Source organism: Mastigoproctus giganteus, chromosome 7 (assembly GCF_048544385.1).
Source record: "Mastigoproctus giganteus isolate SK-2022 chromosome 7, ASM4854438v1, whole genome shotgun sequence".
Classification (NCBI taxonomy): domain Eukaryota; kingdom Metazoa; phylum Arthropoda; class Arachnida; order Uropygi; family Thelyphonidae; genus Mastigoproctus; species Mastigoproctus giganteus.
Window position 1 is genome coordinate 234,040,277 of NC_143581.1, and position 424,000 is coordinate 234,464,276.

Consider the following 424,000-nt stretch of genomic DNA (forward strand, 5'->3'; position numbering starts at 1 on the left):
TCTTGTTTTTACCACCAGATGGCGATAAAACTCCCCTTAATAAAAATAACACACAAATATGACACCAGGATCAAGTCTCTTGGGCCGATAGACAAAAAGTTATCATTATTGAAAGTTTTCAACATCTTAAGATCTCCAATAATCTTAAGAAAGTATAAAGTCAATTCGGTAGTGTCCAATAAACACTACTGAGTATGGAGATTGTTTGTTTAATTATATCAGCCAATAAAAACACCAAGACACACAATTAGAATAAAATAAATGGCCACCACCAGTCGGAGCAACCATATATCCCTATCAACTTTATCTGGTAGCTATGACATAGGTCACATGGGTGCAGCCATTTTATAATGATATTTCCCCATATGTTCACTTAAATTAAGCAGTATGGCTTCCTACGTTAAACTCCCATTGGAAATATACATGTGCAACCATGTAACCCAATCTGTAAAAACAAATATCAATAGATAACTCAGAAGAACGACGGCCACAAAATCCTCTTGAATCAAGCTTCACAATGGTACTCTTCAATATCTGCAGGCTGACCTAGAAATAAAGTTATCAGCAATAAAATCTAATCTTAAGATATGAAAGAGCCCACAATCAAGAATCTCCATACATTTAGCATTGAAAATGCTGTTCAAATTAATTGAAAGGAAAAATAGTTCTTTTTCCCTCAATCTTGGATTGTGCGCTCCCAAATTTTAACCACAGACTCACCACGACTTGTACTATTCAGGAATCAACTTTATTCCTTGCACAAACACCTATAAACACTTCAATAAACACAAAAACACGGACTGCAATATTTCATGACTTCACATAGGCAAAGGTTTGGTTTTGGTTTTGGTTCGGTTTTATTGGCGCATTAACATAGGCAAAGCATATCCACAAAACGTACAGAAGAAATTTGGTGATACATCCTCCACAAGTTTCCGTTCTTTTCCAGAACTGTGGGAAGGCCCAAGAAAATTTATGAGATAAATGGTCAAGCAGTAGGAGATGATCCAGTTGTAGGAAGTGTCATTAGCGGTTTTGATCTCTTTCTCTATATTTAGTTGCCAATTTTTATAACACCTGCTTCTAGGAAGGCATATTTCCCTTCATATTGAAGAATGTAAATTTATGATTAATTCCTAAGAATCCATCCTGCCCTGCACACGTTCAGTATTAAACCATTATAATGTGTAAGGTTTATGAGCGTCCTATCATTACTAGTTTTTTTATTCTACACCTTTGCTTGTTTGGCAATTCTCAACCAGTTTATATGAGAAAGGATTGGTCTGTAGTTGATGCTCTGTATCATCTTTTGAAATAAGAATTCTATACCTCCTTACAGACTTATTTCACTTCCAGAAATTTGTCTATATGTAATAGGTTCCATCAAATGTTTCGGCTAGTAATTCGTGGATGTCCCAATGGCTCGTTTATTGGGTCGACGGATTGAACTGTTGTGTTCAGTAGAATGGTTAGATTCGGAGTTTTGCAACACTTTCATGCAGTTATACACGGGTGATTGATTGTTGTCTTAACCAAGCAAATGGCTCCATCGTCATTGCATAAATTAATCCTCCTTCCCCGGTAATGCGGTCCATTGATTCTAGAATGTAAACCCAAATATACATAGGCTGTCAACTTTCTGGATTCGTGGTAGATAATTCTCCAATTGCCGTTCGAACAAATACTTCGGTACAGTATTGGACGATATGCTCATTTCTCCCATAAGTTCAATATTTGAGGGAAAAATTGTTAAACGTACAACGTACATCATAGTGATACGCCATAGTCAGCAGGATGGGTTTCCTTCAGTTTGTTACTGGGAACTTCTATTTCATATACACATAGCCTACTATGGTTCGGTACATTTCTAAAAGCAAAATGAGAGGCCATCTTCTAACATTTGGAAAATGACACGTATAAACGATGAGAAACGAGGATTTGGTGTTTTTATCGCACGATGGCAGGAGGTTTGGGGCGCCTCCCCAAAAGTTGAAGTCACTCGCTGATTTTTTCAAACTGCAAATTTTCACTAAACTGCCATTGATCTACTTCCACACAACTTTTCTCTTAACTGGTCATGTTGCCTTTAATGGTAAAAACCACGACATTGGAATCCAAGAGATTGCATTTGAGGTGTGCAGCGTAGCGGAAACTTAAGGCAGAAACACAGTGTTATCACGTCACGGGACTCACATCATGTCGCCGTTTAGTGTAAACTGCGAAGTCGGTCGGAGAAGAAGCGTCACTGTAACATAGGGTGACCTGATTAAAAATTTGATCTGTGAGTACTCGTGATGTTTTGGGTATTCATTCCTCGTTTAGGGGTATTCGCATTATATCCAGTGGTGAGCTGTAGTGGGCTCGAGAGAGCCCATTGTTGAGACGATCATTTATTTTACAAATGAAATCCTGAATGCAATTATTGAGCATCCAGAGCCGAAACTACGTGGGACGAGCTGGACAACATCCCCATCATTCGATCAGTTATGTATTATAAAATTGCTTCATTTTTGATTTTATCACAGTCGGATCTCTGTTTAACGAACTTCTTTATAGAGAATTGTTTTAAATTCCCCTTTGTAATTACAACATTTAAAATAGTTTCTGTTGAACGAAGAAAATTTCCATGTAACGAACGGATTAGGAGACACAACTCTGTACGCATTGTTCTCAACTTTGGCCTTTAAAAGCGCGAATTATGGGTGAAAGGGATTACTGTATCACAATGTTAGTGGTGTCCCTAAAACCTGCAGTCATATACCAAGAAGTCGCACTCTTCGATCTGCTTTCCATAGCCAGTCAGGGAATTAAGATTCCCGACGTGGAAAATATCCTCTGGTCAACCTGTGTTGTGGTTCCCCTTTACTCCTACAAGAAGTCATGTTTTTCGGAGAAGTGAGTGATCCACGCTTTCCAGTAAATTTCTCCTATCTATGTTTACACAGTAGCTGAATATCCGAGCGATTCCGAAGTTTTGCACAATATTCAAAGAACTATGACAGTAGCAAAGTAAGGGTTTGAGGAAACTAAGGTATTATATAAACTTTACGATGATGAAATGTTGGCAGATTTTGAAACTTCGTCGAGGCTTTCATTGTGTAGAAAATGGTCTGGTCTAAAATATAATGGCAATAATTAACAGGCCATAAACTGTATGCATTATATCACCAAACTCCAAAAAACCAGCGCGAATTAAGGATTGTTCCTAAAGAACTCGATGTGGAAACTATAAAAATCGGTCGTGTGTTCGGTCCACGATGAGCAGCTTGTAGATTGCGGACAGAAATTGCGGTTTGAAGGAATTATCCCGCTTTGTGCAAACATTTTGAATCAAAAGTTAAATTTTCGGGATTATTAAACTGACTTTTCAATGTAGAATTTCTTAACGATTTAGCAATAATGATCGACATCCTGCAGGAGCTCTCTTACCTTTCAGAAGCTTTACAGAATCACTAGGGTAAAAGCTGATAAATTAATTATTCGAACTATAAATGCTATTGCTAATTTGAAAAATTCCGAAAGAAATTATGACGCTAAAATTGACAGTACGTTAAAGTGGAAAGAATTTGAAGGAACCAAATTCGAAAGTAAGGACACATTTAAAAATTATCCCTTGACAAGTTATTAAATACATTGTTTTATGCAACCGAGCGATTTTAAATTACATAATGATTCCATTGACGACGAGGAATTGAAATTTTAAACATATGCTACCCGAAATCGTGGTCAGTCGATGAAAACTGAATAAGAAATTTAAGTTTTTTGATAAAATATGAAATAAAAATTAATGATTTTAGAGATTTTGTCAAAAACAATTTATCTTTCGAGAGGCAACCAGAGAAGGTAATACTCTTGATCTGGTTATCAGCAGTGATCATTCGTGTATTAAGAATTTGCAGATAAAGGAACCACTAGGTGGCAGTGATCACAGTGTACTGATGTGGGATTTAGTTAAAGATATAATTACCATCAGGGGTAAAGGAAAGGGTTATTGCTTCCGTTAAGGTGAGTACAGTGGTCTCCGACAGTTTTTAAATTCTGTACAGTGTGATCAACTGACGATGTTACCAACAGTAAATTCTAAGTGGAAAGCATTCAAGGAATTAATCGTGGATGCTACTAAACGTTTCATACCTATTAAGAAATATTGTTCAAGGTTTAGGTCTAAATGGTTATCAAATGAACTAATGTAGGATAGACGTGCGGAAATTTGCCTTTAGCCAGCGGGTGGTTGGTTGGTGGAACAGACTTCCATCCCTTGTAGTGGAGGTTGATAGCCTAAATAAGTTTAAGGCTCAGCTGGACAGGTATTTTGAACGAACAGAGGGGTGAAGTGGAAGTAGGTTTTTTTTTTTTTTTTTTTGGTTGATGCTGCATAAGCTTGCTTTCTTGCATCAATTGCCTCTACTAATGCTAATGCTAATGCTAATGGGACTCGTGACAGAAGCAAAATGCATGGGATGCATATAAATTATGAAGCGACTTAGAAGCCTATGGCAGTTATAAGCTTGTCTGTAATCAGGTCACAAAGGAGGTCAGGCGAAGGCAGATTACGAGAAATCTTTAGCCAGCGGGTGGCCTTTAGCCAGAATTTCTTTACTTATATAAATTCTAAAAGGAAGGGGATGAATCTGATTGGTCCACTTGATATCGATGGTTCGACTTGATTATCCTGCTCAAATAGCAAACAAACTGAATGAGTATTTTGCATCTACATTCACACATGAGGAGTTATTAATGTTTGAAAATGGCAGAAGGTTATCAAATTCTAGCAGGGTGCTTAATGATTTTATAATAATTGAGAGCCAAGTGGAGGAGAAATTGCTGAAGTTAAGCATAAGAAAGACATCTGGGTGGATGGCATCTATCCAGTTATATTAAAGGAGACGGCAAAGCAACTAAGCGAACCCTTAGCCATAATTATGAGAGCATCCTTGGACTCAGAGGAGATCCCCACGGACTGGAGATATCCAAATGTATCCCCAATTCACAAAGGGGGATCGAAGGGTGACACGAGTAATTACAGACCAGATAGTTTAACTTCTGTTCCGGGTAAAATAATGGAGTCACTGGTTAAAGATGCATTGCAGGATCATCTAGACAAGACTGCAGCAATAATTCAGACACAGCATGGGTTTGTTAAGGGAAAGCCTTGTCTGACAAATTTGATAGGATATTATGATGTGGTTACAAAGGAACTGGATGCAAAAAATAATTTTGATATCATATATTTGGATTTCAGGAAAGCTTTTGACACTGTTGCACATGAAAGACTACTGTACAAATTGGAGCAGAATGGTATTAAGGGTAAGTTGCTGCAATGGATAAAAGGATGATTCAGTGGGAGAAGACAGAGAGTGGCAATCAATGGGTGCTGCTCTTCGTGGACTAATGTTATTAGTGGAATCCCACAGGGTTCGGTGTTGGGTCCACTGTTGTTTTGTATATTTATCAATGATATTGATGAAGGTATATCAGGCTTAGTGTCGAAGATTGCAGATGATACAAAGGTTGGCAGGGTTGTTAATGACCGTAATGGCAGTGTGCTAATGCAACAGGATCTAGATAATTTGGGCAGATGGGCTAAGAAGTGGCAACTGAAGTTTAACCTTGACAAATGCAAAGTACTGCATATGGGTAGAAGTAACTCCAGAGAAACGTACCAACTGTGTGGTACTACACTTAAGGTGGTAGAAAATGAAACAGACCTGGGAGTAATTGTGCAGTGAGATATTAAGTTTTCTGAGCAATGTAGACAGGCTGCCAGGGCAGGTCATGGGATTTTGTCAATGATATATAGGAATTTTGCTAGCAGAGAAACGGAGGTGATTGTCCCTCTGTATAAGGAAATGGTCAGACCATTCCTTGAGTACTGCGTACAGGTCTGGAGGCCTAATTTTAGGAAGGATGTAGATTTGCTTGAACGTGTACAGAGAAGGGCAACAAGATTGGTGAGGGGAATGAAGGGATCCTTTTACTAAGAGAGGCTTAAGTTCTGCAAATTGCAGTGGCTGGAGACTATGCACCTGCGCGGTGATCTGATTGAGGTATATATAAGGCCTTGAATGGGTTGAGCACGGTGAATTCTGATCGGATTATTCCATTTCTTCAGATTATGAACCTAAGGGGGCATAAATTCAAATTAAGAAAAGACAGATGTAGAATAGATGTGCGGAAATTTGCCTTTAGCCAGCGGGTGGTTAATTGCTGGAACAAACTTCCATCTGTCGTTGTGGCAGTTGATAGGTTAAATATATTTAAGGAGGAACTGGACAGGCATTTGGAGGGAATGGTGTGATTTTTTTTTTTTTGGCTGATGCTGCATCAGCTCATACACTTGCTTTCTTGCATCACATGCCACTACTCCTACTACTATCTTTAAAATCGAGTGAATCCCTTTTTAATTAAGAAAGCTAGAAATATCTTTGAAACCATTGCGATTAGCTGAGCGAGCTTTCAGCGTAATGATTAATAATGAGTGAAAGAATGAATACTATTGAATTACACAAGCTGAAGATTATTATGATCTAAATGGAAAAGCATTGCTTCAATTTGATCGGGATCGTTACGTCAAAACATTCCTCTGTAATCATCGCTCAGCTATTGAGCAAAGCAGATCCACAACAAATATTTCTAAAGAAGTAATTTGCATATGGCAATTTTTAGAATAAATTTTTCTTGAATATTTGTGTAATAATTTTTAAAATAATATTTGTTTATATATTGTGAAATGTTTTGTAATAGTTTTTATATTATTTGTGATATGGGAAATATTTCTTGTTATTTTTTATTCGCTATATTAAAATTTTATCATAAAAAAATGTATCCATTATATTTCCCGAGTTAAAAAAAAAAGACGAATAAAAAAGTTGCGCATGTGCCCAGCAGGGGTTGTAGATGGTTTATGTGAAACTTCCTTCGCATTTCTTTTAGGTATTTTGATTTGTATATTGATTACGAAATAAAAGAGCTTTTGTATTGTAAATATTTTACTGAACATTCGCAAATTTTCATAATTTCTGGAAGACAAAATGCAATGGATTTATGATAACTAAAGTAAGAGATGTATACTTGCGATTGCAACATATCTAAATGTCTATGGAAAACAGCGTCGATTGAAGTACAGATCTTGTAGTTGAAGCGACATGCACAGCTGTTAGGGCAACTAACAATGGAATGTAACGAAAATGCGATATGAAAAAAAGAAATTGTTGACAAATATTTGTATTGTTGCAGTCATAATAAACACTTGTATTCTCGCAGTCATATGACAAATATTTTTATTGTTGCAATCATACTTACTGCAGTAGTAACTTCAGGAAGTATGATTGTGATGTCATACTGTTCAAAATTAGTCAAATTACCTAGCAAAGAAAACCTAGCAATACTTTTCGTTTGAGCGAATTTTCTTTAACAATTTTTCATTTTTTAGTGCATTTGCGTAAAATTCTTTGCATGTCATATTGTGATTGGTTTTCGGCAACAGTTCCCTTTCAACTTTCTTATTTCTATCCTTTTTCCACGCGTTAAACCTTGAGCTAAATACTGACTCACTCATTGCATTTATGTGAGGCAAAGCAAAAACAAAATTAATATATTTTTTTCTGTATTACGTACTTCGTACGCATTTAAAATTTTTAACCAAACATCTGTGGTATTTTTGAGTTATTTTGTCTCAATATTTTTATGGAATGATTTCAACAGAACATACTCTTCATACAGAAAATCGATATTGATATTGGGAATTTTAAATTAAAAAAAAAGTTTGTTGCCTAGGCCTTAAACCATTACAACGAAATAAAAAAGAAGTCAAGTAGAATGTAAAAAGTTACAAATAAGCATAATATAAATATTCTGTAACCCTCTTTGTAAATAGGACAGAATGTCGTTTTTTGTCTTTAATTAAGGGTGCATTTCAACAACTTTATCGTCAGTTAATTCTTTCTTCCTAAATAATCATCTCAATAGGTTTTATGATTTCTCCTTTTTTCAAATTCCCCATTTCAAATGTTAAAAAACAGGATATCTTGGAAATTTTATTATAATTCCAAAAGGGGTACGTCTGGCAACCTGTAACGTTCTATATGTGTCATTCTCTTTGAGGAAAGCTTAAGCGAAATGAATTGCCACAGTTCATCCTCCTCTTCAGATTTTGAAAATGAATGCGCCTTCCTTATAGCCGAGAAAACAAAAGAGAATACGCAATGGATACACGACATAAACTGGAAGAGAACAGAAAAAGGCGAATTCCATCGTTTACTGCAGGACTTAGAAGATGAAAATCCTTTCAAGATGTACTAAGAGATGAATAAAGAAGAATTTAATTTCCTATATAATTCAAGGGCAAAATACGAAATTTCGAAATTCAGTTAGCGCTAAGGAAAAATTAGTTGTATGTTTAAGGAAAGTTGAAATATTGCAAGCTTAATTTTGAATAAGGATTTATTCTGTCAAAATACGAAACAAAAATTTTTAATGAAATTTAATTACAACAAAAAACTACTTCTCAATCCTAAAAATTGAACTTGTAAGAAATTGTTATGAGTTATGCAAATTGAAATGATCGACTCGTTCGTCCTCTCAATTTGTTAATTGTAATTCTGTTGGTCTGTTTTCCTCCTAAGGCCATTTTTGAGTGTCCCTGTCACCAGTGGCGGATTTAGCACTTGAGGGGCCCCAGGCGCAATTCAATTTTGAGGCCCCTCCTCTAAATATTTTCGGTACCACTACAGTGTGCTTCTACGCAAACGTTTTTACTATAGCATGCGCTCTAGATTTGGTGTTGCGGCTTTAATCATTTTGGTTGCGCAGTTGTCTCATATATATTTTAACTAAAGTCAAATGAAAAAAATGGCACAACTAAGCATTAATGATAATACGTATTCTACTTCAGATTCACTTAGTTCGCATAGATATTTCATATAATATGACTATTATATGAAATATCTATGTATATTCGCATAAGAGTTTACTAACTTCTCATATTAAATTATAGTTTTATTCAGTAACGGTAATAATGATGAGTGTAAAAATTAAAAATGAAACAATTTTATTATTTTTTAGACCTCAGATTTGAGGCCCCCTATATTTAAGAGGCCCCCAGGCGCGCGCCTCGTGCGCCTGTGCGGAAATCCGCCACTGCCTGTCACTGTACATTTGCGGTGAGTATGCCGAGTAGCTGGTCGAAGTGGAGGGTGCTTTGGAATAGGCACAGGTGCAACGTCCTCGATTTTGTTGTTATTTGTTTTCGGATATTCTTACTTGCGCGCTCAAAACAGATTATTTACTTCTAATTTAATTTTCTATTATCATTTCCTTTTCTATTAGGTTTCTATCAACAAAGCGTTTTTTCTCTTTCTATTAATATCTATATCTTTCTGTCTTTATAATATGGTAAGTTTCACTTAAATCTAGTACATGATGGAACTATTATTTTTCATCCATTTTCTTTGTTACTGTGTAACAGTAGCTAATCAGATTTTCAGACAAGAGATCTTAAGATGAGAACTAAAGCCCCATGGAAAAGAACTCAAGCTAACTGGTCTGTAGGTATTTACTTTCCCATCTGATATCCTTTTGTGAATAAGGGAGATATTTGCTCATCTGCAATTTACAGGCGCCTACAGCGAACCGCAATGCCTCCTCATAATTATGGCCAAAGGTTTCTTTATCCCTTTTGCTGTTTTCTTTTAAATTGTTAGATTGTTATTGTTATCATTCCGTCATCCCCAGTTATAGTATTAGTAGTAGTAGTGGAATGTGATGCAAGAAAGCAAGTGTATGAGCTTATGAATCAGCCAAAAAAAAAAAAAAAAAAATTTACAAAACAATTCTCTCTAAATGTTTGTTCAGTTCCTCAAATTTATTTAGCCCATCAACTTCCACAACGACAGATGGAAGTTTGTTCCGCCAATTAACCATTCCGCTGGCTAAAGGCAAATTTTTGCACATCTACTCTACATCCGTCTTTCCTTAATTTGAATTTACGCCCCCTTAGGTTCGTAATCTGAACAAGTGGAAGAATCCCATTAGAATTCAGCGTGCTCAACCCATTCAAGGCCTTATACACCTCAATCAGATCACCGCGCAGGTGCCTAGTCTACAGTCACTGCAATTTGCAGAACTTAAGCCTCTCCTAGTAAGAGGATCCCTTCATTCCCCTCGCCAATCTTGTTGCCGTTCTCTGTACACGCTCAAGCAAATCTACATCCTTCCTCAAATGAGGCCACCAGACCTGTACGCATTATTCAAGGTGTGGCCTGACCATTGCCTTATACAGAGGGACAATCACTTCCTTTTCCCTGCTAGCAAAATTCCTATATATCATTGACAAAACCCCATGACCTGCCCTGGCAGCTTGTCTGCATTGCTCAGAAATTTCATGTCTGACTGCACAATTACTCCCAGGCCTTTTTCATTTTCTACCACCTTAAGTGTAGTACCACACAGTTGGTACGTTTCTCTGGGGTTACTTCTACGCATACGCAGTAATTTGCATTTGTCAAGGTGAAACTTCATTTGCCACCTCTCAGCCCATCTGCTCAACTTTTCTAGATCCTGTTGCAGCAGTGTACTGTCATTAGTGTCATTAATAACCCTGCCAACCATCGTATCGTCTGCAAATTTGGCCTGATATACCACAATCAATATCATTTACAAATACAGAAAACAACAATGGACCCAAAACTGAACCTGAGGGACTCCACTAATAACACTGTTCCACGAAGAGCAGCACCCATTGATTACCACCCTCTGTCTTCTCCCACTGAACCATCCTTTTATCCACTGTAGAAACTTACCCTTAATACCATTCTGCTCCAATTTGTACAGTAGTCTTTCATGCGCAACAGTGTAAAAAGCTTTCATGAAATCCAAGTATATGATATGAAAATTATTTTTTGCATCCAGTTCATTTGTAACCACATCATAATAACCAATCAGATTTGTAAGACAAGACTTTCCCTTAACAAAACCATGCTGTGTCTTAATTATTGCTGCAGTTTTGCCTAGATGATCCTGCACTGCATCTTCAACCAGTGACTCCATTATTTTACCCGGAACAGAAGTTAAACTAACTGGTCTGTAATTACTCGTGTCAACCTTTGTGAATTGGGGATACATTTGCACATCTCCAGTCCGTGGGGACCTCCCCTGTGTCGAACATTCTCTCATAATTATGGCTAAGGTTTACTTCCTTTGCCGCCTCGTTTAATTTAACTTGATAGATCCCATCCACCCCAGGTGCCTTTCTTATGTTTACCTTCAACAATTTCTCCTCCACTTTTCTCTCAGTTATTACAAAATCGTTAAGCACCCTGCTACAATCTGATCTCCTTCTGACATTTTCAAACCTGAACTCCTCATGTGTGAATGTAGATGCAAAGTACTCATGCAGTTTGTTCGCTGGCTGAGCAGGATCATCAACAGTCGAACCATCGATATCGAGTGGACCAATCAGATTCATCCCCTTCCTTTTAGAGTTTGTATTAGTAAAGAAATCCTTACTCTTCTTCTTAGCATCCTTTGCCAAAGATTTCTCGTAATCTGCCTTCGCCCATCTAACCTCCTTTGTGACTTGATCACAGACTAGCTTATATCAGCCATAGGCGTCTGTGTCGCCTGATAATTTTTATGCGTCCCATGCATTTTTCTTGTCTGTCACGAGTCTCATTAGTTAATTTGATAAACATTTAGGCCTAAACCTTGAACAATATTTTTTAATAGGTATGAAACTTTTAGTAACTTCCACGATTAATTCCTCGAATGCTTCCCACTTAGAATTTGCTGTTGGTAACATCGTCAGTTGATCCCACTGTAGAGAATTTAAAAACTGTGTGAGACCACTGTACTCACCTTTACGGAAGGAAAAAACCCTTCCCTTAACCCCTGATAGTAGTTACCTCTTTGAGTAAATCCCACATCAGTACACTGTGATCACTGCCACCTAGTGGTTTCTTTATCTGCAAGTTCTTAATACACGAATGATCACTGCTGATAACCAGATGAAGTGTATTATCCTCTCTGGTTGCCTCTTGAACATGCTGCTACAGGAAACAATTATCAAATAAATTGACAAAAGTATTACTAGTGTGCGATTGACCAATCCTCAAGTTCCAGTCAATATCTGGGAAGTTAAAATCCCCCATTATAAGACATTCTGGTTTACCAACACACTTTATTTGCTCTACAATTGTTCATTGTAATCATTCGAGTCATTAGGCCTATAACACACTCCTACTCTTATTTTTGCTTTCGCAGTGCTTATGTCACACCAAAGTGACTCAACAGTGCACTGTTCATCTATGTCAACTGGATGCAATTCTTTTAATTTTATGTTTTTCTTAATTATCAGCATAACACCTCGTCCCTTACTATCCAGTCTATACTTTCTGTACACATTGTACAGAAAGTATAGACAAAGCTTATCTTATTTAGTTTAGTTTTAGCAGTTTTCCTTCGACGTTTTTTTCTTTTTATCCCAATTATTTAGTTTCCCGTTATAACTTGGTATTCTCCTTATGCTCGAAACACCAAAAATTTCTTCAGCCGTGTATAGATATAACATATTTAGTGAGTTTCCAATTTCACCTTTGATATCCAGTTGGCTTATGTGGTCTATCCATTTACACTTTACTTTGTGCTTAACTCTTAAAGTAAGGAACACCTTTTTAAATTTATTTTTTTGCTTTCTTAAATAAACTTATAATTAATCAATCCATTTAAAGCCTAAAACACTTCAATCAATCTCCTCGCGGGTGTCTATTTTCCGTGGAGTGGAATTTCCAGAGCTCATATCTTCCATTGGATGCTACCGTTTTGTCCTTGAGTACACTTTTCTCTCTTTCATTCTCCTTTTCCGTTGGAAAAGGTACACATTCTGTAAAACTTTCAGCTATTTAAGTCTTAATGTTTTAACAAGATTTCTTAATTGGTATAAGCATATTAGAAACTACCCCGATTATCCGAATGCTTCGGATTTCGAAATTGTAGTTCGCAACAGCATCAGTGAATCCACTGAAAATAATCACATGGATTCCAAAACTTCGCCAGTGTCAGTATGAAGTATTTCTTATTGTATGGGAATTTAATAATTTAATACAATGTTTGGGTTAATGAATGTTATTAACTTATAAAATTACTCTAATTTCAGAAAAAATAAAATAAATAAATAAAAGCATGTGTGTGAATGTCCATGCGCGCAGCGCCCCCTCTTAATTAATATCATAGTTCCGAAGTGATGTTGTAATGAGTATATGTTGATATGTTTGCGTTTTCTGTTGCTTTTTTTGTATTGTTTTAGTGGGTACCTATGAGATTTATACGTGTTGTTATTCATCACTCTCCTAAATCATATTCATCAATTACGTAATGGCAAGAGACAGGTAATCGTCATACATATCTATTTTTTGTGACATTAATTATGGAATATAGCCTTTAATTTTCCCAGATGGAATTATCCCGAGTAGATTATTTGTCTTCAGTACTGTTTATCACCTTTTCATGTAACCTCTCAATGAGCAGTGTAGAAAACTGTTCCCGAATTCGATTAATTAATTTCGGTATTGTTAAAATCGCTATGCAGAACACTTAACCGAAACTGTTAAGCAGGAATTTAATGATTGGTTTATGCTTTCTTTTTCAGTGCATTGAAGTTGGCTTTAAAATAAATGAATACCAGTACATAATGGTACTGGTATTATGTAAACCAGTACATAATGACATTCACCCTCCTTCTCAGACAGCTCGCATGAGGGGACTTAATTTCAAATTGAGGATGGTTGCAGGAAGATGTTCGGAGGTTTGTCATCAGCCAGTGCGTGATTGATTGTTAGAACAAACTCTTGTTGTTGTGGAAGTGGGTAGTTTGAATTAATTCAAAGTTTGAATTAATTCAAGGAGGAACTAGACAAATTATTGGAGGGAATGGACAGGTGATGGGGAAGTGTTTTTTTTTTTTTTTTTGAGTGATGCTTTATAAGCTTACTTTCTTGCATCCTATGGCACTGCTATTACTAATACTATAATAATAGTAGTAATTGGACACAACCAACCACCCCATGCGATTGGTGCCAGTACCCATCACAAGGCAGAATAAATCCCATAAAAGGAGGAAAAAAGTTATTAATAATTATTAATAATAATATAGAAACATTGAAGAGAAGGGGGTGGGTAAACTAAATTGGGAGTAAACTAAACTTATATATATATATCTTGTATATATTTTTTAACAGTCTCTAATCTAATTTACGTATGCATACTCCATAGATATCTATAGATTTAACGAGTTATTCATTACTCTTTACTAGTGCTAATGTATATAGTCTTACATAATATACTATACATTAAATTATAGTTTTAGTGTATATATTGCTCTAGCAGTGGCACTTTACCACATTGTATGGGATTGCTGCATTATCTATATCTATAAATTTCTCACACACACACACACACACACACGCACGCATATATAATGTAAATTAAGTTACATATGCAAATTAAAATAGGTTAGCAGAATGAATAAGCCCTGCAACAAATGATTGCAACAACCAGTACCTAAATATAGAACATTGTAGTGAACAGAGTTTGGGGGGAGACTTAGTTAAGAGTAAGAGTGCTGTGGAAGTGCTGTACCTAAAAATTTTTGGATATTTTAAATAGAAAGCCAGTAGTACAAAATATGAACCACGTGTAAACAAATTTAGACCGATGCCCCCTGAAAACACAAGAAAAATAATGTGAAGTATCATAAATTTGATACAGTAAACCAAAGACAGAAAACTGACCAATAAATGAAAAATAAAAACAGTGTAGCCATTGAATTTCATCTCCTGGGAATGCCACAGAATAAACAGTCTTGGAATCGCTGCATCAAGCAGAAAATAATAACATGCTATCAGTTCACTGATGCAATAGATTTGCACAGTAATGACCCTTATGTTAATAGTGGAAAATGATGCAAGGTAGTAGTATTGGCAAATCATACAAGAAATCAAGTTTATACAGCATAGGCAAAAAAAAACCCCTAATATTTCCTGTTTCACCTCTCCATTCCATCCAACAATTTTTCTAGTTCTTCCTTGAATTTATTCAAACTACCCACTTCTACAACACCATATGGGAATTTGTACAAACCATTAACCATCCTCTGGCTGAAGGTCAATATATGCACATCCCACTACCCTTCCTTAGTTTGAGTTTAGGCCCCTTCATGTGTTGTCTGAGCAAAAGGAAGGATTCCATCAGGAGGTCAGTATTAACAACCCTGCCACCCTTTGTATTGTCTGCAAACTTTGACATTAAGCTTGATATACCTTCATCAATATCATCGATAAATATACAAAACAACAATGGGTCCAACACCGAACCCTGAGGGATCCACTAATAACATTAGTCCATGTAGAGCAGTACTCATTGACTACCACTGTCTGTCTTCTCCCACTCAACCATCCTTTTATCCATTGTAGCTAGGGCTTACAATACCGGTCAAAATCTTAATACCGGTATTTCGGTATTTTTAATTTATGAAACCGGGATACCGGTATTCCAAAAACAAACGTTTTTCTCAATTCATGTTTTAAATAAGCTTTTATTGCAATAATAAATATTCTGAAAAATATCATTAAAATACAGTTATTCTAAAAACAAAAAAATACATATTGTTACTGCAAAGTTTAGTTATGTTTAAGCATCCACACTACCTGTCCGAATAAAGTGAGCTCTTAAGAAACATAGTCAATCAATAGTACGATCATTTAAAATGGATCTAATTTTGGTACATACAGTATTTGATTAGCGGCATTATTTGATTTGATTAGCGGCAAAAACGCTCTTTCGGATTCTATTCTGGTACTATTGTACTGAGATAATTGTAGACAATCTCAGTCCATATTTTCTAGGCTTTGAACATTTTTAGCAAAAATTAATTAAATAGAAAGTATTTAATTAATTTCTGACTCAAGTTCATCTTTTAAAATCTCATTAGAGTCAGGCAACTTCTTATTTTTGGAAAGAATTTGCAGAACACTGATGTTCTTTTCCATGTTGGTTTTCCATGGTTGAATTATGTTCATCATTTTCTGAAGGAGAAAGATCTTTACTGAGTCTGGGAGAGAGCAAAGAGTGGGGATAAGAAATAAAGAAGAGAGCAAAGAGTGCAGTTAAGGAATTCTTCACATATATAAATGCAAAGAACAGAAGGACAAATCAGATTGGACCCTTATGTAATGGATGTCGGATAGTATTAGATAACATAGCTGAAGTTGCAGATGAACTCAAAAGTTACTATGCATCGATATTTACGTTAAAAAAACCCTTTGTGTCAATGAGATATTATGGAAGTGAAGTTGAAAAAAATGTAATTAATGATGTTCAAATTTCAAATGATTATTTAATGAGAACTTTTGCACCTACAGGCAAGTAAGGCTCCTGTGGTTGATGGCATATACCATATAATCTTAAAGGAGGCGGCAAGTGAGTGCATTGAACCATTAAAGCTAGTTATGAGAGCATCACTGGATAGGAGAGATTTTGTTGAATTGGTGTAAATAGGAACATAAAGGCGGTTCTAGGAGTGTAACAGAAAATTACCGACCGGCCAGTCTAACTTCAGTAGTAGTAGTAGTGGCATGTGATGCAAGAAAGCAAGTGTATGAGCTTATGCAGCATCAGCCAAAAAAAAAAAAAAAAAAAAAATCACACCATTCCCTCCAAATGCCTGTCCAGTTCCTCAAATTTATTCAACCTATCAACTTCCACAACGACAGATGGAAGTTTGTTCCAGCAGTTAACCACCCGCTGGCTAAAGGCAAATTTCCGCACATCTATTCTACATCTGTCTTTTCTTAATTTGAATTTATGCCCCCTTAGGTTCGTAATCTGAACAAGTGGAAGGATCCCATCAGAATTCAGCATGCTCAACCCATTCAAGGCCTTATACACCTCAATTAGATCACCGTGCAGGTGCCTAGTCTCCAGCCACTGCAATTTGCAGAACTTAAGCCTCCCTTGGTAAGAGGATCCCTTCATTCCCCTCACCAATCTTGTTGCCCTTCTCTGTACACGCTCAAGTAAATCTACATCCTTCCTAAAATGAGGCCTCCAGACCTGTACGCAGTATTCAAGGCGTGGCCTGACCATTGCCTTATACAGAGGGACAATCACCTCCTTCTCCCTTCTAGCAAAATTCCTATATATCATTGACAAAACCCCATGACCTGCTCTGGCAGCCTGTCTGCATTGCCTAGAAAACTTCATATCTGACTGCACAATTACTCCCAGGTCTTTTTCATTTTCTACCACCTTAAGTGTAGTACCACACAGTTGGTATCTTTCTCTGGGGTTACTTCTACCCATATGCAGTAGTTTGCATTTGTCAAAGTTAAACTTCAGTTGCCACTTCTTAGCCCATCTGCCCAAATTATCTAGATCCTGTTGCAGTAGCACACTGCCATTACTGTCATTAACAACCCTGCCAACCTTTGTATCATCTGCAAACTTCGACATTAAGCCTGATATACCTTCATCAATATCATTGATAAATATACAAAACAACAGTGGACCTAACACCAAACCCTGTGGGACTCCACTAATAACATTAGTCCAAGAAGAGCAGCACCCATTGATTATCACCCTCTGTCTTCTCCCACTTAACCATCCTTTTATCCATTGTAGCAACTTACCCTTAATACTATTCTGCTCCAATTTGTACAATATCTTCCATGCGCAACAGTAGTAGGGAAAATCATGGAGGCAATGATCATTTAGATGGAAATGGAATTCTGTAGGATACACAGCATGGTTTTGTAAAGGGAAAATCGTGCTTAACAAATCTGGTTAGCCATTTTGACAGGTCACTTGTGAGCTGGATTTAGGGAATAATTTTGACATTGTTTATTTGGATTTCAGCAAAGCATTTGACTCAGTCCCACATGAGTGGTTACTTTATAAGTTGGAGCAGTCTGGAATCATAGGGAAAATCCCTAGATGGATAGCACGATGGCTTGAAGGCACCAGGCAGAGGGTTGCGATAAATGGTTATTCCTCAGATTGGGTTAATGTAAGTAGTGGGGTTCCCCAAGGATTAGTATTGGGACCACTGTTGTTTTTGATTATCTTAAATTACATCGATGGAGGGTGTGAGGTCTAAACCTTTAGATGATGTAAAGATCAGTAGAGTAGTTAATGATCACCACCAAGCAGAGCTTTTTCGGAGTGACCTAGATAGACTTCCGAGATGGTCAGAAAAGTGGCAGCTATGCTTTAATTCAGCAAAATGCAAGGTCTTACACCTGGGGAACAGCAACCCCAAAATAACTTATACACTTGGTGGAGTTGAACTAAAGTCAGTAGTGGAGGAGTTACGATACGGTCAGACACGAAGTTGTCCGAGAATTGTGGACATGTTGCATGGTATCCTATCGATGATTTATCAAACACTTGCTGGTAGAGATAACGACGTCATAACGACATAAAGGTGATTTTATAACCTTTATGTGATTAAATTATAAACAATTATTTTTTTAAAAATTAGTACTGAAAAACCGTTTTTTTTTTTGTATCAATACCGGTATTTCAATACTGGAAAAAAATGACCGGGATACCAGTATTTGAGATCCTGGGATCCCGGTATTGTAAGCCCTAATTGTAGTAACTTGCCCTTAATGCCATACTGCTCCAGTTTGCACAGTAGTCTTCCATGAGCAACAGTATCAAAAGATTTCTTGAAATCCAAGTATATGATATCAAAATTATTTTTTGCATCCAGTTCCTTTGTGACCACATCATAGTATCCAATCAAATTGGTCAGAGAAGACTTCCCTTTGACAAACCCATGCTGTCTGAATTATTGCTGCAGTCTAGTCTAAATGATCCTGAAATGCTTCTTTAACCAGTGACTCCATTATTTTTCCTGGAATAGAAGTCAAACTAACAAGTCTGTAATTACTTGTGTCATCCTTTGATCCCCTCCCCTTGTGAATTGGAGATAAATTTGCAAATCTCCAGTCCATGGGAACTTCCCCCGATTTCAAGGATGCTCTAATAATTATGGCCAAGGGTTTGGTTACTTCCTTTGCTTCCTCCTTTAATATAACTGGATGGATCCCATCCACCCCATGTGCCTTTTTTATGTTTAACTTCAACACTTTCTCTTCCACTTTTATCTCAGTTATTACAAAATCATTTAACTCCCTGTTACAGTTTGATAAACATCTGGCCCTCTCTGCCTTGAATAACTCCTCGTGTGAATGAGATGCAAAATACTCATTTAGTTTGGCAGCTATTTGAGAATGATCATCTAGAGTCAAACCGTTGATATCAAGTGGACCAATCTGATTCATTCCCTTACTTTTAGAGTTTATATAAGTAAAGAAGTCTTTGCTGTTTTTATTTGCATTCTTTGCCAAAATTTTTCATAATCTGCCTTTGCTTGTCTAACCTTCTTTGTGACTTGATTACAGACTAGTTTGTATCTACCATAGGCTTTTGTTTTGCCTGACGATTTATGTGCATCCCATGCATTTTTTTTCTCTGCCACATGTCTCATTAGTTCATCTGATATCCATTTGGGCCTGAACCTAAAGCAGTATTTCTTAGTGGAAACAAAAAGCCTAGTAGTTTCCAAGATTGCATTCCTTGAATGCTTCCCATGTAGAACTTGCTGTTGATAACATCATCAGTTGGTCCCACTGTATAGAACCTAAAAAAATCTCTGAAAACACTGCAGTTGTCTTTACGAAGGCAAAAGCCCTTCCCTTTACCCTTGATGGTAGTTACATCTTTAAGTGAATCCCACATCAGTACACTGTGATGATTGCTACCTAGTGGTTCCTTTATCTGTAAATTCTTAATGCATGAATAATCACTGCTGATAATCAGATCAAGAGTGTTACTCTCTCTCTTTCTCTCTTGTTGCCTCTCTAACGTGCTGCTGTAGAATCTGTACAATCATCCAATAAATCTACAAAAACCTTGCTAGTGTGTGAGTGACCAATCCACAAGTTCCAGTCTATATCTGGGAAGTTAAAATCCCCTATTATAAGACATTCTGATTTACTGGCCCACTCTATTTCTCTGTATAATTGTTCATTGTACTTATCAGAGTCATTAGGCCTATAACAAACTCCTATCCTCATTTTTGCTTTCCCAGTGCTTATGTCACACCAAAATGACTCAACATTGCACTGTCCATCTTTGTCAACTGGATGCCTTCCTTAGATTTTGTGTTTTTTAACTGAGTTATGCTGTTTTCTAACAGCATAACTCCTCCTCCCTTCCTATCCTGGCTATCCTTTCTGTACCCATGGTACTCTCCAAATTCCAATTCTGCATCCCTTATATCTGAGTGGCACCAAGTCTCTGATATCCCAACACTATTTATCTTGGATGTGTGGGTGCCTCTGTAGCCAGGTGAGCAGGAGCAGCAGTGCGTAGCACACGCTTCTTGATTAGACTGGGGTTCGAGCCTGTGCCCACCAAATACAGAGGCTGCGGAAAGGTCAGGGAATGACCACTGCATATCTCCCTGGAGTAATATGGCCTTAGCTGCTAATGCTCCTAAAAACTAAATAACAAACAACAAACAAACAAACAAACCTTGGATGTCTTAACCAGCACTTCAAATTCATCAAATTTGTTTACTACAGTTGGTCGTCGACTTACGACCGACTTCTGTTCTGACTGACAGGTCGTAAGTCGATCTGGTCGTATGTCGGCCATATATTTACAGTATTTTTAGTTAACAGGATTTTTTAACCTTTCTAATCTTTTTATTATCTTTATAATTTATTTTTATAATCTTTTAAATTTTTATCATTTTTATTTTTCATTTTAAATACAGTAATGTTTTCATCTTTTATTTAGCGATACTGTACATACCTTCATTTCTACGCCTAGGCTATCTCTCTCTCTCTGAGGTTAAATTCAAATGTTCTCTACATTTTAATTGGTTTTTTGTTCATACTGTTTATAAAAAAACAAAACTACAATCTATAATTATATTGTGCATAATGTGAAAAATAATACTGTACATAATGTACTGTAAACACAAAAATACAATCTAAAATTAATGTAAAAATTAATACAAATGAAATTTACAAAATCAATTTTTAATCTTTGCTTGTGCTGGGTTGTGCATCGTCAGGGTCGTGTTCTTTGGTTGAGGTAGGAGTTGTTTATTTATAAGAGACATTATGCAAAGCAAATCTTTTTTTAAAACGCTTAAACCACCCAGTACTAGCCTGAAAATCTTCTGCTAATCGTCTCCGGCGCATGATTTTAAACTCTGAAACAAACTTCTAGCCTTTGCTTGCACTGTGTGAAAGACTCATGGGTGTATTTTTTTATATTAAATCTTCCATCCACACAAACAACAATTTCTCCATTTCATGGATGGGTTCCTGTCGTTTGGTTAAAATTGTAGACTTAATAGGTGTAGAACCTTTCACAGCGTCCCGAATTTTTTCTTTGTCCTTAAGTATCATCAATACCGTGGAATGTGATAACTTCAAGTCGTGCTATCATATTCACTTTCTTTTCGCCTTCATACTGCTGGATAATTTTCATTTTCCACTCTAAATCAATAGTTTTTCTTGATTTCTTAGCTGGCGTATATGTAGATGAAGGCATTTTCCTTTTACTAAACATTTTATGCGTATTTCAGTAGAATTTTAATTAATACACCACACGCAACAGATGCTTGAAAGCGACTGGGTGTATGTGAGAGAGAGAGAGAGAGAGAGAGAGAGAGAGAGAGAGAGAGAGAGAGAGAGAGAGACTGAGTGTATGTGCCTGGTGCTGTCCTCAGGCCTCCCGTCATCGATGTGCCTCCTCACCTGGGTTATGGGTGTCCTCAGTAGTGACTTCTTTTATTATTATTTTTTTTGTGGTCGTAAATCGCATAGGTTGTAAGTCGATGACCAAGTGTATACTCCTAGTATTTATTTACATGCAAGGATACATGCACCTGTTCTTTCTCTTAATAAGAACAGGTGCATGTATCCAGCCCATGTATTTACTTGTTTTATAACCCACAGCAGTTCCTGAAATCCTCAGCAATTGGCTTTCTGGGCTGCTGCTTGTTCCAGTAGAGGCAGTGCAAGAAACATTTACAACTCTGCCTTCGGCTACTGTTAACCTATTAGTCTGTGAATCCCCCCAAGCTAATTAGGTGTTTTCTGATCCACCTAACATTGCTTCGATAGTATCAGGAAATATTTTTGTGCCCTTTCTATTTAAGTCTATCCCATCCCTGTAGAAGCAATCTCTGCTGTTAAGAAGCACACCACGCTGAGAAAAATTCTACCCCATGAGCCCTGCACAATCTATCCAGGCCGAATTGATTGACGAGGCTCTCATCATATACTCACTCCTGTTGTGTCTGGGCAGAATCGCAAACACTTTTAAATTTAACCCTAACTCGCGACCTTTTTTCAGCATTGAAAAAAGGTCATAGAGAAAAAATGGTCATAGAGAATACGATGCGTGCTTCTTACTGATCTGCCAGTTGCCTTACTGTTATATGAAAATCTTCTCATGATTACAGAAGTAGTGTGGTTTCTGTGTTGAGAGCAGTGGTTAGAGCTCCAGAAGTGCTGATTTTTGTGATTGAGCTAAGTCCATCTGTAAACACTCTAAACACCACCTGCAAACTGTGCTATAATGAAGCATAGATTCACCATTAGCCTCAACATTTCATGTGCTTCAGCTGATATTTTCTTGAAATTTAAACAAAATTTGAGAGCAGCATACTGTTCCTCACATGTCACGTTTATCGTTATATAGGCCAAACTGAACAGGCATAAACTTGACTTACCACCAAGGTCATGCTGTGTACATGAGTCAGCTGTCTAGTTTCTATGTGATGCAGCTTGGTTTGGTCTTAACTTCCACAGTTCAGCTGGAAATAGCAATTGTTCACAAAAAATTATGATCATTCTTTATTGAAAAGCTCTTGTATTTAGGAAAGTAGAAAACATTTGAAATTTTCAACCATTGATTAATGGCCATTCCCTTCCTTTGTTATTCATTGTGATTCCTTTAACTGCCACTGTTGCTGGATTAAGGAATCACAACTGGAGAAATTGGAAGGTTCTCAGTAACAGCTGCCGCTTACATTTATTTAACTAAAGAGGATATTGTATAAATATTTAAATTTAACTACATAAATGGGACAATTATATTAATTAAAGGAATTGCACTAATTCTGTTAAACAACTTTCCTAAATTATAGGCTTATTGTACCTATTAAAAAATACTGTTCAAGGTTTAGACCTAAATGGATGTCAGATGAACTAATGAGACTTGTGGCAGAGAAGAAAAATGTGTGGGATGCATATAAATTATCAGGCACAGAAGCCTATGCTAGATATAAGCTAGTCTGTAATCAAGTCATAAAGGAGGTTAGGCAAGCGAAGGCAGATTGTGAGAAATCATTGGCAAAGGATGCAAAGAAAAACAGCAAAAAATTCTTTACTTATATCAACTCTAGAAGTAAGGTGATGAATCAGATTGGTTTACTTGATATTAATGGTTTGACTGTTGATGAAACTGCTCAGATAGCTGACAAACTGAGTATTTTGCATCTATATTCACACATGAAAAATTCTGTAGGGAAGTGGAGGCAGAAGCTAATTAAACTCTAACAGGGAGCTAAATTATTTTGTAATAACTGAGAGCAAAGTTGAGGAGAAATTGTTGAAGTTAAACATAAGAAAGGCACTTGAGGCTGATGGGATCTATCCAGTTATATTAAAGGAGGCAACAAAGGAAGTAAGCAAACTCTTAGCCATAATTATGAGTGCATCCTTGGGCTCAGGGGAGGTCCCTATAGACTGGGGATGTGCAAATGTATCCCCAATTCACAAAGCTGGATAAAGGGGTGACACGAGTAATTACAGACCTCCTAGTTTAACTTCTGCTCCGGGTGAATATAATTGTCACTGGTTAATGATGCATTGCAGGATCATCTAGACAAGACTGCAGTAATAATTGAGATAGCATGAGTTCGATAAAGTGAAGTCTTGTCTGACCAATTTAATTGGATATGATGTGAACAGAAATTAACTGGATGCAAAAAATAAATTTTGATATTATATACAGGCAACCCATGTATATTGCGGTACTTCTACATGTGTGTCAGAGGCAAAGGGCACAAAAAGTGATATTGTACATATTGTCACTAATGAAATTAAGAATAGGAGACTGGCAGAATTTACTTAACAAGTACAGGTCAACGTTGAAAAAAAGCCGTGAGTTAGGGTTGAATTTGAAAGTGTCTGCAATTCTGCCCAGACACGATAGGAGGGAGTATATGATGAGAGCCTTGTCGATCAGTTTGACCCTGGAGAGATTATGCACGGCTCAAGAGGTAGTATTTTTCTCAGCCTGGTCTGTGCTTGTTAACAGGAGAGACTGCTTCTACAGGGATGGGATACACTTAAATAGAAAGGGTGCAAGAATATTTGCTGATGATATCAAGGCAGTGTTAGGTGGGTGGGAAAACTGCTAGCTTGGGGGGGAGATACATGGACTAATAGATTAACAGTAGCCGCTGGCAGAGATGAAAGTGATTCTTGCACTGCTTCTATTGGAATGAAGAGCAGCCTGGAAAACAAGGCTGCTGTTCATTCCAGGCTGCTGCAGCCTGGAAAACAAAGTGTAGGGGATTCCAGACACTGCTGGAAGTAATTGAGGAACAGGTAAATACATTGGCTGTGATAGGGTAACTAAGAATAGCAACAGGTGCATGTATACTTCCATGTATAGCAATGCTAGGAGTTTGGTAAATAAATTTGATCAATTTGAAGTGTTTGTGAAAACATCAAAGGCAGATATTTTTGGAATATCAGAGATGTGGTGTCACACAGTTATAAGGAATGCAGAATTGGAATTTTGGGAGTACAGTGTGTACAGGAAGGATAGAAACGAAGGAGGGGTTATTCTATTAGTTAAGAAACATAAGTCGAGTCAATTTGGTGTGACATAAGCACTGGGAAAGCAAAATTGAGAGTAGGAGTGTGTTATAGGCCTAATATGACTCTGATGAGTATAATAAACAACTTTTTGTAAGATAATAAGAGAAGTTTACCTCAATATGATACGTAGAACACTTCTGTATGATACTTTCCAGAAATTAAAACGAAAACAATTAAAAAATTGAAAATGTTACATTACTGTAAGAAATAATTAACAATAATTAAAAATCATATGAACACAATCCTTGTCCCCACATGTAAATAGCATTATAAAACTCTTTAGACAGGTGATATAATTTGGGATTAAGAACTATGATACACTATTTAATAACCTTAAGGACTATAGACTTTGCGGTAATGATAATTTATTCTCACTAGTCATTACCTTGTTATATATGAATGTAAACGTTGAATACACAGATGTTCTATATTCGTGTCAGGTATATTCGTGTGAGATGGCACCTGGGATTTCTCCCATCTCTGCTCACAGATTGGGATATGCTAAATAATAACTCAATACTAATTAATTATACGAAGCTTCGTATTAAGGAAATTTTTCACTTAAACTCTTAGCTGGATCCAACTATATCACTTTTTGAGATAAAACAAACAAATTTTTGGTTTGCCACTGGGATTAAGCCTGAGCGGCCTAATATCGGAGATCTATCTCTCAACAATTGAACGTATACATTTGATGCCTTTTCTACCCTGTATGACACACTATCCAAGACATTTTACATTTGTTTAATAATATTCATTCTAGACTCAAATTTACATTGGAGAGGGAGAATATGAATACTAAGTCATTCAATTTTCTAAATCTCAGTGCTGATGGGATTCTTCCTCTTGCTCAGAATAATCGCCTGAGAGGGCATAAATTCAAATTGAGACGGTTGTAGGATTGATGTGTGGAAGTTTGCCTTTAGCCAGCGGGTGGTTGATTGCTGGAACAAACTTCCATCTGTCGTAGAAGTTGATAGCTTAAATAGATTCAAGGCAGAACTTGACAAACATTTGGAGCGAGTGGATGGGTGAAATAAGCGTTTTTTTTTTTTTTTTGGCTGTTGCTATATTAGCTTGCTTTCTTGCATCATGTGCCTTTGCTAATGCTATTGCTAAATTTCACGCTTACTCGGGACACAAATAAAATCCAATTTAACATCTACCGTAAACCTACAAACACCGGTATGCTTCTGCATTATAACATCTATCACCTGTTTTGCAAAAGATCGATTATCTTTAATCAATTTCTCAATGCTTTGGACTCTGCTTTGGGCTCAGAAATACAAATATTAGCCAGGAGATTCTTAAATAGGGGTTACCCTCTTGCTACAGCAGACAGAATTAGGGTACAAGCTAAGAGTAGAATACAAAAAAATACACCAACCAAGAATAGTAATATCAAAAATTTCTTTTTCTGTCCCATATGTTGAACAGTGGCACAAGTAACTTAACAGATTTTTTAAAGATACTGAATTTAAAATTGTAGCCAGGCTAATACGGAAATTGCACACTATACTGAACAATTGCTCAGTCCTTTCCTCGTTCACAACACAAATAAATGACCTAGTATACGTTTCTTGTGGTGATTGCGACTTGTCTTATCAGGGTTCTATGCGGTTTCCTCTGAATTTTCGTGTTAATCAACACGCGGCCTCAGTTCATGCTTCTTGTTCAGCAGCGTCAGAATTAGCTTTTCATGCTGTTAATGAAAAACATACTTTTTTATTTAATGAGGCCAAAATACTCAGTGTCCATCGTAATTATATGAGACTGTTAATTGCAGAAACCGTCAAAATTAAACTACATGAGAATTCTGTTAATGTTCACTGGCCATATCTAACTTCTGACTCGTGGTCCTATACATGCATGCGCGAAGACAAGTAATCCCTATTTAAGTTCCATGCTCACCCCTATTCCGTAATTTTCATTCCTGTGATCACAACATACAGTTGAAAAGCATTGTCAGCTTTAGGGAGGAAAATCATTTTGTAATTTTTTCATTAAATTAATTTTTGACTTAATTTTTAATCCCGTTAAATTGATTTTTAATTGTGTTCATTTGATTTTTAATTATTGTTAATTATTTCTTACTGTAATGTAATATTTTCAATTTTTTAATTGTTTTCGTTTTCATTTCTGGAGAGTATCATACGGAAGTATTCTACGTATCATATTGAGGTAAACTTCTCTTATTCTTTTAAAAATATCGTTATCAATGTAGAATGTATTGAGCATTATAGCTGTGGTTCATACTTTATAATAAACAACTGTAAAGAGAAATAAGAGTGGACCAGTAAATCTGAGTATCTTATAATGGGTAATTTTAATTTCCCAGATACTGACTGGAATTTGCGGATTGGACACTCGCACACTAGCAAGGCTTTTAGTTTCTATAGTTTATTTTTAGCTTCTGTTCCAGGGAAATTAATTGAGTCACTGGTTAAAGAAGCACTGCACGATCATCTAGACAAGACTTCAGTTATAGCTCGGACACAGCATGGGTTTGTTAAGGGGAAGTCTTGTCTAACTAATTTCATTGGATACTATGATGTTTTCACAAAGGAACTGGATGCAAAGAATAATTTTGATATTATATATTTGGATCTTAGAAAGGCTTTTGATACTGTTGCACATGGAAGACTGCAGCACAAATTGGAGAAGTGTGGCACTGGAGGCAAATTGCTGCTATGGATAAAGGGATGGTTGAGTAGGAGAAGGCAGAGAGTGGTAATCAACGGACACTGCTCTTCGTGAACTAATGTTTTTAGTGGAGTTCCCCAGGGTTCAGTGTTGGGTCCATTGGTGTTTTCTGTATTTATTAATGATATTGATGATGGTATATCAGGCTTAATGTTCAAGTTTGCAGATGATGCAAAGGTCGGGAGGGTTGTTAATGACAGTAATGACACTACGCTGCTGCAACAGGATCTAGAAAAGTTGAGCAGATGGGCTGAGAGATATCGCAACTGAAGTTTAATATTGACAAATGTAAAGTACTGTATATGGGAAGCAGTAACCCCAGAGTAACGTACCAACTGTGTGGTACTACACCGACAGTGATAGAGAATGAAAAGGACCTGGGGGTAATTGTGCAGGCAGACAGACAGGGCGCCTCCGTAGCCAGGTGAGAAGGAGCAGCAGTGCGTAGCACGTTTCTTGATTAGACCGGGGTTTGAGCCTGTCACCACCAAATACGGAGGATGCAGAAGGGTCAGGGAATGACCACTGCATATCCTGGAGCAATATGGCCTTAGTTGCTAATGCTCCTAAAAACCAAAACAACAACAACAACAACAGCAGGCAGACAGGCTGCCAGAGGTCATGGGGTCTTTTCAGTGATATACAGGAATTTTGCAAGCAGGGATAAAAAAGATGTGTTATCCCCTTGTATAAGGTCAGGACACATCTCGAGTCCTGCATACCGGTCTGAAAGCCTCATTTTAAGAAGGATGTAGAGATGCTGAAACGAGTACAGAGAACTGCAACAAGATTAGTGAATGGAGCAAAGGGTTTCTCTTACGAAGAAAGGCTTAAGTTTTGCAAGTTAGTGTCTGGTGACTAGGCACCTCCGAGGTGATCTGATTCATGTTATAAAGCCTTAAATGGTTTGAACATGCTGAATGCTGATGGAATTCTTCCTCTTTTCAGAATAATTGCCTGAGGGGGCATAAATTCAAATTGAGGAAAGACAGTTGTAGGATAAATGTTTGTCTAATTCTGCCTTCAATCTGTTTAAGCTATCAACAACCACAATGGCAGATGGAAGTTTGTTCCAGCAATCAACCATCCGCTGGCTAAAACAAACTTTTCCACACATCTATCCTTCAACTGTCTTTCCTCAATTTGAATTTATGCCCTCTCAGGTGATTATTCTAGTAAGAGGAAAAATGCCATCAGCATTTAGCATGCTCAAGCCATTCAAGGCTTTATACACCTCAATCAGATCACCCCTCAGGTGCCTACTCTCCAGGTGCCTCTGTAGTCAGGTGGGTAGAAGCAGCAGTGTGTAGCACACGCTTCTTGATTAGACCAGGGTTCAAGCCCGTGACCACCAAATACAGAGGATGCAGAAAGGTCAGGGAATGACCACTGCATATCCCCGGAGTAATATGGCCTTAGTTGCTAATGCTCCTAAAAACCAAATAACAATAACAATACCTACTCTTCAGACAGTGTAATTTGCAAAATTACAGTCTGGAAATAATAATAAGTAAAGTCCTATCTGAGTGGCTATCACTCCAAGGACAGAAAGTTACCTAATATTTCTTCAAGATAATGCAAATCAACTCATTGTTGCTTTCTTAACTATAATGTTTGAACATGTCAATCCCAAGCTGTAATTTTTAGAAAGGACAGCAATTTTCCAAATTAGTGTCAGTTTTGAAAAAAACTACTGTCTTTGTATAAGAAGCTTTGTTTGTTTTTCAGATCTTAGTGATGAGATATCACTTTTCATGTAGAGAATGCTTCAGTGAAAAATACCTCATTAGAGTTTATTCCAAATGATGGATTGCATCACTGTCACTGCTAATACTAATAAAGACAGGTACAGTACAGTTTCATAAACCACAATGAAAAGAAAGGCAGGAAATCTTAACCTGGCCACTGGTTTAAATAGATGTCAGAGTTTCTGATTGATTGTATTCGTGTATCTTCTGGAACTTCTTGGTTGAAGTTGTTAATGTTACTCTTCACTTTACAGCTGGTCGTAGTACTAGCAGTAGTGAGAGTTAAACACTTTAGCAGATCTATCTTTTAAAGGTTTGCAGCCATTTTTATTCTATGCAGAACCAGTTATTCTAAGATGTTGATTGTATTTGTTAATCCTAAAATAGGTACAGAGTCAAAAGCCTTGGCTAAATTAATATACAAGTTGTGGTTATTAAATAACAAGGCTGCATGCATAGCCACTACACACTAAGCATCACCTGTGAAACAAAGACATAATAGTTGTCCTTGAACTTTTCCATAATCGTCTGCCAAGTCATGTTCCAACATGCTCATTCTCCTTGCAGTGAGACAGATTTTCATTACCTTGTGTTTTGCAGTTTGTCAGAAAAACGACAGACAAAAGAATCAAATAACAAATCAACCCCAATTTTTACTAAAATTAAAGAAAACATCAACTGAAAGTTGAGTTGTTACATCAAGTTTATGGAGATGATACTCTGTCAAGAGCTTGCATGTTTCAATGGCATAAAAGATTTTTAGAAGGAAGAGAGAATGTGGAAGATAGTGAAAGACTAGGCCATTCGATATCCATGAAAACTATGAAAATTGGATCGGGTAGAGGTATTGATTAAAAGTATTGATTATTTTGGTAAATAAATTTGATGAATTTGAGGTATTGCTCAAAACATCAAAGGCAGATATTGTTGGGATATCAGAGACGTGGTGTCACACATATAAGGAATGCGGAACTGGAATTTGGGGAATACAATGTGTATAGAAAGGATAGACAGGACAGGAGGGGAGGAGGGGTTATGCTATTAGTTAAGAAACACATAAAATCCAAGGAAGTGAAGCCAGTCAACATCGATGGACAGGGCAGTGTCGAGTCAGTTTGGTGTGACATAAGCATAGGGAAATCAAAATTGAGAGTAGGAGTGTGCTATAGGCCTAATGACTCTGATGAGTATAATAAGATATTGTACAGGGAAATGGAGTGGGCCAGTAAATCAGAGAGTCTTATAATGGGGGATTTTAATTTCCCAGATATTGACTGGAATTTGGGGGCTGGTTACTCACACACTAGCCAGGCTTTTGTGGATTTCTTGGATGATTGTTTTCTACATCAGCATGTTCGTGAGGCAACAAGAGGGAGCAATACTCTTGATCTGATTATCAGTAGTGATTCTTCATGCATTAAGAATCTGCAGATAAATGAACCACTAGGTGGCAGTGATCACAGTGTGTTGAAGTGGGATTTACTCAAGGAGGTAACTACCATCAGAGGTAAAGGGAAGGGTTTTTGTTTTCGTAAAGGCGACTATGATGGTCTGAGACAGTATTTAAATTCTATACAGTGGGACCAACTGATGATGTTACCAACAGCAAACTCAAAATGGGAAGCATTCAAGGAACTAATCTTGGAAACTACCAGGCTTTACATACCAACTAAGAAATATTGTTCAAGGTTTAGGCCTAAATGGATGTCAGATGAACTAATGAGAAATGTGGCAGAGAAGAAAAATGCATGGAATACATACAAATTAATGGGCGACATGGAAGCCTATGATAGATATAAGTTGGTCTGTAACCAAGTCACAAAGGAGATTAGGCAGGCAAAGGCAAACTACGAAAAATCTTTGGCAAAGGATGCAAAGAAAAACAGAAAAGAGTTCTTTACCTATTTAAACTCAAGAAGGAAAGGGATGAATCAGATTGGTCCACTGGATATTGATGGTTCAACAGTTGAGGATCCTGCTCAGGTGGCTAACAATCTAAACGAGTATTTTGCATCTACATTCACGCATGAGGAGTTATTCAGGAAGGAGAATGACGTAGGTAAAGTAGACATTGGCAGTGAGCTGGATGATTTTGTAATAACTGAGAGGAAAGTGGAGGAGAGATTGTTGAGGATAAACATAAAAAAGGCACCTGGGGTGGATGGGATCTATCCAGTTATATTAAAGGAGGCAGCAAAGGAAGTAAGCAAACCCCTGGCCATAATTATGAGAGCTTCTTTGGACTCAGGGGAGGGACCCATAGACTGGAGATGTGCAAATGTGACCCCAATTCACAAAGGAGGACCAGTGCCTCCATTAATTTTCCTGTTCCAGGAAAATTAATGGAGGCACTGGTTAAAGAAGCACTGCAGGATCATATAGACAAGAATTCAATGCCTGACCAATTTGATTGGATACTATGATGTAGTCACAAAAGAACTGGATGCAGGGAATAACTTTGATATTATATATTTGGATCTTAGAAAGGCTTTTGATACTGCTCCACATGGAAGACTGCTGCACAGATTGGAGCAGTGTGGCATTGGAGGCAAATTGCTGCTGTGGATAAGGGGATGGTTGAGTGGCAGAAGACAGAGAGTGGTAATCAGTGGACACTGCTCAACGTGGACTAATGTTATTAGTGGAGTTTCTCAGGGTTCAGTGTTGGGTCCGTTGTTGTTTTCGGTGTTTATGAATGATATTGATGATGGGATATCAAGTTTAATGTCCAAGTTTTCAGATGATACAAAGGTAGGCAGGGTTGTTAAGGACACTATGACGCTATGCTGCTGCAACAGGATCTGGAAAGGTTGAACAGATGGGCTGAGAGGTGGCAAATGAAGTTTAACATTGACAAATGTAAAGTACTACATATGGGAAACAGTAACTCCAGAGCAACGTATCAACTCTGCTGTACTACACTGACAGTGGTGGAGAATGAAAAGGACCTTGCGGTAATTGTGCAGGCAGATATGAAGTTCTCTGAGCAGTGCAGATGAGCTGCAAGAGTAGCTCATGGTGTCTTGTCAATGATATACAGGAATTTTTCTAGCAGGGATAAGGAGGTGATTATTTCCTTGTTTAAGGCAATGGTTAGGCCACATCTTGAGTACTGTATACAGGTCTGGAAGCCTCATTTCAAGAAGGATGCAGAGCTGCTGGAACGGGTACAGAGAAGGGCAACAAGATTAGTGAATGGAACAAAGGGTTGCTCTTACGAAGAAAGGCTTAAGTTTTGCAAATTACAGAGTCTGGAGACTAGGCACCGGCGAGGTGATCTGATAGAGGTGTATAAGGCTTTGAATGGTTTGAGCATGCTCAATGCTGATGGGATTCTTCCTCTTGCTCAGAATAATCACCTCAGAGGGCATAAATTCAAATTGAGGAAGGGCGGATGTCGGATAGACGTGCGTAAATTTGCCTTTGGCCAGCGGGTGGTTGGCTGGTGGAACCGACTTCCATCACTTGTTGTTGAAGTTGATAGCCTAAACAAATTTAAGGCTCAACTGGACAGGTATTTCGAACGAACGGAGGGGTGAAATGGGAGTGGTGTGTTTTTTGTTTTTTTTGGCTGATGCTGAATAAGCTTGCTTTCTTGCATCATATGCCTCTACTATTGCTAATGCTAAAGTGATCATCGTTTAAGCATTAGAATGGTTGAATCAGAACTTAAATATGGACAGAAAAATGGATAAAATTTAATTGAAAATTTAGGCATGCGAGAAGTATGTGCCAAGATGGTGGCAGAAATTTTGAATGAAGATCAAAGAATGAGAAGACTCCAAATTTGTGAGGATGTTCTGAAAAAAATTGAGGATCCAGACTTTTTGAGTACTGTAATTACTTGTGATGAAACTTGATGGTTCTAGCACGACAGAGAAACTAAAAGACAGTCAATGCAATGGAAAATAAAACAATCTCCCAGACCAAAAAAAGTAATGTCAAAATCCAAAATGAAAACCATCTGCTTGTTTTCTTTGATATTAAAGGAATTATTATGGCCGAATACATCCCACCAAATCAGACTGTTAATCAGACATACTATATTGAAGTTCTGACAAAGCTGTTTGAAAAAATTCAGAGATCTGAATTTTGGGAGGATTGGTTGGATGCTCCTAGTTATGCCATTGTGGGATTACTGCTACCCATTATGTAGTACTGTACCTTGCTTTTGTCAGTGTTTAACCTCTAGCTGGTGCATACCAAAATGTCTCACTGACGACTGGTTCATCTGAGTTGTCCTTGTTACCTTGGAAATGTTTGAAATAAAGACAATCAGTAATTGAAAATTGGGCACTTATGTATTCATTATCCTGACATTATAGTGACTGTATAAGAAGAAATAATATATTTTTTAATTATTAATTTAATTAATTTTTTCTTTTAAATTAAATCAAACAGGATTTAAAAAATCACAACAGCTAGTAGATATTTTCATATGAATATAACTGCACACTGATATACATACTGTGGAATATAGTTTATGCAAAAATGGCTGGAATATATATTCAAAAGTTTTAAAATAATTTTTAAAGTTAATGTTTAAGAATGAAACATTAATAATAAAAACTTCAAAATAAGTTCTATAAGTTTTTCACTTATACACATTTATTTTAAAATGTAAACGTTTAAAGAATTTAAAAAATATATTAAATAATTTTACAACGAGATTTGCTCCCGCCACTTTCCTGCACTTCATTGAATTTTTGCAGTCAATTGCATAATATATGTGCAAATCATATTCCAAATTAATTTGCAAATGAAATGGACAATTTCGGATGTTGGATGTAATAAAGATTTACTATTTTATTTTTTAGTGTTGTGGCAATAACAGTGGCATATGTGGAATTGAGGTGCTGATGTTTGGAAATTTTTTGTCATATCAGCATCCCACTTGTGAGTGTTGTATTTTGTGTGCCAAGCTGTGCTAGGTGAATGTAGAATGCTTAATACCCAGAGCTGATTTTTTTTACAGACATATATTTCTCAAATTCCAATAAAATCGTAGATGCTGATCAAAATTCAAAACTATAGTAAAGGAATGTTAAAATTTGAGTTTAACTTTGATTTTCAAGGTTTTTTTTTTTTTTTTTTGGCATTTTGTGTACATTGATGCAGCTGATGTTAAAGTTATAGACCAATTAGCTTGTTATCCCACATCTACAAGTTACGAGAGTCATTACGAACAGATTATAAAGAATACTTGATGAGAATCAACTGAAAGAGCAAGCTGGCTTTAGGACAGGATTCTCAACTATGTATCATCTTCACATAATATCACACAGCTAATGGAGAAAGCAAATGAATATAAAATGCCATTATGCCTGGCATTTGTGGATTATGAAAAGGCATTTGACTCCATACAGCATAAGATACTGTTTTGGGCACTGGAAAGACAAGGCATGGACATTACTTACCTTATGATTTTGAAGAAAATATATGAGAACGCTACCTCCTTTATTAGACTAGACAAAGAGAGAAGCAGATTTGAGAAAGGAGTTTGACAAGGAGACACAATATCCAAAGTTGTTTACTACTGCCCTTGAAGAAGCTTTCAGAAGATTAGACTGATTGCAGAAAGTAGTCAATGTGAATGGAGAGAATCTAAACCATTTACGATTTGCAGATGACATTGTGATCATAAGCCATGATCCCTAAAAATTAGAGGACAATCTTAATCGGTTATGCACAGTTGGTAAGGATTTCGGACTAAAGATGAATATGGAAAACAAAAGTAATGATGAACAAGTATGCCACAGGAAGGGATATAATCATTGAAGGAGCAAAAATTGAAAAGGTGGATTCATATACTTAACCTTGACAAGTCAGCTGTAATAATGATAAATGGCTGGAAATCAAGAGAAGAATAAATTTTGGATGGATACCATTCAGGAAATATAGTTACATTCTGAGGAGTAATATCCAAATTTGTCTGAAACATAAATAATGAACCAATGCATACTTCCCACTATGATTTATGGGAGTCAAACTTGGGCACTCACCAAAGGAATGGAAGAGAAGTTGAAACTACACAGTGAAGGATGGAAGTGGAAGCTGAAACTACACAGCGAAGGATGGAAGTGGAAGCTGAAACTACACAGTGAAGGTGGAAGTGGAAGCAGAAATTACACAGCGAAGGATGGAAGTGGAAGCAGAAATTACACAGCGAAGGATGGAAGTGGAAACTACGCAGCGAAGGATGGAAGTGGAAACTACGCAGCGAAGGATGGAAGTGGAAACTACGCAGCGAAGGATGGAAGTGGAAGCTGAAACTACATAGCGAAGAATGGAAGAGAAGCTGAAACTACACAGCGAAGAATGGAAGAGAAGCTGAAACTACACAGCAAAGAATGAAATGAATTATATTAGGAATCAGACTGTGGGATAAGAATGGGACACATGGATTAGGCGACAAACTCAAGTAAAGGACATCGTTATCAAAAGAAATGAAATGGACTTGGGCAGGACACAAAGCTTGAAGACATGATGACAGATGGACTCAGAAAATAAAAGAATGGTACTCAAGAGGAGCTAAAAGAAAACCTGGAAGACGATGGTGATGGACAGATGAAATTCAATAGTTCATGGGCAGTAAATGGATGGCCATTGCACAAAACAGAAGGAACTGGAAAGTTTCTGGAGAGGCCTTTATCCTGCAGTGGATTGAAAATTGCTGCTGATGATGTGGCTGGCTATCAGATTTAGTTGCCATTTCTCAGCCCATCTGCCTAATTTTTCTAGCTGTTGTTGCAGCAGTGTACCCTGATTACTATCATTAAAAACACCCTGCCAACCTTCATATCATATACAAACTTAGATATGAAGCTTGATACATGTTCATTAATATTATTAATAAATGGAAGATAGTAATGGGCCCAGCATTGAACCCTGGAGTAATAAAATTAATCCAGAAAAAAGTGTAATTTTCTAATAAATTCACCCCTCTGCCAGTGTAATGTAAGAATTTCTTAATATGCTATATTTGTTGTATTGCTATTTTGTTGTGTTGTATTTATGTATATTTATAACAAACCTTGAGATCAGTCAGCAGAGAAAGGAAATTGCTGTCTCTAATCACGAAACAAAAATCTTTTTTTGATCACATTATGAGACATCAAGAGGAATATGCAGTGCCACAAATCATTCTGATTGGAAGAATCAATGGTAAGAAGAAGAATATCATGGCTGGATAATTTGAAGAAATGGATTGGCAAAACTGTGGAACAATTGTTTCATGATGATCAATTGTGGAACAATTGTTTCATGATCACCAACCTCAGATAGGACTGCAACCTATGATGATAACAATCCTATTTAATTTCTTGTTACCTTTGCATGTTCAGTACTGAATGTTTCAGCCATATCTAAGAGATGCAACTGACAAAAATAAATTTGTTTGTATTACTGTTACTTTTTTTTTTTTTGGTGGAATGTGTTAACAGTACAGAAGAACAAAAAAAAGTTATTGAATCTGTTTTCTTTATAGAGATATCATTTTTGCTAGATGAAGAATAAGATTAATAAATCTAACACTGCTTTCTCTAATTAAATTTATGTAAGTAACATGGCGCTTATTTTTGTACCCATATTTTTTCCTCCTCTTCTCTCCCAACGGCTAGAGTATAGAGTATAAATAAAGTTCTGTACTAGAGTATAAATTTCCCCACCATTAGCTCACTCTATGTGATGGTTGTATTTGTGGTGGCTCTTTCTATTAAGAATGATTAGAAAAAGTTTTAGCATCAATTGAATGGTTGAGAGTGCAGATATTATGGTTTTGAAAATACCACTCACATACTGTTTTATTGCTTTTACAAGCTTAAATCAGTTGAATAAGAAATTTTTCAGTAGCATAAAAAAAGTTGCAATAAAAAGAATGATAATGTATTCTCTAGGTAATTTATTTTTCACATTTATCTAATGAAAGCTAGATATGATTAGTTGGTTATGTTCTGCCAACCAGCAAGATTCATTTTATTCCATAACAGAATGATGTCAATAGTTTAGTATCTGTACTAAGATTCGATTTGTAATGTAATTTTGTCAAAAGTCATATCTATCCTTTACAAGCTGTGCATCACACTATAAAGAAGAGCTCACAGTTCAACCTCAAAATCACTAGATTGACCTGTAAAATATATTGGTCACCAAGGTGGATTTCTTAATAATGACGGAGACCACATTTATTGAGTCCCAGTTTAGATTTGCATAAATGTGCATACCCTTGCATACCCTTGTTAGTACCCCCCCACTAAAATTGGATAGGTAGTGCAGTGTGTATTTTAAATCTTTAATTCAATTTTGATTTCCTAATTTTCTAGCATTAATTGTAATTCAGTTTAGTATTTAAAATGTTATTTATTTTTGTCAAATTTAACCACATAATGTGTAATTGGTGTGAAGGAGGAACATATTCTTCCATCATACCTCTCAGTCATAATCTTCATCTTGCTTTTCTGTTAAAGGAAGGACACATGCAACACCAGCCAAGTAGTTAAACCTCACTGGTAAGTTCATCTTGTTCCTTAAGTTTATATTTAGAATGCACTGCAAGACAATTCCATAAATTAATAGTAAATTGGATTAAAATAAATATTATCATTGAAATCTTGTCAGAATCACAGTCCAAAGTATTTTACTGCTAATCTAACTGTTTGATTATATCTGTCAGCTTGAGTTTATATTTTCAACATTATTTCATCTATTAATATTAGGGTAAATAATTCATAGTTTTGTCAGTGAAAGAAGGTTAAACAGTTCTTCCTAGAATAGATTTACTAATTTCTAATACTCATCCACGAATCTCTTAATATCTGTATGTTATATTTATAGGATATCATTAACTGTTTCCCAGCTCTTCATTGTTTTTGTCCATTTCAGGTATAGAAAAAGGTCAAGATCTCGTTCTCACAGCTCTTCTAGTAGTCCAGAACGCAGGAGACATAAACGCAGTCTTTCTAGAGGTCGGGATCGCTTTCGGAGATCACTTAGTCGAGAAAGGCGGTCACGAACACCTGAACGCTTCAGGTGCTCTCGGTCACGAGAGAGAGAAAGGGAAAGAGAAAGAAGACTGTAAGTTAACTACATTTTTACTAGATATAATTTATAAAACATAAGGTTAGTGAAATGGAGTTGACTCCATGCTAAAAAGTAGAATGGCAGTCAAATACAAATGTTTAGAGGCAATCCAGATATTTTTTATAGCTCATATTCAGCATAAAAAAATGGGGAAAAAGGGAAAATATTCTTAAATATAACATGCACACACACACACACACCCGAGTAATCCTAAGTTTTTTAATGTATATTAGTAATGGAAAATAATACAAAAAGAGACTATACAAAAGTGATATGCTGTATATGCGGACATCCATCTATAAAATGCAATTGGATGTTGGTATAGATGTGTGAAAATTTGCTTGCATCAAGTTTTCACATCTGTACTGAGACCATCCATTTTTTTTTTTTTTCACAATTTAAATTTGTTCCTTTACATGTCATTCAAGAAAGATTATTATTTAGTTTACTCAGTCCGTTTTAAACCTTAAATGCTTCAAATAGATCTTTTTTTCAGGTGCTCAGTTTTCAGAAACTGCAAGTTTCGCAACTGAAAGAGTATCCTTTTAGTGTTAATATTTGCAATGCAGTGCATGAAAACAAAGCTTATATAACGTTAGCCAAAAAAAAAAAAAAAAAAAAACCCTTTCTGCATTGTTTCCAACAATTTTTCCAAACATTCTTTATATTTACTCATACTACCCATCACTACAACATTATTTGGAAGTTTATTCCAACATTTCATTTTTCTTTGGCTTAATGCAAATATTCACTTATTTGTTCTCAAACGTTCCTTTTTCAATTTAAATTTATGCCCCCTCCTGGATTTCATCTGAGAAAAGATAAAGTTGCCATCGCATTTAGTTTACTTAACTCTTTTAAATCTTTATACACTTCATTTCATCACTACACAGATACAATTTTCAGAATCTGTCTTCTAATCTTGTTGCTCTTCTGTGTGCCCATTTCAGAAGATTCACATTTTTCCTAAAATAATATGATCAGAATGGGATAATCACATCCTTATGCCTGCTGCCAAAATTCCTGTATATTTTTGACAGAAGCCTATGTGCTGTCCTAGCACCAGTTTGCACTGCTCAGAGAACTTCATGTCTGATTGCATAATTAATCCTCTCTTTTTCATTCTCCACTACCATGAGTGTATCAACATAAAAAAAAATAAAACAACAAACCAACCAAATTAATTAAATACTTTCATATTATTGTGAAATTCTTCCTGTGGTAAAAGTAGTTTTCCTTGTGTAATTAATTTGGTTGGTTCATTAATTGATTTTTTATTTTAACAGTAGTTACCTAAATATGTGATGTGCTAGAGTTTCAGTGCCACATAGTTTGAATTATTAGTTCATTTAAACTGTTTGTTTATTTGAATAAGTAAATATAATCTCAACATAAGTCTAAGCATACTGCATCTTATAAAATGTACACTGTTTTAATTATATCTATGAGGGCTGTTCAATAAAGAATGATCATAATATTTCATGAACAACTGTACTGTTTACTATGTCTAGCTGTGCTGCAGAATTTAAGACCAAACCAAGCTGCATCACATAACTGTGCAGTTGACTTGTGCACATGGTGTGACCTTGGTGGTCAGTCAAGTTTATGCCTGTTGAGTTTTGTCTACATACAGTGGATGTGACACATGATTAACAGTATGTTGTGCTCATGTTTTGTTTCCATCTCAAGAAAACATCAGCTGAAGTGTATGAAATGTTAAAAGCTGCTTATGGTGAATCAGCACAGCTATATAGCACATATATATATATATATATTTTTTTTTTATGAAAACCCCAAACACGAAAGGTATCAAAACCTATAGTACTTAGTACCGTGCATGGGTTGAAGGAGAAGTATGGGGGGAGGGGGGATGCCGGAAACTTTGCTCTAGAGACTAAACATGGCTTTCACCACTTCAAGCCTCCAATAAGCAAAGTGGTGGTATTTCACCAGTTGATGAAAGTCATCTACCACCTTCTGAAAGTCATCTACCACATATAGCACAGCTCGCAGGTGATGTTTAGAATGTTTAAAGACAAACTTGGTTCAATCACAAAAATTGGTAATCCTGGAGCTTTAACCACTGCTGTCACCACAGAAACCATAGCCACTGTTTCTTTAATCATGAGAGAAGATTGTTACATAACAGTAAGGTAACTGGCAGAGATGTTGAGAATATCAGTAGGAAGCATGTACAGTATTCTCCATGACCATTTGCATATGAAATGTGTTGGTACACTCTGGGTTCTAAGACTGCTCACACATGAGAAACATCAAGTTTGCATGGTGGTTTGCCAGGTGTTGCAACAGATGGTTACTGAACTTGGAGAGTTTCTGCACAAGGTGATAATGGCAAATGAGACATGGCTTCATCATTTTGACCCAGACAGTAAACAGCAAAGCTCTGTTTGGAAGTCTACTTCATCGCCAACACTGAAAAGAGCAAAGGTTGTGGCTTCTGTAGGAAAGTTATGGTCATCTTTTTTTTACATTCAGGGAATGGTTTATCAGCAGGTTGTGCCATATTATGCGGCTGTTATCAGACCTTACTGCAGAACTCTACTGCACACTTTGTGGGTCACATTTATCGCAAATGACTACAACTGTGCAAAGGGATGTTGACATCACGACAATGCGAGTCCTCATTGTTCACTTATGAAAAAGCCTACTTGTGCAAGCTGTGAGATCACCCTCATGATTGCTAAGATTGTCATATAATTTTTAAAAGGCGAGTTGAAGACTTGCATTGTAAAGGCCATGTTCTGAAAGGAGTTAGATGAAAACTAAGTACATTGTGTCCAGCTATCACAAGACATCATTGAAGACTTGTCTGCTTTATGATAAAATATGCTTAAAAGCCCATAACTTCATGTTTGTTTGTGTTAAAAATTAAGATATTGCAGAGACACTGACACAACTGTGGATTTTTGAGGGCTGGAGGTAAAAAGCATACTAAAAAAAATGCCACGTAGAAGAGCCATTATGCAATTAACTCAAGTCGCATTGAGCTGAAAACACTGATGGCGCCTTGCTTATTAGTGCTAAATTCATATAATGCCAATGTCCCAAAACAGTGACTATCAGTATCACACTATGATATTGTGTAATCTGTTTATAATTAAGCTTTGTAAATTTTTTATGTGGCTAACTATTACCTGTATGTTAAATTAATTATACATAATGTTGTAAATATTGTGCTCCAGAGAACTTTCCTATCCTCCATCTGTTTTTTCCCCCCTCCCTTTTTTTCCTGTTATTTCATTTAGTCTACTGAACTTTGAAAAGATTTAAAGGCAATGAAAGACATTTTTGGAAATGTCATAGTTATGCCTTTAATTTTATTATTGTCAGATATTTCTTTCATATTATTATGCCATTATTAATTATTAAATATGATATATTCTTATCTTACCTTTTTTGTGTTAGATGTTTTATATATATATATATATATATATGAATAAATATCAGTTGTTTTTGTTTATTAATAAGTTTTTCACTTATCTCACAACCACGTGTAGCAATGTTCGTTGTACTTCTGAGCGCACACAAATGTGAGTATTGCACACGATTTTGGATTTTGCTGTTATGTTTTTGAAGAGTGCTGTGATTTTGGAACGAGTATGAGTGAGTTAAAAGAGAGAAGAGAAAAAAAGAATGAAATTTAACCAGATGTAATATTTGTTTTATACATCCTGTTAATATTTCTTGAAGAAATTTAAATGTTACTGAAGCGTAAAGAAAACAGAGTCAGAGTTTTTGTTGATTAAAACGTTTTCTTGGTCTAACAAGATTAATTATGAAGTTTTTAGTTTAAATGATAAGTAACCTTTTTTTTTGCAAAATTACATATCTTATACTGACAGGTAATATAATGTTTACTTTATATGATTTAAAACTGATGAAACTAGTACTCTAGTTTCATCAGATTTTTTTTTCACAGGTAACCTTAGAATTATAATGCAAATTTCATGGATATAGGTAGAAACCATTTCATTATTTAAAGCATACTCAGAAATCTAATGTATTTTGCTGGTTTGCTAATTTAAAGAATAGAGCTGACATTTGGTACTGAATTTAATTTATCCTTTTCAAATGCCTACACAAGTGGGATACTAGAATTTTTTGAAATGAAAGTCTTAAAATAAACAGGAGGGATTTTATTTCACAAAAGTTTACTCCTGAAGAACTTACAAAAATGTCCCCCCCCCCCAGAAATTCTGTTGGATGCTTTAAAAGTGGCTTAATGAATTAGTTCTAGGAGTTAATACAGTGATTACAGTGTTAGATTAGTGATGCCTGCTTAGATAAAATTGTTAATGCTGTATAAATTGTGAATGAGAGCTTTATAATTTGTTACTATAAAATATCAGTGTAAATACACCATAGTGAACTCATAATGAAAAACTATGTAAGTAGTGTAAAGGCATCGATTTAATTGTATCTCATATTGTGACTACCTTCACAATGAGTTACCATGTGCTGCACTACCTCGAATAAGTAATGCTTCACTAATAGAGAAGACTTGTTACTTACTTTCAGTGGGCACCACCACTCAGATGGCATCATTTCAAGGCTTATTGGCCTATTCTCGGTGGGTGGACAGGTACCCTCGTGTTGCAATTATGCCAATCCAGTTGTGAAGTTATTTCCACTATATGAGAGATGCCAAATGGTGTGCAAGATAATACTTAATAAAATTTAAATTCTCAAGGCATAATATATAATGAGTTTTTATTATATAATAAAAACCATAGTAAACTCATAATGAAAAACTACATAGGTAGTGTAAAGGCATTGAGTATTATCTTGCTCACCTTTTGGCATCTCTCATATTGTGGAAATAACTTCACAACTGGGTTGTTGGCATGATTGTGACATCAGGTTATCTGCCCACCCACCGAGGATAGGCCAATAAGCCTTGAAATGGTGCCATCTGGGTGGTTGGTGCCCACTGAGAATAAGTAACAATAGTCTTCTCTATTAGTGTAGTGTTACTTATTCGAGGTGGTGCAAATACATGGTAACCCATGAAGGTAGTCACAATATGAGATATAATTAAATTGATGCCTTTACACTACTTACGTAGTTTTTCATTATGAGTTCACTGTAATGTATTAATACCAATATTTTATAGTGTATTTTAAATTCATAATGTACACCGATGAGCCAAAACGTTATGACCAATTACCTAATATGATGTTGGTGCTCCATGCGCAGTCAAAACAGCTCGTATCCGGTGAGGCATGGACTTTACAAGATTTCTAAATGATCCTTTAACTCCTGTAAGGTTCGTGGTTGAAACGCTGCAGATTAGAGTGGCTGTTCCAACACAAACCACAGATGCATAATGGGATTGATTTCTGGGGAATTTGGAAGCCAGGGCAATATCCGGAAGTTTTCCTCATGTTCCACGAACCAGTCTCAAACAATCTGGGTGGTGTGGCATGGTGCATTATCCTGCTGAAGGATGGCACCACCAAAGGGGGGGGGGAACCGTTTCCATGAAAGGAAACGGTTCCTTTTTTTTTTGTACCTGGTCAGCAATGATTAGGTAGGTGGTAAATGTCAGAGTGTCCGGCACATGGATGACGACCCAGGGTATCCCAGCAGAACCCAAAGCATGACACTGCTACCTGCTTGTTTTCGTTCTACCTTGCATCCAGGCACCAACACTTCCCCAGGTAAACGATGCACGTGTACCTGGCTGTCTGCGGGGTGCAACAGGAAATGTGATTCATCGGACCAGACGACCTTTTTCCAATCAATCAATCAAGGTCCAGTTTTGATGCTCACGTGCCCATTGTAGGCACTGTTGCTGGTTAACTGTGGTTAGCATGGGTACTCAGAGTGGCCTTCGGCTACGCAGCTCCATTTTCAGCAAGTTTCGATGTACTGTGTATTGTGACACATTACTCCCATCACCAGCAGTCCAGTTACCGGCGAGTTGTGCCACAGTCACCCTTCTGTTGCCACATACCATCCGGGAGAGCCTTCATTCACCTTGAGCATCGATGACCTGTGGTCGTCCAACACCTCACTGCCAGTTCGTGAGTTTTCCATCCTCGGACCACTTTCAGTAGGTACTAACCACGGCTGACCACGAGCATCCCACCAGCCATGCTGTTTCTGATATGCTCTGACCCAGTCATCTGGCCATTACAATTTGTCCTTTGTCAAACTTGCTTAAGTCCGCTGCCTTTCCCATCTGAAGAACAAGAGTAACACCGATTAAAGGAGCTCGGTATCAGGTGTTTTTTATGCCAAGTCCTGACCCTCGCACATGCCGTAGTTCACCTGCAGTTGCTTTGATTTGCATAACGACTCACTGGTCGTAATGTTTTGGCTCATCAATGTATTATGCCTTGAGCATTTAAATTTTATTTATAATTTGTGTATAACTGATAAGGATCTGTGTATTTGAGAAGGGAAATGATGACAATACTAAGTACAGACATTTTTTTTCTCTTAGAAGTACTCTCTTCTAAACAGTTCAGATGAGGGAAGAACCTGTGGTTTATAAGTTATTGCAATTTTTTTTTTTTTTTTAATCATGTAGCTTAGTAGCCAGTCTGTTCCTGTTGATATTTTTCTCTCTTCTTTGACATATTGCTTAGGTAACAGGTTGTTGGATGTTATTTTTCTTTTTTCTAATCTGACTGAAAACAAAGGAATTGAAAGAAACAGAAAAACAAATGAACTATTACCAGTTCTGAAGCAATACAAATTTTCTGGGAAACAGGAAATATTCCATTGTCAGGGAAACGGGAAATATTTTTTGCAATAAGGATAGATGGACTAGAACCAGGGTACATCTGCCGGGAGCAACTATTAGATGTCACCAACAGATTGTCAGACTTTAAGGAGGATAAAGAGAATATTATTATCCATGTGGGGACTAATGACATTAAGCATACACGAACAGGTTGTTGGATGTTATTTTTCTTTTTTCTAATCTGACTGAAAACAAAGGAATTGAAAGAAACAGAAAAACAAATGAACTATTACCAGTTCTGAAGCAATACAAATTTTCTGGGAAACAGGAAATATTCCATTGTCAGGGAAACGGGAAATATTTTTTGCAATAAGGATAGATGGACTAGAACCAGGGTACATCTGCCGGGAGCAACTATTAGATGTCACCAACAGATTGTCAGACTTTAAGGAGGATAAAGAGAATATTATTATCCATGTGGGGACTAATGACATTAAGCATACACGATCTGATGATTTGTTAGACAAATATAGGACCATGCTGAAGAAATGCCGCAAGTTAGATCACAATGTTTATGAGTCAGCAATTCTGCCCAGCCATGATAGGAGGGATTATATGCTGAAAGCCTTGTGGTTTAACTCAAGACTTGAAGGACCCTACAAGGCTTTTGGGGGGAAATTTCTATCAGCTTGGCCTGCACTTGTAGGTAGAAGGAATCTGTTTTGTAAAGACGGGATACATTTAAATAAAGGTGGTGCAAGGGTTTTTGCCAGTATTACGGATACCTTAAAGGTTCAGGGAAACTGCTAGTTTTGGGGGGGGGAGAAAGGGTAATATAGATACGTATTTATCTGATAATATTGGTCAAAATAACACTCACATACCTTAAGAGAGCAACAGAACATATTAGCAAGATGTTCTGAGGGCAGAAACAGTTCATGTCACCTGGGGAAGCCAGCTCAAATAACTTTAAAGGGTGTATCAGGGTAGTTAACTATATGAGAACACTAAGTCTTAATTGTTTATACAGTAATGTCAGAAGTGTCATCAATAAAATGAGTGAATTCGAACTGCTGATTAGGACAAGTAACATTGACATAATAGGACTTACGGAGATGTGGTGCCACTCGGAGATAGGGATGATGAGTTTCAGTATTTAGGAAGGATAGGGAAGATAGAAAGGGTGGTGGGAGGTCATGCTTCTTACCAAAAGGAGCCTGAGCATGATGAAAGCTTTCCGGATTCAGACATTTCTCGTGCTAATATAGAATCTGTATGTGTGAGATAGTTGGAGGCAAAGGTATAGAGCGTGTGTGTGTGTGTGGGAGTAATCTATAGGCCAAGTGATTGTGAAGATTATGATGACAGCCTCTGCATGCAAATGGAATGGGCAAGAAAGCGTGAATGTCTTATTATGGGTGATTTTAATTTGCTTCTGATTGGAGCAAATGGGAAGGAAACTCCATATGGGAGACAATTTTTAAATCAACTAGATAATTGCTATTTGTATCAACATGTCAGGGAAGGTACTAGGGAAAAGAATACTCTACACCTCATCATCACTCATGAACCAGATGACATAATAGTGCTGGCAGTACAGGAACCAGTAATAGGAATTGATCACGGAGTTCACTGAAGAGAAAGGTAGCAGTAGTTTAAGGCAAAAGAAAGGGCTATAATTTCAGGAAAGCAAATTACGATGGCTTAAGATGCTACATGGCCTCTATTAACTGGGTAGATATCTCACAGAGAGCAAATACAATTGAATTATGGTATACCTTTAAAACATTAATTACAGAAGCCTTGAATGCTTATATATCATTAAAAAAAAAAATACGCCATGAGGAGGATTCCAAGTTGGACGAATAATGAAGTAGCCAGATTACTTGAGCAGAAAAGAATGGCATGGAAAAGTTACAGAGCAATAAAAAGTACCGAAGCCTATAATAGCTACAAATTTATCTGTAATAGTGCCACAGAAAAGGATAGGCCGGCAAAGGCACATTATGAGAAATTGCTAGCAAAGAGGGAGTGATAAGGAATTCTTTACATATATAAATGCAAAGAAGAGAAGGAGAAACCAGATCGGACCCTTATGTAATGGACGTGGGATAGCACTAGATACCCTAGCTGAAGTTGCAGATGAACCTAACAGTTATTTTGCATCGATGTTTACAGAAGAAAAACCCTTTATGTCAATGAGAAATTATGGGAGTGAAGTTGAACAAAATGTAATTAATGATAGTGAAATTTCACATGTTTATTTAATGAAAAAACTTTTAAGCCTACAGGCCAGTAAGTCTCCTGGGGTTGATGGCATATAACCTATAATCTTAAGGGAGGTGGCAAGTGAGTGCATTGAACCATTGAGGCTAATTATGAGAGCATCACTGGACTCAGGAGTGATTCCGTTGGATTGGAAAAGTGCCATTGTGCTTCCAATACATGAGGGTGGATTGCTGACCGGGCTAGCCGGGTGGGTAAAGTGGCTGCCTGGCAACCCAAATGTCGCGGGTTCAAATCTCACCTCGGGCTTGGATCAAAGTACTCAACTTCAAAAAAAAAAAAAAAAAAAAAATGGGGATTGAAGAGTGAAGTGGGAAATTACTAGCTGCAATGGCATATCCAGGTATCATTGTAAGTGGAGGGGCATGGTGACCAGGCTTTTGTGTTTTTTTTTTTTGAATGCCTCCTGCATTCTTTTTCTTCATTATTTTTCAAATTTTTGGTTAAGGTGAGACATATTCCCTCTTTGCCCACCCCTGAATATGCTCCTGACTGGCCGGTTAGTCTAACTTCAGTAGTAGGCAAAATCATGGAGAGTGATCAAGGGTGGAATTCAGGATCATTTAGATAGAAATGAATTCTGAAGGGTACTCAGCATGATTTTGTAAAGGGAAAATCATGTTTAAATAATCTGATTAGCTATTCTGACAGGGTCACTTAAGGACTTAGGGAATAATTTTGATATTGTTTCATTAGCATTAGTAGAGGCATACGATGCAAGAAAGCAAGCTTATGCAGCATCAGCCAAAAAAAAAAAAAAAAAACCCACTCCCATTTCACCCCTCTGTACCACAGAGTTGATACGTTGCTCTGGGGGTTACTACTTCCCATATGCAGTACTTTACGTTTGTCATTGTTAAACTTCATTTGCCACCTCTCAGCCCATCTGCTCATCTCTCAGCCCATTTGCCATAATCAATATCATTTATAAATACAGAAAACAGAAATGGACCCAACATTGAACCCTGAGGGACTCCACTAATAACATTAGTCCACGATGAGCAGTATCCATTGATTACCACTCTGTCTTCTCCCACTCAACTATCCCTTTATCCACAGCAGCAATTTGCCTCCAGTGCCACACTGCTCCAATTTGTTCAGCAGTCTTCCATTTGCAACAGTATCAAAAGCCTTTCTAAGATCCAAATATATGATATTAAAGTTATTCCTTGCATCCACTTCCTTTGTGACCACATCATAGTATCCAATCAAATTGGTCAGGCAAGACTTTCCCTTAACAAAACCATGCTGTGTCCGAGCTATAACTGAAGTCTTGTCTAGATGATTCTGCAGTGCTTCTTTAACCAGTGCCTCCATTAATTTTCCTGGAACAGAAATTAATCTAACAGGTCTATAATTACATGTGTTGCCCTTTGATCCTCCTTTGTGAATTGGGGTCACATTTGCACATCTGCAGTCCATGGGTACCTCCCCTGAGTCCAAAGAAGCTCTCATAATTATGGCTAAGGGTTTCCTTACTTCTTTTGCTGCCCCCTTTAATATAACTGGCTAGATGCCATCCAACCCGGGTGCCTTTTTTATATTAATCTTCAATTTCAACTCCACTTTCCTCTCAGTTATTACAAAATCATCTAGTTCACTGCCAGAGTTTAATTCACCTTTGGCATTCCCCTCCCTGAATAACTCCTCATGTGTGAATGTTGATGCAAAGTACTCATTTAGTTTGTTAGCCACCGCAGGATCATCAACAGTTGAACCATCAATATCCAGTGGGCCAATACATAGGTAAAGAACTCTTTGCTGTTTTTCTTTGCATTCTTTGCCAAAGATTTCTCATAATCTGCCTTTGCCCGCCTAACCTCCTTTGTGACTTAGTGACAGAACAGCTTATATCTATTATAGGCCTCCATGTCACCCATTAATTTATATGTATCCCATGCATTTTTTTTCTCGGCCACATGTCTGATTAGTTCATCTGACATCCATTTAGGCCTAAACCTTGAACTATATTTCTTAGTTGGTATGTAAAGCCTAGGAAAATTTTATTTTGTTTCTCAGAGCAAAACTGGAGTTACAATTAATAAGCTTTCGGCTGAGACGCAAAGAGATCACCAGAGTCAAAGTAGACCTTACGAAGTGTGGCTATCCCATCGACATCCTTGACAAGTGTGATCTACAGGCACGCGACAACGCTACGACCAACAGCAACGCCAACAGTGACGAGTCATCCACGAGGGCATTTATCCCATACTACCCCAACCTGTCACAACAGATCGGTAGAATCTTAACATCATATGGGATAAAATGCATCCAACTCCCAGGCAAGAAACTGCGTTCTCTTATCTCCAACGTAAAAACACCCGTCCCCACTCTTCTACAGAGCGGTTTGGTCTATCGCATCTCTTGCCGTGACTGCACCAGCTGCTACTTTGGAGAGGCTGGACGTCGACTCGAGAAACGTCTCTCAGAACATAAAAGGGCGATCCGTTTGGCAGATGTAGAACATTCAGCTATCGCCGAGCATGTCTGGACAACCCGCCACGACATCGACCCACACCGCGATGTCGTGGTTGTGGACAGGTCCCACCATTACCTAAAGCGCACCTGGTTGGAATCGTTAAATATAAAATGCTCGGATGCCTCTTTGAACAGGAACAGTGGTTACCAAGTTAACCCCATCACAGAGGCAGTAATTCTATCCATAGACAAACGCTGGCCACGTCACCACCATATGTCACAGCCACAAACATCAACAAACAATTAACCACGCGCCTCATGCACCATCCTGGCAGTGCACATCTCTATTCCAACTGCCATTCATGTATTCAATCTGAAGAAGGCTGCCTCCCAGCCGAAAGCTTATTAATTGTAACTCCAGTTTTGCTCTGAGAAACAAAATAAAATTTTTCGTAATGAATCCAGAGCACGTAGGCCTTTTTTACTATGTAAAGCCTAGCTTCCAAGATAAATTCTTTGAATGCTTCCCATTTTGAATTTGCTATTGGTAACATCAGTTGGTCCCACCGTATAGAATTTAAATACTGTCTCAGACCACCATAGTCGCCTTTACGAAAGAAAAACCCCTTCCCTTTACCCGAATGGTAGTTACCTCTTTGAGTAAATCCCACTTCAGCACACTGTGATCACTGCCACCTAGTGGTTCCTTTATCTGCAGATTCTTAATGCATGAAGAATCGCTACTGATAATCAGATCAAGAGTATTACTCCTTCTAGTTGCCTCCCGAGCATGCTGTGATGTAGAAAACAATCATCCAATAAATCCACAAAAGCCTTGCTAGTGTTTGAGTGACCAACCCATCAATTCCAGTCAATATCTGGGAAATTAAAATCCCCCATTATAAGACTCTGATTTACTTGCCCACTCTATTTCCCTGTACAATTTCTTATTATGCTCATCGGAGTCATTGGGTCTATAACTCTCAATTTTGATCTCCCAATGCTTATGTCACACCAAACTGACTCGACACTGCACTGTCCAGCGATGTTGACTGGCTTCACTTCCTTGGATTTTGTGTTTCTTAACTGATATCATAACCCTTTCTCCCTTCCTATCCTGGGCAGAATTGCAGACACTTTCAAATTTATTTGGATTCATTATTCATTATTTCATTATTTATTTAGATTTCAGCAAAGCATTTGACTCAGTCCCACATGAGGGGTTACTTTATAAGCTGGAACAAGTTGAAATCATAGGGAAAATATCCTTAGATAGATAGCTGGTTGGCTTCAGGGCAGGAGGCAGAGAGTTGTGATAAACCGTTATTCCTCAGATTGGGTTGAAGTAAGAAGTGCAGTTCCCAAAACATCAATATTAGACCACTGTTGTTTTTGATTTTCATAAATGACATCGATGAAGGGATAGAAAGCGTGATGTCTAATTTGCAGATGATGTAAAGATTAGTAGATTTAATGATCATGCCAAGCAGAGCTTCTTCAGAATGACCTAGATAGACTTCAGGGATGGTCAGAAAAAATGCAGATATGCTTTAATCCTGCAAAATGTAAGTATTGCATGTGGGGAACAGTAACCCGAAAATAACTTATTCACTTGGTAGAGTTGAACTAAAGTCCGGTAGTGGAGGAAAGGGACTTGGGTGTTACGATACAGTCAGACACGAAGTTCTCCGAGCATTGTAGACTGGTTGCAAGGATGGGCCATGATATCCTATTGATGATTTATTGAACAATTGGTAGTAGAGATAAGGGCGTCATAATCCCATTATACCACACTTGGAATACCATGTTCAGGTATGGAGACTGCACCTAAAGAAAGACATTGTGCTTGTTGAAAGGGTCAAAAGACGGGTAACTCACCTGGTGAGATCGGCAAATGGGCATCCATAGTAAGGAAAGACTTCGAATATGTGGGTTGCAGAGCTTGGAAACTAGGCACCTTAGAGGAGACTTGATTGAGGTGTTTAAGGCTCTGAGAGGCATAAGCAAAATGAACGAGGACGAAATTTTCACAGTTATAAATGAACCTAGAACAAGGGGCCATAATTTCAACTTATGGTGGGAAATGTTTAGACTGGATTGCAGGAAGTTTTATTTTAGCCAGCGAGGTATAAATTAATGGAATAAGTTACCTATGTGGGTGGTATAGGCTGACAGTTTGGGGAGATTCAAAGGTCAGCTGGATAATTACCTACGGTAGGAGGGAAACGCATAGGTTGTCTATTTCCTTTTCTCTTATTAATTATTATTATTTTTAAAATTTTTCTTATTATTATTGTTTTATTTTATTATTATTATTTTTTTGGCTGATGCAGCATAAGCCATAGGCTTCCTTGCACCATGTGGCCATTACTAATACAAATCAAAAAAGCACAAAAGATCTTAAATTAGTAATTTAAGATCTTTTGTGCTTTTTGATTTGTCAAAAAATTGTTCTTCGACTTATCACCATGCAAATTTCCATCAGATATACAGTATAATGTTTTTGTGGGTGAGCAGTCTTCGAATAGATTTAACTCTCCTGATTTTTTTCTGCTGATTAATTAGAAAAGGATTGAGTGTGCTGTGTTGATAACTATTAAGAAAGTAATTAAAGAAATGCTGTTCAGGTAACTTTGATTTTCTTGCTGTCCCAACAAAAGCTTACAGTTAGGTTGGTTATTATTGTGTCATATTTCTTTAACCAGTAAGCTTTATTCCACAAAATAATGCTGCCGATAGTTTAGCCTCCATACTAAGGGTCCATCATTCTGTACCTTTGCATTGCCTTCCAGATAACAAAGCCAGTCGGTGCTTCAATTTTTTCACTTCTGTCTTTTGCTGTATATTTATCATAAATTTTAATGATAATTCCACTGAAAATATTGTGGAAAACAAAACACTGAATGTTATTCATGGGATTCATTGGTTGAGTGGTCAAAGAAGGCAGTTATTATGACTGCTGTTGAATTACTGCAGTGAGGCAGTCACACTGTATTTCAGTTATTTCATATGCATTTTATAGTATTTTTTCCTAGTTATTACCATCATAATTATCTAATCGCAAGTTAGAACTGATTGGAAAGGTTTTGAAAACCATTGTTGTCCTTTAATATTCATCAAAGAGCAGATCTTGTATAGGACTTTTCCATACACCTCTTGGCTCTTCACTTAGACTTCAAGTAAATTATTCAATCAGTTCAACATACATTTGCTAATAGAGGCCACCTGCTGGCTGATGAGTAGATAGTAAGCTTCAAAACAGCTGTCCTAGTGGTGTCTCAGAGTTTTAAATGCATAGTGGATTTGTCTGTTTAGGAGATGTGCAATAAAAAGATTTTGACAACTTAGGGGGAACTGTGAGTAATTATATTTGTCCTTAGTTTGGAACTAATACCAACTAAATTCAAAAATAGCAAAAGCTTAAATTTCCAGTACTCACCTTTGATCGATCTCCAGTTGTTATGGTGTGAATAATAAGAGATTGGCTAATTTTAAGGTGATTGGTTTTTAAAAAATTAAGGGGATGAATAAGTGGTAATTACAATGAAAACGGGATTAAAATATGCGCAAGGAAGTAGAAGTGCACTAACTCCGTCCTTGGTTGTTGTAAAGTTGATTAAAGTTGAAATTCTAAATAGTGAATAAGCAAATAGTCATAACGGTGGACTTTCGTTAAAACGTCTTCGGTTGGCAAGTTAAGTGAAAGGGAACGCGTACTGTATTTAAGAAGAATTTTGTAATCCCGTGATGCACTTTGCCGCTTGCGGGAATCTCAAATTGGTGAGATTCCAAACCGGAGAAAGATTGAAGGGGAGTTTCGCATTTAAAATGTTTAGATCGGAGTGGTGACGGAACCATTCTATAATGAGGGCTTCGTATTGCAAGATTTTTGTAATTGCTTTTTAATTTTAATATGGTGATAGCTGAATCAACTAGGGGGGGGTATGGTTGTTGGAGCGTACGTGTAAAGTAAGTTCAGTGCTGGATTGTCCCGTTCTGAAGCTATTGTAGTGATAATAAGCTCTTGTATTAGACAACTGGGTTGAACCGAATTTGGTTGTAGTACTGCCACTGTAACAGGTGTTACAATTTTGTTGACATTTAATTAAGTAAATAATATTATTCATTTCGCTTGTTCGATATTTATGTGTTTCTTTATATTTATTGAAAAGTGATCCAAGTGTATTGTAGACAGAAAAAATAAGTGTAATGTCCGTGCCTGCAAATATTTGCCGAAATTGTCCTGCAAGATTACTATGGTAAGGGAGAACGAGTCGTGTTTTGGTATTTGTAATGCGTTTTATAGGGTTATTAATATTATTTTTTACGATGGAAATAGTGTGTGTTGAATTAAGTGTTGTGGGTAGTTTCTGGCTATGAATTTTTTTGTGAGGTATTGTAACTCTTCGTATAGGTCGTCTTGTGAGGTGCTGTATTTAATGGCATTGTGGATTTGGTTATAGAGAACAGACTTTTTTACGTTAAGAGTATGGTGTGATGTAAAGTGTAGGAATTTCCTGTATGCGTATGTTTTCTAAAAATCTTAGTTCCTAGTTTAGAACCTGTTTTATATATGGTGAGATTGAGGAAGTTAATTTGTTTATTAGTTTCTATTTTGAGTGTGTATTTTAGTCTGTCGTGAATTGAATTAAATTTTGTGAAAAGGTTATCAATTATAGTTTTATTTCCTATTATGAGTATATCATGGCATATTGCATGTATAGCTTTATCTCGGATGAATAAGGTTGTAGGATCTGATTTTCAACTGTAGCTAAGTAAATTTCAGATAGGGAGACGGAAATGCCTAAGCCCATTGGTAACCCGAATGTTTGTTGAAAAATTTGATTATGAAATCTAAAATGTCTGGCATCTAATAGTAAAGGGGTGAGTTCTAAAATATTGTTTATGGTTGGGAGGTAGGAAAACTATAATTGATAACCTTTTCACAAAATTTAATTCAATTCATGACAGACAAAAATACGCACTCAAAATAGAAACTAATAAACAAATTAACTTCCTCAATCTCACCATATATAAAACAGGTACTAAACTAGGAACTAAGATTTTTAGAAAACATACACATATAGGGAAATTCCTACACTTTACATCACACCACCCTCTTAACGTAAAAAAGTCTGTTCTCTATAACCAAATCCACAATGCCACTAAATACAGCACCTCACAAGACGACCTATCCGAAGAGTTACAATACCTCACAAAAAAATTCATAGCCAGAAACTACCCACAACACTTAATTCAACACACTATTTCCATCGTAAAAAATAATATTAATAACCCTATAAAACACATTACAAATACCAAAACACGACTCGTTCTCCCTTACCATAGTAATCTTGCAGGACAATTTCGGCGAATATTTGCAGGCACGGACATTACACTTATTTTTTCTACCTACAATAAACTTGGATCACTTTTCAATAAATATAAAGAAACACATAAATATCGAACAAGCGAAATGAATAATATTATTTACTTAATTAAATGTCAACAAAATTGTAACGCCTGTTACATTGGCAGTACTACAACCAAATTCGGTTCAACCCAGTCATCTAATACAAGAGCTTATTATCAATACAATAGCTTCAGAACTGGACAATCCAGCACTGAACTTACTTTACACGTACGCTCCAACAACCATACCCCCCTAGTTGATTCAGCTATTACCATATTAAAATTAAAAAACAATTACAAAAATCTTGCAATACGAAGCCCTCATTATAGAATGGTTCCGTCACCACTCCGATCTAAACATTTTAAATGCGAAACTCCCCTTCAATCTTTCTCCGGTTTGGAATCTCACCAATTTGAGATTCCCGCAAGCGGCAAAGTGCATCACGGGATTACAAAATTCTTCTGAAATACAGTACGCGTTCCCTTTCACTTAACTTGCCAACTGAAGACGTTTTAACGAAAGTCCATCGTTACGACTATTGGCTTATTCACTATTTAGAATTTCAATTTTAATCAATTTCACGACAACCAAGGACGGAGTTAGTGCACTTCTACTTCCTTGCGCATATTTTAATCCCGTTTTCATCGTAATTACCACTTATTCATCCCCTTAATTTTTTAAAAAAAACCAATAACTTTAAAATTAGCCAATCTCTTATTATTCAAACCATAACAATTGCAGATCGATCAAAGGTGAGTACTGGAAATTTAAGCTTTTGCTATTTTTGAATTTAGTCCAATAAAACAGTACTTTAAGACATACTATAACTTCTAAATGTCTAAGACCAACTTAAAGACAAATACTTTAGCACTGGGCCCTTTTCTGGTTTTGTATTTGTTACAGTTCCTATATTAGAAAGAGAGAGAATCTTTATTGCACAACATTTGATTGGTTGATAGGGTGCCTCTGTAGCCAGGTGGGCAGGAGCAGCAGTTTGTAGCACATGCTTCTTGATTAGACCGGGGTTCGAGCCCGTGCCCACCAAATATGGAGGATGGGAAAAAGTCAGGGAATGATTACTGCATATCCCCGGAGCAATATGGCTTTAGTTGCTAATGCTCCTAAAAACCAAATAACAAACAACACAACATTTGATTGCAACTGGTTACAAGATTAAATAGTGTTTCAATATTTTTCAAGGATTTACAGATAGGTGTTTAAAAACATTAAACGACATAAGACATTAAAGAACAAAAAACAAGATGACATTAAATGATATAGGGTGACATTGAGTGATGTACATCTTTACAGTGAAGTTAAATAACTTAAAACATTAAGGTAATGTGAATTGACATTAAACAAATTATATTATAAAGATGGTGTACCACGAGAGTTAAAACATTAAACTTAAATAAACAAAATTACAACTGATACCTATACGATTTACAGTACCAACTCCTGTCCTTACAGTTCATGGAAGAGAGCAGCAAGAACAGTACCAGGCTCATTAATTAATTCACAGGGGTCTCCAAGAGGTGATTGAAGGTTATGCTGTCTTGGATGTGATGAAGAGACGGCTTTTCCTTGTGCACACTGTCCATACCAATGTAGAGTATTCCTTACTGGGAGTGACTAGGAACGATTTCGCTACAATAATGGAATAATGGAGTATGATAGTATGGTTGAGGAGTGATGAGAGGAAGTGCAGTGCATCCCTGCCTCGAGTGGAGGTCTTCGAGCAGTCATAGGTGGGCAGGTACTTGAACGGTATCAAATGCTGCTTCGATGTCAAGGTAGGTTATGAGGAGTTCTTCTTTTCTCTGAAATGCTGCAAGGATGCTGTGGGTGGTGGCAAGGAGATTGGTAATGGTGGACCTATTTGGTAATGAAGAATGAATTTGTGGTGGAGCATGTGGAAGTATGTGAGTTGTTAGGGTTGGAAGGAGGGTCCTTTCTAGTAGTGTCAGGAGACATGAGGAATTGGGGATGGGCTGAAGTGGTTTAAGCTTTTGCTATTTTTGAATTTAGTCCAATAAAACAGTACTTTAAGACATACTATAATTTCTCCAATGATGCCTTTCTTATTTTTGGTGCATCCTTACCAGATAGACATTCCATTAATGGGGTAAGATGCACCTGCTCAGAACTGCATTGCAGATGCTAACAAGGGGCTGGATGATATATGGTCCCAGGCATCTCAGCATGAGCTGGGGTATTCAATCATCACCCACAGCTGTAGAAGATGGGATTGAATTCAAATATGGTGATAGATGTCATTGAGTCGTTTACTATGATTGAATATGTGGTTGAGGTTACTGCTGGATCCTACAACTTCTTCAGACCTGGTTATGAAGTCACTCCATCTCTTGGGGTCACATTGCTCTGGGAAACTGGTGGTTTGTTCTGTGTATGCTATCTTTCCAATTGCTAGCAAACAATCAAAAATAGCTCTTGATGGCCTGGGATTTTTGGTGGTTGAAAATGGCTTATACTCTTGAAATGGCTATCCTATCATTAATTTTGCCAGATTGCTTCCATTGCTTATGGAGTTGTTGCTTTAATTGAAAGCTGGAGCTTAGTTATGGGGTCCACCATGCTCTAGATTGGGGAGTGATAGTGACTGTCTTTGAGGCATATTGAGCTACCATAATAATCCATTTAGTTAACAGATTGTAAGGTTTCAGGCTAGTAGGGTGCCACAGGATTCAAGGACATACCATGGGATGAGAGATGCTGCTGTAATGCAACTGGAAACATCCAGATATTTTGGACTGTAGATTGTTCTTCGTATCACCTGTCCTTTTAGTTGAAACTTGGGATTGGTGGTTCCAGTTGTGTTAGGATTGGGTCATGGTCAGAGTTAAAGTAACCATCTTGAAGAGGCTCGAGTGTACAGGCTATAGATGTGAAAATCAAGTTGAGTTGATTTGTACCCTTTGTGGGGCCTTGATTGTCTATAGTAAGGTCTGCAATGCTAAGCTGTAATAGGGTAATCTTTTCTTGTGTTCCAGACGTGGCAGGAGATTGAAATCTCCACCGACAGTTTTCATTAGTGAGGTGTGGAGGTGGTGAAGGATCCAGTTGGTCACCCCTTGCATTGTTTCCAGTGTAAGATTCAGAGGTATGTAGATGACAATTTTAATGGAAATGGACTTCATTTTAAGCAGTGCGTAAAGCACCTTGTAATCATTTGAGTTACTGGAGATGTTGTTCTCAAGGGTGAGGATGGATTGAATGTAGAACAGTGATATTCCTCCTCCCTCCTTTTATTCCTGGATGTGAGTACAGAGCCATAGCCACTTGGAGTCATAGCTGCACTGCAATGCTCACTGGTTTTAGCCAGGTCTCGGTGAGGCAAAGCATATCGAACTCTGGATAACAAAATTTTGTCAGTGGTTCCAAACCACCAAATACGGAGGATGCGGAAAGGTCAGGGAATGACCACTGCACATCCCCGGAGCAACATGGCCTTAGTTGCTAATGCTCCTAAAAAAAAATCAAAACAAAACAGTGGTTTCAGTTTTGTTCCTTAAACTGCAGATATTCTGGTAAAATAGTGCTTTTTTGAAAGACTACGAAACATGGTGTTTCGTGGTCTTTTTATGGTATTTCATATTATTAGTATACCATTGGAGGAGGTGTGTAAAGTGTTTAACATGCAATTACAGTTTTCCTTTCATTGATAATTTTTGAATAGCTTCATAAATTCCCCAAAAGACGTCAGGTGGCATGTGGTTTGGCAAATTTGTCTTGTCAATACCTTATTTCTTTTTTTATCAGTAGCCAGCATGCTGTTCTGTCCAGTAATGAGTCTTGTTAGTTTTCATTGGTTAACAGAATTACAAATTAGGGACATTTTAGTGAAACATTACTTACAAAATGAAAATGCTTTATCTTACTTTATTCCATATTTTTGTTATGTGATTTCTTATGAAAATTTTATATCTTTTGAAAGTGTACGGTCAAGGAGCAGATCAAGAGAGAGAAGATTCAGGAGATCTAGGTCTCGTGGACGACGATCTAGAACAAGGTCAAGATCTCGAGAAAGGATTCGTGATCACAGATCCAGAAGCAGAGACCGACGATCACGGAGTGTTGATCGAAGAAGAACAGATTCAAGAGATAGATCACATAGAAAAGATGAAGATAGAAGGAATGATGATAAAGATAATAATAAAGCTAAAGAGGAACCTGGAGAACTAAAATTTGACATTTTAGACAAAGTAAATATTATTTTAAAGATATATTTTGTATTTCTGGATATGCCTATAACTTATTTTTTCATATACACATGCACACATATATGAGCATGGTGCAAAACTGGTGATCTGGAATTTTTTTTTACAAGCAACACATACATACATACATGTAACAATCATCAATCATATTGCTGTTTTTTCAAGGTAGTTGCACTGATTAGGTAGTCCAAGGTAGTCCCTCTGCACTGACAGATTTTTGCTATTACAATGGGCAAGGCATCAATGTCGGCAGCTTAGAAGGAAGTTTGTTGACTGCATATTCAGTTCAGAACATGCAGTTAGCCACTCTTGCTTGAGTTCACGACCTTACCATGCTTGTTCATGATCTATCTTTAGTTTCTGGTTTTTGCCCTCTATTGGTCAAGGCAAGATGACAGGCCAAGGTTATTTGAGGGAATTGCTGATTGGGCTGCAATATTAGCCAAATCATTTCCCATAATCTTCCTTATGTGGTTGGGGGCACAGTAGAAGGAGATATCAAATTCATTAGCATTAGTAGAGGCATACGGTGCAAGAAAGCAAGCATATGCAGCATCAACAAAAAATAACAAAAAAACCCCCAACCCTCCCATTTGAACCCCTCCGTTTGTTCCAAATGGCTGTCCAGCTCAGCCTTAAATTTATTTAGGCTATCAACTTTCACAACAAAAGATGGAAGTATGTTCCACCAATCAGCTACTTGCTGGCTAAAGGCAAATTTCCGCACATCTATTCTGCAATTGTCTTTCCTCAATTTGAATCTGTGCCCCCTCAGGTTCTTAATCTGAGCAAGAGGAAGAATCCCATCAGCATTCAGCTTGCTCAACCCATTCAGGTGGGGGGGGCTCACATCTGGTGAGCATGGGCTTGGCACACCCAGGGTCCTGAGCTGGATATCATCATTCTTCTCTTTCTTGGTGATTCCCTTTTACTTTTGACTCTCTCTCTCTCTCTCTCTCTCTCTCTCTCTCTCTCTCTCTCTCTCTCTCTCTCTCTCTCTCTCTCTCAGGGTAACTCAGGAAATTTTTTTTTTTTTTTTTCCTGGTGCAGCATAAGCCTCAGGCTTCCTTGTACCCTATGGCTATTAATAATAATAAGGCCTTATACACCTCATGTCAGATCACCTTGCAGGTGCCTACTCTCCAGGTGTTGCAATTTACAGAACTTAAGCCTTTTTTTGTAAGAGCACCCCTTTGTTCCCCTCACCAATCTTGTTGCCCTTCTTTGTACTCATTCTAGCAACTCTACATCCTTCCTAAAATGAGGCCTCCAGACCCGTGCACAGTACTCTGGGTGTGTCCTGACCATTACCTTGTATAACAGAATAATCACATCCCTGTGGCTCCAGGTGCCAAGCGATTTATTAGTGACTAAGCGATTTATAGAGAATTTGGAAAAATATACCAGTTTCTTTAAATTTCATTGTTAACTTCCTTTTATTTTTGTGAAAGGAAACACAGAAAGGAAACCCATCTTTCTTATTTTTTCTCTTATTCTCATTTTGACTAATTTAACACACAGCTACTTGGTCACTAAGTGGCACTTCTCTTGCCTCCACGTGGCGGGACTGGTAACCTGGGAGAGGTAAGTAACACTCCCAAGGCCAAAAGAGCAAACATGAATAGTAAAATAACTACAGCGCTTCAAGAGAAAGCCCTACCAAGTAGGGATACAGAAAACACAAAGACAAAGAGATAGAATACAGATATGGACCCACCAAAATACCGACATACATTGTTATGCATGCAACAGGAGATCGGACATTAGGACATATGTCTCCCTTTGTAATTCAGAAAACAATAGGTCTAGTAGGATCTCCCAAGTCTGTTCGACACCTGAGATCTGGGGACGTACAAGTGGAAACAGAAAGTCCTAAACACTCCCAGAAGTTGCTAGCAACGAAAATCTTTGAAGGATTACCAGTAGTTGTAACACCACACAACACGCTGAATTCTTCCAGAGGAGTGATCTCTGAGTGGGACCTCTTAAAAGTCTCAGAAGAAGAGCTCACAGAAGAATTGAGAAGCCAAGGGATAACAGGAGTGAAGAGAATTAATATCCAAAGGGATGGAAATATAATTCCAACAAGAACTCTAATCATAACCTTTAATACTCCAAAACCTCCAACAGCAGTCAGAGCAGGATATCTGAACTGCCAAGTAAGACAGTATATACCAAATCCATTGCAATGTTACAAATGTCAGAAATTTGGATATTTGCAAATTGCATGCAGAAACTCGGCAACCGGTGCAAAATGTGGTTCTAAAGAACATGAGACTACAGATTTCTCTGCCAACACCTTGAAATGTACAAACTGTAAAGGGGAACACCCAGCCTATTCAAAAACATGGAAAAAATGGAAACAAGAGAAACTAATTCAGAAATACAAAACAGAACACAACACAATGTACCAAGAAGCATGGAGAATAATACAGCCATGGCCTACAAACAAGCCATTATATGCACAAGCAGTGATCCAATATAAATCAGTAGAAGTACAAATTGAAATTTCCATGCTGCCAAAAGAATCACTTAGTGGAATTAAGGCACAAAAACAGGAGAAAATAGTGAATACTACAATTTTTATTCACACAGAATAAATATCAACAAATCAGCACCACATCAAAGACCAAGCTAAACCTACAAACACCAAAGCAACCGAACAGATGGACAGAAAAAATAAACACATCTGAAGAACCAGTACTAGAAATTTTCACAGAAGAAGATATGGACATGGACTGGCCTCAATACCCTAAAAAAGATAAGAAAAAATATAAGAATTCTCCATTTCGTTGTTATTGTTGTTATTTGGTTTTTAGGAGCATTAGCAGCTTAGGCCATATTGCTCTGGGGATATGCAGTGGTCATTCCCTGACCTTTCTGCATTCTCAGTATTTGGTGGTCATGGGCTCGAACCCCAGTCTAATCAAGAAGCATGTGCTATGCACTGCTGCTCCTGCGGACCTGGCTACGGAGGTGCTGCATTTAGTAAGCAACCCGAAAGCCCTAGAAAAACCCAATAATGGATCAGTTCATTCAGTGGAACTGTAGAGGACTACAAACCAATTACGACGATGTCCAGTATCTAATTACGCACCATACGCCAATATGCTTCTGTCTTCAAGAGACATACCTTAGACAACAAGAAACCCTTTCAGTAAAAAATTATACAATGTATAGGAAAGACAGAATAAGAGATGGGCCAACACATGCAGGAGTAGCCATCTTGGTTCATAACCACATCCCAACTGAACACATTACTTTAATCAACAACCTCGAAGTGATAACTGTAACACTAAGATTTTGGGTAACCATCTGTTTAGTGTACCTTCCACCAGGACCAGATATAACATTTGAAGAAATAGACCAACTAATCTCCGAACTCCAATCACCATTCTGTATAATGGGAAATGTGAATGGGCATAGTCATCTGTGGGGAAATACTGACATCAACAGACGAGGACGAATAATAGAAAGTAATACATCACCATAATCTTTCTCTGCTTAACAACGGTAAACATACTTATTTTCACTTTCCTAGTTGTACAACCTCAGCAGTAGAACTAACCATATGCACCCCTTCACTCCTACCAGAATTAAAGTGGCAAGTAATAGAAAACCCATACAGCAGTGACCACTATCCAGTAATCACCACACTGACCAGAAACCCTCCCTGCCATCCCAGCAGACCCCCCCCCCCACTGGAAAATAGAAAAGGACAACTGGGAAAAATTTAGAGAACTCGCAATATTTAATCCACAAAGCATTCAAGAAAAATTAGTTGATGAAGCTGTGAAACCCATCACAGATACCTTAATACAGGCAGCTGAGCAAACAATACCCAGAACTTCAACTCGTTTTCTGCTACAGCCAAAATCTTGGTGGAATGAAGTGGACTGCATGAGAACAAAAAGACAACAAAACAAAGCATGGAATAAGTTCTGGAGATGTCCTACAACAGATAAGCTTCTAAAATATAAACAAGCACTAGCCAGGTATACCCGGAAACAAGCCAAAAAAAATTTCTGTATCCAGTTTACTTCCTCAATAAATAGAACAACAAATACACAGACAATATGGAATAAAATACGGAAAATGAACAGGAAATACAAAAACCAACCATCCTTAGTATTACACTGGAATGGAGAAAGCCTTACTGAACCTTCAGAGATAGCTAATATATTAGAAGAAACATTTGCCAAAGTATCATCAAAAGAATCATATCGTGAAGAATTTTTGACCTATAAAGAGAAAACTGAAAAAACAGAATTAAATTTAACACCAAACATATTGAATCCTATAACCAACCATTTACATTGCATGAATTATGTGAAGTATTATCAAAAACAAAACCAAGTACAGTTGGACCAGACAACATACACTATGATATGCTTAAACATCTGAAGCAAAAAGAAATAGAAAACCTTAAACTGTACAATCACATTTTTAAAGAAGACCAATATCCTGAAGCATGGCATCGTGCAATAGTATTAGCTTTTCAAAAACCCAATAAAGATCAGAACAACCCAAACAATTATTGACCAATAGTGCTCACTAGCTGCTTGAGCAAAGTTTTGGAGAAAATAATCAACAAACGATTAATCTGGTTTTTAGAAACAACCAACTGGTTCAACGGTATGCAATGCGGGTTTAGACATAAAAGATCCACCTTAGATCACATTGTAAGAATAGAAACAGACTTAAGAGATACATTTATAAGTTCAAAACAATGGTTACCATATTTTTTGATATAGAAAAGGCATATGACACAGCATGGAGATATGGTATACCACAAGACATCCACGATACAGGCCTCAGAGAACATTTACCGCTCTTCATCCAAAACTTAATGAAAAATAGAACATTTCAGGTCAGAGTACAGAACACCATGTCAAAAACATATAAACAAGGTGTTCCCCAGGAGTCTGTCCTCAGTGCTATACTATTTGTCATAAAAATAAATGGTATCACAAAACAATTGCCATCCACGGTGTCGCATGCACTATATGTAGATGACTTCAGTATTTCGTATCACGCACAGAATATGGGAACAATAGAAAGGCAATTACAATGCGCAATTAACAAAATCAGTAGTTGGGCCCAGAAAAACAGATTTAGAATTTCACAACAAAAAACAGTCTGTGTACATTTCTGTAGGAAAAGAACTTACATCCCGACCCTGAACTAACAATAGAAGGTCAAAAAATACCCGTCAAACAAAGGGTAAAATTTCTTGGACTCACTTTAGACAACAAGTTAACCTTTGTTAGGTTAACTTGTTGTCTAAAGTAATATAAAGCAATTACGAATAAAATGTATGAGACAACTTAATATTCTTAAAGTCTTAACATCAGTATCTTGGGGAGCAGACCGTTATACCCTGCTGAACCTGTACAAAACACTAGTAATGTCAAAAATAGATTACGGAGCACCCGTTTATGCATCCGCCTTTTGAACCGCCTTTGTGAATTGGTGATACATTTGCACACCTCCAGTCCATGGGGACCTCTTCTGAGTCCAAGGAAGCTCTTATAATTATGGCTAAGGGTGTGCTTACTTCCTTTGCTGCCTCTATTATACTGGATAGATCCCATCCACCACAGGTGCCTTTTTTATGTTTAACTTCAACAATTTCTCCTCCACTTTCCTCTCAGTTATTACAAAATCACTTAGTTCCATGTTGGAGTTTGATAAACTTCTGGCACTCCCCTCATTGAAAATAACTCCTCATATGTGAATGTAGATGCAAAATACTCATTCAGTTTATCAGCTACCTGAGCACGATCATAAATAGTCAACCCATCTATGTTAAGTGGTCCAATCTGATTTATTCCTTTCCTTCTAGAGTTTACATAAGTAAAGAACTCTTTGCATCCTTTGCCAAGGATTTCTCGTAATCTATCTTCGCCTGCCTAACTTCCTTTGTGCCTGGATTAAAAACTAGCTTAGGTCTGTCATAGGCTTCTGTGTCACCTGATACTTTATATGCATCCCATACATTTTTCTTTGCTACGAACCTCATTAGCTCATCTAACATCCATTTAGGCCTAAACCTTGAACAGTATTTCTTAGATGGAATGAAAAGCCTAGTAACCTCCAAAATCAAGTCCCTGAAGGCTTTCCATTTAGAATTCAACGTTGGTAACATCATCAGTTGTTCCCACTGTACAGCATTTAAAAACTGTCTGAGTCCCCTGTAGTCACCTTTATGAAAGGAATAGCCCTTCCCTTTAGCCTTGATGGTAGTTACATCTTTAAGTAATTCCCACATCAGTACATTGTGATCAATGTCATCCAGTGGTTCCTTTATCTGCAAATTCTTAATGCATGAATAATCACTGCTGATAATCAGATCAAGAGTATTACTCTCTCTCTGGTTGCCTCTCGAACATGTTGCTGTAGAAAAAAATCATCCAATAAATCCAAAAAAGTCTTGCTAGTGTGTGTGTGTGTGTGTGTTCATTCAACCCATAATTTCCAGTAGATATCTGGAAAGTTAAAATCCCCCATTATAAGACATGCTGATTTACTGGCCCACTCTATTTCTCTGCACAATTGCTCATTATACTCATCAGATTCATTAGGCCTATAACACACACCTACTCTCATTTTTCCTTTACCAGTGCTTATGTCACACCAAACAGACTCAACATCGAATTGTGCACCACCATCAGTTGGATGCACTTCCTTAGATTTTATGTGTTTCTTAACAGTATAACCCCATCCTCCCTTCCTGTCTTGTCTATCCTTTCTGTATACATTGTACTCCCCAAATTCCAATTCTGCACTGCTTATGTCTGTGTGACACCACGTCTCTGATATCCCAACAATATCTGCCTTTGATATCTTGACTAGCACTTCAAGCTCATCAAATTTATTAATTATACTCCCAGCATTGGTGTACATGCAACTGTTGCTACTCTTAGTTACCCTAACACAGCCCATGTATTTATTTGTTCTACTATATCTCCGTTGCCTTGCTTTCCAGGCTGCTGCTCATTCTAATAGAAGCAGTGCAAGAATCAATTTTGCCTCTGCCTGCGGCCACTGTTAACCTTTTAGTCTGTGTATCCCCCAAGCTAGCAGTTTTCCCACCCACCTAACACTGCCTCGATAGCATCAGCAAATAATCTTTCACCCTTTCTATTTAAGTGTACCCCATCCCTGTAGAAGCAGTCTTTCCTGTCAACAAGCACAGACCAGGCTGAAAAAAATTCTACATTTTGAGCCTTGCACAATCTCTTCAGGGCTGAATTGATCAAGGCTCTCATCATATACTCTCTTGTATTGTGTCTGGGCAGAATTGCAGACACTTTCACGTTCAACCCTAATTTGGGAGTCGTAACTTCCAAAAATCGCTAGTTAAATACAAAATAAGAAGCTAACAAACGCTATTAAACCTATTTAATATCTCTGTAAAACACAATGTAGTATGTTAACGAAGAATACGGTAAAAATTAAAAATACTTATGCCTTTACAGCAGCCAATAATCCTCCGACTTTCTCTTTCACGACTAGAGTGCCCTCCCCAAAAAAATTTAATTCATGTTCATAAAGAGAGCATATCTTCTTCTGAATCCAAGACAACACTGGATGAGTAGTATATCTCATTGCTGATACAGCCTGTAATACACTTAAGTAGTCTATATATAATACATTATTTGATATTGCTGAGTGCTGTGTAATCTTGGACTTTTGATTTTGATAAGCACACAGTATGTGTGCTTATCAAGTATATGTTGCATTCATGAGGCATATGTTGCATTCATGAGGAATCTCGATATTGTCATGTCTGGAAAGACAACAGTAGCAAATAACACAGATAATTCCTCTTTCTATGGATTTGTTGGATGACTGTTTTCTACAGCTGCATGTTAGAGAGGCAACAAGAGAGAGTAATACTTTTCATCTGATTATCATCAGTGATTATTCATGCATTAATAATCTGCAGATAAAAGAACCGATAGGTGGCAATGATCACAGTGTATTGATGTGGGATTTTCTTAGTGATGTAACCCCCAGCAATGGTAAAGGGAAGAGGCTTAGCTTTCATAAAGGTGACTGCAGTGGTCTGAGACAGTTTTTGAATTCTACACAGTGGGCCCAACTGATGTTACCATCAACAAATTCTAAATGGGACGTATTTAATGAAATCATCATAGAAGCTACTAGGTTATTCACATCAACTAAGAAATACTGTTCAAGACCTAAATGGTAATAAGACAAACTGATGAGACTTGTGGAAGGGAAGTAAAATGCATGGGATGCATATAAATTATAAGGCAACACAGAAGCTTGTGGTAGATATAAACTAGTCTGTAATAAAGACAGAAAAAAGGTTAGGCAAGCTAAGGCAATCAGAAATCTTTGGCAAAGGATGCAAAAAAAAAAAAAACAGCAAAGAATTTTTAACTTGTGTAAACACTAGAAGGAAGGGAATGAATTACATTGGTTCACTTGATATCGATTGTTCAGCTGATGACAATCCTGTTCAGGTTAATGACAAACTGAATAAGCATTTTGCATCTGCATTCACACATGAGGAATTTAAGGAAGTAGATGACAGAAGTTTATCAAACTTTAAGAGGCAGCTAAATGATTTTGTAATGACTGAGTGGAAAGTGGAAGAGTTATTGTTGAAGTCAAACATAAAAAAGGCATCTGGGTGTAAATGGGATCTATCCAGTATTATAAATGTAGGCATCTAAGGAGGTAATGCAAACTGTAATTATGAGAGCTTCTTTGAATTCAGGGGAAAAGTCCCCAAAGACCGGCAATGTGTGAATGTATCTCCAATTCACAAAGTGTGATCAAAGGATGACACAAGCAATTACAGAACTGTTAGCTTAACTTCTGTTCCAAGGGAAAATAATGGAGTCTCTGATTAAAGGAGTAATGCAGCACCATCTAGACAGGAGTGCAGTTATACATCAGACACAATGTGAGTTTGTGAAAGGGGAACTTGTCTGACTGTTTTGGTTGGATACTATGGTGCAGTCACAAAGGAACTGGAATGAAAAAAATAATTTTGATATCATATACGGCCTCTGTAGCCAAGTGGACAGGTGCTGGAATAGACCGGTGGACAGTAATATGTCCTCTTTGAGTAGACCGGTGTTCAAGCCCCTGACTGCTAAACCCACACTGGACCAGCATGGCAGATCATGGTCCATTTCCCTCAACATGAATTGTTAATGACTTCTTACCATCATCATCATCATCAGCCATTTTCAATCCACTGCAGGATGAAGGCCTCTCCAGCAACTTTCCAGTTGCTTCTGTTTTGAGCACTGGACATCCATTTACTACCCACAAACTCATGAATTTCATCTATCCATCTCCGCCTTTGTCTTCCAGGTTTTCTTCTAGCTCCTCTTGGATACCATTCTGTTATTTTCTTAGTCCATCTGTCATCATGTCTTCGAGCTATGTGTCCTGCCCAAGACCATTTTAGTTCTTTAGTTTTGATAAGAATGTCCTTTACTTGAGTTTGTTGCCTAATCCATGTGTTTCTCTTCTTATCTAACAGTCTTATTCCCAATATGATTCGTTCCATTCTTCGCTGTGTGGTTCTCAGCTTCTCTTCCATTCTTTTGGTGAGTGCCCAAGTTTCACTTCCATAAGTCATGGTGGGGAGTATACATTGGTCCATTATTTTACGTTTCAGACAAACTGGGATATTGCTCTTCAGTATGTGACTATATTTCCTGAATGCTATCCATCCAAAATTTATTCTTCTCTTGACTTCCAGCCATTTATCATTATTACAGCTAATAACTTGTCCCAGATAAGTATATGACTCCACCTTTTCAATTACTGCTCCTTCAATCATTATTTCCCTTTCTGTGGCATACTTGTTCATCATTACTTTTGTTTTAGCCATATTCATCTTTAGTCCAAAATCCTTACTAGCTGTGCATAACTGATTAAGATTTTCCTCTAATTCTTTGGGATCATGGCTTATGACCACAATGTCATCTGCAAATCGCAAATGGTTTAGGTACTCTCCGTTCACATTGACTCCTTTCTGCGACCAGTCTAATCTTCTGAAAGCTTCCTCAAGGGCAGCAGTAAACAGCTTCGGAGATATTGTGTCTCCTTGTCGAACTCCTTTCTCAATTTTAAATTTCCTACTGTCTTTGTCTAGTCTAATAAAGGAGGTAGCACTCTCGTATATTTTCTTCAAAATCATAATATATGGGGTATCAATGCCTTGTCTTTCCAGTGACCGAAACATTGCCTTATGCTGTATGGAGTCAAATGCCTTTTCATAATCCACAAATGCCAGGCATAATGGTGTTTTATATTCATTTGCTTTCTCCATTAGCTGTGATATTACATGAAGGTGATCCATAGTTGAGAATCCTGTCCTAAAGCCAGCTTGCTCTTTCGGTTGATTCTCATCCAGTATTCTTTCTAATCTGTTAGTAATGACCCTTGTGAACAACTTGTAGATGTGGGATAACAAGCTAATTGGTCTATAATTTCCAATTTCTGATTTATCTCCTTTCTTATGCAGCAAAACTATGATTGCATTATTCCACTGCTTAGGCGTCACACCTTTTCTAATGCACTTTGTGAAGAGCCTTGCCAGTTTTTGTGTTATGTCTCTTCCTCCCAATTTTAACAACTCTACAGTAACTTCATCTTCCCCCGGGGCTTTCTGATTCTTCATTTTCTTCAATGCATGTTCTACCTCATCAGGAAGAATATTGGGTATGTCGTATGTGTTGCTACTTTGCAATCCATCTTCCCCACTGCTGGCATCATTCCCCTGCTCCTTGTATAATTCTCTATAGTAGTCTTCTGCTATTTGAATTATGCCTTCTCTGCTGTTTATAAGTGCACCATCGCTATTCTTCAGTTTCAGTATCATTTGTCTTTCTGTATTACTGCTCATGGCTGCTGATTTAAATACTTTGTTTTCCCTTAATGCTTGTTCTACTTTTCTTGTGTTAAATCTTCTTATGTCCTCTCTGAGTCTTTTTCTAATGGCTTTGCATAACTCAGTATACTCAATTTTCTCCCTGTCAGTGTTTTTCTTGCTTTTCATTTGTCGTCTTCGGTTCATCATGACAAGTGTTTCTTGACTAATTTTTTCTTCTTTGGATTTTTTTTTCCCTATAGGTTTCTTGGGCTTTATCACTTTCAAAAAGTTGTAATATTCCTCATCGATATCTTGGTCCTCAGTAGTCTGCAGAAGCTCAAACTTGTTGTGACCTTTAGAATTCTATGCGACAAGAAATGTGCCCTAGAAAAATATCACAGACTAATTTAGCCGAAGATTAAGTTCCAGTACATACTGCTTTTTCTCCTCTTCTGTTATCTCAAAGACCTTTGTATTATTTACTCGAGTCAGTTTTTTCCTTTCCTTTCCTACATCTATATCAAGTGTACATCTTACCATTCTGTGATCACTTCCAACATTTACCTTATTCAGGACGGTGACATCATTCACAATATATCTTCTATTAGTGAGGATGAAGTCGATTTCATTAGTAGTTAATCCATTTGGACTCTTCCATGTCCACTTTCTGTTCACCCTTTTCTTGAAAAAAGTGTTCATTACTGACAGTCCTTGAGATTCTGCAAATTCCACAAGTCTTTCACCTCTTTCATTTCTTTCACCAATTCCAAAATTTCCTATAGTTCCCCTTTCTGTGCTGTTTTGTCTTTTTCCAACCTTAGCATTGAAGTCTCCCATAATAATAATATGGTAACTTCTTACCATACCTTGCCTTTTATGTGGATTTTAGGAAGACCTTTGATACTGTTGCTCAAATAAGATTACTGTACAAATTGGAGCAGTGTGGCCTTAAGGGCAAGTTACTGCTATGGGTAAAGGATGGTTGAGTGGTAGAAGACAGAGAATGATTATCAACGGACACTGTTCTTCGTGGACTAATGTTATTAGCGAATTACCGCAGGGTCCGGTGCTGGAACCATCATTGTTTACTGTATTTATTAATGTTATTGATGACGTCATACCAGATTTAATGTCCATGTTTGCTGATGATACAAAGGTTGACATTGTAGTTGTTGATGGTATGCTACTGCAATAGGATCTAGAAAAATTAGCAGATGGGCTGAAAAGGGCTAATATGAGCAGAAGTAACCCCAGAGTAATGTACCAACTGCATGGTACTCGCTCAGGGTTGTGGAAAATGAGAAAGGGGAGGGGGTAATTGTGCAGTCAGATTTGAAGTTCTCCTAGCAGTGCAGACAAGCTTCCTAGACAGATCACATGCTTTTATCAGTGGTTGTAGGAATTTTGCTAGCAGGGATAAAGAAGTGATTATATAAGGCAATTGCCAGGCTACATCTCGGGTACTGTGTATGGGTCTGGAGGCCTTATTTAAAGCCTCCTGACCTGTATGTGGTACTCAGGATGTGGCCTGACAATTGCCAAGAATTAATTTAGAAAGGATGTAGATTTTCTGGAGTTGGTACAGTGAAAGGCAACGAGATTTGTGAGGGGGAAACAAAAGGGTCTCTTACCAAGAAAGGCTTCAGTTCTGTAAATTGCGGTGTCTGTAGACTAGGCATCTGCAAGGTGATCTGCAATGCAATTTAAGTTTAAGGCTTTGAATGGATTGAACAAGTTTAATGTTTGATGAGTTTCTTCTTCTTGCTTAGATTATGTATAAATTCAAATTTAGAAAAAGGATGGTTGCAGAACAGAGGTGCAGAAGTTTGCCTTTATCCAGCGGCTGGTTCATTGCTCTCTGTTGTGGAAGTGGATAAAAAAATTCAAGGAAGAACTAGAAAAACTATTGGAGGGAAGAACTGATAGGTTAAATGTAAAGGTTTTTTTTTTTTGTGTGTATGTATGTGTGTGTGCATGTGATGCTGTATAAGCTTGCTTTCTTGTTTCGTTTGCCACTGTTAATACTAATACATGATAAAATTTAAATTGGCAGTTTTTAGACAGTTGTTATTGGGTATCAATCCTTCCAAAAATGGAGTAAAGTTTACAAAGACCACATTTGATTTTAAAATGTAACCTAAAGTTAGCATTAGCAAGGGCACATGATGCAAGAAAGCAAGCTTAAAATGCATCATCAGCCAAAAAAAAAAAAAAAACCACACAGACCCTTCTCATTTTGGTGCATTATGCCATTAATGCACCAAAAGAATGTATTCATTACTCCTGTATTTTCTCAACCAATGGAACTTTATTTTTCAAAATTATAAATACCTTGTTTAAATCCCTACTTGGACTTCTAGTCTCAAGACTGTATAGGAATGCCTCTTTAAATTAAAAACTGTGTTACTTTTAATTGTACCCTTTTCAGGTGATCCACATCCTTCTATAAACTTCCAATTTGTTTCTTCCCAACTAATAAGGTAATTTGAGATTATTATAACTAAAATGTAAAACCTTATAATTTCACAGTGTTGTGTTTTAACCCTCATTTTTTTAGACCAGCTGAACAATTTATATATATTTTTTGAAGTTGCGTACCTTGCTTACTATTGCTTACTCTGATAATATTTGTATCATCAATAAACTTTGCAGTCAGTTCCAAAACTTATGGAATCAAAACCATTTGAGGTCCTGGTCCACTCAGAGCAACAGCTGTTTATAGTCACCCTTAATTTCCTTCATTTAACCAATCTTTTATTCTCTGTAGTACCTTTCCAATGGCACTTTGTTCTAATTTCTACTAAATGTTTTCACGTGGGATGGTATCAGAAGCTTTATATAATCTAAATTTATTGTTTTGGAATTATTCTTTGTGTTCCCTTCTTCTCATAATAGCTGGTCATATTAGACATAATTTACCTTTAATAAACCTAAGGTATTTCTCTAAATCTGTTTCTGTGCTTTGTGATTTTTAAATCATTATGAATTCCATAATTTTTTTAGCTTGAACTTCCAGTCTGTAATTACCCATTTTACCCTCGGACAACATGATTCTGTTTGTTTGTTATTTGGTTTTTAGGAGCATTAGCAACTAAGGCCATATTGCTCCAGGGATATGCGGTGGTCATTCCTGACCTTTCCGCATCCTCCGTATTTCATGGTCACGGGCTCAAACTCCGGTCTAATCAAGAAGTGTGTGCTACGCACTTCTGCTCCTGCCCACCTGGCTACAGAGGCACAACAACCTGATTCTAGAGACTTGTGCATTGTAATAGATATGAATTTAGACAGTCTGTTCTGCTACTGCATTTATTATTAGTATTACTGGAAAAATTTCATCAGCTCATGTCTTTTTTCATATTCAGGCATTTCTAACTTTGTATTCGAGATATGCTGTATAGATAAATATTGTGCAATGCTAGCATATTACTAAAGTTAGCATTGCACAGTATTTATGTGTACAACATGACTTTCTTTCCCTCACAAGTTGTAACTTTTTTGACATTTTTAATATAGGAAGCACAACAGAAACAGCTGGAATTAGAGATGCAGAAAAGACGTGAGCGTATTGAAAAGTGGCGAGCAGAGAGAAAAAAGAAAGAAATAGAAGAAGGTTCTTCAAATCAAGCAATTATTATTCTTCCTCCAGCTAAAAAATGGACTTTAGAAGATGATGAAGATGAAGAAATCCCATTGTTAGATCTAACAGAGAAAAAAGAAGAAATTAAAAAGGAAGAAGAGGAGGAGAGTAAAGAAGATAAAGAAGAAGAAGCTGTAGAGGGAAATGGAAATGGAGAAGAAGAGGATGAAGAAATTGATCCTCTTGATGCTTTTATGCAGGTAAATGATATGAACTGGTGGTATTTTTTTTAATGTATTAACTTTTTTTTTTTTTTTTTGTTTACAAATATTAACAGATTCTTGAATATCGTCTTTATGGATTTGATCTTCATGCACCAGATATTGCATCCATTAAGAAGCAACACTATATCTTGTTTTGTGTATTAAAAAATAGCATTTAGCAAAGTATGGATTAATGTCAGCAGTGATTTTTTATGATGAGAAGATGTAGTCTCTTTGCAAATGCAGAGTGTGCTTATATATAATGAATATTATATATAAGCACACTCTGCCCAGTCGAAGTTTTATATAAAGCCCTCCAGGGCAATGAGAAAAACTCGTTATATTGAAAGGACTTTATATCGATTCTTCATAAAATCAGCAACAAAACAAGTAAAAGCTTTTTAATTCTGCTAAAACAATATAGTATAATCTTATTTATAATATGTACTATAGTATTACACAAGAAAATTATGATTGTAAATTTTGCACTGATTGTAGAGTGCAGTAAGATTACAATTAAATCAGAAATTTCACTACATAGGCTACATACCTATCAAGACCTAACAAGAGAATTGTTTCTTACTTTAAAATAATCTGTCAAAACATACTGTTTCAATGGTAGAGCATGTTTTTAAAAGAGAATTATGAAGTTGTGAGAACAGTTATTTCACTTTTGCAGCTAGGCTGTACTTGAAAAAATCGACACACAAGTTCTGATCCTTGATGAGCATCTCTCATTGAACCTCTTGTTGGGTTGCTGGTGGGTTCCCCACTGCTGTAACATATCCCACCCCCTGGAGCAGGATGGGCAGTTTGACCTTCCTACCGGATTCGACACTTACATCATTGATGGAGACATACTGCAGCTTTGCTGCCGACACGGCATTTGGCGATCTGAACCGGGTACTCAAACCTGGTTTCCTTTAAGGCAGGGAGAGGGAGACTGGTCTCTAGCTCCCTCCCCCCCTGCCTTCCACATACTTCACCTGGTGGGGCTCATCCCCACTGACCTCTTTGGGGGATGCCTACTCTACATCCCAATCCTCCTACCTGTTTTCCCCCAGTCTTCAATCTCCCCCCACTCTAACTAAACTGACTGAGTACACCCCTTAACAATGCCGCCAAATTCTAATCAATGTCTAAATTCAACTGCTTCCTCATAAACTTCTTTCAGCCTTTCCAAATTCTAGTGTTTACCTCCCCCCCCCACTATATATACGGTTGTGCTGGGCCCCCATATCTACTGATTCGGTATCTGCTGATTCAGTTACCCATGGTTAACCATGGGAAAAAAAACGAAAAAACTTAACACATACTACTCATGTGGCCAATACGATGCTTCCCTTTATTTTTTATGATGTTGATTTTAAACCGAATAGCTTCCATTTATTTTTTTACAATGTCGTGTATGGTTTGGTCACCATCATTATAATGGTTCTTTAGAGATTTAATGGATGCACCATTTTAAAACTTTTGAATAATTTCAAGTTTTTGTTTTGTTTAACTTTGTTTGAAATGATGGGCAAACACAACTCTTGCGTTTGCCCATCATTTTCACGATTTCTAAACAGAAAAAAAAATAGTTATTATAAAAAAAAAAATTCCAAAATTCCTGACATAAATAATGAAACAAAATTTGTCCTTTTGTGGTGCGACAGAACACAACATTGATGCAATGCACAAAATCAAACTAAACATTTGGTCTTTTTTTGTGTTTTGAGCGGTAGGTGTGAAGGCACGCTAATCTCCCAATGGTGACTTACAACGTCTGTTCTTGTCGCTTATTTACAACTTGCAAAATATCTGTTTATATCTATTCTAGTTATTACTTGAATTTTATGATTTCTGCTTATTTTTTTTTTTTTTTTAGTTTGGACTCTTGAAGTGTCTCGTTAAATCGAGAGTCTGTTGTACTTTATTATTACCGTATTTAATGTTGGTAATGTCTTACTGTGTCTTTAATTTATCAGTTAAACTTTATTATACGTATATATGTACAAGAAAATCATGTTATATGTGGGGTCAGCAGGTGTTCGCTTATATTCGCGGTTTCGGCCATCCATGGTAGGTCTTGGAACGTATCCCCCCCCGTATCTGCGGGTTTTACTGTATATATATAGGCCTTGCCACTGAAATCCTCAAAAATTAGGTGTTATGTGGCAGGTCCTGCCAGAGTACTTAAATAACCTATTGGGTGCTTGACCTGCCTCCTTTTGGCGAAGTGTGGGCAACGATGGGGCTGAACAGCTAAATGGTCAGAGAAACAACAGAACATAACACTACACAACAAACCACTCCTACACAATTTTTTAAATCTCTGTCTTTCACAGAGTTTTGTGTCACACAAACAGAGTATACAACGCAGGCATGGGGGGGCCCTTGTGCTGTCAGACAGCTAACACACTTTACACTGAACCTCTTGTTCAACCACAGTAGGTTCTTCATCTTCATCACTACAAATTTTAGATTCCATTGCGTCTACAATGAGTTCTTCATTTGTGCATACCCTGAAACACTCAATGTCCACATCCACTTCTGCATAATCTTTGAAGCTTAAGTTTTCCTGTAAGTTTAGGTGGTAGCACACATGCTCAAATATTTCTTCCCTATTATCGGACTGTTTTATACAATTAATAGAGGAAGAAGCATGCAAAATTTCACATTGCATCATTCAAGGTGGTAAATCCAGCATGTTTGAAGCAGTTGGTGATCACTTTTTCATCAATTTCATCCCATGCGGATGTCTATTTCTCATTGAATTTTGCTTTCAAGACAGCACAATTTTGTTTAATAGCATTATTCGATAGTTTTTCTTAAAACACTGGATTTCACTTTGATCAGGTGGCTGAAGAACTGACATCGTATTTGGTGGTTGGTAGGTATGTGACAGTGAGTGCATGTAGATCATTTACTTGACACCAAGGGATTCAGGTATCCACACAAAATTTTTCAGTTCTTCTCACTCATCCTGCCACCTAAGTCTGATCCATGCCTTTTGGTTTGCTTGATGTCTTTCAAACCTTTTAAGCATTGAGGCTTCTGGGATTTTCCAGTGATTAAAAGAAGGGGCCTGTCTGTGCCACACACGTTTACTGCTGGGAGAATGGTAATCCATTGTTTGGCCTTTTTTTCTGCCACTACATTTCTCCCCTTTAAATGCAAGTGTTTTATCTGGCAGCATTTTAAAAAAAAAAAGAGTCCAGTTTCATCAGCATTGAAGATGTCGTTGTGGTCGTACGTCAGCAAAACATTTTTTAAATGATTTTCCGTCCATTCGTTTGTAACTTCAATGTCCATGGCTGCACTTTTGCCACACACTTTTTTGAAAGACAGGCCATGGCGAATCTTAAATTTCTGGAACCACCATCATCTGAACTTTTAAATTCTTCAATATCCGTTCGATGTGCAGACGATTCAGCTTTTTAAAGATTGCCATCTACAGGAATGTTTTTTGCACCTTTTCGAGATCCGGATACTTCACCTTTTGGGATTGAATCCTACCCGTGTTGCAGATTTCACTAAACTTTCAATCTTTTTCTGATCTTTCAGAATAGTGAACAGAGTACTCTTTGGAATGCTGAACTGTTTGGTGATGTTAGTTGTAGAATACAGCTTGCAAAATCCTAATTTTATCTGTGATTTGCAGAGCAATCTGCTTTCTTGCATATGATTGGCAGAGCTATCCTCAAATGATTTCTCATTGTCAGGCTGCAAGCTCGTCATTTACTTCAATGTATTTGAAGCATTCTGCCATTTTCAAATGTAAATATTTTAATAAAAAAGTAAAAATTCAGATTAAGAGGTAGAAATTTATGGTCTTTATTATGGAAATCCTTTTGTTTTCATTGTCATTATAATGGATGTAAAATAGCATTAAGTTAATGAGACCAACCACATAGAACATTATAACAGGTTGGGACATTGAAAAGAGGGTCACTATAAAGAGCTTCAACTATAAATATAATAAAAAAATAATTTGGAATAACTTTAAATTTAAACTGGGGTTTTAAAAGTAAAACCCCAGTTTAAATACAATTTTACAAGTAAAACCTCAGTTTAAATTTAAACTGGAGTTTTACTTGTTATATCTAATTATAATTTTTGTTTATCACTGCCTTTAATTTTAATAAATTGAAGGAATTATCTTTAATTTAACGTCATACTAACAGTGTGGGGTAAGGGTTACAACCTCAACTTTACAGTCTGCAATTAGCCCACCTAATTGTAGTATGAAGTTAAATTAGATTAGTGATAATTTAGATTTATTAAAATTCTCTCTCCTTCCACCCTGTGAGGTATAATGGGTTTACCATTTGTTACTCATTTGGAGAGGTGTGGGTTGAAATTGTGTTGGAGGTCCTAAAGGTTTTGTCTACAGCAAGCAATAGAGATAAGAGGTTTTCGCATGAGTTGTTAGGGTTTGTCATCCCACACAATGGACAGAAACACACACACGCTTGTACAGACATAATAGTCAATTAATGACCATAGGTACTAGAATACCATGTGAGCTGGTTCAGTATAGGCAAAGTAATTGTGTCAAAAATCACACAATGTCTCTTTCTTTTAAATAGTTTTACTGAATACACTTGTTCAGAACTGCTAAAAAAACCATAACTAATGTATAGGAAGTTTCACAAAAATACTAAACTGTGTTTGTCTGTATTTTTGAACATAATTAATAATGAGGGGAAAAAATTCAAGTTACTGGTTACTTGTAGCGGTAGTTCCTACACCACTGACATATTTTGTCCATATTGTCTGTTCTCTGATCAGTTTGCCTGTTTTACTGGATGAAGAAAATCCAAGTTTCTGGGAGTAAAAACCTTACTGCTCTTGTTTGAGACTAGCTAATAACTGCAGTAGTGTGAAAACTATAAAAGTTCCTCATATAGTTGACAGTGGTCATAATTAACCCTTGCACATATCTGCCAGGGCTGTTAATTATAAGTAATAAGAAAAATGCCTCATCTTTGTGAAGTTGAAGAAATTCTCTCATATGATCTTATGTATATTGTATTGTATCCTGAAAAACTTTCTTCTTTTGATGCTGTCTCCTATTGGAGGTTGGCAATCACCACACTGTGCTTATCTCTGTCTTGGGTAAGATTAAAAATATCCTCAGCTAATCTGCCAGTCCAGTTGCAGATGTTTTTCAGCCATGACAGTTTTCCTCCTCCTCCCCACTCCTCTCTTTCCCTCTATTATTACTTGAAGCAATTTATATTTCTCATTTCTAAGGATGTGTCCCAGATAGGCAGTTTTCCTTCTCTTTACTAAGCTCAGCAATTCACTTTTTCTTCCTGCTCTTTTCAAGACTGTTGGTGATTCTATCTAACCAAGATATTTTTAGCATGTGTCTGTAGATCCACATTTCAAAGGCCTCTATTTTGTTTGTGCTTAATGTTTCAGCATCCAGGTTTAAACTCCGTATAATAGTATAGACCACACATAGCATCTAACGAATTTCAGTCTGATTGATAGATCTAGAGCTTCTAGTTCTGTATTTTGTAAAGGCATTTCTCGCAACCTCTATTCTTGCTTTTATTTCTGCTTCCAGTTCTAGATCAACATTTAGTCAACTACCAATGTATTTAAAATGAGTCACTGTATCTATTGGAGTTCCATTCAATAATAGATGCTCTTGGTTTACTGGAGGTTTACTCACAGTCATGTATTTGGTTTTGTTGACATTGATTCTTAAATCCATATCATTACATTTGTTGTTAATACAGTCGAAAAGCAATTAAAAGTCTTCTATATTTTCTGGGAATATAGCAGTATTGTAAGCATATCATATGTTATTTATCAGCTGACCATTTATTTTAATTCCTTCTTTCCTTTCCCACAATGCATTTTGGAAAATAACTTCAGAATAGATATCATCAAAGTTTCTTGCGACGACTGACTAACTTGTTAAAATAAATTTATTAAAATAAAAATGATATATACATAAGATAAAAAAGAAATAAAATAAGATAAAAGCATTAAAATACAATAACATAAAAGAATTAAAATATAATATAATAAAAGTGTTAAAATACATAGTAGCTTTCGAAGCGAAGTGCCTCTTCATCAGCTAGGCTGTGAATGGTGTACTTCAGTATATATTGATGGTTACAGTAGCACAAGTCAGCTGGGCATGTCATGTATCACGAGTGTGGTGTCGGTAAAGCAGAATTACGTACATGTGATGATCGCCAGCACTCATCGCACTGCAATACAGTACATTCTATAATAGCGTGTAAGTGTACTCCCCTCATGCGATTCATAGTACTATTATTGGTGGCTATGTGTAGTGCTTTAAGCCATGAGCGCTGGCCTTAATCATGTGAATACTTGACGGTTTCAATATCCTGTTGGGGATCAAGATTGTGCTGCTCAACTCAGTAATGTTCGGTGACTGCGGAGCGTTCAAAATTAGCGGTTCGCAGAGCCACCTCATGCTCAGAAACCCGATCTTTCAATCTTCTACCAGATTCACCTACATAACACCCCCCCCCCCCACAATCCGCACACATAATATGATATATGGAATCACTCCATTGGAAAGGAGGAAAAGGTGTTTTCACCTTAGAAATAATAGATTGTAATTTCCTACCTGGAAGTTGCACACATTGTATATGATGGAGATGCAAAATCCTAACAAGATGTTCCGATACACCCGGATAATAGGAGATGTAGGCAGTAGAGATAAATTGATTGACGTGAAGCGGGTTAGATTTTGTAACAAATTCGTGAGCCTGAAGCTCACATCTATCTAGAACATGAGGTGGATAGCCACAATTTGAAAGCTCTGCCCTAATTTTAGAAATCTTTAATTGCCTGTCATCAGTCGAACTAGAATGTGTCCAAGCGCGGGAGAATAAAGTACGAGCAGTGCTACATAAATGACCAGGGACGTGCGTAGAGTCATAATTGGTAAATTGGCCTGTGCACATTGGCTTCCTAAAAATGGAAGTTACTAAATGCGAATCCACGCATTGGACTAACACATCCAAAAAAGAAAGGGTATTATCAATCTCTAGTTCAATCTTCAACTGAATGACGGGCGACATGGAATTGGGATATTGCAGCAGCCCAGATTCTGATCCCCGGGGTACAATTGCAAAAAGATCGTCAACATAACGACACCAGAGAGTGATAAGAATAAGTAAGTTGAAGAAAATCTGACTCTCAAGTTCCTCCATGGCGATATTGGCCACGATAGGACTAACAGGGGCCAAATACAGGGTACCTATAGCTGTGCCCTGTATTTGGCGAAACAGAGTCATTGAACGTGATCATGCCTTCCCGTTAAACACAGATTGAGAGCAGTACAAATATCATCTGTAGAGAGCGAGGTTCTATCTCCCAGTGTGGTATCCCTGCTCAAAAGATATCTCGTGCAGGCAAAAGCCTGTTGTAGAGGAACAAAAGTGAACAGAGAAATCACATCAAAGGAGACCATAAACTCGCTCTCAGAAATAATAAAATCTTTAATAATATGCAGAAAATGCATACTACTGGAAACAGTGTAAACAGTTTTCCTAACAAGGGGTGCTAATAACTTGGCAACATGTTTAGAAAGTTCATACGTAGGTGTATGACAACAAGAAACAATGGGCCATAAAGGAATATCAGGTTTATGGATCTTTGGAAGTCCATAAAACTGCGGGAGTCGACAACCTGTCGCATGAAGCTTCCAGTGGGCGTTCTTGGTTATCTTATTAGCTAAAAACCAAGAATGCACAAATTTATTAACTTTGGATTCCAACTTCTTCAACACTTTCACAGGGAGTTGTGTACAGTTTCATAAACCTCCCCATCCTGTAATAGAGCGAGGTCTTTATGAATATACTCTGACTTGTCCAGGACAACAGCGCGTCGCCCCTTATCTGCAGGCAAAACTACAATAGTGCTGTCTTTGCACAAAGAAGAAAGAGCTTCTCGTTGACATTGTCTGAGGGTATTAGTAATAGACCGGATGTGCTGCAAAATCGAAGCTGTTTTAAAGCGAATTACGTTAGCAGTCTCTTCAGATAGCTTGTCGAGAGATGCCTCCACACCCATAACCAAATGTGTAATAGGAGGTTTACAAGGAAAGACTGCAAACTTCATGCTGAGGGTCAAGAGATCGTGTTGCTCTTTAGATAATTGTTTGCTACTCAAGTGCAAATCAAACTGTGAGTTATCTCTCATATGTGTGTTCCTAGCAGTATATGCTTCTCGTAATAAAGCGTTAAATTTATTCTGCTGATGTACATGATACTCTTCAGTCACACGCTTGGCTTGGGAACACAAAACATGAACCACTGCAGAAAATATAGGGGGAGGGACCAAACCTCTTAATTCTTACATGAGCTTGAATTTGTTCATGATGATGATCCTTTTCAATTCTTGATGCACACTACCAGTCCAGATTCCCAACATTTTCAAAGCAAAGCAGGCACGTCTCATGCACAGGAGAACGGTTCCTTGAATCTAAAATCCCTGGGAATAATACGATGGACTTTATACCGATGTGCAAAGCGTAAAGGTTGTCTATTATGGGCTTCAGACATAAACAATTTCTGCAAACTGACAGTAACACCATACACATATGGGCCATACATTAAATGAACATTAGAAAACAGGCCTTGTATGTCGGGTTGCATTATAGCATCAAAGTTTCTTGCGACGACCGACTAACTGGTTAAAATAAATTTATCATCATCATCATGAACTTGGTCCGGCTTAGGTCTTTTAAGACCTGTTCCGTTGTAGCTGTATCATGTCATGTATCACGAGTGTGGTGTCGGTAAAGCAGAATTACGTACATGTGATGATCGCCAGCGCTCATTGCACTGCAATACAGTACATTCTATAATAGGGTGTAAGTGTACTCCTCTCGTGCGATTCATAGTACTATTATTGGTAGCTACGTGTAATGCTTCAAGCCATGAGTGCTGGTGGTAATCACATGAATAGTTGGCGATTTCAATATCCCGCTGGGGATCAAGATTGTGCTGCTCAACCCAATAATGTTCGGTGACTGCAGAGTGTTCAAAATTAGCCGTTCGCAGAGCCACCTCATACTCAGAAACCTGATCTTTCAATGTTATGTAGGTGTCTGGAATAAGATTGAAAGATCGGGTTTCTGAGCATGAGGTGGCTCTGTGAACCGCTAATTTTGAATGCTCCGCAGTTGCCGAACATTATTTGGTTGAGCAGCACAATCTTGATCCCCAACAGGATATTGAAATCGTCGACTATTCACATGATTACCGCCAGTGCTCGTGGCTTGAAGCACTACACATAGCCACCAATAATAGTACTATGAATCGCACTTGGCAGTACACTTACGCCCTATTATAGAATGTACTGTATTGCAATGCAATGAGTGCTGGCGATCATCACATGTACGTAATTCTGCTTTACCGACACCAGACTCGTGATACATGATCATGCCCAGCTGACTTGTGCTATTGTAACCATCAATATATAGGGCGCCTCTGTAGTCAGGTGGGTAGGAGCAGCAGTGCATAGCACACGCTTGTTGATTAGACCGGGGTTCGAGCCCGTGACCACCAAATACGGAGGATGTGGAAAGGTCAGGGAATGACAACTGCATAGCCCCGGAGTAATATGGCCTTAGTTGCTAATGCTCCTAAAAACCAAATAACAACAATGTAACAACCATCAATATGTACTGAAGTACATCATTCACAGACTAGCTGATGAAGAGGTACTTTGCTTCGAAAGCTACTATGTATTTTAATGATTTTATTATATTATATTTTAACTCTTTTTATCTTATTGTATTTTAACACTTTTATCTTATTTTATTTCTTTTTTATCTTATGTATATATCATTTTTATTTTAATAAATTTATTTTAACCAGTTAGTTGGTCGTCACAAGAAACTTTGATGATATAATGCAACCTGACACACAAGTAGATTTCTTTGATGAGCCTGATGTCCCATCCATCAAGATCAAGCTTTCTAAGTGTTTCTATAAGGTTTACATGTTGCACCTGATTGAAAGCCTTTTCAAAGTCCTATGAAGCAGATGAATGCTGTCTTCTGGTGTTCTGTACATTTTTGTAACAACACCTTCTCTTGTGCCTAGTCCACTTCGGACTCCAAATTGAGTGTCAGAGATTCGCATTTTTTGTAAATCCTGTTTTGGATTATCCATAGCAGCAGCTTGTTTGTTAGTTATTTGGTTTTTAGGAGCATTAGCAACTAAGGCCGTATTGCCCCGGGATATGCGGTGGTCATTCCCTGACCTTTCTGCATCCTCCATATTTGGTGGTGAGGGGCTCGAACCCCGGCCTAATCAAGAAGCGTGTGGAAGCAGCAGCTTCAACATGTGGCTCATCAGACTAATAAGATGAAAATCGTTGCATTGTTCTTCTTTGGATGAGGAATGAATGAGGACCTCAACCAATCATTAGGTATTGTTCCATTTTATTGAACATTTTGGTTAGACCTTTCAGATTTTCTTCATCTAGAAGTTTCGCTATTTCAATTGGGATTTGATCTGAGCTGACTGCCTTGCCAGTCTTTGTCACTAGCAGAGCATATTTTACTTCAGACTAGAATTTCAAGGCCTTTTTCCATAGGTATTTACATGCAATATAATTTACATCTTGTCTGGCATCATCAAAAAGCATCTTGATGTAAGTTTCCCACATCTTCTTTCTGTCATCACCTGTTAAAACTGATTTTGAGCATTCTTTATTTTGTATGGCATCCTTTCCTGTTAATTCTTTTAACTTCTTATGTAAATAGAAATTATCATGCCTTTGTTCTAATTTTTCTATCTCTGTTGATTTTTCTAGCATCCACTCTTCTTTTTCTTAATTAATTTCCTTCTTTATCATTTTTTTTGATCTTCTGGTATTTAGTTGGAGCATCATTTTTGAACTTCCTTCTTTCATCCATTAGGTTTAGGATCTCTTCTGTCGTCCACTGCTTTTTTGCAGGTTGTGTTTTCATCATTTAGAATTTCTTTTCTGGTACTGATAACGATCTTACCAAACTCCTTCCATTTGTCACTTATGCCTTCAGCTCTCACTCTGTTGTTTAATTTTATGTTCAGCTCTTTACACAGTTTTTCTTTCACAGTTGAGACCTTGAGTTTTTCACAATTTAATCTGTTTGTCTTATTTCCTTTCCTAATGGTTCTCAACATTGGTTTGATGGTTGCTGTTAATAAGTTATGATCGGAATTAGCACCAGTGTAGGTTTTCGCTCCCTTGAGACTATTCAGAAAGCACTTACTTATCAGTATGAAGTCAATCTGATTTCTAACTATAGCCCCTGGTTTGTCTTGGGGGATTTCCACGTATAGAACTGTCTGGTGGGAAGTTTAAACCATGAGTTTGCTATTATCATGTTCTCCTCTTGACAGAACTGTATGAGCCAATCTTCTAACTCATTTTGTAAACCCAATCCAAAAACACCCACAATGTCAATTACCTTTCCTTTGCTGAATTTGACATTAAAGTCTCCCACAATGATATTTACTTCATATTTTTTGGTGTTACTTGTGATATCTTTCAGTTGTCTGAAGAATTCTTCAATAACATCATCACTTTTATCTGCTGTAGGTGCATATATTTGTATCACATTAACATTAACTGGTTTACCCTGCAGTTTTAGCATAATGATGCAATCTGAGTATGGAATAAAATTTGCTACTGATTTCTTCAGTGAATTGTGTATCATAATTCCCACACCATTTTGATGTGTATGTCTCCTGTCCCAGAGTAGTATAAGACCATACCATCGGAATGGCAGATTCTTGAGTTAGTCCAACTGATCTCACTTAAACTGAGAATTTCTACTCCAAAACGTTTCATTTTTCCTAGCCACACTTCCCCAGCTTTTTATATAAGGTTCGAACGTTCCATTTTCCTGTTTTTCCTAATGAAAGTTTTTGTACCCCGGAATTCTTAGCAACCCTGTCCCATTTAAGGTATGCTGGGGATTCGGGGCCATCTCTCTCTCATTGTACTAGCCATGGTGATTATTCTTGGGAAGCATAATGCAGTAGTTTCCCCCTTGCTTTCTGCACCACAGTACTTCAGCTGCATCCGTTGGTTTGACTACGCCCGATGTAATCTGAAAACGAGCAAGAATGAAGTCCACTTCTTCGCCTATGTCATGGAACTGGTAGTTACTTTCAGCCACCAAAATAAAACTTATTTTAGCATTAGCATTAGTAGAGGCATATGATGCAAGAAAGCAAGCTTATTCAGCATCAGCCAAAAAAAAAAAAAAAAAACACACACACCACTCCCATTTCACTCCTCCGTTCGTTCGAAATACCTGTCCAGTTGAGCTTTAAATTTGTTTAGGCTATCAACTTCAACAACAAGTGATGGAAGTCGGTTCCACCAACCAACCACCCGCTGGCCAAAGGCAAATTTCCGCACATCTATCTGACATCTGTCCTTCCTCAATTTGAATTTATGCCCTCTCAGGTGATTATTCTGAGCAAGATGAAGAATCCCATTGGCATTGAGCATGCTCAAACCATTCAAAGCCTTATACACCTCTATCAGATCACCTCGCCGGTGCCTAGTCTCCAGACTCTGTAATTTGCAAAACTTAAGCCTTTCTTCATAAGAGCAACCCTTTGTTCCATTCACTAATCTTGTTGCCCTTCTCTGTACCCGTTCCAGCAGCTCTACATCCTTCTTGAAATGAGGCCTCCAGACCTGTATACAGTACTCAAGATGTGGCCTAACCATTGCCTTATACAAGGGAATAATCACCTCCTTATCCCTGCTAGAAAAATTCCTGTATATCATTGACAAGACACCATGAGCTACTCTTGCAGCTCGTCTGCACTGCTCAGAGAACTTCATATCTGCCTGCACAATTACTCCCAGGTCCTTTTCATTATCCACCACTGTCAGTGTAGTACCGCAGAGTTGATACGTTGCTCTGGGGTTACTGTTTCCCATATGTAGTACTTTACATTTGTCAATGTTAAACTTCATTTGCCACCTCTCAGCCCATCTGTTCAACCTTTCCAGATCCTGTTGCAGCAGCATAGCGTAAGTAGTGTCCTTAACAACCCTGCCAACCTTTGTATCATCTGCAAACTTGGACATTAAACTTGATATCCCATCATCAATATCATTCATAAACACCGAAAACAACAACGGACCCAACACTGAACCCTGAGGAACTCCACTAATAACATTAGTCCACGTTGAGCAGTGTCCATTGATTACCACTCTCTGTCTTTTGCCACTCAACCATCCCCTTATCCATAACAGCAATTTGCCTCCAATGCCACACTGCTCCAATTTGTGCAGCAGTCTTCCATGTGCAACAGTACCAAAAGCCTTTCTAAGATCCAAATATATAATATCAAAGTTATTCCCTGCATCCAGTTCTTTTGTGACTACATCATAGTATCCAATCATATTGGTCAGGCAAGACCTGCCCTTAACAAAACCATGCTGCGTCTGAGCTATAACTGAATTCTTGTCTAGATGATCCTGCAGTGCTTCTTTAACCAGTGCCTCCATTAATTTACCTGGAACAGAAGTTAAACTAACAGGTCTATAATTACTTGTGTCAGCCTTTGATCCTCCTTTGTGAATTGGGGTTACATTTGCACATCTCCAGTCTATGGGTACCTCCCCTGAGTCCAAAGAAGCTCTCATAATTATGGCTAGGGGTTTGCTTACTTCCTTTGCTGCCTCCTTTAATATAACTGGATAGATCCCATCCACCCCAGGTGCCTTTTTTATGTTTATCCTCAACAATCTCTCCTCCACTTTCCTCTCAGTTATTACAAAATCATCCAGCTCACTGCCAATGTTTACTTTACCTACATCATTCTCCTTCCTGAATAACTCCTCATGCGTGAATGTAGATGCAAAATACTCGTTTATATTGTTAGCCACCTGAGCAAGATCCGCAACTGTTGAACCATCAATATCTAGTGGACCAATTTGATTCATCCCTTTCCTTCTTGAGTTTAAATATGTAAAGAACTCTTTTCTGTTTTTCTTTGCATCCTTTGCCAAGGATTTTTCGTAGTCTGCCTTTGCCTGCCTAATCTCCTTTGTGACTTGGTTACAGACCAACTTATATCTATCATAGGCTTCCATGTCACCCATTAATTTGTATGTATCCCATGCATTTTTCTTCTCTGCCACATGTCTCATTAGTTCATCCGACAACCATTTAGGCCTAAACCTTGAACGATATTTCTTAGTTGGTATGTAAAGCCTGGTAGCCTCCAAGATTAGTTCCTTGAATGCTTCCCATTTTGAGTTTGCTGTTGGTAACATCATCAGTTGGTCCCACTGTATAGAATTTAAATACTGCCTCAGACCATCATAGTCGCCTTTACGAAAACAAAAACCCTTCCCTTTACCTCTGATGGTAGTTACCTCCTTGAGTAAATCCCACTTCAACACACTGTGATCACTGCCACCTAGTGGTTCATTTATCTGCAGATTCTTAATGCATGAAGAATCACTACTGATAATCAGAGGCGCCTCCGTAGCCAGGTGGGAAGGAGCAGCAGTGCGTAGCACACGCTTCTTGATTAGACCGGGGTTCGAGCCTGTCACCACCATATGCGGAGAATGTGGAAAGGTCAGGGAATGACCACCGCATATCCCGGAGCAATATGGCCTTAGTTGCTAATGCTCCTAAAAACCAAAAAAAAAAAAAAAAAAAAACAAACTGATAATCAGATCAAGAGTATTGCTCCCTCTTGTTGCCTCACGAACATGCTGATGTAGAAAACAATCATCCAATAAATCCACAAAAGCCTTGCTAGTGTGCGAGTGACCAACCCACAAATTCCAGTCAATATCTGGGAAATTAAAATCCCCCATTATAAGACTCTCTGATTTACTGGCCCACTCTATTTCCCTGTACAATATCTTATTATACTCATCAGAGTCATTAGGCCTATAGCAGACTCCTACTCTCAATTTTGATTTCCCTATGCTTATGTCACACCAAACTGACTCGACACTGCCCTGTCCATCGATGTCGACTGGCTTCACTTCCTTGGACTTTGTGTTTCTTAACTAATAGCATAACCCCTCCTCCCCTCCTGTCCTGTCTATCCTTTCTATACACATTGTATTCCCCAAATTCCAGTTCCGCATTACTTATATCTGTGTGACACCACATCTCTGATATCCCAACAATATCTGCCTTTGATGTTTTGAGCAGTACCTCAAATTCATCAAATTTATTTACCAAACTCCTAGCATTGGTGTACACGCAGGTATACATGCACCTGTTTCTATTCTTAGCTACCCTAACACAACCCATGTGTTTACTTGTACCGCAATGACTCCCAGCAGTCTCTGAAATATCCTGCATCTTGTTTTTCAGGCTTCTGCTCATTTCAATAGAAGCAGTGCAAGAATCACTTCCACCTCTGCCAGTGCCTACTGTTAGTCTATTAGTCCTTGTATCCTCCCCAACTAGCAGTTTTCCGACCCACCTAACACTGCCTCGACAGCATCAGCAAAAATTCTTGCACCCTTTCTATTTAAGTGTATCCCATCCCTGTAGAAGCAATCTCTCCTGTCAATCCTTTGTCTCATTAGTTCAATATCTAGTGGACCAATTTGATTCATCCCTTTCCTTCTTGAGTTTAAATATGATACAGTCCAGGCTGAAAAAAATTCTACCCCTTGAGCCTTGCACAATCCCTCCAGGGCCGAATTGATCGACAAGGCTCTCATCAGATGAGAGCCTTGTCGATCACACTTTCAAATTCAACTTTCAAATTCAACCCTAATTCACGGCTTTTTTTCATCAGTGACCTGTACTTAGGACTATATCTGTGAACTTTTAAGTAAACTTTTCTGTCGTTATAGCAGCAGATAATATAAAAAGTTTCACAATATCAGTCTGGTCCTTCCTAATGGTATTTCTCAACAATGCTAATTTTAATTTCATTTCCCATAGTCTTATTTGAATTGAAATTATTGATATCGTTAGTTTTCTATATATTCTATGGGAAGAATGTTATTAAGTAAAATCCTGTGTTATATACAGATGATGCAGTGATGACAAACTGTTATTGGTTAGTTTAATGGTTATCATTGACTTCAAAACTGCATTTTTAATGAAAATGCGTAGATTCAGAATGTAAAGCGTTCCCCATCCAGTGATTTATTTTGTTAAGACCTGGAATGAGAATTGCACCAGAGTTCTAATTGGATTTTGGACTTTGGTGGCCAATGCAGTGGGCATGGGAAAAGGAAGGTGCATATTATGCCTGTCAAAATTTCAGTTTAGTATTAATAAGTGCAATTGCTGCAGGGGAGCAGGCTTATTCTGCATCAGCAAAATAGATAAAAAAATATTGCAATACTAAATTAACTGCAATTGCCTCCTCTCTAAAAAGAAACTATCCAGTTTCACTTTGAACTTTGTTATATTCTCTGCCTCAACTTGGGGAACCTTATTTTGATGATCAATAATGCTGCATTAATATGACTTTTTGAAATTTAATCTTTTGTTGGTTCACAGAATTTTATGTTCATGTCCCTTTGTTCTAAGTGTCCTGCCATTTTTTTCCTGGGGTGAGAGCTCATTGAAGAAAACATGAAATTAATTCATGGTTTCATATTTTCGTGATTTAGTCTTTTACTTAAAAAAAAAAAAAAACCAGTCCTGATTGCAGGTAGAGCCATTTGCTGCTGTTATTTGGTTTTTAGGAGCATTAGCAACTAAGGCCATATTGCTCCGGGTATATGCGGTGGTCATTCCCTGACCTTTCCGCATTCTCTGTATTTGGTGGTCATGGGCTCGAACCCCGGTCTAATCAAGAAGCGTGTGCTATGCACTGCTGCTCCTGCTCACCTGGCTACGGAGGCACCTTAGAGCCATTTACATTTGTATTAATCTGCTACAAACAAGATAAATGTTAAAAACAAAAATTTTTGTTTAATTAAATTGTATCTGCTGTACAAATTTTCTGAACGTTTGATATATTACAATTTCATATGGTAACATATGCTTTTATAATTATAATCTTTCTAGAAATAGTTTTACTTTAGTAATATATGTATTTTGCATTTTATTTATTTATCATTGATTTTAAAGTGGATATTCAAATAAATAAATGGAAATTTTTTTTTACGCTAGAAAAGTGCAGCAGAAGTTATTTGAACAAATAATGGGTTTAACATAATTTTGAGTAGTATTTATTAGAAAGAAATTTCTATATTACAACAAAATGATTCAGGATCACTGAGAAGTTCTCGTTTGTGGAAAATCACCATATTTCAGATTTAATGTAATTAAGCACATTTGCATACACCTTATGTTTCAGAGCTCTGTGGTTCCTTCTGAAGAACCACAAAGCTCTAAAACAAAGTAAAATGGACATGGGACATAAAAACTTAAAGTTGTTACTAGGTTCCTTCTCCCTCCCCCTTCTCCCAAAAAAAAAAACAAAATAAAAAATAAAGAAAGAGGAAGGTTGTCAGTCAACTTGACTATGAGTGTGGTAAGTTCTGTGTTGGGCTCAACTTACCACACTCATAGTCAAGGAACTTACTTGGGCAGAACTTACCACACACAGGGAGCAGCAGCAGCCATACTATATATCAGAAAAACCACTGGCTTAACACCATGATTCCAGACTTTCTCATTGTTAATATTTATTATTGACAATTTCACTCCCCACAGTACAGATGACTGTTTGAAGGAGAGCAAGACCATCCCCAGAATCAGATTACTACCATCTTTGCAGAACTGACCTGACATCTCTAATAGTAGAAAAAACCAAGAAAACCATCACAAGATAGAATATATAACATCTGAAACCTGGAAATATGTAATAGAATAAAGTTGCCACCAAGTCCAGCAGGGGATACTCACTTTTGTTGTGTAGATCCAAGAACAAGTGTTCTTGGATCTACTCAAAAAGGTGTTACCCCCCAAAAATAAAATAAAAATAAAAAATTGGTGTAACTAACAGCAAGGTAAACTATCAGGGGCTAATTTGGATAAGTAACCCAGCCTGATCGTCATCCCTTCATATTTACAATGATCCCTGAACTTCTTCTTCTAGTCATTTTATTTTGTGTGGTGCTTCTTAATGTAATAATGCCATTAAGAGTTTGTCCATTTTCTTGTTAAGGTCTTAAGATGCTTTCCTGAGAAAGAGCCACAGAGCTCTAAAATATAAGGTGTATTAATGAATTATTAATTAAATAAGTGATAAATTATTTTAAACCAATGCAGCACAAAGTGGTCATTTGATTTCATTGATTTCTGAAATCAAATGACCACTTTGTGCTGCATTGGTTTTTAAAATGATTAACATGCATTACCATGATGTTCTTCAGCCTTTTCATTTTAAATAAATTTGTTGTAACATAATTTTACTGTAGTAACTTTTTCTAGATATAAAGCGTATTTAAATCCTTGTATTTTAAAGTTCTGATTTATTTTGAAGAATATGAATTCTTCCGAATTCAAATCAAAGTGAAAGAGAAACTGATGAACCTAAAAGTAAATAAGACAACTGGCTCTGATGGAATCTATACAATTATATTAAAAGAAATGGCAAAAGCGGTGTACAAACCTTTGACTATAATTATGTGTGATCTTTGTAGAGAGCATCTTTGGTTTAGGGTAGATCCCTATAGATTGGAGATGTGCAAATGTCTCATCTGTTCACAAAGGGATAAAGCCAAAGCCAAAGTAGGTAATTTAAGTTTGACTTCTGTTCCAGGAAAAATAATGGGTGTCATTTGTTGAAGAAAAACTGCAGGATCATCTTGACAAGAATAAAGTTATACAGAAATCGCAGCATGGATTTGTTAATGGAAGCATCCTGTTATGTAGGATCATCTTGGCAAGAATGAATTTATATGGAAATCACAGCATGGATTTGTTTGGGTGGGGGTGCATCCTCTCTTTGATTAGTCTGATTGACTGCTGACAGTAACAAAGGAAATGGATGGAAAAAGTGATTTTTATGTCTATACTTTGACTGCAGTAAAGATTTTGGCACTGTTCCATATGAAAGACTGGAGAAGTATGGTATTAGGAAGAAGTTACTGCTATACATAAACAGATGGCTGAGTGCCAGAAGACAAAGGGTAGTTTTTTTAAATGGGCACAGCTCTTCTTATATGGATGTTATTGATATAGTCATAAGCTGGCTCCTTACTGTTTTAAGCATTTATTAATGATATTGATGAAGCCATATCAAGATTATCTAAATTTACAGATGATATAAAGATTGGCAGGGTGGTTAATTAATGGGATATAATTAATAGGAATCAAGACTGCCACAATACCTAGAACTGTTAGGCAGATGGGCTGAGAAGTGGCAGTTGAGGTTTAGCATTAATAAATACATGGTTCTGCTTATGGACAGCAGGAATCCCAGAATAACAATAATTGGATGGTACCACACTAAGGTTGTGGAGAATGAAAAAAACCTAATTACGCAGTGTAACATGGAGGTCTTTGAGAAGTACAGACACGTAGTTACTGTATATTACTGACAGAACTAATGGAGTTCTGTCAGTAATATACAGTAATTTTACCAGGTGGAAAATGAAGGTGATTATCCCATTGTATAAGGAAATTGGTTAGGCTGCGTCTTGAGTACTACATGCCGATCTGGAGGTCTCATTTAAAGCAGGATGTGGACCTGTTGGAATGGATACAGAGAAGAGTAACGAGGTTAGTCAAGGACACAAAAGAATATTCTTACTATGAAGGACCAAATTGGAGCACTTGGACACAAGGCACCTGTGAAGAAGTGATTGAAGTGTTTAAGTCTTTAAATGAATTGAGTAAATTAAGTGCTGATTTCACCTTGTACAGTACTGTGGGATTAACAAAACATGTAGGTTAGTTTTGCTGTGATAATTGAGTCCCAACCTTTAGAAAACCTCTAACTAAATTATAAAGTACAGTCAGTCCTTGTATAGCACGATAGTTGTGTTCCTAGAAACCCTCGTGCAATGCAAAATCGTGCAATATAAACAACAGACCCTATGGGAAAAATAGGGTTAGGTGCCGACCACCCAAGATTGAACACACACATTTGTAATTAAAACATTACAAAACACAATAAATTAGACTATTACGTAATAAAATATTGCTAATGCTTTTGCTTCTGTTGTAAGCAAACTTGTTTTTTGTTTGATTTTCTATCCAAACAGATGACAGCAGTTCCATCTCTTCCAATTCTTTGTGTCTTATTCTAATAGATTTTAATTACACTTTGAGTTGTTCCTGCTATAAAAGTTTTTATTTTCTCTGCATTTGTAATTCTTGGCATTGCCTCATTTAGGCCTGTAGCACGTGCAATATCGCATGGTCTTTCATTTCGCTCAAAGTGTTTCACAATTTCATATTTTTTCTCTATTGACAGAGGTGGACTGGCTATAAGCTTTACCAGGGAAACCACAGTGGGTGGGAGGCCGGTGTGATTTTGGCCATAAACGCTAGTATGAGGCCACTACAAATTTTCCCGGGTAAGAGTTTTTGATCCAGTCCGCCTATGTTTAACAATATTGCTTTTCTTTTTTCTCTCTCTGAATCTGTAGTGTATTCACCAGGACGTTTCCTTTTCACACCTTTTAAGTATTTTACTCATTTTTAGGGAATAAAACACAATTACAAAATGAGGATACACGCTTGATACACATAAACAAAGCTGTGCACGTGTAGCAACTGAATAAACAACACCGTAAAGGCAGAGACAACTCTACCTCACTAGCTCACATTTTACTAAAGCACATTTCTGGGGGTTACTACCATAAAACAATAAAAACAATTTCCAGTTGTGTTCCTGCTAGTGGAATCTGTTATAAACTGGTAGTAAACTCGATCTAATTGCATTTGCGATAATACGATAGCTGGAATTTTACGTTATTATGGTGAAATGCATTTCCCCTTCACTGATATAAAAAACATAAATACATTTTCAGAATCTTCTCTTCATTCCTATCGTATTGCATTCGGTTGGGGTGATTTTGTGTTGGGCTGCCATTTCTTGTAAAGCAAAGGCGAATTCGGTTCATGTTATATACAATATTGTTCCCCTATTTATAAATCGTGTATGATCGGATTCATGTAGTGTATTCACGTGTTATATGAGGACTGACTGTATAATTTGATTTTTTTTTTTCTTCCTTAAAATTATCCAAACTATCAATTTCCACAATATCAAACAAGTTTGTTCCATCAATCAGCAATGTGGACGAAGGCAAATTTCCATACATCTGTTCCACAACCATTTTTCTTTAGTTTAAAATTTATGTTAAAAGCTTTAAATGTTAAAATGTTAAATGTTAAAATATGTTAAAAGCTTTAAACACCTCAGTCAGATCTCCTTGCAGGTGCTATAATAATTTACAGAACTGAAGTCTTTCTGGCAAGAGTACCTGTTTATTCCCCTCACTAATCGCATTGGGCTCTTCCTTGCACCTCTTCCAGACATCCATATACTGACAGATGTGCAGTACTCAATATGCGGACTAACCACAGCCTTGTAAAATGAATAATCTCCTTATCCCTTCACAATGAGAATGTATGATCGGATTCATATAGTGTATTCACGTGTTATATGAGGACTGACTGTATAATTTGATTTTTTTTTTCCTTCCTTAAAATTATCCAAACTATCAATTTCCATAATATCAAACAAGTTTGTTCCATCAATCAGCAATGTGGACGAAGGCAAATTTCCATACATCTGTTCCACAACCATTTTTCTTTAGTTTAAAATTTATGTCCCCCCCATGTGTGTTATCTGAGAAGGAGGGTTACTTTCAGCATTTAGCTTACCCAATATGTTAAAAGCTTTAAACACCTCAGTCAGATCTCCTTGCAGGTACTATAATAATTTACAGAACTGAAGTCTTTCTGGCAAGAGTACCTATTTATTCCCCTCACTAATCGCATTGGGCTCTTCCTTGCACCTCTTCCAGACATCCATATACTGACAGATGTGCAGTACTCAATATGCGGACTAACCACAGCCTTGTAAAATGAATAATCTCCTTATCCCTTCACTAATGGGAATGAATATAGAGAAAAAGGCAATGAGATTGGTGAGGGAAGAAAAGGATTGCTCTTACCAAGAAGTTCTGCAAATTGCAGCATCTGGAGAATAGGCACCTGCATGGTGATCTGATTGAGGTGTATAAGGCCTTGAATGGTATGAGCAAGCATCAATGCTGATGGGATTCTTGCTCGGATTATGTATCCGAGGAGGCATAAATTCAAATTAAGAAAAGACAGTGGTAGAATAGATGTGCAGAAATTTGCCTTTAGCCAGTGGATGGTTGATTACTGGAACAAACTTCCATCGGTCATTGTGGAAGTTGATAAATAAATTTCAAGGAAGAACTGGACAAACTTTTGGAGTGAATGGATGGGTAAAATGGGAAGTTTTTTTGGATGATGCTGTATAAACTTGCTGTCTTGCATCATATGCTTCTACTGATGCTAATACTAATCTCAATCCTCTTCTCTGCACCTGTCCAACATATCCACATCCTTCCTAAAATGAGGTTTCCAGACATGTATGAAATACTCAAGATGTGTTCTAACCACTGTTGTATACAATAGTAGAATCACCTCCTTACATTCTCTGACAAAATTTCTGTATACATTTGACAAAACACCATGCACTGTCCTAGCTGCATGTCTGCACTGCTCAGAGAACTTCAGATCTGACTGCACAATTTACCCTAATTTCTTTTCTCTTCTCTGCTACCCTGAGTTATCACATAATTGGTTCATTATCCTGGGATTACTGCATTTTAGTTTAATATTGACAAATTAGAATTGTTACTTCTCTACTCTATTTTTTTAGATTTTATTGCAGTAGCATTCCCTGATTACTGTATTCAACCACTCTCTCAACCTTTTTTAACATCTACAAACTGATACATTAAGCCTGATATGCTTTTATCATTATCATCAATAAATATTGAAAACAGTGGGCTTAGCACTGAATCCTGGGCACTACTCTTCTTCAAGTAATAACAGGTTGAAGAAGAGCGTGCCCATTGATAACCAGTCTTTGCCTTCTCCCACTGAACCATTCCTTTATCCACAACAGTAACTTGCCCCTAATGCATTCTGTTCCAATTTGTACAGCAACATTTTATGTGGAACAATATAAAAGGCTTTTCTGCCATCCAAGTATATGATGTCAGAATTAATTTTTGCATCCAGTTCCTAGTTACTGCATCAAAGTATCCAGATTGGTCAGACAAGATTTTCGCTTAATAAATGTGTATTGTTGTTGCCATAGAACTGAATTCCTGTCAAGATGATCCTGTGTTACTCCTTCAACCAGTGAATCCATTATATTCCCCAGAACAAATGTCGAGCTAATGGGTCGGTAATTAATCACTTAACCCTTTGATCTCCCACTGCAAATAGGAGTGATTAGCACATCTCCAATCTCTAGGGACTTTCTGTGAATCCAATGATACTCTTATAATCAATGGCTTTAGATCTTTCTCTTTTTTGATGCTTCAATTGGATGCGCCCTATTAGCTACAGATGCTGCTTACTTTTTTGTTTCAACAGTTTCTTTTCTTATTTCTTTTCAGTTATTACAGAATTGTTTGGCACTCTGTTAGAATTTGAACCATTTCTGGCATTACCATGCCTAAAAATTCCTCACTTGTGAATGCAGATGGCTAATGTATCTATCCAGTTTTCAGCAATCAGAGCAGCATCATCAACAGTTAAATCTTTCACATCTGGTGGACCAATATGATTCATCCTCCTTCCTCATATTGTTTATACAAAGGGTACTAGGAAAGTTTTGCAATATGACGCAACAATGAATCACAGGAAGCTGCTTGTTGCTGCATGTTGAGACATGTTCATACGTGCATAGTAGCCGCTGCGCCAAGTCGATTGGCTCAGTTATTCATTAGTAGTGAGAGTGTAAAGTGCTTGCGATGGCATCGTGGTCACGAAATGAGATAAGGACAGTTTTGCGGTATAATTTCGTGCGTGGTTTAACCATAGACCAGTGCTTAGAAGAAATGACTCTTGCACTAGATGATGATTGTCCACATCGTACAACAATATTCAGGTGGTATAGAGAATTCCAAAGGGGAAATTTCACTCTGGAGGATTCTGAGAAGCCGGGAAGGCCACGAACGTCAGTTACGGAGGAAAACGTTACTGCTGTGAGGAAAATGCTTGACGAAAACAGGCGAGTGACCTACCAACAGATAGAGGATACTTTGGGCCTAAATGCACCAGCAATTCGTTCGATTCTGCAAGATCATTTGCACGTGAAGAAACTTTGTTCTCTCTGGGTGCCGCATCAACTGACTGAAGAGCAGATGACACGACGTGTGACTTGGTGCCGGGAGATGTTAAAAAAGTTTGATAAGGGACAATCTCGGTATGCGAACAACATCGTGACAGGTGACGGGACTTGGCTGTACTATTACGATCTGCCGACCAAGGCTCAAAACAAAGTTTGGGTCTTTGATGATGACGACACACCCGTAATTGTCAGAAAATCCCGATCTGTAAAGAAGAAAATGATAGCTGTATTTTTCAAATCGAGTGGAATTGTGGAACGTGTCGTTTTGGACACGCAGAAGACAGTCACAGCTAAGTGGTATACTGAACAATGCCTGCCTAAAGTCATTGGATCTATGAAGAACCTGCGGCCAAAGTCAAGAATGGACACCTGGTACCTCCATCATGATAATGCTCCAGCTCACCGTGCCAAAGCCTGCACCGAATATTTGACCACGACAGGACTGAAACTTCTTGAGCACCCTCCCTACAGTCCAGACCTTGCTCCCTGTGACTTTGCACTGTTCCCGCATGTGAAAATGGAGCTAAAAGGGAGGCGGTTTTCCAGTGATGAGGACCTTCTACGGGCTTGGGACAACGAGTGTGCTCTACTCCCTAGTGAAACTTGGCAGAACTGGTTTAAAGATTGGTTTCGGAGGATGGAGAGGTGTATTGAATGTAGAGGAAATTACTTTGAAAAAATTAAATAAACAAAGCTGTATTGCAAAACTTTCCTAGTACCCTTTGTATAAGTAAAGAAGTCTCTGCTACTTTCCTTTGTGTTCTTTGCCAGGAATCCCTCGTAATGTAGATTACAAGGGTTGAAGGTACATTGAACTCTGATCTGATTTTGTTGAAAGTCAAGTCACTTATAATAACTATAACAGAACACCAATCAATCACCTCTAATATAATGTTTAATATAATGTTTATTAAAGTACTATAAAATAACAATAACACTTCATTGGTTTATTCCTTCTAGTAGATTGTGAAAATCTTGAAAATATTTAAACTACTCATTTTATGAATCCATTTCTCTACCATGTTATCGACATCTTATCTAATTTTTCTAAAATGTTTCTTGTAATTATGTTTAATTGTATAACTGCCATCAAGGGTAAAGGGAAGGGTTTTTCTTTCTTTAAGGGGAGACTGCAGTGGTCTCAGACATTTTTTAAATTCTTTACAGTGAGATCAACTAATTGTGTTACCAAGAGCAAATTCTAAAAAGCATTCAGGGGAAATAATCATAGACGCTACTAGGGTTTTCATGCCAACTAAGAAATACTGGTAAAGGTTTAGACCTAAATGGATGTCAGATAAATTATTGAGACAAGTGGCAGAGGAGAAAAATGCACGAGATGCTTATAAATTGTTAGGTGATAATTTATGTAGTTATTGTGTCTATTGTAGTTATAAACTAGTTTGCAATTCAAAAAAGGTTAGTCCAAGCAGATTATCATGGCTAGTATGTAGAGATTTTATAGTTATTGGTGTGTTACTGGCCAGCAACTTGATTACACAAAAATGGTATGCTTTCTCTGAAACAAGGGATAGTTAAGCAAGATATGAACATTGGGAAAGGAAAATGTGGCCACCAAGACAGTCTCTGACACCTGGTTCAGAGAACATTAAAGATGAGAACTAGTAGATAGAAAAAAATTACTATGATTAAATTACTATATACAGCCAGTATAATGAAACAGCTCACCCAAACCCTGAATGAAGAAGGAAATTGTTTCAGTTATGTTTGAATTAAATTCCATCCCTTAAATACTAAAAACTTAAAGCAGAAATTTTTGTTGTACCTCAGATCTGCAAGCTGCTGCTATATTCTATATTTGAACTATCTGTGAACAAACTAAAAGAGACTTTTAAGAATGTAGTATGCAAATTTTGGGAAATAGTTAACACTCAGATTATGAGATGATCAACATGCTGAAGATCACTCAGCAATATGGATGTTGAGGTACACTTCTGCACTCTCATTTCAATTATGTCCCAGAAAATTTAGGTAGTTCAAGTGAAGAGCTGGGTAAAGATTCCATTAGAATATAAAAGAAATGGGAAATAAAGATACCTAGTGGGAAGGAATGTCAATATGACAGGCAATTACTGCTGGATGCTAAAAGGAGTAACAGCCATCAAAACTAGCTGTCTGTGGAGATACAAAAAAGTTGCAAGTTTAACCCAGTTTAGTGTATGAGAAATTAAGGTTTATGGCTATTTGCGCTTAATGTAGAGAGAATGTAGCCTTTCATATTTCTGAATTTACTTATTTTTAGCATTAGCCATTAATAGAGGCATATGATGCAAGAAAGCAAGCTTATAGAGCATCAGCCAAAAAAATTTTCCATTTTGCCCATCCATTCGCTCCAAAAGTTTGTTCACTCCTTCCTTGAATTTATTTAAGCTATCAACTTCCACAACGACAGATGGAAGTTTTTTTCCAACAATCAACTACCCGGTTGTAGAATAGATGTGCAAACTTCTGCACATCTATTCTACAACTGTCTTTCCTCAGTTTGAATCTATGCCCCCTCAGGTTTGTAATCTGAACAAGAGGAAGAATCCCATCAGCATTGAGCCTACTCAATCCATTCAAGGCCTTATACACCTCTATCAGATCACCTCGCTGGTGCCTAGTCTCCAGACACTGTAATTTGCAAAACTTAAGCCTTTCTTTGTAAGAGCACCCCTTTGTTCCATTCACTAATCTTGTTGCCCTTCTCTGTACTCGTTCCAGCAGCTCTACATCTTTCTTGAAATGAGGCCTCCAAATGCATCATGAAATGCATCCATGAAGTACCCAAATAGACCATCTGCAATTCCTCCCATGTCTCATGGTGAAGTACTACCTATTTCTGAACCACTTGACCATTTTTCTGTACATTCTGATGAAGACACTGATGAACATCAACTTTGATATACACGAAGTACAGCAGCCATCTACATCAAGGGTTCCACAATTTTTGTCCAAACTTTTATCCTTCTGAACCACATAAGATCACAGAAAGTGAGCTTAATGACCTCATGGGATCTCGAACTGTTAAAGATTATTGGCATTTTTGTATAAAGATATAAACTAGAAAGTTTATATTTTTATACAAAAGTGTTTTTATACAAAAATATAGAAATATATAAACCAGAAGCACCTCTACTAGTATTTTTCCATTTATTTTTTTATTGTAAAAAATTCTGATGTGACAGAGCAGATTTCAAGTAACTTTTGAGATTTCTGTTAAAAATGTAATTCAGATTTCTTATTGGCTGTAAAACATTCAGAGAACTTTCTTAAAATGCAAACCATTGTAATTATTGGGTTAATGTATATTTGTAGTTTTTATGAATGATATTTTCCAAACACCAAGACTTATTTTAAGATCAGAAGTCAAATTGTAAACCCTGATAATGTGGCTTAATTGCTTTTTATTCCCATATACCTAATTTTTCATATCATTTCACATAATATTTATTTTGGTAATTGAATACCCAATGTAATGCAGTGTGTTTAGAATAGTTCACTTCTCATTTCCATGTAACTCGATTCTTTTTTAGGGTATTCAAGAAGAAGTGCGTCAGTTACGACAAAAGAATGTTGGAAAAGAAGTTCTTCCAGGGGTAATTTTATGAAAACAATTATTTATTAAGAAATTGATATACAGAATGGATTGTGAGAATATCCACCAACTCTTCCAAATTAGTTGAAGTGTTTTGATAATTAGGTGCATCATCCAGTTTTTCCAATAAGTTTAGTTTTCTTCCAGTTTTCATTAGATTTGTGTATATATTTTGAAATATGCAGATGTGTATGTGTCCCCCCCCCCCTCCAATTATGGATCTAAAAAAAATTTAATGACATTAGCTTAAAAGCCAATGTTAGTTGGCTCTGTTTATGTATTTAGCCTGAATATAGTAATAATATGCCAGTATGTTTTCAACATTAGATTTAAAAATAAAAAAAAAAGTTTGGCTGTGGAGCATAAATATCCTGCAGTATTCAATACTAAATTATTATTACATGAAATTTTTACAGAGGAGAGAGACGGTTACTCAAGAACACACATTATGTGGAGTTGGGCGGAGAGAGGGGACAAGACGTATGCAGAGTACATTTTGTCCCCTTACACAGAGTGAGGAGGGGATTGAGCTATCAGTTGTTTTTCTTAGTAATTTTTTATACTTTATTAAAAGTGTGAAAAATGTTATCTTAAGAACATCTGTGGTGTTTATGCACATAATAATAATATATATATATGTGTATGTATATTGTTTTTTTATTTTGCCTTTGAAACATTTTTCGTGGAATACATGAAAGATATGTTCTGATTACCGTTTTAAGACAACAACATGTGGTGGTGGTTGTTCCTGTGGCACAACAAGGACTTTCTCTGTTTGTTTGTGTGTATGTGTGTGTATTATATATACAGGGTGTCTCAAAAATATTGGTACAAATGTTTAGGGGAGGTAGGTAACATCTAAAGGAATGTGAATCGCATAGGAACCCATAACTGGAAATGCCACCGTAAGTAGGTAGATGGCACGGTAGTTGCCACACGAAGAGCATGCATTGATATATGAACTGTGAGCTGGCAGACATGCACCTAGTGTATGGATTAGCAGAGGACAATGGACGAGCCGTTCAATGAATTGAACATCCGGTACATGTCTGTCTTCTCAGACAGACATGTACCGGACCACCGTTTGTTTGTGCGTGTTCATCAAAATTTGTGCGTTCATGGGTCATTCAGAGGTAACAGGAGTAGTGCGGGCAGACCATTTTTGACGCGAACTCCCGCCATGGAAGAAAGTGTGTTGAATGCTGTCCAGAATAATCCTACTAGTAGCACACGTGCCGTTGCCTCTGCCTTAGGAATGTCTCATTGCAGTGTACGGCGTGTCTGGCACGATGATTCCTTACACCCCTTTCATCTCCAAAGGGTTCAGTTACTGCTCCCCCAAGATCATCCTGCACGTGTGGCTTTTGCGCAGTGGTTTCTCCAAGAAAGTGTTCAAGACTTGAATTTTCCAGCCTATGTTTTGTTCATGGATGAGGCTTATTCAATCAGCACAATGCTCATGTGTGGGCTCACGACAACCCACAAGGTGTGCGCCCCCATGCGGCACAACATTGCTACGCAATAAATATGTGGACAGGTATGGTCAGTGACTGCTTAGTCGGCCCGTACCTGTTACCATCCCGCATGAACTCCGCTAAAAATCGGATCTTTCTTGAACAAATTCTACCAGGGTTACTTGATGATGTTCCAGCAAATGTGAGTCGCAACATTTGGTTTCAACATGACGGGGTGCCTGCCCATTACGGAAGGTGTGTTCGTGACCATTTGAACAGGCGTTTTGGGCGTTGATGGATTGGCCATGGTGGACCTGTTGCCTGGCCCCCCACGCTCAACTGATTTATCGATCCTTGATTTCTTTCTGTGGGGGGCCCTCAAATCTATCGTGTATGAATCGCTTGTGGAGATGGAAATGGATCTCATGGCGAGACTCGTCATGAGATCTGCTGCTGCTACTGTCAAAGAAACTCCAGATGTGTTCGACCATGTCTGCCAATCCATGCTGCGTCGGTGTCACGCATGCATCGCATTTCATGGTGGAACCTTCGAGTATCTGTTGTAACATCATGAAATGCATCCATCTCGTACTCCATTGTTAATATTATGTCAAATAAATGTTTGTGACTAATTACTGTCTTGTGTCATTTCTGCTTCTTGTGCCTCTGCTACTACTTTCCCGTGACGATTCCGGTTATGGGTTCCTATGCGATTCACATTCCTTTTAAATGTTACCTACCTCCCCTAAACGTTTGTACCAATATTTTTGACCCCTCGACGTGGGCACCTGTACGTGGTGAGGGGACCTCCCAGTGACGCTGCTGGACTTCCAGACTAGCATCACTGGGATCCAACGCCCACAGCCCAGGTTCCAGGCTTACATCAGTGGAATCCGGCGTGTTTGCCATGCGCTGCGACCCGTGGAAATTCGGAAAGGGGGATCCTGGTGGTTGAGGGGCCCAGCTTCAATACACCACTTTGGCCCCTGCTTCGACAATTCGGGTGGTCCTGGAAGGCCCGGCTAGGATCAATCGGCTAGTAGGCTCGCCTGCGAGGGTCAACCGTGTCAATGCCACGCCCCTACCCTCATGGTCCGAGGGACAGGATTCAGGCTGGCGACGGTGCGGTTATAGTGTCTGGGTAGCCCTGGCGTCCCACTCCCGAGCGCATTTATTGCATGCCGGGTAGTGGGCGTCCCTTTGGGCTCTGTGGTGGGTGGGGAGCCCGGGCACTGAACAATTAAAAAAACTCCATGAATCCTGATAAACTAAATTCTTCAGGGGCCCCAACCCGGTCCCTATCTGAAAACATTGATATAGATTCAGATAGCATTATTGCTACAAAGAGGCAGCGAACAGAAATATCATCAGGGCCTGTTCCAAGGTTCCTAATTATGCACTCAACCAGTGAAAAACCAATTGGAAAAATGTCACCCTTTTTTATACAAAAAGGGTTGGATGGGTTAGCAGGTTCACCCAAGTCAGTTAAGAGGCTCCGTTCTGGGGACCTCTTGATTGAAACAAAAAATGACAGGCAGTCTGAACATCTACTCCGAGTAACATCAATCGGAGGAATCCCTATAACAGTGACACCACGCAGAACACTCAATTCATCAAGAGGTGTCATTTCGGAGTGGGACCTTCTCGACGTAACCGAGGAGGTAATCTGCTCCGAATTAAAACCACAGGGAGTGACTGCCGTCAAGAGAATTACTGCACGAAGGGATGGAAAAATTGTTAAAACCAGGAGCGTTATCCTGACTTTTAACTCTCCTAAACCTCCTGACGAGATTAAAGCTGGATACATTAACTGTTCAGTGCGTCCATACGTTCCGAACCCGTTACGGTGTTTTAAATGCCAGAAGTATGGACATTCTCAAATGGCCTGCCGTGGAGTCCTTGCATGCGCTCGATGCGGTGCAAAGGACCACGAAACAACAGCATGTTCAGCCGCAAAACCCACCTGTATTAACTGTGAAGGCGAACACCCGGCCTACTCACGAGCATGCCAGAGGTGGAAAGAAGAAAAAGAAATTCAACGGCTGAAGGCAGAGCTAAATATATCATACCATGAGGCAAGGAAATCGGTCAAACCCCTGAATATCAACAAACCTACCTACGCCCAGAAGGTAGCAGGGAGATGTTCCGTCGGAACTCAGACGGACATGACCATTCCTCCAAAGGAGTCTTTCACTCCCATCGCGCGGTATCTCTTAAGTTCTCAAAAACCTGCACAAAAGGACCAATCAGCTGCCACTCCTATATCGGTACCTCCTAATGCTCCACAAGTAACTAAGGTAATTATGAAAGAAAAGAATAAGAAAGGGGAAGTCCCCCCTAGTACCCAAGAAAAGATGGATGTCGAGCAGAAGGAGGTACCCGAAGATTCAGTCTTGGAACTCTTTGCGGAGGAAGAAATGGACACGGGACAGCGTCCATTCTTCCCCAAAAAAGATAAATCCAAGACTGATAAAATTAAGCCCTCAGCACCTCGGAAGCCGCCTGATGGACCCACCAAGCCAAAATAATGGCTAAATTCCTACAATGGAATTGTCGTGGATTCCGGCGAAATATTGATGACATCAAGGCCCTCCTGCAAAAGCACGAGCCAGTTTGCTTTTGCTTGCAGGAGACATATCTAAAGGCAAATGATGATCCCACCATGCACAACATCACATTTTTTCGAAAGGATAGAATTGTGGATGGCCCTGTACATGGGGGAGTGGCTATCCTTGTGGGTAACCAGACCCCAGTGCAGCCTTTGCTAATTACAACCAGCATAGAGGCTGTTGCAATTCGCCTTTCAGTGGGATTTCTATTAACTGTGTGCTCCATTTATTTGCCACCTGGGACTGACATCTCCCAGGAAGACCTTGATGATCTTCTTACGCAACTGCCTCCCCCTTTCTTACTTCTCGGGGATTTTAACGGACATAACACCCTGTGGGGTAGTGCTAACATCAACGGAAGGGGACAAGTCATAGAGCGTATGCTCAATGATAATGACCTTTCCCTTCTAAATACTGGAACAAACACCTTCTTCCACATGCCTACCCGTACTTTTTCTGCCATTGATCTCTCTATCTGCTCCCCTTCTCTACTCCCTTCACTCACTTGGGAAGTGGAGGAGAATCCATATGGAAGTGATCACTTCCCCGTGATAACCTTGTTACACAGTGGGAGACCATTTCTTCCTTTTAGGTTACCACGGTGGAAGATTTGTCAGGCTGACTGGACTGCCTTCCAACATCAGGCAAATTTTGATCTTAGCACAGTCAGTCAAGAGTCTATCAATGATGCAGTTAAGTACATCACAGAAAATATTGTCCAAGCAGCTGCGAATGCTGTTCCAAAAATGGTTTCCACCTGCCCGGTTTCCACCATTTCCTAAACCTTGGTGGAATTCACAATGCACAGCAGCAAAAAAGGCTCAAAACAAAGCGTGGGGGATATCCCACCACGACCAACCTTATAACCTTTAAACGTGCACGAGCCAAAGCACGATATATCCGCCGTCAGAGTCAAAAGGAATCGTGGATCCGTTTTACATCATCTATTAACCAGTCTACCAACTCTAAGGTGGTCTGGGATAAAATCCGGAAAATGAAGGGAAAATATACATCCCACCCTTCTTCAATCCTAGATTATAATGGATGCGCTATTGCAGATCCAACTGCAATAGCTAATTCTCTTGGGGAAACATTCTCTAACATCTCTGCAAGATCTTCGTATTCCCCAGAGTTCCTGGTCCTGAAACATAAACTAGAAAAACAAGCACTTAATTTTAACACCAAGGGCCTCTATCCCTACAACGGGGCATTCACTATAGAGGAACTGAAAAGAGCCCTCACTCTTTCCAAAGCAAGTGCTGTTGGACCAGATGGCATCCATTATGAAATGATTAAACATCTTTCACCAAAATCTATGGATTGTCTGCTCCTTCTGTATAACAGAATCTTTACTGAAGGGCAGTTTCCGGACTCCTGGCGAAAGGCAATCGTTCTTGCCTTTCCTAAGCCAGGAAAGGATCCAAAAGTCACCACCAATTATCGTCCTATTGCTCTGACTAGCTGTCTGTGCAAAATCCTGGAGAGAATGGTCAATTCTCGTTTAATATGGTATTTAGAATCAAATGACCTTCTCTCCAGCATCCAGTGCGGCTTCCGAAGGAACCGGTCCACTTTGGACCATCTTATTAAATTGGAAGCATCCATCCGGGATACTTTCCTAAAACGCGAACACTTGGTGTCGGTGTTCTTTGACATGGAGAAAGCGTATGACACAACTTGGAGATTTGGCATTTTAAAAGATTTACATAGCCTAGGCCTAAGAGGGCATCTGCCCTTTTTTATTCAAAAACTTTTTAGCCAATCGATCGTTCCAAGTTCGTGTGGGATCCTCACTCTCTCGCTCCTTTAGCCAAGAGGAGGGAGTACCACAAGGATCAGTATTAAGTGTCACGCTTTTTGCCATCAAAATAAATTCCATCACAGAACAACTTCCTCCAACTGTAAACAGTGCCCTCTATGTTGATGACTTTAGCATTTTTTGCCAGTCGTGCAACATGAGGGTTATTGAAAGACAACTGCAGAAAGCCATTGATAGTCTGAATTCCTGGGCACTTGCTAATGGCTTCAGGTTCTCGCCGGAGAAGACTGTTTGCATACACTTTTGTCGCAAGCGTAATCTTCATCCTGAACCTGAATTAAGGCTCGGACAAAATGCTATTCCAGTAGCAGCGAACACAAAATTCTTGGAACTCATATTCGATAAAAAATTAACCTTTTTGGATCATATTCGTCAACTCCGCACAAAGTGCACAAGAGCCCTTAATATGCTCTGCTCGCTCTCCTCCTTATCTTGGGGTGCAGACCGATGCACCCTTCTACGGCTTTACCGTGCACTTGTGCAATCCAAATTAGATTATGGGTCCCAAGTATATTCTTCAGCCAGAGACAGTGCACTTCGATGGCTGGATCCTGTCCATCATCAGGCTATACGTATCGCTACTGGAGCATTTCTAACATCTCCCGTCCAGAGTTTATACGTCGAAGCAAACGAACCACCGTTATCGTTTCGACGTAAGCAGTTGTCTTTAAAGTACGCTTTAAAACTGAAATCCCTGCCAGACCACCCTACATGGCCCTTCGTTTTTGAGCCACGATGGGAAAACTTGTACAATACCCGTAAGACTGCCAATCGTCCTTTTGGTATTCGTCTCCAAGAGCTACTCAATGAACTTAATATCAAGGTAGACAAGGTTGCCCAAACATCCAAGCAACCCTTTCCACCCTGGCATGCACGTGTCCCGGCATGCGACTTGTCGCTTAGAAACTGGGGAAAGTCGGACACTCCATCATGTGTCTACCTGCAGCTTCATTCAGCACACCGAACTGAATATTCCGACTTCGTGTCAGTCTACACAGACGGTTCGAAGTCAGAATCATATGTGGGATCTGCTGCTCTCTTTACAGACAGCACTATATCAGAGCAGATTCCCTCTGAATGCAGCATATTTACTGCAGAGTTGCACGCTGTAGAGTTAGCCTTGGATCATATTAGTAAATGCCAATACCAACGGTTCATTTTATATTCCGACTCTCTTAGCGTGTTACAGGCTTTAATATCTGTGAAGTATAATCCTCATCCAGTTCTGTCTAGCCTTCAGCAGAAGATTCACGTTCTCCATGAACGCGAATATGACATCCGCTTCTGCTGGATTCCCAGCCACATTGGGATTAGGGGAAATGATTTGGCTGACGCCGCAGCCAAATCAGCAATTCACAATAATAACCGCTGCCTGTTAGTCCCCTATACAGACTACAGGCAAATAGTACATCAAAAGATACATTCCCAATGGCAGGATTCATGGAATAGACAGACTGCGAATAAATTATATCGTTTGAAGCCTGTAATTGAACCGTGGCAGTCTGCGCAGGAATCGGAGCGAGGAAGTTGTTCTTGCCCGACTCCGCATAGGACACAGTCATCTGACACATTCGTTTCTGCTGAGGGCGGATGATCCTCCTATGTGCGAGCAATGCGACACCATTTTATCCGTTAAACATATTTTATGTGACTGTTCCAGTTTTAGTAATGCTCGTTTTATCGCTTTTAACCATCTGACTGAGCCTTATACACTCAGTCAGATTTTATCCGACAATGACCATGTGTCTGGTATTTTTAGTTTCCTGAAATCAGTAAACCTTTTTAATCATATTTAAAAAAATCTTATTATTTTAAGATTTATTATTTTTACCTTGTTTACTGATATTCGTCTTTTACAGTTTATACCCTGACTTAGTGACCTAATTCGTTAGGTCACTGAAAGATTTTAACCATTTTTATGACAAGGTTTTGGCGCATTATAGCCTTAGTTGCTGATGCGCCAATAAAACTAAATCAAATCAAATCAAATCAAACCAATATTTTTGAGACACCCTGTATATATGGGGACACTGTGATCCTCGATTTTTTTATAAAATTGTTAAATATTAAGAGTATTCTCTGCGAAAGTTGCACTGAAGTAAAAGCTATACATTTTCAAACAGAATACAGTTGTGTCCCCCTATCTGCTGATTCAGTAGCTGTTGATTCAATTACCCATGGTTAAACACAAAAAAAAAATGAAAAAACTTAACACATACTACTCGCGTGTCCAATGCGATGCTTCCCTTTATTTTTTACATTGTCGATTTTAAATTGAATAGCTTCCCTTTATTTTTTACAATGTCGCGTATGGTTTGGTTACCGACATTATAATGGTTCTTTAGAGATTTAATGGATGCACCGTTTTCAAACTTTTGAATAATTTCAAGTTTTTGTTTAATTTGAAAGCACAACTCTTGCATTTGCCTATTATTTTGCAATTTCTAAACAAAAACAATAAAAAAAAAGTTACTATAAAAAGAAAAATAGTTACTATAAAAAAAAAATTCCGACATCCCTTACATAAATAAGGAAACAAAATTTGGCCTTTTGTGGTGCGATGGAACATAACAATCGACATGACACAGTAAATCAAACTAACATTTGGTCTCTCTCTTTTTTTTTTTGTCTTGTGTGGTAGGTGGTAGATGACTTTCATCAACCGGTGAAATACCACCACTTTGCTTATTGGAGGCTTGAAGTGGTGAAACCTATGTTTAGTCTTTAGAGCAAAGTTTCCAGCATCCCCCTCCCCCCATACTTCTCCTTCAACCCATGCGTGGTACTAAGTACTATAGGTTTCGATACCTTTCGCGTTTGGGGTTTTCATAAAAAAAAAAAAAAAAAAAAAAGGTGTGAAGACGGCGGGGGTTACAAGGTAAAGGTACGCTAATCTCACAATGATGACATAATGCCGGTTGTTGTCGCTTATTCATGTCTTGCAAAATATCTGTTTATACCTATTCTAGTTATTACTTGAATTTTATGATTTCTGGTTGATTTTTTTTTTTTTTTTTTTTTAATTTGGAGTCTTGAAATGTCCCGGTTAATCTGTTTCCCAGTTAATAAACCAATCCCGGTAAATTGAGAGTTTGCTGTACTTTATTATTGCCGTATTATATGTAGGTATGTACAAGAAAATCACGTTATATATGGGGTCAGCAGGCGTTCGCTTATATTCGTGGTTTTGGCCATCCACGGTATGTCTTGGAATGTATCCCCCATATTTTGAGTTGATTCATGGCGTTGCCAGTATTAGGCATAAAGCACAATGCCTAGCAAATGAGTTAATGGACTTCAAAAATCTATTTCTGCTACTGTATGGTATGACATTTTATTTCAAGTAAAAATTGCATAAGATGATACAGAATCTGACAGTGAATATAACTGTAATACCTCTTAAGATTTGCTTGAAGTATTTGTCTTGATACAGAAATGGTGTGTTTGAAGATCCTGTTAATATTGCAGCTGAGATTGCAGAATCTCTCAGTGCTGAGTTCCTTTTAGGAAACTGCACCAAAGCATATTATGTTGATGTTTGGAAATCGACATGAATGGTACATTGAAAATCATAATAAACTATGGGGATTTTTATATAACCATGGAAAGTTACTAGAAGGGAGCTGCCAATTGCATGAATTTGAGTCTCCTCTGTTTGTAGCAGAATGATCACCATCCTTAAATGATAGTTATCATTCTAATATTTTCATTATTATTATTATTAGTAATAGTAATGGGTTATGATGCAGAAAAGCAAAAAAAAAAAAAAAACTTCCACATCATCTTCCATGCTCTCCAACAATTAGTCTGTTTCTTCCTTGAATTTATGCAAACTGCCCACTTCCAGAACAACAAATGGAAGTTCCAACAAACAACCATCTACCGAAGGCAAATTTATCTGCACATTTATCTTGCAACTATCCCTTTATTTGATTTTATTTATGCTCCCTCATGTGTAGTCTCAGCAAAAAGGAAGTATGCTACTCCTTAGTATTAGTTGTATGGTGCAAGGAAGCCCTAGACTTTTGCTGCACCAACGAAAAAAAAAAAAAAAAAAATGGTAATAATAAAGTGAGGACTCTCTCCTCATAAATGTCTATCCAGCTCATCTTTTAATTTCTTCAAGTTGTCAGCCTCAACCACCCATTGAAGTAACTTATTCCAGTAATTAACAAATTGCTGGCTAAAAAAAGTTCTTGCAATTTAGCATAAACCTCTTCCCCTTCCCAATTTGATTTATTGTCCCTAGTTCTAGAATCATTTATAACAGTGACAGTTCCATCTAATTTTGTAGCCTATTTCTATAGACAATTCCATCTAAGCTCTGTAGCCTATATAACTGAAGGCTTTCCTCATTTGGCATCCTTTTGCTGATGCCACCAGGTTTGCTGTCTGTCTTTGGACCCTTTCAAGAAGCATGATCTCATTTTTTTTTTTTAAGGTGTGGTCTCCATTTTTGAACACACTATTTCAAGTGTGGTCTTACAGTTGTTTTATAATGCTGGAAATGTGACCACCTATCTCTATATCCAAATGTATAACAAATCATTGATAGGACACGGTGGTCTTTCCTCTCTATGCTTGTCTACACTGCTTGGAGAACCCCATGTCTACAATGTTGTAACTCCAAATCTCTTTCTTCCTCTACTTATTTCTAGTTCAATTTTAGTTCAAATGGAGACCACACCTTAAAATTATTTTGCTGCATTAAAACATAGCTGCCACTTTTCTTACCAATCCTGAAGTCTCTTTAAGCCATCCTGAAGAAGCTCTGCTTGGCTTTAATAACTACTCTATTGATCTTTATGTCATCTGCAAATTTTGACAGAGGATATGTTGATGTTCATTTAGGAAAATCCAGCAGTTATTCCTTTACCAATTCATGGGGAGCTTCACTTCTTATCTAGACCAATGGTGAGGAATCACCATTAATCACATCTCTCTCTGCCTCTTTCCTTGCAACATCCTGCAATAAGTCTAAGGATTTTCTCTCTGATTTCAGCATGTTCCAGCTTGTGTAGTAACCTGCCATGCAGTATTGAGGCAAGTGCTTTGCTTTGAAATCCAAGTAAACAATGTTGAAATTATTCCTTTCATCCAGCTAACAAATGATTTTGTCAAAATAGCTTACTAGGTTAGTCAAACATGATTTTCCCTTAAAAAACTGTGCCTGTTTTTTTTTTTTTTTTTTAAGTAGTTGTTGGCGCATCAGCTTCTTTGGCCATAGTGCACCTCCCAAGGTTTTTGCAGTACTGTGATCCAAGCCCGAGGCGGGATTCGAACCTGCGACCTTTGGGTTGCCAGGCAGACACTTTACCCACCCGGCTAGCCCGGTCGGCTACTGTGCCTGTGTTTCATTCAGAATTCCATTTTTGCTTGAATGAACTCTTGAATTGAATTGAATCTCTGTGGGATCCACTGAAACCTTCATAACTAGCCTTATTAGTCCACTGCACTCTCTTGCTGCCTCCCTCTAAATTACTAGTGAGATGCTGTTAACTCCAGAAGTATTACTTGCTTTTAGGCTTGAAAACTTTTCTAATAAATAATCTGAAAGTATTGCTGATTTCGTACTTTACTCATATTCACACAGTTTCTCCTCACCACGAAGGGTCTTTCTTCTGTAAATATTGATTCAGAGTACCTGTTTGATTCATCTCCAATATCAGCTAGATTATCTAAAACTTTCTCCATACCCTTTACATAATTGCATGATCTGATTTTTGTTCTTATCTTCTTTGTATTTACATATGTGAAAAACTTCTTGTCCCTGCTCTTTGATCTCATAGCTAGGGATTTTTCATAAACTGCTATTGACAGCCCAATGTTTTCTGTAGAGATATTACGAATTAGTTTTTAGCTGTTGTGAGCTTTGTATACTTTTTTTATTGCTCTGTTACTTTTTCATTTTGTCTTTTTCTGCTCTATGAAACTAGCTATTATTTATCCATTGTGGAATTCTCTTCATGCCATAATTTCTTAATGATACATACACAACGAAGACCTCTGTGGCTATAGTACTAATATATTGGTACTCTATGAGATTCTTCCACTATTTTTGTCTTCTTAGCTCTGAATTTGAATAAAGTTTTTCCAGGTCCACTGTATGTCATAGTAAATTATCTTCTACTAATTTGTATGCCATGTATCAGCCACTAAAGTGAAACTAAATATAACCCTTATTTTTTAACTTTATTTTATTTCAGTGTTTTGTTTGCGGTAACTTTACATTTTCATTTGTGTGGGATGCAGATGACCTTGGAGGAAAAAAAATTTCAGTTTAATGAACATTCAGCAATAATGGGTGTCTTCTCCCAAAACTGTAAAATTGAGCATTTACTGTTTTTATATTAGTGTGCTCCTATGTGATGATGTTTAGAACTAATATTAGAAAATCTTGTATAGCATTATCTAGTTCCTCAAATATCCAAAAAGCCATCTTAAAATTCCTATTTTTTAGAAATTACCTTGCCCTTTTCAGGACAAATCTCAAGCCAAAGTCACTGTTCTAATGGGTGTCGCTAAGAAGAATGAAGGCAGGAAGAAAGGTGAACTAATGGAACAAGATCAGGATGCTCTTGAGGTAAGCTATTGAGTATACAGTAATACCCTGAAGTTATGCGATAGGTGGGTCCGACGAAAATCGCTTAAGTTGGGGTACAACTTTGCATATAAATACATATAAATTTTGTTTAATTGGGACCAAGGACTAACAAAAACACTAGTTTAAAAGAAAAATATTTAATAAAATTGCAGTTATTTATACATATTAATACAAATTATGTATTAAAAAAATAAATGAGTTATGTAAAAAAGTTATTTCGATGTCGATGGCTTCATAAAATCTAACAAATTCGTCTGACGACACAGTGCCTTCTTTTTTTCACGCAGAATTTCTTCATAGCAAGCTAATAATTTTTTTATTCCTTGCTTTGTAGCTATAATGCGTTCTTTGTTGGGGTCTGTTTTCTAAAATTTTTAAGCCCTTTTCAATTGAGCTGAGACCTTCTGTCAAGCTTACAATTGTCATGTGCTTTTCTGGTGGAACTGGGTCTAAAGTGTCGGATAATTCAGTGACGTTTCGCATCTCTATGAGCTCATTCATTATCAGCTCCTCACTATGTGAATCCAACAGCTCATTGACATCATCATCATTGACTTCCAAATCTAATTGCCTGTCAAGATTAACAACTTCTTCTATCATATGAGCGACATGATCAGTTTCTGGTGTTGTTTTTGTCTCGTTTTTGAAAAAAAATGGACAAAGTTTCTTCCAGACACCATTCAATGTTTTTTTGTGAATTTCATTCCAAGATTCTTCAATGATTCTTACGGCATCTAAAACATTGAATTGTTTCCAAAAGTCTTTAACAGATATCTCACTATTTTGTCTCATAGCTTCATTCAGACGTGCAAACGAACGCTCGTGTAGTAGGCCTTGAATGTTTTGATGACTCCCTGGTCCATCAGTTGAAGCAAGCTGGTTGTGCTTGGAGGCAAAAACACAACTTTCACACATCGGTTGAAATTAATTAGGGTGGCAGAAGGGTGACCGGGCGCATTTGTTAATAAGAAGGATCAATTTAAATAGAATCTGTTTAGACTTGCAATAACGTTCGACTTCGGGTATGAAGTGGTGACCAAACCAGTCCTCAAAAACGGAAGCTGTCACCCAAGCTTTATGATTTGACTTCCAAATCACTGGTAAGCTAATTTTAGATATATTTTTTAAAACTCTTGAGTTTTCGGAGTGATATATTAAAAGAGGTTTTAACTTGCAGTCACCAGCTGCATTCCCGCCGACCATCATTGTCAATCGGTCTTTGGAAACCTTAAAGCCTGGAAAGTTTTTTTTATTCGTGAAAACAATGTAATTTCTGACAAAAGTTTAGCATGAATTCGAATGCACACATATAAATATGACAGTTGGAATGCTAATTCTTGTATATGTGTGCAGCTCATGCGGCAGCAAAGTTGAATTTTGTTCATCTTTCGCTCTCACTCTCCACCGTCGCACCGTATATCGATAGCATATGAAAAACGACCTTGAAGATAGTGGGCGGCAGTATTGCCAAACGAAAAAATCAAGAACCGCATAACTCCGAGTTCGCGTAAGTCGGGGTATTACTGTAGTTTGTTATGTATGCTAATTTAATCATTCCATGGTTGTTTAAGGTAGCTATTTCCATAAATGCTTGCCCTTATATACCTAAAGTTGCACTTTCAAAAGTATTTAAATACCAAAAAAAAAAATTAACTATTTAGTATTAATAGTAGTGTATGTACCTATCCAATTTAAGTGCAATGAAGCTCAGTTCTTCCTACTTTTAATAATATTGTTTAAATATAAGCTAACTTTTCCTACCTTTTTTATAGGAAATTTCTTCACCTCACATCACATCAAATTTATCTGGTTAATACATAGTATAAAAATTTAAGTTTATAATGCAATATTTTCCATACTAAAAGATATAGCTAATTTATGCGGGTTTTATAAAACTAATCTTGCATTCGGTTCCCAATGTCTACTTGCTGCCATCAAGGAAGACCACCCAAAACTAAACCCACCAGCAATAACAGACTAGAAATCGAATGTAATTGTCAAACTATGTTAAAATATTCTAGACTAAACTTCTTTATGTGTGACTAGGTTATTTTGGTTCCGAACCATGTTCACAAGAAGTAAAGTGACGCATTTAACAATACCCACTCTCTTATAAATCAAATTGAATTTAAAATTAGTGTACCCCGACAAGATTATTTTTGTTAACCAATGTGAATATTGCTATTCACACATGCGCGTAAAGGTCCACGAGTCCAAAATGGTGTATGGTCTCCGTACATTTATACAATTGGAATTTAACTTCATTTCCAGTGTTTTGGATATTAAGAGTTTTGTGTATTCATTCTGTATTAATTACTTTAGCCTCGTTAAAAAAAAAACATGGTTTTCCTGGATGGCATGAAAGGAAAGTTCAGAAGCACCTGTCCTTTTTGCCCTGTTGTGATGCGATTACAACAACAACACTAGGCATCTGTGAGATGTGATTACAACAACACCAGGCATCTGTGAAAGCAAAAAGGAGAGGTGCTTCTTTATGTCCCCCCCCCCCCAATTCAAGAATCATTTATAACTGCAAAATTTTCACCCTTGTTCATTTTAATTTCTCTATTGAGGGCTTTTACACCTCATTTAGGTTTCCTCTAAGGCCCATAGTTACAAATTATAAATAACATATATCTGAAGTCTTTCCACATATGAATGTCCCTTTGCCAATATTACAGGCACGATGCCTTTTTTTGGGCACTTTCACATCCTTCTTAAGGTATGATATCTGAAAATCTATCATCTTATAGTTGCCTTATACACTGAGATCATGACCTTCTTCTTTAGCATTACCATTAGTTGAGGCATTAATGATGCAAGAAAGCAAGCTTATACAGCATCAGCCACAAAAAAAAAAAAACAAAAAAACTTCCCATTTCACCCATCTGGTCACTTCAAGTGTTTGTCTAGTACAGCCTTAAATTTATTTAAACTATCAACATCCACAACAACAGATGGAAGTCTGTACCGGCAACCAACTACCCGCTGGCTAAAGCCAAACTTCCGCACATCTATTCTACAACTGTCTTTCGTCAGTATGAATCTATGCCTTCCCTCAGGTTCTTAATCTGAGCAAGTGAAAGTATCCTGTCACCATTGAGCCTGCTCAAACCATTCAAGCCTTCTCAATCAGATTACCTCTCAGATGTTGCAACTTGCAGAACTTAAGCCTTTCATTGTGAGAGAACCCTTTGTTCCTCTCACCAATCTTGTTGCCCTTCTCTGTACTTGTTCTAGCAACTCTACATCCTTCCTAAAATGGGGCTTCCAAACCTGTATGCAGTACTCAACGTGTGGCCCAACCATTCCCTTATGCAAAGGGATAATTACCTCCTTAACTCTGCTAGCAAAATTTCTATATATCATTGACAAAACTACATGATTTGCTCTGACAGCCCGTCTGCACTGTCCAAAGAACTTCATATCTGAGTGCACAATTACCTCCAGATATTTTTCATTCTCCACCTCCCTGAGTGTAGTACCACACAGTTTGTATGTTTCTCTTCGATTACTGTTACCGATATGCAGTACTTTGCATTTGTCAATGTTACACTTCAGTTGCCACTTCTCACCACATTTGCCTAAATTTTCTAGATCATGTTGCAATAGACTGTCTTTACTGTCATTAACAACCCTGCCAACCTTTGTATCATCTACAAACTTGGACCTTAAGTCTGATATACCTTTATCGATATCATTGACAAATACACAAAACAACAATGGGCTCAGCACCGAACCCTGGGGAACTCCACTAATAATATTAGTCCATGTAGAGAAGTCTCCATTTATTACCACTCTGTCGTCTCCTACTCAACCATCCCTTTATCCATTGCGGCAACTTGCCATTAATGCCATACCACTCCAATTTGTAAAGCAGTCTTCCCTGTGCACAGTATTAAAAGCTTTCCTGAAATCCAAGTATATGATATCAAAATTATTATTATTTTTTTTCATCCAGTTCCTTTGTGACCACATCGTAGTATCCAATCGAATTGGTCAGACCAGACGACTTCCCTTTAACAAACCTATGTCAGAAGGCACCTCCGTATGCCAGGTGGGCAGGAGCAGCAGTTTGTAGCACACGCTTTTTGATTAGACCGGGGTTCGTGCCCATGACCACCAAATACGGAGGTTTCGGAAAGGTCAGGGAATGACCACCGCATATTCCCCGGAGCAATATGGCCTTAGTTGCTAATGCTCCTGAAAAAACAAAACCAAATAACAAATAACAAATAGCTATGTCGGAATTATTATTCCAGTCTTGTGTACATGGTCCTGTATCACCTCTTTAACCAGTGGCTCCATTATTTTCACTGGCAGAAGTTAAACTAACATCTATAATTATTTTTGTCACCATTTGGACCCTCTTTGTAAATTGGGGATACATTTGCACATCTGTTTTCTACAGCAACATGTTCGAGAGGCAACCAGAGGGAGTAATACACCTCATGTGATTATCACCAATGATTATTCATGCATTAAGAATTTGCGGATAAAGGAACCACTGGGTGACAGTGATCAAAATGTACTGATATGGGAATTACTTAAAGATGTAACTACCATCAAGGCTAAAGGTTTGATGGTAGATATAAACTAGTCTGTAATCAAGTCACAAAGGAGGTTAGGCAGACAAAGGCAGATTATGAGAAATCCTTGTCAAAGGATGCAAAGAAAAACAGCAATGAGTTCTTTAGTTATGTAAACTCTAGAAGGAAAGAGAAAAATCAGATTGGGCCACTTAACATAGATGTATTGACTATTGATGATCATGCTCAGCTACCTGAGCATGATTGTTTTCGTAAAGGTGACTACATTCAAAACAGTTTTGTTTTTGTAAAGGTGACTACAGTGGTCTCAAACAGTTTTTAAATTCTATACAGTGGGATCAACTGATGATGTTACCAACGGTGAATTCTAAATGGGAAGCCTTCGGGGACTTAATCTTGGAGGCTAGTAGGCGTTTCATACCAACTAAGAAATACTGTTCAAGGTTCAGGCCTAAATGGATGGTAGATGAATTAATGAGGCTCGTGGCAGAAAAGAAAAATGCATGGGATGCATATAAATTATCAGGTGACACAGAAACTAGTCTGTAATCAAGTCACAAATGAGGTTAGGCAGGGGAAGGCAGATTACAAGAAATGTTTGGAAAAGGATGCAAAGAAAAACAGCAAAGCATTCTTTACTTATGTAAACTCTCGAAGGACAGTGATGAATCAGATTGGTCCACTTAACATAGATGGTTTGACTAGTGATGATCCTGCTCAAGTAGCTGATAAACTGAATGAGTATTTTGCATCTACATTCACACATGAGTTCTTTTCAATGAGGGGAGTGCCAGAAGTTTATCAAACTGTAACAGGGAGCTAAGTGGAGGAGAAATTGTTGAAGTTAAACATGAAAAAAGCACCTGGGGTAGACTGGATCTATCCAGTTATATTAAAGGAGGCAACAAAGGAAATAAGCAAACCCTTAGCCATAATTATGAGAGCTTCCTTGGACTCAGGGGAGGTACCCATGGACTGGAGGTGTGCAAATGTATTGTTACAAAGGGGGGGGGGGTTCAAAAGGTGACACAAGTAACTATAGACCTGTTAGTTTAATTTTTGTTCTGGGGAAAACAATGGAATCACTGGTTAAAGAAACGTTGCTAGACAAGACTGCACTAATAGTTAAGACACAGCATGGGTTTGTTAAAGGGAGATATTGTCTGACCAATTTGATTGGATACTATAATGTGGTTACAAAGGAACTGAATGCCAAAAATAATTTTGATATCATATACTTGGATTTCAGGAAAGCTTTTGATAGTGTTGCAGACGGAAGACTGCTGTACAAATTGGAGAGGTATGGCATTAAGGGTAAGTTGCTACCAAGGATAAAGGGATGGTTGGGTGGGAGATGACAGAGTGATAATCAGTGGACACCGCTCTTCATGGACAAATGTTATTAGTGGAGTTCCCAAGCGTTCGGTGTTGGGCCCATTGTTGTTTTGTATATTTATCAATGATATCGATGAAGGTTTATCAGGTTTAATGTCCAAGTTTGCAGATGATACAAAGGTTGGCAGGTTTGTTAATGACAGTAAAGACAGTATGCTACTCCAACTTAATCTAGATAAGTTTGGAAAATGGGCTGAGATGTGGCAACTGAAGTTTTACATTGACAATTGCAGAGTACTGCATATGGGTGGCAATAACCGAAGAGAAATGCACCAACTGTGTGGTACTACACTCAGGGAAGTGGAAAGTGAAAAGGACCTGGGGGTAATTGTGCAGGCAGATATGAAGTTTTCTGAGCAGTGCAGACGGTTTGCAAGAGTAGCTCATGGTGTCTTGTCAATGATATACAGGAATTTTTCTAGCAGGGATAAGGAGGTGATTGTCCCCTTGTATAAGGCAATTGTCAGGCCACACCTTGACTGTATACAGGTCTGGAGGCCTCATTTTAAGAAGAATGTAGAGCTGTTTGAATGAGTACAGAGAAGGGCAACAAGATTAGTGAATGGAACAAAGGATTGCTCTTACGAAGAAATGCTTAAATTTAGCTAATTACAGTGTCTGGATACTAGGCACATGAGAGATGATCTGATTGAGGTGTATAAGGCCTTCAATGGGTTGAACAAGCTGAATGCTGATGGGGTTCTTCCTCTTACTCAGAATAAGAACCTGAGGGGGCACAGATTCAAATTAAGGAAAGACAGTTGTAGAATGGATGTGTAGAAATTTGCATTTAGCCAGTGTGGTTGTTGATTGGTGAAACAGACTTCCATCTTTTGTTGTGGAAGTTGATAGCCTAAATAAATTATTTAAGGCTGAGCTGAACAGGCATTTAGAATGAATGGAGAGGTGAAATGGGTTTTTTGGCTGATGCTGCATAAGCATGCTTTCTTGCATCGTATACCTCTACTAATGCTAGTCTCCAGTCCATGGGGCCTCCCTTGAATCTAAGGATGCTTATAATTATGGCTAAGAGTTTGCTATCTCCCCTTGCTGCCTCCTGCAATATAATTGGATAGATTCCATCTGCCCCAGGTGCCTTTTTTATGTTTAATTTCAACAATTTCTCCTCCACTTCGTTCTCCGTTATTACAAAATCACTAAAGTTCCCTGTTAGAGTTTGATACATTTTTGGCATTCCCCACCTTGAATAACTCTTTGTGTGAATGTCTATGCAAAATACTCATTCAGTTTATTAGCTACTTGAGTAGATCATCAATGGTCGAATCATCTGTGTTAAGTGGACCAAACTGATTCATCCCCTTCTTTCTAGAGTCTACATAAGTAAAGAACTCTTTGCTGTTTTTCTTTGCATCATTTGCGAAAGATTTCTCGTAATCTGCCATTGCCTCCCTAAGCTCCTTTGTGACTTGATTACAGACTGTCTTATATCTTCCATAGGCTTCTGTGTCTCCTGATAAATTATATGCATCCCACGCATTTTTCTTCTTTGCTACGAGCCTCATTTCATCTGACATCCAGTTAGGCCTAACCCTGAACAGTATTTCTTAGTTGGTATGAAAAGCCTAGTAGCCTCCAAGATTTAGTCCCTGAAGGTTTCCCATTTAGAATTCACCATTGGTAACATCGTGTTTGCTGACGAGGCTACTAGAGACGGTCGTGTTCAAAGCCGCTAAGTGGATTTTTCTTATTTATTGATTTGAAATTATTGTTTTTCTAAAACTTTTGATTTAAATTTAGTAGTATAACATTATTTTGTGATTTTCTGATTAATTTGGTGTATTTATTCTTTACTCGGCCTTGTAATTGCATAAAAGTATCGGTAAAGGTTTCCACGTGTTTTAACTCCGCTACCGTTCGTAATTTTCCCACCTTTGTGATACGATAGTTATATACCGTACTAGATAGTGTTAGTTGAACTTCGTTAGCAGTTAAATTGTACGTTTAAATAAATACATATAACGACTTAGATTACAAACGTAATATAATTAATTATATTTAACATAATTAATAACATAACATAATTAATTATAATTAATTAATAAATTAATAGAATCATGACTCAGACCAGAGCAGCAAAGAAAAAGGCTCAAGCTAATGGAAGTGCTGTGGCTCAGAGCAGAACTGAGGGGGGCAGTTGTCCTCTGACTCAAAGCCTTATAAAATGCACTGTCTGCTTGATGTTTGCAGAGCAATCGGGTACGGGACATGATACTGCCAAGGGGGATGTCTTTCTGTGTGCGCGATGCAAGGAGTGTATCGATATCAGGCAACAACTCGGCGTTCTTGTGGGCCTATATGAGAGCTTGAAGGACAGGGTGGATGCCCTCGAAGAAACTAAATTGAGTGGCCCATCAAGCTCTCAGCTGCCCACATCAACGCCAGAGCTTGCACTTGGGCATCGCGTGACACAGAGACAACCCCCAAGGCAGAATGCGCTGGTCCCGAAGGAACTAGTAGTTGTTGGTGACTCTATTGTCAGGGAAACGGGGAACATGCTTTGTAAAAAAGATAGGTGGAACAGGACCAGGGTATGTCTGCCAGGGGCAAAGGTTGATGACTTTGTAGAGCGAATATCATCTTTTAAGGGCACAAAAGGTGATATAGTTGTACACGTTGGCACTAATAATATTAAGAGTTGGAGACCGGCAGAATTACTTAACAAGTACAGGTCATTGTTGAACAAAAGCCGAGAATTAGGGTTGAATTTGAAAGTGTCTGTAATTCTGCCCAGACATGATAGGAGGGAGTATATGATGAGAGCCTTGTCGATCAATTCGGCCCTGGAAAGATTGTGCAAGGCTCAAGGGGTAGAATTTTTTTCAGCCTGGACTGTACTTGTTAACAGGAGAGATGGCTTCTACAGGGATGGGATACACTTAAATAGAAAGGGTGCAAGAATATTTGCTGATGCTATCGAGGCAGTGTTAGGTGGGTCGGAAAACTGCTAGCTTGGGGGGAGACAAAGACGAATAGATTGACAGTAGCCACTGGCAGAGGTGAAAGAGATTCTTGCACTGCTTCTATTAGAATGAGCAGAAGCCTGAAAAACAAGATGCATGGTATTTCAGAGACTGCTGGGAGCCATTGCGGTACAAGTAAACACATGGGTTGTGTTAGGGTAGCTAAGAATAGAAACAGGTGCAGGTATACTTGCGTGTACACCAATGCTAGGAGTTTAGTAAATAAATTTGATGAATTTGAGGTATTGCTCAAAACATCAAAGGCAGATATTGTTGGGATATCAGAGACGTGGTGTCACACAGATATAAGGGATGCAGAACTGGAATTTGGGGAGTACAACGTCTACAGAAAGGATAGACAGGATAGGAAGGGGGGAGGGGCTATGCTATTAGTTAAGAAACACATAAAAACCAAGGAAGTGAAGCCAGTCGACATCGCTGGACAGTGCAGTGTTGAGTCAGTTTGGTGTGACATAAGCATTGGGAGATCAAAATTGAGAGTAGGAGTGTGCTATAGGCCTAATGACTCTGATGAGTATAATAAGGAGCTGTACAGGGAAATAGTGGGCCAGTAAATCAGAGAGTCTTATAATGGGAGATTTTAATTTCCCAGATATTGACTGGAATTTGGGGGCTGGTTACTCACACACTAGCAGGGCTTTTGTGGATTTATTGGATGATTGTTTTCTACATCAGCATGTTCGGGAGGCAACTAGAGGGAGTAATACTTTTGATTTGATTATCAGCAGTGATTCTTCATGCATTAAGAATCTGCAGATAAATGAACCACTAGGTGGCAGTGATCACAGTGTGCTGAAGTGGGATTTACTCAAAGAGGTAACTACCATTAGGGGTAAAGGGAAGGGTTATTGCTTCCATAAAGGCGACTACGATGGACTGAGACAGCATTTAAATTCTATACAGTGGGACCAACTGATGATGTTACCAACAGCAAATTCAAAATGGGAAGCATTCAAAGAACTTATCTTGGAAGCTACTAGGCTTTACATACCAACTAAGAAATATTGTTCAAGGTTTAGGCCAAAATGGATGTCAGATGAACTAATGAGGCATATGGCAGAGAAGAAAAATGCATGGGATACTTACAAATTAACACATGACACAGAAGCCTATGATAGATACAAGTTGATATGCAACCAAGTTACAAAGGAGGTTAGGCAGGCGAAGGCAGATTACGAGAAATCCTTGGCAAGGGATGCAAAGAAAAACAGCAAAGAGTTCTTTACTTATGTAAACTCTAGAAGGAAGGGGATGAATCAGATTGGTCCACTTGATATTGATGGGTCAACTGTTGATGATCCTGCTCAGGTAGCTAACAAACTAAATGAATATTTTGCATCGACATTCACACATGAGTTATTCAGCAAGGGGAATGCCAGAGGTGTATTCAACTCGAGCAGTAAGCTACAGAATCTTGAAATAACTGGGAGTAAAGTGGAGGAGAAACTGTTGAAGATAAACACAAGAAAGGCACCCGGGGGTGGATGGGATCTATCCAGTTATATTAAAGGAGGCAGCAAAGGAAGTAAGCAAACCCTTACCCATAATTATGAGAGCTTCCTTGGACTCAGGGGAGGTACCCATAGACTGGAAATGTGCAAATGTGACCCCAATTCACAAAGGAGGATCAAAGGCTGACACAAGTAATTATAGACCTGTAAGCTTGACTTCTGTTCCAGGAAAATTAATGGAGGCACTGGTTAAAGAAGCACTGCTGGGTCATTTAGACAAGACTTCAGTTATAGCTCAGACACAGCATGGTTTTGTTAAGGGGAAGTCTTGCCTGAACAACTTGATTGGATACTATGATGCAGTCACAAAAGAACTGGATGCAGGGAATAACTTTGATATTATATACTTGGATCTTAGAAAGGCTTTTGATACTGTTGCACATGGAAGACTGCTACACAAATTGGAGCAGTGTGACACTGGAGGCGAATTGCTGCTATGGATAAAGGGGTGGTTGAGGGGGAGAAGACAGAGAGTGGTAATCAATGGACACTGCTCATCGTGGAATAATGTTATTAGTGGAGTTCCTCAGGGCTCAGCGTTGGGTCCATTATTGTTTTCTGTATTTATAAATGATATTGATGATGGTATATCAAGCTTAATGTCCAAGTTTGCAGACGATACGAAGGTTGGCAGGGTTGTCAAGGACACTACTGACACTATGCTGCTGCAACAGGATCTGGAAAGGTTGAGCAGATGGGCTGAGAGGTGGCAAATGAAGTTTAACATTGACAAATGTAAAGTACTACACATGGGAAACAGCAACCCCAGAGCAACGTATCAACTCTGTGGTACTACACTGACAGTGGTAGAGAATGAAAGGGACTTGGGGGTGGTTGTGCAGGCAGATATGAAGTTCTCTGAGCAGTGCAGACGGGCTGCAGGAGTAGCTCATGGAGTATTGTCAATGATATACAGGAATTTTTCCAGCAGGGTTAAGGAGGTGATTATTCCATTGTATAAGGCAATGGTCAGGCCACACCTAGAGTACTGTATACAGGTCTGGAGGCCTCATTTCAAGAAGGATGTAGAGCTGCTGGAATGAGTACAGAGAAGGGCAACAAGATTAGTGAATGGAACAAAGGGGTGCTCTTACGAAGAAAGGCTTAAGTTCTGCAAATTACAGTGTCTGGAGACTAGGCACCAGCGAGGTGATCTGATAGAGGTGTATAAAGCCTTGAATGGTTTAAGCATGCTCAATGCTGATGGGATTCTTCCTCTAGCTCAGAAAAATCACCTGAGAGGGCATAAATTCAAATTGAGGAAAGACAGATGTAGGATAGACGTGCGGAAATTTGCCTTTAGCCAGCCGGTGGTTGGTTGGTGGAACAGACTTCCATCCCTTGTGTATGAGGTTGATAGCCTAAATAAGTTTAAAGCTCAGCTGGACAGGTATTTTGAACCAACAGAGGGGTGAAGTGGAAGTGGTTTTTTTTTTTTTTTTTTTTTTGGCCGATGCTGCATAAGCTTGCTTTCTTGCATCAAATGCCTCTGCTAATGCTAATCATCAGTTCCATCCCACTGTATAGAATTTAAAAACTGTCTGAGACCCCTGTTTTCACCTTTACGAAAACAAAAACTCTTCCTTTTACCCTCGGTGGTAGTTACATCTTGAAGTAAATCTCACATTAATACACTGTGATCACTGTCACTTAGTGGTTCCTTTATCTGCAAATTCTGAATGCTTGAATAATCACTTCTGATGATCAGATCAAGAATATTACTCCCTCTGGTTGCCCTTCGAACGTGTTGCTGTAGAAAACAGTCCTCCAATAAATCCACAAAAGTCTTGCTAGTGTGTGAATGACCAACCCACAAGTTCCAGTCAATATCTGGAAAGTTAACATTCCCCATTACAAGAAATTCTGATTTACTGGCTCATTCTATTTCTCTGCACATCTGTTCATTGTACTCATCGGAGTCATTAGGCCTATAACATACTCCTACTCTCATTTTCCATTTCCCAGTGTTTGTCACACCAAAGAGACTCAACATTGCGCTGCCCACCCATGTCAAATGGATGCACTTCCTTAGATTTTATGTGTATCTTAACTAACAGCATAACCCCTTCTCCCTTCCTACCCTGTCAGTCCTTTCTGTACACATTGTTCTCCTTAAATTCCAATTGTGCACTGCTTATATGTGTGTGACACTGATATCACATGTCTCTGATATCACAATGATATCTGCCTTTGATGTCTTGAACTGCACTTTAAATTCATCAAATTTATTTACTATACTTCTAGCATTGGTGTACACACAAGTATACATGCACCTGTTCTTATTCTTAGCTACCTAACACAGCCCATGTATTTACTTGTTCCATGATGACTCCCAGCAGGCGCCTCCGTAGCCAGGTGGGAAGGAGCACCAGTGCGTAGCACACGCTTCTTGATTAGACCGGGGTTCGAGCCCGTCACCACCAAATACGGAGGATGCGGAAAGGTCTGGGAATGACCACCGCATATTCCCGGAGCAATATGGCCTTAGTTGCTAATGCTCCTAAAAACAAAATAACAAACAAACATGACTCCCAGCAGCTCTTGAAATCCCCAGAAACTTGCTCTGTTGGCTGCTGCTCATTACAATAGAAGCAGTGAGAGAAACATTTTCCCCTCTACCTGCGGCTCCTGTTAATCTTTTAGTCTGTGAATCCCCCCCCCCAAAAGCTTATATTTTCTGAGCCAACTAACACTGCCCTGTTAGCATCAGCAGATATTCTTGCATCTTTTCTATTTAAGTGTATCGCATCCCTGTAGAAGCAGTCTCTTCTGTTGAAAATCATTGATAAATTCATTACTACCTGTCCACCCTGCTTGGAAAATTTTACATCTAATTATATTGTAACTCCCAAATTCCTTTCTTCCTCTACGATGAGGAAGTGATTTTAACCCACAAAGTTATAAATTAATTTGGGATTGATGTTCCTTACGCGTATGGTTACATGTTCCTAAAGTACATGGACCTTGCATTTTGTAACATTAAAACATATTTGCCACTTTTCTGGCTATTCCTGTAGTCTGTCTAAGTCATCTTGAAGAAGCTCTGCTTGCAGTGTTGATCAATAACATCTCTACCAGCCTTGATATCTGCAAATTTTGACATCACACTTTGTATCCTTTTGTCAATGCCATTTGTGAAAATCAAAAACAGCAGTGGTTCCAGTACCAATCTGTGGAGAACTCCATTTATTGCATTTTAATAAGGACTCGGTGCGAAGCATTTCCGTGACCAAGCAATTCTTGTGTCTTTATAGAGTGTTTTTCTTCCCAGCAACAGAGTTTTCCTTTTTCTTTTTTCTCGTATTATTAAAGTTTTCTGTTAAGTAGCTCTACTTTTTTAAAAGCACTAAGAAGAGAGTGCAGAAGAAGGAAAGTACCTTTTTCTTTAATTTAATACTCTTAACTCTTGGTGGCCAAGTGTACTAATCACTACATGGGGTAACCTGGATGGTAAAAATAAACCCCCAGGGCCAAAAGGAGCCAAGGATACAAGTGGTTATCGTTATCCATCTTTAGAGCCATCGAGCTCAAAATCAGAAATTCATGACTCCAACCAACCAAAAAGGTTTCGAAGAGAAGTACAATGTCATGATGAATTACCAAATTTTTTGTGATTAATTCTATATCCTCCCAACCTGTGGGCAAATTATCACCATTCTTGATTCAAAAATGTTTAGAATCAATTGAAAGATCCAGAGATCTCATTGAAACAGCCACCGCAAAACATTCTCAGTGGCTCTTAACCACAACATCATTTTGTGGCCTCATAGTATCAGTTACTCCCCACAGAACCAAGGCGCATTATAGCCACAGCAGCTTATGCGCCGATAAACCTCCATAACACACACACACTCCCCACAGAACCTTAAATTCATCAAAGGGTGTGATTAGTGAGTGGGACTTAATCACAGTCTCCGAAGAAGGGCTACTCCAAGAACTCAGTAGTCAAAAGGTTATAAATGTGAAATGGATTATGACTAAAAAAAAAAAAAAAGATGGAAATCTCGCTCCAACGAGATCCATCATTTTAACATTCAGTACACCAGACTTACCATCCTCAATTAAAGTTGGCTATTTAAATTGTAGGATTCGACCATACATTGCGAATCCCGTTTGCTGCTTCAAATGCCAAAAATACGGGCATTCACAGCAGGCATGTAGAGGTGAAGTCATGTGTCCCAACTGCAGATCTAAAGAGCATTCTCAAGCAGATTGCTGAATCACAACCCCTGTTTGTCCGAACTGCAAAGCAAGCCTCCCTGCCTTCTCCAAAATCTGTGAACTTTGGATAACAGGAAAGAAAATACAAAATGGAAAATAAAGTCACATTTTCTGAGACATGTAGGCAAGTTATGTTGAGCTTACCTAGTGGATGTTCCTATATATGCTGCTCGCACTCAGAACTTTGTTTCTACTGCAGCACAAACAGACATTTCAGTTCTGCCTAACATCTCTCTAGTGAACTGGTTGAAGTTTACACTTACCAAAGCAAAAAATTACCAAAGCAACAAATACTCCAATAAGCATCCCTAGTCATATACAACAAATACTCCAATAAGCATCCCTATAACAGCTACAAGGTGATGTGTAATAGAGCCACAGAAAAGGTTCGACAGACAAAGGCAGTTTATGAGAAATCACTAGCAAACAGAGCAAAGAGGGGGGATAAAGAATTCTTCACATATATAAATGCCAAGAAGAGCAGGACAAACCAGATCGGACCTTTACGTAAGGGAAAGGGGATAGTAATAAATACACCAGCTGCCGTTGCAGATGAACTCAACAGTTATTTTGCATCGATATTTACAAATGAAAAATGTTTTGTGGCAATGGGAAATTGTGGGAGCGAAGTTAAAAAATATGTAATTAATGATATTGAAATTTCGCAAGATTATTTAATGAACAAACTTTCGAGCCTACAGACCAGTAAGGCTCCTGGAGTTGATGGAATATACCCTATAATCTTAAGAGAGGAGGCAAGCGAGTGCATTGAACCATTGAGGCTAATTATGCGAGCATCACTAGACTCTGGGGAGATTCCTTTGGATTGGAAAAGTGCAAATGTATCTCCCATACATAAGGGTGCCTCTAAAAGTGAAGTTGGAAATTATCGACCTGTCAGTCTGACTTCAGTAGTAGGGAAAATCATGGAGGCAATGATCAAGGGTGGAATTCAGGATCATTTGGATCGAATTGAAATTCTCAAGGATACTCAGCATGGTTTTGTAAAGGGAAAATCATGTTTAACAAATCTGGTTTGCTATTTCGAAAGGGTCACTCACGAGCTGGATTTAGGGAATAATTTCGATATTGTTTATTTAGATTTCAGCAAAGCTTTTGACTCAGTCCCACATGAGCGGTTGCTTTATAAGCTGGAACAGGTTGGAATCACTGGGAAAATCCTTAGATGGATAGAAGGATGGCTTCAGGGCACGAGGCAGAGGGTTGTGATAAATGGCTATTCCTCAGATTGGGTTGATGTAAGATGTGGGGTTCCCCAAGGATCAGTATTAGGACCACTGTTGTTTTTAATTTACATTGATGACATTGATGAAGGGATAGAGGGCGTGATGTCTAAATTTGCAGATGATGTTAAAATTGGTAGAGTAGTTAATGATCACTGTCAAGCTGAGCTTCTTCAGAGAGACCTAGATAGACTTCAGGAATGGTCAGAAAAATGGCAGCTGTGCTTTAATCCAACAAAGTGTAAGGTATTACACCTGGGAAACAGTAATCCCAAAATAACTTATTCACTTGGTGGAGTTCAACTAAACCCAGTACTGGAGGAAAGGGACTTGGGTGTTAAGATACGGTCAGACATGAAATTCTCTGATCATTGTAAACTGGTTGCAAGGAAGGCCCATGGTGTCCTATCGATGATCTATCGAACTTTTGCAAATAGAGATAGGGACGTGATAATCCCATTATATAAGGCTTATGTTAGACCACACTTGGAATACTGTGTTCAAGTATGGAGACCGCACCTAAAGAAAGACGTCGAGCTTCTTGAAAGGGTGCAAAGAAGGGTAACTCGCCTGGTGAGATCGGCAAAAGGGCGTCCTTATGATGAAAGACTTCGAATATGTGGGTTGCAGAGTTTGGAAACTAGACACCTTAGAGGAGATTTGATTGAGGTGTTTAAGGCTCTGAGAGGCATCAGTAAAATGAATGAGGACAAAATTTTCAAGATTATAAATGATGCTAGAACTAGGTGACATAAATTCAAGTTACGGGGGGAAATGTTTAGATTGGACTGCAGGAAGTTTTATTTTAGCCAGCGAGTTATAAATTACTGGAATAAGTTGCCTACATGGCTGGTAGAGGCCGACAGTTTGGGGAAATTCAAAGGTCATCTGGATAGTACTTACGGGTAAGGGAAGTGCATAGGATGATAGGTTTAATTTCCTTTTTATTTATTTTTTATTTTATTATTTTTTTATTTATTAATTATTATTATTTAGTTATTTATTTATTTATTTTTTTTTGTTTTTATTATTGTTTTGTTCGGATTTTTTTTTTTGATTGGTGCAGCATAAGCCATAGGCTTTCTTGCACCATGCAGCCGTTACTAATACTAATATTCCATCAGTCCCAGTTGAGAAACAAAAATCTGACACAGGTTCAAAACAAATGGAAACTCCCACCAACAGTATGGAAGTAGATGAATGTTTAGATAATGGGGAGCCCATTTTGGAACTCCATGCAAATGACACCATGGATTCTGTACCCTCCTATTTCCTGAAAAAAGATAAAATAAAGCAAGACAGACCGAAATGCTCCACTTCTAAGAAACACTCAGACCAATTCCCCACAACTAAACGTAAGTAATGTCTAATATCATACAATGGAACTGCAGAGGACTAAGAAACAATTCTGATGACCTAAGAGATTTACTAATTCAGTACAATCCGATAGGAATATATCTACAGGAAACTTTCTTATCATCTCAAGCTTCACCAGAATTTACAAACTATACAATGTATAGAAAAGATAGGATCTTGGAGTCTCATGCTCATGGAGGAGTAGCTGTGCTTGTAAAATCAAACATGCTATCCAGGCAACTTCAGTTACAAACTAGTCTAGAAGCTGTGGCAGCACAGATTTCAGTCGGTATATCAATAACCCTAACTTCTATATATATTTCCCCTTCTCAACCATTTTCAAATACAGAACTTGATATCTGGTTATGCAACTACCATCTCCAAGCTGCCTTTTTGGTGACTTCAATGGCCACCATCCATTATGGGGGTCGCCTGCGATTGACACAAGAGGGAAATTAATCGAAACATTCATGAATAATAACAACCTAACTATACTCTAATTTCTACTAAACTCTGGATTTCCTACTTATATTCACCTACCTACAGGATCTACTTCGGCAATAGACTTGTCAGTTTGCTCACCATCAATTCTTCCAAGCATGACATGGTCAGTGATAACCGATCTTCTAAACAGTGATCACTTTCCAATCCTTTGCTCATTACAAACACTGGTAACTGCAACTCTTGAGCACCGATCCATCTGGAAGTTCAAGAAGGTAAACTGGGAGAGCTACTCCACCCAGGTCCAGTTAGACAGGAGTTATGTTCAGCAACATCCAATTGAAGGCGTAACTACCTACATTACCAATCAAATATTAACTGCAGCAAAAAATTTAATTCTGAAGTCACGACCTCACAAGTGCTCCCACCATAACAACTGGTGGAATACAGATTGCTCTGATACCAAGCGTGAGGAAAAAACGTGCTTGGAACAAATTCCGTAAGTTTTTACGACCAGTATTCTAATCTAATGCAAAAGACTTAAAGCAAAAGCAAGGCAGATTAGGCGAAAAAGGCAAACTTGACTCCTGGATCTCATTTGCTTCAACTATCACCTAAGACACTGACCCACGACTCATTTGGAGAAGAATAAAAGTGCTAAATGGAAAATTTTCTCTGTTGTAATGGGAAAGGTCTTTCTGGACCTAAGGAAATCGCCTTCTCCACACAGCTCTTACTTCCATACAATCAACTGTTTAATTTAACAGAACTGAAGGAATCCTTAAATAAATCTTCAAATAGTGCTGCTGGCCCAGATGACTTACATCACATCATGTTGAAACAATTACTTGAAGAGGACTTACGTACCCTACTGATCTTCTATAACTGGATCTTCTCAGAAAATGCTTATCCGCTTTCCTGGCGTCATTCTTTCATATTTGCCATACCAAAACCAGGCAAAAACCCTTCTTTGGTTAAAAATTATAGGCCAATATCTCTAACAAGCTGCATAGGGAAAATTTTTGAAAGAATGGTACATACAAGGCTTACCTGGATCTTAGAAACAGAGAATCTTTTAACATCATCAGAGTGACTTTCTTAAGATCAGATCCACTCTTGATGTCCTTATCAAAGCAGAATCGAATATTCGCAATGCCTTTGTCATGAAGCAACATCTAGCCATGGTCAATTTAGATATTGAAAAGACATTTGATACTGCTACCTGGCGACATGATATTATTATGGACCTTTATCACCTAGGAATAAGGGGTCATCTCACTCAGATAATTCAGAATTTCCTACGCCACTGCTCTTTTCAGGTCCACTATCAGAACGTACTGTCTACACCCCATATTCAAGAAGGAAGAGTACCACAGGGATCTATACTCAGTACAATGTTATTTGCAATTCGAGTCAACAGCATATCCAGAGACACCCCCAAAACTGTGAAGGCTTATATGTATGCGGATGACCTCGCCATCTCCTGCCAGTCGCAAAGCATGAACACTATTGGTCAACTCCAACTTGCCATCAACAGAATTGAATCCTGGATGTCATGCAACGGATATCAACTAGCTGAACAGAAGTCTACCACCACTCACTTTTGTAAGCAATGTGCCCCCCCCCCCCAATTGAGACTACAGCTAAACAATAGTCTGATACCAGTAGTAAAAAAAGCATTAGATTTCTGGGCCTGATATTAGATAGTAAGCTTAACTTCCAAGCATATATCACATATCTATGAACTACTTGTATAAAATAGTTGAACATGCTTCGGTCAGTCTCATCCATTTCATGGGGAGCTAATCAGTACTCCTTACTTCACCTCTAGAAGTCTCTGATCCGTTAACGCTTAGATTATGGTTCTCCCGCTATGACTCAGCTAGGAAAAGCACATTAGAATGGCTAAATATCATCCAGCGCAGTGCCCTGAGGATTGAACTGAGAGCATTCAGGACTTTTCCAATGCAAAGTCTTTATATTGAAGTCCACGATCCTCCATTACATCTTCGTAGGAAAACATTATTGCTTTTCTACGCTTCTAAGATTCAGAGTCTTCCATGTGTGTACACCAATGCTAGTAGTTTGGTAAATAAATTTGATGAAGTTGAGGTATTGCTCAAAACATCAAAGGCTGATTGTTGCGATATCAGAGACGTGGTGTCACACAGATATAAGGAATGCAGAACTGGAATTTGGGGAGTACAATGTGTACAGAAAAGATAGGAAGGGAGGAGGGATTATGCTATTAGTTAAGAAAGACATAAAATCCAAGGAAGTGAAGCCAGTCGACATCGCTGGACAGTGCAGTGTCGAGTCAGTTTGGTGTGACATAAGCATTGGGAGATCAAAATTGAAAGTAGGAATGTGCTATAGGCCTAATGCCTCTAATGAGTATAGTAAGAAACTGTACAGTGAAATAGAGTGGGCCAGTAAATCAGAGAGTCTTATAATGGGGGATTTTAATTTCCCAGATATTGACAGGCGCCTCCGTAGCCTGGTGGGAAGGCGCAGCAGTGCGTAGCACACGCTTCTTGATTAGACCGGGGTTCGAGCCCATCACCACCAAATACGGAAGATGCGGAAAGGTCAGGGAATGACCACCGCATATCCCCGGAGTAATATGGCCTTAGTTGCTAATGCCCCTAAAATACCAAATATCAACAACAACAACCAGATATTGACTGGAATTTGTGGGAATTGACTGGAATTGGTCACTCACACACTAGCAAGGCTTTTGTGGATTTATTGGATGATTGTTTTCTACATCAGCATGTTCGGGAGGCAACTAGAGGGAGTAATACTCTTGATTTGATTATCAGTAATGATTCTTCATGCATTAAGAATCTGCAGATAAAGGAACCACTAGGTGGCAGTGATCACAGTGTGCTGAAGTGGGATTTACTCAAAGAGGTAACTACCATCAGGGGTAAAGGGAAGGGTTTTTGCTTTCGTAAAGGTGACTACGATGGTCTGAGACTGTATTTAAATTCTATACAGTGCGACCAACTGATGATGTTACCAACAGCAAATTCAAAATGGGAAGCATTCAAAGAACTTATCTTGGAAGCTACTAGGCTTTATATACCAACTAAGAAATATTGTTCAAGATTTAGGCCTAAATTGATGTCAGATGAACTAATGAGACATATGGCAGTGAAGAAAAATGCATGGGATACATACAAATTAATATGTGACACAGAAGCCTATGATAGATATAAGTTGATCTGTAACCAAGTTACAATGGAGGTTAGGCAGGCGAAGGCAAATTATGAGAAATCTTTGGTAAAGGATGCAAAGAAAAACAGCAAAGAGTTCTTTACTTATTGTAAACTGTAGAAGGAAGGGATGAATCAGATTGGTCCACTTGATATCGATAGTTCAACTGTTGATGATCCTACTCAGGTAGCTAACAAACTAAATGAATATTTTGCATCGACATTCACACACGAGGAGTTATTCAGCGAGGGAAATGCCAGAGGTGTTTTCAACTCTGGCAGTAAGCTTGATAATCTTGTAATAATTGAGAGTAAAGTGGAGGAGAAATTGTTGAAGATAAACACAAGAAAAGCACCTGGGGTGGATGGGATCTATCCAGTTATATTAAAGGAGGCAGAAAAAGGAAGTAAGCAAAACCTTAGCCATAATTATGAGAGCTTCCTTGGATTCGGGGGAGGGTACTCATAGACTGGAGATGTGCAAATGTGACCCCAATTCACAAAGGAGGGTCAAAGGCTGACACAAGAAATTATAGACCTGTGAGTTTAACTTCTGTTCCAGGAAAATTAATGGAGGCACTGGTTAAAGAAGCACTGCAGGATCATCTAGACAAGACTTCAGTTATAGCTTGGACACAGCACGGTTTTGTTAAGGGGAAGTCTTGCCTGACCAATTTGATTGGATACTATGATGCAGTCACAAAAGAACTGGATGCAGGGAATAACTTTGATATTATATACTTGGAACTTAGAAAGGCTTTGGATACTGTGGCAACAAGATTAGTGAATGGAACAAAGGGGTGCTCTTACGAAGAAAGGCTTAAGTTTTGCAAATTACAGTGTCTGGAGACTAGGCACCAGCGAGGTGATCTGATAGAGGTGTATAAAGCCTTGAATGGTTTAAGCATGCTCAATGCTGATGGGATTCTTCCTCTTGCTCAGAAAAATCACCTGAGAGGGCATAAATTCAAATTGAGGAAAGACAGATGTAGGATAGACGTGCGGAAATTTGCCTTTAGCCAGCAGGTGGTTGGTTGGTGGAACAGACTGCCATCCCTTGTGGTGGAGGTTGATAGCCTAAATAAGTTTAAGGCTCAGCTGGACAGGTATTTTGAACGAACAGAGGGGTGAAGTGGAAGTGGGTTTTTTTTTTTTTTTTTTTGGCTGATGCTGCATAAGCTTGCTTTCTTGCATCAAGTGTCTCTACTAATGCTAATGCTAACATGGAAGACTGCTGCACAAATTGGAGCAGTGTGGTATTGGAGGCAAATTGCTGCAATGGATAAAGGGGTGGTTGAGGGGGAGAAGACAGAGAGTGGTAATCAATGGACACTGCTCATCGTGGACTAATGTTATTAGTGGAGTCCTTCGGGGTTCAGCGTTGGGTCCTTTATTGTTTTCTGTATTTATAAATGATATTGATGATGATATATCAAGCTTACTGTCCAAGTTTGCAGACGATACAAAGGTTGGCAGGGTTGTTAAGGACACTACTGATGCTATGCTGCTGCAACAAGATCTGGAAAGGTTGAGCAGATGGGCTGAGAGGTGGCAAATGAAGTTTAAACATTGACAAATGTAAATGTAAAATACTACATATGAGAAACAGCAACCCCAGAGCAATGCATCAAATCTGTGGTATTACACTGACAGTGGTAGAGAATGAAAAGGACCTGGGGATAATTGTGCAGGCAGATATGAAGTTCTCTGATCAGTGCAGATGGGCTGCAAGAGTAGCTCATGGTGTCTTGTCAGTGATATAGAGGAATTTTTCTAGCAGGGATAAGGAGGTGATTATTCCCTTGTATAAGGCAGTGGTCAGGCCACACCTTGTGTACTGTATACTGGTTTGGAGGCCTCATTTGAAGAAACATGTAGAGCTGCTGGAACGAGTACAGAGAAGGGCAACAAGATTAGTGAATGGAAGAAAGCGTTGCTCTTACGAAGAAACGCTTAAGTTTTGCAAATTACAATGTGTGGAGACTAGGCACTGGTGAGGTGATCTGATAGAGGTGTATAAAGCCTTGAATGGTTTGAGCATGCCCAGTGCTGACGGGATTCTTCCTCTTGTTCAGAATAATCACCTGAGTGGGCATAAATTCAAATCGAGGAAAGACAGATATAGGATTGATGTGTGGAAGTTTGCTTTTAGGCTGCGGGTAGTTGGTTGGTGGAACAGACTTCCATCCCTTGTTGTGGAAGTTGATAGCCTAAATAAATGTAAGGCTCGGCTGGACAGGTATTTCGAATGAACGGCAGGGGTGAAATGGAAGTGGTTTTTTTTTTTTTTTTTTTTTTTTGGCTGATGCTGCATAAGCTTGCTTTCTTGCATCATATGCCTCTACTAATGCTAACATTGATTCCATGTCTTTCCTTACCACTGAAGTAAGAATAGAATGCCCATTCAGTAATTACCCACTTCACTCTTAGAACTGGCTTTATATATTGACAAAGCTATAGCACTTATTCAATTCAAAGGAATTTCTCCTGAGTTTGGAAATGCCAACATAATTAACCTTAATTGTTCAATGCAGTCTTTTGCTGCTTCCCTCAAAGAAATTATGTGTAAGTCATCATTTATTCATCTTTAGGCTTAAAAGTTTTTTTAATAAGTTATCTATTGAAATTTCAGTATCATTTATTTCATGACACCCAGTGTGACTTGCACAGGTTTTCCTGACTGTGAACGGCTTTCTTCTCTAAATGTTGATGAAAAGTAGCTGTTTAATTCATCTGTAATATCAGCTGTGTTAGTTAAGACTTAGCCATACCCACTCTGATTGGTTCTTCTCTTGGTGTTCATATATAGAAAAAACTCTTTTTCCTTGTTACTTTGCTCCCATATCCAGTGATTTCTCATAATCTTGTTTTGCTGACTCAACCCACAGATCAGCTTGTAGCTGCAATTGCCTTCATTACATTTCATCTCTCTGTGATTGTCTGAATTACATATTTTTTGTACTATTAGACTGACCAGTTCACTATTCATCCATCTCAACATCTTCACCGATACTTTTCTTAATGGTATATTTGCATTCGTGGCTTCTGTGAATATTTACTTAAAGGTATTCCATAATTCAAAGTGTTCATCCTCCCTCTGCAATTTGCTATCCAAGTTGATAGATGTCATATTGCTTCTTAAACTTTAATAGATCCCTTTCCTGAAATTAAAACCTGGGCCTTTACCTTTAACAACTACAACATCTTTCTTCGTCATCCAACTAATGATTGTGTGATGTGATCACTTGTATGTGAATCATATGGTATCATCTGATTCGTGAGTGATCAGACAGTAAATTCTTACCATTAGTATTTTCTTTAACATGCTGGTTCAAATAATAATCATCTGATTTCTTTAAAAATTGTTTCCCATGATGTTTCCCTCCCACTTACTCCAATCAATTAAATTGCACTCCTGGCTAAAAGTATTGCAAGATGGCAAAAATTGGGTATTCTAGCAATTTTTACAGTACTCACTCAACATTATTTGTGCAAAACTTCATAGATACATACATTTTGATTTGTAGAAGCAACACACAATGAATTTTATATAATTTTGAATTATTCTTACAGCAGTTTTATAACCCTTTACAGTAATGGCATGTATTGTACCAAATAAGAATACAGTAAACCCCCACTATTCGTGGTATCTATATTCGCGGTCGCTCATTTAATATAAAATGAAAAAATGTGAATATAAAATGAAAAAATGTGAATTTTAAAGCGCCGTGAACATTTTCCGCCATAAAAAAACATGGGTGTGGCTAAAATTATCTTTCTCGGTCAAAACAGCACTCAGTGGGTCGGGGGAGAGGAGTAACAAAATTGCGAGCGTGGATGTTTCTCGCTAATCCTTATTCAGTATGTGTTATGTGCTTGTCATGGAAGGTTTTGTCGTTTGCTATTAATTTATATGCTTATAAATTGAATAAATTTATCAATTTATAAATTGATATGCTTACAAAAGTGATAAATCTACTGTTTTGCACTACTGTTTGCACTACTATTGATAAATCTACTGTTTCGAGTGTGTTAACGGAAGAAAGTGACTTTATTGTGGACAAGTTCTTTCTAACCCGTACAAAAATATGGCTACGAATAACAAGGGAAATGTGAAAAGATCAAAGAAGATGATGACATTAGCGAATAAAATTGAGTTATTTGATAAAATTTCTAATGGTGAAAGTGTCTCCTCAGTGGCAAAACATTATAAAATCAATGAGTCAACGGTACGATCAATCAAGAAATCGGAAGAAAAAATCCGCCGTAGTGTCTGTGAAAACGCTCTAATTGCTTCAAAAATTTGCTCTAACTTGTGATGTTAAATTAGAAAAAATGGAAAAAGTTTTAAATCTGTGGATAGAAGACTGAACTCAAAATAAAATTCCATTAAGTCACTCATCATTCGTGAAAAGGCAAAACTCCTTTATCAACACTTTAGCGAAACTGTCGATAGCACTGGCTGGATAAGTTTTTTAGCTAGCAAAGGCACTAGTTTGAAAAATTTGTTTGAACCTTTAGCTTTAATAATAGTGTTTACCCTTCCAGGCATTGAATCCACCAGATAAAGCACAACTCTGTAGTGATTTCATGATACCCTTCTTTAATAATGGTTTCTATAAGCCGAACCTTATTTTTTGGGTGGTGATGAGAAGTTGTTCTGCTGAATTCCTTCCAGAGGGTCGCTGTTGGATTAGCATCAGGTGAATTTCCAAGCCATGGAAAGACTGTAATGCTAGACTCTATATGGGACTGTATGTCATTCAAAGGCATAGGACAACTTCATTCTGTTTAGGACTCCAGTGTACTGTTGTGCATTCATTGTATTTTGAACAAAATGAAGCTGTCTTATGACATAAAGTTCCATATCATTATTGAAACAGATGTTTTTGTTCAAAGCAGTGAAGCAATGCTTCACTGCTTTTGTGATATACTAATAATGGTGCATCCAACTGCATTGACACATTGAAAATTGACATCTGCATTGACACATTGAAAATTGTCTGAAATAGTGAGATTTATCGTGATTTGTAAGAAACATTTTTATGCATATCCACTGATTCATGAATTCCAGTATTCTTCATATATAGATGCATTATTTTATTTCTGCAGTATTCATCTGAAGAAGAGGTGGAAGATCTTCAGTCAGCAATGTCTAACCTGCAAGCGAACAAAACAAAGAAACTAATGACAATTAGCAAAGATGATATCATGTATATTCCAGTCCGCAAAAACTTTTATGTCGAAGTGCCTGAATTAGCCAAAATGACACCTGAAGGTAATTAATCAATCAGTGAAATTTTTGTATTCTTATATGTAATTCCAAAAATTAGTTTATTTTTTAATTTACATTAAAAATTAGTTTACCTGTCACCTGAAGGTAATTAATCAATCAGTGAAATTTTTGTATTCGTATATGTAATTCCAAAAATTAGTTTATTTTTTAATTGACATTAAAAATTAGTTTACCTGTCAGAATGTTGTAGTTAAATGTTAACTACAACAGTCAGGTTATGAGATTAGCATTAGTAGAGGCATGTGATGCAAGAAAACAAGCTTACACATCATCAGCCAAAAAAAAAAAAAAAAACCCTTCCCATTTTACCTGTCCATTTGCTCCAAATGTTTGTCTAGTTCTGCCTTGAATTTATTTAAGCTGTCCACTTCTACAATGACAGATGGAACGACAAGTGGTTGATTTCTAGAAATTTGTTCCAGAATCAACCACCCGCTGGCTGAAGGCAAATTACCACACATCTATTCTACAACTGTCTTTCCTCAATTTGATTTTATGTCCTCTAAGGCGGTTAATCTGGGCTAGAGAAAGAATCCGAACAGCATTGAGCTTGGTCAAACCATTCAACTCAAACCTTATACACCTCAACCAGATCACTTTGCAGGTGCCTAGTCTCCAGACTCTGTCATTTGCATAACTTGAGCCTTTCTTCATAAGAGCAGCTCTTTGTTCTATTAATCTTGTTGCCCTTCACTGTACCCGTTCCAGCAGCTCTACATCCTTCTTGAAATGAGGCCTCCAGACCTGTATACAGTACTCTAGGTGTGGCCTGACCATTGCCTTATACAAGGGAATAATCACCTCCTTATCCCTGCTAGAAAAATTCCTATATATCATTGACAATACACCATGAGCTACTCTTGCAGACCATCTGCACTGCTCAGAAAACTTCACATCTGATTGCACAATTACCCCAGGTCGTTTTCATTCTCTACCAGTCTGAGTGTAGAACCACACAGTGGATACATTACTTTGGGGTTACTGCTAATGATATGCAGTACTTTACATTTGTCAATGTTAAACTTCAGTTGCCACCGCTCAGTCCATGTGGGCAACTTTTCTAGATCCTGTTGCAGTAGCATACTGTCATTAGTGTCATTAACAACCCTACCAACCTTTGTATCGTCGAAACTTAGACATTAACCCTGATATACCTTCTTCAATATCATTAATAAATACAGATAACAATAATGGACCCAAGATTGATCCCTGGGGGACTCCACTAATAACATTAGTCCACGAAGAGCAGTGTCCACTGATTATCACTCTCTGTCTTCGACCACTCAACCATCTCTTTATCCATAGCAGCAATTTCCCCACATGTGTAACACTATCAAAAGCCTTCCTAAGATCCAAGTTTATGATATCAAAATTATTCTTTGCATCCAGTTCCGTTGTGACTATATCATAGTAATTAATCAAATTGATCAGACAATACTTCCCCTTAACAAACTCATGCTGTGTCTGAACTACAACTGAAGTCTTGTCTAGATGATCCTGTAGTGCTTCTTTGACTAGTCCATTAATTTCTCTGGAACATAAGTTAAAGTAACAGGTTTGTAATTACTTGATGGAATTGATATTTGGGTGACATTCAATTCAAGTCGATCCAATTTCGGCGAACCCCGGACAGTCTATGACAGCGAAATCCGCTGCTTGCACCTTCACGATGGTGGGACTGATAGTAATCTTGGGTATAACCTCCATTCACAAGCACACTGTGGATAACTCCCCAAAAAAGCCTTCCTAGTGTGGGGGTGCCCAAACCACAAGTTCCAGTCATTATCTGGGAAATTAAAATCCCCCATTATAAGACAATCTGATTTACTGCCCCACTCTATTTCTCTGTACAGTTGCTAATTATACTCATCCGAGTCATTAGGCCTATTACACACTCCTCTCAAATTTGCTTTGACAGTGTTTATGTCACACCAAACTGACTGAACACTGCACTGTCCACCCATATCAACTGCCTGCACTTCCTTAGATTTTATGTGTTTTTTAACTAATAGCATAACCCCTCCTCCCTTTGTATCCTGTCTATCCTTTCTGTACATATTGTACTCTCAAAATTCCAATTCTGCATTCCTTAAATTTGTGTGACACCTGCATTTCTTATATTTGTGTTACATTTGTTGGGACATCAGTTCTCTGATATCCCAACAATATCTGCCCTTGATGTTTTGACCAACACGTCAAATCCATCAAATGTATTTACCAAACTCATAGCATTGGTGTATGCAGAAGTATACATGCACTAAACTTCCCAATTCAGTTATAACACTATAAATTTCAGTATCGAGTTTTATCTCCTACCGAGTTAAGTTATATGAATTTTGTATCTCCTATCAAGTTAAGTTATAGGTATTAAGTTATAATGTTACATTTGTTAAATCTAAGTCGTTATGCACCAATGAGCCAAAACATTATGACCACCGAGTCATTATGCAAATCGAAGCAGCTGCAGGTGAACTTCGCTGCGTGTGTAGGTCAGGACACAATATAAAAAAAAACCTGATATTAAACTCCGTTATTGAGTGTTACTCTTGTTCTTCAGATTGGAAAGGCAGCGGACTTAGGTGAGTTTGGCAAAGGCAAAATTGTACTGGCCAGACGACTGGGTCAGATAATATGTGAAACGGCACGGCATAGCTGGTGGGCTGCTCATGGTCAGCCGTGGTTAGTACCTACCGAAAGTGGTCCAAGAAGGGAGAACCCATTAACTGCTGGCAAGACAACATGGCTCATCGATGCTTGAGGTGAGCTGAGGCTCTCCCAGTTGGTATGTGGCAACAGAAGGCCAACTGTGGCATAACTTGCCGTAATTGGAATGCTTTGACTAAATAATGTGTTACAAGTACATCGAACCCTGCTGAAAATGGGGCTGTGTAGCCACAGGCCACTCCGAGTGCCCATGCTAATCATGGTACACCGGCGAGAGCACCTACAGTGGGCAAATGAGCATCAAAACTGGACCTTGAGTGAATGGAAGAAGGTCGTCTGGTCCGATGAATCATGTTTCCTGTTGCACCATATGGACGGCCGGGTACGTGTGTGTCATTTACCTGGGGACGTGATGGCGCCTAGATACACCATGGGACAAAATCCAGCTGATGGCAGTGTCATGCTTTGAGCGATGTTTTGCTGGGATACCCTGGGTCTAGTCATCCATGTGCCAGGCACTCTTGACATCTACCACCTACCTAAACATCATTACTGACCAGATACACCCTTTCATGGCAACAGTTTTCCCCTCTTTTAGTGCTGTCTTTCAGCAGGATAATGCGCCATGCAACACCGTCCGGATTGTTTGATTCTGGTTCGTGGAACATGAGGAAGACTTCCAGGTATTGCCCTGGCCTCCAAATTCCTCAGACATCAATCCCATCGAGCATCTGTAGTTTGTGTTGGAACTGCAATTCTGATCTGCAGCATCTCAACCAAGGACCTTACAGGAGTTAAAGGATCTGCTGGTTATGTGTTGGTACTAGATACCACAAGACATTTAGAAATCTTGTAGCGTACATGCCTTGCTGGGTATGAACTGTTTTGGCTGCACGTGGAGGACCATCATCATATTAGGTAGGTGGTCATAATGTTTTGTCTCATCGGTGTATGTATTAAGCTATAACATTACATTTGTAAAATATAAGTCATTATATATATTAAGTTAAAAAATTATGTTTGTAAAATCTAAATAGTTATAATAGATAATAAATTTAACTATCTATTGCCGCCCATGTGGTTCAAACTCTCATGCATAGCTATCTATGCTAAATCATCGATTCTGAAAGCTCTTTGAATATTACTCTCATACGTTGCGATCTATGTGACAAGTTTTTAAACCACTTAAGTAGTGCTATAATTTATAATCCTCTGCTGATACTGATTACTCTGCTACAATTTTTTTTTTTTTTTTTTTTTTTATGTAAACCCCAAACATGAGAGGTATTAGAACCTATAGTACTTAGTACCGTGCTTGAGAAGACGAAAGAAGATATTTGTTGATATTGGATTTGAACTTCTATAGACTGTAATTTTCAGGAAATACGTATGAAGAAAGGTTGTTCCAGAAAATGGCAGTTGAATGAATAAACGAGGAAGATGAAAAGTTGATTCTGTGAGTTTCTTTTTTTTTTTTTTTTTTTTTGTAGTTGTTGGCGCATCGGCTTCTGTGGCCATAATGCACCTCCCAAGGTTTTTCCAGTACTTTGATCCAAGCTCGAGGCGGGATTCGAACCCGCGACCTTTGGGTTGCCAGGCAGGCACTTTACCCACCTGGCTAGCCCGGTCGGCCTGTGAGTTTCAAGTTGGACAGTAAATGGATGTTGGCGGCACGTGTTCAGACTGTTTTGAAAGAGAGAGAGAGAGAGAGAGAGAGAGAGAGAGAGAGAGAGTGGGAATTATAGAAGCCAGTTCAGAAGAACAGTGCCAGTGGAAGTATCTGTAGAAAAGGCATGTAGCAGAAACAGTACGTCTATGAGACAGTGAGTGGAGAGACTCTGTTAGAGATGAATCATTAATTAACCTAACTGCCCTCTCCTGAATGGAATTAAGAAGCCTGAGAGAGATTTTGGGCCTCCCCCCCCCCAGATGTGGGAACAATATTACATGGCAGGGTTGATTTGCGATTTATACGGAGTGAGCAGCTGTTTGGAAGAAAAGTAATGCCAAGAGCGAAAGAGAAAACCAAGATTTTTAGATGCAGAGGAAGCAATTTTTGTAATGTGCTTGTGCCAAGAAAGATTAGAAGTCAGGGTAATCCCCAAAAGAGATATCATCTTGCCTAGAAATCGGAGTGTCACTAAAGATAAGCATAGGAGCAGAAGAATCCTTTTTGCAAGATAAAGACAAGACTGAGTTTTAGAAGGGTTGAAATTAACTAAGTTGTTTTTGCCCCACTGGAGAATTACCTGAAGATCGGCATTTAAGGAATTGGTAGTAGATTTTCGAGAAGTTGAAGCTGATTGAGCAGGGCAAGGTTTCTCAAAATGGAAAGTGGAATGCAATGTGCTATCATCGGCAAAACTATAGATAGGATTTCCAGTCAATGGAAGAAGGTCATTAATATACAAGAGGAAAAGAGCGGGGGAAAAAAACTGAACCTTGGGGGACACCGGCATTAGAGGGAAGTTAGAAGACAGAGCCATCTACCATCACCCTCATTGAGCGATCAGATAGAAAACTGGATAACCAATTACTAAAAACAGTTGGCAAACCGTAAGATGGAAGCTTGTTTAGAAGACCTTTATGCCAAACACGATCGAAAGCCTTTGAGATGTCAAGAGCAACTACTTGTGTTTCACCGAACCTGTCCATTGAGTTAGTCCATAAATGGGTAATATAAGCCAGAATATCACCAGTGGATCGGCACTGACGGAATCCATACTGGCGATTGTTGATCAGACGGACGATTTCTAGGTAGTTTAAGAGTTGGCGGTTAATTGATTACTCCATTACTTTTGAAAGAATAGAAGTAATTGCAATGGGACGATAATTGGATGGGAGGGATTTGTCATCCTTTTTAGGAACTGGCTGGATATGGGCAAATTTTCAAGCAGAAGGAAAAACATCTTTGGAATAGGAAAGTGAAAAAAGGTAGCAAAGAATAGGAGTAAGTTCGGGAGCACAGTTTTTGAGAACAAGTGAAGAAATACCATCGCGACCTGGAGCTTTCTTTGCATCAAGATTCGTCAAAATCCTTCTGACATCGTTTTGACGGAAGACCACAGGAGGCATTGAATGGAACGTGTTGGGAATGGTGGGAGGTGTTTTTCCAAGATCATTAATACATGAGTTGGAAGAAAAATGGAATGCTAGCAGGTCAGCTTATATATCCTTGGCTGAAGTGACAATAGAACCATCTCGTTTGGACAGAGCTGGGAGCAGAGATGGGCAAAATTTGTGGCCAATAGCTCTGGCAAGAGACCAGAATGCTGTGCTGCCATTAGGGCAAGAAGCAAGTTTTCTACTCTTAGCCTGTTCAAACTCTAGTTTGGACTGATTAATAACTGCTTTACAATTGTTGTGAGCTTTGGTGTAGGCAGATAATGAAACTGAAGGATTTGAAACAAGCCAATTACGATATGCAACATTCTTCTCTTCAACAGCCTTAGCACATTTATTGGAAAACCAAGGTTTAGATAAAGGACGAGATTTTAAAGTGGAATGTGGGATAAAGGATTTCATTCCTGCAAGAATAATTTCACTGACACGATCTGAGCAAATGTTGACATCAGAAGTTTTGAAACAGTAATCCGACCAAGGAAAAGAAGAAAAGAAATCTCGCAGACCATCCCATTTTGCCTTCTTGTAATGCCAAACAACACTAGGTTGGGAATAGCCATGAGATAAAGGCTCCATTGGAGAAGAGACAATTGTAGATGGTAGATGACTTTCATCAACCGGTGAAATACCACCACTTTGCTTATTGGAGGCATGAAGTGGTGAAACCCATGTTTAGTCTCTAGAGCAAAGTTTTCGGCATCCCCCTCCCCCCATACTTCTCCTTCAACCCATGCATGGTACTAAGTACTATAGGTTTTGATGCCTTTCGTGTTTGGGGTTTTCATAAAAAAAAAAAAAAAAAAAACAAATCACCAAGTTGTGACCTGAATTGCCTAAAGGACCTCTCACTTCGGCCATATACTTAGAAGGGTTGTTTGTGAGAAAAAGATCAAGAGTGTTGGCTGTATGATTAGGATTGTCCGGTATTCTTTTAGGTAAATGAACAATCTGTACAAGTTCATTAGTAATTGCAAAAGCCTCAGCATCTCGACCATCTGGGTCAGTGTGACTAGAAAATGGAAGCCAGCTGGAGTTGTGAACATTAAAATCACCAAGGAAAATTACCTCACTGTTAGGAAAGTTGGACTGGAGAAAGTCAAGTTGCAAAGAGAGGAAGTCAAAGAGCTCCAAGTGATTAGTGGAGTTGTAAAAATGGTAGAGATAACAGTTGAATTTGACACAGTGAGGTAGAGAGAGATTTTAAGCCAGAGAAGATCAAAGAGAGGAGATTCCTAATTGCCAAGTCTCTGACAGGGAATATAAGAATGGACATATGCACAAGTATCACCTTTGAGGTGAAAGGAATCATACAGTGAATAATTTGGGCATCTGAGATGAGCAGTAGTTGAATCAACCGATAACTGAGATTCTGTGAGAAAAAGTACATGGGGTTTGGCAGACTGCAAGTGGAAATGGACATGGTTGAGATTTAAATTGAAACCACGTATATTTGTGAAATGAATTAGGAAGTGCTTGGGAGGTTTAGATCTTTTTGCAGATAAGCTTGCTCAATTAGTTTGACAATTCATGGTGTATTCAATAGTAAGAAAAAGTGGATGGGACTTGCTGCTGTATGAAGTAATGAAATTTTTGGATATGGCGTACACATGGTAAGAATTTACCCAGGTCCTTGACATAACGTGACCTTGACAATGCTCCCCGCATACACACTACTTGGACTCCCTCCAGTCACTATCTGGCAGAGTAGAGGTAGCAAGATTATACACTAGCTGATCCAGAAGCCTCCTAGAGAGTTACCAATAGGTTTGATCTGGTGTACTAACTAGCGGCCGACCTGCGAACATTGTTTTAGAGCTGTGCCCTTGAAATATAAGGAATATTGGATCTCGCCACGATGTTCATCATGACCTCAAAAGTCATCAATCATACTGCATGATGGAAGAGATAGGGAAGGGTTGACCAGAACTTAGCTCTAGAGACTAAACACGAGTTCCACCACTTCAGGCCTCCAAAAAACAAAGTGGTGGTATTGCACCGGTTGATGAGAATCATCTACCACCTAGTACTGTCTGGTAACATAGAGGGGCAGCATTCCTTCATGTTGTGTGGGTGCCACACCTCGACCCCTGCTTACATTGGTTCACACCTGGGTGGTCACCCACCATGTACTTGTGCATGGAAGTTATACCCAGGATTACTAACAGTCCCACCATCGTGAAGGTTCAAGCAGAGGATTTGGCTGTCACAGACCGTCCGGACTTCGCCGAAATTGTGTCCACTTGACTTGAGTGTCACCCGAATATCAGTTCCATCAAGCTGTCTGGCATATCTGAGAGAATGTCTGTGACAACCTCAAGGAAAAACGGCCTGAAACAGTTCCCATGAAATTATTATTTTTGTTTTCTTGTTGCGTGGTGTACAGGTGAGTAGTAATGTTATAACTGTTTACATGTGTTATTCACTGAAAATGTAACCGGCTACTATTAAAACGACGACACTTCCGCTGCTGTGCTAACAATTTACAACTGTTCGGACCTTAAAAATGGTAAAACCATGTTTTTTTTGTTCAGGTTACCAGTAGTTCTGAATTCAACAGTAAAAATGAACACCAATAAACTCTGTGAACCCCAGAGTTACCAATAAATTCGGTCTACGCTAAATGAATAACTATACAGTACTGCAGTACAGTATAGTGTTTAGAAGAGTTCACATTATGAAATGTGGGAATGTTCCAGCCGAGAGATCATATCACTGTCTACTTCCAGTATCTGCTATATCGATAGGAAGACAGTGGTGTCAGATTCAAATGCTACTATCAATTCAATGTCGGAAAAAATGACTGTGGTTTCTATTCAATTATATGGCCGAGTAAAGAATAAATGCGCCAAATTAATCAGAAAATCTCAAAAATACTATGCTTCTAAATTTAAATCAAAAGTTTTACAAAAAAAATTTCAAATCAATAAATAAAAAAAGTCGAGTTAACGTCTTTGAACACTTCTGGCTCCCACTAGCCTCATCAGCAGACTCCTCTATGCTGCGACGAGCTGCTTCAGAGCTTCACTACAAATGAACAGCACATTACTGATAAAGGAAAGTATAATACAATATAATTTGATATCGGATTGTTCAAAATGTGATGCATTTTGAAGTTGCCACTGTTCCCTAATCAGTAATACAGGGCTTTATGCATTGTAATACTGATTATTGGAAATATAACTCAATGAAATTTGATGTCCGATTTGAGTTATGCGACTTGTGAATAGCTTGTCTAATTGAAAAAGACCAAAACTACAAAAAAAACTAGATTACTGGAAAACTTTGTTATAATGAAATTGAATGGAGCTATAATGAAAATTTGATAATGTATTGCATACAGTATCATTATACTGGATCCGGCATCTTTAAATTTCACATTTCTGTCTTTCACCAGATTACACACACAGAGAGAATTTGTGTAACTGTAATTTACATTACACATGTAATCCATTTTGTTTAGCCAGTGGGGGGCTGATTGGTAATGATACAAAGCACATGATTTCTCAATGAATGTGCTGTTCATCTTCACTCAATTTGAGAGAGAGAGAGAGAGAGAGAGAGAGAGAGAGAGAGAGAGAGAGAGAGAGAGAGAGTGAATGAATGAATGAATGACAAGAGTGAATGTGCTTCAGAGAAAAAAAAAGCTTTCACTGTGGAAGAAATAAAAAAAAAAAAAAGTTAACTATTCAAGCAATTCACAGTGAGAAATGTGAAATCTTTCAATTTATTGCTTAATAATAAAGATCACAGTGCTTTCATTTTTTCCACCATAATTATGTGTAATTGTATATGTTTTCTAAAGAAGAGAATATCCATATTTTGGGATATTATTTGCTGTTTAATACTTGTAATCCGATGCAATGTGGGATGCGATGACTGTTATTGTAGGTATTACCACTACAAAATAGAACATCTAAGACAGCCAACTCAAGGGCATACTATCATTACAATAGTTTAAACTTGAACCAGTCTGGCACTGAACTCGCACAACATGCACAATCCTTTAATCAAAAGTTATAGACTCTGCAATCACTTTAATTAAGTTTCCAGCATGGTCTGTGCTTGTCGACAGGAGAGAATGCTTCTACAGCGATGGGGTATATTTAAATAGAAATGGTGAAAGAATATTTGCTGATGCTATCGAGGCAGTATTAGGTGGGTCGGAAAACTGCGTTTGTGGGGATAATACAGACTAAAAGGTTAATGGTGGCCACAGGCACAGGCAAAAGTGATTCTTCACTCCTTCTATTAGAATGAGCAGCAGCCTGGAAAGCAAGGCAATGCAGATTTCCAGTACTGTTGGGAGTCATAGTACAAAAAAATACATGGGCTGTGTTAAGGTAACTAAGAGCAGAAACAGGTGCATATACTTGCATGTACAGCAATGCTAGAAGTATAGTTAATAAATTTGATGAGCTCGAAGTGCTAGTCAAGACATCAAAGGCAGATATCATTGGGATATCAGAGATGTGGTTTCACACAGATATAAGCAGCGCAGAATTGAAATTTGGGGAGTATATTCTTTACAGAAAGGATAGACAGGATAGGAAAGGAGGAGGTGTTACGCTATTCATTAAGAAAAACATAAAATCAAAAGAAGTGCATCCAGTTGATACAGATGAACAGTGCACTGTTGAGTCAGTTTGGTGTGACATAAGCACTGCGAAAGCATAAATAAGAGTAGGAGTGTGTTATAGGCCTAATGACTCGAATGAGTACAATGAACAGTTGTACAGAGAAATAGTGGGCTAGTAAATCAGAATGTCTTATAATGGGGGATTTTAACTTCCCAGGTATTGACTGGAACTTGTGGGTTGTTTACTCACACACTACACTAGTAAGACTTTTGTGGATTTATTAGATGATTGTTTTCTGCAGCAACATGTTCGAGAGACAACTAGAGAGGGTAATACTCTTGATCTGGTTATCAGCAGTGATCATTCGTGTATTAAGAATTTGCAGATAAAGGAACCACTAAGTGGCAGTGATCTGTTGTGGGATTTACTTAAAGATATAATTACCATCAGGGGTAAAGGAAAGGGTTTTTGCTTTCGTAAAGGTGAGTACAGTGGTCCCAGACAGTTTTTAAATTCTGTACAGTGGGATCAACTGACAATATTACCAACAGTAAATTCTAAGTGGGAAGCATTCAAGGAATTAATCGTGGATGCTATTAAAAGTTTCATACCTATTAAGAAATATTGTTCAAGGTTTAGGCCTAAATGGTTATCAAATGAACTAATGAGACTCGTGACAGAGAAGAAAAATGCATGGGATGCATATAAATTATTAAGCGACTCAGAAGCCTATGGCAGATATAAGCTAGACTGTAATCAGGTCACAAAGGGGGTTAGGCAGGCAAAGGCAGATTACGAGAAATCTTTGGCAAAAGATGCTAAGAAAAACAGCAAGGATTTCTTCACTTATATAAACTCTAGAAGGAAAGGGATCAACCAGATTGGACCACTTAACATAGATGTGTTGACTGTTGATGATCCTGCTCAGATAGCAAACAAACCGAATGAGGTATTTTGCATCTACATTCACACATGGGGAGTTAAGGTTTGAAAATGGCTGAAGGTTATCAAATTGTAGCAGGGTGCTTAATGATTTTGTAATAACTGAGAGCAAAGTGGAGGAGAAATTGTTGAAGTTAAACATAAGAAAGGCACCTGGGGTGGATGGGATCTATCCAGTTATATTAAAGGAGGCGGCAAAGCAACTAAGCAAACCCTTAGCTATAATTATGAGAGCATCCTTGGACTCAGGGGTGGAACCCATGTACTGGAGATGTGCAAATGTATCCCCAATTCAGAAAGGGGGATCGAAGGGTGACAAGAGTAATTACAGACTAGTTAGTTTAACTTCTGTTCTGAGTAAAATAATGGAGTCACTGGTTAAAGATGCATTTCAGGATCATCTAGACAAGACTGCAGCAATAATTCAGACACAGCATGGATTTGTTCAGGGAAAGTCTTATCTGACAAATTTGATATGATATTATGATGTGGTTACAAAGGAACTGGATGCAAAAAATAATTTTGATATCATATATTTGGATTTCAGGAAAGCTTTTGACACTGTTGCACATGGAAGACTATTGTACAAATTGGAGCAGAATGGTATTGAGGGTAAGTTGCTACAATGGATAAAAGGATGGTTGAGTGGGAGAAGACAGAGGGTGGTAATTAATGGGTGCTGCTCTTCATGGACTAATGTTATTAGTGGAGTCCCACAGGGTTCGGTGTTGGGTCCTCTGCTGTTTTGTATATTTATCAATGATATTGATGAAGGTATATTAGGCTTAGTGTCGAAGTTTGCAGATGATACAAAGGTTGGCAGGGTTGTTAATGACAGTAATGGCAGTGTGCTACTGCAACAGGATCTAGATAATTTGGGCAGATGGGCTAAGAAGTGGCAACTGAAGTTTTAACCTTGACAAATGCAGAGTACTGCATATGGGTAGAAGTAACCCCAGAGAAACGTACCAACTGTGTGGTACTACACTTAAGGTGGTAGAAAATGAAAAAGACCTGGGAGTAATTGTGCAATCAGATATGAGGTTTTCTGAGCAATGCAGACAGGCTGCCAGGGCAGGTCATGGGGTTTTGTCAATGATATATAGGAATTTTGCTAGCAGGGAAAAGGAGGTGATTGTTCCTCTGTATAAGGCAATGGTCAGGCCACACCTTGAGTACTGCGTACAGGTCTGGAGGCCTCATTTTAGGAAGGATGTAGATTTGCTTGAGTGTGTACAGAGAAGGGCAACAAGATTGGTGAGGGGAATGAAAGGATCCTCTTACCAAGAGAGGCTTAAGTTCTGCAAATTGCAGTTGCTGGAGACTAGGCACCTGTGCGGTGATCTGATTGAGTTGTATAAGGCCTTGAATTGGTTGAGCAAACTGAATTCTGATTGGATCCTTTCACTTGTTCAGATTACGAACCTAATCGGGCATAAATTCTGTAAATTAAGAAAAGACAGATGTAGAAGAGATGTGTGGAAATTTGCCTTTAGCCACCGGGTGGTTAATTGCTGGAACAAACTTCCATCTGTCGTGGAAGTTGATAGGTTAAATAAATTTAAGGAGGAACTGGGCAGACATTTGGAGGGAATGGTGTGATTTTTTTTTTTTTTTTTGTCTGATGCTGCATATGCTCATACACTTGCTTACATCACGTGCCACTACTACTACATAAGGAGGAAAGGAACGGGATCTATCCAGTTATATTAAAGGAGGCAGCAAAGGAAATAAGCACACCCTTAGCCATAATTATGAGAGCCAACCGGGCTAGCCGGATGGGTAAAGTATCTGCCTGGCAACCCAAAGGTTGCGGGTTCAAATTCCGCCACAGGATTGGATCAGAGTAGTGCAAAAGCTTTAGGAGGTGCATTATGGCCACAGAAGTGAATGCGCCAAAAACTAACAAAAAAAAAAAAATAAATAAATAATTATGAGAGCTTCCTTGGACTCAGGGTAGGTTGCTGTGGACTGGAGGTGTGCAAATGTATCACCAATTCACAAATAGGGTTCAAAAGGTGACACAAGTAAATATAGACCTGTTAGTTTATCTTGTGTTCTGGGGAAAATAATGGAGTCACTGGTTAAAGAAGTAATGCAGGATAATCTAGAGAAGACTGCAGTAATAGTTAAGACACAGCAAAGGTTTGTTAAAGGGAGGTTTTGTCTGACCAATTTGATTGGATACTATGATGTGGTAACAAAGGAACTGAATGTCAAAAATAATTTTGATATCATATACAGATAGCCCTTTTTTTTTGTGCTGGTCCAATTTGCACCAATTTGCAATAGCACTGATCACTGACCACAACAGCATTTTTATTTATTTATTTTTGCAATTTTTTTATAAATTGAAAGTTTAAAATCGTCAGAAAAAATTTATTGGCTTCATACTGTGCTATGTATTGTGCACTGTTCACATGATTTAGGACAATCTGAGCCCATCAGCAATTAGCGCATTCGTATCAGAGACGAGAAAGATTCCCACCCTCAAAGTAACCACTCGTGGATGTGGGTAGTAAAGGTCCATTGCAGTGAAGCATTGTTGGTTGTTGTTTACACTATTTACACATGTTGGAAATTTATTACCCTAACATTTTTTTATTGATTGTGCTATTAATAAATTAAATAATACTAATAGTGATAGCCGTGTGCAGTTTTTTCCACTTGTGTTATAAAGTTTTAAATTTAATAGAATAAAGACACGCCATGTCTGGTAAAAGTAGTTAATTGAATCCTAGTGCAATATTCGGAGGATATAATCTGATGAAAGCCGCCAGGGTGTGCCTTTCATCAGAAAATAAAACAGTCGATGCAAAGTGATAGGTAAAATTTTTGGTGCCTGGAACCTAACCCTGTGATTTTCAATTGAATCGATTATATAAAGGCTTCCATTTGCACCTGTTTCCCCAGGAACCTAACCCCAACATAAATTGAAGGCTACCTGTACTTGGATTTCAGGAAAGTTTTTGATACTGTTGCAGATGGAAGACTGCTCTACAAATTGCAGAGGTATGGTATTAAGGGCAAGTTGTTGCAATGGATAAAGGGGGTGGTTAAGAGGGAGACAGCAGAGCCTGGTAATAAATTGACTCTGCTCTACGTGGGCTAATATTATTAGTGGAGTTCCCCAGGGTTTGGTGCTGGGCCCATTGTTGTTTTGTGTATTCATCAGTGATATTAATATATCAGGCTTAATGTCCAAGTTTGCAGATGATACAAAGGTTGGTAGGGTAGTTAATGACACTAAAGACAGTATGCTACTCCAACTGGATCTATATGAGTTGGGTAAATGGGCTGAGAAGTGGCAACTGAAGTTTAACATTGACAAATGCGAAATACTGCATATATGTAGCAATAACCCAAGAGAAACGTACCAACTGGGTGTTACTACACTCAAGGAAGTGGAAAGTGAAAAAGACCTGGGGGTAATTGTGTAGTCAAATATGAAGTTTGCTGAGCAGTGCAGATGGGCTGCTAGAGCAGATCATGGAGTCTTGTCAATGATATATAGGAATTTTGCTAGCAGGCACAGGGAGGTGATTATCCCATTGTACATGGCAATTTAGAGGGCGCTGCAGTCGCGGAGGTGAACAGACTCATCAGCAAGAAGCTCTGCTTGATGTAAACGGACAGTGTCCGGCAGCAGCAGCAGGGAGGATTTCTTGGATTTTCCGGCTTCCAAAACCATGGAACTTGGATTCTTCATGTTGAGTACAGATGAAAACAACTAGTATTATTTTAGGAAAGCTTGTTAGTTATAGTTGTCTTTATCTATTGTTGGTTTTTTGAACGCTTTTATGTGCAGTACGATTGTTACAGCGTTAGTGGTAGCAATCCTACTATTTCAGATTTCGATATTGCAATGCCTAAAAATTACAAGAATTGGGATCAATTTGTTGATCAAAAAAAGCTGGAGGGGAAATGTGAATTTCAGCTTAGATTAAACATATACTTGCATATAAGAGTACCTTTCTTTGTTTGTGGCACTTCCATAGCCAGGTGGGCAGGAGCGGCAGTGCGTAGCACACACTTCTTGATTATAACGGGGTTCGAGCCCGTGACCATCAAATACGGAGGATGCGGAAAGGTCAGGGAATGACTATCGTATATCCCCGGAGCAATATGGCCTTAGTTGCTAATGCTCCTAAAAAAAAAACCAAACAACAAACAGACAACCTTTCTTTGTGTGTGAATTTTTTTTCTAGCCAAAACGGGAAAACATTGTGTCTCGGGTTTTAATAGGCCTGCGACTATAAAATATACCTTAAATTACTCCCTGGATATAAGGAACATTATAATAACAGCATCAAGACTGGCAAAGACCAAAACTCAAAGTAAAAAAACTGAATAATCAAAAAATATCGATCGTGATCCTGACTCGAAGAAACTGCCTGATTGTGGGATAGAGGTGCTAAACAAAGAAGAAATGACAAACAAAGACTTAGAATCTTGCTAGCTTAATGTAAAAAGGGCTTCTTCTTCCAGTCACATGGTTCCCTGAGGAGCTGTTGTGGCCACCAACAAATTCCCCCAACTACATCGATCATGTGCTATACGAGCAGCATCGCAAAATGTCATGCCCAAAAGTTCACCGATCCCATCCTGCCCCCTAGTTGCAGGTCTTCCTTTAACAGCAGTTTTTGGAGTTGGTTTTGTTATGGTCTTTGTGGCATCAGATAATGTGGTGGTATGCCATTGCCTACCACATGGCTGATTTTGAAACGGGCCGGCTTTAATTAGCATTAGCATTAGTAGAGGCATTTGATGCAAGAAAGCAAGCTTATGCAGCATCAGCCAAAAAAAAAAAAAAAAAACCCACTTCCACTTCACCCCTCTGTTCGTTCAAAATACCTGCCCAGCTGAGCCTTAAACTTATTTAGGCTATTAACCTCCACCACAAGGGATGGAAGTCTGTTCCACCAGCCAACCACCCGCTGGCTAAAGGCAAATTTCCGCACGTCTATCCTACATCTGTCTTTCCTCAATTTGAATTTATGCCCTCTCAGGTGATTTTTCTGAGCTAGAGGAAGAATCCCATCAGCATTGAGCATGCTTAAACCATTCAAGGCTTTATACACCTCTATCAGATCACCTCGCTGGTGCCTAGTCTCCAGACACTGTAATTTGCAAAACTTAAGCCTTTCTTCGTAAGAGCACCCTTTTGTTCCATTCACTAATCTTGTTGCCCTTCTCTGTACTCGTTCCAGCAGCTCTACATCCTTCTTGAAATGAGGCCTCCAGACCTGTATACAGTACTCTAGGTGTGGCCTGACCATTGCCTTATACAATGGAATAATCACCTCCTTATCCCTGCTGGAAAAATTCCTGTATATCATTCCTATGTTAATCATAGGAAGAGACATCATGTATCCGACAAGATGCTTTTCAAGAGGAAAGGTGGCTATAGCAGAGTCCAACTTACTGCAGAAGGCTGATTACAACTGGTTTTCGCCTGGTTTCGAGGAGCTCGCCTATGTATATAAACGGATATGTATTATTCGTTAGATTTGCACAAGTAATTATTATATCTTCAGTCAATGAATTTTATTCATAAGGTGACTTTATTATCCCTCTTCTTACTTCTTCGATGTTTAATTAATGTCCGGTATTTCCAATTAATTATGTTGAATATATTTTAAAATAATTTTCTCTGAAACCAATAAAGCATGCAACTTTTCCTTACCATAAACATATTTTTGTGCTGATTCGCACTGTCTTAACCCCCAATGAATACATTTCTTACATTTTAAAATATTTGTTCCTGTATTTAAAATTTACACCCTTTCATATAGCATTACCCCCTGCATAATCTTCTGCATTCTTCAAACGTGCTAACTGTTAAACTGTTATTTTAACCTTAGAGCCTAAATATTTACCACACAGATATAAAATATGTATGTTGAATCCTCTGTACCTCTTCTTCTATACGGTAAGGTGTAGTTTCAGTTTTTTTATGCTTAAATCACCAAATTTTAATATAACCGAGAGCACATTTTAACACAGCCACTACACACAACGCCACTATTAATTATCAAAAAGTGCTATAAAAGGCAAAAACCAGGTAGAAAATACAGATCAAACATAGAATGATAATTTAGAGCCACAGGTAACAAAAACAAAGGAGGATAGGAAATTTCAGCTTATAAATCAAATAGAGGATCCTATTAGACAAATTAAAGAAATGCAACTGTTCCTAGAAGAGTTTCTTTATAAACAGACAAATATGATTACATCCGCAACAAGATTGCAGATAGTGACCTGCTGGTCTGGTTTGGAACATAGAGTGGTTGAACTTAATACAGAAAACAAAGTATTGAAAGCAAAAGTAGAAACAGTGACTGAAGAGAAGAATAATTATAAAGAAATAAATACCTTGACTTATGCCCAAGTAGCAAGGGCCACCAAAGCAGATTCATCACAAACTAAACAAACCAAGGATGAGACTAAGGAAATACCAAAGGCAAAAGAAACAAACATAATAATTATAAAGGCTAAGCCTGACTCTACATACAAATCCAGCGAGGCAGTCAAGGATACTGTCATGACAAAATTAAAACCTCATTTGAAAGAAATAAAAGTGAACAGCATCACAAAAATGAAAGATAATGAAGTTTTAATTGAAGTAACAAATAAAGAGGTTGTTAAGAAGATTGAAACCAACCCAGAGGTAGTAAAATTGGGACTGCAAACAGAAAAGCCAAGGGGCAGGAATCCCGACATTAAATTTGACAACTCTGGAAAGAGATGTTATGTGGATTTCTACAACAAAAACTTTATCAATATAATGGAACTGGAAGAGTTTGCCAAAGAATTTCTCCTAAAAGAAGGGGCAAAAAACAAAAGAAATGGGCAATTCAATATCATTGTGGAAGTTTCACCCAGAATTTGGAAAAACCTACAAGGACAGCAAAGAATTTACACTGGCTGGACCAGCCATAAATTCAGGGAATTCTTTCCTGTACAGAAGTGCTTTAACTGTCATAAATATGGTCATACTGCCAGAGACTGCAGTCAGAATTCCTCTGTCTGTGGCCACTGTGCAGTCACTGGCCACAATTACAAGAACTGCCAAAATAAAAATCAGCAGCCAAAATGTGCTACCTGTAAAGTAGCATGGCTGACAGATTATGCACATAGTATCAGGGATGATAAATACCCCAGTTATAAAAAAAAAATGGTAAAATTTATGCAATCTAGGACCAACTATGGGCTAGATTGAAAACATAAATGTGACTAGGGCTCTAAATCTCATTAAATTGAATGCTCAAAGAGCAAGAGCTGTTGTAGATCAGATCAAACTCAAATTGAAAGAAAATCATATAGATATCTTGGTACTCCAGGAGCCTACACACACACACACACACACACACACGGGTAGGGTTCAAGGATACCCAAGGGGCTAAAATAATAGAATACACCTCGGGTATCCCTTCTACACCAATAGTAGTCACAAAGGTGGGTCACCTTTGCTCTACAGTGGCACTGTGTGCCCATATCACCAGTGCTGTAGGACAGTTTTACATTTATTTCACTATATTCTAGACCAGATGAAGATATAAATCCGATTATTGAATACCTACAAGCAGTCATAGACTTGCTACCTACTGCAAATATCATAGTGTGCGCTGATGTCACCTGCCGGTCAGCCTTATGGCATAGCCGTATGGAAAACAGAGCAGGCACACATAACGACAAGTGCTTTCAGACTATATCGCCACCTCACCCTTTCAAGTGCTAAATCAACCAAATAACCTCCCAACTTTTGACTGGTTTGTCCAGCTGGTCTAGACCACATTGGATCATAGAGCCATTACCTTCAAACTAAACAGGCAATTACAAACATCCCAACACTCCTTACTGGATATCAAAAGGTATAACCTCATAAAGGAAAACTGGCAGTTTTTTTGGAGAACAAACAGCAGCTTGGATGCAAAAACAAGAAAATGAGTGGTCTAGATCAGGCAACAAGCCCGGACAAGCAATGCTGTTTAATAACAAAAACAGCAGACCTGTCTATCCCACAGAAAAAACCGAGAAAGCAGGCAGTTCCCTGGTGGTGGTGCTCTGAACTGACTATACTCAGGAGAGGGTGCATCAGGTGAGGAGAAATTTTCAAAGAGCCAGAAAATCATGGCCACAAAATGAGGTGGATGCACTGAGAGATTCTTATAGAACTCTCAGGAATCGGTATACTGTCCTCATAAGGGACAAAAAAAAAGGAATGCTGGACACTTGGTGGGAGCCACTGGAAACAATAACCCTTGGGGAGTTAGCATTTAGCATTAGTAGATGCATATGATGCAGGAAAGCAAGCTTATGCAGCACAGCCAAAAAAAAAAAAAAAAAAAAAACCACTCCCATTTCACCCCTCCATTCGCACGAAATACCTGTCCAGCCGAGCCTTAAATTTATTTAGGCTATCAACTTCCACAACAAGGGATGGAAGTTTGTTCCACCAACCAACTACCTGCTGGCTAAAGACAAATTTCTGCACATCTGTCCTACATCTGTCTTTCCTCAATTTGAATTTATGCCCTCTCAGGTGATTATTCTGAGCAAGAGGAAGAATCCCATTGGCATTGAGCATACTCAAACCATTCAAGGCTTTATACACCTCTATCAGATCACCTCGCCGGTGTCTAGTCTCCAGACATTGTAATTTGCAAAACTTAAGCCTTTCTTCGTAAGAGCAACCCTTTGTTCCATACACTAATCTTGTTGCCCTTCTTCGTTCCAGCAGCTCTACATCCTTCTTGACATGAGGCCTCCAGTCCTGTATACAGTACTCAAGGTGTGGCCTGACCATTGCCTTATACAAGGGGATAATCACCTCCTTATCCCTGCTAGAAAAATTCCTGTATATCATTGACAAGACACCATGAGCTACTCTTGCAGACTGTCTGCACTGCTCAGAAAACTTCATATCTGCCTGCACAATTACCCCCAGGTCCTGTTCATTCTGTACCACTGTCAGTGTAGTACCACAGAGTTGATACGTTGCTCTGGGGTTACTGTTTTCTATATGTAGTACTTTACATTTGTCAATGTTAAACTTCATTTGCAACCTCTCAGCCCATCTGCTCAACCTTTCCAGATACTGTTGCAGCAGCATAGCGTCAGTAGTGTCCGTAACAACCCTGTCAACCTTTGTATCATCTGCAAACTTTGGACAGTAAGCTTGATATACCATCATCAATATCGTTGATAAATACAGAAAACAACAGTGGACTCAACACTGAACCCTGAGGGACTCCACTAATAACATTAGTCAATGATGAGCAGTGTCCATTGATTATCATTCTGTCTTATTCTCTAGTTGTCTACAGAATAGTGACCAAAAAGCTGCCAAGAGGAGATGTCGTAGAAACTACTGTCAAACCAGATGGAACGCCAACCCTGTGTTGGCCGGACTATGTAAATAACATCCTAGACAGTATCATTCAGACCAGAACTAGGAATGATTAGCAATAGCATTAGTAGAGGCATTTGATGATGCAAGAAAGCAAGCTTATGCAGCATCAGCAAAAAAAAAAAAAAAAAAAACACTTCCACTTCACCCCTCTGTTCGTTCAAAATACCTGTCCAGCTGAGCCTTAAACTTATTTAGGCTATCAACTTCCACGACAAGGGATGGAAGTCTGTTCCAACAACCAACCACCCGCTGGCTAAAGGCAAATTTCCGCACGTCTATCCTACATCTGTCTTTCCTCAATTTGAATTTATGCCCTCTCAGGTGATTATTCTGAGCGAGAGGAAGAATCCCATCAGCATTGAGCATGCTCAAACCATTCAAGGCTTTATACACCTCTATCAGATCACCTCGCTGGTGCCTAGTCTCCAGACACTGTAATTTGCAAAACTTAAGCCTTTCTTTGTAAGACCAACCCTTTGTTCCATTCACTAATCTTGTTGCCCTTCTCTGTACTCGTTCCAGTATCTCTACATCCTTCTTGAAACGAGGCCTCCAGACCTGTATACAGTACTCTAGGTGTGGTCTGACCATTGCCTTATACAAGGGAATAACACACGAGTGGTTGTGGAGCAAAGATCAGATGCCGCACTTTTGCAACTGCAGGAGTGGGCACAAATCACATGCTCAAAATATCGCCTGAAAAAAACAAAACAAATACTTCTGAAAGGCAATTTGGACATAAGAAGATGTCCACAAATTAAAATTAACACTACTACTATAAAAATAGTTAGAGAACTAAAATATCTTGGAGTAGTTTTTGATTCGAAATTAACTTTTTATCCCCATTTGGCCTACTTGGCGAAGAAAGTGAGAAATTATGCAAGTATGATTGCCAGGATCAGTAGATCAGACTGGGAGCTGGAAAGAAAGACCCTGGCAATCATATACCACGCAATGTTCCTACCTGTTATCACCTATGGAGCCGGTGCGTGGTTCATCTAGTAGTAAGAAACAGGAATAAATTAGAATTGATACAAAGGACAATATTCCTCACTATTACCAGAGCATGTTGCACAGTGAGCACACCTGTGCTGCATTTTCTGGCCTGAGCTCTCCCACTTTACCTGGAAGTAGCCAAAAGTGGTTTCTATTATAGACTTAAAAAGGGCATACCCATAGATTTTCTAGGGATTGCTCTTGACACAGTCAACACCATCAAGGCTAAAAGAAAAAGAATAGCCACAAAGCTCCATGAGCTATGGCAAACAAAATGGGAGCAGGAAATCAGAGGTCTAGTTACCAAAAGGTTTCTGCCACTGGTGGCAGAAACCTTTTGGTCACTAGACCTCTGCCCAAAGCTGTCTAAGTGGTATGCCCCTGGAATTTTTACAACATTCATATTGACAGGTCACTGCTCTCTAAAGGCAAAACTGACCTCCTTAGGGCTGACTGATGACCCCAATTGCACCTGTGGTTGAGAGTGAAGACTGGGCAAACGTTCTATATGAATGTATTATTTATGACACCCCCAGAACACAGCTAATAGCACAGATTGGGTCCCTTCCTATGGAGAAGAACATCTATTCATTACAGAAGAGGAAAATTATAAAGCCTTTACAACCTTCACGCAGAAAGAAGGTCACCATAGCCAAGTGGGTCAGGCGTGCGGGTGCATAAGTACACGTGCCTTGAGTGACCGGGGTTCAAGCCCATGACTGCTGAATATGGTGCTGTTTCTTTTATTCTGTCTATCTTGTGAACTCCTCTGATCATTTGGTCGTCCCGGAGTATAAACAGAAAATTTATTTATTTATTTTATTCGAAATGCACAGAACTATCCAAAGAATGGCAATTCAGCCCCCCCCCCCCCTCAGCAATTGAATAATAATTCAATAGCTAAAATTGCCCAAGTCTCCCACCATGCCCAGCCAATGACCTAATAACTGTCCGGACAGCAGTATTCTGTGTCCTGACATGACAAAACCGGATTGACCTGGATATCCCCCCGAGGACTACCTTGCCATGAGTAGGAACCTGGGCTCCACACCAAATAAGTAACCATGTGGGGGATGGAGATGTACAGGCAGCCAGGGAAGCAGATTAGTTTAAAAATATCAGTAAGCTGGTAGTAAGTGGATGCAATGTAGAATGAAAAACAGAATGGATAGGCTGATCATTGAGTGAAAGAGTAAATTAGGAATTATGGTAAAAGGGAATAAATGTCAGTTTTGGTGAAAGAAAGATGGACCCAGCACGAGGGAATGAGTGTTATGGTGAATGGGAATGAGTGGAAGAGCAAATGTAATTGGCTGAAAGAATACAAAGTTAATAATCACTTACACTATTTTATATATACTAACAACACAAACACTATCACTGCGTTCTCCCCAGACCAAGTTGCAAAAAACTTGCAGTTAGGCCTGCACCACAACTGAAGAATAATAGTAAGTTGAGGTGCCGTGCAGAAAGCAAAAGCCGAACAAATGAAATGAAAGCCAGAACAATGAATGAGAGTGTGTGTGAGAAAAAGAACACAAACCATAAATGTTACAGTTAAGTTCACACTAACCCTAGTTTTAATCTTTTATATTCTTTCTTATTTAAATTACATTACACACCATTTCATCCCCCCCCTGGTGTGGGAGAAAGAGATGAATGAGTGGGAAAAAAAAAAAAAAAATATATATATATATATATATATATATATATATATATTTCTATGAGTAATATGGAAAGAAAGAAAGAAAGTTAATAAATTGTAACAAACTGTAACTAATACTTATGGGCCACTGCACTTGCTAGAGCAATTATGCATCACGACCATAATGTGTATAAAATATTGAAGACAGTTCAAGCAGACAACACCAAAATAGATTTAAAGAAACGCAAGGGATAAAGTAAGGTTAGTAAAGTAAGGTATGATGTATAAATTTATATATACAAAAAATTAAAATATATATAATAAAACTTATTGTTGTCTACCCACAATCTAGGTGACTTCATCTGGAGCCAACCACCCAGACTGAAGGCAAAAAACAACAAGGAGTTCTCTGTTTCTGTAATGATCAATATCTGCTAAGATATATAAATTCAGAGATTAAGTAATTTGAGTCTAAGCCAATTAAAGGTAGTTAAACATTTTTTAGAATCAAAAGAAACATAGTATAAATGTAAGCACATATTGAACATCGTTGACCCGACAGAGAACGTAATTTAATTAAAATAAGAATAAATATAAAGTATAAGGCGTATCTACCGTATCCAGGACATAATGTAGTAACAACAATTGTCGTCATGAATAATAATCCCTCTAGTGAGTTAATATACAAGTGGTGACCCCTATGTGATGGATATGGTAAAAATAAATACTTTTAATTAATTAAAATTAAGTTAACACAAAGAGAAACATGCAGATAGTAAGGCAAATAAAAACTAAACTCCAATGCAAGATATAAGCTGTAGCTCGGGTAAGCCTGGAATCGCAAACCCGTTCCTATAGTAGGACCCTGAGCTGAATTTGCTTGTCACCTTAGCGTGAACTTAAATATATACTGTGTTATTATAAAATAAGATAAAATAGCATAAAAAAAAAATGATACACTATAATTTCCAGGCTGGTGGGTACAAATTTTCTAAGCTGTAAGCCACCAAGAAAGCAAAGCGTATCCTATATACATAATATACATGGCTCTAAATCCATAATTTTGGTAATTATAGTGAAGCAAGCAATGGGTTCAGGAAATAAATTTTTGAAATTAATTATATTAATTGTCTCCCTGAAGTGGTATTTCAAGTAAGCGATAGGGAAATTATTATTTATCAACTTATCGTACAATGCTATTATGTTTTCTGCACAGGTTGTATTTTTATTGTAAATACAGGGTGTCTCAAAAATATTGGTACAAACGTTTAGGGGAAGTAGGTAACATCTAAAGGAATGTGAATTGCATAGGAACCCATAACCGGAAACGTCACGGGAAAGTAGTAGCAGAGGCACAAGCAACAGAAATGACACAAGACAGTAATTAGTCGCAAACATTTATTTGACATAATATTAACAATGGAGTACGAGATGGATGCATTTCATGATGTTACAACAGATGCTCGAAGGTTCCACCATGAGACGCGATGCATGCGTGACACTGATGCAGCATGGATTGGCGGACATGGTTGAACACACCTGGAGTTTCTTTGACAGTAGCAGCAGCAGACGAGTCTCGCCATGGGCTCCATTTCCGTCTCCACAGGCGATTCATGCATGATAGATTTGAGGGCCCCCACAGAAAGAAATCAAGGCTCGATAAATCAGGTGAGCGTGGGGGCCAGGCAACGGGTCCACCATGGCCAATCCATCGACACCCAAAACGCCTGTTCAAATGGTCACGAACACATCTTCCATAATCGCCAGGCGCCCCGTTGTGTCGAAACCAAATGTTGCGTCTCACATTTGCTGGAACATCGTCAAGTAACCCTGGTAGAACTTGTTCAAGAAAGATCTGATATTTAGCGGAGTTCATGCGGGATGGTAACAGGTATGGGCCGACTAAGCAGTCACCGACCATATCTGCCCACACATTTATTGCGAAGCGATGTTGTGCCGCATAGGGGTGCACACCGTGTTGTCTCTCTGCCAATCCATACACTAGATGCATGTCTGCCAGCTCACAGTTCGTATATCGATGCATGCTTTTCGTGTGGCGACTACTGCTTGAATGAGTAAACCAGAAATTTTCCCTCTTGCGAACTGATGAACAGCGCTGTGTACCGACTTACGGTGACGTTTCTGGTTATGGGTTCCTATGCAATTCACATTCCTTTAGATGTTACCTACCTCCCCTAAACGTTTGTACCAATATTTTTGAGACACCCTGTAGAAGCAATCCTCAGGCAGTGCGATAAAATGATATTAGCATGCATTGATTTCGATATATTAGGTCTCCAGTTTGTAAGGGTGACTACATTGGAATTAAATGCATATCTTTTATTATATATGTTCATATCTATATTATTATGGAATATTTCTGTATGAAGATCCAGGTAATTTGCTATAGTATCAGAACTATTAGTGTTTTCCAATGCAAGTTCTTTTGGATATAATCTGCTGTAATCCTGAACGAAATGTGGACAATTAAACACACATAGATCATCTACGTATCTGAACACAAGTAGGTTATTTTGGAATGTTCTTTCTGTAGAATATAGATAGAGGTTTGCATTTATGCAGGATGCTGGACTTCCCATAGAGGTGCTGTTCACTTGTAAGTATAACGAAGTTCCGTCATATACATAATTATTAAAAATACATAAATTTATTAGAGTATCCCAGTGGGTTAAATCAAACTTGATGGCATTTTTATCTTCCAAATATAGCTTTTGGAGATCATCTTTTAAATTGTTGAGATTGATACTAGTGAATAAACAGTTCAAATGTTTGTATTTGCTGAATATTGTTATTTTTTATTGCATTTATAATAGGTAAGTTATTTATTATAATAAATTTATTTACATTATTTAATATAGTTTTAAGTAACTTTTCTAACATTTTACCTGGAATTTTAGCATAACTATCACTACATGATGTTATGAATCTAAATTCAATAGGTGATTTATGAAATTTAGGTATACCCTATATAAATGGTTTATTTAGGCACACCCTATATAGATATTTTAGGTTATTGTAGTTTAACTTTAATTTTTTATGCAATGCTATTGGGTTTTTTGATTATTACATTAGAGGAAGATGCTATGTATTTGTACATAGCATCTGAAGCAATATCCCTTCAGCATACTGAAGAGCAATATCCCAGTTTGTCTGAAACGTAAAATAACGAACCAATGTATACTCTCCACCATGACTTATGGAAGTGAAACTTGGGCACTCACCAAAAGAATGGAAGAGAAGCTGAGAACTACACAGCGAAGAATGGATTGAATTATATTGGGAATCAGACTGTTAGATAAGAAGAGAAACACATGGATTAGGTAGCAAACTCAAGTAAAGGACATTTTTATCAAAACTAAAGAACTAAAATGGTCTTGGGCAGGACACATAGCTCGAAGACATGATGACAAATGGACTAAGAAAATAACGGAATGGTATCCAAGAGGAGCTAGAAGAAAACCTGGAAGACAAAGGCGGAGATGGATAGATGAAATTCATGAATGTGTGGGTATTAAATGGATGGCCAGTGCTCAAAACAGAAGGAACTGGAAAGTTGCTGGAGAGGCCTTCATCCTGCAGTGGATTGAAAATGGCTGATGATGATGATGATGCTACGTATTTGTATGTGCTACTGGACTGCAGTTCATTTTTAATAATTTCTATGTAATATGACTTACATATAATTGCATAATTGCAAGCAGCTTTGTCAACCGGAGTAATTACAAAATGTGTGTGTATTTTTTTGAGCTGCTTATTTATTAATTTTGTATTATTTAGATTATCCGGTCTGAATTTCAATTGATTATATTTGTTAAATATGATATTTAGAATTGTGAACAGCCACATGTGGTGTGCCTCAACAGGTATGTTATATTTGTATGCAAATCTTATGCAGCATTTTAATAAATCTAGATATAACAGTTTTTTAAAAGTTGATGTATTAACTGGTAGATTGGGTCAAAACTTATAAAATCCAAACTAATAGTTCTGTTACTATAGCAAATTACCTGGATCTTCGTATAGAAATATATGAAGATCCAGATAATTTGCTATAGTACAGGAACTATTAGTTTTTTCCAATACAAGTTCTTCTAGGTGGTAGATGACTCTCATCAACCGGTGAAATACCACCACTTTGCTTATTGGAGGCTTGAAGTGGTGGAACCCATGTTTAGTCTCCAGAGCTAAGTTCCGGGCAACACTTCCCCATCTCTTCCATCATGCAGTATGACTGATGACTTTTGAGATTATGATGAACGTTGTAGCGAGATCCAATCTTTCTTACATTTCGAGGGTACAGCTCTAAAACGGTATTCGCAGGCTGGCCACTAGTTAGTACACTGGACCGAACCTATTGATAACTCTTTAGGAGGCTTCCGGATCAGCAAGTGTATAATCTACCTCTACTCTGCCAGATAGTGACTGGAGGGAGTCAGAGTAGTGTATACGCGGGGAGGCATCGTCGAGGCCACGTTATGTCAAGGATCTCGGTATATTCTTACCATGTGTATGCCATATCCAAAAATTTCATTACTTCATACAGCATGCCCCCTTGCTGACCGGGCTAGCCAGGTAGGTAAAGTGCCTGCCTGGCAACCCAAAGGTCGCGGGTTCGATTCCTGCTTCGGGCTTGGATCACAGTAAAATGCAAAAACTTTGGGAGGTGCATTATGGCCATAGAAGCTGATGCGCCAACAACTAACAAGGAAAAAAAAAAAAAAAACAGCATGTCCCTCCTCCACACTTTTTCTTAATATCGAACTATCGAACAATTTGAATGGTCAAACTAATAGAGTAAGATTATCTGCGAAAAGATCTAAACCCCCCAAACATTTCCTAGTTCATTTCACAAATACAGTCAGTCCTCGTATAGCACGATAGTTGTGTTCCTAGAAACCCTCGTGCAATGCAAAATCGTGCAATATAAACAACAGCACCTAACCCTATTTTTCCCTATGGGAAAAATAGAGTTAGGTGCCGACCACCCAAGATTGAACACACAATTGTAACCAAAACATTACCAAACACAATAAATAATCGTAATAAAATACTTACGTATTTTATTACAACTATTATGTAATAAAATATTGCTAATGCTTTTGCTTCTCTCATAAGCAAACTTGTTTTTTGTTTGATTTTCTATCCAAACAGATTCCATCTCTTCCAATTCTTTGTGTCTTAATCTAATGGATTTTAATTACACTTTGAGTTGTTCCTGCTATGAAAGTTGTTTTTATTTTCTCTGCATTCTTTATAATTCTGTGTGTTGCCTCATTTAGGTCTGTAGCACGTGCAGTATCACATCATGGTCTTTCATTTCGCTCAAAGTTTTCACAATTTGGTATTTTTTCTCTATCGACAGAGGCGAACTGGCCATAAGCCTTACCAGGGAAACCCCAGTGGGCCAGAGGCCGGTATGATTTTGGCCCTAAACCATAGTATGAGGCCACTACAAATTTTCCCGGGTAAGAATTTTTGACCCAGTCCGCCTCTGTTTATCGATATTGCTTTTCTTTTTCTCTCTCTCTCTCTCTCTCTCTCTCTCTCTCTCTCTCTCTCTCTCTCTCTCTCTCTCTCTCTCAATTTGTAGTGTCTTCACCAGGATGCTTCCTTTTCACACCTTTTAAGTATTTTACTCATTTTTAGGAAATAAAGCACAATTACAAAATGAGGCGGTGCGCTTGATACACATAAACAAAGCTGCGTGCGTGTAGCAACTGAATAAACAACACCGTAAAGGCAGAGATACACTATTAACACCTCACATTTTACTAAAGCACATTTCTAGGAGTTATTACCGTAAAACAAAAACAATTTCCAGTTGCGTTTCTGCTAGTAGAATCTTTTATAAACTGGTAGTAAACTCGATCTAATTGCATTTGCGATTATACTGATAGCTGGAATTGTTGGTTTTTACGGTATTATGGTGAAATGTGTTTCCCCTTCACTGATATAAAAACATAAATAAATTTTCAGAATCTTTTCTTCATTCCTATCGTGTTGCATTCAGTTGGCGTGATTCTGCGTTCGGTTGTCATTTCTTGTAAACGCAAAGGCAAATCGTGCATAAGCAAATTCGGTTCGTGTTATATAAGATATCGTTCCCCTATTTATAAATCATGTATGATCGAATTCGTGTAGTGTAAACACGTGTTATACGAGGACTGACTGTATATGTGGTTTCAGATCTAATCTCAACGATGTCCATTTCCACTTGCAGTCTGCCAAACCCCATGTACTTTTTCTGACCGAATCTCAGTTATCGGTTGATTCGACCACTTCTCATCTCAGTTGCCCAAATTATTCACTGTATGATTCCTTTCGCCTCAAAGGTGATACTTGTGTATATATTCGTTCTGATATTCCCTGTCAGAGACTTGATAATTTGGAATCTAATCGTTTCGATCTTCTCTGGCATAATATCTCTCTACCTCATTGTGTCAAATTCATCTGTTATCTCTACCATTTTTACAACTCCACTAATCACTTGGAGCTCTTTGACTTCCTCTCTTTGCAACTTGACTTTCTCCAGTCCAACTTTCCTAACAGTGAGGTAATTTTCCTTGGTGATTTTAATGTTCACAACTCCAGCTGGCTTCCGTTTTCTAATCACACAGACCTAGCTGGTCGAGATGCTGAGGCTTTTGCAATTATTAATGACCTTGCCCAGATTGTTCATTTACCTACAAGAATACCAGACAATCCTAACCATGCAGCCAACATGCTTCATCTTTTTCTCACAAACAACCCTTATAAGTACACAGTCAAAGTGAGTGGTCCTTTAGGCACCTCAGATCACAACTTGGTGATTCTCTTCTGCAATGGAGCCTTTATCTCATGGCTGTTCCCAACCTCGTATTGTTTGGCATTACAAGAATGCAAAATGGGATGACCTGCCAGATTTCTTTTCTTCTTTTCCTTGGTCGGATTACTTTTTCAAAACTTCTGATGTCAACGTTTGCTCAGATCGTGTCAGTGAAATTATTCTTGTAGGAATGGAATCTTTTTTATTCCACAGTCCACTTTAAAATCTCGTCCTTTATCTAAACCTTGGTTTTCCAATAAATGTGCTAAGGCTGTTCAAGAGAAGAACTTTGCATATCGTAATTGGCTTGTTTCCAAATCTTCAGATTCATTTTCTGCCTACACCAAAGCTCGCAACAATTGTAAAGCAGTTATTAATCAGTCCAAACTAGATTTTGAACAGGCTAAGAGTATAAAACTTGCTTCTTGCCCTAATGGTAGCCGAGCATTCTGGTCTCTTGCCAAAGCTATTGGCCTCAAATTTTGCCCTTCTCTGCTCCCACCTCTGTCAAAACCAGATGGTTCTGTTGTCACTTCAGCCAAGGATAAAGCTGACCTACTAGCATCCCATTTTTCTTCCAACTCCTGTATCAGTGATCTTGGTTAAACACCTTCCACCATTCCCAACATGCTCCATTCAATGCCTCCTGTGATCTTCCATCAAAAGGATGTCAGAAGGATTTTGACAAATCTTGATGCTAAGAAAGCTCCAGGTCCTGATGGTACTACTCCACTTGTTCTGAAAACGTATGCTCCTGAACTTACTCCTGTTCTTTGCCACCTTTTTTCACTTTCTTATTCCAAAGGTGTTTTTCCTTCTGCTTGGAAATTTGGAAAAGGTTAATTAATGACTTCTCTCTAACAGAATCTCTCCACTCGCTGTCTCATAGACGTATGTTTCTGCTGCATGAATTTTCAACAAATACTTCCACGGGCACTGCTATTCTGAATTGGCTTCTATAATTCCTGCTATCCCTTTCAAAACAGTCCGAACACGTGCCACCACCAGCCAACATCCATTTACTGTCCAACTTCAAACTCACAGAACCAACTTTTCATCTTCTTCATTTATTCATTCAATTGCCATTTTCTGGAACAACCTTCCTTCGTCCGTATTTCCTGAAAATTCCAGATTACAGAAGTTCAAGTCTAATGTCAGCAATATCTTCTTTTGTCTTCTCAACCTCCAACCCAAGCACGATACTAAGTACTATAGGTTCTAATACCTCTCGTGTTTGGGGTTTTCATAAAAAAAAAATATAATTAAAGAGATGCATTTAATTTTAATGTAGTCGTCCTTATAAACTGGAGTTCTAATATATCAAAATCAGTGCATGCTAATATAATTTTATCGCAGTGCCTGAGGATTGCTTCTATTTGCAATAAAAATACAACTTTTGCAGCAAACATAATAGCATTGTACAATAAGTTGATAAATAATAATTTCTCTATCGCTTACATGAAATACCACTTCAGGAATGCGATTAATATAATTAATTTCAAAAATTTATTTCCTGAACCCATTGCTTCAATATAATTACCATAATTACGGATTTAGAGCCATGTACATAGGATACGCTTTGCTTTCTTGGTGTCTTAAGAGAATGTTTCGGACACTGGAAAGACAAGGCATAGATACCCCACATTACGATTTTGAAGAAAATATATGAGGATGCTATCTCCTTTATTAGACTAGACAAAGACAGTAGGAAATTTAAAATCGAGAAAGGAGTTCGACAAGGAGACACAATATCTCCAAAACTGTTTACTGCTGCCCTTGAGGCAGCTCTCAGATTAGACTGCTCGCAGAAAGGAGTCAATGTGAACTGATAGTACCTAAACCATTTAAGATTTGCAGATGACATTGTGGTCATCTGTTAGCTAATCAGTTATGCACAGTTAGTAAGGATTTTGGACTAAAGATGAATATGGCTAAAACAAAAGTAATGATGAACAAGTATGCCACAGAAAGGGAAATAATGATTAAAGAGCAGTAATTGAAAAATATACTTATCTGGGACAAGTTTTTAGCTGTAATAATGATAAATGGCTGGAAGTCAAGAGAAGAATAAATTTTGGATGGATAGCATTCAGGAAATATAGTAACATACTGAAGAGCAATACCCAGTTTGTCTGAAACGTAAAATAATGAACCCATGTATACTGCCCACCATGACTTATGGAAGTGAAACTTGGGCACTCACAAAAAGAATGGAAGAGATGCTGAGAACTACAGAGGGAAGAATAGAACGAATTATATTGGGAATCAGACTGTTAGATAAGAAGAGAAACACATGGATTAGGCAGCAAACTCAAGTAAAGGACATTCTTATCAAAACTAAAGAACTAAAATGGTCTTGCGCAGGAGACAGCTTGAAGATATGATGAGAGATGGACTAAGAAAATAACAGAATGGTGCCCAAGAGGAGCTAGAAGAAAACCTGGAAGACAAAGGCGGAAATGGATAGATGAAATTCATGAGTTTGTGGGTAGTAAATGGATGGCCAGTGCTCAAAACAGAAGGAACTGGAAAGTTGCTGGAGAGGCCTTCATCCTGCAGTGGATTGAAAGTGGATTGAATACTTAAGTTCACGCTAAGATGACATGCAAATTCAGCTCGGGGTCCTACTATAGCAACGGGTTTGCGATCCCGGGCTTACCCGTGCTACAACTTATATCTTGCATTGTCTTTAAGCTGTCCTACATTCTTCGTTCTTATTTCTCCGAAATTATTAGGGTAATCCGAGGATGTAGGAGAAACTACTTCTTATTTGTACTACTATATTTTCGCTTTCATGGAGTTTTGTTTTTATTCATCTTACTATCTGCATGTTTCTCTTTGTGTTAACTTAATTTTAATTAATTAATTATTTATTTTTACCATATACATCATGTAGGGGTCACCACATGTATATTAACTCGCTAGAGTGATTGTTATTTCATGACGACTATTGTTGTTACTACATTATGTCCTGGATACGGTAGATATGCCTTATACTTTATATTTATTCTTATTTTAATTATTAAATTACGTTCTCTGTCGGGTGAACTATGTTCAATACGTGTTTGCATTTATACTGTTTCTTTTGATTCTAAAAAAAAAAATTTAACTACCTTTAATAGGTTTAGATTCAAATTACTTAATCTCTGAATTTATATATCTTAGCAGATATTGATCATTAGAGAAACAGAGAACTCCTTGTCGTTTTTTGCCTTCAGTCTGGGTGGTTGGCCCCAGTTGAAGTCACCAAGATTGTGGGTAGACAACGATTAGTTTTATGTATATACTTTAATTTTTTGTGTATATATATATTTATATATCATACCTTACTTTATCCCTTGCGTTTCTTTAAATCCATTTTGGTATTGTTTGTTTGAATCATCTCCAATATTATACAACATATTTTTTATATATATATATATATATATATATGTATATATTGTGTTTTTAAATAATTATTATAAGTGTCTAAATGATTATTTTCAATTTATCACTTGCAATTTTAATGCTATTGCCGTGTGGCAATTAGACATTATACGTGCTTGAATATTATAGTTTGATTGTTTAAACTTCTTCAATTTTCTGGTATTTATTTTCTATAAAGGTATTAAGGTTTATACGGAACAGGAGATTCAGTTAGAATGTGTAGTCTAACCTATTCCTGGGGGTCTGTAATGGTATTAAAGATATGATTAATATCTAATGAAGTTAAAGATAAAATTATGATTATTTTAACCAACAAATCAATATCAACTAAACATTCCTTTACCTGGTCATCTACCCGCTACTTCATTGGGGTCTTTGACCGGATCGATAGCCAGATTAAAGGAATGTCTCATAATTACCAGTTTCTGTTAACTCCTTATCAGTTTTGCCATTGTATTGAGATTATTTCTACTCTTATAAATTATTTAGTTAATTGAATATGGATATATATAATTTAATTTGTAATATCAGATAATTTTAATTTTTGGAAAAAACTTTAATCTTAGCATCGTAATCAGCAAACTGGTGGAGGAGAAACAAAGCTCAACGGGTAATTATCGGCATAAAAGAGAAGAGTTATACTTACGGTGTCTGTCCGTTGGTGGTCTGTTGGAAAAAGAGGGGTTAGTCCCGTTCTCTGTTTGTTATATAACAGGGTTGTTTTGAGTGCGCAGCCACGCCTATTGTTAATTGATATTGTTGCAGTATGATGCAATTTGTAAGTCATGAGATGAGAGGTCTGATTTCTATGTAGGCCGGGGGTGGGGGGGGGGCTGAGTCCGGGGGAAATACTTAGGATTTAATAGAAATTACATGGTGAAAATAATATATACACGAATTGTTTGTTTGTTTTTTACATGCGTTGTCTATTGTTATTTACATAAATTAGTTGTTGCTATTTACATGAATTAGTATTTGCTATCCCTTTGGACTGGGCTGGTATAGCTGCGGTCAGAGGACGAGCCTCCTCTGAGTGCAATAAATCCGGACCTCAATTTAGGTAGTTTTTCTTTTGCATTATGAATTAGACATTTATTCTGATTCTGGTTTATAGTTGTTTTATTATATTGTCAATAATATTATATAATAGAACATCAAAAATCAACCCATATATAATCACATATAATAGAACATCAAAAATCAACCGAATTCTGCACATATAATAATATTCCTCTTGCTCAGATTGAGGAACGAGAGTTGTAGAATAGATGTGCGGAAATTTGCCTCTAGCCAGCAGGTGGTTGATTGGTGGTACAGACTTCTATCTTTTGTTGTGGAAGTTGATAGCCTAAATAAATTTAAGGCTGAGCTGGACAGGCATTTGAAACAAATGGAGGGGTGAAATAGGAAGGGGTTTTTTTTTGGCTGATGCTGCATAAGCTTGCTTTCTTGCATCATATGCCTATGCTAATCATTTATAACTGCAAATTTCATCCTCATTCATTTTGCTTATGCCTCTCAGAGCCTTAAACACCTCAGTCAAGTCACCTCTAAGGTGCCTAGTTTCCAAGCTCTACAACCCACATATTCGAAGTCTTTCCTCATTTGGAGACCCTTTTCCGATCTCACCAGACGATTTACCTGTCTCCTGACCCTTTCAAGAAGTAGAATATCTTTCTTTAGGTGCGGTCTCCATACCTGAACACAGTATTCCAAGTGTGTTCTAACAATGGCTTTATACAATGGGAGTATAATGTCCTTATCTCTACTGGCAGTTGTTCAATACATCATCAATAGGAAACCATGGGCCTTCCTTACAACCTGTCTATAATGCTCAGAGAACTTAAAGTCGGACTGTATCATAACACCCAAGTCCCTTTCCTCCACTACCAGCTTTAGTTCAATGCCATGAAGTGAATAAGTTATTTTGGGGTTACTGTTCCCCACGTGCAATACCTTACACTTTGTTGGATTAAAGCATAGCTGCCATTTTTCTGAAGTCTTATCTAGATCATTCTGAAGAAGCTCTGCTTGGCGGCGATCATTAACTATGCTACCAATCTTTACCTCATCTGCAAATTTAGACATCATGCCCTCTTTCCTTTCATCGATGTCATTTATGAAAATCAAAAACAACAGTGGCCCTAATACTGATCCTTACGGAACCCCACTTCTTACATCAACCCAATCTGAGGAATAACCATTTATCACAACCCTCTGCCTCCTGCTCTGAAGCCATCCAGGTATCCATCTAAGTATTTTCCCTGTGATTCCAACGTGTTCCAACTTATAAAGTAACCGCTCAAATGGGACTGAATCAAATGCTTTGTTGAAATCCAAATAAACAATGTTGAAATTATTCCCAAAGTCCAGCTGTTGAGTGACCCTGTCAAAATAGCTAACCATATTAGTTAAACATGATTTTCCCTTTATGAAACCATGCTGAGTATCCTTCAGAATTCCATTTCTATCTGAATGATCCTGAATCCCAACTTTGATCATTGTCTCCATGATTCTCCTTACTACTGAAGTTAGACTAACTGGCTGATAATTTCCCACTTCATTTTTAGAACTGCCCTTATCTATTGTAGACACGTTGGCACTTTTCCAATCCAATGGAATCATTCCCGAGTTCAGTGATGCTCGCATAATTAGCCTCAGTGGTTCAATGCACTCACTTGCCACCTCCCTTAAGATTATAGAGTATGCCATCAACCCCAGGAGCCTTACTGGCCTGCAGGCATGAAAGTTTTTTTTATTCAATAAACATGTGAAATTTCAACATCATTAATTACATTTTTTTCAACTTCACTCCCATAATTTCTCATTGACGTAAAGGTTTTTTCTTCTGTAAATATCAATGCAAAGTAACTGTTCAGTTCATCTGCAACTTCAGCTGGGGTATATAATACTGTCCAACATCCATTACATAAGGGTACAATATAGTTTGTTCTCTCCTTTGCATTATATATGTGAAGAATTCCTTATTGCTGGCAAAGAGAGCAAAGAAAAATTCCTCTTTGCTCTCTTTGCCAGCAATTTTTCATAATCTGCCTTTGCCAGCCTAACTTTTCTGTGGCACTATTACAGATCAATTTGTAGCTGTTATACGCTTCTGTACATTTTATTGCTCTGTAACTTTTCCATGCTGTCTTTTTCTGCTCAAGTAATCTGGGAACTTCATTATTTATCCAACTTGGAATCCTCCTCATGGATTATTGTTTTAATGGTATTTATGCATTCAAGGCTTCTGTAATTAATGTTTTAAAGATATACTATAGTTCAGTTGTATTTGCTCTCTGTGAGATATCTACTCAGTAATAGAGGCCATGTAGCACCTTAAGCCGTCATAATTTCCTTTCCTTCAGGAAAGGAAATTATGACGGCTTAAGGTGCTACATGACCTCTATTAACTGGGTAGATAAAGAAAACTATAGAAAATTATTAACTGAGTAGATAAAGAAAATTCTTCCCCAGTGATCTTATTCTTACTCACTGAGTTACTTTTTTCACTTTTATTTCCTATGGATTTTAAAAGGTGAGTACTAGGAAATAAGATTTTGCTAAAAAATTTTAATTATACTTGTAATCCATGCAAAAAAAGTGACATTTCTCTTTTCTAACAGTCCTGCTGATTCAGTGAACTTTGTAAAATAGTGCTAACTGCTGTTGCTAATTGCAGATATGTAACTAGAAAAAAGGCTCTGAGTGCCAGGTATATTCATAATGAAATAATATTGTACCAATCAGCAAACTGTTTAAAAACAAATAACTTTAATCTGAGCATTTTCATTACATATGCATATAAAATAAAAATTAAAGACAGAGAATTGTATAAACAAAATCACTGAAAACTGTATACAACGAACTAAAATCAAATACTCAAAACCAATTGAAACCGTATGAGCATTGTACCTCTTTGTCAATTCAAAATAAGAAACATGACAGTAGGTCAATATATGCCCACATAGCATAACCTTGCACATGTGTAGACATCTCCCAGTGCAGATCATGGTTGGCAGGGGGGGGGGAGGAAAAGTGAGAAAGAAAAGGGGATGGTGGGATGTGAAAGAGAAGGAGGGCATTACTTTCCAGACCCAGCAAACTTAGTGTGGCAGGAATTGGCAATGTGATTATCCTGCCATTTCTCATCACACTGTAAAATAGCGGACTCCATAATTGGAGGCTGTTTTGGAATGAACAACATCTTAATTATAATTCATGTTCCAATGTTGGGGTGTTAAGCTGCATTCACAACTCCTGCCATCTTGTGTGAATGGAAGCCCTCCACATAAATGCAGTGGGTTCCACCATTAATCACAGTGGTGGAACTCACATTCTATTAAGGAGACCATTATTTTACAGTGGGATGAGAAATGGCAGGCTAATCACATTTCCAATTCCCACCACACTGGGTTTGCAGGTCTTGCGAGTAATGACCTCCTCTTTCCCATCCCACCACCCTCTTTTTCATTTCTCACCCCCCACCCTGCCAACCACGATCCACTCCAGAAGATGTCTGCGCATATGCAAGGCTATGCACATGCATCATTTCTTTTCTGTCAATATATTGGCATACTGTCATGTTTCTTATTTTGAGTTGACAAAGTGGTGCAGTGATTTGAAAGCTTCTCATAAGGTTTTATATTGGTTTTGTCTATTTTATTTTAGTATACACTGTTTAATGCTTTTATTTAAATTATCCTGTCTTTAATTTTTTATTGTATATATATATTCTCAGATAGAAGTTATTTTATTTTAAACAGTTTGCTACGATATTACTTCATTACAGCTGGTTATAGATTTGTGTGCAGCAGTGATCTGTTTGATGTTTCTTTAGAGTGGGTAAGAGTGAAAATGCTCAGTGTGCAGGTACAACTGTAAAAATGTATGTTAACTAACAATTGTAAAATTTTACCCTGGTTGTGTGAAAATAAATATTTCTGTATGCATAAATTAAGTTACTTTTAGGAAGAGATTAACCGTGAAGCTGCTTCAGGAGTTTTTCTCTTATGTTAAATAATACTTTGCTAAGCTAAATTAAAAGATATGAAAATTTTGTAAAATCTATGCATGTGATTCTAGCAGACATGATGGCAAGTTACAAGCTAAGTTGCTTATTTTATAGTGGTACCATAAAAGAGAAATTACTTTTCTGCTTTTATACTTCTACGATTTTTGCTTTTATTGAAATAGGATTTTAAAGCAAACATATATAAAACATATTTAAAGTAAACATATATAATGTTTTTATATAATTTAGAGGTAGAAATATATCGTGAAGAACTAGAAGGAGTTAAGATTAAAGGCAAGGGTTGTCCCAAACCAATAAAAAACTGGGCTCAGTGTGGAGTTAGCAAGAAAGTGTTAGAAGTTTTAAAAAAGTGAGTGTGCACATTTTATATTCATATTGCTTTCTGTTATATTTATCACCTGTTTTTCAAGCAGGAAGTAAGACAAAATGCTGTGTGATATTACTTTATATATTTATTGATGGTTTTAATTGGAAATGTTTTAAAAAATATATTGTTAAAGAAATACTGATTTACACTGAATGGTGTTATACTGAATTACAGTTTTTGCCCCTTAATCTATATATATATATATATATATATATATATATATATATATATTGATTATTAGATAGTGAGTATATAATGATCATTAAGTCTGCTTTTATTATGCTTTCACATAACTGTCATTGAAATTTTCTCTCCTGATGTGGCAAGCAGCTTGACAGATAGCTTGCTTGATATTATTTCACTATTTTGTATCAACATTAACATTTAAGTACTGACATACAGTTATTGGGACATAGGTACTGACATGTCATCTGTGTACCTTGAAACAAAATTATTTTTTCATACTTGTTTTTATTTGAAATTCAATTATATTTTGGACACTTATACTATCCTTATTTATGATAATGTAAATCCACAAAAAGTATAAAAATAATGCACTATTTTTGAGAAAAAAAATATTTATTACTTAGAGATACAAAAATACAAAAGAAATGCATGTCTACTGTATTTTGCAGGAGGAAAAAAAACTAAGCAAACAAATATAAGGATTGTTATTTTAATATGTTGAAAAAAGGCTAAGTAAGCATTATATACATAAAACACTAAATAAAGAACAAACTAACAATATAATTACAAACACTTTCTTAGACATTTTCTCTACATCGGAGGCACAGTCTCTTTGCACATTGAAGACATATAGGCGTCTTACATGAATTACAAAGTTATTTTGTCATTCTTCTTCTTTTTTTTTTTTTGTGGAAACCCCAAACACGAAAGGTATCAAAACCTATAGTACATAGTACCGTGCATGGATTGAAGGAGAAGTATGGGGGGAGGGGGATGCCGGAAACTTTGCTCTAGAGACTAAACATGGGTTTCACCACTTCAAGCCTCCAATAAGCAAAGTGGTGGTATTTCACCGGTTGATGAAAGTCATCTACCACCTGATTTAATTAAGATTATATAGGAAAGATTTCTGAGCAATATATATAGTACTGATATGTTCACCAAGGTGTTTGGGACTTTCACCTGGCCAAAAGAAGGCTAGAAAATGGATCTTGTGAGAATTAAATATACAATTATTCTCAATGAATGGTTTGAAGTTTCAAGGTTACTGGATGAAATTAAATTAGCTTTTGATAAGGTATTAGTATAAAAGTAGTAGCAAATGATGATAGGAAGCCAGCTTTTAAACGGCATCAACAAAACAAAAAAAAACTATTCATCTCATCTGTCCATCCATTCTAATAATTTCTATCTAAACTTTAGTTTTGACAAAAATTTCTTTAGCATTATTAGAGGTATATGGTGCAAGAAAGCAAGCTTATTTTTTTTATTATTTTTTTTTATGTAAACCCCAAACGACAGGTATTAAAACCTATAGTACTTAGTACCGTGCTTGGGTTGGAGGTTGAGAAGACGACTTTTTACTTGGACAGTAAAAACTTGGCATTTTTCCAGAACATCTTGGCATTTTACTTGGTGTTTTTCCAGAACATCTTCATCAACTAAATCTAAATTCAGCTATCTTCAATACACAGAATGTGGCGTAATCAAAATTTTATTTCTCTAGGCACACGTGGATTTGCTTCCCTTCTTCTCATATGTGGTTCAACCATTTGCCTTGCAGGTTGTTTCTAAAAATTTGATTTTGCTGGTATTCAGGGATTGTCCCTATAAAATTGGTGGACTATGTATGCATTAGTGCAAGCAACATCTGAAATTCTGGATCAGGATTTTCACTGTTGCTCTCATTATCTTCTGATATTTCGTATGCTGTACCGTGCTCACTTTTAATTGAAAAATCATTATCAACATCCCTTTCTATTTCACTCGCATCACTATCACACTCTTCATACCATTTTTGCACTCTTCAAAATAATCATCAATAGGACAAACAGTCTTTGAATAACCTGCTTTACTACTCATTTTGCTGAAGCCAATAAATGTATCTATGCACGATTACAGTTATACTTGTACTGCTGTGTTGTCTATCAGACGACAACTTTTCAATTTTGGACAACTTCGGTAATATTCGGATTATTTCATTAATGCATAGGAAATATGCTTGTTGTCTTGCCATTTGAGTGTACACTTGGAGGGATTTTCATATTTTATCAATTAAAAGAGATATCGCAATTTTAAAAATTGTGGTAGTCAGTCAGACGACGTACCAGTTGACTTTATTGTGGTGTAACTCCTGAAATATTTTTCCTGCCTGTTGGTGGTTATTTGTCTCTAGAAAGTTCCAATTTCTTCGCATCATTTCTTTTCAGAGATTTTGCCCCTTCAACATTGGCAACTGTACTTGGTGATGGGTCTAGTCTGCACAGGAATCGTAAGGAGGAAGTTGTTCTCGCCCGGACCCGCATAGGACACAGTCATTTAACTCATTCGTTTTTGCTGAGGGCTGATGACCCTCCTATGTGTGTGTCCTGTGGCACAATTTTAACGATCAGACACCTTTTAATTGACTGTCCAGATTTTAGCAGCACTCGTTTTACCGCTTTTAATCATCTGACTGAGCCTTATACACTCAGTCAGATTTTATCCGACAATGACAACGTGTCTGCTGTTTTTAGCTATTTTAAATCAATAAAAGTTTTTAATTGTATTTAAAATTTATGTTATTGTTACGTCTTTATTGGTTTATTTTTTATATCTTTGTTATTATTCATCTGGACATGGCCTAACTACTTAGGTCACTGAATGTTTTAACTTTTTACATATGACCGGTATTTGGCGCATTATAGCCCCAGTTGCTGATGCGCCAATAAAAACCAAACCAAACCAAAACTTGGTGATGGGACCTCCCACTGATTCTGCTGGTCCTTCAGATTAGTATCGCTGGGATTCAATGCCCACAGCATAGATATTAGGGCAACATCTTAGGAATCTGGTGTGTTTGCCATGCACTGTGACCTGTGGAAACTCAAAAGGGGAATCCTTGTGTTTGAAGGGCCCAGCTTCAACACACCATTTTGGCCCATGCTTTGACAAAACTGGTAGTCCTGGGATATCTCACCCAGAATCAATCAACTAGTGGGCTCACCAGAAAGATCATCTCCGTCACTGCGATTCCCTACCCTCATGGTCTGAGGGTGGGGGAATGGCAGTAGTAGTCTGTCAACTGTATACTAATATAATTTGACAGACTATCAGATACTAATATAGTTGACAGTAACCACCAATACAGCAAAATGGCCAAGAATAGAAGAAACCTAGTAATTCACTCCACTACTGAAGAACCCATTTGGGAAGATGTTACCCTTTTTCATTCAGAAAGGTCTAGAATGGTTGGCAATGTTTTCAAAATCAGTGAAACAGCTTCATTCTGGTGATATTTGAATTTGAAAGTGTCTGCAATTCTGCCCAGACACGACAGGAGGGAGTATATGATGAGAGCCCTGTCGATCAATTCGGCCCTGGAAAGATTGTGCAAGGCTCAAGAGGTAGAATTTTTTTCAGCCTGGTCTGTACTTATTAACAGGAGAGATTACTTCTACAGGGATGGGATACACTTAAATAGAAAGGGTGCTAGAATGTTTGCTGATGCTATCGAGGCAGTGTTAGGCGAGTCGGAAAACTGCTAGATTGGGGGGATACAAGGACTAATAGATTAACAGTAGCCACCGGCAGAGGTGAAAGTGATTCTTGCACTGCTTCTATTGGAATGAGCAGCAGCCTGGAAAATAAGATGCAGGATATTTCAGAGACTGCTGGAAGTCATTGGGGTACAAGTAAACACATGGGTTGTGTTAGGGTAGCTAAGAATAGGAACAGGTGTATGTATACTTGCATATACACCAATGCTAGGAGTTTGGTAAATAAATTTGATGAATTTGAGGTATTGCTCAGAACATCAAAGGCAGATATTGTTGGGATATCAGAGACGTGGTGTCATACAGATATAAGGAATGCAGAACTGGAATTAGGGGAGTACAATGTGTACAGGAAAGACAGACAGGATATCTTTCTCATCTAAAAGACTTAATTTCGGTGTACATTTCTTCAACCTCTTCATCATCATGTCTCAATGTTGGTGAATAAATCATTATAACCTTTAGCTTGTACCTCTTATAAATCCCGAGTATTAGTCTTGAAACCCTTGGTGATGTACTTTTGAATTCCAAAACGTTTTTTATATCTTTATGGACCAGAAAGCCAACTCCACCTTTGCTCCTTTCACTGTTTCCATTGTTGTACAGCAGATTTCCACTTGATAAACTTATAAGTGATTCATTTCTTCTTCTTGTTTCAGCCAAATCAATGATATTCCAATTCACATTTTCTAATTCCTTTTCCAGCTCTAATGTCTTCACTGATGAGCGATCTTACATTGTAACAGGCCAAGTTCAGTTTCTGTGCATGGCAGCCTGGTCGTACCCAGAGATTCTTAGCACCCTCTGCTTCCACTCCAATCCTCTTGCTGTAAGAGGGGGAGTGAGAGCCACTGGGGACTGAGGGCTGTTTGTTTAGTCGTGCTGTCATGTGCTGGAGGGTTTGGTCTTTTACTCTTCATGCTGACCACACGTCTTGAAGAGAACCACTCTATACGTTGATTGCCACCTGAGTGAAGTAACAGGGCTTACCATCGGGAAGTTGTGCATGAGTGGATTTTAGGGAGGCAGGCCAACCGGACTTCTCCTAAATCTTCTGAAATAGAAAGATATTGGACCTTCTAAACATTGATTCATGTTTAGAAGGTTTAATACCTTCGTTGTCCTCGTTTTCCTTCTCTTATCATTATTGACATTAATTAGTATTGTCACTATTGTCACTATTGTCACTAGTTCTTAAATTTGAATTTTTTCTTTTTTTTGAAACTGTCCAAAATGTCAATGTCATTTGAATATTCAGGTACATACTATGACCATGTAAACAGAGATAGCGAAAATTTGCAGAAAAATGTGAATAATACACTTCCGCTAAACAACAGATGATTATTTGTCGGGGTAAAATAAAATCACTCTCTCCTAATTCTCGAACAGGGCGCTTACAGTTGATTCACAGCAGTGTCCAACCTACAGCCTGCCAGGAAAGTCAACTAAAACAGCATTTTAAATTTTGTAATTAAAACAGTTTTCTCATTAAATGTTTTGTTCAGTAAATGTAATTGTGTATTGTACTTAATAAAATTTTACCCTTATGAATATTTTCAATTTTACTTTTACATCCAACAAGGTATGGAAAATGTAACACACTAAATAAATCTAACTTTGAATTCTTTTTTAATATCGCCCCTGTACGGGAAAAGTTTGGACACCACTGCAGTAGAAGGTGGACCAGAGCCCATTGAGAATACCCCTTGATCTGTTCACTGTTGACTAGCACAACTTCTCTGTATGTGAGACAGGTGGTTGAATAGGTTTTATCAGGTACCACTAAGTTGTAGAATGGTAATCCCCTTTAGCTCTCTTAATTCGTGCAGCAGCACTAATTGCCTAAATTGCCTGAAGGCTAGAAATACGAACAGTGCGTATTGAATTAATTCTCTCCTAATCCATTCACTATATAAAAATTTTCTTCATTCTACGGAAAGTATTTTAAATGTTACTTCCAAGGGGAATTCAAAATACAGTAAACCCCCTCTATTCGCGGTATCTGTATTCGCGGTCGCTGGTTTAATTTAAAATGAAACCTAAAAAAATGTGAATTTTAAAGTGCCGTGAACATTTTCTGCCATAAAAAACATGGGCATGGCTGGCGCCTCCGTAGCCAGGTGGAAAGGAGCAGCAGTGCATAGCACACGCTTCTTGATTAGACCGGGGTTCGAGCCCGTCACCACCAAATATGGAGGATGCGGAAAGGTCAGGGAATGACCACCGCATATCCCGGAGCAATATGGCCTTAGTTGCTAATGCTCCTAAAAACCAAACAACAAACAAACAAACAATGGGCGTGGCTAAAATTATCTTTCCCGGTAAAAACAGCACTCAGTGGGTGGGGGAGAGGGATGACAAAATCGCAAGCGTGAATGTTTCTCGCTAATCCTTGTTCAGTATGTGTTATGCGCTTGTCGTGGAAGGTTTCGTCGTTTACTTTTAATTTATATGCTTATAAATTGAATAAATTTATAAATTTATATGCTTACAAAAGTGATAAATCTACTGTTTTGCGTTGTGTTAGCATAAACAGACTTTTTTGAGTGTGTTAATGGAAGAAAGTGACTTTATTGTGGACAAGTTCTTTCTAACCCGTACAAAAATATGGCTACGAATAACAAGGAAAATGTGAAAATATCAAAGAAGGTGGTGACATTAGCGAAATTGAGTTATTAGACAAAATTTCTAAAGGTGAAAGTGTCTCCTCAGTGGCAAAACATTATAAAATCAATGAGTCAATGGTACGATCAATCAAGAAATCGGAAGAAAAAATCCGTTGTAGTGTCCGTGAAAATGCTCTAATTGCTTCAAAAATTTGCTCTGTAACTCGTGATGTTAAATTAGAAAAAATGGAAAAAGCTTTAAATCTGTGGATAGAAGACCGAACTCAAAATAAAATTCCGTTAAGTTCACTCATCATTCGTAAAAAGGCAAAACTGCTTTATCACCACTTTAGCGAAACTGGTGATAGCACTGGCAGCATAAGTTTTTTAGCTAGCAATGGTGCTCGTTTGAAAGATTTGTTTGAAATTTCTACTAAATATTAGAAATTTCTAATAAACATTTCACTATGTACTGTCTATGTACATAGTCATATTATGAAAGTACATATAATACACACACACACATGAACAAAATTTTAGACTAGTTTTTCTTATATATTTCATACTTTGGAACAGAACCCCTTTATTTAACCCCAGGGGCTCACATCTGGTGAGTATGGGCTTGGCATACCTAGGGTCCTGAGCTGGATATCATCATTCTTCTCTTCCTTGGTGATTCCCTTTTATCTCTCTCTCTCTCTCTCTCTCTCTCTCTCTCTCTCTGGGTAGTTCAGAAATTTTTGTTTTTTTTTTTTTTTTTGGCTGGTGCAGCATAAGCCTTAGGCTTCCTTGCATCATATGGTATAATAATAATTACTATGGGAGCCATAACTCAGTATTCGCGGCATTTCTCAGGAACGTAACCCCCGCGAATAGCGAGGGTTTACTGTAATTTGCTATAAAAGGACTTCGTTAAACAGAGGTCCGACTGAGTAATTTAGAATTATAAAAATATTTATACAGTTTTATATAGAAAATATCTTAACAGTAAACACTGAAAAATACAAATTTAGTTAAATAATTTTATGCTTATTTGAATAGTAGGTAAACGTGTTAAAAAAATTTACGGAATATTACAAATTTTGAGGTGCACTGCAACCAAATGCCACACGTCACTGTTAATAAAGGTGCTGGTACACCATACCATTGTGTACCATCCCAAAAAAAAGCACTGAATATATATTTTTTAACTCCCCCCCCCCCCCTCTCCAAGTTCATTTCATTGAACCAAAATATGCTGGCCAACTGTTGTGTGACTGATCAAGGAGCTTCCACATGTCTCTTATAAAGGAGAAAAGAAATTAACAATAATAACTTGTATTTAATAAATTTTATTGATAAATAAAGATTTCATTTATTTCCTTAAGTGGTGGGTGATATAAAATTTTAAGCTTTGATTCAAGTTCAGCACATTTAGGTTTACTAGAGCTATCTCGTTAAAGTAGAAAATCTTCCACTTTCGTTGTTTTTTATACACAAATGTGTTCAAGTGATTTTATACCTGCATAAATTCAAGCCCTTTTTTTTTTAATTGTTAAAATGAGTTTTATATTTATTTTTTCTGCTTAAATATTTATTTTAGGCATAATTATGAAAAACCAACACCCATTCAAGCACAAGCCATACCTGCCATTATGTCTGGTAGAGATATGATTGGAATAGCTAAGACAGGTTCTGGTAAAACCTTGGCTTTTCTAATTCCTATGTTTAGACATATCCTTGACCAGCCACCTTTAGAAGCTGATGATGGACCAATTGGTATGTACATAAAAAGTTATTTTAGTTTTAATGCAATTTAAGCTGAATTTAATTAATTAAAAGGTGATTTATGTGCATCATCCATTTCATATTTGTTTTGATGATATCCACTCATATTGCAGTAGATACAATGAAGTTACAATTAAGTTTTTTTTCTTATCGACTTTCATTATGGGAATGTATATCATATTAACCAATAACAAATCAGTCAAAATTATAGGAGGGTGACTGAAGAATACAAAGATGGGCAAGGTGGTTAATGGTAATCAGCTTCAACAAGATCTTGATAAATTATTTTGATGAATGGATGGCAGCTGAAATTTAACATTGGAAAATCTAAGGCCTTGAATATAGGGTAGCAGTAATTCTGGAGAAATGCATTAGTTTGATAGCAGTAAATCCAACATAGTTGACAATGAAGAGGACTTTGAAGTAATTATACAGTCCGATAGGAAATGCTCTAACAGTGTTGATGGGCTGCTAGGGATTCTGTCAAAGTCATATAGTAGATTACATGCAGGTAATTGAAAAAAAGAGAAGTCTGGTTGGCCTGCATCCATAAAATACATTTGTACACACCTTCTCATTGGTAAGCCCTGTTATGTCACGTTGGTGGCAATGAATGTGTAGAGTGGTTCTCTTCAAGATGTCTGGTCAGCGTGAAGAGGAAAAGGCCAAACTCTCCAGCACTTATATGAAAACACAGTGAAAAAATGGCCCTCAGTCCCCAGAGGGTGCTTAGAATCTTTGGATATGACCAGGCTGCCATGCACAGAAACTGAATTTGGCCTGTTACAATGTAAGATCGCTCATCAGCGAAGAGCGGATAGTAGAGCTGGAAAAGGAATTAGAAAATGTGGATTGGAATATCATCGACTTGGCTGAAACCTTCAATGGCATCAATCCTTCTAAAACTCAGTCTTGTCTTATATCTCACAAAAAGGATTCTTCTGCAACTATGCTTATCTTTGGTGACACTCCGATTTCTAGGAAAGTTGATATATATATCTTTTGGGGATTACCCTTACTTCTAACCTCTCTTGGCACAATCACATTACAAATATTGCTTCCTATGCATTTAAAAAACTTGTTTTTCTCTTTTTTTCTATTGCTTCCTATGCATCGAAAAAACTTGTTTTTATCTTTTGCTCTCATCATTACTTTTCTTCCAAACAGCTGTTTCTTCATGGAACAATATTCCATGCTGTTTCTTCCAAACAGCATGGAATATTGTTCCCACACCCGGGGCGGTGCCCCCCAAACCTCTCTCAGGCTTCTAGATTCCATTCAGAACAGGGCAGTTAGGTTTATTTATGACTCATCGCTAACAGAGTCTCTGCACTTGCTGTTTCTGCTGCATGCCTTTTCTACAGATACTTCCATGGGCACTGTTCTTCTGAATTGGCTTCTATAATTCCCACTCTCTCTTTCAAAACAGTCCGAACACGTGCTGCCAACATCCATTAACTGTCCAACTTCAAACTCACAGAACAAACTTTTCATCTTCCTTGTTTATTTATTCAACTGCCATTTTCTGGAACAATCTTCCTTCATATGTCTTTCCTGAAAATTACAGTCTACAGAAGTTCAAGTCTAATGTCAACAAATATCTTCTTTTGTCTTCTCAACCTCCAACCCAAGCACGGTACTAAGTACTATAGGTTTTAATGCCTCTCGTGTTTGGGGTTTTCATAAAAAAAAAAAAAAAAAACAGAATCTGCTGTACACCAATGGATAGTGAAAAGAGTGAAGATGGAGTTGGTTTTTTGGTCCATAAAGATATAAAAATCATTTTGGAATTCAAAAGTACATCACCAAGGTTGTCAAGATTACTACTCAGGATTTCTAAGAGGTACAAACTAAAGGTTATAATGATATATTCACCTGCATCCAGCCATGATGATGAAGAAGTTCAAGTTGTGTTAGGTTATGTTGTACACTTAACCTAACCACCAAAATGTACACTTAACCTAACCACCATTGAGAGATTTCTATATGAACAAAAAACTCACTACATCATTATTGGGGGACTTCAGTGCTAAGGTTGGAAAGGACAAAACAGCACAGAAAGGGAAACTATAGGAAATTTTGGAATTGGTAAAAGAATTGAAAGAGGTGAAAGACTTGTAATCTCAAGGAAATTCAGTCATGAACACTTTTTTTTCAAGAAAAGGGTGAACAGAAAGTGTACATGGAAAAGTTCAAATGGATTAACAACTAATGTACAATTTAGTGCAATAGCATCATTTCTGTGCATAGCCAACTACTTAAATAGTTATGAATTGGTATCATTTAAGTATATCTCATACACTGATGAGCCCAAATATTATGACCAGTGAGTCGTTATGCAAATAGGAGCATCTACAAGTGAACTGCAGTTGGGTCGGGACACGGTATAAAAAACACCAGATACTGAGCTCTGTTAATCAGTGTTACTCTTGTTCTTCAGATGGGAAAGACAGCAGACTTAAGCGAGTTTGACAAAGGCCAAATTGTAATGGCCAGATGACTGGGTCAGAGCATATCCGAAACAGCACTGTTGGTGGGATTCTCACAGTCAGCCGTGGTTTATACCTACCGAAAGTGGTTCCATGAGGGGGGAACCCATGAACTGTTGGCGAGATGTTGGACGACCACGGCTCATCGATGCTCAGAGGTGAGAGAAGGCTCTCCCGGATGATACGTGGCAAAGGAAGGGCGACTGGTGCAACTCACCAGTAATTGGAATGCTGGTGACAGGAGTAATGTGTCACAATACACACAGTACATTGAACCCTGCTGAAAATGGGGCTATGTAGCCGCAGGCCACTCTGAGGCCCATGCCAACCATGGTTAACCGGTGACAGCACCTACAGTAGGCACTCAAGCATGGAAATTGGACCTTGAGTGATTGGAAAAAGATCATCTGGTCCGATGAATCATGTTTCCTGTTGCACCATGTGGACGGCTGGGTATATGTGCGTTGTTTACCTGGGGAAGTGATGCCACCTGGATGCACTGTGGGATGAAAATAAGCTGTTGGCTACGGTGTCATGCTTTGGGCGATGTTCTGCTGGGATACCCTGGCTGCAGTCATCCATGTGCCGGGCACTCTGATGTCTACTACCTACCTAAACATCATTGTTGACCAGGTCTTTCATGGCAATGATCTTCCCTTCTGGCGGTGCCATCTTTCAGCAGGATAATGCCCATTCCACACCACCCAGATTGTTTGAGATTGGTTCGCAGAACATGAAGAAGACTTCCAGATATTGCCCTGGCCTCCAAATTCCCTGACATCAATCCCATTGTGCATCTGTGGTTTGTGTTGGAATGCAACTCCGATCTGTGGCATCTCAACCACGGACCTTACAGGAGTTAAAGGATCTACTGATTACATGTTGGTACCAGATACCACAAGACACATTTTGAAATCTTGTAGTGTCTGTGCCTTGTCGAGTATGAGCTGTTTTGGCTGCACGTGGAGGACCACCATCATCATATTAGGTAGGTGGTCATAATGTTTTGGCTTATCGGTGTATTGTGAATACCCTCACAACAAGTTACCATGATATTGCACTATCGAATAAGTAATGCTTCACCATAGGAAGTGTTACTTATTCGATATGCATATGAAAGGAGAAGACTATTGTTATTTATTCTCGATGGATACCACCTCCCATACGGCGCCGTTTCAGAGCTTATTGGCTCCTCATCGGTGGGTGGGCAGGTACCCTGGTGTTGCAATGAAGACAACCTAGTTGTGATGTATAACTCCATAATATGAGAGATGCCTAAATCACCCAAAGGTAATAAGCTCTGCAAAGGTGCTGCATGGGTGGTGGTATCCGCCGAGAATAAGTAACAATAGTCTTCTCCTATGGTGAAGTGTTACTTATTCGAGGTAGTGCGTTATCATGGTAACTCGTTTTGAAGGATCACAATATGAGATATACTTCAACAATTCCAATTCTTAACTGCTTAAGTAGTTGGCTATGTACAGAAATGATGCTATTGCACTAACTTGAACATAAGTTAACTTATTTCGTAACGCGAGGCTCTATCGTTAAATTAATGTTGTAATTAACAACTAATGAAATTTACTTCATCCTCACTAACAGAAGATATATTGTGAATGATGTTACCATCCTGAATAAGGTAAATGTTGGAAGTGATTACAGAGTGGTAAGATTGCGCTTATAGATGTAAGAAAAGGGGAAAAAAAAAAAAAAAGACTCAAGTAAATAATAGTCTTTGAGAGATAGCAGAAGAGGAGAAAAAGCAGTATGTACTGGAACTTAAGAACAAGTTAGAGCTTCTGCAGACCTTTCAGAATCTAAGATATCAATAAGGAATACAACTTTCTTCTGATAAACCCCAATAAACCTATAGGTAAAAAGAAATACAAAGAAGAAAATATTAGACAAGAAACACTTGTCATGATGAACTGAAGATGACAAATGAAGAGAAAGATAAACACCGACAAGGACAAAATTAAGTATACTGAGTTATGCAAAGCCATTAGAAAGAGGCTCAGAGAGAGAGACATAAGAAGATTTAACACAAGAAAAGTAGAACAAGCAATAAGGGAAAACAAAGGATTTAATCAGCAGTTATGAGCAGTAATACAGAAAGACAAATGATACTGAAACTGAAGAATAGTGATGGTGTACAGTAAACCCCCGCTATTCGCGGTTTCGCGTATTCGCGATCGCCGATTTAATATAAAATGAAACCTAAAAAAATGTGAATTTTAAAGCGCCGTGAATATTTTCCGCCATAAAAAACATGGGCGTGGCTAAAATTATCTTTTCCGGTCAAAACAGTGCTCAGTGGGTGGGAGGAGAGGGGTGAAAAAATTGCGAGCGTGGATGTTTCTCGCTAATCCTTGTTCAGTATGTGTTAGTCATGGAAGGTTTCGTTGTTTGATTTTAATTTATATATTTATAAATTGAATAAATTTATCAATTTATAAATTGATATGCTTACAAAAATGATAACTCTACCGTTTTTCAGTGTAAAATAGACTTTTTCGAGTGCGTTAACGGAAGAAAGTGACTTTATTGTGGTCAAGTTCTTTCTAACCCCTACAAAATTATGGCTACGAATAAAAAGAGAAATGTGAAAATATCAAAGAAGGTGATGACACTAGCGAATAAAATTGAGTTATTAGACGAAATTTCTAAAGGTGAAAGTGTCTCCTCAGTGGCAAAACATAAAATCAATGAGTCAACGGTACGATCAATCAAGAAATCGGAAGAAAAAATCTGCCGTAGTGTCCGTGAAAACGCGCTAATTGCTTCAAAAATTTGCTCTATAACTCGTGATGTTAAATTAGAAAAAAATGGAAAAGCTTTAAATCTGTGGATAGAAGACCGAATTCAAAATAAAATTCCGTTAAGTTCACTCATCATTCGTGAAAAGGCAAAACTTCTTTATCAACATTTTAGCGAAACTGGTGATAGCACTGGCGGGATGTTTTTTTTTTGCTAGCAAAGGGGCTGATTTGAAAGATTTGTTTGAAATTTCTAATAAATATTACATTTAATATTAAATTGTTTCTTATTTTCATTTCGATGCCATATGCTTGCATTTCATAGTGAAATGCAAGCATATGTCATGTACAGTCATATTATGAAGGTACATATAATACATACATAGACAAAATTTTAGACTAGTTTTTCTTATATATTTCATACTTTGGAACAGAACCCCTTTATTACTATGGGAGCCATAACTCAGTATTCGCGTTTTCGGTATTCGCGACATTTCTCAGGAACGTAACCCTCGCGAATAGCGAGGGTTTACTGTACTTATAAATAGCAGAGAAGGCATAATTGAAATAGTAGAAGACTACCATAAAGTATTATATGAGGAGCAAAGGAATGATGCCAGCAGTGGGGAAGGTGGAACACAAATTAGCAACACATACGACATACCAAATATCATTCCTGAGGAGAAAGAACATGCATTAAAAAAAACAAAGAATCAAAAATCTCCAGGTGAAGATGAAGTTACTGTGTACAGTTGTTAAAATTGACACAGAAACTGGCAGGACTCTTCACAAAATACATTAGGAGAGGTGTGACACCTAAGGAGTAGAATAACAAGGCTACTAGAGATGGTTGTGTTCAAAGCCACTAAGTGGATTTTTCTTATTTATTGATTTGAAATTATTGTTTTTCTAAAACTTTTGATTTAAATTTAGTAGTGTAACATTATTTTGTGATTTTCTGATTAATTTGGTGTATTTATTCTTTACTCGGCCTTGTAATTGCATAAAAGTATCGGTAAGGGTTTCCACGTGTTTCAACTCCGCTACCGTTCGTAATTTTCCCGCCTTTGTAATACGATAGTTATATACCGTACTAGATAGCGTTAGTTGAACTTCGTTAGCAGTTAAATTGTACGTTTAAATAAATACATATAACGACTTAGATTACAAACGTAATATAATTAATTATATTTAACATAATTAATAACATAACATAATTAATTATAATTAATTAATAAATTAATAGAATCATGACTCAGACCAGAACAGCAAAGCAAAAGGCTCAAGCTAATGGAAGTGCTGTGGCTCAGAGCAGAACTGAGGGGGGCAGTTGTCCTCTGACTCACAGCCTTATAAAATGCACTGTTTGCTTGATGTTTGCAGAGCAATCGGGTACGGTACATGATACTGCCAAGGGGGATATCTTTGTGTGTGCGCGATACAAGGAGTGTATCGATATCAGGCAACAACTCGGCGTTCTTGTGGGCCCATATGAGAGCTTGAAGGACAGGGTGGATGCCCTCGAAGAAACTAAATAGAGGGACCCATCAAGCTCTCAGCTGCCCACACCAACGCCAGAGCTTGCACTTGGGCATCGCGTGACACAGAGGCAACCCCAAGGCAGAATGCGCTGGTCCCGAAGGAACTAGTAGTTGTTGGTGACTCTATTGTCAGGGAAACGGGGAACATGCTTTGTAAAAAAGATAGGTGGAACAGGACCAGGGTATGTCTGCCAGGGGCAAAGGTCGATGACGTTGTAGAGCGAATATCATCTTTTAAGGGCACAAAAGGTGATATAGTTGTACACGTTGGCACTAATAATATTAAGAGTAGGAGACCGGCAGAATTACTTAACAAGTACAGGTCACTGTTGAACAAAAGCAGAGAATTAGGGTTGAATTTGAAAGTGTCTGCAATTCTGCCCAGACACGATAGGAGGGAGTATATGATGAGAGCCTTGTCGATCAATTCGGCCCTGGAAAGATTGTGCAAGGCTCAAGGGGTAGAATTTTTTTCAGCCTGGACTGTACTTGTTAACAGGAGAGATTGCTTCTACAGGGATGGGATACACTTAAATAGAAAGGGTGCAAGAATATTTGCTGATGCTATCGAGGCAATGTTAGGTGGGTCGGAAAACTGCTAGCTTGGGGGGAGACAAAGACGAATAGATTGACAGTAGCCACTGGCAGAGGTGAAAGAGATTCTTGCACTGCTTCTATTAGAATGAGCAGAAGCCTGAAAAACAAGATGCTTGGTATTTCAGAGACTGCTGGGAGCCATTGCGGTACAAGTAAACACATGGGTTGTGTTAGGTTAGCTAAGAATAGAAACAGGTGCAGGTATACTTGCGTGTACACCAATGCTAGGAGTTTAGTAAATAAATTTGATGAATTTGAGGTATTGCTCAAAACATCAAAGGCAGATATTGTTGGGATATCAGAGACGTGGTGTCACACAGATATAAGGGATGCAGAACTGCATTTTGGGGAGTACAATGTCTACAGAAAGGATAGACAGGATAGGAAGGGGGGGAGGGGCTATGCTATTAGTTAAGAAACACATAAAATCCAAGGAAGTGAAGCCAGTCGACATCGCTGGACAGTGCAGTGTTGAGTCAGTTTGGTGTGACATAAGCATTGGGAGATCAAAATTGAGAGTAGGAGTGTGCTATAGGCCTAATGACTCTGATGAGTCATTAGGCCTATAGCACACCCTTTTTAGGAACTGGCTGGATATGAGCAAATTTCCAAGCAGAAGGAAAAACACCTTTGGAATAAGAAAGTGAAAAAAGGCGGCAAAGAATAGGAGTAAGTTCAGGAGCACAGGTTTTGAGAACAAGTGGAGAAATACCATCAGGACCTGGAGCCTTCTTAGCATCAAGATTCATCAAAATCCTTCTGATATCCTTTTGACGGAAGACCACAGGAGGCATTGAATGGAGCGTGTTAGGAATGGTGGGAGGTGTTTTACCAAGATCATTAATACATGAGCTCGAAGAAAAATGGGATGCTAGCAGGTCAGCTTTATCCTTGGCTGAAGTGACAACAGAACCATCTGGTTTGTACAGAGGTGGGAGCAGAGATGGGCAAAAGTTGCGGCCAATAGCTTTGGCAAGAGACCAGAATGCTCGGCTACCATTAGGGCAAGAAGCAAGTTTTGTACTCTTAGCCTGTTCAAACTCTAGTTTGGACTGATTAACATATACCTGCTTTACAATTGTTGCGAGCTTTGGTGTAGGCAGAAAATGAAACTGAAGAATTAGAAACAAGCCAATTACGATATGCAACATTCTTCTCTTGGACAGCCTTAGCACATTTATTGGAAAACCAAGGTTTAGATAAAGGACGAGATTTTAAAGTGGAGTGTGGGATAAAGGATTCCATTCCTGCAAGAATAATTTCACTGACACGATCTGAGCAAACGTTGACATCAGAAGTTTTGAAACAGTAATCAGACCAAGGAAAAGAAGAAAAGAAGTCGCGCAGGTCATCCCATTTTGCATTCTTGTAATGCCAAACAATACGAGGTTGGGAATAGTCATGAGATAAAGGTTCCATTGGAGAAGAGACAATCACCAAGTTGTGATCTGAAGTGCCTAAAGGACCTCTCACTTCGACCTTGTACTTAGAAGGGTTGTTTGTGAGAAAAAGATGAAGCGTATTGGCTGTATGATTTGGCTTGTCCGGTATTCTTGTAGGTAAATGAACAATCTGTGCTAGATCATTAGTAATTGCAAAAGCCTCAGCATCTCGACCTGCTGGGTCGGTGTGACTAGAAAATGGAAGCCAGCTGGAGTTGTGAACGTTAAAATCACCAAGGAAAATTACCTCACTGTTAGGAAAGCTGGACTGGAGAAAGTCAAGTTGCAAAGAGAGGAAGTCAAAGAGCTCCAAGTGATTAGTGAGTTGGGAGAACGGTAGAGACAACAGATGAATTTTACACAATGAGGTAGAGAGATTTTAAGCCAGAGAAGATCAAAGAGAGGAGATTCCAAATTGCCAAGACTCTGACAGGGAATATCAGAACGGACATATGCACAAGTACCACCTTTGAGGCGAAAGGAATCATACAGCGAATAATTTGGACATCTGAGATGAGCAGTAGTTGAATCAACTGATAACTGAGATTCAGTCAGAAAAAGTACATGGGGTTTGGAAGACTGCAAGTGGAAATGGACATCGTTGAGATTTAAATTGAAACCACGTATATTTGTGAAATGAATTAGGAAGTGCTTGGGAGGTTTAGATCTTTTCGCAGATAAGCTTGCTCTATTATTTTGACAATTCATGGTGTATTCAATAGTAAGAAAAAGTGGGTGGGACATGCTGTATGAAGTAATGAAATTTTTGGATATGGCGTACATGTGGTAAGAATATACCGAGATCCTTGACATAACGTGGCCTCGACAATGCTCCCCGCATACACACTACTCGGACTCCCTCCAGTCACTATCTGGCAGAGTAGAGGTAGCAAGATTATACACTAGCTGATCCGGAAGCCTCCTAGAGAGTTACCAATAGGTTTGGTCCAGTGTACTATCTAGCGGCCGGCCTGCGAACACCGTTTTAGAGCTGTACCCTCGAAATGTTAGGAATATTGGATCTCGCCACGACATTCATCATAACCTCAATAATCATCAATCATTCTGCATGATGTAAGAGATAGGGAAGGGTTGGCCAGAACTTAGCTCTAGAGAGTAAACATGGGTTCCACCACTTCAAGCCTCCAATAAGCAAAGTGGTGGTATTTCACCGGTTGATGAGAGTCATCTACCACCTAGTACTGCCTGGTAACATAGAGGGGCGGCGTTCCTCCATGTGGTGTGGGCGCCACACCTCGACCCCTGCTTACGTTGGTTCACACCTGGGTGGTCACCCACCATGTACTTGTGCATGAAGGTTATACCCGGGATTGCTAACAGTCCCACCATCGTGAAGGTGCAAGCAGAGGATTTGGCTGTCATAGACCATCCGGACTTCGCCGAAATTGGGTCCACTTGAATTGAGTGTCACCCGAATATCAGTTCCATCAAGCTGTCTGGCATATCTGAGAGATATGCCAAGCTGTCTGGCATATCTGAGAGAATGTCTGTGACAACCTCAAGGACCAAGTGTCACCAATATAAGCATAGAAATAGAAGAATCCTTTTTTGAAGATGTAAGATGACTGAGTTTTAGAAAGATTGAAATCAACTAAGTTGTCTTTGCCTCACTGGAGAATTACCTGGAGATCGGCATTTAAGGAATTGGTAGCGGATATTCGAGAAGTTGAAGCTGTATTAGCAGAGCAAGGTTTCTCAAAATGGAAAGTGGAATGCAATGTGCTATCATTGGCAAAACTATGGATAAGATTTCCAATCAATAGAAGAAGGTCATTAATGGGCAAGAGGAAAAAAGTGGGGGAAAGTACTGAATCTTGGGGGACACCAGCATTAGTGAAAAAGTTAGAAGACAGAGCACCATCAACCATCACCCTCAGTGACTGAACAGAGGGAAAACTGGATAACCAATTATAAAAAACAGTTGGCAAACCATAAGATGGAAGCTTGTTTAGAAGACCTTTATCAAATCAGGATCGAAAGCCTTTGAGATATCAAGAGCAACTGCTTGTGTTTCACCGAACTTTTCAATTGAATTTGTCCATAAATGAGTAACATAAGCTAGAATATCACCAGTAGATCGACACTAATGGAATCCATACTGGCAATTGTTGATCAGACGGAAGGTTTCTAGGTAGTTTAAGAGTTGGCAGTTAATTGATTTCTCCATTACTTTAGAAAGAGTAGAAATAATTGGATGGGTGGGATGTCACCCTTTTTAGAACTGGCTGGATATGAGGAAATTTCCAAGCAGAAGGAAAAACACCTTTGGAATAAGAAAGTGAAAAAAGTGGCAAAGAGCAGGAGTAAGTTCAGGAACACAGTTTTAGAGAAGAAGTGGAGAAATGTCCTGGTGCTGGTGGTACCAGGACCTGGAGCTTTCTTAGCATCAAGGTTCATCAAAATCCGTCTGACATCCTTTTGACGGAAGACTACAGGAGGCATTGAATGGAGCGTGTTGGGAATGGTGGAAGGTGTTTTACCAAGATCACTAATACAGGAGTTGGAAGCAAAATGGGATGCTAACAGGTCAGATTTATCCTTGACTGAAGTGACAACAGAACCATCTGGTTTTGACGCGGGTGGGAGCAGAGATGGGCAAAAGTTGCAGCCAATAGCTTTGACAAGAGACCAGAATGCTCAACTGCCATTTGGACAAGAAGCAAGTTTTCTACTCTTAGCCTGTTCAAAATCTAGTTTGGACTAATTAATAACTGCTTTACAATTGTTGCGAGCTTTGGTGTAGGCAGAAAATGAAACTAAAGAATTGGAAACAAGCCAATTACAATATGCGACGTTCTTCTCTTGAACAGCCTTAGCACATTTATTGGAAAACCAAGGTTTAGATAAAGGACAAGATTTTAAATTAGAGTGTGGAATAAAGGATTTCATTTCTACAAGAATAATTTCACTGACACGATCTGAGCAAACGTTGACACCAGAAGTTTTGAAACAGTTATCCGACCAAGGAAAAGAAGAAAAGAAATCTCGCCGGTCATTCTATTTTGCATTCTTGTAATGGCAAACAATACGCGGCTGGGAATAGCCATGAGATAAAGGCTCCATTGGAGAAGAAACAATCATCAAATTGTGATCTGAGGTGCATACAGGACCACTCACTTTGACCGTGTACTTAGAAGGGTTGTTTGTGAGAAAAAGATGAAGCATATTGGCTGTATGGTTAGGATTGTCTGGTATTCTTGTAGTTAAATGAACAATCTGTGCAAGGTCAGTAATTGCAAAAGCCTCAGCACCAGCTGAGGCTTTTGCAATTACTAATTTCTAGTCACACTGACCAGCTGTGTCGGTGTGACTAGAAAACGGAAGCCAGCCTGAGTTGTGAACATTAAAATGACCAAGGAAAATTATCTGTGTTAGGAAAGTTGGACTGGGGGAAGTCAAGTTGCAAACAGAGGAAGTCAAAGAGCTCCAAGTGATTAGTGTAGTTGGGAGAACGGTAGAGACAACAGATGAATTTGACCCAATGGGGTAGATAGATTTTCAGCCAGAGAAGATTGAAAAGAGGAGTTTCAAATTACCAAGTCTCTTACAGGGAATATCAGAATGGACATATGCACCAGTACCACCTTTGAGGCGAAAGGAATCATACAGCAAATAATTTGGACGACTGAGATGAGCAGTAGTTGAATCAACCGATAACTGAGATTCTGTCAAGAAAAAGTACATGGGGTTTGGCAGACTCTAAGTGGAAATAGACATTGTTGAGAATTTCTATTCTCAACAATGTCTATTTTGAGAACACATATTTGTGAAATGAACTAGGAAGTGTTTGGGAGGTTTAGATCTTTTTGCAGATAAGTTTACTCTATTAGTTTGACAATTCATGGTGTTTTCAATAGTAAGAAAAGTTGGGAGGGGGAACATGCCGTATGAAGTAATGCAATTTTTGGATATGGGGTACACGTGGTAAGAATATACCCAGATCCTTAATTAGTGCTGCTGCATGAATTAACAGAGCTAAAGGGATTACCACTCTGCAACTTAGTGGATCTTGTAAAACCTATCCGACCATCTGTCCCACATACGGAGAAGTCTTGCTGGTCAACAGTGAGGAGATCACGGGGTATTCCCAATGCTGATAATGAGCTTTGGTCAACCTTCTACTGCAGTGGTGTCCAACCTTTTCCCATAGAGGGGCCATATTAAAAAAAATTGAAAGTTAGATTTGTTTCATGGGCTGCACTGAGTGATTTGAGAAAAATTAAGTGTGTTCCTTTTTCTATATCTTGTTACATGTAAAAGTAAAATTGAAAATATTCGAAAATTTTATAAAGTACAATACACAATTATGTTTACTTAACAAAGCATTTAATGAGAATTATTTTAGATAATTAACAAAATTTAAAATGGTCTTTTAGTTAATTTTCTGAATGGGCCATAGGTTGGACACCACTGTGAATCAACTCTAAATACTGTAAATAATCATCTGCTGTGTTGAAGAAGCGCATTATCCACATTTTTCCGTAAATTTTGTCTATCTCTGTTTAGATGGTTACAGTACCTGAATATCCGAATGACACTGACATTTTGGACAGTTTCAAAAAATAAAAAAAATGGAAAATTCAAATTTAACAACTAGTTCAAAGAAATAGTGACAATATTAATGACGAGAGAAGAAAAATGAGGACAATGAAAGTAAAATTCTTCTAAACATGAAATATTGTTATTTGGTCAAAATGTAGTTAGAAAGTTGCCAATTATGTTACACTTAAATGAAAGAGATGCAACAATTTGTCACGTAAATGAAAGAGATGCAACAATTCGTCGATTTCGGAAGAATGTTAAGGTTTCGGAAGAATTGAGAGCATTTGATGAACTCTGAGTATTATATCAATTTCATCTAGTAAAAGTGAACAAGGATTTTCACAAATGAATCTGATCGTCAGCCAAACCAGAGCTTCGTTGATGACAAAAACAATTTCTTCACTACTATCTCTTAAAATTATAGGCCTACTTCTAACACTTTGATTCAGCAAAATATGTCGATTCGCGGCTGCTTCGGAAACGTCATTCAGCAACAGACACAAACAGTAAGAAAAGAAGTCAGGATGAGAACTTAATAAAAAATTGGAATATTCTTCAAAATCTTTATTATGAAATTATTTTTACTTATTTTATTTATTTTACTTATTTTTTTTTGTGCTTAATAAACAGTGTGTTTGTATACTTAATTTGTTGTTCTTATTCCAAAAACATTACTACTAAAGTAATAATATCAGGAAAAAAAAATGTTAGAATACTTTTCATATCCTTTTAATTTTCAAAGTTTCCTGATAGCAAAGAATGAGTATGGGCACATATTTTTTGACAAAAAAAAGTGGGACCAACTGATGATGTTACCTGCAGCAAATTCTAAATGGAAAGCATTCAAGGAATTAGAAGGAAATCACCAAGAAGAGAAAAATGATGATATCCAGCTAAGGACCCTGGATATCATCATTTTTATCTTCTTGGTGATTCCCTTCTATTTCTGATTTGCTCTCTCAGTAACTAAAAAAAAAAAATTTTTTTTTTTTTTTTTTTTTTTGGCTGGTACAGCAAAAGCCTTTTACTTATTAATCCTGGGAGCTACTAGGTTTTTCATACCATCTAAGAAATGCTGTTCAGGGTTTAGTCCTAAATGGATGTCAGATGAATTAACAAAACTTGTGGCAGAGAAGAAAAATGTATGGGATCAATATAAATTATCAGTCAACACAAAAATCTATGGTAAATATAAGCTAGTCTGTAATCAAGTCAAAAAGGATGTTTGGCAAGCAAATGCAGATTACAAGAAATATTTGGCAAAGGATGCAAAGAAAAACAGCAAAGCCTTTATTTATGTAAACTCTAGAAGGAAGGGAATGAATCAAGTTGGTCCAGTTGATATCAGTGGTTCAACTGTTGATGATCCTCCCTAGCTGATAAACTGATTGAGTATTTTGCATTTACATTTATACATGAGGAATTCTGTAGGGAAATGGAGGCCAGAAGCTTATCAAATTCTAACAAGGAGCTAAATGATTTTGTAATAACTGAGAGCAAATTGGAGGAGAAAGTATTGAAGTTAAACATAAGAAAGGCACCTTTCTATTGTGGATGGAATCTATCCATTTATATTAAAGGAGGTATCAAAGGAAGTAAGCAAACCCTTAGCCATGATTATGAGAGCATCCTTGGACTCAGGGGTGGTCCTCATGGACTGGAGATGTGAAATGTATTCCCAATTCACAAATGGAGATCAAAGCGTGACATGAGTAATTACAGATCTGTTAGTTTAACTTCTGTTCTCAGGAAAATAATGGAGTCACTGGTCCAAGACACATTGCAGGAGAACCTTGACAAGACTGCAGTTATAGTTCAGATACAACATGGGTTTGTTAAGGGGAAATGTTATCCACTCAAATGAAATATTTGATTGGATGCTATGACTTGGTCACAAAGGAACTGGATGCAAAAAATAATAATTTTGACATCATATACTTGGCTCACATCTGGTGAGTATGGGCTTGGCACACCCAGGGTCCTGAGCTGGATATCATCATTCCTCTCTTGGTGATTCCCTTCATCTCTCTCTCTCTCTCTCTCTCTCTCTCTCTCTCTCTCAGGATAACACAATTTTTTTTTTGGCTGGTGCAGCATAAGCCTTGGACTCCCTTGCACCATATGGCTAATAATAATAATTATTTCAGGAAAGCTTTTAATATTGTTGCACATGAGACTGCTGTACAAATTGGAGCAGTGTGGCATTAAGAACAAGTTTCTGCTATGGATAAAGGGATGATTGAGTGGGAAAAGACAGAGTTGTAATCAATGGACACTGCTCTTCATAGACTAATGTTATTAGTGGAGCCCACCAGGGTTCAACGTTGGGTCTATTATTGTTTTCTATAATTCCTGCTCTTGGAGGATCCCACAGCCAAGCCTAAGGTTGTCACCTGCACTTGTGACTTACCACAATAGACTTGCACTCACCAACAGATTCCTCCCCAAGCAGATGCTTGTCGCCCTGAACTGTGTGGATGCCGCTTTCACAGCCTAATAGGTAAAAGATGGACAGATACAACTTTATCAAAGCCTTCGATCACTAATCTACGAAAAGAGGATGATGATGCTCCTGTTTTCCCATCCCCATTTCAAATCTGTCATCACTGAAGCCGTACTGAATTATTGCTAAGGTTTTTTCTGTATTTGTATTCAGTTTTGTATTTGTTTGCTGTATTTGTATCCTTTTTTATTTGTATGCTGTATTTCGTATCCTGATATTGTACTTGCGTCCTGTTTTTTATTCTGTTTTTTCAAACTGCCACATGTAAACCCCTGGCGCTCGTCGCCGTGATGGGATATTGTGTTGTAATTTTGTACTACACAATAAAGATTTATTTTATATTTGTATATCAGGCTTAACATCCAAGTTTTCAGATGATACAAAGTTGGTAGGGTTGTTAATGACAGTATGCTACGGCAACAGGTTCTAGAAAATTAGGAGATGTACTGAGAAGTGGCAACTGAAGTTTAACATTGAGTAACGTACCAGTTGTGCAGCACTACACTCAGGATGGTTGAGAATGAAAAAAATCTTTGGGTAATTATGCAGTCAGATATGAAGTTTTCAAAGCAGTGTAGACGCTGCCAAAGCAGCTCATGGGATCATGTCAATGACATACAGGAATTTTGCTATCAGGGATAAGGAGGTGATTATCCCTTTGTGTGAGGCAATTTTCTGGTCACACTTTGATTACTGCATACAGGTCTAGAACCCTCATTTTAGGAAGGATATAGAGCTTCCTGAATGAATGAGTACAGAGAAGGGCAACGAGATTGGTGAGGGAAACAAGATGGTTCTCTTACCATGAAAGGCTTAAGTTCTGCAAATTCCAGCATCTGGAGACTAGACACATGCAGGGTTGTCTGATTGAGTTGTACAAGGCTTTGAATGGTTTGACTAAGCTCAATGCTAATGGTTTCTTTCTCTTGCTCAGATTACACACTTGAGGGGGCAGAAATTCAAACTGAGGAAAGACAGGTTGCAGAATAGATGTGTGGAAATTTGTTGTTGTGGAATTTGATAGCTTAAATAGATTCAAGGAAGAAGTGGACAAATATTTGGGGTGAATGGATAGGGAAAATGGGAAATTTTTGGTTTTTTTTAAAGCTTCTGCTGTATATATAAGCTTGCTTTCTTGCATCATATGCCGCTACTAATGGTAATTCTATCTACCAATACACGTGCAGAATTCAAACGTCACATTCCATAGCCTCAGAAATCCTAATGAAATGAAAATTTTCTCAGGTGGACTGGGAAAAATACACATCCCATGCTTCTTTTGATGAGATTAGCAGATCTTTTCCTATTAGCATGCCGACCGGGCTAGCTGGGTGGGTAAAGTGCCTGCCTGGAAACCCAAAGGTCGCTGGTTCGAATCCCGTCTCGGGCTTGGATCAAAGTACTACAAAAACCTTGGGAGGTCCATTATGGCCACAGAAGCCGATGCGCCAACAACTACCAAAAAAAAAAAAAAAAAAAACCTATTAGCAGTGGCATCAACTGTCATTCTGCAATCTCAGGCAAGCAACCATAGACATGTTGATCATTGGTGGAATGAAGATTGTAACAATACAAAATAAGGGGAAAAACTACCTGGAATTTATTGTACAAACATCCTGCCATTAACAACCGTACTAATTACAAGAGACTGAGTGAAAGCCCATCACATCAGAAAAAAAAGTTAAAAAAGAAAAAAAAAAAACCCATCCTCTATTTGATTTGCCAGTGTATTAATAAGAATACTGATGCAAGAATAATCTGGGAAAAATAAAACACTAAATGGCAAATTTCCTCCATTATTCTCAGCTTTAATTCACAGGAGCTTTCTACTTCTGCAGAGATTACTAATGCCTTAGGAACTGTGCTCTCTCAACTATCTGCTTCGTTGCATAAAATCTATCATCAAAAGATAAATGCTGTAGCTGAAAAATCTCAGCTGAACATGTAAGCTATGTGTCACTTTCCTCTCCTTATAACCGGGCGCCTCCGTAGCCAGGTGGGAAGGAGCAGCAGTGCGTAGCACACGCTTCTTGATTAGACCGGGGTTCGAGCCCGTCACCACCAAATACGAAGGATGCGGAAAGGTCACGAAATGACCACCGCATATCCCGGAGCAATATGGCCTTAGTTGCTAATGCTCCTAAAAACCAAATAACAAACAAACAACAACATCCGTAGCCAGATGGGCAGGAGCAGCAGTGCGTAGCACACGCTTCTTTATTAGACCAGGGTTCGAGCCCGTGACCACCAAATATACGGTGGATGCGGAAAGGTCAGGGAATGACCACCGCATATCCCCGGAGCAATATGGCCTTAGCTGCTAATGCTCCTAAAAAAAAAAAAAAAAACCAAAAAAAAATCACCCATCTCCTTATAACCAACTACTTACATGTAGAAAGCCATAACTACATCAAGGAACAATGCTACAGGGCTTGACAGATCATATATTATGTAGTTCTGCAACGTTTCAACAAGAAATCATTATCCTTTCTGCAGAATTTATGTAATTAAGTCTTCACTGAATATGTATTCCTTATCTTCTGGCACTAATTCTGTATGCTAGCAATCCCCAAACCAGGAAAAAGATTTGTAAGTCACAGATGATGCCTATAGAAAATTGAATGCCTCAACTAATGCTAAGATGATGGCAATGTTGATGGCATTCTTCCTCTTGCTGAGACTTACACACGAGGGGGGGGGGCATAAATTCAAATTGAAGGTTGGTTGCAAGATAGACACAGTCAAGGCTATAAAAAATAAAGATATAAAGCACAAATTTACACTTTATTATCAATTAAATGATATGTGAAAATTGAAAGAATATCATCCACAGGTTAACAAAATAAAAATAAATTTATACTTATATACATGGCTTATTAATATACATATTACTTAAACATAACACTTTGTAATATGATTATAATTTGAAATAGTCACTTATTTTAAATTGTCTTAAATTATCACTACAAAGCCTGTTTATAGATTTTTCAATATTGTATAACAGTCTATATTCATGATCACTCACACCAGTTTCTTCCAACGCTCTCCTCAGGACAGCTATAGCTTTGCAAGTTTGCCGTTCTTTAACTGGAATTCATTCAGGTTCATCTTCATTTTCCTCCTTGGCGAATTATCAGTAACAGACTGGGCAGTTTCTTTATCTGTTAAAGCTGTAGTAATTTGTAGATCACCACCTATGTTCACTCAGTAAGTCATTAAACTCCTGTCTCCAGGGTTTTCAACATGATCAGTATTGTGACTAGTTGACCATCATGAATAATTAATTCACATTTTTGGAAATAGTTGCTAATGCAGGTTTCGGAAACTTCATTCCAAGGACTGATTGTCATATGAAGTGCATCTGAAACAGTTATCTGCTTTGTGATATCGGATGATGTTCCCAAACCGTCATCTATAGATTGGATGATTCTTTGCTTCATATCCAATCTATAAAAGGTCTTAAAGGTTTTTATTATTCCCTGGTCGAGAGGTTGAATCAGTGATGTGGTATTCAAAGGTAGAAAAACTAATTCAATGTTTTTGAAAGTCAACTTTGGATGAATGGCAGTTGTCCAAAACTAATGCAATTTTTTTCTGTTTTTCTTATCCAATTGCAAATCCCATTTATGAAGATAACCTTCCAATAAAGAAGCTGTCATCCAAGCATTGGCATATTCAACAGACAGCTGTTTTACTCCTTTAAAACATCTAGGCAATTTACTCTTGACTATAACTAACAGCTTCATCTTGATTGTTCCTGTTATGTTGCATGTTAAAAGAACTGTAATCCTGTCTTTGATCTTCTTTCCTGCAGAGGCAGAGAAATTTTTAATTCATGCAATGGTCAGTGGTAGCCCTGTAGTACAACCCTGTTTCATCTGTATTAAAAATGTCTTCAGGATTATAACTGCTTAACACAGTTTGCCAAGAGGTTTTCAACCAGTTGTCGGCTACAGAACCATCAAAATCTTGTTTTTCCCATGAAGTTTTTTGTAAACAATATCATGCCTCTCCTTCCATCTTGTCTACCCTCCGTCCATTGCCTTAAACGTTTTGTGTAGTTTTTCAGTAAAATCATTAGTTTTATGATTGATTGGTGCATTAAATTAGCTAGCCTGTTTGAACCAAACGAACAGAGCTTCATCTACTGTTTGACATTTTCCCTTTATGCTTCCTTTTTCTGGTTTCACTAATCACATTAGTGTTTAATGTGTGATATGATTTTAATAATTTTGATAAAGATAACTGAAGCACTCCTAATTTTACTGCTGCTTCCCTTTGAGACATGTTGCTCAAGTTTAATTTGTCGTATGTTTCTATAATTCGTAACTTATCTTTTACACTCATATTCACTCTTTCTGTTCACTGATATTTTTTTGGGTAGTAAAATTTAAAACAGTAAAAAAAAGATAAGCATCAGTCAACAACAAAACACACGGCCCGCACAAATTGGAAATAACACAACGTGCGCAAGTGAGATACGGAGTAAAAAGTTTACAAAGTTTAGATATAGGAAAGAAGAACAGATTTCAGTGAAGGAAAACACATTTCACCATAATAACATAAAAACACGCAGAATTCCACTGACAGTATATCACAAATACAATAAGATTGAATTTACTACCTTTATATAACAGATTGTACAAACAAAAAAGTCCAATAAACTCAGTTTTTTATGCCGATTTTAGAAATGTTATTCGATTTTTCTATCATGTACCATTTTTTTCACAAATCACTTAAGTTGATGTCATGGGTAGTGTTATTGAATGTATTAGGAGTAAAGTCATAGAAAAAATATCTTCGGTTCCAAGATCTGCTCAGCAGTAATCAGTTTGGCTTCTAAAAAAATAGATCAGCCTTGAATTTCACATTCAGATTTGAATTGATCATCATAAATTATTTATTCAAAATGAATATCTGATCAAGGAATGTCTTGACATAGAAAAAAAGCTGATTAAAATATATGCTGCACTGTGTTTTAATAATATAATTTTGAAATTTAAATAATTAATAACTGGAAATTATAAGAAACCCAAATGTTTTGGAACACTGCATTCCTTCATCTATGGAAATTGGAATAGATCATCATCATCATCAGCCATTTTCAATCCACTGCAGGATGAAGGCCTCTCCAGCAACTTTCCAGTTCCTTCTGTTTTGAGCACTGGCCATCCATTTACTACCCGAAAACTCATGAATTTCATCTATCCATCTCCGTCTTTGTCTTCCAGGTTTTCTTCTAGCTCCTCTTGAGTACCATTCTGTTATTTTCTTAGTCCATCTGTCATCATGTCTTCGAGCTATGTGTCCTGCCCAAGACCATAATTTTAGTTCTTTAGTTTTGATAAGAATGTCCTTTACTTGAGTTTGCTGCCTAATCCATGTGTTTCTCTTCTTATCTAACAGTCTGATCTGCTTCCCAATATAATTCGGACCATTCTTCGCTGTGTAGTTTGTTCTCAGCTTCTCTTCCATTCTTTTGGTGAGTGCCCAAGTTTCACTTCCATACGTCATGGTGGGGAGTATACATTGGTTCATTTTTTTACGTTTCAGACAAACTGGAATATTGCTCTTCAGTATGTGACTATATTTCCTGAATGCTATCCATCCAAAATTTATTCTTCTCTTGACTTCCAGCCATTTATCATTATTACAGCTAATAACTTGTCCCAGATAAGTATATGACTCCACCTTTTCAATTACTGCTCCTTCAGTCATTATTTCCCTTTCTGTGGCATACTTGTTCATCATTACTTTTGTTTTAGCCATATTCATCTTTAGTCCAAAATAGATATTCGATAGATATTCCAAAATAGACAAAATAGATAATAGGAATAGATATGCGATGTTATTAAATCTGAAGATGTTTGCAGTCTGAAATAAATATTATATATGGTTCTCCTATATGTAATATTTTTGCTGGGTACTTCCAAAAGGATTTGTTTCTTAAACAAATCCTAATCCTCACCCGACCCCCCCCAATGAGAGATGTAATTTAAAAATTTGACTGCCAGTGTGGAAAGTATTACTTAGGGCAAATGCTCAGGAAACTGCAAAGAAACCTTACTGTTGATCAGACGGAAGGTTTCTAGAGAAAACTCTAAAAACCTTCTGTCTGATCATCAACGATTGCCAATATGGATTCCGTCAGTGTTGATCCACTGGTAATATTCTGGCTTATGTTACCCACGTATGGGCAAATCCAACGGAAACGTTTAGTGAAACACAAGCAGTTGCTTTAGACATCTCAAAGACTTTCAATCATGTTTGGCATAAAGGTCTTCTAAACAAGCTTCCATCTTATGGTTTGCCAACTGTTTTTTCTAATTGGTTATCCAGTTTTATCTCTGATTGCTCACTGAGGGTGATGGTAGATGGCTCTCTGTCTTTTAACTTCTCCACTAATGCTGGTGTCCCCCCAAGGTTCAGTTCTTTCCCCTACTCTTTTCCTCTTGTATATTAATGACCTTCTTCCATTGACTGGCAATCCTATCCATAGTTTTGCCGATGATAGCACATTGCATTCCACTTTCCATTTTGAAAAACCTTGTCTTGCTCAAGCAGCTTCAACTTCTCGAAAATCTGCTACCAATTCTTTAAATGCCGATCTTCAGGTAATTCTCCAGTGGGGCAAAGACAACTTAGTTGATTTCAACCCTTCTAAAACTCAGTCTTGTCTTATATCTCGCAAAAAGGATTCTTCTGCTCTTGTGCTTATCTTTAGTGACACTCCGATTTCTAGGCAAAATGATATATCTCTTTTGGGGATTACCCTGACTTCTAATCTCTCTTGGCACAAGCACATTACAAATATTGCTTCCTCTGCATCAAAAATACTTGGTTTTCTCTTTCGCTCTCAGTGTTCCAAACAGCTGCTCACTCTGTATAAATCGCAAACTGTCCTGCCATGGAATATTGTTCCCACATCTGGGATGGTGCTCCGAAAACCTCCCTCAGGCTTCTTGATTCCATTCAGAAGAGGGCAGTTAGGTTGTTAATTAATGATTCATCTCTAACAGAGTCTCTCCACTTGCTGTCTCATAGACATACTGTTTCTGCTGCATGCCTCTTCTACAGATACTTCTATGGGCACTGTTCTTCTGAATTGGCTTCTATAATTCCTGCTCTCTCTTTCAGAACAGTCCGAACACGTGCTGCCATCAGCAAACATCCATTTACTGTCCAACTTCAAACTCACAGAACCAACTTTTCATCTTCCTTGTTTATTCATTCAACTGCCATTTTCTGGAACAACCTTCCCTCATACGTATTTCCTGAAAATTGCAGTCTACAGAAGTTCAAGTCCAATGTCAACAGATATCTTCTTTTGTCTTCTCAACCTCCAACCCAAGCACGGTACTAAGTACTAAAGGTTCTAATACCTCTCGTGTTTGGGGTTTTCAAAAAAAAAAAAGGAATCTATGAAACCCTCTTCCCACAAAACCTAGCTCAAAGTGATATAGCATTTCAACCTGCCCACAAAAAACAGAAGAGATTTCCTTGAAGCTTTCCACATACAAGAAAACTATGGAAAAAGTGTTAACACAAGTATATAGGTAGTTACTATATCCAGTCCTGGATGCTCTCTTCAATAGAGAATTATCCAGAACTGATAATAAGCAACAAAATTATAGCCATCAGAATAATGGAAAATAGCCCAACCTCCAAGCCAGCCTTTAAACCTAAAACAGCAGTTCACAAGAGCAACTTCATCCCCTACAACATTAACCAACAAAAGAGAAGCTTTAAGGCTAATCATGATGTGCATAATATTTATTCCAGACTTCAGGAATCTTAAGATGTAATTTCATTGCATATATATTCTCAATTCCACGGATGAAGGTACCTGTTCTGAAAAGTTTGGATTTCTTGTAATTTACAGGTATTCATTAATTAAATTTCTAAATCATGTTATTATAGTGCAGTGTAGTTTAGTTGTCTTTGCTTACTACTTACTCTTCATTTACCTCTCTGCATTTGTAACATTAACCAAATCAACAGGTTGATGCAACAAACAAATTATCAGTGAGCCACTTCAACTTATTTGCACAGTGGTGGCCTTGTAGCCCTGTTGTCCTCAAATGAAATGGGGCTCAATGGTCAGTCTGTTTTGATTTGTTTTTGTTTTGCATTATGGTGATGTTGTGGTAGGTTTTAGTTTTATATGTGCTGATATTTCACACAATTCAGCATTAAATGCCATTCAAGGGATACACTAAATTTGTACTAACTGGTTGTAATTTCTTCAAAAGCTCCAATTTTTCATGATTTTTTGTGTTGCTGTTCATGAAAACTGTCTTTTATTACTTGCAAACATGGATAAGAGATGGCATCATGTAATGGACAAATTTCATAAATAATTACTAGATAGTTCATAAATAATAGACATGTTATTTGAACTAGTCTTGAAATGCTCTTGGAAAAAAGGTAATTTACATACATTCATAAATAGGTTAATTGTGCTGTGATTATAAATTTTAAAGATTTGTGTACTAAGGGCACATAACTCTAGAACTTTAGAGGCTTTCTTAGTGGTTTAAATAATATTAGTATTGAACCTAGTACTACTTGAAAGATATTCCTAAATCAGTTATTCTTAACTGTACTGTTTAAATATTTAATTTACGTGGATAGGTTTAAACCAGTTGTTTTATGGTAATATTTAAATGAGGGCAAAGCATTATTCCAGGTTTATGTCTAGACTGTCATTCTTGATCCACTTTAAGTGTTTATATGAATATTTTTAATTGATCATTATGAAATGGTTTCTTTAACTTTTTTATTTTGAAAAAGTTAAAACTGTTGAAAGATTTTGCTAAACTTTTGTTCAATTATAATATTAAAATTAGTCAAAATTTCCCTATTAATTTTAGGTATTATTATGACCCCTACTCGAGAATTGGCTATGCAAATCACCAAAGAATGTAGAAAGTTTACGAAGGCTTTGGGACTGAGAGTAGTGTGTGTTTATGGTGGTACCGGTATATCAGAGCAGATAGCAGAATTAAAAAGGGGTGCAGAAATCATTGTATGTACTCCAGGGAGAATGATTGACATGCTAGCAGCAAACAGTGGTAAGATGAAACTTTTGTTGTATAGTTATATAGAAATTAGTGTTAGAGATTTTTCACAAACTGCAAGGGTGGCTCAGATTTTTCCCCTGATTGAATATAATGATTATAATATTATAGATATAATAGATGTTGTAAGTTATAACTGGAATAATCTATCCTGGAATAATATTGATGATGGTATATCAAGCTTAATGTCCAAGTTTGCAGACGATACAAAGGTTGGCGGGGTTGTTAAGGAACTACTGACGCTATGCTGCTGCAACAGGATCTGGAAAGGTTGAGCAGATGGGCTGAGAGCAACAAAGGGTTGCTCTTACGAAGAAAGGCTTACGTTTAACATTGACAAATGTAAAGTACTACATATGGGAAACAGCAACCCCAGGGCAACGTATCAACTCTGTGGTACTACACAGACAGTGGTAGGGAATGAAAAGGACCTGGGGATAATTGTGCAGGCAGATATGAAGTTCTCTGAGCAGTGCAGATGAGCTGCAAGAGTTGCTCATGGTGTCTTGTCAATGATATACAGGAATTTTTCTAGCAGGGATAAGGAGGTGATTATTCCCTTGTATAAAGCAATGGTCAGGCTGCACCTTCAGTGCTGTATACTGGTCTGGAGGCCTCATTTCAAGAAGGATGTAGAGTTGCTGCAACGAGTACAGAGAAGGGAAACACGGTTAGTGAACGGAATGAAGGGTTGCTCTTACGAAGAAAGGCTTAAGTTTTGCAAATTACAGTGGATGGAAACTAGGCACCGGTGAGGTGATCTGATAGAGGTGTATAAAGCCTTGAATGGTTTGAGCATGCTCAATGCTGATGGGATTCTTCCTCTAGCTCAGAATAATCACCTGAGAGGGCATAAATTCAAATTGAGGTAAGACAGATGTAGGATAGATGTGCGGAATTTTGCCTTTAGCCAGCGGGTAGTTGGTTGGATGGAACAGACTTCCATCCCTTGTTGTGGAAGTTGATAGCCTAAATAAATTTAAGGCTCAGCTGGACAGGTATTTTGAACGAACGGAGGGGTGAAGTGGAAGGGTGTTTTTTTTTTTTTTTTGGCTGATGTTGCATAAGCTTGCTTTCTTGCATCATATGCCTCTACTAATGCTAACTTAGACATGAAGCCCAATATACCTTCATCATTATCATTAATAAGTATTGAAAACAACAATAAGCCCAGCACTGAACCCTGCGGGACTCCATTAATAACATTAGTCCACAAAGAGTATTGCCCATTGATAACCACTCTGTCTTCTTCCACTTTACCATCCTGTTATCCATAGCACTAACTTACTCTTAATGCCACTTTGCTCCAGTTTGTACAACAGTCTTTTATGGGTAACAGTTTCAAAAGCATTCCAAGAAGCAAGTTTTTTTTTTTTTTTTTGGTAGTTGTTGGCGCATCGGCATCTGTGGCCATAATGCACCTTCCAAGGTTTTTGCAGTACTTTGATCCAAGCTCGAGGCGGGCTTCGAACCTGCGACCTTTGGGTTGCCAGGCAGGTACTTTACCCACCCGGCTAGTCCGGTCGGCAAAAAGCAAGTATATCATATAAAAATTAATTTTCGCATCTAGTTTATTTGTCACTGCATCATAGTAACCTATCGGATTGGTTAGACAAGATTACGTCTTAACAAATCATTTTAAGAAGCTGCTGGAACGAGTACAGGTAAGGGCAACAAGATTTGTGAATGGAACAAAGGGTTGCTCTTACGAAGAAAGGCTTACGTTTTGCAAATTATAGCCTTAAATGGTTTGAACATGCCCACTGCTGATGGGATCCTTCCTTCTGCCCAGATTAATCACCTGAGAAGGCATAAATTCAAATTGAGGAAAGACAGTTGTAGAATAGATGTGTAGAAATTTGCCATTAGCCACCAGGTGGTTGATTGTTGGAACAAACTTCCATCTTTCATTGTACAAGTTGATAGCATTAGAAAAAGCACATGCAAGAAAGCAAGCTTATATAGCATCAGCCAGAAAAAACCCCTTATTTCACCCATCCACTCGCTCCAAATGTTTGTCAAGTTCTGCCTTGAATCTATTTAAGCTATCAACTTCTACAATGACAGATGGAAATTTGTTCCACCAATCAACCATCCACTGCCTAAAGGCAAACTTCCCCACATCTATCCTACAACCATCTTTCCTCAATTTGAATTTATGCCCTCTCAGGTGATTATTCTGAGAAAAAGGAAGAATCCCATCAGCATTGAGCATGCTCAAACCATTCAAGGGTTTATACACCTCAATCAGATCACCTTGCAGGTGCCTCGTCTCCAGACACTGTAATTTGCAAAACTTAAGCCTTTCTTCATAAGAGCAACCTTCCATTCACTAATCTTGTTGCCCTTCTCTGTACTCGTTCCAACAGCTCTACATCCTTCTTAAAATTAGACCTGGAGACCTGTATACAGTACTCAAGGTGTGGCCTGACCATTGCCTTAAAGAAGTGGATAACACCACCTTATTACTGCTAGAAAACTTCCTGTATATCATTGACAAGACACCATGAGCTACTCTTGCAGACCGTCTGCATTGCTCAGAAAACTTCATATCTGCCTGCACAATTATCCCCAGGTTCTTTTCATTCTCTACCACTATCAGTGTGGTAACACAGAGTTGGTACATTACTCTGGGATTACTGCTTCCCATATGTAGTTCTTTACATTTGTCAATGTTAAACTTCATTTGTCACCTCTCAGCCCATCTGCTCAACTTTTCTAGATCCTGTTGCAGCAGTGTACTGTCATTAGTATCATTAACAACCCTGCCAACCTTCATATCGTCTGAAAACTTGGACATTAAGCCTGATATACCATCATCAGTATCATTTATAAATACAGAAAACAACAATGGACCCAACACTGAACCCTGAGGGACTCCTCTAAGAACATTAGTCCACGAAGTGCAGTGTCCATTGATTACCACTCTCTGTCTTCTCCCACTCAACATTCCCTTTATCATTAGCAGAAATTTGCCTCCAATGCTACACTGCTCCAATTTGTGCAGCAGTCTTCCATGTGCAACAGTATTAAAGGCTTTTCTATGATCTAAATATATGATATCAAAGTTATTCTTTGCATCCAGTTCCTTTGTAACATCATAGTATCCAATCAAATTAGTCAGACAAGACTTAGAAGACAAGACAAGACTTGAAGTCTTGTCTAGATGATCCTGCAATACTTCTTTAACCAGCGCCTCCATTAATTTTCCTATAACAGAAGTTAAACTGACAGGTCTGTATCAAAGGGAGACACAGGTCTGTGTCTCCATTTGATCCTCCTTTGTGGATTGGGGTCACATTTGCACATCTCCAGTTCATGGGTACAACCCCTGAGTCCAGGGAAGCTCTCATAATTATGGCTAAGAGTTTGCTTACTTCCTTTGCCCACTCCATATAACTGGATAGATTCCATCCCCCAAATGCTTTTCTTGTGTTCATCTTCAACAATTTCTCCTCCGCTTTACTCTCAGTTATTACAAGATTATCTAGCTTATTGCCAGAGTTGATACATCTCTGCCATTCCCCTCTCTGAATAACTCCTTATGTGTGAATGTTGATTCTAAATATTCATTTAGTTTGTTTGCTCCCTGAGTAGGATCATCATCAGTTGAACCCTCGATATCAAGTGGACCATTATGATTCATCCCCTTCCTTCTAGAGTTTACATAAGTAAAGAACTCTTTGCTGTTTTTATTTTCATCCTTTGCAAAAGATTTCTCGTAATCTGCTTTTGCATGCCTAACCTCCTTTGTAACTTGGTTAAAGACCGGCTTATATCTATCATCGGCTTCTGTGTCATATGTTAATTTATATGTATCCCATGCATTTTTATTCTCTGTCACATGTCTAGTTATTTCATCTGACATCCATTTAGGCCTAAATCTTCAACAAAAAAATTCATTGTTAGTGTGAAAAGCCTGTTAGCTTCCAAGATTAATTCTATGAATGCTTCCCATTTTGAATTTGCTGTTGGTAACATCGTCAGTTGGTTCCACAGTATAGAATTTAAATACTGTCTCAGATCACCATAATCACCTTTACGAAAGCAAAAACCCTTCCCTTTACCCTTGATGGTAGTTGCCTCTTTGAATAAATCCCACTTCAGCACACTGCGGTCACTGCCACCTAGTGGTTCCTTTATCTGCAGATTCTTGATGCATGAAGAATCACTACTGATAATCAGATCAAGAGTATTACTCCCTCTAGTTGCCTCCCGAACATGGTGCTGTAGGAAACAATCATCCAATAAATCCCCAAAAGCCTTTCTAGTGTGTGAGTGACCGACCCACAAATTCCAGTCAATATCCAGGAAATTAAAATCCCCCATTATAAGACATTCTAATTTACTGGCCCACTCTATTTCTCTGCACAATTGCTCGTAATACTCATCAGATTCATTAGGCCTATTTCACACACTTACTCTCATTTTTTTTTCCTGGTGCTTGTTTCACACCAAACATTGCCTTGTCCACCCACATCAATTGGATGCACTTCCTTAGATTTTATGTGTTTCTTAACTAACAGCATAACTCCTCTTCCCTTCCTGTCCTGTCTATCCTTTCTGTACACATTGTACTCCCGAAATTCCAGTTCTGCACTGCTTATGTCTCTGTGACACCATGTCTCTGATACCTTGACTAGCACTTCAAGCTCATCGAATTTATTAACTATACTCCTAGCATTGGTGTACATGCAAGTATACATGCACCTGTTTCTACTCTTAGTTACCCTAACATAGCCCATGTATTTACTTGTTCCACTATGACTCCCAGTAGTCCTGGAAATTCCTATTGCCTTGGTTTCCAGGCTGCTGCTCAATTGCATTTCAATAGAAGTAGTGCAAGGATCACTTTTTCCTCTGCCAGCGGGTACTGTTAATCTATTAGTCCATGTATCCCCCCCCCGAGCAAGCTAGCAGTTTTCCGACTCACCCAGCTCTGCCTCGATATCATCAGCAAATATTCTTGCACCCTTTCTATTTAAGTATATCCCATTCCTGTAGAAACAGTCTCTCCTGTTAACAAGCACAGACCTGGCTGATTAAAATTCTACCCCTTGAGCCTTGCACACTCTCTCCAGGGCAGAATTGATTGACAAGGCTCTCATCTTATACTCCCTCCTATCGTGTCTGGGCAGAATTGCAGACACTTTCAAATTCAACCCCAACTCACGGCTTTTTTTCAGCATTGTCTTGTACTTGTTAAGTAATTCCGCTGGTCTCCTACTTTTAATATCATTAGTGCCAATGTGTACAACAATATTACCCTTTGTGCCCTTAAGGATGATATCTGTCCTACAACGTCATCAACCTTTTCCCCTGGCAGACATACCTGGTCCTGTTCCAGCTGAAACAGATTCAAGGCAGAACTAGACAAACATTTGGAGCAAATGGATGGGAGAAATGGAAAGTTTTTATATTTTGGCTGATGCTCTATAAGCTTGCTTTCTTACATCATATGCTTCTGCTAATGCTAAAATCGATGTCCTGACTGCAATATACCATATTTCTCCATGTATAAAATGCTCCCATGTATAAGACGCACCTTAATTTTGGGGCCCGAAATTTGAAAAAAAAAAAATGTATTACATAAAGTTATTGAACTCAAGTTTTATTCATCATAAAATTCATACAACTTCTAATTACTTGAATTCAGCACTGTACGAAAATCTTTTCTGAGCCATTTTTTGCAGAACATGGCAAAACGTTTCTGAGCCATTTTTTGCAGAACAAGTGCGAAACAATGAGGACAACGACAACAATCGCGAAAAAGCGGGAAATGCAAGTAAAAAAATCTACAACCACTGTATAAGACGCACCCAGTTTTTAGACCCCAAATTTTTCGAAAAAAGGTGCGTATTATACATGGGTAAATATGGTAATTGCGTTACTGTCCAGATGGTCCTGCCTTTCTTGTTTAACCAGTGGCCCCATTATTTTCCCTGGAAGAGATGTTAAACTAACAGGTCTGTAATTAGTCATGTCACCTTTTGTTCTCCCTTTATGAATTGGGGATACATTCATGAAGGGGATCACATCTTCAGCCCATAGGGATCTCCCCTGAATCAAAAGATGCTCTCATAATGATGGCTAAGAGTTTGCTTGCCTACTTTAATATAATTGGATAGATTCCATCGACTCCATGTGCATTTTTTATGTTTAGCTCTACATTAGATTTTGATAAGCTTCTGGCATTTTCTCCTCTGAACAATTCTTTGTGTGTGAATGTAGATGTAAAATACCTATTCAATTTGTCAGCAACCTAAGCAGGGTCATCAACAGTTAACCCATTGACATCAATTGGCCCAATGTGATTCAATCCCTTACTTCTAATGTTAACATAAGCATAGACACCTTTGCTGCTTTTCTTTGCATTCCTTCTCAGAGAATTATCATAATCTGCTTTACCTAACCTCCTTTGTGAGTTGATTACAGACAAATCTGTATAGGCTTCTATATTACCCAATATCCAATAATTTATATGCATCCCATGCACTTTTCTTCTTTTCCATATTTTGCCTTTAGCCAGCTGGTGGTTGATTGCTGGAACAAACTTCCATCTGTTGTTGCAGAAGTTGATAGCTTAAACAAATTCAAGGCAGTACTAGACAAACATTTGGAGCGGGGTGGACGAGTGAAATGAAAAGGGGATGTTTTTTTTTTTTTTTTGCTGACGTTATATATGCTTGCTTTCTTGCATCATGTGCCTTTGCTAATGCTAATATATCTGAGTAGTTCATTTGACCTCCATATAGGTCTAAGCCTTGAACTGTATTTTTTGATGTTGTTAACATCATCAATTGGCCTCTGTATAGAATTTAAAAACTGCCTGAGACCATTGTAGTTACCCTTACGAAAGCAAAAGTCATTACTTTTACTCTTGACAGTAGTGATTTTTTTTTAAATAGGCTATTCAGAGAGAGAGAGAGAGAGAGAGAGAGAGAGAGAGAGACTCTAAAAACTACTTATTAAATAAAAATTATAAAATAAAAAAACACGCAATAATAATTTTTTAATTCTCCTTTAGGTCGAGTCACAAATTTGAGACGCTGTACATATGTAGTGCTAGATGAAGCTGACCGTATGTTTGATATGGGTTTTGAACCACAGGTAAGCTTCCTTTGTGTATGTCACAATTTCATGCTGCTTTTTAATTTTATGTACATACTTTCAACTCTTTATTATTAGAATACTTTAACGGTGTGGTTTATCATTTGCTTTGGAATATTATCCCATTGTAACAAGCAAGTTTTGTTTCATAATGCAAGGTGGGTATTCAAATATAAATTTAAGTGTTGAAGCACACCAATATATTAATATTTCTTATTAATTAATTTTTTTCCCCTGGTCATCATACCATTAGCATACTATAAATAAAATATCACATATATTGACAGTAGTTATTTTTAAAAAGAAGTGTGTGAAAATAACTGTAGAAATGGCATGCAGACCTGTCTGTATTGTGTTATATAGAAATGGCAAACTGATCTGTCTTTATTGTAGGACTGGGAGCAAGTTATTGGTGTATATGGGAAGTGTGATTTTTAGGAAGGTTATCACAGCTAGTTGTAATAGTTTGCAGTAGGACAGATTTTGGATTGGTAAAGGATTAATAGTTTTAGATATATGTCAGTAGCCAAAGAGAGTAGATCTAATATAGATGCTGAAAAAAACTTAAATATAATATATTTATTTAAATGCTATGAGGTTATTCCAAGAAGATAATTTTTTTTTTTTTTTTTTTTTTTTTAAATGTTCATTCATTCATTCATCTGGAAGGGAAGGTGGTAATAAATAAAAGGAGGGGAGTATCCCAATTTTAATACAATAAATTTTAAAGGGCTATTGATCCCACCTGAAAAAGTCTGGAGAAATTGCATATAAACTGCTGATTGAGGAATATCTAATAAATTTGGTTGTTTGTGCAGTTAAAGATAAACAACAAATCACAATGTGCAGGTCATACTTACTCAGCAACATGGTAGGGTCTTCTTTGTGGATACATCCAAGGAAGTTGAAGAAAGTCACCTGTACAGTAGGTACAGCTATCAAAAGGAGTATCTAATGTGGTACCTTGCAAGAGAATTGAGGTTTCTCGCATTAATAAAAAAATTGGTATATAGAGCTGTTACATTCAGAGAGTGGCAGGAGGAAATGTGCCACATAATTGCAAAAAACAGAAAATAGACAATGAGATGGGAGCTTACTTAGGAGAACCTCTGTAGATATGATCAGAAAAAAAGAGGGCTGAAACTCAAAACAGTTTGCAGGCCACTCCATCACTTTGTAAACTGTACTGATATGGGAAGGGAAGTGTACAAAGAAAAAGTTATTAGTGTTAATATTAGTAAAGGCCAAAGGATGCAGGGAAGCTAGAATTTTGATTCATCAGTAAAATAAAAAAAAATGTCTATGCAGCCTTCGTCCCTTGAATGATATTCTTCCCACTGCTGGCAGGTACACATCATCCAGCTTCTTCATGTTGACATATCTGATTAAATATATACTTCCTCAGGTACACTTTTGGTGTCCCAATCCAAAAATCCCTGTGTCATTCAGTTTCCCTTCTCTCCCATCTCCAGTGCCTACACTGGGGATGTAGGAGAAAATCCCTACCTTAATCAGTACCTCCCTGCAGATGCTTACTTCCCAAGCTCTTTAACTCATGTTCATAGTCCCTCCTTATATGGACATCCCTTTGCTGCTGTTCTCACCAGATTAGTTGCCTGCCTTTGGACACACTGACTGACTGACTCACTCGCTCACACACGCATGCATCCACCCACCATTTAATGGTACTGGTCTCCTCTCCAAAAGCAAAGGTATGGTAAATCATTGATAAAACACATGTGCCACCCAGGCTGCCCGCTTTTGTAACAATCTCTCATTTGCACTCTTCGGCTGTACTCCTCACACAGTATATAAGTTATTCTTTAATAATTTCTCAAATGCAGAACCATACTTTTGGCAAAATTAAAACATAATTGCCATTTCTCTAACCAATCATGAAGCCTATCCAACTCATTCTGAAGGAAGTCAGCTTGATTTTTATCATCCTGACCCTTGTGACATCAGTAAATTTTATCATCATATCCTTGATTCCATTCCTTCAGTACTGTTAATCAAAAAACCCAATGCCCATATCGTGAGGGAACTCATACTTTTAATACTTTTACTATACTAAGTTTTTACTCGTACTACTAATTGTAGTATAAGTAAAACTGTTAGTAAATGTGTAAAAAGTATGAGTAAGAATTATTAGTAAATTTTTTTACTAATACTTTTAATGATAATTCAACCTGAAAAGTGATTACGGTATTTGCAAAGTGTGGCAAAAAAGTTCCTAGACTGGTAATGTTTCAGTCATTTTCAACAACTTTGAAAATGGTGGAAGTGCTATGTTGTAGTTCAAACTTCCTCCAACAGATGGTATACAGAGATTGTTCAATAGGTTGACAGGTTGTAAGTAACAACCAGTTTTGTTAGTAGAAGTAATGTTCCCTTGTAACAATTTTGCAATGGCACAACAAACGAATATCAAATTTTGCTTAAAACAGAAAATCTGCAGCAGTTACGTATGAAATATTAAAAAATATTTTTGGTGACGAAACATTGTCACACCAGCGTGTGAATGGTATAAGTGGCTCAAAGATGGATGTGTAGATATTTGCAATGATCCAAGAAATGAGCATCTATCAACTGAAATGAAGACAGTTGCAAAAGCTGCTCAGGAAATTATGGTAAAAGATGGCTCTCACAATGATGGCTGATGAGTTATATATGAATAAGGAGGCAATTAACCAAATTCTGCATGAAAATTTAGGAAAAAGAAGGTCTGCAAAATTTGTGCTGCACAGCCTTGTGGATGAGCAGGAGCAATGAAGAGTGTCATCATACAAAGAAAAAAAAGGGGGAAATTCTATCATTTGTACTTTTACCAGAAAGAGGCTATCCAATTCTACTTTGAACTTTACCAAACTCTCTGCCTCAAATGTATATTTTTACAGCTGTACCCACATAGTCAGCATTTTCTCTTTTCACTCACAGCTGTTCTAAAGTAATGCTAATAAACTTGGTCACCAGTTCATGCAGGCACTTCATGACAAGTATGCAGCTGTAATGTTAAGCAGTTTATGTTAAGTTATGAAGTAATTTTTATTGACTAGCGATACCAATAATTGAGAGTGTCAACACCTGTTACAAAGGGTTTAAAAAAAAGAACTTATTTAAACGTTTAAATAAAACTACGGATGTTTCCTTTACCAGCCAGGAGTTTAATGTGATAATTTGAATTAGCACTACACTACATGATTATGTCCAAAAATAATGATATATCTACCCTTCTTTAGATATATCATTATTAAAATAAAATAAAATAAATAAATATCAACATATAATTTTTAGGAATAAAAAAAGTTAGATAGAATGAAGAAGGAGACTTCTGGAATGAGGAATTCAGAGTAATTCACTCTGGCGCCACAAATGGACAGGGAGGCGTAACACTAATTATGGAAAGAAAAATCGTAAAAGAAATGAACCGACATACGAGTCATAGGAACAAGAATAATAACAGCAAGAATAGCAACAGTACCAACAGACATGCTGATTGTCCAGGTTTATATGCCAACATCAAACCACGATGACCAGGAAGTAGAAGAACTTATGAACAGCTGGAAGAAATACTTAGGGACATACCATCAAACCTTAGTGTGATAATCATGAGAAATTGGAATGCGGTGGTAGGAGAAGAAAGAGAAGACAAGAACACGGGAAATTATGGACTGGGAAACCAAAATGAATGAGGATGGTGCCTTGTAGAATTCTGCAGACAAGAGAAACTTATTATCATAAATACATGGTACAAAGTTCCCAAAAGAAGAAGGTATATATGGAAGAGCCCAGGAGACTCAAACGGATATCAGCTAGATTATATCCTAGTAAAAGAAAATATTGAAATCAAGTTAGAAAGTCCATAGCTCACCTAGCTGTAGATGCAGATAGTGATCACAATCTAGTAATGTTAAAGTGCAGACTAAAATTTAAAACACTAAAGAAAATGAGCAACAGAAAAAAGTGGAATTTATAGTTAAGACAAGAAGAATCAAAGCAAAAATTCAGATACACAATAGGCGAAGCGGTACAAAAAAACTTTAACAAAAACAAAACAATAGAAGAAAAATGGAAGAAACCATCACCAGAGCAACAACAGAAATTGTAGGCTTCAAAAGAACAGAAGTGAGGAAACCGTGTATCTCACAAGAAATTTCGGCAAAGGTAGAAGAAAAATAGAAATGGAAAAACATCAACACTGATGAAGGTGTAGCAAAGTATAAGTAACTAAGTAATGAACTTTAAAGAGAGTGTAGGCAAGCTAGGGAAATGTGGTGGAGCAAGAGGTGTAGATCGCTGAAGATCTAGATAAAAAAAGCAGATCAGATCTAGCTTTCAATGAAATTAGACACTTCACAAGGAAGAAGGGAATAAGATCCAGCACTATAAACAACAAACATGGGCAACTTTTGACAGAACCTGAAGAAATAAAAACAAGATGGAAAGAATACATCACTGAACTCTACCAAAAAGACCGCCCACAAGAAACAGAAATCAAAAGGAGTGGCTCAGAAGACAACACGGAAAACCTACCAATAACCAATGAAGAATTTGAAATGGCACTAAAAGCAGTGCCTAATGGAATATCAGAAGGAATTAACTGCTTGCCCATTGAGCTCATTAAAGAGGGAGTTAATTAGCTATGTGAACTTATTTTCACCTTAACAAACCAGATGTACAAAGAAGGTTCATGGCCTGAAGATCATTACACAGCAGGCATGATCCCATTCCCCAAAAAGCACATACCAAGGAATGCAGCCAACACCAGTCTGTCAGCCTTATCCCACCTGTATGCAAAATCTTACTAAAAATAATAAAACAGAGAATCAATGACAACATCAACAGATATTTACCACCCGACCAATTTGGTTTCAGGAAAGATAGGGGCACAAGAGATGCCATCGCAGCCCTAAGGCTCATGGGAGAGAGATTTATTGATCTAGGAAAGAAAAAACCTTTACATTTGCTTCACTGATTATGAGAAAGCCTTTGATAGAATACAGTGGCCAAAACTCTTCTCAATCCTGGAAAAAATAGGAATAGAAGAAAACATACTAAATTTAATAAAAACGTACAAAGACCAGAAAGCCATAGTATATATTGACAACTTGGAAAAAGACCCAACAAAAATTGAAAAAGGAGTTCGACAAGGCTGCCTACTTTCACCAGGCCTATTTAACATCTATGTGGAGGAAATGATGGCAGAAGCCCTTGAAAACAGCAATTTAGGAGTGACCATAAATGACATACAAATAAAAACAATAAAATTTGCGGATGATCAAGCAATTGTAGCAACCAGGAGTGACCAGATCGAGATGTTAATATGATCAACCACATAGCCAAGGCTTATGATATGAAAGTTAATATGAAAAAAAACGAAGTGCATGACATTCTCAAAGGACCCCAAATCTATGAACATAAAAATAGAAAACAATAATATTGAACAAGTAGCAAAATTTAAATATTTAGGGCAAATGCTGAGCCAAATGCAAGATGCACCGATGAAATAAAAGCACAAATTGGGCAAGCAAAACAAGCTTGCACGGAAAAACAAAAAAATTCTGACAAAGTATTTGAACGAGCATATAAGGAAAGAATTCTAAAATCCTATGTTTGGAACACAGCCCTATATGCATCCGAAAACTGGATGATAAACAAATGAGACGGACAGAAAATTAAAGCATTCGAGATGTGGTGCTGGAGAAAATATAAAAAAATAAGCTGGACTGAAAAAAAGACCAATGAAGAACTAGGAGAAAACCGAAAAATGATAAATCTAATCAAGGAGTGAAGAGAAAGGTGGTTGAGACACAATCTAAGACACAGTGAAAAGCTAAGCCCGATTATCGAAGGAAAGATTAATGGAACTAGACCCAGAGGGCAACCGAGAAATAATTTCATAAAGCAACTGCAAAGGAATGCAACAACAAGATCATACCAGGACTTGAAGAAGCTGGCACTGGACAGAGAGATGTGGAAAAAAGTCATCAGTGCTACTAACCAGTTGTAGAGACTAAAAGAACCCAGGAGGAGGAGGAGGATGTAATTTTACAGTTGCATAAATGCAAAAAAAATTTACAAGACTTACAAGCAAAATACACTTGCTTAACCATAAAATATAATCTTTCTCACTCTCTCGTACAATTAAATTGTTTATAGTTAGGCAAATGTGCTAAAGTATGGCAGCAGGCAAAACTGTCAATCACAAAAAAGTCATCTCAGGATATCTGCTTTCCTTCCTGTCATTTGTAATATATTTTTATACATTTCTGCAGCGTCTTGTCATGAAGGAATTTCCACATATTTTTAACACCCCCTTCTCATTTCACCCATCCACTCGCTCCAAATGTTTGTCTAGTTCTGCCCTTGAATCTTTTTAAGCTATCAACTTCTACACGGCAGATGAAAGTTTGTTCCAGCAATCAACCACCCACTGGCTAAAGGCAAACTTCTGCACATCTATCCTACAACTGTCTTTCCTCAATTTGAATTTATGCCCTCTCAGGCAATTATTCTGAGCAAGAGGAAGAATCCCATCAGCATTGAGCATGCTCAAACCATTCAAGGATTTATACACCTCAATCGGATCACCTTGCAGGTGCCTTCTCCCCAGCACTGTAATTTGCAAAACTTAAGCCTTTCTTCGTAAGAGCAACCCTTTGTTCCATTCACTAATCTTGTTGCTCTTCTCTGTACTCGTTCCAGCAGCTCTACATCCTTCTTAAAACGAGGCCTCCAGACCTGTATACAGTACTCAAGGTGTGGCCTGACAAGGGGGCCTGTGTGCCTTATACAAGGGGACAATCACCTCCTTATCCCTTCTAGAAAAATTCCTGTATATCATTGACAAGACACCATGAGCTACTCTTGCAGCCCGTCTGCACTGCTCAGAAAACTTCATACCTGTCTGCACAATTACCCCTACGTCCCTTTCACACTCTACCAATGTAGTACCACACAGTTGATACGTTACCCTGGAGTTACTGCTTCCCATATACAGTACTTTACATTTGTCAATGTTAAACTTCAGTTGCTACCTCTCAGCCCTTCTGCTCAACTTTTATAGATCCTGTTGCAGCAACGTACTGTCCTATGTGTCATTAACAACCCTGCCGACCTTCGTATCGTCTGCAAACTTGGACATTAAGCCTTATATACCATCATCAATATCATTAATGTATACAGAAAACAACAATGGACCCAACAGTGAACCTTGGGGGACTCCACAAATAACATTAGTCCACGAAGAGCAGTGTCCATTGATTACCACTCTCTGTCTTCTCCTACTCAACCATCCCTTTATCGATAGCAGCAATTTGCCTCCGATGCCACACTGCTCCAATTTGTGCAGCACTCTTCCATGTGCAACAGTATCAAAAGCTTTTCTAAGATCCAAATATATGATATCAAAATTATTCTTTGCATCCAGTTGAATTGTGACTACATCATAGTATCCTATCAAATTGGTCAGACAGGACTTCCCCTTAACAAACCCATGCTGTGTCTGAGCTGTAACTGAAGTCTTGTCTAGATGATCCTGCAGTGCTTCTTTGACCAGTGCCTCCATTAATTTCCCGGGAACAGAAGTTAAACTAACAGGTCTATAATTACTTGTGTAACTCTTTGATCCTCGTTTGTAAATTGGGGTCACATTTGCACATTTCCAGTCCATGGGTACCACCACTGAGTCCAAGGAAGTGATCATAATTATGGTCAAGGGTTTGCTTACTTCCTTTGCTGCCTCCTTTAATATAACTGGATAGATTCCATCCACCCCAGGTTCCTTTCTTATGTTTATCTTCAACAATTTCTCCTCCACTTTACTCTCAGTTATTACAAGATTATCTAGCTTACTGCCAGAGTTCAATACACCTCTGGCATATCCCTCAATGAATAACTCCTCATGTGTGAATGTAGATGCAAAATATTCATTTAGTTTGTTAGCTACCTGAGTAGGATCATCAACAGTTGAATCATCGATATCAAGTGGACCAATCTGATTCATCCCCTTCCTTCTAGAATTTACATTAAAGAACTCTTTGCTGTTTTTCTTTGCATCCTTTACCAAAGATTTCTCGTAATCTGCCTCTGCCTGCCTAACCTCCTATGTGACGTGGTTACAGACCAGCTTATATCTATCATAGGCTTACATGTCACCTGTTAATTTATGTATGGCATGCATTTTTCTTCTCTGCCACATGTCTAATTAGTTCATCTGATATCGATTTAGGCCTAAATTTTGAACAATATTTCTTGGTTGGTATGAAGAGCCTAGTAGCTCCCAAGATTTTTTTCTTTGAATGCTTCCCATTTTGAATTTGCTGTTGGTGACATCATCAGTTTGTCCCACCGTATAGAATTTAAATAAATTCTATACTGTGAATTAAACATAAATAAGAACGACTATTATTACATATATAAATAAGGATATTATTAATACCCTTATTTATGCATGTAAGCTACTTTTTTAAAATTTATATCAGTAATTTATAAGTTCCATAAGAGTACTATTAAGGCAGCAGTGGTTTCCTGCAGAAAATGCTGACTTTAACAGCTTCACAGAATAACTTAAATAATCTTCCCGAATTTATCAAGGTTGGAAATAATGAATTAATTCATTATTTCCTACCTTGATAAAGATGTAATGAATGCCCGAGGAAATTACCAAGTAATTTCTTCTAGTGTTCAAATTACAAAGTATATTTGTGTGACACTGAATGCTGGCTTTAAAGACACAACATCTTCAGGTACTTTGGAATGTTTAGATTTATATTTCCTTATTCCAGCTTTTTTTTAAACTTAATTAGTATTCACCCAAGCATTTTATTTCTTAGCTATCATCTGGCAACTTACAGCAACATCTCTCAGATTACACAGTTCTGAGATGTGTTAGAGCACCTTGTCACATGTTTTTTGTTTCCTCATATTGCCAGTAGCCACTGATGTTGTTCATAAGGTTCATGAGCAACATTAGCAGAGAACTGAATAAAATTATCTGCAGTGAAGGGGAACCCTTTGTGGTCCCTGAACAATCTGAGAAGTTATCCATTAGACAGTATTATGTTCATTCATGTCATTTTTATCTTCACGACAATTTTTGAATCACATTTTTGCTATCCGTGTCATATTTACAGGAGCAGGAGATGCTGTTTTTTCACTCTGGCCAAACACCTTCACCATTGTGATTCCAGACAATAGCTCATCAGCTAAGCTGCAGTAATTACGTGATTAATGCATCACAGTGGATTTAAATGAAGATGCTACTTGTGTGTTTGGGAAATTAACTGGTGAGAGCCTTTGCGTTACCCTAATGGCCCTCATTACTGACCATAGAGCTTATCACTAGGATGTGTCTTGATGTTTTTAGCATTCACATTAGTAGAGGCATATGATGAAAGAAAGCAAGCTTATATAGCATCAGCCAAAAAAAAAAAAAAAAAACCCCTTCCTATTTCAACCATCCATTTGCTCCAAATGAATTAGTTCTGCATTGAATTTATTTAAGCTGTCCACTTCTACAACGACAGATGGAAGTTTGTTTCAGAAATCAACCACCCACTGGCAAAAGGGAAATTTCGACAGAACTGTTCTACAACTGTCTTTCCTCAATCTGAATTTGTCCCCTCTGGCGATTAATCTTTAGCCTTTCTTCATAAGAGCAACCCATTGTTCGATTCACTAATCTTGTTGCCCTTCTCTGTACTTGTTCCAGCATCTCTACATGCTTCATAAAATCGGGCCTCCAGACTTGTAGAGAGTACTTAAAGTGTGGCCTGACCATTGCCTTATACAAGAGGACAGGAACAGGACCAGGGTATGTCTGCCAGGGGCAAAGGTTGATGACGTTGTAGAGCGAATATCATCTTTTAAGGGCACGAAAGGTGATATAGTTGTACACGTTGGCACTAATAATATTAAGAGTAGGAGACCGGCAGAATTACTTAACAAGTACAGGTCACTGTTGAACAAAAGCCGAGAATTAGGGTTGAATTTGAAAGTGTCTGCAATTCTGCCCAGACACGATAGGAGGGAGTATATGATGAGAGCCTTGTCGATCAATTCGGCCCTAGAAAGATTGTGCAAGGCTCAAGGGGTAGAATTTTTTTCAGCCTGGACTGTACTTGTTAACAGGAGAGATTGCTTCTACAGGGATGGGATACACTTAAATAGAAAGGGTGCAAGAATATTTGCTGATGCTATCGAGGCAGTGTTAGGTGGGTCGGAAAACTGCTAGCTTGGGGGGAGACAAAGACCAATAGATTGACAGTAGCCACTGGCAGAGGTGAAAGAGATTCTTGCACTGCTTCTATTAGAATGAGCAGAAGCCTGAAAAACAAGATGCATGGTATTTCAGAGACTGCTGGGAGCCATTGCGGTACAAGTAAACACATGGGTTGTGTTAGGGTAGCTAAGAATAGAAACAGGTGCAGGTATACTTGCGTGTACACCAATGCTAGGAGTTTAGTAAATAAATTTGATGAATTTGAGGTATTGCTCAAAACATCGAAGGCAGATATTGTTGGGATATCAGAGACGTGGTGTCACACAGATATAAGGGATGCGGAACTGCAATTTGGGGAGTACAACGTCTACAGAAAGGATAGACAGGATAGGAAGGGGGGAGGTGTTATGCTATTAGTTAAGAAACACATAAAAACCAAGGAAGTGAAGCCAGTCGACATCGCTGGACAGTGCAGTCAGTTTGGTGTGACATAAACATTGGGAGATCAAAATTGAGAGTAGGAGTGTGCTATAGGCCTAATGACTCTGATGAGTATAATAAGGAACTGTACAGGGAAATAGAGTGGGCCAGTAAATCAGAGTGTCTTATAATGGGAGATTTTAATTTCCCAGATATAGACTGGAATTTGGGGGCTGGATACTCACACACTAGCAGTTCTTTTGTGGATTTATTGGATGATTGTTTTCTACATCAGCATGTTCGGGAGGCAACCAGAGGGTGTAATACTCTTGATTTGATTATCAGCAGTGATTCTTCATGCATTAAGAATCTGCAGATAAATGAACCACTAGGTGGCAGTGATCACAGTGTGCTGAAGTGGGATTTACTCAAAGAGGTAACTACCATTAGGGGTAAAGGGAAGGGTTATTGCTTCCGTAAAGGCGACTACGATGGACTGAGACAGTATTTAAATTCTATACAGTGGGACCAACTGATGATGTTACCAACAGCAAATTCAAAATGGGAAGCATTCAAAGAACTTATCTTGGAAGCTACTAGGCTTTACATACCAACTAAGAAATATTGTTCAAGGTTTAGGCCAAAATGGATGTCAGATGAACTAATGAGGCATATGGCAGAGAAGAAAAATGCATGGGATACTTACAAATTAACACATGACACAGAAGCCTATGATAGATACAAGTTGATATGCAACCAAGTTACAAACGAGGTTAGGCAGGCGAAGGCAGATTACGAGAAATCCTTGGCAAGGGATGCAAAGAAAAACAGCAAAGAGTTCTTTACTTATGTAAACTCTAGAAGGAAAGGGATGAATCAGATTGGTCCACTTGATATTGATGGGTCAAGTGTTGATGATCCTGCTCAGGTAGCTAACAAACTAAATGAATATTTTGCATCGACATTCACACATGAGGAGTTATTCAGCGAGGGGAATGCCAGAGGTGTATTCAACTCTAGCAGTAAGCTACAGAATCTTGAAATAACTGGGAGTAAAGTTGAGGAGAAACTGTTGAAGATAAACACAAGAAAGGCACCCGGGGTGGATGGGATCTATCCAGTTATATTAAAGGAGGCAGCAAAGGAAGTAAGCAAACCCTTAGCCATAATTATGAGAGCTTCCTTGGACTCAGGGGAGGTACCCATAGACTGGAAATGTGCAAATGTGACCCCAATTCACAAAGGAGGATCAAAGGCTGACACAAGTAATTATAGACCTGTGAGCTTAACTTCTGTTCCAGGAAAATTAATGGAGGCACTGGTTAAAGAAGCACTGCAGGATCATTTAGACATGACTTCAGTTATAGCTCAGACACAGCATGGTTTTGTTAAGGGGAAGTCTTGCCTGACCAACTTGATTGGATACTATGATGCAGTCACAAAAGAACTGGATGCAGAGAATAACTTTGATATTATATACTTGGATCTTAGAAAGGCTTTTGATACTGTTGCACATGGAAGACTGCTACACAAATTGGAGCAGTGTGACGTTGGAGGCAAATTGCTGCTATGGATAAAGGGGTGGTTGAGGGGGGAGAAGACAGAGTGGTAATCAATGGACACTGCTCATCGTGGACTGATGTTATTAGTGGAGTCCCTCAGGGCTCAGTGTTGGGTCCATTATTGTTTTCTGTATTTATAAATGATATTGATGATGGTATATCGGGATTAATGTCCAAGTTTGCAGACGATACAAAGGTTGGCAGGGTTGTCAAGGACACTACTGACACTATGCTGCTGCAACAGGATCTGGAAAGGTTGAGCAGATGGGCTGAGAGGTGGCAAATGAAGTTTAACATTGACAAATGTAAAGTACTACACATGGGAAACAGCAACCCCAGAGCAACGTATCAACTCTGTGGTACAACACTGACAGTGGTAGAGAATAAAAGAGACTTGGGGGTGGTTGTGCAGGCAGATATGAAGTTCTCTGAGCAGTGCAGACGGGCTGCAAGAGTAGCTCATGGAGTATTGTCAATGATATACAGGAATTTTTCCAGCAGGGATAAGGAGGTGATTATTCCATTGTATAAGGCGATGGTCAGGCCACACCTAGAGTACTGTATACAGGTCTGGAGGCCTCATTTCAAGAAGGATGTAGAGCTGCTGGAACGAGTACAGAGAAGGGCAACAAGATTAGTGAATGGAACAAAGGGGTGCTCTTACGAAGAAAGGCTTAAGTTTTGCAAATTACAGTGTCTGGAGACTAGGCACCAGCGAGGTGATCTGATAGAGGTGTATAAAGCCTTGAATGGTTTAAGCATGCTCAATGCTGATGGGATTCTTCCTCTAGCTCAGAATAATCACCTGAGAGGGCATAAATTCAAATTGAGGAAAGACAGATGTAGGATAGACGTGCGGAAATTTGCCTTTAGCCAGCGGGTGGTTGGTTGGTGGAACAGACTTCCATCCCTTGTGGTGGAGGTTGATAGCCTAAATAAGTTTAAGGCTCAGCTGGACAGGTATTTTGAACGAACAGAGGGGTGAAGTGGAAGTGGTTTTTTTTTTTTTTTTTTTTTATTTGGGTGATGCTGCATAAGCTTGCTTTCTTGCATCAAATGCCTCTACTAATGCTAAAGAGGATAATCACCTCCTTATCTCTGCTAGAAAAATTCCTGTATATCACTCACAAGACACCATGAGCTATTCTTGCAGACCATCTGCACTGCTCAGAAAACTTCATATCTGACTGCACAATTATCTGCAGGTCCTTTACATTCTCTATCACTCTGAGTGTAGTACCGCACAGTTGATACATTACTCTGGGGTTACTGCTACCCATATGCAGTACTTTACATTTGTCGATGTTAAACTTCAGTTGCTACCTCTCAGCCTTTCTGCTCAACTTTTATAGATCCCGTTGCAGCAGCGTACTGTCTCTGTGTCATTAACAACCCTGCCGAGCTTCATATCGTCTACAAATGTGGACCATCATCAATATCATTAATGAACCTAACACTGAACCCTGAGGGACTCAACTAACAACATTAGTCCACGAAGAGCAGTGTCCATTGATTACCACTCTCTGTCTTCTCCTACTCAATTATCCCTTTATTCATAGCAGAAATTTGCCTTCAATGCCACGCTGCTCCAATTTGTGCAGCAGTCTTCCATGTGCAACAGTATCAAAAGCTTTTCGAAGATCCAAATATGTGATATCAAAATTATTCTTTGCATCCAGTTGAATTGTGACTACATTATAGTATCCAATCAAATTGGTCAGACAAGACTTCTCTTTAACAGACCCTTCCTCTGTCCGAACTATAACTGAAGTCTTGTCTAGATGAACCTGCAGTGCTTCTTTGACCAGTGCCTCGATTAATTTCCCAGGAACAGAAATTAAACTAACATGTCTGTAATTACTTGTAACTCTTTGATCCTCGTTTGTAAATTGGTGTCACATTTGTACATTTCCAGTCCATGGGTACCTCCCCTGAGTCCAAGGAAGCTTTCATAATTATGGCTAAGGGTTTGCTTACTTCCTTTGCTGCCTTCTTTAACATAACTGGATAGATTTTATCCACCCCAGGTGAATTTCTTATGTTTATCTTCAACAGCTTCTGCCCAAGCTAAATAATTTTGTAGTAACTCTCAGTTATTACAAAATCATATAGCTCACTGCCAGAGTTTAATACTTCTCGGCCGTATCCTTACGTGAATAACTCCTCATGTGTAAATGTAGATGCAAATACTCATTCCATTTGCTAGCTACCTGAGCAGGATCATCAATAGTTGAACCATCGATATGAAGTGGACCAATCTGATTTATCCTTTTCCTTCTAGAGTTTACATAAGTAACAAACACTTTGTTGTTTTTCTTTGCATCCTTTGTGGAAGATTTCTTGTAATCTGCCTTTGCGTACCAAATGTCCTGTCGACCGGGCTAGCCGGGTGCGTAAAGTACCTGCCTAGCAACCCAAAGGTTGCGGGTTTGAATCCTGCCTTGGGCTTGGATCAAAGTACTGCAAAAACCTTGGGAGGTGCATTATGGCCACAGAAGCCGATGCGCCAACAACTACCAAAAAAAAAAAAAAAAAAACACGCCCAAATGTCCTTTGTGACTTGATTACAGACCACCTTATGTCTACCATAGGTTTTGTGTCACCTGTTTATTTATTTTTATGCCATGAACTTTTTTCTCTGCCACGTCTTATTAGTTTATCTGACCTCCATTTAAGCCTAAACCTTGAACGATATTTCTTAGTTGGTATGAAAAGCCTAGTAGCTTCCAAGATTAATTCTTTGAATATTTATCATTTAGAATTTGCTGTTGGTAACAACATCAGTTGGTCACACGATATAGAATTAGAAACTGTCTCAGACCACTGTAGACATCTTTATGAAAGTAAAAGCCCTTCTCCTTACCCCCTCATGGCAGTTACCTGTTTGAGGAAATTCCACACTAGCACATAGTAATCAGTGTTCCCTGATGGTTCCCTTTATATGCAGATTCTTATTATTTTACTAATATTATTATCAACGTAGAACATATTGAGTATTACAGCTTTGATTCATACTATCTAGCAGATTCTTAATGCATAATGAATCACTACTGATAATCAGACCAAGAGTATTACTCCTTCTAGTTTCCTCCCGAAATGGTGTTGTAGAAAACAATCATCTAATAAATCCAGATGCCTTGTTAGTGTTTGAGTGACCAACCCACAAATTCCAGTCAATATCTGGGAAATTAAAATCCCCCATTATAAGACAGTCTGATTTTCTGGCCAACTATTTTTCTGTACAGTTGTTCATTATACTCATCCAAGTCATTAAGTCTATAACACACTCCTACTCTCAATTTTGCTTTGCCAGTGTTTATGTAACACCAAACTGACTCAACATTCTACACAACATTCGTGCACATTCTACCCATATCAACTGGCTGCACTTTCTTAGATTTTGTGTTTCTTAACCAATCATAACCCCTCCTCCCTTTGTATACTGTCTATCCTTTCTGTACATATTGTACTCCCCAAATTCTAATTCTGCATTCTTTATATCTGTGTGAAACCACGTCTCTGATATTCCAATAATATCTGCCTTTGATGTGTTGACTAACACCTCAAATTTATTTACCAAACTCCTAGCATTGGTGTACATACAAATGTATACATGCACCTGTTATTATTCTTACTATCCTAACACAACTCATGCGTTCTCTGAAATCCTGCACACCTTGTTTTCCAGGTTGCTGCTCATTCCGATAGAAGGAGTGCAAGAATCACTTTCACATCTGCCAGCAGCTACTGTTAATCTATTAGTCCATGTATCCTCCCCCCCCAAGGTAGCAGTTTTCTGACCCACCTAACACTGCTCGATAGCATCAGCACATATTTTTGCAACATTTATATTTAAGTGTATCCCATTCCTGTAGAAGCAAACTCTCCTGTTAACAAGGACAGACCAGGCTGAAAAAAATTCTACCTCATGAGCCTTGCGCAGTCTCCCCAGGGCCAAATTGATTTACAGTGCTCTCATCATATACTCCTTCCTATCATGTCTGGGTATAATTGCAGACATTTTCAAATTCAATCCTAACTCACAGCTTTTTTCAACATTGATCTATACTTGTTAAGTAATTTTCCCTTTCTCCTACTCTTAATATCATTAGTGCCAACGTGTACAACAATATCACCTTTTGTGTCCGTAAAAGATGATATCTGCTCTATAACATCATCAACTTTTTCCCCTGCCAGAAATACCCTTGTCCTGTTCCACCTATTCTTTTTTGCACAAGATATTCCCCATTTTCCTGACAATAGAATCACAGAGAACAACTGGTTCCTGTTGGACCAGTGCATTCTACCTTGGGGATTGCTCCTGTGTTGACTGATGTTCAAGTGGAAGCTCTGAAGTTGATCTGGGCAGCTGAGAGTTTGATGGGGCCCCCAAATTTAAATCGTTTGAGAGCGTCTATTCTGTCCTTCAAGCTCTCATAAATGCACATAACAACACTGAGTTGGCACCTAACTTCCTCACCCTCCTTACATTGAGCATACACAAAGACATTCCCTGTGGTAATATCATGTCCCGTTCCTGATAGCTCCACAAACATCAAACAAGCTGTACATTTCAAAAGGCTGTGATTCAGAGGACAACCATTTTCAGAATGTCGTCTCCAGTGAAGGAAAGCACATAGAACAATATCTGTAGATTTCTGAGTTCTGATATTAAAATCTAATCCTAAGTTAAATATTCCATCTTATGTTTACAGTGCCAATTTTTCCCGCAGTGGCAGAAATTTGAACTAATTTTTTTTTCTTCTACAAATCGCTTCCCCATATCCTAAATGACATACCCACTTATTTTTCACAGCACTATCTCTGTTTTGACACTAAGGTCTCCTGAATAGAGAAACTCCCCCCCCCCCCCGTGTATTCGAATTTCAAGTTTTATCTCCTATCGAGTTATGTTATGTGAATTTTGTATTTCCTATAAAGTTAAGTTATAACATTATGCTTGTAAAATATAAGTCATTATATGTATTAAGTTAAAAAAAAAATTAAGCCTTTTTTATGTTTTCTTATGTTAGTAGTGGAAAATAATGCATTAAAGAAAACTTTTATGACATCAGCAGCCAAAAAAAAAAAAAATAAAAATTTCACCTATCCAATGCCTTCAGTACTTTGTCTAGTTCTTTTAATTTATTCAGACTATCCACTTCCAGAACAACAGACAGATGGAAGCTTATTCCAGTGATCAGTCACCTGCTGGCTGAAGGCAAACTTCCACACACATATTCTGCAACCATCCTTTTCTCAATTTGAATTCCCCCCCCTCCTGTTTATTCTGACCAAGAGGAAGAATTCCATTAGCATTTAGTTTTCTCAAGCCATTCAGAGCCTTAAACACCTCAATCAGATCATCTTGCAGGTGCCTAGTCTCCAAACTGCCACAATTTACAAAACTGAAATCTTCCCTTTGTTTTCTCTGCCCGTTACAGCACCTTTACATTCGTCCTAAAAGAAGGCTTCCAGACCTGTTTGCAGTACTTAAGATGTGGCCTGAACATTGTCTTGTAGAATGGGATAATTACCTCCTTATCCCTTCTAATGAAATTACTGTATATCATTGACAAAATCCAATGCTCTCTCCTGGCAGCCTGACAGTTGGTAGGATCTCTGTCCTCCCACACTGGGAGAAAAAGACCTGAGTTTGAATCCCGTTGATGACAGGAGGAATTTTTAGGAGTCTTTCTCACAATGTGGCTGAGTTAGTTGGTCTCAGGTGAGGGCAGCATGGTGTTTTCTCCCGGAAAATCAGGGTTTTCGTCCATCGAACAAAAAATCTACCTCAGAACATATGTAATTTACAGACAGTATATACGGAGCAACATGGCCTTAGTTGCTGATGCTTCTAAAACCCAACAACAACCAAAAATCTGTGGTCCCTGCTCTTTGTGTACTAATGTTATTAATAGCGTTCTCCGGGGTTGAGTGTTGGGCACATTATTTTCTATATTTATCAGTAATTGATGAAGGTATATCAAGCTTACTCTCTTACGTTTTCAAATGATACAAACATTGGCAGATGGTTAATGACAGTATCAAAATCTGCTACTGCAACAATGTCTAGAAAAACTAGGCAAATGTGCTGCCAGGCGCCTCCGTAGCCAGGTGGGAAGGAGCAGCAGTGCGTAGCACACACTTCTTGATTAGACCAGGGTTCGAGCCCGTCACCACCAAATACGGAGGATGCGGAAAGGTCAGGGAATGACCACTGCATGTCCCGGAGCAATATGGCCTTAGTTGCTAATGTTCCTAAAAACCAAATAACTAACTAACTAGCAAATGTGCTGAGAAATGGCAGTTGAATTTCATCATTTTTAAATGCAGGTACTTCACCTGGGTAGCAGTAATCCCATACTAATGTGCTGACTCTGTGATACTAGTTACATGTGACTCAAGTTACTGGAAAATGAAAAAGACCTGAGTAGTAATTGTGCAGTCTGATATGAAATTTTCTGACCAATGCAGACAGGCTGCCAGGACAGCACATGGGGTTTTGTGAATGATATACAGTAATTTTGCTAGCAGGGGTAAGGAGGTAAAATTCTGTTGTATAAAGTAATGATTAAGGTGCTTGACTACTGCATACAGGTTTGGACGCCTCACTTTAGGAAAGATGTGGATCTGCTGAAAACAAGTGAAGAGAAGGAGAATAAGATTGGTGAGGAGAACAAAAGGGTACTTTTACTAAGAAATGCTTCACTTGTGCAAATTGCTCTGTCTGGAGACTAGGCACCTGCGAGGTGATCTGATTGAGGTGTTTAATGCTTTGAATGGTTTGAGAAAATTTGATGCTAATGAGATTCTTTCTCTTGCTCCGACTATGCACAGAGGGGGAATAAATTCAAATTGAGGAAGGATAGTTGCAGAATAGTTTATGAAAGTTTGCTTTCAGCCAACTTTTGGTTGATTGCTGACACTAGCTTTCATCTGTTGTTGTGGAAGTGGATAGTTTAAATAAATTTAAGGAAAACCTAGACAAACTATTGGAGGGAATGGACAGATGATGTTGGAAGGTTTTTTTTTTTTTTTTTTTTTTGCTGATGCTTTATAAGCTTGCTTTTTGAATCATTTGCCACTACAGATGCTAAGTTTAATTTGCTGATATTGTCACTGTACAAGGTGCTTCCTCTGAGACCGAATTTTTTGCATTAAAAAATAACACTTAATAAGGATAACGTAATTTGCAACTTTCCTATTTTAAAACATGTTCTGAAATTTTTTTCAAGGTAATGAGGATTGTAGATGGAATAAGGCCTGATCGCCAAACTGTTATGTTCTCTGCTACCTTTCCTCGCCAGATGGAAGCACTAGCAAGAAGGACATTAAACAAACCGCTTGAAATTCAAGTTGGTGGCCGGAGCATTGTGTGTAAGGATGTTGAACAACACATAGTAAGTACCTTTGTAATAGCTTTATTTATTGATTAATGAAGAGCAAATTTTGTCTTTTAATGGTGTGTTTTAATCGATTCTTGTGAGATATATATCTTCCTTTTTTTTTATTTCCCTAGCAGTTTCTGGGAATTGTTCATTTTATAGTCTTAAAAACTGTTTAATTTTTGTCAGGATTTCATTCAGATTTTTTATGATGTATGTTTTTTAATTATTTATATTAAAAAGTAAAAGATTACCTCAATCTTTTTCATGGAATGGTTCCAGTCAGTTCTCTCTCATGTGGGACGAATAAAATAAGATGAAAAAAGTGAAAAAAACGAATTAAAGAATTCCATCACTCATAGAGATATGACCTAATCCGATGTGCAACGGAATTGAAAGCTGAGAGTCCCAACCCGACCCCGAAACACATGAAACCACCGCAGCAAGACCATGAGTGCGAGAAGACAGTCATAATAAATAGTTAAAACTGGTTCTGATAATAAATAAATAATTAAAATCACTAATTAAAAACTATTTAAAATTAAACGGATTAAAAGTTACGATTTGGATGAATACTCAAATTAAACGAAATGCACAGCTGTTTCCCTTCCTTAAACAGACCACGCTTTTCGGTTAATCGCCGTGTTCACAGGATGGGAATATCACAAAGTGTTTGCGAATGTATTTGACTCTGAAATATAGAGAGATTATTTATATTGGCACATGCACAAAAAAGACCAGAAATCTGAAATTAGATAAGGCCGTCACACATTGATAGAATTTTTGCGTAGTTTCATTTCAAGCTTTTCAGCGATCAATAATTTTACGTAATTGTGTTGTATATTTAAAATTACCGCTTTGTTGAATAGGGATACGTGACCATCATTGACCGCATGAAAGGCCATCTCTGACGCGTTTGTGCGCGACTTGTGGACGGAAGCAGCATGATGTTATTTGACACGTAACTCTAACGTGCAACGAGTGAAACCCTCGTATGATGAATCACACTGACTACACGAAATCTTGTACACAAGGTCATTTACCTGTGCCAAACAAGAAGGTAGAATTGTGTGACTTTTGATATATTTGATATATAAAGAGTTTTTTGAGCTGCCTGTACCATTGTTCAATGTACGGTATGAAAATAAAGTGTATTTTATTGGTATTATTAATGGGTATCATATTTGCTGTTTTATTTTTAGCATGTAACCTGATTTGATTTATAACGGAGTGAGGATAGCCTCTATTTAAAAACCTATCAGTTAGTGTAACAATTTCTAAGTCTAAGGTGGGTTCAGACGTGGAATATTTGTAAGCGTTGAAAAACTGGTTGAATATAATAGATCTCTTGTATGTGAATGGATGATAACTTCGGTAATGCAGGTACATTGCCGAATTAGTAGGTTTCGGTAAATGCTAACTTGGATTTTTTGCATGTCGTGTGTGAGGGTGAAATTTAAGAAGTTTAGGGCTTTTGTTTCTATCTGTTCCTCCTCCTCCTCCAGTGTATAATATAGTCTTGTGTGAATATTATTGAATACCTGTAGAATGTTTTGAGTGGTGTTGTTGTGATCTGTTATGACAAGTATATCGTCAATATATCTCCCATAGTAAGTAATATGGGGAAGATATTCACTTAACATGTTAAGTGAATATCCTCGATATTGGCAAGATAGATTTCAGCTATAAGACTGCTCAGTCCAATCCATGAAAGGCCAACTCAGTTGGAGTTGGCCTTTCATGTGATCAATGATGGTCACGTATTTCTATTCAATGAAATGGTAATTTTAAATATACAACACAATTACATAAAATTATTGATTAATGTGCGATGGCCTTATCTAATTTTGGATTTCTGGTCTTTTTTGCGCATGCGCCAATATAAATAATCTCTCTAAATTTCAGAGTCAAATACATGCACAGACACTTTGTGATATTCCCATCCTGTAACAATTCGGCAATCAACCGAAAAGCACGGTCTGCTTAAGGAAGGGAAACAGCTGTGCATTTTGTTTAATTTGAGTATTCATCCAAATTGTAACTTTTAATCCATTTAATTTTAAATAGTTTTTAATTGTGATTTTAATAGTGTTTTTAATTAGTGATTTTAATTATTTATTATCAGAACCAGTTTTAACTATTTATTATGACACAATGTCTTCTCGCACTCATGGTCTTGCTGCGGTGGTTCGATGTGTTTCAGGATCAGGTTGGAGCTCTTGGCTTTCGATTCCGTTGCTCATCGGATTTGATCGTCGTATCTCAATGAGTGTGAGAATTCATTAATTCGTTTTTTCACTTATTTCATCTTATTTTATTCGTCACACATGAGAGAGAATTGACTGGAAGCATTCCACGAAAAAGATTGAGGTAATCTCTTACTTTTTAATATATTAAAAAATCATGGAAGTTATTGATCCCTGTAGCTCTGAATTTTTTACTAATTCTTATTTAATTATTTATATGCATTATGTTTTTCTGGTCTACCAAATTCATCTCTGTTTATCTTCATGCAGACTAGAGAACACACCAAGTATGTGAGTTAATAGGTAGTTTCAGATTTGGTTTAATATATCAGCATCTTACATAATTTTAAAATGTTTCAGGTTGATTCACCTAATTATATATTCTCGAAAAAGATATTGGGAATATTGTTTATATGAATAATTTGCTGCATTAGTTTTCTGGTATAATCCAGATTATACCATGGAACTAATGCAGCAAATTAATTTAACATTGGGAATATGCAGGTTACCTGAGGATTAGTTTATTTTCTGTGAGTTTTCTTCAAATTTACTAAATATCATAAACCTTTGGGGATGGGAAGCTTTCATTTTGTTGCAACTCTTCAGATGGATGTTATTTTCGATAACTGAATATAGTAGCAGCAGTGATGCAGAATGGCCAGATCTGCCAGCTTTCATCGAGGTGGTGAAATTTTGAAGTGTGGTAGAATATAGTGAATTTTATTAGTATTAGTACTGGTAAAATGGTGCAAGGGAACAAAGCTTATACAGCAGCTGCCAAAAAAAAAAAAAGAGAGAGAAAAAAAATAAGATATTTTCCTATTCCTTTTAACTGCAAACCTTTCAATTTAGTCAACCAGCTCACTTTCACAATACCAGGTGTAAATTTAGAAAATGATGTGGAAATGTTCATTTGCAAAGTTTTGCAGCCATCCTTTTTTAAATTCAGTTTATGGCCTCATTGTGCATGTGTCATTTGTGAAGGAGTGTGGGTGCCATCAGAAGATATTGTACGTAATGCTTTTACATACTTATACATTCCAATTGGTCATCATGCAGATGCCTAGTTTCCAGATTATTCAGTTTACAGAATTCTAGTCTTTCTTGATAACACTATCTTTTTGTATTTCCGACTAATCTGGTTGCTTTTCGCCATGCATCCTGCTCTCAGATTTATGTCCTTAATAAAATTGTTTCCAAATCTGTATGTGGTATTCCAGATGTGGCCTAATCATTATATTGTACCATTGTTCGTGTCAAATGGCACCAGGGGTTCCCCCCACTTCGCTTTTTTTATATTGTATATTCTCAAGGTCCTTTTGTGGTTCTCTCTCTCTCTCTCTCTCTCTCTCTCTTGTTTGTTGTTTATTCCCCTTGACTTATGGCCGTGTTACTTTTCCTATGATAATTATTCTGAATGAGATGATCATCAGGCTAGGACATGAGCCCGTGCGCTTGGCAAACCAAGGGCTGTTCTAACACTTAGCTGCTGCAGAAGTAGGTTGCGTTGTGACTTAAGATTGAGGTGATCACTGAGCGTCACCCCCCAATCTCTGCTTTTAACCCTTTACTGGTTTGTACATGTTTCTTCTGGTGTATTAGAATATGGGCAGAGAGAACAACATGATGTAACACATAACAACATTTATTATAACAAAGGAAACATGTAAACAACACTTGCATTCTATATGGTTAATTTCTGTAAATGTGACCTACATGTGTCAATTCTAAATTTCAGCTTACAATAATATCAAGGGTGTGAGCAAAAGTGGTAAGGATAGTACAGTTGACCCTTCATAGCATTCTATATTCCATCTTATAAATAAACTCCTCATTCCTTACCTTTTGTCGCTCACTAGATTACTCTAGGCCAAATTCCTATAATGCTCATAAACACCTTTGTATTTTACATATTTTAGGCAAAAGGAAACATGGAGTGGCTAGTTTTTATGCCCTGTTGTCTATTAGTACTTTTCTCATCATAGTTAGAAAACCAGCATTTGACCATACTTGATTATACCACACTTTTGTGGGTATTCGACTTGGTAGGAAAATTTTCAGGTACTTGTTATAGCATTATAGTCATTCCACCCAGGATTGAATTAACAAATAGTATCAGGAAGGAAGCATTGAAATGGTATCTGTCGATGTTGTTTTTGAGATTTACATTCACACGAATGAAATAGTTGCTTACCGGTTAAATCACTTGCTCCAGGACAGGTTATCAGCTTTCCTTCCCCCCCCCCCCCATGGAATCTAGGGTGGTCCTCTCTGAGTCTTGATTTCTTTGCTTCAGCTCCTAAAATTTCTTAAGGCTTCAGCTACCGCAACTCGCTGGAACGACACAGCCTATGAAATTTCTCTTCATATCACCAAGACTGACGACGTTCGATGATGTGAGACATTCAACTCTGTTATCAGTCCCCCTTCGGTGCTTCTCAGAACCCTTTATATACTCCGTGGGTTCTAGCTCTTTCCAGAGAAAACTCCCTCCTCCTTGCCCATAAAAGAAGGGGTTTATTGCCAATTTCCTGCCTGAAATGGTGCTTCTGGCGCCAGAGTTCCAGCAGCCCACTCATATTATTTATTTTTAGTAACTGACTTATAATCATCAATCACTTACTTGGCAGCCACCACAGAATGCATCCTCTCAGCATTCGAACAAAGAGCTGAGTTGGCAACCATATATCTCGACATAAGCGCAGCCTTTGATGCCCTGTCGATCCCGACCTTGCTCCTTCTACTTAAGGAGAAATTTCATATTCGAGGTGATATGCTGTGCTTTTTTGGAATCTCTGCTCTGTCACAGAATACTTATTCTCCTTCGACAGCAACACACCCTATCCTGCAACATTACTGCTGGAGTACTGCAGGGGTGTGTCCTGTTCACAGCTATCATCATGCCCATTATTGCCTCCATGAATGGTCTCGTCTGTTATGCCAATGACCTCAAACTGCTGATGCAAATTAACCCTGGCGACAACCCCGTTCAGCTCAGCAACAGGATCAATTCCCAACTTAAGGATCTTGAATTGTACCTGGCAAGCTTCAATCTAAAAATCAACCCACAGAAGTCTTCTCAGGTTATATTCTCCCTTAAATCTGTGCCAACACTACTCAACGTGTCACTCACAGGGGTATAAATACCAAACGTACCCTTGCACATAGACCTTGGCGTTCTGTTTGATCAAAAGATATCCTTTGTTAACCGTATCGACAAAATCAGTACCAAATTTTCTCGTCTATGGTGGATCTCAAAGCAGCAGCTGCTACATATCCGACATCCTCTCACTGTTAAAAGGTTCATCACCTCCATGATCTACCCCTCCTTTTTCTATGGTGCAGAAATATGTACCTCTGCTGCACCCACAAACCTTAAGCGGGTGTACACTGCTGAATACTGGTTATTGAAATAGGCCAATAACAAGCTTCGTCTACCTCCTGCTACCACAACCACCATGATGGCACAAGCACTCGACATCCCGAGGATGAAGGTCCCGATTGTGGAAAAGAGGCTGGTCTTCACAGCCAAACTCATCACAGGCCAGATATCATCTCCGAATATTTGGAATGCTTGCTCTTGGAGGATCCCACAGCCAAGCCTAAGGTCGGCACCTGCACTTGTGGCTCACCACAACAGGCTTGTACTCACTGAGAGATTTCTCCCCAAGCAGATGATCGCCATCCTGAACTGGACACTGGCATCGACAGGATAATAAGTAACAAGCAGGATAGACACAACTTTATCAAAGCCCTTAAACCCTGAATCATTGGCAAGTTGTATTTGTTTTTCTGTATTTGTGTTCAGCTCTGTGTTTTCATGCTGTATTTGTATTTTTATTTGGTATTTTGTAGCCTTTTTGTATATGTTAGCTGTATTTTGTAGCCTTTTGTATTTGTATTCTGTACTTATTCTGCTTTTCTCTAACTGCTATATGTGAACCCCTGGCGTTCGTTGCCGTGATGGGATATTGTGCTATAACTTTACTTCACAATAAAGATTTATTAATTAATAATATTGTCTCCGTATTCTAGCTCCACTGCAGCCATAGTAGTGTCTTTAGGCGTGAGAAACCAGGATCCCCTATTCTCCCTCTTTTGTCCCGTTAGTTGATTTTGGGTAGACTGAGGAGTTTCTAAGGAGCATGGTTTTGATAATTTAAAATATCCTAAGACACCGTATTAACTATTTAGTAGTTAATTAACTCTGCCTGATTATTGAGAGATATGTAACTCTTGTTCTAACAATATATTTTATATTGTGTTATATTGTAAAATGGGATAAATGGCTTTGTCCTTCCTGATAAAGTTCCTCTTTTATGATGTTGACAGAACCCCTAAGTCTTCTAGCAGCCTGTCTGCGCTGATCAGAGAACATAATTTTGTACCATGCAACAGATTTTTCCTTATCAACTGTTTTCTGTTATCCAATTGCAATAGCTTACATTTATCAATGTTTACACCTCAATTGCCATTTTTCAGTTCATCTGGTTAGTTTATTAGATCTTTGAGTAACATACCATTATTCCTATCATACTCTCTCATCTTTTTATCAGCAGCTGACTAAAAAATCAAACAAATTCCCATTGAAAGGTCGATATTAAAAACATTAAGAATCCCAGTACTGACCTCTTTGGTATCCCATCATTGCATTAGTATGCGAAGAACATTGGCTATTTATAACCATTCTTTACCTTCTGCTACTTAGCTATTCCTTTATCCAAAGTATGAGTAGTTACTTGCTCTCTTAATGCATTGCTTTAATTTATATAAAAAATCTTTTGTGTGGAAACAGCATGACAAAGAAACTGGATAACCTCATTATCCAGTTTTTTGTCATAACCTCATTATCCAGTTCCTTTGTAATGGCCTCATAATTTGAGTGTCTGCAATTCATTTCCAGAAATGATAGCAGGGAATACATAATGAGGGTCCTTATCATTCAGTTTAGTGCTGAAACTGTGCAAGGCTCATAGGGTAGAATTTTTGGTTTACGGAAAAGTGGCCCCCCCACATTTCGCCTCCGGCACATTTCGCCCCCAGCACATTTCGCCCCTGGAACATTTTGTCCCCAGTAGATAATGAGTAAACCCCTAAATTGAACTCTAAAGTCCAGCTACAGGACCAAAAGAAATAATCGGTCCATATTAATTAAACAGTTTAGACCTTCAAAAATCTAATTTTATGCCAACCCACGTAATGGTTTCCTTGCTGCCAGAGGTATGGTGTTTGAAGACAGAAGTCTTGAGCGCTCATTGTTGAGACCGCACGGTCTGAACACTACGGTTCTGACAGTGGGGAAGATGTCCCACCTGTTTTGCAAAATTGATATTGCCATCCTCAAGAATTAGTAGCGAGTTGGACTAGGAGAGTTGGAAAAGAAGCTTCCTATATCTAAAATAAAGGTAATCCCTGTTGATTTATAATATAATAGAATATAGGAATTATTGAGCACTTAATAGCTCTAAATTATCAAATCTAGTAAACAGATTTTAATGTATGATTCTCAGGACGAACTGCTCCCGGGTCGCATGCTTATTTTTTCCACTAGTAACAATCTTCAGTTATTGGCGCGTAGCCAGGAGTGGTTTACTGATGGAACAAAGAAACTGGATAACAAGAAGTATGCTGCAATTTCTGCTAGAATCAAAAGAATAGTCCAAGATTTTCAAAATCGTAATGTGATTGATTACCTTAGAGGCATCGCATACAACTTCGAGTTTTAAACAATAATAATGTGCATTTATTCTATGATTGATTACCTTTACCTTTGATTGATTCATTCTATTAAAACAAAATAAATTAGAATTAATAAAAAATTAGGTGTATTATTTACATTTCTATAGCCTATTCATTATCTACTGGGAGCGAAATGTGGGAGGCAAAATGCGCCGCGGGCGAAATGCGGGGGACAACTTTTCCGGATCCCAGAATTTTTCATAGCATTGACTGGGCTTGTTAACAGGAGAGACTTTTACAGGGCTGGGATACTTAAATAGATATTTAAATTGAAGGGGAATGCAAGAATGTTTGCTGATGGGGGGGGGTTTGAATTGGAGATGTTCCAATGTATCACCAATACATAAAAACAGTTCTAAGAGTGAAGTTTGTAACTACAGACCAGTTAGTTTGGCTTCAGTGGTTGGAAAAATCCTAAGAGGCAATGATTAGCAGTGCAATCCAGTAACATTTAGATAGATTTGGCTTTCTGAAAGGACACACAATATGGCTTTGTTAAGGGTTATATTCTCATATATTCTCAATAACTGACTTAGTATGCTATTTTGACACAGTTACCCATGAGCTTTATTTAGAGAACAATTTTGACATATTTTATTTGGTTTTAGCAAAGCATTTCACTTGGTCCCTCCTGAGAGGTTACTCAGCACTGACTTAAGCTTGAACAGGGTGGGATTACTGGTAAGATTCTAAGATGGATTGCTAGGTGACTACAGGACAGAAGGCATAGGGTTGTGATTAATGAATATTCTTCAGATTGGTGTAATGTCAGGAGGCAGTCATAAATGACTTCAACAAAGGGATAGAAGGTGTGATGTCGAAATTTGCAGATGACGTAAATGTTGGCAGAGTCATTAATGATCAGTGCCAAGCAGCTTCAGGATGACTTGAACAGACTTCAGAGATGGTCAGAGAAGTGGCAGATATGTTTTCTTCTGCTAAATCTGAATGCAGGGTCTGCTAAATACACTTGGGGAATAGCAACCCACAAATAAATTATACTCTTGGTGGGATTGAATTAAAAACAGAGGAGGATAGGGGTCTGGGAGTTATGATACAGATGGTTATGAAATTTTCTGAACAGGGTAAATAGGTTGCCAGGAAAGCCCATGTGACCTATTGATGATTTATCAGCTGTTATCCTGTAGAGATAGGGAGGTCATAATCCCCACTGTATAAGGCAATTGTATGGCCACATTTGGAATATTGTGTTCAAGTTTGGAGACCTCATCTGAAAAAAGACATTGAGGTTCTTGAAAGGGAACAAAGACGGTCAGCTGGAATGGTGAGATTGGCAGAAAGACAACTGTGTGGAGGAAAGACTCCAATTATATGGGCTACAGAGCTTGGTAACCAGACACCTCAGAGGTGACCTGATTGAATTTATATGGCTCTGAGAGGGATTAGTAAAATGAATGAAGGCAGAATTCTCACTGTTATTAAGAATTCCAGAACTAAGGGTCATCAATTCAAATTACAAAGGTATAGATTAGATTGTAGGAAGTTTTCTTCTAGTCAGTGAGTCATTGATTTCTGCAACATCTTGCCTTTGATGATAGTTGAGACTGGCAGTTTGAATAAATTCAGAGGTCAACTGGATAGTTGCCTGTGTGAGGAGGGAAGCATCTAATTTGCATTTTCTTGTCTACTTGGTTGGTTTTTTATTTTTTTAATTTTCTATTGCTTTTTTTTTTGCCAGTGCAGCAAAAGTCTGTGGCTTCCTTGCATTATATTGCAAATACTGTTACTCATGGGACAAGCAATTACATGGGGTGTATTAGGAGTAAGAACAAGTGCACATACATTTGTTCTACACTAATGCAAGTATATAGTAAACATTAAGGAATTTGAAGTAGTGGTCACTGAATGTGGACATTGTAGGGATAATCGAAACATACTGACATTAAGACAAATGGGATTTGGAATTTTTATATGGAGATTGCAATGTACAAAATGAACAGACAGACAGGCAGTGGGAGGGTATACTCTTGGTTAATAAGCATATAGACTCTAAGCAAATAATCCTGTTAATGTAGTTTTCCATTGTGAGATTAAGCTGCTTACATCACATCAAACTGATTTGATGTGATGTCAGCATTGTGAACTCACACAGTAGCACAAATTTTCGCGATTTATTCAGTGACTGTTTTCTACAGCAGAGACAAGAGAAAACAAAATTCTTGATCCGATTATTTGAGTGGCTCTTCATGCATGGAACATCCAGATAAAGGAGCCACTACACTTAAGTGATTATAATATATTGATATGGAATATACTTAAAGATATAAATACTGTCAAGGTGAAAGGGAAGGGCTTTTGCTTTCATAAATGTGTCTACAGTGGTCCCAAACAGTTTTTAAATTCTATTTAGTTGGATAAACTGATGATGTTACTAACAAAATATTCTAAATGGGAGTAATCTCTTCCACTGCACAAGCATAAACCACGATAAGGCAAAAAAGAAATAACATAAACCAGACCACTGATTTCACTAAATGGAAGGTATTCAAGAAAGTAATTATAGAAGCTTCTAAATTTTTTTAAAAAAAGGAATCTAAATAGATATCAAAAAAACTGGTGAGACTGGTAGCACAGAATAAAAATGTGTGGGATGATTATAAAATAGCGGGCTACATGCAAACCTGTAGTAAGTACAAACTTAACTGCAATTAGGTCACTAAGGGAGTTAGGCAAGCTAAGGCAGACTGAGAAGTCCTTGGCTAAAATATTAAAAAAAAAAAAAAAAAAAAAAAAAAAAGCAGCAAAAATTTTTTTTGCTTATGTTAACACCAAAACCAAAAGGTATGAACAATATTGGACCAGATATGAATGACATATGACTGTAGATAATCCTGTTCAGGTTGCTGAAAAGCTAAATAAATATTTTGCTTCTGCATTCATATGTGACAAAAATTTTAAGGATGGGAACACCAGAAGTACACCAAGTTATAACTGGGAACTAAATGGTTTTGTTTTAACTGAGAAGAAAGTGGAAGAGAAATTGCTGAAGCTTAAGGTAAAAAAGTGCCTAGGAGTTAAAGGATCTACCCAGTTATATTAAAAGAAGATGCAACAAAACAAGTAAGGTAACATTTGGTCATAATTAGGAAAGCATAGACCTCTCCTATTCACAAAGGGAGGGGGGGGGATCAAAGGGTTGTAGGAACAATTATAGACCTGTAAACTTGACCTGTTACAGGGAAAATATGAGTCAATTAAAGAAGAAATGCAGGATCATCTTAACTGGAATGGAATTATATGGAAATCACGGCATGTGGATTTGATTCATGCTGTGATTTTTGTGGGAGAGGGAATACTTTTTGATCAATATGATTAGCTACTATTAGGCAATAACAAAGGAATCAGAATGCAAACAGTTTTGAAAATGGGGCTCCAATATGCAATGGATGCCACTTATTGTGATTACTTTGGGACCCCCAGTAACCTGATAACAATAAGAAACAAAAATGCAGGTGTTCAGTATTATTTGCTAATGCACAGTGGAAGTTCATAAACAGGTGCAAGTGGACAGAAAGAAAACATTGAAATCAAACAATGTTAAACATTTAATTTGACTGTCCGCTATTTCTTTGAGAAAGTCATCAATAAAAATGAAACTGTCATAATGTTTCTGGAAATTCAAAAACAAAGAATATATTAAAATCAAGAATTATAAAAAGGTTTATGCTCTACTGTAAAACAGTCAAGTTGGTAGCTGTTTTCCAGCAGCTCTACATCATTTCCTAAAATAAGGCCTCCAAACCTGTACGCAGTACTCAAAGTATGGCCTGACCATTGCCTGACCAGAGGGATATTCTCCTCCTTATTCCTGCTAGCAAAATTCCTGTATATCATTGACAAAACCCTGCGATCTGCTCTGGTAGCCTGTCTGCACTGCTCAGCAAACTACATATCTGACTGCACAACTATCCTCAAGTCTTTTTCATTCTTTACTACCCTGAGTTTAGTACCACACAGTTGATAAGTTACTCTGGAATTACTGGAATTTGCATTTCTCAATGTTAAACTTCAGTTACCACCTCTCAGCCCATCTGCTCAACTTTTCTAGATCCTGTTGCGGCAGCGTACTGTCATTAAGAACCCTTCCAACCTTCATATTGTCTGCAGACTTGGACATTAGGCCTGATATACCTTGAACAATATCATTTACCCCCGGGGGCTCACATCTGGTGAGTATGGGCTTGGCACACCCAGGGTCCTGAGCTGGATATCATCATTCTTCTCTTTCTTGGTGATTCCCTTCTACTTTTGACTCCTCTCTCTCTCTCTCTCTCCTCTCTCTCTCTCTCTCTCTCTCTCACACACACACACACACACTGTCATTCAGGGTTACTCGGCAACTTTTTTTTTTTTCCTGGTGCAGCATAAGCCTCAGGCTTCCTTGCATCATATGGATATTAATAATAATAATAATAATAATTGATAAATATAGAAAACAACAATGGGCCCAACATCAAACCATGGGGGACTCCACTAATAACATTAGTCTACGAAGAACAGTGTCCATTGATTACCACTCTGTCTTCTCCCACTCAACCTTAATCCATAGCAGATTTAGATTTTATCCATAGCAGCAACTTGCCCTTAATGCCGTACTGCTCCAATTTGTATAGCAGCCTTTTATGTGCAACACTATCAAATGCTTTCCTGAAATCCAAGTATATGATATCAAAATTATTTTTTTTGCATCCAGTTCCTTTGTAACCACATTATAGTATCCAATCAAATTGGTCGCACAAGACTCCCCTTTAACAAACCCATGCTGTATCTGAATTATAACTGCAGCCTTGTCTAGATGATTCTGCAGTGCTTCTTTAACCAGTGACTCCATTATTTTCCCCTGAACACAAGTTAAACTAACCAGTCTGTAATTATTCATGTCACCCTTTGATTCCACCCCCTTTATGAATTGGGGATACATTTGCATATCTCCCATGAGTCCAAGGATGATCTCATAATCTGGTTAAGGGTTTGCTGAATTCCTTTGCTGCCTCGTTTAATATAACTGGATAGATTCCGTCCACTCCAGGTGCTCTCAGTTATTACAAAATAATTTAGCTCCCTGTTAGAGTTTAATAAGTTTCTGGCCTCCTTTTCCCTACTGAATTCCTCATATGTGAAGAATGCAAAATAGTCATTCAGTTTCTCATCTACCTGAACACAGTCATCTATAGTTGAACCGTCAATATGAAGTGGACCAATCTGATTTATCCTCTTCCTTCTAGAGTTTACGTAAGTAAAGACATCTTTGTATCCTTTGCCAAAGATTTCTCTAAATCTGCCTTTGCTTGCCTAACCTCCTTTGCGACTTGTTTACAGACTATCTTATATCTACCATAATCTTCTGTGGCTACAGATTCTTAATGCATGAATAATGACTGCTGATAATCAGATCAAGGTTATTATTCCTGTTTGCCTCTTGAACATGCTGCTGTAGAAAACAGTCGTCTAATAAATCCACAAAAGTCTAGTGACCAACCCACAAGTTACAATCAATATCTGGAAAGTTAAAATCCCCCATTATAAGACATTCTGATGCACTGGGCCCACCATATTTCTCTGTACAGTTGTTCATTGTACTGATCAGAGTCATTAGGCCTATAACACACCGTTACTCTCAGTTTTGCTTTCCCAGTGCTTCTGTACCACAAAGTTGATGCAGCGTTGCACTGGCCACCCATGTTAACAGGATGCACTGCCTTAGATTTACGGCGCCTCTGTAGCCAGGTGGGCAGGAGCAGTAGTGCATAGCACACTCTTCTTGATTAGACTGGGGTTCGAGTCCATGACCACCAAATATGGAGGATGCAGAAAGGTCAGGGAATGACCACCGCATATCCCCGGAGCAATATGGCCTTAGTTGCTAATGCTCCTAAAAACCAAATAACAACGACTTAGATTTTACGTGCTTCTTGACTAAGTTCATAAACCCATCCCTCCTAACCTTCCATTCTTTCTATATACATTGTACTTAGCATTAGCATTAGTAGAGGCATTTGATGCAAGAAAGCAAGCTTATGTAGCATCAGCCAAAAAAAAAAAAAAAAAAACCACTTCCACTTCACCCCCCTGTTCGTTCAAAATACATGTCCAGCTGAGCCTTAAACTTATTTAGGCTATCAACCTCCACCACAAGGGATGGAAGTCTGTTCCACCAACCAACCACCCGGTGGCTAAAGGCAAATTTCCGCACGTCTATCCTACATCTGTCTTTCCTCAATTTGAATTTATGCCCTCTCAGGTGATTTTTCTGAGCTAGAGGAAGAATCCCATCAGCATTGAGCATGCTTAAACCATTCAAGGCTTTATACACCTCTATCAGATCACCTCGTTGGTGCCTAGTCTCCAGATACTGTAATTTGCAAAACTTAAGCCTTTCTTCGTAAGAGCACCCCTTTGTTCCATTCACTAATCTTGTTGCCCTTCTCTGTACTCGTTCCAGCAGCTCTACATCCTTCTTGAAATGAGGCCTCCAGACCTGTATACAGTACTCTAGGTGTGGCCTGACCATCGCCTTATACAATGGAATAATCACCTCCTTATCCCTGCTGGAAAAATTCCTGTATATCATTGACAATACTCCATGAGCTACTCTTGCAGCCCGTCTGCACTGCTCAGAGAACTTCATATCTGCCTGCACAACCACCCCCAAGTCCCTTTCATTCTCTACCACTGTCAGTGTTGTACCACAGAGTTGATACGTTGCTCTGGGGTTGCTGTTTCCCATGTGTAGTACTTTACATTTGTCAATGTTAAACTTCATTTGCCACCTCTCAGCCCATCTGCTCAACCTTTCCAGATCCTGTTGCAGCAGCATAGTGTCAGTAGTGTCCTTGACAACCCTGCCAACCTTTGTATCGTCTGCAAACTTGGACATTAAGCCCGATATACCATCATCAATATCATTTATAAATACAGAAAACAATAATGGACCCAACACTGAGCCCTGAGGGACTCCACTAATAACATCAGTCCACGATGAGCAGTGTCCATTGATTACCACTCTCTGTCTTCTCCCCCTCAACCACCCCTTTATCCATAGCAGCAATTTGCCTCCAATGTCACACTGCTCCAATTTGTGTAGCAGTCTTCCATGTGCAACAGTATGAAAAGCCTTTCTAAGATCTAAGTATATAATATCAAAGTTATTCCCTGCGTCCAGTTCTTTTGTGACTGCATCATAGTATCCAATCAAGTTGGTCAGGCAAGACTTCCCCTTAACAAAACCATGCTGTGTCTGAGCTATAACTGAAGTCTTGTCTAAATGATCCTGCAGTGCTTCTTTAACCAGTGCCTCCATTAATTTTCCTGGAACAGAAGTTAAGCTGACAGGTCTATAATTACTTGTGTCAGCCTTTGATCCTCCTTTGTGAATTGGGGTCACATTTGCACATTTCCAGTCTATGGGTACCTCCCCTGAGTCCAAGGAAGCTCTCATAATTATGGCTAAGGGTTTGCTTACTTCCTTTGCTGCCTCCTTTAATATAACTGGATAGATCCCATCCACCCCGGGTGCCTTTCTTGTGTTTATCTTCAACAGTTTGTCCTCCACTTTACTCCCAGTTATTTCAAGATTCTGTAGCTTACTGCTAGAGTTGAATACACCTCTGGCATTCCCCTCGCTGAATACCTCCTCATGTGTGAATGTCGATGCAAAATATTCATTTAGTTTGTTAGCTACCTTAGCAGGATCATCAACACTTGACCCATCAATATCAAGTGGACCAATCTGATTCATCCCCTTCCTTCTAGAGTTTACATAAGTAAAGAACTCTTTGCTGTTTTTCTTTGCATCCCTTGCCAAAGATTTCTCGTAATCTGCCTTCGCCTGCCTAACCTCCTTTGTAACTTGGTTGCATATCAACTTGTATCTATCATAGGCTTCTGTGTCATGTGTTAATTTGTATGTATCCCATGCATTTTTCTTCTCTGCCATATGCCTCATTAGTTCATCTGACATCCATTTTGGCCTAAACCTTGAACAATATTTCTTAGTTGGTATGTAAAGCCTAGTAGCTTCCAAGATAAGTTCTTTGAATGCTTCCCATTTTGAATTTGCTGTTGGTAACATCATCAGTTGGTCCCACTGTATAGAATTTAAATACTGTCTCAGTCCATCGTAGTCGCCTTTACGGAAGCAATAACCCTTCCCTTTACCCCTAATGGTAGTTACCTCTTTGAGTAAATCCCACTTCAGCACACTGTGATCACTGCCACCTAGTGGTTCATTTATCTGCAGATTCTTAATGCATGAAGAATCACTGCTGATAATCAAATCAAGAGTATTACTCCCTCTAGTTGCCTCCCGAACATGCTGATGTAGAAAACAATCATCCAATAAATCCACAAAAGCCCTGCTAGTGTGTGAGTAACCAGCCCCCAAAATCCAGTCAATATCTGGGAAATTAAAATCTCCCATTATAAGACACTCTGATTTACTGGCCCACTCTATTTCCCTGTACAGTTCCTTATTATACTCATCAGAGTCATTAGGCCTATAGCACACTCCTACTCTCAATTTTGATCTCCCAATGTTTATGTCACACCAAACTGACTCCACACTGCACTGTCCAGCGATGTCGACTGGCTTCACTTCCTTGGTTTTTATGTGTTTCTTAACTAATAGCATAACACCTCCCCCCTTCCTATCCTGTCTATCCTTTCTGTAGACGTTGTACTCCCCAAATTGCAGTTCCGCATCCCTTATATCTGTGTGACACCACGTCTCTGATATCCCAACAATATCTGCCTTCGATGTTTTGAGCAATACCTCAAATTCATCAAATTTATTTACTAAACTCCTAGCATTGGTGTACACGAAAGTATACCTGCACCTGTTTCTATTCTTAGCTACCCTAACACAACCCATGTGTTTACTTGTATCGCAATGACTCCCAGCAGTCTCTGAAATATCCTGCATCTTGTTTTTCAGGCTTCTGCCCATTCTAATAGAAGCAGTGCAAGAATCTCTTTCACCTCTGCCAGTGGCTACTGTCAATCTATTGGTCTTTGTCTCCCCCCAAGCTAGCAGTTTTCCGACCCACCTAACACTGCCTCGATAGCATCAGCAAATATTCTTGCACCCTTTCTATTTAAGTGTATCCCATCCCTGTAGAAGCAATCTCTCCTGTTAACAAGTACAGTCCAGGCTGAAAAAAATTCTACCCCTTGAGCCTTGCACAATCTTTCCAGGGCCGAATTGATCGACAAGGCTCTCATCATATACTCCCTCCTATCGTGTCTGGGCAGAATTGCAGACACTTTCAAATTCAACCCTAATTCTCGGCTTTTGTTCAACAGTGACCTGTACTTGTTAAGTAATTCTGCCGGTCTCCTACTCTTAATATTATTAGTGCCAACGTGTACAACTATATCACCTTTTGTGCCCTTAAAAGATGATATTCGCTCTACAACGTCATCAACCTTTGCCCCTGGCAGACATACCCTGGTCCTGTTCCACCTATCTTTTTTACAAAGCATGTTCCCCGTTTCCCTGACAATAGAGTCACCAACAACTACTAGTTCCTTCGGGAACTAGTAGTTGTTGTTTGTAGTAGTTTGTACTCCCATGTTCACCTTTGGCATCATGTCTCTTTTATCCCAACAATGCCCACATTTGGTATCTTAGACTCAGACAACTATCAGAATGCCGAGTTGGTGCTTAATTTCTTCACACTCTCTGCACCTAGCACACACACATTCCTCTTGGTGAGATCATGTCCTGTTCCAGAAAGATCCGCAAATATTTCAGAAGTTGGAAATTTTTTTAGGCTGTGACACGTTTGAAAATCACCCCCTTCGATTCTCCCTCGAGCTACAGCACTCCCGCTACTTTTAAGTGGATTGAGGAAAGTTAATGGTGATGGTCTCTTTTTTTACAAACAGCATGCACAAGGGGATATAATTTTAAATTAAAAAAAAGGATGGCTGCAGGATAGGTGTGTGCAAATTTGCTTTCAGCCAGAGAGTAATTGAGGTTGGAGCAAACTGCCATCTGATGTGTTTGTGGGTAGTTTGAATAAAGTGAAGGAAGAAGTGGGTTTGTTATTAGAGGGTTGGACAGATGAGATGGGTAGTTTTTTTTTTTTTTTTCAATTCTTTTTTGCTGATGCTGTATAAGCTTGATGGTTGCATAATTTACTACTGCTAATAATAATAATAATAACAACAAAGATGGGGGTAGTGGTTATGTTATTTAACAGTTGGCTGTGGTGATGAGTATAGCGAAAAGATATATGCTGACAAATAGGGTACAGTCAGTTCTGCTATAATGTGCATTTTAACAACGTGAATTTGCTCCAACGCGACTGATATATTATACAATGCGAGTATAACACGATTTTTGCATTGGCTCATGCACAGTTTTGCCTGTGAGTATCACCAGGTGAACACAAAACCCAGCACCAAGCTGAACATAGCGACCATTTCCGCAATACAAACAAGTTTACGAAGATTAAAAAAATATCAAATGTGTGAGAGCTATATTTTCCATTTACTCTATTTGTATTGGTCGCAGACACACTGTTGTCATTTGCTGTATTCACTGGAGCTTTAAAGCTCCAGTCTTAAACTCACATTTTTCTGTTCAAACAGAATTTTTATGAGGCATGAGTAGAGGAGCACTTTTCTGGAGGTCACTACCATAAAACAATAAAAACAATTTCCAGTTCCCAGTTTATTCGGCTTTTCTGTTAGGCAATCTAATTATGAACGATCTTATTGCATTTGCGATAATACCGATAGCTGGAATTCTGTGGGTTTTTGCATTATTATGGTGAAATGAAATCTTCCATGAAATCTTCAATCATATAAATAAATTTTCAGAATCTGCTTTTAATTCCTATTTTTAAGCTTTGTAAACTTGTTACTCCGTATCTCACTTTTGCAATTTGTGCATGCCGTGTTTGTTGTTATTGATTGCTTATCTTTATTCTTACATAATATATTAAGGGCAATAGCCTCATGTTACGTAGAAGTTAATTAATGTATAAGTTGGTGCTAGAGCATTGTGCCTATATGCAGCCAACTACTTAGTAGTTGGCTACTTATAGACATGATGCTCTAGCACTAACTTATAGGATAGCTAACCTCTACGTAACCTTAGGCTATTACCCTTAATGATTATGTAACAATAAAAATGATAAGCAATCTTAATTAATTATTAATTAAGTAATCTTAATTACTTATACCCTATCAGACATCTCTTATACTGTGAAGCTATACTTCACAACTGGGTTGTCATCATTGTAACATCATGGTATCTGCTCACCCACTTATGAGGAGTCAACAAGCTCCGAAACGGTGCTGGGTGGTAGTATCCACTGAGAATAAGTAATAGTTGTCCTCTCCATTGAACCGTTATTTATTCGAGGTAGTGCAATACCATAGTAACTTGTGAAGGTATTCACAGTATAGGATATACTTAAATTATGCCATTTCTCAACTACTTAGTAGTTGACTATGTATAGACATGCTCTAGCACTAACTTGTATGTTAGCTTTTTTACTGTTTTAAATTTTACAATAAAAAAAAAAAAAAGTCAGTGAGCAGAATTATCAATTAGTATGCATATATTACAGTATTAATTAAGCTATGTACGTAAGCGTACGTAGTCTCCGACCAATACAAGGTATCTTGTCAAGGGAAGTGCTATATTAACTGTAATATTTATTTATTTATTAGAAATTTAAGATGTTTAAACCTGTGTTAGCGTTTTTATTGGGGTTCTAACTTTTTTTAGTGTTTTACTTACCAGACTGAACATTTTTTTGAGTGCTCTTCCGCATCACTATTTTCCCCATAAGTCCTGTTGTTTTTAATGCACGAAATACCATGACGTGCAGATTTTTAGGAACACATGTACCATGTTATAGCAGAACTGACTGTACACCAGTAAATCAGGCACCTCCGTAGCCAGGTGGGAAGGAGCAGCAGTGCGTAGCATACGCTTCTTGATTAGACTGGGGTTCGAGCCCGTCACCACCAAATATGGAGGATGTAGAAAGGTCAGGGAATGACCACCGCATATTCCCGGAGCAATATGGCCTTAGTTGCTAATGCTCCTAAAAACCAAATAAACAAACAACAAAAACAACAACCAGTAAATCAGAATGTCTTATAATGGGCATCTTTCCAGATCGTGACTGGAACTTGTGAACTGGTCACTTGCACAATACCAGAATCTTTCTAGATTTATTGAATGATTTCTTTCTACACCAGCATGTTAGAGAGGCAAGAAGGGAAAGCAGCATTTTGTCTAATTAACAGCATTAACCCTACATGCATTAGGAGTCTGTCGTTAAGTTAAAGGAACCATTAGTGGCAGTGATCATAATATATTGAGGTGGGATAACTAATGATTTTGACTACTGGTAAGGGAAGGGATTTTGCTTTTGTAAAAGTGCCTACAATAGTTTTAGAAGGTTCCTGAATTCTACTGAATGGGACCAACTGCAAATTCTGAATGGGAAGCATTTAGTGAAGTAATTTTTGAAGTTATTTATACCAAGTAAGAGATACTGCTCAAGGTTTAGACCTAAATGGATGACAGATGAACTGATGAACCTGGTGACAGAGAAGACAAATGTGTGGGATGATTATAGATTATCAGGAGGCACAGAAACATGTAGTTAGAGTAAACTAGTGTGTATATCACCTTGTTGTCTCTTAACTTAATGTAACATATGACAAGATTAATATAATTTGTTTCTCATAAATTGCATTTCCCATAAAATGAATATTCTGTCACCTGATAACTTTTCAGTTTAAATCGTTCTTCAAATAAGATATAGAAAGCATTTAAGCATAATTATTATGCAATGTTTTTCTTTGGACAAATAATGTTCCCCCCTCCCACTTTTTATTTTTTTTTTGGAATGACAGTACAGTAAGCAATTAAATTTAGACTGTTCTTGGCTAGTCTTATGATTTTTAAGTTATTCTTCTTTTATTTAACTCCTTTCTACTGCTGGTTGCATTTTGGAAGGATTTAAAATGAACTTATCTCTACTTTTGCCTCATTGAAGGCCAAAATAATGGTGACTTTATTTACCACAAAAAACTGAAGACGTGTTGATTGTTATTGTTATTTTTTTTTTTTTGTTTTTAGGAGCATTAACAACTAAGGCCATATTGTGCCGGGGATATACGATGGTCATTCCCTGACCTTTCTGCATCTTCTGCATCCTCCGTATTTGGTGGTCATGGGCTCAAACCCCGGTCTAATCAAGAAGCATGTGCTACGCACTGCTGCTCCTGCCCACCTGGCAAGATGTGTTGAGCCTTATCCATACTTGTAATTAGAAGAAATTTTCTTTGTGACATATGTCATATCCCTGTCTGACTTAACAGTATTTACTGTAAAAAAATCTCACAAATTAAACCACTGAAAAATTTCATGACTGTGAAAAAAAAAACACTTGGGCAAAGTTTTTTCTGATTTAGAAACACTTTCTAATATTATTAACAACTACAAACAAACTTTGGGCTTCAACTTAATTTCCGGTAAGCTCCAATTCCTTGTTTTATCTATTAATGATGTTAGTGTATTTATGTGCCAGTGCCTTGGCTGACTTGTGTTAACACTTGACATTATAATGGATGAAATTGAGTGTTTGAGGAAGTGAGTAGGTACCTTAGAGAGTATTAAAACTGAGCACTTGGCAGATACTCTAGTATCTGATAATGTACTAAGTCAGGAATTCTCAACTGACTTAAGAATGGATCATCAGGTGCCGATTTCTCTTGTTTGGAATGTTGTTGGAAACTCAAGTGTAAAGGAGAAACTAGAAGCATTTGCTGTAAACACGTGGAATAAGACCAAAGTATGTTTGTGTTGTGCAAAAATTTAGGATTTTATAAACCAGTTCCCAGTTGTTTAAGGGAACTAAAGAGAGACTATGATTATACATGGGTTCATGTATAATCAATACTCCCTTTATAACCATACATACAGGGTGATTCACTACCAGTGCGACAAACTTGCAGGAGGTGTAGGGGACACAAAGACGAATTGGAATCACATAGCATTGCAGGGTCCGAAATGCCTTCGTCATGCGGTAGAGGACGTTGAACGGGAGGTCGCGTGAACAGTGATCCCGCTGGAAGTCAGCATTTGCAAACCGGTTCCCGAGGCAGTAGGATGGACGAGTATTCAAACATTGAACTGGCCGACATGCACCTCGCATATGGAGCTGCGGACTGTAACGGGCGCGCCGCTCTGCGCTTGTACCAAGAACGTTTCCCACACAGGCGTGCTCCTCATCATACTATTTTCGCACGTGTGTACAGAAGGTTATGTGAGACTGGTTGTTTCACGAGAGGTACCATGAATCGAGAGCGAAAGATGAGGACGCCAGACAATGAGGAGAATGTCCTACGTCTTGCAGAAAGCAATCCGAGTACGAGTACTTGGGCGATAGACCAACGATTGGGTATTTCCCAATCCACTGTATGGAGGATACTGTCAACAAACCAAATGAGGTCATACCATCTGCAACGCGTCCAATCATTGGAGCCTGCGGATTATCCACTCTGGAGGACTTTTGCTACTTGGTTTCTTCAACAGAAACGGTTTGCAAATACTGACTTCCAGCGGGATCGCTGTTCACGCGACCTCCCGTTCAAGGTCCTGCACTGCATGACGAAAGCATTTTGGACCCTGCAATGCTATGTGATTCCGATTCATTCGTCTTTGTGCCCCCTACACCTCCTGCAAGTTTGTCGCATGGTAGTGAATCACCCTGTATATAGTTCCCTTAAGCAACTGTGTATGATTATACATAGTATTCTGTATAGTACGTACAATACAGAATTCTGTATAATACTATACAGAATACACGGTATTCTGTATAGTATTCTTCAAAAAGATATTATCTAGTGCAGCGGTTCCCAACCTTTTTTGACTCGTGAACCCCTTTCAACATAATATTTTTTATCGTGAACCCCTTTCAACTTAAAAAATTTTTTAGTGAACCCCTTTCAACATAATATTTTAAAAGCGAACCACTATGCCTATATTCTCTGAAATCATATATTTCTGAATTTTTATTATAAAATATTTCCAGTACTACACTGGTGTGCAAAACTTAAGGACCAACACTATTTCTAAAGGTTACAACCACAAAATCTTTACTTAAGGTACTCTTTACTGATGAGAGTAGATTCAGTCTGAGCATCGATTCTGGACATCAGCTAATCTGGCAAGAGATTGGCACATGGCATCACCCCACAAACATCACTGAAAGGGATCGATATGGGGGTCAAGATGATCTCGTCTGGGGAGGCGTTATCTTGGATGGACGTACACAACTCCGGATACTTGAAGGCAGTACTGTAACCAGTGCACACTACTGTACTGAGGTAATCCTTCCCCATGTGCGTCTGTTCCGAGGTGCATTGGCCCCGAGTTTGTGTTTATGGATGATAATGGCACACCCCATCGCATTGCAGCTGTTGATATGCTTTTGGAAAGTGAGGGCATTGTTCGTAGGGATTGGCCTGCACGTTCAACCGATCTAAATCCCATTGAACACATTTGGGATACTGTGGGGGAGATGCCTAGTGGCACGTTCACACCCACCAGAAAATGTTCACCAGCTGAAGATGGTGCTGACAGGAATGTACGATGTTGCTGCAAGAACTTCTCAACAACATTGTTCTAAATTTGGACAGGCGGTGCAAAGCCTGCATCGACATTAGGTGGCTGTATCTTCTACTGAGGACCACCTCTTCCCTTTGTTTCATCTTTGGCAGTGATGCATCTGTATCATGGCAGCCAGTGCTATGTTGCCATTTTTGAATAAAGTCCCTCTATACCGTTGTGTTTCCGTTGTTGTGTCGGTGTTGTTTCCTTCATCATTTCTGTACCTCACGAGGTTATTTTGGTATGCTTTTTTAAATATATCCAGGCCACTATTATGAGAAGCCACAGGTGAAAACTTGACTAGTCCTTAAATTTTGCACAAAAGTGTACGTTTCTATAAGTGACATAGCGTAATAATAAAAATTATTATTAAGCATCATTCCTTTGTAAAGCAGTTATTAATCAGTCCAAACCAGATTTCGAACAGGCTAAGAGCAGAAAACTTGCTTCATGTCCAGTGGTCGGCTACCACTGGACATTTTGGTCTCTTGCCAAAACTATATGCTGCAATTTTTGCCCATCTCTGTTCCCAATTCTGTCAAAACCATATGGTTCTGTTGCTACATCAGCCAAAAATAAAGCTGACCTGCTAGCATCCTATTTTTCTTCCAACTCCTGTATTGATGATCATCGTAATCACCTCAAACCATTCCCAGTACACTCCATTCAATGCCTCTTGTGGTCTTCCGTCAAAAGGACGTCAGAAGGATTTTGATGAATCTGATGCTAAGAAAGCTCCAGGTCCTGATGGTATTTCTCCACTTGTTCTCTAAACCTGAGCTCCTGAGCTTATTTCTGTTCTTTGCCGCTTATTCCACTTCCTTATTCCAGGGGTGTTTTTCCTTCTGCTTGGAAATTTGTTAATATCCAGACAGTTCCTAAAAAGGGTGACAAATCTCTCACATTCAATTATTGTCCAATTGCAATTACTTCTACTTTTTCTAAAGTAATGAAAAAATCAATTAACCACTAACTCTTAAAATATCTAGAAACATTCCGTCTGATCAACGATCACCAGTATGGGTTTCGTCAGTGTCGATCCACTGGTGATATTCTGGCTTATGTTACCCATCTAGGGACAAATTCAATGGAAAAGTTGGGTGAAACCCAAGCAGTTGCTCTTGACATCTCAAAGGCTTTCGTTCGTGTTTGGCATAAAGATCTTCTAAATAAGCTCCACTGTATGGTTTGCCAGCTATTTTTTGTAATTGGGTATCCAGTTTTATCTCTGACCGCTCACTGGTTAATGGTAGACGTCTCTCTGTTTTCTAACTTCTCCATTAATGCTGATATTCCCCAAGATTCAGTTCTTTCTCCTACTCATTTTCTCTTGTATATTAATGACCTTCCTCCTTTGATTGGAAATCCTTTCCATCGTTTTGCTCACGATAGCACATTGCATTCCACCTTCCAGTTTGGGAAACCTTTCCCTGCTCAAACAGCTTCAACTTCTCGAATATCCACTACCATTTCTTTAAATTCTGATCTCTAGTGGGGCAAAGATAACTTAATTTCAATCCTCCTAAAACTCAGTCCTGTCTTATATCTCGCAAAAAAAGGATTCTTCTGCTCCTATGTTTATCTTCGATGACGCTCTGAGTTCTAGGTAAGATCTTGGGGATTACCCTGACTTCTAATCTCTCTTGGAATAAAGCACATTACAAATATTGCTTCCTCTGCATCTAAAAAACCTGGTTTTCTCTTTTTCTCTTGGCTGTTACTTTTCTTCCAAACTGTTGTTGACTCAGCAGAAATTGCAATTCTGACCTACCACGGAATATTTTTCCTACAGCTGGGGCGGTGCCCCCAAAACCTCTCTCAGGCTTCTAGATTCCATTGAAAAGAGAGCAGTTAAGTTAATGTCTCAACAAAAAAAAAAAAAAAAAAAAAGATATTAGGGTCACCTGTAAATGATTACATCTACCCATATATTTATTGTGTCTGAGAATGACTAACTCAGCCACAGAATGAAAAAATCCCATTAAAATTCCTCGTGTCATCGACGAGATTCGAATCCGGGCCTTTTCCACCCGGTGTGTGGGAGGACGGTGACGATACCACTGTGCTACCCGTGCAATAGTCTCCCCACCCTCTGTCTCATAGACCTTTCTATAGATACTTCCACGGGCACTGTTCTTCTGAATTGGCTTCTATAATTCCCGCTCTCTCTTTCAAAGCAATCCGAACACATGCCACAACCAGTCAACATCCTTTTGCTGTCCGAGTTCAAACTCACAGAACCAACTTTTCTTCTTCTTCCTCATTTATTCATTCAATTTCTGTTTTCTGGAACAACCCCCCTTCTTATGTATTTCCTGAAAATTACAATCAACAGAAGTTCAAGCCTAATGTCAACAAGTACTGTATCTTGTTTTCTCTTTTCAACCTTCAACCCATGCATGATACTAAGTATTATATTAGGTTCTAAAAAAAAAAAAAAAGTACCTGTACATAACAGGTCTTTGAGAATAAAAAAAAAAAAAAAAAAATTTTGAATGGAAAACATATTTATTTAACATGATATACTGTAAGATAGTAAACTAATTATAAGGAACTGTGGAAAATGTGATTTCTTTCTTTGGCAATTCTTTACTTTTTACTTAATTTTATTTTACTTTATTGTTTATTATTTGTTATATTTTGTAATTTACAATAATATACCTATGTAAATCTAAGCAGACGCCATTATAGAATTTTTAGTGCAAATCCCCTGGAGCACTTTTGCAAACCCCTGTGGGTTCTTGAACCACCGGTTGGGAACCACTGATCTAGTGTATAGTTTGATTAAAAAAAAAAAAAAAAAAAAAAAAAATGCCGAGTAGTCCATTTTATAATCAAATGGTCTTTTATATATCTATTAATATTTAGATTGAACGGTGAACAAGTTTCATTTTTAATTTCTAGGTTCTCATTGAAGAAGAAGGAAAATTTTTGAAACTTCTTGAATTGCTTGGATATTACCAGGAGCAAGGAAGTGCCCTTGTTTTTGTAGATAAGCAAGAAAATGCTGATGGTCTTCTGAAGGATTTGATTAAGGCTTCATATAATTGCATGGCTTTACATGGAGGAATTGATCAGTTTGATAGAGATTCAACCATATGTGACTTCAAGGCTGGAAAAGTGAATGTTTTGGTATGTGAATATGAAGATTGTTTTTTTAATAGCTTGCATTTTTATTTCCCAAGCATTTTTAAATTATTAAACAATGAAGAGATTATCAGCATTGTACACATGTTTCTCTGAAATATGAATAAACTGCCTCTCAAAAAAAAAAAAGGGCAAACTACCTCTCAAATGGTGACTTTTATCTGCTTTAGATTTTAATCATCACAGTATATACTTGACCAGTTGTCACCAGAGTTGTGCCTGCTCGGCTTTCTTTGTAATCACTTATAATGTGGTGCCAGATGATCTTAAAAGTTATAATAAAATGAAATGATGTTCAAAAACATAGATCTGTGTGCACATTCTCCAGTCTCACACTTGAAAAGTGTAGATAAATGGATCATTCTTGAAAAGGTTAAAAGCTTAAGCAGTGTTTCTCCAGAAAATCTTGTCACCCCAGTGGCATTATGAAGTAACCTGGTAGCGAAGTTGTAATATTTTGCAATATTATAAAATTTTCTGTTATTTATAAATGTGACTTAAGTGATCCAGAGCAAAAATTAATTGCATAATTTAACATTATATGCTCCTGTTGCATTGACCTCGATTGCATAGTATTTTGAATTAATATTGATTGAGATCAGTGAGCAGTACCATACGGTACCACGAGAATCACATAAATTTTAGCCGGGCGGTGTGCCCATTCGATAGCTCCTGGGGAGAACACTGATAAAGGACAGGTCCAAGCACTTCTTGTGCATTGTAAATGAAGGTGAATCAAATTTATGAAAATTATTATAGGGCTAGGTCTGCTTTTGGGAATGTGTTGGTTCTGAGTGCCATGCATTCTAGTGGATGAGTGAATTTTAACTGCAACTGTTGTTCAATAACCTCTCTCTCTCTCTCTCTCTCTCTCTCTCTCTCTCTCTCTCTCTCTCTCACTCATACAATGCGCCTAAAGAAAACTGTTTCTTTTAATTTGTTCTTTAAAATGGCTATGAGGGATGGGCTCTAACTTCCAGCCACTTGGTTATTTGGTGCCACCACTCCTGCCTTTACGTGGTAGCCTGAGAGAAGAAAATTCAGTTAGTACCTAGATTTATGGGCCTAATACAGATAAACGACTAATCCATATCCACTTCCAAAAGGCAAAAGAAAGATACAAACCAGATTATGTACTCATTAACCGACCAGTTTGATAACAAACTTTTTCAGTTTGTAATACAAAGATGCTGGGGTACATAACTGCCCCCAAAAAATAATCTGCTCTTTTAAAATGTTGATCTACTAATGAAAACCATGCATCATTGATTGTCAGAGCTATTTCTGAAAACTGTACAATATATCCTGGTAAATTCGATATTAGATTATTTGAAATGTGATTTGTTTCAAAGTGACTACCATTCCCTGACTAACAATAGTGTTTTATAAGGATAAATGGGCCTGTTGTCTGTAATCCATAAGATATAAATGATGATTAGGTGTTTAGCCAGTAAAATAATATCTTTCATATAAATAGATACTGAATGTCTTTAATTACAAATAGATACTGTAGCTTTCGAGACAAATCATGTTTCTTCTTCAACAGAAAATGGAAAATTTAGAGATAAAATTATTCTAATGGACACAGTTGTGCGTGCAGTGAGGCATGCGAGGGCACGAGGTAGTTCATTCAATCATTATACTGGTGTTTATTGTTGCTGCATGGACGTGCGTAGTTTCTCTCCATCGCTTGTCTAAACCTAAAACGGTTGTCTCTAAGATGGGGTGTAGTCTCATGTCTTAGGGACAACCGTTTTAGGTTTAGACAAGTGCTGGAGAGTAACTACGCAAATCCATGCAGCAACAATAAACACCAGTTTAATGATTGAATGACAACTGCACGCACAACTGTGTCCGTTAGAATAATTTTATCTCTAAAGTTTCCATTTTCTGTTGAAGAAGAGACACGATTTGTCTCGAAACCTACAGTATCTATTTGTAATTAAAGATATTCAGTATCTATTTATATTAAAGATATTATTTTACTGGCTAAACACCTAATCATCATTTATATAGAGTTTTATATGCTTTTTATTGTGAATAATGAAAAATATGTACATAAAGTTCATAGTCAGAATTGGATGCAGAAACCAGAATTTCTCTCTCTCTCTCTCTCTCTCTCTCTCTCTCTCTCTCTCTCTCTCTCTCTCTCTCTCTCTCTCTCTGTGTGTGTATGTATGTGTGTCTGTCTTCATTCGTTCGTTCATTCATCTGCTGATTTTTGTGGTATGTGGGCTGAAAATGCTGGAATTACATGGGGAGGCAACCCTATCCCTTCTAGGGTTGCCTCCCCTAGAGATCAGCTAGAAATTTCTCTAGTTATTGATGTGAATCAAACCCAACTTCTCTTAATGAGTAGCAGGTAACAAAGTATCATGCTGTCTGCTACTTGTGGGCACTGTAGGTGACATATACAATATATATGTCACCTTTAAATTTTACATTTATATCCATTTCCCCACAAATTACACCTGAAATCACAGAAAATTCATATACTCCTAAGATGTGCTATGGGCATGCATGTGAAGTGGGTACTTCTCTCTTAGGTCAGCTAACTATAGCCCCATTCGAAGATTGCTTTGGAAATTATAATCACCAGAGAATAGTTTGCCATAATTGTTCAGTTAGCCAGAAAAAAAAGAGGCACACTTTATGCTGCAGGTCCCCATGAGATAAAATACACATTGCATCGAAAATGAGAACTGCCAATGCAATGTATATTTTCTCTCTCCTGGGGACAAAATGCTCTCTTAGTTTAGAAAGCATTGAAGATTAATTAACAAACTTAAAAGTGTTTTAACACATTTACTTCTGCAATTCAAACTTTCATCAAAATAAATATACTTTTTGTGCCTTCATTCAAATATGCATCCATTCAAATGTGGTCAGTAAATAAGTGCTCTAAAAGGAAACACACACAAAATGAACACCTGAGCATCATTGGCACACTGTTTTAACCATGAGGTTTGCATTATGGCTGGGATTTTGCTTAGCATTAGTTGCTCCGTCTAGAGAGTGCTATATAAGTTATACACTTGGTTCACGGTTTCATATGTTCTTTGCTTGTGTTGAAGTTTTTTTATCTAGTTTAATATTTCCACAAGAAGAAAAGGTAAAACATTTTGAAGATTATACTTGCTGAATTTTAATTCTTTAGATTCTGAAAAACAAAACATCATTTGTATTGTGTCTACTGATAAAATTTTGTGTAAAAGGTTTTCCTAAAAAATTTTACCCTGAAGGGTTGTTATAATGGATCCCCAGCCTGTCACATCAGAACAGAGATGAACAGTATGTTGAACCTGACAACATTGAATCGACTCTTTATAATATATCATCTGATACTGAAATAGAATTCTATTCAAGAGGTGTAGATTCTGAATCTTGATCAAATGCATCTTTTGATATTAGAAAGCTACAAACAACAGATGTCAGCATTACTTGGATTGATTACTCTTCACAGATGAAATATATTTATTAAAAGGCACTGTCTACTTGTTCCAGTACTCCAGAGAAGTGCCCCACAAAAGCACCCCAGGCACACATAAAGGACCCTCCCAAATATAAGTTGCAATGAATGTGTTAAAAGCTAATCTAATTAAAGGATTATTTTCAAAGAAATAAATTACATGCTTTCAAAAAAACATTGAGCTTCTTGAAAGGGTCCAAATATGAGCAACTCGAATGGTGAGATCGGAAGAAGAACGATCATATGAGGAAAGACTCCAATTATGTGGGCTACACAGCTTGGCAACCATGCACCTCAGAGGTGAATTGATTGAGGTTTATAAGGTCTGAGAGGGATTGATAAAATGAATGAAGGTGGAATTCTCACTGTCTAAAGAATTCCAGAACAGAGTCATAAATTCACATTACAGGGCTTGAGGTTTATATTAGATTGTAGGAAGTTTTCTTTTAGCTAGTGAGTCATTGATAGCTGGAACAAGTGCCCTTGCATTTATTCAAACTGGCAACCTCAACTGCAAGGGCAGTTTGAATAAATCAGAGGCCAACTGGATACTTACCTGTGTGAGGAGGGAAGAATATAATTTGTGTTTTCTTATTTACTGGTTGGTTTTTTTTTTTCTTCCTTTTTTTTTTTTTTTTTTTTTTGCCAGTGCAACAAAAGCCTGTGGCTTTCTTGCACTATATGGCAATTACTAATCTTGTTTCCTTATATCATATGCTACTACTAATGCTGATATGTGATTACTGCTACTCATATGCAGTGCCTTGCATTGCCAAGGTTAAACTTCAAATGCTGTTTCTCAGCCCATCAACATAATTTTTCTAGATTGTGTTTCAGTAGCTCACTCTGGTTACTGTCATTAACCTTGTATAAGGCCATGGTTAGGCCACATCTTGAATACAGTATACAGGTCTGGAGGCCTCACTTTATGAAGGGTATAGATCTGCTGGTACAAGTGTATAGAAGGCCAACTAGATTGGTGGAGGGAACCAAAGGCTGCTCTTACCTAGAAAGGCTTCAATTCTGCAAATTACAGTGTCTTGAGACCAGGCACCTGTAGGGAGATCTGATTGTGGTGTTTAAAGTTTTGACTGGATTGAGTAAGCCCAATGTTAATGGTATTCCTCTACTTGCTGAGACTACACACCATGTGGGGGCATAATTCATTTAAGTTGAGGAAGGATGGTTGCAAGATAGATGTCTGGAAGGTTGCTGTCAGCCAGCTGGTGGTTGATTGTCAGAACAGGCTTCCATCTATTATTGCAGAAGTGGATGAGTTGAATGAATTCAAGGGAGAACTAGACAAATTCTTCAAGCGTATAGATGGCTGGACTGCTTTTTTTTTTTTTTTTTTTTGGCTGATGCTATATAAACTTGCTTTCTTGCATCATTTGCCATTACTACTGCTACCTCCATACCAGTTTTTGTATTATTTGCAAAAAGCAGACATTAAGTCTGATATACTTTCACCACTATGATTAATTAATATGGACAATGCCACAATGGGCCCTGTACTGAACCTGGGGATCCCCACTAATAATATTAGTCCACAAAGAGCAGTGTCTATTGATAACCACTCTGTCTTCTCCCACTCACTATCCCTTTGTCCATAACAATAATTTACCCTTAATGCAACATTGCTCCAGTTTGCACAGCAATCGTTTGTGTGCAACAGTTCAACAGGTGTTCAAAAGCTTTTCTGAAATCCAAGTATATAAGTATATGATGTCAAAATTATTTTTTGTCCAGTTCCTTGGTTGCCGCATCATAGTATCATAGACTGCTCCTTAAAAATTCCATGCTGTGAATCTAGTATAATTGCAATCCTGTCTAGCTCGACCTGCATTACTTCTAAACCAGTGACCCTGTTATTTTCCCTGGAATAGACATTAATCTAATAGGGGTTGTAATTAGTCATATCCCCTTTTGATCCCCCCCACTTCCCCTTGTGAATTTGCGATACATCAACACATCTCCACTCCATAACGACCTATCCTTAATCCAAGGATGCTCAAAAAATTATGGCTAAGGGTTTGCATACCTCCTTTGCTGCCACCATTTATATAATTGGATAGATCTCATCCATCAGGAAAGCTTTTGACACTGTTGCTCATGGAAGACTATTGTACAAATTGGAGCAGAATGGTATTAAGGGTAAGTTGCTACAATGGATAAAAGAATGGTTGAGTGGGAGAAGACAGAGGGTGGTAATTAATGGGTATTGCTCTTCGTGGACTAATGTTATTAGTGAAGTCCCACAGGGTTTGGTGTTGGGTCGTATGTTGTTTTGTATATTTATCAATGATATTGATGAAGGTACATTAGCATTAGCATTAGTAGAGGCATATGATGCAAGAAAGCAAGCTTATTCAGCATCAGCCAAAAACAAAAAAAAAAAAAAAAAAAACCACACACCACTCCCATTTCACCCCTCCGTTCGTTCGAAATACCTGTCCAGTTGAGCTTTAAATTTGTTTAGGCTATCAACTTCAACAACAAATGATGGAAGTCGGTTCCACCAACCAACCACCCGCTGGCCAAAGGCAAATTTACGCACATCTATCCGACATCCGTCCTTCCTCAATTTGAATTTATGCCCTCTGAGGTGATTATTCTGAGCAAGATGAAGAGTCCCATTGGCATTGAGCATGCTCAAATCATTCAAAACCTTAATCACCTCTATCAGATCACCTCGCCGGTGCCTAGTCTCCAGACTCTGTAATTTGCAAAACTTAAGCCTTTCTTCGTAAGAGCAACCCTTTGTTCCATTCACTAATCTTGTTGCCCTTCTCTGTACCCGTTCCAGCAGCTCTACATCCTTCTTGAAATGAGGCCTCCAGACCTGTATACAGTACTCAAGATGTGGCCTAACCATTGCCTTATACAAGGGAATAATCACCTGCTTATCCCTGCTAGAAAAATTCCTGTATATCATTGACAAGACACCATGAGCTACTCTTGCAGCTCGTCTGCACTGCTCAGAGAACTTCATATCTGCCTGCACAATTACCCCCAGGTCCTTTTCATTCTCCACCACTGTCAGTGTAGTACCACAGAGTTGATACGTTGCTCTGGGGTTACTGTTTCCCATATGTAGTACTTTACATTTGTCAATGTTAAACTTCATTTGCCACCTCTCAGCCCATCTGTTCAACCTTTCCAGATCCTGTTGCAGCAACATAGCGTCAGTGGTGTCCTTAACAACCCTGCCAACCTTTGTATCATCTGCAAACTTGGACATTAAACTTGATATCCCATCATCAATATCATTCATAAACACCGAAAACAACAACGGACCCAACACTGAACCCTGAGGAACTCAACTAATAACATTAGTCCACGTTGAGCAGTGTCCATTGATTACCACTCTCTGTCTTCTGCCACTCAACCATCCCCTTATCCATAGCAGCAATTTGCCTCCAATGCCACACTGCTCCAATTTGTGCAGCTGTCTTCCATGTGCAACAGTATCAAAAGCCTTTCTAAGATTCAAATATATAATATCAGTTATTCCCTGCATCCAGTTCTTTTGTGACTACATCATAGTATCCAATCAAATTGGTCAGGCAAGACCTGCCCTTAACAAAACCATGCTGCGTCTGAGCTATAACTGAATTCTTGTCTAGATGATCCTGCAGTGCTTCTTTAACCAGTGCCTCCATTAATTTACCTGGAACAGAAGTTAAACTAACAGGTCTATAGTTACTTGTGTCAGCCTTTGATCCTCCTTTGTGAATTGGGGTTACATTTGCACATCTCCAGTCTATGGGTACCTCCCCTGAGTCCAAAGAAGCTCTCATAATTATGGCTAGGGGTTTGCTTACTTCCTTTGCTGCCTCCTTTAATATAACTGGATAGATCCCATCCACCCCAGGTGCCTTTTTTATGTTTATCCTCAACAATCTCTCCTCCACTTTCCTCTCAGTTATTACAAAATCATCCAGCTCACTGCCAATGTTTACTTTACCTACATCATTCTTCTTCCTGAATAACTCCTCATGCGTGAATGTAGATGCAAAATACTCGTTTAGATTGTTAGCCACCTGAGCAGGATCCTCAACTGTTGAACCATCAATATCCAGTGGACCAATCTGATTCATCCTTTTCCTTCTTGAGTTTAAATATGTAAAGAACTCTTTTCTGTTTTTCTTTGCATCCTTTGCCAAGTATTTTTCATAGTCTGCCTTTGCCTGCCTAATCTCCTTTGTGACTTGGTTACAGACCAACTTATATCTATCATAGGCTTCAATGTCACCCATTAATTTGTATGTATCCCATGCATTTTTCTTCTCTGCCACATGTCTCATTAGTTCATCTGACAACCATTTAGGCCTAAACCTTGAACAATATTTCTTAGTTGGTATGTAAAGCCTGGTAGCCTCCAAGATTAGTTCCTTGAATGCTTCTCATTTTGAGTTTGCTGTTGGTAACATCATCAGTTGGTCCCACTGTATAGAATTTAAATACTGTCTCAGACCATCATAGTCGCCTTTACGAAAACAAAAACCCTTCCCTTTACCTCTGATGGTAGTTACCTCCTTGAGTAAATCCCACTTCAACACACTGTGATCACTGCCACCTAGTTGGTCATTTATCTGCAGATTCTTAATGCATGAAGAATCACTACTGATAATCAGATCAAGAGTATTGCTCCCTCTTGTTGCCAATATCAGGCTTAGTGTCAAAGTTTGCAGATGATACAAAGGTTGGCAGGATTGTTAATGACAGTAATGGCAGTGTGCTACTGCAACAGGATCTAGATAATTTGGGCAGATGGGCTAAGAAGTGGCAACTGAAGTTTAACCTTGACAAATGCAAAGTACTGCATATGGATATAAGTAACCCCAGAGAAACGTACCAACTGTGTGGTACTACACTTAAGATGGTAGAAAATGAAAAAGACCTGGGAGTAATTGTGCAGTCAAATATGAAGTATTCTCAGCAATGCACACAGGCTGCCAGGGCAGGTCATGGGGGTTTTGTCAATGATATATAGGAATTTTGCTAGCAGGGAAAAGGAGGTGATTATCCCTATGTATAAGGCAATGGTCAGGCCATGCCTTGAGAACTGCGTACAGGTGTGGAGGTCTCATTTGAAGAAGGATGTAGATTTGCTTGAGCGTGTACAGAGAAGGGCAACAAGATTGATGAGGGGAACGAAGGGATCCTCTTACCAAGAGAGGCTTAAGCTCTGCAAATTGCAGTGGCTGGAGACTAGGCACCTGCGCGGTGATCTGATTGAGGTGTATAAGTCCTTGAATGGGTTGAGCACACTGAATTCTGATGGGATCCTTCCACTTTTTCAGATTACAAACCTAAGGGGGCATAAATTCAAATTAAGAAAAGACAGATGTAGAATAGATGTGCGAAATTTGCCTTTAGCCAGAGGGTGGTTAATTGCTGGAACAAACTTCCATCTTTCGTTGTGGAAGTTGATAGGTTAAATAAATTTAAGGAGTAACTGGACAGGCTTTTGGAGGGAATGGTGCAATTTTTTTTTTTTTTTGGCTGATGCCGCATAAGCTCATACACTTGCTTTCTTGCATCACATGCCACTACTACTACTACAGGCCTTTTTTTTTTTTGTTTATCTTCAACAATTTCTCTTCCATTTCTGTTTCAGTTAACACAAAATCATTTGGCTGCCTGCGTCATCTTGATAAACTTCTGGCATCCCCTTCCTTAAAGAATTCCTCACATGTGAATGTAGATATAAAATACCTATTCAGTTTTTCAGTAACTTGGGTAGAATCATCAATATTTAAACCATCAACATCAAGTAGACCAAAACAGTTCAAACCTTCCTTCTACTGTTAATATAAGTATAGATGTCTTTCTATTATTTTACCTGGAATGCAGGTTAAGCTTATAGATCTCCATATGTGAATTGAGAGAGAGAGAGACATTTGTAAATCTGATCTATAGAGACTATCCCTGAGTCCAAGGATGCTCTCATAATTATAGCCAAAATTTTGCTTATCTTTTTATTACCTTATAATATAATTATATAGATTCCATTAGTCTGGTGTGCCTTGTTTATCTTTAGCATTAGTATGAACAGTGGAAAATGATGCAAGAAAGCAACTTATAGAGCATCAGCCAAAAAAAAAAAAAAAAAAAAAAAAATGACACTTCCCATTTCACCTATTATTCCCATTACCCCCCAATAGTTTATTTATACTATCAACTTCTGCAACAACAGATGGAAGTTTGTCCCAAGAAGCAACCACCCGTTGGCTAAAGGCAAACTTCTGCAGATCTGTTCTGCAACCATTCTGTCTCAATTTGGATTTGTCCCCTTGTTTTGTGGTCCAAGCAAGAGGAAGAATCCCATCACTATTGAACTTGCTCAATCCATTCAAAGTGATGAGCTACAAAGTGATGAGCTACTCAATCTGATCACTTGCAGGTGCCTAGTCTTCAGATGCTGCAATTTCCAGAACTGAAGCTTTTCTTGGTAAGAGCACCTCATTGTTCTGCTCACCAATCTTATTTCCCTTCTCTACACTCATACTGACAGCACTACATCCTTCCTAAAATGAGGCCTCCAGACTTCTATGCAGTATTGAAGTTGTGGCCTGACCATTGCCTTAAACACTGGAATAATCACCTCCTTTATCCTAAAATTCCTGTATATCATTCACAAAACTCCATGACTATACTATAGCCTGTTTGCATTGATCAGAGAATTTTATATCTGACTGCACAATTACCCCACGTCTTCCCCATTTCATCAATTCATTCCAAAAGTTTGTCTAGTTGAGCCTTGAATTTATTTATGCTGTCAACTTCCGCAATAACAGATGGAAGTTTGTTCCAGCAATCCACTATCTGCTGGCTAAAGGCAAATTTTCACACATCTATTCTCCAACTGTCTTTCCTCAATTCGAATTTATGCCCCCTCAGGTGCAGAATCTGAGCAAGAGGAAGAATGCCATCAGCATCGAGCTTGCTCAAACCAGTCGAGCCCTTATACACATCAATCAGACTACCTCGCATGTGCCTAGTCTCCAGATCGAGATACTGCAATTTGCAGAATTTGCTTCCTAAAATGAGACCTCTAGACCTGTATGCAGTACTCAAGGTGTGGCCTGATAATTGCCTTATACAAGGGGATAGTCACCTCTTTATCCCTGCTAACAAAATTCCCGTATATCATTGACAAGACACCATGAGCTTGAGCTACTCTTGCAGCCTGTCTGCACTGTTCAGAACATTTCATATCTGACTGCACAATTACCTCCATGTCTTTTTCATTCTCCACTATCCTGAGTGTAGTACTGGCAAGTATTGCATCTACTACCCATATGTAGTACTTTGCATTTGCCAATGTTAAACTTCAGTGGCAACCTCTCAGCCCATTTGCTCAACTTTTCTATATCCTGTTGCAGTAGTGTACCATCCTTACTGTCATTAACAACCTTACCAACTTTCATATCATCTGCAAAATTCAACATGAAACCTGATATGCCTTCATCAGTTTCATTGATAAATACAGAAACAATAATCGGCCCCAACATGGACACCTGGGGAAATTCACTAATAACACTAGCCCATGAAGAACAGTGTCCACTGAATATCACACTCTTGTCTTCTCCCACTCAGCCATCCTTTTATCCATTGTAGCCACTTTAGCATTAGCATTAGTAGAGGCATTTGATGCAAGAAAGCAAGCTTATGCAGCATCAGCCAAAAAAAAAAAAAAAAACCCACTTCCACTTCACCCCTCTGTTCGTTCAAAATACCTGTCCAGCTGAGCCTTAAACTTATTTAGGCTATCAACCTCCACCACAAGGGATGGAAGTCTGTTCCACCAACCAACCACCCGCTGGCTAAAGGCAAATTTCCGCACGTCTATCCTACATCTGTCTTTCCTCAATTTGAATTTATGCCCTCTCAGGTGATTTTTCTGAGCTAGAGGAAGAATCCCATCAGCATTGAGCATGCTTAAACCATTCAAGGCTTTATACACCTCTATCAGATCACCTCGCTGGTGCCTAGTCTCCAGACACTGTAATTTGCAGAACTTAAGCCTTTCTTCGTAAGAGCACCCCTTTGTTCCATTCACTAATCTTGTTGCCCTTCTCTGTACTCGTTCCAGCAGCTCTACATCCTTCTTGAAATGAGGCCTCCAGACCTGTATACAGTACTCTAGGTGTGGCCTGACCATCGCCTTATACAATGGAATAATCACCTCCTTATCCCTGCTGGAAAAATTCCTGTATATCATTGACAATACTCCATGAGCTACTCTTGCAGCCCATCTGCACTGCTCAGAGAACTTCATATCTGCCTGCACAACCACCCCCAAGTCCCTTTCATTCTCCACCACTGTCAGTGTAGTACCACAGAGTTGATACGTTGCTCTGGGGTTGCTGTTTCCCATGTGTAGTACTTTACATTTGTCAATGTTAAACTTCATTTGCCACCTCTCAGCCCATCTGCTCAACCTTTCCAGATCCTGTTGCAGCAGCATAGTGTCAGTAGTGTCCTTGACAACCCTTCCAACCTTTGTATCGTCTGCAAACTTGGACATTAAGCCTGATATACCATCATCAATATCATTTATAAATACAGAAAACAATAATGGACCCAACACTGAGCCCTGAGGGACTCCACTAATAACATCAGTCCATGATGAGCAGTGTCCATTGATTACCACTCTCTGTCTTCTCCCCCTCAACCACCCCTTTATCCATAGCAGCAATTTGCCTCCAATGTCACACTGCTCCAATTTGTGTAGCAGTCTTCCATGTGCAACAGTATCAAAAGCCTTTCTAAGATCCAAGTATATAATATCAAAGTTATTCCCTGCATCCAGTTCTTTTGTGACTGCATCATAGTATCCAATCAAGTTGGTCAGGCAAGACATCCCCTTAACAAAACCATGCTGTGTCTGAGCTATAACTGAAGTCTTGTCTAAATGATCCTGCAGTGCTTCTTTAACCAGTGCCTCCATTAATTTTCCTGGAACAGAAGTTAAGCTGACAGGTCTATAATTACTTGTGTCAGCCTTTGATCCTCCTTTGTGAATTGGGGTCACATTTGCACATTTCCAGTCTATGGGTACCTCCCCTGAGTCCAAGGAAGCTCTCATAATTATGGCTAAGGGTTTGCTTACTTCCTTTGCTGCCTCCTTTAATATAACTGGATAGATCCCATCCACCCCGGGTGCCTTTCTTGTGTTTATCTTCAACAGTTTCTCCTCCACTTTACTCCCAGGTATTTCAAGATTCTGTAGCTTACTGCTAGAGTTGAATACACCTCTGACATTCCCCTTGCTGAATAACTCCTCATGTGTGAATGTCGATGCAAAATATTCATTTAGTTTGTTAGCTACCTGAGCAGGATCATCAACACTTGACCCATCAATATCAAGTGGACCAATCTGATTCATCCCCTTCCTTCTAGAGTTTACATAAGTAAAGAACTCTTTGCTGTTTTTCTTTGCATCCCTTGCCAAGGATTTATCGTAATCTGCCTTCGCCTGCCTAACCTCCTTTGTAACTTGGTTGCATATCAACTTGTATCTATCATAGGCTTCTGTGTCATGTGTTAATTTGTATGTATCCCATGCATTTTTCTTCTCTGCCATATGCCTCATTAGTTCATCTGACATCCATTTTGGCCTAAACCTTGAACAATATTTCTTAGTTGGTATGTAAAGCGTAGTAGCTTCCAAGATAAGTTCTTTGAATGCTTCCCATTTTGAATTTGCTGTTGATAACATCATCAGTTGGTCCCACTGTATAGAATTTAAATACTGTCTCAGTCCATCGTAGTCGCCTTTACGGAAGCAATAACCCTTCCCTTTACCCCTAATGGTAGTTACCTCTTTGAGTAAATCCCAATTCAGCACACTGTGATCACTGCCACCTAGTGGTTCATTTATCTGCAGATTCTTAATGCATGAAGAATCACTGCTGATAATCAAATCAAGAGTATTACTCCCTCTAGTTGCCTCCCGAACATGCTGATGTAGAAAACAATCATCCAATAAATCCACAAAAGCCCTGCTAGTGTGTGAGTAACCAGCCCCCAAATTCCAGTCAATATCTGGGAAATTAAAATCTCCCATTATAAGACACTCTGATTTACTGGCCCACTCTATTTCCCTGTACAGTTCCTTATTATACTCATCAGAGTCATTAGGCCTATAGCACACTCCTACTCTCAATTTTGATCTTCCAATGTTTATGTCACACCAAACTGACTCCACACTGCACTGTCCAGCGATGTCAACTGGCTTCACTTCCTTGGTTTTTATGTGTTTCTTAACTAATAGCATAACCCCTCCCCCCTTCCTATCCTGTCTATCCTTTCTGTAGACGTTGTACTCCCCAAATTGCAGTTCTGCATCCCTTATATCTGTGTGACACCACGTCTCTGATATCCCAACAATATCTGCTTTCGATGTTTTGAGCAATACCTCAAATTCATCAAATTTATTTACTAAACTCCTAGCATTGGTGTACACGCAAGTATACCTGCACCTGTTTCTATTCTTAGCTACCCTAACACAACCCATGTGTTTACTTGTACCGCAATGGCTCCCAGCAGTCTCTGAAATACCATGCATCTTGTTTTTCAGGCTTCTGCTCATTCTAATAGAAACAGTGCAAGAATCTCTTTCACCTCTGCCAGTGGCTACTGTCAATTGCACCTTAATGCCATACTGCTCCAACTTGTACAATAGGCTTCCATGTGCAACAGTATCAAAAGCTTTCCTAAAATTCAAGTATATGATATTTTACTTTTTATTTTTTTTTTTTCCATCCAGTTCCTTTGTGACCACATCATAATAACCAATCAAGTCTTCCCCTTAACAAACCTATGCTGTTTCTGAACTATAACTGCAGTCTTGTCTCGATGATCCTGCAGTGCTTCTTTAACCAGTGACTCCATTATTTTCCTCCCTGAAAATAAGTTAAACTAACAGGTCTGTAATTGCTTGTGCCACCTTTCAATCCTATATTTGTGAATTGGGGATACATTTGCACATCTCCAGTCCATGAGGACCTCCCCCTGAGTCCATGGATACCCTCATAATCATAGCTAAGTGCCTGCTGCCTCCTTTAATATAACTGGATAGATCCCATCAACCACAGGTGCTTTCCTTATGTTTAACTTCAGCAATTTCTCCTCCACTCTGCTTTCAGTTATTACAAAATCATTTATCTCCCTGTCAGTGTTTGAAAAGCTTCTGGCCTCCACTTCCCTACAGAATTCCTGACATGTGAATGTAGATGCAAAATTCTCATTCAGTTTGTCAGCTGTGACTGAGCAGAATCATTAAAAATCGATATCAAGTGGACCAATCTGATTCATCCCCTTTCTTCTAGAGTTTACATAAGTGAAGAAGTCTTTACTCTTTTTCTTTGCATCCTCTGCTTTCTCATAATATATCTTTGCTTGCCTAACCTCCTTTGTGACTTGATTATAGACTATTTTATATCCACCATAGACATCTGTCTCCTGATAATTTATATGCATTCCATGGGGGTTTTTTTTTTTTTTTTCTTTACAAAAATCACAAACATGAGAGTTATTAGAACCTATAGTACTTAGTACCATGCTTTGGTTGGAGGTTAAGAAGATATTTGTTGACATTAGACTTCAACTTCTGTAGACTGCAATTTTCAGGAAATATGTATGATGAAAGGTTGTTCCAGAAAACGGTAGTTGAATGAATAAACGAAGAAGATGAAAAGTTGATTCTGTGAGTTTGAAATTGGACAGTTAATGGATTTTGGCTGGTGACGGCAAGTGTTCGGATTGTTTTGAAAGAGAAAGCGGGAATTATAGATGCCAATTCAGAAGAACAGTGCCCATGGAAGTATCCGTAGAAAAAGCTTGCAGCAGAAACAGTACGTTTATGAGAAAGAGTGGAGAGTCTCTGTTAGAGAGGATTCATTAATTAACCTAACTGCCCTCTTCTGAATGGAATCTAGAAGCCTGAGAGCGGTTTTGGGGGGGGGGGGTAACACCCCAGATGTGGTAACAATATTCCATGGTAGGCCAGATTTGCGATTTGTAAAAGGTGAACAGCTTTTACAAATTTTGCAAGAAATGTAACGGTGAGAGCGAAAGAGAAAAACAAGTTTTTTAGATGCAGAAAAAGCAATATTTGTAATATGCTTGTGCCAAGAGAGATTAGAAGTAAGGGTAATCTCCAAAAGAGATATATCAACTTGCTTAGAAATCTAATGTCATTAAAGATAAGCATAGGAGCAGAATAATTCTTTTTCCGAGATATAAGACAAGACTGAATTTTAGAAGGATTGAAATCAACTAAGTTGTCTTTACCCCGCTGGAGAATTACCTGGAGATCGGCATTTAAGGAATTGGTAGCGGATATACGAGAAGTTGAAGCTGATTGAGCAGGGCAAGTTTTTTCAAAATGCAAAGTGGAATGCAATGTGCTATCATCAGCAAAACTATGGATAGGATTTCCAGTTAATGGAAGAATGTCATTAATATAGAAGAAGAAAAGGGTGGGAGAAAGAACTGAACCTTGGGGGACACCAGCATTAGTGGAGAAATTAGAAGACAGAGAGCCATCTACCATCACCTTCAGTGAGCTATCAGAGGAAATTGGATAACCAATTACAAAAAACAGTTGGCAAACCATATGATGGAAGCTTGTTTAGAAGACCTTTATGCCAAACACTATCGAAAGCCTTTGAGATATCTAGAGCAACTGCTTGTGTTTCACAAAACTTTTCCATTGAATTTGTCTATGAATGGGTAACATAAGCCAAGATATCACCAGTGAATCGACACTGATGGAATTCATACTGGTGATGGTTGATCAGACGGAAAGTTTCTACATTGTTTAAGAGTTGGCGGTTAATAGATTTCTCCATTACTTTAGAAAGAGTAGAAGTAATTGCAATGGGACAATAATTGGATGGGAGGGACTTGTCACCCTTTTTTATCAACTGGCTGGATATGAGCAAATTTCCAAGCAGAAGGAAAAACACCTTTGGAATAAAAAAGTGAAAACAGGTGGCAAAGAACAGGAGTACGTTCAGGAGCACAGGTAGTAGTAGTAGTGGCATGTGATGCAAGAAGGTAAGTGAATGAGCTTATGCAGCATCAGCCAAAGGAAAAAAAAAAAAAAAAAAAAAAAATCACCCCATTCCCTCCAAATGCCTGTCCTGTTCCTCCTTAAATTTATTCAACCTATCAACTTCCACAACAACAGATGGCCTTTTTTTCCAGCAATTAACCACACGCTGGCTAAAGGCAAATTTCCGCACATCTATTCTACATCTGACTTTTCTTAATTTGAATTTATTCCCCCTTAAGTTCGTAATCTGAACAAGTGAAAGGATCCCATCAGAATTCAGCATGCTCAACCTATTCAAGGCCTTATACACCTCAATCAGATCACTGCGCAGGTGGTGCCTAGTCTCCTGCCACTATAATTTACAGAACTTAAGTCTCTCTTGAAAAGAGAAAACCTTCATTCCCCTCACCAATCTTGTTGCTCTTCTCTGTAAACGCTCAAGCAAATCTACATCCTAAAATGAGGCCTCCAGACCTGTACGCAGTACTCAAGGTGTGGCCTGACCATTGTCTTATACAGAGGGACAATCACCCCCTTTTCCCTGCTAGCAAAATTCCTATATATCATTAACAAAACCCCATGACCTGCCCTGGCAGCCTGTCTGCATTGCTCAGAAAACTTCATATCTAACTGCACAATTACTACCGGGTCTTTTTCATTTTACTACACCTTAAGTGTAGTACCACACAGTTGGTACTTTTCTCTCGGATTGCTTCTACCCATATGCAGTGCATTTGTCAAGGTTAAATTTCAGTTGCCACTTCTTGGCCCATCTGCCCAAATTATCTAGTTCCTGTTGCAGTAGCACACTGCCATTACTGTCATTAACAACCCTGCCAACCTTTATATCATCTGCAAACTTCGACACTAAGCCTGATATACCTTCATCAATATCATTGATGAATATACAAAACAACAGAGGACCCAACACCGAACCCTGTGGGACTCCACTAATGACATTAGTCCACCAAGAGCAGCACCCATTGATTACCACCCTCTGTCTTCTCCCACTCAACCATCCTTTTATCCATTTATCCTTAATACCATTCTGCTCCAATTTGTACAATAGTTTTCCATGCACAACAGTGTCAAAAGCTTTCCTGAAATCCAAATATATAATATCAAAATTATTTTTTGCATCCAGTTCCTTTGTAACCACATCATAATAACCAATCAGATTTGTCAGATGAGACTTTCCCTTAACAAATCCATGCTGTGTCTGAATTATTGCTGCAGTCTTGTCTAGATGATCCTGCAATGCATTTCTAACCAGTGACTCCATTATTTTTCCCGGAACAGAAGTTAAACTAACTGGTCTGTAATTACTCGTGTCACCCTTCGAGCCCCCTTTGTGAATTGGGGATACGTTTGCACATCTCCAGTCAGTGGGAACCTCCCCTGAGTCCAAGGATGCTCTCATAATTATGGCTAAGAGTTTGCTTAGTTGCTTTCCCGCCTCCTTTAATATAACTGGATAGATCCCATCCACCCCAGATGCTTTTGTTATGTTTAACTTCAACAATTTCTCCTTCACTTTGCTCTCAGTTATTACAAAATTATTAAGTACCCTGCTACAATTTGATAACCTTCTGCTATTTTCAAACCTTAATAATTCCTCATGTGTGAATGCAGATGCAGAATACTCATTCAGTTTGTTTGCTATCTGAGCAGGATCATCAACCTTCGAACCATCTATATCAAGTGGACCAATCAGATTCATCCTGTTTCTTTTAGAGTTTATATAAGTAAAGAAATCCTTGCTGTTTTTCTTAGCATCTTTTGCCAAGGATTTCTCGTAATCTGACTTCGCCTGCCTAACCCCCTTTGTGACCTGATTACAGACTAGCTTATATCTGCCATAGGCTTCTGAGTCGCTTGATAATTTATATGCATCCCATGCATTTTTCTTCTCTCTTACGAGTCTCATTAGTTCATTTGATAACCATTTGGGTTTAAACCTTGAACAATCTTTCTTAATAGGTATGAAACTTTTAGTAGCACCCACGATTAATTCCTTGAATGCTTCCCACTTAGAATTTACTGTTGGTAACATGTCAGTTTATCCCACTGTACAGAATTTAGGCACTGTCTGAGATCACTGTACTCACCTTTACGGAAGCAAAAACCCTTTCCTTTACCCCTTATGGTAATTAAATCTTTAAGCAAATCCCACATCAGTACACTGTGATTACTGCCACCTAGTGGTTGCTTTATCTGCAAATTCTTAATACACGAATGATCATTGTGGATAACCAGATCAAGAGTGTTACCATCTCTGGTTGCCTCTCGAACATGCTGCTGCAGAAAGCAATCATCCAATAAATCCACAAAAGTCTGACTAGTGTGTGAGTGACCAACCCACAAGTTCCAGTCAATATCTGGGAAGTTATTATAAGACATTCTGATTTACTAGCCCACTCTATTTCTCTGTACTATTGTTCATTGTACTCATTCGAGTCATTAGGCCTATAACACACTCCTACTCTTATTTTTTTCTTTCGCAGTGCTTATGTCACACCAAATTGACTCAACAGTGCACTGTTCATCTGTATCAACTGGATGCACTTCTTTTGATTTTATGTTTTTCTTAATTAACAGCATAACAACTCCTCCCTACCTATCCTGTCTATCCTTTCTGTACGCATTGTACTCCCCAAATTCCAATTCTGCATTCCTTATATCTGTGTGAAACCACGTCTCTGCTATCCCAACAATATCCACTTTTGATGTCTTGACCAACACTTCATATTCATCAAATTTATTTTCTGTACTTCTAGCATTGGTATACATGCATCTATTCCTAGTTACCCTAACACATCCCATATACCCACAAATTTCACGATGACTGCCATCTGTCCCTGAAACCCTCAACACCCCTTGCTCCAGGTCGCTACTTATTCTAATAGAAGTTGTACAAGAATCACCTTCACCTCTGCCTGCAGCTATTGTTAAACTATTAGTCCTTGTATCCCCCAAGCTAGCAGTTTTCCAACCCACCTAACACTGCCTTGATAGCATCAGCAAGTATTCTTGCACCCTTTCTATTTAAGTGTATCCCATCCCTGTAGAAGCAGTCTATCCTGTTAACAAGTACAGAGCAGGCTGAAAAAAATTCTACCCCTTGAGCCTTGCACAATCTTTCCATGGCCGAATTGATCGACAAAGCTCTCATCATATACTCCCTCCTATCGTGTCTGGGCAGAATTGCAGACACTTTCAAATTCAACCCTAATTCAAGGCTTTTGTTCAAAATTGACCTGTACTTGTTAAGTAATTCCGCCAGTCTCCTACTCTTAATATCATTAGTGCCAACGTGTACAACTATATCATCTTTTTTTTTTGCCCTTAAAAGATGATATCCGCTCTACAATGTCATCAACCTTTGCCCCTGGCAGACACCCTAGTCCTGTTCCACCTATCCTTTTTACAAAGCATTTTCCCCGTTTCTCTGACAATAGAATCACCAACTACTACCAGTTGCTGTGGGACCAGGGCATTCTGCCTTGGGGTTGCTGCTGTGTTGCGTGATGACCAAGTGCAATCTCTGGTGTTGATGTGGGCAGCTGAGAGCCTGACGGGCCCCTCAATTTAGATCCTCCGAGGGCATCCACTCTGTTCTTCAAGCTCTCATATAGGTCTGTAACAACGCTGAGTTGTTGCCTGATTTCCTTACACTCCTTACATTGCACACACACAAAGACATCCACCAAAGCAATATCATGTTCTGTTCCAGAGAGTTCAGCAAACATTTCACAAGTTGCACATTTTTTTAGACTGTGATGCATTGGAGAATTGCCCCCCTCAGTTCTCCCCTGATTCACAGCACTCCTACCACTTTGTGCCTGTTGCTTTGCTGCTTTAGTCTGGGGCATGATATTTTAAATTAATAAGATCAATAAATTTAATTAATTAAATATCAATACTACGCTATCTAATAGAAACAGTGATGCATATTACAGTATGTAATTATACGTTAGAGTTACCTAGTTAACCGAATTAAAAATTTGAATTTCCTACCACTCTATACAAAAACAATGGCTGCAGGATTCGAACGAAATAACGGTTTTACGTATATTAAGTAGTAATCTACAAAAACTCTTTATTTAAATTAAAAATAAAAATAACCAGCGTAAATATAAGACTATGTATAAAGTACAATATAAAGTAACAATTAGGTAAATAAAAAGGCAAACACTTATCGCTTTTTCGGAGCCTGTAATTCACAGCTGTAATTTTTAAAGAGTCAACGCCCTCACTGTCAGGTTTTAAGAACAAGTGGAGAAATACCACCAGGACCTGGAGCTTTCTTAGCATCGAAATTCATCAAAATTCTTCATGGGAAACCACAGGAGGCATTGAATGGAATGTGTTGGGAATGGTGGGAGGTGTTTTACCTCCCATCATTTCACTAATACACGAGTTGGAAGAAAAATGGGATGCTAGCAGGTCAGCTTTTTCCTTGGCTGAAGTGACAACAGAACCATCTGGTTTTGACAGAGGTGTTAGCAGAAATGGGCACAGGTTGCGGCCAATAGCTTTGGCAAGAGACCAGAATGCTCGGCTACCATTAGGGTAAAAAGCAAGTTTTATACTCTTACCCTGTTCAAAAACTAGTTTGGACTGATTAATGACTGCTTTACAATTGTTGCGAGCTTTGGTGTAGGCACAAAATGATTGACCGTTATGAAAGTAAACTCCCTTCATTTTACCCTTGATCAAGCGTAAAGGGAAGGGATATTTTGAAGTCCCATATCAACATGTTATAATCACTGCTTGGATCAGTGCTCAGTACGCTTGCACCTATACATGAATACTCAGCTCGGTTGTAGTTTCGGAGATTGTAGAAATTGCTGATAGTCTACATGTTGGGTACTGATTACCCTTGCACATTTAAAGTTGTGAATTGTGTACATGAAGCATCTCCACATACCTGCCTAGCTGCTTTATGTCAAATAGTAAGAACATGTGATGCCTGGTTGCCAGACACTGTAATTTGCAAAATTTAAGCCTTTCTTCACAGAGCAACCCTTTGTTCCATTCACTAATCTTGTTGCTATTCTCTGTACTTGTTCCAGCAGCTCTACTTCCTTCTTAAAATGAGATCACCCAGTCCCGTATACAGTACTCAAGGTGTGTCTGACCATTGCCTTATACAAGGGGGGATAATCACCTCCTCATCCCTGGTAGAAAGATTCCTGTTTATCCATGACGAGACACCATGAGCTACTCTTGCAGACTGTCTGCACCGCTCAGAAAACTTCATATCTGCCTGCATAATTGCCCCAAGGTACTTATCATTGTCTACCACTGTCAGTGTAGTACCACACAGTTGATACGTTACTCTGCGGTTACATCTTCCCATATGCGGTACTTTACATTTGTCAATGTTAAACTTCAGTTGCCACCTCTCAGCCCATCTGCTGAACTTTTCTAGATACTGTTACAGCAACGTACTGTCATTAATGTCATTAACAAACCTGCCGACCTTTGTATTGTCTGCAAACACTGACCTTAAGCCTGATATACCATCATTAATATCATTAATAAATACAGAAAACAACAATGTACTCAACACTGAACCCTGGGGGACTCCACGAAGAGCAGTGTCCATTGATTACCACTCTCTGTCTTCTCCCACTCAACCATCCCTTTATCAATAGCAGCAGTTTGCCTTTTGCCTTGAGTGCCACACTGCTCCAATTTGTGCAGTAGTCTTCCTTCCATGTGCAACAGTTTCAAAAGCCTTCCTAAGACCCAGATATATGATAACAAAATTATTCTTTCTATCCAGTTCCTTTGTGACCACATGATTAGTATGTAATCAAATTGGTTAAACAAGACTTCCCCTTAACAAACCCATGCTGTGCCCGAGCGACAGCTGAAGTCTTGTCTGGATAATCCTGCAGTGCTTCTTTAACCAGTGGCTCCATTTTATTTATTTATTTCGTATGATGTGATCAATACACGAAGGAACCAGTTTTTTCATGCTTCCTTCGTGTATCGCGGCTGGGATATCCAACCAACCGGTTGGTTCGGCACCATCGAGATATCCAGCCCGAGGCGGGAATCGAACCCGCGACCTTTAGGTTGCCAGGCAGGCACTTTACCTACCTGGCTAGCCCGGTCGGCAGTGGCTCCATTAATTTCCCTGGAACAGAAATTAAAGTAACAGGCCTATAATTACTTGTGTCACCCTTTGATCCTCCTTTGTGAATAGGAGTCACATTTGCACATCTCCATTCCATCGGTACCTCCCCTGACTCCAAGGAAGCTCTCATAATTATGGCTAAGGGTTTGCTTACTTCCTTTCCTCCCTCCTTTAATATAACTGTTTAGATCTCATCCATCCCAGGAGCCTTCCTTATGTTTATCTTAACAATTTCTTCTCCACTTATGCTCTCAGTTATTACAAAATCATCTAGCTCACTGCAGGAGTTTAATTCACCTCTGGCCTTCCCATCCCTGAATAACTCCTCATGTGTGATGCAAAATACTCATTTAGGTACCTTAGCAGGATCATCAACAGTTGAACCATCAATATCAGGGTGGACCAATCTGATTTATCCCCTTCCTTCTGGAGTTTACGGAAGTAACGAACTCTTTGCTGTTTTCCTTTGCCAAAGATTTCTTGTAATCTGCCTTTGCCTGCCTAACCTCCTTTGTGACTTGGTTTCAGATCAGCTTATATCCATCATAGGCTTCCGTGTTAATTTATATGTAATCCATGTATGTTTCTTCTCTGCCACATATCTCATTAGTTCATCTGACATCCATTTAGGCCTAAATCTTGAACAATATTTCTTAGTTGGTATGAAAAGCCTAGTAGTTTCCAAGATTAATTCTTTGAATGCTTCCCATTTTGAATTTGCTGTTGGTAACCTCGTCATTTGATTCCACTGTATAGAATTTAGATACTGTCTCAGACCACTGTAGTCCCCTTTGCGAAAGCCAAAACTCTTCCCTTTACCTGATGGTAGTTGTCTCTTTGAAGAGATTCTACTACAGCACAGTGTGGTTACTGCCATCTAATGGTTCCTTTATCTGCAGATTCTTAATGCATGATTCTTCATGCTAATAATCAGATCAAAAGCATTATTCCCTCTAGTTGCCTCCTGAACATTCTACTGTAGAAAACAATCCTCCAGTTAATCCACAAAAGCCTTGCTACTGTGTGAATGACCAACCCAGAAATTCCAATCATATCTGGGAAATTAAAATCCCCCATTATAAGACAATCTGATTTACTGGCCCACTCTATTTCTCTGTACAGTTGTTTATTATACTCATCAGAGTCATTAATTAGCCTATAAAAAAGTAAAGCGCAGCCATTATCAACCAACTGCAGGATGGAAGCCTCGTCAACAATTCATGTTGAGGGAAATGGACCATAATCTGCCACGCTGGTCCAGTGCAGGTTGGCAGATTGACCGTATTCAGCAGTCAGGGGCTTGAACCCCGGTCTACTCAAAGAGTGTGTGCTACTGCACTCCCGCTCCTGCCCACTCGGCTAGGCCTGTAACACACTCCTATTCTCAATTTTGCTTTCACAGTGCTTATGTCACACCAAACTGACACGAACTGCGCTGTCCAGCCATATACTTCCTTGAATTTTGTGTTTTTTAACTAATAGCATAAACCCTCCTCCCTTCCTATCTTCTCTATCCTGCCTGTACACATTGTCCTCCCCTAATTCCATTTCTGCATTCCTTATATCCGTGTAACACCACGTCTCTGATATCCCACCATTATTTGCCTTTGATGTCTTGGGCAACACCTCAAATTCATCAAATTTATTTACCAAACTCCTAGCATTGGTGTACACAAGTATACATGTACCTGTTCCTATTCTTGGCTACTGTAACACGGCCCATGTATTTACTTGTTCTGCAATGACTCCCAGCAATCTGTGGAATCCCCTGCACCTTGTTTTCCAGGCTAGTCTTCATTCTGATAGAAGCAGTGCAAGATTCACTTTCACCTCTGCCAGTGGCTACTGTTAATGTATTAGTCCGTATATCACCCCAAGCTATCAGTTTTTTGACCCACCTAACACTGCCTCGATAAGATCAGTAAATATATATATATATATATATACTTACAAGCTCTATCTTTACAGCCAGTCACAAGACAGATGAGTAGTTTTACCCATTTACACAAATACAGAAAATACCGATACAGAAACCTCTTAGATAATGCGTTCGCTCGAGCACACACACACACACATCATCATCATCTTCTTCTTCTTCTTTGCCATTGTTGATCCCCTGCGGGATGAAGGCCTCCTCAAAAAAAAATAGTTCAAATTTCCGACACCAGGGGAGAAATTAGCAATGTAAACATGAGATGGAATACTTAACCGAGGATTAGATTTTATTATCAGAACTTAGAAATCTACATATCTTTCTATGTGTTTTCCTTCACTTGATAATGACATTCTGAAAATGGAGGACTGTGTGCGACACATTGGGGATGTTGGCTATGTTCTGTTTAATGCTTGCTTTTAAATCGACATGCTACTGTATGCCACCATGGTGAACTCTGTCTTTCAGGTATCCTCATATCCAGAAATCACAGGGATTGTGATCTACTGAATGGGCTGGCCAGAACTGTGGAAAGTCTCTAGAAATGATTTCCGAATGTTGAACGGAGCAGTTGCTTCACTTGTCAACCAACGTGGGGAGGAGCACCATCTTACACGAACACTATGATCTCCAAGCATTGCCTTTCTTGGAGAGCGGGAATAATACTTTCTCTTAGAAGAGCACAGTACCATGCACTAGTTACCATATACCTTACAGTGCCATGAGGTGTAGACCCTTCAAAGAAAAATGGTCCGATTATAAACTGCTGTGAATCCACACCATACTGAAATGTATGGACTTTGTAGTGGTCTTTCATGCACAGCAGATGGATGAGAAGTTTCCCATGTTCGACAGTTTTGTGCATTTACAGTCCCATGAAGAGTGAAATGTGCCTCATCAGACCACAAGATCATTCAAGCCCATGTATCGTCAAGTTCCATACGAGCCAGAAATCGTAAAGCAAAGTCTATTTATTGTTGCTGATCACAAGACTTTAGTTCTTGCACTATGTGTATCTTGTGTGGGAACCAGCATAAAATTATTCAACAGTAGACCAAGGAAGATTCAAGTCTCTTGACAAACCTCTGTCACTACTGACTGGTAGTGTTTCGCATTCTGACCTGGAGGCCATTGCAACCCCCATTTCATCCACTACCTCCGTTCGAATACTTTGTTGTTCCCTGCCTGGAATTACACCTAACTCCCTGGTCGCTTCAAATTTCTTTATTAGTTTTCTAAGCCCCAAAGGACCTTTGACATAAAGGACCTTTATGTCAAAGGTCCTTTGACATAAAGGACCTTTATGTCAAAGGTCCTTTGGAGCTTAGAAAACTTGACATCAAAGGTCCTTTACACAAACCTCTAAGTTTCCGATATTCACGTATGCTGCATTAGTGTTACTGTTATTCTGGTAGAACGGTTTTTCTAAAAGAGCATGTTCCTTTTTTGTAAGAGCCACAATGGTTATTGATGGTGACATTGGCCTTTATGCTTTTATCTAACAGGATGTCATTTGCATAAGCAGCTTGTGTTGAAGTAAATGACAACGCCGTTTTCCCCTGGTGGCAGAAATTTGAACTAAATATTTTTTCTTTTACAAATCGCAAATTTTTTTTTATTTTTCAAAAATATACCCACCGATTTTCACAGCGCTAACTCTAATTGTTTTGACACTGTGGTCTCCCAAATAGGGCAACTTATTTTACAACCACCCGGTATGTGTTTATAATTTAATAAAAAAAAATTACTAAGACTATTTCCTGGGTAATTGATTTTTTTTAACATTCTACTGCTTGTTTTGTGGTTGGCAGAAAATTCAGTAATTTCTGTATAGCAATTTTAGTTGATTTAGGTGTTTAGTTTTAGAGTTATTAGGGAAAGTATTTATTCCTTCCCTGAAAAGTGATATTAGTGTTATAGGAATGGTGTTTAATTTCAAACAAGCCCCCAATTTTTTGTAAATCATTTTTAAAAAATATAATTTTCATTCTGTTTGCCATCTCTTGTCTTCTCATTGCTGAATTGTCAAGTGCTGCACTTATAGGATCTCTGATAGATGGTAGCACACATCTATCAGAGATCCTATAGGTAGTATTATGTTATATTATCTTTCAGAGAAATGCTGTTTATTTGTAATGTGACGGTCTAGCAACTGATAGTAGCAGTCTCACAACATTAGAGATCAGCATCTTTGATAAAACATCCCTCTTTCAGTAAGCCTGTTTTAAAATAAAAAGTAGTTATTATAGAAAAAATTAGAGGTAAAAAGCCCTACATTAATAAAACTGTGACATTAACACCAAACAAGCATTTGTTAATTGCTCTGAGAAGAAAATAATGCCATTTCTGAATTTCTACCCCACAAGTGCATGTGAGATAGAATTCACTCCATTTTACTACAGTTGCTATCCTTCCACTTGGTCTAGTGCTTAGTTTGACAGCATCGATTTCTGCTGTTCCAGACTTCTGCACATCTAACTAGCAGAGCATTTAATCACCTCATCACTCACTGAGACAGGTTTTCTCATTGTATCATCTTATCACATTTTATTGACAATTTCTTCAATATCATCACATCATCAATCAGTAACTTTTTACGCACAGATCGAGACTTTAAGTATTTAATTTAAAATTACAGTTTTGTCTTTTTTGCTGTTTTGTGTTTGTGTTAAAACAAAACACAAAGTAGCATTTCTTTTAATACCATGTGTATCTTGTGTGCCATGTCTTCTCTGAACATCTCTAAAACATTGGGTAGAAATTTATTAAATTCTTTGTGGTCTCAGTCTAATACTGATTGAAGAGTACATTAAACTTTTTTCAATTTAGAGTTTCTAGGTTTCTTTCTCATTGACACTGGCAGAGTTTTATTTTATTTTTTTTTTAATTACATTGAGCTTATCACAGATTATGAAAATTTACCAGATGTACAAGTTTAAATTTCAAATTTATTATACCAAATGTGAGAATTTGATATAGTACATAAATATTAGTTATATTTCGTTGAAAAGTTTTATTTGATTAAATTTTAACAGAAATTAGCTTTTGTTTATTAGACTGAAATTTGTATTTTATAAAATTAACTTCTGAATAAGTGAATGGCTAATAGTGAAATGTTATTAATTTTAATTTCCCTTATGCATTTGTATTGATCTTTCTTTGTAATATGTAGCATGCAAGCTATAGTTGATAAGTTAATGTAAGGAGAGTGACTCAAAATTAATAGTTTCACTTGTTGATAGACAGTTTGTCCAAGAATTATAAGAAATGTTAAAAGCACTTGGAGGGGAATAATGGATGGCTAGAAAATTATCAGAAAAATAATCATTCTGCTATGCGTAGAATGATCCGCTGTGGGATGAAAATCAGCCAAAGTATTTAGAATCATATATTGGTCTAGCGAATTTTAATAGTATTTGCACTGACATTGATAAATATGTTTAACTGGTACACATAACATAATTTGTCTGAAACAAGTTAAAACTGCTATCTAATCTGTAAAATAAAGTGGGAAATATATTTTTACATGAAAATTCATTAATCAGTTAACCTTGAAATGTTTTAGAACTCTGCCACACTATACAACAGCAATGTCTTGTATGCTTAGCAGTTTCAATGAAAATTAGTTTTAGTGGGCAAACAGTAATAAATTGTATTCTTTGAGGTCTAGACATTGTATGTGGTATTCAGTAGGATTAATCACTGAAAGAAGTGCAGGACTGCATACAAAGGATGGGAGTTTTTCTTTAGTTATAATATTAATTATATGGATTATTTGAATATTTTAAAGTAAAGATTATTTCTTCTTACCTAGAGATAGCATTAGCTCTATTTGCTTGAGTTGAAAAAGCCCTCAGATGAGAGAAAGACGTGTTGTGAGTGAGGGATTATTTGGGAATGAAAAGAGTATTGAGAAGGGATACATTTTTTGTATTTTGACTATACATTAACTACCAGGATTCCCAGTATTGCCAACATCTGTTATAACCTAGTACAAAAAAACAGTATATGTACTGTTTTGGTTATAACTATAGACTAATTTGCAGTAATACCAAGATCTGCTGTGTCTTGGTATTACCTCCCAAAAACCTGCTAGGTTGTTGGGAGCTATGAAACTTTTTGACTCTGATTTTGCAAGAGATGTTTGCATTATTGAAAAAAAAAACAAGTCTGCTAGTTAACCTGTTTGCTGCCACTTAAATGTAAGAGAACTCATTCATTTTGCTATAATTTTTGGAACATTGAAAAAAAAAAAAAAAAAAAAATCAATATTTTGATCTCCCTAACATTCGAGAAATTCATACATAACGGTTGGAAATTAAAAGTTTGGAATTGATTGCTGAAAGTGAAAACATACTTTTGTGCTGAGCTGTAAATCAGAACAAATCTTAAAATTTTATCTAAAAACTTTATCATATACATAAACTGATATCAACACAAAATTAAATAAATAAAATATTAAATTGTGTGTCAAATATATAAAGCCACTTTATAAATTTTGCACTGCTTTTTGGCAGTCATTGGTTGAACCGCATGTATGTGTTTTGTTATGGCACTGTGCTTGGACACATTTTAATTACAGTTATGCATTGCAGCACATCATCCCTAGAGATATTTTATGCTTAGACGCATAAATGTGTTAACACATTCCCTGCCGTTAAATATGTTAACGGCAGGGAATGTGTTAACTGAAGCAGCTAACAATTGAACACTGACATATCATTTTTATATCATTGCTACTTTAAGTGCAAATAATTTTATCGCAGGGTAGGTTGATTTTATCATTATTTTTTTTAATAATAATCTCTCTTTCAGATACAGTGTACTCCCAATATCTGTTATTAATTGGTTCTTTAACCCAGCAGTTGTTGCACCAAAATTATAGCAGAAGTGGTGGCAGGTCACCTGACTGGTGCCAATATTTCTTTTATATTTCTGGAAAATATTTTGGATTCTGCTTAAACAATGCCAATATTTCATCTTTATTTAATGGATTGTATTACTTACTGTCTTTACTTTCTTAAAGTTTAAAATTTTTTTTTTTTTAATTTTTAAACATGCAATGCATTTTACACCTTTTTTCCTCCAAAACTATATATATATACAAAAAAAAATCCCAAAAACCACTGATATCTTAATCTCTGTTTTTCAGTTGAAAAGACCATTAAATATGTAAAATTTCAAACATGTATGTACATATTTCCCTAATATTATGTACATAAATATAATTAAAAAATTTAAAAAAAAACATGTTATACATATTCAGTACCTTTGAGTACTTCTGTTTTCAAGTTTATTTCAAATTTGGTGCATTTCACAGCATGCAAAATTTAAAACTAAATATCTTATTTCCCACATGTAGTGGACATCTTGAGAGAATACTGAGCTTCATTTTACTATCTTTACCACGTAAAAAATAATAATAAATTTTTCAAAAACAATTGGTAAGATGATAGATGTTTATTGAACTAGTGGGAGAGAGAGAGAGAGAGAGAGAGAGAGAAAAAAAACAAGGAACTTTAAACAAACACACTGTCAGTACTTCTCCAGTAGCTTGCCACTCTTCAAACATATCTGGCCTCCGTAGCCAGGTGGGAAGGAGCAGCAGTGCGTAGCACACGGTTCTTGATTAGACCGGTGTTCGAGCCCGTCACCACCAAATACGGAGGATGCAGAAAGGTCAGGGAATGACCACCGCATATCCCGGAGCAATATGGCCTTAGTTGCTAATGCTCCTAAAAACCAAATAACAACAGTACACACTTCAAACATAAGCCAAATAGTTGATAAGATGGTGGCAGTACTTTGACAAGTTCTCGTGCACAATTTCTAAAAGAAAATTGCTTCAGAAACTAATGAAGTAAAAGTTAGATTCTGTTTAGGAAGGTAGAAAAAATTTCAGATTTTTAATGTTTCAGCACAACCACCAGGTCAGTGGATTTACAATAAATCTTCAATGCAAACATTAATTATATTTAGCAGTCCCAGGCTTGAACCCTTCCACTCAAAGAATGCTTTCTATTGCACTCTCGCTCTGATTAATGGTTAACACAGGATGTTATTTTTGAGGGTCACCTGTTAGGTAATCCTCGAAAATAAAAGGGTTAAAAGTGTGACAGATAAGAAAATAGCAGATACAGAACAATAGACTTGCATATTATAATAATAATTGATTTTAGGGAAGTTAGGAACATGAGCACTCAACTAATTTCTTGGATAAATAAACACCATTAAAAATAAGTGTAGTGATAATTTATTGATGTAAACATTTGTAACAAAGGGACAGTGAATTCCTGGTGGTGTCATCTTACTCATTGCAAAAGGAATCTAGTGTTCCTTTTATCCGACTGGGCTAGCCAGGTGGGTAAAGTGCCTGCCTGGCAACCCAAAGGTCTCGGGTTCGAATCTTGCCTTGTGCTTGGATCAGAGTAAAATTCAAAAACTTTGGGAGGTGCATTATGGCCACACAAGCCAATGCACCAACAACTACCAAAAAAAAAAAAAAAAATAATCCTACTTTTCTTTCTCTTCTGAGGCCTTAAAACTCATTGAATTGAATCAGGTCTTGAGCCTTTCAGCATGTTCTGTCAGCAACTCTTCAACATCATGTGCCGGTAACTCCAAATTTAAACAGTCGGTTGGTAAAAATACTTTCCTGCATTTTTTTTTTTTCCAAGTATTTCTTGGAAACCAGGGAAATCTGTGACCTGTTCAGTCCATCAATTTCTTTTTGTAGCATTTGTGCAATAGGTACCAGCTTTATACGTGATTGTAATATTGTCTGTTACATCCTTAACATTAAAACATTTCTAATATTTCCTTAACACTGGTTATTTTCTTCATCAGAAGCCATCAAGCCTTCAGTAAGTGTGATCGTATAGCAGTATTACTTGAAATTAGGAATAACATCCTGGTTCATTATATTGATTTCATATTTGACGAAGAATAGAACTTTGTCATTCCATCTCCATTATCTGCAATTATAGTGATCATGCAATCATTATTTGGAAGGGGCGCCTCCGTAGCCAGGTGGGAAGGAGCAGCAGTGCGTATCACACGCTTCTTGATTAGACCGAGGTTCGAGCCCGTCACCACCAAATAACGGAGGATGCGGAAAGGTCAGGGAATGACCACCGCATATCCCGGAACAATATGGCCTTAGTTGCTAATGCTCCTAAAAACCAAACAAATAATAATAAATAAATAATTAGTTGGAAGATGAAGAAAGATGTTGCAGTACTTAAAGGTAGTGGCATGGGTTTTAATTTCAGAAAAAGGGAACTTTGACCAGATTCAGGTGCTATATGGCATTTATTAATTGGGTGGATTGCAGGGGGAGGGAGAGTGAATACATTTGAATTATGGAATACCTATAAAGCAAAAATCAGAGTAGCTATGAATGCATATATACTATTAAAAAAAATTGCACAAGAAGGATGCCAACATGGAGGAATAGTTTGCTGGCTGGTCTAAGAGAGTAGAGAAAGATATCATGGGAAAATTACAGAGCAGTGAAAAGTACTGAAGCCAACAACATCTACAAGTTGATCTGTAACAATGAATACTTTGTAACAATGCCACAAATAAGTTTAGGGAGGCAAAGGCTTAGTATGAGAGAGGCGCCTCCGTAGCCAGGTGGGAAGGAGCAGCAGTGCATAGCACATGCTTCTTGATTAGTCCGGGGTTCGAGCCCGTCACCACCAAATATGGAGGATGCGGAAAGGTCAGGGAATGACCACCGCATATCCCGGAGCAATATGGCCTTAGTTGCTAATGCTCCTAAAAACCAAATAACAAACAAGCTTAGTATGAGAAAGCACTGGCTAAGAGAGCAAAGAATGAGGACAAGGAATTTTTCATGTATATGAATACAAAGAAGAAATAAAAAACAAATCAGATAGGACCCTTGTGTATGGGTGTGGGAAAATCTTAGATTACCCAGCTGATGTTACTGATGAATTGAATGGGTACTTTGCATTGTTCTTTACTGATGAAAGACTCTTCATGCTGAAGAGAGGCTGTGAGTGTGAGCTATATGAAATTAGTGATTTTGAAATTAATGATGACTGTCTATTAGAAAAACTTTCAAGCATAAATAAATGTAAGGCTCCCAGAATTGATGGCATATACCTAGAAATTTTGAGAGAGAAGACCAGAGAGTAATGAACCAATGACCTTAATTATGAGTGCTTCTTTGGACTCCACAGAGATTCCTTTGGATTGGAGAGGTATTAATATAACACCAGTATGTAAAGGTGGTTCTCTGAGTGAAATTGGTAATTCGGACTTGTTATTAAGACTGTGATCCAGGGACATTTAGAAAGAAATGGCATTCTAAAGGACACACAACATGGCTTTGTTAAGCTATTTTAAGAAGAAGAAGAAGAAGAGAATCTTTATTGCAATAATAATAATAATATGTACAAAATACAATTTATGTTGCAACCTACCCATCATGGCCACAGGCCAGGGGTTTACATGTTCTGGGATCAATGGATTTAAATTATAAGTGAAGAATAAAGGATATTTACAAACATAATACACAAAGTGGCTAATATTTAAATAGAAAAAAGGGGGTGCCTCCGTAGCCAGGTGGGAAGGAGCAGCAGTGTATAACACACGCTTCTTGGTTAGACCGGGGTTCTAGCCCGTCACCACCAAATACGGAGGATGCGGAAAGGTCAGGAAATGACCACCACATATTCTCGGAGCAACATGCCCTTAGTTGCTAATGCTCCTAAAAACCAAATAACAACAACAACAGAACAAAGGGGATTGAAAACAAGCAATGAATGAAAAGACTGTCTACCTCTTCAGGTTGAAATGCACTCATCTGTTTAACAAAGTATATACTTAAGAGCTTGTCACATTGTTGGCATCAACACACAGTGAAAGGAAGCATCTTCATATTCCAAGGGTACCTCCGTAGCCAGGTGGGCAGGAGCAGCAGTGTGTAGCACATGCTTCTTGATCAGACTGCGGTTCGAGCCCGTGACCACCAAATACGGAGTATGCGGAATGATCCGGGAATGACCACCACATATCCCCGGAGCAATATAGCCTTAGTTGCTAATGCTCCTAAAAACCAAATAACAAACAAACAAACAATAACAAACAATCATATTCCAAGAGCTATAATCCAGCGAGGTTTGTGAGTCCGGAAAAAACTGACAAGATAAGACATCATTAGCACAACTGTTGGCATTACGAGGATAACACTTTATTTTTGTAGCGCTTGTCGAATGCAAACTTGTGAGGGTTGGCATTGAGTTTTTAGACCTGAGACAACTTCAGTAATTGATGGATATGTTAAATAACATACATCCAGACTGTTGGAAGGCAAGGCACAGTTCTAAATTTTCAGTTTGGCAAGGATTCCCTTCCTGTATCTTATGTCATTGACCACTTTTTGGAGATCAACATTGATCGCTTGCAGTGAGAGTAGCATTTTCTTTGGCAGCAATCTGCTGGTAAGTACTAGCCAGTTATGGTCGGCTAGCAGCTGTGTTGAAGACTGGATATAAGGGAGTGGAATATGCCAAGAGCAGTGATCCCAGAAATTCGACTCTGTCATTTTACCCATTGCCATCTTGATTGTGAATAGCAGCCTTCTTTCTCCGATGTAGGATCATAGCCTGAGCAGTTGAGGGGCATTTGCAAACTGGATTGATCTGAGAACTGGGATAAGGTGGAGTTTGGTGTTGGCCCATTTTAGAAGCCGGAATTCAGCAGTAAATATCCTTTTAATATTGGATTTGGCAGCCAAGGCCCGTATCTCTGAAGCATACAGTACTGTCAGGTATAGATTTGACATGATGTACCTATTTACCAAGTGTGGGTTATTAGTGTGGAGCAGCTGTTGTTTGGCTCCCCATCGTAGCGAAGACAGCGTTGAATGAATAAGGTTAATGTGATAGGTGAAGGACGGCTTTGATTTGAAAATGATCCCCAGATCTCTGTGCATTTGAACACTTGGAATGATTTGTGCTGATTTCAGAGGATTAATTTGGTGGTTGAATACATTGAGTTAGCTGTAAAATTAAAGTAAATAAGACAAAAAAAAAAAAAAAAAAAGCAGAGCTGAATTGAGAACCTCTCACCAGGAGGTAACTAGTCTTTGTGCAGGAATAGTTATCTACACGAGGAAGGAAGTGCATAATTTGTATTTCTAATAGGCTAATGCTGCTAATTAATTGGAAATTATGTACATAATTGAATGTGATAGATTGGCATGATGTGGGATATGAGAATAAGTGTGTGAAATAGTGTATGAGGAGTTCAAAAATGGTGGATTCAGAAGTCAGTGGAGTTGAAGGCCAATTCTAGAGTATTCAAATAGTCCATTACGACTTATGTTAAAACCAAAGAAAAATCCATTAGCTCAAAACTTTGAGCTAATGGGTTTTATTAGTTCATTCTACTGCTTTTATTAGTTCATTCCACTAAATGGAACAAAGTAGTTCATATCTCAAATGCAAAATTATTTATCATGTACTTTGCATGCAGCAGTTCTGTGCATCCCACATACACAGGGCTGCTGCATGCAAATACGTTAATAGTTTACAAATTATAAAAATTAAAACAAGAATGATTATGTTCATTTTTGTTTGAACTTTACTGTAAACATAAGGATGTAAAAAGTTAGCAACACATTACATTATCATCTAAAATTTGTTTACATCCATAAGTTATACAGAAACAGAATGATACATGTTCTAATAACAGAAATTATTTTCTTTATTTTGTAGTGTTAGAACATAGTTATAGGTGTTTTTTTTTTTTTTTTTTAATTCCCAAATATATTTTGTTATGTGTTCATTGATAATTACGAAATATATTAAAATAAATGTTTACAATTATTTATTATTCATTTGGGGGATCACAATATGATTTTCACAAATGCCCCTCGTGGCTCACGACATTCCTACACACACACACACACACACACACACACACACACACACACACACACACACACACACACACACACACACACACACACACACCAGTTTTTATCAGAAAGTAGCAGTTGTATAGAATTTTGGATTAGTGAGGTGCTCTTAGCAGTTATTGAATTAATATTAAGTACAGCACTAGCACCTGAAGTAACCACATGTGGGTCTCAGAATTGTATACGGTGGAACTCATTTTGGAGGACACTGTTTAAAAGATAAAATTCTGCTTAAGAAGTTCAAATTACTTAGTTTCAAGAAATGAAAAAAAAAAAATAAATAATAAATAATAAATAAAAAAAAAAAAATAAATAAAATAGTTCTATCCCCTCGAGATGTTTTCAGCGTGTTTTGAGCAGTTCAAATTATTTTGGCTCCCTTCAAAAATACTTGAAGTGGATCTAACTGTGTATATTTTTATATAAGCTTAATATTAAAATACTCAGGTGATAGATGGCTGGTGTTTACTTATAAGATAAAATGTTTCGATTTCCAGGATGTAAGCAATTGGATGACTATGTCTAAAGAAAGGCAGTGAACAAGAGATGGCACCAGTTGAAGCTGGACTGACTTTTCGTTCACATTTTCAAAACTAGTGAGACAGTGATCTAAGGGGTAACTTTATTTAAGTATATATGCTCTCATCTACCATTTATTTTTATAAATACCTTGGAGATTGATTTTCATCTCATTTTAGTAACTAAGTAATGTACTGTAGTTCATTCTGAATTCTAGTAGGATTATTAATGTACCGTTATTCACTTTACAGTTGGTGGTCATTTCCCACCAATCCTTAATCCAATCATTTCTTAATATTATTCTTGGGCAAACTATTTCTTTCATCATATGGTGTACTGTCAGTTTTAAGTTACAACATCCCTCATTCATTTCAGCTTACTAACCATAGTCTGAATGTGTTGCTTTATTTTAGGTTGCATTCTGTAACAATTATTTATCATATTAATTGCAATATGATAAAAAAAGGATTTAGCACATTGATGTAACAGCAACAAGAATTGTAAAACTTATAAGCATTAAGTTTTTCTAAAATAGCATATCTGCCAATTCTCTGAATTTAGAACAGAGAATGCATCTTTATTATCTTTTTCACTTGATTATATCCTTACTCCATCTCACCATCAAATCATAGTTCATAACATAGCTTCTCTTTCTTTTTGCAGTAAGTCTCCTCCAACCTTTTTTTTCCTCCTTGGCAAAAAGAGTATTTAAGTTGGAATTTTTAAATAATTCTGTGAATTTATTTTTGTTAATGAATATAGCTGTAATAAACACATAAGAATAGTTTGCTGTAATTGTTTAGTTAGCTATTAAAAAACAGCAAAAAAAACCAAACTTTGTTCAGCAGATTTTCAGTTTCTAATGCAATGCATACAATATGGCCCAGGAATGACCCCCCCCCCTTTCAATAAAAAAAGCAAGAAATTGGGTGAAACTTTTTTAAAATCGCAGCATGTTATAACAACCTATGTAGTAGTGCCCGGCTGATTTCCCATAAACTGAATGTTGTTTTACCCTTGCAATGTAATAATGCCTGTGAAAGATGAAGAAATTTTCTATAATGACCCAAATGTTTCTACCACACTATTCCCCCCCCCCACTTTTTTTTATTACAGTATTTGCATATCAAAATGAAACAGCACTGATTTACTGAAGATAATGAGCTTGCAGGTTGACCGTCTCCAACTCTTCTCACACTCAGTGTAATGTTAGTGACTTTGATTAGAAGTTCATTTCATTATACAGTATGTCTTTTAATATGTATATATGTTTATCAATATGCCAATTGTAAACAAAATTAAAGATTTTACAAACTATAGATAATGGTGTGCATTTTAAGAACAACATTCCTAAGCAGTTTGGGCATTTCTAAAACTACACTATACTAAATGATCAAAAGAAAGATTGAAATCTCCTGCACTGAGTAGGATCAGAGCATGAAAGCTGAATTATCTTGATCTTGAAAAGGAGTTCTTGGAGTGGCTTATGATAATGATGTTGTGTGCTAAAATTGTTGTGCTAAAAACTAAGGATGAATTATTTGTTCCTTGGTTGAATGGGAAGATTTCAAGTCTTCTGATGGATGGTTCCAGAAATTTAAGACTGGAACCACTTCTGAACCATAACTGAAGCCTTTCTTGATAAGAGCACCCTTTGTTCTCCTCACCAATCTCGTTTCCCCTCTGTGCACCCATTCTAGCAGCACTACCTCCTTTCTAAAATGAGACTCCAGAACAGTATGCAGTACCAAGATGCCGCATGACTATTGCCTTATACAATGAGATAATCACCTCCTTATCCCTGGTAGGAGAATTCTTGTATATCATTGACAAAATCCCATGAGCTGTACAGCATCCTCTCTGCACTGCTCAGAAAACTTCATATCTGACTGCATAATTATCCAAGTGCTTTTTTTTTCACTACCCGAGCGTAGTACCACACAGTTGATACAGGCGCCTCCATAGCCAGGTGGGCAGGAGCAGTAGTGCATAGCACACTCTTCTTGATTAGACCGGGGTTTGAGCCCATGACCACCAAATACGGAGGATGCGGAAAGGTCAGGGAATGACTGCCGCATATCCCCGGAGCAATATGACCTTAGTTGCTAATGCTCCTAAAAACCAAATAATAACAACAATGACACAGTTGATACTTTACTCTGGGATTACTCCTACCCATTTGAAGTACTTTGCATTTGTCAATGTTAAACTTTAATTGCCATTTCTCAGACCATATGCCTAATTTTTCTAGATCTTCAGCATGCTATCATTCTGTCATTATTCACCCTTCCAGCCTTTCTTTCATCTGCAAACTTAGACATTGAGCCCAATATATACCCTGATCACTATCATTAATAAATACAGAAAACAACAGTGGGCCCAGTACCAAACCCAGTGTGACTCCACTAATAACATTAGTCCACAAAGAGCAGTGTCCATTGATTACCATTCTCTGTCATCTCCCACTCAACCATCCCTTTGTCCATTGTAGCAACTTATCTTTAATGCCATACCTCTCCAATTTGTACAGCAGTCTTTCATGTGCAACAGTATCAAAAGCTTTCCTGAAATCCAAGTATATGATATCAAAATTATTTTTGGCATTCATTTCCTTTGTAACCACATCATAGCATTCAATCAAATTATTCAAACAAATTAAATTATATTAAAGGAGGCAGTAAAGTGAGTAAGCAAACCCTTAGCCATAATTATGAAAGCTTCCTTGGACTCTGGGGAGGTACCCATGGAATGGAGATGTGCAAATGTGACCCCAATTCACAAAGGAGGATCAAAGGCCGACACAAGTAATTATAGACCTGTGAGTTTAACTTCTGTTCCCAGAAAATTAATGGAGGCACTAGTTAAAGAAGGACTGAAGGATCATCTAGGCAAGACTTCAGTTATAGCTTGGACACAGCATGGTTTTGTTAAGGGGAAGTCTTGCCTGACCAATTTGATTGGATACTATGATGCAGTCACAAAGGAACTGGATGCAGGGAATAACTTTGATATTATATACTTGGATCTTAGAAAGGCTTTTGATTCTGTTGCACATGGAAGACTGCTGCACAAATTGGAGCATTGTGGCATTGGAGGCAAATTGCTGCTATGGATAACGGAGTGGTTGAGGGGAAGAAGACAGAGTGGTAATCAATGGACACTCCTCATCGTGGACTAATGTTATCAGTGGAGTCCCTAAGGGTTCAGTGTTGGGTCTATTATTGTTTTCTGTATTTATAAATGATATTGATGATGGTATATCAAGCTTAATGTCCAAGTTTGCAGACGATACGAAGGTTGGCAGGGTTGTCAAGGACACTACTGACACAATGCTGCTGCAACAGGATCTGGAAAGGTTGAGCAGATGGGCTGAGAGGTGGCAAATGAAGTTTAACATTGATGAATGTAAAGTACTACATATGGGAAACAGCAACCACAGAGCAACATATCAACTCTGTGGTACTACACTGACAGTGGTAGAGAATGAAAGGGACCTGGGGGTGGTTGTGCAGGCAGATATGAAGTTCTCTGAGCAGTGCAGACAGGCTGCAAGAGTAGCTCATGGTGTATTGTCAATGATATATAGGAATTTTTCTAGCAGGGATAAGGAGGTGATTATTCCCTTGTATAAGGCAATGGTCAGGCCACACCTAGAGTACTGTATACAGGCCTGGAGGCCTCATTTCAAGAAGAGTGTAGAGCTGCTGGAACGAGTACAGAGAAGGGCAACAAGATTAGTGAATGGAACAAAGGGGTGCTCTTACGAAGAAAGGCTTAAGTTTTGCAAATTACACTGTCTGGAGACTAGGCACCAGCGAGGTGATCTGATAGAGGTGCATAAAGCCTTGAATGGTTTGAGCATGCTCAATGCTGATGGGATTCTGCCTCTTGCTCAGAATAATCACCTGAGAGGGCATAAACTCAAATCCTGGAAAGACAGATGTAGGATTGACGTGCCGAAATTTGCCTTTAGCCAGCAGGTGGTTGGTTGGTGGAACAGACTTCCATCCCTTGTCGTGGAGATTGATAGCCTAAATAAGTTTAAGGCTCAGCTGGACAGGTATTTCGAACGAACAGAGGGGTGAAGTTGAAGTGGTTATTTTTTATTTATTTTTTATTTTTTTGGCTGATGCTGAATACGTTTGCTTTCTTGCATCAAATGCCTCTACTACTAATGCTATGCTAATCAAATTGGTCAGGCAAGACCTCCCTTTAACAAACCCATGCTGTGTCTTAATTATTACTGCAGTGTTGTCTAGATGATCCTGCAATGCTGCCTTAACTAGTGATTTCCTTATTTTCCCTTTTTTTTTTTTTTTATGTAAATCCCAAACACGAGAGGTATTAGAACCTATAGTACTTAGTACCATGCTTGGGTTGGAGGTTGAGAAGACGAAAGATGTTTGTTGAAATTGGACTTGCAGACTGTAAATTTCAGGAAATATGAAGGAAGGTTGTTCCAGAAAATGGCAGTTGAATGAATAAACGAGGAAGATGAAAAGTTGGTTCTGTGAGTTTGAAGTTGGACAGTAAATGGATGTTGCCTGTTGGCGGCACGTGTTTGGACTGTTTTCCAAGAGAGAGCTGGAATTATAGAAGCCAATTCAGAAGAACAGTGCCCATGGAAGTATCTGTAGAAGAGGCATGCAGCAGAAACAGTACGTCTTAGAGACAGCCAGTGGAGAGACTCTATTAGAGATGAATCATTAATTAACCTAACTGCCTTCTTCTGAATGGAATCATTAAGCCTGAGAGAGATTTTGTGGTCACCACCCCAGATGTGGGAACATTATTCCATGGCAGGCGGATTTGCGATTTATACAGAGTGAGCAGCTGTTTGGAAGAAAAGTAACGCCGAGAGTGAAAGAGAAAACCAAATTTTTTAGATGCAGTGGAAGCAATATTTGTAATGTACTTGTGCCAAGAGAGATTAGAAGTTAGGGTAATTCTCAAAAGAGATATATCATTTTGCCTATAAATTGGAGTGTCACTAAAGATAAGCAAAGGAGCAGAAGAATCCTTTTTGTGAGATATAAGACAAGACTGAGTTTTAGAAGGGCTGAAATCAACTAAGTTGTCTTTGCCCTACTGGAGAATTACCTGAAGATCGGCATTTAAGGAATTGGTAGCAGATTTTTGAGAAGTTGAAGCTGCTTGAGCAAGACAAGGTTTTTCAAAATGGAAAGTGGAATGCAATGTGCTATCATCGGCAAAACTATGGATAGGATTTCCAGTTAATGGAAGAAGGTGATTAATATACAAAAGGAAAAGAGTGTGGGAAAGAACTGAATCTGGGGGACACCGGCATTTGTGGAGAAGTTAGAAGACAGAGAGGCATATACCATTCACCCTCAGTGAGCGATCAGAGCGAAAACTGGATAACCAATTAACTGGATTACTAAAAACAGTTGGCAAACCATAAGATGGAAGCTTGTTTAGAAGACCTTTATGCCAAACACGATAGAAAGCTTTTCAGATGTCAAGAGCAACTACTTATGTTTCACTGAATCTTTCCATTGAATTAGTTCATAAATGGGTAACATAAGCCAGAATATCACAAGTGGATCGACACTGACAGAATCCATACTGGCGATCGTTGATCAGACAGAAGGTTTCTAGGTAGTTTCAGAGTTGGCAGTTAATTGATTTCTCCATTACTTTAGAAAGAGTTGAAGTAATTGCAATCGGATGATAATTGGATGGGAGGGATTTGCCACCCTTTTTAGGAACTGGCTGGATGTGAGCAAATTTCCAAGCAGAAGGAAAAACACCTTTGGAATAAGAATGTGAAAAAAGGCGGCAAAGAATAGGAGTAAGTTCAGAAGCACAGGTTTTGAGAATAAGTGAAGAAATACCATCAGGACCTGGAGCTTTCTTAGCATCAAGATTCATCAAAATCCTTCTGCTATCCTTTTGACGGAAGACCACAGGAGGCATTGAATGGAGTGTGTTAGGAATGGTGGGAGGTGTTTTACCAAAATCATTAATACATGAGCTCGAAGAAAAATGGGATGCTAGCAGGTTAGCTTTATCCTTGGCTGAAGTGACAACAGAACCATCTGGTTTGGAGAGGTGGGAGCAGAGATGGGCAAAAGTTGCGGCCAATAGCTTTGGCAAGAGACCAGAATGCTTGGCTACCATTAGGGCAAGAAGCAAGTTTTCTACTCTTAGCCTGTTCAAACTCTAGTTTGGACTGATTAATAACTGCTTTACAATTGTTGCGAGCTTCGGTGTAGGCAGAAAATGAAACTGAAGAATTAGAAACAAGCCAATTACGATATGCAACATTCTTCTCTTGAACAGCCTTAGCACATTTATTGGAAAACCAAGGTTTAGATAAAGGACGAGATTTTAAAGTGGAATGTGGGATAAGGGATTCCATTCCTGCAAGAATAATTTCACTGACAGGATCTGAGCAAACGTTGACATCAGAAGCTCTGAAACAGTAATCCGACCATGGAAAAGAAGAAAAGAAGTCTCGCAGGTCATCCCATTTTGCATTCTTGTAATGCCAAACAACACAAAGTTGGAAATAGCCATGAGATAAAGTTTCCATTGGAGAAGAGATGATCACCAAGTTGTGATCTGAAGTGCCTATAGGACCTCTCGCTTCGACCGTGTACTTAGAAGGGTTGTTTGTGAGAAAAGGATCAAGCGTATTGGCTGTATGATTAGGCTTGTCCGGTATTCTTGTAGGTAAATGAACTATCTGTGCTAGATCATTAGTAATTGCAAAAGCCTCAGCATCTCGACCTGCTGGGTCGGTGTGACTAGAAAACGGAAGCCAGCTGTAGTTGTGAACGTTAAAATCATCAAGCAAAATACCTCACTGTTAGGAAAGTTGAACTGGAGAAAGTCAAGTTGCAAAGAGAGGAAGTCAAAGAGCTCCAAGTGATTAGTGGAGTTGGGAGAACGGTAGAGACAACAGATGAATTTGACACAGTGAGGTAGAGAGATTTTAAGCCAGAGAAGATCAAAGAGAGGCGATTCGAAATTGCCAAGTCTCTGATAGGAAATATCAGAATGGACATATGCACATGTACCACTTTTGAGGTGAAAGGAATCATACAACGAATAATTTGGGCATCCGAGATGAGCAGTAGTTGAATCAACCGATAACTGAGATTCTGTCAGAAAAAGGACATGTAGTTTGGCAGACTGCAAGTGGAAATGGACATCGTTGAGATTAGAATTGAGACCACGTATATTTGTGAAATGAATTAGGAAGTGCTTGGGAAGTTTAGATCTTTTTGCAGATAAGCTTTCTCTATTAGTTTGACAATTCATGGTGTATTCAATATTAAGAAAAAGTGGGTGGGACATGCTGTATGAAGTAATGAAATTTTTGGATATGGCGTGCACGTTGTAAGAATATACCCAGATCCTTGACATAACGTGGCCCCGACAATGCTCCCCGCATACACACTACTCGGACTCCCTCCAGTCACTATCTGGCAGAGTAGAGGTAGCAAGATTATACACTAGCTGATCCGGAAGCCTCCCAGAAAGTTACCAATAGGTTCGGTCCAGTGTACTAACTAGCAGCCGGCCTGTGAACACCATTTTAGAGCTGTACCCTCGAAATGTAAGGAATATTGGATCTCGCCACGACGTTCATCCTAACCTCAAAAGTCATCATCATACTGCATGATTGAAGAGATAGGGAAGGATTGACCGGAACTTAGCTCTAGAGACTAAACATGGGTTCCACCACTTCAAGCCTCCAATAAGCAAAGTGGTGGTATTTCACCGGTTGATGAGAGTCATCTACCACCTAGTACTGTATGATAACATAGAGGGGCAGCATTCCTCCATGTGGTGTGGGCAGTACACCTCGACCCCTGCTTACATTGGTTCACACCTGGGTGGTCACCCACCATGTACTTGTGCATGGAAGTTATACCCAGGATTACTAACAGTCCTACCATCGTGAAGGTGCAAGCAGAGGATTTGGCTGTCACAGACCGTCCGGACTTCACCGAAATTGGGTCCACTTGACGTGAGTGCCACCCGAATATCAGTTCCATCAGCATTTTAGACTCCCAGGTAGCAAGTACAGCTTGTCTGGCATATCTGAGAGAATGTATGTGACAACCTCAAGGACTAAAAGAAAATTGGAAGAATATAAAATTTTTATAAGAAAAAATATTTCTTATAATTCGATTTATCATTTAGGTTTTTCACATTCTTTCCCTATCATCCACTCTCAATATTTCTCTTTCTTTCTGTCCATTTTCTACTAATTATGGCACCTTTTGTTCCTTACACTTCCATCTGTTAGCTCTTTTTTCCCTTGATTTATTACATCAACCTTATATATAGTTTTGTGTCCTTTGCTGCTGCTTAGTACACTTAGGTGCATTTGCCCTGTAATATTTACAGCTTAATTAGTTTATATCTCCATATAAGCAATTTTTTTCTCACTTTATTCTATATATATATATACACAGGACGGCCTCTGTAGCCAAGTGGTCAGGAGCGGTAGTGCAGTAGCACACGCTCTTTGAGTAGAATGGGGTTCAAGCCCCTGACTGCTGAATACGGTCGATCTGTCAACCCGCACTGGACCAGTGTGGCAGATTACGGTCCATTTCCCTCAGCATGAATTGTTGAGGAGGCTTCCATCGTGCAGTGGGTTGATAATGGCTGCACTTTACTTTTACGTTTTTATATACACAGGGCGATTCTAAATTATTATCATGGTTTCCATGGCCTATAATTTTCAAACCCGAAACAACAAAGGAAAACTGCTTACAGAATGTGAAAGTGTAACTCAAAAAGTTTTATTTGGCAATGCTATACTTGTCATATTGTTATCTGGAAGAAATTGACGGCATTACTTTAAAATGGCGACTGTTCAAGAGAAGGCAATGTGTGTACTTTGGTTTTTTGAAACAAAATCCGTTGTCACAAAGCAACATCATTACAGAACTCAGTATGGAAAAGATCCACCTTCAGATAATGCTATCCGACGTTAGTTAAAGCAATTTCAAGAAACTGGTAATGTTCTGCACCGAAAAGGAGGGGGAAGACCGAGCACTTCGCAGGAAGATGTTGATCAAATCCATGAAACATTTTCTCTCGAAGCCCGCAAAAATCAACTAGACCAGCTTCTTTGCAGTTAGGTATACTACAAATGACTGTTTGGTTGGTTGTTCATGACCGCCTTCACCTCCATGCTCACAAACTGCGGATTGTGCAGGCTTTAAAGCTGAATGATAAACTTCGCTGTTTCCAATTTGCCCAAGACATTTTGGAAAACGTCGGAGCTGATGAAAATTACCTTCGGAGATGGATATTTAGTGATGAAGCAATGTTTTATGAATCGGGAGGGTAAATCATCATAACTGGAGAATATGGGGATCAGATAACCCTCACGCCATTCGAGAATTCGAAAGAGATAGTCCAAAGGTCAATGTCTGGTGTGCTTTGTCATGTTCGGAAGTTTTGGGGCCCTTTTTCTTTACAGTAAAAACAGTGACAGCGGTGACCTATCTGGACATATAGTTGATTCTGTTACCCCAGTTGGAAAATCATCAGCCAAATGTGGTGTTCCAGCAAGATGGTGCACCACCACATTGGGCTCTTGTTGTCTGAGCATTTCTTGATATGCACTTTCCTGAGCACTGGGTTGGGCGTGGTGGACCGATTCCATGGCCGCCATGCTCACCTGATCTTACGCTGCTAGATTTCTTCCAATGGGGATACAGGAAGGACATTGTGTACAAGACTCCCTGTGACCTCTCTCGATGAACTAGCTCAGAATTGTTGCTGCGATCGAAGCAGTTACACCATAAATGCTGGAGAACACTTGGATGGAAATTGAATATTGCTTGGACATTTTATGTGCCACGAAAGGTGCACATGTTGAAGTTGTTTAGCATTCTGCAGTATTGATTTTATAGGTAATAAAACTTTTTGAGTTACACTTTCATATTCTGTAAGCAATTTTATTTTGTTGTTTCCGGTTTGAAAATTATAGGCCATGGAAATCCCAACAATAATTTAAAGTGTGTGTGTGTGTGTGTGTGTGTGTGTGTGTGTGTGTGTGTGTGTGTGTGTGTGTGTGTGTGTGTGTTTAATCGTAAGAGAGAGAGATTGAGAGAGATAACAACTGTATATCTCAGATGAAGAGTGAGGAATCTTTCATAATGTAAAGATATATCTTTAAGTCAAATTCCGGTTTTATTACTATAAAATTTTGCTGTTCTGTCACCAAGGCAAAACCAGAGGTTCACTAGTTTCACTTCAGCTTAGTGACTATTATCAGCTGCTTTTTGAGTCAACATGATTATTCATATGTGGGCAATAAATAAAATAACTGGAAGCACTTTATTAGTACTTCAAGTGGCTTCTTGCAGTTAATTTTTAACTTTGACTATCAAATTATCTGTCTTCCATTGGCAGATCACATTCTGTCATTCTGTAGCCCAGTTATAACTGGGCTACAGAATGACAGAATAATCCGACAGGAATTCTCAGAATTCCTGTTCCATTTCAAATGAAATTATTTACTAATGCTTTCACTACAGAATGACTATAATTTTCATAGTGGAAAATAAGCCTTCTGAGAGTATATGACAAGTGGAATTATGAAATTAATGCATTCTTGTGGTTTTTTCATGGATTTAAAGGTTCATTATGAGGCCTCCGTAGCCGAGTGGGCAGGAGCGGGAGTGCAGTAGCACACGCTCTTTGAGTAGACCGGGGTTCAAGCCCCTGACTGCTGAATACGGTCGATCTGCCATCCTGCACTGGACCAGCGTGGCAGATTATGGTCCATTTTCCCTCAACATGAATTGTTGAGGAGGCTTCCATCCTGCAGTGGGTTGATAATGGCTGCACTTTACTTTTTTTTTTATGAGGCAACTTTTATAGATACTGAACATACTGTTTACAGTGGGATGGAGTTCGTTATTATACTGTTAATGTACACTGTATATAATTTACTTTAGTGTATTATATTGTAAAGGTTCACTGTAGATAATTTACTTCAGTGTATTATACTGTAAATAAACTGTTTTCTTATTTTATATTAATGATTTTTTGCTTGTTGGGAGTATATATAATATAAAAGAAAGTGAGAGTAATGATCAGATGACCATTACATTTATCATTGTTGCCTGATGTATACTATATTTAGAGCAGTTTCCAGAAGGCCATTTCTGTGTTTTTGGAAATTTTTCTGAATATAGTAGAACATGACATAGATGGTACTGGTTTTGTCTCTACTACTTTCTTGAAGAACACTTCAAGGGGTGTCTGAGCAGTAGTTGTTGTTTTTTCCTCATATATCTTATTATGGGTTATTTTTGGGTTATTTTAATTTGCCTCTAATTGATTAGCATTAGTAGAGGCATATGATGCAAGAAAGCAAGCTTATGCAGCATCAAACAAAAAAAAAAAAAAAAAAAACCACTTCCACTTCACCCCTCCGTTCGTTCGAAATACCTGTCCAGCTGAGCCTTAAATTTATTTAGGCTATCAACTTCCACGACAAGGGATGGAAGTCTGTTCCACCAACCAACTACCCGCTGGCTAAAGGCATTTTTCCCACATGTCTATCCTACATCTGTCTTTCCTCAATTTGAATGCCTTCTCGATTGAAGCAAATGGGAAGGAAACTCCAAACGGGAGACAAAATTTTGAAATCAACTAGATGATTGCTATTTGTATCAACATGTCAGGGAAAGTACTAGGGAAAAGAATATTCTAGACATCATCTCGCATGAACGAGATGACATTATATGACCCCGTAGCATGCAAGGACATCATGAATATATGCAGAAACTTTGCAAAACATTCAGAATTTGTGGTCTTGTTTTTCAAAGAAGCTGAAAACTTTTTACCATGTCCTTGCTGTTGAACTCTTTGTCTTATTCAGTTACCCCTTCCACATGACTGCGCTTCATGTTTGGTGAGCTCCTTACTGTAATTATCAAATTGAATGTCATCTTCATCCATTTCCAAATCCAGTATGCTTAGCAATCTCAGGCTGTTGATCATTGTCTCCATACTTTCTTAAAATCTTCTGAACTCAGTTGCAAACTGTGGGGACAGTTTCTACCACAGCCAATTCATATTTGTTTCTTTAATTTAATCCTAGGCAACAACAATGTTCTTTACAGTTTTTAAAATGTATCTTTTTAAAAATTCCTATTATTTCCTTGTGTTGCTCCAACAGCCTAAATTGCCCTGAGATGTTAGGCTTTCAAACATTGCGATGTCCTCCAGAAACTAGTATATATGCACTAGAATACTGCAGTTCACTCTCTGTTGTCACTGTTTTCAAGTTATATATAGGGAAAAAAAATTGCCATCCACACTACAGACTTTTCAGTTTAGCAACAACAGTGTGCAATTGAACTCCTGTTGCAGGTATCATTAGTATTAACTCCATTTTATATAAATAGCACAAGAAAATCCAGTATCTGGTCATTGAACCGTTCTTCAGCTACAGATTGTGAAAAAAAGTGCAAGTGAGTTCCATGTGTTATTAACAAAAATTTCACACGTCATAACCTGTTGAATGAAGCTCCCGGGAACCATGCCACATCGTATGACACTGCTAATCACAGTTGAATGCATTACCTACACACAATGTAGTGTGGAGCTTGTGTTGGGATGTTACATGATAAAAATTGTGGCCTACATTGCATTGAAACTAATCTGACTGTTGGAATGTGGCATTTATTAAATGCCAAAGTAAATACTTTCAGGCCATTGTAGAATTCAACTATCAGCAGGATGGTCTTCAGGAATTACAGAGAATTATTATCAAACCTCTTCATTCCAAAACCTATCTTTTTTTTTTTTGTATGCTGTGATCTACAAACTATGCAGAAAAATATTATAAGCTACACTTTGGAAACACTGGTTTAAATCTGCAGAGATCCCAGCAATGTTGCTGTCAGATTACTACAGACATGCCAACCACAGCTGAATACATTGCTGCAATTGATCAAGTGGATTTCTCCCAGACTGCAGATGTGCGAATGTATCTCCTATTCACAAACGGAGTTCAAAGGGTGATATTAGTAATTACAGACATGTAAGTTTAACTTCTATTCTAGGGAAAATTATAGTGTCACTGGTTAAAGAAGCAGTGCAAGATCATCTAGACCAGCAGTTCCCAACCGGTCGTTTGCAAACCCCTGGGGGTTCGCACTAAAAATTCTTTAATGGCATCTGCTTAGATTTATATAGGTATATTATTGTAAACTACAAAATATAACTAATAATAAACAATAAATTAAAATAAAATTAAATAAAAAGTAGAGAATTGTCAAAGAAAGAAATCACGTCTACAATTCTATATAATTAGTTTACTATCTTACAGTATATCATGTTAAATAAATGTTTTCCATACAAATTTTTTTTTTTTTATTCTCAAGGATCATTGTTACCTATAGGTTAGGTACTTTTTTTTTAGAACCTATAGTACTTAGTACAGTGCATGAGCTGAAAGTTGAAAGAAGATACTTGTTGACATTAGACTCGAACTTATGTAGATTGTAATTTTCAGGAAATACTTATGAAGGAAAGTTGTTCCAGAAAACAGAAGTTGAATGCATAAATGAGGAAGAAGAAATGTTGGTTCTATGAGGTTGAACTCAGACAGGAAAAGTATGTTGACTGATTGAGGCAAAGTTCGGACTGCTTTGAAAGAGAGAGCGGGAATTATAGAAGCCAATTCAGAAGAACATGCACGTATCTATAGAAAAGGCATGCAACAGAAACAAAGTCTATGAGATAGAGAGTGGAGAAATACTGTTAGAGATGAGACATTGATTAACCTAACTGCCCTCTTTTGAATGAAATTTAGAAGCCTGAGAGAGGTTTTGGGGGCACTACTCCAGATGTGGGAACAATATTCTATGGTAGGGCAGATTTGCGATTTCTACCGAGTCAACAACTGTTTGGAAAAAATAAGTAATGCCGAGAGTAAAAGAGAAAACCCAGTGTTTTTGAAGCAGAGGAAGCAATATTTGTAATGTGCTTATGCCAGGAGGTGATCAGGGTGATCCCCAAGAGAGATATATGGTCTTATCTAGAAATCGGATCATCATTGAAGATAAGCATGGGAGCAGAAGAATCCTTTTTGCGAGATATAAGACAGGACTGAGTTTTAGAAGGATTGAAATTAAGTTATCTTTTCCCCACTGGAGAATTACCTGGAGATCAGCATTTAAGGATTTGGCAGTGGATACTCGAGAAGTTGAAGCCGTTTGAGGAGGGCAAGGTTTCTCAAACTGGAAGGTGGAATGCAATGCGCTATCATCAGCAAAACTATGGATAGAATTTCTGGTCAATGGAAGAAGGTCATTAATATACAAGAGGAAAAGAGTGGGAGAAAGAACTGAACCTTGGGGAACACCAGCATTAGTGGAGAAGTCTGAAGACAGAGCCATCTACCATCACCATCAGTTGAAATCTGGAAGCCTGAGAAACAGAGAAACTAGATACCCAGTTACAAAGAACAGCTGGCAAATCACAGGATGGAAGCTTATTTAGAAGACCTTTGTGCCAAACACGAACAAAAGTCTTTGAAATGTCGAGCAATGGCTTGAGTTTCACCGAACTTTTCCATTGAATTTGTCCATAGATGGGTAACATAAGCCAGAATACCACCAGTGGATCGACACTGACGGAATCCATACTGGCGATCATTGATCAGACGGAAGATTTCTAGGTAGTTTAAGAGTTGGCGGTTAATTGATTTCTCCATTACTTTAGAAAGAGTAGAAGTAATTGCAATGGGACGATAATTTGATGGGAGGGATTTGTCACCTTTTTAGGAACTGGCTTTTTAGGCACTGCAACAGGATATGAGCAAATTTCCAAGCAGAAGGAAAAACACCTTTGAAATAAGAAAGTGAAAAAGATGACACAACAGGAGTAAGTTCAAGGGCACGGGTTTTGAGAACAAGTGGAGAAATACCATAAGGACCTGGAGCTTTCTTAACATCAGATTCATCAAAATCCTTCTGACATCCTTTTGACAGAAAGCCACGGAGGCGTTGAATGGAGTGTACTGGGAATGGTTTGAGGTGATTTACCAAGATCATCAATGCACGAGTTGGAAGAAAAATAGGATGCTAGTAGGTCAACTTTATCTTTTCCTGATGTGGCAACAGAACCATCTGTGGTTTTGTCAGAGGTGGGAACAGAGATGGCCAGAAATTGCGGCCAATAGCTTTAGCAATAGACCAGAATGCTCAACTACCATTTGGACAAGAATCAAGTTTTCTACTCTTAGCCTGTTCGAAATCTAGTTTGGACTGATTAATAACTGCTTTACAAAGTATAAATAATATTTAATAATAATTTTTGTTATTATGCAATGTTGCTTATAAAAACGTAGTACTGGAAATATTTTATAATAAAAATTCAGAAATATACGATTTCAGAGAATATAGGCTTATTGGTTCGCATTAAAAATATTACGTTGAAAGAGTTTGCGATAAAAAATATTACGTTGAACGGGGTTCGCGAGTCAAAAAGGTTTGGGAACCACAGATCTAGACTAAACTACAGTTTTAGTTCAGACACAGCATGGGTTTGTTAAGGGGAAGTCTAGTCTGATTGGATATGATTTGATTGGATAATACAATGTAGTCACAAAGGAACTTGATGCAAAAATTAATTTTGATATCATATACTTGGATTTCAGGAAAACTTTTGATGCTGTTGCACATGGAAGACTGCTGTACAAATGTGGCAGTATGTCATTAACAGTAAGTTGCTGCTATGGATAAAAGAATAGTTGAGTGAGAGTAGAGAGTGGTAATTAGTGGACACTGTCTTCGTGGACTAATGTTATTAGTGGAGTCCCCCCAGCATTTGGTGTTGGGCCCCCCTTGTTGTTTTGTATATTTATCAATGATATTGATCAAGGTATATCAAGATTAATGCCCAAGTTTGTGGATGTTATGAAGGTAGACTGGGTTGTTAATTACAGCACGCCACTGCAACAGGATCTAGAAAAGTTGAGCAGATGGGCTGAGAGATGGCAACTGAAGTTTAACATTGACAAATTGGTAACATGAACCTCATAGTATCCTACCAACTGTGTGGGTACTACACTCAGGGTAGTGGAGAACGAAAAGGACCTGGGGGTAATTATGCAGTCAGATATGAAGTTTTCTGAGCAGTGGAGAAAGCTGCAAGAGCAGCTTATGGGTGTCTTGTCAGTGATATACAGGAATTTACTAGCAGGGATAAGAAGGTGATTATCCCCTTGTATAAGGCAATAGTCAGGCCACACCTTGAGTACTGCATATAGGTCTGAAAGTTTCATCTAGTCTCGTGAAAGTATCCTCACTGGTGAGGAGAGCAAATGGTTGCTCTTAACAAGAACGACCTAAGTTTTGCAGATTGCAATGTCGGACACTAGGCACCTGCAAGGTGAACCGATTGAGGTGTATAACTCCTTGTATGGTTTGAATAAGCTCGGTGCTGATGGGATTCTTCCTCTTGCTCATATTCAAGTTGTGTGGAAATTTGCCTTTAGGCAGCAGGTGGTAGATTGCTGGAACAAACTTCAATCCGTCGTTGTGGAAGTTAATAACTTAAATAAATTCAAGGAAGAACTGGACAAACTTTTAGAACAAATGAATGGGTGAAATGGGAAGGGTTTTTTTTTTTTTTTTTTGTTGATGCTGTGTAAGCTTGCTTTCTTGCATCATATATTCCTCTGCTAATGCCAAAGTACCTTCATATGATCAGTTACAGTGTTGTATTCCTCCTGGGCAGTGAATATTATGATTTAGTAAAATTTGGTTGCAGGCCACTTGTAGCATGTTGTTTCTCTTGATTTCCTCTGTATGTAGCATGTAATGATCACACATTCAGAAACTTCTGAAATTACCTTTTTATGTGTAAATGTTTTATTTCTTGTAAGAAATTAGTGCTTGTACATCCTTGCCTCTTTGTAGTCTGTATGGTAGCAGTAATTCATAGCCACTATACTTGTTATTTGCAATGATGTATTCCCATGAAATCTGATATAATGTTAATATCAGTGTTGATATGCTTTTTTGTATTCTATATATTTTGCTGTGCAATAAATTGAATGATTAATCTTCTAAAGCATTGTTTAGAATTGTAAATCACATATTTACAATTAAAATTACATGTCGTTTACAGATTGCTACATCTGTTGCTGCAAGGGGACTAGATGTAAAGCACTTAATTCTGGTGGTGAATTATGATTGTCCAAATCATTATGAAGACTATGTACATAGATGTGGGTGAGTAAAGATTAAACTGTAACAGATGAACTTACAATAGTACATCAGCTGAAAGTTTTAGAACTGCAGTTATGAATATGACGCTCAGAATTAATTACTCTGTGAAGAGCGACCATGAAGTATTGAAACTAAGTTTATAATAATCATTCCTTTATTATTATTCATCAGTAAACTCTGTCCCCTTCAAAGTAAGTGTGTTATGACACTACACTCTAAACATTGGTGATACCACTGAAAACAAATTTCTTATAATTTGTTAATTCTTTAACAAGACTAACCACTAACACTTAGTCACTAGATGGCACTGCTCCTGCGTTTATGTGGCAGGGCCAGAAACATGAGCTAAATCTAATTCCACATCTAAAAGGAGTTACCATACTAGTTCTGTATTACCTGGATCTCTTGATCCTGGTTAAAGGGACAGAGAAGAAGTGCCACAAAGTCGATCTAATACCAAAAGACAGAAAACAAACGTTATCACTAGTGTAATACTTGTTTCCTTATTCTACACTCATTAACTGATAATCCTTTATCCACCCATCTTGGTGCAATAATGTTTAGAGGATTTAGCTTGCCCTCCTTATTTGGTATGCAAATCAGATGGCCTGCTTGTTTTAATAGTCAAATGGGACTTATTATATGTCACTAAAAAAGAATTAAAGCACAAGCTCCAAGATTAAAACATAATCCAGTTAAAAAGAATCATGAACAAAAAAGATGAAGCATTTGTTCCTACATACAGGCTGGCCTCGATTAATTCCTCTCGCAAGTGCATTATGGAAACACGCTAATCGAATATAATAATCAATAGGAAAATTATAATTGGTCCCTGACCTTCAGGAATGTCCATAAAGAATTTTAAAAATACATTTTAAATAACTTTTTAACTGTATATCATGTAAAAGATAATAAAAATAATTATAGAATTAAATGCATAAAATATGCATAAAATACATAATGAAGAAACTAACTATTTCCTACGGAAATATTTGAACAGTTTTGGCTTTCATTTTTTCATCATACAATTTCTGATAGCCGACAACAAGCTTCTCTAGGGCCTGGTGAAATAATATGCTTCTTTCGATTGTTAGGATCAACATCCATTACCTTTTGTTTAAGGTTCTCTGTGATATGAAAGATTTTGCCTAGTTCTTTTACCGTTATCTCCTTTGCGGTAACATTTTCATCTGTCTCACACTCTTTTACTTCAGCTTCTTTACGCACGCTGTTCCTCTATTTGAAGGAGATCGTTGTCACTTAGCTGTTCTGAATGCGAATTCAGTGATTCTCGAACGTTAGTCATATCACAGCCTTTGAAACCAGAGTCATTACCAATATTAGTTATGTCTTCAATAACTTTTTGAACTCTTCTTTGAAGCCAGTAAAATCGTTTGTGCAATGAAGTAAAAGATGCTTCCAAACTGCTCTCACTGCTCTCATATTGCTGGCTGTCACTTCTTCCCATGCTGCATGAATGTTTTCAATGGCCACTCATATGTTATATTTTTTCAAAAATACTGGTACAGAAATTGCATTGTCTCCTGTTGTAGTTTCAAGTGCCTGTGCATATGTTTTACGGAGATAGTAAGCTTTGAAAGTTGCAATAACGAAGTTGTATTCACCAGTAAAAAAACAACTTTCACATTTTCATTTAAGTCCCCTCATGCAGAAGGATGTCCAGGTGTATTATCTAAAAGCAACAGAGCTTTAAGTAAGATTATTTTTCTTGCAATAGGTTTCAACTGTTGGACAGAAATAAGATATAAACCAGTCTTCAAATAGGACTTTGGTCATCCATGCTTTTTTATTTGAATGCAAAATTTCTGGAAGAGTTCGATGGCTGTATTCTTTTAAAGCCCTAGGATTTTGTGTACTGTACACAAGCATAGGTTTCAATTTAAAATCACCTTCAGCGTTACCTCCTAATAAAAGCATTAGTCGATCTTTTAAGACTTTATGCCCAGGTTGAGATGCTTCATTTGCAGACACATAAGTTTTAGTTGGCATCCATTTCCGAAATAGGCCCATTTCGTCTACATTAAATATTTGCTGATCGTCATATTCACCATCCCGAATTTTTTGCAATTCTGCAGAAATTTGACTGCAGCATCTTCATCAGCACTAGCAGCTTCCCCTGTTACTTTAACATTATGCAGTCCTGCTCAATTTTTGAAACGTTCAAACCACCCTGAACTAGCAACAAACGTTTCAGTCTCCCCTTGATATTTTGTAACTTTGGGCTTAGTAAAATTGTTAATTGCTTTGCTTTGATTATTGTCCTTTGATAATGGAATTCTTTTTTGATTGCAATCTTCTATCCAAATTGATAAAAGACTTTCCATTTCAATCATTATTGGAGTTCTTTTTCTGGTATTTTGTAAAACAAAATAAATTTTTTTTTTCTGTTTATACTCCGGCACGACAACCAAGTCAGTAGAGTTTACAGTAAATCGTCAATACATATATTTATTGTATTTAGTAGTCACAGGCTTGAACCCTGGTCCACTCAAGGAACGCGTGTTATGCACTCTCACTCCTGACCACTGGGCTACGCCAGGCCTGCAAATGAAGTTGATGAAACTTTACCTTTCTCTTTATAATATTCGTCCTTACGGCTCAAGATATTTCGTATGGTAGACTCATTGTATCCTAGATCTCTTATGATTTTTGCATGGTTTGCACCACTTTCATGTTTTTTAATCACTTCAAGTTTTTCAACTAAAGTAATAACTTTTTGTTTTTTTTATTGCAATTACATTGTTTTTCACTCCTTCTTTTATCCATAATTAACAGTGGTAGCAAATTATAATTTTTAAATATGTCTGTACGTGACTTTATTAGCAGGAGACAAACAAGTAACACATCTACTTCTGATGGTTGATGAATGACACTGAGGTGGGCAGCGGGCAAACACTTGTTTATTGGCCATCAGATGCTTAGCGCACGATTCGAATCTTTTTAAACTATCACATAAAAAAGATTGCGTTAACTAGAAATTTGCATTGTGTAAAGTAAAAAGTGGTATAATTTTTTTCAAATCGAGGTAACTGAAAAACACTCTAATCAAACTTGTGTTATGCAACGTCTGGATGTATATCATAATTCTTATTTTTGGTACCAAAATTTTCCCCATATTCCAAATCCAATTGGATGCTTCTGGTGCTAGAAATTGGGATGCTCTAAAATAGTCTTTAGAGGATTTGCTGTATGTGCCTTGCCTGGGAACATACCCTTACGGTCTTCTCTTTGGAATCGTATGCTCATATACTCAGTTTGTGGGCAATCTCTGGCTTCATTTTGTCTACTCAAAAGAATTCTAGCAATGGAAAGAAAAAAAATAAATAAATAAAAGTAAGTTTTCAGGAAGCAAAGAAACAGGTAGCATTCAAATCAAAGCAGCAGTAGTTAAAAGACACTGTACGATAGTGATTTCTACATATATCTATATCCACATACTATTCTTTCACAGATACACATGACCTCTTGGCCAGAGAGAGAGAGGTCATATGGCCAGAAATTGCCATTAACTGAAAAATAAAAAAGACAGACATTACTTTACATATGGACATATGGGGAAACACCTCAAAATAACTCAATAGTGGAAGTACATCACAAAATAATTCAGTAGAATTGCCAAGACCTATGCAGTAACCCACCATTTTAAGCAATATGATCTTGTAAGTATTTGCATACAGTCATCATCAAATACATTTTACCACATGTAGAAAAGTTAGAGCATCCAGTATAGTATAGTACACATGGTAGAAATTCTCATTAACTTCAGAATTCCCTCCAAATCTTTTCACTCCAAACTTCGTTATAGTTATTGCAACTCATATTTGTCCCTAGTGATTGTATCTTTCCACCTTTCTGTATTCTATTCGATATTAACAGGATGACAACCAGATAACAGGTTTGTTTGTTATTTGGTTTTTAGGAGCATTAGCAACTAAGGCCATATTGCTCCGGGATATGCGGTGGTCATTCCCTGACCTTTCTGCATCCTCCGTATTTGGTGGTGATGGGCTCGAACCCCGGTCTAATCAAGAAGCGTGTGCTACGCACTGCTGCTCCTTCCCACCTGGCTATGGAGGCGCCCAGATTAGAAAGACTCCTTGATATGCAGCATTTAATGCTCTTAAATTTTGGAGTGCATATTTAAGTACACCTTCCTGACACAGGCAAGCTCAGCTTTGGCCCATCAGTTTACTCTTCAAAGTTATACCGTCTTAGATTTCGAAGTTCTGGATAATATCCCCCCCCCCCCCCAAATAGTGAACTACTTGATTATCTGCATAATATTAACTTCACAAACTGAGAAGTACATGGAGACTATTCAAGAACTTCAACTGGTATCAATATCAGATACATTAATTTCTTGTTGAAACTTCATTCAGTTTCTTTCAAAAGACTTAGCAGTGACTTATGCCTCACAACAAATAATGATTGCAGCTGAAATTTCTATATTGAAATTATCTTCTAGAATATGTAATTCTAAAATGTGATGGAATGCAGACTGCAGTGATGCTAAAAGAGTAAAGAACTTATTCTGTGAATACTGTCACTAACAGGCTAATATAGCAAAAAACAAGAGGAACCCCCCTCCCAAATGTAAGGGAGCAAAGCAAATGGCAGTGTGGATCTGCTTTGCATCAAACATTACTATATACACAGCTGCTAACTTAATTTGAAATAAAAACACGCAAATGGTAAAATTTTTCATTTGACTACCGAAATTATTTTCTGGAATGAACAGGATATTGTTTCCACATGACATTGCTAGGAGCAAAAACCTTTCAAACTGTGCAGAATTGCCACATGAGCCTGACTTTCAAAAACAAGAGCAATCTTAAAATTTTGATACAACTGTATAAGAAAATATACATGGAAGGCAGACCTGGAGACTTTCCTTGCATTCCGAAATCCAGGGAAAAATCATTTGAGTGTTCTCAATTATAGACCCTTCGCAGTTACCTAGAGAAAATGATGTTAGAAAAAATGAATGCCAGATGACTTGGTTGCTGGAAACTAGTAATCTGCTATGGCAACATCACCACGGTTTTCAAAACCTCACTATACTTAATGGTAAAAGGCAAAAGCAAATATTTGCAATTGTCTTCCTTAGAAATAGGCACTTGCTTATTGTCCCCTTTGATGTAGAGAACACAAAGTTGATACAGCAGTGTCTAAAGAAAGTAAATATCCTAAGAGCAATCTGCCATGCCATGGGGAGCTGATCATTATACCCTTCTGCACCTACGTTGAGCTCTAATTAGATCAAGACAGATGTGACACTCCCATTTATGCATCAGGTTTACCACATGTTCCCAGATTGCTTAACCCGATCCATCATAATGGCATAAGAATTTCATTAGGAGTTTATTGGACACCACTGGTTTATAGCATATATACAGAAGCTTTTGATTTTCTACTGGCTCTTTTCTTGAAATTCTGTTATATTATACCTGTATTGATGACTGTGCAAAGTGAAGTGGCAGAACACTTACCAACATTGACTACAAATAAATAGACCCATTGGTATTTGGTTGCAGGAGTTATCCCCCCACTAGAATTTAAGGCTTTTTCAGTATACTTTCATATATATCCTTAAAAAATGAATACTTTATGAATTGAAATTATATATTTGTTAAATGTTTTTCCATAAAACCAGTAATACGTACCTATATTAATGGACTTCTTATATATTAATGAAGGTCTTAATATATTTATTGACACATGGTTATTCATTAATATAACCATGTGTCAATAAATTGCATAATGTATATAGTAATAGCATTTTATAAACATCTCTTATAACATAACTGAATTTCTTAATAAATATCTGTAATTTAACACGTGTGCACACACGTTTAATGCCTAATAAAAAGTGTTTAATTCCAATCAAAACATTATGATCACCACCTAATAGTCTGTGTATCTTCCTCTTGCTACTACTGCCACCACACGGTGAGGCATGGTCTCATAAGGCCTCAGAACGTTAAAGGATGTATATTGTACCATGTTGCCAGGATTGTGTCTCACAGAGCTGTAATAGTCTCAGTATTTTGTGGAGGAGGATCCAAGCATTGGAGATGCTAATCTATGTAATCCCAGAGATGTTTTGTGGTATTAATATGTGTTAAATTTGATTGCCAAGATAGCACCTGGAAGTCAGTTTCGTCTTTGGTGAACCACTCTTGAACAATACAGACAATGTGGCAGGGTGCATTATCCTGCTGGAACACACCTGTGCTGTCCAGGAAGACAGTCACCACGAAGAGGGGTGTACCTGATGAGCCACATGGTTAGGTAGTTTTTAGCTTTCAGAGTGCAGCCTATGGATATATACCCAGGAAAACATCTTCCGTACCAAAAAATTGCTGCTACTTGCCTGTTTCTCTTCGACCAGGACATTGGAGTGATTTCTCTCCACAACTTGTCACCGTAATCTCCATCTGCCTAGCATAACAGGAAACGTGATTCATCAGATGCAAACTTTATTAGGCATTGTTGGCAATAGGTAGCTGTAAGTATTGGTACTGTGATTGGACACCTACTTTTGTAGTCCACATGGAGAAGAGTTGATTAAATTATAGGCTAGGAAACAATCCTGGTTTTAAAGTCCATGGTAAGCTGTTCCACTGTTTTCCATCTCTCAGCTTGCACAAGGTGGAAGCCTACATTCACCACAACCATTAATGAGGTGTGCGACAACAGTTGGCCTGGCAACTGATGCTCTGTATGCTATTCATCCTACTCTTGGGACACCTTAACTACAGCTCACAAGATCTGCAGTTTCTGTAACACTGCCACCCTTCAACCAGCACGTGACAATCATTGCTCTTTTGAAATCACTTGCTACAAACCTGCGGTATCACATTTACTTGTTATCACTGCGATGGTAGCACCAGCAGGGTAGAACAGCCAATTGCTAAAACACAGGAGTGGTCATAATATTTTGATTGCAGTGAATGCGTGTGTGTTGAAGGAGCTCAAAAATGATTTTATTTTTATTCAACTTATTACACTGATCTAAAATTTCTGAAAAGTCAGTGAAGATGTCCAGAGAGACAACATTCAGTTTAGTGTTTACATTTTTCTTTGTCTTCAATATACTATGGAGGAATATGTATATGTGTGTGTGTGTGTGTGTGTATGTAAGAATAGATAAGACTGATAAAGTTAGCATAGATGGAGATGAAAATTACACAAAGTGCCAAGGACTAGAAGGGTAAGGCTAACCATGTATCAATAGTAGAAAAAAGAAGTAATGTAGATTTGAAAAAGGCAAAAGAATGTTAATATCCTAAAATTTATGATGAATTAAGAAAATATGGGCTGAATTGCAAAGCAATTTGGAGGTGATGGAACTGTAAAGTAAAATTATTAATACCAAATGATTAAACAAAATAAAGGTGGTAAAGCTGTCATCAGAAATGAGTTGGCAAATTTAGTTATAGGTCGAATACAGGGAAGGCAAAAATGCAAAGTCTGATGTCAGCAGAAGTAAATATTGATAAATGGTTGTAAATACTGGAAGTATATTGGTTGAAAATATTGGAAGTAAATATTGATAAATCAGGGAGATTACCCCTAACCATGTATCAGGAACTGCATTTCTATACTTGTTCATAACAGTAAAAGAAAAGTTAAATTAAGCCAAAAAGCACAATGAAAAAAAAAATTTAGCACATTCTTTTACAGTACAGACAAGATAGTCCCAACATAGTGTATGAAATAAAAATTATTAAGGTAAAAATAGGATAAGGTTAAAAAATATATAATCAAGTGTTTTCAGAGTGGGAAAAAGGTTTTGAAATATGTAGATTTTTGAGTAAATATGGAAAAATATTTTAGTGTTGAGAATTATGTGGAGATCAGAAGAATTAAAATAATTTAGTGTTGGAATATTAATATTCCAACACTAAATTATTTTAATTTTTTTCATTGTGCTTTTTGGCTTTATTTAACTTTTCTTCTATTATAGACAAGTAAAGAAACACATTTCCTGATACATGGTTAGGTGTAGTCCCCCTAATAAAATACCTAACCATGTATCAATATTTACTTTCGCTGACATCAGACTTTGCATTTTTGCCTTCCCTGTATTCGACCTATAACTAAATTTGCCCACCCATTTCTGATGACAGCTTTACCACCTTTATTTTATTTTACTTTATTTTGTTTAATGATTTGGTATTAATAATAATTTTACTTTACAGTTCCTTCACCTCCAAATGGGCTTTGCAATTCAGCCCATAAGTTTCTTAATTCATCATAAATTTTTGGATATTAACTTTCTTTCGCCTTTTTCAAATCTACGTTACTTATTTTTTTATACTATCCTTACCCTTTTAATCCTTGGCACTTTGTGTAATTTTCACCTCCATCTATGCAAACTTTATCAGTCTTATCTATCCTTACATATTATACACTTTTGCATCTTTTACTGCTGCTTTGCACATTTTGGTGCATTTGTCATACCTTGCGTCAAGGTGTTATTTGTTTCTTAGCAAGACATGGACTGCTTATGGAATTGTGGTTTTTTTTTTTTTTTTGAGCATTAGCAACTAAGGCTATATTGCTCCAGGGATATGCGGTGGTCATTCCCTGACCTTTCCGCATCCTCCGTAACTGCTTATGGAAACAACATACATTTAGATAAATTGTAATACAAAATATATATATATATTATTGGTATTACTTCACTATATATAGATACTGTTAGGGTCTTTTGTAGGTTATGGTTATTTTTTTGTCTCTTATCTTATATCGTTTGAAATAAATAAATAATATCTTATACAGGTGACCCCCACTTAATGCTGATAATTCGTTCCGTAAAAACAGAACGCTAAGTGAGCACCACATTCCCATAAGGTAACATATGTATTTGTGAGTTGCGGTCGGTGCCATAGGATATTTCCTAATCAATAAGAAACAGTAGTGAAAAGATGCACAAATATCAGTCAAAATATTTAATATTCAAATATTTGTACATATAAAATATTCTGCATTACATACGTATATAATTATGTGGTAACTACTCACGTATCAAAATTAAACTTAAAATTCCAATTAAAATCATGAATTTAATTGATCTAAATTGATTTAATTTAATTGATGAATTTAATCATGAAAAATGTGTTGATTTTGGGTTGAACTTTGGCCCTCTTCCAAAAAAACTAAAAGGGGTATTAATTTTAAAAACCCTGCAGAGTTATCACCCAACAATAAAGTCAACCGATCCTTCGCCGCTTTGAAACCTGGCATGTTTTTTTTTTTAATTTTTCAGTATGAAACTTCTTTTAGACATTCATTTCCACAAAAGTCCTGCTTGCTCTCTGTTAAAAACTTGTTGAGAAATACAGTATAACACATAATATCCCTCTTCAATAATTTTAACAAGTTCTTTTTTGAAAGTTTTGGCTCCTCCTGCACTTGCGGCTTCTCCCTGGATTTTAAATCTATTCAACCAGCCCTTACTAGTTTTAAATGGTTCCACATTTTTTTTTTTTTTTTTTTTTTAAGGAGAGTTTTCTTCAGATCATCATATTGGCTAATCTCTTTCTCTCTCTTTTTTTTTTTTTTTTTTTTTTAATAATATTTAACTTAACTGAATTCTGCATTGGATATTATTTTCAATACAATTAGTTCAAGTCTTTACATTTCAATCTTAATAGTCTGCAACTAGCCATTTACTTGGCTAGTTGCAGCGGGAAAGCTATCTTTCCCGCGGCTAAAATTAATTCTTTATTATTATTATTTTTTTTTTTATAATTATTCTTACAGTTAAACTTGCAAGTCCTAAATTATGGCACACATCCGCTTGTCTTTGACCAGAATTGATTCGCTTCAAAACGTCTAATTTAATTTTCAAATTCAGTCTTTTTCTTTTTTTTTATAGTCTTCGTACTGCACTCAGACGTTGCTTTTTCATTCTTATCAGCCATTATTAACTCTTCGAAAATGTAACTGCGTTGGTTGCATTAATTGCAATACAATGTTCAAGTAAACTGTCCGTTACGCACGATGTCTAATACTGTACTGAGTGATGACTAGACTTCGGATAAATGCATATAACGCAAATATTACAAGCAATATACTTGATCATTTTTTAAAATGTTGATCTTGGAACTACGTAACAAGTCACTGTACTGTAATTAATTTAACGTGCGAGAAAATTTCACTGAGCGTGGGAAAATTTCTCAAGTTGGCGTGGGAAATGTTTTAATGCTGTTTTGCTATTCATTTTCAAGCTATCAACTCCATCAAATGAAACAATTTCGTTAAATATGCCAAAAATGCAATCTGTAAAAGATCATTATAGTGACCTGTGACAGCGTTATAGTCAGATACGGGTTATAGCGAATCAGCGTAAAGCGAACCGCGTTATAACAGGGGCCTGCTGTATATATATATATATATATTATTATTATTTTTTTTCGCTGCCTAAGGACAACCGCTATGCAAATCTATTGCATCGGCGGTCTGATCTTAGTATCATTCCGTAGTTGCGTGGATTTGTTTAGTGTTCGAAATGCAGTGATTCCCTGACTATTATTGGCCTCGTGGTCCTCTGTCGAGATGGGGCATAATGGTCAGTCTATTTTATTTCATTTTATTAATTGGTCGTGTAATGCTGTTAGTCTACGTTTCCCCCTTAGTGAGATTTCACATAATTCGGAAATGGGTGCCACTAAATTTCTTTTAATTGGCTTAATTTTCTAAATTGTTTTTGGAACGTTGCTTCAACACTACCCTCTTCTTCTTTATCCCCACCCTTATATATTTTTTTGTTATTGTTATGTTATTTCATTTGGTTAAGTTCTTTTTCACTCTACTGGTTTGCCATGCTACTGGCAAATATCCTATTTTTATAAGCAACATGTAGTGGATTGTGCTTTTCTGCCGCCACTGATGTTAGCTTTCCTACTATTCTTCTTATTTATTTTTAATATATATTTTTATTAATTTCTATCTGTCTATTTAATTTTTAAATTAATTGGATTACACACACACACACACTGGTAGTTCTCGACTTTACGACTTAATCTGTTCCTAGTACGCGCTCGTAAAGTGAAAACTCATAAAGCGGGAATTTATTTCCCGAAGACATAAGGTTAAAAATAGGAGTTACGTTCTCAACAATGAAATTAGTTAGCTAATTAGTTTGTTTAAACAATGATTGATTTATCCAAAGAAATGAAAATGTATCCTGTAAAATCAAACGAATTATAATAATAGAGAAATTATTTACGACCTACAAATGTTAAAGAATGTTTATTCTTCATCATCATCGACTAAATGCACACTCGTTGATCACTCATTATTGACTCGGCACTCGTTGGTTTGTTACACAAGGAGTTGCCTTCTTCAGAAATGTTTCAAGAGGCATTTGTTTCCAAGATAATCTTCTATTTTAATTATAAATTACACAGTTCCATGCATAAGCATTTTTTAACGGCACACACAGATTGCAACTAACACGATTCGTGTGGAGTAACAAGTTTACGAAGCGTTAAAAAAAAGAATGAAGAGAAGATGCTGAAAATTTCTTTGTTTTTTATACGATTGAAGATTTTAGTAAAGGAGAAATATGTGAAATATGTAAATATTTCATATATTTACATATTTCACATAAATGAAATAGTAAAAGTGAAATATGTTTCTCCTTTAGTAAAGTCGAAACATATTTCACCATAATAACTTAAAAAAACCACACAATTCCAGCTATTGGTATTTTTGCAGATGCAAAAAGATCGAGTTTACTACCTGTTTATACAGTAATACCCCAAAGTTACGCGATAGGTGGGTCCGACGAAAATCGCTTAAGTCGAATTCGCGTAAGTCAGGGTACAACTTTGCATATAAATACATATAAATTTTGTTTAATTGGGACCAAGGAAGAAAAATATTTAATAAAATTGCAATTCTTTATACATATTAATACAAAATATGTATTAAAAAAATAAATGAGTTACGTAAAAAAGTTATTTCGATGTCGATGGCTTCATAAAATCTAACAAATTGGTCTGACGACACAGCACCTTTTTTTTGCGCAGAATTTCTTCGTAGCAAGATAATAATTTTTTTATTCCTTGCTTTGTAGCTATAACGCGTTCTTCGTTGGAGTCTGTGTTCTAAAATTTTTAAGCCCTTTTCAATAGAGCTGAGACCTGTCAAGCTTGCAATTGTCATGTGCTTTTCTGGGGAAACTGGGTCTGAAGTGTCGGATACTTCAGTGACGTTTTGCTCACGCATCTCTATGAGCTCATTCATTGTCAGCTCCTGACTATGTGAATCCAACAGCTCGTTGACATCATCACCATTGACTTCCAAATCTAATTGCCTGGCAAGATTAACAACTTCTTCTATCACATGAGTGACATGATCAGTTTCTGGCGTTGTTTTCCTCTCGTTTTTGAAAAAAAAAATGGACAAAGTTTCTTCCAGACACCATTCAATGTTTTTTTGTGAATTTCATCCCAAGATTCTCAATGATTCTTACAGCATCTAAAACATTGAATTGTTTCCAAAAATCTTTAACAGATATCTCTTCAAATCTCGCAGAATTCTTCTCCTTTCTAAAACGAATAAGATTGTACAACCATATTTAGCTGCTTCTAAATCAACAAACGCAGACAGTATGCACCACTTCCATTAATGCAATATGGCCTAAGTAGCCATTGCACTGTAAACCCCAACAACAACGATATCTCACTATTTTGTCTTATAGCTTCATTCAGATGTGCACACGAACGCCTCGTGTAGTAAGCCTTGAATGTTTTGATGACTCCCTGGTCCATCAGTTGAAGCAGGCTGGTTGTGTTTGGAGGCAAAAACACAACTTTCACACTTGGGTCAAAATTAATTAGGGTGGCAGGAGGGTGACTGGGTGCATTGTTAATAAAAAGCTTTAAATGGAATCTGTTTAGACTTGCAATAACGTTCGACTTCGGGTATGAAGTGGTGACCAAACCAGTCCTCAAAAATGGAAGCTGTCACCCAAGCTTTATGATTGGACTTCCAAATCACTGGTAAGCTAATTTTAGATATACACCAAACGAAAAAATCAAGAACCGCGTAACTCCTAGTTCGCGTAAGTCGGGGTATTACTGTAATTGCTTGTAGTAACAGAATAGCCCAATAAACCGGAAAGTGCAAATTGTTTTTATTGTTTTATGGTCGTGACCTCCAGAAATGTATTTTTGAAAAATATACATTTAAAAATATCACGACGACGTTTAAAATTGATTCTTATAACGGAACATATGATAACGATGAAAGTTTAGTGCATTTTAATGATTTGAATTGGTAACTAATACAATTTACAAACCATACTTATGACATTTTTTTTACCTTAAGGTCACACTCGTGACCTTAATTAAAAATTACATTTTATGTATACTGTTACATTATATATAGAGACTGTTAGGGTCCTTTGTAGGTTATGGTTACTTCCATCTGTATTTTAAGCTATATCGTTTGAAATAAATAAATATCTTATACATATACAGGGTGTTTCAGTTAAACGTTTCAGAACTTCTGAGAGGGGTAGGGTACATCTTGACAACTCGAAATCATATAGCAATGTGGGGTCGGAAATGCTTTCCTGAAGCGGTTTAATATAAAACAGAAGCACCATAAAGAAAAGAGACCGTAAGTGAGAAATCGTTTTAATAATACATGAAAAGAAGCAAAAGGTACATGGATTAAAGTAAGTGTTCGAAGTTTCTTCCACGGGCTACAATGCACGCCTCACATCTCTGACGCATGGACATCCGAACATTCTGGAATACTCCAGGCGAATTTCGAATTTCTTCGGCAGCTACTGCGATTCTTGCAACCAGCTCCTCAGCATTGTCAACAGGGGTGTCATAAACTAGCGATTTCATATGACCCCAGAAATAAAATCAAGACATGATAGGTCGGGTGACCGAGCAGGCCAACGCACGGGACCACCACGTCCGATCCACTGTTGACCAAATCTGACATCCAGGTAGTTACGAACATCTCCGCTATAATGGGCAGGGGCTCCATCGTGTTGGAACCACATTGTCTGTTGTGTCGATGCAGAAATCTGTTCATCTCTCAAAAGTTGTGGCAATACTTGCTGCAGAAAGATCAAGTAGATAGGTCAGGTTAGACGACACGGTAACAGGTAAGGTCCGATGAGGTGATCTCCCATAATACCGGCCCATACATTGACCGAAAATCGAATCTGTGCTGCACGACGTCGTATTGCATGTGGGTTCTCGACCGCCCAGATATGGCCGTTATGCGTGTTGAAAATTCCTTCCCTTGTGAAGGATGCCTCATCGGAAAACAACACTTCAGCAGGAAAAAGGGGATTTGTAGCACATTTTCCAAGGTACCACTGTGCGAAAGCAATACGAGGTGCATAATCCTCCGGTTGCTGTGTCTGGACACGCTGCCTGGAGTATTCCAGAATGTTCGGATGTCCATGCGTCGGAGATGTGAGGCGTGCATTGTAGCCCGTGGAAGAAACTTCGAACACTTACTTTAATCCATGTACCTTTTGCTTCTTTTCATGTATTATTAAAACGATTTCTCACTTACGGTCTCTTTTCTTTATGGTGCTTCTGTGTACAACACCGCTTCAGGAAAGCATTTCCGACCCCACATTGCTATATGATTTCGAGTTGTCAGGATGTACCCTACCCCTCTTAGAAGTTCTGAAACGTTTAACTGAAACACCCTGTATACATATATTAGCATAGTGAAGTAATTAAAAAATAAAAAAATGGTACAAAATGTAATACGTAAATTAACAAAATATTATGAAAATTAAGAAAATAAATATAAAGCGACATTAGAGGCAGCAAAAATGCACATTCCTTCACATATGCCCAATGTATAACTGATATTAAATATTAAATCAAAATTAATGCCTGTAGCATAGAAAAACTGTTGAGCGAGAAATAATAAATTAAATATAATAATTAATAAACAGGGAAGGAGAAGAAAAGGTAAGACTGAAAATTGTAGCAGAAAATCTCCAAATAAATTTTAAAAAATCCAATTCAAAATAATAAATCAATTTTAAAATTTAGAGCCAATTACATAAGAATTTAGCGGTGCCCCCTCATAAGTTGCCAGTTCTTACGTGAAATATCACAAATAGAGACTAAACTAACTACAATAAAATAAAATTTGTAAAATAATATGAGGAGTTTACCTCAATACGCTAAACCCCCGCTATTCGCGGTCGCTGATTTAATATAAAATGAAACCTAAAAAAATGTGAATTTTAAAGCGTCTTGAATATTTTCCGCCATAAAAAAACATGGGTGTGGCTAAAATTATCTTTCTCGGTCAAAACAGCGCTCAGTGGGTGGGGGAGAGGGATGGCAAAATCGCGAGCGTGGATGTTTCTCGCTAATCCTTGTTCAATATGTGTTATGCGCTTGTTGTGGAAGGTTTCGTCGTTTGCTTTTAATTTATATGTTTATAAATTGAATAAATTTATCAATTTATAAATTGATATGCTTACAAAAGTGATAAATAATAAAAAATAATAAATTTGCTCTGTAACTCGTGATGTTAAATTAGAAAAAATGGAAAAAGCTTTAAATCTGTGGATAGAAAACCGAACTCAAAATAAAATTCCGTTTTGCAGTGTAAAACAGACTTTTTCTAGTGTGTTAATGGAAGAAAGTGACTTTATTGTGGACAAGTTCTTTCTAACCCGTACAAAAATATGTCTACGAGGGAAATGTGAAAAGATCAAAGAAGGTGATGACATTAGCAAATAAAATTGAGTTATTAGACAAAATTTCTAATGGTGAAAGTGTCTCCTCAGTGGCAAAACATTATAAAATCAATGAGTCAACGGTACGATCAATCAAGAAATCAGAAGAAAAAATCTGCCGTAGTGTCCTCGAAAACACGCTAATTGCTTCAGAAATTTGCTCTGTAACTCGTGATGTTAAATTAGAAAAAATGGAAAAAGCTTTAAATCTGTGGATAGAAGACGGAACTCAAAATAAAATTCCGTTAAGTTCACTCACCATTCGTGAAAAGGCAAAACTCCTTTATCAACACTTTAGCGATACTGGTGATAGCACTGGCGGGATAAGTTTTTTAGCTAACAAAGGCGCTGGTTTGAAATTTCTAATAAATATTACATTTAATATTAAATTGTTTCTTATTTTCATTTCGATGCCATATTCTTGCATTTCACTATGTACTGTCTATGTACATAGTCATATTATGAAGGTACATATAATACATACATAGACAAAATTTTAGACTAGTTTTTCTTATATATTTCATACTTTGGAACGGAACCCCTTTGTTACTATGGGAGCCATAACTCAGTATTCGCGTTTTCGGTATTCACGACATTTCTCAGGAACGTAACCCCCACGAATAGCGGGGGTTTACTGTATACGGCGCATAATGGCCTTTAGCTGCCGTTGCACCGTAAAACATACAACAACAACCACCTCAATATACTATGTAGAACACTTCCATATGATACTCTCCAGAAATTACAACAAAAAAATCAAAAAACTTACATTAGAGTAACAAATAATTAAAAACCAATTTAACACAATTAAAATCAATTTTCCTTCCTGTGATCACGACATACGGTCGAAAAGCATTGTCAGCTTCAGGGAAGAAACTCATTTTGAATAATTTCGTTGGATTCTTTTTAATATTTTTAATTGTGTTAAATTGGTTTTTAATTATTTGTTACTCTAATGTAAGTTTTTCAATTTTTTTCATTTTAATTTCTGGAGAGTATTATACGGAAGTGTTCTACGTACCATATTGAGGTAAACTCCTCTTATTATTTTACACATATATTAATAGCTATGTAGAACGTATTGAGTATTACAGCTCTGATTCATACAGTCTAATAAAATAAAATAAGACCAAAATAACAAAAATAAACTGACCATTATGCCCCATATCAACAGAGGACCACAAGGCAGTAATGGTCATGGGAATTGCTGCATTTCAATCGCTAGACAAATTGTTGCAAAGGCAAACCGATCGAAGGATCAAACGCCACCCGATCCCTCAATCGAACCGCCAATGCAGAGGATTTGAATAGTGGTGGTCCTTATGCAGCGAAAAATAAAAATAAAGAACAGACAGCCTAGCACACCAGCACAGAGATATATATATATAAAAGATAATTAATATAAAAATAGAAGTTTAAGTGATAGTCGAAAGTGGAAGTGAAGTAGTGGTTAAGCGGGTGAAAGAATTTAAAAAACCTAGTACAAAAATGAACTGGGACTGAGGAAGCAAACAAAATAGAATAAAATTTTTACAAAACTAAAAATGAAAAATAATAAGTAACAAAGAAATAAATAAGTAAATAACACTGTATTCAGATATGGGAGGGCAATTTTAGCAAGACGTCAAATCAGGGGATGGCAAATATTCAAATTCTGAATATAGTAGATGAAAATATGATACATACCCCTGAAATTCAGGGGACTACTCCTAACCATGTATCAGGTACTGCGTTTCCAAACTTGTCTGTAGTAGTAGAAAAGGGGGGAGAAGCAATGATGCGGCCTTTATCGTAATACTGGTAGATAAAGTAGTCCCTATACAGTGTAAAAATAAAGTTAACAATGTAAATAAAAATAAATACAAATTTACAAAAGTGTAATGTGAAATATAGTACAAATGTATGTGAAGTGCGGAAGGGGTGAAAGGTAATTAAATTAACGTGGTTGAAAATTAAAATTCATATAAAGCAGAGAAATTTGATTGAAAAAGTGTGGACAAGCAAATAGTATAGGGAATGATAAAATTCTTGGGGAGGGAAAGGGGAGAAAAAGATGATCAAAAGAAGGGGAAAATAGTGATAGGATGAGGATAGATAGAGTGTTCATATCAACCTTGTATTACACTAATAGTTTTACGAATGGAAAAAATATAGGAAAAGACATTATAAAGATGAAAAGTGTAGAAAAAGTCATTAAAAATACTGAACTTACTGGGTGTGTAAGGGTAAACCTTAAGAAATAATACCATGGAAGACTACTGCACAAATTGGAGCAATATGGCATTAAGGACAAGTTTCTCAATGGATGAAAGGATGGTTGAGTGGGAGAACACAGAAAGTGGTAACCAATGGACATTGCTCTTCCTGGACTAACGTTATTAGGAGTTCCCTAGGGGTATGTGTAGGATTGTTAGCAGTAGTAGAGGCACATGATGCAAGAAAAAAAACCTATATAGCATCAGCCAAAAAAAAAAAAAAAACCCCTTCCCATTTCACTCATCCATTCATTCCAAATGTTTGTCTAGTTCTGCCTTGAATTTATTTAAGCTATCAACTTCCACAACAACAGAAGGAACTTTGTTCCAACAATCAACGACCCTCTGACTAAAGGCAAACTTCTGCACATCTATTTTACAACTCTTTTTCTTCAGTTTGATGTAATCTGAGCAAGATGAAGGATCCCATCAGCATTGAGCCTGTGCAATCAATTTAAGGCCTTATACACCTCAATCAGATTGCCTCGTAGGTGTCTCCAGAAGCTACAATTTGCAGACTTAAGCCTTTCTTCATAAGAGCACCCCTTTGTTCCCTTCACCAATCTTGTTGCCCTTCTCTGTATCCTAGCAACTCTACATCCTTTCTAAAATGAGGCTTCCAGACCTGTTGACGCAGTACTCAAGGTGTGGCCTGTTTTTTTTTTTTTTTTTTTTTTTGATTTGGTAGTTGTTGGCGCATCGGGTTCTGTGGCCATATTGCACCTCCCAAGGTTTTTGCAGTACTTTGATCCAAGCCCGAGGCGGGAATCGAACCCGCGACCTTTGGGTTGCCGGGCAGGTACTTTACCCACTCGGCTAGCCCGGTCGGCCATGTGGCCTGACCATTGCCTTATACAAGCGGATAATCATCTCCTTATCCCTGCTCGCAAAATTACTGTATATCATTGAAAAGATCCCAACCTATATGCACCGCTCAGAAAACTTCATATCTGACTGCACAATTACCCCCAGGATTCTTTCATACTTCACTACACTGAGTGTACCCATATGCAGTACTTTGCATTTGTCGCGCATTATAGCCTTAGTAGCTAATGCGCCAATAAAACCAAACAAACTTTGCATTTGTCAATGTAACACTTCAGTTGCCATTTCTCAGCCCATCTACCCAACTTTTCCTGATCCTGTTGCAGCACATTCTGTCATTACTGTTATTAACAATCCTGCCAACCTTTGTATCATCTACATACTTTGACATTAAGCTTCATATGCCTTCATCGTTATCATTGATAAATATACAAAAAAAAATGGGCCCAAACAGAACCCTGAGGAACACCACTAATAACATTAGTCCACATAGATCAATACCCATTGATTACCACTCTCTGTCTTCTCCCACTCAACCATCCTTTTATCCATTGTAACAACTTGCCTTTAATGCCTTACAGCTTCAATTTGTACAGTGGTCTTACATATGCAACAGTATCAAAAGCTTTCCTGAAATCCAACTATATGATATTATAATTATTTTTGCGTCTAGTTCCTTTGTGACCACATCATACAATCAAATTGGTCAGACAAGACTTCCCATTGACAAACCCATGCTGTGTCTGAATTATTACTGCTGTCTTGTCTGGTTGATCCTGTAATCCTTCTTTAACCAGTGACTCCATTATTTTCCCTGGAAGAGAAGTCAATCTAATAGGTCTGTAATTACTCTTGTAACCCTTTGATCCCCCTTTGTGAACTGGAGATACATTTGCACATCTCCAGTCCGTCAGGACTTCCCCCGAGTCCGAGGATGCTCTCATAATTATGGTTAAGGGTTTGCTTACTTCCTATGCCACCTCCTTTAATATAACTGGATAGATCCCATCTACCTCCAATGCCAGTATTATAGTTATTTATTCTGGCAGATCCTGCCTCCTAATTTCCTGAGATTTCAGTGACTAAGACCTAAAAAAAAAAAAAAAAACGAAACATTAAAAAAAAAACACACACACACACACTATAGATAAGGGTCAGCCAAAAGGAGTACTAGTTATGCGATTTAATGTTATTAAGTTTTTGGGTGTAGGGCTCAAGCATTTAACAATGATTCGAATGCTAGTAGTTGTAAGTTAGACAAGGGGGAGACTGAAGGCTGGGGGTAAAAGACAGAGATGGGATAATCTTCTCCATAGAGAAGATTACCCCAAATCAGTGTAGCAAGCCATGCCCCACCAAAGGGGAAAGAGGAGGAGAAGACCAGGGGTAACCTCCCTCTCCCACCTGGGGAGTGGAGGCAAAGGACCACACAAGGGAGCGTGGCTAGAAAGGCCTAATAGCAGCAGCTGAGCTGTGCTGGTGGTTGTGTCGCACCTGGGGTCCATAAGGTTCCCATGGCCATCTGTCCATCTGGTGGAGAGGCTGGAATAGAACATGCAATTTATGTCATTCGCTCACATACCATTTTTGTGTTCCTTGACATTAAGGCAGCTTTTCACAACCTTTCCATACCTGCACTATGACAATTTTATGTGATTACTTCAAAACCTCTAGCCACCTATTAGATCTTCTTAAGAAGCTCTTACAGTCCAGGATCCTATGGATAAGAAACCAGAACCATCATCACCGAATTGTCTGCTCCAGAAGGCTCCTCCAAGGGGGTGTTCTCTCTGCTGCCCTCTTCGCCACATCTTTAGAACTTCCTTGTAAATCATGCTAACTTTACCTCGTATGCTGATGATTTAAAGTTCTTTTTTGTATAAAATGCCCTCAGGCTCTCCAGTCCACTGTTGACCTCCAACTGACAGCTACAAGAACTTGAAAATTACCTCCATGCAATTGGACTCTCCATTAAACAAAGGGAAAACTGCTCAACTTACTATCAACAATAAGAGAAATATCAATGATGTGAACATAATAATTGGGAAATCTCCAGTTAAAAAAAGTCAACCAACATAAAGATTTGGGCATCACCTGGGACAAAATCCTTAAATTCTTGCTTCGTTTTAATGACACTTGGAAAAAATAAACATATAGCTATTATGGGCTGTGAAACAGGAAATCTCTAACTTTCATAATCTGTACCTTATCATGAACTATATTCTATGTTGCATAATCCCTATTCCCTTATATGCCTCTGCTATATGGTCCTCAGCACCCCCATCATGCCGACCGGGCTAGCCGGGTGGGCAAAGTGCTTGCCTGGCAACCCACAGGTCGCGGGTTCGATTCCCGCCTCGGGCTTGGATCAAAGTACTGCAAAAACCTTGGGAGGTGCATTATGGCCACAGATGCCTATGCGCCAACAACTACCAAAAAAAAAAAAAAAAAAAAAACCCCCATCATGCCAAACCAGGTTCTTATCCCTTGAATACTGGATTTTAAAATGGCTGAATAAGATTGCAGGTTTACCACCTACTATTTCAAAATCTGTACTGCTCTCCAGTCTAAATTTTATATTATGGCAGTATCACATCTTCTTTAGTAACCTCGTTATCTTCACTTAGCTTCTGTCCAGAAAATTAAACTCACCTGATATCTTGGTGATTGTTGCCAGACTGTCAGATCGGAATAGAAGCCGTACCATTGCACTCCTATACAGATCTGATCTGTGTAGCATGACCACCCTGAATTGTATGTATCCATTTAATTACATTGAAATATTTAATGATTTATCCATGGACTCCCAGAAGGTGTGCAACGACAAAACCTACAGATCTTCCACTCTTGCAGATATGTATACCTTTGTTAAGCTCTAGGAGAGATTGTCTGTGATGCTACATTCCATGTATTGTTGTATTTATGTATATAAACCAGAGCCTGGTTAAGGTCACGTATTGTATTAACCCGCCTGAGTACTCTGTACAGAAACTGTAAATAGTTTGTCATTTTTCACCGTGTCCTCTAGCTGCATAGCTGTAAAGGGACAATCCTTTGGAAATAATAATAATAATAATAAAATCAAAAACAGGTAACACTATTAGTTTTCATTTTATTTCAACTTTTACATTCAAATCCCCCTGCAACCCTACAGTATGAATATGCAAAATAAATTGGTATATCATTCCAAACTAAAAGTACTGTGGTTTACTGTAAAAAAGAAATTTGAAAGGAAGACCGCTTTGACACATCTCTTAACACATATACCACTTTGACACATATACATCTCTTAATACAGCCAGTCACTACTCCTGTCAGTGTACTAATGCCTAGAAGTGGCATGAGCTTAGTCACTACTACTACATGTGTACATGCGAGCAACTGTAACAATGTATACATGAGTAATTATCATATAAATACTAAATCATGGTGTTATGCAGAGACTGGATTTTTGTTCACTAAATATGAGCAAAACATTCAAATGAGAAACACTGATTCAGGGGATATTATGCATTATTTATATGTGACTTTAGGAGACTGCTAAAGGTGAATGGGAAATGTGGGAAAATCTTAAATTGAGAAAACCCTTAAATCAGGTGTCAACTGTATTTCTTAGCTAATTCCAATAACAGTATATGCTCATGTCTTTGCATACCAAAATTTTTGGATTACTTGATAACTTCATAAGTAAATTTAAAGAAATATCCATTAATCCAATATGTCTGATACTCTGTCAGACATACTGGATTAATATATACTGGAAACTGCCTTAACAATGGATTATCAACTTACATTTGTTTTAGTCCTATCTAAAACAAATGGAAGTTGATGATCCACTGTTAAGGCAGTTTCCAGTGGTAACACAGGATATGCTGATTTTTGTTTTTATTTGTATTAAAAATGTTTGCTTATGTTCTGTCATTCAACATGAATACTGTAACAGGGCTGGAAGCATAATTTTCTGATGGATATAGATCTGTTGGAAAGGGTGTAGATTAGAACAGGGCTTTTTAAATTAGGGGTTGTGTAAAAATTTTAGGAGGTAGCAGAAAATTAGGAAAAATAAAAATTTTTAGTAAGGCTAATTAAGTTACTAATCACCCTTTTTTGAAAAGGCAACAATTATAGACTATTACAGTTTTGCACCTTCACGTGCAGAGTGCGGAGTTGAGAGTGCGGACCAACACAACAATCAGAATCTGAATCACATTTAAAAAATTATGGTTGCTGGCCGAGCTTGTACAATTATGATGCATATCCGATAGAGGTGTTGAGAGTAATGGTATGATGTCATGATTTAGCAGTAAATGTGAATTAGAAGAAATGTAAACGAAAATTAGAAGAAATGCATTCATCTATTGAAAAACCTCTTACAAAATTGTATCGTATAACTATACAAATTCCATTTCTGACCATGATGCCATCTTGGTATTTTTAATTCCGCCTATGCTCAACAATTGCTGCACAGTGTTAACAATTATTACCGCTCCTCCTCTATTGAGACATTCTTTGAAATAACACCTACCTAAAGTCCCTACTGTTCTTAGAACTAACTTATTGCAAAACTTTCCTGGTAACCTTTGTACTACAAACAGTTGTTATTCATACAGGGCGATCCGACTTAATTTGCAAGCAAATTTTTATTGTTATTGTTTATCGTTATGAGAAAGTATGTGTAACAATATTTGAATTTTAATAGTACTGAAAATTTAAAATATAATAAAATTAATTATCATTATGGACAAATGGTTAAATTTAGTTAAAAAAGACAAAACCAGAAAAGAAGATGATGTGATGGATGCTGGAATATCAGGAAGTATTAAAATGACACAAGAATCACCTGGACATACAAAAAAGAGGAAATATAATGAATCATTTTCACAATATGGATTTACTTTAAACTTTAATCATGATGAATAGCAACCAGTGTGTTTAATTTGTAATGAAACTTTGGTCAGCGAAAGTTTGAAGCGTACAAAATGAAGAAGACATCTCGAAACTAAATGTGCTGCCTACTCCAGTAAGCCGGTAGAGTATTTTGAAAGACTCTTAAAACCCTTAAAACAAGAAAAACAATTTTTTAAAAAATGTGTGTTTAAGAAAAATATTTAATTGCATCTTATGAAGCATCATATTTAATAGCAAAAGCTTAAAAAACTATATACTATTGGTGAAGATCTTATTTTGCCTATTGCAAAACAAATAACAGAAATGATTCATGGAAAAAAATATGCAGGCGAATTACATAAAATTCCTTTGTCAAATGACAGTCAGTAAAAGAATTTCGGAAATTTGCAATGACCAGTTTCAGCAACTTATTGTAATAATTAAAGAAAGTTCCAAATTTGCTATTCAGCTGGATTAGTTGACAGATATTTCAGGCTTGGCCCTACTGTTAACATATGTCAGATATTGTTATGATGGCAATGTACAGGAAGAGTTACTATTCTGTTGGCCATTATATGGATGTACAACAGGTGAAGATATTTTTCAGAAAGTGGATGAATTTTTCAAGGAATAAGGTCTAGAATGGAGTAATTGCATTGGTGTATGTACTGATGGTGCTGGAAAAATTGTAGGAAAGAATGTCATTTATTGAGAGGCACTTTTGGCTAAGAACATTTCTGCTGATTTAAATACTGTACTACAAGATGCAGTAAAAGTTAACTTCATTAAATGCCGTAATCTATACAAGGATATGGGATCCAATTATGACAAATTGTTGCATACTCAAACTTTGTCCCCATGCTTTGTCAAGGGGACGAAGTTTGAGATGTCTAATGGAGTTAAAAAATGAAGTGGTGTTATTTTTGTCTGTAAATAACTTGGTTTTTGCAAAACTTTTTCACAATGACATTTGGCTTTGCAAATTATCTTATTTATCAGATATATTTGAGAAACTCAATGAGCTGAATATGTCTTTGCAGGGAGAGAACACTAATATTTTCCCTCTGAAAGATAAAGTCCAAGTGTTTATGAAAAAAATAAGCATATGAAAAGTAAAATGGAAAATGACTCATTTGAAATGTTTCCATGCATGGATGAGTTTATTAGTGGAAATAATTCAGTTTTAATCCAATAAAGCAGATTATACTTGATTATTTGATAAATATTTTCTCTTTTTTTTTTTTTTTTTTTCGTTTGGTAAATGTTTTCTTCCAGATTTTAAAACTGATCATTTTAATTGAGTTCAAACACCATTCATTGTACAAATGGAAAAGGTGAAACATCTCTCACTGCAGGCTCAAGAAGAATTTGCAGAGCTTTTTAGTGATGGAAATCTTAAGCTTGAATTCTTGAAGAAATCTTTAAATGCTTTTTGGCTTCAGTTTAAAGCTGAATATCTAATACTCTCTGATCTGGCAATGGGAGCACTTCTACCATTTGCCACCACTTATTTATGTGAGTCAGCATTTTCAACATTAGCTCTAATAAAGACGAAATATCATTCTAGTCTTAACAACATCGAATTTGCTATGAGACCTGCACTAACAAAAATTTTGCCAAGATTTAATTTATTGTGCTGAAATAAACAAGCTCATCCATCTCATTAAAGACTTACATTTATGGTTGTTCTTACGTTTGTTTGCTGCACATTTAATTGTAGCCGACCGGGCTAGCCGGGTGGGTAAAGAACTTGCCTGGCAACCCAAAGGTCGCGGGTTCGATTCCCGCCTTGGTCTTGGATCAATGTACTGCAAAAACCTTGGGAGGTGCATTATGGCCACAGAAGCCTATGCGCCAACAACTACCAAAAAAAAAAAAAATTTAATTGTACTTTTGTATTTTTTGTAAAACTATAAATTTGAATGTAATAAATTTTTGTTTAATACCACAATATATACCTCATTGTACAGGGTAGAGATAAATGTATAAAGGAAGGAGTATGTTACACACTTTCTAATAATTACCTGTCCTCATTTGATATATTGAAATTGTATGAAAAAATGTAAATTTTAGGTTATGCCTGTCTGAAAGAGGTTTGTTTTGGACCATATATAATACCAGGGGTCGCAGATGAAAAAAGTTTTAAGAAGCTGTGGATTAGAGTAACAAGATTTGTTGGGTGTGTACAAAAGGGTAGTTTTACCAAGAAGAACTTCGGTTCTGGAAATTGATCTTTTCGGAACTATATACATGATTGACCTGATTGAGGCGTTGGCTTTGAATGAATGATTGAGTAAACTAAATGCTGATGGCAACCTTACCCTTTCTTGGCCGACACACATAAGGGGGCATAAATTTAAAGTGAGAAAGGATTGTTGCTAGATAGATATGCATAAATTTGGTTTCAACCAGTGTAATTGATTGTTTGAACAAACTTCCACCTGGTTTCCTGGAAGTGGATACATTAAATAAATTGAAGGAAGGATTAGATAGATTATTAGAGGGAATGGATATGTGATGTGGGTAGGTTTTTTTATTTTTTTTCTGATGGTGCATTAGCTTGCTTCCTTACATAATTTGCCACTGCTAATACTAATCTGCAAGTTAATTGCAAGTTAAAAATGAGTTTAAAATGGATCCTATTTTTAAAAATGTCAAAATGGTGCAAGGGAGCAAAGCTTATGTAGCATACTAGGGGATGGGAAGGTCTCTTAGTTTGGTATTTAATATGTTTATTTAAATATATATATACAGTTAGTCCCCGACTTACGTAAATTTGGACTTAAAATAATTTTTTTATATGTACATACTAACTGACTGGTATTTCTGTTTATGGATCTTTTTTTTTTTTTTTTTTTCGTAAAATTTAAAGCAGTAAAAAAAAAACATAAGCAATCAATAATGATAAACACGCACGCACAAATTGCACAAGTGATATACTGAGTAATAAGTTTACGAAGCTTAAAAAATAGGAATGAAGAGAAGATTCTGAAAATTTATTTTTATGTTTTTTATATGATTGAAGATTTAATGGAAGGGGAAACATATTTCAGCATAATAACACGAAAACCCAGAGAATTCCAGCTATCGGTATTATTGCAAATGCAATTAGATTGAGTATACTACCTGTTTAGTATAGAATTGCACTAACAGAAAGCCAATAAACTGAAAACTTCAAATTGTTTTTATTGTTTTATGGTAGTGACCTCCAGAAATGTGTTTTAGTAAAATGTGACCTCGCATGAGGTGACAATAGTGTTTCCGCTTTAACCCTTTGAAGTTCTTTAGAAAAAATTTCATTTTGACCATTATTATGATGCCGACTAAGAGAATTATGATGCCGACTAAGACAGCGGTACTAGAAAATTTACCAAGAAAAGGAAAGCAATCGATTTGGATCAGAAAATTAAAATAATTAACAATGTATGAAAATGGTCAAACATTAACAAGTATCGCGCAGAATTTAAATTTGTCAGTGTCAACAGCAAACACAATAATATAGGACAAAGACAGAATACGTGAAGCAGTGAGGGGATTTGCACCAATGAAATCAACTATAATAACCAAGGCTAGAACAGAACTAATAAGCAAGATGGAAAAGATACATACTTATTGTGTGGATGGAAGACCAGATCCAAAAGAACATCCCTTTAAGCCTTCACCTCATCAAAGCAAAGGCTTGTGCCATTTTTGAAGATCTTAAGAAGAAGAGCGGTGATATTGAAACCACCTTTGTTGCGAGTCGTGGTTGGTTCAATAGGTTCCATAAAAGAAACAGATATCATAATGTTGCCATAAATGGTGAAGCAGCAAGCGCAGATGGCGAGGCTGCCGAAAAATTCAAGGACAAATTGGACGAGATTATAAGAAGTGGTGGTTATTTGCTGCAACAAATATTTAATGTGGATGAGACTAGCCTTTTTTGGAAAAAAAATGCCTACTAGGACTTATATTTCTATTGAAGAAAAGTCGGTCTGGGTTTTAAGCTGCCAAAGACAGGGTAATGCTCTTAGTGCATGGTAACATAGCAGGTCCCTGAAGTTGAAAAATATTGCTTTCAAATGTCATTGCCTTTTAAAATATTAATGCTCCTTGGCAACGCTCCCAGTCATCCTAAATATCTAGATGATCTGCACGACAATGTCACAGTGGTATACTTCCCTCCAAATACAATGGCTTTGATTCAACCAGTGGATCAGGGAGTTATCCGGGCAGTCAAAGCTTATTACATACAAACAACATTTTCTTGGGTTCTAAATGCAAGAGAGGAATGGATCTGTGGCAATTTCAGAAAATGTTTAAATATCCTTGATGGAATACGCAACATTTCAAGAGCCTGGATTGATGTGACAACAACTTGTATGAACGGAGTTTGGAACAAAACTTCTGAAACATTCTGAGCTTAACAACGAAGGCTTCAGCAAAGATGAGCTTGTGTCTTCTGTTACCAAAGAAATTGTAAACTTAGCCTAGAAGTTGTTGCAGCTGGTCTGGAATACAAAGAGGTAGGTGAGCTTGTGGATGAACGAGGTGAAGATTTAGCAACAGAATACCTAGCCCAGTTGAACACGCAAAGAGTTGAGAAGCAAGGGGAAAGCCGAATCCATTGAGGAATCGAAGCAACCCAAGAAGCAGTTTAAATTAAAAGAAATGGCAGAAGCAATTCGTAAAATTCAGGAAGGTCTCTCTGTGTTTGATGGAATGGATGAAAACACTGAACATTTCTTGAAAGTAGAAAGAAAAGTTCAAGATTGCCTATCGCGAAATTTATGAAGAGAAAAGCACACGAAAGAGATGAGGCTCAAAGAGTTAGCATTAGCATTAGTAGAGGCATTTGATGCAAGAAAGCAAGCTTATGCAACATCAGCCAAAAAAAAAAAAAAAAAAAAACCACTTCCACTTCACCCCTCTGTTCGTTCAAAATACCTGTACAGCTGAGCCTTAAACTTATTTAGGCTATCAACCTCCACCACAAGGGATGGAAGTCTGTTCCACCAACCAACCACCCGCTGGCTAAAGGCAAATTTCCGCACGTCTATCCTACATCTGTCTTTCCTCAATTTGAATTTATGCCCTCTCAGGTGATTTTTCTGAGCTAGAGGAAGAATCCCATCAGCATTGAGCATGCTTAAACCATTCAAGGCTTTATACACCTCTATCAGATCACCTCGCTGGTGCCTAGTCTCCAGACACTGTAATTTGCAAAACTTAAGCCTTTCTTCGTAAGAGCACCCCTTTGTTCCATTCACTAATCTTGTTGCCCTTCTCTGTACTCGTTCCAGCAGCTCTACATCCTTCTTGAAATGAGGCCTCCAGACCTGTATACAGTACTCTAGGTGTGGCCTGACCATCGCCTTATACAATGGAATAATCACCTCCTTATCCCTGCTGGAAAAATTCCTGTATATCATTGACAATACTCCATGAGCTACTCTTGCAGCCCGTCTGCACTGCTCAGAGAACTTCATATCTGCCTGCACAACCACCCCCAAGTCCCTTTCATTCTCTACCACTGTCAGTGTAGTACCACAGAGTTGATACGTTGCTCTGGGGTTGCTGTTTCCCATGTGTAGTACTTTACATTTGTCAGTGTTAAACTTCATTTGCCACCTCTCAGCCCATCTGCTCAACCTTTCCAGATCCTGTTGCAGCAGCATAGTGTCAGTAGTGTCCTTGACAACCCTGCCAACCTTTGTATCGTCTGCAAACTTGGACATTAAGCCCGATATACCATCATCAATATCATTTATAAATACAGAAAACAATAATGGACCCAACACTGAGCCCTGAGGGACTCCACTAATAACATCAGTCCACGATGAGCAGTGTCCATTGATTACCACTCTCTGAGTTCACGTTACATACTGCCTCCCCGACCTCTACTCAGCCTATAACACCCTGTGATTAATGTAATGCTTCAGGTATGCTTTAATTTACCCTCAGTTCATCACCTGACTTTGATTCATTGTGTGGTTTAGACAAATTTTCTTAAATATGTACACTTTGGTTTTGATTCCCTCAGTAGCCCTTATAAAACCTACATGCGGGTGAAATACATATCGTATTTACAGTACAATAACGTGTTTTTTCTTCCTTTTTATGTTGTCATTTCTTATGTGGCACTCTGGCTACTTGACTGCTGTCCCCAGATAAAATTTTTAATTGTTATGGTATGTAACTATTTTTCGTCATTCTTCTGAGGATATTATGTGGTTTTTGTAATTTTGGCATATCAGGCATGTAATACCAATATTTTATTACATTCCCAAGTTACGTAAAACTCTACTTATGTAAGAAGTCCCAGAACGTACCTCTTGTCGGGGCTTACTATATATATATAATTTCACTTTAAATCTCTTTAATCTGTGTGTTCCTTTTTATTACATAATTCCAGGAGAAAAATGCCCTCATCATTAGCATTTGCTCATTCAAGGCATTAAACACCTCAGTCAGATCGCTGTGCAAATGCCTACTTTCCAAACTTTGTAGCTTTGGACACCTTGAATGTCCAAATCTTGTATCTTGTTGTTGTTGTTCTTTGTATCTTTTCAAGCAAGTTGATATGCTTCATTTAATGCCCATTTCTTATGAGAGGATAGATAACCTCTATTAGGTTACTCGTTTTCTCTGTGTGTGTGATTAATTTATAGGGTAAGAAGCCAAACTTAACATCACATAACAAAGCTTTTGTGATTAACTGGATCAAATGCTGTGTGGTAAAAATATGGCCTGGTATTAAAGAGTTTAAAGTTACACACTTTTTTTTTTTTTTTTTTTTTTTATGTGTTTAACTGGTAGTTTTTCTTCTACCTGCCACTTGTCTGCTCACTTAGATTTGATATATTATTTGCAGGCTAGCAGTGGCGCCTCCGTAGCCAGGTGGGAAGGAGCAGCAGTGCATAGCACACGCTTCTTGATTAGACCGGGGTTCGAGCCCGTCACCACCAAATACGGAGAATGCGGAAAGGTCAGGGAATGACCACCGCATATCCCGGAGCAATATGGCCTTAGTTGCTAATGTTCCTAAAAACCAAATAACAAACAAGCAGGCTAGCATGATTTTCGTAATAGATGCCACCCTTCTCCTGTTGAGAGACAAATGTCTTGAAACAAGATGGTCTCAACCTTTTAAGTGGTGATACAATTTTCAAATGATATCACCACTTAAAAGTGATAAATATCAGCTTAAAGTGCTAATATGAGTTTAAAATTATATTAACACTTCAAATTGGCTCATGGATATAGGTATCCTCTCTAATCGAAACAATCTTTATCATCAGTATCGCTAATGAGTGGCCTCTGTAGTGAGTGATTAGCAGCAGGAGTGCAATAAAATGCTCTGAATATACCGAGGTTCAAGCTCGTGACTGCTAAATACAGTCAATTTGTCTACCCGCACTGGACCAGCATGGCTGATTGTGGTCCATTTCCCTCAACATGCATTGTTGAGGAGGCTTACATCCTACAGTGGATTGATAATGGCTGCAGTTTATCCCTAATGAAAATTAGATGCGAGAACCTTATCATAGATCCCTAAGGTACCAGACTCATAACACTTGTTTATCCAGAACATTGCCCATTTATGCCACTCTATCTCATACCATATAACCCCTTTATTTCCCTTGAATGCAGTTGTTCTGTGATACTAGAGGTATATAGTGGAACTGTAAAAATTCACTTAATGCCTTAGAAAATTCAGGAATTCTAAATTCATACTTTTGTAGACGTCCTGCTGAGAATGTTCATGTTTAATAGGAAAAATGAAAATGAACATTCCCACAAACTAGTGGGAATGTTAATTTTCATTCCCAGAAACTAGCATACCAGAAAATAGGATAATAGGGGGGAGGATCCCAGAAACTAGCATACTCTAGTTTCTGGGATCCCCCCCCCTTTTATCACAAAAATGTAGTCTTTACCTCTGGGTTTTTACAAAACTTAAATATATGAGAATAATCTACTTCATGTAGTAAGATAAGATGACATTAAAAAAAAAAAAAAAAAACCTAACTACATTCTTCTGAGACTGAATTTAATTTCTGGAATTCATTATACCAGATAATGTCTGTTTTTCTTCTTCCAAATGTATGTATATATGCATGCACATGTACGAATAATTTATATATAATTGGATAACTATGTACTTATTATTATTGCAGGAGAACCGGAAGAGCAGGTAATAAAGGCTATGCTTATACCTTTGTTACCCCAGACCAAAATCGTTATGCTGGAGATATTATTAAAGCTCTGGAATTGGCAGAAAACCCCATTCCTCCTGATCTCCAGAAGATGTGGGATGATTACAAGACAAAGACAGAATCTGTAAGTATTATTCTAATTGACTTATCGATATTTTGAAATAAAATTTTTATTATAACCAGTTGGAATTCACGTGGCCAAAGAGTAACCATTAATCATAACCATAATGTCTTCTGCCTTGCGGCTGCCCTACAATCCAGCTTTACAGTAACCTCTTGAGTCAAATTGATTGAGTCAAATTCTTTTTAAAATCTAAATAAACGTGTTGAAATTATTTCCTGCTTCCAGCTCATTAATAACTGTTAAAATAGGTAACAAGTTAGTTGAACTTTAACGAAACCATGTTGTATATCTTTCAGAATTCCATTTCCATCTAAATGTACTTATGGATTGCTGACTGTTTTCTGCAATCAGGTATCCAGTTTTCTCTTGACTGCATCATTGAAAGCATTGGTAGACAGCTTTCTGTCTTCTGAAGACTGGAAATCCTAAACAGTTTTCTTGATGATAGCACACTGCATTCTATCTTCCAATTTGAGAAAACCTAGTCCTACACAAACAATTTCAACTTCTCAAATATCCTCCATCAAGCCCTGCTGACTTCAGGTAATTTTTCAGTGGGGCAAAGATAACCCAGTATTGTCTTATCTCGAGAAAAAAAAAAAAAAAAAAAAAAAATCTACTGTTCCTTTGTGTTTGACAGTTGATTTCTAGACAAGATTCCATATCATTTCTATTATGGATAACCCTGACATCTAATCTCTCTGTCTTGGCATAAGCACAGCAGAGCACAAATACTGCTTCCTCTCTATAAAAAAAAAACAGGTTTTCTTTTTTACTTTCTGAATTAACTTTTAAAACTACTTTCTGTATTAACTTTTAAAACAATAAATTTGACGTACCATGGAATGCTGTTCCCACAAAACCTCTCTCTCTCAAGCTTTTTCACTTCATTCAGGAGAGGGTAGTAAAGTTAATTAATGATCTGTGTGTCATACACATTCTGCTGCATACCTTTTCTATAGATACTTATGTGGGCAACATTCTTCTGCATCGACGGAATTTGCGGAACCAACTTTTTCTCTTCCTCATTTATCCTTTCTGCTTCTGTTTTCTAGACAACTTACTTTCATATGTATTTCCTGGAAATTAAAATTTACTTAAATTCAAGTCAGTCAACTTTCTGTCTTCTCAACCTACAACCCATGTATGGTACTAAGTACTATAGGTTATAATACTTTTATGTTTGGGGTTTCTATTTAAAAAAAAATGTATTGCACTTTGTCATTGCCTCTATTATTTTTGCTACCAGCCAGAATGGCTGGTCTGTAGTACCCACTTTGCTCTTAAAACAACCTTTGTGTTGGTGATACGGTAGAACATCTCCAATCCAAAAGAATTCTCTTCTGAGTCCAGTGATGCCCTCATTATTAACCTTAAACTTTCGATGCACTCTCTTGCTGCCTCACTTAAAATTACTAAATACATGCCATCAGTGCCAGAAGTTTAACTTTGTTTTAAGCTCAAATGGTTTTCTGATAAACAATCTGCCATAAATTCAATATTGCTATTTTACTGCTCAATGTCATTCGCACAGCCTCTTCACTATGAATGATTTGTCCATAAAGATCATTGCAGAGTCCTCTCTAGTCGATTCATTTTCTTCTTTGTATTTGCATACACATAAAACTTCTTTTTGCACTCAGCCTTTGCCAATCTAACCTTTTCTTTTCCTGTGGTATTATTACAGATCAACAATAGATATCAATGTATCTGTTTTATGGGCATGTAACCTGATAAATTTTATAAATAAAAACTGGGTGTAAAATTCTCTCCACTGAGTATGCGGAATCAACCTTTTAATTAATGATAATTTCCTTTTTTTTAATTATTACCATTATGAATTTATATAATTATTGTCTTAAAGAAACAATTTAATTAGAAATATTCATATATATTATAAGTTTGATTGGAATTTACCATATCCCTACATAAATATTTTCTGATCAAGTTTCAGTAGTGGCATTCTCGTATGCAGAAGATAATTCACTTCATCTGCAAATCTCTTGTATTGCAACAATAAACAAATGGGGAAGGGAACAGACCTCTAGACTGGAAATGCTACAAAGTTGCTCCCTCTTATTAATGGTTTTTTTATTATTTTTTTTATATACAGTCGATTCCGGTTATTTGGGACACATCGGGACTAGTGCATTTTGGCCCAATTAAGTGGCTGCCCCGATTATCCGAAATTTCACGTAAATAGTTAAAAATACAATGGACCCTTGCTTTACAATTGGTAAATTGGTACAATCAAATCATGTTACGATGGACTCACCATAGTAAAGTACCGTTCACTGTATGATGTCTAGTAAGCGCCGGTCATTGTGATGAAGTTTGTGAATTGAATTTTAATTCTATTAAACAGCGATTCTAATTAGCAAAAATAGGAGGAATATTATCCACAGGCTATAAAAATAAAGATGTATTAAGCACAAATTTACCCTTTATTACCTTACCGATTAAAAAATTAAATGATACGTGAAAATCGGAAGATAATCGGAACAATTAATACGTACTGTAATATGTACATACTAACTAGTTGACATTTCTGTTCATTGACATTTGTGGATGGGGGTTAAAATTTAAAACAGTAAAAAGATAAGCAATCAATAACAAAGAACACGGCACACACAAATTGCAAGTAACATGATACGCGCAAGCGAGAACAGAGTAACAAGTTACGAAGTTTTAAAAATAGGAATGAAGAGAAGATTATGAAAATAATTTTTTTTATATAATTGAAGATTCTGTGGAAGTGTAAACACATTTCACCATAATAACCCACAGAATTCCGGCTGTAGGTAATATTGCAAATTCAATAAGATCAAGTTTACTATCCATTTATGATAGATTGCACTAAAAAAACTGAAAAAAAAAAAAACTATTATATTTAGGCCACCCGAATAATTAAATTCATCTGCTGTGCTGTGTCTTATGTCTGTTAATTGTGTTTGTTTTGTGGTCGATTCGTCTGTTTGCTGGACAAAAAAAACCCCAGTTTCTGGGGGGAAAAAATCTATGACTGAGTCTCACTAACTCAGCCATGGAGCGAAAAAAGCTAACTAAAGTTCCTACTGTCATCGACGGGATTCAAACCCGGGCCTTTTCCACCCAGTGTGGGGAAGACAGTGACGACACCACCATGCTACCCGTGCAGACGATAGATATTAAAGGAGATAGGGAGGAAGGGGATGCCAGAAACTTTTCTCTGGAGACTAATCATGGATTTCACCACATCAAGCCTCCACTAAGCAGAGTGGTAGTATTGAAATCGTTGATAATTGTCATCTGCTACCTAGTGTTGGTGTAGTAAATATTAATATTATATCTCTCTCTTTATACATTAAAAATGTTTTCCTCCTAGTGATAATTATTCGAGCCAATTGGAGAAGAGGGCGAGGCAATTACATCACTACAAAAACAATTAATTAACATTATTAGTAAAGGCACATGATGCAAGAAAGCAAGCTTATATAGCATCAGCCAAAAAAAAAACCAGATCATCTAATTTCACTCAACGACTCGCTCTAAATGTTAGTCTAGTTCTGCCACTCTGCCTTGAATCTAATTAAGCTATCAACTTCTACAATGACAACTTTTTTGTTGCAGCAATCAACAACTTTTTTGTTGAAGCAATCAACCACATGCTGGCTAAACACACATTTCCGCGCATCTATCCTACAACTGTCTTTCATCAATTTGAATTTATGCCCTCTAAGGCGATTATTCTGAGCAAGAGAAAGAGTCACCTCAGCATTGAGCATGCTCAAACCATTCAAGGCTTTATACACCTCAATGAGATCACTTTGCAGGTGACTAGTCTCCAGACATTGTAATTTGCAAAACTTAAGCCTTTCTTCATAAGAGCAACCCCTTGTTCCATTCATTAATCTTGTTGCCAATCTCTGTACTTGTTCCAGCAGCTCTACTTCCTTCTTAAAATGGGGCCTCCAGACCTGTATACAGTACTCAAGGTGTGCCTGACCATTGCCTTATACAAGGGGATAATCACCTCCTCATCCCTGGTAGAAAAATTTCTGTATATCCTTCATGAGACACCATGAGCTACTCTTGCAGACTTTCTGCACTGCTCAGAAAATTTCATATCTGCCTGCACAATTACTCCGAGGTCCTTTTCATTCTCTACCTGAGTGTAGTTGATACGTGACTCTGGGGTTACTGCTTCCCATATGCAGTACTTGACATTTGTTGATGTTAAATTTCAGTTGCCACCTCTCAGCCCATCTGCTCAACTTTTATAGATCCTGTTGCAGCAGCAGCAGCGTACTGTCATTAGTGTCATTAACAACCCTCCCAACCTTTGTATCGTCTGCAAACTTGGACATTAAGCCTATCAATATCATTTATAAATACAGAAAACAACAATGGACCCAACACTGAACCCTGAAGGACTCTACTAATAACATTAGTCCATGAAGAGCAGTGTCCATTGATTACCACTCTCTGTCTTCTCCCATTCAAACATCCCTTAATTCATAGCAGCAATTTGCCTCCAATGGCACACTGCTCCAATTTGTGTAGCAGTCTTCTCCATGTGTAAGTATCAAAAGCCTTTCTAATATCCAGATATATGATATCAAAGTTATTCCCTACATCCAGTTGCTTTGTGACCACATCATAGTATCCAATCAAATTGGTCAGACAAGACTTCCCATTAACAAACCCATGCTGTGTTTGGGCTATAACTGAAGTCTAGTCTATATGATCCTGCATTATTTCTTTAATCAGTGACTCCATTATTTTCCTAGGGACAGAAGTTAAACTAACAGGTCTGTAATTACTTTTGTCGCGTTTGATCCTCCTTTGTGAATTGGGGTCACATTTGTGCATCTCCAGTCCATGGGTAGCACCCCTGGGTCAAAGGAAGACCTCATAATTATGGCTAAGGGTTTGCTCCTCCTATAATATAACTGGTTAGATCCCATCCACCCCAGGTGCCTTTATTATATTTATCTTCAATAATTTCTCCTCCACTTTGCTGTCAGTTATTACAAAATCATCTAACTAACTGACAGAGTTTTTTTTTTTTTTTTTTTATGTAAACCCCAAATACGAGAGGTATTAGAACCTATAGTACTTAGTACCGTGCTTGGGATGCACATTGAGAAGATGAAAGAAGATATTTGTTGACATTGGACTTGAACTTCTGTAGACTAATTTTCAGGAAATACATATGAAGGAAGATTGTTCCAGAAAACGGCAGTTGAATGAATAAACGAGGAAGATGAATAGTTGGTTCTATGAGTTTGAAGTTGGACAGTAAATGGATGTTGGCTGATGGCGGCACGTGTTCAGACTGTTTTGAAAGAGAGAGCGGGAATTATAGAAGCCAATTCAGAAGAAGTATCTGTAGAAGAGGCATGCAGTAGAAACAGTACATCTGTGAGACAGCGAGTGGAGAGACTGTTAGAGATGAATCATTAATTAACCTAACTGCCCTCTTCTGAATGGAATCAAGAAGCCAGAGAGAAGTTTTGTGGGCACCACCCCCAGATGTGGGAACAATATTCCACGGCAGGGCAGATTTGCGATTTATACAGAGTGAGCAGCTGTTTGGAAAAAAAAGTAACGACGAGAGTGAAACAGCAAACCAAGTTTTTTAGATGCAGAGGAAGCAATATTTGTAATGTGCTTGTGCCAAGAGAGATTAGAAGTCAGGGTAATCCCCAAAAGAGATATATCATTTTACCTAGAAATTGGAGTGTCACCAAAGATAAGCATAGGAGCAGAAGAATCCTTTTTTGTGAGATATAAGACAAGACTGAGTTTTAGAAGGGTTGAAATCAACTAAGTTGTCTTTGCCCCACTTGAGAATTACTTGATCGACATTTAAGGAATTGGTAGCAGATTTTCGAGAAGTTGAAGCTGATTGTGCCGGGCAAGTTTTCTCGAAATGGAAAGTGGAATGCAATGTGCTATCATCGGGAAAACTGTGGATAGGATTTCCAGTCAATGGAAGAAGGTCATTAATATACAAGAGGAAAAGAGTGGGGGAAAGAACTGAACCTTCAGGGACACCGGCTTTAATCGAGAAGTTAGAAGACAGAGAGCCATCTTCCATCACCCTCAGTGAGCGATCAGAGAGAAAACTGGATAACCAATTACTAAAAACAGTTGGCAAACCATAAGATGGAATCTTGTTTAGAAGACCTTTATGCCAAACACGATCGAAAGCCTTTGAGATGTCAAGAGCAACTACAGTCTGTCCTCGTATAGCACGATAGTTGTGTTCCTAGAAACCCTCATGCAATGCAAAATCGTGCAATATAAACAACAGGCCCTACGGGAAAAGTGGGGTTAGGTGCCGACCACCCAAGATTGAACACACATTTGGAACCAAAACATTACCAAACACAATAAATAATCGGGTAATTTTAATCGTTATAAAATACGTAAGTATTTTATAACGATTAAAATACGTAATAAAAAATATAATATATATATATATTTATTATAATATAATAAATAATAAAAAAGAAATATTTTTTATTATTTATTATATTATAATAAAGTATTTTTAGTATTTTTTAATACTAAATACTAACTCTAAAATTATATTAAATAAAATAGTCGTAATAAAATACTTACGTATTTTATTACGACTATTACGTAATAAAATATTGCTAATGCTTCTATCGTAAGCAAACTTGTTTTTTGTTTGATTTTCTATCCAAACAGATGACAGCCGTTCCATCTCTTCCAATTCTTGTGTCTTAATCTAATGGATTTTAATTACACTTTGAGTTGTTCTTGCTATGAAAGTTGTTTTTATTTTCTCTGCATTCTTTCTAATTCTCGGCATTGCCTCATTTAGGTCTGTAGCACGTGCAATATCGCATGGTCTTTCATTTCGCTCAAAACATTTCACAATTTCATATTTTTTTCTCTATCGACAGACTGGCCATAAGCCTTACCCGGGAAATCCCGGTGGGCCGAAGGCCGGTGTGATTTTGGCCATAAACCGTAGTATGAGGCCACTATAAATTTTCCCGGGGAAGAATTTTTGATCCAGTCCGCCTCTGTGTTTTTTTCTCTCTCTCTGAATCTGCAGTCTTTATTCCATAAAAACTCATTTTTAGGGAATAAAGCACAATTACAAAATGAGGAGGCACGCTTGATACACATAAACAAAGCTGCGCGCATGTAGCAACTGAATAAACAACACCGTAAAGGCTGAGATACACTATTAACAACCCACATTTTACTAAAGCACATTTTTGGGGTTACTACCATAAAACAATAAAAGCAATTTCCAGTTTCGTTTCTGCTAGTGGAATCTGTTATAAACTGGTGGTAAACTCGATCTAATTGCATTTGCGATTATATCGATAGCTGGAATTGTGTTGGTTTTTACGTTATTATGGTGAAATGTATTTCCCCTTCACTGATATAAAACACAAATACATTTTCAGAATCTTCTTCATTCCTATCGTGTTGCGTTCGGTTGGGGTGATTCCGCGTTCGACTGCCATTTCTTGTAAACACAAAGGCGAATCGTGCATAAGCGAATTCGGTTCGTGTTATATAAGATAACGTTCCCCTATTTATAAATCGTGTATGATCGAATTCGTGTAATGTAAACACGTGTTATACGAGGACTGACTGTACTTGTGTTTCACCGAACCTTTCCATTGATTTAGTCCATAAATGGGTAACATAAGCCAGAACATCACCAGTGGATCGACACTGACGAAATCCATACTGCCAATCTTTGATCAGACGGAAGGTTTCTAGGTAGTTTAAGAGTTGGCGGTTAATTGCTTTCTCCATTACTTTAGAAGAGTAGAAGTATTTGCAATGGGACGATAATTGGATGGGAGGGATTTGTCACCCTTTTTAGGAACTGGCTGGATATGAGCAAATTTCCAAGCAGAAGGAAAAACACCTTTGGAATAAGAAAGTGAAACAAGGCGGCAAAGAATATAGGAATAAGTTCAGGAGCACAGGTTTTGAGAACAAGTGGAGGAATACCATCGGGCCTGGAGCTTTCTTAGCATCAAGATTCGTCAAAATCCTTCTGACATCCTTTTGACGGAAGACCACAGGAGGCATTGAATGGAGCATGTTGGGAATTGTGGAAGGTGTTTTACCAAGATCATTAATATATGAGTTGGAAGGAAAATGGGATGCTAGCAGGTCAGCTTTATCCTTGGCTGAAGTGACAACAGAGGTGGTTTTGACAGAGGTGGGAGCAGAGATGGGCAAAAGTTGCAGCCAATAGCTTTGGCAAGGGACCAGAATGCTCGGCTACCATTAGGGCAAGAAGCAAGTTTTCTACTCTTAACCTGTTCAAACTCTAGTTTGGACTAATTAATAACTGTTTTACAATTGTTGCGAGCTTTGGTGTAGGCAGAAAATGAAACGGAAGAATTAGAAAGAAGCCAATTACGATATGCAACATTTTTCTCTTGAACAGCCTTAGCACATTTATTGGAAAACCAAGGTTTAGATAAGGGATGCGATTTTAAAGTGGAACGTGTAACAAAGGATTCCATTCCTGCAAGAATACTTTCAATGACACGATCTGAGCAAACGTTGACATCAGAAGTTTTGAAACAGTAATCCGACCAAGGAAAAGAAGAAAAGAAATCTCGCAGGTCGTCCCATTTTGCATTCTTGTAAGGCCAAACAACACGAGGTTGGGAATAGCCATGAGATAATGGCTCCATTGGAGAAGAGACAATCACCAAGTTGTGATCTAAAGGACTTCTCACTTCGACCGTGTACTTAGAATGGTAAATTTAATCAGCAGCATTAGTATAAAAACTGGGAGTGCTAATTATTATTCATCATAGTTAATCAACACAGCTTACTTAATCTTTTTCTGCCTACACATAGACCATCCAAATACTGTAAGTACATTATAGTATTTCAGTGTGGTTTCTAATAACAGTTTCCTTCACTGCAGTGCACCATTTAAAAAGTATTTAAAATAGAAAATGTTACCAAATTTAAAATAAACTAATTTAAAATTTTTTTTTTTTTTAAACTGTCTGGCTAATCAAAATACTTTGTGCTTCCATGAACTATGGTCATGTTGTGTCTTCTTGGTAAGATATGTACCTTGGTTTATGATTATTTATTTATTTATATATTCTTTCTATCTTTTTTATGCTATTAGTTGTAATTCATTTAATCTCATTATTACATTAATTTTTACTGAACTTACTATTCTCTAAAAGTACGTTTTATTTTACTTCCCCCCTCTTGGCTATAGCTACTTAGCAGTGGTCAGAGAGCAGATCCCATACATATTCACCATATTTCATATGGTGAGTCTGTATGGGATCTACATATTCACCATATTTTCATAACCATTCCATGTGTTAGCCATACTTTTGTTTTTCCAGTAAAAATTTTTTTACAAATCCTTGCTAGGCCTTTCCCCGCCTTACCCCACAGATCCTTAAACTGAGGCAGGTACACTGCTGTCTCATCACTGTACTGAAACCATAACTATTCACATACCTGAACACATAAATTCTAAAAATTGTTATACTACTTCAAGAGCTAAAACAGTAATTTCTCTGTCCCCCCCCCCCCCCCCCACACACACACACACACACACACACACACACACACCAGAACTGTCACTTGCATTGTAACAAAAATGGTGTCCATCTTGATGCTTTCCAGAAAGTGTGGGTTGAAACTACTGTGATATGAGCAGTATGTGCAAGTTTTGCATGCCTTATACTGAGCAAGTTTAATTTTTTGTGCTGTAGTAAGCTTAGCTATTTATTTTATTGAATTACACATTTGCATAGTTATTAGAAATTACACTTAATCTCTTCATTTTCACTTTTTGTATGATTTGAGATATCAGATTAATGGTTTTTCCTCTCCCTCTCCAAAGGAAGGCAAAAAGGTTAGAAGCAGTAGTGGATTTACTGGTAAAGGTTTCAAGTTTGATGAAGCAGAAGCTCAGCTGGCAAATGAGAAGAAAAAGTTTCAGAAAGCAGCTCTTGGTTTGCAGGATTCTGATGATGAAGATGCTGAAGCGGATGTAAGTTTAAATATTAAATATCTATGTTTAAGGAGGATTTTAGAACTCTGTTGATCACTGTAATTTGAAATAAATTTTACTTATTCAACATTTGAATATATGTCAAAGTTTTGATCAAATAGTTCCAGAGAACTTTAGGTTGCAGAAAAAAGGTTTTTAATCCTCATTGATTTTGTTGATCTATGTAAAATTTTTATGTTGCTATGAGTTAAAGTTCAAATTAATATCTAATGATGTTATTTATACATTATTGATAACATTAGCCAACAAAAAAAGTATTTTTTCATACGTCTTGAGCAAAATTTGCAGATTCTAAAGGAAATTGACCTGCTGATTCCAAAAATACCAAAGTTATGTCTCTTATCACATTTCCACTGAAAGATATACTGAAATTTGGTAACGTAATGGACAACCTTTTTTAAAATCCTTTAACCAGACATTACATGTCTGGTTAAAGTATTTTAAAAATACTTTAAAAAAATACTTTATTCTAAAAAATACTTTTTTAAATACTTTAACCAGACATTACATGTCTGGTTAAAGTATTTAAAAATGATACATACATTTTGTTTCCTTAGATTTGCCACTCAAGAGTTTTTCTTATAGTCCATTTGCATTCCCTTTAAGAAACCAGCAGTCATCTCTTATCATGGCAGTATACTGGTGACCTTGGTTTTACTGTTCCATCTTATATGAAAGAATTCCCATTGCCCACCTTTACACTCCCAAATTTTAAGAGGGGAAAAAAGACTGAGATGAGAATGATAAAAGAAAAAAAAGAAGAGAATTTTCAAAGACATTTCAGCAGTCCATATTTTAATAATGTTGCAGTAAAATTAATACCAGATATTCCTAATTATCTTCTTTCCTTCTTCCCAGAAATCCATCCACAAAATGCTTTAAATGAATGCACCAAGCTGCTATTTCAGTATCATGTTGCTTTGTTTGAAATACATCATCTTTGAGGAGTTTCTTGTAATGCTCTAATTTTGGTTCTTTGTTATATAGTGGAAGTTACTTGAAGCAAAAACCAATATTACAGTAAATCCAAAACATTACTAATTTTTTTTCAAAATATTTTTACTTCAAGATGGCATGTGATTCTGTAAAGATATTAGTTTTCTTCAGACTGGATGGACATTCTTACAGAATATGCAAGAACCCTCACTGTATTCATCACTGCTTCCTTTATTCCATTTTTTTTGGGGATCTGCTATTGACAGTTTTCCGTTATGTGGAACAGCATTGCAGATGAAATTATTTCAGTTCTCTTCAGTATGTTTTTAAGCTTAGCTCCACCCCATGTGGACATCAGTTTTTTGAGCTACAGTGGGAAAATATAACACTCATCTGACTGCCAACCATCCATTTGGTATTTGTGTCAGAGCTTAATGGGGCCACAGAACTGAATCAATCCAGCTCTGTAGGACCTTAACAGTTGTTTGCCACTTGATTTGCTGCTTATTTTCCGTGGTATTAGTTTTTCTGTAAGACATGGGACATCTATTGAATTTCTGGGTTTTAGAGTTAACATTGCCACTGATCCCAAGGTTGAAGGGTTATGTTGCTGAGAGTTTTCGATTTGGTAGTGGCAAGATAATTGGAGTAACTCCCAAATTATTACAAATTATTTCCAAATGTTCTTTTTGCATCTGTGAAAAATAATTTTTGCTGTTTTACTCCAAACTTTTATATGTTATTTCTCATTTCTGGGCCTGGATCGCTAAATGCCAAACTGGATGAATTTCATCTTACACCTTTACCTCTCTGTTTTTGGCAATACTGATAACTGGGAACATGTTCTTTTCCATTGTCACTTGTATACAGATTTACAGCTACCTATGACTATGCTCCTAATCTGGAAGAATCTCTGCTAAGCTCCAAGGAGAACTTTCTACTTCTTCAGGGACTTTGCTACCATGGCATTTCTTTTTGCTGAAAACAGTGGCTTGCATCTATATCTATGCTTTGATTCGACTACAATCGGATTCCCTCTCATTCCCTGTGCAGGAAACTTCACCAACTGTAGTCCACAGATGATAATACAGTAAACCCCCGCTATTCGCGGTATCTGTATTCGCAGTCACTGATTTAATATAAAATGAAACATAAAAAAATGTGAATTTTAAAGTGCCGTGAACATTTTCCGCCATAAAAAAAAAAAAATGTGGGCATGGCTAATCTTTCCCGGTCAAAACAGCGCTCAGTGGGTGGGGGGAGAGGGGTGACAAAATCGCGAGCGTGGATGTTTCTCGCTAATCCTTATTCGGTATGTGTTATGCGCTTGTCATGGAAGGTTTCATCGTTTGCTTTTAATTTATATGCTTATAAATTGAATAAATTTATCAATTTATAAATTGATATGCTTACAAAAGTGATAAATCTACCATTTTGCAGTGTAAAACAGACTTTTTCTAGTGTGTTAATGGAAGAAAGTGACTTGATTGTGGACAAATTCTGTCTAACCCGTACAAAAATATGGCTACAAGGGAAACGTGAAAAGATCAAAGAAGGTGATGACATTAGCAAATAAAATTGAGTTATTAGACAAAATTTCTAATGGCTAAAGTGTCTCCTCAGTGGCAAAACATTATAAAATCAATGAGTCAACGCTACGATCAATCAAAAAATCGGAAGAAAAAATCTGCCGTAGTGTCCTCGAAAACACGCTGATTGCTTCAAAAATTTGCTCTGTAACTCGTGATGTTAAATTAGAAAAAATGGAAAAGGCTTTAAATCTGTGGATAGAAGACCGAACTCAAAATAAAATTCTGTTAAGTTCACTCATCATTCGTGAAAAGGCAAAACTCCTTTATCAACACTTTAGCGAAACTGGTGATATCACTGGCAGAATAAGTTTTTTAGCTAGCAAAGGCGCTGGTTTGAAAGATTTGTTTGAAATTTCTAATAAATATTACATTTGACATTAAATTGTTTCTTATTTTCATTTCGATTTCATATGCTTGCATTTCACTATGTACTGTCTATGTACATAGTCATATTATGAAGGTACATATAATACATACATAGACAAAATTTTAGACTAGTTTTTCTTATATATTTCATACTTTGGAACAGAACCACTTTATTACTATGGGAGCCGTAACTCAGTGTTCGCGGCATTTCTCAGGAACGTTTACTGTACTGTACTGACACTGACATCCTGTTCTCTTTCTTTCTCTCAATACATTTACCTCACTCCTCTCTCTCTCTCTAGCCTGAACAGGGCCACTTCTTTTCTAAATAGTTTCCAATCTTGTATTGCAATATACCAGGTCACCCCCACTTCTGCACATGGAGATGGGCCTCACTGTATGTTTAGTTTTGCCTCTGGCTTCATTGTATATAGGAATAATCACCTTTTTATCTCTATGGTAAAGTCCTTATATACCTTTCTGCACTCTTCAGAAGACTTCATATCAGAGTTTATAGTTACTTACTCCAAGTCGTTTTTATTTTCTATAACCTTAAAGTTTGGTATCCAAGTGGTACCTTACTCTAGGATTATTGCCCCATTTGCAAGATTGCATTTTCCAGTATTAAACATCGGCTGCCATTTCTTAGCCCATTTAAATAATTTATCTAGGTCTTGTTGCAGTACTGTCACTTACCAACCTTCCTGTCTTTGTATCATTAACAGTCTTAGACTTTAAACTGGAAAACCTTGTTGGAACCTCACTCATAACATTAGTTCATGAAAAGCAGCCGCTTATCACTGTTCTTGCACAATTTATTGGGCAAGCTGTGCAGGAATAACAGCATATCTCATAATATCATGATGGGATTATATATTTGTTCAGTATCCTGAGAATAAAAACAGAAATGTTAAATGAATAATGGATGGCCATTTGAGAACTACTATTAATTTATATTGTTGGGATATCAGAGACGTGGTGTCACACAGATATAAGTAATGCGGAACTGGAATTTGGGGAATACAATGTGTATAGAAAGGATAGACAGGACAGGAGGGGAGGAGGGGTTATGTTATTAATTAAGAAACACAAAGTCCAAGGAAGTGAAGCCAGTCGACATCGATGGACAGGGCAGTGTCGAGTCAGTTTGGTGTGATATAAGCATAGGGAAATCAAAATTGAGAGTAGGAGTGTGCTATAGGCCTAATGACTCTGATGAGTATAATAAGATATTGTACAGGGAAATAGAGTGGGGCAGTAAATCAGAGAGTCTTATAATGGGGGATTTTAATTTCCCAGATATTGACTGGAATTTGTGGGTTGGTCACTCGCACACTAGCAAGGCTTTTGTGGATTTATTGGATGATTGTTTTCTACATCAGCATGTTCGTGAGGCAACAAGAGGGAGCAGTACTCTTGATCTGATTATCAGTAGTGATTCTTCATGCATTAAGAATCTGCAGATAAATGAACCACTAGGTGGCAGTGATCACAGTGTGTTGAAGTGAGATTTACTCAAGGAGGTAACTACCATCAGAGGTAAAGGGAAGGGAAGGGTTTTTGTTTTCGTAAAGGCGACTATGATGGTCTGAGACAGTATTTAAATTCTATACAGTGGGACCAACTGATGATGTTACCAACAGCAAACTCAAAATGGGAAGCATTCAAGGAACTAATCTTGGAGGCTACCAGGCTTTACATACAAATTAAGAAATATTGTTCAAGGTTTAGGCCTAAACGGTTGTCAGATGAACTAATGAGACATGTGGCAGAGAAGAAAAATGCATGGGATACATACAAATTAATGGGTGACATGGAAACCTATGATAGATATAAGTTGGTCTGTAACCAAGTCACAAAGGAGATTAGGCAGGCAAAGGCAGACTACGAAAAATCCTTGGCAAAGGATGCAAAGAAAAACAGAAAAGAGTTCTTTACGTATTTAAACTCAAGAAGGAAAGGGATGAATCAGATTGGTCCACTGGATATTGATGGTTCAACAGTTGAGGATCCTACTCAGGTGGCTAACAATCTAAACGAGTATTTTGCATCTACATTCACGCATGAGGAGTTATTCAGGAAGGAGAATGATGTAGGTAAAGTAAACATTGGCAGTGAGCTGGATGATTTTGTAATAACTGAGAGGAAAGTGGAGGAGAGATTGTTGAGGATAAACATAAAAAAGGCACCTGGGGTGGATGGGATCTATCCAGTTATATTAAAGGAAGCAGCAAAGGAAGTAAGCAAACCCCTAGCCATAATTATGAGAGCTTCTTTGGACTCAGGGGAGGTACCCATAGACTGGAGATGTGCAAATGTAACCCCAATTCACAAAGTAGGATCAAAGGCTGACACAAGTAATTATAGACCTGTTAGTTTAACTTCTGTTCCAGGTAAATTAATGGAGGCACTGGTTAAAGAAGCACTGCAGGATCATCTAGACAAGAATTCAGTTATAGCTCAGACGCAGCATGGTTTTGTTAAGGGCAGGTCTTGTCTGACCAATTTGATTGGATACTATGATGTAGTCACAAAAGAACTGGATGCAGGGAATAACTTTGATATTATATATTTGGATCTTAGAAAGGCTTTTGATACTGTTGCACATGGAAGACTGCTGCACAAATTGGAGCAGTGTGGCATTGGAGGCAAATTGCTGCTATGGATAAGGGGATGGTTGAGTGGCAGAAGACAGAGAGTGGTAATCAATGGACACTGCTCAACGTGGACTAATGTTATTAGTGGAGTTCCTCAGGGTTCAGTGTTGGGTCCGTTGTTGTTTTCGGTGTTTATGAATGATATTGATGATGGGATATCAAGTTTAATGTCCAAGTTTGCAGATGATACAAAGGTTGGCAGGGTTGTTAAGGACACTATGACGCTATGCTGCTGCAACAGGATCTGGAAAGGTTGAACAGATGGGCTGAGATGTGGCAAATGAAGTTTAACATTGACAAATGTAAAGTACTACATATGGGAAACAGTAACCCCAGAGCAACGTATCAACTCTGCGGTACTACACTGACAGTGGTGGAGAATGAAAAGGACCTGGGGGTAATTGTGCAGGCAGATATGAAGTTCTCTGAGCAGTGCAGACGAGCTGCAAGAGTAGCTCATGGTGTCTTGTCAATGATAAAGAGGAATTTTTCTAGCAGGGATAAGGAGGTGATTATTCCCTTGTATAAGGCAATGGTTAGGCCACATCTTGAGTACTGTATACAGGTCTGGAGGCCTCATTTCAGGAAGGATGTAGAGCTGCTGGAACGGGTACAGAGAAGGGCAACAAGATTAGTGAATGGAACAAAGGGTTGCTCTTACGAAGAAAGGCTTAGGTTTTGCAAATTACAGAGTCTGGAGACTAGGCACCGGCGAGGTGATCTGATAGAAGTGTATAAGGCTTTGAATGGTTTGAGCATGCTCAATGCCAATGGGATTCTTCATCTTGCTCAGAATAATCACCTCAGAGGGCATAAATTCAAATTGAGGAAGGACGGATGTCGGATAGATGTGCGGAAATTTGCCTTTGGCCAGCGGGTGGTTGGTTGGTGGAACTGACTTTCATCACTTGTTGTTGAAGTTGATAGCCTAAACAAATTTAAAGCTCAACTGGACAGGTATTTCGAATGAACGGAGGGGTGAAATGGGAGTGGTGTGTGTGTTTTTTTTTTTTTTTTTTTTTTTTTTTGGCTGATGCTGAATAAGCTTGCTTTCTTGCATCATATGCCTCTACTAATGCTAATGCTAATTAAGTAGTTTATATTAAGAATTTGACTATATTGAGAACTACTGGATAATGAAGGTGGTAAGGGTAGACTCAGAATTTCTGATAACATTGGCCAAGTAGTTTGAGGCACCCCTCCCCCCCCCCCAATCTGTGTGATGGCACAAGATTCCTGCCATCATCGTGGTGACTAATATTTTTTAATCTTACCTACCAGCATCTAAATGGCCAGAGGATCAACAGTACAAAACACCACACTTCCACAATCCATACACTTTTAAACCTCTGGCCTTTCCAGTGAACTAGCACACTACACAGTGAAAGCAACGTGAAGATGGGGGAAACACTGAAAACACTTTACTGGGTGGTCACCTTGTATACTAGGTGTCATATTTCAGAACTTAAACACATTTTTGATTTGAAAATTTTGATTTGATTTGAGACGATACAAAGGTTGGCAGGGTTGTCAAGGACACTACTGACACTATGCTGCTGCAACAGGATCTGGAAAGGTTGAGCAGATGGGCTGAGAGGTGGCAAATGAAGTTTAACATTGACAAATTTAAAATACTACACATGGGAAACAGCAACCCCAGAGCAACGTATCAACTCTGTGGTACTACACTGACAGTGGTAGAGAATGAAAGGGACTTGGGGGTGGTTGTGCAGGCAGATATGAAGTTCTCTGTGCAGTGCAGACGGGCTGCAAGAGTAGCTCATGGAGTATTGTCAATGATATACAGGAATTTTTCCAGCAGGGATAAGGAGGTGATTATTCCCTTGTGTAAGGCAATGGTCAGGCCACACCTAGAGTACTGTATACAGGTCTGGAGGCCTCATTTCAAGAAGGATGGAGAGCTGCTGGAATGAGTACAGAGAAGGGCAACAAGATTAGTGATTGGAACAAAGGGGTGCTCTTACCCCTTAAAGGCTTAAGTTTTGCAAATTACAGTGTCGGGAGACTAGGCACCAACGAGGTGATCTGATAGAGGTGTATAAAGCCTTGAATGGTTTGAGCATGCTCAATGCTGTTGGGATTCTTCCTGTAGCTCAGAATAATCACCTGAGAGGGCATAAATTCAAATTGAGGAAAGACAGATGTAGGATAGACGTGCGGAAATTTGCCTTTAGCCAGCGGGTAGTTGGTTGGTGGAACAGACTTCCATACCTTGTAGTGGAGGTTGATAGCCTAAATAAGTTTAAGGCTCAGCTGGACAGGTATTTTGAACGAACAGAGGGGTGAAGTGGAAGTGGGTTTTTTTTTTTTTTTTTTTTTTTGGCTGATGCTGCATAAGCTTGCTTTCTTGCATCAAATGCCTCTACTAATGCTAATGCTAAAACATCTTTCTCTACTAAATTTCGAACTGAAGTAAAACCAATTGGTCATGAAAATATGAAGTGGAAATGGTGCAAATTACATCACTTCCTAAATGACACTGATGCAGTCACTAACATTAATTCTTGATGTGAAAACATCTTTGCTGGCAACTACTAAATTTCGGTCGGACAGTCAGTGTTCAGCCTGTTGGCGAAAATGTGAAACGGAAATGATGCAAATTATATCACTTCCTAAATGTCGCAAACGCAATCATTAATGTAGATTCGGTAGAGTAAGTAGCTGGCATGAGCATAAAACATTACATCGTTCATATTAAATATTTGAAACTGAAGTAAAACTGATTGGTAACAAAAAACGAGACGACATTTAGAAAGTATGCAAGATATCATTTAGGAAGTAGTGGCTGTGAGTTTATGCTCACACTTGCTACTTCTTAATTGATGCTAACTCAGATACTAATGTTGATTTGGTAGGGTAAATAAGCGGATGTTAGCATAAAATGATGCACTGTTCATAACTTCAGCTCTTTCTAGCTGTTTTAATTTAAAACGGTTCTGATTTTCGTCAGATGTTTTTACATTAACCTCTTTCATGTGTACAAGGTACACATGCCCTTTTTTTTATAACCCCCCCCCCATCTGTGTTACAAGATAACAGGCAATAGATGGCTCTCAACAACTGGTGCAAAACACCACTTTGCTCATTCACAATGGTGGGGTTGTTAGTAACCTCTGTGGGTATTGATACCCACCTCAGCTCCTGCCTACTTTGATTCACTCCTGTGTGGTAATCTCCTTTCTGTACACATTGTACTCAGTGTACAGAGAATTTCAATATATAGGGAGTATACACTGAAAGGACAGAATTCATGGGATACCTGATTGCTGGGCAACGCGACGCTGTCACCCCTCTCGCCAGTGGATGAACCCACTGCTTTGCAGGTGTATATATATATATATAGGTACATTACATCACTGCATTTACATAGGCAGCAATTCGATATCAGTATAGATAAACGCCGTGAGTTAAGCGACTTTGAAAGAAGGATGATAGTGGAGGTGGTACAGAAATTGCACTATCCCCATTCGACAGTATCAAGAATGTACTGGGAATACGCATTTCTGGAGTAATGTCTCATCGTGGACAGTGGTGTGGGTGGAGAAAGGTGACGGATGAACATGGCTGTTGATGTCTGTCTTGCATTGTTTCAACCAACTGGAGAACAACAAATCACTGCCGACGTTAATGAGGGATTTGCCAGAATTGTCTCAACCAAGACCATCAGGCGATCATTAGCAGCAATATGTTATCGGAGCCACCGCTCCAACAGAGTCCCGTTGCTAACACCATGAGAAAGGACTCTGTGCCTCAACTGGGTGAAAGAACATTGGCACTAGACCTTGGATGATTCGAGACTGGTCTCCTGGTCCGATAAGTCCCATTTCCAGTTATTTCGAGCAGACGGGAGGGTGCGTATCTGGCAGAAATTGCATGAAGCTATGCACCTGTCATGTCAACAAGAAACTGTTCAGGCAGGTGGATGGTCGGTAATGGTCTGGGGCGTGTTCAACTGGCACATGTTGGGACCTCTGGTACGTCTGGATGCATTTCTGAACAGTCCAGGTTACGTGTCCATCCTTGCAGACCATCTGTGTTCCTTCATGGTCATCGTGCACCCACAGGGCAATGGACTCATCCAGCAGGAGAATGCACCTTCCCACAGGGCAATGGACTCATCCAGCAGGAGAATGCACCTTCCCACAGGGCAATGGACTCATCCAGCAGGACAATGCACCTTCCCACAGAGCCTAGGACACCTCCGTAGCCAGGTGGACAGGAGCAGCAGCCAGCAGCAGTGTGTAGTACACGCTTCTTGATTACACCAGGGTTTGGGCCCCTGACTGCCAAATATGGAGGATGCAGAAAGGTCAGGGAATGACCACCGCATATCCCCGGAACAATATGGCCTTAGTTGCTAATGCTCCTAAAAACCAAATAACAAAAAAACAAACACAGAGCCTAGAACATCGTTCAAAGAGCATTCCGCAGATTTTACCACCGTGGAAAGGCCTCCCCATTCACCGGAAATGGATGGAAAGGCTATTCAAAAAGGTTCGTTTGAGCTTTGGATCCTTCACCCAGGAATGTGACGGAATTATGGATAGCGGTGCAGCAAGCATGGATGGAAATACCTGTGGAACGCTTTCGTGAACTAGTGGACTCAGTGCCTCGCCACGTGACTGCCCTTATCCGGGCGAAAGGTGGCCTACCCATTACTGGGTTGGTAACTCATGATTTCTGTCCATTCAGTGTACACACAAGGTCATCATACTCAGGGTAACTGACAACCCCACCATCATGAAGGTGCAATTAGAGGATTTGGTTTTCATAGAACGACTAGATTTCATTGAATTGGTCCACTTGGCTAAAGTGTCACATGAATATCAGTTCCATTAGCGATTTAGACTCCCAGATAGCAATCCCTAGCTTGTCATACCTGAGAGAATGTCAGCCTCAAGGATCAAAGAGCTGAATTAATGTTCTGAACCTGCCCTACACCTGGCACAACATCTCTCCTACTCTCTCTCTCTCTCTCTCTCTCTCTCTCTCTCCCCTCAACAACAATCAGAATTGCATGTTTTTAAATATTTTTATTCTTTTTGCGAATTTTAGTGTACGGATTCAAATAAAACATACAAATAAAGATGAAAACATTTAGATAAAATGAATTGTGTGAAGAAAAAGTTTTTCAATTAATTTTGTTTTCTTTTTTATTTCTATAAAGATTGACCAAGAAATTGAAAACATGCTTGCGCCAAAGAAAAGGGTGAAAGAAATCACAATTGCTCCTCCAAGTGGACTTGCTTCAATGCTGGGTTCATCTACAGGAAGTGCTGAGAAATTAGAACTTGCAAAGAGATTAGCATCTCGAATTAGTCTGCAACGGAATTTAGGGGCTGAGGCGCAACAAGCAGCAGAGGCTGTTTTAAAAGGACAGTTGTCATCTCCTGTAATTTCAGTAAGGAAGATTTATTTTATTCACTTCATTTTTAATAAATGAATTGATTTTATTAACCTTATGTACACTGTATTTGTGGGAAGCTTGACTGGCACAGGGCATTTTTCTTCCACTGCATTTTAAACATATCAGTTCATTACAGGTGAAATAGTCATTATTTTCTTTTATAATTGTGCAATTTATATTTGGTTGATTTTTTACTCACATTCAGGATAATGTTATTTACGATAATCCAAATCAACGTTCTGTCATATGAAGAATATGCGGAAGATAGAGATATTTCAAATCTGTGGTAAAGTAAAGCTACAGCAGCAAATAATACAAAAATATTTTGTCTGAATCTGTATTTATAGCAAATTTTTATAGTGTTTTGCTAATAAAATGAGTGAGTTTGAACTCTTTACTAGGACAATAAAATTTCAATGTGGCATTTACATTGTTTTTAGAAAGGATAAACAGGAGAAACAGGATGAGGTACAGTGGTCAAAAGTAGCCCATTTGTGACAAGAGCATCCCTAGATTTGGAACTAACATGTGTGGTGCAAGGTAGTAGGATGCTACGGTATACATCAAATATGTGGGTTGCCGAGCTTGGAAACTAGACACCTTAGGGGAGACTTGATTTAGGTGTTTAAGGCTCTGAGAGGCATAAGTAAAATGAATGAGGGCGAAATTTACACGGTTATAAATGATTCTAGAACTAGTGGCAATAAATTCAAGTTATGGGAGAGACGTTAAGACTGGATTGCAGGAAGTTTTATTTTAGCCAGCGAGTTATAAATTACTGCAATAAGTTACCTACATGGGTGGTAGAGGCTGACAGTTTGAGAAAATTCAAAGTTCAGCTGAATAGTTACCTACAGGAGGAGAGAAACGCCAAGAAATGCTTGTTGTGATTAATGGTTATTCTTCAGATTGATGTAACATCAGGAGTGTGGTCCACCAAGGATCAGTTCTTGAACCACTGTTGTCTCTGATTTTCATAATCGACATTGGTGAAGGGATAGAAGGCATGATGTCAAAATTTGCAGACAACATAAAGATTGGGAGAGTTGCTAATGACCAGTGGCAAGCAGTGCTCCTTAAGGATAACTTGAACAGAGTTCAAAAATGGTTAGAAAAGTGGCCGCTATGTTTAATGTGGCAAAATGCTTTGGGTTGAATTTAAAACAGTTAAGGAAGAAAAGGATCTGGAAGTTACAATACAGGCAAATATGATGTTTCTGAGCCATGTAAACAGGTGGCGAGGAGAGCCCATGGTGTCCTATCAATGATTTATTGAACATTATCCTGTAGAGAGAGAGAGAGAGAGAGGGGGGGCATAATCACACTGTTTAAATCAATTGTAAGACCACATTTGGAATACTGTGTTCAAGCATGGAGGCTTCATCTGAAAAAATACTGAGCCTCTTGAAAGGGTCCAAAGATGGGCAACTCACATGGTGAGATTGGTAGAGAGGTGTCTGCATGGGAAAAGACTGATTATGTTGGCTACAGAGCTTGAAAACCAGACACCCCTCAGAGGTGACTTGATTGAGGTTTATAAGGCTCTGAGAGGGGTTAGTAAAATGAATGAAGATGGAATTTTCATTGTTATAAAGAATTTCATAACTAAGAGCCATAAATTCAAATTACAAGAGAAGAGATTTAAAATAGATAGTAGGAAGTTCTCTTTTAGCCATGGTGAATACTATTACTATATAAATTCTCAGATCTACTCTTAATATCATTAGTATGAATTTGTACAACAGTATCATCTTTTATGTCATTAAAAGTTGATCGCTGCTCTACATCATCATCAACTTTAGTCTCTGGCATAACATCTTGCTCCTATTGCACCTTTTTGCTCAGTATGTTTCCCATTTCTCTGACAATCGAGTCACTAACTATAGCCACTTTCTTTGGGACCAAGGACCTCTGTTGCGGTTGTATTGTCTGATACCTAAGCACGGGCTCATGTATTGGACTGTGTAGCTGGGTGCTTGATGGATTCCCCTCTCTTTTAATCCTTCAAGGGCATCAACCCTATTCTTCATGCCCTTATGTAATCCTATCAGAACACAGAATTCATGCTTAATCTCTTCATGCCCTTTGCAACTAACGCACAAAGGCATCCTGTATGCATGTATCATGACCTGCTATAGGTAGCTTCACAAAGAAGGCACACAGAACACGCTTAACTAACATTTTCCTGCTACAAAACTATATAAAAAAATAGTAGCACTTATATCAATAAGACAGCCTGCAGAAGTCAACTTTGATATAATTGTTTCTAAAATTCTGAAATAATACTGATGAAGGGGGATACAGGGCATGATATGAAGTTGCAGATGATGTTAAGACTGGGGTTGTTCAGTGCCCAGTCAGCATTCCTTTGCAATCAATTAGATGGTATTTATTTATGAGTGGTAAGCGGCTGTTTTAGTACTGGAAAAGGCAGAATTGTACACTTGACAAATAACTTATAATTCATAATAACTGTAGTGAAATACACCAACTGTATATTAATATATGTCAAACTTTATTAACATAAAATAAATAAAATATATAAAATAAGACAGGAAAAAATTTTGATGTAGAAATAAAATACACTGACAACTGCTGTAGAGTTGTCGGTGTATTTTATACACTGATGATAAAATTATAAATAGAATTAAAATATATAAAATTAAAATATAGAAAATATTACAAATTAAAATATACAAAATATTACAAATTAAAAGCGATAAAACAACACCATTGCTTTCAAAGGCCTCTCTTCGCCTGTGTTCAGCTTCTTGAATATGTTTGTCCAAGTTCTTCCCCCAAAAGATCTTGGACAGACATATTCTTATATTCAAACATATTATTTAAACTATTATTCTTCTTAAGCTTATCCTTCTAAACATAAAGCTAAACATGTGCAAATAGGTGCATTCTCACCTGCTGCTACTGAATACATTCCCTATTATCTGGGCTTAACAGGGCTTATCCCTAGAATATTACAGACCTTTCAGACACGCTGTGTGCAGCTACCAGGGCGGAGATTGCACACAGTTGTGTCAAAGGTAAAAGATCCTGTACCTATTGAGGGTACAAGTGGGGTTATATATGAGATGGAATGTCTGGACTGTGGGGAGTTGCTATGTTGGAGAGACAGAATGCAGGTTTAAAGATTGTGTAGGGGAACATATTAGTGCAATAAAGGCTGCAGACTATGGGAAATCTGCTGTGGCTGAATACTTCTGGGAGGAGAACTACCAAATTTCTCCAGGCAGCCATCATTCACATAGGTATTGGAACTAGAAATGGCTTGAGAGCTTGCAGATTTGTTCTTCGGAACATAATACCATCAATAGAGATGGGGAGCCTGTATTCATCCCCTCTTTTTGACTGTAATTCTTGGATGGGATGAATGGCTCTGCCTGGCATGCTCCTGAGCCATTTCTGGTCTTCATGCATGCATGGAAGATAATTCTCATGATCCTGCAGTACCATGAGCCATGATCCTGCTAATGTTATTTAAGGATGTGCCATGACATTCAAATTTCACAGCTGATAAAGGAGGCAGTCACCATTGAAATCTACAGCATGTTGTTTTATTGCTTTTAATTTGTAATATTTTGGTTATTTTAATTCTATCATTTTATCGCTTTTAACTCTACAGTTGTCAGTGTATTTTTATTTTATTTTTACACCAAAATTTTATCCTGTCTTATTTTATTATTTTTTATTCTCTTTTAATTTATGTTAATAAAGTTTGAGTCATATACGGTTGTTGTATTTCAATGCAGTTATTATGAGGCAGAGCTTTCCCAGCCTCAGAGTCCTTTTTGAAGAAATAACTTATAACTTAGCTCCAAAAGTAACTTATACTCTTGGTGGGGTTGAATTAAAAATGGTACAGGAATATGTGGATTTGTGGCTTATTATAGCACAAAACTTATGTTCTCCATGCTGCCTGTTTTTTAACAGGCAGCATGGAGTTAACAAGGTTATAGTTACATTGTATAAGACAACTGTGAGACTTCACTTGGAATGCTGTCTCCAGGTATGGCGGCCACAATTAAAAGACATTTAACTCCTTGAGTAGATTCAAAGATAGGTAATGTTCCTGGTGAAATTGGAAAAACTGTGCCCATATGTAGGGAAACTTTGAATATGTAGGCTATAGAGCTTAGTAACTAGGCACTTTAGAGGAGGATCTGATTAATGTAGCCAATGAATTGATCTCTATAGGCAAAGTGTCTTTATAATAAAAGAAACTCATACTCACAGGTTACATTCATTTTTAGTAAAATGAATTAAGTCAAAATTTTCAGTCTTAAATAGCACTAGAACCAGTGGGTATGAATTGAATGTAAGTGGGAAGAATTATAGGCTCTATTACAGAATGTCTTGTTTAACCAGTAAGTCAGTCATTGTAATAAGTTACCTCTACAAGTAGTAAGAATGTTGGCTTCAGAAAATACAAAGCTAGGTGGATCAATACCCATGGGAAAATAGAAAGAGTTAGGCTGTGTGTTATGATGATGCAGAAAAAATCTGACTTTCCTTCGCTTTGGCCTTTACCGATACTAAATATTTATATAACTCGCCTCATGATGTATAAATATAAAAAAACCACATAATTTTACTTGTCTTAGTTGGATCTTTTTTTTTTGCACTTTAAGTTAACATTACCATAGCTTTACTTTATTTGTTACACTAAACTCATCTATTGACACAGTGCTGTTAGAATTTGTCCTTGGAAAAATGATTTATAATATATCTATATATATATATTTTTTAATATATTTTTTTTAACTTACAAGGCTAAAACATTAGCAGAGCAACGAGCTGAAAAACTACATGCTAAGCTTAATTATCAACCAAAAGGTGATGAAGAAGGTAAAGAAGATGATCCACAAGTTGAAACTTTCCGTAAATATGAGGAAGAACTGGAAATTAATGACTTCCCTCAACAAGCAAGGTGGAAAGTTACATCAAAGGTGAAGTTTTTAAACTATATTTTGGCAGTTGTTTGATTTTATTTATTTCTTCTGCCTTCTAAAGAGCAGAGTATAATTTTCTCCCAGGCTAATAATAATTGAATATATATAACATTAAAAATACAGTTACAGTGCTTCTCACTTACAGTGAGGGTGTTGGAATGTCTCTCTTCCTCCTATTAATCTTTTTCAAAATTTGCGTTGAACTTGTTTTAATTTGTTAATCGTTTTTTAATTAATTTTATTACTGTATTAATTTTATTTTTGTTTATTTGCTGGAAAGTGTTATTAGGAAGTGTTCTGCATGTCATATTGAGGTAACGTTCTCTATTTCTTCTATAAATATTGAATTAGAATGTATTGAGCATTGTAGCTTTGTCTTATTCATATTTTAAACTCTTGTTGACTATTTCATTTACTTCTCTTCCTCTTCTAGCATAACCTATTGATACACACAATTATGAGAGATTTTTTGAACATCTTGGTGCAAAAATATATTACATTAACACTAAGATACTCAGCCCAAATTCACCCTATTTCTTTCCTAAAATATTGCCTTCAAAAAAACATCATTCTGAAATTTGCCAGGATTAATTTAAATCAAAAAATTTCAGGCATAAAGCAACTAGCACTTGCCACAATATTGTTAAGCTCTCTTTAAAATCTTGGTATTCTGATAAACAAAAATACCTTTCCCAAGTTAGCAAACTTCGTGACAAATTAAAAAATTATTTGCATTCAAATAATTGTTCGGTATTGAAGACTTCCATAGATTTGCGACGATCTGAAGCACAGTCCACAGAAATAAAAAAAAACAGACCCATTAACAAATTTAATACATTATCGTAGGTACCAAACCAGGTTCATGAGTGCTTCTGTAACCCCTTTTATATATGTACATGTGAACGTATATAAATATGAACTATAATTTACCACCTTGCAATCTGAGCCAGCCGGGTGGGTAAATCTTTGGGTTGCCTGGCAACCCAAAGATCGCAGGCTTGAATCCCGCCTCAGGCTTGGATCAGAGTAAATGCAAAAACCTTTGGGAGGTGCATTATGGCCACAGAAGCCGATGCGCGAACAACTAACAAAAAAAAAAAAAAAAAAATCTTGCAATCTACCTGAAAAACAGTTGCAATATATATTAAATTTGGACTTGTAATGTCCCACAAGAAGATTTACTTCTTCAACAAGTCAACCAAGTGGCGAAGGCACGCAGCTTCCTAAATTGAATAGGCATGAAATTTCAGCTTTACGTGACCTTGGAGGAAAATAAAGACATTATTAATCAGAGCGAAGACAAAGGAGATACAGTTGTAATACTTGATAAAACTGATTATATTAATAAGTTAGATTCAGTTGTATCAAATACCTCCACTTATCTTGAGGTAGACCTGGTACTATTTACCAGTTTGGTCAATGAGTTCAATAAAACATTAACCACATATCGATAAAATGACTACTTAATGTCTCAGTTAACCCTCCTATTGTGTTCGGGTCAATATGACCCGGTCGCCTTCTTTTAATGCCCATAAATCCTATATTATTTAAATATTTTGCTGCCCCTCTATGACTTTTACTAATTTACCCTAATAAAGGTTGACCTAGATTGACAAAAAAATTTTACAGTTAGTTTTTTTTTATAAATGTAATTGTTACACTTATTGTGCTTGGGTCAATATTTCCCAACGATCAGTTTAGTTAAAATTTAAGGAACGAGAAGCTAATTATTATCATAATCGTATTTTATTGTTTTTTTTTTTTTTTTTTTTTTTAATAACTTACATTACCACGTAACAAGTTTCAACGTGTGGGTTATGTGTGCGCGGTGAATGACAATTTGATGCTGGTGGGGGCTTGTTGGTGCCGTCTCACTTATATCTGCCATTGTGTCAGTTTCTTGGTAAACATCAAGCTTGGTGCCACAAGCTAAGAGACAACAGTAGGAAGAAATTGTTGAAGATGTGTACTAAGAGATCATTGACGGACAGTGAAATTGAGAATCTTGTGTATGCTCCTGATGGTAATGATAGTACTTCTGAAGTAGAGGACCATTTGTTTGAAGCAGAGGTGCATTGTGAATCGGACAATGAAGAACTGGAACCTACGATTTCAGATGAAGCTGTTGTGGCTAATTATGTAACCTCAAAAAATGGCAATATAGTGTGGAACTGCAGCACACCTAATCAACAAGGAAGATTTTCGTCAGAAAATATTAGGTTGTATCTTGGACCAACAAGGTACGCTGCATCTAGAATATATGATATAGAATCCTACAACTGCTTATTTTTTATGCCAAAAATTGTAAACTTAATTTTGAAGATGTCGAATTTAGAAGGAAAAAAGAATTTATGGTGACCATTTGCAAGAATTAACAGTAGTTGAATTAGAAGCATATTTTGGCCTACTGTTTTTAGCTGGAGTGTATAAATTTCATGGGGAGGCAGCCTCCAGCCTATGGGATGGAAATGTAGGCCAACCTATATTCAGGGCAACAATTCCATGTAATTTCGCGAATAATTCGCTTTGATGATAAAGGAACCCGATCACAATGGCGCCAGACTGATAAATTAGCTGCCATACGGAACTTGTGGGATGAATGGGCTGCAATTCTACCTGTGGTCTATAATGCTAACGAAAATGTAACAGTAGATGAGCAATTGGTACCTTTTTAGAGGTGGTTGCCCATTTAGGCAGTATATAGCCAACAAGCCAGCCAAATACAGAATCAAAATTTGGACTTTATGCGATTCTGTAAACGTTTATGCATATAACATGCAAGTATACTTGGGAAAAAAATGTGAACTTCCAGAAAAAGGCCAAGGTAAAAGAGTTGTACTAGACCTTACTTATGGTCTAAAAGGGCAAAACATAATGTGTGATAATTTTTTTACATCTTACGAACTGGGGCAGATGCTACTGAAAAGAAATATTACCATGCTTGGCACTATTCGAAAAAAAAGCCTGAACTGCCAACTGAATTGGTCTGCAACAGGAAGGAAGTTCTTTCTTCAAAGTTCTACTTCAGCAATAACACAATGGTAGTTTCTTAAATTCTGAAACGGAATAAAAATGTGACTCATGAGCACCTTCCACGATTTCGGCGTGTGTGATTAAGATCATAAAAAGCCATTTATAATTTTAGATTACAATAAAACCAAAGGTGCTGTAGATACTTTAGACAAGTTGGTTATAACATACACATGCAGACGACAAACTAAAAGACGGCCAATGTCTATCTTTTATAATATCATGAACGTTTCTGCTTACAATACCTATGTTCTGTGGTGCGAAGTAAATCCAACCTGGAATGCTGGCAAACTTACAAAACGTTGACTATTTCTTGAAGAACTGGGTAATTCCTTGATCGCTCCCTTACTGCAAGAAAGAAAATGCCTTCCTCGAAGTATTCCTGCTGCTAAAATGGTTAGAAGGGCATGACCATCAATCAGCACTGCCAAAGCAAGGGAACAGCCGACCACAAATAAACGTAAAAGATGTAATTTTTGTCCCTCTTCAAAGGATAACAAAAACCAATATACTATGTTGTAATTGCTCAAAATATGTATGTAAAGCTCATGTATATTACTACTACCAAGACTGTAAAAAACTAAATGTATTATATAACTATTATGTTTTTCAGATATACGTAACAATTGTTTATCCATTTAACAGCAGTAATGCTGTTCATAAAGAAACTTTTAGTCAATAAATGCTACATATATTCTTATTTCTTTTATTATTTACTAAACACATTACTGCCATATTAATTTAATACCAATAAAATGACACCCATAGAGGCTTGGGTTATATTGACCCGAACACAATAAGTGTAACCAAAATGAAAACAATAGGAGGGTTAAAGGAATTGAAGGCGAGAACATACAACATCCTGACACTTTTTGGGCAGGAAAACTGCATAAAAACGGATTTCCTATTTGCCCCATCGTTTCTTACAGGAGAACTTGGCATTTCCATCCTTAGGTTTTATAATGTTACATAATGTTTCATAATATATAATGTTATGTATATAATATTATGAAACCCTTTAGACAGGCAATATAATTTGGGATAAAAAAACTACAACATTATAAGGGCTGTGGACTCTGCGATAATGATAATTTATTCTCACTAGATGTTACTTCATTATATGCAAATGTAAACGTTGAATACGCATTAGATATTCTTTGGGATATGTTAAATAATAACTCTGTACTGATTAATTATACGAAGCTTCCTATTAAATAAATTTTTCACTTGATTAAACTTTTAGTTGAAGCCAATTATATCACCTTTCGAGACAAGGTATACAAACAAATTTTTAGATTTTTTTTTTTTTTTTTTTTTTTTATGAGAACCCCAAACACGAGAGGTATTATAACCTATAGTACTTAGTACCGTGCTTGGGTTGGAGGTTGAGAAGATGAAAGAAGATATTTGTTGATATTGGACTTGAACTTCTGTAGATTGTAATTTTCAGGAAATACGTATGAAGGAAGGTTGTTCCAGAAAACGGCAGTTGAATGAATAAATGAGGAAGATGAAAAGTTGGTTCTGTGGGTTTGAAGTTGGACAGTAAATGGATGTTGGCTGGTGGCGGCACGTGTTCGGACTGTTTTGAAAGAGAGAGCGGGAATTATAGAAGCCAATTCAGAAGAACAGTGCCCGTGGAAGTATCTGTAGAAGAGGCATGCAGCAGAAACAGTGCGTCTATGAGAAAGCGAGTGGAGAGACTCTGTTAGAGATGAATCATTAATTAACCTAACTGCCCTCTTCTGAATGGAATCAAGAAGCCTGAGAGAGGTTTTGGGGGCACCACCCCAGATGTGGGAACAATATTCCATGGCAGGGCGGATTTGCGATTTATACAGAGTGAGCAGCTGTTTGGGAGAAAAGTAACGCCGAGAGCAAAAGAGAAAACCAAGTTTTTTAGATGCAGAGGAAGCAATATTTGTAATGTGCTTGTGCCAGGAGAGATTAGAAGTCAGGGTAATCCCCAAAAGAGATATATCATTTTGCCTAGAAATCGGAGTGTCACTAAAGATAAGCATAGGAGCAGAAGAATCCTTTTTGCGAGATATGAGACAAGATTGAGTTTTAGAAGGGTTGAAATCAACTAAGTTGTCTTTGCCCCACTGAAGAATTACCTGAAGATCAGCATTTAAGGAATTGGCAGCAGATTTTCGAGAACTTGAAGCTGATTGAGCTGGACAAGGTTTCTCAAAATGGAAAGTTGAATGCAATGTGCTATCATCGGCAAAACTATGGATAGGATTTCCAGTCAATGGAAGAAGGTCATTGATATACAATAGGAAAAGAGTGGGGGAAAGAACTGAACCTTGGGGGACACCGGCATTTGTGGAGAAGTTAGAAGACAGAGAGCCATCTACCATCACCCTCAGTGAGCGATCAGAGAGAAAACTGGATAACCAATTACTAAAAACAGTTGGCAAACCATAAGATGGAAGCTTGTTTAGAACACCTTTATGCCAAACACGATCAAAAGCCTTTGAGATGTCAAGAGCAACTACTTGTGTTTCACCGAACCTTTCCATTGAATTAGTCCATAAATGGGTAACATAAGCCAGAATATCACCAGTGGATCGACACTGATGGAATCCATACTGGCGATCGTTGATCAGACGGAAGGTTTCTAGGTAGTTTAAGAGTTGGCGGTTAATTGATTTCTCCATTACTTTAGAAAGAGTAGAAGTAATTGCAATGGGACGATAATTGGATGGGAGGGATTTGTCACCCTTTTTAGGAACTGGCTGGATATGAGCAAATTTCCAAGCAGAAGGAAAAACACCTTTGGAATAAGAAAGTGAAAAAAGGCGGCAAAGAATAGTAGTAAGTTCAGGAGCACAGGTTTTGAGAACAAGTGGAGAAATACCATCAGGACCTGGAGCTTTCTTAGCATCAAGATTCATCAAAATCCTTCTGATATCCTTTTGACGGAAGACCACAGGAGGCATTGAATGGAGCGTGTTAGGAATGGTGGGAGGTGTTTTACCAAGATCATTAATACATGAGCTGGAAGAAAAATGGGATGCTAGCAGGTCAGCTTTATCCTTGGCTGAAGTGACAACAGAACCATCTGGTTTGGACAGAGGTGGGAGCAGAGATGGGCAAAAGTTGCGGCCAATAGCTTTGGCAAGAGACCAGAATGCTCGGCTACCATTAGGGCAAGAAGCAAGTTTTCTACTCTTAGCCTGTTCAAACTCTAGTTTGGACTGATTAATAACTGCTTTACAATTGTTGCGAGCTTTGGTGTAGGCAGAAAATGAAACTGAAGAATTAGAAACAAGCCAATTACGATATGCAACATTCTTCTCTTGGACAGCCTTAGCACATTTATTGGAAAACCAAGGTTTAGATAAAGGACGAGATTTTAAAGTGGAGTGTGGGATAAAGGATTCCATTCCTGCAAGAATAATTTCACTGACACGATCTGAGCAAACGTTGACATCAGAAGTTTTGAAACAGTAACCCAACTAAGGAAAAGAAGAAAAGAAGTCTCGCAGATCATCCCATTTTGCATTCTTGTAATGCCAAACAATACGAGGTTCAGAATAGCCATGAGATAAAGGTTTCATTGGAGAAGAGACAATCACCAAGTTGTGATCTGAAGTGCCTAAAGGACCTCTCACTTCAACCTTGTACTTAGAAGGGTTGTTTGTGAGAAAAAGATCAAGCGTATTGGCTGTATGATTAGGATTGTCCGGTATTCTTGTAGGTAAATGAACAATCTGTGCTAGGTCATTAGTAATTGCAAAAGCCTCAGCATCTCGACCTGCTGGGTCGGTGTGACTAGAAAACGGAAGCCAGCTGGAGTTGTGAATGTTAAAATCACCAAGGAAAACTCCCTCACTGTTAGGAAAGTTGGACTGGAGAAAGTCAAGTTGCAAAGAGAGGAAGTCAAAGAGCTCCAAGTGATTAGTGGAGTTGGGAGAACGGTAGAGACAACAGATGAATTTTACACAATGAGGTAGAGAGATTTTAAGCCAGAGAAGATCAAAGAGAGGAGATTCCAAATTGCCAAATCTTTGACAGGGAATATCAGAGCGGACATATGCACAAGTACCACCTTTGAGGCGAAAGGAATCATACAGCAAATAATTTGGACATCTGAGATGAGCAGTAGTTGAATCAACTGATAACTGAGATTCAGTCAGAAAAAGTACATGGGGTTTGGAAGACTGCAAGTGGAAATGGACATCGTTGAGATTAGAATTGAGACCACGTATATTTGTGAAATGAATTAGGAAGTCCTTGGGAGGTTTAGATCTTTTCGCAGATAAGCTTGCTCTATTATTTTGACAATTCATGGTGTATTCAATAGTAAGAAAAAGTGGGTGGGACATGTTGTATGAAGTAATGAAATTTTTGGATATGGCGTACATGTGGTAAGAATATACCCACATCCTTGACATAACGTGGCCTCGACAATGCTCCCCGCATACACACTACTCGGACTCCCTCCAGTCACTGTCTGGCAGAGTAGAGGTAGCGAGATTATACACTAGCTGATCCGGAAGCTTCCTAGAGAGTTACCAATAGGTTCAGTCCGGTGTACTAACTAGCGGCCGGCCTGCGAACACCGTTTTAGAGCTGTACCCTCGAAATGTAAGGAATATTGGATCTCGCCACGATGTTAATCCTAACCTCAAAAATCGTCAATCATACTGCATGATGGAAGAGATAGGGAAGGGTTGGCCGGAACTTAGCTCTAGAGACTAAACATGGGTTCCACCACTTCAAGCCTCCAATAAGCAAAGTGGTGGTATTTCACCGGTCGATGAGAGTCATCTACCACCTAGTACTGCCTGGTAACATAGAGGGGCGGCGTTCCTCCATGTGGTGTGGGCGCCACACCTCGACCCCTGCTTACGTTGGTTCACACCTGGGTGGTCACCCACCATGTACTTGTGCATGAAGGTTATACCCAGGATTACTAACAGTCCCACCATCGTGAAGGTGCAAACAGAGGATTTGGCTGTCATAGACCGTCCGGACTTCGCCGAAATTGGGTCCACTTTGACTTGAGTGTCACCCGAATATCAGTTCCATCAGCGTTTTAGACTCCCAGGTAGCAAGAACAGCTTGTCTGGCATATCTGAGAGAATGTCTGTGACAACCTCAAGGACCGATTGCCAATGGGATTGAGTCTAAGTGGATTAATATCAGTGTTCTACCTCTCAACGATTGAGCATATACATTTGATACCTTTTCCAATTTGACATCTACCATAAACTGACAAACACCGGTATGTTTCTGCTTTATATCGCCCATTCACCTATAAGAGGAGTATTATTTTTAATCAATTTCTCAATGCTTATAAACATTCAACAATGGAATCTTCTTTAGACTCATAAATAGGTATTAACCAGCAGATTCTTAAACAGGGTTATCCACTTTCTACAATAACAAACTAAATGAGTATTATGCATCTACATTCACACATGAGGAGTCATTCAGGGAGGGGAATGCCAGACATGAATCAAACTCTGGCAGTGAGCTAGATGATTTTGTCATAACTGAGAGGAAAGTGGAGGGAAAATTGTTGAAGATAAACGTAAAAAAGGCAGCCGGGGTGGGTGGGATCTATCCAGTTATATTAAAGGAGGCAGCAAAGGAAGTAAGCAAATCCTTAGCCATAATTGTGAGAGCTTCTTTGGACTCCGAGGAGGCACACATGGACTGGAGATGTGCAAATGTGACCCCAATTTACAAAGGAGGATCAAAGGCTGACACGAGTAATTATAGACCTGTGAGTTTAACTTCTGTTCCAGGAAAATTAATGGAGGCACTGGTTCAAGGCCGCCGTAGCCTAGTGGTCAGGTGTGCGGGTGCATAATTACACGTTCCATGAGTGACCGGGGTTCAAGCCCGTGACTACTGAATACGGTGCTGTTTCTTGTGTTCTCTGTATCTTGTAAACTCCTCTGACCGTTTGGTCATCCCAGAGTATAAACAGATAATGTTTCATTAGGCTGACGTAGCCTAGTGTTCAGGCGCGCAGGTGAATAAGTACACGTGCTTTGAGTGACCGGGGTTCCAGCCCGTGACTACTGAATACGGTGCTGTTTCTTGTATTCTCTGTATCTTGTAAACTCCTCTGACCGTTTGGTTGTCCCGGAGTATAAACAGAAAATGTTTCATTAGGCCGCCGTAGCCTAGTTGTCAGGCGCTCGGGTGAATAAGCACACGTTCTTTGAGTGACCGGGGTTCCAGCCCGTGACTACTGAATACGGTGCTGTTTCTTGTATTCTGTCTATCTTGTGGACTCCTCTGACCGTTTGGTCGTCCCGGAGTATTTTTTTTTTTTTTTTTTTATGAGAACCCCAAACACGAGAGGTATTAGAACCTATAGTACTTAGTACCGTGCTTGGGTTGGAGGTTGAGAAGACGAAAGAAGATATTTGTTGATATTGGACTTGAACTTCTGTAGATTGTAATTTTCAGGAAATACGTATGAAGGAAGGTTGTTCCAGAAAACGGCAGTTGAATGAATAAATGAGGAAGACGAAAAGTTGGTTCTGTGGGTTTGAAGTTGGACAGTAAATGGATGTTGGCTGGTGGCAGCACGTGTTCGGACTGTTTTGAAAGAGAGAGCGAGAATAATACAAGCCAATTCAGAAGAACAGTGCCCGTGGAAGTATCTGTAGAAGAGGCATGCAGCAGAAACAGTGCGTCTATGAGAGAGCGAGTGGAGAGACTCTGTTAGAGATGAATCATTAATTAACCTAACTGCCCTCTTCTGAATGGAATCAAGAAGCCTGAGAGAGGTTTTGGGGGCACCACCCCAGATGTGGGAACAATATTCCATGGCAGGGCGGATTTGCGATTTATACAGAGTGAGCAGCTGTTTGGAAGAAAAGTAACGGCGAGAGCGAAAGAGAAAACCAAGTTTTTTAGATGCAGAGGAAGCAATATTTGTAATGTGCTTGTGCCAAGAGAGATTAGAAGTCAGGGTAATCCCCAAAAGAGATATATCATTTTGCCTAGAAATCGGAGTGTCACTAAAGATAAGCATAGGAGCAGAAGAATCCTTTTTGCGAGATATAAGACAAGATTGAGTTTTAGACAACTAAGTTGTCTTTGCCCCACTGGAGAATTACCTGAAGATCGGCATTTAAGAAATTGGCAGCAGATTTTCAAGAACTTGAAGCTGATTGAGCTGGACAAGGTTTCTCAAAATGGAAAGTTGAATGCAATGTGCTATCATCGGCAAAACTATGGATAGGATTTCCAGTCAATGGAAGAAGGTCATTGATATACAAGAGGAAAAGAGTGGGGGAAAGAACTGAACCTTGGGGGACACCAGCATTAGTGGAGAAGTTAGAAGACAGAATGCCATCTACCATCACCCTCAGTGAGCGATCAGAGAGAAAACTGGATAACCAATTACTGAAAACAGTTGGCAAACCATAAGATGGAAGCTTGTTTAGAAGACCTTTATGCCAAACACGATCAAAAGCCTTTGAGATGTCAAGAGCAACTACTTGTGTTTCACCACAAAGAGATAAGCAGAAAATTTATTTTTTATTTAAAGAAGCACTGCAGGATCATCTAGACAAAACTTCAGTTATGACTTGGACACAGCATGGTTTTGTTAAGGGAAAGTCTTGGTTGACCAATTTGATTGGATACTATGATGTGGTCACAAAAGAACTGGATGCAGGGAATGACTTTGATATTATATATTTGGATCTTAGAAATGCTTTTGATACTGTTGCACATGGAAGACTGCTGCACAAATTGGAGCAGTGTGGCATTGGAGGCAAATGGCTGCTATGGATAAAGGGATGGTTGAGGGGGAGAAGACAGAGAGTGGTAATCAATGGACAGTGCTCATTGTGGACTAATGTTATTAGTGGAGTCCCTCAGGGTTCAGTGTTGGATCCATTATTGTTTTCTGTGTTTATAAATGATATTGATGATGGTAAATCAAACTTAATGTCCAAGTTTGCAGACGATACAAAGTTGGCAGGGTTGTTAAGGACACTACTGAAGCTATGCTGCTGCAACAACACGATCTGGAAAGGTTGAGCAGATGGGCTGAGAGGTGGCAAATGAAGTTTAACATTGACAAATGTAAAATACTACATATAGGAAACAGTAATCCCAGAGCAACGTATCAACTCTGTGGTACTACACTGACAGTGGTAGAGAATGAAAAGGACCTGGGGTTAATTGTGCAGGCAGATATGAAGTTCTCTGAACAGAGCAGATGGGCTCCAAGAGTAGCTCATGGTGTCTTGTCAATGATATACAGGAACTTTTCTAGCAGGGATAAGGAGATGATTATTCCCTTGTATTATAAGGCAATGGTCAGGCCACACCTTGAGTACTGTATACAGATCTGGATGCCTCATTTCAAGAAGGATGTAGAGATGCTGGAACGAGTACAGAGAAGGGCAACAAGATTAGTGAATGGAACAAAGGGTTCCTCTTACAAAGAAAGGCTTAATTTTTGCAACTTACAGTGTCTGGAGACTAGGCACCGGCGAGTTGATCTGATAGAGGTGTATAAAGGCTTGAATGGTTTGAGCATGCTCAGTGCCGATGGGAGTCTTCCTCTTGCTCAGAATAATCACCTGAGAGGGCATAAATTCAAATTGAAGAAAGACAGATGTAGGATAGATGTACGGAAGTTTGCCTTTAGCCAGTGGGTAGTTGTTTGGTGGAACAGACTTCCATCCCTTGTTGTGGAAGTTGATAGCCTAAATAAATGTAAGGCTCAGCTGGACAGGTATTTCGAACGAACGGAGGCATGAAATGGGAGTTGGTTTCACCCCCCCCCCCAGCTGATGCTGCATAAGCTTGCTTTTTGCATCATATGCATTTACTAATGCTAATTATTATTATGTTGGAAGAACCCACCTGCAGATAGACTGAAAGGATGTGCCTGATCACAAACATTTTCTAGATAACCACAGCATCCAAATGTTGCTCCACTGGTATCAAGGGGGGAAGACTAATGTGCACTTTATAAAAACTCCTGCTCAACCTGCATTTTTGATGCTTTGCAAGATCTGCAGATGCATGCTGTTTTCACCATATTCTTGTCATCTGATCAGCATGAAAGAGCAAGAAACTGGATTTCAGACATTTTTCCAATTCTCCATTGTCTAGTGTTGATGCTTCTAAGCTTGTTGCAGGCCGGCCGCTAGTTAGTACACCGGACCGAACCTATTGGTAACCACTAGGTGGCTTCCGGATCAGCTAGTATATAATCTTGCTACCTCTACTCTGCCAGATAGTGACTGGAGAGAGTCCGAGTAGTGTGTATGCGGGGAGCATTGTTGAGGCCACGTTATATCAAGGATCTGGGTATATTCTTACCATGTGTACGCCATATCCAAAAATTTCATTACTTCATACAGCATGTCCCACCTCACTTTTTCTTACTATTGAATACACCATGAATTGTCAAACTAATAGAGCAAGCTTATCTGCGAAAAGATCTAAACCTCCCAAGCATTTCCTAATTCATTTCACAAATATACGAGGTCTCAATTCTAATCTCAATGATGTCCATTTCCACTTGCAGTCTGCCAAACCGCATGTACTTTTTCTGACAGAAGCTCAGTTATCGGTTGATTCAACTACTGCTTATCTCAGATGCCCAAATTACTCGCTGTATGATTCTTTTCGCCTCAAAGGTGGTACTTGTGCATATGTCCGTTCTGATATTCCCTGTCAGAGACTTGGAAATTTGGAATCTCCTCTCTTTGATCTTCTCTGGCTTAAAATCTCTCTACCTCATTGTGTCAAATTCATCTGTTGTCTCTACCATTCTCCCAACTCCACTAATCACTTGGAGCTCTTTGACTTCCTCTCTTTGCAACTTGACTTTCTCCAGTCCAATTTTCCTAACAGTGCTTTCCTTTCCTTTCCAGCTGGCTTCCGTTTTCTAGTCACACCAACCCAGCTGGTCAAGATGCTGAGGCTTTTGCAATTACTAATGATCTTGCACAGATTGTTCATTTACCTACAAGAATACCAGACAATCCTAATCATACAGCCAATATGCTTGATCTTTTTCTCACAAACAACCCTTCTAAGTACACGGTCGAAGTGAGAGGTCCTTTAGGCACTTCAGATCACAACTTCGTGATTGTCTCTTCTCCAATGGAACCTTTATCTCATGGCTATTCCCAACCTCGTGTTGTTTGGCATTACAAGAATGCAAAATGGGATGATCTGCGAGACTTCTTTTCTTCTTTTCCTTAGTTGGGTTACTGTTTCAAAACTTCTGATGTCAACGTTTGCTCAGATCGTGTCAGTGAAATTATTCTTGCAGGAATGGAATCCTTTATCCCACACTCCACTTTAAAATCTCGTCCTTTATCTAAACCCTGGTTTTCCAATAAATGTGCTAAGGCTGTTCAAGAGAAGAATGTTGCATATCACAATTGGCTTGTTCTAATTCTTCAGTTTCATTTTCTGCCTACACCAAAGCTCGCTACAATTGTAAAGCAGTTATTAACCAGTTCAAACTAGAGTTTGAACAGGCTAAGAGTAGAAATCTTGCTTCTCGCCCTAATGGTAGCCAAGCATTCTGGTCTCATGCCAAAGCTATTGGCCGCAACTTTTGCCCATCTCTGCTCCCACCTCTGTCCAAACCAGATGGTTCTGTGGTCACTTCAGCCAAGGATAAAGCTGACCTGCTACCATCCTATTTTCTTTCAACTCATGCATTAACGATCTTGGTAAAACACCTCCCACTATTCCCAACATGCTCCATTCAATGCCTCCTGTGGTCTTCCGTCAAAAGGATGTCAGAAGGATTTTGACTAATCTTGATGCTAAGAAAGCTCCAGGTCCCGATGGTATTTTTCCACTTGTTCTTAAAACCTGTGCTCCTGAACTTACTCCTATTCTTTACCGCCTTTTTTCACTTTCTTATTCCAAAGGTGTTTTTCCTTCTGCTTGGAATTTGCTCATATCCAGCCTGTTCCTAAAAAGGGTGACAAATCCCTCCCATCCAGTTATCGTCCCATTGCAATTACTTCTACTCTTTCTAAAGTAATGGAGAAATCAATTAACCGCCAACTCTTAAACTACCTAGAAACCTTCCGTCTGATCAAAGATCGCCAATATGGATTCCGTCAGTGTCAATCCACTGGTGATATTCTGGCTTATGTTACGCATTTATGGACTATTCAGTGAAAAGGTTCATTGAAACACATAGTTGCTCTTGACATCTACAAGGCTTTTGATCGTGTTTGGCATAAAGGTTAGGTGCCTCCGTAGCCAGGTGGGAAGGAGCAGCAGTGCGTAGCACATGCTTCTTAATTAGACCGGGGTTCGAGCCCGTCACCACCAAATACGGAGGATGCGGAAACGTCAGGGAATGACCACCGCATATCCCCGGAGCAATAAGGCCTTAAAAACCAAATAATAAAGAATAACAAGCATAAAGGTCTTCTAAACAAGCTTCCATCTTATGGTTAGCCAACTGTTTTTAGTAATTGGTTATCCAGTTTTCTCTCTGATCACGCACTAAGGGTGATGGTAGATGGCTCTCTGTCTTCTAACTTCTCCTCTAATGCCGGTGTCCCCCAAGGTTCAGTTCTTTCCCCCACTCTTTTACTCTTGTATATTAATGACCTTCTTCCATTGACTGGAAATCCTATCCATATTTTTGCCGATGATAGCACATTGCATTCCACTTTCTATTTTGAGAAACTTGTCCTGCTCAATCAGCTTCAACTTCTCGAAAATCTGCAACCAATTACTTAAATGCCGATCTTCAGGTAATTCTCCAGTGGGGCAAAGACAACTTAGTTGATTTCAACCCTTGTAAAACTCAGTCTTGTCTTATATCTCACAAAAAGGATTCTTCTGCTCCTTTGCTTATCTTTAGTGACACTCCAATTTATAGGCAAAATGATATATCTCTTTTGATAATTACCCTAACTTCTAATCTCTCTCTCTCTCTTGGCACAAGCACATTACAAATATTGCTTCTTCTGCATCTAAAAAACTTGGTTTTCTCTTTCGCTCTCAGCGTTACTTTTCTTCCAAACAGTTGCTCACTCTGTATAAATCGCAAATCCGCCCTGCCATGGAATATTGTTCCCACATCTGGGCTAGTGCCCCAAAAACCTCTCTCAGGCTTCTTGATTCCATTCAGAAGAGGGCAGTTAGGTTAATTAATGACTCTTCTCTAACAGAATCTCTGCACTCACTGTCCAACTTCAAACTCACAGAACCAACTTTTCATCTTCCTTGTTTATTCATTTAACTGCCGTTTTCTGGAACAACCTTCCTTCATATGTATTTCCTGAAAATTAGTCTACAGAAGTTCAAGTCCAATGTCAACAAATATCTTCTTTCGTCTTCTCAATGTGCAACCCAAGCACGGTACTAAGTACTATAGGTTCTAATACTTCTCATGTTTGGGGTTTACATAAAAAAAAAAAAAAAAAAAAAAAAAAAACACGTACCTTCTTTTTTTGCTTTTCAGAGGGGAACGTGGTTCAGTCTTGGGTTGTGATACCCCATCCACGGCATGGTATATTTAGTTGCATGTTCTGAAATGCGTCTTTGGTTACCAGTTATACTGGGTTGACTGACTACAGCCATTCTTTATTCTGCACAAGTCTCTGTCAGCCTCCATTGGCCTCTTGCATCGAGCTGTTTCTAACCATATGATCACCATTGGCTGTATGTTATATGGTTGTTGGACCAATCACAATAACACAGTCGTACTTGAAAACTTAGAGGGCCGACCTTTCTGAGATAGTCATACTGAAATATCTTGTGTGGACTACATCTTGCCCATCCTCACACTAAATTCTAGATACAGCCCTATAATAGGGAAATATGTCATCTTGGGACAGTGAAAATGCCTCAATTTCTGAAAAACTGCAGCATAATAAATCAAATCAAGATGACTACTGTAATATACCATTCTACAAATGTGATAAAACTCCTTTATATTATAGGATGCTACCAAGAAAATCCACTGATCCAAAGTCTACTCCTAACAAAGGGATTAAAACAAAAAAAAAGGACAGTTACATATATATAGCAGTCATCTTCATGCATCAGGAAAAGTAGGAGCCCTATAGTTTAAAATGTGAATATGAAACTGGAAAAGAGTGCAAAAATGATTCAACTGCTTAGAAACCTTTTTTTTTTTGGAATGGTGTTCAAGAGAGATTGTTTCATGCATATGTCAGAAATTAATAAATAAATTATTGGAATGTAAAGTGTGGCTGCTTTAGGATAGATGCTCATCTCATCTGCCTTCACACACATATCTAGAGGCAACAGAATGAAAGCTGTGCAGCAACCAAAAGTACTACTGCTTTGATCAATGGATCGTTGGGCATCAGAATTGATTACTTGTGTGAACTGTTATTAATTATTGAACTGTTATATGTTATATTGAACTGTTATATGTTATATTGAACTGTTATAATTAGTGAACTGTTATATATTATAAAGGCTTTTGATACTGTTGCACATGGAAGACTGCTGCACAAATTGGAGCAGTGTGGCATTGGAGGCAAATTGCTGCTATGGATAAAGGGGTGGTTGAGGGGGAGAAGACAGAAAGTGGTAATCAATGGACACTGCTCATCGTGGACTAATGTTATTAGTGGAGTCCCTCAGGGTTCAGTATTGGGTCCTTTATTGTTTTCTGTATTTATAAATGATATTGATGATGGTATATCAGGCTTAATGTCCAAGTTTGCAGACGATACGAAGGTTGGCAGGGTTGTCAAGGACACTACTGACACTATGCTGCTGCAACAGGATTTGGAAAGGTTGAGCAGATGGGCTTCGAGGTGGCAAATGAAGTTTAACATTGACAAATGTAAAGTACTACATATGGGAAACAGCAACCCCAGAGCAACGTATCAACTCTGTGGTACTACACTGACAGTGGTAGAGAATGAAAGGGACCTGGGGGTGGTTGTGCAGGCAGATATGAAGTTCTCTGAGCAGTGCAAACGGGCTGCAAGAGTAGCTCATGGTGTATTGTCAATGATATATAGGAATTTTTCTAGCAGGGATAAGGAGGTGATTATTCCCTTGTATAAGGCAATGGTCAGGCCACACCTAGAGTACTGTATACAGGCCTGGAGGCCTCATTTCAAGAAGGATGTAGGGCTGCTGGAACGAGTACAGAGAAGGGCAACTAGATTGGTGAATGGGACAAAGGGGTGCTCTTACGAAGAAAGGCTTAAGTTTTGCGAATTACAGTGTCTGGAAACTAGGCACCAGCGAGGTGATCTGATAGAGGTGTACAAAGCCTTGAATGGTTTGAGCATGCTCAATGCTGATGGGATTCTTCCTCTTGCTCAGAATAATCACCTGAGAGGGCATAAATTCAAATTGAGGAAAGACAGATGTAGGATAGATGTGCGGAAATTTGCCTTTAGCCAGCGGGTGGTTGGTAGGTGGAACAGACTTCCATCCCTTGTCGTGGAAGTTGATAGCCTAAATAAGTTTAAGGCTCAGCTGGACAGGTATTTCGAATGAACAGAGGGGTGAAGTGGAAGTGGTTATTTTTATTTATTTATGTTACTTTTTTTTTTGGCTGATGCTGCATAAGCTTGCTTTCTTGCATCAAATGCCTCTACTAATGCTAAAATGCTAATGCTAATCTTGCTTTCTTCTGATAGTGACTTCGTAAAGAAACTTTGAAAGAAGTTGCATATGTAGTGGATATTATGTGGAGCTGTATATTGACAATGGGTAATTTGCAACTGTGGGGAAAAATGTGATATTTTATGAAGCAGCAGAAACTTAACCATCATGATGATAATGTAGATGATGAAGTTAGAAAGTGGCCTGATCCTGTCATGGATTAGGGCTGTATTCATAGAGTAAGAGAGGTATGGAAAATTCAAAAGATCCTTGCTAAATAGATCCTAAAATAATCTTATGAATTTTTCATGGCCATAACAGGATTTCATTACATAATTAGTCTACAGATAATCTTGTCTTTTCCTTTTGAAATCAAATTTAATAATTAGCTATTATAGGTTTTTTTTCCTGTAAATCTGCCCCCCCCCCCCCCCCACTTATATACCATCATTGCCCTCGGCATGTTTTTTTTTATATAATAATATTATATATATTATAAATATTATCTTTCATGGCACGTTGAAGCAGTTGGCGCATTGAGTCATTATAGTTGGGCCAATGCATGATGCCCCACAAGTTGTGGTAAGATAGTGTTGTGACTGTGCTTGTCAAGGACCACTCATTCTTCATAATTCCACAGTTATCCAATTAATTATGAGAATTTTTCTTTTAAAAAAAAACCTCAGAACTGACAAATTGTGACAAAAAAAAATTACCTTTAACAGAACTGAAATGTGATTCTCTATGAACTGATTTTTTATTTGTGAGATCATTGCATCTTCTCATATTGTTAAATTTTTTATTTTTTTATTATTAAATAACACACACACACACACACACACACACACACACACACACACACACACACACACACACACCCTTGCTTTTGTAATTGTAGTTTGTGTGTGTTTTATGTTTAGATCCTAGGTTACCAACAAGTTGCTATTAGAAACATAGTTTCTATTATTATTTGAATGCATTGAATCGTGATAGCCCTTGATAACATACCATTCAATGTATCCTTTTACTAATAACTGGCAAAATTTGATCAATTTATTTAGTTTTATGTATACAGGGTGATTCACTACCAGTGCAACAAACTTGCAGGAGGTGTAGGGAGCACAAAGACGAATCGGAATCACATAGCATTGCAGGGTCCAAAATGCCTTCGTCATGCGGGAGGTCGCGTGAACAAAGAAGCAAAGAAAAAGAACAGAAACAGCAACTCATTTCTGTAACAGAAATCATTTTAATGACAAGTTTTAACTTGGCAAAAAGCGATGCTACAGAAAGTGTTTGAAAGTTCGACCAGAGTCAGTCACACAGGCTTCACACCGCCGCCGCATGGAATCCCTAACGTTCTGGAAGATTCCTGGTATGTCTCGAATTTCCCTGGCAGCTACAGAGATGCGAGCAACGAGGTCTTCAACTGAATCAATGGGGGTCTCATACACCAATGTCTTCATTTGACCCCAGCAGAAGAAGTCCAAGCATGATAGGTCCAGCGATCTAGCAGGCCAATGCTGTCCAAATGTAACATTTAGGTGTTGGCGGACGTCATTGGTGTAATGTGGGGGAGCCCCATCATGCTGGAACCACATTGAGCGGAGCAATGACTGAGAAACATGTGCTTCTTCAATAAGTTTGGGCAGGACTTGCTGTAGAAAGATCAAGTATGCCCTACCGTCCAGACGAGGGGGCAGAAGGTACGGTCCAATGAGGTGGTCTCCAACAATGCCGGCCCAAACATTGACAGAGAAACGGCGTTGAGTTGCACGTGTTCGCGTACCATGGGGGTTCTCCAAAGCCACACAAATGGGTGTTATGTTGATTGAAGGTTCCTTCTCTTGTGAAACTTGCCTCATCCGTGAACAATGCAGATGCAGCAAATGCGCTGTCTGCCACACTCTGTTGAAGAAACCAAGTAGCAAAAGTCCTCCGGAGTGGATAATCCTCAGGCTCCAATGATTGGACGTGTTGCAGATGGTAGGAACTCATTTGGTTTGTTGACAATATCCTCCATACAGTGGATTGGGAAATACCCAATCATTGGCCTATCGCTCGAGTACTCGTACTCGGATTGCCTTCTGCAAGACGTAGGACATTCTCCTCATTGTCTGGCATCCTCGTCGTTCACTCTCGATTCATGGTACCTCCGTGAAACAACCAGTCTCACGTAACCTTCTGTGTACACGTGTGAAAATCGTATGATGAGGAGCATGCCTGTGTGGGAAACGTTCCTGGTACAAGCGCAGAGCGGTGCGCCCATTACATCCGCAGCTCCATACGCGAGGTGCGTGTTGGCCAGTTCAACGTTTGAATACTCGTCCATCCTACTGCCTCGGGAACCAGTTTGCAAATGCTGACTTCCAGTGGGATCGTTGTTCACATGACCTCCCATTCAACGTCCTCTACCGCACGACGAAGGCATTTCGGACCCTGCAATGCTATGTGATTCCGATTCGTCTTTGTGCCCCCTACACCTCCTGCAAGTTTGTCGCACTGGTAGTGAATCACCCTGTATATATAACTTGAACTTGAACTTGAACCACTTTCATATGTTAATTAAATGCACAGTAAACCCCCGCTATTCGCTGGGGTTACGTTCCTGAGAAATGTTGCGAATACTGAAAACGCGAATACTGAGTTATTGCTCCCATAGTAATAAAGGGGTTCCGTTCCAAAGTATGAAATATATAAGAAAAACTAGTCTAAAATTTTGTCTATATGTATTATATGTACCTTCATAATATGACTATGTACATAGATAGTACATAGTGAAATGCAAGCATATGGCATCGAAATGAAAATAAGAAAATTTAATATTAAATGTAATATTTATTAGAAATTTCAAACCAGCGCCTTTGCTAGCAAAAAAACTTATCCCGCCAGTGCTATCACCAGTTTCGCTAAAGTGTTGATAAAGGAGTTTTACCTTTTCACGAATGATGAGTGAACTTAACGGAATTTTATTTTGAGTTCGGTCTTCTATCCACAGATTTAAAGCTTTTTCCATTTTTTTTTCTAATTTAACATCACGAGTTACAGAGCAAATTTTTGAAGCAATTAGTGCGTTTTCACGGATACTACGGCGGATTTTTTCTTCCGATTTTTGGATTGATCGTACCGTTGACTCATCGATTTTATAATGTTTTGCCACTGAAGAGAGACACTTTCACCATTAGAAATTTTATCTAATAATTCAATTTTATTCGCTAATGTCATCACCTTCTTTGCTATTTTCACATTTCTCTTGTTATTCGTAGCCATATTTTTGTAGGGGTTAGAAAGAACTTGTCCACAATAAAATCACTTTCCTTCCGTTAAAAAACTCGAAAAGGTCTGTTTTACCCTGCAAAACGGTAGATTTGTCATTTTTGTAAGCATATCAATTTATAAATTGACAATGGCTGCAGTTTACCTTTTACTGAAAAAATATTGCGCATCAAGGGAAAAAAATAAACGCAAAGATAAAAAAAAATGATAATAAGATCAATTTATAAGCATATAAATTAAAAGCAAACGACGAAACCTTGCATGGCAAGCGCATAACACATACCGAACAAGGATTAGCGAGAAACATCCACGCTCGCGATTTTGTCAACTATCTCCCCCCACCCACTGAGCGCTGTTTTGACCGGCAAAATAATTTTAGCCACACTCATGTTTTTTTATGGCAGAAAATATTCATGCCGCTTTAAAATTCACATTTTTTTTAGGTATCATTTTATATTAAATCAGCGATTGCGAATACGCGAAACCGCAAATACAGATACCGCGAATAGCGGGGGTTTACTGTATTTCTTTTGCTGAGCTCAAACATCTATTGACATTCTTGGTTGGTATTTAGTTAAGCGTCATTATTGCCAGAAGAACTCTTAATTCCCCTCTGACAGAAAATATAAGTTTTACTCTTCAGAAAAAGGCAGCTTATTAAATAAAGCAGGTTTCATTTTCACACTGTGTTAAATAAAGTCCCACAGGTATTTGTGGATAAGTTTTCATTTAAAAAGCAAATGTAAGCAAGCAATTTTATTCAATTTTTCAATGCATTTGTGGAATGCAATTACAGTGGATTTTTCTTTAAATTTAAAGGAAAACAGCAGACACTGACTTTGAAGAAAGCTGTAATTTTGAAAATTACATTGCAAGTTGATTGTTATTCTATCTTCAAAAACGTATATAAAAAATGAGGAAACAAACTACGAGATGCCCTCGATATAAAGAAATTCTGAATGTGGCTTTATTACATTTAAGCCATTAGTTGTAAAAAAATTAGTGCAGCCACTTGGTTTTGATGTTATCTTCCTAGATTTCTGTGCTTGCCCAAAATCTGCATGTTGTGTTGATGTTTTTTGTCATGCTTTAAGCATAAAACTTGTCAAAATGCATGGGATGCATATAAATCAGCAGGTGTCACAGAAGCCTATGGCAGATATAAACTAGTCTATTATTAAGTCACAAAAGAGGTTGGGCAAGCAAAGGATGATTGCAAGAAATCTGTGGCAAAGGATACAAAGAAAAACAACAGACTTCTTTATTTATGAAAACTCGAGGGAGGGGGATGAATCAGATTGGTCCCCTTGATGTTGGTGGTTCGACTGTTGATGATCCTTCTCAGATAGCTGACAAACTGAATAAGTATTTTGCATCTACATTCACACATGAGAAATTCTCTAAGAAAGGGGAGGACAGAAGTTTACTAAACTCTAACCGAGAGCTAAATGATTTTGTAATAATGGAGACCAAAGTGGAGGATAAATTGTTGAAGTTAAACATAAAAAAGGCACATGGGGCAGATTGAATCTATCCAGTTATATTGAAAGAGGCAGCGAGGGAAATAAGCAAACCCTAAGCCTTAATTATTAGAGCATCCTCGGAGGAGGTCCCCCAAGTACTCGAGATGTGAAAATGTATCCCCAATACACAAGGAGGTTCAAAGGGTGAAGTAAATAATTATAGACCTGTTAGTTTAACTTCTGTTCCAGGGAAAATAATGGAGTCGACATTAAAGAAGTGATGCAGGATCACCTAGATAAGACCAGTAATAATTCAGACACAGCATGGGTTTGTTAAGGGGAAGTCTTGTCTGACCAATTCGATTAGATACTACGATGTGGTCACAAAGGAACTGGATGCAAAAAATAATTTTAATATTATATGCTTGGATTTCAGGAAAGCTTTTGATACTGTTGCACATGGGAAGACTGCTGTACAAATTGGAGTGGTATGGCATTAAGGGCAAGTTGCTGCAATGGATAAAGGGACAGTTAAGATGGAGATAGCAAAGACTGGTAATAAATGGACACTGCTCTACGTGGTCTAATGTTATTAGTGGAGTTCCCCAGGGTTCAGTGCTGGGCCCATAGTTGTTTTGTGTATTCATCGGTAATATTGATGAAGGTATATCAGGCTTAATGTCCAAGTTTGCAGATGATACAAAGATTGGCAGGGTAGTTAACGACATTAAAGACAGTATGCTACTCCAACTGGATGTAGATAAGTTGGGCAAATGGGCCGAGAAGTGGCAACTGAAGTTTAACATTGACAAATGCAAAGTACTATGTATGGGTAGCAGTAAACCAAGTGAAACGTATGAACTGTGTGGTACACTCAGGGAGGTTGAGAATGAAAAAGACCAGGGGTAATTGTGCAGTCGGATATGAAGTTCTCTGAACAACGCAAATGGGCTGCCAGAGCAGGTCATGGAGTTTTGTCAATGATATATAGGAATTTTGCTACCAGAGACAAGGAGGTGATTATATCTTTATATAAGGCAATGGCCAGGCCACACCTTGATTACTGCATACAGGTTTGGAGGCCTCATTTTAGGAAGGGTGTAAAGTCGCTGGAATGAGTACAGTGAAGGGCAGCAAGATTAGTGAATTTCAAAGGGTTGCTCTTATGAAGAAAGGCTTAAGTTCTACAAATTACAGTGTCTGGAGACTTAGGCACCTGCGAGGTGATCTGATTGAGGTGTATAAGGCCTTGAATGGTTTGAGCAGGCTCAACGCTGATGGGATTCTTCTGCTTGCTTGGATTAAGAACCTGGGGGGGAGGGGGGAAATGATTCAAATTGAGGTTCTAGAATAGATGTTCAGAAATTTGCCTTTAGCCAGTGGGTAGTTGATTGCTGGAGCAGAATTTCATCTGTTGTTGTGGAAGTTGATAGCTTAAATAAATTTAAGGCTGAACTAGACAAACATTTGGAGTGACGGGATGGTTGAAATGGGAAGGTTTTTTTTTTTTTAAATTCAATTAAATTTTTTTTTTGTTGGATAATGATTTATAAGCTTGCTTTCTTGCATCATACACCAATGAGCCAAATCATTTTGACCACCTACCTAATATGGTGTTGGTTCTCCCTGTGCAGCCAAAACAGCTCATACCTGGCAAGGCAGGGATGCTACAAGATTTCTAAGTGGTGTCTTGTAGTATCTGGTACCAACACGTAACTAGCAGATGTTTTGACTCCTGTCAGGTCTGTGGTTGAGACTTCTCAGATCGGAGTTGCTGTTGCAACAAACCACAGATGCTCGATCGGATTGATGTCTGGGGAATTTGGAGGCCAGGGCAAAACCTGGAAGTCTTCCTCATGTTCCGCAAACCAGTCTTGAAAAATCCGGGCAGTGTTGCATGGCACATTGTCCTGCTGAAAGATGGCACTGCCAGAGAGATTTGTTTGTTTGTTATTTGGTTTTTAGGAGCATTAGCAACTAAGGCCATATTGCTCCAGGATATGCGGTGGTCATTCCCTGACCTTTCCGCATTCTCCGTATTTGGTGGTGACGGGCTTGAACCCCGGTCTAATCAAGAAGCGTGTGCTACGCACTGTTGTTCCTTCCCACCTGGCTACGGAGGCGTCCTGCCAGAGAGAAGACTGTTGCCTGGTCAGCAATGTTTAGGTATATATGTGTTTTATGTAAGGGCTGTTCCTAGAACAAAGTTTATCTCTGCCTCGTTGCACTGTTCATTTTTACAGGCTCTGTTAAGGTTAGGCCATATGTGTGTAGTGAGGAAGAAAAAAAAAAAAAAGTAGAAGAGAAAAAAAAAATAAAGTTTTTCATCCTGTGCAGGGAATTTGCATCCCCACTTGGGAGAAAGTGATAGGATAGAAAAAAATATTGTTAGTGAGCTTATGTGTGTGTTCTGTAGTGTAATGTGTTTTGACCTTTTGGCTACCTAGAAGCTGCAATCAAGTACTCCTCCCTAGCAGCAGGAAGGCAAGGCTTCCCTTTCTACTGATGGGTCCCTGGTACGGGACCCCTCTGAGCCCAGAGGGGAAAAAAAGGAGAATGTGACTGTCCAGAACTGGGGAGCTCCAGCTCATGGCAGAGCTCAACAAAAAAAATTGTTTAGTGTGCCAAGGGGGTCATGACGGTTATCTGCTCTGACTACTGCTTCAGTGATTGGTGTCTTCTCAGTTATTGATATTCACTGCCAGATAAATCATTTTTCTTTTTGTGAAGACATCTTTAGCAAAAGTCTAGAATGCTACTAGGGTTTGTGGAGTTAGAACTAGTTGTCCAAGTGTGTCCGGGGTGAGATTGGGAAATCTGGAGTTTGTTCCTCTTTGTCCAATCTTTATCAAGGATTCTCTGTGCATTACCTTCCAGCTTGGCCCTGGATTGTCCAGCAACTACCAGTGTCAGGTTGTCAGCAAAAGCTATGATTTTAGAATTATCAAATGAGTATTTCAACCTGTCCTGCAATACAGTATTCCATATTAGGGGCCCCCATACAGTTCCTTGAGGACATCCCCTGGTGATGTTTCTATTGATCAATTGATGTTTGGATTTGACTATGATATCCCTATCTGCAAAGTAGTCTCTGAGGAGCCAGTAGAGATTGGCTGGGCAGTCAGCAACTTTGAGGCAACCCAGGGCACTCTCCCAGCACATTCGATCAAAGGCCCCCTCAAAGTTGATGTAAATCGCAAGTTCGTATTTAGAAGCGGATGTTTTGATATGAGACCAGATATAATAAGGCATCCTTGGACTGCCCTGGTGTATATTTCTCCATCGCAGTAAATACATACTGCGATGGAGAAATCATGTCCTGTGTCTGGAACAGACTGCTAAGGGCAATTAGCCTCTCAAATATTTTGCCCATGTTGGCTATCAGGGCAATGGGTCTTGCAGATTTAGGATCAGTTGGCATCTTGTTTGATTTAGTTATCAAGAGAATCAGGGAAATTTTCCAAGCTTTGAGGAATGTGGAATTGCGTAAGAATTTGTTATAGAGCGTCAGTAGGATTTTTCATTTTAGTTTAAAAAACCTGAGCCGACTGGGCTAGCCGGGTGGGTAAAGTGCCTGCCTGGCAACCCAAAGGTCATGGGTTCTATTCCCGCCTCGGGCTTTGATCAAAGTAATGAAAAAACCTTGGGAGGTGCATTATGGCCACAGAAGCCTATGCGCCAACAACTACAAAAAAAAAAAAAAAAACACACTTGATGATAAAGGCACTTTCAACCAGATCCATTCCTGGACACTTGATGTTGATTTTCAATATTTAAGTGTCTGTAGACTTACCATTCGTAACTTGCCACCTTTGTTACACAATACATTATATCCCGAACTATAGATAGCGTTAGTAAGTATAGTATATAATATAATATTGTCAATTAATCAGTAAAATCTATTAAATTTGTTAAACTTCGTTGTCAATTAAATTGTACTTTTAACTAAATGCATATAACATCTTAAATTACAAACGTAACATAATTAATTAATATATAACTTGATACGGAAGTTATATAAAGGGAACTTGTAGATAAAACTTGATACTGAAAAATATATAGCGTTATAACTGTGTTGGGATACAAGTTTAGGGTTATACTTTTGTTCTGAAATTGAAATTTTATTAAAATTAAATCAAAATCATGACTCAGATCAGAGCAGCAAAGCAGAAGGCTCAAGCTAATGGGAGTACTGTGGCTCAGAGGAGGGAGGCAGTTTCCCTCTGAATCAGAGCCTTATAAAATTCACTGCTTGCATGATGTTAGTGGAACAGTTGGGTACAGGACATGATATTGCCAAGGGGGATGTCTTTGTGTGTGTGTGTGTGTGTGTGTGTGTGTGTGTGTGTGTGTGTGTGTGTGTGTGTGTGTGTGTGTGTGTGTGTGTGTGAGCGCGCGCACGCACGTGCATGATGCAAGGAGTGTAATGAAATGAGGTGACAACTGAGCGTTATTATGGGCCTATATGAGAGCTTGAAGGACAGGGTGGATGCCCTCGAAGGATCTAAAGTGAGGGGCCCATCAAGCTCTCAGCTGCCCACATCAACGTCAGAGCTTGCACTTGGTCATCACGCAACACAGCGGCAACCCCCAAGGTAGAATGCACTGGTCCCACAGGAACTAGTAGTTGTTGGTGACTCTATTGTCAGGGAAACAGGGAACATGCTTTGTAAAACGGATTGGTGGAACACGACCAGGGTATGTCTGCCAGGGGCAAAGGTTGATGACGTTAGAGCGGATATCATCTTTTAAGGGCACAAAAGGTGATATAGTTGTACACGTTGGAACTAATGATATTAAGAATAGGAGACCGCAGAATTACTTAACAAGTACAGGTCACTGTTGAAAAAAAGCCATCAAATAGTATTGAATTTGAAAGTGTCTGCAATTCTGCCCAGACACGATAGGAGGGAATATATGATGAGAGCCTTGTCAATCAATTCGGACCTGGAAAGATTGTGCAAGGCTCAAGGGGTAGAATTTTTTTTCAGCCTGGTCTGTACTTGTTAACAGGAGAGACTGTTTCTACAGGGATGGCATACACTTAAATAGAAAGGGTGCAAGAATATTTACTGATGCTATCGAGGCAGTGTTAGGTGGGTCGGAAAACTGGTAGCTTGGAGGGGGATACAAGGACTAATAGATTAACAGTAGCCACTGGCAGAGATTAAAATGATTCTTGCACTGCTTCTATTGGAATGAGCAGAAGCCTGGAAATGAGCAGATGCAGGATGTTTCAGAGACTGCTGGGAGTCATTGCGGTACAAGTGAACACATGGGTTATGTTAGGGTAGCTAAGAATAGGAACAGGTGCATGTATACTTGCATGTACACCAATGCTAGGAGTTTGGTAAATAAATTTGATGAATTTGAGGTATTGCTCAAAGCATCAAAGATGGATATTGTTGGAATATCAGAGGTGTGGTGTCACACAGATATAAGGAATGTAGAACTGGAATTTGGGGAGTACAACGTCTACAGAAAAGATAGGAAGGGAGGAGGGGTTAAGTTAGTTAAGAAACACATAAAATCCAAGGAAGTGAAGCCAGTCAACATAGCTGGACAGTGCAGTGTTGAGTCAGTTTGGTGTGACATAAGCATTGGGAGATCAAAATTGAGAGTAGGAGTGTGCTATAGGCCTAATGACTCTGATAAGTAAAGGTGGATATTGTTGGGATATCAGAGGTGTGGTGTCACGCAGATATAAGGAATGTAGAACTGGAATTTGGGGAGTACAACATCTACAGAAAGGATAGGAAGGGAGGAGGGGTTATGCTATTGGTTAAGAAACACACAATATCCAAGGAAGTGAAGCCAGTCAGCATCGCTGGACAGTGCAGTGTTGAGTCACTTTGGTGTGACGTAAGCATTGGGAGATCAAAATTGAGAGTAGGAGTGTGCTATAGGCCTAATGACTCTGATGAGTATAATAAGAAAATGTACAGGGAAATAGAGTGGGCCAGTAAATCAGAGTCTTATAATGTGGGATTTTAATTTTCCAGATATTGAATGGAATTCGTGGGCTGGTCACTCACACACTAGCAAGGCTTTTGTAGATTTATTGGATGATTGTTTTCTACATCAGCATGTTCGGGAGGCAACTAGAGGGAGTAATATTCTTGATTTCATTATCAGTAGTGATTCTTCATGCATTAAGAATCTGCAGATAAAGGAACCACTAGGTGGAAGTGATCAGTGTGTTGAAGTGGGATGTTCCCAAAGAGGTAACTAACATCAGAGGTAAAGGGAAGGGTTTTTGCTTTTGTAGAGGCAACTACAATGGTCTGAGAGTGTTTAAATTCTATACAGTGGGACCAACTGACGATGTTAGCAACAGCAAATTCAAAATGGAAAGCATTCAAAGAACTTGTCTTGGAAGCTACTAGGCTTTACATACCAACTAAGAAATATTGTTCAAGGTTTAGGCCTAAATGGATGTCAAATGAACTAATTGGACACATGGCAGAGAAGAAAAATGCAGGAGATACAGATAAATTAACACGTGACACAAGCCTATGATAGATATAAAAAAAGTAAAAGTAAAGTAGCAGCCATTACAACCCACTGCAGGATGGAAGCCTCCTCAAAAATTCATGCTGAGGGAAAATGGACCATAATCTGCCACGCTGGTCCAGTGCAGGTTGGCAGATCGACCGTATTCAACCCCGATTGAATACGGTCGATCTTGAACCCCGGTCTACTCAAAGAGTATGTGCTACTGCACTCCCGCTCCTGCCCACTCGGCTACGGAGGCCTTTACGGAGGATAGGTATAAGCTGGTCTGTAACCAAGTCACAAAGGAGGTTAGGCAGGCAAAGGCAGATTATGAGAAATCTTTGGCAAAGGATGCAAAGAAAAACAGCAAAGAGTTCTTTACTTATGTAAACTCTAGAAGGAAAGGGATGAATCAGATTGGTCCCCTTGATATCGATGGTTCAACTGTTGATGATCCCGCTCAGGTAGCTAACAAACTAAATAAATATTTTGCATCGACATTCACACATGAGCAGTTATTCAGCGAATGGAATGCCAGAGGTGTATTCAACGCTGGCAGTAAGCTAGATAATCTTGTAATAACTGAGAGTAAAATATAGGAGAAATTGTTGAAGATAAACACAAGAAAGGCACCTGGGGTGGATGGGATCTATCCAGTTATATTAAAGGAGGCAGCAAAGGAAGTAAGCAAACCTTTAGCCGTTATTATGAGAGCTTCCTTGGACTCAAGGGAGGTACCCATAGACTGGAGATGTGCAAATGTCAACCCAATTCACAAAGGAGGATCAAAGGCTGACACAAGTAATTATAGACCTGTGAGTTTAACTTCTGTTCTAGGAAAATGAATGGAGGCACCGGTTAAAGAAGCACTGCAGGATCATCTAGACAAGACTTCAGTTATAGCTCAGACACAGCATGGTTTTGTTAAGGGGAAGTCTTGTGTGACCAATTTGATTGGATACTATGATGTAGTCACAAAAGAACTGGATGCAGGGAAAAACTGTGATATTACATATTTGGATCTTAGATAGGCTTTTGATACTGTTGCACATGGAAGACTGCTGCACAAATTGGAGCAGTGTGGCATTGGAGGCAAATGGCTGCTATGGATAAAGGGATGGTTGAAGGGGAGAAGACTAAGAGTGGTAATCAATGGACACTGCTCATCGTGGACTAATGTTATTACTGGAGTCCCTCAGGGTTCAGTGTTGGGTCCATTATTGTTTTCTGTATTTATAAATAATATTGATGATGGTATATCAAGCTTAATGTCCAAGTTTGCAGACGATACAAAGGTTGACAAGGTTGTTAAGGACGCTACTGATGCTATGCTGCTGCTGCTGCTGCACTTCTTTACTTCGAGAATCTTGATAACTGCATTTTAGTAACTTATCAGACAGTCTAACCAATATGATGGGTTAGTAGGATGCAGTGATCAAGGAGCTGGATGCAAAAAATAATTTTGAAATCATATACTTGGATTTCAGGAAGGCTTTTGACACTGTTGCATGTAAAATACTGCTGTACAAATTGGAGCACTGTGGCATTAAGGGCAAGTTGCTGCTATGAATAAAAGGATGGTTGAGTGGAAGAAGATGTCCAAGTTTGCAGACAATACAAAGGTTGGCAGGATTGTTAAGGATCCTACTGACAGTATGCTACTGCAACAGGATCTGGAAAGGTTGAGCGGATGGGCTGAGAGGTGGCAAATGAAGTTTAACATTGACAAATGTAAAGTACTACATATGGGAAACAGTAATCCCAGAGCAACCTATCAACTCTGTTGTACTACACTGACAGTGGTAGAGAATGAAAATGACCTGGGGATAATTGTGCAGGCAGATATGAAGTTCTCTGAGCAGCGCAGATGGGCTGCAAGAGTAGCTCATGGTGTCTTGTCAATGATATACAGGAATTTTTCTAACAGGGATAAGGAGGTGTTTCTTCCCTTGTATAAAGCAATGGTCAGGCCACACCTTGAATACTGTATCTGTAGTGTCTGGAGGCCTCATTTCAAGAAGGATGTAGAGCTGCTGGAACGAGTACAGAGAAGGGCAACAAGATTAGTGAATGGACAAAGGATTGCTCTTACGACGAAAGGCTTTAGTTTTATAAATTACAGTGTTTGGAGACCAGGCACCGGTGAGGTGATATGATAGAGGTGTATAAAGCCTTGAATGGTTTGAGCATGCTCAATGCTAATGGAATTCTTCCTCTTGCTCAGAATAATCACCTGAGAGGGCATAAATTCAAATTGAGAAAAGACAGATGTGGGATAGATGTGCGGAAATTTGCCTTTAGCCAGCTGGTAGTGGTTGGTGGAACAGACTTCCATCCCTTGTTGTGGAAGTTGATAGCCTATATAAATTTAAGGCTCAGCTGGACAGGTATTTTGAACGAACGGAGGGGTGAAGTGGAAGGTTTTTTTTGTTTTTTTGGCTGATGCTGCATAAACTTGTTTTCTTGCATCATATGCCTCTACTAATGCTAATGCTAATTTTCTTCATCACACCTTTGAGTTCCTGTAGTGTAATAGGTTCTGCCTGGTGCTTGTTGTTTGGTTTTTAGGAGCATTAGCAACTAAGGCCATATTGCTCCGGGATATGCGGTGGTCATTCCCTGACCTTTCCGCATCCTCCGTATTTGGTGGTGACGAGCTCGAACCTGTCTAATCAAGAAGCGTGTGCTATGCACTGCTGCTCCTTCCCACCTGGCTACGGAGGCACCTAACTGCCTGGTGCTGTGGGTTGTAGGTTGCATATCTTTTTTCCTGATTATCCTGTGCTCCGGTCATCCGAGAGGAAGAGGTAGAGGTTGTCCAGGATAGTGTTTTTTGAGTCTTTCCAGCTTGTTCTCTCTCCCTGGTCTGTTTGGATTGTGCTGTGGAGTAGATCTTATTTCTTGTTATTTTGTAGAGTAGTCCTCATGGGTTAGCGTTGCCTGATTCCTAGACGAACTTCCTCAAAGTTTCTCTTATCCTGGTGGCTATAGCTGTGGTATACTGATTTTTCTTGTGGATATAATCTGCGTGGAGCACCTCAACATCTAGGGGGGACCAGTCCCAATGGCTTTGGTTTTGCTTTCTGGTTCTGTGAACCTCTCAACACAGATTTGTGAACTCATCGTTCCACCAAGCACAGACTTTAGGGGAGAATTTCCTCTTCCTGGTTGATCTGTAGGATGCTTTGATAGTTGCATTTTTAATGTTTGTTCCTAACTCCTCAGGAGTGAGCAGTGTGAGGAGTTCAATTTCAGGTTCTGGGAACTCGTTAATGGATCTGCGAAAGTGCTGCTAGTCCATCTTCCCAAGGGGGAACCTGATGAAATCAGCGTTTTCCCCTGTGTTGGTGGCATCGTGCAGATTCATGTGAAAGAGGAGGACCCTGTGGTCACTCAAGGTCCAATTACTGATTTTGGCCTGTAGATTGTTTATGGTTGTTGTTATACCTATATTTGATTTCCCAGTTGAGCTGCTATAACGTCGTCAAGTTGCCGGGTTGATTGTGCAGAAGGTTTTGGGTTATAAATTCCTCCTGGAGTAGGCCACGGAAATCAGTAGTCGTGATATGCCAAAGGGGAGATTTTGCATTGACATCAGAGGCAATCAGGACTGCCCCTTGTAGGAAGTCCAGATAGCTTAATGCCCCATCAAGTTCCTGGGAGGGTGGGCAGTAAAGGAAGATGCAGTAGGTGGAGAGGGAGAAGCAGTTCCCTTGTTGCAGGTTGCAAATTTACTACAGAGACCCCCTGTACTACCAGGATATCGATATCTTGGTTCATCACCACTATATATGATTTAGGGTCTTGTGATGAGGATTGGATTATTTTGGATGTGCCGTTCTGCTGGATTCTAGTAGCATGACTTGTATCTTGATTATGTCAATTGTGTGGTCCTCTCTGCTCTCCTAATCTCATCTGCAACCGTCCTGGACCTATGCCTGTTGATTTGCATCACCCCGAGATGATGCAGTGGGCATCTGCATCACCTCGAGATGCCCACTGCAGAATGGTCCACCCCGTAGCAGATCCTTGTCTTGGGACTTGCCAAAGGTTTATTGTTTTGGAGTTCTTACTCATCCGTGGTCCTTAGTCGGACTTGTTCTAGAGCTCTCTGGTATTCCGGAAATTTGATGTCCTGGACTGAATGTAAGTGATCCTGATGTCTCCCCTTACAATTTTCACAACTTGGGTTCTGGTCACAATTAGGACACTCTGCCTGAATATGGCCACTGCGCACGCGCACACACACACACACAGAGCCCACAGGTAATGGGCAATATATGTGTGCAGTGCTGTGATGTGGGTTCGTACCCCAGGGAGAAGCACTTATTCACCACAGTGAAGGGCCAAAATTTGTGGGCACTGTACTCCAAGTATAACTTGTCCACGGATGTTACCATCTTATGGACTTGAGGAGAGAACTTGATGATTTGATGGTTCCTTTAGCCTTTATCGTGAAGCGCAAACTGGTTTCGCTCTTAGCCTCCTCGAGAGTTACCCCATGGTTCCCCAAGTTTTTGTAGTATAGGTCTTCCCTGTTAGTGCCACATGGGATGTGTCATAGACCAAGATTGTAGGAGTTGCCACCTAGGCAGACTTGCCAATGCTCCTACAGACTGTAGGGAGCCTGTCAAAGAGATGCGCTCTAGGTCCTCCTTGGAAGGCGTCTTCAAGATAACCCAATGGTTTCTGATGAGTTCTGGTGTTTTTATCTTCAACTGCCTAAAGTTGCTGCATAGTGTTTTTTGCACCAGGTCTCTGACATCCCCACTGGTCCTGCAGTTTGATCCTTCATTGGCCCAAAGGAGAAGGATGTGCTGTTCCTTTTGCTTAGTCTGTGTTGTAGGGCCATGTCCTAATTGGAAGATTGGCTCTAGCTGCTCCTGCATATGATAGAGGAGGGAGCAGTGGTACAGACTTATGGCCAGCCAACTCTCTCTCAGGTTGGTTCAGTGAGAGCAAAGTGAAAGCATCAATCGCTTTCTCGAAGTAGCTAGACTTGGCTAGTAGCTAGTCACGCCGAAGGGTTGATCACCCGAAGCTTCTCATTGTATATAAGGAGCGCTGTGGTAATGGTCTCCAGACTTGCCCACAGCTACTGAACGTAGGTCCCCACCGTTTTTGTGAATCTGTTGGAGTCTTGGTTCAAAAAGGTCACCAGGTTTTTATGTAGTGCAGAGACTATCTGGTAAAGTGCTGACGATTCCTCCAGTTTGTCACTCAAGACTGGATTGGAAAGAGCCGGAATGGCTAGTCTGTTCGAGAGATGGATGCCAGCAGGTATGGTTTTGTCCAGTGCTGATTCCTTCGGAGTAGCAGGACCCCCTGAACTCTCACCTGGTTTTTTCTCAGGATGGAAGGATACTGGCAGGAGTAGAGTGGCTGAGTTAGCCAAGGGTTGCAATTGGTGTAGAGATGCTGAGATCCAGGCTAGCAGAAGCAGAACTGTTTGTCCCCCTTTAGAAGTTTTATCATGAGCATTGTCTGGTGAGGAAGTAAGGGATTTATGTGTGTGTTTTTACCTTGGCCTTCCTCTTAGATTTTTTTTCTTTTTCCTGTTTGAGTATGTTTGTTGGGTTCTGAAGAAACGGAGTTAGAGTGAGAAGCCTCTGCCTCCTCCTCCTCCCCAGAAAAGCTTGACTCATCTTGCAAGCTGACACCCTCAGTTGACTTTTCAAAAAACTGCTGAATGGGCTGCATATTGTTGGGCTACTAAGGATGGTCAAATTTAGTCTACCGATTTTCTTTCTTATCTCCTGAAAAATGCATTACTGAAATCTGTCAATCTCCTGGCCACCTAGTTTGGGAAAGTTCCACCAGGGGGCACTGCACTGAGAATTTATTTGTAGCAAAGTAGTGTTAACCAGACAGTTGGCTAAGTGATACGTGTCAAGTAGTTCTCTTAGTACTATATTATCACAAATGTTGCATAATAATTACATAATGATATTAGTATGTATAGCAATCTATCAAGTCCTAATCCTTTCCTGGTGCTTAGTCTGAACCAATAGCATGCCTTCTCTGAGTCATGTGACGAAGGGTTTTGTTTGGCACCAAGAAGCAGTGGCTGATCAGTACCCATGAGCAAACACATAACCGCCAAATAACTTTAATCCAAGACATCAATAAATATTTTTAGTAGTTGTCCCTTGTTCAGATACCTTCAGTTGTTCCTTTAAGCAAATTCCCTATTTAAATTTAATAAGAAATCCTTCAACTAAAAATGGCTGAACCTATATGTCAGAGCCATATGTATGTGTGGTTTCACGTGGTCAAGCAGAAATTTATGAATGTCCATGATTTAGCTTTACCTTAGAAGTTTGCCACAAAAATAACAAGTCAACTCACCAATCTAATAGGAATCCAGTGGACTTGATATTTTGACAGAAAAATCCAAATACACCACTAAATTTTAACACTTTGAAGAGCACTGAAAAAACGTTCGTCTGGCCAGTACTTAGTCAGCGCCACCTCATGTTTTGTAGACGTCAGAGTGCCCGGCATGTGGATGACTGGACCCAGGATATCCTAGCAGAACATCGGCCAAAGCATAACGCCACCGCGGTGTTATGGGGAAGTGATGGCATCCAGGTGCCATCACTTCCCCACCTAGTTTGGGAAACTAGGTGGGGTAAATGATTAACACGTACCTGGCCATCCACATGGTGCAACAGAAAAACATGATTCATCGGACCAGATGACCTTCCAATCGCTCAAGGTCCAGTTTCGATGTTCGCATGCCCATTGTAGGCGATGTCGCTGGTGAACCGTGGTTAGCATAGGCAATTGGAGCAGTTTTTGGCCCCATTTTTAACAGGGTTTGATGTACTGTGTGTTATGACACATTACTCCATCACCAGCATTCCAATTACAGGTGAGTTGTGCCACAGTCACCCTTCTGTTGCCACGTACCATCCGGGAGAGCCTTTGCTCACCTCGAGCCGTGGTTGTCCAACACCTCATCTGCAGTTCTTGGGTTTTCCCTCCTCAGACCACTTTCGATAGGTACTAGCCATGGCTGACCATGAGCACCCCAACCATCGTGCGGTTTCGGGTATGCTTTGACCCAATCGTCTGGCCATTACAATTTGTCTTTTGTCAAACTTGCTTGAGTCTGCTGCCTTTCCCATCTGAAGAACAAGAGTAACACTGATTAATGGAGCTCAGTATCGTTAATCATATCGTATTGTTTTTTTATACTATGTCCCAACCCATGCACACACCATAGTTCACATGCAGTTGCTTCGATTTGCATAACGACTCTCTGGTCATGTTTTGGCTCACTGGTGTATGCCTCAACTAATGCTAATTTACTGATTTCTCTTTCAAACAAAACATGGTTTTATTTATTTATGTGTTGCTCATTACAATACATTCAACAAAGAACTTTCTTGTGCAGTATGTAGGATATGAGTATCTTCTCTATTTTTGTGGAGTCTAACAAAATTTTTACAGGACTGAATTGTATTGAATGATGCTAGCAAACTATGATATATAAATTTAACAGAAATTCAAGTACTCAAATTTCTGTACTTCATTTTATCAACCAATATGAACTATGGTTCATGCTTATTATATATATTAAAATTTTCTTGTACTAATCATTAGGAAGCTTTGGCTCAAATCAGTGAATACTCTGAAGCAGGAATCACAGTTCGAGGCACCTATTATCCGACGGGAAAAGAACCAAAAGAAGGAGACAGAAAGTTATACCTTGCTATTGAAAGTACAAGTGAATTTGCTGTGGCAAAGGCCAAGGCTGAATTTATTAGGCTTATCAAGGAAGAACTCATTAAAATGGTAAGACTTTGTTGTATAATTTCTTTTTCTTAGGTATGGAAATCTACATGCAGTAAGTCCTTACACAATTCTTTCCACCGATTGCCGTGTAAATCGAATAGTGCTTAAATGCGATCTATTTTTAACAAAATTTTTACAGGACTGAATTGTATTGAATGATGCTAGCAAAGGGTTTTGTATTGTATATTCCTTCGAAAGGAAAATTCAAGCAAATGACTATATATGAAATCTTTGTGGAAATAAATCTTTATTCAGTATCCTAGCGAGTACATACTCGTACATATAAAAACATATCTAATTTAACTGAAAATAATACCCATTCTGTACTAATCGTTTAATACATTCTCAGACTCGGGAGATTTTGATGGTGTCTTGAAGTACTTATCCAATGATATCTGCACTATAACTTTTTTTTTCTCGTCGTAAATCAGTTTGTAGCATGCACCGCTCCAATCACCTTTTCAAACTGTTCGGTATCTGTATCCAGAGCTTTTAAGCCAGCTAGTCCATCAATCATTTTCAAGCATTTTGCTATTTCCTTGATATCATCAGTGGAACCATCATTTTGATGGTTCAACTTGTACGTCCAAATATCTTCATTTTTATGGTCATCAAGCTCCATTAAATCTTCATTGCTTAATTCCTTTCTATGACTTTGCAACAATTCAATAAAGTTATTTTTCTCTAAATTTAATTCCAATGTTGTGGTCATTTTCACAATCTCTCCACATCTTCACTTCCCGAAGCATCTTGAACAAACTGGGAGGGGAGTTTCTTCCAGACGGCGGCATTCATGATTAATAGTGTAATTTCACTCCAGGCAGCATCGATGTTTTTAGGAGCTTTGTAAATGTCGAATTCTTTCCAGAACTGCTTTAATGATCTGACATTCTGTCCTGCAGTGGTCCTTACTGCATCTCTAAATGTTGTTTGTTGACAGTACTTTTTGAATGTCTGCATGGGTTGAAGTTATTTTTGCAGGCAAAAATATAACCTTTTATGTTTTTGTGATAGTCACACAGTTGTTGGGTGACTAGGTGCATTATCAACCGGCAGTAATATCTTAAATGGTAGGTTTTCTTAGCAATATTTTTTAACTTCTTGCACAAAATGATGGAGAAACCAGTCATGAAACATTTCGTGTCACACATGCGTTTTGAGAGCTTCTTAAGAAAGAACTGTAACATGTTAAAGAAAATGTATGCATTGCATTTTCTAGTTAAGGAAAATAATAATGAATTATATATTAAAGTAAATACAAAATAAAGCATTTATTCTAATTCACTAATCTTTATAGAATATTGTTTCTCCATATAGATGATATGGCATCACTTCCACTTGAAACTGAATTTCGTTTGGCAACGTTTCCTTTCTTATCATCAATGATAAGATCTTGCTGACTACTATCAGTAATCAGTTGACATTCCAGTCATTCTCCCTGGTACCATAGGTTTCTGGTGCTAGTTCCCATTAAAATTGAATCTTCAATCTGTGTATTTCATATTTAATTTTTACTGGTAACCTGATTGTCAAGAAATAAGAAAAAGGAAGAAAAGAGAGTATTCAAAGAAGAATGGGAATTGTTGCAGTGAATGATAAATGGTCTGCTCTGCGATGCCATATTGGCAACAGTGAAGAAATACAATACATATCAGCATTATTGACTCAAAAGGACAACAAATATGCTAAACGAGAACCTCGAAAGTCAGCACTTAAGAAAATGAAAGATGGAAAGCAGCAGCAAGTATTCAAAACTATATCAGGAGAAGGGACTGACATCACAGAAACCACATATAAAGTAGCATATATACATGGAAAAAAAGGTAAGCCATTTTTTGGTGATGCAAAAATCATAAAAGAATGCATTGTTGAAGTTGTGGGATATTTAGATTCAGCTAAGGTTAAGAAGTACAAACAACTGCCTCTTTCAAGGACCATAACTGATCGGCAACACGAATTGCCTGTATAATATAAGAGAACAACTTCATGCAATATGCCAAAGCAGACACTTATTATTTGATTGCCACTGACTCAGTGCAGGTATTATTTTTTATTTGTGTTATAACTGCAGATTTTCATTGTCTTGAGGAGTTACTGGCTTTGGGTACCCTTACTGCCAGGACATGTGGAATTGATATCTTCACCATCTTCAAAGAAAATGACATGAAGCAAAATTGAATTTATGTAATTTAGTAAGTGTATGTACAGATGGTGCACCTTCCATGAGAGGAAAACATGAAGGATTTGTTGCATTACTACAGACAGAATTATCCTTTCACTGTATTCTTCATCAGTTGTCTGTGCCAAATCTACTTTGTGTTTTAAGTGACACATTAAATAAAGTTATATGTATTGTAAACTTATTCAAGCAAATACATCATGACATCACCAATTTCACAAAATTCTTCAGCTTGATAATGAAACATTCAGCGTGGCTCTGCCATATCATTCTAAAGTGCGCTGGTTGTGCCAAGGAGAAATACTTGTCAAACTCTTTCTTTGCGAAAACAAATCAAGCTTTTTTTAGGAAGTGAATCAACACTGTGAATTTTCAAAAGTGGAATTCTGTAGAGATGATATATTTTTGTGTGCAAAATGAATATTTTTTTGCAAGGTAAATCGAAATCTATATATATATGTGGCTTAAAATACAGGCATTTCAGAAAAGGCTGACCTGCTTCAAAACCTTGCTTACTCAATCAAAACTTTTAGCTGAACTGACAAAAGTAATTAATGAACAGGATACAAACAAATCATTAAGAAAATGCAACATGAAAAAATACATAGCTGCTCTAGACTCTGATTGAAGAATACAATGAAAAGTTTGCTGATTTTGAGAAACATCTCACTCCAAAGCACCTGATGACTTACAGATAGCATTAGTAGAGGTGTATGATGCAAGAAAGCAAGTTTATGCAGCATGCCAAAAAAAAAACCCCTCCCTCCATTTGTTCCGAATGCCTGTCCAGCTCAGCCTTAAATTTATTTAGGCTATCAACTTACGCAAGAAAAGACGGAAATCTGTTCCACCAATCAACTACCAGCTGGTTAAAGGCAAATTTCTTCACATATATTCTACAACATCTTTCCTCCAAGTAATTAATGAAGAGGATACAAACAAATCATTAAGTGAGCTCTCAGAAGATAATATTCTGAAGTCTCTATTTGACATGAAAGGATCCTCTTCAAATATGGAAAACTGTTGAATGTCTATGTCAGCATGCTAATGCTATCTTTTCTTGGCACAACCAAGTTGTGAATCAACATTTTCATATATGACACAAATAAAAACAAGCTTGAGATCCACATGATGGATATTCAGTTGGAGGACCAAATATCACACTATTAAGCAGTTGCAAAAAAAAGTCATTAAATGATTTGTTGTCTAAGTTTGTCTATTTTATCTTCTTTGCTAATTTTTTGTTTAAATTCCAGGCTGTAATCAAAATTGTAAATATGCCTATAAAAATATAATTTTTTTTGTTTATATTTAATTCTCAAGCAGGCAGCCTAACAGTATTTTTCTTAAATGAAATATGGCCTTCCAATGTAAAAAGGTTCTTTAAAAGTAAAATTAAAACAATTCTTTTACATAATTTTTGGATGAAAACTACAACTAGCTCTGAAAATTATTTTATGCTTTCACTATACCCTAGATTTTTTTTTATTTATTTAAAAAGGAACTTTCTTGCTCTTTTTCTAGCAACATTCATACCAGCCTATTAACAGAGGTCGCTATAAGGTGGTATAAACTTGGTTGGACCCTTCTTCAAAGAAGAACACTTGTATATGAAGTGATTTGTGTATAATTGCCATAAAACTGTAGTAAACACTCAATGGCAGAAAAAAAATTTGAGGGAATTTTTGTTTATTTTTAATACAATATTGGACAGCATTAGAAATTGTGAAAGTGTACAGAACCAAATGAAGAATTGTAGATTATTTAAGATAATGAAAATATCACTGTGTTGTGTAAATTTCTCTCCACTTTAATATGTATACACATTTTTACAGATCTGTTCACCAATAAAAGTGACACATACACAAGTCTTCTGATACCTTGTTGGATATGTTATCCTATAATGATACTAATTTTTAATGCTAAGAATTTTAATTTTTGTCCCAGAAATCCAGTCTCTTCCCCTTTCCTTTTTTGAAAGAAGTTTATTTTGAATGCTACATATACATTTTTTCCACGCGATGTTCTTGCTATTCTAAGATCACTACGGTGAATGCTAAGACCATCTGATGCATGATTCAAACAACCCATGAATGATAGAAAATGTAATTTTCTAGTCTAGAGTTGCAACAGGGAAAAAAAATAAAACATTTGCAATATAATAAGCTGCTTTGTTATTGCATAATTTCAGGTGGTGCTTACATATTTGCTTTTAAAGCTTAGAAGAGGCCTGTTAAAATAGAGAAAAAGCCCAATTATCTGCAGTTTAGTACTAAGAATGTTACTTATAGGTGACTATAGTGAAATTCCATTTTGTGCATTTAAACTAGTCACACTAATATATATATATATATACTGTATTTTATTTCCTTTGGCCTAATTTTAAATAATCTTTGGCTTATTTTATTTTTTCATACATTATGGTTTGAGTCTTTATCCACTTCTTCACCTTTCCAGTTTGTTTCATAATTAACATACATTTTTCACTGACACTGATCATTATGGATATGATGATATAAATACAGTTGTTCAAGTAACTGGTAGTTAATGGTGGAGGCTTCATAAAGGATTTTAATTGACCTTCTGGATGTCATGCAAACAGTTAATACAGTATTTTACAACTTCCTAAAAATTTATTTCAAGTTAATTTTTTTATATAACTTGTCTTGAACACTTTATTTTTATGCATTTCTGTAATGTGTAATTAATCATGTTTGGTGCAAAATGTGTTTTCAAATGCACTGGTTGCACATACTTGCTATGTAGTTGTGGCTTTTGTATATAAAGAAATGAAGGAAACAGACAAATTGCTTTTTTTAATACTCTTTTGTGTTTAAATTAGAAAGAATGACTCAATGAATATACACAGCCTGCTGAACTACTTTTTACCTTCTACTACCCATGCATATGCTAAAGTTTATTAAATGCACTGTGTACAAAAAAACCCAGTTTTTTTCTTTTCTTTGCATTCCACAAACTGGATTCTTTAATTTTTCAAGACAGTTACAACAGATGTCTTCCCTCATTGCACAGTGACCGCATTTACTCTCTGTGCTCCTTGCACTGTGTAAGCGTGGGCAACTAACAGATCGTGATAATAAATACTTGCTTCTGCAAATCAGTGCATTTTTATGCCATTGGACTTTTCCAGTATCTTGACTGATATCTATTTTCATCAGTCAACTGCAAAAATTTTTCCTGTTTTCCCCATCTGGATTATGTTTCCTTCATAAACTCCTTAGTTATTTCCTTAGGCACCTCAGAAAGAATTTATCAGAGATAGCACAGAGTATTGCAACATTTTGATCTTTCTCCACATTGACATTTCTCTGACATACATTTTACCTGCTCTCACTTTTATTCCCTCCCCCCATCTGCCACATTTTCCTAGTCATCAGCCTAACATTCTCTGTCTTCGTGCATCTCATCCACATTTGCCTTTCTCAGCTCCTCCTGTCTACTTCATTATCACTATCTTTGATCTATCTCATTTTTATTTCTCTCTTTCTCTCCCTCCCACTTTGCCTTTTTCCATGCACCTCATCTTAATCCTATAGCACATGGATCATGGACTTCCTTCTTCACATTAAAAATGAGACTGTTCTTGGATTCTGTGCTGATAACTGCTCCAGAAAGAAAATTTTCGAACTTCACTACTGATGGCTGAGGTTGGCAGGTAACATAAATGTGTGTTTATCATCAGATGATATCGATCAATCTGCTCATCACAATAATTCTTGTTTATTGCTGTAACAGCAATTTGGCAAGGTATCCTTGAGGGTAGTAATGTTCAGTGAGAAGCTTAAATAACTTCAAAGGTTATGTCAGGGTAGTTAAACTATATAAGTCTTCGTGTTTACATTGTCAGGAGCCTCATCAAGAAAAAGAGTAAATTTCAACTCCTGTTGCTTTTGAACTAATGCTGACATAACAGGGCTAACAGAAACATGGTGACACCCCAAAATAGGGGATGTAGTTTTTTATGACATAACTTCTTGAAATCGTCCATACACCTGTTTGATTAGCAAAAGGGACAGTGGCTCTCAAACACCCCCACCAGTTCAGCTGTTTCGAAAATCGAGGTACCAGCTTGTCGAGCACCCACAATCTGTCCTTTACAGAAGTCCAATAAATCTAAATCCTTCCTTTTACCCATCTCGCTCAGAATTTTACTACCTGCTGAACCACTAACACCTTATTTACATGGGTCGACTAACTCTCCACTCCTGTACCTCACGTGGTCAGCAGGTGGTCATAATTCAGTGATCGCTCAGTGTATATTATTGTGGATGAACAATTCACCCTCTGCACCATTAGAAGAAAAAGGTGGGATGATAGAAGCTATTGTTGTTGTTATTTGGTTTTTAGGAGCATTAGCAACTAAGGCCATATTGCTCTGTGGGGATATGCGGTGGTCATTCCCTGACCTTTCTGCATCCTCCATATTTGGTGGTCACGGGCTCGAATCCCAGTCTAATCAAGAAGCATGTGCTACGCACTGCTGCTCTCCTGCCCACGGAATCAATCCAAATGATAGATGCATTATGTTGATTTATGCAATATATTTTATTATATGATATGTATAGAAAACTTCAAATTATTCAAATTTACAGCAACATTCTCCTATTTGTAAAATAACAAGATAATTTTACCTCAATATAATAGTAGGTAGAACACTTCCATATGATACTCTCCAGAAATTAAAACGAAAAACTCACATTAGATTAAAAAATAATTAAAAATCAATTTAATACAATTAACGAAAAAATTTCATTCACAGGAATGAAAATTACTGAATAGGGGTAAGTATGAAACTTAAATAGGGATTATTTGTCCCTATGAGATAGGGCCAACAAACATCAATAGAATTTTCGTGTAATTTAATTCCTACTGTTTCTGTAATTAAATAGTCGTGTATAATTATATTGGACACTAAGTATTTTGGCCTTGTTAATTAAAAAAAAGTTTTTTGTTTACGGCGTGAAAGGCTAATTCTGACGCTATTTGGATTATTGAACTCTGGTAAGACAAATCTCAATCGCGACAAGAAATGTATACCAGTTCATTAATTTGTGCTGCGAATGAGGAAAGGACTGAGCGATTGTTCAGTATAGTGTGTAATTTCCGTATTGGCCATTTTTTTAAATTCGGTATCTTTAAAGAATCTGTTAAGCTGTTTGTGCCATTGTTCAACATATGGGACAGAAATAAAGTATTTTTTGATATTACTATTGTTGGTTGGTGTAGTATTTTGTATCCTATGCTTAGCTTGTACCCTAATTCGGTTTATGTCAATTTGGAACACCTTTTTGGCCAAGGTTGCAAACTTGTATATTGGCCACAGATGACAATCTAAGATTAGCTTATCGTAAAATGCACGACTCATTAGAATTAGACAATCATGTTAAATTTCGAATTCCTTAAGTCAAATCAATGCCAATCAGAAGAAGAATATCTAAATATTTTAAGGGCTGGTATCAAAAGACCACGTATATTTTTAAATGAAAATAGAAGAGAAATTTATGAATAATTACAATCCTTTGAGTGCTCGTCTAATTCAGATTTACAATTTATCATAGAAGAATATTCATGTGCAGCATATGTAGTGAATAATAAGAAACAGGAATAAGCAACCTGCAAAGAAAAATTCTGAGAGCTACAAGAATATCCTGATATGGATATAACTGATCTAACACAAGCATTAGTGTAGATGTATCACAAGAGGTGGCTTGGTATTTATTACAATACCCAATGTAGAGCGATTGAAGACGTGCCAACTGTATGGCCACATGAGCGTCAGAAATTACGTAAATCAAAAGCTGGATTGGATGAACAAGTTGATATATGGAAAGATATTATTTTTGATAAATATGAAAAATGGGGCAAAACATTAAAAGATATCTCTTGCAGAATTTACTGCTCATTATTGAAAAGGAAATGGATGAAGAGACAATTTGGTATTGGAATTATAATAAGTCTTCATGAACATATGGTAACTTTACACATAATTTTAGTTTTGTAACAAGTTCCTAATAGACGTTTTTAATGGCTGCTGCCGTGACATTATCAGTCTCAGAATAGAGCGGCAGCAACTCATTATGTACCTGGTACATAATTTTATTTTATTTTTTGGTCTTTTATTTAAAATCTCTGGTCTTTGCATCATAGTGGTAACACTAAATTTCTTCAATTCTAATACAATTCTCAATGCATATTAAAAGAATACTAAAATCGATCATCCTGCCTGTTGCATATAGAATACATCTGTTTATTTTTTGAAAGTGCACAGCAGCACTTACAATAAAAACTGATCCTAAGTTCCAAAGGAACTTTGATTCCTGGACATTAAATTGAAACAAATTATAATTTTTTTAAGAGTGTACTTCATCCTGTGAAATGACTGAATTACAAACAATTTTGAAATGCCATATTAGTTTTGCTATTAGAATTTTTCAGTCAGAATTTGTAATTTTTTTCCATAACATTCCAAAAAAAAATATGGAAATGTACCACAACCTTTTCAAATGATACTTTTATGACTTGAAAAGGAAGTTAATCAATATTACAAGGTACTGTGCTGAAAGTTGTAGTAGTGTTGAGTCAGAGATATAACTCATATATTATGAATTTGATACATAAGACAAATCCCAACAAAAAAAAAAAAAATCTCAACTTGTGTATTGGTGGGAATGTATGTTTCCGAGGACCAAGTTTCTTAATTTTATAATGTTATTACATATATTTTGTATATGGTACTTATTGAAATACTATCATTTTAATCCAAAACTTACAAATTGGCTATGTCCTGGTATTCTACTCTAACCCCATCATTAAGCATCTAAAACAAATTATTCTAAAATTTGAATATCCAGTATCATTCACCTTATTTTAGTTTAATCCATTAAAGCTCAGAAGAATAACTTTGAAACATAGCCAATCAGTAGCAGTGGCATGTGATGCAAGAAAGCAAGTGTATGAGCTTATGCAGCATCAGCCAAAAAAAAAAAAAACCACCATTCCCTCCAAATGCCTGTCCAGTTCCTCCTTAAATTTATTCTACCTATCAACTTCCACGACAGATGGAAGTTTGTTCCAGCAATTAACCACCCGCTGACTAAAGGCAAATTTCCGCACATCTATTCTACATCTCTCTTTTCTTAATTTGAATTTATGCCCCCTTAGGTTCGTGTAATCTGAACAAGTGGAAGGATCCATCAGAATTCAGCGTGCTCACCCCATTCAAGGCCTTATACACCTCAATCAGATCACCTTGCAGATGCCTGGTCTCCAGC

General features: G+C 37.9%; 1 protein-coding gene across 3 annotated transcripts; it reads left to right on the forward strand.

The window, feature by feature from the left end:
• Positions 1-13,237: 13,237 nt before the first annotated feature.
• Prp5 (pre-mRNA processing factor 5) lies at positions 13,238-418,984 on the forward strand. 3 transcript variants are annotated; one of them, XM_090378220.1, is made up of 22 exons: positions 13,238-13,382; positions 37,888-37,929; positions 38,303-38,494; positions 42,019-42,051; positions 59,285-59,552; positions 73,951-74,274; positions 102,122-102,184; positions 114,547-114,648; positions 140,720-140,885; positions 179,781-179,901; positions 187,830-188,005; positions 212,779-212,979; positions 220,013-220,095; positions 239,538-239,702; positions 266,241-266,468; positions 319,724-319,827; positions 351,726-351,888; positions 361,766-361,915; positions 372,676-372,909; positions 377,703-377,879; positions 414,338-414,529; positions 418,233-418,984. In XM_090378220.1, the coding sequence occupies exons 1-22, from the start codon at positions 13,369-13,371 to the stop codon at positions 418,278-418,280; spliced, it is 3,246 nt and encodes a 1,081-aa protein (XP_090234346.1). In that variant the 5' UTR covers positions 13,238-13,368; the 3' UTR covers positions 418,281-418,984. The 3 variants fall into 3 exon arrangements, with proteins under 3 accessions (XP_090234346.1, XP_090234347.1, XP_090234348.1); XM_090378221.1 differs by lacking the exon at positions 42,019-42,051; XM_090378222.1 differs by lacking the exon at positions 37,888-37,929.
• The last annotated feature ends 5,016 nt before the right edge of the window (positions 418,985-424,000 follow it).

Excerpts from the sequence above, each read along its gene's own strand:
- Prp5 (XM_090378220.1), top strand. Across the intron at positions 74,275-102,121 it reads CTCTTGATGCTTTTATGCAG|GGTATTCAAGAAGAAGTGCG; the intron begins GTAAATGATATG and ends ATTCTTTTTTAG. Across the intron at positions 319,828-351,725 it reads GACTATGTACATAGATGTGG|GAGAACCGGAAGAGCAGGTA; the intron begins GTGAGTAAAGAT and ends TTATTATTGCAG.